Here is a 576,716-nt window from a genome sequence, read left to right as displayed (position 1 = left end):
GTACATTTGGTTTGCTTTTGTGTGTGTGTGTGTTTTCTTTTTACATAATGCTGTTTTAGGCTACAGTCCTCCTGGCTTTTTTCCTGAACTTCATATTCATACTTCATATGATGGGGATCCCATTATATGCATCTGTCAACAGGGAGAAAGTGAAAGTTGCTCAGTTGAGTTCGACTCTTTGCAACCCCATGGACTCCATGGAATTCTCCAGGCCAGCATGCTGGAGTGGGTAGCCTTTCCCCTCTCCCTAAAGGAGATACATGAACCCTAAACATGATTCATGAACTCTTTTATCTGCTTATTCTAAATTTTTCCAGTGATTATTGTCTTAGTAACTGTTACTAATTGGATCAAGTTTAAATTCTCTGTTGAAATCTGACTGTTAAAAGCCTATGACAAGTACTTTTGTAAATGTAAGACTCTTTGGGGTATGTAAATAATCAACACTAATTAATTATTGGGATTAATTAATTAATTAATGCTTAAAATAATTGGGCACATCTGCACCCCAGTTTACCTTTTATTTAAGCATTTTACTTTTTTTTTTTTTTTTGCCATTTCTAATTGTACCATTGGGCTTGATGTCACTGATGCTTTCCTATTTTCAACAAGGTGGTATTTGAAAAACATGGAATCTTTTGGAAAAAAATACTTTTATCAACAAAGTAGATGCTGGTCCTCCACTTATGTTCTCATAACTGCTATGTGAGAATCCTTCTGAGCAGTTCTTTCTACTTCCACACCTCTGGTATAAGGTCACAACATTCTTAGATGATGCCATGTTGCAAACCTGCCTCTTCCAATGAGCTGTTGCAGTGAATGCCTTGTAAAGGCCTGATTTGGACAGGTGGCAGTCCCACATCCTAACCCATCCTTATTACACCATATGGGGAAGATAGAAGCACTCATTCTGCTGCCTGGGGCTACATATTAAGAGAGCTTTTGACAATGTCTGGTAGGAGTGGGATGCAAACTGGCATATGGGCAACTGAGAAAAGGAGCATACATTTACATACACAAGTATAGTGTTGTCTGTATCCAAGGAGTCTTGCTTTTTGAAGCCAAGTCCTCTGTCTCTCTTTACCTTTCTATGTGTATTTTCTCTTCATTTCTTCTCATTTTTCCTCTTCCTTTCTCTCCTCCGTCCCATCTCTCCCTTCATCCTTCCTTGCCTTTTACCAAAGAAGTAGTACTACCAGTTGCCAATTTTTTAAAACTGTGGAACTTGGGTTTATAATTTGATATTTTTAATAAAAAAGGAAAACTCTGCTAAAATGTGAGGAAACTTTTGGTCAGCATTCAACACTGGTGACCATACTTAGGAAATAATGGAAATCTCCATTTTCTCCTAATTCTGCGGGATGTAATAGTCTGCTGTCAAGTCATAACTGAACAGAAGAAATACTCCCTTTGGTACATTCACTAAAATAAGAGACATAGAATTCCCTGGGGGTCCAGTGGTTAGGATTCCAGGCTTCCATTGCTGGGACCCTGGGTTTGATCACTGGTCAGGTAATTAAGATCCCACAAGCGTGCCCAAAGGGATAATAATGATGGAATGAGAGACAAAAATTGACATTTATATCCAGTAGACAAGCTTGCCCAGGTGGCTTAGTGGTAACGAATCCACCTGCCAAGCAGGAGACACGTGTTCGATCCCTGAGTTGGGAAGATCTAAGGAAATGGCAACCCACTCCAGTATTCTTTCCTGGAGAATCCTATGGACGGAGGAGCCTGGTGGGCTAAAGTTCATGTGTATGTACATGCTAAGTCGCTTCAGTCATGTCCTACTCTTTGTGACCCTATGGACTGTAGCTGCTGCATTGCCCATGAATTCTTTTGTACTGAGCCACCAGGGGAAGCCCAGGCTACAATCTGTGGGAATCACAAAAGAGTTGGACACAACTTAGTGACTAAATAACAATGAATATCCAGTAGAATTCTTAGCAGTCTGATATTGGACATTATGGTCTAAAAATAGGATTTCTCATAAAAGTATTTAGTACTGTATATTTCACATAAAATATGAAAAGATACACAGCCCTTGATACATTCTTATACAGAATAATAATGTAGTAACTATGTAGTAATCTTCATAGAGCATTCAAGTCATTCATTCAACAAAGATTTGAACACTTGCTCTGAGACAGGGATTTTGTTGAATACTAAGAATACAGACATGGTCCCTTCTTCATGGACCTTGCACCCTCATAGGAAGAAAGAGATACATCATCAAGTACAGAAGTATAGCATGGACCACAGTAGAAGCCTGTGCAAGGTGAAGAATAAACAGAGGAAACCAGTAATTTGGCTAAAGGACAGCAGAATGAAGCATTTCAAGAGAGACTTAGACGGGAAAGTGTCTACTTGAACTAAACCATCAGAATCATGGCTGGACCACAGGACGTAAGGGAGTCAGGTAACTCAAATGAGCCAGAGAGGTCATATTAAGACACCTCACAGATGGCTTTCATTTCATGCTAAGGCTTTTGAAGTTTCTCTTGAGGATCCATTAAAAAATTACAATCTTTAAGAGATACATTATTTGTTTCATATTTTAACACACCCCTCTGCCTGAGATTTTAAGAAGATGAATGGGCAGAAGGAAAATTAGGTGCCTAAGACCAGTTAGGAAATTATTGCATTAGCCACGACGGGAGATGAGAGGGTTGGAAGTAGGACAACAGCAGTGTTGATGAACAGAAGGATGAGATGTGCTGGAAAGATAGTAAGGATATAAATTATGCTGGTTCTCACTCTTAATTGGAGGTAGGAACTGCAGGAAAGACCTCTGGTACAACTTCCAGATTGCTGGTATATTGATCAGGTGGACGATCTCTGTTTTTATTCCTAGGATCAGAATAAGAGAAGAGAAGCAGGCTTGTTTAACAGGATAATGAATCCAGTGCTTATCAAGTATATCAAAAAAAGAGAGCTCTTACTAGAAATAATCTGAGTCAACTGCTACTTAATCTTAGAATCATTATAACATGTAATAATAACAAAATAACCGTGTGTGATTCTCCTTTTGTGCTTCATTTTAACAAACTAAGCATGACTTAATAGCCAACATATCTAATCTCTAAATGTACAATAAAGTAGCATTTGAATTAATGAGGTAGAGTGCTCATTTGTAGATGTAAAGTTTGTTTCATAAAAGAGAGCTCTTGCCAGAAATACATTTGAGTCAACTGCTACTTAATCTTAGAATCATTGTAACATTTAATAGTAACTGAGTGTGATTTTCCTTATGTGCATCCTCATCTTAACAAACTAAGTATGACTGAACAGCCGATTTACCTAATCTCTAAATGTGTGGTAAAGTAGCGTTTAAACTGAGGAGGTAAACTGCTCATTTGCAGGTGAAATGATTTGTTAACATTAGGCTGTATTTTGGCTTTGGTATAGTTCAAAATGATGATATTTAATAGTACCTATCAAGATGCAACTGCTGAAGAAGCAATTGGCTACCCACTCCAATATTCTTGAGCCTTCCTTGTGGCCCAGCTGGTAAAGAATCCACCTGCAATGTGGGAGACCTGGGTTAGATCCCTGTCTTGGGAAGATCCCCTGGAGAAGGGAAAGGCTACCCACTCCAGTATTCTGGCCTGGAGAATTCCATAGACTGTATAGTCCATGGGGTGGCAAAGAGTCGGACACGACTGAGCGACATTCACTTTCACTTTCATCAAGATGCAAAGCCTAAGGTTCTTTATACTTTTTATTCATAGGCCATATAAATGAAGGCTTAGGCACATCATCTAGCTATACAGCCATGTAAAATTGTCCATGAAATGGTCCTTTCAGTGTGTATTATAAGCACATTGAATATTTTCACAGTGTTAGTTCACTTTTATTTATTGAAATATAGTTGATATAAAATATTATATATTATACGTGTACAGGGCTTCCCAGGTGGTGCTAGCGATAAAGAATTCACCTGCCAGTGCAGGAGATGCAAGACAACGGGTTTGGTCCCTGGGTCAGGAAGATCCCCTGGAGTAGAAAGTGGCAACCCACTCCAGTATCCATGGGCAGAGGAGCCTGGCAGGCTGTGGTCCATGGGGTTACAAAGAATCAGACATGACTGAGTGACTGAATACGCATACATATACATAGGTGTACCGTGTAGTGATTGACAATTTTTAAATGTTACACTCCATTCATCTTTACTGTGCAATGTGGGCTATATTTCCTGTGTTTTGCAAGGTATCATTGGAGCATACTCTTTTATTTTTTATTGGAGGGTAATTGTTTTACAATGTTGTGTTGTTTTCTACCATACAACAGCAAGAACCAGCCATAAGTGTACACATATCCTTTCCCTCCTCAGCCTCCCTTCCAACCCCCCATCCTACCCCTCTAGGTCATCACAGAGCATCAGGCTGAGCTCCCCTTGCTAAACAACAACTTGCTACTAGCTATCTGTTTTATACATTGAAATTACATATTTCAGTGCTGCCCTCTCTCAGTTCATCCCACCCTCCTCTTCCCGCACGATGTCCACAAGTCTGTTCTCTACATCAGTGTCTCTATTCCCTTGGAGCTTATTTTATACCTGGTAGGTTATACCTCTTCCCTGGAGAAGGACATGACAACCCACTCCAGTGTTCTTGCCTGGAGAATCCCACAGACAGAGAAGCCTGGTGGGCTGCAGTCCATGGGGTCGCACAGAGTCGGACACAACTGAAGCAACTTAGCATCATACACCTCTTAGTCCGCTTCCCCCTTCCTACTGGTAACTGCTATTTTGTCCTCTATATCTGTGAGTCTGTGTCTTTTTTATCTACTAGATGATTACATTTTTAAGATTCCACATGTAACTGATATTATACTGTTTGCCTTTCTCTGTCTGACTTATTTCACTTAGCATAGTGCCTTCCAAGTCCATCAGTGTTGCTGCAGATGGCAAAATTTCTTTTTTAATGGCTGAGTAGTGTTCCTTTATGTATATATGGACATTTGTTGATAGACACTTCTTTCTCCATTCATTTGTTGATAGACACCTAGGTTGCCTCCATATCTTAACAATTGTAAGTAATGCTGCTGTGAACACTGGGGTGCATATATCCTTTCAAATTAGTGCTCTTGTTTTTTTCAGACATATACACAGGAGTAGAATTGCCGAAAGACCACAAAGAACCAAAACAATCTTGAGAAAGAACAGAGCTGGATAAATCATGCTGCCCAATTTAGTTCACTTTTCAATTCATTGAATATAATGGTTTTGCTAACCTTTCCACCTTTTCATGTTGTAACGGTTTTTAAAAATTCTAATTCCGAATACATGTAAGTCATCTAAGATATGGTGTAGTGTGCTTGTCATTTGCAGGGTTTTTTTTTTTTTCTTTTTTTTTTTTTTTAACCCAGAAGAGTTTACCACATTTCTAGATCTTAAAAGATGCTAATATGATGATAGTAAGTTGAACAGATATGTAAATGAATAGAATGATAATAATTTATGGTAACTAAAATTGAGAAAAAATAGTATTATAATCTGGGCTTCCCGGGTGGTTCAGTGGTAAAGAATCCACCTGCCAATGCAGGAGATGCAGGTTTGATCCCTGGGTGGGAAAGAATCTCTGAAGAAGGAGATGGCAACCCACTCCAGTATTCTGGTCTGGTAAAATCCCATGGACAGAGGAGCCTGGCAGGCTACCATCCATGGGGTCACAAAAGAGCTGGACACACTTGGTGACTAACAACAAGTATTATAATCTGAAAGTTAAGAAGGGGCTCTGATACCAAATCCTTGTTGTACTGTCTAATGACTGAATGACTTGGCCAAGTGTCCTAAATGATGTGTGCCTCAATCTCCTATACTGAAGAGATTGAAAAAAAATAATAACACTTCCCTCACAGAGCATTTGTGATGATTAAATGAGAGAATACCTAGAAAGGAATTTAGTATAGTACTGACAGTTCAGAAATGCTAGTGATAACGAAGAGAAGGTGGAGGAGGAACATAAGGAGATTGCTGAAGTACAGATCCAATAGATTCAAGTTAGTGTATGTACTTTTAAATTTTCTTACTGCAGTGATTTATTCAGTAAGTATCCATACTTACGTGTGCCTAGTCACTCGGTCATGTCCGACTCTTTGTGACCCCGTGGACTGTAGCCCACCAGGCTTCTCTGTCCATGTGGATTCTCCAGGCAAGAATACTGGAGTGGGTTGCCATGCCCTCCTCCAGTGGATCTTCCCAATCTAGGGATCGAACCCAGGTCTCCCACATTGCAGGCCGATTCTTTACCGTCTGAGCCACCAGGGAAGCCATTTGGTAAAAGGAACTGAATTACATGATCTATAGTACCTTCTACCTTTCTAGGAATAAATAAAGCTCCTTTCAGTGTGTTAATAAAAACATCATTAAGATAACATGAGTCTCCTCCATAAGACATTTATTGTTAAATATAATTATCATTCTCACTTTAGTGGGAAATCTTTTAGCATATAGGTAAGCCAGTAAAGATTATTACACCAGAAAAGAAAAATGCTAAACTATGTCAATTAGAGATTCAAGAAAAACCACGGTGTTGTATTTTCTTCTGTACTTGGGAATAACTTCCTATTCCGTGTTCATGTGTCTGTAGTTTTCAGCCTCTGACCAATTTTAGAATCACTAAATTAAAGTGATTATGAGCATTTTCCTATTAGTGCTACCATAGTAAACATCACATACTTTGCCCAAGTTTTAAAACACTGTTTAGGTTTTTGAAGTATTTTTGCCCTGAGAAAGATTATGAGGTAATTGGTGTATTTAGCTGAATATTTTATGAAGATAATACTGTTGAGTTGGTTAAAAAGTTTATTCTGGTTTTTCCATAAGATGTTACAGAAAAAAAACAAACTTTTTGGCCAAGCCAATAGTAATATGTTCTAGTAATTCGATTAGTAACTATAAGCATATACAACTGTTCAAATTCATATAAATAAAAGTGTTGAGATAGTTGACATTTAATACTGTGTAAGTTTAAGATGTGCAATGCAGTAATTTGATATACTTTTGTATTGATATGACTAATGCATTAAGGTTAGTTGTCACACCCTTCACCTCACATGGTTACAAATTTTTTGGCAGAGGGCTTAGTAAGAACATTTGAGATCTATTCTCTCGGCAACTTTCAAGTATATAGTACAGTATTGTAAACCACATTCATCCATCCTGCTGGGAAAGAAAAGGAATGGGATTACTGATGAGCCTTTTCCCCATCTCCTCCTAACTCTGCCACCACCATCACCGACAACTTTTCATCTGGTCTCTTGTAGAAAAGGACTGAGTATTAACCTTCTTCTCTGCTTCCACCCTTTGGCATCTACTCCATCTCTACACATCAGCCAGAGAGACCATATCACATCATTCCTCTCTTAATAAAAATAAGAATGCATCCCATTCCCCAGTAAAATTCATCCTTTTCACAATGTCCTACCATCTAGACATTACCTGGGAATATTCTTCCCCCTCCCTCACTCTGCTTCTGCCATATTGGCTTTTTTGTTTTACTAGGAGCACACCAACTCATTCCTTCCTAGAAACTTTCACTCTAAATCTTCCATGCAAGGCTCCCCTATCATTTAGGCTCAGTTAAAATACCATCACCTAAGGAATACCTTTGCTAACCACCGAGCATTTTTTTAAATGAATACATTTTCACTTTGACAGTTATTTAAAGAAATCACAACTGAGTTTAGGATGTCCCCATGAGAAATATGTACTATCATCTAAAAAATGACAAATTCTTTGTTGACAATTGCTTAGCATTACTTAGTATTTTCCTACAGAATTTCTCTTCTTTCATGGTGCAGTTTGGGCACACACTGTGTTATTTCCAGCTACCACAACAGAATACCTCACACTGGGTGGCTTATAAGTCAAGGTCACAGAAATTTCTTCCTGACAGTTCTGGAGGCTGGGAAGTCTAACATCAAAGCACCAGCAGATTCAGTGTCTAGGGAGGGCTAGATTTCCTGGTTCACCGCCAACCATCTTCTCACTGTAACTTTACATGGTGAAAGGGATTGTCCTAGGGTCTCTAAGAAGAGTCCTGATCCTATTGTTGAGGGCTCTGCCCTCAACCTAGTCACTTCCCAAAGGCCCCGTCTCCTAATACCATCATATTAATGTGCATACTGTCCTCAGTCACTCAGTTCTGTCCAACTCTTTGCAACCCCACAGACTGTAGCCCACTACACTCCTCTGTCCATGGGCTTTTCCACGCAAGACTACTGGAGTGGGTTGCCATCTCCTTCTCCAGGGGATTTTCCAGACCCAGGGATTGAACCCGTGTCTTCTGTGTCTCCTGCTTTGTGGGCGGACTTTTTACATGCTGAGCCATTGGGGAATGGGAGTTAGGATTTCAACATACGAATTTGGGAGAGATATGGACCTTCCATCCACAGCACTGACTATTCTAATAGAGTTATGACCTGTGCGTAGAAAGCAGCCATCTCTTAGAGGAGGTAAAGTGCATCTTGTCCAGCTCTCCTGTCCTAGTAGTACCAATTCTTAGACTCCTGCAATGGCATTAGATAGGATGTTTGTTCTATTACTACATCACAATTCACCAAAGACTAATGGACAACTAAAAAATGCATGTGATATGCTGACTCTTTTTACATACACACATAGAGAAGTGAGTGATTAAGAAAAATTTCACAAATAACTAAAAAGTTCATAAAGTAGAATAGACATTCCCAAGGCCACAGTCACCCTCTTGGTGAGTTAAACTAGTATCTCTCTTAGAAGCAAGCAGACTTATCTTTTAGAATTGAAGAGGTTTAGTTCTGTGGTACACAGCATACCACAGGGATTATGTATGCATGCTAAATCTTTTCAGTTGTGTCTGACTCCTGCCTCATAGACTGTAGCCCGCCAGACGCTTCTGTCCGCGGGACTCTCCAGGCAAGAAAGAATGTGTGTTAGTTGCACAGTTGTGTCTGACTCTTTGCGACCCCATGGACTATAGCCCACCAGGCTCCTCAGTCCATGGAATTCCCCAGGCAATAATACTGGAGTGGGTTGCCATTTCCTTCTCCAGGGGATCTTCCTGACTGAGGGATCAAACCTAGGGCTCCTGCATTTCAGGCAGATTCTTTACCATCTGAGCTACAGGGAAGTCTGAAGAATTGGGACTTTCCCAGTATTCCCAAGCAAGAATACTGAAGTGGATTGCCATGCCCTCCTGGATCTTCCTGACTCAGGGATCTAATCCACATCTCTTATGTCTCTTGGTTGGCAGGCGGGTTCTTTACCGCTAGAGCCATATGGGAAACCCACGAAGATTATCTCTGGTTAATTGCCGTATTTCCATCTGTCAAGATCTTTAGGGCACTCCACAGTTTGCTTGAATCTCCAACAAGTGGCCAAATGCCTCGTGAGCTAAACCTTTTAGAAAATAAAACCATACCACCTGCCAGGAAGATTTTATAGAGATACATTTATGGTTTTGACAGCCATATGGAGAAGGTGACTATACTTCTGGGTTCATTTTCATTGCATGACATCCAGTATGAGGAACAAAGCCCGTTATTCTCTGTATTTTATTGGTTCTATGTCATACTCTTTCCAGAAAAGTTTTTCATCCATATTTTCCAGATGCCTGCTATAAGCCCTCTGACAAACTCTGTTTCTGCTTGACTATTTCAGCACTTTTGTGTAATGGAAAATTTCATAAACACTTGCAAGAGATCTTTGTGCCCTTGGTTGTCCGCTACGTGGATCTCATGGAGTCCTCCATCGCTCAGTCAATTCACAGAGGTTTTGAGCAAGAGACATGGCAGCCTGTCAAGTAGGTATCTTGCGTTAGTGTCCACAGAGCCCCTGTCTCTTCTCTTCTGCCCTGATGACTTTACACATGGCCATCTGTAGTTATTGCTTATGGTGGTCCCTTCCCACGTTGTTTGTTTCTTTACAGGAATATCGCCAACAGTCTTCCCAATGTAGCTCTTCCAAAAGTTCCAAGTCTGCCTCTTAATCTTCCACAGATTCCTAGCTTTTCTACTCCTTCGTGGATGGCTCCTTTATATGAGTCCACGTGTGTATCCCTCACTTCTTTCCTGGTGGTGTGTTAGCTGGTGCATGGCCTGGGCTGTGTTCTGTGCAAATGTGTTTACATTGCATGGCATTTATCATCATTGGTTGAGGAATACTATGTTTTGGTTTTATTTGTTTTTGAAGCTATTAAGCTAAGCTTAGCATATGGATGATACATAATATAGATTTTTTTTTTAATACTCCCAGCGTTGATGTTCATATGTGATCTGTGGGGCAGGGTCATTTTGTGACCTAGGCTGTGACTCTAGTCTAAGTGGTATAACCGGAGTTTTCCATATTCAGGCAAGCAGTGTGGTTAGCGCTGTGTATGTCCAGGATCCTTTGTTGGCTCCAGTGGTGTGATTTATCTTATCTGTGTAGAAAAACCTTTGTAAGAACAGCTTTAAGAACACAGTCTTTTCCTGCTTTTATCTTAGTCTCACCATTAAAGAACCAATAATGCAGGTTGCAGAGGAGGGTTTGTCCTTTGTTCCTCAGTGCCAGCAAGTCTTCCTTTGTCCTTTCATGTACCCTTTGTTGCATCTTGTTATTTTTAAATAATCTTTATATCATTACAAACCATATTTATTAACTCCAGATTGTCACAAGCCTCCCTATTGCAGATTTGGTAAATGAGAGTCATTAAAGTGAAAAGGACATGGGCTTTGAAATCTATCAGCTTTACATTTAGATCCTTATTCCTCATTAGCTTAGCTTATTCATCCTTAAGTCTTCCTTAACCTCAGTTTCCTCAACTCTAAAATGGTTATTACATCTAATTTAAAGATGTTTTGGGGAGGATTTAAAAAAAAAAAACTGTGAAAAGAGCCTGGCACAGCCTAGGGTCTCCATAAATGATAACTACTATATAACTACAATCTACATTATGAGTGTTATTACTATAGTTATTATTACATTATCACCAATCATCATCATTACCCATAACTGAATGGTTTCCAAAAGTTTGAGCCTCACGGAAATGAAATGAACTCAGTAATAGCCCATGCTTTGCACAAGATCTCACATGAAGTCAGCTAGAAAAAATAATAATTCGAAGAAGAAAATTAGCTACCGTTACTTGAGATAGAGAGCCAAATTCTTTTTCTCGGTTAAGCCTTGTGACAACCCTGTGAGGTAAAGATCACTTTCCCCTTTTTCCAGTTAAGGAAACTAAGTCACCAAGAAGTTAAAAGGCAGAACTGGCCCGTGTCTCCCAGTCAGCACATGACAGGCTTTGAACCCACATTTGTATAAATCATCTTAATAGATGCTCCTCCAAATCTCTCCCTGTCTATAAAATTCTGGCTTTTTTAGCTCTAGGAGTGAATGCCAGTAAGGTAAGTTTACTGCTGGCATTTTCAGGAAATTATCTCAGACTCCATTTTTCACATTTGGATTCTTTAACCTGTGATTAATACTTTTAGGGATAGGTCACTAATCAGAAGTAATATTAAAATGAAAAAGCTACGAATAAGTTGCAGGTTATACATGCCAGCTTGAGAGAAAACTATTTACATTTTTCATCTATTTAATTGTAACAAACACTTGTTACCTTAATTACATTCCCAATTAAGCATATGTATCATTTAGAATCATTCTGTAACAGAATCAAAGAACAAAAAAACATATATCCATATTCTCTATAAAGATTTATTTGTCACATTTTTATTAGAATTTATTAGAATTCTACCTTTACTATTTGGGATTTTGTCTTAATGGTGGGTTTTGTTGCTGTTGTTTTGTTGAAAAATTATAAGAAATAAATTTGCTTCTTTGTCAATGACATTCAATTACTCTTAAAACATAGTTCTTCTAATCTACCAAAGTGGACACTGTAAGTGTATCAGAGGATTTTGCTTCATGATTTTTTTCACTTATTTTTATTATATAAGTAGCAAAATGAAGGATTAAATATAGTGTTTTCTCAAACTTTTTTTACAGTCAGTATGGTTCTCTGGTTCTTTTGTTTAGTGATACTTTTGGGGCACTGAGTATTAAGTGCCAGTGACTATTGGAGACAGTCAGTGAAGAAAGTGCTGTGGGTGATGTTCACTGCTTTGCTGTGATTGCTCCCTTGAGAATTTAACTCTGAGGACATCTTGGCTTAATGAGGAGATCATGAGGAATTACTGGCAGAACGGGAGGAGGAGACCAGGGTAGATTGGTGATGGAGCTGAGATGCTGAGGCAGTGGGGGAGCAGGGGCATAGAATTAAGCCTTTAATTAGCCAGAGCAGGAGGTGATTGTTTTTAAGCTGACTAATTAAGATATGTTTAGCTAAACAATGTGGTTATTTAAAAGAATTTTTCTTTATAAAAATTTTCCACCATGCCCTTGTGATAAATTAGTTTATCTTAAATTTTTTTCTTTTACAAACCTGAAATATAAATTTCAGGTTAGTATATGTTAAATGTTGGAAAGCTAAGCAGAAGTGAATCATAGAGCAGTTGTTTCTTTTTCTTTTGTTCTCTTTTATAATTAAGTTGCAGTATACATAGGACTGTTATTTTCAAATCATCTCTTTTCCTCTTAGGCTGTACACTAGGTTTAATGGAAAGTAAATAATACTATCATTGGCCCAAATATTATATACTCTGACACTAATTACCTCCTTGCATGGTGTGAAAACATGGTCCCTAGAGTAACCTTACCATAGTAGTGAAGGCATAGCAGACCTTGGCTTCTTGGTTAGATAAATGGAAGGACCTGAAATATATGATGTTGCTCTGACTTGAGAGCACCTTGTATATCTTTTCTCTGTTAGACCATACCTTGTACTAAGTAAGGTTTAATTATGAGTGAGAAAAGGCCCAAAACATTTCAAAATAGAGGCAAGATTTGCTTCCCTACCCAATCTATTATTTCATTCCTGATACCTGTTTCACCTTACCTGTAACTGAGAAATTTAAAGCCCTGAAGGCAACATACGTGAAGACAAACAGAAACCATCATGATTACAGAAGCATATATGCATGAGTTGAGTAAAGCTTATAGTTGCCATCATATGGATTTTCTTGCATAAAACATACTTCTTTGAATTTCTAGGAGAAAATATGTATTTTATGTTTATCCTAGAGGTTGGTAAAGAACATTTGTCTGTTCCTATGTATATAAGTTTATTTTTTTCTTTAGTAAAGACCATTACCCATTATTTTACCCCTTTTTATGAAACTTTACTGCAGTATTTCTATTTTGTTCTCCTTGCCTTGCCTCATTCATTAAGAAGAAGTAAAAAGGGAAAATTAGGAGGTTGAGCAAAGAAAATATTGATCATTAGAGGTCTTATGTAGCATTTTTTTCACTGACAACAATTGATACAGAAAAAAAAAAATGTATGGGTGATCCATGTAGCTAATAGTGGAAGTTCACAATGTTCATTCTTCCTTTTTCTTCTAGCAATGGCTCAGCAACATCAGAAGACCTTTTTTGGAAACTTGATGCACTGCAAATGTTTGTCTTTGATCTTCACTGGCCGGAACAAGAATTTGCCCATCACTTAGAGCAAAGACTTAAACTAATGGCCAGTGACATGATAGAGGCCTGTGTCAAAAGGTAGACATATATTTTCAAGTTGCTGCTTACTCTGCCAAGCACCCAAAATACCACATTTCACCAAATACGTTTTACATAACTATCGCAAGAAAGGTTTCAATTTGTATAGCTTTTCCAAAATTTAAAGGACATTACATACTAATTTAAAGGACATTATGTACTTGGAGCTAAACTCTAAGGATGAATGTACTTGATACAATTGGCCCACTACTTTTTTTCAGGTCTCCTAACTATTGCTGTTGGGGCTTCCCAGGTTTCCCTGGTGGTAAAGAACCCACCTGCTAATGCAGGAGACACTAGAGAAGTGGGTTCAATCCCTGGGTTGGGAAGATACCCTGGAGGAGGGCATGCAACCCACTCCAGTATTTTTGCCTGGAAAATCCCATGAACAGAGGAACCTGGTGGGCTATAGTCCATGGAGTCACAAGGAGTTGGACACAACTTAGCGACTAAACAATAAGCCATTGCTCTCAGCCATAGCACCCATACTCATGTTAATCCTTTCTGTTGTGTTTATTGTTATCTCTGGGAATGCTATGCTTTAAGTCCCCAAGGCCGTGCTTCCTGAGACACATGGAGAGATCTGTTCAGTACTTTATACATTATGTACTGTGTTCACGTGCTGAGAAATGGCATGGCAAACTTCAATGATGATCATTGCCATCAGTTGTTCTGTTTTCTGGTATTCTCTGTCCACATCAGATGAGTTCCAAGTGTCCATTTACATTCTTCAGAACTTAACCAGAAATAAGTTATGAGGCTTTGAATTCTTCCACATGCACTTTCATTTTATTTAATACTTTTTACAAAATCAGCACTTCATCCTAATTAGCATTATTTTCCCCATTGCCTTTGTTCATGAGATATACAAGAGCAATGCAGGCAGCCTATTGGAATAACAAATTCTGGTTGGAGCAACTGGATAATATTGAATTCTTCAAAACAAGAAAAATTATCTCTTTAAAATAATGTTTAATGGCTTTTTAAAACAAAGCCATGAATTAGATTATTTAATGTTTAAAAAACATCAGGTTTGTCATGTGTGATTCTAATGTATCAAATCTATGGATATCCTTTGGACAGTTTAGCAAAACCATTTCCAATTCATCTATTATGCAGTTTCTTTAAAAAAAAAAAAAAAACCCTAAATGCAACTTCAGGTGTTTGAAAGAGAAACTAAGTGACGTAGAAGAATTATACATTCTGTGTTGCACATTAATTATGTGTTTTAGTTTCCCAAATTTGTCCTTTTTTTTTTTTTTTTAATTTGGTAAACCCGAACACAGAGGATTTGTTCTGCTTTAATATTACTACTTGGATACTCACTCAGACATCTAGTGTGTACTCTGAATGGAAAAACTTCATTGCTTCACTTAACTGTCTGAGTGAGTACAAGTAGTATCACAGTCTGATCTTTCATACAAGACACCTAAAAAGAAGAGCATCCCACCTCCCAGCTCCCAGGCAATGCCACACTCCGTATTTGCATGTTTTAAATTAGCATCTTGTAGTGTTGATTTCACTTTTACAAATCAGGGGGACATGTCAGATTTCTTACTCCGAATTCATGTTTTAATGAATAGAACAAGAACTGCATTTGAACTCAAGCTGCAAAAGGCAAGCAAAACCACTGACCTGCGCATCCCAGCTTCTATGTGCACGATGTTTAATGTGCTAGTTGATGCCAAAAAGCAAAGCACCAAGCTCTGTGCCCTGGATGGAGGACAGGAGGTAAGTGGATTGAATGTCGCATGTGGGAATGTAGGGTGCCCTGGCAGAGAAGTACATGCTGTTTCCAGAAGTTTCTTACTTGACTAGATGAAAAAGACCTAGTTCCCCATACATGTGTTTGATCTTGTCTGTATTATAATAATGGAATGCCCCTTTCTCCTTTGCTCTTATCAGATTCTTCTTTTTAATACAAAGACTGCCCCAAATTTTACAAGTGGCCATTGAATTTCAGATATACCTTTTAATGGCTTAGGTGTTGTGTATTTACATAAACCTTGCTTTTCACAAGCAAATGAGAAAGCTAGAAAGCTACTTGCTTTGTTTATACAAATATAGAGTATCCAGAGTTTGCATCCAAAAAACAGGCCACAGAAAATAGCCCATGAAATATTTTATTTACACAGAAGTTTCCTTTTTTTTTTTTTTTTTTTAAAGATCAAGTAGAAATATACTGGAAAATTGGTCTTTGCTTTTTTCAATGAATGCCCCGTTGTTTCCATTTGATTTCTATTTTGTTTGGTTCTGTATTCAGAAATAGAGTTTATTTTACCCCATGATTTTATTTTTGTTGAGAGTGGTGATTGGGTGAAATGGATCTCTTTTTCTTAGATTATCTCTTTAAGTTAATATTTTGTTGCATCTTTGCCCATTGTAATTACTTTTTCATCATTTCTTTATTTTTCCCTTATGTTCTCCTTCATCGTGTTTTATTTTCCCTCATGGCATGATCCAGTTTGATAGTCAGTGGGTAAGTTTCATTTAAAAACACACACACACACATTTTCATTTGAATTGTTATTCTTGTAAGTGTACCTTTTTTGTGTTCATCTTTTCAAATTAAAATAATATAATTCCATTTTCAGGTTTTTGGTTGGTGTGTATGTGTATGATACTACATTGCAATATCCAAAGATGCATTAAAGCACATGTAAATACTTTCACCTTAAATAATGTCAAAGGGAATGTTTCTTCACCGTTGAACTGCAGAATCAACAGACGACTTTACAATTTTTTAAGATAAAATTATTTAAAACCAAGTGAATTCACCCTTCTTTAAATTCTAAATAAATTCAGAAGCAGAGTGATTGTTAACATTTTTAAGATGCATATATATGTAGTGTATACTTTCACTAATAGTATTAAAAGAATTTAGAGTTAGGGGCTATAGATGACATATAGCATATATACAGGGTAACCTGTAAATTTGAGGACCAGGAGGCCACTCTTAATGTCACTCCATACAGAAGAACCCAGTTGTGAATTTCAGTGAGGGATATGCCCACTGTGATAACAGCCTTTCTCCTCCTACTCATGGTCTGGGATAGCACCATCATCAGATTCAGGGAAGGGCAGGCCTGTGTCAGGCACCTTTCCCCTTCCGCACACAGGTTTTCTTGAGGTACCACCCAGACCCTTGGAGGAACATCACTGAAACCCTTTATACCTTACAGGATTGACTAGATTAAATAAATATTTTTTAATAAGTCAAATGCTTCTGTGCTCTACGGATATGTTAAATCTTACGAGTGTTAGAGTTGACACGTGGGAGTCAAACTCAGAACCAACTCTTCACTGGGCTAACAACTCTAATCCAAGCAGAAGGGCTTAGGTGGTAACCACTAAGAGGATAAGAGGTTTCCCAGGTAACAAGTGGTAAAGAATCTGCCCGCCAGTGCAGAAGATGCAAGAGGCACGTGTTCAGTCCCTGGGTCGTGAAGATCCCCTGAAGGAAATGGCAACCTGCTCCAGTATTCTTTCCTGGGAAATTCCATGGACAGAGGAGCCTGGGCACAGTCCATGAGTTGGACACAACTGAGCACACACACACAATACTACACAAAGAGGATAAGAAGGTCCACTATTTTGAATGCCGTGCTTATTTAACCAAGAGACAGACATTAGCAATTTGGCCATGATTTGTGCACGTATCCATGTATTTCATTCTTTGAGCAATTCAGGGGGAGAAAGTGTATTTCTAATACCACAGCATACAACCTTACAGACTCAGTAAGGAGCTGATACATGTTATCGAGTGTTCAGTTTTGTCATTCTCTGATCTCTTGAAACGTGATTTATTATCTCTAATTATTCGAATGAGTAGGCAGCTGGCTTGGCTATCAATGGCTCATAACCACCTTCTTGGTTTTCTATAGCCAGATGTAAACCTTTTATTGTCTGCTTGAGAACATTGTCTGTCTCTTTATACACATGTCCATTTTTCATCAGGTTTATGGAATCATCTTGCCTCTTCCATTAATACTGCATTTATCCATTTGTTCTTGTTTTCACATATACTGCAGTACCTGACACACAATAGATACATAGTAAATATTTGTTGAATGAGCAGACTGATTTTTTGTCACTGCTTTAAAAATCTTACCCCCATTAAAAAAAATCCTGCCTCCCCTGTAAGAAAAAACTCACCCCAGTACTCTAAAAGAAAAGCAGGCACACACACAAATGACAAAACATTGTTACATTGTCAAATGATTCTTTACATTAATAGGTGGATGATTTTGAAGAGTAATCTGCTGCTGCTGTTCATTATGTCTGCACCTGTACCTTCTCACCAGAGACAATTAGTTCCCCACAACTTCCACACAATTAATATACTTCAAAATGTGCAGGTGTAAAACCCATTAGCAACCCTGAAAAGTGGTAAACAAGAGTTTCCATGCACAAGAAGTATTTTATACTTTGCTTTTAATCTCCAGGAAATATATACATGTAATTGCACAGGCTTTTCCTCTCTGTACATGTTTAAGACAAGTTTGGGGATGATTGCAAAGTGATGAATACATTACATGCGTAGGTAAGCACATGGATAGGACCCCATTGTATAGCAAGCAACAAATTAAAATTGTTGAAAAAACATTATTACACAGTTTGGAAACTCATAAAGATATATAGTATACTATATAGATAAACCTAGGAGATTTTATTTTCTCTAGATTTAAGGGAATTACCTCTGCACAATCTCTAGTAAATTTATTATATCATCATTGCTGGGACAAAAGCTTGCCAACTCCTTACCCACAGTGAAGCCCCTTCTGGACTCCTGAATTATGATTCTGTTTTCTTACGTGGCATACGATGATGCAGACACTCTCAGCCGCAGCCCGGAAAAGCATTTAATGGAGTAATTAGTGAGCGAATGATCTGCTCTTATGACAGCTGTGTGTAATGAGTCAGCAATCTCAGGCCAGGCCCCCAGGGACAGATGTGGAGATCCGAAAACCACCAGTGCTAAGAAATCCTCGTTATCCATCCCTGCAAAAGAGCAGATGACTGCATGGGCCTTCAGCTGTCATGTGCTCTCAGACCTACTGTATCTCATGGTCCATCCATTGAAAGTGAAAACACATTAATGGAGCAACTCAGGGACCCCTACTTACGTGGGATTTGTTTTCAATTGCAGTAAAATACTTCCATTTCCAGAACTAACAATCCAATACCTTTAAAATCATCCCAGCAGAAGGACCAAAATTTTTAAATGCTGGATTACACAGGCATTTGGCTAGTCTTCATTTCTTACATGTTTGCATGAAAACAGTCAGGTGAGATGAGGATATTTACCCATGTGTGAGGGAGCCAGGAAATGGCAACCCACTCCAGTATTTGTGCCTGGAGAATCCCATGGACAGAGCAGCCTGGTGGGCTACAGTCCACGGGGTCGCAAAGAGTCGGACACGACTGAGCAACTTCACTTTCACTTTGTTTTAAGGGAGCCAGGACTTCAGACCCGTGCCTGATCTGAATTCCCTGGGCTCCATGAAGTAAAAATTCCTCAGTCAGTCATTCAGTCCAGTCGCTCAGTCGTGTCTGACTCTCTGCAACCCCATGGACTGCAGAACACTAGGCTTCCCAGTCTATCACCAACTCCCAGAGCTTACTCAAACTTATGTCCAACTAGTTGGTGATGCCATCCAGCCATCTCATCCTCTGCCGTCCCCTTCTCTGCCCACCTTCAATCTTCCCCAGCATCAGAGTCTTTTCCAATGAGTCAGTTCTTCACATCAGATGGCCAAAATATTGGAGCTTCAACATCAAGTCCTTCCAATGAATATTCAGAACTGATTTAACTTAGGATTGACTGGTTTGATCTTGCAGTCCAAGGGACTCTCAAGAGTCCTCTCTAACACCACAGTTCAAAAGCATCAATTCTTCGACACTCAGCTTTCTTTACAGTCCAACTCTCACATCCATACATGACTACTAGAAAAACCATAGCTTTGACTAGATGGACCTTTGTCGGCAAAGTAATGTCTATGCTTCTTAATATGCTGTCTACATTGGTCATAGCTTTTCTTCCAAGGAGCAAGCTTCTTTTAATTTCATGGCTGCAGTCACCATCAAAGTTCATCTTAATCCAAGTGCAGAGTCACCTAATAGAGAAGCAGGGCACTGACAGTTTACTTTTGAGGTCAGTTGTGGAAAGAATTCATCTAAGAATGATCTGGAAAGTACCAGTTTGTAGAAATCATTGATCCAATTTGAAATATTCTGATAGAAATTTTATAGGCTTTTACTGTTGCAGACAAAAACTTGGCAGGTTTTGAACAAAAATTTGGTCTGCTAATCTAAATGAAAACCTATCAACTTTAGCTTAGGAAATGTCCATGTTTCCAGATAAATTCTGTTCATACCTGTTTTGCTCTCTTTGTGTGTTTATTTTTGTCTTTGGAAATTATCTGGATCCCCTAATGAATAACTTTTTTCGAGCTAACTTTCTGTTACCTGTATGTGGCGTTTCTGGGTTATTCTCTTTGCAGAGTATGTATGTAAAATGTGAATTCTGCAGCCACCTGCACATTTCCACTCACAGTGCTCCTAGACCACATCTGCTACCTGTGCAGCTGGAACAGACTCTGGAAGTTCCCAGCTGCTTTCAGGTTTAGTATTGGTGGAAATCAGAGCTGATCAGATAAATTGACAGTAGCAAACTACTGCCCAGTCACTCGGTCATGGCCAACTCTTTGCAGCCCCATTGACTGTAGACCTGCCAGGCTCTTCTGTCCATGGACTTTTCCAGTCAGGAATATTGGAGTGAGTTCCCATTTCCTACTCCAGGGGATCTTCCCAACCCAGGGAATGAACCCACGTCTCTTGTGTCTCCTGCATCAGCAGGCAGGTTCTTTACCATTAGCACCACCAAAATCTCATATTAAAAAAAAACAACCTAGCAACCATTATACTATTTAGGTTTGCCTCCTGGGTAACACATTTAAAATGTATACTTTTCTTCTTTCCCCTCTTTTTAAATTATATACTTTTTAAATCAGAGTATAATTGCCTTACAATATTATATCAGTTTTTGCTCTACAACAATGCAAATCAGCTATAAGTATACATATGTACCCTTCCTCTTGAGCCCCCCTCCCACCCCGTTTCTTCATTTTTAACTTGATCTCTTTCCCTCCCTCTGCTTTTGGCTAAATTAAACATGAAAGAAAACAGCAGTCTAAAGGTGTGTATTATAGGAGAATTGGATGGCTCCTAGAGCCTGCTTTTCCCTGCCTTTCAATAAAAAAGGATATAAAAAGACCTCCTTAGCGGCTCATCTCTTGATTTTAAGAAATTGCCAAAAATCAGTGCAACCCAAAAGTCAACTGTGTAGAAGCTCTGCTGTTCTATATGCAATAGCTTTCTGATGCCATTTCATTATTTTTTTAGTTAAAAATGAAATTTATGGCAAAGAGAGATAAACATTGAGGGTAAGGCATACACAAGATGAAACTTTGCAGCTTCAGGTGACTCTGAATGCTCTGTAGCACTTTCCGTGTAGAGTAAGGAGAGAAGCTTGAAGCCCGTCTCCTGTATCCCTTTCCTCTTCTACCCCAAAGAGAAGCCTCAGTCTGCTATTTTTATTTCCTCCTGCTACACAGCCGCAAATCTGGAGAGAGAAGGATGTGAAGAGTGCTTGGAGGGGGAGCCTGCAGAGCTCATTTGCATAAGCCCCGCCCCTGCCTGGTCAGCGGGAGTTTCAGCTAGGAGGAGGGGGTTGGGGGGACAGGGAAGTGATGTTTTTGTTCCTGTGCTTCTGGGGTCTTCTTGGTCATCTCAACTACCAGCCAGGTTTTAGGCCAGGTTTTTCAACCTCTTCCCCTTCTACCTTGCTTTTCTTTGTTTTGTGGTTTTGTTTTTCCTTTTCCCTCTCTTCAAGCTGTTCTGAAAACAAAACAAAAAAAACCTAGAGCAGTAGGAATCCACCCTCTAGATCTCCCTTCTGTTTGTCCTTTGGGGAGTACAAATTTGGGGATCAGTAAGGCTTTAGGTGAGACAGACACTTAGTATGTTATTTCCCAGAGTGATAAATACATGCCTAGAAAGTTCCCTCTTCATATATATGTGCTTAATTTAAGACCACTTGTCAACACACACACACAGGCATACACACACACACAAGCAGGAAAAGAAAATAATTCCCATGCTCCAAAATTCTGCCTCCTTTCTTCATTATTTATGCAGGTAGATGATGGCTTGTCACTTTGAAAGCCTGCAGGGGGACCTCATTCCTGCGTGTTCCAGAACAGACCTAAGTTGATGTTTTGTTCTGTGTGGAAACTTTGAGACATGTTTTCAGAAAGAAAAATAGCTTTCAAAAACTCACATCTTTGGAAACCATTCAACCAGCAGCTGTTAAGTTGGTCTAATGTTTATACTGACCTGAGTACTTTTACTCCATGCATTATGTTAGCTGTTCCAAGAAGCCTTGAACCATCAAGATAGGGTTAGTCTTTACAAGTCACATTTTCTGTGAAGTGGCTATTGCGGACAATCAGCCGTCAGATAAATGCTTCTAAAGGAAGAATTACTGTTTCAATGAATGTGCCTTCACACACTGCCAGAGCCGAAGCTCCTGCTAATTTAAGAAGAGAACTCTCTAGTAGTCTCTAAAGAAAGCAAAAAATAAAGAGTCTTTCAGGTTTATTTTAAATACATCTTTTTTTTTTGCATTTACTTAAAGGCGTCATTTTCATGAGGAAGCAGTAAAAAAGCTATGGGGAGTGAGTGCCGTTTCATTGTACCTTTTATGGCCTATTAATTTGTTACCATCTATCACCTTTGTTGATGAAATTTTAATTTTGCCCTTGCTTGAGCATATTGTAAGAATTGTATAAACTGCAGCTCCCCATGCTGACAAAAAGGTCCTTTCAGCGAGAACAATTGGGAGCTCATTTTATTTCTAGAGCACATTTAAAATAACTTATGAATGAGAGTTGTCAGACATGAAATGCTGTATTAATTAAATCTTTTTCCAGTCTTTTTGCTTCTCCGGCTAAACCAACCCTTTAGAAAAATACTCGGCCACCTTAATTATAGAGGAGAAGACAAAAAGTATCCTTCACATTCCTCTGTCTGAATAAGAATAAGAACTCAATTCATCTGTATAATAACCCCATTAGCTGCTTAACTCAACAGAGCACATGGGAAAATTTTCGAAACCCACAATGTAAAAAGTGTTGATGGGTGGATCATTTTCAAGGTTTTGTTCTTTTAAGGTGCAAAATGGTCATTTTGTGTAAATCTGATATGTCATAACTAGTAGCTTTAAGGCATTTATGTGTAATGACATAAATAAGTTTTGTGTCCACTTCAACTAATGCATCTTTGTCTTTTAATATCTAGCAGCAGTACCATTCCAAAATAGATGATTTGATTGACAACACTGTAAAAGAAGTCATTTCACTCCTAGTTTCAAAGGTAAGGTATTCTTTATATAATTTTCAACTGCAAATTTTTAGAAATGTATGTCTTAGCTTTTGAAATACCTGATTGAGAAATAGTAACTTTAAGGTAGATGTGAAAAAGTTCATATTTTAAGAAAAGTTAGGATCAAATTATGAACACTCTTTGTCAGTAACTTTTGGGTTTTTGTTTGATTAATTTTGGCTTTTTTTTTTTTTTCAGTTGTCCTTCTAAAAATAACTCTCTTGTCCAGTAACACCTGACCCTTTCACACTCACGTTCTCTTACTGTTTGTCTCTAGGGATGAGTTGAGTGGCCATCAGTTCTTGGAATTAGCTTGTTGGTTGTGGTGGCAGCACTGGGACTCTAGAACTGGTCTCACAGGTGGACAGAGAAGGTTGACAGGGTGATGTCTGAGGTTCTCCACTCTCAGAGGCCTCCCACAATTTCCTGTGTGAGGTTTCAGATATCTTTGACAAAAGCTATGACCTTGAGTTGTATAAGTAGAGATGAAGCATCAATGAGTGTTCCATTTAAAATTCCACTAAGGGCTTCCCTGGTGGCTCAGATGGTAAAGAACCTGCCTGCAACACAGGAGACCTGGGTTCAAACCCTGGATCAGGAAGATCCCGTGGAGAAATGAATGGCAACCCATTCCAGTATTCTTGCCTGGAGAATCCTCATGGGCAGAGGAGCCTGGTGGGCTACAGTCCATGGGGTCGCAAAGAGTTGGACACGACTGAGTGACTAGCACTTGGATTAAGGTGGAACAGACTGCCATAGGTGACGTTTGAGATCAGGGTCTGATAGGAAAAGAGATGGACAACCTGAGAGCCTGGGAAGCTGAAAGAGCGAGGAAAGAGGATGCGTGGGTCCCTGAGGGGCACTTGGATAAGAACAGATACTTGACTGAAGAACCCCAGATCAGACTTCATAAAGCAATTAGAAGTATATACGAATGCAAAAGAACAAAAATATACAAATATACCTGCAATTCAGTAAACAGACATAGGCCATGTTGTTTATTTTTTTCAAGGTCTTTATTGAATGTGCTACAATATTGCTTCTGTTCTATGTTTTGGTTTTTTAGCCACAAGGCACGTGGGTTCTTAGTTCCCCAAGGAGGGATCAAATTCACACTTCCTGCATTGGAAGGCAAACTCTTCCCCACTGGACCACCAGGGAAGTCCCCATGTACATGTTGCTTAGAAAAGAAAAGATAGAGATGCCCAATAAGCATGAAAAATGTTAAGCCTCATTAATTTAAACCATACCAAAAACTAAAATTTACAGAATATTTTCTTCTAGAAATTAGCACAGATGTTCTTAAGCTTCACTTGATTTTAGAAAAGGTCAAATGGGACACTCACATTTTCTGTATATGGAGGTATAAATGGCTACAACCTTTCTAGAACATAGTTTAGAACTCTGTTGAGTACATTGATACCCATTCACCCAAAATCCTTTTTGTATTTTTTTCTTTCTACCTAGAAAGCAAAAATTTATATGCATTAATAGTTGTCACATTATTTCAAATTAAAAATTGACATCAACTTTAATCTCTAACATGAGATCAGTGGTAAATTATAGGACATCTATATTAAGAAAGCTTGCTTTCAAAGACTATAATATTAAAGTTTCATAATATAGTGTTAAGTGGGAAAAAAGCTCAATATTTAGAAGTGGAAACTGTGATCTGAATTGTTATCACGTACAGAAAAGACAGGTAAATATGAGAATGTCAACAGAGCTTTTATCTGGGTGGTGGGATTATAGTTAATTTACGGGTAGGGAGGATTTCTTAGAATTTATTCTGTGTGTTTTCCAAATTCTCTGGTAGCAGGTACTCAGGTGGGAAAAAGTCACACAAAAAGTGATTTTAGAATAACACCACCTCCCATTTGTTCTTGCTCTGCTGGCTTCCACCCCAGAACTGAACACCCACACTTACAACACACACTCACCAACAAGGGCAAAGGAGAAGTGTTAACAGGAAAAGCTTCTGGCAGGTGGGGGAGGAGGTGAACCGCAGGAGAATGAAGCTTCTAGAAGAAGAACCAGGAGGTTCCTGCCCTCCCAGGAGTCCAGCCAGCCCGTCGCTTTTAGCAGCAGTGTACCACCAGCACGCCAGAGGGACATAGTTAACAGAGCACCTTCATTGTCTATGAGCTATCCAGGGAAATTTTATTCAGATGGAGCCTCACTAGCAGCACAGTTCCTCTGTGGAAGTTGTCTTTCGTGAGAATGATACATAAAGGGAGCTACTGAAGTGCAAGGGCTTCCCTGGTGGCTCAGAAGATAAAGAATCTGCCAGATCCCCTGGGGAAGGAAATGTCCACCCACTCCAGTATTCTTAAATGGAGAATCCCATAGACAAAGGAGCCTGGCGGGCTATAGTGCAGGGGGTTGCAAAGAGTCAGACACGACTGAGTGACTAACACTTTCACTTTACTTTACTTTCACTTTCACTTTACTTTTACTTTACTTTTACACTTTTACGTTCACTTTCACTTTACTTTTCATGCAGTTCATAGGGCTTACCAGGTGGTACAGTGGTAAAGAATCTGCCTGCCAGTGCAGGAGACATGGGTTCGATCCCTGTGTCAGGAAGATCCCCTGGAGGAGGAAATGGCAACCCACTCCAGTATTCTTGCCTGGAGATTACCATGGACAGAGGAGCTTGGCAGGCTGCAGCCCATGAGGTCACAAAGAGTCAGGCATGACCAAGCATGCACTCACACACATGCAGTTGATAAAGGTTTAAATAGGCAACAAGGCAAAAAGACTTAGTTTTGGTTGGGGGGAGGCGGGGAGGAGGGAGTGTAGAAAAGGTAGGCAGGGCTGCACATCATCTCTGCATTTGTTTCTGGCAAAGTAAGAAACCTAAGTTTTTCTATATCAAGTGTATTTGGATAATGACAAAACTAGTATATTTGAGTCAGGAAATGGTGTTCCAGAAATCAGCAGCATCCACTAGAACTGTCTGTGATGATACAGATGTTTATCCCGACCATCCAGTGTGGTAACATGTGGCTGTAGAGCACTTGAGACGTGGCTAGTGCAACTAAGGAATTGAAATTTTCATTTTAATTCATTTTAAATAGCCTATTGAAACTAGCTATTAATATTATATTTAGTAATCAAGTCTAGATTGTAGTTATTCTCTATGGATCCTTTCTGCTACAGTCAAATAGCACTTCTAAATAATCTTTAGTTTAAAAGTATAAAGTAAATTCATTTGGTAGTTTGGGTCACCATCTTAATTAAAAATGCTATTTGCACAAAGATGACAATAAATAGTAAATTTTATATCATTAAGCAAAGATAAATCATGACAATTCTGTTATACAATCCTTAAATGCTAGGATGCCAAAAAATTGCCTGAGAGCTTTTTTAAAATGCAGATGCCCAAGCCCTGCTTTCCAGAAGTTTTGGAAGCAGGACAGGAATGTGCATGTTTAGCCACTCATCATGGTGATTTTGATGTAGGGGTTCCTGAGTCAGACTTTGAGAACCACTGCTCTGATGACCCTGCACCTAGATGGCTATATAAACTACCTTAAGACTAAAGCATATTTAAAAATAAGACAGCCCCTGAGATAGTGTGTTCCCATTTGTTTTCACCAAAGAAGAAATGGTTTTTTTAAGAGAGAGATTTATGAAGTACCTACTGAGAAAGAGTGACTATACATGTGTTACTTAATTCAAACTGCATACATAGCACCTAGGAAATAGGTGGGCTTACCCTATTTCACAGATAGGAATCTATTCTGCAAACCAGCAGAGTGAACTAACCAGAGTCACACACCTAATAAGTGCAAGTGTCGAGATTCAAAGCTTTGAGTTTCAGATTCCCAATCCAATGCGCTTGCTGATTTCAGATCTCCAGGAAATCAGTAAAAAGCAAAAGACTGAAAATTAAAATATGTAACTTCTACATTGATGATCATTATGAACGGCAAATTCTAAGAGATTTGTCCTAGACTTTTTATACCATGTTAATTATTTCAATATTATATTAATTCAATATAAAGTAGATTAATAAAATAGTGAATTCCTTGAATCTCAAGTGTTTCTTTCCATATTTTTAAGTTGTCGTGCATATTGAGAAATATGTTTATTACATATGGATGAATAAAAAATAACACATCCTTCTTTTTATCTCTTCAATTCTACTTCTGCATCCTCTTCTTATCCACATGTCTTCACAAATATTTTAAGATGATCCAGGGCTGTTAATCACATGTAACACTCAGCAGCATATGTCCCACCTACACACCCGTTTTTCACACCTGGAAAAGATCTCAGCTTTCTATCCTGTGTTCTCTCTACCTAGCTGCTAAATGGTGGTATTCTTGACTTTCCATCTATGCTCTTCTCTTGAACTCATTCCATACATTTCTGTGACTTTCACACTTCCAGTTTAACTATATGTTGATGGTTCCCTTAGCATATAGGGAAACTCCTCTCCCTGAGAGGTAGTATGTAATCTTGCTGCAAAGCCCAGCTACAGGCCTGAGGAGTTTAATGTGTTCATCCTAAGAGCAATGAGAAGTCATTGAAGAGTTGGGTTGGCAGAGAGCAGCAGTAGGGAATTAATCATATTTATCTGCATTATAAGATGATTCATTTGATTGTACACAGCAAGCAGATAGAGAGGGAGTAGGAAGGAGGCTGTAATATTGGTCTCTGTTGGACTAATCCAAAGACATTTAAGATATACAATGGGTAGGATGCTAAAGACTGAATGTCTGTGTTCTCCCACAATTCATATATTAAAACCTAATCCTTAGTGTGGTGATATTTGGAGGTGGTACACTTAGGAGGTAATAAAGTCATGAGGTTAAAGCCCTCATAAATGGGATTAATGTCCTTATATAAAACACTCCACACAGCTCCCTATTCCCTTCTGCCAGGTGAAAATAAGCCAAAAGATATCATCTGTGAACAATGAAGTGGGTCCTCATCAAGCATTGAATCTGCTAGCACCTTGATTGTGGCCTTCTCAGCCTCCAGTTCAGTTGCTCAGTCATGTCTGACTCTTTGCAGTCCCATGGACTGCAGCACGCCAGGCTTTCCTGTCCTTCACCATCTCCTGGAGCTTGCTTAAACTCATGTCCATCAAGTCAGTAATGCTATCCAACCATCTCATCCTCTGTCATCCCCTTTTTCTGCCTTCAGTCTTTTCCAGTATCAGGGTCTTTTCCAGTGAGTCAGTTCTTTGCATCAGGCGGCCAAAGGAATGGAGTTTAAGAATCAGCATCAGTCCTTCCCATGAATATTCAGGACTGATTTAGGATTGACTGGTTGGATCTCCTTGAAGTCCAAGGGACTCTCAAGAGTCTTCTCCAAGACCACATTTCAAAAGCATCAATTCTTCGGTGCTCAGCTTTCTTTATAGTCCAACTATGACATCCATACATGACTACTAGAAAAACCATAGCTTTGCCTGAGAGACTTTCCTGGAGCTAGAGTTCTGCCTCACTCCCAAACATACTGTTGTAACTTGTAACTCCTAGCAAAGCTAGGCACTTCCCTGACTGCCAAGCTTGGGGTCTAAGTAAAAGTACCTAGTAACTTTATTACTAGGTAACACCTTGAACACAAGTCCACTGAAAGTCTGTGATCCAACAGATTATGTTAGTAGTTCTAATTCCCCATGCAATTACAGAATGGTCAAAGAGCCCAGGAAAAGGTGACCAAGAAAAGAAAGTTCAGTCCACACGCTTTGCCCACCTCTGGTTGCTCCCCTAGCAGGGACCTCGGGTACCTCTTGGCATTGGCAGGTCAGTATAAACCCCTGACAAGGCTCCCCTTTTTGGGGCTGCCTTCAGTCATTACGAGGCACCACAAAACCGCAGAGCAGGACCTAACAGAAGCAGAGATATTAAGAGGTAGCAAGAATACACAGAAGAACTATACAAAAAAGATCTTCACGACCCAGATAATCACGATGGTGTGGTCACTCACCTAGAGCCAGACATCCTGAATTGTAAAGTCAAGTGGGCCTTAGGAAGTATCACTACCAACAAGGCTAGCGGAGGTGATGGAATTCCAGTTAAGCTATTTTAAATCCTAAAAGATGATGCTGTGAAAATGCTGCACTCAATATGCCAGCAAATTTGGAAAACTCGGCAGTGGCCACAGGACTGGAAAACGTCAGTTTTCATTCCAATCCCAAAGAAAGGCAATGCCAAAGAATGCTCAAACTACCACACAATTGCACTCATCTCGCATGCTAGCAAAGTGATGCTCAAAATTCTCCAGGCCAGGCTTCAACAGTACATGAACCGTGAACTTCCAGATGTTCAACTGGATTTAGAAAAGACAGAGGAGCCAGATATCAAATTGCCAATATCCCTTGGATCATTGATAAAGCAAGAGAGTTCCAGAAAAACATCTATTTCTGCTTTATTGACTATGCCAAAGCCTTTGTGTGGATCCAAACAAACTGTGGAAAATTCTTAAAAGAGATGGGAATACACCACCTAACCTGCCTCCTGAGAAATCTGTATGCAGGTCAAGAAGCAACAGTTAGAACTGGACATGGAACAGACTGGTTCCAAATCAGGAGAGGAGTACGTCAAGGCTATATATTGCCACCCTGTTTTTTTTTAACTTATATGTAGAGTACATTATGAGAAACGCAGGACTGGATGAAGCACAAGCTGGAATCAAGATTTCTGGAAGAAATATCAATAACCTCAGATATACAGATGACACCACACTTATGGCAAAGTGAAAAAGAATTAGAGCCTCTTGATGAACATAAAAGAGGAGGAGAGGGGAGAGGAGAGTGATAAAGTTGCCTTAAAGCTCAACATTCAGAAAACTAAGATCATGGCATCTGGTCCCATCACTTTATGGCAATAAGATGGGGAAACAATGGAAACAGTGACAGACTTTATTTTATTGGACTCCAAAATCACTGCAGACGGTGACTGCAGCCATGAAATTAAGAGACACTTGCTCCTTGGAGAAAAGCTATAATCAATCTAGACAGCATATTAAAAAGCAGAGACATTACTTTGCCAACAAAGGTCCATCTAGTCAAAGCTATGGTTTTTCCAGGAGTCATGTATAGATGTGAGAGTTGGACTATAAAGAAAGCTGAGCACCAAAGAATTGATGCTTTTGAACTGTGGTGTTGGAGAAGACTCTTGAGAGTCCCTTGGACTGCAAGGAAATCCAACCATTCCATCCTAAAGGAAATCAGCCCTGAATATTCATTGGAAGGACTGATGTTGAAGCTGAAACTCCAGTATTTTAGCCACCTGATACAAAGAACTGACTCATTTGAAAAGACCCTGATGTTGGGAAAGATTGAAGGTGGGAGGAAAAGGGAACGAGAGAGGATGAGATGGCTGGATGGCATCACTGTCTCAATGGACATGAGTTTGAGCAAGCTCTGGGAGTTGGTGATGGACAGGGAAGCCTGGCATGCTGCAGTCCATGGGGTAGCAATGAGTCAGACACATCTGAGCGACCAATCTGAACTGAACTGAGCTTGACTATATGGATCTTTGTTGTCAAAGTAATGTCTCTGCTTTTTAATATGCTGTCTAGGTTGGTCATAGCTTTTCTTCCTAGGAGCAAGCATCTTTTAATTTCATGGCTGCAGTCACTATCTGCAGTGATTTTAGAGCCCAAGAAAATAAAGTCTATCACTGTTTCCATTGTTTCCCCATTCATTTGCCATAAAGTGATGGGACCGGACGCCATGATCTTAGTTTTCTAAATGTTGAGTTTTAGGCCAGTTTTTTCACCCTCCTCTTTCACCTTCTCCAAGAGGCTCTTTAGTTCTTCTTCACTTTCCACCATAAGTGTTGTGTCATCTGCATATCTGAGGTTATTGATATTTTTCCCAGCAATCTTGATTCCAGCTCATGCTTCTTTCAGCCCAGCATTTTGCATGAGGTACTCTACATGTAAGTTAAATAAGCAGGGTGACAGTATACAGCCTTGACATACTTCTTTCCCAATTTTGAACCAGTCCATCCTTCCATGTCCGATTCTAACTGTTGCTTCTTGACCTGCATACAGGCTTCACTGGAGGCAGGTAAGGTGGTCTGGTATTCCCATCTCTTTCAGAATTTCCACAGTTTGTTGTGATCTACACAGTCAAAGGCTTTAGCATAGTCAATGAAGCAGAAATAGATGTTTTTCTGGAATTCTCTTGCTTTTTCTGTGATCCAGTGGATGTTGGCAATTTGATCTCTGGTTCCCCTGCCTTTTCTAAATCCAGCTGGAGCATCTGGACGTTCTCTGTTCATGTACTGTTGAAACCTCACTTGCAGAGTTTTGAGCATTACTCTGCTAGTGTATGAGATGAGTGCATTTGTGTGGTAGTTTGAACATTATTTGGCATTGCCTTTCTTGGGGATTGAAATGAAGACTGACGTTTTCCAGTCCTGTGGCCACTGCTGAGTTTTCTAAATTTGCTGGTACATTGAGTGCAGCGCTTTCACAGCATCATCTTTTAGAATTTGAAATAACTCAACTGGAATTCCATCAGTTCCACTAGCTTTGTTGGTAGTGATGCTTCTTCCTAAGGCCCACTTGACTTCACACTCCAGGATGTCTGGCTCTAGGTGAGTGATCACACCATTGTGGTTATCTGGGTCATGAAGATCTTTTTTGTATAATTCTGTGTATTCTTGCCACCTCTTACTATCTTCTGCTTCTGTTAGGTCCATACCATTTCTGTCTTATTGTGCCCATCTGTGCATGAAATGTTCCCTTGGTATCTCTAATTTTCTTGAAGCGATCTCTAGTCTTTCCCATTCTATTGTTTTCCTCTATTTCTTTGCATTGATTGCTGAGGAAGGCTTTCATATCTCTCCTTGCTAGTCTTTGGAACTCTGCATTCAAATGGGAATATCTTTCCTTTTGTCCTTTGCCTTTAGCTTATCTTCTTTTCTCAGCTATTTGTAAGTTCTCCTCAGACAACCATTTTGCTTTTTTGCATTTCTTTTTCTTGGGGATGGTCTTGATCACTGCCTCCTGTACAATGTCACGAACCCCCGTCCATAGTTCTTCAGGCACTCTGTCAGATCTAATCTCTTGAATCTGTTTCTCACTTCCACTGTATGACTGTAAGGGATTTAATTTAGGTCATACCTAATGGTCTAGTTGTTTCCCCTACTTTCTTCAGTTTAAGTCTGGATTTGGTAATAAGGAGTTATGATCTGAGCCACAGTCAGCTCCCAGTCTTTTTTTGCTGACGTCTAGAGCTTCTCCATCTTTGTCTGCAAAGAATGTAACTAATCTGATTTCGGTGTTGACCATCTGGTGACGTCCATGTGTAGAGTCTTCTCTTGTGTTGTTGGAAGAGGGTGTTGCTATGACCAGTGTGTTCTTTTGACAAAGTTCTATTAGCCTTTGCCCTGCTTCATTTTGTATTCCAAGGCCAAACTCTTGACTGCCTACTTTTGCATTCCAGTCCCCGATGATGAAAAGGACAATTTTTTTTCAGTGTTGGTTCTAAAAGGCCTTGTAGCCTCCAGACTATGAGAAGTTGTTACTGTCTGTAAGCCATCCAGTCTATGGCATCCGTTGCAGCAGTCTGAGCAGACTAAGACAAGGGGTTAATAGTGGGGAGAGGAAGGAGAACATTGAGGATTCGTCTAGGTCTATAGCCTGAAGCAGGAGATGGATGTTGATGTGTTTCAGTGATGCAAGGTGCCCTGGGAGAGGAATAGATTTAGACGAAAAGACAATGATATCAGTATCAGGCATTTGGGAGTTGAGCTACCTCTGAAATACTGGAAGGAGGACATACCAAGAGAACATTCATATATTTAGGTGTTTGGGGCTAGAGTTTAGAGGAAGGATATGGGATTGAAATACTAATGTAACCATAAGATGTCAGCCATTGGAAATGATTCTATCAGTAGCTGCTGTTCTCAGGCATATGTGTTATAACTGGAATCCCTGTGGAAGATGTGGAGAGATGAAAACCACCTTAAAGAAAGCAAAAGCAAAAGCTTCCAGGGGACTTCCCTGTCAGTCCAGTGTTTAAGACTCTGTGCTTCTGATACAGGAGACTTGGGTTCAGTTCCTGGTGGAGGAACTAAGATCCCAAATGCTATGTGATGTGGCCGAAGAAAAAGTTTCTAGCCAGAAAAGCACTTAGATAATTTTTACCAAGAAAAAAAAAAATGAAGGCAGGATGATTAAATCTTGCCAAGGAAAGGATAAAAGAAATGCCATATTTATTGCTACCTTATATCAAGGCTATAGTTTTTCCAGTGGTCATGTATGGATATGAGAGTTGGACTATAAAGAAAGCTGAGCGCCAAAGAATTGATGCTTTTGAGCTGTGGTGTTGGAGAAGACTCTTGAGAGTCCCTTGGACTGCAAGGAGATCCAACCAGTCCATCCTAAAGGAGATCAGTCCTGGGTGTTCATTGGAAGGACTGATGCTAAAGCTAAAATTCCAATACTTTGGCCACCTGATGTGAAGAGCTGACTCATTGGAAAAGACCCTGATGCTGGGAAAGATTGAGGGCAGGAGAAGAAGGGAACGACAGAGGATGAGATGGTTGGATGGCATCACCTACTCAATGGACATGGGTTTGGGTGGATTCCGGGAGTTGGTGATGGACAGGTAAGCTTGGTGTGCTGCAGTTTATGGGGTTGGGAAGAGTCAGACACGACTGAGCGACTGAACTGAACTAATTGTTGTTGTTCAGTCACTAAGTCATGTGTCCAACTCTTTAGCACCCTGTGGACTACAGCATGCCAGTCTTTCCTGTCCTTCACTGTCTCCTGGAGTTTGCCCAAACTCATGTCCATTGAGTCAACAATGCCACCTAATGACTCCTGGAAAAACCATAGTGTTGACTAGACGGACCTTTGTTGGCAAAGTGATGTCTCTGCCTTTTAATACACTATCTAGGTTTGTCATAGCCTTTATTAGAATTAATTAACTCGGACAAACTGGGAATTCAGGAGAGCTAGACTTCATTCCTACTTCATGCTAGCAACTGGGTCTCCTTGCATAACTCAGTTTCCTCATCAAAAAAGCAGGAGCATTGGATGAGAAAAATATCTACAGCCTTTTCTCAGTCTAAAGCAAAGATCCTTATATATGTTTGTGTGTGGAGGCCTCGGGGGCCTGCATCTTTTCTGCCCAGGCTCTCAAGTTCCATAGCACACACAATGTGCTAGAGTTAGAAAACAACCCTGAGATCACCTAGCAGGGACTTTTCAAGCATTTTTATGATGTCTGTGACATATATATACTTTTATATATACTTTTATGATGTTTGTGAGATACATCAGTATTTAATGTCTTCACATATGTCTTAAGTGTTGGTTGTTCAGTTACTAAGTCATGTCCAACTCTTTGTGACCCCATGGACTGCAACCTGCCAGGCTCCTGTGTCCATGGGATTTTCTGGGCAAGAATGCTGGAGGCCATTTCCTTCTCCAGGGGATCTTCTCGACCCAGGGATCGAACCCTGGTCTCTTGCATTGGCAGGCGGATTCTTTACCACTAGTGCCACCTGGGAAGCCCATAAATACATATACATACACACGAAGACCTATCCTTCTTGATAACCTGGAATATTTTTCCCTGTATTTCCCTTAAAAGGGCCAGAGGACAGATCTGACCTGTCTGGATGATGTAATTAAAGTATCTTCTCCCCCAACCCTAACTCAACAAGATTAAGTCAACTATTTTTTTTTTTTAGATTTGTTTGTTTATGTGTTTTTGACTGTGGCATGTCTTCTTAGCTTTATATACACACATAGGAAAATGCCTCTTAAACCCTGTTAAAACCCAGCAGGAAATTTAAACCCATATGCCGTGTGGCACAATGCAAGTTTCATTCTACTGGTCACTTCATTGCGCCTTCATCTTTAATTTCCCTGAGGGTGTACGTGATGAGGCAAAGTTGGTAATCACCCAGACAGACTTTAGGTGCTCAGTATTATTCCAACAAACCCAGTAAATGACATCCACAGTAAAGAGCAGGGAAACAAAGAGATTACAGGGTTTCATTCCCACCCGACATTCTCAAGAGAACAGAGCTCAAGGCAATCTGTGAGTATTTATATACTCCCTGAGCTGTACAGAGAAAGTTCACAGGAAGCAGTTAAAGACACAGCAACTAAATCCAGCATTTCACTGGATTTTTTTTGGATTCTTGCAGCTTTACACAGTTAAAAGCCAGGTGGAAACTACATTGCTGTTAGTCAATGTTGATATTAATAGATGTGGGGTTTTAAGGTAGCTCTTCCACCACGTGTGCCTTGACAAAGAAAACCTTCCTGTTGGAACCATATGGCTTACCTGGGTGATCCCAGGGGGCCAGGCACTGCTCACTGCCGTGTAAGCACTTAGAGTCCCTGCTTGTGCGGCCTCCCCCGGGACCATTTGGAGTAGGAAGGATCCCAGGGAGACACTCTGCCCTGTTGTTAACATGGAGGCCAAGAATTCTGTGACATGCGTGCAGCAGGACCACCCATCTACACGTTGGCCTCAGTGGGGTATAACCTGGTGCTGTTCATACTCTGCAAAGGACAACCTAGGCAGGCTGCCGTCTGCCACAGTGGGGAAACTTCTGCCTGATCTGTGGGGGTCATCTGCTGATGGACTTGCCCCAGTGTTGTTTTAGCCACTGCATTTCAGCTGTCCTGCTCAGGTTCCATGCTACCATGTGAATGAAGCTTACCCACTCTCCTCCAGTGGAAGTCAGTTCAGTTATACTATTTGTCCCTCATCACTTCCTGCCTTGCCTCATGACCAACTGTATACATCTCTTTCTCTCCTGCTAGTTTGTATGTTCCTGGAGGGAAGGTTCTAAGAGTCATACTTTTTGTATTTCCCATATTGTGAAGTGAAGTCGCTCAGTTGTGTCCAACTCTTTGCGACCCCATGGACTGTAGCCCACCAGGCTCCTCCACCTGTGGGATTTTCCAGGCAAGAGTACTGGAGTGGGTTGCCATTTCCTTCTTCAGGAGCTCTTCCCAACCCAGGGATCGAACCTGGGTCTCCCGCATTGCAAACAGACGCTTTACCATCTGAGCCACCAGGGAAACTCCAATAATAATAATAACCAAATAGTATTTATTGAACACTTATTATATACCAGGCACATAACTGTCATATCATTTAATTATTACAACTTTGTAGTTTGATGATAAAAAACAGAGCTTTGGAGCCAGACCACCTGTATCCAAAGCCTCCCTCCTCTACCGTCAGCCCCAACACCTTGAGACAGATAGGATTCCGACCTGGGTCTTCTGACTTATATTGTCAACTCTATCCTGCCTCCATAGATATCATTTCATTGAATAAGACCCATTCTCTCATAACCAAATTTATTATTTCTCCTTACCACTGAACAACCCCACGGTTACCCCCACTAACTTGTAACTTAATATGTGTAGGTTTTTAGACATATAATCCCTAGTGATTTAGCTAATCATACCAATGGTATTCATTCTTTACATCTCTTAGTGTGTTGCCGTTTTCACAGGCCCTTCATCTGAATCATCTCTGTTGATCTTCACCCCATCCTTGTGGTGGGCAGAGCAGTGTCATCCTCCTCGTTTTATGGATGAGTACACTGAGGCTGGAGAAGCTGAATGTCCAGCCTCTTAACTCACAGCCAAAGAGTAGGCAGAGCTACAACTTGACCTCAGACCTTCTAAACCCATCCAAGGTCGGCCTCTAGCTTGGCTGGCCCCTCAGCATCACTCCCCCGTGGAGACAAATGCTTGCAGGCACCAGGGACCAGGTGCTGTGCTAGAGCCTTCAGCGGTGCAGGTTGTCTGGTAACCATAGCAATGGTCGCTCTCCTCGTGGCGAATGAGATCACCCAGCTCACACTAGCGCTCAGGATTTGAGTTACTAGAGATGAGGCATTTTCCACAGAGGGCCATTAAGTTTGGAATTCCCTTCCCCTGATCTGACACAGCCCTGGAGTATTGGCCTTCTGGGTCTTTGCCAACCACATCAAGTTGAGTTAGCCAGCTGTGATAGGTAAGAAATCTGAACGAGCAGGAGGAAAGTGCTCAGTGGACGTTTAGTTGTGAGCAATTTGTAATTTTGTGTTTTTTGCTGTTTGTGTGCCCTAGGATAACTAACCGACCATATATAATTCTTGTTCTTTAAAAACAAAATTTTAGTCAGCGGTTTGCATGAATCTGTTTCTGTGTTCTTACATCATGTCGCAAATGATGTGATGGAGAAACCTATAGGGAAGTTTTTGTTTCTTTTGCATAAACTATTTTGCAGTAATTGACCAGCCATAGAGAAAAGAGTATCTCCTGTGCACTCTCAGTGAGCTCCCTGGTCACCAGAGACCAATAAGCTGTGTCCCTGGAACTATTATCACTTTGTTGAAGAAGCTGCTATGTGAACAAAAACCAGCCTTCATTAATTTCCCTTTTCGTATTTAAAAAACCTTGTCAGTATTTTCCCTTTGGGAAAGTATAATTTTTCAATAGTGCATATTATTTTAGTTCTAAAAAGGAAAGATGTAGGATAGTAGATACTTATTAACATCTCTTCTTTATCTTCATGCCAGATCTTAATGTTCCCACTCAATGAAATAAAATGCTCCACATTTTAAATTACATTATGTATATATATCTTAATTTTCATTTCATAGAAACTAAAAGTTTAGAAAGGTAGAACTCTTAAGACAGTTTAAATTCCATACTACTCCCCCAACACAAACACACTGTTTGACTGATGGGGGAACTGGTGCACTGGTTGTCTGGACCCCACATAGTAGTCAGTAACAGAATCAGCTCAGTCTGGTGCTCTTTCCATTGTACCCTGACATGTGTGTCTCTGTTTGAGCTCCTGATTGCTTTGTAAGCTTCTGAAAGCTGGGGTGATCCTTACGTGTCCCAGTTGGAGCTGCTTGGTGAATACTCGCTAGCTAAAGTATCAGACTTCATTTTAGTGTTACAAGAGCCTCAGATGTTGCACCTCCTTTTCATTATCTGTTCTCTTTTTCATTCAGCCTCTTCTGTGATTAGAAAAAGTTGGGGAATGGTCAAGTGATATATGATAGAATGGGATTTGAACACTTGACCATTGTTGCTTCTAGACATCTGTATTTTTTTCTTGAGGTGTTATTGACCTGCAACACTGTATTAGTTGCAGGTATACAATATAATGATTTGATACCTGTATGAATTTCAAAATGGTCACCAAAATAAGTCTGCTTAACCTCATCCATCCCCATTCATAGTTATAATATTTTTCCTTGTGATGAGAACTTATCTATACTGGAGTTGAAAGTTATTTTAAGGAATAGTCTCAGGGATTTAAAGTTATTTACTAAGTGGTTTAAATTATCTCACACATAGTAACCAGACTCCTATTATACATTGTTCTTTTGTCTTTAAAAATGTACATATTATTTCCTGAAAAGTGAAAGGACCTTAGAGTTCATCTTCAAAATAAGAGAATAAACATCATAAGCCAACCTCTTAGGTGTGAGTTTGTACATTTTGGGTTTTTGTGCCAAAAAGAAGAAGTTGGTCCAGGAATTGTTTGCCCTGTTATGCGTTTGTGTGCACAGTCCTACCCTAAATACTCAACCATAAACTGTGTTCTAGTTTGTTTCAGTGCTGGAAGGGGTGTTGTCTAAGCTCTCAAGATATGATGAAGGCACTTTCTTTTCATCCATCCTGTCATTCACTGTGAGTATTTTGAATGAGTTCTCCTCTCTCTTTTGACTGCTGTCATAGTACTTATCAGTTAAGAAAACAATTCTCATAATTATCTCTTTTCCACTTAAGGTGAAAGCAGCTGCAAAATATGTTGATGTTCCAGTAAGTATTTTTTATTTGCTTTTAAAAACTATATATAATTCTTCTAAAAATGTATCTATGGTTCACCATGGGTTTATTTCAAATCTTTAAACCAGTGTGATTCCCTCAGGGAGCAGTTTATTTTTCTTAAGTGAGGGCCAGCCCTCATAGCAAAACCTGACAAGGTTATTTCACTGTACTTTTCCTGTTGCAACTTGGGGACTCTTATGGAGGTCAGTTCATCATGAGAATTTACCAGCTCAGGGGGTAGCTCCAGGATCAGGGAGAAAATGCCTCACATTATTTATAGAAAAAAATTCACTCTCCTTCCCTTTCCATGAAGGCTCTAACAGGTGTCTTATAGGAGTTTAAGTAACAAACAAGAGGAATCAGTTAAATCAGAGGACTAGTTTTCTAAATACAGAAGTGTTATAAACAAATCAGTGTTGACTTACTTATCATTTGGTTTTTCACAGAATTCTTGGGAAATAATGCATAACCTGTAAATTTGTTCAAAAATTAAGAGAGGAAACTATGAAACTTACTTAGCTACAAGGAAAAAAAAATTTACGTGATAAATATAATCAATAAGTTAGTACAGCATTTGTAAGTTGACAATCATTAACAAAGTTTTTGCCTTAAATTCCATTATCACGTATATATGATCAAGGCCTCTGATAGTCTGTTGAATCATGTGTCTTGGCATGTATATCAAAGAGTTAGAGCACAATGGAAAAAAAAACCATAAAATTTAAAACTAAGTGGAATATAAGTCATCTCATCTTTAATTCAGGCTGTGCTTGAATAGCATTACCATCTCTAGGTCATTATTATAAATGTTAGCACTTTTAGTGCTGGCAAGCTTTGTATATCTGTTGTAGGTGGCCCTTATTTTTAAATTGCATGACTTCATTTTATACTGTGGATTCGACAGTCCCCAGATTTACTGATGCTATAGTTATTAAAAATGAACATTTGAAATGAAAAGGCTATGGACTTTCCTATCTTTGCCTAGGGTTTCTTGGGAGTAGGTTTTGTTTGTTTTTAGTTTTACAAATAATTCCCAAAGAAGTTTTGGCATACTCTTTGTCTTGTATTAGAATCAGAAAATCAGTACTGGGCAATAAGCAGAATTAATCACATGTGTGTGATCCTGCAAAGGAGCCTCTCAAAAGAGAGAAAGGAAGCAGTAAGGGGGAATAGTTTATATTTGCTGTCTGAAGAAGAAAAGGACAAGTCATCATGGGAACATATGGACTTTATTGTTCTTAATGAGTACTTTATAATATAGATTTTGTTTCTAATTTTGAATTATTAAATACAAATGGAATGGAACACCGCAATTATTTCTGTTCTTAGGGCTTTTGCAATTCTTAATTTGACTCTGTACTAGATCTGTTAGAGCCCATAGAGCTTCATCGTTGAAAGATACGGAAAGTGGTTCATTCATGCTCCTTCTGATGCAGAAGCCCCCTCTCCTGATAGCCCTCAAAAAGATTCAGTCAAGCTCTTTTAATTTTTTTAGTGATTGTAGGCTCACCATAAGGCAGCTTCCTCTTATGTGTAACGAGTTGAAATTCTGTACCTCTGTGATTTCTATCTTGGTTCTAATTCCTTTTCTGCATGATAGCCCTTCAGATATTTGGTGATAATTATCATGCATCCTCTTCCCAAGAGATATGATGGCTATTCAAAAGGATTTGTTGTCTAAGGAATTCTTATTTTCTACATTAAACATCCTCAACTTTTTCACTAAATTTGTTGAATAAATCTTATTTAATAATCACTAAGTGCTAGACTCTGGGCTACAATGAAAATATATATATGTCCTGCCTGCAAGCTGTTCAGTGTCTAGGAATAAAAGAGATAGAGAAATAGTTCAGTTCAGTCGCTCAGTCGTGTCTGACTCTTTGCGACTCCATGATCTGCAGCACACCAGGCTTCTCTGTCCATTACCAGCTCCCAGAGCTTACTCAAACTCATGTCCATCGAGTCGGTGATTCCATCCAACCATCTCATCCTCTGTCATCCCTTTCTCCTGCCCTCAATCTTGCCCAGCATCAGGGTCTTTTCCAGTGACTCAGTTCTCAGTTCCAACTGACTCAGTTTCATGATAGACATATCATGAAAACAGCCATAGCAATTGTGCTCAGACTCTTTACCATACCAGTCACTCTCTAATGAATTCCAACTTACTAATGTCACTATTATATCAAGTTGCCACACACAGCAAAGCATACTAAACCATAGATGTGGTGTGACCATGGTAGATTGCTAGAGTTTCTCCCTTAGATCTGGAAGTAAAATTTAATTTCAAAAATTATGAGATGCTGTTGGCTGTTACTATTTTTTTAATGCTAAAACTCCAGCAAGATACCTCTCCGAAGCAATCTTTTACAGAGAACTTTATGAGAAAAAAGAACAGTGGCTTACCTTTCACAAAAATTAACTTACAACTGATTTAAAAACCTACTTGTGAAATGCAAGCTATAAAACTTCTGGAAGAAAACATAAGAGAAAATACTACCTTAAGTTTAGATACAAACCCCAAAACATCCATGAAAGAGAAACATTGTAAGTTGGAATTAATAGGTGGCTCAGATGGTAAAGAATCTGCCTGCAATGCGAGAGACCTGGGGTGGGAAGATCCCCTGGAGGAGGGCATGCCGGCACACTCCCGTATTCTTGCCTGGAGAACCCCCATCGACAGAGGAGCCTGGCGGGCTTCAGTCCATGGGGGTCACAAAAAATCAGATGCAACTAAGCACACACAGCACTCTGCACTTTAAAGGAAGTAAAAAGACAAGCTACAGACATATTTGCTCAAGGACTTTATCCAAAATGTGCAGACAACTCTTAACACTCAAGGATAAGAAAACAAACAGCACAATTAAAAAAATGGGCAAAAGATCAGAACAGATACTACAGTGAAGACATATAGGTATCAAATAGGCACATAAAAAGGTGCTCAATATCATTTGTCATTTGAGAAATAAAAATTAAAACAATGAGATACTATTACACACCTATTGGTATGGCTAAAATTTAACACTGTTAATAGCAAAATGTTGACAACGATCCAGTGCAAGAGGAATTCTCATTCATTGCTGGTGGAAATGCAAAATTGTACAGCCACTTTGGGAGACTATTTGGCAGTTTCTTACAAACCTAAATATAGGCTTTAGCAACCCACTGATTACACTCCTAGGTATTTATTCAACTGATCTGAAAATATATGTCCACAATGAAACCTGCAAAAATGTTCATAGCAGCTTTATTCATAATCACCAAAAATTGAAAGCAACCAAAATGTCTTTCAGTCCAGCCTATGGATAAACAAGAAGTGGTATATCCATACAATTAAGTGGTATTCCTAATGCAAAAGAGAAGAAGGAATTCATGTTCCTGGAACATAATTGATTATCTGGTATACCTTATAATTATAGCACAACTAAAGATGTATAAGTGTCAATAACAGAAAATGATTCAAATCTAGTCACTTAAATATAGCATGTTATGAACATAGTCTTATGTATCTTTGTACTTTCATGATACTTCTTTATAAAAGAAAACATATCATACATAAGAGAAAAGTCATTAAAATGTTCCTGAACAAAAAGAAACTTTGTTATCTCATGCATCTTAGCAAAGAAGCTGGTAGGGCCTCCCATGATGTCTTCCTAGTCAAGGTGATAAAGAGTGACCTTCAGACGGTTTGATAGATTTTTTTTCTTGATTAAATAGCCCTCATCTGGAGACAAGGGGTTTCCCTCATAGCTCAGTCAGTAAAGAATCTTCCTTCAATGCAGGATACCCGGGTTTTGATTCCTGGGTGGGGAAGATCCTCTGGAGAAGGAAATGGCAACCCACTCCAGTATTCTCGCTTGGAGAACTCCATAGACAGAGGAGCCTGGCAGGCTACAGTCCATGGGATTGCAAGAGTCGGACACGACTTAATGACTAAACCACCCAACCACCAATCTGGAGACAAGTTCCTGTCATAGTTACACAGTTCAAGGCTCCATTATTGAACCTTGGTGTGTTCATGGTGGCAAAAACCTCAGACATTAAAGAAAAGCAAGACCTGGAGAGAATGAGTCTGTTCATCCTAACAGTAACTTAGCTGAAAGGAACTCAGTCCTGAGAGACGGGGAGGGAAAACAGGGCCAGCATGAAAACATTCACCTTAGCTTCACAGATGGGAACACCAGGCCCAAACCAAACATTCAGTAGAGTTAAAGTAGTATATTAATGTCATGTTCGTTTCTTGCTGTATAGCAAAGTGAATCAGCTATATGTAGACCTATCTCCCCTCTTTTTTATATTTCCTTCCCCTTTAGGTCACCACAGGAGAAGGAAATGGCAACCCACTCCAGTACTCTTGCCTGGAAAATCCCATGGACGGAGGAGCCTAGTAGGCTACAGTCCACGGGGTCGCAGAGTCGGACACGACTGAGCGACTTCCCTTTAGGTCACCACAGAGCATTGGGTAGAGTTCCCTGTGCTGTACAGTAGGTTATCATTAGTTGGGTTTTCCTGATGGCTCAGTTGGTAAAGAATCTGCCTGCAATGCACGCGACCCCTTTTCAATTCCTGGGTCAGGAAGATCCCCTGGAGAAGGGATAGGCCAGCCACTCCAGTATTCTTGAGCACCCTTCGTGGCTCAGCTGGTAAAGAATCCACCTGCAGTGGGGAGACCTGGGTTCAATCCCTGGATTGGAAAGATCCCCTGGAGAAGGAGTTAGCTCTTTTATACATAATAGTATAAATATGTCATTCCCACTCTCCCAATTCATCCCACCCCACCTATCCACCCACCTTGGTGTCCATAACATTTATTCTCTACATCTGTGTCCCTATTATGCCAATAAAAATTTTTTTAATTAAAAAAAATTTAGGTAGTATATTAAAACTAACCCCCCCCTCAAAGACATATTGCCTCCCTATAAGGTTGGGAAGATGTAGCTGATAGCAATATGTGTTAGAAAATAGGATGAGAATGTGTATGAGACCATAATGTAAGGTAGCTACTGAAAACAAAACCACGAGGTAGTGTGGACCTGTGGAGGGAACACAGCAGAGAAGGTATAAACCAAACTCAGGAGCCAGACTGCCTCACTTTCAACCTTTGCTCCACCACTTTGCTCAGTATCTGTATAATCTTGAGCATCAGTTTCTTTTTTTTTTACAGCTTTATTGAGGCATAACTGATATATTAAAAACTGCACATATTTAGTGTTTATAATTAGATGAGTTTGGAAATAGGCATATACCTGTGTGTGGGCTTCCCAGATGGTGCAGTGGTAAAGAATCCACCTGCCAATGCAGGAGACACGAGAGACCCAGTTCGATCCCTGTGTCGGGAAGATCCTCTGGAGGAAGAAATGGCAACCCACTCCAGTATTGCCTGAAAAATTCCATAGACTGAGGAGCCTGGCGGATTATAGTCCATGGGGTTGCAAAAGAATCAAACATGACCGAGTGTCTAAACATGTAGCACACATATACCTGTGTGAACATCAATTATTTTATCAAAGGGAAATAGAATTATACCACTTCTAGGCTTGTTGCAAATATGTTAAGCACTTTTCAAGATTCCTAGAATGAAATTAGTGATCGATAAGTGTTAGCTGTCATTATACAACATTATTATTGATTATAGTAAATCTAGTATCCAGATTCTAAAAAAATAATCATTCTGTTCTATACTATCTTGTTCACATCTATTAATGTGGCAAATCTATCAATAGTCTTTTAAAACCAACATATACTTTTTAGTTTACCTCCTATTGTAGAGAGCAGCCAGCATAGTTAAGGGAATCTGGAAATAATGGCTTATAAAGAAAAAAAAGAGGGGGGAATCAGGATATTACTCTTGAGGGAGGAAAAACCTAAGAGACAAGAGAGTGCTCTTTAATATATGGAGTTCCCATTTTACAGAAGAGGAAGCCTTAATATTTATCCAGTCAAGAGGACAGAACAAGGATCAGTAACTAAAACCCAGTGGGAGGCAGAACTGAAGTCAGTGTATTAAGAACAAAAAAAGAAACTAAAATTCTTTACAAGGGTGATATAGTATAGTAGCAGTTACTCCACTCTTTTACCAGATGTGGTACTGCAGATGGCTGAATTATGTGGGGAAAATAACCAGATGACACTTAACATTTAAAGGGACATTTAAAAGCCCTTTCTGGGGCTTCTTTAATGGTCCAGAGGCTGAGAATCTGCCTGGCAATGCAAAAGACACAGGTTCGATTCCAGGTTAGGAAACTGAGATCCCACGTGCCTCACAGCAAGTGAGCCCACGCATCACAACTAGAGGGTCCGCACACTGCAATGAAGACCCCACCTGCCACAGCAGAGATCGGATGGAACCAAATAGATTTTTTGTAAAAGCCCTTTCCAACTCCAATTCTGCAATTTTGTTTTACAGGCCGTTAAGTTATAGGGCATTTTGGTGTGGGTGTGTATGTGAACAATGCCTATTGCAGGTTATTACACACATCACATGTGACCTCTGCACTAGTCAGTGAGGTGACACAGCTAAAGAGACCTGGAGGACAAGATGAGGTTGACGGCGACCAAGGACAAGGACACTCCCCCTGGATCGGCTGCTTAGCGCTGCCGCCTGACCCTGGTGGTCCTCCCTGAGAAGGTGGAGATGGCTTATCTTTTTCCTGTCTTCATTAACAGTTCTCTCAAACGTTCTCTCTCTGTTATAACACTTGCCGAAGATTTCTAACCTTCCCGTTCTCCACAGTGTGACTTGAATTCAGCTCTGTACTGTGGGGGCTTCCCAGGTGGTGCTAGTGGTAAAGAACCTACCTGTCAATGCAGGAAACAGAAGAGACATGGGTTCGATCCTTGGGTTGGGACGATTCCCTGGCGAAGGAAATGCAACCCACTCCAGTGTTCTTGCCTGGGAAGTCGCATGGACAAAGGAGCCTAGTGGGCTACAGTCCATGGGGTTGCAAAGAGTGGCCCATGAGTGAGCGACTGAGCACGCAGCATACTCTACTGGACAGGCTTGGTGTGGAGTCCGGGATCTCAGTTCAAGTCCCACCTCTGCCCCTTACTGGCAGTCTGACCCCTGGGCTTCCCACCTGGGCAGTGACGACAGTGGTGTCATTCCCTGGGCTGTCTCCTTCACTGGTTTCTTTTGAGGATTTGATGCACATATTAATGTGGATAATATTAAATAATAATAAAAGTACATATTTGTTTATAAAAATAATAAAAATATACATTATAAAAATAATAAAAGCATATAGTATGTGCTTTATAAATGTCACACACTGTTCATGTAAATAGGATTGTCTTCGCTTCTACCTGGAATGATGCTCCCCGCACCATACATTGCCCTGCACCCTCTGCTTCAGAGCATGACCATTTTCCAAAAGAAAAACCATTTTGTTTTCCACAGGGTGAAAAACATTAGATTGCTTTTCATTTATTCTCCTTTTATTTTAGACTCTCAAGCACCTTGCATGTGCCAGTGATGACTTTTCAAAGTATAGCCAGTCAGTTCAGTGACAAGAGGTGTTTTTCCTCCTTCCTTTGTTCAGACATTGTTTGTTACCCAGATGAGGCCGCTGGAACAGCCGGTGCTTTACGTCAGAGGGAGAGCCAGGCAGAACATGGGGAATGGTGCGCGTGCCCACTGGGACGTGTTCACCTGCAGAGGCAGATCACACCCGGACCAAGCTGAGAGTCTCGCCGTTATAGGAGCAGGCGAGGTTGCCTTCTGTGCTTCCTAGAAGAGTGCTTTGCTTCTTTCATCTTTATTTCTTTCGTTTTCTTGTCTGTCTCATTCCTCTTACAGAAGGGTAATCCATGAACTGCCTCCAGACCCTGACATTCTAGCATCCTCATGTGTCCTTTAGGCCAAAATCTGAAAGGTTCCAAATTAGCGCCAAATAACACAACCCCAGGCAATCTGAATTTTAAAGGCGAAATGAAATAATACCCACAGCATTTAAAGTTTAGTCTTCAAGTCCTCAGTGTAGTTTCTATAGTTGACATCATAGCAACTATAGATAGACAGGGGAAGGTTACAGCAGTATTATAAATGGGAGATTTAATTTCTTCCTAGTCACCCTAATTACTCATAATAATGAAATATTATAATATTGAGTATATATAATAATGAAAATAATATTATAAAGCTAGTGTGTGACATACATGTTATCACTTTCCTCTCTGTATCAGCAGCTAATCGTCAAAACTCTTGAGACGTTAGTGATCTTATAGATCAGAAATAGCAAGAGAGATACTATATGCTCATGAGCTCAAGTGGGTAAGTCATAGTAAGATGAAAATTAAGCCCATAAGTCTCAGTTGAAAATCAACCTGCCTCTTTTCCTTGAGTACTTTAGGCTATTATTTTAAATTACTATTCAATATTCCTTTTAATATTTAAAATCACCTCCTCTTTGGAAGGTTTTCTGCCACGATACAACAAAAATGTTTAAACGTGCTAGCACTTAAATCAATGAACACATAAAATATGTCACTATTTAGAAGGAATAGTGTGAAGCTTTCGGGTGAATTTTAAGAATTTGAACAATATGACTGCATACACTATAGGAGCGTTAATTATAGCGGATTCTGATGTAAGATATTCTTGCAGCATTGTGGTAGGAATCTGCTTTTTTACTGACTGTGCTTACAGGGAGCAAACAGAAGACTCTTATCCAGAGCAAGAATTCTGGAGTAATGGAACCCTATCCCTTAGAATGTGGGACTGAATGAAATTACATACTTAAAACACACATGTTACATGCTCCAAGTCCGAGAGATGTTTTCAAATGGATGTGCATGCCATTATCTAATTCAGAATTTTCTACTTCCTAATTTGGATTCAAAATGCATTATAGTGTGAATTAATAGAATTTTGAATAGCTCTACATTTAACAAAGGAAGAGGTATCTGTGGCTGCTGCTGGAAATAATTTGATTTAAAAACCTAGATAAACTGTTATTAGAAAATCTTGAAAATTTTATATCCTTACGGCTTTTCCATTATTTACATTTCTTCTCCCCCTTTTTATGAATTAGTCTTCATCCTGGGCTTATATTTAAGTTGGAATAAGTCTAATTTGAAGGCCTTCATTCAGTTTCTTTCTTTTTGATTTTCTATGTGTGAATACAATATAATTACTTTAGTTTTTGGAAAATTTGGTTTAAAAAAGTGTATATATGTTTTACATACAATCATCACACCTATACTCAAAACTTTTTTTTTAACTTTAAGTATTTGAGTGTATGTAACTTCTTAAACTACTCCAAATACTTTTGAGAAACTTAATTTTAAGAACATTTTCACTCAAATATAAAACATAGAAATTGCTGCATAAATTCCGAACTAATAAGGAACATATTAAACAATAAAAGAAAAAATATGTTGTTATTAAAGGTACCTCAGATAAGTTGTGTGTTTGTACAGTTAGGTCCTATGTTCTCTGATGATCAATCATAGAGTTTTCCTGAATCTGAAATGCCAGAGTGGAAATGTAAATTTTTCCTACCACAACTTCAAATTGAAGAGACATGCTGAAGCGACTTAGCAGCAGCAGCTATTGTTTTAAATCTCAGAAGATCCATTTTTCTTGCAAATAAAAATAATGACCAGGTGCAGATATTTCACTTCTGAAGCACACAGATTATCATAAATCAAGATATCAGAGTTCCACTCTTGATTGTTTCTTCAAGGCAGGCTAGGTTATGAGATGTGCACTTTCAAATGAAGTCAATTAGACTGTAGCTTCTATTAATCTTTGAGACGGAAATAGTATATTTAAAAATTTGTCTCCTTGTTAAATAGACACCATGACAGTGTTTGCATAGTGTATTGTTAACCTTCCGTGGAAGGTTAAGCGGCTTCTTCTGTATCGAAATGTGTAGCTGTGAAAAATGTCCTCAGCACTGCACCCACCTACCCATGAATGAGGAAAGTAAAGACTTGCACCTGTGGAATTAGGTGCAGCAGCAGGAAGTAAGCATTTGTAGTATATAATTAACGAGGAATTTTTTTCTTTCTCTTTTTGAACGGCGTGTTCATCTCACTAAGTCAACTAGTGATTAACGCTGGAAGAAAATTTGCTGGAGTCTGCACCCTTACTTAAACGCATTCACTCGCTGGTGTATTCTGTTTCTGATGCGGCCCAAGTCAGAGGAACTCACCTTTCGATACTCTATTCCCTTCCATGTGTATTGATTTCTTTATGCCCCTGGGGGAATTTTTTAGATGTTTTACCTTTTACTGTCATTTCATTAGCCACATTCTGTTCTTTTCTGAATCAATTTAGAAGTAATCCAGGAAGTCTTATTTTGATTTAGAGATTACTACCCTAAAGAGCAAGATGGAGAAGTTAGTGCTTAGTGAACTGAGGATCTCAAAGGTTTGAATAGAGAATGGAAAACAACATTGACTCTCTTTTAGGAGTATTTAAGGCTTTCCTGGTGCCTCAGACAGTAAAGAATCTGCTGCAATGCAGGAGACCCAGTATTTTATACATAATGTGCTTGTTATAGGGCTTCCCAGATGGTGCTAGTGGTAAAGAACCCTCCTACAAATGCAAGACATGAGACACAGGTTAGATCCCTGAGTCAGGAAGACTGCCTGGAGGAGGGCATGGCAACCCACCCAGTATTCTTGCCTGAAGAATCCCATGGACAGAAGAGCCTGGTGGGCTATAATCCATAGGGTCACAAACAGTTGGAACCAACTGAAGCAACTTAACACGCATGTGCTTACTATGTGTTCTTTAATAGTTATTTTCTCCTTTGTTAAGAAAACTGTAATTACAAATTACTTTGCCAACAAAGGTCCATCTAGTCAAAGCTATGATTTTTCTAGTAGTCATGTATGGATGTGAGAGTTTAACTATAAAGAAAGCTGAGTGCCAAAGGATGCTTTTGAACTGTGGTGTTGGAGAAGACTTTTGAGAGTCCCTTGGTCTGCAAGGAGATCCAACCAGTCCATCCTAAAGGAGATCAGTCCTGGGTGTTACTGGAAGGACTGATGCTGAAGCTGGAACTCCAATACATTGGCCACCTGATGCAAAGAACTGACTCATTGGAAAAGACCCTGCTGCTGGGAAAGATTGAAGGCAGGAGGAGAAGGGGACGACAGAGGATGAGATGGTTGGATGGCATCACTGACTCGATGGACAAGAGTTTGAACAAGCTCTGGGAATTGGTGATGGACAAGGAAGCCTGGTGTGCTGCAGTCGATGGGGTCGCAAAGAGTCAGACACGACTGAGCGACTGAACTGATAATTACAGATGTAGAAAGCATTTCTAAGTGTACTTCTCTAGAATGTAATATTCTTCATAAAAACTCATCCAAATCTGCAGTTGTTGAAGTTGAACCAGCTGTTCCTTTGATAAGATTGAGGACACCCACTTGCACCAAAATGCGTAGCAATTTTCTGTCTGGCTGATGCAGTCACATGCATGCCTTTCATTTACACACCAGAAAATGAAAACTGAACCAAGTGTGTTCAGTTTTTGTTTTCTGACTAAACTTTTTTCCTAATAAGATAATATGTATTAATGGAATGAGACACAGTGACTTCCAAAGTATGTAAATTTTACTGCCATAAAGCAAGAGTCTTAGCACAAAGGAGCACTGAACCAGTGATAATGTCTTCTATCCAAACACATTTGTACTGTAAGTAGAAACTGTTTAAAAGGAAAATTATATCTTTTTCAGCAATTTATCAGAGATAATTACCCTTCATACACCAAAGGAACGATAAAGTGTTTTAAAGAACTATAATTCTAATTGGTAAATGTCACCAGCTGTTGCAGTTATTCTTACTTGTGTATATTCTTTTAATGATTATAGTCTCATGCCACAAGCTACATGAAAATATATTCACTAGGTGTGAAATTCGTGTATGTCACAGTTTCAAGAATAGGTAAACAGCTCAAAGATAGAGGAAGAAATAATGCTAATGAGGAATGTAAAAATTGTAGGTTTTGTTTACTAGGCAAGCGGAGCTTAATTTGCCAAAGGGGAGAAAGTGTAATTTCAAAAAGAAAAAGACGACACTTAATTTGTTGAAATAAACTTAAATGAGCCTTACTTCACACCCCCAACCAGGGATTCTAATTTTCTTAGTTGTAGAATTGTCTCAGCTTACACATTTCAGTATTAAGCCCTTGGGTCTGCCAAAGGGAACAACGCAGAGTTTCCTTTTAGGCTTAAATTGTAAAGTGTTTGTTAGTTTAAGGTGGCGAAAGATAACGTTTTTCCTGGACAATGTTTCATGATGTCTAATGTTATCTTAAAAGTGATCAAGGAAACAGAAAATTACCTTCCGAGTCTGTGGCAGGTGTATAAAGGCATCATTCTCCATTTCACCTGGCTATAACTCAGTTTCCAGTGAGTCTGATGGGTCCAGTGTTTAATTAGTATAAATTTATAAGCATACTCCTCTTTTGAAAGGCAGAAATAAAAATGGGGTGGGGTGAAGAGAAATGGTGGAGGAGGCAAGCCTCTCATGTGTTTATTCTTTGACTCTCAGTCCAGCTGGGCAAAACCCTGCTGCCTTGGTATTATACATATCATAGCCTTTTCTTTCCAAGCACTTGACTGAAACTCACAGGTGGAGCTGACTTGTTATCATACATAGAAAATAATTCTGTCATTTTCATTCTGCAGCAGTATGTTTTCTGAATGCACTCATTTTTAGTGTTTTGACAAAGTTTGAGAAACACGGAGAGAAATCCTTATCTTACGGGCTTCATCTGTTAATAGTAGCTAATAATCTTATACAAATTACCCTACCTTTTCACTGGAAATCTCAGTATACCACCACTTGCCCCAAAGAAGAAAATCGCTTAGGTTTCTCTTGAGTATCCTTGTAATTATTTAAACTTTCAAACATTGCTGATGAGAGTTATGTAGAAAAACAGCAAAATGAGTTTGGTAAGTTTGATATATATATTCTGCATTGTGTAGGAATGCTCTTGAAGGAAAGATCAATTAAGATGTTTATATAAATAATTGTTTCCTGTTATAACTAGTCGTGAATTTTGTTATATCAAGGTTATGTTTGAAAGTATCCTTCAGTGTATGTGATATAAATTTCCCTTTAGTCTAAGAACAGTAAGTACTTCCTGGGATTTTCATTGCCCAGAAATAACTTCGTTAGCAAAAAGTCAAATTAATTTTTATTAATGAGGTATGCCAGTGTCTGCACTGTGCACTGGTTAAGAGATGGGCAGTTTTATCATTGTATATAAACTATTATTCCTCCCCACAAAAAGAGAAGTGATAAGAACTGTGTGTCTTTCATTTAAGGAGAAGGCATGGCCACTGTCCTAACACCACTCAGAGGTGTATCTTGTCTTTCCTGCAGTGTGTTAGTCGCTCAGTCATGCGCAGCTCTTTGCAACCCCATGAACTGCAGCCCACCAGGTTCCTCTATCCATGGGATTTTCCAGGCAAGGATACTGGAGTGGTTTGCCATTTCCTTCTCTAGGGGATCTTCCTGAATAGTTAAATGATTCACATCCTCTTTCCCCAGATTTCCTTATGTTATTTACTTTTGTGAAGAGTCCATTAATGGCTTATATAAGTGCATCCTACAGATATGAAATGATGCACGACTGACTGACTCATTTGGGCATCAGTTTTACCATTTCATCATATTATTACCCTATTCTAATTAAGTGAATAACTCAGTACAGACTATGAATCAACTCCAGGTATAGAGTATACAAATCATCTAGTCAAGCTATATGAAACTCAATAAAGAACTAAAGATAAGTTTAGAAGGAATACTCTTAAGGAACCATTCAGAGTTTTATCCCCTCCTTGTGCAGATTTTGTAGATTCCATAGCAAGGAGGATTTTTATTAACTGCCCTGTCTCATCTAACATTAGAAGATGTAAAATGTTGGATAACTTTGGAAAGTTAGCTAGCCCACACCTTTGGCTCTTCATAGGAGACTAGTTCATCCATAGTCTTATCGCATTTCTAAAATAATATAAGTCCTTGAGGTAGTATTGATAAATATAGATGAGCAGAAGCAATGGATAACCCACAGTATTTTGATTTGCATTTCACTTTGTAATGCATTAAATGTTTTTTGTTCAATATCTTCCTAATAAGAAAACTTATTTTGTATTCCTTGAACACCCATAGTAGTTGAGGAAGGCAACCCGAGGAAAGCTAACATTTTTGAAATATATATATATATGGATAAACCAGCCAAAAATGATGAAAAAGAAATTGTAGTTGCAATTAAGAAATGATTATTGCATATGGGAATTTTTTGAAAAATTTATTCATTTATACTCAGCATATTGGCTTTGTAAGGTAGGCACTTTTTTAAAAAGGTATCTACTATCTTACAACCACATATTTCTAGTCTTTTAAATGAACAATAACTATGACCTGAACTTATAGACCTCAGTGATAAACTTTTATTTAATACTTTAATTATGGAATTTGAAGGTGTCCATTGTTGATCTTTTTTTTTGTTACTGATGCAGTGGGCATGAACTTGGGCAAATTTCAGGAGATGGTGAGGGACAGAGAGGCCTTGCGTGCTGCAGTCCATAGGGTCACAGAGAGTCAGACACGACTAGGCAACTGAACAACGACAATTGTTGATCTTAAGCATATTTTTCTAGTGTAACTTTTGAAATAATATAATGAATGATTTCCTAGGGTGGTGATTAAATAAATTTTCACAATCAAAACCTAAGATTGTTCTATTCCCCGTGCTTTTTCCTCACAACAGAAACCAGGGATGGATCTGGCAGATACCTATATTATGTTTGTTCGGCAAAATCAAGACATTCTTCGAGAAAAGGTCAATGAGGAAATGTACATAGAAAAGTTGTTCGATGTAAGTAGCTACTCTTCCAGAGCCAGCTGGCATTGTGGATGTACTGTGAAGGGAAAAGTTGCATTTTGAGAGTGTGTCTGCAAATCACTCTTTCTTTTCTTTTTTTCCCTTCCACACAGCTAATAGTTTATTGTTTTTTCTTTGACTGCTGACAGAAGTCTTAATGGGTTTTTTTTTTCTATACTTGAAAACTGTCACTATTAGAATGAGAGTCTCAAAATCATTCGAAGGTTCATTTTAGCAAGCAAGATGATATCCAGTTTACCGTTGTGTACAGCTTACATCAGTTGCCTTTGCCGCAATCCATAAACAGAATCATACTGTAATGTTTTTGGCCCCTACTGTAAAAGTTTTTCTGAAGTCAATATGATATTCTTCATGGAAACAAATAAGTCACAGTAAAGCCAGATATCTGCTACTGTCCTGTTACTGTGCCTTTTCATCTTGTTTCCCGGTACTAAGGTTTGCTAACAGATAGAATGCTGCTCCTGTCTCGTGGAGGTCTTCACAAAGGCGTGGTAGCTCCTAGGAAGGGGAGGTTGTAGTTTTAGATGCCTTGATCCACGAGTTTCATCCAGTGAGTATCTGTAAAAGAGACTAAGAGAGCAGTCCATTTCAATAACAATGTTGTCACTTATTTGTAATTAGGCAGCAGTCAGTTCAAAGGAAATGATACTTTGCTGATGACATAACTTTGCATAACCCATTCCATTGCTGATTCTGAAGTGTAATATTTGCTCTGAACTGTATTTATTTATGTACATCTTCTCTGCATTTTAGAAATGCTTTTCTGGCAGTTTCATTTAATTATGCAAGTTACTGCAAATGTTTTCACAACAACAATTCACGGGCTTCATGGTGACACTTCAGCTGTGGCAGTTACAGAAGGTCTTGCTACGTCATCCTCCCCACCATGGTCTGTCATGTCAGTGTGTGTTGTTTATCAGGTTGGGTGGTCAAAATGAGCCTTCTCTTTCGTATTTTATGTTTCTAGCCTCTACCCAGGCTGTTTTACAATAAAAGTATCATCTGTTTTAATAAGCTAAGTGTTAATATGTGTGAAGAGAATGATTTCCGAAAAGCTTTGATGCCCTGCAGGGGTAGAAAAATTATCATCCATCCAGCTGGCTCTTTTACAAAATACTGAAACCGTATTAGCAACTTCTGCTTCCATTTGGTATTGCTCTGTATTTACGAGCATATGTTTCACTTCCAAGTTCTCTTTTACTTTTTTTTTTTTTTTTTCGCTTATGTGGTAATTTTCAAAAATGTTGAACTAGAAAAGAAGAGTTGATGTTATTCCCATTATGTTTCTTCTTGGTATAGTGGAAGCACATTTTCTCTGTTGAAAAAATGGTAGAGTCATTCTCCAAATAGGCCACTACGCATGTGTGTGTGTGTGTATCTCTGTGTGTTACATATTTCTTAACATCTTCAATTTTTTGTCTTGGTGACCTTTTTACTACAGAACTCATCCTAAGTTTGTAACAGAGGTAGAATTTCTTTCTTCATAAAAATATTTCCCACTTCAACTCCCCTCCATTCACCAAACTTCTTTTGAGACTTTTGTATGGCAGCAATTAACCAAGGGAGCTGACTAAAGTAGATGCCAGGAGGCCAACATTAAAATGATGTGCTTGTTCTATTATCATGGCTATAGGTGTATATTGCACTTTCCTTCCAATGCCTAAGCATCAGATATTGCTATGGATTTGCTTCTAAAAAGATCCCATAACAAAAAACCATTCTGTTTTGGTTGTGAAGGTTTTGTCATTTTGAATATCCCCAGTAGGACATTGGACTTGTTATTTGTAAAATAGTTACAATGTCCTTAAACATTCTAATATTTTTTAAGTTGCACACTTGTATTACTATAATTAAAAACAAAAAGTAGACTCTAATTCTATTGACATGTCATCAAGAATAACATAGATGAGGGGGTACTAAGAGCCCCTAATTAGCCAAGACTGAATTTGCCTCAATTACAGTTAGTAAATGAGAGGTTATCAAGTATGTGTTGAAAGGTAAAGTAGAATGTGTATCTCAAGCAACAAATCATTACTGAGAGACATTATATAATTATTGGAAATCCACTTGGCTGGAGCTTAAAATAATATTGTTAGGTGTCAAGAAGCAGTTGAAAATAATGACCCTATAAATACTGTTAGCAACCTGAGTCTATTACAGATAAAAAATTGAAGGGAACAATTTTATTCAGGCATCAGTGACAAACTTTTGCTATTCCAATTAAAGTGTTTCCTGAGTAAGTAAGGGAATGGAGGCTCCCACCTTCAGATGCAAAGGAAAATGTGTACACACACACACACACACGCACACACACACACACATGCACACAGCAGTGTCACTATGTAGTGGTTTTAACCAACCCAGATGAGAGTACAGGGATTATAGTATGAGAGCTTAATTCCTTACAAAGGATATGCTTTTTATCCAAAAGAAATTTGCTTCATTTTAGAATACATACTAATATTTCTATATAAATCAATTATTCTACAAAGCACTGATCCTGCCTCCAATACCAACACTTTAAAAAAAGAAATCAGAAAAAAAAAAAGAAATCAGGTGTTTTACTAAAGAATCTTTTTCTGCATGATGCCCCATGCATGGAAAAGACTGCTGAAAATTCTGTGAAACTTGTCCTAAGAGTAATAATAAATTACTCATGATGTTCCTGGCTTTAAAATCTTTTTGATTAATGAAGCATCTTAATAGTTCCTAATTCAAAGGGAGATATGTGCTCAGTCGTGTCTGACTCTTTGCAACCCAATGGACTGTAGCCCGCCAGGCTCCTCTGTCCATGGGATTTCCCAGGCAAGAATACTGGAGTGGGCGGCCATTCCCTTCTCTGGGGGAATCTTCCTGACTAGGGGCTCGAACCTCTTGTGTCTCCTGCATTGGCTGGCAGGTTCTTTACCACTAGCACCACCTGGGAAGCCTGATAATAGTTACTAACATTTCTGACTAAATACCTTAGGGTTCTGTTTAAATAATTGTACTGGTGACTAAGGTCCAAAAAGATGGGCACTGCCCTAGATTTGTGTCCACTGTTTTGGGGCTTCACCCATGAAGGAGAATGGTACCTCCTATCATTGCCCATGAGCAGCCCACACAGCCACACACCATGACCCTGCTTTCTGAGCATCCTGCATTGCTGTGATTATTGTTTTAGCCTCTATGGAAGTTTTTTGCTTTCTTCAATGTGTGAAAGAGGGAGATGACTAAAATATATATTATCTGAAAGGCCATAAATAGGATAATCTTAGACTTTTAGGTCAAATCTTGGAGTATTAAAACTAAGGTATCATTTGAAGATCATGATTAATATCAGAACAGATATCAAGACATTTTGCTTTGCTCCATAAGTTAAACTTATAAAATACTTTCTATTTTAAACAGAAATAACTTCAGAAAAGTGTTCAGTAAATATGGCAAACACTCTATTTAATAGAAGGTACTGGATTTGACTAAGGTATTGGGTGGGCCAAAAAGTTGTTCAGTTAGTGAATACATTGTTTCAGTAAAGTTCATCGTGAAAATGAAAAATATGACTTTTATTGGTACTTAAAACTGAATGAACTTCTTGGCCAAACCAATACATCCCTAATTTTTTCAAAGTGTCAAAATTATAATTGTGGCCTTACCTGTCATCACTGCTATTCCCAGACCTCCATGTACCAGGAAATGTGCTAGGTTCTTGACCTGTATCATTTCTAACCTGGGTAGATGCTTGCGTGCCTGCCAAGTCACTTCAGTCATGTTCGACTCTTTGTGACCCTGTGTACTGTAGCCCACCAGGCTCCTCTGTCCATGGAATTCTTCCGACAAGAATACTGGAGTGGGTTGCCATTTCCTTCTCCATGGGATCTTCCCAACCCAGGAATTGAACCTGTGTCTCTTTTGTCTCCTGCATTGCAAGTGAGTTCTTTACCACTAGCGCCACCTGGGAAGCCACATGGGTAGATGCTGTCACTCCCATTTTAGCCTTATTTTCAGGTTAAGAAATGTCCCATCCAGAGATGACAAAAGACTTGTTACATACTAAATCAGACTTTGAAATTGTGTCACTCTAGTTTCAAAGTCCATATTACACCTACCATACTTCCAACTCAATGGACATGAGTTTGAGCAAGCGCTGGGAGATGGTGAAGGACAGGGAAGCCTGATGTGCTACAGTCCATGGGGCTCAAAGAGTCAGACATGACTCAGTGACTGAACAGCAGCTTCAGATTTACAGAATTTGAAATGATAAAACAGTGTTTGGAGGAAGAGGACTGGACCAGGACTCCAGAAACCTGAGTTCTAGCCACAGTTCTGCCATTGACTGGATAAGTGCACTTCAAGAAGTTCTTTCACCTGTCTGAAACTCAGTATAGACAGCACATGTAAACTGAAGAAGCTGGTCTAGAACTCCAGATGGTTTCTGAAATCCCTTCCAGGTTTTAAATAAATTAGTTTTAATTAGCAGTGGCGACAAAAGTTACTGGGTTGCTTGCATGCCGAGTCTTGCACCCCGGAGTAGCAGACAGTTCTAAAGTGCTTTTGTGATGGTCAGGTGAAAGCAAGAAGCAGTAGCAGTTACAGTAGATAAGGAGAAAAGAGATTCTACATAAGGAATGTCATTTGATATTCTATACAGCTCCCACCATGGTTCTGAACCCTACAGGTAGAAAAATAGTTGGAACTCGTATATTCTGTATTCATGTTAAGTCTTTCAGAATGACCAGAATATCTTAAACGGAGGCTGTCTTTGCTTGTCAAATGGTGCACATACTGAAATCTATATGTGAATATAATATTCCCAGAATTGCACAATATATTCTTATAGCTTATATTGTACAACATAGGAAATAAAGCCAATATTTTATAGCAACTGTTGTTGTTCAGTTGTTACGTTATGTCTGACTCTTTGTGACCCCATAGACAACAGCAGGCCAGGCTTCCCTCAGTGTAATATAACCTTTAAAAATTGTAAGTTACTACATTGTACACCTGTAACATACAATATTGTGTGTGTGTTAAGTCGCTTCAGTCATGTCTGACTCTTTGCGACGCTGTGGTGTGTAGCCTGCCAGGCTACTCTGTCAATGGGATTCTCTAGGTAAGGATGCTAGAGTGGATTGCCATGTTCTCCTCCAAGGGATCTTCCCAACCGAAGCACTGAACCCACATCTCTTATGTCTCTTCCATTAGCAGGAGAGTTCTTTGACACTAGCGCCATCTGGTAAGCCTTAATATAATATTATATAGCAACTATTTTGTTGTTGTTCAGTCGCTAAGTCATGTCTGACTCTTTGCCACCCCTTGTACTACAACATGCCAGGCTTCCCTGTCCTTTGCTATCTCCTGGAGTTTGCTCAAATTCATGTCCAGTGAGTCAAGATGCTATCTAACCATCTCATCCTCTGCCACCCCTTTCTCCTTTTTGCCTTCAATCTTTCCCAGAATCAGGATCTTTTCCAATGACATCCATACATGACTACTGGAAAAACCATAGCTTTGACTATACTTTTAAAAAAGAAAAGAATTAAACTTAGTGATTATCGTATTTTGAATTTAGCCAATGGGAAAAAAAATCTCACATGTTAAATTTACCTTCAAAACAAAACAAACAAACTGGTCACTCAGTCGTGTCCAACTCTTTGCGACCCTGTGGACTGTAACCCACCAGGCTCCTCTATCCATGGGATTCTCCAGGCAAGAATACTTGAGTGGGTTGCCATTTCCTTCTCTAGGGGATCTTTCCAACCCAGGGATTTACCTTAAGACACATTAAAAAAGTGTGTCTTATCTGGGTCAGAGAAATTTAAAGGAAGTTCTCTAGCAGAAGAGAATATGGATTTACCAGCAAAGTTCTGCTTCATAGGTAGTCTCTCTTATTCCAACTTATAAAGCATTGTCAGTAGCTGTTTAAAAAAATGCTAGCAAATCAAAACCATTTACAACTTGTCTGATCCCAATGTAAAACCATGGCAATGCTTTTCTAATTCTCAAGTTCCATTTTTGGAGAAGGGAATGGCAATCCACTCCAGTACTGTTGCCTTTAAAATCCCATGGACGGAGAAGCCTGGCAGGCTATAGTCCATAGGGTTGCAGAGAGTCAGATGCAACTGAGCATGCAGCACAAGTCCCATTTTTAATGCCTGTTATGAGGTTTTTTCTCACACCGTCAGGTTTCAGGAAACACAGAGTGAGCCCCAGGTACCCATGGGTCAGCAGAGAGGCTGGACACTTTCCCAGAGAGCTTTGAGTCTCTGGGTTGAAAAGTGGTGATGTTTCAGAAATCAAAACTGATGCTCACAGTAATTGTCACAAGAGCACCTTCTGTGGTCACTTACTAATGTCCAAGAATATCCCAAATGCTGAGGCTGGTAGGGATCAACAGAAGTGCATCCTGTTGTCTGGGAGAGATGCTAAACCTACCTAACTCTGTAAACGTTTGTGCCTTTACAGGGCATTGCCCATCTTGAGGCCCTCTGAGACAATTTTGTTTTAGCTCTCATGTTGCTGAAGACACATCAGGGTGCAGTCTTTAATTGGTAAATCATGCAGATTAAACATTCTCTTGTGTTATAAACTGATTAAATATTTAATTGTTGAGGAGTTTCATCTCAACGAGATTTTTTTTTAAATTGTGTTGTGATATCTTCTAAAATTAAAAGTAATCCTTTAAATGATAGTTAATCAGTGATATTCATCCACATAGTGCTTTGTAAAGGATTAATTTTCAGGACTTTCCTTGAAAAGGATTCTTTTTGGTTAAGAAACTCTAAATTAAGCATTTTAAGTAAAACGGACCTCAATAATATCAGAGTTTAGTGGCCATCTTAAGATTTGGTAAGGGGGGGGAAGGAATGAAACTCTTGCAAGTGAATATGCTTTTCAAAATAAAAGTAATTTTGCATTTCTACCTCTTGTTTATCTCTGGACTCCAAAATAAGAAAGGGAGGAAATGCTCAGAGTTTTCGAGTTCAGTGTTTCACACCCATGCCCAAACTTTTTGATTCAAGAATTTATTCATCCTCAGTAAGATTGTTGCTACTATTCTATTTAAAAATTAAATTTATTTTGTTGGTTTTTCAGGAATCCTTGAAATCCACAGAACATGAGTAAGATTGGCTGCTATTAATAGACAGTAGAATATATTTAGAACTGACTGTCTACTTTTTCAGTCATATTCCTTGAATGAATTTCTTTGTATGTGTAATCAGCCTCATTACAAACAAAGGCTGGAACCCAGTGAGACCCATTCAGAGGGCTTCTTTGCCTTCTTGCATTTCTTATAATTCCATAATATTATAGATACATTTGCTTATATATGACTGTCGATTTTAAAATAACAATTTTCCTCTTTTCAATGTTATTTAATTTTCAAGTGACAAACAAGTTGTTATATCCAAGGGTCCCCAACCTCAGGGATCTAATGCCTGCTGATCTGAGGTGGAGCTGATGTGATAATAATGGAAATACAGGCTACAATAAATGTAATCTTGAATCATTCCAAAACCACACCCCCCGCCCCATCCATAGAAAAACTGTCTTCCACGAAACCAGTTCCTGGTGCCAAAAAGGCTGGGAACCACTAAATCAGTATAAATTCTGATTACAGAGTATTTTCTCTTCAATGTTGTCTCTGTGTAAAAAGAAGTCAAATATAAAACATTAACTTGGACCCCTCCATGATTTTCCTATCAACAATCAAAATCAAATGTTACTATCACTCTCATGTCCTAACCATTATTTTGCTTTTCCATCACTAGAAAAGATGAATGATATAAGCTCAGTGATGTACTTGAGACAAGATCATTTATTTCTAGCCACTGTTACGTCGTGCACCCTGGGGTCACCTTGTGCACTAAGCGTAGATCAGAAGCTTGACTGTTTCTTATCCATGTTCATAGTACTGGCATGTCACTTCTCCTACATTTTAGCAGTTTATTATTTAGCAGCTTGAATATACTGTTTTCCAGGGGGTGTTTTTTAATGTAATTATATGTATTTATTCCCACTTTATTTTACCCACAGTATTTGTACTCACACAGAAGTTGTTTGGCCTCTTTTAAGACAGTTGTAGTCAAGACTTGTTCTGTATATGGTCACGTCTGCTTTAGTAAATGGCATTCAAACTTGCTCCCTAGCTGCTTTTCCCCCTCTCAAAGTTTCTCTTCAAAACCTCTGCTCTCAAATTGCAGCTGTCTCATTCATTTTAGTTAATCATCTTTATTTTAATGTTGAGTTATCATTTGTAAGTGTACGAATTTATGAAAGAATCTACTTTAGATGTACAGTGTGCGCCAGAATAACTTTGGCAAGTCCAGACGTGACTCCTCACGGCCAAAGGCCCTCATTTGAATCTAAGCTGTTGGTGAATGAAGACCTAAGAAACCTGAGCTAAGCATGCCTAATTGCCTAAAAGAAACTCCACAAGAAAAAAATGTATTGTAGCCGGTTGATCTTATTTCTTTGATAATTCAAAAGAATCTTCAAGAAATATCTAGACTTCTCCCTTAGATTCTTGAAATGTGATCATGGGACACAATTGTCATTTGGCACATGCCCAGAAATACACATCTTTGCATGAGGCACCTGGACATATGTGGCAGGTCTGGTAGAATCATGCTAATTAACAACACAGGCTTAAACAGGCACCTCATCTGGCAGTGCAGTTAGTTGCCTGATGGTGCTCAGCGGGATCGGGTAGTGCTTTTTATTTTTCTATCCTAATGGTCTGCTGCCCACCTAATTTTGCCTTATTGTCAGTCACTACTTACCGCAGCTTGGGGCCCTCCCAGGAGGCTAAATTATTATCAAAGGATTAGGGAGATGTAGCCTTGCAGCTCTGACATTTCTGATTACTTGTCTATGCCAGAACACTAATTAGCTGTGACTAATTAAGAAAAATGTTCCTGCCATAGAAAACCATTTAAAAGAACTAAGAAGTAGAAAAGCAATTCAAAAGCTGAGCAGTGCTCAGATTTGCTGATGCTCTTTAGATTTCCTCCAGAGCCTTAACTCACCTTTAATTGTGCTCAGAATTAAAAAAAAAAAAAAACTTGTGAACTGATCTGAGGTTTTTGCTTGAATAGGAGAAAAAAAATTGGGGTTGATCACTTAAAATCACTTCACCATGGTAAAATTCTCTGATGAATGAAAGATGTCAAAACTTGCATTTTCCTCAAGAAATTTTTCTAAACATCAAATGCATAAATGTGTATTTGCTTTCATTCACCCAAGCCAGTGACAGTAACTTAATAGTCATGGAAGAAATCAGAATATTCTCCCTCCTGATTTTATCAAAGATAGTTGAAATAATTACAAGCAACATGTTGAGCAGTTCAAAAGTTATTTAGTATTGATTGCTTGCTGCTTTCACATGGATGATGGTCTGGAAACTCTGGTTTCTCCACATAGAACCTGGCTTTTCCTTAGTGGCTTTGCATGCTTGCACTGCAGCTGGCTACCAGTGACTTATTAATGAAACTACGCAGGGCTCCCCTGAGACCAGCATCTCCATCAGTTGGCCAGTATGATGTTTTCATAGAAATGGTGGCTACCATTCTCCTTCTCCTCAAACCCAACTTCATAAGCAAATGACACAGGGCTTTAAAGTCATTTTCTGTGGTGGCTTTTTGATCTCCTCCTCCATCAAACATGCCCTCTGCAAGCCTCGCCTGTAGCCTCATCTACATGGTTGGTGCTATTCACAAGTGAGCACAGGAGTGGCAGCCAGAATGCCACCGTTGACTGAGTCCAACGAAAAACAAAGTCTGTGTCAGGAAGCAGCTGTTGCAGTAAACCAACATTGTTGTGGCAAAACAGGGTGTTTGTTAAACGCATTGAAAAGAAACTCTATAAATAATTTTCACAGGTACTTACCTAAACTCAAGAAGAGCCTTCAATTACTTGATCTCAGCCCAGCCCTAAGTAAGACACCATCTAAATTCACTCTCTTAAAATGGGCAAAATGTTTTATTTGAAATAAAGCAAGTTCTAATCCTTACCTCACCTAAATTCTTCATGCTGTTTTTTAAGCCCATTTCCCCTTTTCCTCTCAGTGGAGAACAAAAAGCAGGTAGCCAGCATCTCTAGGGAATAATCCTTCCTATATATGAAGACTGTTAGTAAGACACCTGTCATCCTTGTCTACTCCAGGATAAATAATCCCTTTTGCTCAACTTCTCACCATAGGCCCCTTTTCTAGCCCTTTAATCTTTTGGGGGGCTGTCCTTTGAAGCTTCTCAAAATGCTCTGTGTCATGCTTAGGCTTTAGAGTCAAGAATTCATTGTTGTTCAGTCACTAAGTTGTGTCTAACTCTTTGCGACCCCATGGACTGCAGCACACCAGGCTTCCCTTGTCCTTCACTGTCTCCCAGAAGCTTACTCAAACTCATGTCTATCAAGTCAGTGATGCCATCCAACCATCATGTCTTCTGCCACCCCCTCCTCCTCCTACCTTTAACCTTTCCCAGCATCAGGGTCTTTTCAAATGAGTCAGTTTTTCTTATCAGGTGGCCAAAGTATTGGAGCTCCAGCTTCAGCATCAGTCCTTCCAGTGAGTATTCAGGACTGATTTCCTTTAGTAGTGACTGGTTTGATCTCCTTGCAGTCCAGGTACTCTCAAGAGTCTGCTTCAACACACAGTTCAAAAGCATCAGTTCTTTGGTGCTCAGCCTTCTTTATAGTCCAACTCTCACATCCATACATGACTACTGGAAAAACCATAGCTTTGACTAGACAGGCCTTTATCAGCAAAGTGATGTCTCTGCTTTTTAATACGCTGTCTATGTTTGTCATAGCTTTTCTGCCAAGGAGCAAGTGTCTTTTAATTTCATGGCTACAGTCACCATCTGCAGTGATTTTGGAGCCCAACAAAATAAAGTCTGTTACTTTCCATTGTTTTCATTGTTTCCCCTTCTGTTTGCCAGGACTAGGATGTAGTATTTGAATGTGACTGTACACATTCCTCGGAGAAGGCCATGGCAACCCACTCCAGTACTCTTGCCTGGAAAATCCCATGGACGGAGGAGCCTGGGAGGCTGCAGTCCATGGGGTCACTAGGAGTCGGACATGCCTGAGCGACTTCACTTTCACTTTTCACTTTCGTGCATTGGAGAAGGAAATGACAACCCACTCCAGTGTTCTTGCCTGGAGAATCCCAGGGACGGGGGAGCCTGGTGGGCTGCCGTCTATGGGGTCACACAGAGTTGGACATGACTGAAGCGGTTTAGCAGCAGCAGCAGCAGTACACATTCCTATTTATACATTCTCATGGAAAGCTTTCCCATACTTTTGCTCTACTGATCCTCATAAATTTGATTCCATATACTCCCTACATTTCTTGTTGACTTTCCCCTTAGTTCTGGCTTTCCTGGTGGCTCAGATGGTAAAGTGTCTATCTGCAACGTGGGAGACCCAGGTTGCAGATCCTTGGGTTGGGAAGATCCCCTGGAGAAGGAAATGGCAACCCACTCCAGTACTCTTGCCTGGAAAATCCCATGAACAGAGAAGCCTGGTAGGTTATGGTCCATGGGGTCGCAAAGAGTCGGATACAACTGAGTGACTTCATTTTCCTTTCCTTTCCCCTTAGTTACTGCCTATATTATACACATAAAATGTATGTTTATTAATGTTAAATGTTCATTCATTTGATGTTTTGGGTGCATAAGATCTAGAATGTAAATCCAATTGATCTTTCAATTAGGATGTGCAAGAAATGGTGGTAAATATTGAAACTGAAAGGTTAAGCATAGAGACTTCCCTGGTGGTCCAGTGGTTAAGACTCCACACTTGCAATGCAGATGGCACAGGTTCAATCCTTGGTTAGGGAACTAATAGTAAGATGCCACATGCTCCACAGCCAAAATATAATAAAGGCTAGGCATTGGTTTTGTCTCACATCGTTGAGTATCTCTCACAATGACTCGGTAGGATTTTAATTAAAATAGGAAATCAAAACTTCTTTTATTATTTAGTCAAACAACCAGTATTTACTTTCTTGAAGCCACACACTGCTGGAGGCTGAGAATATAATGTTAGGTAAGATAGACCAAGTTCCTGCTTTAATAAGGGAACTTACATTCTTATGGTAAAATGGGTCTTTTGAAAAAGTTAGCTTCTACATTAAAATGTTTCACATTTTCATCTACTGAATAGACTTTTTTTTTTTCAAAGAGTATACCGTGGAGAATTAAAATTTAGAAAGCTTTCAAATAGGAGGTAGTGATTATCTTTGACTTGTTTTTATTTCTCTCTGTTGCAAGTGGATGATTGGAAACCTGCCAGGATGTAGAGTTGATTCAACAGTTGTACCTAGCTCTAGTGCTTGCATATCAAATGCCATATCGGTGCAACAAGGGCAGGCTCTCCCTCTCTACCCTTCAGAGGTTCTCTGCTGAAAAACCAGGCTTATGCCACCTCCCAGGAGGGCTCTCATGTTCACTCAGACTCAAGTCTGAGTCACAGTGCCACAGCATGGTGTCTGTCTGCCTTTTTGATACGCCTCTCACAAGACCAGCAAGCCCTGAAGGCACCCAGGACACGTCGTTTTGTGGTGAAAACGCACAACGCAGCACCGGCAGCGCCACACTTGGTAGCCTCACAGCCTTTGATGCCCTCCAGGAGCAGCTACCCACACCCCTGAGCACATGCCAGATTGTTCACTGCGTACATGACAGACTCTGAAAAGCCAGTCTGGAGCTGAGCACAGCAGCCTCTGAGCACATGTAGCGTTATATCTTTGTGTGTAAGAATGTATATGTTGTGTTGTTGTTCAGTTGCTAAGTTGTGTCTGACCCTTTGCGATCCCATGCACTGCAGCACGCCAGACTTCCCTGTCCTTCACTATCTCCTGGAGTTTTCTCAAACTCACGTCCGTTGAGTCGGTGATGCCATCCAACCATCTCATCCTCTTTCGTCTCCTTCTCCTCCTGCCTTCAGTCTTTCCCAGCAGCAGGGTCTTTTTCCAGTGAGTTGGCTCTTCATATCAGGTGGCCAAATTATTGGAGCTTCAGCATCAGTCCTTCCAGTGAATCTTCAGGGTTGATTTCCTATATGCGGACACTCTTATATGTACCTAGGCATGGGGGTTCATTAGTTTACAGTACTTTCTCCTTTACTTAGTTCATCACCTACAATGAAATTAGACTGTCACATTTTCAGTTCTGTTTTAGTCGTATGTTAAATTTCATTAGCCAATTGCAGTTGTTTACTTTTTGGTGATGCCTGCAACTTTAGCATTCATTAAATTATTTTGCTATTAATGAAATGCTTCATTCAAGTCAACAGTTCCTCTGGCTCTGATATTATCCTTTGTCTATTGAAAAACTGCCCTGCCACTATTATATGTGTAACAGTTTATATCTCCAAATATTTTAAAAGCATTCAGTCCCTCAAAAAATGTGTAACACATGTTATGTGCTGGACATTCTGCTAAGGGCTGGAGATATTAATAAAAAGACTTGGTTTCTACCTTATGGATACTCACATCCTGTTGAGGCAGATATGCAGCTCGTTGTGCAATATTTCTACAGACACATGTACAGAGATTTAGGGGCAGAAAATATGGGAGCTTCTAATTCTACCTGGTAAGAGATAGTGTTGGCCTCATAGCAGAAATGATGGTTGAATGGAGTCTTCAATGTCATGAATCTGGCCAGTGAAATGTACATGGGGATAAAAGTCCCAAAAGAGGGATTGACTTACCCAAAACTTATAGAGAAACCCAGAATCTACCAGACCAGCAGATCACTCATTTCCTCTGAGGGTGCACCATGAGTCAGAGACAGAGGGATAACTGTTTACTTCAGTCCCTACAACACTCTGGAAAAGGAACTTTGGAATAATTGTTACCTATTTTTTATAAGGAAACTGAGGCAGAAACACTGACTAACCATTCATTCTCAGACGGAGGTTTTATCTCAGACTTGTACCATTCAATAGAAATTGCAGAAGTCTAATTTATTTTTATCCAGATCTTACATTATTAATTTAAATGCAATATTGACCAAACTTTTATGTATAGTACTCAAAATGTGTCACTGAACCAAATGAACAGGTCTTATGCCCAAATAAATCATTCACAATCTGTGTCTGCATCCCAGACTAGTACACATACCATTATAACTGGGTTGACCACTGCATTCAGCCAAACCATTGATTAGTCAAAAGATTAGCCCAACCAGTATGCATTCCATCATTTGTCATTAAATAGGGGAGAGGGAAACAACTGATGATCTGAAATTTTCACTTGGTAATCCCTGGTCGTTTTAGCACCAGGAAGAGAACTGCAGAATAAATTTACAAAGGCACTTGCCTGCTTGATGATAATGAATAGTGAAGAATAGTATTGATTTTAATGCTCTTTAGGTAGTGTGAGGATAGATAGGCTAGTTTAGTAATATTACTTTCAGGATATTTTGGGAGAAAGGAAATTTGGAGTTAATAAAATAGAGGTGAGTGGAAAAAAGCTTGTATAACCCCCAGTTTCTGGAACTTACCCTATTATATAACTTACCCTGTGTTATGATTGAAGAGGATTGAATGCATCTGGAAGCATCTTAGTTATTACATTCATGCATTTTAAAAAAGAATGGAAAAAGTACTGAACTTCAAGAGTAGGAAAAATGTTTCATCATTCAACAAGCATTTATTAGGTGCCTACTATATGCCAAACCTCCCACGTTAGCACTTCTTACACTTTCTCCTTCTTAACAGACAACATAGTGCTCATGAACTCTGTTTTGCCATCTTCCTCATAGAACTAAAAAATGAAAATCGCCCTAAATATGAGTTTCTTGAACACAGAAGGGAAAAAAGCATGGATCAAGTTCTTCTATATTCTATATTTAAAAAATAAAAAAATCAGAAAACTGTACATGTAGATCGAATCCCTTCATGAATGAACTAGGATCTTTCCACATTGCTTTGTTTTGTTGCAGTGAAAAAAGATTTTCTCAGCATTCCTAGGTTTTAGAGTATATGGCACTTTAAAAGCATTAGAGCATATGGCACTTATGAAGAAAACAGGTGGGAAATGCATAGCACAAGGACCAGTTGGTTAGTTATCCTAACAGTGTGGTCCTTCAAAAAACTTATTATATTATATAGCTACATTGTCAAGTGTACAAATACCTTTGGAAATGTAGATTACATTAACTTGTAAGAAAATGTGATGGACTTCTTTGGAACAATAAGCTTCTCCTATATTATTCCATAATCCTGCATTATAACCGTGAGGGAGCACCAGGAATGGTAGAGCTATTTTCTTAGTTGTCTGCTACAAATACCAAACTGTTCTGAAAAAATCAGAGACTTCATTGATGAAACAGACTGTTTCATAGAAGGAAATGGAATAACCTAGTAGTCATGAGCACAGACTTTGGAGCATAGATATAAGATGAATCTTAACCCTGTCACTTATATAAACTTAAATAAGTAAATTCTTTAATCTAAACTCAGCTTTCTACCTCTGTGAGCTCAGTTTCCATGCAAAATGAAAATAAGAACCATCTCATCACAGTTGGTATAAGAATCAAATGAAAATTGAACTGATGAACTTGAACTTCCCATGGAGGTAGAACGGAGGTTTTAAAAAAAAAACCAGATACTTTTATAGTCAGATTATTATTATATAATATATACTATATTACAGGTAGCATTATTAATATAAAATCATAGTAATAAGAATGCTTCACAGTTCTTAATAAATTCCACTTATTCTTCTTTATACTTTACTGTTTCATTTTTGTAGTATATCTATTCTTCATTAAAAAGCCAAAATGAATAAATTTAAAACAAAATAACATCTAATAGAAACTTCTATAATTCTAGCCTTGCATATTTGGATGAACAAAGCTATATTTAAGCAGCATTAAAAAAACAAAAACAAAAGACAATTTGGCTTTTCCCTTCAGTTCATTTTTAATAGAATCACAAGCTGTCTTGTTTCTAATCATGCCCTTTCCTTTGATCTCAAAGGAATCTCAAAGTATTTCTGGAAAGTATAAGAATCTTATTGTAAAGCTAGATTCATCTCAGCTGCCCTTCATATCGCAGATGAGAAAACTGAGGCATAGAGAAAGCAAGAGGCTCAGTCAAGTGAATGGTAACCTCACAGGGCTTCCGGGTACTCAGCCCCCGGAGCTTCTGTGTTGATGATGTCCTCTGGTGTGTTCACGACCAGCCCTCAGCTACTAAGTCCAGAGCAAATCTTTATCACACTCTTCCTGCATGCCTCTGGGTTGAGCTGGTTGATAGATGTAGATTAGGTTGAACACTTCCTGTATTCTAAACGTAATAGACTGGTTTCACTTTTCCTTAAATATAGCCCTTAATCCTATTCCAAACCAACAAAAAATCCACACTTTAGAACTTTCAAAATGCTTTTGTCTTGAGGATCTGTTTTGTGGAACCAAATATAATTATTTCTGGGGGATGCCTTGAATAGAGGGGGTGGATGGAATTATTACATCAAATGTACATTTTAGTGTTAAGAAATGAGAAGTGAGTGACCACGAATTTAATTATGTCAAACAGATGTACTGTGGACCAAAGGAGCACTCCATGTATAAAGCATTTATATTTACTTTTTAATGTACTGGTGAAACTGTAAGATATTCACTTTTCTAAATATTTTGTAGCCCTCTAAAGCCACAACATGATCTTAAAGGATGCTTTATATTTATCAGATTTTTCAAAACCTTTACCTTTTCAAAACTATTATTTGTTTTTTTATTCAATTCATCTTAACATTTAAGAGGTACATACTTCCTCAGATGAGATTTTCTAGATGGTATTTCATTTCAACACAGTGACTTGACTCTAATAAAAACAGACAGCTTCTCTTGAAGTAAATGAAGAAATACATACATACTGTGGAAATTTAGCCATTCCATATCTGGGGGCACTAAAAAGTATTGGTTGTGTTTTTGTGTTTGTTTGTTTTTTTTCTGTTGTTCACCTATTGAGATGAGACTAGCTGGGGAAGAATGAAAATATATCAACTAGTTGTACCAATTCATAATCAATAAAAAAGCTAAACACTTAAGCAGAAAATAGATCACAGATTTGTTCCCCAGCAAAGCAGTTATTTTTACCCAGCCATCATCATCAGAAGCCGCATTATGACAAATGATTTGCTCGAAGCCGCCGTAATACATGGACCCTATGGGGTCCTGTGATTCAGATTTAGGAATATCAACCCCAGACGGTCTGAAGACATTGTGCATTAGTATGTATTGAGACCTCATTCCAGGTGGCAAACGGCTGGACTTTCTTAAAAAGAAAAATATATAAAACTTCCAAAATAAAGGTAGAGTGCTTGTTTCCAGGCAAGAAGTGTTATATTGCATTGAATCCTCTTGCCCCCAAATGTTATAAATTAGGCAGAAAAGGGAGCCACGCATATTTAATATATTTGTTTTGTATTTCCACTAGTCAAGGGAATAATGAAATTCCTTAACTACTTCTCTTTAACTTGCATGAAGAAAGCACGGTGTGTTGCTAAATCTCTTTTCAACCAGCACTGCCGAGAAACAACTTTAATCCTTGTTAGAAAATTGCCGAGTCTGGGGCTGACAAAGAGCTCATGCCTGTTCCATTGTCAGTGCTCCCCGGCCCCAGGAGCAGCGCCCTTTAGAGCTGCGCGGATCCCGCCCGGCTCAGCTGCACTATTTAGGAGACGAGGTTTGTCAATTTCTATTGACAATGGAGAGAGTTTTTCAGGGTCTGTAGCAGTGCTGACACAGTTGGGGATCAATGCCAGCCATTCAGAATGCACCCTCTTTCATTGCTTTGGTTTGTTAATTCAAGACTAAAGGTCCACTGAGGGGGTTCAGGGTGTTTAAGAAAGCTGATGAACTGTTTAAGAAAGCTGATGAACTGCAAGCGTTTATAGCCCTGGTGTGGCAATTTCCATAGTCAGTGGCAACTCCTGGCACTGAGGGAGCTGTGTCCTTGTTGACCCTCTTGTTATTAAAAATGCACAAGTGCTGCGCTTCTCAATATTTCAACACTCTTTCATTGTCAATACCACCTTCTGAGCCCTTCAGCTTGTTGCTTGCTCTAAAGATCTTCTTAGATTGGGTTTGAAAACTTCACCTTAAACACTAGATTAGACTGATGTTCTGTTTTCCGTGCTCCTGTTGATTTGTTGAACCTTCCCAGGGCTGGAAAGCAAGTAGCAGCTTGATGGGGAGACGGGCCGCTAATATGATTTACCAGTCTACAGTCATGCACAATAAGTGTGAATAAATACAGGGGTCTCACAGAGTCAACCCTAGCCTTTCCTTTTCTTTTATTTTTGCTTTAAAAGAGATATCTCAAGAAGATGAAGTGAGTAATGCATGCCCTTACAGGAGTTGAATGAACCACAAAAAGAAAAAAAAAAAAAAACCACATATTTTTTGTTAAAGTGGTAGGCTGCTGGCATGGATTGATGGAGGGAAAAAAAAGAGTGCAGAATATACACTAACTGCTTTATTCCTAAGTAGACCAAGGAGAGAATAAAGCAGGGATGCCATACCCATGACTTGAGTGCAAGCTCCAGCGCCCCTTCGTTGTCATCCCCTGAAGGGAAAAGTGAATAGTCAACCAAGTTGCTTTATAAAATTAACTTTTCCAAACTGAAAGCACATTTTCTAACAATCACACTTCACTGCACATTCACCCCTTTCAAATTTTTTTTTCTTTGTTTTGGGGGATTGGTTTGCTTCGGTAGAGCTGGTGGGTGGGTGAGGGGAATGAAGCTAACTTACCTTTGAAATCTTTTCTCAAAATAAAAAAAATGGGACCTACCATCCTCCACCCAAAAGAAGAACATTTCTATTCCGGCTCCAGAAATACGGAAATGCTACTGACATCTGTTTTGTTTGGTGGTTTTATTTTTTTGGTGTGTGTGTGTGTTTCACCATATACAAGAAAGAAGCAGTCCTAGTGAGGTTTTTTTTTTTGGTTTGTTAGCTTATTCTTCATAACACCATAAACTCTGAGCTAAGCTGCTTATTTCTCTTCATTTGCTTGCTTTCGCTGAAATTCTTCAAAATGCTTTGACTTGGGAATTAAAATTATGCATGATTAGTGGGTGAAATAATTTCTCTTATAGAATGTTCCTTGTAGAATAATTTTTTTGCCTTTAAAGCAAGATGATGCAGTGGCTTAAGCATTTTATTAACATTAATTCTTTTTCTCTGTTTTTATAGTTAACTTTAGATATTTGATTCCCAAATTATTCTTCTTTAAAATTACAGTTTTGGCATTGTGTTACAGAAGTTATATTAATAATAAGTTTCTGTGTTATATTAGATGTCCTTTCAATTATCGCTTAATCATAAGTATCATTTACATGTAATAGAAAAATGAAGTTATATTAATTTTAAATTATCTGTGGATTTTTTAAGAACATAAGATGCATAAGGAGTAATTTTAAGAAGGCATTTTCATTTATCTCAAATTCATACAACTTACCACATATATAGTGACTTTACAGTCTGACAGCCAGATTATTGCGTATGTTATAAACTTAGTACAATATATCATATTTTGTCTCCCAACTAAATTACCCCTTGAAGAAGCACTATAATTTAAGAGTCATAACCATTACAGCTACATTTTACCTTTCAAGTTACTTGGAGAGTGGAGTAGAGGTAAGGGTGTTATGTTAGTTCAGTATAGTCATTCAGTATCACCAATACCTCTGAGTGTTTGCTTGCATTAAAATAGGACTCAAGACGTTGAGGCTATCATTTAAAATAAGTAGAGGATTTAAATATCAGATACTAATCTATTAAGATTTAATATGTCAGCTGAAGTACTGAATTTATTATTTTTTAAGAATTTAGGATTATCTTGTTTTATAAAACTTATATCTGATACCTGTACACATTCTGAAAGTTAGGAAAGTAATCATTAGGAAAAAGTAAAATTGGGCACATGAATAACATTTTTAAAAAAAAAACCGTAGCCCATCTCACATTTTAAAAACTGGAATGTTCATTCATCTGTTTGATATCACAGTATTCATTTTCAAATAGCTTATTTTATGCATGTGTGTCCAGTATATCTACCAATTAATAGAAATAAGTCTGATGAAATCTTAAACCAATTCATTTTACATTATGCTTAAACTACCATTCCTTATAAATTTTGTTAGAACATGTTATAAAATACAAGTCCAGGTGAATTTCAGACTTACATCACTTGAGATTTCTTTTAGAAATTTGACACAATTTACTGCTTTATTGTGGAAGAAATATTTTTTCTGATTGAATACCTAACAACATATGCATATGCATATGTGATCTGTGGTGTCACTGTTTTTGTATATACAAGCAAAGCACAAAATCCCTTCTCTCTCAAAAACTCTTTTGTCACTTCCTAAATGCTACATGGACGTTGATATTTCTCGCAGTTATCTGAATGAACAGCATTATTTTCTTACAGTATTACCTAAACCTGGTTCTGGCATATGAGTACCAGTTCCCTTAAAATGTCATCACTAATGGCAGATTGCCTTTTCTTGAAAATGGGAACAAAATTTCTTCTTTTACAATGCTCACAGACATTATATAGGAGCAAAAAAGTACATTAGAGGAGAATTTCAGTTTTCCCCTCAAGAGCGTTTTCATAAACAGAAAACATGAACCCTCCAAAAACACTTGCAAAATGAAACAGATTGTTTTCCTTTATAATTTGGTCAACTGACATCTGTTTTTGTAATTCTTATAAGACACAAGAATTCCATCCTGATAATGTTCCTCTCTAAGATCTGAAATCTTTATTTTAGGTGGTTTTAAGCCATCTTGGCAAATACTTAACAACCAGTAATAGATAAAGGTGTTTTGGGGGATTAGAGGTTAGTAAACTGTGGATGTTTTTTGCCATCCCTCCTTTAAAATGCTGTTTCTGGGTATTGCCTACATGCATTATGGCATCTACTGATTTTTACATAACATACAGATTAATGGGAAATTTCCTTTTGAAAATAATTTACCCATTTTTTTCCTGCTGCTTAGCAGTCCATTCAGTCCCACATCGTGTATTTAGTACCCATTGTTACCTATAAATTACAAAGCAGGCCGCTAGGCTGCAAATGCAAAAACACTGTTTCCCATGAACATGTTGCAGCTGAAAGACTGTAATGTTAATTCATATAAAGCACAGCCCGGGTCAATTTAGCAGATTTTCTAGCAAAACGTACAAATCTATTAACAGAAATTATAGCATTATTGACTTCAAGTGCTGATCTGTGGCCATTTCAGAGTGTTTCGTTACCCCCTCATTACCGAATCTGTTAAATGAGTACTGCAGAGGTTGTTTTCTTGTTTTGTTCTGCCTTCTGCCCCCATCCTTCTTTGCAGCAATGGTACAGCAGCTCCATGAAAGTCATCTGTGTGTGGCTGGCTGATAGATTAGACCTTCAGCTTCATATTTACCAACTGAAGACACTCATCAAGATTGTGAAGGTAAACAAAATGTGTTGAGACGCGAATTGCCCACCAAGCTATAAAGAATAATGGCAAGATATTGACATATAAGAAAATCATATTTAATAGAACCGAGTGGATGTAAGTACTTTAAAAACATCACTGTTGGCAATGATGCACTGCTGTTTATTCCATTTTCAGTGAGACTGTGAAATAAACACAAAGATTTATCGTGTTTCCACTAATAAAAAGTATTTTGTTACCAAGGAATCACATTTTAAGATAATATGCATAAAGCCCCTACCATATTTACCTAAATGTAGTATGTCCATAATAATTCTGTGTTAATTATCTTAGTTACAGCAATGTTTTTTCCTCATATATTTCCTTCATATTTATTAATATATCATTAGAAGGGTTTTGAATTGTATTTGCCCCTAGGACAAGGAGAATCTCCATTATTTTTGTTATATCCCGATATGAAAGTAAAACGCTGTCACTGCCTGAATTCGTTTGGAAGCACACCCCAATATGTGAGAGTTGATCAGTGTGAGTGTTGGGGACCATCCATAACCACTAACAGATGTAATCTCAGTTCACCAAGACTGTCTTGACTTATGCTTTTCAAGAGTATACTTAGTGAGGAGGGACTTTAAGATAATATCTTTTTCACACCTTTAAAATTCACATGATTTTTCACACCTTATAAATTCTAGTAGAAATGCAGAATGTACCACAGGTATAACTTTTTCTTAAAATTGAGACAAATTCTACATTTTGGCTAACAACAGAACTCTAAGCTATTGCAAATCAGCGGTTCTGGGCTACAGTCCTTGGGGTCGCAAAGAGTCAGGCACAGCTGAGCGGCTAACACTTTCACTTCACTTTCATGTATTTATATATGTGTGTGTGCCTATATATTTGTATGTATCTTTATGCACATATATACATATGTATATATATATTCGTGTGTGTATGTACACACACACACACACACACATATATGCAGTGGTTCTGACAATGTCATTCCTGATATAACATTGCCAGCATCACCTGAGAAGTCAGACATGCAAATTCTTGGGCTCCACCCCAGACCAACTGAATCAGGGTGTCTGAGAGCGGCGCCTGGCCATCTGTACATGAACAAGCCCTCCAGAGGATTCTGATAGATAATAAAGTTTGAGAAGAACCATTGTGTCACATCGTTAAAAGTTTTATTCATATTAAAATATTTTCCACCATTCTCTTGGTTCCTAAAGCCTCATTAGATTGCAGATTCTTTTGTACCATAGACACAGAGGTTATCATAGATTAAAGTACCCACCGAGAGGAAAGTTGTAAAGTCAGAAATTGGCAAATCTGCTAGAACAGGACCAGACCTATGATGTCACAGTGATAGCAATCATGATTAGTCATAAACAGCAAGTAAAATTATAGCCATCCAGTAACTTTTATACACTAAACACATTCCGTTTCAATCAACAAATTACCTTTGATCTAGAACACTTTTTACCAGGTGTTATTTATTTTACAAAAAAACGGAAATCACACCACGATATGTTCATATTTGCTTTAGCTCTTCTATGATTTCTTCCTTGTTTCTATAAACGTGACTTGGAGAGCTTTCAAATGAAGTTTGTTTTTCATAAAAGAGAATCAGAATAATCTGTGTTTATGTTCTAAATATATGTACATGTTAAGACTGCAGTCAATAATGTGACTAATATTAGGATTAGCTTAAGATCAGCTAATATCCCTTAGGATCAGCCATATTTTCAAGCTAATATCTACTGTGTTCAGGATGTCAGAAATTACATACTCAGATGACTGGTATTAGTTGATAGGTTGGTAAACTCTTATTTTTAGAATAAGAATCTGCATGTTTTATTAACCCATCATTTTTTCTTTCAAAGTCATTCCTTTTCTAATGTTCATTAGTCATTCACATAGTTAGCAGGAAAAATGATTAATAATTTTGTTAATTAGAGGGTGACATTTCCATTTAATTCTAAGTCAATCTATTTATCTTGTTTTTTAATCTTATTTTAATATAGTGTTCATTATGGCTACCAGCAATCAAGACTGATAAATATGAAATTAAATTTCATGTATATATGTTTGACTTTCCAGGTTTTATTTTTCACAAGCAGGCCCCCAAACTCAGTCAATACTTTCTTGGGCTGATGCATTTAATCAAGTCCTATTGCTTTATTTAATAATTAAAAGTGATTATTTTTACAGTGAAAATTAGGATGAATTAATTTAGTGTTCTAATTATTTTTTTCTACTTTGAATATAAGCAGACAGTAGCCAATTTCATACATAGATTCATCACTCTTTGGAGCCTATATAGTTATAATGTTCATTTTCCAGTGAATTTAAGCAGCTATTAGACAGCGCATGTATAGAGTTGTGCAGATTCTGAGTAGGCTGTCCTTCCATCCACATCACATAGACTAGACCTGCCTGCTACAGCAGAGCAATGCATTCTACTCAGGAGCCCAGCTACTAGATTCTAGAAACCTGGTCCTTGCAAGCATTGTTATTCTTCTGTGCCCACGGAGACCTAGATGCCATCAAAATGTCTGTGATAACCAACTCTGCCCCACAGAGACACCTAGACAGTCATTGGTTCATTCGTGTTGTTCACTGGGAAGAAAACAAATTGCAATAAGATTTTCACAGAAGATGTAGGACTAAGAAATTAACAAAGTTGTAATATCAGAATGATTTATTTGGGGAAGGGTAAAACAGAATCCTCAAATAAAATGGCTGATGGATTGCTATTCTCCCTAGAGGCCATTTGACATTTTGAAGCAGTTAACATAAATGAGCTGCCTCTTTTACCAGGAGAAAAGACAAGTGAGCAGCACCCCGCGGCAGGCACTTGTCTTAAGTAAGAGCCAACCAGACCTTCTTGGCAGCCACAGAGGATCTCTAAGTGTCAATAACATTTTATGAATTCTAAAAAGAGAGAGAGAGATTGCAAGGGTTCCTACCCTGCAGTTCCCCTAACGGCTTATCACTTCCTAATAAAATAAGGAAGCAGAGTCCAATTTTATACAAACTACAAAGCCTTTAAAATGGCAAATCCACACTACAGCTCTGTCCTAGCCAACTTATTGATAGAGTAAATGTAAAGAAAGCCATTCCAATAAAATAAAGTAGGACTCACAAATTCAGTATATAATTGTCAGGGGAACAATAATACTTTATTTCAGATGCTTTATCTGTATGTAGATGAATATTTTTGTGTGCTTGATATATTTTTAACCTGTTAGACTGTTAGAGGCTTGAACACAAATCTCCTATGTAGCAATACCATGCAAACTAGTTTCCAGATTTTCTAGACAAAACTGACCTAACAGAGTTACTTTTTGGGTTCTGGAGCAAATTACATAAGTTTTGGTGTGAAATATCATCTTAGTAATAATAAGGTTTAATGGTTTAGAGGGCTTCCCTAGTGGCTCAGAATGGTTTAGAAAGAGGCAATAAGGATGGTAGGTTTTATGTGTCTTAATATAAAATATTAAAATCAAATTAGAATAGTTTTGGTCCTCTAAGAAAAAAAAAAACACTAAACTCTTCTTGCTGTTGAGACGCTGACCTCAGATACAGTCCGTGTTCCTCACAGTTCAGTTTATTTTTTGGACATGTGGTGGACTTCTCAAATATGCATTTTATTTATGACAAGAGAATATCACTTCTGAAATGTGAATGATACCATAGGGCATAAATCAAATCCTAGATGACAAGAAGATAAAATGTGAAAATACCAATGGCCCCGCTACCTTGTAATGGTTCTGCTCCTTCCCAGAAGTCTGCTCATAACCCAGGTGTGTATATCCAGGGGCTTAAGATGCCATCATCAGAACTTCTGCCCTTAAGTGAATAAGCACCTTCAGCTCAACTGTCTGAATATTATGGTATTTTCCTTCTAATTGTGTTGAGTGAAATCAGGCATCCCATAATGTCTCAGCTATTGGAGTTGTTACATTGGGCCAGAAAGTACAACATTCCTTCTTCTTCTTTGACTTTTTTCTTCTACTAAGTGCAACCTCCAAAAAAGTGACTTTTAGCAATCATTTAGACCAAAAAACTGGCATGTGGATGTGTACTGATGCTCTGGGACAATCCATTGAAACCTGGCTGTTTAGTATTCTAAATCTAATATAGGACAGAAAAAAAAACCCTTTAAAGATATTTAGCATTTTAATGGCCTTGGAAGTGTTTCTATAGAATAAGCTATCTTTATTTATGCTTTGTTCCCCCATTCAACTAACTACAACTTTAAAAATCAGTAATAAAATGCCAGCCTTGTTTAGTCATAAAAAAGTCACATGTAAAGAAAGTCTCACTTAAGGGGAAAAGTAAAATGAGGAAAATTCTATAGTTTACATATCTTAAGAGCCACAGAAATCAGAGTAGTGTAGTTATTTCTGTTGTTAAGAAGCACTGTGTAAACAATAAAATGGTATTTGTTCTATTTTTGACACATAATACACCAAATAATTTACTGTTTCACGAAAGTGTAAATATGTCTTTCATTAGCCCACCAACAGAAGCTCAATGCTGGAATTTAGCACTTCACATACCAAGTCAATTTCAGAAGGGCAAAATTCATACAGACATTTAGGTGCTCACAGATTTTTACCCAGTATACATATAAATAAACTTTATAATTCACAAGTGCTAAAAATGCAGACTTATTTTAGTGATAATAGGATTAATCCTCTTCCTTCCACACCCCCCCCAAAACCTAACACAGTTTATAAAATGTATTTTTCAATCCTCAGTTGAAAAACTAAGAGTTCTTTCAGATTAAAAATGTACATAAGTATTTATCATTTTACTTTTGTTACAGGTTATTCAAATAGTAAATGTTGTGCAGTTAGTAATATTTTGGTTAAAACTCATTTGTCATCTGACAGTTACAACATTTTTATCTACTCAGAGTAATTCTAGTTCGAATAGCATTATCAGAAGTCTCTCATTTCATTTTCTCCCCAGAACTATACCTACAGGATGACTGGCATGGGCAACTAAAATCTGAATCCATTAGTGAATTGTACCAGGTCATTCTTGAATGCCAACTGAGTATATATACATTTAAGCATACACATATACATCCATAGGGGCTTCCCAGGTGGCACTAGTGGTAAAGAACCCATCTGCCAATGCAAGAGACATAAGAGACGCAGGTTCAATCTCTGAGTCGGGAAAATCCCTGGAGGAGGACATGGCAGCCCACTCCAGTATTCTTGCCTGGAGAATCCCATGGATAGAGGAGCCTGGCAGGCTACGGTCCATTGGGTCACAAAGAGTCAGACACAACTCAAGCAACTTAGCACACATGCACACATATACATCCATACATATAATCTGTAATGAATCTAAGCAGTTTCTCTCTCCTTCATCCAGAAAACCTATAGGGACTTCCGACTGCAGGGTGTGCTGGAAGGCACCCTGAACAGTAAGACCTATGACACCCTACACAGACGTTTAACAGTAGAGGAGGCTACAGCTTCTGTTTCAGAAAGCGGAGGACTTCAAGGCATCACGATGAAAGACAGTGATGAAGAAGAAGGCTGATGACACGTAGCTCTGCAGAAGGAAGGAGGACCTTGACTTTATTTTGTACCTGTTCTTATAATTACATTGATTGTTTGGACCAAATATAAATGCTTGTATTTCACGCTACATTTAAAGTTAATGTGGAATTAGAGTTAAAGGAGAAAATGCAAGTATTTTTTTAAAAAACAGCCTTTTTTGTGTAGCTTGATCTAAAATGATGACCTTTGGCTGGCTCTGTGATTGGAACATGAATCTTTTTTTGAAGAAGATTTGACCTTTGTTTTCTGTAATAACATCAAAGTCATGTCCTGTGTTGTGAAGTGAGATATGTATTTCTCATGATACAACATTGTGAGAATAAGCCACTTCGAATCACTGTGCCAGTCCTACCTTATGTACCCTTGTTAAAATGGTGTGTATTTGACAGTTCATCATTTATGTGCAAGGTTTGTCTCCTAGTTAATTTATCATTGTTGTGATATGTAACCTTGGTTCTCAGCACTCCAAATTGGTCTGCAGATGTATTCCTGGGCTTAAAGGATCACCAAACCCAAATATAGACTAGATTATCCAATGGACTTGTGTCTTATTCCATTCAGAATATGTCTTTCAAGTATAAAAAAAAAATCCCAAAGTGTGGGTAATAAGTGTGCTGCCTTCAACATGCCATGTTCTGCTTCTCAGTGTAACAGCTTGCAGGCAATAGAAGTCTGCTTGGTCCTAACCACCTCTGTATTTATTAGAATTGTATAAATTAAATGCAGTAAAAAATGTTAGCAGTATTACAAACATCTCAACAGTTTGGCTCTGTGTTTTTATTTTGTTTATTTATAATCAAATGAGTATGAGATATTAACACTGCTTTCCAGCTAGTAGGCACACACTTGTTCAAAGAACTAGTTACTATGACAGCACATTTCCATAGCAAAGGTAATGTTGACTACATACTCATGTACTACTAGTTAACATTATCAATTAGTGTTAATAATGAGTAATACTAGAAATGCAAGTAATGTTAACTAGCAGTTGACATTAAATAATGATAAATAATTAACATTTCTTCTTCCTCCAAAATATTTTCTGGCTATAATTTTGAATTATTATTTATCTTTGAGTTTTATTTTTTTTTCCAAAAATATGTCAGCATTCATTCATAAGTAATTTATAAATTTTTAAAATTGTTATTTGGGCTGCATGGTATCCACGTGGGATCTTAGTTCCCCAACCAGGGATCGAACCTACGTCTCTTGCAGTGGAAAGCACAGAGTTTTAACCACTGTACCACCAGGGAAGTCCCCATAAATAATTTTTAAATGAAGTTAAGTTAATGCAGAATAAGTGAAAGTACCCCTGAACTTGTGTAAACATAATTTCTGAAGCACTGGAAGTGAAACAACTTCTTGGCTCTCCACATTTATTCTGGTGCCTGACCTAGACTAGCCCACAATTAAAATACTGTAAAATACTGTGTTCATTTAGTGCTGGGTCCTAGGGGTAGGAGACCCTGTACTACAAGATAGACAGGACAGGACATTTCTTCTCCTTTCCTGGATTAGAGACCCACTGTGTTGACAGCAGTCTGTCTTGGAATGCTGTCCTTTCCTTTCTGGTCCACCGTCACGCCAATACTGTCCTTTTTTCAAGTCCTCGATCGTCCAGTCATGCTACCTTCAAATTCCCAGTGGTACCCGCCCCGAGGTGGCTCTGCACAGCTCAAATTGCTTTCTACTTGGAAATGACTCACACTTCTTATCCTTTATGTCAAATGCCTGTTTCTTTGACACAGCTTGTTTGTTGTTTAGTTGCTAAGTCTGGTAAAGAATCTACCTGCCAAGCAAGAGTCGCAAGAGACGGGAATTCGATCCCTGGGTCGGGAACATCCTCTGACGGGTTACAGTCCTAAGGGTTGCAAGGAGTCGAACACGATTGAGCACACACAGTTGCTAAACCTTGTCCAACTCTTCGTGACCCCATGGACTATAGCCCACCAGTCTCCTCTGTCCATGGGATTTCCAAGGCAAGAATACTGCAGTGGGTTGCCATTTCCTTCTCCAGGGGATTTTCTCCACCCAGGGATCAAACCCACATCTCTGGCATTGGCAAACAGGTTCTTTACCACTGAGCCACTAGGCAAATCCTTGACACAGCATATCTAAGAGTAATTGGCCCATTTTGTTCTAAAATGAATAATGGATGACCCCACTCTCTTAGCCATATATATTATATATATATATATATATATATATATATATTCATATATATATCTAGCTGATAGAATTCAGAAATAAAGGGGAAAGCATGTGTTGTAGGGGAAATTACTTGGGACCAGGAGGGTCTCGCTGCTGACCTGACCTATGTCACCCACCCACTAGCCTTCTTTGCTGGTCAGCCTCTTGTAGCTTCTCCGCAATTTGGGTATTCTTCCCTTGTACACCCAGGAGATTTCTGAAAGTTTCCTCCCCGGCTCCAGTCTCCACTGGCTCACACAGAGGACCACAGTCAAGAGCAGGTAGTGGAGATGCTCACGGTTGTATTAGGACTGTGTGGACTCACCTTTGAGCCACAGAACGGTGTGTGCAAAGAAATTTATAAAGTTACCCTGAAAAAGAATGAAAAGTTATTTTTGGGTTTTTGCCCAGAAATGCTCTTCAATATAACTGCAAATTGCCTGAAATAACTTAATATATTATTGTTCATTGGTGTGTGTAACTGTGAGGGTGAATGCCCAAGCATCTGTCTATTAAAAGGAAGCCAAGTGTTGTGTTTTTTTGTAATTAAGAATTTAATTGAAAATCTAACAAATGTAGCACAATTTTTGAAATGAAAATAATTTTTAACTTAAAAGGAATCTCTTTACCCTCCTAAATGTCTTGAGAAAGGTCGGGGGCGGGGGTGGGGGAACCTTTGGACAGTTTGGTAACTGTTACAGGAGAGAATAACTAATCCAGCCGGAATGGGTTTGTTAAATAACACATCTAGAGGGAAAGTTTCTCCAAGCACTTGTTGGAGAAAAATAATAATAATAATGCCTTTTTCCCGGAAAGGGAAAGAGCCACACAGAGCTTAATGGAAACCTCACAGCTCCAGCTGTGGGTCGTTCTTGTATTCACGGGTTTTTCCACTTGAATTCCCTTTAGTTCTTGTTCATTGTCCCTCGCTCTGGAGAAAGGATTTCCTGCTACTTTTGCAATAACCGCGCGGGTTGTGCAAAGCGACTCTGGGCCCCCGCCGCGCCCCCAGGGGCTCAGCCGATCTGGCCCCACGGCGACTGAGGGTGAGGGGGTCCCTGAGCTCCAGGAAGGCGCCCTTAGTGGGGAAGGGGCCGCTCAGCCATCGCCACTCCTGGACCCTGAAACCCCTTCCCTCTGCCGCGAGAGGGGCGCGCCCGCTGCCACCCCGCGAAGGCCCGCGGAGACCCCAGACCCGGCACCCCGCGCACCCCGGGCCTCCCAGGGACCCTCCCGCCACGCCTTTAGTAAAAAGGCCGATGGAAGAAATTAGAGCAAGAGCTCGATCGCTTTTATTTCTTCCTCCCGACACAGAAGATGGAAATTTCCCGGTCCTGATCCCTAAAGGGAGGTGGCAAATCGATGTTCCCGAGAGCTGTTCAGGCGCCGCTAGCAGGGCGGCGACTCGCCCGGAGATCGCGTAGTCAGTCGGCCCCCGAACCTCTGCGCTCGCCCTTCCCCGCCTCCCCCGCCCGGCCGACAACCCTCCACCCATCCCAGCGCCGCGGGCTCAGCCCGGAGCTCCGAGGTCTAGTGTGTGGGGCTTCGGAAGGGTGGGGCTGAGTCCCCACGTCGCCCCCTCCCCAGTGCTGTGCAGGGAGACGTGGTGGGCGGGAGTCTCCTTTTCCCTTCAAGTACGACTCTCTGGACCCGCAAGAATCTTCCGGAAAGGCCGACGGTTCACTTGGCCCCGGTATTTCGCTGCAGATGGAGTCAAGCCTAGGGGCCTGGCAGACGCAAAGAGGAGCGGGGTAGCCCCCAGCAGCAGGGACAGCTCCGAAGTGCCCCACCCCAAACGGGGAGCCCACCCCACCCGCACCCGGGTTTGGGCTGGAATAAGCTGCCTTCCTCTCTGTAAGGTTGAAGTAAGACACTTTAAGGGAGCAGAGGCGCTGTGAGCGCAAAGCTCTGAGAACTGGGTTATCCAGAAGTCACAGGGACGGTCAACCACAGCCTCTATCCGGGTGCTATACGCGACCCTTTGAAGGGAGGAGATCCTGGAGTGTGAGTTATGTATCTAGAGAAATGAAGCTAGGTAACAATGCGATGTGTTCCCCCAGATGAAAAAGACCCCGATATAAAGAACTACCCAGAAGCGAATGCACTGACAGCTTTACCGGGAACCGTAAAGCCACGACCTTAGAGCTAGAAAAACTTAGGTTTGAGTCCCAGCACCTACACGTTGTCCCCTCGTCCGAGCTCTTGTCCTTAGGCAAGTTACTTAAACTCTCTGTAAGGAAGGTGATTGTGAGAGTTAGAGGCGTGTAAGAAGTTGTGGCCATTGTTAGTTTTTTTTTAATGTATTTCTTTTTTGACCATACCACTGGGGCATGTGGAATCTTATTTCCCTGACCGGGGATTGAACCAGTGGCCGACTGCAGTGGAAGTGCAGAGTCTCAACGGATGGACCGTCAGGGAAGTCCCCTGTTAACTATTCCTGAATGTAGGAGTGGATTCAGAAGAAACTGTGGGAGGTCAGCCTCTGCCAATATACACAACCACTCTCCCACAGCCCAGTTCCTCCGGGTTGGCTCAGGGTCCTTCTTGATCACAGTCATCTCGGCGGACCTTTAGCCCCTTCCCTGGCATGTCCGTGGACTGGCTAGAACTGTCCAGTTCCAGGGTTATTTATACGGCCAGCCTGGTGGGAGGGGAGGAGACAGGGAGAGTCAAGTCAATTATCTCCAAAGAGCGCCAGCATTGCTCGGCCTCGCGGTTGGGAGGGGAGGCCGCTGGAGACGTGTTTTGGGGTCCACATGGGTATATTGTTGGCCAAGGCCTCCAAAACTGGACGGTTCCGATCTAGGGGTGTCAAACCACAAGCGAGGAATCCCAGGCCTTGGCCTGTGCCCAGTAGGTTGAGTTCAAGAAACTTACAAGGGCAAATTGCTATTCATTAATGTTTTGCAAAGTTTAAGGAGGCTAGAAGGCCGTCCTGAGTCAGCCCAGAGATGGTCTCACAGAAAGCGCTTGGAAAATACGAAGCGGCACCAAGAGACAGGCAGAGGAGGTCAAAGGCCATCCCGACCTCGGCCTTCGTGACCTCAGCCTTGGCAGCCAAGTATAAACGGCAGCGTTGAGGATGACCGCCAGCACGGAGTCTTGCCCCGAGCGTTGAACTGACAGCTCTTGTAGGCTGTTGGATAAACGCCAATAGCGTGGAGACCCTGCGTGGGGCGAGGGCGAGTCCAGGGTCACAAACCAGGATGCCCGTGGTGGGGAAGACGCCAGCCCCTGGTGGTGCCGGGGCCAGGCACGCGGTGGCCTTGCGGAGGTAAAAACCGATCACTCACCAAAGAGAAAGATTCCGAGCCCTGCTTCGTGCCAGGACTAGAGCTGCTTTTTTTTTAAAAGAAAAAATACTGAAGGGATGTTCCTCTGGCCGTCAGTCCTTTAAGATATCCTGCTTGCACCTTTCTGAGTTACAGACCTAGGGAACATGATTTCATGGCCCCACCCCCAGCTTCCCACTCCGGAATGCCACGGTGACTTTTATATCCCCTACTTTGCAATTTTCTATTAGTGTTAGCTTTATTTGTGTGCTTATTTGCAATGCAATGAAAAAATAAATCAACCAATATCATATTCTAGATTTGTCTGAAATATCCTTTCCTGTTGTCCATCCCTTGGATCAGCGGTTCTCTGGTCGAGAGGAAGTGAAGAGTTGATTTCAAACTCAAGCACCATCAGGCAGAGTAGACACTCTTTCCTGGGCCCTGGCACAGGCTTGTTTATGGAGCCTCCACACAGGTATGCACCTTTGCAAAAACTGAAAGTGGTGTGTCAAGTTCTTTTTCTACTTTGTCAATTCCAATTTGCTTTTTTCTTTTTTCCCCCTCTCTTTTGTTAAAATAATTATTTATTTGTCTATTCAGCTTCATTGGGTCTTAGTTGCATCATGCATGATCTTCTGTTGCCACCCACGGACTCTCCAGTTAGAGCACCCGGGCTCAGTAGTTGAGGCATGTGGGTTTAGTTGCTCCCTGGCCTGTGGGATCTTATCTCTCCTACCAGGGAATGGAACCCCTGCTTTGTTGCAAGGCAGATTCCTAGCCATTGGACCACTAGGGAAGTCCCTGGTTTGCCTTTTAACACCACCCCTTTCTGACATCCAACTGGTAACACCGCTCTTGGGTCTGACTGCCAGAAAGGAAACTTTAAATGCTGAAGTTTGTTGTTCTGGGTATTTCCTTAAAATGCCAAGGAAGCAAAACTAATTGTAACTTCGGAAGGAGATTTTGGTAGGGAGGTAGAAAAAAAATTCATTAAAAGGGGTTATATTAGTAAAAGGTCAGAACTCAACAGGACTCAATTTCAAAAAGTCGAAAAGTGAAACCCAGAAATGCCAGGGTAGCAGCAGATTGTCTCAGGGGAGGGCTTTTGTTAAGCACCCCTCCCCACTCCCCAAATACACACCCAAAGCTGGGTAATAATTTTTTAAAAAATACATCAAAGTTGCTATATTGAAGAAGCTTATTTATAGTCATTTATTCAAACTGGGCAGTTTTGTTACACTGGGTGATTGCTAGGTGTGTTCTTTCATATTATTAGGACAGTCTATCAGAAATTTGATTAATTTTAGAAATGCATAACAGCTTCTAAAGAGATGAAATCTGCTTTAATCAAATCGGGGTTTTTGAAAAGCTTTTGTGAAAGGTTAATTCGCACATCTACAGAAGAAATTGTCCTCTGGGGAACTCAAGGCTGGATGTGGGAGAGCAGGCCCCCAAGGATAAGGAAAGTCCTCAAGATTGTGAAAAAAATAATTTAGCAAATGAGATTCTTCAAGTGTATTTTAGCATGTCCATGTCTATAACCAGAAAGCAAATCATTGAGCAGGACAGTTGTTTTAAAATACAGTTGTCTGAAGAACATTTGGGAAAAGTTTATAGCTTAACTTTTTAACAAGGTGATGGATAGCTTTTCATATGCAAAGTAGTTTTATTTTGAAATCTCTTTTCAATCTCAAAGCCTCCCAACAATAAAGTGGGCTTTGATTTAGTCCCATTTTACAGGAAAACAATTCAAGGCAAAGAGGAACTGCCACCATCCATTCTGGTTAACAAGGAGTCCACTAGCTGTGTGGCCCTCCACAAGCTGGCACTCCCTGGCTAGCAGGCCAAAGCAGGACGCCAAACTAGCATCATTTATTTCAGCCCTGAAAATGTCTGGGACACATTGGTAGGAGTACTTACAAAGAAGAAGTTTCTTAGAGGGGAGGAAAGTTTCTCAATTTCAATGGCTAATTGAAGAAACTAGCTATAAAAGGATAGAAAAAAACAAAGAGGAGAAAAGAGGATTATTATTTACCCTTTATGGGGCAGCAATGGGGTGGGGGCGCTTAGTGGAGGCATAATTCACTGCATACTTGAAAAAGTAGATGTTTTCTCCTCTTAAGTCCCTGCCTATACAGGTTTAACTAAAAGCTCCAGAAATTAAAATAACTGTAAACTGCTAATGGGTTGGACTGAATGTTAGAGAATGTGGCCAACTTTGCACACAGGTTTTGCAGAGAAAGGGGAGGCTGAAATAACAGTCAGATGAAGGAAGGCAGAGATGGGAGAAAAAAGGCCTTTCCTCTTTCTAATTTCCAATGACAACCACCTCGGCAAGTGAACAAGAGGGGAGCGTGCCACTGCTCACCCGCAGACGGACTAGACTTGCCGGCCGGAAGCACTCAGCGGAGGTATAGACCAGCCCAAAGAGCACCTACACCAGTGCGCTCTCGCGCTAAAATAAGGGGACACACTGGGATCCCACAAACCTTGTCCTTAGGTTTTCCCTTGCCCCGTGTTGCACAGGGAATCATTAAGAAAATGCCTCCAGCAGGGCTCCAGAATTTGAATTTGGGTGAACTCCGGAACGGTGAGGGACAGGGAGGCCTGGCATGCTGCAGTCCGGGGGGGCGCCAAGAGTCACACACAACTGAGCGACTGAGCAGCAGCAGCAATCCCCAGCGGTAAAGAATCCACCTTCCAATGAAAGAGATGCTGGAGGCAGGGGTTCGATCCCTGGGTCAGGAAGATCGCCTGGCAAAAGGAATGGCTACCCACTCCAGTATTCTTGCCTGGAGAATCCCATGGACAGAGGAGCCTGGCGGCCTGCAGTCTATGCGCTCCCAAAGAGTTGGATACCACCGAGCCACTGAACACATACATCTGAGTTCAAATGCAGAAAGAAAATAACCCAATCCAAAAGATAAGACAGCAATTACATATATTTTGTAGCTACTGTGTTTTGCGTTTGGGTCTTACATTTATGTTGGTCAGTTGGAGCCAGGTTGACAGTGGGGTCGGTCTTCACTTATCTAGGGTAATAATAAATTGGAATTTCCTATTAATATTAATATTAAAAGGTAGTGAATTTGCTTTATGGATAAAAGGTCCACGTTAGCCAAATAAGAGGGGAACAGGTCCTTTGGAAAGTGAGGGACCCCAATTACTCTCATGTCCACTGCCTTTTGAACACAGCATTGCTCTCAATTTTTAGAACTCTTTTGCCATCAATGAGAAATCTAAATCAGCATCACTAAAGCCAATCTCTATTTCTCTCCCTGTTTTTTTCTCCCTCTCTGCCTTTCCTTTCAACACTGTTGTGAAACTTCAGTTACTCTCCCGCGTGAGCAAAAAGCTCAGGGAAGGAGCGACTGTGCCAACACCGGGAACATATCCAGGCCCATGGTGCGAAAAACGGAGTATGTGCTGTCCAATTATTATTTTTGTCCTTTAGGTTTACATCGACGCCCTTGTATTATGTAAACTTCTGAGAAGCTGTGAATCACAGGGTTAGACAGAAGAGGGTCCCCCCTCCACCCCCGCCTCCACTTGCGGCAGGAACCCGACCCCATTCAGCCTTTGAATGGTTCACAGCCTTGTTTCTTCCTCCCGCTTTTTACCCGGACCCAGCTTGCCTCCCCGCCCTCGACCTCACGGGTCTGCAGAGAATCAGAGCCGCCCAGCCGTCCCAGGAGCCGCGGCGGGCCGCGTTCCGGACGTCAGCCGGCCGTCGAGGTCACCGCGGTTCGCGGAATGCGGTTTCTCTGCGGCCAAGGTCCGCATGGACGCGGGCGGCGTAGCTTCGCGGGGTTTCCTGCAGCCTCTTCCTCTGTGAGCCCGAGGGGAAACTCCGAGGGCAGCAGCCCCACTGTTCGTGAAATTCAAAGGCTCAACTGAAAGAAGAGACGATGGGAAGAGAAAAGGAAAAAAGGACTTCCAAATTACTTCAAACTAAGAAGGCAATGATTTAACCTAACATGGTAAAAGTTGTCAAGATTCCTTAATGACGGATCAAGCCTCATCTTGGGATCTTCCTGGCGTGGGTGTTACAGCTCAACTCTTGGAAAAGGGTCAACAGCTGTGGGATCTGGTCTGAGAGAGGCCTTAGGGAGGGAGGTGATGGGGATCGCAGAAGAGCGTCCGCCCCCACTGAGATGAGAAAAGGGGGCCGGCCAGTGGCTGAGCGATTCCTCAGCTTCAGGACTGGGGAAGCCCCCCGCAGGTGGCGGCGGGGGCATTGGGCTCTGTAGACAGCCGTCCCATCTCCCCATTTGAAGAGGGGAGAAAAAAAGAGGGGCTTGACAGGGTGAGTTCAGGACCCGGAATAAAAGGGCAAATTGGAGGGTGGGGGCAAAAGGGTAAGGTAAAAGGAAATTATCTTAAAACAGGAGAATCTAGTTGGAAAATTCCCTCGCATTCCCCAGGACCGTCAGAAGACACGAACGAATTCTAAGCTCAAGCAAAAGGGCCCGAAAGGATTCTTCGTGGGGGCGGGGAGGGGGGCTACAAAAATACAGTACAGGACAATGGACTGAAAGGTTTTGGAGGGAGAACTCAGAGGTATCCCCTCCCCACCGTCTCCATATAAAATTGGCTTAAGAAAGTGTTCGCCGGGAAAGTCAAAATGACGGGCAAAACTAATAAAAAGATGCTCTAGTTCCTTCTTGGGCGTGTCACCGCGTCAGGCCTGTTTTCTTTCACCTGACAACTAGATTCAATGACCCTTCAGTTACTCTCTGAGTCGTCAAAGCAAGTCTATTAGCAAATGTTCTGTTCAAAAACTTTACAAACACGATTTCTCTGCCATCTGTTAACGCGGTCTTTAAACCCTATCCAGCACCCCCTCCCCCTCCCGAAACCTTTTGGAGGTTTTGGAGACCCCCCCCGCCCCTTCTCGCAGCCTTGGGGGCCGGAGGGAGGGCAGCCGCTGCAGGATCCGCTGGGGTGCGCGGGGAGAGGGAGGAGCGTGATCGCGCCCGGGAGGGGCCGCGGGGCCCCCGGGGCTGGTGGTGGTCCCTAGGGCCCGAGGTTAGAGGGATCAGGTCGGCGAGCGCGCGGCGCTGGCTGACCCGGCACCCCGGAGGACGAACCGGTGCCGCGGAGTCGGCTGGACCGGCATCGGCACCGCGCGGCGGGCGGGGAGGGAGGGTCGAGTGGTCGGAGCTGCGCCCCAGCTCCCGGCCCCCTCCTGGAGGCCGGAGTCACCGTCCCCAGGCCTCTCCAAGGCCACCGCGCGGAGCCCGGTCGCCCTCGGTCTCGCTAACGTCATTTGAACTGTTTGGGACTCCTGAGCAAGAGCCAATGAGTGGAGACTCCGGCCGGGGAGAGTGGGTCAGCTTTTGTGTTTCACTTCGGGCTTCTATCACCTGGCTCAGCTCCGGCCTGTATATCGGGAGTGAGGCCGGCACCCGAGCTCCCACGCCCGCATCGGGAGGCAGTCCCCTTCGGAGGCCGGGGCTGGGGGAGCCAAGGCACCCCCAAGGTACCGCCGAGGCGGTGATGGAGGCCCAGGCACCCGAGCGCTGAAGGTCGGCGCCGGGCGCTCTGACGGCCGAGGTCCGGGGAGGTAACTGAGTTTATAAACGACTCTCAGAAAGTTCTTTCTCGACCAAAGATTGTGGTTTACCTCGATTGTTTCTCCGTTTTGCTAAGCTCGTTCATTGCTGTTATTTGAATGGTCATGTCGACTTTTATTTCGTGAGAGATAAGGAAGAAACTTGTTAAATAAAAACCGCTCTAAACCTCGTGCGTAATATCAAGGAAAGATTCGCGTTGTGTGTTAAATACAGTTTTTATTTTGACCAAAAAAGCACCTTCAAAAAAATATCCCGACTGCGGCAAAACGTTCAGCGGCCAATTGCATAACCGTGCTATCAATGCAGGACAAGAGCCTACTTGAGGTATCCTTCTTCTCATTGTTCACTTGCCGGGTTTCAGTAACATCGTTGTAAATTACCAGCAAAACTTTGCTGGTTTTTGGTTGCTTAACTTCTAGGCAGCTCCTCCAATACGTTGGAGAAATTGGGTTGCTTGTTTATAAACTTCATTTTCCATCAAGTCCAACCCTGAATCGCAGCCTGGTAGTCTGTAGGGAAAGCAGTTCACAGGCCTGTGGGAACGGGTGAGAAAAAGCCCAGCGTTAGTGGAAGGGCAGAAGCAGACCCAGGGCAGGTGTCCTGCCAGCTCATTACCAGCTCTCACCTTTGGGGCTCTTCATTTACTCTGACAAACTGACCTAGTATGCAAATGCTGTTTTGAGGGGAATAATTTCATTTGGTTTAAGGGAAACCCTAATATGAAAAAAAGAGTAACAACAAAGACCTAGGGATAAACAAGCCATATCCCCACCCCTCCTCCCTCAAAAGAAAGGAGGGGTCTTCCAGTTAACTAACCTCCTCAACTCCTAACCTGTGATACTTACTGCCTTTCAAGTGCTTTATGAAATTAGCAAGAATTCCTTATTTGTTACCAAACTACCAAAAGCAAAAGTAGAAGCCTTAAATCTGAACTCTTGGCCCGTGTATTTGTTAATGTCCTGGAAAGTTAGTTCTCACAGTATATTCCTGAACTAATCAGAGGAACACAACAGACTCTTTCCTTGAACTCTGCAGACCCTTCCTATTTGTGTCCTATTCCATCACCCGCCTCCATCACACACAAGAAATAACAAAAGACCAGTCCGAGATAAAGACTGAGCAAAACTGTAGGAGAATTTATGAATGTTTTTCCTCCTCTAGAAGGACGTACATTACCCCTGGTACTATTTATTAAATAGGAAAAAAGTGGGGATGAATCTAAATACCTGGGAAAGTGTAAGGGGTCATCATCATAATCTCTTCTTTTTTAGCTTTCAATAACTAATAAGAAGCAAAAAGAAAGCTGAATAGTTGCTTTTGATTAAGAGGTGGGGGTGGTAGATGTTGGAAAGCTCTGAAAACCTTAAAAACCTTAAAAATGTGACTGGGGATGAAATAGTGCACTTGGGAGGAGGATGAATACATTATAGTGTTTCCCAGTCTACTTTTTATTTTTTAAATATTCAGCAGTATTTTGTGACATCAAAGAAGAGGTTAAAGATTGTGGATTATTTGGTAACTGATGGCTCTATTATATTGTCTTCTATTGCAGATTGCACTAATCATGACCCGTAATGGCATTTCCTTGTGACAGGTACGTAAATGAAAAGCCTGTGAACATTATGCAAGTTCTTGAAAAATATCAAGAACACAGGTTAGGAAGCATTGAGATGAAAATCAGATTCCCTAGAAAAAAGAAGAGAACTTTAAATTACTTTTGCAAAACAGAACTTTCTTTTCTCAGAAAGTCTTAAGTTAGAGTTTGTTATCTGGTTTCTTCCTACCAAAGGTTTTTCTGCTTCCCTTACCCATCTCACGCAAGATAAACCACCCATTTGAAATTCACCTTCCATGAGGATTTAAAGTAGCCTTTCTGTGGCTGGGAAGGGGAGGGATACTTAATCGTCAGTTCTAGTGAGCAAAGGGGGATTATAGGATTCTCCAAGAAAATCCAAAGAAACCAAGTTTCAATTTTGCCATTAACAAAACAAACAGGTCTCCTTTGCATTCTTTTAACAGGCAATTTTAAAGTGTTCAGCTGTTACAGAAGCCTCTAAATTTGTCAAATAAGCTCTGCTTTCATCGGTGGTGTTTTTGTTATTGTTATTTTCCAAATGTGCTTGGAAAAAACCCAATGTACTGGATAGATTTGTTAATAAAATGGAAGATTTGCTGAATGTTGTGCATTTTGTTTCAGAGTCCTAACTTAATAGAGATTTTTTTAAAATTAACATATAGGTTAGTTTTTTTAATGGAAAATATTCAGAGAGTGTTAGACTCACAAGACCTGGATTTATAAAGCACCTCCTCAGTCTTTAGGGTAAGGAAGATCCAGTCTAGTAAAGGACGGATATAATTGCTACTTTGCGATATTTGTGTTACTCAAATGACACTATACTTTCACATAACACTTGTCAAAAAGGCAAATTAGCAAGAGACCAGTGAAAAGCAAACCATTGAAATGTTAACCCTACCAAACACATATACTTTAGCCAATAATTTTCCTTTATAGTTCAGTGTCCGATGAAGGAGAAATTTACCGGGGTCAAATCAAGGCTCTTTGCCGTTAAGGAGGAGGGAGTGGGGGAGGGGGAGAAGAGGGAGAGACACGCGACGAACGTAAAACAAACTGGTGGCATTCAGGCAAGGAGACAGGTAACGTTCCGGCAGCGGGTGAGTTGTACATGTCAGCTAAGCGCTCTAAAGCTTTCCAGGGTCGGGCAGTTTCGTGCTTCTTTGCTTTTTCCTTTAAACCTGGCACTGCTTCGGAGGAGTGCAGCAGTTGGGGGGTGGGGCGGATTTTTCGATGTTGAGAACCGGCAGGTAGGAAAGGAAACCTGATCCGCCCCCAAAAGGCAGCAATTAAAGTCTTAACCGCGATCCATCTGTCGTGGGACCCCCACCCCCGCTTTCCCTTAGCAAAGCCGTCCGGCGCTCTTTGTCTGAGGAGGGAAGAAGACACAGGTTCGGCGGCCCCAACAGCAAACGGAAAGACAGTTTCCAGCCTGGGCACACCCTGGGTGACTGGGCTTGGGCCGAGGACCGCTCCGAAGTGCCCCCGGAGGCGTGGTGCGTCTTCCGGGACCCCGGTCCGCGCTCTGCGCTCGCCCCATTCTGCACTTCTCTACCGCGGCATCTGTCCTCTCAGCCCGGCGCCACCTCGAGACCTGAAACCGGGCACTTGCAGGCCTAGTGGCTGAGGCCGGTCGCATCTGGACCTTCCCCCCACCTGGCCCTTCGGCTACCTTCAACTTCCAATAGGACTCACGCCTCCTCCCCCATCTCCTTAGCAATTGGGCTTCCCCCACCCCCCTCACCCCCATCCAGCCAGCTGCTCTGCCTCGCGGTAGGGCATCTCTCCGGCTCTCCCAGCCCACACTCTCTCGGTTTCCACTCTCCTTGGCCCGCCAGGCAGAGACGGGATAGATCCCCCAAAAAGGACAGAGGGAGTGGCCCCTAGCTTCTGCGGGGCAATGGGGTAGGAGAAAGGAACTGTTTTGGAGTATTCTGAGGTCAATTTCCTCCGCTTGGGGTCCAACTTTGCATTCGGTGTGTAATTTATCAGCGGCTCAACAATTCCAGGGTTTCTAGTCTGCTCGCATCCAGCTTCCCACCGCCGACCCTTTCCATCGCTCCTGCTGGAAGAGGACGCCCACGCCCGCTTGGCCCGATGTCTGGCACCCGCCACCACCCGTTCTACACGCACCCATTCGGGGTAACTCACCAGGTAGATGGCATCCTGCGCTGCTGCGGGTGGCCACTCACAAGGGCTTGCAGGCCGCGAGACCCGGGGGCTGGCATCTCTGCGCTGTTCCTCTGCCTCCCGGCGCGAGCTCCCGCCTTCCACGTCCCTCCGGTGCAGCGGCTAGTGCTTGCCGGGCACTAGCACATCTGGCCGCAAGGCTAAGCTCTGCACGATCGCAGGCTGGCCAAGGGGAGCGACCAGGACCGTGCGCACCGCTGCGCCCGGAGCGCTCCTGGCCGCGCCGGCCTGAGCGGTGAGAACCCGCGCTGCCGAAGTCGCTGGCCCGGGAGTCTTCCGGGAACACTCCTTAAGCTCCGCAACAACTCCTGGGGAGTTTTGGCCCAGGCGCCACACCCAGAGGGCGCTTGGAAGAGAGGCGTTGCAGGACAGAGTCTCCAAGCGCTCTCTCCGAGACGGAAGCGCGGATAAGGCCACTCCCGGAGCGCAGGCAGGTCGCTGTGCTCATCGCCCCCATTTGCCCCCCTGCACACTCACCCTGGCTGTCACCCGCGCTTCTTTGGGGAGGTGTGCGGACACCAGCAGTCAGAAGATTGGAGGGGGGAATCAATAAGATTGCTTCCCTTCTCTGCCCAACAGTTATTTTAAATGCTCCGAGAGAGCTCTAGCTCAGCGCAGGTACTTAAAAGACTCGTTCCGGGAGAGCGCGCGCGTATATCTGTGGGTGAGGGGGGCGGGAGTGGGCTCGGTCCTAGTCGAGGTTTCTTTTGATGCGACTCCCGCTTATTCCCTGCCACCCCTCCTTAACTTTGTGGATGGAGCGTGTCTTTCCCAAGCTTTTGTCATGGCATCGCACTTACAAAACCACAAACACAAAACAAGCCTCCGAAGGCCTTTAATTCTCAGGGGCATTTAGGGAGGCCAGTTACCTGCTGGCGTCTTCCAAATGGTCCAGAGTCGGTTCGGGCCGCGGAGACTTCGGGATTCCGGGAGCCTTCGGTCCCGGGCCCCAGAGGAAGAGAGAGACTGCGGAGGAGGAGGCGCGGCTTCCACCCGGGTCCAGCACCGGCCCGGAGGAACCACGCGGGGAAGGCTAGGATTTCGCTGCCGGAGGCTTCCTGGCCGTGGCTTTCTAGAGCCTGGCGTTTGATAAATATAGCCTGGCGTTTGCCCCTGAATTAGAGTCTGTTTCCTTATTTAGCCCTTGCACAATGATTTTAGATGATGTCATTTAGAGCTAAACGAGAAAATTGATCTCAGATTTGCTTGGCCTCTAAAGCCTGGTTAAGCAGATTGAGAATTAAAAAGAGAGAGGAAAAAGCAAAGGTGGGGGGGGCGGGTGGAGGAGCCCGAAGTGTGCGCCCAAGAGTGTGTGCGCGGAGGGGAGGGCCCGCCGCGCGGAGGAGAGCGCCCCCGCCTCTTCTGGGCGGGGGAACCTCACTCACCAATGAAAAGTAGTCACTGACTGCCGAGGGGGGAAAAAAAAGTTTTCCTGTTGACTGTTGGAAGCGAACTGAGCAATTATCTAGTTTACCTTCTCCTCTTGGAAGTTAACGATTGGCGAGATCTTGGCTGCGTTATTGACACAACACTTTCTATTGATAGAAATAAGTAGTGATTGTCCCCGAGTCATTGGTGCGCCAAGAACTCTGCAATGGGCTGGCAGGAGTCCATTGGGCTGGGCAGGCAGGTTCGGCTGGTGATGCTGGGGAGGAGGAGGAAGAGGCTGCTGGTGGTGATGGTGCCCGTCCCCCTCTCCGCAGGTCTGTGACAAGCAGGGAACAAGGCAACGACGGCGCAACCCGGCCCCGGCTGACGACGGACGCTGGCGACTCCGACATGGACAGTAGCTGCCACAACGCGACTGCCAAAATGTTAGCGACTGCTCCGGCCCGGGGCAACGTGATGAACACCTCCAAACCCTTGGCTTTCTCCATCGAAAGAATCATGGCACGCACCCCCGAGCCCAAAGCCCTGCCCGTCCCCCACTTCCTGCAGGGAGCCATGCCCAAAGGGGACCCCAAGCACTCGCTGCATCTTAACTCGTCGATCCCCTGCATGATTCCCTTCGTGCCTGTGGCGTACGACACGAACCCCAAGGCGGGGATGACGGGCTCGGAGCCCCGGAAGGCGAGTCTGGAGACTCCGGGGGCCCCGGCCACAACACCCGCGGCGCCCGCGTTCAGCTGTAGCGATCTGCTCAACTGCGCGCTGAGCCTCAAGAGTGACCTGGCCCGCGACGCGCTGCCGCTGCAGCAGTACAAGCTGGTAAGGCCGCGGGTGGTCAACCATTCCTCTTTCCACGCCATGGGCGCCCTGTGCTACCTGAACCGAGGTGACGGCCCGTGCCACCCGGCGGCCGGCGTCAACATCCACCCGGTGGCCTCCTACTTTCTCAGTTCCCCTTTGCACCCGCAGCCAAAAACGTACTTAGCCGAAAGGAATAAACTGGTGGTCCCGTCGGTGGAGAAGTACCCCTCGGGAGTAGCTTTCAAAGACTTGTCTCAGGCTCAGCTGCAGCACTATATGAAAGAAAGCGCCCAGCTTCTGTCGGAAAAAATAGCATTCAAAACCTCTGACTTCAGCCGAGGCTCTCCTAACACCAAACCCAAAGTTTTCACTTGCGAAGTGTGTGGAAAGGCAAGTACTTGGGGGGGTGGGGTGGCGGGGCGCAGGGGGTGGTAATTCTTCCTTCCTTCCTTCTAAATTTATTTTGTAATTATTTGTATACACTTGTTAGAATGTTATTACCTCCTTCCCTTTCCTCTACCCGGGGGTGTTCTCCAAGGGCTGTTTGGGCTAACCTGTTTGTACTTGTGTTTAATTTTAAGGTCTTTAACGCGCACTATAACTTAACCCGTCACATGCCGGTGCACACAGGAGCCAGACCCTTCGTTTGCAAAGTGTGTGGAAAGGGCTTCAGGCAAGCCAGCACCCTGTGCAGACACAAGATCATTCACACCCAGGTGTGTTCGACTGTGTCAATTTCACCTGGTTTGTTTCCGAACTGTTTTGTTTTTGTTTTAATGGCCGATAGACTTACTCCTTACAGTTAAGGTTTGTTTGAAATGTGCCGGCTGGACGAGGGGGAAACGCCTGTACTGTTTGCCTTTGTTTTACTTAAAAGCATGAGGGAGAGAGCATGACAGTGTTTTGAGTTTTTCAGACTCCACTCACTAACAAAGTACCTTCACTTCCCTGCTTGTTTCTTCTTTCCGCTTAGGAAAAACCCCATAAATGTAACCAGTGTGGCAAAGCGTTTAATAGAAGTTCTACTTTAAACACGCATACCCGAATACACGCAGGCTACAAACCGTTTGTGTGTGAATTCTGTGGCAAAGGATTTCATCAAAAAGGTATGGAACCCAGGAGGCGTTGTCTTTCGCGGGAGTCTTACCGAAAGCCCTCAGTTCTGGGGGCTGTTTTGGAAGATGTGTTTTAAGTGCATCTAGTTACCGGCGCGTGCGTTGCCTTTCCAACCTCCAACCCGTAAGTGGGATTAGACAAAGGCACGGCTCGTACACAGAGGGGGTATTTCTTTTTAACTTCTTGTTCTCGTTTTATAGAATTGGATTAATAACTACTGTATTGAAATGTGGCGGGAACGACTTCATGGTCGATATTTTAAAATAACTTCGGGGAGCCGAGTGCAGGTGGGCAGCTAAGTCCTGCCCGGGGCTGTCGGATCTGTGGCCCCTCTTCTCCCGCCTCCTGGTCCCTCCATCGTCTGCTCCTCCCTTTTCAAGCTCTTTTCAGGTCCACGTCCCTGTCGTTTGTCTGTTGCAGGGAATTACAAAAACCACAAGCTGACCCACAGCGGGGAGAAGCAGTTCAAGTGCAATATTTGCAACAAGGCTTTCCACCAGGTTTACAACCTCACGTTCCACATGCACACCCACAACGACAAGAAGCCCTTCACCTGCCCCACGTGCGGCAAGGGCTTCTGCCGGAACTTTGACCTCAAGAAGCACGTCCGGAAGCTACACGACAGCGGCCTGGGGCTGCCGCGCGCGTCAGCTGGGGAGTCAGGTGCGGACCCGTCGCCCCCTCTCCAGCCGCCGCCGCCGCCGGCGACGCTGCAGCCTCTGCCGCCGCCGCTGCCGCCCCCGGGGCCCCTGCAGCCTGGGCTCCATCCGGGCCACCAGTGATCAAGGCCAAAGTCTCTTCCCCACCCCAGCCGGGGTCCCCACTCCCGAGACAGCTGGCGGAATAGAGCTGGACCTCTCTACCCAAACTCGTCTGTAGAACCCAGGGCATGTTGGGCCCCACGCGTTAGCGCCAACCAGAAGCCTCTGAATCCCCTGGTCTTTTCGCCTCTTGCATGCACCTGCTACATGGTTTCCTGTATTATATGCTATATAGGCACTAACAATTATGAGAAAACTTGGGGGTTGGTTTGTGTTCTGATTTTTTTTTTAATTTGAAAAGACTTTCATCTCGGGTGGAGAGATTGTGTTTCTTTTGTTTTTTAAAACAAATTTTCTGCTGTATTTATTGAGATCTGTATTATCCTACACGGTGATGCTGCAACCGTTTTTATTTTATTGTACATATTCCCATTGTGTTGATTCTGCAATCTCGAAATGCCTGCCGATTGTTTATTACCATTTCCTCTTTCCCTGAGGTCAAAAAAACTCTGTGTGTATGTTATATATACACGCATAGATGTGTCTGTTAAGACACATGCCACATTCATGAGCGCACATGCACATATGCACACATACACGTTAGATAAGGGTGGTTCATTATGGATGAATTTGAAGTTGAAATTTTGGTTTTGATTCTTGCACGTGAAAACTGATTCATTGACTGTTGGAAATAAATCCTTGGAACATGCTTATTTAATCAACAACCTTCAGGGCTCTGTTCCTGTTTTTCAGCTAGAGATCACTGATTCTGACCCCCTCAGCCTTCTTTTTTAAAATAGTCAACCATGGATTAGTACCGCCCAATGTTCTGAAAAATTCACCAAGAGCAAATAATAGTCTCTCCAAATAAGAGCAAATTGTTACAACTCTGGTAAACTAAGGAAATTTGATTCAGCTCAAAGACAGAAGATGTGGAGCTTTCTAACAGGAGCACATCTTTGTCCTGGACCATCGGATGTGTTTGTGGTGCAAAGTTAAGTGAGAACAACATATCTAGAAGGTGCATGTAACATGCATCTTCACACAGGATTACAAGGATGCCTTGTAGATGGGGGATCTATTGTTCATATCCTGAAGGCACATACTGACTTGTACACAGCTGGCAAAGGGAGCCTGCATGTTTTTATGTGTCTATGTATGTTTGTAGACGAATATACCTCCATTCAAGGAGGAAACATGGATGAAAACCAAACTGTGGCGGGTGCCAGGTCCTTGAAATGCTTCAAGTGTTAATCAGCAGCTCCGCTGTGAGCTTGGGCTCTGGTGTTTTCTAACTGCAAGTCTCTCCTGTTTTCTTGCCAAAACAGTGAAACAACTGCTAAAGACTTTAATTAAGAGGGGTAATTAGTTCAGATTTATCAAAGCCGGGTTGTTATACTATTAGCTGCTCAGTAGAAGCTGCCAGACAAGCTCCCAGCCCAGCCCAGTCATCCCGCAGCAGCGGGGCCACATCCAGGGAGAGAGGCTGGGGGTGGGGGTGGGCAGTGGGCAGCAGGGGTCCTTGTAGGCCCGGGGGCCTCAGGGTGCCTCTCGGCCCCTCCCTCGTCCTGGCGCTCCGGCCAGGCCAGGCCAGGCTACGATTCAGAATCCACCGCGGATCCTCACCAAGAGCTTAGGATCCCCTCCCGCACCGGGGCAGGGTGGTCTTCCTGGCCCTCCTAGTACCTCGACGGCCCCAAGAGGGGTGCGGGAAAGGAGTTTAAATTTTTGATCTGGCCTCTCTTTTGTAAGCCTTGGGGTGCGCTGAAGGAAATGCGGCGAGAGACGACAGGCGGAAGGAAGGGAAGATCGGCAGGGGGCATCTCCCTGCAAGGCGGCAAGTTCCTTGACAACCAGAGCCCCGCATTTTCAGGTAGTGGAAGGACTGACGGCTTCCAGGATCCCTTGGAGGTCCAAGAGTCAGAGAGGTGGTAGACACCCTGGGTGAGGCGACCACCGACGAGTAGGTGAACAGGTCTCACAGGACACCCTAGACAAGTTCTACTGGACCCCTCTCCGGTTGGGGAGCCCAAGACCCCGGGCTCGGAGTGGACAGCAGAGCTTCCGAGAGTCAGGAATTCCTGGTTGCGCGTGCAGAGGTGGGTCGAGACTTCTTAGCCCTTGATCTGGGACGCACGCCCCTCCTCACCCCATTGGCCCCCAGGGCACTGGGACTCTGAAGTCCCAATCCGGCAATCTGGAAACCGAACCCCAAACTTTCTCCTTTCTTGACCTCCCCACACCTCACCTTATCCTTTGCTGAGACTAGATCCCTGTTAGATTTAACTTCAGAAAGAGATGGAGAGTTTTGAAATTCCATAGGTGGGTAAATTCTGAATCTGCGAGGCTGGCAGAACGGCCATTCCCGTTGAACATCGCAGCCAAGTGGAAAATCTTGTCCGAGCTGCTGGCCACATTCCCTCAGAGCTGCCTGAACCCCAGGGAGCTTGGGGGAAATGTCTCCTAGCTTATGGGCATCCACTGTTTCCGAGGTGGCTTAGTCGAATCTTGAAAGTGTTTGTTCTCTTCAGGTACACAGAATGAAGTCAGAGGTCATTATAAAGGGCAGAAAATGGCCTTTGCCTCTTGAATTTATTCTCAATAAGTATTTGAACTTATTCTCAAAACCAAGATGTAATTCTCCCAGACTTTCAAGGTTACACAATTTTACTGATGGAAAAGAAAATGAGCATATTTGAGGAAAATTGCTAAGCCATAAAACACTTATAGTTAGGAAGTACTTATAAGTGGTCCTCCCATCTTTTAGCCCCTGGCCAGTGTACCTTGACTTGTGTTGAAAAATAAGTTAATCTAGGGAAGGATAGAACTGGCCTGCTGAGGGGGGCCGAGGTATAGAGGATCTGTTATTGTAATCTGGAATGACCTTTTGCAGGTCTGATTTGGGATGGGGCAGCCATTCCAGAGAAGACAGGCAATGGAACTGTTGTCTGTCTGATCACAGGTTTCAGTAGCCTGAAGTAGTGATGATTAAGTAGGAGAAGCCAGAAGGAAATTCTCAAAACTAAGCACTCAGGAGAACTACTTGTCAGGAGGTGAATTATCGATGAACTTTGATTTATGACAAAGCTGTTAGAACTCACTGAACATCAAGGAGAATCTCTTTAAAGACAGGATGAGCTTAGAGATTAGTTGGAGTGGTGGCGACTGGAGGAGGGGGTGTTGAAAATTGATGAAAAGGGCTACTTAGCTAATAGTCAATAGAAGACCTTACAGTTCTCCCACTTCCAACAGATATTAAAAGGTGCCCCTTCACTATCTAACCTGAATGTTTGTGTTTGTGTGTGCTTATATAAATGTCTGTTTTCATTCATGAGATAGGCACCCCAATGGTATGCATCGCAAATTGACTCATATCCCGATCTACTTTCTTTAGCCAGCAAATTCTCTTCTTTATGAAGGAAGAATGGCCAGTGTTCAGATTATCTGCAGAGGAAAACGGTTTATCTTCAACTCTCAGCTGGAGTTTTAATAACTTTGGGTACGGGGGAAGGCGGCCCATCAGACTACAGGAACCAGTTTTAGAAAGTTACTGATCTGGGGCCTTATGTTTTGTTCAGTTTGGGAAAACAGAATGTCGAATGGAATTAATAACATAAGTAGTTGATGCCTATCAATTTTATTTTAACCCAGATCCCAAATTCTGATTTCTGATAATCTCTTCTCAAAGGATATAAAATGTTCCAACTTTAAAAAATTTAGTTTGAGAACAAGTTGTTATTGTGCAAGATTAGGACTGAAGTGTCAATTTTTCAATAGTAAATGAAAGCATTTTTAGGGGCTCATCAGAGCAGTTATTTGTTCATGAAGTTTGCAGCTTAGTGAGTTTCTTGTAGAACTTTGCTCCTGTCTAAATGTGAAAGGAATGAATCCACAAGGTGCAATGGAATCTAATTTCCAGAAATGTGAACACTATTTAATAATTGCCCCTTAGCAGTAGATAAGTTAGAAATCATAATTTTGTTAGATATGGTGACAAAGCATTGACTAAATTATAACTGTAATGGAACATTTTGTCTCTGCAAAATATTTATTCCCAAATATATAGTATAAAATACAAATGATCTCAAATTCAAAATTAGGGTTTTTTTCTTATAGAAACATTTTTTGTCACTTTATAAACCATTTTAATAGGGAAAACCTTTATGACGCATAAAGTTTTTGATTTTAAGGGATCATGACTTGCTCTGTTACAAACAGCATGAAAATTAAACACAAACCTAAATCTCAGTGGGTAAGAGTATGCAGTTGTTGTCTGGTCCCAGAAAACTTTGCCTTTTTTTATATTTTTTCCAAAAACACATGTTACTTTCACACAAGAAATTGTTTCCATTAAATTAATTAAAGACCAAAAAAATAATATTTGCAATTATAAGATACCTTATTATAGATTTCATTGTTTCTAGAAGTCTATTCATATGTCCATTCCAGCTCTAGGCAGACTAAAAACAAAGATACATTCATCAACACACTGGTTATTTATATTCTCTTGGTGTTGAAGCAATTGCCAGTTCAAGCCAGGATAGGTTACTTACTCCAGGCAATAAAGAAGAGAAAGCTTGGTTTTTAAATGACCTCAATAGGAAAATCTACCTCTGCTATTATATTTTTTCTGCTTGTATTGTGACATGTTGCCCATAATGAACTTTGAAGAAAAGTCAAAATCCATCATGCATTTGACCATTCAAATATCACAAATAACCATACACATTTTCTGTTCAAGTTCAAGGTGATTTTGGTGTCAAATGAACTCATATTGCTATTGGTCTTATGAAGATCAAGTTACTAAATAAAAATGAAATAAAATTCTGTCAATAGAAGTCTCCAGGGCTAATATTTTGCTGTCAAACAAACAAATGTTGCTCATGGGTACAAAGCTATGGGAGTAGGGAGAGACAGCATCATGTACCAGTTCCTCACTCAAGCTACAAATCTATTCCCCAGTGAAGAACAGATTTCCAGTCTGATTGAATGCTCTTCTTCTTGATAGCAATAATATACACTTTTTTGTGTGAGAAATATAAAAGTTAAGAGCAATGCGGAACCCTTGAAGCATAGTAGCAAATATTGCGATGTCTCTTGATAGCCCACATAGAAATGTAACTGGAGGAGAAATTGGCAAACCGCTCCAGCATTCCTGCCTGGGAAATCCCAGGGACAGAGGAGCCTGGTGGGCTACAGTCCATGGGGTTGCAAAGACTTGGACGTGACTGAGCACACACGCATGCATAGAAATGTAATTTGTCAGTTAAATGTGAACAAAACCTGGAATTGGTGAAACATTCCACACATGTAAATTTTTTACACAAATTTCTGAATAAGATTTGCATTTTTAAAAATTTCGGCTAGAACTAAAGTTTGGAAGAAACCCCTATAGAACAAACAGTTTAGTTTCTTCAACAAACAGTAGTAAGAGAGAGTGGGGAAGGAGAGCTGGAAAAAGAGAAGCAAGTGGTACAGGGAGATATAGAAAGGCTGAGGGCAAGGAGGAAAAGGATGAGGACAAGGAGGAAAAAACCTATCACTTACAAGAGATTTTTAAAAATTTTATTTTTAATGTGGGCCATTTTTTTAAAGTCTTTATCAAATTTGTTACAATATTACTTCTGTTTTATGTTTTAGGCTTTTGGCCCAAAGGCGTGAAGGATCTTAGCTCCCCCACCAGGGATTGAACCTGTAGGTTGCCAGGGGAAGTCTTAACCACTGGACCACCAGGTAAATCCCAAAAGTGATTTTAAAGATGGTTGCTATATTTTTAACATAGCTACTTAACAGTTGTTAAAATAGTTGCTATTAATAATCAATTGCTACATGTAAATCTTATTTCAACCCCAAATTAATGAAATAAACTGTAAAAATGAAAATCATTTGTAACATCTGAGACAACTGCAAATTTGAACACTGTTTAACAAAATTAACAAATCATGTTTACTTTTTGAGATATGAAAAAAGAATAAAAGAATAGTGGTTTTATTTTTTTAAAAAAACAGTTCTATAAGAACTGTATTCAATGATTTAAGGGTGAAGTGATATCTGGAATTTGCTTCAAAATGATGCAGGAGAAGGGAAGGGGTATAAGTACAGATGAATAACATTGCCCATGAATTTTTTTTGAAGCTGGGTAATGGTAAACAATGCTATATTATACAACCTGAATACTTTGATTAAATCTAAATTTTCACTTAAAAATATTTTACAGTAAGTTGTATTGTTGCAGGAAGGGGGACCCCTTCCAGGGCCCGAAACTGGGCTCTTGTCTAACACTCGGAAATGAATTGTCCAAGGAGACACATGCTGACAAAGCAAGAGATTTTATTGGGAAAGGGCACCCGGGTGGAGAGCAGTAGGTAAGGGAACCCAGGAGAACTGCTCTACCGCGTGGCTCGCAGTCTTGGGTTTTATGGTGATGGGATTAGTTTCCGGGTGGTCTTTGGCCAATCATTCTAATTCAGAGTCTTTCCTGGTGGCGCACGCATCGCTCAGCCAAGATGGATGCTAGCAAGAGGGATTCTGGGAAGTGGACGGACAGGTAGTGTCTCCTCTCGATCTTTCCCGATCTTTCCCGAACTCTTCCGGCTGGTGGTGGCCTATTAGTTCCGTATTCCTTATCAGGATCTCCTGCCATAAAACAACTCATGCAAATGGTTACTATGGTGCCTGGCCAGGGTGGGCGGTTTCAATCAGTGTGCTTCCCCTAACAGTATCATAAAACATTCTCTCCCTAAACACTCCTATTCCTATCACCTGAAAACATTAATTGTGTATACTGAATAATGCATTAATTGTTTACGCTGTTCTTTTTAGTCTGATTCTAGAATTAATACCATTACAATATAAAACTTTAAACATTTTATAGAATTAAATAATTCTACAATAAATCAATTAAATAACTGTCAGTTTATGGAAGAGAGTGTAAAAGAAGAGAACCACTGAATCTCCTACTCTCTTGAGAAGTAAAATGTGAGAGTAAATGACAATTGAAAGATTATATTGGTTAAGATATTTGAGATAGAAGAAATATATAAAAGCAAAGGTTAAATGAAAAGCAGTACAGAAAAGGGAAACCTCAGCATTGTGTAGACACTCAGTTCCAAGAAAACCAAAACTAAAACTCCGTGTTCATTCATTATTTCATTGATTCATTCAAAATGCTCATTTACTTCTGTATCGCATGAAATTTTCAGGCTAAGAAATTTTACAGCAAGAAAATGGGGCTAGTAAGTACCCAGTGAGTACAAAGAAATTTGCAATGACTAAAATGCCTAAGAAACCCAATGCATAAAATTGGTGTTATCCATCATATATATCTTACAAATATCTGAGAAAAGAAGAGATGCTAAAGGCAAAGGAGAAAAGGAAAGATATACCCATTTGAATGCAGAGTTCCAAAGAATAGCAAGAAGAGATAAGAAAGCCTTCTTCAGCGATCTATGCAAAGAAATAGAGGAAAATAATAGAATGGGAAAGACTAGAGATCTCTTCAAGAAGATGAGAGATACCAAGGGAACATTTCATGCAAAGATGGGCACAATAAAGGACAGAAATGGTATGGACCTAACAGAGGTCGAAGATATTAAGAAGAGGTGGCAACAATACAGTGAAAAACTATACAAAAAAGATCTTCATGACCCAGACAACCACAATGGTATGATCACACCTAGAGCCAGACATCCTGGAATGCGAAGTCAAGTGGGCCTTAGGGCGCATCACTACAAACAAAGCTAATGGAGGTGATGGAATTCCAGTGGAGCTATTGCAAATCCTAAAAGATGATGCTGTGAAAGTGCTGCAATCAATATGTCAGCATATTTGAAAAACTCACCAGTGGCCACAGGACTGGAAAAAGTCAGTTTTCATTCCAGTCCCCAAGAAAGGCAATGCCAAAGAATGCTCAAACTACCACACAGTTGCACTCATCTCACACACTAGTCAAGCAATGCTCAAAATTCTCCAAGCCAGGCTTCAACGGTACGTGAACTGTGAACTTCCAGATGTTTAAGCTGGATTTAGAAAGGCAGAGGAACCAGAGATCAAATTGCCAAGATCTGCTGGATCATCAAAAAAGCAACAGAATACCAGAAAAACACCTACTTCTGCTTTATTAATTATGTCAAATCCTTTGTGTAGATCACAGCAAACTGGAATATTCTTGCTGCTGCTGCTGCTAAGTCACTTCTGTCATGTCTGACTCTGTGCTACGCCATAGACGGCAGCCCAACAGGCTCCTCTGTCCATGGGATTGTCCAGGCAAGAATACTGGAGTGGGTTGCCATTTCCTTGTGCAAGGCATACATGCATGCTAAGTCACTTCAATCGTCTCCAACTCTGTGCGACGCCATGGACAGCAGCCCACCAGGCTCCTCTGTCCACGGGATTCTCTAGGCAAGAATACTGCAGTGGATTGCCATTTCCTTCTCCAGGGAATATTCTTAAAGAGATGAAAATACCAGATCACCTGACTCACCTCCTGAGAAATCTATATTCAGGTCAAGAAGCAACAGTTAGAACTGGACATGGAGCAACAGACTGGTTCCAAATCAGGAAAGGAGTACATCAAGGCTATATATTGTCACTCTGCTTATTTAACTTATATGCAGAGTACATCATGTGTAATGATGGGTTAGATGAAGCACAAGCTGGAATCAAGATTGCTGGGAGAAATATCCATAACCTCAGATAGGCAGATGACACCACCCTTATGGCAGAAAGTGAAGAAGAACTAAAGAGACTCTTGATGAAAGTTAAAGAGGAGAGTAAACATTTGGCTTAAAGCTCAACATTCAAAAAACTAAGATAATGGCATCTGGTTCCATCACTTCATGGCAAATAGATGGGGAAACAGTGGAAACAGTGACAGACTTTATTTTGGGGGGGGCTCCAAAATCACTGCAGATGGTGACTGCAGCCATGAAATTAAAAAACGCTTGCTCCTTGGAAGAAAAGCTATGACCAACCTAGACAGCATATTAAAAATCAGAGACATTACTTTGTCCGTCTAGTCAAAGCTATGGTTTTTTCCAGTAGTCACGTGTGAATGTGAGAGTTGGACTATAAAGAAAGCTGAGCACTGAAGAATTGATGCTTTTGAACTGTGGTGTTGGAGAAGACTCTTGAGAGTCCCTTGGACTGCAAGGAGATCCAACCAGTCCATTCTAAAGGAAATCAGTCCTAAATATTCCTTGGAGGGATTGATGCTGTAGCTGAAACTGCAGTCCTTTGGCCACCTGATGTGAAGATCTGACTCATTTGAAAAGACCCTGATGCTGGGAAAGATTGAAGGCAGGAGGAGAAGGGGACAACAGAGGATGAAATGGCTGGATGGCATCACCAACTCAATGGATATGAGTTTGAGTAAATTCTGGGAGTTGGTGATGGACAGTGAGGCCTGGTGTGCTGCAGTCCATGGGGTCGCAAAGTCAGACATGACCAAGTGACTGAACTGAACTGAAGGATTTTCCACAGTTTTTTTGTGATTTACACAGGCAGCTGAGTAGTCACGGAAAAAAATACATATGGCTCATACCTCTTACCTTAACCAAGGGAAATTGCAAAAGGACAAATATTTAGATGAAAAATATGTAACCATAAAAGAGAAGAAATTATGGAATATTTTTTAATACTCACATAGTGAGGATAACTTTCTAAGTGTGGGAACAAATTCAGAATACATTAAAGAGATGTTGATAAACTAACCTCATAAATATGAAAAAAAAATGCACATCTAAAAAATATTAAGCAAAGTCAAAAGAAAATCACAAACCGGGAGAATGTTTGCAACTTAAAAACCAAACATAGAGCAAATATCCTTGCTGTATGAAGGAGAGTTCCTGACACATTTGTTATGAAAAGGCTGTACCTAACAAGTGTTTATAGAAAGAGTTCTTTAAAAAGAACATACAAATGTTTGGTAAACATCAGAAGGTGTTCAACCTCACTGTATTAAGATAATTGTAGATGAAAACTTCAATGAAGCAATTTTCACCTGTCTCATTAGCAAAGATTTAGCTCACTTTGTTGGTGAGGTTTGTGGAAACAGGCGCTCAGGCATGACTGGTGGTAGTTTAAATGGATACAATATGGGTGGAGGGCAGTTTGACAATATCATTCCAATTATGGGTTGCACATCCCCTTTGACACCACAATTCTACTTCTATGACTTTATCTCATATTTGGAAAATTCTTATTATATACTTCATTTCAGCATAATTTATCAGAGGAAAGACTGAAAACAACTTGTATATCTATGCCTAGAACTAGGTTAAATTTACTGTACTTTATTCATATAATAGAAACCATGAAACCATCAAAACATGAGAAAGGACTTCAGAATGTGGTTGGAATTTTACAAAGTTAAGTTTAAAAAAACACGGTTTTACAAATATCATATATTGATACATATATATGGAATCTAGAAAAATAGCACTGATGAACCTGTTTGCAGGGATGGAGTGGAGATGACGCAGACGTAGAGAACAGACTTGCGGAGACAGTGGGGGAAGAAGAGGGTAGCACAAATTGAGACAGTAGCACTGACATATATACTCTATCATGTGAAAAATGGCTAGCTAGTGGGAAACCGCTGTATAACACAGGGGGTCCAACCTGGTGCTCTGTTATGACCTTGAGGGGTGGGATAGGAGGTGGGAGGAAGGCTCATGAGGGAGAGGTATATGTATACCTATATATCAACTCAGCTCAGTTGCTCAGTCGTGTCCAACTCTTTGTGACCCCGTGGACCGCAGCACACCAGGTCTTCCTGTCCATCACCAACTCCCAGAGTTTACTCAAACTCATATCCATTGAGTCGGTGATGCCATCCAACCATCTCATCTTCTGTCATCCCCTTCTCCTGCTGCCTTCAGTCTTTCCCAGCATCAGGGTCTTTTCTAATGAGCCAGTTCTTCACATCAGGTGGCCAAAGGATTGGAGTTTCAGCTTCAACATCAGTCCTTCCAATGAACATTCAGGACTGATCTCCTTTAGGATGGACTGGTTGGATCTCTTTGCATTCCAAGGGACTCTGAAGAGTCTTCTCCAACACCACAGTTCAAATACATCAATTTTTCGATGCTCAGCTTTCTTTATAGTCCATCTCACATCCATACATGACCACTGGAAAAACTATAACCTTGACTAGACGGACCTTTGTTGGCAAAGTAATATCTCTGCTTTTTAACATGCTGTCTAGATTGGTCATAACTTTCCTTCCAAGGAGTAAGCATCTTTTAATTTCATGGCTACAGTCACCATCTGCAGTGATTTTGGAACTCAAAAAAATAAAGTCAGCCACTGTTTCCCCAACTATTTGCCATGAAGTGATGGGACTGGATGCCATGGTCTTAGTTTTCTGAATGTTAAGCTTTAAGTCAACTTTTTCACTCTCCTGTTTTACTTTCATCAAGAGGCTCTTTAGTTCTTCACTTTCTGCCATAAGGGTGGTATCATCTGCATATCTGAGATTATTGATATTTCTCCCAGCACTTTTGATTCCAGCTTGTGCTTAATCCAGCCCAGCGTTTCTCATGATGTACTCTGCATATAAGTTAAAAAAGCAGGGTGACAATATACAGCCTTGATGTACTCCTTTTCCTATTTTTAACTTCCATGTCCCATTCTAACTGTTGCTTCCTGACCTGCATTAGGATTTCTCAGGAGGCAGATCAGGTGGTCTGGTATTCTCATCTCTTGAAGAATTTTCCACTCTCTAGTATTCCCATCTCTTGAAGAATTTCACTCTCCAGAGGAGAGTGAAAAAATTGGCTTAAAGCTCAACATTGGGAAAACTAAGATAATGGCATCTGGTTCCGTCACTTCATGGCAAATAGATGGGGAAAAGGTGGAAACAGTGACAGACTTTATTTTTGGGGGGGCTCCAAAATGTTTCCGCTTTTTAACATGCTGTCTAGGTTGGTCATAACTTTTCTTCCAAGGAGCAAACGTTTTTTAATTTCATGGCTGCAGTCACCATCTGCAGTGATTTTGGAGCCCCCCAAAATGAAGTCTCTCACTGCTTCCATTGTTTCCCCATCTATTTGCCATGAAGTGACAGGACCGGATGCCATAATCTTAGTTTCTGAATGTTGAGCTTTAAGCCAACTTTTTCACTCTCTTCTTTCACTTTCTTCAAGAGGCTTTTTAATTCTTCTTCACTTTATGCCATAAGGGTGATGTCTTCTGCATATCTGAGGTTATAGATATGTTTCCCAGCAATCTTGATTCCAGCTTGTGCTTCATCCAGCCCAGCATTTCTCGTGATATACTCTGCATATAAGTTAAATAAGCAGGGTAACAATATACAGCCTTGATGTACTCCTGTCCTGATTTGCAACCAGTCTGCTGTTCCATGTCCAGTTCTAACTGTAGCTTCCTGACCTGCATACAGGTTTCTCAAGAGGCAGGTCAGATGGTCTGGTATTCCCATCTCTTTCAGAATTTTCCAGTTTGTGGTGATCCACACAGTCAAAGTCTTTGACATAGTCAATATAGCAGAAGTAGATGTTTTTCTGGAACTCTCTTGCTTTTTCAATGATCCAACTGATGTAAGTCAAGTATGCCAATAAAAATTGATAAAGAAAAGAGAGAAAATGAGAGTGGCCCTGTGTACTAATCAAGATTTCTGAGAAGAACCCACAAACCTGTATCTGTAGATCTGAAAAGAAAAGGAATTTATTGAGTAGGAATCATTTGGCTTGAAGAAACGCATGTATGGATTTGGCTTCTGAGACAAGACTAAAGTGCAGATATGAGTAGAAGTTTTATAACAGATTTCTGTTAGGTTATGCCTCATAGAGGAAAAACTTAATTCACAGTAGTGGGGTTTTCTGTGCCAACAGTGAGGGGTTGCTGTCTGCCTGTTGAAAGAAGTCGGTCTGCTGTGACATTTCGAAGGTGGAAATATTTCTGGCTAGTGCTGCGAGACTTACTTGTCTGTCATATGAAAATCTGGTGATTGGGAAAATCTCCATTTTATGGATGTGGGAAGAAAGTTCAAGATGAATTATATTTTTACATTGGTTTGTAAATAGATTCTGAACCAGCATCGAGTCTAGATAATGCATCCATAAGAGTCAAGGCATTTCTGTTTGACCATGACACTGCTGTAGAATCATAACCTGTTAACCAGTGTATTACTTTCTACCTATGAAATTATTTTGAAAGGAAAATTCTTTTCTAGTTATCCAGCCTTGTAATTAAATAATTTTGAATTGCCAAAAAAAAAAAAAGGAATCATTTGGCTTACAGATCCTATTGCTCACAGTTTGGGTTGCAGAGTTTTGAACTAAACTCAGGCAGAAACACAGGGAGGCAAGGCATAGCCAGGGTTCTGCCTAGGATGCTGTCACTGGCACGATTGTGCTAGGCACTTGACTCCATCACAGCCATGGGTCCTTGTGCTAATATCTCAGAACAATGACTCCCAGCCAGAAATACCATGTTGGCCTCTCAGAGAATGGTGTTTGGGTGTTTACTCCACTCATCTGCCTCAGCTTCCCCAGATTAGAGATTCAAGGCTTATCAGAAAGCCTTCAAAAATGAATTACAAAAGATCTTTCTTTCTTTCCCCACAGCAACAGTCTATGCAGACTGGTAGAGTAGGTTGAAGAGTAGCATTTGAAGGAGAACCCTGGTGATGAAACACATTTTTCTCCTATTTGGCCACCTGAGTTACCCTCACCATTTTCATTTGATTTAGCTGGAAACACATTCCAAGAAAGGTTTCCTTAGGGGTACTGGGAACTAATTTTTTGTTTTGTTTTGTTCCAGGAGCAATTAAAAATAGGTTATTAAAATACACACACATGATAAGAAAATAAAGTTAAAAGCAAACAGATGAGAAAATGAAGTCAGGAAACATGAAATCAAGCCTGGATTAGGTTTAGTACCTGGAACTTATAGCCAGATCTTCTTGGTTTCCTGGCACAGAGACACTCATTTTGTTTTATGCATTCAAAAAGCAAACATGAAAAGAGAGAACTCATCAGAGTCGTGATCGACTGTATCTATAGGAAGATATGTCGGGAAGAAATATACTACGCTGGTAGTGAGACACGGTAGGATTTGCCCCAGGTAGGCCTTCCTAGAGAGAAGACACTGAAAGGATGCAGTGAATTTCATCCTCAAAAGTGTCTGAGTAAGCACTCAACTCTTAAAAATGGTTTTGCGTAGTTTTGCTCAGCCTGGGCCATTGGGAAAATGTCACAGTACAGCTGAGGGGCCTAGCAGTTTGACTTCTTAAACAGTTGTATTGAAGTATAATTTATATATTATATAAATACTCATCTAAAGCATACACTCTAATTTTTAAAAGTGAATCCATAGGGTTATGTAATCGTTACTAAAACTGCTGAGAACAATTTTGTCCCCACAAAAATAAACCCCACCCCTACAGGTGGTGACTCGCTTTTCCCCTCACCTCCCAATCCCTGGCATTCTCTGCCCTGCTACACCTGGGGAAGCTCTTCTACCCTACGGATGGGGGCTGCGTGGGGGAAGGTGCATACTCTGGGGCCCGGAATCTCTAGTTTCTGCAGCCTGGGCCTGGGAGAAGGGGATGAGAAGCACAGGCAACTTGCATCTTCCAGGGGGAAGCCAGTACTTTAGACTGGGAGCTGGGGCTGGGGGTGGAAGAGAGGGTAACACCTACCGTCTTCACTGTATCTGCCTGCAATAGAGCACCCAGGGACCCAGGATTGAGCTTCTGCATCGTGGAGCTAAGGGTCGGGTGATAAGGAACTGGGCCATGGTTCAACAGCCCCTGACTCTCACTGTTATTACAGGATTTGGTTCATTTTCTTAAATGAATGTTTCTGTGCTTGTCATGTACCCTGAAGAATAATTTCCAGAGATTTTAAGTGATTATTTTGTATCTACATCTATATATGTGTATGTAATACATATATAATTTAATGTGTTTGTTATTACTTAGTCATGTCATACCCATTGTAACCCTATAGGCTATGGCCCATCAGGCTCCTTCTGTCCATGGAATTCTTCAGACAAAAATACTGAAGTGGGTTGCCATTTCCTTCTCCAAGGGATCTTCCCGACTCAGGGATTAAACCCTCATCTCCTGCATTGGCAGGTGGATTCTTTACCAAGTCACATGGGAAGCCCAATTGAGTATATACAACATAATAATTTAATAATATGTTACATAAGCATATATAAAATAAATAGTTTTTACCAGCTAGATTGTTGTTTTGCTGGAGAACAGGACTTCTGAACTCTTGATTCCCACATTCTGAAAGTTCTAAACAACTTCTTTTGTCTTTCTTAAGATATTTCTCCAGTATGTCAAAGGTGAAATAATTACGCCTAAATCGTCTGCCACATCCTCTCTCATTTGCTCCATAACCCCCACACTGGTGTTCTCTTAGCCTCTTCAACACGAAGACAAACATGATAACTTTCCAGTATGGGAGGGTCCTCAAAAAATCAAAAACAGAACTACCGTATGATCCAGCAATCCCACTTCTGGGTATATGTCTAAAGGAAATGGAAATTACTATCACAAAAATTTTGCACTCCTATGTCCATTGCAGCATTATTCACAACAGCCAAGATATAGAAACAACCTAAGTGTCCATCAATAGATGAATGAATAAAGAAGATACTATATATATATGGATATATGTATATATATATATATATGAATATTACTCAGCCCTAAAAGAAGGAAACTCCATCATTTGCAGTGGCATAAATAAAGCCAGGGGACAATATGCTAAATGAAATAATCCAGTCAAGGAAAGATGAATACTGTATGGTATCATTTATCTGTGTAATCTAAAAAAAAAAAAAAAATTGAACTCACAGTAACAGAGAGGAGAATGGTGATTACCAAGGCTACAAAGTGGGTGGAAAATGGAAATGCTGGTCAAAGGGTACAAACTTTCAGTTATAAGATACAATAAGTTCTGGAGACATAGCATACAATGTGATGATTATAGTTAGTGTATTACATCCTTGAAACTTACTAAGTGCTCACGTGTTCTCACCACACACAAAAAGAATTACTATATCAGGTGATGAACATGTGAGTTAGCTTGATTGCAGAGATCATTTCACAATGTATATGTTTATCAAAACATGATGTTGTACATCCTAAATGTGTATGATTTTATTTGTTAATCATACCTCTATAAAGTGGAAGGAAAAAAGTCTCAGACTCATAATCAAAGATGGACATCACCAGTGCTTTCCAGAAATATCTAGTTTCTCAGAAGTGGATGAAAATAGGAAGTTCCCAATTGCAACCTTTCAAAAGCAGCCAAGTAGTTTCTCACTATCCTTCTATTTGTGACACTAAAGTACAGACATATTGATAACTTCCTTGGTGGGGGATCCAGGATAGGGAGAGCTCAGTGGCTGACACCCCACAAGCTTGCATCCAGCCTGTTTAAAATCTTAGCCTTAAGACCATTCAATCCTGCTGTTCTCTCACCCCTCATCCCCTGCCATAGTCAAAATACAAGTCTACCTGGTCAATTTGCTCTTACACAAAGTCATCCTCATACTTCAAGCCATTCATCAATTCCAGCAATCTTCTTCGTCCAGATCCTCAGCATTTTCACAGCTAGCATGACTTCAGCCACGTGCTTGTCAGCATTTTCAGCATCCTAGTCTCCTTCTATCTCATTGTACGCCCACTTCAAACCTCAGCCTTGAGTCAATTCATATTCCTGTTTTCTGTCTTACTACACAGTTTGCCAAAGTGCTGCTGAAGAAAACCACAAAACTGAGTGGATTAATGCCACGGTACACACCTGGTTTCAATCTCAGCTGGGGAGTTCCACCTCCCTGAAGGCAAAGTAGCTACATAAATTATTTGGAAATTTTCTGCATGAGAGATTTATTTTTCCCCATTTGTTTATTTAATCACACACACACACACATATATACACACACATACATATATATGTATATATGTATCAGTATCGGCTGATGGATGTTTATTTTATACTTTGGGTTATAATAAAACATCACTTTATTTTTTGCTCAGATTGTCTCAGCTTTGGCCATTGGAAGTTCTTTCAGTTGGCTCCTGGGTCCTTTTTGACACATAATCCCATTACTGTCAGTGTGTGTGTGTGTGTGTGTGTGTGCCTGTCTGTCTGTGTGTATTTGAGTACTTTCTTACAGTGGTACTGCAAGATGTTCCAGGCATTAGCTAGGACCTCTAGAACATTGAAGAAGAATGGTAAAACAGAATATCCTTACCTTGTTCCAAGTTTTAGGGGTAAAGCATCCAGTTGCTCATCAGTAGATTTGATGTTAGCTGTAGATTTATTCAGAGAAGGCAATAGCACCCCACTCCAGTACTCTTGCCTGGAAAATCCCATGGACGGAGGAGCCTGGTAGGCTGCAGTCCATGGGGTCACTAGGAGTCGGACACGACTGAGCGACTTCACTTTCACTTTTCACTTTCATGCATTGGAGAAGGAAATGGCAACCCACTCCAGTATTCTTGCCTCGAGAATCCCAGGGACGGGGGAGCTTGGTAAGCTGCCGTCTATGGGGTCGCACAGAGTCGGACACAACTGAAGTGACTTAGCAGCAGCAGCAGCAGCAGTAGATTTATTAAAGATAGTACTTATCAGGTTGAGTAAGTTCTTCTCTGTTCCTAGTTTGCTGAGAATTATTACTAACGGGTGTTGGATACTGCCAAATGCTCCTTCTGCATTAACTGGAATGATCACATAATTTTTCTCTTTTAGACTTTGACATGGTGGATTGCAGGGGCTTCTCAGGTGGCTCAGTGGTAAAAAATCCACCTGCCAATACAGGAGATGCAAGAGACATGGGTTTGATCCCTGGGTCGGGAAGATCCTTTGGAGGAGGAAATGGCAACCCACTCCAGTATTCTTGCCTCAGAAATTCCATGGACAGAGGAGCCTTGAGGACTACAGTCCATGGGGTCGCAAAGAGTCAGACCTGACTGAACACACACGCATGCATGGTGGATTACATTAATTGATTTTTTAAATGTTGGATCAGCCTTAGATACTTGGACCAAGTCCCACTTGGCTGTGGTGTGTAATTCTTTCTATACATTATTGGGTTTATGCAAATATGAATAAAAATATCTCTTCCATTAAGGAATCTTGTAGTCAATTAGGGAGAAATAAGCGGGGACACCCTTAAACACAATGCAAGCTGGAGCATAGCAAGTATTCTAAAAGAAGGGGAAATTCTCCAGGTTTTTAATGGAGGGAAAGGTCACATCTGGTTTGGAGGAGTTCGGAGACCCTGCTGTGCAAAATGTGGCTAATGTAGAATCAGAAATTGAGACCTGGGAGAAACTTTTGGATCATCTAATTCAAACCCTTTCCTTCTCTTACAAATGAAGTGCGTTGTCTCTCTCTCCCTGAATAAAGAGATGGAATCTGATCTGACTTACCCCATCTCTATGTCAGTAAGTTTTCCTCTGCCTCACACAGCCACCCGCTTAAATAGGTAACATAAATCTTGACTTTTAAGTAGCCTATTTAGAAAATAAGCATGGCTGTTCCTTTGAATTTCCTCATTCCTTTAATAAAAAGATGACTGGAGGCACTAGGTGGGTATGGAATTGCCTAATTCTGCAATTGAGTAACTCAGTCGTGTTCTCGGGCCTCAGACCCATGAAACCAAACAAAGAAAACATAATCCCCTTCTGCTACAATCTGTAGCTCCCCTGCTCCTCCCCGAGGGAGGGAGGTGATGCCCCAGCTGACGCAGACATTACTGTGTGTTCTTTGCACCGACTTGCCTTTAACATGTAAGTTAGTTTGTTTTTTTTTTCTAAACTTGGGCCAACTTTTTCCCCACAAAAATTTTACAGAGAAACTTAAGTTGAAGTTCACCTGTGTTTAATGTTTGCAATTTAAAGAGGTAAAGTTCACTTTGCCCTAAGGACATTTTAAATAAGGAATTTCTTTATTCTGAGAAGTATATATGTTTAAAGGCTGTGCAAAATGAAAACAGCCTGTATCTTACGTGCTTTACAGTATTGCCAAAAATGGGGTTCTTCCTATCAGAGCCGTGTGCAGTAGTAGATGGATATTTCTCATCTTGGTATTTTTGATAAATATCATCTTGATGATATTTCTCATCTCATCCCATCTCACACAGATAATTAATTTTCCTGAAATAGCAATGATAATACTGAAGATGATGACAATGCTCATGTCTAATATTTATACTTAACCTTACAATGTGTCCAGTACTTTGTGGAGATGATTTTATTGAATCCTCTCAACCTATTTTTGCCTTAGATAAGTAATTTGCCCAAGGTGGCAGAGTTAGGAAGAGGCTAAGCCAATATTTTAGTTGCGGTATATCTGACACAAAGCCTTCAGGTTTTGCTACAGTGCACTAGTAGCCCATTGCCACTTAATTTTATCCCTTATCAGCCCAGGTCCTTGGATAGCACCCATTTCCCCTCCACCACACGCTCACTTACTCATCTCCATGGCCTCTGGGGCTTCCGACTAGATTATCGTGACATTTAAATTCCTCCACAAAGTGCCTCCTCTATAACTGCTTCCACACGTGAACCCTTCTATCCCACCAAAGAAGTTACTTCCTGCTCCCCCCCATGAAGTTTCACCTTTGTTCAAACAGCTCTTTTCAGCCTCCATGCTCCCCCCACTTCCCCCACCCTCGCCTCCTCACCGCCTGTCTACATTCTAGCTGGGTCAGTGCAAAAGAAAAATTTCCAAGGATGGAGAGAAGCTAGGCAGTGGGTGGCTGAGCCCAAGGTGAAATAAAATAATGTTTTCTTTTATTGATTTACCAATGTTTGTCTTTTTAATTTCTGGAGAGCCTCAACTGCATGCAAAAATGTTAATAGGAGTTGAAGGTCTCTATTCATACAGTTCCAATCTATTCTGCAAATAAAAAGCAGTGAAAATGATTCGGATATGAATAATCCCCCCCAAACCTTTACTTATTGAAATGGAGCAGAGCTAATTACCAGGTTGGAGAATCTGCATCCACACAATTTGCTAGTCTCACAAACATAATTTTCTTTAGAATGAATAGAAAATATTTGCTCTTTTAAAAGCTGCTGTGAGTGATGGGACTGTGTTCTTTCTGTCTGCAGAAATGTGGCTGCACCATTCACTGCTATTGCTCCTCAGAGCAAGCGATTTCTCTCCCTACCCCTGGCCTGTCTAGCGCCGTGGGGCTCAGCATATGTTTAACTCCTATCTGTATTCATCTCAGCGTGGTGATCTGTGTGTCCTGTTGGTCATCGTGTCCACTGGGGAATGTCAATGTGATCATGGTAGTTTGGGTGTTTGTCATCGCTACCTGCAAGATGACTTCATATTCATATGCAAGTTGGGAGGCTAAAGATAACCTGTCACAACTCAGGGGTTTATTTAACCACTTAACTTTTTTTTTATTTCGCTGAGAGTGGGAGGAAATTTTCATTGGAGCTGCTCTGAAAAGGGGGTGGAACAAACGTTTTTTTTTGTCTGTGAGCCCTAGGAACCATCTGGAATACACATGAGATTCGTTTTCTGTCATTGTCTCTCCCAACCATGAGGCTGTTGTTCCAGGTGTGTGAAGTGTCTGTAGGGCTTGTGTTTAATACTTGATTTTCATTATGCCCAACAGCTTGGTCCTTTATTCTCTGAGGGATGTGTTTTCAATACCACAGGGGATTTCTTTATACCCAATCAAATGAATCTTTACAAACAGCTCAACTGGTATAAGGGCTCAGGTGGGCTTAAGGGACCTACAAGAACAAGGTTGATGTGTAGGCCCAGGGGGTATTCAAAATGTGGCTTTATATTAAAGGCATTTTGAATTTCTCTTTCTGGTTTTCTAGGAAAACAAGCATTCCTCCTTCTGAAACTAAACAAGCCATACTAAACAAGTTCCTTGAAACTTGTATTGGAAAAAGAAGAAGCAGAGCACATATGAGGTACACAGTAAAGTCAATGAGGATGTTGTGGGAGACAGGAAATAAAGAAAAAAATTTAATGTCTTTAAAGGAAAAGATAAAAAATAGATGATGTCTGTAGATGAATTTCTAGAAATGGATGAGATTTTTGTGTTGTTCGGAATTAACACATTATCTATTTTAAGATTTTTTTTTAATTGGACCATTTTTAAAGTCTGTATGGAATTTGTCACAATACTGTTTCTGTGTTATGCTTTGCTTTTTTGGCTTCAAGGCATGTGAGATCTTAGCACCCCCAGGGATGGAATATGCACCCCCTCCACTGGAAGGCAAAGTCTTAACCACTGGACTGTCAGGGAAGTTCTCACGTTATCTTTAAGATAGAAAAAAAAAAATCAGTAAACAAAATAAATGAACATAGCTACATATGACAATAGCCACATATGACAATTCACCCATAGGTGAATTTTTGGAATATAATTTTAAGTGAAAAGTACTGAGAGATTACATCTTGCATGACACCTTTAAATAATCCCTTTCATTGTGATGTATAATACACTAAAAATGAATACAGAGATTCTTTTATAAGTTTTAAGACAACCAAACAAAACTATATGCTATTAATAAATACAGTTGAGTTTAATATAATTATATCAAAAAGAAAGACAACAATGAACTCAAGTTTCAAGGTGAGAGGCAAGGACACAGGATGGGTGAGGATCTCATGTGGCTGTGAGTTGTCATCATTTAAATTTTCTCTTAGATGGTGATTTCACAATTGTTTATTATATTACTGAAACCAATAAACTGACAAATGAACAATAAACAAAGAACAGCTTTTTACATATCACTGATAGAAGGCTTATAGGATTATGGTTAGTGCAGTTATCTGCACTTGATGTCCAAAAAATAATTCTGACAAAGGAAAAGAGGAAAGAAATATACATTTGCCCTTTGAGTAATATACTCCAAGCATGGCTGCTCACATACTGCACTATGTGTCTTTCCCCCCAGTATTGCACATTAACTATTCACCTTGCCTTCAGATAGATAGATAGATCACTAGAGAACTCTCAATTCCATCAGCAAGCCTTTGGCAAACTACCCTCCTCTTGCAGCAGAGAAGTAGTGAGAAAAAAAAAATTGTTCTCACGTGTTCCAGGCAAAAGCGCCCTCTACTTTCAGGTCGTGGAGTGACAGTCCTGCTAGGACCCTCACCAAGCCTATATTCTAGTATAGCTCTAGTTGAGGTGTATGTCTCCACCATCAGAAATAAGAGAACTAAAAAAAACAGGTCGAAAGTCTTCCCTGGTGGTTCAGTGGTAAAGAGTCCACGTCCAGTGCAGGGGATACAGGGGTGGCTCCTGATCTGGGAAGATTCCACATGTCATGGGGCAACTAAGCCTGTGCGCCCCAACTCCTGAGATAGCGCTCTAGAGCCCATGAGCTGCACCTACTGATGCTGAGTGTCCTAGAGCCAATACGCCACTAAAGAAGCCACCACAACGAGAAGCCTGCTAACCACAGCTGGAGAGTGGCCCCCGCTGGCCTCAACTAGAGAAAGCCTGCATAGCAACAAAGACCTAGCACTGTCAGAAATAAATACTTTTAAAAAAAGTTTCAAGATCAATAACTTGAGTTTCCAAACAGAACAAACAATCCTCCTTGCCTCCCACAAACTTTCTAAATGTAGAACTTTTAATCCTGACTTATTTCACTGAGTTTTTAAATCCACTGTTTGCAAGCTGGGTTTCCTGGGAAACAGGCTGACTTGGAGATCATTGAGATGTGTTCTTGGGCATAACCTCTATCAAGATGTGAGGGAAGCAGGACTGGGCAGAGGGAGAAGTTGGACTGTTAACGCAGTCTAAGAGAAGCCTCACCCAGCCCCACTGTGTGCTGTGAATCTGGGATCAGTCTTCAGAGATGTCCTGAATGGAGGTGGGGGGTTTGAGCCTTCCAACACCCCTTCCCCGAGAGCAGCCCACATCCAAGATGGCTTTTCGGGAAGATTTTCCTGTCACCACTTTCTTTCGGGCACCTCTTCTCCCTCCAAGTGAGGAGAGAGTGACACTGCAGTCAATTTTTGTCCTGCGTGTATATTGAGCCAACTCATCTGTGCCTGCAGCTTGACCTTTTGCCACCTCTGTCCTCAGGGCCTAAGCTAGCACTCGGCTACACATGTGAGCTGAGCAGGAAGCATCATTTCACTCGTAATGGATGTCACAGGAGTCTGGGCTGTTGGCTGGTACCGCTGACCGTGCCTCTGGCCTTGCTCAGACCCCATCTCTGATGCATCACTTCCATCTAGTTACCGCTCATTCTCTCCTGCGGATGCCATGGCCTTACTCCAGAACTGTACATGTCTCACATTTCAATTCTTCCACAGCAGCTTGCCATAAATCCACACAACATCTTTTCCATCACGGATTCCTCTAGGACCATAGGGTCTGCTGGGTTATACAGCCCAGTGACAGGGTGCTTGTCCCACAGCCTAATCCTGCCCCAGGGCCCCTTACCTCTCTGGATCTCATTAAAAGCTGTCAACCTTCCAGATCACTCAGTAAATGGTTTGGGGCAGTATTTGCAAGTGTGAAATGTGCTGTCTCCAGAATCTAACGTGATAATCCTGGCATACCTCAGACCACTAAAATCTTAAACAACTTTTACTGATGTGGTTGACTTCTGAGTCATCTTAAGGTTTATTTATTTATTGAAATGTATTGAATTTTGGCTATGCTGGATCTTTGTTGCTGTGTGAGCAATTCTCTAGCTGAAGCGAGAGGGAGTTACTCTCTGGCTGTGGTGCACGGGCTGCTCACTGTGGTGGCTTCTCTTGCTGGGGAGCACGCAGGCTCCAGGGTGAGCCGGCTTCGTGAGTTGTGGCTCCCGGGCTGTGGAGCTCGGGCTCAATTGTTATGTCACTTGGACTTAGTTGTCCCGAGGCATGTGGGGTCTCCCCAGATCAGGGATTGAACCTGTGTTACTACAGACTGGTTCCAAATAGGAAAAGGAGTATGTCAAGGCTGTATATTGTCACCCTGCTTATTTAACTTACATGCAGAGTACATCATGGGAAACGCTGGGCTGGAGGAAGCACAAGATGGAATCAAGATTGCTGGGAGAAATATCCATAACCTCAGATATGCAGATGACACCACCCTTATGGCAGAAAGTGAAGAAGAACTAAAGGGCCTCTTGATGAAGGTGAAAGAGGAGAGTGAAAAAGTTGGCTTAAAGCTCAACATTCAGAAAACTAAGATCATGGCATCCAGTCCCATCACTTCATGGCAAGTAGATGGGGAAACAGTGGCTGACTTTATTTTTTGGGGTTCCAAAATCACTGCAGATGGTGATTGCAGCCATGAAATTAAAAGACGCTTACTCCTTGGGAAGAAAGTTATGACCAACTTAGACAGCATATTAAAAAGCAGAGACATTACTTTGCCAACAAAGGTCCATCTAGTCAAGGCTGTGGTTTTTCCAGTAGTCATGTATGGATGTGAGAGTTGGACTATAAAGAAAGCTGAGCACAGATGAATTGATGCTTTTGAACTGTGGTGTTGGAGAAGACTCTTGAAAGTCCCTTGGACTGCAAGGAGATCCAACCAGTCCATCCTAAAGGAAATCAGTCCTGAATATTCATTGGAAGGACTGATGTTGAAGCTGAAACTCCAATATTTTGACCACCTGATGGGAAGAGCTGCTCATTTGAGAAGACCCTGATGTTGGGAAAGATTGAAGGCAGGAGGAGAAGGGGATGACAGAGGATGAGATGGTTGGATGGCATCATCAACTCAATGGACATGAGTTTGGGTAAACTCCGGGAGTTGGTGATGGACAGGGAGGCCTGGCATGCTGCGGTTCATGGGGTTGCAAAGAGTCGGACATGACTGAGTGACTGAATTGAACTGAACTTCCTGCATTGGCAGGCAGATTCTTTACCACTGAGCCACCAGGGAAGTCCCATAATGTCTATTTTAAATCTTTTGTAATACAGGTGCTTTACCCAAACTTTCAACATACTAGCTACTTTTGCTCCTCTGTTTCAATTATCATGATAACGTTGGTGGAGTGGCCAATGGCATGTCCCGACCTAGAACTCTTTTAGAAAACTTTGCAAACAATTCCCCAAAGAGGTTTTACTAATTTTTCACTCCCACTTGGTGCTATGTGGGAGGATCAATTGGTGCACATTCTCATTAGAATTTGATAAGGGCATACTTGTTGACTTTAGACATTCTAACAGGTGGGATATGGTACCTCACTGTGGTTTTAATTTGTACTTTCCTAATGATTAGTGTTTTTTTTTTTCTGGCCATGCCACACAGCCTGTGGGGATCTCAGTTTCCCACCAGAGATTGCAACTGGGTGCTCAGTGAAAGCCCTGAGTTCTGACCACTGGACCACCAGGGAATTCCCCTAATAATTAATGATTTTGAACACCTTTTCTGGTAATACAGGCTATACCTATATTTTCTATTATCAAGTGTCTGTTCAAGTCTTTTGCCCATTTTAAAAAAGGGGAGGATTTTTTTTTTCTTTTTATTGTTGGTTTATAGTAGTTGCTAAAAATATATCAAGGCCATGATTTCTTTTTTTAAAGCATATCCCCACAATACCATGGCCTGACTATTCATTTTTAAAGGTGATTTATTTTTTCTTTTATGATGAATGTTTTTTGTGATTTGAGAAAACTTTTCCTACTACAAATTCATGAAGATATACACCTATATTTTCTGCTAAAAGCTTTATGGATTTAGCTTTTACATTTAGGTCTATGATCTATCTCAAGTTAATTTTTGTGTGTGCTTGCACAGGGGTAGAGGTCCATTTTTTTACATATGTTTATCTCCTTCCAGAATAATTTGTTAAAAAGACTTCCTTTTCCCATTGAATTGACCACACATGTGTTTATCTGTTTCTGGACTCTATTCTGTTTCATTGATATATTCATTGATGCTTAGGTCAATTAAAAGTTTAATAAATGTCTTATTTTTATAGCTATAAAGCCAGTGAGTCAGGCAGAATAAGTTCTTTGTTTTGTCCTTCTTTTAAAATATGACTTTGGATATTCTAAGTCCTTTGCATTTTCGTATACATTTTAGAATCAGTATGTATATTTCTGTAAAATTCCTTCCTGGAATTTTGACTGGGATTGCATTGCATTTGGAGAGAGAGGAAATGTTATGATATTGAATCCTTCAATCCATAAATGGGTTATGTCTTTTCATTTATAAATATGTCTTCTTTAATTTCTTTCTGCAATGCTTTCTATCAATAGTTTCCAATGTTGGTATATTTTGTATTGTTTGTTGAATTTATTCCTAGTTATATGGTGTTTTTGATGGACTTTCAAATTATGTTTTTTAAAAGTACTTTTAAAATGTTTTGGATTACAATCTATTTTTGCATCCTGACCTTTTATTCAACCAAATTAATAAATTCCTCAGTACAAGTAATTTTTAGTAGCATTATTTATTAGCATTTTGTTTTGTTAGTGGTTTTATTAGTACTTTGGGAAGATACAATTGGGTTTTCTATGTGTATTTGCACATTATTTGAGAGTAGTGGTCTCCTCTGATAGCTCAGTTGGTAAAGAATCCGACTGCAATGTGAGTGACTTGGATTCAATCCCTGGGTTGGGAAGATCTCCTGGAGAAGGGAAAGGCTACCCACTCCAGTATTCTGGCCTAGAGAATTCCTTGGCCAGTCTATGGGGTCGCAAATTGTCGGACACGACTTTCACTCACTGAGAGTAGTGATGATTATGCTTCCTCCTTTCTAATATTTATGCCCTTCATCTTTCTTTTTTTTTTTTTCCGCTTTGTAACATTGGCTAGAACTTGCATAACAATATTGAATGGAAGAAGTGAGACCAGACATCCTGCAACATTCCCAGTATTAGTGACAAAGAGGTTAGTGTTTCACATTATGTATAGCATTAGCATTAGCGATAGTACTTTATGAATGTCCTTTATCAAAAGGAAATGCCCTTATCTTTTTTTTCAATTTTAATTATTATTGGAGTCTTCATTTCTTTACAAGTTTGTGTTAGTTTTTGCTGTACGGCAAAGTGAGTCAGTTATACATGTACATATATCCCCTTTTTTGGATTTCCTTCCTGTTTAGGTCACTGCAGAGCCCTGAGCAGAGTTCCCTGTGCTACATTGCAGGTTCTCGTTAGTTATCTCTTTTGTACATAGTAGTGTATATATGTCAGTCCCGGGGTCTCCCGATTCACCCCACTCCTCCTTCCCCTCCTTGGTGTCCATACATTTGTTCTCTACTTCTGTGTCTCTAGGAAATGTCCTTCTCTTTCTAGCATGGTTAAGAGTTTCTATCATTAGTATATTTTTTTCCATGTATTAAGACATCAAATACTGTCTCACCATCTATTAATATGACAATATGTTTTATCACCTCACAATGTGCCTTCAAATAGTATTGTATTACCTCGTGAAAAAGTGTAATAAGTGCTTTTATTTCTTCTCCTGACACGTGTTCTCTTATTCTTTTATATTTTATTTTTATATAGTCTATAACCCCTGCATTATCAGTTATTGTTTTTCATAATCAAGTCTTTTCAGTAAATTATATATATACATATATATATTATTTTCTCGTTCCCATCCTCATATTCCATGCTCCATTTGACAGTATTTTCCTTTAGCCTGAGAAACTTCTCTCCATGTTTCTTGTAAAGGTCTACTGGAGACAAAATTCCTCAGGTGGTCACTAATGAGAATGACTTTATTTCATCTTCATTTTTGAAGGATGATTATGCTGGAAATGGAATTTTAGGCTAGGAATTTTTTTCTTCCAGCATTTTAAAGTTTGTTTGTTTTTTTTCATTCTCTTTTGGTCTTTTTCACCAGCTTTTTTATTGTTTCTGATGAGAAGTAAATCATAATCCACACCAGTTGTTTGCTTTTTTTTCTTTTGGTTGATTTTTCAGATCCTCTCTTTGTCTCTATTTTTTCAGCAGTTTAACTTATACATGTGTGTGTGTGTGTTTTGTACTCGACTTGTGGCCACTAAACTGCTTGGATCCATGATTTGATGTATTTTATGACTTGAGAGAAAAATTATTGTTATTTCTTTGAATATTTCTTCTGATCCTTTTCTTACTCTTTTATTTTTGGTGCTCCATTTATATGTATATTTGACTCCATTTATGTTAATTGTCCCAGACGTTTGAGATGTTCTGTTTTATTTTTTACCTTTTTTCTCTTTGCATTTCAATACAAATAATTTTTATTGATTTATCTTCAAGTTTGGGGCTTCCCTAGTGGCTCAATGGTAAAGAATCTGCCTGCAGTGTAGGGTCGGGAAGATCCCCTGGAGAGGAAAATGGCAACCTACCCCATTATTCTTGCCTGGAAAACCCCATGGACAGAGGAGCTTGGCAGGCTACAGTCCACGGAGTCACAAGGGTTGGACTTGATTTAGCCACTAAACCACCACCACCATTTTCAAGTTTACTTATTTTTCCTCTGTAGCACCCAGTGTGCTATGCAGACTATTTCTTGAATTCTTTTAAAAAATTAAGTTAATTTACTTTTACTGAAGCTTCAGTTCAGTTCAGTTCAGTTCAGTCACTCAGTCGTGTCCGGCTCTTTGGGACCCCATGAATCGCAGCACGCCAGACCTCCCTGTCCATCACCAACTCCCGGAGTTTACTCAAACTCATGCCCATTGAGTCGGTGATGCCATCCAGCTTATTGAAGCTTAGTTGACCAATATTGCTTGAATTTTTAATTTTGATTCATATTTTTCATTTTTAGTGATTTTATTTAATTTTTATTTACAGTTCCATCTCTCTTCTAAAATTTTCCATCTATATATGTATACATAATGTCTTCTACACCACGTCTTTTGGACATTTATCATAGTTACTTTAAAGTCACTATGTTATAATTATGGGATATTTTATGACCTAAGATATCTGTTAGTCTGTTTCTATTCACTGTTTTCCTCTCTTGGCCATAAATGACATTTTTTTTGTTTCTTCTTGTGTCTTACATAGTTTGATGTGTGGTCAGATATTACATACGTGTAAGAGAATAGTAGACATTGAGGTAAATGATATGTCTTTTCTGGCAGACTACTGGTATAGAACACTAAGGTAATCTCATCTGTAACTGAACTGAATCTCAACTTTGCTGCAGCTTTACATTCAGTTCACCTCTGGTTTAAATATTTTGGGGGGCAACATCAGGACTTTTCTTCAGCAGTGCTTCGTTTCTGAAAGAAAAGTGAAAATGTTAATTACTCAGTCGTGTCCGACTCTTTGTGGTTCTGCGGGCTGTAGCCCACCAGGCTTCTGTGTCCATGGGGATTCTCCAGGTAAGAATACTGGAGTCGGTAACCATTCCCTTCTCCAGGGGATCCTCCCAACCCAGGGATCAAATGTGGGTCTCCTGCATTGCAGGCAGATTCTCTACACCTGAGTTACCAAGGTAGCACCTTTACCAAATTCTGGAGATCTTTGTGCTCTAAAGCCTAGTTGCCAGCTTTTTGGGTTGTTGAAGAGCACTTCAGGGGATATTTCTCTTGACTCCCCTGCATGTAACCAGTCTTTTTGTGTATCATCCCTCTGTACTGGGTGAAAACCTGTAGGAAAATTGGGGTAGGCATGGACTCACTCTTGGCTTGGGATCCTCAGGGTTCCAATCCACACATGCTGCCACCAGAAGCTTGTTGAAGGTTCAACTGGTCACTCTTTACCACTGCCAAGAGTGCCTTCCACCTCTTCCTTCTGCTCTGCAAGAGATGGAAGAAACTCATTACCATGTCAGCTCTCTGATGACACATGATTTAGTGACGACAAATGATAAAGCCATGATTGAGTGTCATGATAAATAAGACCTGATTTAGTGTCGTGGCTTTTCCTCATTGTTTTTTTTGCAGAAGGTTAGCTTTTTCAGCTGGTTGACAATAGGGTTGTAACAGTGGTCTCTTGTTACTTTCTGTATTCTAACTGCAAGTGGAATTCTCTTGCTTTTTGTCCACTATGTCAGTAAGAAAAAGGGAAGATTCAGAAGCTTCTACCTGGAGTTCGTCTCTGCAACACTTTTATCCTGCATGTCAAAGAATTACTATGTTAGTTCTGTGTGTGCAGTGCTGAGTTGCGTCAGTTGTGTCTGACTCCTTGTGACCCCATGGACTGTAGCCTACCAGGCTCCTCTATCCATGGACTTTGTCCAGGCAAGAATACTGGAGTGGGTAGCCATTCCCTCCTCCAGGAGGTCTTCCTGGCCCAGGGGTCAAACCCATGTCTCTCGAGTGTCCTGCATTGGCAGGTGGGTTCTTTACCACTCGGCGATTAATTTCTAGCGATTAAGGTCTAATGGCGCTTAAGGTCTCCAAAGATCAGCTTCAACCCAGACCATTTGTCCAAGAGTCCTAGAAAAAAACAAAACAAACAAAACAACAAACAAACTTTGCATTCTCTCTCCTCAGTAAACAATTACCCAAATAACTGGCTGTAGGACCCTTTGGGGAAGGATTGGAGGAATTATTATCACGTATACTTGCCAGAATTTTGCAAGGCTCTTTCTTAGAGCACTTCTCTCTGCCTGTCTCTGGACTACATTATTTTCTCACTCTTTCAAATGGAAAATTGCAGGGCACCAAGAGACGCAACATTCTAAGGAGTTTTTCAATCCATTTCTTTCTTGTCAAATAGGATACTAAGCAATGCTGAGATGTTTAACTTCTGCTTCCAGTCTTTTGCCTGAAGGTGGGATCCTGCAATTATTGAAGGATTCTGGGCCATGAAATGACATTATCTCCTCAGAATTGGAGATGAACTACAAGCAGAGGTTCTTGAAACTTTCAGTTGAGTCTCTGATTTGTTGAAGTATTGTCTCCCAAAGGAGTGATTATGATCTGTTTTTGTTAACTTTCTCTGGCATGCCAAATTCCAACAAATGTTTTATGTAACCCAGAATCTAGTCATCACTCATTATTTTTGATACTTTCTATTAAACTAAATGCTAAAGGGAAGATTTCTCCCTATTGTCCAGAAGAAACACCAAGACTAGGTTTGCATAATTTCTAAACATCAGGGACTTGTGATAGAAAATTTGCAAATATTAAAAGAAAATTTGCAAATATTATATGTTCTCTTCCTTTGATGCAATATACAGCCAATCTTCTGGGAAGTGAAAGTGTTAGTCAGTTGTGTCCAACTCTTTGCAACCCCATAGACTGGGCTGCTCTGTCCATGGAATTCTCCAGACAAAGATACTGGAGAGGGTAGCCATTTCCTTCTTCAGGGATTTCCTTCTTCAGGAATCTGCAGGCAGATTCTTTATAATCTGAGCCATCAGGGAAGCCCATCTTCTGGGAAAAGAGCCCACAAACAGCAATGGATCCTAGTTCCAGTCCCAATCTGCTAATTCCATCTCCTCCTCTTGAGTGAAATATAGTTATTTATTGCTTACTGACAAATATTCATTGAATGCCTACAATCACTCATGCATTGTCCCAAATATTGGAAATACATTGGTTAAAGGAGATGAAAGCCCCTGACTTCATGGAGATTCCATAATGAGGGGAGGTAGTAAAAAATAAATTAATATGTGAAATGCAGTTAAATGTTACAGAGAAAAATAAAGGAAGGACGAAGAGAAATGCTTCTGGATCGGAGTTGGTAGTGGTTTTAATTTTTTTAATTAATTAATTTATTTGATTGCACTGGGTCCTAGTCCCCACATGCTGGGTCTTCATTGTGGTGCCGGACTCTCTAGTGGTATGTGCAATCTTAGTTCCCCACTCAGGATGTGCGATCTCAGTTCCCCACCCAGGGACTGAGCCCATGTCCGCTGCATTGCAAGGCAGACTCTTAACCATGGGGCCACCAGGGATGGCCCCGGTGTTAATTTTGATTAAGCTAGTTAGGAGGGGCCTCTTTTTAAAAGATTACATTACAGGGGCTTGTGGGAGGATACCAAAAAATCTGAAAGCCCCGCCAACAGCCATTTTTTCCAAGCATCTCCCACAACACCTGAGTTAGCAGCGAATTAGGACCAAAATCCAGGTATTAGAAGTCTCTGTTCCCTGCTTTATTCCATTATGTGACACTGTTACAAGGACTCATAAGGGATTCACTGAAGCACTGTTTCAAGCAACGTGAAGGAGCTGTGAGTTGTTGGCAAACAGGAGTGGCAAACAAATTAGCCTAACAAGTCCTTATTGATTACCTACTGTTCAGAGAAGATCACCGCTTCCCTAGGGATCTCAGAGAAATGCACACTGGATTTTCTGCCTCCAAGAAGCTGACAACACGGGGTGGGGGTGGGGCCAAGTTGCAAACAAATAAAGCAGATGTTCTGAGGATACAATCTGAACAGTGCAGACGCCGAAGGACAGCTAAGGCTGCTCTTAGGGCAGTGTCTTTTGCCAAAATTCAAATGACTTTCTTCACAGGCTTGCTGTGAATAAAGAAAATTCTGCTACTTCACCGTCCTTTCAGCCTCGCTCATGCACATGGATTATCATACTGTCAACAGCATAATCTAATAAGAAGGATGGCATTCTATTGTCTTTTGTTAGCTGGCTGAAACCCAAGGACTGTGGTTATTGAATACAGAAGGGCAGACAGATGGAAGCTTCAAGCTGTCCTGTAATTGCAGAGTAGCCTTATCTTTGAGAATCCTTTCCAGAACAGCACTATTACCTGCGGTTAAGTTGGATGGTACCTTCTAAAGTAATATGGAATAGACCTACTAATGAAGTTTAATTGTTACCAATTAGATTAGCAGGAAAACTTATATCAGACACCATGACTTATCTAATTGGACTACAGAAGTGAAGCTGTCATATTCAGGATAAAAAATAGTTGTTTTAAATGCCAGTTTTTACACTGCATGAAAAAATAGTGGCTGGAAACTGGCCTTATATTGCCTCTTTATACTGTGTACAATCATGTGGAAAGTAAACAAGCAACTGGAAAGGGTGTTAAAAAGGAGTTTTGATAAAAAGTAGAAAAATTCAGAAAGTCTACGATGTATCTACTTTGTAGGAAACCTAGCTGTTTACTTGATCAAGCAAGTCCATTAAGGCACGACTCAGCCAAACCAGTTGTTTGTCCTTGCATTGTCATAAAAGCTTATAATTAAAATCTTCTGGCATTTATTTGTCTTGATACCTTGAAAAGGACTCAGTCTCAGTTTAAAAAAAATATTGCTTGACTTTATTTTTACCCTCATTTTAAATATATACATAAATATGTTCATACATACATGCATATCTATTTACAATAGTTTAAGTTTTATTGCACATTTAAACATTTCCCATTTCATCCTGTTTAACAAGAATTATCAAAGAGCATGAGTTGCATTTTAGGTTATATGAAGCATTTGCTGGAAGGTGATAAGAACCTAATTTGGGAGGTTTTATGCTTCATTCCATCGCTGACTTTGTGTTAATTTTCCCAAACATTATTGACAAATAACAAATCACTGACCACAGGCATTAGTTTATGCAAAAATCCCCCAGTCAATAAAATGTTAACATAAAATAAACTCTGCTACTAAATATATATATATATATATAAAATAGATATATTATTATGTCTATTATTTTCCCATATTACCCATTTCTTAATTGGGAGATTTGTGGTCTACTAGGTTTTCTTGTTATTAAAGTGTTATTAAGGGTCTGCCTTTAAGAGTTTGAATTAATTAACTCCTCAATATTTGAAAGTCTTTTAAACACTTAGAAGTGTCAATTAAAGTTAGGAACAGTATTGTTGGATTTTTACTGGAAACTTCATTAAAATTGTTTCAAGATGATCCTCAACAGATCCCAGAAAAAGCAGCTTCTAGTTGAATTCGTATCAGAATCCCCTGTGAAAAGGGACTGTCTATGCTTCATGGAATCAGGTACCATCCAAAGACCTGGCTTCCTTTAATCCTCTGCAGGCCTAGAACTTACAGGCAAGCAGACAGTTCAATCCCATCACTCCTAATGTTGTCTTAACAAACCTGGTGAACTGGAATAGAAAGCTCTTTCGGGGACTTCCCTGGTGGTCCAGTGGCTAAGACTCCCTACTCCCAGTGCGGGAGGCCTGGCTCTGATCCCTGGGTGGAAGATCCTGTGTGATACCACTGAGACCTGGCTCAGTCAAATAACTAAATATAAATAAATATTTTTTTTAAAAAGTTCTTTCAGCGTCTCCCCTTGAGTCTCTCTCTCTACTGAGAAAGTTGAGGGAGATGGCCTGGTCACCAAGCCAGGAGCAGGTTAGAAGTAGAACTAAGCTGTGTTGTAATTAACAAGTTGTAACCAACAAGTTCATCCGTGGCAGGTCACAGTTAGAGAATACGGTATGAATTGGAAAAAAACAAAAAACCTGTTGAATATGGTTGAATATGGTGGTGTGCAATCTGTGATTGACTGGAAGAAGACAACAGAATTATTGCCAAAGGTGGTTGGCGATTTCCTAGCAAGCCTCTCTGGCCTCTATCTCTCCCTCATCCAGACACCTAGAATAGGTGGGATTGGGGGCATAGGACAGGATGGCACTACAGTGATGAAGGAGACTTTAAAGGCTGTGGAGAAGAAGTGGTGAGTTTAAAGCAATCCAAAGCACCCAGCACCCAGCTGAGGCTTGAAAGAAGCAGAGCTGTGGTTTGGTTATCCGAGGACATGCAGGTGGACCCAGAGAAGGACTGAGAGACTGAGTCAGGGCAGGATGGATATAAAGGAACACCCACACGAGCGATATTCTGGAGTAGGGGTAGATTTTGTTTCGGAACGCAGTAACTGTGTGCTGTTATTTGTGTTTTCTCTGAAAGAAACTTAAAAAAAAAAAGTGTGTTCTTGGCTGTGCTGGGTCTTCATTGCTGTGTGTGGGCTTTCTCTAGCTGCTGTGAGCAGGGTCTGCTCTCTAGTTGTGGAGCATGGGTTTCTCACTGTGGTGGTTTCTCTTGTTGAGAAGCAAGGGTTTGAGGGTGCATGGGCTTCCGGAGTTGTGGCTCACAGCACGTGGAATCTTCCCAGACCAGGGTTTGAATCTGTGTCCCCTGCATTGGCAGGTGGATTCTTAACTACTGGACTACCAGGGAAGTCCAAAGAAATTTGTTTTCTTCCTAATAAACTTGTGATCATGATGATAGCAGGAAAATCGGACAAAGTTTTCCTATTGCATATCTTAGATTTTACTGGGATGGCAGGGTAAATGTGGGAGAAGGGCATGGCAACCCACTCCAGTATTCTTGCCTGGAGAATCCCATGGAAAAGGAGCCTGGTGGGCTGCAGTCCATAGGGTCACACAGAGTCAGACACGACTTAAGTGACTTAGCATGCACACAGGGTAGAGGTGGGGATAGAAAAGAGCGTATAAAGGCTGGCAGAGTAATTATCCCATAAAACTGATCACTCTGGGGACATGTGGATCACATTTGTGTTGTTGTTATAGGTTCTGGTCCCATAAGCCATGGGAAAAGTGCCATCACCAGGAGCATGAGTAAAAGCTGACTTTGGCAGATAGACCTGCATGATATTCTTTTGTTTGCTTATTTCTGTTGATTCTTACTTATTTTAAAAAATTTTATTATTGGATGATAATTGTTTTATAGTGTTGTGTGAGTTTCTGATGTACAATGAAATGAATCAGCTATATGTATGCATATATCCCCTCCCTCTTGAGACTCCCTGCCACCTTCCTATTCCACCTCTATAGGTCATCAAAAAGTACCGAGCTGAATTCCCTGTGCTATACAGCTTTTATTTTTCATCACTAATTCTACTGACAGAATCTGCTATTTTGCCAGCGTCATGGTATGGTTTAGTTCAAGAAATAGGCCTTTGGACTTTTTTTTTTTAATTGAAGTACAGTTGCTTTACAGTGTCGTGTTAGTTTCTGCGGCACAGCAAAATGAATCAGCCACATGGACACTCATATCCCCTCTTCCTTGGATTTCCTTCCCGTTTGGTTCATCATAGAGCACTGAGTACAGTTTCCTGTGCGCTACAGTCAGTTCTCATTCGTTATTGGAAACTGTTTTTAATCTTTTTACTTATAAGATGCACCAGAGTAAATTGTCCGGATGGAAGAATAACAGGCATCAGTCTTAATTATATTGTGGGTCACCTTTCCATACGTAAAGCAGCACTTTCGGTTAAGGTCACAAGTGGATATGTCATTATGGGAGAGACTGGAGTGACCTGTATGCAGGTCAAGAAGCAACAGTTAGAACTGGACATGGAACAACAGACTGGTTCCAAATTGGGAAAGGAGTACATCAAGACTATATATTGTCACCCTGTTTATTTAACTTCTATGCAGAGTACATCATGAGAAATGCTAGACTGGATGAAGCACAGACTGGGATCAAGATTGCTGGGAGAAATATCCATAACCTCAGATATGCAGATGACACCACCCTTATGGTAGAAAGTGAAGAAGAACTAAAGAGCCCCTTGATGAAAGTGAAAGAGGAGAGTGAAAAAGTTGGCTTAAAGCTCAACATTCAGAAAACTAAGATCATGGCATCTGGTCCCATCACTTTATGGCAAATAGATGGAGAAACATTGGAAACAGTGGCAGATTTTAATTTTTTGGGCTCCAAAATCACTGCAGATGGTGATGAAGCCATGAAATAAAAAGACGCTTACTCCTTGGAAGGCAAGTTACGACCAACTTAGACAGCATATTAAAAAGCAGAGACATTGCTTTGTCAACAAAGGTCCATCTAGTCAAAGCTATGGGTTTTCCAGTAGTCATGTATGGATATGAGAGTTGGACTGTGAAGAAAGCTGAGCACCGAAGAATTGATGCTTTTGAACTGTGGTGTTGGAGAAGACTCTTGAGAGTCCCTTGGACTGCAAGGAGATCTAACCGGTCCATCCTAAAGGAGATCAGCCCTGAATATTCATTGGAAGGACTGATGTTGAAGCTGAAACTCCAATCCTTTGGCCATCTGATGTGAAGAACTGACTCATTTGAAATGACCCTGATGCTGGGAAAGATTGAAAGCAGGAAGAGAAGGGTATGACACAGGATGAGATGGTTGGATGGCATCACTGACTCAATGGTCGTGAGTCTGAGTAAGCTCCAGGAGTTGGAGATAGACAGGGAGGCCTAGTGTGCTGCAGTCCATGGGGTCACAGAGAGTCAGACATGACTGAGGGACTGATCTGAACTGAGGAGTGAAAAAGCAGGCCTAGGATAGAGAAGAGTGTGTGTGAGGTAATAATTGTCAAAGTAAAAAAAAAAAGAGTGTAGAGATGTGCTCTTACTGAAGTTCCAGGCAAGCTGGGGCGGGGGGGCGCTGCTTTTAGGTAGGGAGAAGGGCTGGTTTCTTGTTGGGTTTGTGCAGGCACCGGCATGCTGCTCCTGGCTCCAGTTATTAATATCTGGCAGGTGCTATTCTAAGTGTTTTACATATAGTGATCTTTAATCACCACCTCGCTGGACATGAGTTTGAGCAAGCTCCAAGAGCTGGTGAGGGACAGTGATGTCAGGCATGCTGTCCATGGGGTCACAAAGAGTCAGACATGACTAAGTGACTGAACTGAACAGAACCTTTAATATTTGCAATAATACGATCATCTCTGTTTTCTATATGACAAAACAGGCACAGAGAGGTTATATAACTCATCCATCATCATAGAGCTAAGGGTGGTAAATTGTAGAGTCAGGATTAGATGCCAAAATGTCTGCTTTCAAAGTCCAAGCTCTTAGCCACTATATTACCCTGCTACAAGGCAGCAAGAAGCAGATGTGGGGTGAGCAGGAGAAGGCAGTGGATATATGCTAGGAGGTGGGCAATAAGGGATGTGTCAGATTATCTATCTCATGTATAGATTATTCTAGAAACATGGCTTACATTGGCTCATACTTTTCAGATCCTTCTGCTCAAGTCATACCCGTGCCAGCGGTGCTAACATTATGTTAAAGAATAGGTTTGTGTGTGTGTGTGTGTGTGTGCAGTGTTTCAGAGAGCATCTTCACATCCAATTTCCTGAGCTGTCCCTTCAACAGCTCACAATGAAAGAAGTAAACTATCACTTGAAAAGGATGTATTATATAAAATGTATTTCTAAGAAACTTGAATTTATTTCAAAATTTTTGTTGGTGCTCAATTTACTAATGAAAAAAACACACATTATTTCATGCAACAAGCGTTCTCAAGAATTGAAATTTGTCCATTAAGTGCTAAGGATTTCATATGCTACCAGGTTTTAAACGTTTATGAAAGAACACCTAAAAGCACCAATGACACAATTATTCTGCTGTGTGTTCAGAATTAGAATAAAGCTTTTGACAAAATCGTCAACATGCTGACATTGTTATTAAAGGTCCTTAACCTTTTTATGGAGCAGTTGAACAATACTTGTTTGTTTGTCCCAGAATCATGTGGGAATGATTGTTGGGTTTCAAGGTTTTCAGGTGCTTTTTTCTTTTCTTTTTTTTTTTTTTTAAGCCAAAAGTGATGCTGGCAGAGACAAAGAGTGCCGTGACAAAAGCTGCTGGTAACAGCGGAGATGAGTTCTCATGCTATCCTTAATAGTGATAAGAGTCTCTAGCCATGGGTAGCTTTTTTCATACACTTATTATTTTTAAGCAAAGTACTTGCATAAAATCGCTTTTTTTCCCCTTTGGAATTCACTTCCCTTTCAGAGGTTGTAAAATAACCTGTTACATAAACTTACAATGGATATTTCAACAGTGTTTCACGTTGCCTCGAGTGAGGCATATGGGTTTAATCAAGGGCATTGAGAGGCTTCATGTGCTGTCGCATCTCCGGATGGGACTGGAACTCAAAGCCACTACATTTTTGAAAATGTGACATTCTGATTCACCTCCCCACTTCACTCTCTGGTTCCTTAAAGAAATATTTTTAAATGTATAAAGAAGACAAAAGCGTTACTGACCCTCCCAAGTCAGTACCCAACAAGGGTTCTTTTGCCTGGTGTTGCCATTAGAAGGAGACCCAGGTTGGTTCAGAAGCAAAGAAAAGCTTAATTCTTTGGTTAAAGATTGGAGAGAGGGGTTTCCCTGGTGGCTCAATGGTAAGGAATCTGCCTGCCAATGAAGGAGACACAGGTTTGATCCCTGATCTGGGAGGATCCCACCTGTCGCGGAACGACGGGGCCTCTGTGACACAGCTCCTGAGCCGGCACACCCTGGAGCCCGTGCTCCACAAGAGAAGCCACTGCGATGAAAAGGCTGTGCACCTCCCCTGCTGCAAAGCCCATGCAGCAAAGAAGACCCAGTGCAGCCAAAAATCAATAAATAAACAAAATTATTAAAAAAAAAAAAAAAAGAGGAGAGAAGAAGATGGTGGAGGAGTAGGTGGATGTGGAATACATCTCTCTCCAAGGATACATCAGGAATACACCTTTCAGACACAGAAGGGCATGCTAAACACCAGCTGAGAGAGGACAGGAGTACCTGACCAGCAGCAAAGAATATATAGAGCCATGCAAAACTTAGTAGGATGAAGGAACTAAGGGGGAAACCAGGAGTGTTAGTAGGACTGGACCTGCCCTCAGCGGGTGGGGGAACTGAAGCAGGGGTCTGATCCCCACCTCGGGGCAATTGTCTGAGTCAGAGGAGAAACATTTAAGGCTGAGAGTGAGACAGTTGATCTGGGGCAGCCTAAATGGGATGAGAATCAGGCAGTCCTTGCCGCAGCCATACATACTCTGGAGAGGGACGCAGGTCCCCTGGAAGGTGCAGTGGCTGGGTGCTGGAGTTTAGGGATTGTGGAGCAATCCCAGGGCGAGGGCTGCTGTCGAATGTGGAGAGACGGATAGAGGGCATGGGAGGGAGGAGACTGTGGTGGGAAATTCCTGTGGAGGAGAGCGAGGCAGCCATGGAAGCAAGGCAATACTGCTGAGTCACGTGTAGAGGGTGGAGCCATCACCATAGCCTCTCTCTCCCTACATGCCAGCATCAGCAGCTGAACAATAGAGAGGCTGGCCCATCAAAACCCTGACACCCTGAACTACAGAGTAGAATCCCACCCAACTCCCCTGAGAACCTGGTGCTGCCAGAACCCCTACACCCAAGCAGCTGCACCACCTCCACACTGGCCCTCAATGGGGCAGACCCAAGTCCTCCAGGGCAGCCTGAGGAGCAAACCCCAGTGGACAACCCACATGCAGAGCTGGAAATAAAACCACAATTGAAACCCAGGGGTAAAAAAAAAAAAAAGAAACCCAGGGGCAGTGTGGCTAAGGAAGAAGACCCAAAACCTTCCCACCAGCTGGACAAGCCGCAGATTAAATCCACACGATCAACTAGGCAGACTCTGTGTCTATGGAATATATAAAAGGACATTGAGAGCTCCCACAAAGGAAAACGCACTAGTTCTGACAGCTGAGGACATTGGAAGTGAGAACACACAGGAGTAGGACCAGATTAGAAGCTGAGCTGCCCCCACAGCAGGTCCAGAGACCAGCACAGTGTTGGAGGACATCCTAGGGAGGTGAGGTGGACTGTGACTCCCAGCAAGGGAAGGGACTCTGACAGCAGGGACTCAAGAAAAACATTTATTATTCTTATGCTTTGACTTGTTCTGTAGATTCTTTTGTATTTTTTATACTTTTTTCTTTTTACCTTTTTCCTTTTTTTTTTTCTTTGCTACCCCCCTCCCCCACCCCCGCCGTAGTTGTTGATTTTATTGGCACTATGAAATCTAATTAAGGTTTTGAGCTTTTTTTTCCTCAGTCATTTTTTGTTATTGTTATAAACCTCTGCCTCTACATTGTGCTTTTGTAGTTCTGTGGCGTTTTCCTTTTTTTTCCCCCTTTCTTCTTCCTATTTTTCTTCTTTTCTCTTCTCTTTTTTTAATTTTAATTTTAGATTTTTTAAACCTATTATTATTTTTTCTACAATTTAATTCCTTTGTTTGCTTTTCCTACTGTTTTTTTCCCTTTGCAGTTAATTTTTAATGTATATAAATCTTCTTTACCTCTACCTTTGCATATCTATTCTTTCTTTCTTTTTTTTTTTTTCCTTTCCTCTCAATATATTTGTTAGTTTTGTTTTCATTGCTTTATTCCCCACTTGGCACCTTGCTTTAGTTTTGTTTTTCAATTTGTACTTTAGTTAGTTTTGTTCTTAACTGGTAGATGTAATTTTTGATTTCCTTTGTTCCCTGGGTCAATCTACTATACTTTATTTTTGTTGGGCTGTTTTGATTTTGCTTATGGGTGTATATGTATATATTCCGTTATTTTAATTATTATTTGCCTGATTTTGTAACTGCCATTTGTCTGGGGTTCCTCTTTGGTTTCTCATTTTGGGGTATTTGTTTTAATCTCACTTAATGCCATAACGAACCACTGGTGGAATCTTCGTTCCTGACCAGAGATCAAGCCCTGAGTCTTTGGAGTGGGAGCACTGACTCCGAGACCCCAGATCACTGGAGAACTAACCTTGCTGCTGCTGCTGCTGCTAAGTCGCTTCAGTCGTGTCCGACTCTGTGCGACCCCAGAGACGGCGGGAGTATCAAATAGTGAGAACTCACATAAAGGAAACCACTTGAATACAAGACCTGGCATCACCCAACCACCAGAAGCACCCTGTGCAGGACACCTCATCTAAAACAAACAGCAAATGAGGCAAAAATACAAACCCGATTATCAGCAGACAGGATAACCACCTCACTCAGTCTTGCCCATCAGAGGAAAAACAAACAAAAAAACTCAGCACAAATCTCACTCTATACGAAACTTACACATACCACTGGACCAACCTTAGGAGGGCAGAAACCAAAAGAAAGAAAGAAATCAACCTGGAAGCCTGGGAAAATGAGACCTCAATCACAAGTTAAAAAAATAATAATAATGAAAAGGCAGAGAAATACTACCCAAATGAAGGAACAAAGTAGAAATACAGAAGTTCAAATAAATGAAGAGGAAATAGGTAAACTATCTGAAAAAGAAATCAGAATAATGATAGCAAAGATGATCAAAGTTGAAAACAGAATGGAAAAAATGCAAGACTCAATTAACAAAGACGTAGAAGAATTAAAGAATAAACACACAGGGACAAGCAACACAATTACTGAAATTAAAAATACTCCAGAAGGAATCAACAGCAGAATATCTGAAGCAGAAGAATGAATCAGTGAGCTGGAAGATAAAATGGTGGAAATAACTTCTGTAGAGCAGAATAAAGTGAAAAAAATGAAAAGAACTGAGGATAATCTCAGAGACCTCTGGGACAATATCAAATGCACCAATATTCAAATTATAGGAGTCCCAGATGAAGAAGTTTATGAGAAGAAGACAGGTATGAGAAAATTTTTGAAGAGATTATAGTTGAAAATTTCCCCAACATGAAAAAGGAAATAGTCAATCAAGTCCAAGAGGTGCAGAGTCCCATACAGGATAAGTCCAAGGAGAAACACAGCAAAACACATACTAATCAAACTAACAGAGACTAAACACAAAGAAAGGATATTAAAAGCAGCAAGGGAAAAGCAACAAGTAACATACAAGGGAAACCCCATAGGTTTATCAGCTGATCTTTCAGCAGAAACTCTGTAGGCCAGAAGGGAATGGCAAGATACATTTAAAGTACTGAAAGGGGAAAATCTACAACCAAGATTACTGTACCCACAAGGATCTATTTCAAAAATTGATGGAAAAATAAAAAGCTTTTCAGACAAGCAAAAGCTAAGAGAATTCAGTACCACCAAACCAGCTTTACAACAAATGTTAAAGGACTTATACAGTCAAGAAATACAAGAGAAGAAAAAGATGTACAAAATCAACCACAAACAGTTAAGAAAATGGCAATAGGAACATATATATCAATAATGATTTTCAATGGAAAAGGATTAAATGCTCCAACCAAAGAAACAGACTGGCTGAATGGATACAAAACAAGACCCATGTATATGCTGTCTACAAGAAACCCACTTCAGATCTAAAGAGACATATAGACTGAAGATGAGAGGATGGAAAAATATATTCCATGCAAATGGGAAGCGAAAGAAAGTTGGAGTAGCAATCCTCATATCAGACAAAATAGACCTTAAAATAAAGAATATTACAAGAGATAAGGAAAGCCACTATAAAATGATCAAGGGATCAATCCAAGAGGAAGACACAATAATTGTAAATATCTATGCATCCAACATAGGAGCCCCTCAATTCATAACAGAGACACTAACAGACATAAAAGGAGAAATTGACAGTAACACAATAAGAGTAGAAGACTTTAGCACCCCACTCACACCAATGGACAGATCATCAAAACAGAAAATTAATAAGGAAACACAAGTCTTAAATGATACATTAGATGAGATGGATCTCACTGATATCTTTAGGACATTCCATCCAAATGCAGAATACACCTTCTCAAATACACATGGAACATTCTCCAGGATAGACCACATCTTGGGTCACAAATCAAACCTCTGTAAATTTAAAGAAATTGAAATTGCATCAAGCATCTTCTTGACCACAAGGCTATGAAGCTAGATGTTAATTACAGGAAAAATAAAGTGTAAAAAACACAAACACATGGAGACTAAACAATGCTTTTCTAGATAACCAACAGGTTACTGAAAAAATAAAAAGGGAAATAAAAGAATTTCTAGAAACAACAATGAAAACATGACAACTGAAAACCTATGGGATTCAGCAAAGCAGTTCTGAGAGGGAAGTTTATAGCAATACAATCCTACATCAAGAAACAAGCAAAACATGAATAGACAACCTAACTTCACACCTAAAACAACTGGAAAAAGAACAACAACAACAAAAACCCAAAAATTAGTAGAAGGAAAGAAATCATAAAGATCAGAGAAGAAATAAATGAAAAAGAAATGAAAAAAAAAAAGTAAAGATTAATATAACTAAAAGCTGGTTCTTTAAGAAGATAAACAAAATTGACAAACCTTTAGCCAGACTCATCAAGAAAAAAAGAAAGAAGAATCAAATCAACAAAATTAGAAATGAAAAAGGAGAGGTTACAACAGCCAATGCAGAAAACAAAGGATTACAAGAAATTATTATGAACAGTTATATGGCAATAAAATGCATATCCTGGGAGAAATGGACAGATTCTTAGAAAAGTTCAATCTTCCAAGACTGAACCAGGAAGAAATAGAAATTATGAACAACCCAACTGAACCTATTGAGTTCAGTTGAGTGCAACACAATGCACTGAAATTGAAGCTGTGATAAATAATCTCCCAAAACACAAAAGCCCACAGACAGATAGCTTCACTGGAGAATTCTATCAAACATTTAGAGAAGAGCTAATGCCTATCCTTCTAAAACTCTTTCAAAAAATTACAGAGGAAGGAGCATTTCCAAATTCATTCTACAAGGCCACCATCACCCTAATACCAAAGGCAGACTAAGACAACACAAAAAAAGAAAACTGCAGGCCAATATCACTGATGACCTTAGATGCTAAAATCCTCAACAAAATTTTGGCAAACAGAATTCAACAACACCTCAAAAAGCTCATATACCATGATCAAGTTTCATTTTTTCCAGGGATGCAAGGATTCCTCAATATATGCAAATCAATCAATGTGATATACCATATTAACAAATTGAAAGAAAAGCCATATGACAGTTTCAATAGATGCAGAAAAAGTCTTTGACAAAATTCAGCACCATTTATGATTAAAACTCTTCAAAAAATGGACATAGAAGGAATGTATCTCAACTTAGTAAAGGCCATATGTGATAAGCCTACAGCAAACATTATTCTCAATGGTGAAAAACTGAAAGCATTCCCCATAAGATCAGGAACAAGACAAGGGTGTCCACTTTCACCACTATTATTCAACATAGTTCTAGACGTCATAGCTATAGCAATCAAAGAAGAAAAAGAAATAAAAGGAATCCAGATCAGAAAAGAAGAAGCAAAACTCTCACTGTGTGCAGATGACATGACACTGTACATAGAAAACCCTAAAGATAGAATCAGAAAATTACTAGACCTAATCAGTGAATTTAGCAAAGTTTCAGGATATAAAGTCAATACACAGAAATCACTTGGATTTCTATACACTAACAAGGAAAAATAAAAAAGAGAAATTAAGGAATCAATCCCATTCACCACTGCAACAAAATGAATAAAATATATAGGAATAAGCTTGCCTAAGGAGACAAAAGAACTGTACACAGAAAATTATAAGACACTGAAAATTCTTAAAGAGATGGGAATACCAGACAACCTGACCTGCCTCCTGAGAAATCTGGATGCAGGTCAAGAAGCAACAGTTAGAACTGGTCAAGGAAGAACAGACTGGTTCCAAATAGGGAAAGGAGTATGTCAAGGCTGTACATGGTCACCCTACTTATTAAACTTACATGCAGAATGCATCATGAGAAATGCTGGACTGGATGAAGCACAAGGTGGAATCAAAATTGCTGGGAGAAATATCAGTGACCTCAGACGTGCAGATGACACCACCCTTATGGCAGAAAGTGAAGAAGAACTAAAGAGCCTCTTGAGATGAAAATGAAAGAGGAGAGTGAAAAAGCTAGCTTAAAGCTCAACATTCAGAAAACTAAGATCATGGCATCTGGTCCCATCACTTCATGGCAAATATAAGGGGAAACAATGGAAACAGTGAGATACTTTATTTTGGGGGGCTCCAAAATCACTGTAGATGGTGACTGCAGCCATGAAATAAAAAGATGCTTGCTCCTTGGAAGAAAAGCTATGACCAACCTAAACAGCATATTTAAAAACAGAGATATTACTTTGCCAACAAAGGTCCATCTAGTCAAAGCTATGGTTTTTCCAGTAGTCATGTATGGATGTGAGAGTTGGACTATAAAGAAAGCTGAGTGCCAAAGAATTGATGCTTTTGAACTGTGGTGTTGGAGGAGACTCTTGAGATTCCCTTGGACAGCAAGGAAATCCAACCAGTCCATCCTAAAGGAAATCAGTCCTGGGTGTTCATTGGAAGGACTGATGTTGCAGCTGAAACTCCAATACTTTGGCCACGTGATGCAAAGAGCTGACTCATTGGAAAAGACCCTGATGCTGGGAAAGATTGAAGGCAGGAAGAGAATGGGACAACAGAGGATGAGATGGTTGGATGGCATCACTGACTCAATGGATATGAGTTTGAGTAAGCTCTAGGCATTGGAGATGAACAGGGAGGCCTAGCGTGCTGCAGTCCATGGGGTCACAAAGAATCAGACATGACTGAGTGACTGAACTGAACTGATGAAAGAAATCAAAGATGACATAAGCAGATGGAGAGCTATTCCATATTCTTGGGTAGGAAGAATCAGTATTGTGAAAATGACTGTACTTCCACACGTAATTGACAGATTCATTGCGATCCCTATCAAATTACCAATGGCACTTTTCACAGTACTAGAACAAAAAATTTCATAATTCATATGGAAATACACAAGACCCTGAATAGCCAAAGCAGTCTTGAGAAAGAAGTATGGAACTGGAGGAATAAACCGTCCTGACTTCAGATTATACTACAAAGCTGCAGTCATCAAGGCAGTATGGTACTGGCACAAAAACAGAAATATAGACCAATGGAACAAGATAGAAAGCCCATAAATAAACCCATGCACATATGGGTACTTTATTTTTAGCAAAGGAGGCAAAAATATACAATGGGGCAAAGACAGCCTGATCAATAAATGGTGCTGGGAAAACTGGACAGCTATATGTAAAAGAATGAAATTAGAACACTTTCTAACACCATACACAAAGATAAGCTCAAAATGGATTAATGACCTAAATGTAAGACCAGAAACTATAAAACTCTTAGAGGAAAACAGGCAGAACACTGAAATGAAAGCAAGATCCTCTATCACCCACCTGCTAGAGTAATGGAAATAAAAACAAAAGTAAACAAGTGGGACCTGATTAAACTTAAAAGCTTTTGCACAGCAAAGGAAACTATAAGGAAGGTGAAAAGACAACCCTCAGAATGGGAGAAAATAATAGCAAATGAAACAACTGACAAAGGATTAATTTCCAATATATGCAAGCAGTTCATACAACTTAATACCGAAAAACAAACAACCCAATCAAAAAGTGGGAAAAAGACCTAAACAGACATTTCTCCAAAGAAGACATAGAGATGGCTAACAAACACATGAAAAGATGCTCAACATCGCTCATTATTAGAAAAATGCAAATCAAAACTACAATGAGATATCACCTCATACCGGTCAGAATGGCCATCATCAAAAAGTCTACAAACAATAAATGCTGGAGAGACTGTGGAGAAAAGGGAATGCTCTTGCACTGTTGGTGGGAATGTAAATTGATACAGTCACTATGGAAGACAGTATGGGGATTCCTTAAAAAACCAGGACTAAAACCACCATCAGTTCAGTTCAGTTCAGTTCAGTTCAGTTCAGTCGCTCAGTTGTTTCTGACTCTTTGCGACCCCATGGACTGCAGCATGCCAGGCCTCCCTGTCCATCACCAACTCCTGGAGTTTACTCAAACTCCTGTCCATTGAACCTGTGATGCCATCCAACCATCTCATCCTCTGTCATCCCCTTCTCCTCCTGCCTTCAATCTTTCCCAGCATCAGGGTCTTTTCAAATGAGTCAGTTCTTCACATCAGGTGGCCAAAGGTTGGAGTTTCAGCTTCAACATCAGTCCTTCCAATGAACATCCAGGACTGATTTCCTTTCGGATGGACTGGTTGGATCTCCTTGTGGTCCAAGGGACTCTCAAGAGTCTTCAACACCACAGTTCAAAAGCATCAATTCTTCGATGCTCAGCTTTCTTTATAGTCCAACTCTCACATCCATACATGACTACTGGAAAAACCATAGCCTTGACTAGATGGAACTTGTTGACAAAGTAATATCTCTGCTTTTTAATATGCTGTCTAAGTTGGTCATAACTTTCCTCCAAAGGAGTAAGCGTCTTTTTATTTCATGGCTGCAGTCATCATCTGCAGTGATTTTGGAGCCCCCCAAAATAAAGTCTGCCACTGTTTCCAATGTTTCTCCATCTATTCGCCTGAAGTGATGGGACCGGATGCCATGATCTTAGTTTTCTGAATGTTGAGCTTTAAGCCAACTTTTTCACTCTCCTCTTTCACTTTCATCAAGAGGCGCTTTAGTTCTTCTTCACTTTCTGCCATAAGGGTGGGGTCATCTGCATATCTGAGGTTATTGATATTTCTCCCAGCAATTTTGATTCCAGCTTGTGCTTCATCCAGCCCAGCATTTCTCATGATGCACTCAGCATGTAAGTTAAATAAGCAGAGTGACAATATACAGCCTTGACGTACTCCTTTTCCTATTTGAAACCAGTCTATTGCTCCTTGTCCAGTTCTAACTGTTGCTTCCTGGCCTGCGTCCAGATTTCTCAGGAGGCAGGTCAGGTGGTCTGGTATGCCCATCTCTTTCAGAATTTTCCACAGTTTATTGTGATCCACACAAAGGCTTTGGCATAGTCAGTAAAGCAGAAATAGATGTTTTTCTGAAACTCTCTTGCTTTTTCGATGATCCAGCAGATGTTGGCAATTTGATCTCTGATTCTTCTGCCTTTTCTAAAACCAGCTTGAACATCTGGAAATTCATGGTTCACATATTGCTGAAGCCTGGCTTGGAGAATTTTGAGCATCACTTTACTAGCATGTGAGATGAGTGCAGTTGTGCGGTAGTTTGAGCATTCTTTGGGAATGCCTTTCTTTGGGATTGGAATGAAAACTGACCTTTTCCAGTCCTGTGGTCACTGCTGAGTTTTCCAAATTTGCTGACATATTGAGTGCAGCACTTGAGTGATGGTCTTTAGCCCTGCCTCAAATAAATAAACAACAACAAAAATAAAGAGATGAAACAAAGAAAAAAATCTCTTCCATAACAAGGCACTTGCCTTAAAGGGAACTATTATTTTCGTAATTTCTAGTTTATTTTTCCTGGAAAATGTCTTAAGCATACAAAAATACATGTTTTAAAAGTTCGTTTTTTGCACTCTAGTTAAGACATTGTGGGGCTGCTAGGCAATGAAGCTTTAGAGCCAGAAACTGGAATTGGAATCCTGTCTCCTCTGATGACCAGTTCTGTGTCTTTGAGTTATTTAATCTCTTCATGCTTCAGTTCCTTCATCTGTGTGTGCAAAGTTGCTTCAGTCCTGTTTGACTCTTTGTTAGGTCATGAACTGTAGCCCTCCAGGCTTCCCTGTCCATGGGATTCTCCAGGCAAGAGTACTGGATTGGGTGGCCTTTTCCTACTCCAGGGGAATCTTCTGGACCCAGAGATTGGACCTGTGTCTCTTAAGTCTCCTGCACTGGCAGACGGGGTGTTTACCACTATTACCACCTGGGAAGCCCTCCTTGCAGGCAGATTCTTTACCATCTGAGCCACCAGGGAACTCCTTTTGCATAAAAATGGGGCCAATAAGCCTCAGAGGTTGTTTTTAGAATTAAATGTATTATCTATGTTACATACTTTTCTGATACAACATTCAGTAAATGTGAACTGTAATTTTATTTATGTAAAACAGATATTTATTTTTCAGCTTTATTGAGGCTGAATTAACAAAATTGTAATACATTTAAAGTATACAACATGATAACTTGATATACGTATACATTGTGAAAGGTTTCTCCCCACTGAGTTAATTAACATATCTATCACGTCACATAATTACCTTTTGGGATTTTTTTGAATGAAAACATTTAATTCTACTTTCTTAGCAACTTTCAATTACACAATACAGTATAATCAACAATGTCACTATGTTATCCATTAGACCCACATCCATCTTACTGCTGAAAGTTGGCACCCATTTTACCAACTGATCCCTATTTCCCCAACCCCCACCCCTGGCAGGGCTTCCCTTGTGGCTCAGCTGGTAAGGAATCAGCCTGCAATGTAGATCTGGGTTCAAGCCCTGGGTTGGGAAGATCCCCTGGAGAAGGGAAAGGCTACCCACTCCACTGAGTGCCTTTCATTTTTACCTTCGGCAACTGCTTTTGTATTCTTTATTTCTATGAATTTGACCCTTCCTTCCTTTTCTCCCTCCCTCCTTCCTTTCTTTCACATTTCACAAATAAGTGATAACAGTGTTTGCCTTTCTCTCTCTGGCTTATTTCACTTAGTATAAAGCCCTCTTGGTTCAGACATGTCCAATTGTGCATCCAGTTCCTGTGTGTGGGCTTTCCTCCCCACATCAAGCAGTTCTCAGGCATCAGTTGGGTGTCCTAGTATTCAACTCACTTCTAATGATATCTACCTGGAGGTAGCATCAGAATCCATAGCTTTAGGGCTCACTCCTAGAAGACTGCTCCCACCCCCCTCCCCACCCCACAACCTCCAACCCATTTGATGTCAATCAAAAGTCCAAGTTTGTCACCTGTGTTTCTGATTGACTGACTATAGATTAGAAGCTCCTCTGACCCACTGCTTGCTGCTGCTGCTGCTCCTAAGTTGCTTTAGTCGTGTCTGACTCTGTGCAACCCCAGAGACGGCAGCCCACAAGGCTCCCCCGTCCCTGGGATTCTCCAGGCAAGAACACTGGAGTGGGTTGCCATTTCCTCCTCCAGTGCATGAAAGTGAAAAGTGAAAGTGAAGTCGCTCAGTCGTGTCTGACTCTTAGCAACCCCATGGACTGCAGCCTACCAGGCTCCTCCGTCCATGGCATTTTCCAGGCAAGAGTACTGATGGACCCACTGCTTAGGTTTCATTAATTTGCTAGAGTGGCTAACACAACTCATAGAAACATTTTACTTACTAGATTATCTGTTTATTACAAAAAGGATAAAACACAGGATCAGTTGTATGAAGGAGATACTTAGGACAAGGAAGGGGGAAAGGATTTGTAGCTTCCATGCCCTCTCTGAGTATATCACTCTTCCCAAATACCACAAATTCGCCAACTGGAAGGCTCTCCAAACCCTGTTCTTTGGGGTGTTTATGGAGACCTCATTACAGAGACTTCAGTGGTTAATCAACGTCTGTTCTCTCCCCTCCCAGACGTCAAGGGAGTGGGGCTGAAAGTTCTCAGACTCCAGTCACGTGGTGGTGCGCCCTGATAGCAAGCTTTCCAAAAGTGATCTCATTAACATAACCAAAGACACTTAAATTGCTCTCACCACTGGAGAAGCCAGCAGCAGAGGATGAGATGTTTATATAGCATCATCGATTCAGTGGACATGAATTTGAGCAAACTCTGGGAGATTGTAGAGGACAGAGGAGCCTGGGGTACTGTAGTCCATGGGGTTGAAAAGAGTTGGACACGACTTAGCGACTGAAGAGCAACACCACTGGAAGTTCCAAGGGTTTTAGGAGCTCTATGCTCACAATGGGGATAAAGGCCAAATATTTATTTCTTTTAAAAGATGCTTATTTTATTTATTTATTTGGCTGCACCAGGTCTTAGTTGCATCATAAAGGATCTTTTTTAGTTGGGTCATGCAAACCCTTTGTTGAGGCCTGTAAGATCTAGTTCCCTGACCAGGTATCAAACCTAGGCCCCCTGCATTGGGAGCACTGGGCCACCAGGGAAGTCCCAAGACCAAATATATATTTCTTTTTTTTTTTAAATATACATTTCTTATAAATCATGTTATATCATGTTGTCACAAATAAAAGTTTTTCTTTTTTATGACTTGATATACTCCACTGTAAATACACACCACATTTTCTTGATCCATTCATTCATTAATAGACACTTAGATTGTTTCCATTCCTTGGCTATTGTGAGTAATGCTACCAATGAGCATGGCCACACAGAGATCTCTTTGGGAAAGTGGTTGTGCTCCCTGTGAATACGTGCTCAGAAGTAGGATTGCTGGATCATATGGTGGGTTGAAGGTGCCCTGGAGAAAGGAAAGGCTAACCACTCCAGTATTCTGGCCTGGAGAATTCCATGGACTGTATAGTCCATGGGGTCGCAAAGAGTCGGACACGACTGAGGGACTTTCACTTCACACTTACGGTGGTTCTGTTTTTAATTTCTTGGGAAACCTCTATAGCAGTTTGTCTTCCCATCAGTGTACAAGGGTTTCCTTTTCTCCACAGTGCTCGGGAGCATTTGCTATCTCCTGTGTTTTGTATAGTAGTCATCCTAAGAGACCAGAAGTGATAATCATTATGCTTTTAATTTTTATTTCCCTACATGATTAGTGATGATTAGTGATGTTGAAACCTTTTCATGTATCTGTTGTCCATTTGTAAGTCCTCTTTGGAAAGAAATGTCTAGTCAGGTCTTCTGCCCATTTTTTAAATTGCAATATTTTTTTTTTCAGCTTCAGGAGTTCCTTTGTCTATTTTGGATATTAACCATTATCACATATGTGGCTTGCAAATATTTTCTCCCATCCAAAATTTACCTTTTCACTTTCTTGATGTTTTCCTTTGCTGAGCAGATGCTTTTTAGTAGATAACAGTCTCACTTGTTTATTTTTGCTTTGGTTGCTTTGCTTTTGGTGTCAAATCCAAAAAATTATCACGAAGACCAATGTCAAGAAGTTTACCCCTTATGTTTTCTTCCAAGATATTTGTAGTTTCAAGTCTTAAATTGAAGTCTTTAATCCATTTTGAGTTAATTTTTGTGTATGGTGTAAGATAGGGGTCCAATTTCATTCTTTTGCTTGTGGCTGTCCAGGTTTCCCAACATCATTTATAAAGGAAGAAACTACCCTTTCCTCATTGTATATCCTTTGTTCCTTTGTTGAAAATTAACTGACGATATGTGCATGGGTTTATCTCTGGGTTCTCTATTCTGTTTCATTGATCTATATAACTATCTTCATACCAATACCATCTTGTTTTAATTACTGTGAAGGAAGGGACAGTGTGAGTTGCTCAGTCATGTCTGACTCTTTTTGACTCCGTGGACCATAGTCCACCAGGCTCCTCTGCCCATGGAATTCTCCAGGCAAGAATACTGGAGTGGGTTGCACTCCCTTCTCCAGGGAATCTTCCTGACCCAGGATCTCGCATTGCAGGCAGATTCTTTACCATCTGAGCCACCAGGGAAGCCCATAGCTTCATAATATAGTTTGAAATCAAGAGATGTGATGCCACCAGTTTTGTTCTTCTTTCTCAAAATTACTTTCTGGTTCTACTTACATTCAGGATTTTTTTTTTAATATTTCTGTGAAAAATGCCATTACGTTTTTGATAGGGAATGAATTAATTCTGTACTCACTCTGGGTAGAATTTGGATCACAAGCAAGGAATATCTTTCCACCTATTTGCGTCTTCTTCAATTTCTCTTGTCAATACCTTATAGTTTTCTGTATACAAATTTTTCATCTCCTTGGTTTATTCCAACTATTTTATTCTTTATGATGTTATTGTAAATTGTATTGATTTCTTAATTTCTCTTTCTGATATTTCACTGAAAAAAAAATTATACTTCAACTCTTGCCTTTGAATCACACTGTTTTAGATGTGTCTCTTACATATAACATATAATTTTAAAAATTTACCAAATATAAATTTTTTCTTTCAGCAGATGAATTTACAGTTTATATTTATTATAACAAATATATTGAGTTTTATTTATTTTTGTCATGCTAAGTGTTAATACTTAATAATTTTTCTTTTGCTACATGAGTTTCTTGATGTGTGCAAGTTTTTTTTTATAATTTGGGCAATTTTTGGTTTATTTTGATACTTCTTACCCTTATAACTTTATATTTTACGTCTAATATTCCAAATTTTTAATTTGGCAAATTTAAGGTATACTATTCCTTTGGGGAGAAGGCAATAGCAACCCACTCCAGTACTCTTGCCTGGCAAATCCCATGGATGGAGGAGCCTTGTAGGCTGCAGTCACTAAGAGTCGGACACGACTGAATGACTTCACTTTCTTTTCACTTTCATGCATTGGAGAAGGAAATGGCAACCTACTCCAGTGTTCTTGCCTGGAGAATCCCAGGGACGGGGGAGCCTGGTGGGCTGCCGTCTATGGGGTCTCAGAGTTGGACACGACCGAAGCGACTTAGCAGCAGCGGCAGCAGCAGCATTCCTTTTGGAAAGAAATAGGAAAATTTGCATTTTACACTTTCCCTTAGCTCTTTCCTTATCTTTCATCTTCCAAATGTTGTTAGTTATACTCTTATTTTCAGTCATTTTTGATAGTTTCGTATATGTGCCCTGAACAATGCCAATTCTTTACGTTTCTTGAGTCTTGCCTATGGTTTGTATTAGTTTCAGGTGTATAGCAAAGTGATTCACTTATATATGAATATTTTTTCAGATTCTTTTCTCTTATAGATTATTACAGGGTATTGAGCTATACAGTAGGTCCTTGGCATTATGGTAATTTCTAAGCTCTCTTTTTTTGGTCCTTCAATTTGTTTTCAATCATGTTTAACATGCTGTTAATCACTAGTAGTAGTAAATGTAAGTTACTATTAATATTCCAGTTCTTGCATTAGGTGGTGAAATTCCAAATGTTCATTATGTTTTTGAGATAAAATAAAGTAAAAAGGGAAAGCTTGTTATGATTAAATCACTTCTGTGCTTCAAATTTCTAATAGAAATTTTCAAATAATCTCAGAAGCTTTAATAGCTTTTTCTAATTGAAAAATTCTAGTTTTTCATTTAAACCCTATTCTATACTATAACTGGTGACTTCCCTGGTGGCTCAGATGGTAAAGCGTCTGCCTACAATGCGGGAGACCTGGGTTCTATCCCTGAGTCAGGAAGATCCCCTGGAGAAGGAAATAGCAACCCACTCCAGTCCTCTTGCCTGAAAAGTCCCATGGACGGAGGAGGCTGGTAGGCTACACTCCATGGGGTTGCAAAGAGTCTGACATGACTAAGCAACTTTACTTTCATTATACTATCACAATGTTAGGAATCTTCATAATAGCATTGTTTCATAATATAATAGTTCCAAGAATCCATCAACATTAGAATAGAAAAGTAAATTGTGGTATATGCATATCACAGAGCAATGAAAATGAAGTACTGTGATACACACAACAACATGAATTAATCTCAATAATGTTGAAGGGCGATAAGCCAGACACAAGAGTACATACTGTGTATTCCATTTGTATAAGGCTGAAGAATGGACAAAACCAATCTAGAGTGTCAGAAGTCAGAATACTGATTAACCTTGAAAGTGGAGTAGAGACTGGGAGAAATAACACAGGAATAGGCTTTTGAAATACTGGTAATGTTCTATTTCTTGATTTGGTTACTTGGTGTGTTTATATTTTTTAATTTATTGAGCAATATACTTATTACTTGTGGACTTTACTTATGTATTCATTCATCTTCAGTGAGAAATTTATTTGTAAAAACAATCTGCATATTCTCTATTCCAGAATTTGATACTAATTTATACAATTTTTTTCAATTTTTTAAATGGTTCAAATTGCCCTTTACGGGCTATGTTCCATATAACATCAACTGTTTGCTAGGAAGTGTACTAAATATTTTGCATTTGCTATCTTATTAAATCTTTACAATAATCCTGTAAGCTAGAAAGGTCCTTTATGCATAAGAACTAAATTTAGAGAAACAAAGTTTTTTGCCCAAGATCATACAACTAGCAGTATAGCTACACTCTCCTACCCTGACAATATTTAAAGCTACAAGTTAATTTTAGAGCAGAAACAGTTTTCAAATTGGAGTCTTAGGTATGGAGGACATAGCTAAGTCACTTAACCTAGGTGTTTTTACTTAGTAGTTGTAATAGAAATTACCTTTGACAAGCAGAGCAGTGCCAGTGTTGTTTTTCCTGTTTTTGAGTTCCTAAGTGAACAGAGGGAACAGTCATAAACAATCACTGCTAATACGAAGTACTTTCTTTGGACATGGTCACCTGAATTGGTTTCTAAATAAAACGCTTGGAAAATTAACATTTATCTCTATTTGTTGTGGAACAAAGAATTCCAACCAATCACTGGATTTCTGAGGCTGTGATAAATACTTGCCTTTGTCCTTTGATGCTTTAGACAGGGAGGCAGACTGCCTTAACACTCCAAAGGGATTCTACTATGAAACATATTGTCAGACATTACATTAAATAGCTTGAAAATACTGTAACCATTGATGCCCAGTTGTTGTTAAAGTATCTTAGAATCAATGAAAGAAATTAATAAATAAAAAACCCAGTCCTAAGAGAGATCTTCTTATGGTTTTCTAGTTAAGAAAAAATAAATTAACACTCTCAGCAGGGGGAAAGCAGTAGATTGTATGGGATTCTCTTGAAAATGAAGACTTCACTCCCAGAGTTAATTTAATTTGGATGCACTTCTGAGGAAGTCATTTATCACCTTACTATGCATATACCTTGAATAATATTTATAGTGCTATACAAGCATTTAGTAAAATATACTTCTATCTCTGCAAGGCCAATTCAGAATTGGCTAATAGAAGCAACAATTGAAGGAAAATTTTGATAAGAGAATAACCCCTTCACATGTCTTATGATCATCAGTGTTATGATCAAAGACTGAGAACAAGGAAGCTCTGGTTGAATTTATCCACTCCTTGTGCTATTTATGATGCCCTGGGTATCAATTCTTTGATTCACAAGATGCAAATTATCAGTGTGTTGACTCCATTTTCAGTAGTCATGAGTTTGGGAAGCTTAGGTAACAAAAAGACTAGAGTTGTTTTGCGTTACAGAATCTGAACTATATTATTGATGTCAGCGTGAGCTAAGGTACAAGTATGGACAGCCCAGTTCAAGAATGGATGTGCTGGGCAAATAATAATATCAGAAAGCAAGACCTACTCCACCATGTTACCATTGGCTGTTACACCCCTAACCCAGACTTGCTGTTGGGAGGCCGTTTCTATCACACCGTCTTCATGCCGCTGTGAGCTCTCAGCTCTGTGTTGTTTTCCTTGCTGAGAGGACAAAAGAGTCCAGTCTTTACTAGACATCTTAGTGTTTTGGTTTCCTCATTCCTGTAGTTGAAGGCCTTCTCTCCTTGCCATGATATCCTGAATAATGATAGATCTGATTACTAAAATGAATTCAGTCTTTCATTAAGAAAAGGGGAAGACTAAATATTTGAAGATCAGAGGGTTGCAGATGTTTACCAGATAAAGAAGTATCAGGAAAAAAAGGCTGTGACTCTGCTGCCGGCAGCACAGCGTAACAGTCGAGAGGGACTTGGACTGCATGGGTTCAAGCCTGCACACCTCTACTCATCAGCAGTGAGACTGGGAAACCACTTAACCTCTTGAATCCTCAGTGTTATTTTCTATAAAGTAAGAATAACACCTAATTCTTGAGGGGTGAGATAAGGGATAGAAGCAATCTTATAACTACAATGCTTATTAATTATAATTATAGTGATCATACAAGTATATATGTATAATTTGTTGTATATTATAATATAAAATGTAGGTATGATAGAATATTATAAATATGTTTAATAATTGATATATTTTATATGATGTGTTTGTTATATTATATAAATATATGTAAGTATAATTATAGTAATTATTTTCATCTTAATTATAATGGCTAGCACATTTAAGATGGCCACGTTTAAAGTTGAACACTTTTAGGTCTGTTTTAGTGGCTCCCTCTCCATCTGGGAAGCACATGATTGGAGAACATGATTTGAACACAGCCAATCAGAATGACTGGTCCCAACTCCAGCCACCATGATTAGCCTAGGATGGGCAAGGGACTGAATTGAGTCAATTACTTGAGATCTTTTTTTAATCCCCTTTTATCAGTTGCTTACTGTAGGGCTTTTACTATAGTTTTTAGCATTATTAAGTTTACTGAATGTATGCCATAATGATAAGTAATTAATCCATGTATTTATAGAAAATTCTGGTGAATAATAATGAAACAACTTCAACATTTTATATATTAAGAGGGGAAAGAATGAGGAAGTGGGTCATGATCCCATGTATTTCCTTTTATTTTATTCCTTAGGCTGGTTGGCGTAAGAGCCCTGTCACATACAAGCAGAAGAGTCCTGACTAATATTAGGAAATAATAAGAGTCATCCATGTCCAGAGACATTGTTCAGTGGGCTCTGGGGGGCAGCGCCCAGGGCAGCTTAACCAGAAGGACCAGATTTGGGTCCTTAATAAGACCATAACACCAGGTCAGCTGGGGTAAATCAGATTTTAGGGGAACTCTAACAACTTTTACAAATCAGAGGTGGCAAATCTCAAACACCTGGATGACAGAATAATGGATAATAGGGCTAAGACACTGCCCCCCTGCTCTTGCTGCAGGCCACCGGTCTCAAGGCAAATTGGCCTCTTTGATCAGAGAATTCATCCCTTTGGTTAGTCTCCTGGTGTTCCAGACAGAAGCTTTAAAATTATGCCTCAATTACCTAGAATATACTGTTTGACTGTTACTTAATTTTTAATCTCATCAATATTTTACATTTCTTATCTGAAGTTTTAAACAAAAGTATAAATTCTAACTTTAGTTTTTTAAAATTTAGTCATAAAATGGTTTGGACTGATAAGCTGACTGACTTACATGAAGAGTTTTAAACCTCCTGAATTTTCTTTCCTCTGTCATTTTACCCAGTGGTGATCATCTTCATCCAATCAGCTTTCAGTATTTGATTATGTAAATAATGCCTCCAGGAAATCTGATGTTCTGATGATAGTGACACTGGTCAGTGACATTTAATTGTGTCTTTATCCTTTACCTACTTTTCTGTCATACCTCCCCGACCCCTCACCACCTTCGGTCATCCCAGTAGCTGGTCCATTTATGTGTTATCTCTAGGGCAGAAAATTGCCTGTATTAGAAAATGCTGTAAGTAGCCATGGGCTCTGGGCTCCCAGCTGCCATCTGAGTAAATAGTGCTTTTTTTTTTTTTTTAATAAAAAGATCATGCAATTCAAAGGTCACATTTAGACTTACTTTAGTCTTTTATATGATCAGCCATCAAAGATGGAGCTAGCAGTGAGATGTGGACAAGAAAGACTCGCAATTCTGATTTTCATCTTTGCTCCTTGGCAACACTTCCTGAGAACAGTGTGAAGGAAATTCCAAGACTAAATAGCCAATGGCATAATATACTTTCCAGCATGCTGAGAAATACAGAATGAAGAAAATTAAAACTCCGAAGGTTTCCCATGAAAGATTTCATAAATTATCTTCTAGCACAAAAATGAGGTTGAAAATAGCTCCCCATAACATTTTTTTTATACTTGTACCAGGTTTAAAACTATGACAAAAATAAAGAATTATGTGGGCATGGCTATATAATATACTTAACTATGAATGAACATAATTTTAACTGTAACTAAATATATTGAATACTTACTGTTCGACAGGCACAGGGTAGTGTGCTTACAGGATTTGGCTCATTTAATTTTCATGGTATCCCTAGAGCAGTAGCTATTATAAGGTCCATTTTACAGATGAGAAACTGAGGGCTGTGGGTTAAGAAATTTGCTGGCAGAGCAGGAGCTGGGGCTTCAGGGCAGTTTTGTCCGTTTCAGATCCTGGACAGTGCTGACACTGCTGTTCCATGGAAAACCTAAGGAGAAGAGGGTGACAGAGGATGAGACAGTTGGATGGCATCACTGACGCAAAGCACATGAACTTGGGCAAACTCCGGGAGATGGTGAGGGACAGGGAGGCCTGGCATGCTGCAGTCCATAGAATCATGAAGAGTCAGACTCCACTAGGCAACTGAATAACAACACTTAAGCAAAAAAAAAAAAAAAAAGCCCTACCCAAACTTGCTCAGTATGCAAGCATATATTTATTTTTATTCTTAATGCATTATTTTGAAATAATGACAGTGTGTTAGGGTCCTCCAGAGAAACAGAACCAATTGGAGGGGTGTGTGTGTATGTGTATGTGTATGTGTGTGTGTGTGCGCGCTCAGTCGTGTCTGACTCTTTGTGACCCCACGGACTGTAGCCCTCCAGGCTCCTCTGTCCATGGAATTTTTCAAGCAAAAATACTGGAGTGGGTTGCCATTTCCTCCTCCAAAGGATCTTCCCAACCCAGGGATTGAACCCGTGTCTCCTGCGGCTCCTGCTCTGGCAGGCTAATTCTTTAGCACTGAGCCATCCGGGAAGCCCTATATGTATGTGCATATATATATATCTTCAGGATATATATATGCATATGTGTGTGTATGTATATATATATATATATGTATATGTATATATCAAACAATGTGGGGTTTGGGGCTCCAACGCCCCCAGGCTGTAAAAACATCCATGTATAACTTTGTACATGGCCTTCCCTGGTGGTTCAGATGGTTAAGAATCCATCTGCAATGTGGGAGACCTGAGTTCGATCTCTGGTTTGGGAAGATCCCCTGGAGGAGGGCAAGGCAACCCACCAGCATTCTGGCTTCCCCGATGGCTCAGTGGGTAAAAAATCTGCCTGCAATGCAGGAGACACAGGAGACATGGGTTTGATCCCTGGGAAGGCCCCCTGGAGGAGGAAATGGCAACCTACTCCGGTATTCTGGCCTGGGAAAATCTCATGGACAGAGGAGCCTGACTGGCTACAGTCCGTGGGACCACAGAGTCGGACACGACTGAGCAACCAACACATAACTTTATAGTCAGCCCTCCATATCTATGGTTCTGCTTCTGAGCATTCAGTTAAATCCAGATTATACAGTGCTATAGTTATATTTATTTTTTAAAAAAAAATCTGCTTATGAGTGAACCTATGCAGTTCAAACCTGTGATGTTCAAGGGTCAACTATATATGTATAAATTTATATATGTATCTCTGTCTCTGATTTATTATAAAAACATGTTGCAATAAACACTGGGGTGCATGTATTTTTTTAAATTATGGTTTTCTCCAGGTATATGCCCAGGAGTAGGATTGCTGGGTCATATGGTAGTTCTATTTGTAGTTTTTTAAGGAACATCCATACTGTCTCCTTAGTGGCTGTATCAATTTACATTCCCACCAAAGGTGCAACAGGATTCCCTTTTCTCCACACCCTCTCAGCATTTATTGTTTGTAGATTTTTTCATTATGGCCATTCTCACTGGTATGAGTTGATACCTCATTGTGGTTTTGATTTGCATTTCTCAAATAATTAGTGTTGTTGAGCATCTTTTCAACTGCCTCCTAGCCATCCTTTTCATTGTTTTAATTGCATGGATTTGTTTGTTTGTTTTGGGAACAGAAGGATGTCACCATCTTTTGATAAAGGCACCTTTTAATCCGTTGTATTCAGGCAGCTAGAAACTTGGTAAATAAAAATCTATTTATGAGCTCTCCTGTATAGCATTGTTTTGAGTTCTATCTGGGGAATACAAATAATCATAGGATGTAGTCATTGCTCAATAAGCTTATGGTCTGATTAAGACACAGACACAGAAGGTATAGGAAACTTTTTTTCCCCATCCAACATCTTTTCTTACTCTTTGAGGACTTGAGCACCTGACTCTCAATTCATGTGCTGGCTTGGGGTTTACCTAGAAGTAGGAATATATGTCCCAGGCTTGGTCTTTTGGAGAGTTTCACTTTCCAACTACTATGATGGCTTCAAACCTGGGCTTGGAACTCAAGTTAGTTAAATGAATTTTGAGACTTTTGAAAAGTAATTTTATTTATTAATTAATTTATTTCAATTTTTATTTTTGGCTGTGCATGGTCTTCATTGCTGCACAGGCTTTTCTCTAGTTATGACGAGACGGGGCTACTCTCTAGTTGCAGTTTGTGACTTTTCATTGCAATGTCTTCTCTTGTTGCAGGCTCTTGGTGGCCATAGGCTTCAGTAGTTGATGTTCCTGGGGTCAATAGTTGTGGCTCATGGGCTGATCTTCCTGGACCAGGGATCAAACCTGTGTCTCCTGCATTAGCAAGAGGATTTTTTTACCACTGAGCCACCAACGAAGGCTGAATTCTGAGACTTTTGCTAGAACTATTGCAAAAGAAAACCTTTGAATGAATTTTATACTAGCAAAATTTAAACCTGAAGCTGCCAATGGGTCATCTCATAGAAAGCAAACAAAAAAATGCCTGAGAAGAAAGCTAGGGTAGAAGGTAGCAAAACAGAGATGGAGGAAGAGACCAAGGTTGATGCCATCATTGGAGCCTCTGAGTTTAGCTATGTCTATGTGTTTATCACTTGAACTTCCTAGTTACCTTTTTGGCTTATGCTAGTTTGAGCTTTATTTCTATTCATTTCAACTAAGATTTATGACCATATAGGAATATAATACAGACATGGAAAACATGCAAGGAAGCTTACCAAGTAAAATAAACTATCAGTCAATTTCTTGGGAAATCTGAAAGTCCATTCCTCTTTCTAGGCCTAACTGTTCCAGGTTTGATTCACGCAAACTAGGGAAGAGTTTGGGGAGGAAATGGTAGGTTATTGGGATAAGTTTTAAAAGTATCCTTAGAAATTTAGGTTCCATTGTTGATAAGAGCCCAAGATTCAATGTGAAGAGATTTTCTTTCTTATGACAAACTTGTATTGTGTATCCTACAGTTTCAGCAAGGACTCTTCTTGGGGAGAACTCCTGAAAAGGACTTAACAAAAATAGGAAGAGAGAATTTGTTTATTGGAAAGATTGAGGCCTAGTTGGATAATGTTTAGGCATGTCAGGCCCTGGAGTAGGAAATGGCAACCCACTCCAGTGTTCTTGCCTGGAAAATTCCATGGACAGAAGAGTCTGTAGGGTTATTGTCCATGGGGTTGCAAAGAATGGGACACGACTGAGCATGCAGGCACAGGCATGACAGGAAGTGTTCTGGAGTAGGACGGATCTACAGTGGGGGCTTCCTTCTGGTGCCCCCTGATGCTCCCTCCCTTTCACTGGGAGTTTCTTTTGGGCAAATCTAGAAATCTCTACCTGCCCAACATCTCCTTCCAGAGAGCTCAGCAACTCTTGCTTCAAGAAATAACATCTTTGAATTAAGGCAATTACATTAAGACATATTATTGTGTTTATTTTGTACTTTTTGGTCATGTTATTTTGTATACTATGGTCATGACATTTTATTTTATTTTGCTGCACCACACAGCATGCAGAATCTTAGCTCCCTGACAAGGAATCAAAACTGTGTCCCCTGCAGTGGAAGTGTGGAGTCTTAACCACTGGACCACCAGGGAAGTCCCTATAATAGTGTTTAAAATAGACACTAGAATCCATAAACCAAGGGCATTTTTGCCCTTGAGATCAGTTAATAAAGTTTTCCAGCCAAGATCTAAGGCACAGAACTGGCAAGTTCTAATGCGAGTAAAGTAGAAAGGGTAAGGGAATGTGGAATCCAGAGGAGGATCAGTTATGGTGGCCTGTGGCTTGCTGCGACTACATAGGAGGCCTGTGAGAACAAGAGCGTGAAGAACCTGTGTGATCAACGTTTGAGTTGTGGCCCTATCGCTTCTGTTGGCAGTTCCTAGGAGCTCAGTGTCCTTTTCCTTAAGAGAGGGTAATGAAAATACCTACCTCCAATGATGTAAAGAACATTTGATAAAAATGGGCCATAGACTATGGAGCCTGAGTGTATGCATAGATGCTCACTGTATGTTGTTTTCATGTCATCTTCATCACCATTGCTGTTGACTGGGTTTATTTATTTATTTTTTTGACTGGGTTTATTACAACAGGAAAGACAGATGCTTTAAGGAAGGTAGCAGGACTTAATTCTCAGGTTTGCTTCAGGCAGGTGTGTTCTGTTAGAGCTGCACTGTCCACTGGAGAACCTGATGGGGATCAGGTGAGGAATGTAAAAGCTATGCATGCTCTGGACCTCAGTAATTCTAGAGAAGAGTAAGAAGAGAGAATTGTACCAAAGGGAAACAGACCTCTGCTATCGAAACGTGTCCCATGCAATTCAAGGAAATCACCTGCCTCATTCTTTTTCCTTATCACTATAAGCATATACTGGATTATAAATATCAATTATATCTGAGTGCTTTATCAGGTCCAAATAAACGAATGCTTTTATTGATAGCAGTTTTCCTCTTTCCTTGAATCAGAAAGGCTGAAATTATCAGAGCATCTCACTGTGAACACTGTATGTGCTTAATTGGATTCTGTTGGTCTCTATAGCCCTAAATACCCAGACAAAATATAAAACATCCAGTCCATGTTGTAGTATTACCAAAACCCAAGTGTCCAGAGAGCTGTAAGCATGGACGTGTAGTCCTATAGAGTCAGAACATTTTGATGCCACACAGTGTTTGATGAGTGGGTATTTCCCCCTCTCTTGTTGCTCAGAAAACAACACAGATCCAACCAGGGTCAAGATCCTGAGTCCCAGAAAATCCACTTAGCTTCCATATTCAGAATTCTTTGTAGTTGTATCAGGGTGCAGTATAGGAAAATGAACACAGCTTTGGAGTTGAGCTGACTTAGGTTTGACTTTCATTTTTTATGTACTTACTTTATGGTGTTGGAGAAGACTCTTGAGAGTCCCTTGACTGCAAGGAGATCCAACCAGTCCATCCTAAAGGAGATCAGTCCTGGGTGTTCATTGGAAGGACTGATGCTGAAGCTGAAACTCCAATACTTAGGCCACCTCATGCGAAGAGTTGACTCATTGGAAAAGACCCTGATTCTGGGAGGGATTGGGGGCAGGAGGAGAAGGGGATGACAGAGGATGAGATGGCTGGATGGCATCAACGACTCGATGGGCATGAGTTTGAGTAAACTCCGGGAGTTTGTGATAGACAGGGAGGCCTGGCGTGCTGCGATTCATGGGGTCGCAAAGAGTCAGACACAACTGAGCAACTGAACTGAACTGAACTAAAACATGTGGAATCTTATCAGAGCTCTTAGAGACTCATTTCTTGCATTTGCAAGGTGGAGATGATCATCTGTGCTGTGGCCAGGGGAAGTGAGGGTCATGTCAAGGCACTGTGATTTCCATGCGGACCCCAAAAGAACTGGGGTTCTAGGAGAAGCTCCTAGGAGCTTTTCCACCTAGGAAAAGGTAAAGTAGGGAAGTAGCAACTATGAGAAACAAGGTTCTGACACCAGTTTATGTCTCTTATACCCTGAAAGTGTGAAAAGTGTTAGTTTCTCAGTCATGTCTGACTTGGTGACCCCATGGACTGTAGCCCTCCAGGCTCCTCTGTCCATGGAATTCTCCAAGCAAGAACACTGGAGTGGGTAGCCATTCCCTACTCCAGGGGACCTTCCCTACCCAGGGGTCAAACCCAGGTCTCTTGCGTTGCAGTCTTTACCATTTGAACCACCAGGGAAGCCCCTCTTATACCCTATGACCCAGTAATTCCATTTCTAGGTCCTCTCTGGGTTGCACACTTCTCACTGTATCCTCACATGGCAGAATGAGTTAGGGAGCTTTGTGGGTTTTGTTTGTTTTATTTTATGTATTTATTTTTAAAATATTTATTTATTCATTTGACTGCATTGGGTCTCAGTTGCACAGTATGCAGGATCTAGTTTCCTGACCAAGCATAGAGACCAGGCTCCTGCACCATGAATCTTAGCCACGGGACCACCAGGAAAGTCCTTGTCTGTTTGATTTATAAAAGCACCGATCCCATTCATAAGGGCTCTGCCCTCATGACTTAAGCACTTCTCTAAGACCCCACCTTCTAATATCATCACACTGGACATTTCAACATACAAATTTTAGGGAGATACAAACATTCAGACCACAACAGACTTGTATGTGTTTTGAAGGTAGAGAAAATAGAGTTTGCTACTGAATTGAATGCAGATTCAATGAGAAAAAGAGAGGAGTCAAGGATAATTCCAAGTATTTCTGGTTTGAGCAACTGGAAGGAAGGAATTGTTCCATAAGACTTTTTTTCTTGTCTTTCAAGCACCATCCTTTTCTAGTTTTCCTCTTTCTTCTGTGCATATTATTTTCTTGGTGGTATGTGGGCATCTGCTTATGATGCCCAACCAGTCAGTGGATAAAGTACCTTTTCCCCCCTGACTTTCTTGAGATATAATTGACATATAATACCGTGGAATTTTAAGGCGTGATTTGATATTAATACATATTACAAAGGGGCTTCCCAGGTGGTTCAGTGCGAAAGAATCTGCCTGCCAATGCAGGAGACACAAGAGATGTGGGTTTGATCTCTGGGTCAGGAAGATCCCCTGGAGGAGGAAATGGCAACCCACTCCAGTATCTTGCCTGGGAAATCTCATGAACAGAGGAGCCTGGCAGCTACAGTCCATGGGGTTGCAAAGAGTAGGATACCACTGAGCATGCATGCACACACACGCGCATATATAGAAAAATGATTAAAGTACAATTGTGAATTAGATGTGTAAATTACCATCAGAGGGAGGAGGAAATTGGAAACATGAGCCAAGAGAAACTTGAAGGTTCACTGCCTTTAAGAGAAGGTCACTTTGATGGGGACATCAAAGGATGACTTCATAGATCACAGCAAAGTTGAGAAAATCCACCAAAGGAACGAAACACTGGAGTGAGCTCCCAGAGAAGACTGTTGGGGAAAATAGGTGGTTATCATAAGCTTTGGATATTTCCCAACCTGAAATCTTGTTACTGAAGCATATTTGCATTACTTTCTGTGTCTTTGTATTACGAGTTTCTTCAAGTTTATTGTGACCTAGATTATTTGAACAGTTTTCTTTGGATTAATGTAATACCAAGTTTAAACCCTCACTGGTGCTGTTATATACAATTTGCTTTGAGTCACCACTTTAAAATTATAATGTTCATTTGTACACATATTTTGTTTCCTCTGTTACAAACATGTGGTGCAGAAATGTTAGTTTGTAGTGTTGACTTGAGGATTAGGGTATGATTTTACTTGATTGAAGCATTTAGTTTTTGATGAATATTTAAGTTCTGCAACTTAAATATTTACTGCTTGTGCATCAATTTCAATGGAAAAAAATCAACTTTAAAAGACAAAATTTGGTGCCATCCAGTGGCAAAATTGTGAATTGCCACATAAGAGCAATTGTGTGAGAATTTCACGATAAAACTAAATTGGTTCCGTAGTATATCCTGTAACCCACAGAGACACCAGCAACTATGAAAGAAAAACATGGCATAAGTTTGGAAGTACATTTAACTGCAATATGGCATAATATGATAGAGAAAAAATATAGAATTAAGAGAAGGTAAACATGTTCTGGAGTTGCTTCATTTATAAAATGGGAATATGTTCCTACACTATGGCTAAGAGCTGGAAAGCTTACATTTTTTTAAGATCTAACTTGCATATTACACTTTGGCATCAACTGTATTAGACAAATATGATTTTTATATTGTGCTATGTTAAATAAAATCTTTATATTTGTGAACTTGAAAATCTGTTTTAAATGTTTAGTTCAAGTTACAAGAGCCCTGTAACTGGCTGAAATTTTCGGTCATCCACAGGGAAAATATGAAACCCCTCTCCCCACGTGCCAAATGTAAGAGTGAAAGTCCCACTGTGTAGGAGACCCTCTGCCTGCTGACACATGCATTCTGCTGAAGTACCGGGACCGGTTGAGTTATAGCCATATGTATTAAAAATCCTTTTTTTCAATGAGACATTCATTATAGCACAATGACCTAGTTAGGACTTGTATTATAGGTTCATCTGTTGAAAAACATTCAGTAATAACGGTTTAAACAAAATAGAGATACAGATCTCTCATGTTAAAGTCTGAGTAGGCAATTTAGATCTGGCCTTCTACAATTATCCAGGATCCTGACTCCATCTATCTCTGGCCTTAAACATGCAGCTTCCATCTCATAATCTCTGATGGTTGCCCTTCTCCTCTTCCCATCCCTAGCTTTCTCTACACTTGACATTTGAAATCAGATGAAGCAAATGAGATAAATGGGTCTTACTCTGCTTCCGACTCTCTTATCTACTGAAAGTTCTGTTCCTGATGAAACATCTGGTGCAAAAATAATACCAATATACTCTTCTATAAATGGAACATACACAATAAAATGAACTACCATTTTACACATTTGGTTTTACATATATCCTAATGGTTTTCATTGTTGGCTATCTTTCAATAACTTGATTACATTTAAATGCCCAAAACTTTGCTTTTGTCATTTGAAGGTCTCAGTCAGAGACCATTTTATTCTTGGAAAGAAATAAAAACTTTCTCTACTGTGGCCAACACCTAGTATATTCTGGGCCGACTGGAAGTTCTATGTCCTCCCAAAGGGATTCTTTTCACCACTCATGTTTGGAGGCAGCAGAAATAGATTTTATTTTCTTGGGCTCCACAATCACTGTGGACAGTGATTGCAGCCATGAAATTAAAAGACGCTTGCTCATTGGAAGGCAGGCTGTGACAAACCCAGACAGTGTATTAAAAAAGCAGAGACATCACTTTGCTGACAAAGCTCCATTTAGGCAAAGCTATGGTTTTTCCATCAGTCACGTACGGATGTGCAAGTTGGACCACAAAGAGGGCAGAGCACCGAAGAATTGATGCTTTCAAACTGTGGTGCTGGAGAACACTCTTGAAAATCCCTTGGACAGCAAAGTGATCAAACCAGTCAATCCTAAAGGAAATCAACCCTGAATATTCATTGGAATATTCTGTTGCTGAAGCTGAAGCTCCAACACTTTGACCACCTGATGCGAAGAGCTGACTCATTGGAAAAGACCCTGATGCTGGGAAAGATTGAGCGCAGGAGGAGAAGGGGACAACGGACGACAGAGGCTGAGATGGTTGGTTGGCATCACAGACTCAATGGATATGGGTTTGAGCAAACTATGGAAGATAGTGCAGGACAGAGGAGGCTTGTGTGCTGCAGTCCATGGAGTCACAAAGAGTCAAGCATGACTCAGTGACTGAACAACATTTCCTCTTCATGCATTCTTGTACACCAAGTAACTTGGACTGTTGCAAAGTCAGTTGAATCAGTTACCTCAGAAACTTGATATGATCTATTTAGCCTTGAAGTTGCTGCTGCTGCTAAGTCACTTCAGTCGTGTCTGACTCTGTGCCACCCCATAGATGGCAGCCCACCAGGCTCCCCCGTCCCTGGGATTCTCCAGGCAAGAACACTGGAGTGGGTTGCCATTTCCTTCTCCAATGCGTGAAAGTGAAAAGGGAAAGTGAAGTTGCTCAGTCGTGTCCGACTCTTAGTGACCCCATGGACTGCAGCCTACCAGGCTCCTCCGTCCATGGCATTTTCCAGGCAAGAGTACTGGAGTGGGTTGCCATCTCCTTCTCCAATGAAGTTGTTGACCACTGCCAGTTTGCCATTTTACTTATAGAGTCCTGCTTCCTAATTTTACGAATGAGCATATTCAGGAATATTTAGAACATTTTCAATTTGGGGGTCTCAACCATAGGCCTGCTCACCTAAGTCCCCCTACCTCTAGCTCCAACCCTGGGTGATAACCTCACAGAGGGAAGAGTGACTGATAAAAGAGGTGAGGGCAGGGCTCTTCAAACTGAAGTGGGGCTGCTGAGGACTCACTGCTGGTGACCTAGGAGTCCTCTTAGTGACTTTAGAAAATTAAGAATTCAGTAATAACTTTAGAAAATACCTGCTAGAGCCTATACTTTGTGCCTCAGGTTTCCACTTTTGGGACACAAAGTGATTTTTTTATGTTATGGTAATTAAAATGAATCCCAACAGGGAGAGCAATTGAATATTTACATAAAATTGGGCAAGTTCTTTAAGAAGGGTCACAGAGGAGTCCCTTAATACTGTGTGTAGGACGTGGATCTCCCTGGGGTGCTAGAAAATGAATGCTGCACTTTAGGGGAATCCCTACCCCTACTTCTCATGTCCCATGTTTTCTTAGAAGGAAGGACATTTCCTTCCCATTCCCAAGGAGGAAAAGGTTCATGAGGGACCTTTGCTCTCTTCTTCCTCTGAGAAGAGGATTGACTTACCTGACTTTTGGGTTTCAAAGAAGAATATGCTTCATCCCAATGGACATGAACTTGAGCAAACTCCAGGAGATAGTGGACAGGGAAGCCTGGCATGCTGCAGTCCACGGGGTTGCAAAGAGTCGGACATGACTGAGCAACTGAACAAAACAGCAACAAATTCGTAATCCATTTTGGAATTGAATCTGCTTGTCTCTGCCCTGTCACAGTCTCTCCTTTTTAGATCTGCTTGTGCAAAAAGGCAATGGCACCCCACTCCAGTACTCTTGCCTGGAAAATCCCATGGATGGAGGAGCCTGGTGGGCTGCAGTCCATGGGGTCGCGAAGAGTTGGACACGACTGAGCAACTTCACTTTCCCTTTTCACTTTCATGCATTGGAGAAGGAAATGGCAACCCACTCCAGTGTTCTTGCCTGGAGAATCCCAGGGACGGGGGAGCTTGGTGGGCTGCCGTCGATGGGGTCACACGGAGTCGGACACGACTGAAGTGACTTAGCAGCAGCAGCAGTGCAAAAGGGAGCTGTGTCTTGGTCTTCTGGCCACAGGGCGGCGCTCTAAGATCAACACTGTCCTTCACTCAGATCTGCTAAGCTCCAGTGCTTCCCACTGTATAATCATAAGGGATTTGATTTAGGGCATACCTGAATGGTCTAATGGTTTTCCCTACTGTCTTCCATTTAAGTCTGAATTTGGCCATAAGGAGTTCATGATCTGAGCCACAGTCAGCTCCCGGTCTTGTTTTTGCTGACTGTATAGAGCTTTTCCATCTTTGGCTGCAAAGAATATAATCAATCTGATTTCAGTACTGACCTCTGGTGAAGTCCATGTGTAGAGTCTTTTCTTGTGTTGTTGAAAGAGTGTGTTTGCTATGACCAGTGTGGTCTCTTGGCAAAAGTCTGTAAGTCTGTTAGCCTTTGACCTGCTTAATTTTGTACTCCAAGGTCAAATTTGCCTGTTACTCCAGGTATCTCTTGACTTCCTACTTTTGCATTCCAGTCCCCTATAATGAAAAGGACATCCTTTTTGGGTGTTAGTTCTAGAAGGTCTTGTAGGTCTTCATAGAACCGTTTGGTTTTAGCTTCTTCAGCATTACTGGTCGGGGCATAGACTTGGATTACTGTGATATTGAATGGTTTGCCTTGGACGTGAACAGAGATCATCCTGTCAGTTTTGAGATTGCATCCAAGTACTGCATTTTGGACTCTATTGTTGATTATGATGGCCACTCCATTTGTTCTAAGGAATCCTTGCCCACGGTAGTAGATATAATGGTCATCTGAGTTAAATTCACCCATTCCAGTTCATTTTAGTTCACTGATTCCTAAAATGTCTATGTTCACTCTTGCCATCTCCTGTTTGATCACTGCCAATTTGCCTTGATTCATGGACCTAACATTCCAGGTTCTTATGCAGTGTTGCTCTTTACTGCATTGGACTTTACTTTCATCACCTGTCATATCCACAACTGGCTGTTGTTTTTGCTTTGACTCTTGCTCTTCATTCTTTCTGGAGTTTTTTCTCCACTGATCTCCAGTAACGTACTGGGCACCTACCAACCTGGGGAGTTCATTTTTCAGTGTCATATCTTTTTGCCTTTTCATACTGTTCATGGGATTCTCAAGGCAAGAATACTGAAGTGCTTTGCCATTGCCTTCTCCAGCAGACCACATTTTGTCAGAACTCTCCACTATGACGCGTCTGTCTTGGGTGGCCCCACACGGCATGGCTCATAGTTTCACTGAGTTAGACAAGACTGTGGTCCATGTGATCAGCTTGTTTAGTTTTCTGTGATGGTGGTTTTCATTCTGTCTGCCCTCTGATATAGATAAGGATAAAAGGCTTATGGAAGCTTCCTGATGGGAGAGACTGACTGAGGGGGAAACTGGGTCTTCTGATGGGCGGGGCCATGCTCAGTAAATAGTTAATCCAATTTTCTGTTGATGTGTGGGGTTGTGTTCCCTCCCTGTTGTTGACCTGAGAACAACCTATGGTGGAGGTGATGAAGATAATGGTGACCTCCTTCAAAAGGTCCTTTGCACGCATTGCTGCACTCAGTGCCCCCAACCCTGCAGCAGGCCACCGCTGACCCACGCCTCTGCTGGAGACTCCTGGACTCTCAAGGGCAAGTCTGGGTCAGTCTCTTGTGGGGTCACTGCTCCTTTCTCCTGGGTCCTGGTGTGCACAAGGTTTTGTTTGTGCCCTCCAGTAGTCTATTTCCCCAGTCCTATGTAACTTCTGGCAGCTCTATGGTGGGGTTAACGGCAACCTCCTCTAAGAGGGCTCATGACATACCCAGGTCTGCTGCAAGTGAAGAAAGTAGGGAAAGCCACAAGATCATTCAGGTATGACCTAAATCAAATCCCTTCCTTTACAGTGGAAGTGACAAATAGATTCAAGGGATTAGATCTGATAGACAGAGTGCCTGAAGAACTATGGACGGAGGTTCGTGACATTGTACAGTAGGCAGGAATCAAGACCATCCCCAAGAAAAAGAAATGCAAAAAGGCGAAATGGTTGTCTGAGGAGGCCTTACAAATAGATGAGAAAAGAAGAGAAGCAAAAGGCAAAGGAGAAAAGGAAAGATATACCCATTTGAATGCAGAGTTCCAAAAAATAGCAAGGAGAGATATGAAAGCCTTCCTCAGTGATCAATGCAAAGAAATAGAGGAAAACAATAGAATGGGAAAGACTAGAGATCTCTTCAAGAAAATTAAAGATACCAAGGGAACATTTCATGCAAAAATGGGCTCAATAAAGGACAGAAATGATATGGACCTAACAGAAGCAGAAGATACTAATTAAGAAGAGATGGCAACAATACACGGAAGAACTATACAAAAAAGATCTTCATGACCCAGACAATCACAATGGTTTGTTCACTCACCTAGAGCCAGACATCCTGGAATATGAAGTAAAGTGGGCCTTAGGAAGCATCACTTCGAACAAAGCTAGTGGAGGTGATGGAATACCAGTTGAGCTATTTCAAATCCTAAAAGCTGATGCTGTGAAAGTGCTGCACTCAGTATGCCAGCAAATTTGGAAAACTCAGCAGTGGCCACAGGCTTAAGAAGATCAGTTTTCATCCCAATCCCAAAGAAGGCAATGCCAAAGAATGTTCAAACTACTGCACAACTGCACTCATCTCACACGCTAGTAAAGTAATGCTCAAAATTCTCCAAGCCAAGCTTCAACAGTACATGAACTGTGAACTTCCAGATGTTCAAGCTGGATTTAGAAAAACAGAGGAACCAGAGATCAAATTGCCAACATCCGCTGGATCATTGAAAAAGCAAGAGAGTTCCAGAAAAACATGTATTTTTGCTTTATTGACTATGCCAAAGCCTTTGACTGTGTAGATCACAACAAACTGGAAAATTCTTAAAGAGATGGGAAACCAGACCAGCTGACCTACCTCCTGAGAAATCCGTATGCAGGTAAAGAAGCAACAGCTGGAACTGGACATGGAAAGACAGACTGGCTCCAAATCAGGAAAGGAGTGCATCAAGGCTATATATTGTCACCCTGCTTATTTAAACAATATGCAGAGTATATCATAAGAAATGCCAGGCTGGATGAAGCACAAGCTGAAATCAAGATTGCCAGGAGAAATATCAATAACCTCAGATATGCAGATGACACCACCCTTATGGCAGAAAGTGAAGAAGAAGTAAAGAGCCTCTTGATGAAAGTGAAAGAGGAGGGTGAAAACCTGGCTTAAAACTCAACATTTCAGAAAACTAAGATCATGGCATCCCGTCCCATCACTTCATGGCAAATAGACGGGGAAACAATGGAAACAGTGAGAGACTTTATTTTTGGGGACTCCCAAATCACTGCAGATGGTGACTACAGCCATGAAACTAAAATACTCTTGCTCCTTGGAAGAAAATCTATGACCCACCTAGATAGCATATTAAAAAGCAGAGACATTACTTTTCTAACAAAGGTCTGTCTAGTCAAAGCTATGGTTTTTCCAGGAGTCATATATGGATGTGAGAGTTGGCCTATAAAGAAAGCTGAGCGCTGAAGAATTGATGCTTTTGAACTGTGGTGTTGGAGAAGACTTTTGAGAGTCCCTTGGACTGCAAGGAGATCCAACCAGTCCATCCTAAAGGAGATCAGTCCTGAATGTTCATTGGCAGGACTGAGACTAAAGCTGAAGTTCTAATCCTTTGGCCACCTGATGTGAAGAACTGACTCATTTGAAAAGACCCTGATGCTGGGAAAGATTGAAGGCAGGAGGAGAAGGGGACAACAGATGATGAAATGGTTGGATGGCATCACTGACTCAATGGACATGAGTTTGAGTTTACCGCTGGAGTTGGCAACGGACAGGGAAGGCTGGCGTGCTGCAGTCCATGGGATCGCAGAGAGTTGGACATGGCTGAGTGACTGAACTGACTGAACTGAGTGCTTCCCAGTGATTCTACCACATTTTTCTAGTCCTGTCACACTCCTACTCTCATTGATGAACACTTCATTCTTCTCTTCTATTATCAAATTTCCAATGTTTCCCTCCCCAAATTACATGATCAGTTGATGACCCTGCTTTATTCCTTGCTGAGAAAATAGAGGTAATTAGCAAAGGACTTACACAGGATCCCACTATCTAATCTACTAAAGCATCAATACCCAAACTCATGTGACTTTCTTCCACCTCTGGAAGGAGATGAACAGCTTATGTTCCCATTTGAGTCCATCTCTCCTCTTGTGTCCTGAATTCCATTTCTTCTCACTTTCCCAAGGATATAACTATAGCAAGTCTCCCCCTCTCTTTTCATAATTATTATTCACATCAGTATATGACATATGGCAATATTTCTCATCTAAAATAAGTTTCTCTGGATCACACATCTTCCACTGGCTTCTGCCATGTCTCTGCTCCTGTTGATAACAACATTTCTCAGAAAGGTAGTGAAACTGATCAGGATGCTGTGGGTTCCTGAGTTCCAAAATCTTCCTGCATCCCCCATTTTTTGTCAGCAGGAAAAGGTTTTAGCCTCCTAGACCTTCCCTGAGTTACAAAGGGCAGATTCAAACAGTTACTAATCAGGGAAGGGCCCTCCCTAAACAGAAATAAAGGAGGAACAGTCAAGAGGAACAGTCAAGAGGAACAGTGCAGAGACAAAGCAGGGTCCTGGTTCCTCCTCAAGAGATATACCTTAACAATATATCATTGAGTTCCTTTGCAGAAACTAAGGCCCCCACCTGGGTGGAGAATGGTAACTTCAGGCAGAGCACAAGATTTCTGGAGTGCCACCCTGTTACCTCACCACCAACCAATCAGAAAAAAATTATACATCTTGCAGCCCTCACCTCAAATTTGCCTATGAAAACAGTTCTCCCCAAAACATTTAAGAATTCGTGTTTCTTGAGCATGAGCTGCCCATTCTCTTTGCATGGCCCTTCAATAAACTTTTCTCTGCTCCAAACTCTGATGTTTGGTTTGTTTGGCTTCACTGTGTATCAGGCATATGAACCTGTGCTTAATAGCCTTTTCAGTTCTTACTTCCCCTCCTCCCATTCTCCCATGAATCTGCTCAAGGAGAAGACTCTTGAGAGTCCCTTGGACAGCAAGGAGATCAAACCAGTCAATCTTAAAGGAAATCAATCCTGAATATTCCTTGGAAGGACTGATGCTGAAGCTGAAGCTCCAATACTTTGGCCACCTGATACAAAGAGCTGACTCACTAGAAAAGACCGTGATGCTAGGAAAGATTGAAGGCAGGAGGAGAAGGGGACGACAGAGGATGAAATGGTTGGATGGCATCACAGACTCGGTAGACTTGAGTTTGAGCAATCTCCAAGAGTTGGTGATGGACAGGGAAGCCTGATGTGCTGCAGTCCATGGGGTCACAAAGAGTCAGACATGATGAGTGACTGAACAACAAGCATAACAGATTTTCATTCCCATCACTGTACTCAGAGTTGTTCCACTCACAGTCAGAAATGACACCCCCATTCCTAAATCTTTGTTCTGTGCCTAGTCTCTCGGTTGTGTCTGACTCTTTATGACCCCATGGACTGCAGCCCGCCAGGCTCCTCTGTCCATGGGATTTCCCAGGCAAGAATGCTGGAGTGGGTTGCTATTTCCTTCTCCAGGGAATCATTCCAACCCAGGGATCAAACCCAGGTCTCCCACACTGCAGGCAAATTCTGTCTGAGCCTACTGGGAAGCCCAAAAATACTGGAGTGGGTAGTCTATCCCTTCTCCAGAGGATTTTCCTGTTCCAGGAATTGAACAGCAGTCTCCTGCCTTCTTTACCAGCTGAGCTACCAGGGAAGAAGCATTCCTAAATCCAGTGGTATATTTAAGTCCTCATTTATCTTGATTTGCCATCACTTTCTCTACCTCATTGGTTGCTCCTTATTAATTTCCTTTGGTGCATCTTCTTCATTTTTCCAACTCTTTTTCCTCTGTCATTTCGCTATTCCCAGATCACCTTTCTTCTTCTAAATCCACTCCCTAGGTGTTTTTATCCATTTGCATGGGTTAAGTAATCTATGGTACTTAAAAACTGGATGACTTCCCAAAGATTTTTGTCTTCAGTGAAGCCCTCTTATCTCAGAGCTTCTCACCACTTCAGACCTGTAAATCCAGATGGTCACCTGACACTTCCATCTAGCTATCTAGAAGGCATTTCAAAAATAACATCACTAGAGACATAGTCTTGATTTTCTCCCTTAGGTCTGTTCAGTCTCAGCCTTCTCCTCCATGGTAACTGGCAGCTCCATTCTAAATTTCTGAGGCTAAAACTTAGGAATCATTCTTGTTCCCTCTTTTCCTCTTGTAGTCTAAGCTCAGTATGTTCAGAAAATTCTGTTGATTCCATTGTTGAAATGTATCAGGATTCAGTTAGAGAAGCAGAACTGGACAAGGTCTGTATCCATATCTAATTTGTTGCAAGAAAGTGGCCTTGCAGAACAATTGTGGAGCTGGTTAAGCAGTGTATACAAAATCATTGTCATCACATTTGATATGGAATCTGGAAGCCCACAGCTCAGGCAGTCAGGATGAGAAGATCTATATCTATATTTATATATAAATTTACTTATAATAAATAACTATATACATATTTAATGATATATTTATATACATCCATATACAGATAGATATATACATGTATCATTCTGGTCTCATATCTTTCACAAGACTCTATTGGGACCCACCCTAATCAAAAACTTACAAAAAAAAGAATTCTGGGATACATTGTTCAACCTAACTAAGTCAACAAACCACCACAGTCCAATCCCTGTTTACTTGGCAGGCAAACACATTTCTTAAACCAAAGTTAATCTCAAATTGCAACAATAAGAAAGTCATACTTCCACCTCACTTGCTGCAACTCTATCACACATAACTAAAAACCATCTAACCCTTTTCTGAGGCGAGGTTGCAAGTCTCTTTTTTTGTCTTTGAATCTTTATCCTTCTCCTATCTGATTTACACTCCCTCTTTGATAACCTGTTAACTTAAACACTTAGTTTTTTATTATTCATACAACTTATGTTAGATAATAAAGGGTGAAAGAGGTAAGAAAACAAAAATATTCACATAAACATAAGTAAAAACACTCATAACTATTGCAGTCCTCTTTTCTGCAAAAGGTCACATGATTGTAGCTAATATTTATAATGACTTCCATGTACCACCCCTTCCATATTTCCTTTGCCCTGAGAATTTATCTCAACTTGTCATGACTCTTTGCCTGGTGAGGTGACTCCAAATTGCATTTCTGAGGGGTTTGAATCATTACAAGTTGTGCTTGAATAGATTGTTGCTGTTTTCCGTGGACTTCACTCAAAGGGTGTGTGCATGCTCAGTGGCTCAGTCATGTCTGACTCTTTGCGACCCCACCAGGCTCCTCTGCCCATGGGATTCTCCAGGCAAGAATACTGGAGTGGGTTGCCATTTCTAATCCAGGGGATCTTCCCAACCCAGGGATTAAAACTTGCGTCTTCCTCATTGACAGGCAGATTCTTTACCACTGAGCCACCTGGGAAGCCCCTTATTCAAAGGATATGACAGAATGAAGAGGTGTCCTAGAGGATTTTTTCTCTCATTATGTACTAACAATTTCAATTTCCCCCTCTTCTCTCAGGATGAACCAGCCTTTAGCACTACCTGCTGGAGTACTTGCTGGTCATTTCTTATTCTGCCCGTTGATTCAGTGTCATGAGGCGCTCAAAGTGTCCAGGTCTGTCTCACCTCTCAGTACAATGGATCCTTTGTTGTGCTCTAGAGAATATCTTAAAAAAAAAAAGATTGGGGTAGAATTGGTTTAGAATATTCTGTACGTTTCATGTGTTCAACACTATATTTCTGCTTCTGTATACACTACAGTAGTCTCACCACCAAAAATTTAGTTTTGTGAAATGCAATTCACATTTTATGGCAAGACAAGAAAAATTTAAACAAAACACTTTTTTCCTGCTCTTTGGCCTCCTCTCTCCCCTCTACCGTGCACTGTGTATCTGCATTATACATCAACCAAACCTCCCCATCGGCAGAAATACCTCCTCAATCATAAAAAGCAACATTCTCCCAGCATCAACAAGGTAACTCCTTAGAAGATAACATTCCTTCTTGATCTTGTAAGGAGTCACAGTGACCCACCACTTCATATTTACAGATCTGGGATTATGTAAATTGTCAAAAACACATCTTTTAAAGTATGGCTCTCTGTCTTAAAAAAACTTATATAACTGTGCCTTGACTTCTAACAGGTGGGACAGTTCTCAGAACTTTCTGGGAGGCTGTTTCCAGGTTATAACCCTCAGTTTGGCTTGAATAACATTTCTCATTTCTTTCTTAGATTGACTGATTAATTTTTCCATTGACAGTTTCCATCCATCACCACAGACGGTCTAAATTTAACATAGTGACAAAGTGTAAGGAAATGCATTGAGGTTGAACATTTAAGCCACATCCTCCTTCTATCTTTTATTGATAATAAAGATCATGGTTTGGTGTCTGTTAGATTGCTGCATCTCTTGGGGTAGGGAAGAGTGGAGTGATATTTTTTGGCTCTCTTAAGCCACAGTCACAAGGCCTAGAGCATTGAAATAAATGTAAGCATTTCATTTTTAAGATTATATCCAATCCAGCCAGTGTAGACATTTAGGGAGCTGTCCTTTCAGGACTTATGCTGAGCTCAATGAACCTCTGAGCTTATAGTGTTGTAGTCACGCATTCCGGGAAACAAACTCACTCAGAAGGACAATGCAGATAGCGGAGTGCAGTTTATTACACCGGCGGGCCCAAGGCAGAGTCTCCTCTTAGCCAAGGACACTGATCAAGTTTTCTGAAAACCTTATATACCCTAAGTGTATGTGCCCAAACCCACCTCCCCAAATTCCCTGAAACTAGCCTGAACAAAGGAAAAGAAAGATACAATCAAAGTTAACCCATGATTCATATGCCTTAAGCCTAGGAAGTTAACAGTGGACAATTATCAATAGGCCTGTGGTCATACCCCAATAAGCATAATAGGAAGTATGATTCTATTCAGTTACACAAATAATTAGGGTATTCTTTTAGGCAACAGAGAGTCTAGGTACGAGCCCTGGGGCTCCATCCAAGGGCCTGGTTTTCCAGTTGGTATGTCATTTCCACAGATATTGGGCATAGAGCTCCAAGTCCACAGTCTGGCCCGAGATGGAGTCCTGCTTTCAAGATGGAGCCTGTTCTGTCTGTTTCCTCCTTCAATAGGAATTGATTTGCACATGCCCATGTTTTATATTGAAAGGGTAACAGGTAGGAAGGCCTGGGGTCTCCAAACGGAAGAAATAGGCTGCAAGGGTCAGACTTTTTTTTATGTCTCTCTTAAGCAGCAAGAGGAAACAAACTATAAGTATCAATTTTTTCCCCCTTGTCTATACAAAGTTAAAGGAGGTTTCTTTTAAAATTCTGTGTTGCCATGACGACACCTGGTTCCACCTGAACTTAACTTTTCTCAAACCTTGAGCTAACCAATGCGTTTTTCTTATGGAAATATTTTTCTTAAGCTATGTTAATGAACTATGTAATTACCTTAGACTCTTCAAGTGGGTTCACCTAAGACTCAGAACTGACTTGACAAACCGGTATGTTTTACTCTACAAACCAGTATGTTTTGTTCATGCAAATGTTCTTTTAAGTTATGTTAGTGTATTTGCTTAGAAACCTGCCTTTCTTCAAGATTTATGTCAATTGTTTTGTGGCCTGAGATGACTCACCTTGTGTCAATGTTATCTCAAAATACATCTTGTGGGTGAGGGATCTGGTGCCACTCTCTGAGTTTTGAGACATTTCCTTTCTCTAATTAGAAACCTGCTAGTACACAACTGCGCGACTTCACTTTCACATTTTCTTTCATGCATTGGAGAAGGAAACAGCAGCCCACTCCAGTGTTCTTGCCTGCAGAATCCCAGGGAAGGGAGTGGGCTGCCATCTATGGGGTCACGCAGAGTCGGACACGACTGAAGTGGCTTAGCAGCAGCAGCAGCAGCAGTAGGTATATAACTTCCTGCTAAAGACTAGCAGGGGGGCACTCTTTCTGCCTCCTTCTGATGTCAATGTCAGAAGCTTTCTCTATCTCTTATACACTTTAATAAAACTTTATCACACAGAAGCTCTGTGCAACCAAGCCTTGTCACTGGCTCTGAATTGAATTCTTCTCCTCCACAGGCCAAGAATACTAGCATTGTTCAAGGCTCAGCAACAACCTTTTAATATGAGGCATTCCGTTGGACTCTTAGAAAGATATCGCTGCTGAACCCTGGGAATCTCAGACCCTCAAAATTGCCAGAACTTAAGTTGCGATTGTTGTTCAGTTGTTAAGTTGTGTCTGACTCTTTCTGACTCCATGGACTGTAGCATGCCCGGCTTCCCTGTCCTTCACCATCTCCTGGAGTTAGCTCAAATTCATGTCCATTGAGTCATTGATGCCGTCCAACCATCTCATCCTCTGTCGTCCCCTTCTCCAGCCTTCAATCTTTCCCAACATTAGAGTCTTTTCCAATGAGTCAGCTCTTTGCATCAGGTAGCCAAAATATTGGAGCTTTAGCTTCAGCATCAGTCCTTCCAATGAATATTCAGGGTTGATTTCCTTTAGGATTGACCGGTTTGATCTCCTTGCAGTCCAGGGGACTCTTAAGAGTCTCCTTCAACACCAAATTTCAAAAGCATCAATTCTTTGACACTCAGCTTCTTTATGATCCAACTCTCACATTGGTACATGACTACTGGAAAAACCGTAGTTTTGACTGTATAGACTTTTGTCAGCAAAGTGATATCTCTGCTTTTTAATACACTGTCTAGATTTGTTATAGCTTTTCTTCCAAAGAAGAACAAACATCTTGATTTCATCACTGCTCTCACCGTCAGAAGTGATTTTGGAGTCCAAGAAAATAAAATCTGTCACTGTTTCCATGTCCCCCCATCTATTTGTCATGAAATGATGGCACCAGATGCCATGATCTTCGTTTTCTGAATGTTGAATGTTAAGCCAACTTTTTCACTTCCCTCTTTCACCTTCCTCAAGAGGCTCTTTGGTTCCTCTTTGCTGTCTGCCCTACTCAATTTTCTCATGGTTGATAGGTATTGTCTTCCCTAATTTTAATACTTTATTGTAAAGTGTTTTCTGGTTTCACACAGTGCAAGGGAGGTTGTCCCCGAAATATTTTGTGCATAGAGAAAAGGGGATTGGTTTAAAAAAAAAAAAGTGCAACAACATAGTCACTTGAATTAAGCCTGTAAGACATTTGTTATGTCAGAAATGTTTTGTACTTTTTCCCCCAGATATGCACATTCTTTCTGCTTTCAGAATAGTTTTACAGTTGTAACCAGAGAAACAGAAAGGACGGAAGTTTTAAAGTAAAACTGAATTTATAAAGCATTTGTATCACATATAATAAATCTCCTTCAAAGTCACTTACCACCTGCATTTTTCAAAAGTAACTGCATAGTTAAATGCTAAAACAAGCTATACAACTGAAAAAAAAATTACCTAATCCAATCTAAATTCCTTTCCAAGAGTTTTGAAAATAGAATAAAAAACACTGTTCACCTCGTAACCATTACTGCATGTTTATTGCTGAGACTTCTGGTTTGGTTGCCATTGAGGGATTTTTCTTTGAAAATGTGAAAATCAAGGTAACGATTTATTTTCAGACTTTTGTTACTATGGAGGTATTCATTATCTTGGAACACTTAATGCAAAGGAAACAAATAGAATTATGGGAGACATAAATGGATGTGAACTTGTGACCGCCTCCTCTGAAGCTAGAGCAAGTCTTTTTCCTTACCTTTCTCAATAGATGGTTTGAAACAGATCTGTGAGAATATGGGGAGGCAACTGAGGCAGTCCATTAGGCAAAGTCTGGGGGAGTTAACTAGGACCCTACTACCAGTTAATGCTAATATAGGGTTTCACCTTAGGGAGTGGGCAGGCATAGAAACAAGACAGGTGAAAAGTTTGGGTGTTTGGCATGGCATGGTTGATATGACTAGAGTTCAGTCACTGTGTCTTTAGGACTTCAAGTGAATGTCTAAGCCCCAGTTTTGGTCATTTTCTAGGTCCTTTAAATGGATCAAGGCAGCAATTGAGACGCATCATAAATGGAAGCCTGGTGGCTCTCTTTAGGGACTATCTCCTAAGTAATTCAGACAGCATCTCGTTCTTGCCTTCTACCTAACCAGGGTTTATCTCATCAATGACTCCCGGTCCTTGGCCCTCAATACCAAACTCACCATATCTTAGGTCTTATCTTTACTCCATACTTAGACTTCCTAGGAAGTTTGAAGTGAGTCCTTCTGGCCTTCCTTTTTTTCCACCCCATAGGTATTCCTCTCCATAGTGGTGGTAGTGATGCTGGTGCGGGGTCGGATAGGCGGGTATGGAAGGCTGATTTAGTGGAGCCTGAGTCACTGTGCTAAATTAATGCCCTTTGGTGGCACAGTCTCAGCTTTCTGACACTCTGTTGAAAGAAAGTGAAAGTGTTAAGTCAATCGTGTCCGACTCTTTGTGACCCCATGGACTGTAGCCCACCACTGTAGCTCCTCTGTCCATGGAATTCTTCAGGCAAGAATACTGGAGTAGGTAGCCACTCACTTCTCCAGAGGATCTTTTTGACTCAGGGATGGAACCCGGGTCTCCTAAATTGCAGGCCAATTCTTTACTGTCTGAGCTACTAGTTAAGCTTGATATGCTGTTGGATTTTTCAACAAAAATTAGATACATTGGACAGTGTCTTCACAACAAGCAGAAGACTGGGTAGACGAAGTAAGGCCACTTCTTCTCATCCATGCTGCTGGTTGGGTTAGTGATCAGATGTATGCTCTGCACAACGACCCACCTTCTACCTGCCTTTTCTTCACGTAAGGTCCTCCTGTGTAGAAGCTCTCAAATCAACTTAAAACTAAACTTGAATTTCTTGTCCATCTTTTACCATTGAGATACAGAATACTTGCCCTCATGTTAATAAAACTGGCAATAAATTCTTGCTTAGCTATCTGATTTTTCATAATATCATCTCTCACCAGGCAGCCCCAGAAGGGAGGAGGGGCAAGTTACAGGAACTAAAATGCTGCAGAAAGCCCTCTAGTTTAGTTTTCATCACTTTGTCATCCTTATCCAGTTCAGTTTAATTGTTCTTGTGCCTCCTTCTCAGGCCTGTATCTTCTTGAACTTCCTTCTGACAACAGCTCCTCTCTTCCTTTCAACTGATATTCTGTTGTCAACAAGCTCAGAAATACTCCAGACAATCCCTTTACCTCCCTTCTCAACAAAATCTTGACTTTTGTCTGATGAAAGCACAGTTATGTTTCACAATACCCCAAGTGGAGACCATTTTAACCCATTGTTATTGTTATTTAGTCACTTTGGTCCTGTCCAACTCTTTAGCAACTCCATGCACTGCAGCCCCTCAGGCTCCCCCATCCGTGGGATTCTCCAGGCAATAACACTGGAGTGGGTTGCCGTTTTAACCTGTACATCATGGTATATGGGAAAAAAGAGTATTACATTGTTTTTATTATTCCCTCTGAACACCTCTGGCAGCAGTTTGCAAACCCTCAGTCTTTAAGCAACAAGTCCAATTGTTAATGATTTTCAGACTGGGGAACAAGGATTCACGGATGTAGCAGGTGGGTAAAAAGTCTGTATTGTGGAATATCCTGTTTTTATGTGGATTTTGCACTAAAAAATTCAAGTAACATTTTCTTACTTGCAACAGACAGCTCCCAGGAAAATGTAAACTTTTGCTTTATGATATTTCTTTTGTATAATGTTAGACATGGAATAATTTTAGATCAAGAATTTCTTTGAGTTGAGTAAAATGAAGGAAATCCTGTTACATGTTTTTAAGGAAAACATGCACACAGATACATGTGTGGGTGTGTTCCTCCTCTTCCACACTGTTTTCTAAATCTTGGCTTACTTATATAACCTGTTCATACTTGTGTGTGGTGTGGTGGGAGTTGTGTGTTGATTTTTCAGTCAGCCTGGCTGCAGGCTCCTCAAAGGTACAGTATCTTGAGTTTTCTGTCATTGTGCTGTTTCTCTTCAAGGCCAGTTTGTTGGAGTGCTTTGGTAGGATTCTCATAAATGGTGATCTATAAAATATGGCATTTTTTCTAATAAAAAATTCAATTCAAAAAAAAAAAGTCTATATTGTGGAATAATATTCTAAGTTAGGAAAAAAGAGGGATAAAGATATATATAGGTGAACTACATTCTGCTTTACAGTGAAATTGGTCCAGGAGCACAGGATGTCTTTCTATTTATTTGTGACTTAAAAATTTCTTTTTAGCAGTGTTTTGTAGTTTTCAGTATACAAGTCTTTTGCCTCATTTGTTAAGTATATTCTAAGTATTTTATCCTTTTTTAATGATAAGATTTCACTTTTATTTTTATTATTATTTTTAAAATATAAAATTATCAACATTTTTTTGATTCCACCTTACTGCTTTAAAATATTTTTATTTATTGAGATATAATTGACATAACATTTTATTAGTTTCAGGTGTATGACATAATAATTTGATATTTGTATGTATTGAGATATGATCACCTCAATAGGTCCAATGTTTAACATCTGTCACCATTGCTGTTCAGTTACTCAGTCATTTACTCATTTACTCATTCAGTTACTCAGACTCTTTGCGACCCCACGGACTGTAGCACGCCAGGCTTCCCTGTCCTTCATCATCTGCCGGAATTTGCTCAAACTCATGTCCATTGAGTCAGTGAGGCCATCCAACCATCTCATCCTCTGTCACCCTCTTCTCCTCCTGCACTCAATCTTTCCCAGCATCAGGGTCTTTTCCAATGAGTTGGTTCTTTGCATCAGGTGCCCAAAGTATTGGAGCTACAGCATCTGTCCTTCCAATGAATATTATTGAGGGTTGATTTCCTTTAGGATTGACTCATTTGATCTTGCTGTTGAAGAGATTCTCAAGAGTCTGTCACCCTACATAGTTACAAATTTTTTTTTTCTTGTGATGAGAACTTTTTAGACCTACTCTCTTAGCAACTTTTAAATATGTAATACAGTGCTATACTACATCTCCAACACTTACTTTTTAACTGGATGTTTCTATCTTTTGACTCTCTTCACCCATCACCTACACTCTGCAATTCCAATCAAAATCACAACAGTATTTTTTTGAGATATAAACACTTCAATGTGAAGGCCAAAGAACTAGGATAGCCAAAACAATTTTGAAAAGGAAGAGTAAAATTAAAGGAATCACAATATTTGATTTTAAGTCTTATAATAAAGCTACAACAATCAAGATTGTGTGATGCTGACAAAGAGATAGACACATAAATCAATAGAACAGAATAGATAGTCCAGAAATAGGGCTACTTAAACATGACTGATTTACTTTTGACAAAGATGCAAAGGCAATTTAATGTTGAAAAGGGAAGTCTTTCAACAAATCATGCTGGAGCAAGTAGACAACCAAAATGATCCCTGACAAAAATTCACACCAATGCAAAAATTAATTTTAAATGAATCATAAAATGTAAAACTTATATCCATATAAGTGTTTAGCAGTAAACCTAGGAAAAGTCTTCATGACTGGGGTTAAACAAAGATTTCTGTTCAAGGTATCAAAAGCACAGTCCACAAAAGAAAAATATTAACACATTAGACTTCTTAAAAATTAAAACTTTTTTTCCTGTGGTAGACATTTTCCAGGAAAAAAGAAGAAGTTATAGATTGAAAGAAAATATTTGCACTCCAGATATTCTACAGAGGACTTATAACCAGAATACATAAAGTATCTCAAAAGTGAAGAGAAAGAAAACAAATAACCCAATTAAAAATGTGGAAATACTTAGAAAGACACTTCACTAAAGAGGTTATGTAGAAGGCAAGTAAATTGCATATAAAAAGACATGCGCCACTAGGAAAACACAAATTAATACCATAATTTTAATACCACTGCAGTATCTCTGTCAGATAATCTAAAATTAAGATGAGTAAATATACCAAGTCCTAATGCTGATGCAGAATAACTGGAACTCTTCTGGACTCCTGGTGATAGTAAAACACAGTAGAGTCACTCTGGAAAACAGATTAGCAGTTTCTTTTTTCTCTTATTAAATTAAAAATTTTTTGTTTATTTTTCTTTGTGCTTGATCTTTGTTGCTGCGTGTGGGCTTTCTCTAGTTGGTGGTTACTCTGTATTTGCAGTTGAGAGATTCTCTTTGCCATGGCTTCTCTTGTTTCAGAGCACAGGCTCTCGGGCACGCAGGCTTCAGTAGTTGCAGCCCTGGAGCTCCGTAGTTGCAGCGCACTCACTTAATTGCCCCACAGTATGTGGAATCTTCCTGGACCAGGAATCAAACACATATCCCCTGCATTAGCTGGCAGTGTCTTAATCACAAGACCACCAGAGAAGTCTTGGTAGTTTCTTAAAAAGTTAAATTTCCCTAAAACCTAGCAATCCCACTCCTAGGTAGTAAAATAAAAACATAAAAACATGTATAGATATTTGCAGCTCTATTCAAAATTGCCAGGAGTCAAAACACTGACATGTTCTTTAGTGAGTGAATGGATAAAGTGCAGTACATACATACCATGGAATATTATGCAACAATAAGAAGGAATGAACTATTGATACACTCTACAACTTAGATGTTTTCTGAATATATAATGTTGAGTAGAAGAAGGTAATCTCAAAATTACATACAAAACGATTCCATTTGTATGACTTTTGTTTTGTTTTGTTTTTGATTCTTGCAACATTGCACAGCATATGGGATCTTAGTTCCCCAACCAGGGATGGAACTCACACCCCCTGCTTTGGAAGGGCAGAGTCATAACTATTGGACCACTGGGGAAGTCATTCTTGCAAAGATAAAACTATAGTAACAGAGAGCAAATCAGTGATTGCCTGGGGTTAGACATAGGAGCACAATGTTACTACAAAGGATGTTATGAACATGGAGGGAGTTTTGAGGATGATATAACTGTTCTCTATCTTAATTGAGGTGGTGGTTACCTGAATCTATACAAGATGTATCCTCTCATTTTTGCTGTCTATACTTCAGTTCAGTTCAGTTCAGTAGCTCAGTCATGTTTGACTCTTTGTGACCCCATGAACTGCAACATGCCAGGCCTCCCTGTCCATCACCAACTCCTGGAGCTTACCCAAATTCATGTCCATTGAGTTGGTGATGCCATCCAGTCATCTCATCCTCTGTCATCCCCTTCTCCTCATGCTCTCAATCTTTCCCAGCATCAGAGTCTTTTCAAATGAGTCAGCTCTTCACATCAGGTGGCCAAAGGATTGGAGTTTCAGCTTCAGCATCAGTCCTTCCAATGAATACCCAGGATGGATCTCCTTTAGGATGGACTGGTTGGATCTCCTTGCAGTCCAAGGGACTCTCAAGAGTCTTCTCCAACACCACAGTTCAAAAGCATCCATTCTTTGGCACTCAGCTTTCTTTACAGTCCAACTCTCACATCCATAAATAACTACTGGAAAAACCATAGCTCTGACTAGACAGAGCTTTATTGGAAAAGTAATATCTCTGCTTTTTAATATGCTATCTACGTTGGTCATAACTTTCCTTCCAAGGTGTAAGCGTCTTTTAATTTCATGGCTTCAATCACCACCTGCAGTGATTTTGGAGCCCAGAAAAACAAAATCAGCCACTGTTTCCACTGTTTTCCCATCTATTTGCCGTGAAGTGATGGGACTGGATGCCATGATCTTAGTTTAATGAATGTTGAGCTTTAAGCCAACTTTTTCACTCTCCTCTTTCACTTTCATCAAGAGGCTCTTTAGTTCTTCACTTTCTGCCATAAGGGTGGTGTCATCTGCAATTCTGAGGTTACTGATGTTTCTCCTGGCAATCTTGATTCCAGTTTGTGCTTCTTCCAGCCCAGCGTTTCTCATGATGTACTCTGCATATAAGTTAAATAAGCAGGGTGACAAGATACAGCCTTGATGTACTCCTTTTCCCATTTGGAACCAGTCTGTTTTCCATGTCCAGTTCGAACTGTTGTTTCCTGACCTGCATACAGGTTTCTCAAGAGGCAGGTCAGGTGGTCTGGTATTCCCATTTTTTTCAGACTTTTCCATAGTTTATTGTGATCCAAACAGTCAAAGGCTTTGGCATAGTCAATAAAGCAGAAATAGATGTTTTTCTGGAACTCTCTTGCTTTTTTGATGATCCAGCAGATGTTGGCAATTTGATCTCTGGTTCCTCTGCCTTTTTTAAAACTAGTTTGAACATCTGGAAGTTGATGGTTCACGTATTGCTGAAGCCTGGCTTGGAGAATTTTGAGCATTACTTTACTAGTGTGTGAGATGAGTGCAATTGTGCAGTAGTTTGAACATTCTTTGGGATTGCCTTTCTTTGGGATTGGAATGAAAACTGACCTTTTCCAGTCCTGTGGCTACTGCTGAGTTTTCCAAATTTGCTGGCATATTGAGTGCAACACTTTTACAGCACCATCTTTTAGGATTTGAAATACCTCAGCTGGAATTCCATCACATCCACTAGCTTTGTTCATAGTGATACTTCCTAAGGCCCACTTGACTTCACATTTCAGGATGTCTGGCTCTAGGTGAGTGATTATCTGGGTCGTGAAGATCTTTTTTGAACAGTTCTTCTGTGTATTCTTGCCACCTCTTCTTAATATCTTCTGTTTCTATCAGGTCCATACCATTTCTGTCCTTTATTGAGCCCATCTTTGCATGAAATTTTCCTTTCTCTTATTTTCTTGAAGAGATCTCTAGTCTTTCCCACTCTATTGTTTTCCTTGATTTCTTTGCATTGATTGCTGAGGAAGGCTTTCCTATCTCTCCTTGCCATTCGTTGGAACTCTGCATTCAAATGGCAATATCTTTCCTTTCCTACTTTGCTTTTCACTTCTCTTCTTTTCACAGTTATTTGTAAGGCCTCCTCAGACAGCCGTTTTGCTTTTTTGCATTTCTTTTCCATGGGGATGGTCTTGATCCCTGTCTCCTCTACAATGTCACAAACCTCCGTTCATAGTTCAACAGGCACTCTGTCTATCAGATCTAGTCCCTTAAATCTATTTTTCACTTCCACTGTATAATCATAAGGGATTTGATTTAGGTCATACCTGAATGGTTTAGTGGTTATCCCCACTGTCTATACTTACTAATTCCAAATCCTGTCTAGAGCCTTAACTTAGTCTTTAACAACTCTAGTCTTTAATTTCTAAGTCCTTACTATACATTGTCACTTAGATATCTTGCTGGAATATTGCATTCAATTTATCTAACCCAACAGTTCAACTCCATCTCCTTTTGTGTTAGTTACTATCTTTCTATTCTACTGTTTCTAGTTCTGCCATTTCTGGCTCCTCTGTTTTCCAGGCATTTTCAATATTCTATTGATTCTACCTCTGTACTGTCTTTCTCATCAATATAAGTCTTCCTTTTCATGTCTATGTACTTTTCTTCCGCTTCTGATATGCGCCAGGCACATCCATGCTGGTGCTCATGAGAACTGAAAGAATACCTTTCCAGCTGTCTGTGTTTTGATTTGGAAACTTCTTCAGACTCACTCTTATTTGTGTTACTTCAAGCCTCCTCTTGTATTGGTTTCAGATCACACGCTGCCCCTTTTTTCTTCTCTACTAGTCCATGTGCTCCCCCCAGGGTTCTCTACCATCTACACAGTCATAGCCCCATGCCAATAGTTTTATGACTAGGTGATTTCTGATAGGTATCAACATATCCTGAGAGAGTTCAGGAGAGTATATATTGTCACCAGACTACTTCACCACAAACTTTAACAAAAAAAAATTCTGTCAGTTAACTCTGAACATTTGCCAAGGAGGAGAAGGCAAGGAGATGTAACTATTGCCTGGTATTGAAACTGAGTTCCTCTGCCAACTTTATAATTAAACTCGCTGTCCAAAATATTATTTCCTTTCTTGTCTAATACCTGTTTCCCTCAAGACTGAGGATTATAAAAGAAAAGAAGGGACTGAAACTAAGTCAGACCCTGTGAGACCCTCCCAGGTACAAAAGCCTTCCATGTCCACCGTTTTTAGTTCATAGGAAAAAAGCTTCAGCCTCCCAGATCTTCTTTGAGTTCTAAAGGGCAGATTCAAAAAGTTAGTAATTAGGGAAGGGAGGAAATGCAAAAACGAAGGAGAAACGGTCAAGAAATGATAGCGTGGAAACAAACAACTCTCACCCCAAATTTTGCCTATAAAAACACTCCTCTGAAAACCAGTGTAGAGTTTGGGTTTTGTTTTGAGCACAAGCTGCTCACTGTCCTTGCTTGGCCCTGAGGTAAACCTTTCTCTGCTCCAAACTCGGACATTTAGATTTGTTTGGCCTCACGGTGTTGGGCTCACCAACTTGCATTGTGTAACAACTGATGTTGCATTAGAAATATACTAACTGGTAGAGATTACGTTGTTTCCCCCTCAAAATTCATGTTGAAGCCCTTAATCCATAATACTTCAGATGTGACTAACTTTAAAGATATGTCTTCAAAATGGTAGTTAAGTTCAAACGAGCCTGTGAAGTGGACCCTAATGTGGTTTAACCAGTGTCCTTATAAAAAGACAAGATTAGACATACAGAAAGATAGCAGCGATGTGCGTGTGCAGAGAAAAGGCTCTGTGAGGACGTGGGGAGAAGCTGGTCACGTGGAAGCCAAGGAAAGAGGCCTCAGGAGCAACCAAATGGGCAGACATTTTGATCTTGGATTTTCAGCCTCTAAAATTGTGAGAAAATTAATTTCCGGTTAAAATACTCAGTTTGTGGTATTTTATTGTGGAAGCCCTAGCAAACTAGTACACCATCCACAAAGGCAGTAGAATGCTTTCATTGTGCAAGCTGTAAGCTGGTATAAGAGCTTCCTTGGTAGCTCAGCTGGTAAAGAATCCACCTGGAATGCAGGAAACCCTGATTCGATCCCTGGGTTGGGAAGATCCCCTGAAGGAGGAAATGGCAACCCACTCCAGTATTCTTGCCTGGAGAATCCTCATGGACAGAGGTGCCTAGTGGGCTACAGTCCATGGGATCTCAGAGTTGGACACACCTGAGTGACTAAGCAGAACACAGCACACACACACTAGTATAAATACTAATAATCAGGCCTCACATGAAACAGCAAACCCTGGACAAATTGGATAATCATAATAAAGTAGAGAAAAAAGGAAATTCCATTTCTCCACTTTCATCTCTTTTTTCCCCTATTTTTTGAGCTAATAATACATGTAATAGTTAGGCCATGCTAATGTCATTTTAAATATACATATGGTGAAGTGAACCTATCTATCTTTGTAGCAGCAGCAGTAGCAGGAACACAGGCCACCTCTTTCCTGCTTCCTCTCCTTGACTCAGAATGGACAGTTATGGGGAACTGGAGAACTGATGCTTTGGAACTGCGGTGCTGGAAAAGACTCTTGAGAGTCCCTTGGACAGCAAGGAGATCAAACCAGTCAATCCTAAAGGAAGTCAACCCTGAATATTCTTTGGAAGGACTGATGCTGAAGCTGAAGCTCCAATACTTTGGCCACCTGATGTGAAGAGCTGACTCATTGGAAAAGACCCTGATGCTGGAAAAGATTGAGGACAGGAGGAGAAGGGGACGACAGAGGATGGGATGGTTGGATGGCACCACAGAATCAAGGGACATAAGTTTGAGCAAACTCCGGGAGAATGTGAAGGACAGGGAAGCCTGGCATGCTGCAGTCCATGGGGTCACAAAGAGTCAGACACAACTGCGTGACTGAACAAAAAGCAATAGGCAACTGTAGAGATGCAAGAGATGAAGCATTTGCCCATTATTCTTCAAATTTTTCTCTGGCTCCATGAGATGGATATGAATAGCTGGGAAGAAAACCATCCTTTCTGAGTGATGGGACTCCTCTGCAGATCGCTCAAAATGATTTTTAAAGTTTTCAGGTTAAATGTGTGAGAAGCTGGCTGCCAAGAGCTACAACATACCTTGGGATGGCTTGTCCCATCCTTTATTTCTGAACTATCTCAATCAAACCTCTGAATTTGAATCTAGTGATGTTTCTCCTTTTTCTTCTCCTCTTCCCCTCTTTCCCCTTTCTTCTATTTTGATAAGTGCTGCAGGTACTCCTTCTGGTGGGGATGTCAGATTTGGTGGGGGTGAAGGGGTAGGGAGAAGTCCATGAACAGTGAGCATCTTTATTCTATTTTACACACATCTCATTTTGATTATATTCATTTAGGCAAAATTAAAGTACTGGTTTGCTTTTACCCAACTTCTCCAACCACTTTGCTGGTCCCCAATCTCCTTCTTCTCAAGGATTTCAGGTCTTCACCATTTCATATTTGATATGTCCTAAGTATGACCCAAACTGTTACTTGATCTGAGCTTTGCCCATCCACCCCCACCAACCCCTTGGCCTCTTAGAACTCTAATTTTACTTTCATTTGTGCACTACTGGCTATCTTCAAATCTCTTTCTTTCTCTCTCTCTCTCTTTTTTTTTTTACCAGCTTCATTCACTTCATTTATCTCATAGAAAAGTATGAGGTGGCTACAGTTGGAACCTGGGTCCTCTGTATGGAAACTCTGGTGCAGGTCTCTGCAAGATGGTCAGTGAATTTCTGACACCGAGAGTTGGTGAACGCTGTCTCTTTCCAGAGAGCAGGAGTGAGATAACTGTATATTGGAAATGGCATCAAAAGTGGCCTTGGCCAATTTGCCCAGGGTGCTGGAGCAGCCCCTGACAGAGGTGTAGCACTCCATCAATTCCGGCCATCAGTAGGAGCTTCTTGGGCATAGGGGCTGAGACCAGGCTGGTGCGGCTGGAGGCAGGCACGGAGGGGGTGCTCCAGCACACAGCCCCAGTGACCAGTCATCTTGCAAGGGACAATACGAGGCTTGCAGATCTTGTTCTCCCAGTAACCTCATCGCACACTGACATTGGAGAACTTGGCCAGAGTGCTGGCCCCACAGATATTAGTGGTTACCTCCTTAGAGCACTTGACACCAAAACTGAAGTGTCCCTTGTAATTCCCGATGGCAACAAATGCCTTGAATTTGGTCTGCTGGCTAGCACAAGGCTGCTTTTGCACAGGCATATTCTTCAAAACCTTCTCCTTGAGGAATGTCCTGGGGAAAAAGTCAGTGATCTCAGACCCCTTGATGGGCAGAGAGAAGAGATAGTTCTCCTTCAGGGACTTGATCTTCATGTCGTGACCAGGTGGCCCAGCTTGGTGACAGTGGCAGGAGTTGGGGGTGGGTGTGGGAGTGGGTGGGTGTGGGGGGCGGGGGGCGGCGGGGCCGGTCCATGTCTTTGGCCTTGCCTCTGCCAGCTTTGCAGCATTGGCCTCATCTGTGACCCAGGCATGGACACAGGTGCCCAAGCCTCCCAGAAGCCACCACAGGAGGGCCCACACTGTGTAAAACACAGGAATGTATTCCAGGACCCTGGGGCTTCCTGGTACTGCCGTGGCATCAGGGGTGTCATCTGCCATTTGCTGTTTTTACACAGAAGCCAAACACCTCTGTTTTTTTCCCTACATTTTTCTCCAAAGATCGTTATTGACAGCATTGAATTTCTCTGTTGGTCCATCTATAAATAATTCCTTGAGGCTATTGCAAACACAGCTTCTTTGCCACCCCTACCCTGGATCTATCAGTTTCTTTCCATTCAGACGGCATGATGTCTACAGCCTTGGAAATAAATAGATTATCTTATACAGTCTGACTATATTTTCTATTGATTTTGAAGGTGAGAGAGGCTGCCACCCAGAGAAGATAAAAGCTTTCATGCTTCAGGACCTCATAGCAGGCAAGTTCTGGGATAGAAAATTGTATAGAAAGGCAGTCATCTTACTAAAATTAATCACTAATCTGGGTTCAAATTCACAAATTACTCTTACTGAGAATAACAGCATCATGGTTAAGAGCTTGAGCTTTGGAGTCCGCCAGGAAATGGACCTAAGCTTAATTCCTCAGCAGGGATCTGTGTGTCTTCATTTAACTTCTCTGAGTCTCAGCTTTCTCAAATTGATTGTGACTATTAATATCTACCTCATGGGATAGTGTATGGCTTGCATGGGCTATCATAGCTTTAACACTTTTCACAATATTTGGCATGTAGGTGTTCAGAGATGGTACTTTTCTGATTATCACTTTATTACCATATAATTACCACATTGTTTGTCTTTTACCCCTGTATACATTTGTATTTTAAATGTATTTCTTGTGTCAATAAAAATTTAATTGGTTGATCTAAGAAAGAAGAGGAAAATTTTATTCAAGCCAAATTGAGGATTATAACCCAGGAACAGTGGGAAGCCCCAGTGGTACAAGAGGTAAAGAATCTGCCTGCAATGCAGGAGAAGTGGATTTGATCCCTGGGTCCAGAAGATCCTGGGAGAAGGAAATGGCAACCCAGTCCAGTGTTCTTGCCTGGAAAACCCCATGGACAGAGGAGGCTGGTGGGCTATAGTTCATAGTGTCGCAAGGAGTTGGACAGGACAGAACACACACCCAGGAACAGCATCTCAGGACACTCTGAGAACTGTCCAGTCTATTAGAGGTCAATGCACAGTGATATAAGTGTTTTGAGAAAGAGAGTTGTACTTTAAATGGTATATTTTTGACAGCTGACACAATCCTAGATCTGTAAGTACACTGTGGTGGGTCATTGTGACCCCTTATAAGATGAAGAAGGAATGTTATCTTTTAAGGGATTATCTTATTGGTGCTAGGAGAATGTTGCCGTTTATGGTTGAGCAGGTATTTCTGCCTATGGGGAGGTTTTGCTGATGCATAATGGAGATACACAGTGCACAGTAGATGGGGGGAGAGGAGGCCAATGGACCAAGAAAAAATTTTTATGTTCAAATTTTTCTTGTCATAAAATATGGATTGTATTTCTCTTTTAAGACTTTCTAAAGTATATATTATATTCTTAGATTCTGACCTGTACCTTCACCACTCTATTGTTCATACTTGTTTTTATTTTTTTTTTTTCATGGAAACCTTTCAGGTTATGATTTTCATGTACTTTAGGATCATTTGCTACATATTTTTCACTGATATCCTATAGAAAATAATTAGGAACTCATTGATTTCATGTAAGAATCAGTTATCTGTGTTTATGTAAATAGTTTTCCTATATTCCTGCTTTAGATACATCAGCACAGGAATCAGTCTTCTCCACGGAATGAAAGTAACATAAGCCAACCATCAAAATATTGTTAGGAATACTATGACAAGAATTAAAGTAAAAGAACTCAAATCCCTAAAATTTTATACTGGGGTATTTCTACAAATCTACATGTTTTCCGTTATATCTGAGTCTGGAGATCTTAAGGTTACACCAAGTCCACATTAGATTATACAGATAAAATCATTTAAATGGAAATGATGATTCTTCAGCCAGGATGCTGAGACTTTTTTTTAAAATTCCTGATTTCATTATTTATTTACTTTTGGTTGTGCTGGATCTTTTTTGCTGTGATGGTTTTCCTCTAGTTGCCGTAAGTGGGGGCTACTTTCTTGATGCAGTGTGAGGGCTTTTTATTGCTGTGGTTTCCCTTGTTGTAGAACACAGGCTTTACGGTGTGTGGGCTTCAGTAGTTGCAACATGTGGGCTCAGAGGTTACGGCTCTCGGGCTCTAGAGCACAGGCTCAGCAGTCATGCATGGGCTCAGTTGCTCTGTAGAATGTGGGATCTTCCTGGACCAGGGATTGAACTTGTGTATCTTGCATTGGCAGGCAGACCCTTTACCACTGAGCCACCAGGGGAACCTGACGCTGAGTGTTAATAAGATTTTATTTTGGTGATTCTTTAGCTCCTCCAATTACATATCTTTCTCCTTTCCCAATATTACTTTTCCCAATCTACTTCCCCACTTCTCCATTTCATTTCAAGGCTAAATGCAATCAGTACTGTTAAACTGAATTTCCATCCATCAGTAGCAGAGCTCTATAAATTCTCCAACTGAAACTCGTTAGCAACTGTAAATATTCCTTAGTGTTTACATTACACTGTATTTTAACCTTATTTACATGGATAACTCACACTTATCATTCCCAACTTTATAAGCCATCATAACAGGTCACAAAAGTTCAACAAAGAGAATGTCAGTTCCAAGGACTGTTACTATCATAAGGATAAGAGTTGAATATTCATTAGTTCCAGGAAATTTTAAAAAATGTCCAGATATGCTCTGGTAATTTTGTTTGCTCCAAATCACATTAGCAAACATGTAGAATATTATTGAAAAATATTTCCAGTTATAATTATATAAAATATAATTTTAATAAATTATTTCTAAAATTGATAGATGCTAACAAAATCACATCAGCATGTTATTCAATGTCATTAAACCTCAAAAGGAAAATATAATCAAAGTAAAATAATTATAAGGCATGTTGGGATTTGCTGAGTAATCTTTCCATTTAGAAGTGGATTTAGATAGTGGGGTCCCAAGCCTCTAGAGTAGAGAGTCTTACATACACACGTTCATTTAGTCTTTCATGTTAATTGATTTACAGGGACAAATATTGATGTTTGTTTTGTAAAGAAGCTTTAAAACTCTTCTCAACCTTAAATTTTATAATTCAAGAGTTATAACTTAAAAAAACAAGTTTTTTCTTTTTTTTAGTGTTGATGTGACCAGATGCTGATTATTATCTGAGTGCTCTATCACATCCATTCTCCAGGTTTCTAACTTGATCTGGGCCCAGGAGGCTGACCTCTATGGATTTCATCCCCAGGGTTTGCCCTAAGATCTCCTGTTGAGTCGGGTTGATGAACTACTCTGGCCAAAGTTTGGAATACAGGAAAAATATGCCAAGGGACTCTGAGTTAGAGTCCCTGGCTGAGTCCCTGACTTATGTTGGTCTCAAGAGTGATCCTCAAAATGGAATTCTCAGGCTGTGATATTCACATACTTGAATGCAGAGACACCATCCTTGTTGGGAGGACACGGGACATAATAACATCACATTACTCAAATTATCATTAAAGGTGGCATGGGGTGGAGTACGGGGCTTCCGCAGTGGCTAAGCAGTAAAGAATCAGTCTGCAATGCAGGAGACTCAGAAGATTCTGATTCGCTCCCTGGGTTGGGAAGATACCCTGGAAGAGGGCATGGCAACCCGCTCCAGTATTCTTGCCTGGAGAATCCCATGGACAGGAGAGCCTGGCGGGCTGCAGTTAATGGGGTCACAAAGAGTAGAACCTGACTGAAGTCACAGCACACATATATGCCATGGAGTACAGGAAGCCAACAAAGTAGTGAGGAGCCAAATAGTCTTCCACTCAGCTGATATGGCAACCATAAGGTGGATTGTGGAATGGACCGGACACTTCTGGGTACTCTGGAGAGTGTACATTAAAAGATAAAGTCTACAATTCCCAGTTCAAAACACTAGTCAATGGAACATTCCAATAGCTCAATAAACCTGAAACACCAAGGACTCAGATTTTGCAGGCAAAAATGTCTGGTTAACTCCACCAGATAAAGAATTCTGTTCAGCCAAGTTGCTGGTAGAAAGTAGAGGAATGAGGGGTAAAGCACAGAAGCTGTTGTTATTGGTTTAGGTCTTGAAGCCACTTACAAAAAGCTTTCCCAGCAGTTTTAAATGAATTGTTTTCCTCTTTTTCCTTCTTACATTTTATGAAGCGTGTCAGTGGTGGCTAACATCACAGTCTAGATTCCAAGGGTGGGAAGTATGACAGAACTGATATCACTCAACCATGACACTACAGCTGATGAGATTTTGTGTTTCTCCTGTGCAGGGTTCACAAGTTCTTCACTTAGGCAAAGGTCAAGGGTAAAAGCTGAGTAGCACAATGAATGGACGGTATGCTTTATTCTGTGTTTGCATACCCCCACCTCACACATTGATCCATACCATGCTCTTTACCCTCTGTGTGTCAGACACTGACCTCTATGGATTCCATCACCAGGCTTCCCTTGTCCTTTGGCCTCTGTCTGGGTTTGGCCAAAGGGAAACAATAACAGGGTATTGGGAGGTGAAAGGAGAAGCATATTGGGTTACTTATTCCCTTTGCACCTTTACTTGTGCTTGGCCAGAGTTGTGGCAGTGGTGTGTTCTATAGCTATAGCTTTGGTCCTTCAGTTCCTCTTCTGTGGTCCCAAACATTTTCTAGGTTTTGGAAACACTATTCCCATTCTTGTCCCTTTGGATGTGAAGTAGTGATGATCCACCACTCTTGCTGACGATCCGTGAGTGTTTCACTAAGCCTTGCCCATACTTCTTTCATGGAACTCTTTCAGTTACAGTCTTTGTGTTTGCCATTCCTTTACTGCCAGTACAACAATATACCATGGAAGGAAGAAAAAATTTGAGAGGGACTAGATAAGGATAGCCGTTGGCAGTGGGAGGCACCTACAAGTGGTGGAGAGCAGAGAACGCAGAGAACATGGGCAAAGACAACAGCTGGTATTCTAGATCGGCATTATAGATCATAGCAATAAGTAGTGGTGTTAACTGATAGGCTTGTGGGGGAAAGGAGCCGAGGATCCAAGTGAAGTTAGTCTCTGGAAGAACCTGCTAGCCAAGAGGACAAAGTAAACATCAGGATTTTCAGGCGTTAGGGCTTCAGGCATCAGAATTCTCATCCCTGTTTGGGACTTGGCAAGTGCACAGAAAAGCTTCGGTTTTGATGACAGCTTTTGAACAGATTATCAAACACTGTTCATTTACTTCATACACTAGCTTGTTTGTTCATCCATTCATCAAATATGTATTGAATTCCTTTTATACTGCAGGTCCTGAGTTGGACACCAAGGATATAAATGTGTGTAAGATATATTATCTGACTTCATGGGATTCACAACTTACCAGGAGCTGAAGACACGTATGAATGTAACTAGTACTTGGTTATTTAACATCTTTTTCTGGGTATATCCTGTAGGTACCTCATACTAGATATGCATGCAAACTTACTCCTTATTTTCTAAAAAGCACAACTCTCTTCTACTATCCATTTCGTGAACAGCAGCACGGCTATGACCTTGTTTCAGAGTTGACCCCTCGGCCCATTGGAGTCAGTCATTCTTTTTTTCTAAAATCTGTTTTGTATGCATTCTTATTAGAGGATTTTTCTTACTTATGCATCTGATGAGCAGCCAAGGTTGAGAAACTACTGTATTAGATATAAATCCTTCCTAAACTGAGGTCATAATTGGTCTTTAGAGAATGGAGTAAGCTGTATCTTGTGGGGGGAGTGTATGTGTGTTTGTGTGTATCCAGGAAGGAGAAGAGCTCAGTATTTCTTGCTAACTTGTATATATGGAGCCAGTGGTACTTGTTGGAGATATCAGAGACATAGTGTGTGACTAGTTGTTCAACCATGGATTCTCAGGATGATATTATTTGTAAGAATCTCCACATTCAAGCTGTCATCATTGTTATCAGCACTCTGGGATCTTAGGGACTGACTCATGCAGATTGAACTCAAAAGCCAAAAATGTCGATTTATTATTATTTTTTTTATAAGATACACATGTCACTGCCTGACAGTGTATTCTGTCCTGTGCAGGAAAGTCTGATTACAGGTAGACACAACCCTCTCTACAGAACTAGATGTAGCTAAAGAGAATAGGTTTCAGCTTCAGCCCCTCCCTTACCAGAGTCCTGTGAGTGCTGGGCTTGACTGGGAACTGTGGATTATTCCCAGTAGAGAAGGGAAGCCAGAGTTGAAACCAGGGAGTATTTCTATGTAAACATTTTTGGTAAATTGCCTGAGGAAATCTCAGAAGAATGGAACCTGAATTTTCAAGCCCCTAATAATTCATCATGAACTCTTTTCTTAGTATAAATAAAAATTCATTATTGTACTTAATTTTAAATTTATAGTTTTGTGTTTTTTATTGAAGAAGTTCTAACAGATGGTGTCTCAGGCGCCCCCCAAATCTGGATCTGCCTCTGTGTCTCTAACATGGAGATCTGGACACTGCTGGCCTAACCAGATGTCTTTCATTGGCAAGATTCTGTTCACCTTCTTTTTCGAGTCCACGCATCTCACAGTTCTGGGGTTATCGTTTCATTGCTTCAGGCAGAAAACAAGCAATTAAGTTACAGTTTTGTTTACATGATTGTATCCCATAGAGATCTTGAGAGGAAAACGGGATCTCCTGAAAGGGTCCCGGAAAATCCCTTCAGTGATTCATTTAAAAACAATTCCTACGCCTTGCCTGGTGGTCTTGTGGTTAAGAATCTACCTGTCAATGTAGGGGACATGGGTTTGATCCCGGTCCAGGAATATTCCACATTCCCAGGAGCCACTAGGCCCAGGTGCCACAACTGCTGAGCCAGAGAGCCTAGGGCGTGTGCTCCAGGAGAGCAGCCACCACAGTGAGAAGCCCATGTCCTGCGATGAAGGCCTCCATTTTGGTGCTATTCATGTTTCATTTGAGGGTGATACTTGTCTTTTTACTCATGTTGTCAGGCCAGTGTGCCCAGTATACCATATGTAATAATAGCAACACTACCATTTTCAAGATTGTACTCACCAGTGAAAACTTTGGTATGCTTTTTGTCAATCTACCTCATGAAGAAGCATGAGTTACAGGAGACTTGTCAGAGATGAGTGATTAAAAATGTTTGTTTCCACCATTCTCTTTTCATATAGGCATTTTTGTAAGCGAAATACTCTTGCTAAATGAGTCTATAGAAACTGTAGGTATAAGGGCATTTCTTCAAAATCCATAGGCGTAGGTCTTTTAAAAGTAGAATCAATCATCCTCAGTGTACCTGTATTTCAGGTTGATTTTAGAGCTCACAATGAAGCTGTAGCTCAATTTCATTTTCTTTAGACATTTAGAGCAAACAACCTTTCAAAGATCAATCTAAAGAAGCGATCTTGATTTAAATTCCTGCCGATACAGTTACTGTATGTTTCTACCTTCTTTATTCATTGCATGATTTTACTTTTTTGTGTGTGTCCTCAGTGATACATGAGCAATCACCATAATATTGGGGGACAATCTGGCTGTTTGATGAATTAAGTCTGTACTAGGTTCTCAAGGGCCTCTGTAACAAAGTGGCAATGACTAGGGTTGTTGTTGTTCAGTCACTAAGTTGTGTCCGACTCCTTGTGACCCATGAACTGCAGCGTGCCAGGCTTCCCTGTCCTTCACTATCTCCCTGAGTTTGCTCAACCTCATGTCCACTGAGTCGGTGATGCCATCCAACCATCTAATCCTCTGTCGCCCCCTTCGCCTCTTGCCCTCAATCTTTCATAGCATCAGGGTCTTTTTCAATGAGTCAGTTCTTCACATCAGGTGGCCAAAGCATTGGAGTTTCAGCTTCAACAACAGTCCTTCCAATGAATATTCAGAGTTGATTTCCTTTAGGATTGACTGGTTTGATCTTCTTGCTGTCCCAGGGACTCTCAAGAGTCTTCTCCAACACCACAGTTCCAAAGCATCAATTTTTCGGTGTGCAGCCTTCTTTATGGTCCAACTCTCACATCTGTACACAACTACTGGAAAAATCATAGCTTTGCCTATATGGATCTTTGTTGGCAAAGTGATGTCTCTGCTTTTTAATATTTTGTCTAGATTTCTTATAGCTTTCCTTCCAAGCAGCAAGTGTCTTTTAATTTCATGGCTGCAGTCACTTTCCACAGTGATTTTGGAGCCCAAGAAAATAAGATCTGCCACTGTTTCCACTTTTTCTCCAACAATTTGCCATGAAGTGACAGGACAAGGGGACTTAGAGCAACATAAATTTATTGCTTCGCAGCTCTAGAGACTGGAAGTCTGCTATCAAGGTGTTGACCAGGCTGTAGTCCCTTTGTAGGCACTATGGGAGAATTCTTCCTTGCTTCTTCAAGTTCCTGGTAGTTTCTGGGGTTCCTCGGCTTGCAGTACTAGAACTTCACCTCTGTTTGTCATGGCTTCTTCCCTTAGTGTGTCTATTTTTTTTTTTTTTTGGCTGTGCCAGGTCTTAGTTGTGGCATGTGAGATCTTTTTTAAGTTGTGGCGTGTGGGATGTGGGATCTAGTTTCCTGACCAGGGATCACACCTGGGCCCCCTTGCATTGGGAGCCAGAGACTTAACCACTAGACCACTAGGAAAGTCTCCTGAGTCCTTTTCTTTTAAAGACATATTGCGATGGGTTTAAGCCATCTGAATCAGGTATGATTTCGTTTTGATTCTTTCCTTCTTTTTATCTGTAAAGATTCTATTTCCAGATAAGGTCACATTTCAAGGTTCTGGGTGGACATAAATTTTGGGGCAGGAGGGTGCCATTCAATCCATTATAAATCCACTGAATTCCATTAGGTGCTAGGAATGGAGTTCCCTCCCTGACAAGAGAGACGGTATTTCTCTGTTGCGGGTTCATCAGCTGGCACAGCCAGGTATCTACCAGCCATGGAGCTTTCATGGCAGCCAAGAAGCTGAATATGTAAGCAGGCCAGGTAGCCTGTGCCCTAGAAAGAGGCAGGAAAGAAGCAGAAGTGGTTTCTAGCAGTGAAAGTTTTCTTGAACTGAATTCCTTCTTAAAATTCAACAGAGGTGCTCTAGGATGTGGGTATCGTCCCCCAATCTTTGCTTTGTCGTTCTGAAACCCCTTTCTTTTCTGTTCTCTGTGGCAACTCATTCTCTGGTCTCCCTCGCACTGGACTTGTACCCAGTGAGTAAACTTTGCCTTAAGCCTCCTGCTCCTGGCCTCTCACTTCTACCCACTTCATTCTTTATCCTTGTTTTCTCCACTCTTCCTCATTTTGTTCCCACTTCATCCTTGGTCTAAATCTATTTCTTTCACAAAACTGCACAGATCCCTCAGACTCAGGTGGGTTTAGAGTGGGCAATGGACACCAGAAGTTTCCAAAGACAGAGCACATGTCTTGGACTCCTAAGAGTTTATTCATTACTGTGGTGTTTGCCTTGACACAACTTTGACACTGTGGGCATTTAGCCTCTTAGGGTAGGGATTGTGTTTATTTAAACTATGTTTACAAAGTATCTAAGAAATATTTGGAGTTAGCCCGCATTTATGGGCCCAGGAAATAATCTCTGTATGGAGCAAATTCTTGTCTTTCACACTTTTGCCTTTGTTTTATTTTAGGTCATTCAATAATGATAAATGAGAATGATGGACAAGACTGTGCCTGTCATGGGCAATGTCCACACTACACCATTCAATGAGCACCTTCCTTTGATGTTTTTTCTTCCTTTCAAATTCTATTATGTTTGTTTCTGGGGAGCTATACAGATGGCAATGATCATGAGAGTCAGGTCAATGTCAGGGATACATTCTCCACCTGACTTCCTGCTTCCTGATGTGACCTTGTCTATGCTGAGTTTATTTTTCCTAGCTGCTGCTTCTTACACTGCAGAAAACAATATGTATATTCTTTTCTTCTTCCTGTCTCTAGAGTGAGATGACTACAGTAAAGGATTGGTTTCATCCTTTCTCTAACCCAAACCAGGACTAGAATGAGAAACCCTTGACCCTCCTACCTCCTCATCTTGGCCTTCTGTTTGTCTCCAGCTCAATTACACTGATGATGACTCCAGAAAAACTGCACTTGTATTTTATTTTTGCTTTAAATACTTCCTCCTTTCTCCAATCTTTTCTCAGTCCTTTAAGACATCTTCTCTTTTGAGATTTTCATTCAAACAAGGCTGAGAGGAGGAACACCGGTTTTCCTTCCTTGATTTGAATATGTTTTAGTCACATTTGAATATATTTGATTCATTATTTGCCAGGGAGATATATTCCAAAATATATTCCAAAATTTGCATTTCCCTGATTTGCTTGTATTACCATAGCATATTATTGTTACCCAATTTATAAAATGCAGAGATGTGGAACTGGAAATTTAGAGTTCCTGGTAGACTTATAATAACAATTACTAAGCAGGTGATGATGAGCAGCAAACCTGTCCAATGACTTAAGCCTTGAGGCATAACTCTTGAGGGATGTTGTAAACTCTTGGGGATTTTATGAAACCAACAAATGTTGATCCTGGGCCTTGGAATTTTCTTAAATTTTTTTTTCAGGAAGGCTCCTTAAATAATGGTAATGGTACTGGCAGAGGAGGTGAAATAAAAAGTAGTTTTCTCTACTTCATTCATCTAAGGTGGGGGTAGATATAATCCCCCAGGACATCACTATCTCCACCCAGAACCTGTTTTCAGTAGTGATTTTTCTGTGGATGGTTCACATTATCTTACCTAATCAGATTTTTAAATTCCTTGGTGGTAAAGGAGGTACATTTCCTTCCAAGGAAATTTGGGAGTTAGGCAACAATAGTAATTGTCACTTAGAAATTTTTCTTTTCTAAACTATTTCTTATTTTAAACAACATAAGATTTGGTACTTCCTGTCAGTAAGAAATTTATTTATAACAAGTTGAATATCTTATTAGGGTGAGTGATAAAGGTGATACTGTGAAATTTACTGTTCATGTGAGAAATATAGAGTCTTGAGAGAGCAATAGATCAAATGTCCACCTCTTTTCTTTTTATTTATTTATTTATTTTATTAGTTGGAGGCTAATTACTTCACAACATTTCAGTGGGTTTTGTCATACATGGATACGAATCAGCCATAGAGTTACAAGTATTCCCCACCTCTTTTCTTTTTATAGCAAAGTTCACATAAGATTGAGAATGGGTTCTGAATAGAAAGAAAGGAGTGCATGAAACAGAGTAAAATAGTAAACCCCAATAACAGTTCATGCATATTGAGAATGTCCATCACTTAATCTTCTTGAGAACATTGTGATGTTTCCCAATGTCCTGATGGGGAAATGACTTGCTAGAGAGTTGGTGAAGGAAGGATGAAGTCTAAGGCTGGCTCCCTAATGCTCACATACCTAACTACTACCCTCATGCCTCTCAGGAAGAACAGAACCAAAGTAAGGAACAAGAAGGGAAGAAAATCGAAGAATGTGGAGAAAGAGAGGCAACTTGAGTGGCCTAGACCCAACTTTCCAATTTCAAGAATATTGACCTAACACCCCACATGGGTGGAAGGGTTCTCCCCTATTGAAGGAGTCTGAAGGATTGACTGCAGAAGTCCTGTGGAAACTCTTTAGGTGTATCCAAGCCTTATTTTTCTTGCATCTATTGTCTCTCAATTGTGAAGAAATTTCTGATACCTGTCACACTTATTACAACAGTCACTATGATGAAAAACCTTTGAATTCTCCCATTTTAAGGATGAGTATTTCTCATGTGCATATTTTGCAAAATCTTTGAGCACTGTAAACATCTGAGTGATGGTTTGGAATTTGAAGGAAGGATTTTTCTTTTGGCCAGGTTAATATTTCATTACCAGCTCAGAAGTGCACAGGATTTCAAAATAAAGCAAAGAGAGCGCTAACGGAGCATCACAGGCTCCAGAGTCACCACAATCCAGGAGCCTTTCCTGGCTGTGCCCATTCAGGGATGCAGTTTTGATAGTTTTCCTGCAAGTGTTCCACCGTTTGCAGGGTAATTCACGGTGACGAATCATTCATTTCAACAAGCATGTCTTGAATACCTTTTGTGTTGAATATGCTCCTTTGAACCTTCTAGAACTCCTTTCTCCTCTGTACCTGCTCTGTCCCTGAAGGGTTGACCTTTATGGACTGTACCAGCCCTCTGGTTTTCCTTGTGTCCAATTTGTAGAAAGCACTAGCAGGAGGTGGGAGGGCAGGAGAAGGAAGTAGGGTTATTCATTCTATGGGCTGGGGTTCTGCAAACTATGACCCAGGGTCCAAATCTAGCCTTCAGTTAATTTTTACAAACAGCATTTTATTGGCACATAGCCATGCTCATCCATTTAAGTATTGTCTGTGGCTGCTTTTAGCCTCCAAATGTCAGAGTTGGTGAATTGTGACAGAGATTTAATGGCCTGCAAAGCCTAAAATATTAATTTTCTGGTCCTTTACAGAAAAAAAAAAAGTTTATTGACCCCTGCCTTAGATAACTCCATCTCTGGGCAGGGTTATTGATTCCTTAGGCATCTCCCTTCCTGTCAAAAGTCACCACTGTCTGGTGGCTTTCCCTATAGCTTCTGCAACAACCCAGCTAGAGCTCTTTCTGTGTTCTGGTAACTGTCTCTTCCTCTGGACCTATTAAGGCCTACAGGTTTCTCACCATTTCTAGTTCCGGGGAGCAAGTGGGCATTACCATCTTTTATTTGTTGCCCTTCTTTATCCCTGCATACACTCCCTTCATGTCTCCTAATTTACCCAATTGAAATGACAGAGAACTGCAGATAAATAAACAACAAGAGACTTTGGGAAAATAAATAATAATTGCCTGTTTCTTAGCTAGATGCTTGGCAGAGCACTTTGGACATCATCTCATTTTATATCCCCGCAATTACCCCTGAAGTAGTCCCTATTATTTTCCTATTAATAGATAAGGAAACCTAGGTTTTTTTGAAAACTAAGTAGCTTGTCCATGATTTATACTTTGAGGAGGAAAAGTTTGGATTCTGATCCAGGCTCTTAATCCTTAGGAGATAACAAAGGACAGATTGTGGTTCACTATTCTTTTCAGGCTGGTGTTGCTGTTGAAATAAAGCTGAGATGGCTGGTTTTGGCCATACCTTGAAGGAACTCAAACATTGTATGAAGGACGGTGGGCAAAAGAGTCTGGGCATGACACACTACACAGGCGTGTGTATCTCCTGGAAAAAAGGTTTGAGCTCATGACTATCACATCTGTTTAGTGATATGCACTTTCCGAAGTATTTCACAGCCTCATAACAAGCCTGTGAAGCCAGATGACAGTTCTTAGAACAGTTATAGAATTCAGCAAGCTGAGACTGAAAGATTAAGTATAGCATATCCACACCCAATGAATATTAAGGATCCACGCATATATGACAAAGTCCAGTGTTCTTTAGAAGCCCTGACTATGGCTTCCCTGGGGGTTCAATGGTAAAGAGTCTGCCTGCCAACGTAGGAGACGTGGGTTTGATCCCTAGTCTGGGAATGCCAGGCGAGTGTATACTCCTTGGTTTTGTCTCGTCACAACAAAGATTTGGAGTGACGGACATTAAAGCCGCCTCGGCGTGTCACAGCTCTTGGGTCTTGGACAGACCGTGTTTTAGCTCTCAGGTCTCAAACGGACCGTGTTATAGCTCTTAGACAGATCAGTGTTGCAGCTCCATGTTACAGCTCTATTTTATTTAGATAATAACAGGTAAACCCATCCTCGAGGGGTGAGGGCACGCCGTTCCTTGTCTTTCAGCCACCGCCATTCTGGACTCCTTTTCCCTATTCTAACTACCTAACAGGAAGATTCCACATGCCACAGAGCAATTAAGCCATGTGCTACAGCTATTGAACCTGTGCTCCAGAGTCCGGGAACCATAGCTACTGAGCCCTAGTGCCTTTACTGAAGTCTGAGAGCCCTAGGGCCCATGCTTGCAACAAGAGAAACAACTCTCATGTCAACAATATTGAACCTAGAACATTTTTATAAATTCCACTCATATCTCCAATTACAAAGAAAATTAGAGCCCTCTCTAGAAGTTGAGTTTTCCCTCTGTATCTTTAGCTTTACATAGCCAAGATCATATTCCTAATCATTCCTCTAAAGCTTTCCCTTCTTGCTATGTTTCTCTGCACTGTTCTCAGTATCACCGGGTTCCTAATCACCACTTAGCCAAGCTTGAAACACCAAATTTGCTTCAGTTCTTCCTCTAACCTGTCATCCTTACCCGTGGTGTTGACTCTGTCCTTTTAAAGTTTTTACTATCACTTTTACTCAAATCCCTTCTATACACTACCTAGACCATATTCCCTTAAGCATGCAACTCTGATCATCTCATTGATTTGAGCAAAAAACCTCTGGGCCTACACACTATTTATAAGAATAAAGTTCAATAGTGAAATTATTAAAGTCATTGATGAAAATTAATATTCACTGGATGTGGACACACGACACTTAATTTCTCAGTCTCCGTTTGCTGGACTCTAAAACTGCTCTAAGAACGGTCATCAGGCTTCACAGTTTTGTTGTGAGGCTGTGAAAATGTTTTCAGAAGTGCATACTGCTAAACGAGTTTGAAACTTTATTTTTTTTTTCCCCAGGACATACATCCATCTGTTGAACATGTAACATTCAGACTATTCCCTTCACCGTCTCCGCCTGTCTCCTGCTGCGGGCAGTTACAAACTTGGTCAATAACCGTCCTGGAAGGACGTGAGGTCCCCGGCTACGGACGTAGGTCAGAGATCTAAACAGGCAGAAAGATTTTCGGGGTGGAGCCGGGGCAGGGCATGACCTAGTACCTGGCAGCGCCGCCGATTGGCGGAGAAGAAGGTTGTTCCCTCAGGGCGGGCGCTGATTGGCTGCGGAGGAGGAGTCATGACGTCCTAAGTTGAGCAAACACCTCCTCCTCATCGCCTGCATCCCAATTTCGGCTGGGAATTTGGAGCCTCCCCTCCCCGGGTCCCGGAGCTCAAAGGCGGCGGGGACCGGACGAGGTGAGGGGGTGGTGGGGTGGGGTGGGTGCCAGGAGGAGCTGAGCTGATGGGCAGTGGGCTCAGCCTGTGAGATGAGCCTGAGACCGCTGGCGGGGCTCTGCCTATCCGCCCGGAGGTGCGGGCGAGTGTTCTGCCTACTCCTCCCTGCGGCGCTGGGGACCCGGGAGCTCCGCGGACGCCGGCCGTTGCCGGGACAAGAATGGGGAAGAGCGTGAAGAGCGTTCTCTTCTCCAGGCCTCCCTCCAAGCGTTTCCCTGCGGACGAGGGGTGGGAAGTCGGGGGCAGTGGGCGCAGCCCCGGAATTTCTGTATAGGCGGGAGAAGGGATGGCAATATGGATTTCTTTTTTGGCCAGGGCTGAGGTGGGGGGCGGTTGCTGGGGAGTAAAGAATTGGTATTGAAGTTGTAGAACAAAGCCTCTGTTAATTCTTGGACTGCGTGCTTATTTAGACAGGCGGCTGCGGGAGGGTGGAAGGCAGATGGCGGCGGGCACCGCCCCTCCGGCCCAGCACGCTCGCACCCCCAAGCTTTCTTTCGGCGCAGTTACTGGTTGACCTTTTAAGCCCCTAGCCTGCTTAAACAAATTCGGATCACAGACTTATTCACACTGCCCATGTGGACCTGACCTTTCTCTGAGATGGAGGCCGTCCCCCTCCATCCTCTGACGGGAAGAGTGCGGAAGTTGAATGTTTGGATATCAGCGTCTCCTGAATTTCTGAGACCTCGCAGGCGCTCTGCGGGCCAGTGGGACAGTTCACCCGCGGAGCGGGCGCGGTTAGAAGCAGTGAAATACCCTGTTTAACTCAATGGGGCTAAATGCCCTGGCTACTTCTGGAAGAAATATGCTTTCCAGGTACTGATTTTAGGAGAGTGGAAGTGGGTTGTTGCGTGGAGAGAGGGAAAGAATGTGTTTAGTAACTGGAACGAAGACAAGCATTTTTTGATGTTGCTATTCGGCTGTGAAAATGTAACTGATTAGGGCGACCTAGTTGTGCACGGGAGTGAACTGTCCTCCACTTTGACATATGGCTTTCATATACTCTATATTCGGAGAAGGAAATGGCAACCCACTCCAGTGTTCTTGCCAGGAAAATCCCAGGGACAGAGGAGCCTGGTGGGCTGCCCTCTCTGGGGTCGCACAGAGTTGGACACGACTGAGCAGCAGTAGCATAACTCTATATTAAACAAACAAACAAAAACCAGCCATGACACTTGGTGTGGACGGCTTCTATATGTGTATGTGTGTTGGCAACTGCTCCCTCTCTCGCTCCCCCTTTTCTGCTATAAAGAGGAGTGAACCTATGGGCCACAGGACATTCTAACTGTGTAACCTGGTGGCCCTTCTGCAAAATGAGCTAGGAGGACAAAGGTTTAAGTCAGTGTCCCCAAATGACTTTCCCACTCTCCAGAAAATCCTATTTGTTATCAGCCTCGCTTGTTATTGGTGACAGCATCATCAGAACTCTGATTTATTTGTCATTGAAAATTTATCCCATAACTAACCAGTCCTCTAAGCATTAGCAGGATTTTGGAAATGATCTTTGGTGGGTAACCAATCCCATTTGACGCAAACTTTTCATTTTTTCCAAATATTCTTTTATTAATTTTCTCACAGAGATAACACTACAAACAGTGACAAGTTTCTGTGGTGAGGCCACAGAAATTTCTATGGAATTTGTGGAATCACAGAAATGCTGTATATCTGGAATGGAAAGTAACCAACAATGTTATTACCATATTCATAGAATTAAGATACAGTCAATTATAAGATGCATCCTCCTTTCAAGGATGCTAAAATGTGAAGAAAAAAAAAGTAAATTTGATGAAATATAGTATTAAAGTGTTAACTTATTATCTTGAACCCTCATGCCTGAAGGGTAAAGGTAACGAGAAGGCTTACTGGGCTTTTTTTTTTTTTTCTAAAAAAGTAAGAAGAGGGAGGGATGAACATGGAGTCATTGTGAAGGCCTCCCCACAGTGTGACCCAGAGGAAGGGAAAGTGATGTTCAACTGTCAGGGGTGATGGATGGCTGTGTTTACCTCTGAGGAGAGGGCAGCCTTGCAGCCATTTGCTTAAACATTTACTGAGTGTTTAATGACATGTAAGGCAGTGCTCAGCACTTTATGCCTCAGTGCAAATAAACTTCTCAATAACCCTGTGAGGTAGGTATATATCCCATTTTGCAGGTGAAGTACAGACAGATTAAGTTACTCACCAAGGTCTTTGAGTAAGTGGGAAGCAGAGGAACCCAGGCCATTTATGGAGGAGAGTAGTCAGAATTTTTTGTGAGGTATCCCCCTCCTATTTTTGGCTCATGGTCACTGCAGTTAATGCAGGTAACTTAGGTGAATATCCTGTCTTTCTCTATAGTGCTTTTGGTATTTTGTTTCCCTGTTTGTGTACTTTGGCTGGATCTTCATGAGTCAGAGTGCCTATTTATGTTCTAAAATTTGAATGCCTTTGTAATCCACAGTGTCCAGTCACTACTATGCTTAATGTTGTTGTTCAGCTGCTAAGTCGTGTCCGATTCTTTGCGACCCCATGAACCGTCCTTCACTGTCTCTGGGAGTTTGCTCAAATTCATGTCCACTGAATCAGTGATGCCATCTAACCACCTCATCCTCTATATACTATATTTAATAGAATCAGCATATTAAAGCTGAAAAGGATGTTATCTTTATATTCCAGCCTGAATTATGAAATTGAAGTCAAGGAAGGAGTCCCATGTCTAGTTCTATGTCTCAGCAACCAGATCTGGATTTTAATACCATTTTTATTTGTATTTCATAATATTCATTGGTCTATGAGATCTTGGCAAGAGATTAGCTCTTTTGTGAGCCTTGTTGGGCCAGTGGCAAATATGAATCCCTGTTCTTATTCATGAGTCTATTTTGTTTGCTTCACTGGTCTTTATGACATTCATTTAAATCTGCTCATTTATTTATTCATTCTGTCGCCAAACATTTAAATTCTCCTGTAGGGAAGTCACTGGAAATATAGAGATGAGGAAAACAAGTCATTTCTTCAAAGAATTTATAGAGTTTAACAAAGACACAAACAAATAAACATTGTGGATCCAATTCAGAACTAACTTTGCATTCCATCTCAGTGAAGCTACATTTGTGGGCTAGAGACCAGGAGACTGGCAGGTCGTATTATCTTTGGATGACTTTGAATAGTTGATGGACTTGAGAACACATGATAATTTTAGATCAGTTAATTAACACTAACAGATACGCCTCCCCCTCCAAGTCTACTTGTTTTTACTTCTAGTTAACTGTTTTGTAACCGGACTTCCCTGGTGGCTTAGATGGTAAGAGCATCTGCCTACAATGTGGGAGACCCGGGTTCGATCCCTGGGTCGGGAAGATCCCCCTGGAGAAGGAAATGGCAACCTACTCCAGTACTCTTGCCTGGAAAATCCCATGGATGGATGGAGGAGCCTGGTAGGCTATAGTCCATGGGGTTCCAAAGAGTTGGACACAACTGAGAGACTTCACTTTCACTTTCATTTTGTAACCAGTTTAACATTAAAAGAATATATCTATGCAACAGGAAATAGAAGTATGGAGGACAGTGTTGTTCAAGCCTCATGTTCATGCCTCGTTCTAGCAAGCCTTGGGGTTGGGAGGTACTTGGAGGAGTTCTAGGCTATCACTAGGTGTTCTGTTCATTTGGAACTCTTATGAACCTCTTCAGGGTCATTATGGTCTGGATGCCAAATATGTAGCGTGGGCGAAGACCCATGGTCATGCAGTTGCTTGCCTTTATTGTATCAGGGCTTCCTGGGAAACTATGGCTTTTATTTATTTATTTTTAGTTTTAAAAATATATTTATATATTTGGCTGTGCCAGGTCTTAGTTGCAGCACACAGGATCTTCCATCTTCTTTGCGGCTTGTGGGATCTTTAGTTGTGGCATGTGGGGTCTAGTTCCCTGACCAGGGATTAGACCTGGGCCCCCTGCCTTGGGAGCTTGGAGTCTTAGCCAATGAACCACCAGGGAAGTCCCATTGTGGCTTTTTAAATACACTTGCATGTTTTGAATAAACTGGAAGTGAGGGTATAAATCATTTGCATTTCTCACCCTTTATTTATTTTAGTCAACTGAAGGCTACTCCATCCTTAGTCACTCTAAATTTAACCAAAATGTATGCCTGATTGTATGCAAACAACTTGACATTGAGGAATCTCCCCCTGTGATTTGGTGGTTTTAGAGAGTCACTGGATTGTATTCTAGTGGAATTATTTCAAAGATCTAAAATATATGGACAAAGAGCACATTTCTGATTTGGGGGCTAGAGATAGATGATATGGCCTTAAATTTTCTTTAATAAAGAATGTGTAATCCTTTTTACATGTCCCAGTGAAAGCAACAGAAATTAGAAGGGGCCAAGCCTAACTCTGTTTTGTACTTTATTGTTGAGTTGCTCAGTCTTGTCCGACTCTTTGCAACCCCATGGACTGCAGCATGCCTGGCTTCCCTGTCCTTCACTATCTCCCGGAGTTTGCTCAAACTCATGTCCATAGAGTCAGTGATGCCATCCAACCATCTCATCCTCTGTTGTCCCCTTCTCCTCCTGCCTTCAATCTTTCCCAACATCAGGGTCTTTTCTAATGAGTCATAATACCCTCAGTTCAGTTCAGTTGCTCAATTATGTCCGACTCTGTGCATACTCTATCTTGGAGCAATTCAGAAATTCTCACTGTTACGTATTTCTTGATGACCTGAGAATGAAATGAATGGTGGTCCCAGAAAGTTCTATACTTGAGACCAAGACTCAAGGCTCAAGCAGTTACTGATATAATCAGATTCTCTATAATCATCCCCTTACTAAGCATCCAGAAACTTAAAATTTACCTTGGCCAGGACTCAGGATGGAGTTTTGGTGGCATGTAGGAAAGGGTTGATGGAGGCACCGCATGCTGTGGGAGAACTGGTCATACAGTCGATACCATATGGATCTGATTTCTTTCTGAATTGAGCTGGCAGTAGTAACATGCATTGGATATAAGAGGCATGGATTTGCAGGCTTTGGCGAAGAAGAATCCCTAGCATTAACTGTTAACCTAGGGATTCGTCTCTGGCTTAAAAACAACCATGCTAGTCGGATTTCACTTTAGTTGCTTCATCTGTAAAATGATGAGAATAATAGTACCTGCTTAATTAGATTGCCACAAGGAGGAAATGAAATACTGTATATAAAGTGCTCAGTGTAGTGCTTGACATATAAAGTTAAATCAGTGATAACTATTGTCCTATTTCTTTAAAAACAAAGTGTTGGGAATTGGGATTCAAGAATTCCCTACAAAAAGTGAAAGTAGTTTCCTAAATAAAACAGAGAAGGTCAGCCTCTGCTACTTTCGTTTCCTCTTCCCCAGGAAAGTCTGCCTCTGCAAACACGTGTGTGTATTACGTGAGTGTATGTGTCTGTGTCTCCTCCCACACCACTCCCCCGACTCCAAACAAAGGGAAGAGGAGAAGTCAGAAGAGTGTTTCTGAGAAAGGGGAAGCTGTGGTTATAAATCAAACTTGGGCTGAGGAGAGAGACTTGAATTACTTGGCTAGGTTTCTGAATCTTTGTGCCAAGAACTGCTACTAAGTATAGAAGATTAGGGTCACTTGGTCACCCATGGTATGGGAGATAGAACCCCTGCTGGGAAGATGCGACCGTTTGTGGGCTTGTCAGTATGTTGAGAAGAATCATTTGTCTTTGAAACTGATTTCATTCGTAAACATGTGGGTGCAAGTTCTATGAGATGTTGCAGATTTTCCTTTGGCTGGAGGGAGAATAAATGTTATGGGCTTGGACTTAACATAGTCTGTTTAAAAACAAAGCTATATATATAAACCAAAGCCTTAGATAGAGTAGGTAACAGTCTTACTGAAATGTCGATGTACTTACTGAAATGCATTTGTAAGAACTAGTCTTACTGAAATGTATTTGGCCTGAGTAAAAGTTAGCCTGAACTCCTCATGATCAGACTGTTTACTTGCTGTGTGCTGTGTTTTCTCTCCCTGCCCTTCTTCTAAAGCCTTCTTAGCTGGACTTCTTGCTGTTTGCTTTATTCTTTTACTCTGTGTTGTGAGTTATCCAATAAATTTTCTATCTAGGGTGATAAGTAGTTCGCCTATAGGAAATGTACTTGTATGTTCCATTGTTTCAACAAAGCTTCCCTCTCTTTAAGGTGGGTCTGATTTAGAGATTGCAGTCTGATGTAACAGAAATGTGTTCCATAAGAATTTTTCTATATGCTAGGGAATTTCTGGAAGATGTAAGATCATTTAGTATCTATATTTTGATGCCAACCTTAAACATAGAAAAGCAAGGTTTAGCATCCAAATGATCTGAAATAACCTCTGACTACTAAGTTTATGTTCCCATTTGAAAACTGTTTAGTATTTATGCTTAAAAATTTTTTGTACAGTTTACTCTGTGCTGACACATAGTAAGCCTCTTGTAAATATTTCTTAATTGAACAAATGAATAGAGTTATATAATCTGGGACAGCAGTTAGAGAACTGATTAAGACAGGTCTGGGTTTAATGTAATAGCAGGGAGGGGTGGTAGGGTAGAGGACAGGTTGGAAAGACGAAAAGCAACAACAGGGTCAGCAAAGTGAGGCTGAGGGGTGTCAGGTGGGGCAGGGGTTTAGGGGTATGCTTTCCAGCTTCTAACAGCTGTGGTGAAAAACATGTTTGTTTTGTTTTCTTAAGTTTCCAGTCTGCCAGAACCAATGCTTTTATAAAATTCAGTACCAATGAATTACTAGAAAAAATGACCCTGTCATATAAAGATTTCTAAGTGCCTACTTTCTATTTCTGTGCATATATCATCCTGGACCAGTAAAAAGCAGTTCAGTGACCGACAACAGGCTGTAAAACACACTGAGTCGAACTAGTTTAGGAAATGATCAGAGATTAAACTGGAAGGAGGTTGGAGCTAGATTGTCAAGGATCTTGTACATTATGAAAGGATTCTAAAATTTTCATCATTAAAATTGGTATAAATGATCTTCCTATATTTTATTATAGATTTACTTGCTTAAATCCTTTGTGCTGAATGTATGGTTTGATAAAACATATATTTTAAAAAGATGATTTTGACATAGAGAATATTGATTAGCATCCTGTCAGTGCTTGGAACTTTTTGTTTTTTTAATTTTGGATTTACCTTTGTTTGTGAAAGTTCAGTTTTGGTTTGGTAAAGGAGCACTGTAATGTCATCCAGGTTTCCCCTCTCCCTTCTGCACCTTGAATCTGTCACCACCCGGGCTGGTTGGATTTTACAGCAGATTTCTCAGGAGACCAGAGCTGACCTGTGAGTGCCCCTGCCTTTCATCGTCCAGCTCTCACAGTGTCTCTACAGTCACCAGGTTTCATGATGCTGCGGGTGTCCAGAACCAAACTGGGCAGGCTGAGCCCCGGCCTCTCCAGAGGGCTTCACCACAAGGCGGTGATGGCCTTGAGGCGGGAGGATGTGAATGCCTGGGAAAGGCGGGCTCCTCTGGCTCCCCGGCACGTCAAAGGGATCACCAATCTGGGATACAAGGTCTTAATACAGCCTTCCAATCGGCGAGCCATTCATGATAAGGTAATATTTCTAATTTGTAAAGATATGTGAAAGTGAAATGCCTCTATGTATGAAAATTACAGAGCATCTGAGTGAACGTAACATGTTAGCTGGGCTGTGCTGTGCTTATTCGCTCAGTTGTGTCCAACTCTGCGACCTGTCAGGCTCCTCCGTCCATTCTCCAGACAAGAATACTGGAGTGGGTTGCCGTGCCCTCCTCCAGGGGATCTTCCCAACGCAGGGGTCAAACCCAGGTCTCCCATATTGCAGGCGGATTCTTTACCGTCTGAGCCACTAGGGAAGCTCAAAACGTTTGCTAGTGTCACTTAAGGACCACACAACAGTATTTCTTTACTTCGGTTGTAGTGAGATTATATAGTTAGGAGACTTCTAGTCTCCTACTTTCTTGAGCCCAGAATTTAGCCAATAAGTATTGTTTTCACCTCATTCCATGCTTTCTCCAGTTTAGGGATGACATCCTCCCCATCATTCTTTCATGTGCGACCCTGGTTCTAGGATGTTTCCAGGAAATGCTTTACTTTGTAGAGTTTGTTCATGAGTCCTAACCTTGCCAGTCACCTCACATTCATCATTCTCTTCGTTCTTCACCATAGTCTTATGACACAGATTTAACTTTTATTTTGACTTTAGAGACACGCACGTGGTTTTTCTTTTGTGAGCCATTTGAAAATATGCTGCAGACAATGACACTTTCTCTCTAAATGCTTCAGTACGTATTTCCTAGGAATAAGTCGTCTTCCTACATAGCCATAACTGTCGTTTCATTTTCACACCTAAGAAATTGATAATTCCACAGGATCACCACACATACCCATTTCAAATTCCCCTTTGTCCCAAATGTTTTTTATGATTTTTATTTTAAGCAAGGTTTAAATAAGGTTCATTGAATTTATTATTATGTATCTTTAGTTCTTTTAATCTAGAACAGTACTAGGTTTACTGTTAACTAGGCTTATTTTGGTGATCCTTTTGCAATGTATACACCTGAAACTAATTTTGGTATACACCTGAAACTAATATAATGTTTACACCCGAAAGTAATTTTGGTATATACCTGAAACGAATATAATATTCAGTTCAGTTCAGTCCAGTCATAGCCGACTCTTTGCGACCCCGTGGACTGCAGCACGCAAGGCTTCCCTGTCCATCACCAACTCAAATTCATGTCCATTGAGTCGGTGATGCCATCCAACCATCTCATCCTCTGTCCTCAGTAAGAAAATACTGAATGGAATTTAATATTTCTTAGAAGAATGTTTTTTTGCCTTTAGAATGCATCTCACAAAGAATATTCAGAGTGCTGTGTTCAAAACATATCTGAACTAGTTTTTCTATGTGGTTACATGTCAATGTGCTATCCAGTTGGATTTATTTGTTTTTGTTTCTATTAAATTTTAACATTTGCTTTTAAATTCTTTTTGATTTATTTTTAAAATAAGTTAAATATTTATAAGCTTTAAAGATTTTGTTGCTGTTTTTCAGTCGTTAAATCGTGTCTGACTCTTTGTGAGCCCATGGACTGTAGCCCTCTAGCTCCTCTGTCTATGGGATTTCCAGGCAAGAATACTAGATTGGGTGTCCATTTCCTCCTCCAGGGGATCTTCCCCACCCAGGGACTGAACTCACATCTCCTGCACTGCAGGTGAATTCTTTAGTGCTGAGCCACATAGTGAAAATGAAAGTCGCTCAGTCGTGTCCGACTCTTTGCGACCCCATGGGCTATACAGTCCATGGAATCCTCTAGGCCAGAGTACTGGAGTGGGTAGCCTTTCCCTTCTCCAGGGGATCTTCCCAACTCAGGGATCGAATCTAGGTCTTCCACATTTCAGGGGGGTTCTTTACCAGCTGAGCCACAAGGGAAGCCCCTTTGAAGATTAAAACCTTATAAAAAGATCCAACACAGAGAAGTCTTGCTCTTATCTTAATCCCCCACGTCCCATTCCTATCTACCTTGTAGGTTACTGTTTTCATTAGTTTCTGATCTATCATTCCTGTTTCTTCTTACAAAAATGTGTGTATGTGTTTTCTTACTTTCCTTTCAATCTTATACAGAACCTCGTATACTGTATATACTCTTTCACACCTTGCTTTGTTCTTTGGCATATCCCCTGATGCTGGGAAAGATTGAAGGCAAAAGGAGAAGGGAACGACAGAGGATGAGGTGGTTTGATGGCATCACTGACTCAATGGATGGAGTTTGAGCAAACTCTGGGAGATGGTGATAGACAGCGAAACCTGGTGTGCTGTAGTCCATGGGCTCACAGAGAATTAGACATGACTGAGTGACTGAACTGAACTGAACTGAAGGCATATCCTGGAAATCTGTCCATGTCAGTTCATAGAAATCAGCTTCATTCTGTTTAATGTCTATGTAGTAATTACTCTGTTATTATTGCTGTCTGATTTATCATGATGTATTTAACCAGTCTACTATAAATGGGCAGATTGTTTTCAGAAAAACCAGACATGACCATGTTTATTACTTTTACTGTCTCTCCTCTAGATTTATGCTTTCTTTCAAGTAGATTCCTAACTAGATTTATCTTCATTTTATTTAACTGCCACCTCTGATGCTTTAAAAATTCTGCCTGGATCATGCTACCCCTTTACTTAAAAATCTGAAATAATTCTTTGTTGCCTCTATGTACTAGTTATGAAATCTCAGTTTAATGTGTAAGACTCGGGTTTCCCATTGATAAAATGGGGATAATAATAGCATCTACCTCATGGGAGTTTTAGGAATTAAATAATTCACCCAAAGAGCTTAGCAAAGCATATAGTAATTTATTAATAAATACCAATGATTATAATTTTTATTCAATAAAACTCATATTCACCATGATAATATTGACTCTACTTTTCTAAACTGATTCACTTATTATGCCCTAAACATCTCCTTACTTTCCCATCTCCATATTTGTATGTGTTTCTTCAATGCCTCTTACTGGTATTACCACCTTGTATTTCCTCTCTCTGTTCCTCCAAATCCTACTCAGCCTTTTAGATTAATTTAAATTTCTATATTTCCATGATCATCTCTCCTGGGAGTTATCTTAATATCTGTTAAATTAATATATCATTTAGGTTATTAATAACCATACTAATTATCATTAAGTAATGATTATTCATATTAAGTAAGAATAATCATACTATTCTTTTGAATTCAACCTAATACATTGTGCCTCTGATTCTTTCTACAGTATTTTGTGAGCCCCTTTACAGGAGGAACCTTGTCTGTCTTTCTTTGGGTTTTGTCTCATCTCTATTACAATCAACTGTACAGAGTAGGACAATAGTAAATACGAATTGAACCCCACTCCCCAAAAAAAGAAAGAAAAGAAAATGTTGCAGATTTATGTCTTTCTTTTAAAAATATACTCAAGTAATAAATTACCGGGCTTCCCTGGTGGCTCAGTGGTAAAGAATCCACCTGCCAATGCAGGAGACACGGGTTCAATCCCTGGATCAAGAGGATCCCCTGGAGAAGAAAATGGCAACCCGCTCCAGTATGCTTGCCTAGGAAATTCTGCAGACAGAAGAGCCTGCCAGGCTCCTGTCTGTGGGATTGCAAAGAGTCAGACAGAACTTAGCAACTAAACAACAATAACAACAATAAACTACTATTTAGCATTTCATGTTTCACAGCATTGTTGAAAAAACTATATTTTACAAGTATATTTAAATCACGTGTTCTAGTGTGCTAGTGGCTATTAACTGTTCTCAAGTAAAATTATGTGCTGAATTTTCTGAATTTTGTTTTTGCTGCCAAAGTCAAACATGTTAAATTCATCTTTAGTCAGCAAGTAAGAATTTTAGAAGTAGTTTTTCCATTATTTGTTCCTTATGTTTTATTCTTGCAAAAGTTTGTGCCTTTAACTGCTAAATTTATTTAGTAAAGAAAATATGAATACAACAAATCAGGGGACTAACTTTCAATCAAATTTGCATTCCCAGGAATATGTCAAAGCTGGTGGCATTCTCCAGGAGGATATTTCTGAAGCTTGTCTAATTTTGGGAGTTAAAAGACCACCAGAGGAAAAATTAATGCCCAAGAAGACTTATGCATTCTTCTCCCACACAATAAAGGCTCAGGAGGCCAATATGGGTTTGCTGGATGAGATCCTAAAACAGGTATTTAATGGCCAATATTCATAAACGTTAATCCCAAAACTTTTTTTTTTTTTTTTGCTTTTAACTGTCAAGCAGAGTTTTAGTTTTCGCATCTAGGAAATGCATCATGTTATTCACCTTAACAGGAAAGATGATCTGTAAGATAGTGCTTGTATAATTCAGTGGCTGTTAGGGCTCCTCTGCAGGGCAGGTTCATAACAAGAAGAATCAAACATATTTCATTCCTTTTGTATTCTAAAATGGAAAAAATGATAGAAACACTTGTCCCAAATGATGATTAATTTATAAGGTTAGTTGGTCAAATATTAGCGAGTAGAATTTTACAGCTGAAAAGAACCTTAGGGATCATACAACCCACCACCTTAATTTTTCAGATGGAGCCCAGAGAGGTGAAGCAAATTGACTGCGGTTGCTCTGTAGTACCAGAACTGGACTGGAGACTATTTTTACATTTATTTTTACATATTCATAAGGGAAAAAACTTTTTTTGAGATTATTAATGCTGTGAAAAAACTAGCATCTATTTAAATTACAGAGTATTCACTCAGCAAGTATTTACCAAGTGCCTACACCGTGTCTGACACTGATTACTGCAATGAACAGAGCTTATATTTGAGTGGAAGGAGACAGATGATAAATAAATGACACCTCATACATTGCTTGGTGATATACGTAATGGAGGTAAATATGATACAGTAGAAAAAAAGGAGTGCTGGGCACTGGGGGAGGTGACAATGCTAGTTTAAATAGGATGGCTGGAGAGAGCCTCATCGCTAAGTTGGAGATGAAGGATCAAGCCATATCCATCTGGCCAAAGTCTGCTAAGCTAGGAGAATAGTAATACAAAGCCCTGACAGTCTTTTTGAATGGAGGATTAGAGAAAATCGTGTTCTAAGATGCTTTTTCTGCCTGCTGTGTGAATAATAGTTGGAAGTGAGAGGAGGAGAACAAAATTAATAAGACTGTTAGTCTAGACTAGTCCAGATGCTAGGCTGCCAATGATGGTGGCTTGCATGAAGGTGGCAGAACAGAGGTTGTGACACATGGACCAGTCCTATGTATATTTTAGAGGTCTGAGGCCACAGGAGTCACTGATGAAGTGAGTGTGGACTATGAGAGAAAGAGAGGAGTCAGAGCTAACTCTAAGAGTTTGGTTTCAGTAACTTAAAGGAGTTGCCTTAGATTGAGATGATGCCACTGCCAGAGGAATGGGCTTGTATGGAAGGATCGAGAGTTGGGTTTAGGACCTGTTGAGTTTAATTTGTCCATTAGACATTGAAGGGGAGAAGCTGAGTGGGCCATTGAATGTGAATCTGTAGTTCAGGAAGCCAGCTCCTCCTGATACACAGTTGTTAGAGACTAGAAGGTATATAAAGGCATCTGGTCCCATCACCAAATGGGAAATAGATGGGGAGACAGTGGAAACAGTGTCAGACTTTATTTTATTGGGTTCCAAAATCACTGCGGATGGTGACTGCAGCCATGAAATTAAAAGACGCTTACTCCTTGGAAGGAAAGTTATGACCAACCTAGATAGCATATTGAAAAGCAGAGACATTACTTTGCCAACAAAGGTCCGTCTGGTCAAGGCTATGGTTTTTCCAGTGGTCATGTATGGATGTGAGAATTGGACTGTGAAGAAAGCTGAGCGCCGAAAAAATTGATGCTTTTGAACTGTGGTGTTGGAGAAGACTCGTGAGAGTGCCTTGGACTACAAGGAGATCCAACCAGTCCATCTTAAAGGAGATCAGTCCTGGACGGACTGATGCTGAAGCTGAAACTCCAATACTTTGGCCACCTCATGTGAAGAGTTGACTCATTGGAAAAGACACTGGTGCTGGGAGGGATTGGGGGCAGGAGGAGAAGTGGATGACAGAGGATGAAATGGCTGGATGGCATCACTGACTTGATGGGCATGAGTTTGAGTAAGCTCCAGGAGCTTGTGATGGACAGGGAGGCCTGACGTGCTGTGATTCATGGGGTCGCAAAGAGTCGGACACGACTAAGCGACTGAACTGACTAAGATTAGAAGAGGGTAAGGAGTAAGTGTGGATGTAGAAGTCCAAGGTCTAAGTCCTGGAGTAAAGATATTAGACTGTTGGAAACTAGACTAGCAGTTGATAGTAGGCAGAGGACAGGAGAATTTCATGAACAGTAAAAGCAGTAGAGGAAAATGTATTTTATATAGGCATCCAGAATACGTTCTTAACTATTTTCAAATTCACTAAACAGAGACTACAGTTAATTTGCAGTGTTTCAAAAGAACAAATTAAAAACTAATTAATGAAAATAATAAGAAGAATGTTTCACCTTAAGCAGATAAACTCCTCAAAAAGTATTTCAGAAACTTTTTGTTGTTGTTGTATGAACTTTTGTTCATTTCCAGAAAATTAATAAAAACAGACCCAGCAGGGCTGCTTTTGGGCAACATTTTTGTAACAAATTACTTGGATGAATATTAAATATTCTTGAATACATAGACATGGTAAAAATTATATTATCTTTGAGAAATAAATAGATTGTTTAAGACATTCTATAATTACAATGTGTTAGTAGCTTTTAAGCATGAATTAATAGGAGATTTCCAAGAGAAAGGGAAGATTCTCAAGGGAAGGGGAAGGATATGATTTTAGTGAAAATGAGGAAGTGAAAAACAAGCAGCTTGTGTTATTTTTAAAATAAAGTTTACTTGTGAAAGCCTGGAGAGAGAAAACAGAGAGAAAGAGATACTAAGAGAGTCAGAAAGAGAGAGAAGAAGAGGAAGAGAGAGAATGAGATAGATTTGTGTGTATGGACTTGAGAGGGGGGTTTGTTGTCATTTTTAAGGTAGAAGGGAGACTTGGGCATATTTAGAATGGCTGAGGGGAAGGAACACAGTAAAGACAGATAATGCAAGAATGAGAATAAGTTCAAGAGTGGTCTTGGAAGACACAGAAAAAAGTTGGGATCTAGCTCACAGGGATTAGTCTCAGGAAGGACTTGTTTTTGACACTAGAGGGAAGGATGTGAGGATGAATGGGGCGTTATATGGAAATATTGGTTGAAGGTGCTGGGCTAAAAGTTGAAAGATATCATGCCTTTGTTATTTTATTGTCTGCCATCAAGGGACATTAGCATCCTGCTAGCAGCATTCTTTCATTTCTGATCACAAACCTATCCTTGGTTTATGACCCAGCATTTTCTAAATATTTCATGGTGCACCTCATGGTAACTTCTGTTAGCAAGTCAAGATATATTTTATAAGAGGGAAAAATGTGAAATATTCACTTGCTCATATTGTGTTCTACCCATTGAAATTAAACTGGATGATTTAGAAATTTTTTATCATTTCTTCAGGAAATCCGACTTATTGATTATGAGAAAATGGTGGATCATAGAGGAATACGGGTAGTGGCATTTGGACAGTGGGCAGGTGTGGCAGGTAGGTATCCAGGGCTGTTATATCACTCACTGTCTAAATTTGCCTGGGAAGTAACTGTGTTTTCTCTTTTCTGTGGCAAGAGGATGGGAGTGTTCATTTCCACCAATAAAAATAAACATGGGAGGTGTAAGTAAGGATGGTGAATGTCAGGGGAATAAAAGGAGACACTACATTTATTACAAAGATAAAGAAAAGGAACAGAGAGAAGGACAACAGCGATGGATAGGTTTGGAATTTTTCTGTTTGGGAGCTGGAAAGAGAGGTCAGTTTGGTAATGAGAAATTTGAAGAATGGAAGAAAGGGTGAAATGGGAGAGGTAAGATATGGAGATAGGAACCAATGGAGGAGAAGTTTAGCAAGGATAAGAGGTGGAATTTGGGGGAAATTAACACTTGATTTTTGTCCCTGCTATTACTTTGAACCATCTTTAGTTGAGAAACACTACATGTTATAACTTTGTATCAGATTAGACTACTTGAAGGTCTGTGATTGCCAGAATAAGTGGAAAATTTGTAAGGTACAGAACACAAAACACTATCAACCACCATGACATCAGTGACAGTTCTTGAGTACCCAGCATTCCACCTAGCAACTTGTAGTGTTGTAGCCACGCATTCTGGGAAACAAACTCACTCAGAAGGACAATGCAGATAGTGGAGTAGTTTATTACACCGGCGGGCCCAAGGCAGGGTCTCCTTTTAGCCAAGGACCCTGACCAAGTTTTCTGAAAACCTTATATCCCCTAAGTGTACGTGCCCAAACCCACCTCCCCAAATTCCCTGAAACTAGTCTGAACAAAGGAAAAGAAAGATACAATCAAAGTTAACCCGTGATTCATATGCCTTAAGCCTAGGAAGTTAACAGTGGACAATTATCAATAGGCCTGTGGTCATACCCAACAAGCATAATAGGATGTATGATTCTATTTGGTTACACAGATAATTAGGGTATTCTTTTAGGCAACAGAGAGTCTAGGTACGAGCCCTGGGGCTCTTCCTTCCAGGGGGCCTGGTTTTCCAGTTGGTATGTCGTTTCCATAGATACTGGGCATAGAGCTCAAAGTCCACAGTCCGGCCCAAGATGGAGTCCTGCTTTCAAGATGGAGCCTCCTTCATTCCCCCATCTTGATGCACTTAACTCATAGTATGAGCATCATTCATAGGGATATATTGCACCCTAACTCTCCGACCTCCAATTTGGGAGAACGACATCAACCTTTGGGTTACAAAGTTCATAATACATTGTAAAATAAAGGGTCCACAAAGCAGACCTATCAAGGCAACTATAACAATGGTAAATATAGTTTTCCACCAATCACCCTTCACCCAAGATAGGACTGAAGTCCAAAATGGAAGATTATCATCAGACGTAACTTTTACCTGACCTTTCATGTCATCTAGGGTGGCTGATGTATAGCCAGATAAGTCAGGAATATATACACAACATTCATCTTTCAACTTTAATTATAGCACAAGTCTCTCTTTTTACTGAAACTATGGTTAGTCTCAGGATGAAAGCAGCAAGTCCTTGTAGCAGCAGTTGATTGTAGAGCTTCATCTCTTTTTCTTCTTTAAGATAATCTTGGTTTCATGGGGATCAGTGGGGTCCCTCTGTGCAGTCCTCTCGGCGTCCTCCAGGTCTGCGTGGTATGCTCTCTCCACCCTCATGTGGTGGATTCAGGGAGTGACACCTGCAACTTTCTCTGCAGTCGGGCTGGTTAGAACAACAGTATATGGACCCTTCCATTGTGGGGCCAAGGAGTCGTGTTTCCAGTGCTTGACCACACCTGATCCCCGGGTTCACATTCGTGAATCTGTTCCCCAAGGGGGAATGGCACCCTTTCTTGTACTAACCTAGTCACCTGATTTATTACCTTACCCAGTTCCATCTGCTGTGAAATCTCATCTCCCCTTACCTGAGGCAAAGTTGTTGATACCTGTTGTATTATGGGAGGGGGCCTCCCATACACAATTTTGTATGGAGAAGAGCCATGGGACTGTGGGGTCATCCTGAGTCTGAGCAGAGTCGTCAGAAACAGGCCCACCCAGGAGCAGTCAGTCTCTAAGATCCACTTGGAGAGCGTCTCTTGTAGTGTCCAGTTGGTTCCTTCCACCATCCCAGAACTCTGGGGCCTATATGCTGTATGTAATTTCCACTTGATGTTTAAAGTTTTGCTTACTTGTTATACTAAATCAGCTGCGAAAGCCAGGCCATTGTCCGATCCAATGCTGGTGGGAAATCCAGATCTGGGAACTATCTCCCTAAGCAGGCATGAGGCTACTTTTGATGTTCTTTCAGTCCGGATAGGAAAAACTTCTACCCATCCTGAGAACATACATACTATGACCAGCAGGTAATGGTAGTGTTGGTGAGGTTTCATTTCAGTGAAGTCCAATTCCAGGTGTTCAAAGGGCAGCGTGCCTTTCAGCTGAATCCCTGGAGGTTTCTGTCTGTGCCAAGAGGCAGCTTTGACCTGTGAGCAGGCAGTGCAGTTCTGAGATTTTGTCCTGCATAGGGAAGAGAGGCAGGGAACCAAGAAATATTTTCAAATTAGCTCTTCCTGTTTATCATGGCCTAGATGGGTCACTTGGTGTGTTTGGCTTACCAGAGTGGATGCCAGCTCCTCTGGTACCAATAATTTGCCACTTGGCAATTCCCACCATCCCTTTTCAGTCTTGATGACCCCTTCCACTTTGGCTAGTTGGTTTTGGGCTTCAGTGTATTTTGGAGAGTCCAGCATTAGCTCAGGGAGCTCTGCCAATATGAGAGCTTTAATAGGGGCTTCACTTGTCACCCCCAAGGCCTCGGCTGCTTGTTTAGCAGTCTTATCTGCCAGTCTGTTCCCTGAACCCGGGGGGTATCCTCTTTTTGATGTCCTCAGCAGTGTATGACTGCAACCCTTTCTGGTTCCCAGGCAGCATCTAATAGGGTCTTAAGTTCTTCCTTATTTTTAATATCTTTTTCACTAGCTGTCAAAGGCCTCTCTTCTTATACAGAGCCCTGTAGTGTGGCAAAAGCATACATACCGAGAGTCTGTGTAAATGTTTGTCTTCTTACCTTTTGACGGCTGGAGGGCCTGGATTAGAGCATATAGTTTGGCCCGTTGAGCGGACCAGTGTGATGGCAGAGAGCTAGCCTCAACGATGGTTTCTTCCACGACTACTGCATATCCCGACAGTCATTGTCCTTGCTTCACCCAGCTGGTGCCATTGGTGTACAGGACCAAATCTGGGTCCAGGGTTGGCTGGTCTCTCAAGTCAGGTCTGCTGGCATATTTCCTTGCAATCACGTGAGGGCCCACCTTGTCCCTCAAGAAAGAGAGTGGCCAGATTCAGGGCCTGACAAGGCTCAGTAGTAAATGGGGGTTCTCACATAACAGTCCCTGGTATTGAGTAATCCGGGATGTTGACAGCCATTTATGGGGTCCCCTCGCAGGAGAGTGTTGACCTCATGCGGGACTTTTACGAACAAATCTTGGCCCAAAGTCAGCTTGGTTGCCTCCCGGACCAGTAAGGCAACTGCAGCAACTGCCCGTAAGCATCCCAGCCACCCAGTGGCAACACTGTCCAGCTGATTAGAGATAAGCCACGGGTCTGTCCCATGTCCCCGTAATCTGGGACAACACTCCCGTAGCCACCTTTGTCCTTTTCAGTCACATAAAGAGTAAACGGTTTAGCAAGGTCTGGCAGGCCCAAGGTGGGTGCTGACATAATTGTACCGGGTTTGAGTTCTATTACCAGTGGGACTTGTTTTGCAAGCCTAGGGGGGTTGTCTTCCGCCCAGACCTCAGGGAATTGTTGAATTAACTCTCTCTCTTGACTGTTTAGCCCGTCCGGTTTCCTTGCCGGGAGATTGTGCAACCTCCATTCATCTTGAAGGGTTACTGAGAGGAAGAGTAAGTAGGTGTTTGAGCCCACTCGAGCAGTGGGTCTTTCATGGGGGAAAGGTCACTTGTGCTCCCAATTTAGACAGCAAGTTTCTTCCTAACAAAGGTACTGGGCATTTAGGGATGTATAAAAATTCACGAGTCACTTGGTGTCCCCCCAGCTGACATTTTCAGGGTAGGCTAGAGACACAAAGGCTGCATTTATCACCATCTGAGACCCAGCAGCCTCTGGCTGGGTCTATTGGTGTATAAAGTCTACAGGCCTCGCACAGTCTTTCGCAGAACTCAGAGGGTGATTCGCTTTCCCTTTGAATCACTTCGGAGGGTTTTGCGATACTCATAGCTTTTCGGGCCCCCTCTTGAGACCTAGTAAAAAAGTCACCCGATATCTCTCCAGGTGGCCCTCCCTTCCTCTGTGTCACGGTCCCAATCAGGCCCCTCATCGGGGGCGGCTGGTTCTGCCCTCGCTGCGGGTTTGCAGTGCCCCCAGGCGCCATTTCTCTGAACCATTTTCTGGCCTCAGTTAGGATCCTGTGTCTTCCCTCAATGCTGGAAAGGGAGACTATAGTTAGATTATGTCACCCCATGTAGGGCGGTGGGTTCTAACAATAGTCTCCATTGGCCTAATCATGGCCTTTAGCTCCCCCGAGTACGGTGGAGCATGTCTCTACCAGTTTAATGTATCTGTAGGGGAAAATGGCTGGTAATAACAGGCTACAGGGGCTGATGGTGGTGCCCCATGCGTCCTGACCTGGAGGCTGCTGTAGCTCTCTGAGGGGCATCTCTAGTGGGGTTCTTTCCCCCTCTTCCTTGGCAGAGCGCAGCCTCTGTCTAATTGCTGTGTTTTCTTCCCCTTCCCATCAGTACTCACCAGAGAAGTGGATACAATCTAGGAGGTCCAGCTGAGGTGGAATTCTGGGGGCGTTGACCAGAGGTCTCCATTGCTGGGAATTGGAGCCTGCCGAAATGGTGGCTCTACGAACTCCGGGAGAGCGGGTGGAAGAGCAGCGGCTGCTGCAGGAACTTCACCTGGCCCTGGATGGGGCATTAAGGCGGCCCCCGGTCCTGGTGGAGCCCTGGGAGGCAGGCGCATCATTATCCAATATGGGGGAGGGGTCAGGTCATCTCCATCCAAATCCTGTAGAATTTCCTTTTTTATCATCAGTCAATTTTTGTGCCATTAATATTTTTCCCTTTCCCTTCTGAATACAGAACCTTGTCCAAGTAGGAGGGTCTTGAGCTAACCTTAGCCATAAGTCAATATATAGATATTGATCCAGGTGTCCTGGCTCTCCTGTGACCCCTGTAGAGATTGCTTCTGCTATTTTTAAGTTCATGGTGTTCTCTGGTGGCCATCCTACTCCCATAGGGGGTCATTCAACCTCACAGAGTATGTGGAGGTGGTTAGGCTTCATCTTCACCCCATTGCTACTGCTGCTACTGCTAAGTCACTTCAGCCATGTCCAACTCTGTGTGACCCCATAGACGGCAGCCCACCAGGCTCCCCTGTCCCTGGGATTCTCCAAGCAAGAACACTGGAGTGGGTTGCCATTTCCTTCTCCAATGCACAAAAGTGAAAAGTGAAAGTGAAGTCGTTCAGTCATGTCTGACTCTTTGCGACCCCGTGGACTGCAGCCTACCAGGCTCCTCCGTCCATGGGATTTTCCAGGCAAGAGTACTGGAGTGGGGTGCCATTGTCTTCTCCAAAAGCATGCACAAGGTACCCCATTATTAAACTGGCTTGCAAAACAAGTAAATGTAGTTCATGCTACAACACTGTATGCTTACATATATCTACATGGTAAATGGCATGTTATTTATTTTTTTTATTATTTATTTTTAATTACTATGGGGAAAAAAGAGAACGCAGGATTCATACATGTTACAACATGAATAAACATTAAAACCATCTTTAGTGAAAACAATCCGTATAGAAAAGGCCACCCAGATCCCATATTCACCATGTCTGCTTTAAATCCATCAAGTATGTCCAAATAACTGAACATCTCAGTAACACTCTACAAAAAAAAGGGGGGGGGGGCGGAGTGGGGATGAGGAAAAGGTTGGGAAGAAAAGATATATTCATATACCTGAACAATTGCTGAAAGGGAAGTGGGGCTGTGGATTGTATTATAATGTAGAAACCATATGATTTCCTGATTTTGGAGGTTATGTGCTGGTTCTGCAGGAGAATGCACCCATTTTGGTAAAAACACATAGAGTATTTTAGATGATGTGGCAAATGCCAGCACTTTTTCCCATTGCTAGGAGTTTTCTGTGCATTTTAAATTACCAGAAAGTAAATTGTGTTTCAAAACAACCATGTCAATACCATAAAAGAAAATCAGATTAGACAGGCATGAAACTTTCTCACAGAGGCCAGGACTTACCCAGACGAAGTTCAAGGGAAGCTGTGATGCTCACCACCCTTGAAGGAGTCCACATGGGATGAAGAAGTACTGTGGGAAGTCTATTAGTAACCACCATGTCTTGAGTCCTCTGGATGACCCAAACTCGTGTCCACCCAAATCCCTGCTTTAAAATTTTAATCATGCATTCCAATACAGTTGCCTTAGATTCACTTCCCCCCATCTTGCTTACCTTCTCGGACCTTCTTCTACTTTTCCTTTTCATTCTGTCTACCAAGTTCTCAGTACCCTGTGTACTTCTGATATCTCCACTCAATGACACTTAAATTGCCATTCTGCCTCCTTCCTAATTGGGGTGAGAAGAGCCTTACCTGCCAGATCCCAAAGGGAGAAGGGGGATCGGCCTGTCTTCACCTGCCGGTCAGCACAGCTGAACCAGAACACCACGTGATCCAAGACCGTTTCTCCCTTAACTTTTAAAGTCCATTTTGCTTTGGTGGGCTTGATCAGGTGCGGATGAAAATACAGATGGGTTAAATATGCCACGTCCCAGGCCGTCTCCAGAAAAGCCAGTTCATGCTCATTTATGTATCCCCCTCCTTCTAGCCTGACAATTCCGAGGGGGTCAAGAATTTCATAGCAGATGGGACACTTCCTTGAGGAGGGCAGAATACAAGCACACAAAAGCCAAGTTTTTTCTCCTAAAAATCACCTGGCGATGGCTTGGTAATAATTTTCCCCAAGACGGCGTGGACCCCACCTCCTAAATGACCTTCACAAATTTCCTTCCTAAGCCCTAACACGCTCACCAACCTGTGTACCTAGCAATTGTTGCCACCTGCCTATTCCAGGCCCCTGTGGGTCTGTCCTCTTCTATTCCCTCCTGGGGGGTGATCAGGCCCCCTCTTCCTCCCTGCCGCGTGGTTTCCTCCTCACCTGAGCGCTCAGTTCCCCTGCTGCCGTCCACTACCTGCTAACGTGAAAGGTCCGGGCATTGAGAAGCAGAATCCTTCCAGGGGGCGAGGTGCCTTCCCCCCTCTAGAAGATTCGAGCCGCAAGACCTCAGAGTAGTCCCAAAAGGGACTTGTCTCCTCGAAGTAAGGAGTTTCCCAGCCAATGCACCAAATGTTGTAGCCACACGTTCTGGGAAACAAACTCATTCAGAAGGACAATGCAGATAGCGGAGTGCAGTTTATTACACCGGCGGGCCCAAGGCAGAGTCTCCTCTTAGCCAAGGACCCTGACCAAGTTTTCTGAAAACATTATATCCCCTAAGTGTACGTGCCCAAACCCACCTCCCCAAATTCCCTGAAACTAGTCTGAACAAAGGAAAAGAAAGATACAAAGTTAACCCGTGATTCATATGCCTAAAGCCTAGGAAGTTAACAGTGGACAATTATCAATAGGCCTGTGGTCATACCCCAATAAGCATAATAGGATGTAAGATTCTATTCGGTTACACAGATAATTAGGGTATTCTTTTAGGCAACAGAGAGTCTAGGTACGAGCCCTGGGGCTCTTCCTTCCAGGGGCCTGGTTTTCCAGTTGGTATGTCGTTTCCACAGATACTGGGCATAGAGCTCCAAGTCCACAGTCCGGCCCGAGATGGAGTCCTGCTTTCAAGATGGAGCCTCTTCTGTCTGTTTCCTCCTTCAGCAGAAAAGAATAAATATTCCTTTCAGGTTATTTGGAACATCCACCTAGATGGGCCATGTGCTGGGTCACAAAACAATCCTCAATAAATTCAAAAGTTTAAAAACCATAGAGTATGTGCTCTGATTATAATAAAATTGACTTTGGTATTATAATGCAAAGATATCTAGAAAATTTCCAATATTTGGAAGATAAACCATGTTTTTTTAAAATAATCCATGAGTGCAAAAGACCTCACAGGAAAAATTAGGAAATATTTTTAATTGAATGAAGAATTAAAACAGCACACCAAAATTTGTTGAATGCAGGTAAAGTGGTTTTAGAAGGAAATTTATAGCATTTAATGCTTTTATTAGAAAAAAAGAAAGCAAAAACTAAAAGCTGGTTATTTTTATCAATTTTATAATCTTCCAGTTAGATAAATTTTTAAGAAAAGAGACAGAGAAGCCACATTTTAAAAAAAGCAATATTAGGAATACAACAGGAATTATCACTATCTACATCACAGATATTAAAAGGATAAGGGAATATTATGGATAGGCCAATAAATACGACAATGTTGACAAAATAGGCAAATCCTTGCAAGACACAACTCAAGAAGAAATAAAATTCTTGAATATCAATGTACAAAATAAGTTATAGGAATTTGTCAAGAGAAGCAAATCATTATTTGTAAAGAGTTATTTATAGTACCTTCATTTGTAATAGCCCAGGCAATCAGCAGAGGAATGGATAAATAAATTGCAGTATAGCCATAGAATGGAACACTCCTCAGCAATAAAAAGAAGCAAACGCCTTATATACACAAAGTATGCATGAATCTCAAAAGCATTATTCTGAGTAGGAGCAGACAAACAAAAGAAGAATAAATATTTAAAATTTCATTTGTGTGCAACTATAGAAGAAATTACGCTACACAGACAGAAATAGAGTCAGTTGTTTGGAACCAAAGCTGGCGGAGGATTGACTGGGGTGATAGCAGCAGCCTATATCTTAATTATGTTGGTGGTCATATGGATGTGTACATTTGTTAGCAGTTAACAAAGTATAGACTTTAAATCGGTGTGATCTATAATATATAAATTATTCCTTCAAAGTAAACATCAGAAAAAAGATCAAAGAAAATTTGTCAGGGATATGGAGAGGGAAAGTTCTCTTCCGAGAAAGAAGAAAGGGAGAACAGATGTTGTGGCCCTCACTACGGGCATGCTAAGTTTTTGCTATTTGAAGGACATCCAAAATGAGAAATCCATGAGGTGGTTGACTGGGTCTTGGAATAAAATAAAATATCTGTGTTAGAGATACAGACTTGCAGTCATCAGCATACAGAGAATACCTGAAATTTAGGAATGAATGAGTTTAGCTAAGGGGAAAAAAAATGTAGAGATTGAAGAGAAGAGAGCCTGGAACAGAATCCTGGGGGTGACAGTTTTAAGCAAAGGGCAGGGGTCACTAATATACAAAGAATAGACATGCAAAGAGGACCATGCAGAAATTTAGAGTGACGGTATGTTCAAGCCAGGCATGCTGAGGGAAGAGAGTTCCAACAAAAAGAAGCTCTACAATCTGCCTGCAGTGCAAGAGACCCCAGTATGATTCCTCGGTCTGGAAGTTCCCCTGGAGAGGGGACAGGCTACACACTCCAGTATTCTTAGGCTTCCCTGGTGGCTCAGATGGTAAATAATCTGCCTGCAATGCGGGAAACCTGGGTTCGATCCCTGGGTTGGGAAGATCCCCTGGAGAAGGGAAAGGCTACCCACTCCAGTATTCTAGCCTGGAGAATCCCCATGGACAGAGGAGCCTGACTGTACAGTCTATGGGGTCACAAAGAGTCAGATACAACTGAGTGACTAAGTACACATTGCCAAATGCTTCTGACAAGTAAGTCAAGGTCTGCAAAGTGTCCATCAAGTTTAGCTATGTAGGTCACTGAAATAGCTGAGGGTGGGAGGAGGGGCCATAAGGTCAAGGGTGACTTTGTTTTCACAAGTTCATTTGTTTTTGGTACCCGAGAAATGGAGGTGTGTTTAAATGTTAAGAATTAACCAATAGAGAGGGTTAGAAAGAGGACTTAATTCCAGAGTAAATTCCTGAGTGAGACAGGAAGGATGGGATCTGGAGCAAAGGTGGAGAGATTAGTCTTAGAGAAGAAGAGGCACACTCTTTCCATTTTAGCAGGATTGGAAGTGGAGGGGACAGGAGCGGGCTGCATAGGGTTAATACTTTTGATGGCAGAAATTTGAGGGAATGGATAGATAACTTCCAGGACCCCTTCCAAACCTGAGATGCTGTGGTCCATGCTTCCTCAGAGCATGGAGCAGGTTGGAGAACTGGCGGAAAGAGTTTCCACTCCTCCTAACTAACGGTCTTTCTGTCGGTCTGATTCTGCAACAGGGATGATCAACATTCTTCATGGGATGGGTTTAAGGCTCCTTGCTTTGGGACATCACACACCTTTTATGGTGAGATGTTTATTGTGTCTAATTTTTTAAAAAAACATATCACATTTTAAACATAGAAACGTGTCTTGGGTGGTCAACTAATGTGAACCGTATGCTTGCTTGCAGCACATTGGCATGGCTCATAACTACAGAAACAGTGGTCAGGCAGTGCAAGCTGTCCGTGATGCTGGCTATGAAATATCTCTGGGTTTGATGCCGAAGTCAATAGGGCCCTTAACATTTGTGTTCACAGGGACTGGTAATGTATCTAAGGTAAATTCCAACTGTCTTCTTTTCATAAAGCAGTCTGGAACTTGGGCATTAACCTGAAGGATGTGGGCATTTTGTTGACCTTTCAGAGTCTTTCTTTTCCATGACTGGGCATTCTATTCTTGGTACTTTTCTTACCTATGAACTTTTCCTGTAGTAAAGAACAGTACTGGTCTAAACTTACTCTCTTTGCTTTTAGTTGATTCCAAGCTGTCAGAGGCTTTGAATGCTTTTTCTTTTCTTTTTAGACAGATAACTCCTTGCAGTGAAAAGTTCTGTTCTTAGGGTGCTCTATTTTACCTCCATCACTGAGATGTCCCCAAATTTAGAAGTAACCTCAAGATGAGATGCTAAGAAGCTTAATTCAAGACTAGAACAAGTCTTATAGCTATAATTATGTAATAATTAGTAAGTCTTATAAACTATAACTATAGTTATAAGTCTTATAACTAATAAGGCTAGAACTGTTATTTTCTTCCTTCTGGGTTAGTTTTGAGAATGCATTTGTGATCCCCTAGAGAAACTTATAATTGTAAAATAGATCTTTCTTCCATGAGACTATTTTACAAAGAGGACATCGCTATAGTATACTGTGAGATAGTCATGTGATTTTTTTTTTTTTTTGTAGGAAATATAGTTTCCCCACTTCAAATAATTTCTGCAATGGAGCAAAAGTTAAATAGGAATATTTTTATTGTACTCTCAATTCTAAACATTTTTGTGTCTGTGCTGAATAACTTTAAGTAAAAAATTAAAGTCCTTTCCAATGTGCATGCGTGCATGCTCAGTCGCTTCAGTTGTGTCCAGCTCTTTGGGAGCCGATGGGCCATAGCCCGTCAGGCTTCTCTGTCCATGGGATTCTCCAGGCAGGAATACTGGAGTGCGTTGCTTCCAGTTGCCTCCTTCTGGTGATCTTCCTGACCCAGGGAGCGAGCCCACATCTCCTGCATCTCCTGTATTGCAGGTGTTTTCTTTGATCCAGTGAGCCACCTGGGAAGCCCCCTCTCCAATGAGTATTTAAATGGTTTGCAGGCTTTATGCAAGAAGCTCATCCATACTTTCATGTTGTGGTCCCAGTTGCTGGGTAGGGCAGATAGAGCTATGTAATTGTGGGGAAAATGAGTTGGAACCTTTTGAGGAAATGAGGGAAACATATTGGCTCTTTTCCGATTGATTTTTAAATGTTCACTCATGCATTATTTACAGGGAGCCCAAGAAATCTTCAATGAATTACCTTGTGAGTATGTGGAGCCACATGAATTAAAAGAAGTTTCCCAAAGTGGAGGTAAGGAGTGGGTAGGGAAGAGTGACTGTATGTAACCTTTACTGTTTTTAACAGTTTGTGCATTATATTTGATCATCATAAACCTATATCACTTGTGACCCACTTTACTAATTTCTTTCTCCTCTGCAAGACCTGAGAAAAGTGTACGGGACAGTGTTAAGTCGCCACCATCATCTTGTCAGGAAAACAAATGGTGTATATGACCCTGTAGAGTATGACAAATACCCCGAGCGCTACATTAGCCGTTTTAACACTGATGTGAGTATCAGACCTAGCTTTTGAGTTACTTGCTCATGATACACTATAGTTAGGCTGTTTTTAAGGCGAGAAATTGTGAATGTGTACCTTGGTTTTCAGTTCCCTGTGTTGATTTGTTGTGAGTCCTTTGGGCATTATGAGTTGTTCTTAGGAATTGGCTTTTATTGATGTTTGGAGTGGCCTTTGCCTGGTAGCTTTGTGGCTTCTGTGGGTGTACCCTTTGCTTCACTGACTCTGTTTCTACTTGAGGTCTCCACTTGCCTCATAGCTCTAAACCATTTCCTGTGGGTTACTGTTTTCTGTATTTATTGTGAGTTAGTACTTGGACAAAGCACAGTGTGGAGGAGTTTTGATTTCAACATTGGTCCATTATTTCTATGACCACAAGTTTTGGTCCTAATCTTGGCCAGCCATCTTGAAATACGTGCCTTTGATTACAGGGGACCAGCGTGAAATAGTATGGTCTCAACTGTACAAAAGTTACTTCCAGTTGACATCCTTCTGATGGGGACACAATGGTCTCATCTTGTAAAAAGGATAATAATATATGTGTGTTCTGTAGTCATTGGTCATGCAATCGTCCTCCTCAAAATCAATCAACAAAATGCATGCACCTATTGTGGAAAGGCAGGTTTTAAATAATTTTAAATGTTTGAACAAATATAGCATTTTTAGATTTTGGTATGAAACTCAGTATTATAACATGTGTAGAGCATGTTATAGAAGAAGGACCTTTACCTGTACCTTGAGAACGCTTGAGATGCTTGAGAAACAGGAATTATAAAAACTAGCTTCAAATTGAAAAATTTTGAACCTAGTACATTTCCGTCCCTTCTCTTTTCCCCAATCACAGAAGTATTGGTGATTGGATGCATCCTAAAACTTATAATGACCTAGTTATCATGTATGCATGCATGTAGCACATTTGTCCATGGAGCTTACAGATGTTATCTGATTTAATCTTCACAGCATTCCTTTGAGGAATGGGGTACGTATTATCCCAATCTGGCAGGTAAGGAAAACAGAACCCAGGGAAGTTGAGGTAGCATGCTTTAGATCATACTCTACTAGAGGCTGAGCTGGAAATAGAACCCTTGGTCGCTTAAATTTCTATTTCTCTTTTATCGGCTATGCAGTATATTGTACAACACCACTATTGATTATATTTATGTTCATATGTTTTTCTATAATGAGGTAGTTCTCCACCAAAATCTGGGTGGGCATTTATTGCTTTTGCTTCAAAATGTAGCCACTGACTTAGCAAATAACAGAGTCAGTTAGAGATAATGTTAAATTGTTTCTCGTGAATTTCACTGATAGTTCTCTTTCAACACACTGCACTGAATAGGGCTATTTCCTATCTTGTTGAACTTGGAATTTCCTTTCCAGATTGCACCGTATACAACTTGTTTAATTAACGGGATCTACTGGGAACAAAACACCCCTCGTCTCCTCACCCGCCAAGATGCTCAGAGCCTCCTGGCTCCAGGCAAGTCCCCAGTTGCTGGTGTTGAAGGCTGCCCTGCATTGCCACACAAGTAAGGACTTCAGCCTGACAGCAGGGTTCAGCCGCAGGCCCGCTGGGAGAGTGTCCCACACGGGGATCCAAATAGCACAGCACTTGGCTGTTAGTAACTGGTTGTCTGCCTTGCCTTACTTAATGTCCTGGCAGTATTTGACAGTTAACCTTCTCTCTCTCTCTCTTTTTTTAAATTGAAGTATAGTGATTTACAGTGTTGTTAGTTTCAAGTGTATAGCAAAGTGATTCAGTTACACATATGTATAAAGCAACATCCCCAATATTAGAAAAAGTGTTCTGGACTTAACTGTGTTAAGTGATCACTGGACTCTGTCATAGCATGTTAGAGAGAACTGATATAACAAGGTTTCTTTTTCTTTCTTTCTGCTCTAGGCAGTTTATTTTTTTATTAAAGTATAGTTGATTTACAATGCCATCTTAGTTTCAGTTGTAAGCACAGTAATTCAGTTATACACACACACACACACACATATATATTCTATTTCAGAATCTTTTTCATTATAGGTTATAATAAGATACTAAATACAGTTCCCTGTGCTATACAGTAGGTCCTTTTTTAAAAAGCTATTCTATATATAGCAGTGTGTATCTGTTAATCACAAACTCCTAATTTAGCCCTACCTCACCTGCTGTGCCCATTGGTAACCCTAAACTTGTTTTCTATGTCTGTGAGTCTATTTCCTTCACTCCTTCTTGAAATTCTCTTCTCTTAACTTCTATGAATCCACATGTAGCTCAGAATTAAACTCCTCAGAGAGGTCTGTACTTGCTTCCCCATTCCCATCTCTCTTCAGTTTGTTACTGTTTTTTTCCCTGAAATTCTTTTGTTTACGATTTTAAATTTTCTTGTATTTATGATTTTTCTTGCCTTACTAGAACTTAATCTCCTTAACGATAAGGGCCCTATTTGTCTTGACCACAGATATCCAGTATGTTGTTTGACATATAAAGTTCATTCAAATAATTACTAATGTTGAATAAATTAAGTAATCAATACATATTTGTGGAACACCTGGTCTTCCTGGCACTGTGCTAAGCTGAGAAATAAAGAAAAAAATATGATTGTTACCTTCATGCATGTAGCTGGCATCAGGTAAATGCCACAGGAGTGCTGGGAGCAATCAACATCAGAGGAGTTTAGAAGAAAGTGGGAGGAGGTGTGGGCTTGGCAGTCTTTAGAGAGGAGTAAGAACAAGGATTTCAAACACAGGCTTGGTGTTTAATAAATATGGAAACACCAAAGCACAATTTAAGACAGTGAGTGGGATAGTCTAGCCCTAGGATAGGGTTTATATGGGCAGTTGGAAACTGGAGATTGGGCAGGAAAATTGTAGTCAACCTCTAAAGGATTTCTAATCCTGGGCTGTAATTTTTGTTCATAATTTCAGAGATTTCCATGTATTAATATGTAAAGTTATACACTACTAAGCAAGGTGGAGGTAGTGCAATTGAAAAATTTAAGTTGTTAAAAGTTAACTAAGTAGTTTAGCTTTAGGCTGTTGTCAGTGATTTCTCTAGGAAAGCTTTTTAAAAAAATCTTTTTATTGAGTATAGTTGATCTGCCTGCAATGCAGGAGACAGGAGACATGGGTTCTATCCCTGGGTCGAGAAAATCCCCTGGAGGAGGAAATGGCAGCCCACTCCAGTGTTCTTGCCTGGAAAAAAAAAATTGCATGGACAGAGAAGCCTGGCGAGCTACAGTCCATGGGGTTGCAAAGAGTCAGATATGACTGAGTGACTAAGCATGGCTGATTTACAATGTGGTGTTAGCGTCAGGGGTACAACAAGTGAACCAGTTATATGATACATATGTGTGCATAAGTGCTAAGTCACCTCAGTCCTGTCCGACTCTTTGTGACTCTATGGACTATAGCCCGCCAGGCTCCTCTGTCCATGGGGTTCTCCAGGCAAGAATACTGGAGTGGGCTGCCATGCCCTCCTCTAGGGGATCTTCCTGATCCAGGGATTGGACCCACGTCTCCTGTGGTTCCTGCATTGCAGGCAGGTTCTCTGTTGCTGAGCCACGAGGGAAGCCCACGTGTATCTATATCCACTCATTTTTAGGTTCTTTTCCCTGTAGGCCGTTACAGAGTAATAAGTAGAGTTCCCACGGTACAATAGGTCCTTACTAGTTATCTATTTTATATAGCAGTGTTCATAGGGAAGGGATTTTTCCTTTTTGTTTCATCTCTTCTCGTTTCCTGTCTTCCTCTTCCTCTTTTTGTTTTTGCTTGTGGTGACTAAAACTCCCATCAGGAAGATTCTCTGTATCCCAGAAGATCTGTTTCCTGAACAGTGAGCCATAGGAAAAAGAGCTAAGAGCCTAGGAGATATTTGCCATCTACTTTAAAAAATTTCCAAGCACTTTTCATTTTTATTCATTTTTAATTCTGTTGGAAACTCCAGAGATCCATGCTCTCATCTAAGTATTGATGTTATTTACAGACTTGTGGCAATATGTGACATTTCAGCTGACACAGGAGGATCCATTGAGTTTATGACTGAGTATACGACCATAGAGCGTCCCTTTTGCATGTATGATGCAGATCAGCATATTATTCATGACAGGTGAGTTTGCTAAAGCTGTTAGATGGGGAGAGATAAATAGTACTATACCATTTGCTTCCTTTGATATGCTACTCTAAAATACCCACACTGAGTGACTGAGCACCACAACAATGCAAATTTCCAAAGATATGCTCAAATATATTTAAAAATTTGGTAGAAAAACCACATACAAATTTGAGCGCTTAAATGCACACACACGTATATATGTACTGCATTTCAAAATGGGTAGCTGAAGAAGGGAAAGGTTTTATTTGAAAAGTCTTGTTTATTTTCTTATATACTATGGCACAAAATTACAAATGTATAATAGAGCAGACATCTGGAAAAGTTAGAACTTACACATAAATTTTGTCCATCTGAATGATATGTGTTGCTTCTCCTAGTGTGGAAGGCTCTGGGATTCTGATGTGTTCCATTGACAATTTGCCAGCACAGCTTCCAATTGAATCTACGGAATACTTTGGGGACATGCTTTACCCTTATGTTGAAGAAATGGTAAGTGGACTGGTAGCATCAGCAACATCTCTGTGGCTTTAGGTAAAACTTTGGAGTCATCTTATGAACGTTCTGGTCTTCTGTATCTGAGAAATCTGTTGTAAAATGAAAGGCCAGCCCTTCCCCAAAGCACTTACTGACACTCTTATTTCACCTGTTCTGCTTACTTGTTTCATGGGAAATGTTACTATGTAACTGTCTTCATGCTTCATTACAATTGCATTTGCCTATCATTATGCATACTTTATTAAGAATGTTCCTGACATTGGAGGTGAGGTTTACGTTATTTCCACTTTTCTTCTGCTTCCTAGATCAGTTCATATTGGGATGTTCTTACTGGACTGTAACTGGATGCGTATGTGTGTATGTGTGTGTGTGCTCAGTCGCTCAGTTGTGTCCGACTCTTTTCGACCCCATGGGTTGTAGCCCACCAGGGTCTTCTGTCCATGGGGTTTTCCCGGCAAGAATACTGGGGTGGGTTGCCATTTTCTGCTCCAGGGGATCTTCCAGACCCAGGGATTGAAGCCACGTCTCCTGCATCTCCTGCATTGGCAGGAGGATTCTTTACCACTGCACCACGGATTTGAAAAATCAGAAATGGAAAATTTTGTTGGAGTTTAATCATTAATGCTTAGTTAAATGACAGCTTGTGTTCTAGTCATATATTATTCACTGTGATCAGTGATTGTTTAAATACTGGGTTTATCTAATTTTTTAAAAAGAATTTACCTTTATTATTTATTTATTGCATTCTGCTGGGTCTTAGCTGTGGCATGTAGGATCTTTAGCTGCAGGCATGTGGGATCTAGTTCTCCGAGCAGGGATCGAATCTGTGGCCCCTGCGTTGGGAGCACAGAATCTTAGTCATTGGACTACCAGGAAGTCCCAGTATTGTGTTACCTAAATTCCACTTTCTCTGTCAGAAAAAAGCTTTCTTGTTTCATTATTTATCCTAAACATTCACACCCATCATGCTTTATTTCTGTTGCTAATGGTTGTCTGCCTCTGGCAAAGTTCCAAAGGTCTGAAGAGTGGCCCTTGTCCTTTTCATCCATAGTTTCACCCAGGAGCTCTCATACTAAGATGGGGCAGTAGGTAATGTGGCCTGAATAAGTTCAGCTTCTAGTCTGTCTTCTTCTCTTTCACTTACTATTCTATTTTGATCCTTTATTTTTCCTCCTGGAATGTGTCAGCAGGGAGATATAACAGGCTTTAGAAAATGCAGGTAGCAGGCATTGTTATGGTTGGAAGCAGTATTATACAGCACTTACTATGTTCTAGACAGTGTTCAGATTACATTTATTTGTTTATTTGGCTGCATCAGGTCTTGGTGGCATCATGGGGATCTTTTGTTGTGGTGCAATGGCCTTCTAGTTGCGGCACTCAGCTCTTGAGCACCCAGGCTCAGCAGTGGCAGCACGTGAGCTGTCTAGCTGCAGCTCAAGGGCCTAGTGGCTGTGTGGCATGTGAGGTCTTAGTTCCCCAACTAAAGATGGAACCCACATCCTCTGTATTGCAAGGTGGACTCTTAACCACTGGGCCACCAGGGAAGTCCCCAAATTACTTTATATATTTTAATTTTTAAATACTCATGATCACCCTCTCAGGTTTGATTAGAAAACTGAGGCACACAAAGAAATGAAGGCTGAGAAGGGTTGCTGATGCATCTGGTGCTGGACCTGAGGTGTGTCTGGAATTGGCGCTGAGGAGTTAAAGTAGCCTGAGAAAGGACTACCAGTGTCAAATTTTACTGGAGATGTCAGCTTGATTTATGGCCTTGAGCCAGGCACTCACTTGCTTCCTGCACCTTGGATATTTTACCTATAAAATGATAATATGTAATCTTTAATATGTAATAAATATGTAATCTTTTAAAAATATATAATCTTAAAAAAATTTTTTAATGTATTTGCCGTTATTACTTTGATTTTTTGGCTCTTTGTTGCTGCATGCCAGCTTTCTCTAGTTGTAGTGAGCGGGGGCTACTCTCTAGTTGCAGTGCTCAAGTTTCTCACTGTAGTGGCTTCTCGTTGCAGAGCACAGGCTCTAGGGCACGTGGGCTTCTCTAGTTGTGGCTCTTGGGCTTAGTTGCTCTGTAGCATGTGGAATCTTCCCTGACCAGGGGTTAAACCCTTGTCTTCCTCATTGGCAGGTGGATTCTTAAGCACTGGACCACTAGGGAAGTCCTGATAATACATAATCTTAATGGTCCCTCCAGTTCTAACATTCTGTAACTGTAAATGTCTAAGTGGCTAGAAGGCACATATATTTAAAAAGTAATAATAAATTTACCCAGATGTTTACTATTTGCAGTGATGCTCATTCATTTCCCTCTGGGATCATTTCCCTGAAGAATCAATAACTTTCGTGAGCCCTTTACCTGAATTTTTTATTTCAGATTTTCTCTTTTTCAGTTCTAAAATGTCTGTTTGGTTCTTTTTTTTTTTTTCCTCCCGAGAATTTCTTTTGATTTATTATGAGTGTAGTTTCCCTTATCGCATGGAGCAGAGTTGTAAAAGCCACTCTACAGTCTACTTGTTATTTCCAAAATTCTGGGTAAACTTCAGCTTGAAATATAGTGATTGTCTTTCCCCCTGAGAATGAGTCCGGTCGTAGTTTTCTGATTTTCTTAAGCTGAATAATTTTGAAGTATATCCACTTCATCGTGGATACAGTGAAGACTCATGCTGTGGAAATTCCAGATTGTTACATTTCTCTTTAAAGTGTTGATTTTGTTTGGTTTATTTGGCTTTTTTTTTTTTTTAAGCAGGCAATTAATGAGGCTAGACTTAAACTGAAAACTCTGTCTCACCTGAGGCAGGTACCTCAAGTAAAAGTTCAGCTTTTTCATCTTTTCTGGGCTGCTTGGAGTCTGACCTGCACATGCTCAGTCCTTCCAGACTCGGGCCAGAGCTTACATGGAAGCTGGTCTTCACTTTTACCTGAGTCTGTCATTTTTGGCAATTCCCGCTCACACTCTGGAGCAGGCTGTGGTGCCCAGAGTTTCGTTCCTGTTCCCTTAGATCAGAAAGTCAGTAAGCTTGCTGCCTGTTTCTACTTCTTCACAGCACAAGGCCCCTTCTCAGGGCAATACCAAAAGGACAGCACAATTTCAGCACTGATTAGTTCTGAGTTTTGACACTCTCCCCAAACCACCTGCTCTTCTTCATTCTCTGAAACTGCCATGTAGTTAGTTTTGTTTGTATTTTGCCCAGCGTTTATAGCTGTGATGTCTAGAAGGGATAGTTAGCACTTTGTCCCTACCTGAAAAAGAACCCCTCAGTCACAATGCATTGATTAGATCAACTTGACTCCAGCAGTCTTGGAGTAGCTAGAAGAGCTGTTGCTGAGCCTTTGGCTTTCTTTCCTTTTTTTTTTTTAAATATAATTTTATTTATTTATTTATTTTTGGCCATGCTGGGTCTTTGTTGCTGTAGGGCTTTTCTCTAGCTGCAGTGAGCAGGGGCTCCTCTTCACTTCAGTGTGAAGGCTCTTATTGCGGTGGCTTCTCTCATGAAGCGTGCATTTGAGGGCGCGTGGGTTCAATAGTTGCTCTTCCCTGGCTCTAGAGCACCGGCTCAATAACCGTGGTGCATCAGCTCAGTTGCTCCACGGCATGTGAGATCTTCCCAGACCAGTGATCGAACCTATGCCTTTTGTATTGGCAGGCGATTTCTCTACCACTGAGCCCCCAGGCAAGCCCTGAGCCTTTGACTTTAATTCATCTTTTTGAATCCTTCAAGTATGCATTTCAGTGAAATGCTTACCTTATAAGGCCAAATTATGGAAAATGTTGCATACTAACTTGCCTTTGTGAAAGGATTTGTTATTTCTTGAAATGTCATTTTGTTTGGCTGCTCTGACACCATTTACCATCTAAGAAGTTGCTACCAGCCATTTTCAATTCACAAATGATCATGCTTCAAAATTTCAATTACAAGCTTAATTTTATTGGACCTTAGAACACAGTTTTTCATTGTCCTTAGTCAAAATTGCCTTTCATTGAGCACAATTGATCTCATACAGATGTTAGGAGAAAAACAAGCCAATTCAATGAAATTCTTAGTAAAGTGTGTTTGAGAGTTAGCCCATGTAACTGATGAGGGCTACGTAAAATTTGAATGAAACTTTCTTTTTCTCTTTTGGCTGCACGCACGGCATGTTCGATCCTAGTTTCCTGAACTCAGACCCTTTTCACTGGGAGCATGGAGTCGTAGCCACTGGACCACCGGGCAAGTCCTTAAATAAAAAAAAATTTTATTAAAGAACAAATACAATTTTTTTTACATTATATGATAGTATACAATATTAAAGTGTCACAGATGAGTGATACTTAAGTATACAGCATGATAGATTATCACAAACACATGCAGGTGAACACAACAAGGTGAAAACTAGAATAAGGTTAACATCCCAGAAATCCCCTGTGCCTCTCCTGGCACCAGCCCCACTCTCCTTCCTAAAGGGACCTACTGTCTTGACTTATAACTGTGGATTAGCTGTGCCTTTTATGGGAAAATTTTATTTTATGAACATATTAATCAGAGTTTAAAAACACTTCTGATACATCCAATGAACTTCTTGGGTCTGTTTAATGTTCTTTGTTTTACTTTTTCTTGGCTTTCAGTCAGTTCTTATTACTTAATATGCCTGTTTATTTTTAATTGAATGCTCATTATAGTTTATATAAATCTTAGAGATGATTTGAGACTCTGGATGTTGTGTGTGTGTGTGTGTGTGTGTGTGTGTGTGTATGTGTGTGTGTTTCAGAGAAGATTTCCTTTGTTTCTGGCAAGGTGGCTAGGAGAAAATCATCTCCGTTCAGTTAAGAATAGAAGTGATTCCAAAGCTGAGCCTTGGTCCTTTGGAGAACTATATTTTTCAGTTGACCTTTTATTTAGAATATAGTCTTTCAGGATCCCAAATGGAAATCTGGCCTTTATTAGGATCCCCTTCAGCTGAACTTAAACTCCAGTGTTTTTTTTTTTTTTTCACCCTGTGGTCAGCCACAAGCTCTTCTCAGATTCTCTCTGCTCAGCATCCCAGCCACTGCTTCCACATTGGCAGCTACATTTGAGAAAAGTGCTTAGATTTGTTGACACAGGCAACTTCTCTAAATGTTAACAGCTTCTTCCTTTTATATGTCACCGCTGCTTAAGTTGCTTCAGTCATGTCCGACTCTTTGCAACCCCATGGACTGTAGCCTGCCAGGCTACTCTGTCCATGGGATTCTCCAGGCAAGAATGCTGGAGTGGGTAGCCATTTCTTTCTCTGGGAGATCGGTCTTCCAAACAGGGTGGTGGGATTGTCTTGGAGGCATCAGTCTCAGCACTGGACGTATGTAAAAACTGATGACTGTCTCTATGTAGTCTTGGTAATATGTGTACCTGCTTGCCACTAAAAAATTAAGTATATTATTTTTGTTCTTTTGATAACAGTATGTAGCTATATTTAAAGTACCTTAGATATATCTGGGGTTTAGTTTCAGACCACTGCAATAAAATGAATATCACAATAAAATGAGTAACACAAATTTTTTGGTATCCCAGTGCATATATAAGTTATGTTTAAACTGTAGTCTATTAAGTGTGCAATAACCTTAAGTCTAAAGATGATGTACATACCTTAATTAAGAAATACGGTGTTATATATCAACTATGTGTGTGTATTAAGTTGCCTCAGTTGTATCCAATTCTTTGTGACCCCATGGACTGTAGCCCACCAGGCTTCTCTGTCCATGGAATTCTCCAGGTAAGAGTACTGAAATGGGTTGCCATGCCCTCCTCCAGGAGATCTTTCTGACCCAGGGATCGAACATGCATCTCTTGCATTTCAGGCAGATTCTTTACCACTGAGCCACCAGGGAAGCCCGTATCAACTATAGTTCAATTTTAAAAAAGAAGAAGAATATTGCTAAAATATGTTAACCATCATCTGAACCTTCAGTGAGTCATAATCTTTTTTGCAATAGTAATGTCAAAGATTACGGATCACAGATCAGCATAACAAAAGTAAAAATAATGAAAAATTTTGAAATATTGTGAGAATTACCAAAATGTGAGACAGAGACACAGAGTGAACAAATCTGGTGGAAAAAAGGCACCAGTAGACTTTCTCAATACAGAGTTGCCATAAATCTTCAATGAAAAAAAAATCATTATCTGTAAAGCACAGTAAATTGAACCACAATAAAACAAGGTATACCTGTATATGCACTTTCCTGTTTCCCCGTGATTTTCCTTTTTGACATGACAGACCCTATAGCATTGCAGGACATAGGATATCCTTTTGAACCAATATGGAAGTTTTGTTTCAGTTGAATTCAATAGATATTTATTGTCTATTGGAACAAGGCAGACACCTCGATGAAGAGAATTAAAACACAGCTGCTGACCTATAGATGCATGAGGTCCAGGAAGGGGATAAGACACGTGTGCAATTCTACCATAAGATGGAATGTGATAGTCACAGGAAGATGCTAATGATGTCGTGGAGGGAGAGGATCTGTCCAGTTGAGGAAGTCAGGAAAGGTGACAGTCCATCTGGCTCTTGATAGATGTCTAGGATCTGTTCATCTGCTTGGAAGTGGGAGGAATACTGTGCGATGTAGATGGGGGAGCAAAGGCGGGAGCAAATTAAACATAAGGTTTCTGTGCGCTGTCAGATCAGATGGAATTAAGGTAAATGTATTGGTTCCATGTTAAAAGGGGTCTTAACACTGGGATAAATAGCTTGAAATTAATTTAGAAAAGGGTGATGAGCCTCAAAGATGTTATATGTGAAAGTGACAAGACCTACCATATGCTTCAGGAGGCTGTGCTTGCAGTTTTGTATTGGATAATTCTAGCAAGGGAGACAGTTAAATGCGGTAATTTAGCAGCCTTTTTAAAGATTAATTTATTTGGCTGTCTCGGGTCTTAGTTATGACACAAGGGATCTCGATCTTTGTTGCGGCATGCAGGATCTTTAGTTGTGGCAGGCAAACTGTTAGTTGTGGCTTGTGGGATCTAGTTCCCTGAGCAGGGATCGAACCCAGGCCCCCTGTATTGGGAGAGGGGAGTCTTAGTCATTGGACAACCAGGGAAGTCTCTGAGCAACCTTTTGTCATTGTTTTATATTTGCCTCTCTTTAGGTGGACTCATGACAATTATTAGTTTTCTTGGGGAGAAAAATGCTATGAATTTTCAATAATGACTGCATGTATCCACTAATATATTTATTGAATATTTGCCATCTTACAATGTAGTAGCCTTACAGCAAGATGCCAAGTGCAGTTCCTACTTTCCAGGTCTATTTGAGGGAAGGTTTTGATAAGTTTCCCTTGTGGCTCAGCTGGTAAAAAATCCACCTGTAATTCGGGAGACCTGGATTTGATCCCTGGGTTGGGAAGATCCCCTGGAGAAGGGAAAGGCTACCCACTCCAGTATTCTGGGCTGGAGAATTCCATGGACTGTATTGTCCGTGGGGTCGCAAAGAGGTGGACACGACTGAGCGACTTTCACTTTGATAAAGGCTTCACAGAAAAGGCAGTTCTTCAGCTTCATCTCGGAGAACAAAGAGAAGGAGTTGGAAGCGGAGGAGTAACATGTGAGGTGGCTCCCTGGTGTGGCCAAGAGGCAGGTGAGGACGTGATGTGGGTACCCAGCTCCAGGCTGTTCACAGGATTGAAGTGTTGGGTGTGAGGCCAACGCAGGGGTTGAGGCAGGAGAGGCAGAGCCAGACTATAGAGGGAGCTTGAGACTAACTCGAAGGCAGTGGAAATCTACTGAATTATTTTAAACAGGCACAGGAGCCTGTTTAAACACAAATAATCAGAGTTGTGTTTCAGATTGGAGATCAATGGAGGGAAGAGATGTGGGAGGTAGTTCCCATGGTCCCAGTAAGGCCTACACAAGGCTATAGAATTAAAGAGCAGAGAGAGAGAATGAAAAGATACATAGGAGTTGAGTGATTTAACCGTATACTGATTGAGATATGAACTCATTTTATTATCCATTAATGGCTCTTACCTTGTTGACAGGGTTGGTAGGTGGAGGAAGTACTCCAAAGGCAGCTGGGAGAAGGAGGCAGTGGGAAGACCCCAGGTGTCAATTTCATCAATTCCCCTAAGAATGCCTGGCTTGTAAATATGTATACCTTTTTTTTTTTTTTTAATGCTGTTATCCCAGGAATAGCGAGCCTAGGTATCTGATGTTTTAGATACAGGAAAATAGTTTTGTATTTATTTTAATACAGTAAATAAATACTGTTCTGCCATCATCTGGAAGGCACATTTAACACTTCCTTAGTTGGGTGAGTGCTGTAGGGTCTTGATTGTCTCATTGGCTTTAAGGCCCCACCCATCAGAAGCAACCACACTTATCTTGATCTTTACCCTTTGGCGTCTATTCAAAGGTTGGATGCCCTGGGGGAAATGAGGACTGGAATGCTGGGGTGTCAGTATGAGGTGTGGCTTTTGTTGGTGGCCATGGACTCATTCTTGTGAGATAATGGGAAGGGTATGAAGGATTTTTTGAGTCTACTGCGTCAAGTCATTTTCCTTGGTACTTCTGAAATGCTGATGTATCTATATATGGTACCAATGCTGACCTGAGGGCGACTCCCTATGGTAGCATACCCTATTTTCCACTGCTAATAGAACCTTTGGGATGGGATGGAGGTCCTCAGAGTGATGACTATGGTGATATAGCTTATGGTGATATTTGCCAGCATGCTCAACATGACACAGCCTTCCTCGGTATCTCAGGGGTTAAAGAATCTACCTGCAGTGCAGGAGACGCAGGAGATGTGGGTTTGATCCCTGGGTCAGGAAGATTCCCTGGAGAATGAAATGGCGACCCACTTCAGTATTCTTGCCTGAAAATTCCCATGGACAGAGGAGCCTGGCGGGTTACAATTCAAAGGGTAGCAAAGAGTTGGACATGACTGAGTGATTAAACAGCATACACTCAACATGACAAATCTAACTGGTGGGGAAGTCTAAGCTTTTTGTGTTTCCAGTAAGCAAATGTGATTAAGGTTTTGGAATTGGAAATTGTACTGAATTAACATGTTTTGGGGGGCAGAATTCATTGCTTGCAGAAGACTCCTTTTGCCAATTAATTATACAATTCAGTGATTTTCAAAAAACTTTTCTAACATTGTTTCCTTTGACTAATATTTTAATATAGATAAAATAGCAAGACGCCTTCTTTGCAACATCATTTATCTTTTTCCAATCTCATTTCCTTTTCAGATATTATCAGATGCGACACAGCCTCTTGAAAGTCAGAATTTTTCTCCTGTGGTGCGAGATGTAAGTTATGGAAAGTATTTCTTTTCATGAATGTATTTTTTTCCACCACTTTTCTTGATCCCCTTTCCTCTTTCCCTCCCTGTCTTTCTCCATCTCTGTCACTCTCTTTTCTCTGTTATTCATGAGCCCATGATTGTGGGACTAAATGTGTTGACTAAAGAATTGTCTTATATCATATATATTCAGGCAGTGATTGCATCTAACGGCATGTTGTCTAACAAGTATAAATATATCCAGAAACTCCGAGAGAACAGGTAAGCATCATTCACAACCTCTTGTTGAATACGTTTATTCTTGGACCTCATGAGTATTTTTTAAATGCTTCCATATGAGTTCTTGATGCTAGGATTATGCAATATTTTTTTTTTTTTTTTTGATGTCTGTAAGTACTAGGAATTTCAAATGAAGTGACTGGCTGAAACCAATGTGAATTATTTTCCTTTGAACAGTACTGTAGCATCATTTTGGCTTTCTAATATCCATGTAGACTTGTGTGTAAGTAAGCAAAACTTCAAAAGCTCTGTCCTTGTTCTTTCTCTAGCATTTTGCACATTGTAATGTCTCAGCTATTCTCTCAAAGGAAAATGAGCAAGCTAACCCTTTCCTTAGCACTTTCAGATTGATTTCTAGTTGAGGATTTGGATTCTCTTTTGCTTAGGATAATATTCAGCAAAGTGGGCTCTTGGTTAGCAATTAAGAAAAGTACTGAAAAAAGAAAATGGTGAGAGGTCAGTTTTTCCTGGGATTCTTATTAGGAGGAAAGTGTCAAAAAGTAATGAGACAAATCCACTGGCTAGAACAGTTCTCTTAGGAAGGTACTTAGCTAAGGCCTTGGTTTCCATAGTTGGCTTTACTACTCAAAATTTGGAAACATAGACATCGACATTGGAATGTTCTGGTCTCCAACTGGTTGTACTTGATCTGTGTTTATACCTGCTCTATTGGTCTATTCACATTTAACAAAATGACCTGTGCACTGAATTCTTAGGTGAAGCCAGAGTGGAAAAATAAGAAACAAACTGCTTGATCGCTCTGTTATTCCACCTATAAGAAGTAAATAAGAGATCAAGTACTATTGTTATGCCTTTTCCATGTGTGTTTGTTAGCTTATACTTACTTTTGTGTGTTAGTGAAATATTCTGGCATGATACCAGGGATATATAATTTTTTTTATGTATAAAAAAGCAACTAGTTTATAGAACTCCATAGGTGAGTGTCTTATAGGGGAAACTTCATATATTTGTTTTTCATCGTTTTGTTTATCTTTGGATTTTCATTCTGATGATCTTTTCTTACATGACTAATCTCAATGACACGTCTAACATGACTAGTCACTCTTTATACACCATATTCCATATAGCAGCAGGTCTGACTGCTAGGACTTCCTGCCTTCCTTCCTAGGTAGAATCTTGTGCCAAGAGATTGAAAATGAAGATTGCATTTTGGAAGGAAATTAAAGTTTCCTTGAATCCTTGCCTTATTGTTTTGTTCTCTTTAGTCCTTGTTCTGTGCTTAGTCGCTCAGTTGTGTCCAACTCTTTGCAACCCCGTGGACTGTACCTTGCCAGGCTTCTCCGTTCATGGGGATTCTCCAGCCAAGAATACTGGAATGGATTTCCATGCCCACCTCCAGGGGATCTTCCCGACCTAGGTCTCCCACATTGCAGGCAATTCTTTTACCGTCTGAGCTACCAGGGAAGCCTCTTTATTTAGCACAGTAATTATTAACCAGGAGTGTGGGGTTGCTGATGGGATAGATAGTATTAATATCTAGAAGTAAGTTTTTAAAAATGTGTTTTGAACATATTCTTTTTAGAGATCAAAATAATGTGTTTCATATACCCAAACTACAGAAGGTGTTATTAGAAAAGATCTATAATAGCCAATAATAGTGCTTTCTTCTGGGAGGTGAAATGGGATAGAGGTGGAAGTTAAATGAAAGCCCCCATCATCAGTGATAGGAGTGTAGGGGGTAAAGAGGGGTGGGAGCATTTTATATTTACATTTATTTTTATGCACTTATACTTAATGAAATTAAGTGAAATTAAATTAAGGTTAAAGCTTGAGAGACATCCTAGCCTAAAAGATTCCAGCAACAGAGCCTTCTGCTTAAGTCTCTGGCACCAAACCATTTCCATGGTTTTTTATTGATATCTGGGAATTTGATTCAGAAGACTTTTAATGAGTATCTTTAAGACAGAACGCAATGAGCAATAGTGGGCTTATAAAGATGGAGAAGACTAAATCACTATCTTGGAGGTCAGAGTTTGTAGGAAAGACAAATCATTAACTGTCAGGCAAGTACAAATTCCAACCACAGAGAAATTCAAGAATTAGGGTTCTGCCTAGTGACTCATCTTAGGTTTCTACATTTAACCCATAGCATTTGTGATTTCAAGATTATGGTTTTAGAAAGAGACTCACAGACTTAGAAAATGAACTTACAGTTTCCCAAAGGGAAAGGATAGTTAGGGAATTTGGGAAGGTCATGTACACATTGATATATTCAAAATGGATAAGCAACAAGGACCTATTGTTAAGTACATGGAACTCTGCTCAATGTTATGTGCCAGCCTGGATGGGAGAAGGATTTGGGGGAGAATGGATACATGTATACCTATAGCTGAGTTTCTTCATTGTTCACCTGAAACTATCACAACATTGTTAATTGTCTATACCCCAATACAAAAGAAAAAGTTTAGAGTTTGGGGAAAAAAAAAAGAGAGAGAAACAAAATCATGGTTTTCACTGGTTTCAAGTGACCCGAAAGATAAATCACAAGACTGTGACTAATATGGATAAAAACCTCTTGCTCAGATTGTAGTATTCTCAGATTGTTGTGAGGAGTAAATAGGTTTCTGATAAAAGGCCCCTAGCATGATTTTGAATCAATGTCCTCCCCTGGAAGGATAAAGTATGAGACCAAGTGACTCAGCTGTGAACAGCCAGGCATTGGTCCAGAACCTGTACCTCACTAGTGGTACTGGGAATTCATACACATCAAAGATGTCTGGATCTATTGTTCATTATATGGGATATAAAATAATTGATGTAAAATGTTGGTATTGGAACTCCTGGTGAGATTCTTATTGTAAGAAATGTTGGGGGAAATGATTGCTTCACACTCTAAGTTTTAGTTTGGTTTGGGGACAGCGATGTTTTATTTAAAAGTTTTTTTGTTAATATTTTCTCCCCGCCTTTTATTTATAGGGAACGTGCTCAGTCACTTTCAATGGGCACCAAGAAAAAGGTCTTGGTTCTTGGATCTGGTTACGTATCTGAGCCTGTATTGGAATACCTGTCGAGAGATGACAGTATTGAAATAACAGTAGGTAAATAAGCCCCGATTTTTAAAGAAGAAGTAAAACTGATTTCAAAACATCATTACTCTGTGAATTTTAAATTACCGTCTTGTTTCTAAACTTCAAAAAATTATTTTTGGAGATGTTAAAGTGTGTTTTACTCTCTGATTAATGATGGGAAATCTAAAGCTTGGACTTTTTAATTCCTGAAACAGGTTCTGACATGAAGAATCAAACTGAACAATTAGGCAAGAAATATAATATTAATCCTGTTAGCCTGCACGTTGGTAAACAAGAAGAGAAGTTGAGCTCCTTGGTGGCAACACAGGATCTTGTCATCAGGTTAGTATGTAGCAAGAAATGATTGACGTATGTTTTGTTGTTATTTCTTAGTTTCTCTCTTCTTCTGTCTTCTCCTTTCCCCTTCTCCCTCTATCCTTTCCTCCTCTCTCCTCTCCTTTTCTCTTCGCTCAGTAAACTTTTAAATTGAAGTGTGCATCTGGGAAAGTGCATAAATCAGAGCTAGGTAGTTGAGTGAATTTTCACAAAGTGAACACAGCATGTAACCATCACTCACATCAGAAACAGAACATAATAGCAGCCAAGAAGCTCTCCTTGTGCCTCTATTTATTACTAGTCCCATCCTTCAAGGGTAAGCACTCTCCTGGCTTCTAACACAGAGATTCATTTCTGCTAGTTTTCATTCTGTACAGTCAAAATCTTTCAGTGCGTTCCCATTTGTGGCTGCCTTCTTTCATTCAGTATTGACAGTCCTTTGTGGTGTTGTCTTGTAGTTTATTCTCTTTGCTGCGTAATGTTCCATTATGTGAATATACTATTATCATCCATTTGACTAGTGATGGATATTTAGGTTGTTCCCAGCATTTGGCTATTATGAATTGTGCTGCTATGAACAAATTAGTCCTTGTCTTTTGGTTACCATATATATGCATTTCTGTTGGATATTTACCTAGAAGTGGAATTGCTGGGTCATGAGGCACTCATGACTCGTATTTTGGTGGCTATTTTAACCTTTGGACTTATAAAGCTTAAATGAGAGTGAGTAGATTCTTTAGCCCTATGACCATTTTTAGCCTTAATGGAGAAACAGACCTTGAAATATATCATTTATTACTATCTAATACAAATGCATGGGAAATAGATGGGGAAACAGCAGAAACAGCATCAGACTTTATTTTTTGGGGCTCCAAAATCACTGCAGATGGTGGTTGCAGCCATGAAATTAAAAGACGCTTACTCCTTGGAAGGAAAGCTATGACCAACCTGGATAGCATATTAAAAAGCAGAGACATTACTTTGCCAACAAAGGTCTGTCTAGTCAAGGCTATGGTTTTTCCAGTGGTCATGTGTGGATGTGAGAGTTGTTCTGTGAAGAAAGCTGAGCGCCGAAAAATTGATGCTTTTGAACTATGATGTTGGAGAAGACTCTTGAGAGTCCCTTTGACTGCAAGGAGATCCAACCGGTTCATCCTAGAGGAGATCAGTCCTGGGTGTTCGTTGGAAGGATTGATGCTGAAGCTGAAACTCTAGTACTTTGGCCACCTCATGTAGAGAGTTGACTCATTGGAAAAGACCCTGATGCTGGGAGGGATTGGGGGCAGGAGGAGAAGGGGATGACAGAGGATGAGATGGCTGGATGGCATCACCGACTTGATGGACATGAGTTTGAGTAGACCCCGGGAGTTGGTGATGGACAGGGAGGCCTGGCGTGCTGTGGTTCATGGGGTCGCAAAGAGTCAGACACGACTGAGCAACTGAACTGAACTGATTACAAATGCAGATCTAACTTCTAGATATAGGGCTACGTGATACTAGATACTTCATTTTGAAATTACCAAAGTGATGAGAATAAACTGTTTATTCCTAGAATATATTTTTTTCCTAGAAGACAGAAGGAACTTAAGTTGCTCTTTCATAATTATATCACCTTCATAGTTCCAACCCAAATGATATCTTTGGGAGAAGTTCTATGATGTCCTCCTTAAAAAAGATAGTGGTGCTTGGAAAACAGACACAATTGAAGGTAATTCTAAGTGGAACTTTCACATTATCTCTTCATATAGGATCACTTTGAACACTCAAAAACATGATTCAATTTATAAAAATTTAATATGCATTAGTTATTTTTCAATAAAAATGTATTAATAATCAATAGACCTTGTCTGTCAGGATATGATTATGAAAGCAAGCCCTTATTCAAAATGGAATATTGTAGCCTACTGATAAAACAAAGAGAATTTGTTTTGCCACACATAGGTACCTAAATATAAAATTGTTGTTTGATTAAAAAAAGAAAACAACATAATAAAACACATTTTGAACAAAATTGGAAGCAAAATATGACAAAATTATGGACACAGACAATAAACTAATAATAGGTATAAATTTTAAAATTCATTGAACTTGTGACCTTTAATAAGATTTAACATTAGCAAAATCTGTTATATATTTAATTTTTCTTAGTTGATTGAGTTTCTATGCTCAATAGTGGAAATGCTGTTAAATATTGTTATCCTGTAGTGTTTCTTAAATAACTTTTTATTTAAACATTGTTATCCTGTAGTGTTTCTTAAATAACTTTTTATTTTTTAATTTGGAGAAAGAATGTTTTGATATAAACACAATGTTAGGGGCTATCAAAGTAAAATGGAGAATGTTTCACAAGATTTTGTAATAGTATGTCAAATTCTTATGGTCTTATTTTGCAATTTTAGTTTTTAATGAGCTGATGCAAAGTCGTAATTGAGTTTATTACTTTGAGAATTAGATTTATATTTTGTCTATGTTTGCACAAGTGACATTTCCAACTATTTGGATTGAGTTATGTGCTGGTGAATAGATGCTCTCTTACATACACAATGAATTATGAGTTCTAATCCCTTTGTCTAATATAGGCACCACCAGTCAAAGTCCTATCATTCTAGTTCTCAGCATATTTTTAGATTAATGCTGATAATGCCAAAATTTAAAAAATATTATTAGATCTTGATAAAATTTTGATCAGCAAGTTTTCATCGTGAAGAATGTGATCAAAAAAATCTTCACTTAACCTTTAAGATGATGCCATGGAATATTTTCTGTTAATACTTTTCCAACAAAGAGTTTTGCAAATATTTGGTACACTGGCTTTTGAAGGGCTACTATATTCAGTAACAATTATTTTTGATTAAAAAAACTGAAATACAGAGATAAAGAGTTTCATATTGTCATTGGCAAGATACGTACATAACTCTGTTCTGCGTGGTAATAAATCTAAGTAACAGTTCTCTGTTCTGTTAACCTGAGGAGAGATGAGTGCCTGAGAGGTGATTTTATTGTTTGGTTTTATGTGAAATAGAGAAAATCTGAAGTAAACAGGGTGAACGTAACAAGTACAGTGATACACTATAATAATGTTTATCGGTTGGTATTTATATTTTCATTATACTGCATAGATAGCTTTACCAAATAGGTAATAAGCTAGTAGAACTTATTGTTATGTGACTGATAGGATGCTTATTAGTCCTGGGATAGAATATGAATATACTAATATATATCAATATTTGTGGAAATTCATTTTTTTGTGATTGTGTAGTCCCAGCACCAACGTAAAACATCCAAGCGAGATGCTTAGAAAACTTAAAGTTGAGTTTTGAGTACATTTTCAGTTTTTGTTCACCATACAGACTTTTAGGCCTTCTTAGGTAAGAACCCACCTGCCAATGCAGGAGACATAAGAGATGTGGGTTTGATCCCTGGGTGGGGAAGATCCCCTGAAGGAGGGCATGGAAACCCACTCCAGCATTCTTTTTTTAAAAAATTTATGTATGTTTCAAATTGAAGGATAATTGCTTTACAGAATTTTGTTGATTTCTGCCAAACATCATTCTCCAGCATTCTTGCCTGGAGAATCCCACGGAGAGAGGAGCCTGGTGGGCTACAGTCCATAGCGTTGCAAGGAGTCGGACCCGACTGAAGCAATGTAGCACGCATGCATAAACTTCTAGCTGTTTCAATAGCTTTCACAACAATCGATACCATTAAAACTCATTTCCTCCTCTGGCCTTGCCTAGGCTCTCCTTTTTAATGTAACATATGGATCAACTTGACTTATAATGACAGCCGTTTGGAAGGCTTGGAGGTAAAAAGAATAGCAACCTTTTCTTTTACTAGGGAACTCAAGACAGAAAATCATAGAAATATAAGGATAAGTAAAATAAATTCCATTAAATATTATAAAGGGATAGCTGAGTACATACAGAGGAAGATCTGGATTTGGGAAAATCTGGGAACGGTTCCTGGAGGATGTACCTTTTCAGACTGTTCTTTAAGGAAGGTGTGACCTGGATGGGGGTGGGCAGGTGAGGGACAATTTTAAGAGGAAGATATAGTGAAAGTAAAGGTTCAGAAATGGAAAAGTAAAGGCTGTGAATGGAGAATTATAATAGCTTCTATAGTTTATAAAGGAGATACAGGGAGGAAAAATGGAAAGGTGAACTGAAGATCATATTGTGGAGAGTTTTAAATATGATAACAGGATGAATTTATTCTATAATCTTCAAGGAGTAATTGATCATCTCTGAGAGAATTATCAGTATGATGTCTTCACTTTAGTGCCGTTCAAGGTGCATTGGAAGGAGAGTTGAAAAAGTTTCTGATGAGTTTCTCCCTGTTTTTAAGCTTGTTGCCTTATGTATTGCATCCTCTTGTGGCCAAGGCGTGCATCGCAAGCAAAGTTAACATGATCACTGCAAGCTACATCACCCCAGCGCTAAAAGAATTAGAAAAGAGGTGAGTTTCAGTCAGTTTTCAGCAAAGCAGCTCCATGGAAGTTTTAAAATTTTCTATCCAAAGTTTCCTTCTTTCTACTTCTACCTCTTTTAGTGTGGAAGATGCTGGCATCACAGTCATTGGCGAATTGGGATTGGACCCTGGTCTTGATCATATGTTGGCAATGGAAACAATAGATAAGGCCAAAGAAGTGGGAGCCACGGTGAGCCCAACTGACACCCAAAGGTTCATTTAGGAAATTATTAAGAGGTCTAGATTTTTGTGTATGGAAATAATCTTTCTACAATTTTGATTAAAGAAACTGCTATATTTTTTAAAGGTTATAGTCCATTTATAGTTATTATAAAATGTTGACTATATTCCCTGTGTTGTACAATATTTCCTTATAGCTTATTTTATTTTAATTATTTTTTTCAGGCACTTTCAAGATCATAGTTTATTTATTACTTCAGATAAAAAGATAGTACACATATTAGGAATCCCTTAAAACTCAACTTTAGAGTTATACACCATCCAGTACTTTTGCACTGAATGTTAACCAAAAAAATCTCTAAGCCCCTGAAGGCCCCACTAGTAACATGAACTATGGTAATAAAAAATATGACATTATTTTGTTCAATATATAGTATTTACATTATGAAACCAATGGTGATCCAATAAACAGTGATATGTATTATTTATACATAATAGTTTGTATCTCTTAATACCCTTCCCCTCTATTGCACCTCCCTGCTTCCCTTTCCCCACTGGTAACCACTAGTTTGTTTTCTTTATCTGTGACTCTGCTTCTTTTTTGTTATATTTGCTAGTTCTTTTAGATTCCACAGATAAGTGATATCATGCAGTCTTTCTCTGTCTGCTTATTTCACTTAGCATAATACCCTACAAGTCCATCCATGTTCTTGCAAATGGCAAGACTTAATTATTTTTATGGCTGAGTAGTATTCCATTGTATACTTATACCCCATCTTCTTTATCCATTCATCTGTTGATGGACACTTAGGTGCTTCCATATCTTGGCAACTATAAATAATGCTGTGATGAACATTGGGATGCATGCATCTTTTTAAATTAATTCTTTTTTCAGATATATACCCAGGAATGATATATATGGTATATAATATGGTAATTCTATTTTTAGCTTTTTGAGAAACATCCATGCTGTTTTCCATAGCAGCTGTACCAATATACTTTCCCACCAATAGTGTATACAGTTCCCTTTTCTTCATATCCTCTCCAACGTTTGCTGTTTGTGTTCTTATTGATGATAGTTACTCTGACATGTGTGAGGTGATATTTCTCATTGTGATTTAATTTGCATTTCCCTGATGATTAGCAATGTTGACCATATTTCCATGTGCCTGTTGGCCATCTGCATTTCCTCTTTGGAAAAATGCCTGTTCAGGCCTTCTGCCCTTTTTCAAATCAGGTTGTTTGTTTTTTTGATGTTGGGTTCAATGAGCTGTTTATGTATTTTAAGTATTAACATGTTATTAGTCATATCATTTACAAATATTTTCTCCCATTCAGTAGGTTGTCATTTGCTTTGTCAATGGTTTTCTCTGCGGTGCAAAAGCTTTAAATTTTAATTAGGTCTCATTTGTTTATTTTGCTTTTATTTCCTTTGCACTGGGAGAGGGATCCAAAAATATATATATACTGCTCTAATTTGTGTCAAAGAGTATTCTGCCTGTTTCCTTTAGGAGTTTCATGGTTTCTGGTTTCACACTTCAGTCTTTAGTCTATTTCGAGAAAAAGCTGCTACATTCTGACTCATACAATGACCAGAAATTTCAAGTATAATTTTGAAACTGCAGATATATTGTGTGGTTAAAAAGAGTCCAAGTCTTAGCATAAATTTTTAGAGAAATAGTTGCTACTATAATATTTTGGTTTGATAAAAGACTTAGACTGCTACTTCATCCAAAATAGACTACAGACCTAAAGTGTAAGACCAGAAACCATGAAACTTCTAAAGGAAAACATCAGCAGAATACTCTTTGACATAAATTGCAGCAAAAAATATTTTGTTTTTTGATCTTTAGACTGCTTTGAAAATGCTGTAGTATGGTTTGACTTTTAAAAGTGAGAAAAATTATTTATAATATTATCATCTGTTGGTATATAAAGTATCTTTTAGACATAAGAAAGAGCTATTGGACATAAAGTGTGATGAATCAGATTATATAACCTAAAATAGATTATATATGTATGTAATCAAATATAGATTCTAATTAAACTGTATCATACAATTAACAATATTTTATATTAACATATTAATCAGTATGAATAATTATGCACATATGGAAAAGACCCTGATGCTGGGAGGGATTGGGGGCAGGAGGAGAAGGGGATGACAGAGGATGAGATGCCTGGATGGCATTACCGACTCGATGGCCATGGGTTTGGGTAGACTCTGGGAGTTGGTGATGGACAGGGAGGCCTGGTGCGCTGTGATTCATGGGGTCGCAAAGAGTTGGACACGACTGAGCGACTGAACTGAACTGAACCGAACCAAATTATAATCAAATATATAATTTGAATTAAAAGGAGGCAATAATCAAGCAGAATTGAACTAACAGTTGGAGTTTTAATGGAACAAAATGTTAGTCACAGTATCTAGAGGATTAAAAAAAAAATATATATATATATATATATATATATATATATATATATAAATATAATGGACTTAAGTGGTGTTTGGCTTCAAGGATGTATTTTTGAAAGCCTTTGTAACTTTAAGAAAGGAGAAACTCTTAACAAGTTTACTTTATTTGTGTCATTGTACTTAATTATTTGGATAGATTATTCTATCTTATTATTGATTCTTTATTTTACAGATTGAATCATATGTTTCCTACTGCGGTGGCCTTCCAGCTCCTGAATATTCAGACAATCCTTTGAGATACAAATTTAGCTGGAGTCCAGTGGGCGTTCTGATGAACATAATGCAGCCCGCTACCTACCTGCTCAATGGAAAGGTGAAGGAGGGTCATCAAAGCTTTAGAGATACAAACCCAGAATACCTGCCTAAGAAAATCCAAAATCTTTCCCCCTGATTCCAAGGTCCTTTGTTGCCGGCTGTGCTGCCTGTCTGCCATCCCCTCCTCCTGCGGTGTTTCCCAGTGTGTATTTTCTGTTCTATTCAGTGCTCTCCTCACCATCCCCAGCAAAGCTCATTCCTTCCTCTTTGCCTTCTTGCAAGTTGTTTCTGCAGTTTAAACACTCGGCTTCTCTGCATGTGTATCTACTGGTCATCTTGTAATTTATTTCAGCATAACAGATGTTTACTGAGTCCCTGTTATGTGCTAGACTTGGGCCAAGGCACTAAAGGTTATCATGCTGAATGAAGTTCCTGATCTCAGAGAACTCATGACTGAAATGGGGTGGCTCTTGGGATGGAGAATTTGGTGGGTGAGGGAAAGAAAATAACATTTCTTTCCCAGCTGCTGCGTGGCAGAACGTCTAAGAGCTCTCTGAGTTTAGTATTGTTTTCATCATTTTACTATAAGGAAACTGTGGCTCAAAGAGAACATTCACAGCCATTCAGCTGGGATTCAAATCCAGGTCTAAGCCTTTTTACCCCCTCTTTTACCAGATAGCTTCATGGCAGGAAAGGCAGACATTGGAAAAATTGGTATAATTCAATGAGAGAAATTCCAAAGTATGCTAACATGTCACAGTGATGCAGATGAAAGAGTAATTGACTTGATTTTGATGAGGAGATTGGGGAGAGGAAAATTAGCAGGAAGAGATGTACTCAGCTTTGAGGGTTAAGAAGGTGCCAGCCTGGCAGAGACACTGCCACTCATGACTGTGCTGAGTGTCAATTTCATCGGATTCTTACAACAACGCTGTATGGTTTCCTTTTCATACTGTTCATGGGGTTCTCAAGGCAAGAATACTGAAGTGGCTTAAATACTGAATACTGAAGTTGGCTTAAAGCTCAACATTCAGAAAACTAAGATCATGGCATCTGGTCCCATCACTTCATGGCAAATAGATGGGGAAACAGTGGAAACAGTGGCTGACTTTATTTTTTAGGGCTCCAAAATCACTGCAGATGGTGATTGCAGCCATTAAATTAATAGATGCTTACTCCTTGGAAGGAAAGTTATGACCAACCTAGACAGCATATTAAAAAGCAGAGACATTACTTTGTCAACAAAGGTCCGCCTAGTCAAGGCTATGGTTTTTCCAGTAGTCATTTATGGATGTGAGAGTTGGGCTATAAAGAAAGCTGAGTGCCGACGAATTGATGCTTTTGAATTGTGGTGTTGGAGAAGACTCTTGAGAGTGCCTTGGACTGCAAGAAGATCCAACCAGTCCATTCTAAAGGAAATCAGTCCTGAGTGTTCATTGGAAGGATTGATGTTGAAGTTGAAACTCCAATATTTCGACCACCTGATGCGAAGAGCTGACTCATTTGAAAAGACGCTGATGCGGGGAAAGATTGAAGGCAGGAGGAGGAGGGGACGACAGAAGATGAGATGGTTAGATGGCATCACCGACTCAATGGACATGAGTTTGGTAAACTCCGGGAGTTGGTGATGGACAGGGAGGCCTGGCGTGCTGCAGTTCATGGGGTCACAAAGGGTCGGACACGACTGAGCAACTGAACTGATAAGGTTTCCAAGAGAGAAATAGGCATAAGAAGCTGAGCTAACTCAGCCTCAGTTAGAGATGGCAATTGGCACTAGTGAAAGTTGCTCAGTTGTGCCCAACTCTTTGTGACCCTGTGGACTGTAGCCTGGCATGGATTGAAGCTCCCCAGGCTCCTCTGTCCATGGAGTTCTCCAGGCCAGAATACTGGAGTGGGTAGCCATTCCCTTCTCCAGGGGATCTTCCCAACCCAGGGATCGAACCCAGGTCTCCTGCATTGCAAGTGGATTCTTTACCATCTGAGCCACCAGGGATTGCCAGTGTCCAGATCACATTGATCTGCTTTGATAGTTTATGCTCGTGACTGTAAGGAAAGACTCACACTGAGGAACAAATGTAACTGAACCAAGGGTTCCTCTTTATGTTTTGTGCCCCAAGCACCTCACTCTTCTCATGCTCGTCCTACCTCTACAGGGACTGATAAATTATGTGGTCAGACATGGGTCTCAAAAAGATTATTCTGGCAGCAGTATTAAAAGTTCTCAGTGTATCTGTGGTCTAAATGTATTTCCTATAAAAAGAGGAGTAAATTGAAAGAATTTCTTAGGGTGAATGTTATTATCAGCCGCTAGGTTCTGTACCTATGATGAGTGTGGCTCCCAGCCTTGCCTACACACTGGAATTGCCAAGGCACTTTAAAAATACAGATGTCTGGGCTACATTCCCCAGAGATCCTGATTTGCCTGGACTTGGGGATCTTTAAAAACCTCCCAAATGATTCTAATGTGCAGCTGAAATTGAGGTGAGCTGATTTAATGACCAGAGGACCAGAGCTGAACTTAAAACACGACAGAGCAAGCAGGACACTTTACCTTGTTTCTGGAAAGACACATTCACATGTTTCAGGATATGAAACAGGACCCCCCTGGGTTCTGGTCCAAGTGCTGACATCTCTGAGTGTCACCAAAGACTATGCAGTTGTAAAGGTCAACTGGGCATCAGTGTCCTGATGGTGGGCACTAAGGTTCCATCTAGTTCTCCAGGTCTACAAATCATGAAGGTTTGGGCCCCAGTCTGAGGTTCTACCAGGCACACATCCTTTTCTACACCACTGCCGATCTCCTGTTGGGTGTCAACAGCCCCTTCCACCTTCTGTTGTGTGGATCAGAGACTGACCCATGCTTGGTATAAACTTACATATGAATGCAGGAAGAATTCTTGCTACAGTTGTGCAAAATGCTTGTTATCAGGAGGCCATATAAAGATTATATGGCCAGATAAAGATTATAGCAAGGAGAAGGTCAGTGGACAGCAATGTGTGCAACAGAAAGAGCAGGGAGCCTGATGCCAGGGGGCCTGGCATGGTGCTCTAGCTCTGCCATTGCTGGTTGGGCAGTATTCGAGCCATCATTTCACCTCTCTGAGCTTGGGGTTCGCTGCCTGAAGATAAGCATAAGCACACCAGCCTTGCAGGGTTCTTGCAGTCGGATTCTGTGAGGTCATATAGATTATACTCTGCTTAACAACAGACTATCAGGCATGTCTTAAGTCCCCAGCAAGTATTAGCTGCATAAAGAAATAAGTGGTGTTGAGAACTCAGGGAAAGCAAGAGGTTGTTTTCAGGCAGTAGAAGTTGTATTTGTTGAATTTGAAGTTTTTCACTTTCATCCTGAACTCCTTTTGTAAGAGGAGTGCTTTTTGCATCTCCCTGACACTGTGGAGGACACCAAGAGAAAACACTATGCCTTTCTTTTCTTTGCTAAAATGATACTTTTCTCAAGGTCTCCTCTTGTGACTGCAGCTTGTCCTGACCACTCCAGCCCCTGTTCACTATTCTCTTGTCTGAACTCCCACACTTTGATTGTCTGTGTGTAAGAACTTTCTGGATGCTGTATTATTCACTCACCGATTCAAGTGCATCAGTCTATCTCCTAACCTGGATTGTTAGACTTCTTAAAGCCTCTCTTGTCCCTTCATCCTCTCTGTCACCATCACCTTCTGCCTTGGAGCAGGCCTTACGTAATTCACCGAATCATCACGGCAGAGTGAAGTGACTTCTCTGGCTTCTGCTTGAAATCAAAACCTTAAACTTTTCCAGCAACTCAGGCAGAAGCCTAGGATTTAGGATGTTTCTCACTGGAAATTACTGCAAGGATGTAGGACCACGAGCTCTATTACTGGTACTATTGCTCACTTCTAACTTCTAATCCTGTTTCCAACACATCTGATTTCCTTGCACATGTTTGGAGACAGTGATTGTGTCTCCTCTGAGGTGTCTTCCCTCCATGGGTGGTGGGTCGTTGATGGCATCTGGGGGTGATGTGGCAGAGCTTTGCCACCATCTCCTTCAGCCTCCTCTCCCAAGTCACTCACAAACAAAACACATACTATATGAGTAAGGATTGTGTTTTTCTTCAAACACAGCTTCAAGATGGGTTTTCTGCCTTTGTTTCTATTGCTTGCCACTCCCTTGACTTCAGCACCCAACCTCCCCTTTGTAGTTGCTGCTCTCCACTGCCTGCAGCCATTCTTAATGCAATTTTCAGGTGCATCACTGGTGGCATGATCGGGAATGCTGTGCCTCATTCATCAATATCCTTCTCAAAACACTGATCCACAAATGAGCACCATTAAGGGGACAGTATGGTATAGTAGGGGTATAGAATCCCTATAGAATCCCTCAGTGGTAAAGAATCCATCTGCCAATGCAGGAGATGTGGATTTAATCTCTGGGTCAGGAAGATGCCCTGGAGAAGGAAATGGAAACCTTGCCACTCCAGTTTCTTGTCTGGAGAATTCCATGGACAGAGGAGCCTGGTGGGCTATAGTGCATGAGGTCACAAAAGAGATGGACACAATTTAGTGACTAAATAATAGCAACAAATGGTATAGTAGAAAGAACACGGATGTTGGATTCAAATACTTCGGTTTAGTTCAGTCGCTCAGTCATATCCGACCCTTTGGGACCCCATGGACTGCAGCACGCCAGGCTTCGCTGTCCATCACCAACTCCTGGAGTTTACCATTGAGTCGGTGATGCCATCCAACCATCTCATCCTTTGTTATCCCCTTCTCCTCCTGCCTTCAGTCTTCCCCAGCATCAGAGTCTTTTCCAATGAGTCAGTTCTTCACATCAGGTAGCCAAAGGATTGGAGTTTCAGCTTCAGCATCGGTCCTTCCAATGAATATTCAGGACTGGTTTCCTTTAGAATGGACTGGCTGGATCTCCTTGCAGTCCAAGGGACTCTTAAGAGTCTTCTCCAACACCACAATTCAAAAGCATCAATTTTTCAGCACTCAGCTTTCTTTATAGTCCAACTGTCACACCCATACATGACTACTGGAAAAACCATAGCCAACGACTACTTTGTTGGCAAAGTAATGTCTCTGCTTTTTAATAATGCTATCTAAGTTGGTCATAGATTTTCTTCCAAGCAACAAGTGTCTTTTAATTTCATGGCTGCAGTCATCATCTGCAGTGATTTTGGAGCCCCCCAAAATAAAGTCTGTCACTTTTTCCATTATTTCCCCATCTACTTGCCATGAAGTGATGGGACCAGATGCCATGATCTTAGTTTTTTGAATGTTGAGTTTTAAGTCAGCTTTTTCACTCTCTTTCACTTTCATCAAGAGACTGTTTGGTTCTTCTTCGCTTTCTGCCATAAGGGTGGTGTCCTCTACATAGCTGAGGTTATTGATATTTCTACTGGCAATCTTGATTCCAGTTTGTGCTTCATCCAGCCTGGCATTTCACATGATGTACTCTGCATGTGAGTTAAATAAGCAGGGTGACAATATAAGCCTTGAAGTACTCCTTTCCTGATTTGGAACCAGTCTGTTGTTCCACATCCAGTTCTAACTGTTGCTTTCTGACCTTCATATACAGATTTCTCAGGAGGCAAGTCAGGTGGTCTCATATTCTCATCTCTTTAAAAATTTTCCACAGTTTGTTTTGACCCACACAGTCAAAGGCTCTGGCATAGTCAATAAAGCAGAAGTAGATTTTTTCTGGAATTCTCTCGCTTTTCCAATGATCCAAAGGATGCTAGCAATTTGATCTCTGATTCCTCTGCCTTTTCTAAATCCAGCTTGAACATCTGGAAGTTCACAGTTCAAGTACTGTTGAAGCCTAGCTTGGAGAATTTTGAGCATTACTTTGCTAGCGTGTGAGATGATTGCAATTGTGTGGTAATTTGAACATTCTTTGGCATTGCCTTTCTTTGGGATTGGAATGAAAACTGACCTTTTCCAGTCCTGTGGCCACTGCTGAGTTTTCCAAATTTGCTGGCATGTTGAGTGCAGCACTTTCACAACATCATCTTTTAGAATTTGAAATCTCTCAACTGGAATTTCATCACCTCCACTAGCTTTGTTCTTAGTGATGTTTCCTAAGGCCCACTTGACTTCGCATTCCAGGATGTCTGGCTCTAGGCGAATGATCACATCTTCGTGGTTGTCTGGGTCATGAAGATCTTTGTTGTATCGTTCTGTGTATTCTTGCCACCTCTTAATATCTTATGCTTCTGTTAGGTTCATACCATTTCTGTCCTTTATTGTACCCATCTTTGCATGGAAAGAAACTCAAATAGACCTGTGTTTAAATCTGCCTCTGAGTGACTGTCTCAGCCTCAGTTTTCACCTCTGAAAAATGGGTTATTGTGTGGATTGAAGGTTATGTATATAAGGCACCTGGCACACAGTGGGCCCTGCCTAAATGCTTGTCTGTGTACTGCTTGTGTTAAATGTATTGTTGGGTTAGCAGTCAAGCTTATTGTCAGTGGTCCTTGGTGGCTGGGAGACATGTCAGTGTGGGTGACACATGGGGAATGCTGGCACTTAGAGCAGCCCACACCAGCAGTGAGTAATGAGCCAGTGTCTCTGCTGGAAGTGGATCTTGGATGTAATTGTTGTCGAGTCAGAAAAAAATGCATATTCTCTGCCAAATAGAAAAGTATGTCTTTCTTTCTTGTCCAAGTCATACAGGACAGGGCTTCTGAATGAATCCCATGGTAGGTCACTAGAAATACAACTCTGAATTGATACCAAACTACCCAGTAATGTTGGGGTCCAGTTGTCCATTTCAGTCACTAAATGGATCATTACCATCCAGCTTATATTTCCCTATTTTCCATATAAGGATCTCATGACGGACTTAGGAACCAGCTGATTTATTTCTGGCTAGTACAGTGCTGGAATATAGTGCTCTTTATTGACTTTTTCTTAAAAATCCCTAAACTTTGGAAAACAGTGTGGAGATTTCTTAAAAAACTGGAAATAGAACTGCCATATGACCCAGCAATCCCACTTCTGGGCATACACACTGAGGAAACCAGATCTGAAAGAGACACGTGCACCCCAATGTTCATCGCAGCACTGTTTATAATAGCCAGGACATGGAAGCAACCTAGATGCCCATCAGCAGATGAATGGATAAGGAAGCTGTGGTACATATACACCATGGAATATTACTCAGCCATTAAAAAGAATTCATTTGAACCAGTCCTAATGAGATGGATGAAGCTGGAGCCCATTATACAGAGTGAAGTAAGCCAGAAAGATAAAGAACATTACAGCATACTAACACATATATATGGAATTTAGAAAGGTGATAACGATAACCCTATATGCAAAACAGAAAAAGAGACACAGAAATACAGAACAGACTTTTGAACTCTGTGGGAGAATGTGAGGGTGGGATATTTCAAAAGAACAGCATGTATACTATCTATGGTGAAACAGATCACCAGCCCAGGTGGGATGCATGAGACAAGTGCTCCGGCCTGGTGCACTGGGAAGACCCAGAGGAATCGGGTGGAGAGGGAGGTGGGAGTGGGGATCGGGATTGGGAATACATGTAAATCCATGGCTGATTCAAAGAATAAAAAAAACAAAAACAAAAACAAAAACAAAACAAAAAAAAAAATCCCTAAACTTCAAATATGTAAACCAAATTTTAAAATTGCCATAGGTTGTAGAAGAGAGATAGGTGGGAAGACTCTAAAAGTTAACATTTGCCTATTTATTAGACTTTTAAAAAATTTAAGAGTCCTGATGGAAGAATTTTGCTTTAAAGAAAAGTGCATTTGGGAACTGTTTACTGTGAAGTTCAGAAGAGTTTCACAAGAAAATTAAACTAAAAGCACTCCTCACTTCCTTTAGGTTCTCTGTCTTGGAATTTTTGATGGTGCTTGATGCTCTTTAAAGTGAGGCTATTTTTTTTTTTTTTTTTTTACAGCCATGCCTCATGGCATGTAACCTTAGTTCCCCAACCAGGGATCAAACCCTTGCCCCCTGAATTGGCAGGGCAGAGTCTTAACTACAGGACCACCAGGGAAGTCCCCAAAAGTGAGCCTTTGACTGCAGAGACCCCACCAGGCCTGACTCTGAGGTCAGCACTGCCCATTTCCTCCTGGGACTTCAGTTCTATATACATATGTTTCTGTTTCCCCTTTCATACCAAGATACACGTCAAACCTCCCTACAAATAAACCTCATGAAGCATTAAGTTTAGCCAAAGGCTCCTTTGAGCAAATTCCGCAGACTCCATCTGAAGGCCCATTACCAGCTCCCTTGAATAGTGTTGTTTTGTGAAGCTCTCAGATGTGGTCAGAAATTGTTTCCAAGGGGTGGGAGCGGGACCGAGTCTAGTTCCACCAGGATGCTCAGCCCTGATTGTATTACTCCAGAATGTTTTCCATGACCTCAGGGATGATCTCCTGCCTCACAAGTTGAAAGAAGAGTTTAGCCCCTTATTCAAGATGAAAGGGAAAAAAAAATACTTCACTGCATCTTGATTGTGTGTAATGCAGGGAGAGATGTAGGAAAGAGGGTTCCTGAGACACCAGAAGAGATTGGGATTAGTGTTGTAGTTTCTCACCAGCAGGAAGATCAGGAGGTAGCATTTTTATTTATTTATTTTTTGGAGTCTCACTGTGTGTTCATTGCATTGTCCTTATGAGAGGGCGTCTCCCCCACTCCCTTTCCCAGCATCCACAGGCTGGTTGACTGGTCTTGGCTGTGAGCGTCTTATTGCTGCTCTAGTGCTGTTCCCGGATCTTGATGGACATTAAGTAAAGGTTTGTTCAGTGAAGAAAGGAGTGCATGGAGGCAGGAGCTGAGTCTTATTCATCACTGTCCTATTCCCAGGTGCCATCCTGGCACACACATAGCAAGTGCTCTGTAAATGCCAGGTGTGGATGGATGTGAATGGTACCTGATGCAGCATTCAAGAAGGGGGATGGGAGTGAAACGAAAGAACAGAGAATATGGTATTTCTATGTGAACACAGAAGTCACCTTGAGTATCTGTTCTTACCGCGTGCTGCCTATTTAAAAACAGAACTCTAGGGGACATAATTCAGTGTCATCTTATCCAGGGGCGAGGAGAAATCAGAAACAAGATCTTAGTAAAAAACGAAATGCTTTAAGTCAGATTTTAAAGCTGGGGGGAACAATGGCCTTGTGAATTCAGTTATTAGTGGAACAGGTTGAACAGGGGATGTTGACCAGGGTGAGTGTTAGTTCCTCAGCCGTGTCTGACTCTTTGCGACCCCATGGACTGTGTAACCCTCCAGGCTCCTCTGTCCATGGGATTCTCCAGGCAAGAATACTGGAGTGGGTTGCATGCCCTCCTCCAGGGGATCTTCCCAACCCAGGGATTGAACCCAGGTCTCCTTGTTGCAGGTGGATTCCTTACCACCTGAGCCACCAGGGAAGCCATAAAAATATTTTTTTCAAATCATCTATTGCTTTTTTTTTTTGTAAAAGCTGATTTTTTTTTTACACAAAAGATATAGATAAGTCCAAAGAGAGAATACACTGTTTTAACTCCACAGGTGCCTTTTCAATGTTCCCCAGGTTGTGAATGCTGCAGGAGGTGTCTCCTTTCTGGATTCAGTCACTCCCATGGATTATTTCCCTGGCTTAAATTTGGAAGGTTATCCTAACAGAGACAGTACAAAGTACGCTGAGATTTATGGCATTCCATCTGCTCACACTTTATTACGAGGGACACTGAGGTACAAGGTAAGTGGCTCTATTTGAGATGAACAGGTTGCCTGTTTTGATGTAAGTAATGCAAGCGTGTAATTTTTCTTCATAATCAAAATAATTAAGATGATAAACCGGGTTGGAGTCTGTTTTCTCTTTTGATTGATTGTTTCAGGAGATAACACGGCTGGAGCAAAAATGGAGTCTTTGACTCATGAGAAGTGTGGGGGCAGGTGAAGGGCCAGCTTCAGGTGCACTCAGGTTTGGGGGTCCAGTGACCTCACAGGGACTTGGTTTCTCTTCACCTCTCAGCCCTTCCTTCAAGCTTTGGTTGTGTCCCCTGTCTCACAGAATGGCAGGATGGTAGCAGGATCTTAGGTTCAAATCCAGTGAGAATGAAAAACTACATCTTCACAGTCAAAAGTAGAGTTTTTATCTCGTGGGCCCCTGAGATCCGTGTGAAAAAAGGAGCCAGTCAGCTTTGGCCCCTGTTTTTCATCCCCAGAGCTGATCATGTAGTCAGTGTCACCTTCCCCAAAGCAAATCTTAAATTTTTTTTTTTTTTTTTACCACAAAATAGAGTGTAGATACTAGGACCATAAATATGAATGTCCAGTACACATTTTTGAATCACAGAGGAATAGTTACAAGTGTGACCAGATTACGACAATCAGTATAATGGTTTCCTAGGGCTGTTATAACAAATTACTATGAAAGTTTTAACAACAGAAATGTACCCTCTCAGCAGAGTGTGTGCAGGGTTTGTGTCTTCTGGAGGTTTTGAGGGAGAGACCTTCTCTTGCCACTGTCACCTCACCTCCAGTGATTGCAGGCAGTTCTTGGTCTCTTTAACTTGTAGACGTATTGGTCCCATCTCTGCCTCCATCTTCATATCATCTTCTCTTGCTTATGTCACTGTGTCCTGTCCTCTTTTTGCCAGGACACCAGTCACTGTATTTAGGACCCACCCTAAATACTGAGATCCTTAACTAATTACATTTGCAAAGATTCACATGAAGTCTTTGAGGTCCTGAGTGGCCATGAATTATGAAGGGTGTGTATTCAACCCTCTACAACCAGCATATACCTAAAATACATAGATCTCTAAAAATTAGGGATCTGATTTCAGATCTCACTGCCCTGTGAGAGTTCCTGGTTCCTGTGCTCTCATGAATGTGATTTCCTCACTGTCTGGGAACTAAATGAATTGTCAGTGATAACATCTTAAGTAGACAGAAGAACCATGGATGTTTCATAAGCCTTTAGGCACAGGACAAATTCTAGTGGGAATTGAAGTCATGCCCTCCCCAGATCTGGCAGATTCTTGATTCTGTTTTCTTCTTGTTCTAAGACAGTAAGTAGGGACTATTTTTTTCAGGGGATTCAGGAGTTAGGACTTTCTGATAACTTTAAGTATAATCTCTGGCCAAATGTATAGACCCCAAAATAGAGGATTTTAGAAGATTTAAGAATTTACTAAAGCTCTCAAGAATGTGTAGGGGTGAGAACCATCCCACCAAACCTGAGAGAATGAAAGATGTCACAGGGTTCATATCCATGAGGGCCACCACCCTGAGCAATGTCAGTAACCCTTCAGGTAGCCAGAATGTTCTTTCCAGTGTTCGAGATGAGACCCTGTCACCCAAGTGTGATCGGGAGACTTTGACTTTTTCCCTGCACCTGCTTATCACATGAGTCCTTCTAGACCCAGCTTAACATCACCTTCTCATGGGATCTTAACTCCTCTCCTTGACTCCCCTCCCCCACATCTATGTGAGTTCTCCTCCTGTGCTCCCAGAGCTGTGACGGCCCACTGTAGTGGTCGTGGTTTTGCTCTCCATGGACCAGGCCTCATTCATTGGTCTTATCTGACCCTTCTCCTGGACTGCAGTGTCTTCATGGGTGGGCCCTGCATATTTCATCTCTGTGGCCTCAGCCCTAAGCACAGCAATTTGCTACGGACTTACCGATAAATGAATATACATAATAAATTCATCTCAAGAGGTCACCATAAAAATATATTTCTGAGATTGAGAAATAGCTCAGAAATGTCTCAGTATCTGAGATTTTGGCAGAAAAGTGCTCCAGTATTTATCAGGTCCTAGAACCAAGCTGGAGTTACTGCTTTTTTGTTTCTCCTCTTTGAACTATATTTACATTGGGTTAGAGCAAATGAATGTGAATTCTTTAATTAGTAACCTTTGAACAGTTTGAGTAGTACAGCTTTTCAGAAATGTGAAAATCCACACATTAAATGGTGAAATATCCAGTGGCGACAGAAACTATATCTTAATAATTTTATTGCTTTCTGAAATAACATCCTGCCTTTCTCTTCTTCCTCCTCTTCTTCTCTTCCTCCTCATCCTTCTATTCTCTCTCTCTCTGTTTCTCTCTAACTGCGGTGGCTTTAAAGCCCCTTATTTTGACTTTCTCATTCCCCCCTCCTCCCACCATGATTTGCTCACAAGAGAACATACATTATGATCTTCCTTCGCTTTATTATCATTCAGAATCCATGCATCCTGCCATTTGTTTTTGTTTTTTTAGCATACTGGATGATGGATGATGGGCTGAGGGCATGGGGATGAAGGACACACACACTTTCTGTGCTTACAGTTGAGCAGCTGAATAGACAATGAATTACAGTTTGTGTTAAGTGCCACTGTAGAGGTATGCACAAAATACTGCAGGAATCCAGAGCAGAAGGGAGTGCCCACTTACCTAGCAGTAAGTTCAGATGCGCTGAACTGGGTCTTAGGAGCAAACATTTCATAGGTGAGAAAGAGGTGTTACCACATTCCAGGCACAGGCCCAGTGTGCACCAAGGCCCATGTCTCTGGAAGAGCCCAGCGGCTTATTTAGGGAATGTGAGTGGTGGAGAAGATCATTAGTGGGTCAGGCTGGAGGGGTGTATTGGCATGGGTTTCATGCCTAGAACTTTGGCCTGTCCTACAAGAATGAAAGACCCATGAGGAATTTTTATCAGTGGTGACATTTTAGAAATTTCAAACTCCTACCTTTTCCCCTGCTCCTTATTTGCATTAGAATAATGACTCAATGAGTGGAATGTATTTTCTGCTTTGGGGGATGTTCTTACCTGCTCCTTCTTCCATTAAAAAGAGAGAACAACTGTTCTGTTAAATATAATTCTGCTGACTTGAATGTGTAACACAAGAGGAAATTTGCAAAAAAGCACCACTCACATTTTACCTAGAAAAAGTAAAGACCTTGTTTCACAAGTTCTCTTAAGTAAACCAGTGGAATGGTTTTTACACTACTGGTTTTGGTTTGAACCAAAGGGTGGCTGCATCAATGCTAGCATACAAATGGCTATCTTTTGCCTGTTTTTGAAATGAATTATGAAGATAGATTCTTCTTTTCAAAAGAATTAAAAAACAATTTTAAAGACATTTTCATGTGTTGCTTACCAATTCTTGTTACAGGGGTATGCCAAAGCTTTGAGTGGATTTGTGAAATTGGGTCTCATAAACAGAGATGCGTTTCCTGCCCTTCGACCTGATGCCAATCCGCTCACCTGGGTGAGTGACTCTGGAATTACACCTTGGCTGCTGCTCTTCAGAAATGCCCTCTGAAATGGTCAGGTTTGAACCTGGGTTTTGACCAGCAAAGAACCCATCCTATGGTTTATGTGCAGAAGTTAAGTCCTAGTCCCAAAGCCCCCTTTCCCTTCACTGTTTTGGGAGATGGAGGGGACGTGGAGGCTGACCCATGGGGCCTATTTCCTGTAGCAACTTGTACCACTTGATTGCCCCCTCAGCCCTGAGCAGAGATGGGCTTGCCCTCTGCGTTGGGCTCTGGGCTCTGTCGCTTGTCTAAGTGCTGGCCTCACTGACAAGAGTTAAACTAGGGCCTCCTGAACCTGGGAAGGCAGGAGAACTCCTGGTGGTATTACAGAACTGATTCCCAATGCCCGAATTAGGCCTTTCATTTGACCATTTGTAACCATGAGGAATTTGAGTTTTTAAGTCCTGAGTTTATGTACATATCTGTATTGCATTTAAATCCTAGAGTCTCAGGGTTAGAAGGGACTTTGGAGACTTGGAACTGCATGGAAAATAAAACTTCCACTAACTGCCAAGAATTAGTTTGTTACCAACTGGTCATCCAATTTAAATTAACATGCCCATATTTCAATAGAGATGCCAGAAATCTGTTCCAAGGAGATAAGAATCTGTACTGCTAATCCCATAAGTTTTCCAGTGAAGCTGTGGTATTCCTGTTAGCTGGTTGCTTTTAAATTCTCATTTTTTGTATATATGAGAGTTTTTTCAATCCAAGTTTCAGCTTTTATAAATTAACTTGTTGAACAGAAGTGAATAAACATCCATGGAATGAATCTGATATTGAGGCAATTTGACTGGGAAGGTTGGTACAAGCATTCTTGGGGCTGGTCCCCTTATCTTGGCAGCTACAGTCTAGAACAGGGGCTGGCAAACTGTTTTTTTGATAAAAGACCAGACTGTAACTTTTTTAGGCTTTTATGGGTCACATGGTCTCTGTCAGACTACTCAGTTCAGACTGCTCATAAAAAAATGAGCGTGACTATGTTTCAATAAAAGTTTTTATTTACAAAACCGGGTGGTGAGCTCAATTTGGTCTGTGAACTAGTTTTTTTTTTTTTTTCCTCTTTGTGGGAAGATTTTGATTTTTAATTGGAGGATAATTGCCTTATAGTGTTGTGTTAGTTTCTGCTGCACAGCAAAGTAAATCAGCTACGCATATACATATATCCTCTCCCTGTTGTCCCTCCCTACCAACCCCCATCCCCCCACCCAGGTCATCACAGAGCACCTTCCTGCTCGGTATATTTTACACACAGTAGTGTATATATAGTGTGTGTGTGTGTGTATGTATATATATATATATATCTCCAATCTCCCCATCTGTCCCATCTTCTCCTTCCTTTGCCGAGCAAGCTTGTTGATTTTTAATCCAGAGCAGAGCCTGGAGAAAGTCTTGTTTAGAAAGTGGAAAAAGCTATGACCACCGTTTAACTGTTCTTCCTTTGAGATTTTATTATCTGCACAATCTCCCTCATTTCCTGAACTAGCAACCACAGCAAAGATCCTTCCACTCTATCCTGGCCAAAACAAGAATACCAAATCCTAGACTTCTGGAGGGCAAGGGATAATGGGTGAAAGGTGATGAAGAGGATCTGCAAAGGCAGGCAAACTGATCGTAAATATGATATTACTCTTTTGGTGTTGATTTGGTGTTATGACTCATTTTTATCGCTGAAATATCATTCTAAAATACCATGCATTTATTGATGTGGTTTGCAGACATGTGTATGCACATGTGTGCACCACAATTTACTGTTTTTAATTATCTCTAATTTAAAATTTGAGGTCCAGTGTCTTCCTAGGATAATCTCTAAACTTATTTTTTTATTTTATTTGGAACTTAGAAGTTGTATCTTTGTTTTTCTAACCAGAAAGAACTCCTCTGTGATCTAGTTGGGATTTCATCCTCTTCCAAATGTGATGTGCTTAAGGAAGCTGTCTTTAAGAAACTAGGAGGAGACACAACCCAGCTGGAGGCTCTCGAATGGTAGGCACGCACCAGTCAACCTAGAGTAAAATACTGGATCAATGATCACTTAGTTCTTTCTAGTCAAAGAAAGGTCAAGATAGGAACAGACATTTCACATTGTCTTTGATGAATTTGCTGCTCTAAAGTTGGCCCGTTGTAGAGAGATTACCACATACTATGTTCATATGGGGATTAAAAAGTAGGTAGAGAGAGGAATTCAATGGCAATTATAACTTGGGAAATACTTATTTTTGAGAAACATCACTACTCAGTTTTCGAGAAAGGTGGGGCATTTTTTTCTCTCCTGTAGGAGATTCTCCCACTCTTCTTTAACTACTTTAAAATACTTATTCACCTGGTCGTGACACATTCTGCTGGTCCCTTCACATGGGACAAGCAACCTATAAGTTAATCTCAGGAGAAGCTTGGCAAGAGTGTGCACTGACCGTGTGTCTGGTCTGGCTCCAGGCAGCACTCGTGGGAGGGTCTGGGGATGATTCTAAAGGTGGAAACATTGCTGTTATTATTTTACAGTAACTTGGGAGTCCTATAACTTGAGCTGTCCTCTTACGATTCTGCCCTTTCAAGATGAAATCCAATGAGTGTTCCCTTCTGCTTCCCAAGTGAGCATATATGTAGGACTTGGAATTAACGCAGCCATCTCTTATTCTTCGCAGGTTGGGCCTACTCGGGGATGAACAAGTCCCTCAGGCCGAGTCTCTCGTGGATGCCCTCTCCAAGCATCTGGCTGTGAAGCTTTCCTATGGTAGGCCATGGGCTATGAGCCGAACATTCCAGAAGAAGGATCTTAAGAGCCAGTGAATTAGATTGGAGGGCAGGAGTTACACAGTGGGAATGGGCAAACATGATGTGAGGGAAAGAGCACTAGGGCTGTTTCTCCAGAGGGAAGAATAAGAAAACTACCAAGTAAGAGTGAACTTGAAAATACGGCCAAGGGAACCATTATTCGTTTTGCTTTTAATTTCTGACACATTAAGGGAGTGCTGAGGCAGCATTCTGGGGAAGAGAGAGGATGGCCTCTCCAGCAGTACGCTCATGTCTGTAACGGGGTTACAGTGAGACCAGTCTGGACAGAGGAATCTGGTCAGAGTTATCGTTTCCTTGAATTTTTAATTTGTCCTTTGGGCTACAAAGCAGTATATCTAATTATTTAAGGATACACATAATAGGAAGGAAAACTTGAAAGCAGAAGGGGAGGAGCAGGGGGATGAAATACAGTATTGGAGTTGTAATGATAATGACATTGTCAAATGTATATTTATTAATTTTAAGGTCCTGGAGAGAAAGATATGATTGTGATGAGAGACAGCTTTGGAATCAGACATCCTTCTGGACATTTAGAAAATAAAACTATTGATCTTGTGGTTTATGGTGATGTCAATGGTTTCTCAGCCATGGCTAAAACCGTGGGGTTACCCACTGCCATGGCAGCCAAGATGTTACTTGATGGTAAGTTCTTTCGTTGAAGGACCAAGTCTGTCTCCATATTATCTCCAAGTCATTCAACACCTGGATGACATCAAGACTAATCAAATAATTAGTCTTCAGTATGACACTGGTTTCACTAAAAGTGAGCCAGTTCAGAAGACCCAAGTTCTGGCTGACTGGGAGATCACCCTGTGATGAGTAAAAAACATGGGCTTTGGAGTTAGACCTGATTTCTGTTCCAAGTAAGCCCCAAGATGGCTGAGTGATGGAATGCCAGTTACTTAGAATCTCTGCATCAGAGTTCCTTCGTCTGTAAAGTGGGGAAATTGTCATCACTAATTCATAGGGTTGTATAACACTGAAGTGAAATAATACATAAACCTCCTACCACATAGAAGGGGTCCCCAGGGAATATTAATTGCCTTCTTTTCTTTCCTTTCCTTTTTTTTTTTTCTTTTTTGTATTTTGGGAGTGGTAACACTGAAATAGCAGAGGGTAGTCACTTCCAGATCTTCAAAAATATAAGCCATGTTTTATTAATCCTCATATCTCAACATACTATCAATGCTCACTATGTTTTGAGCTAAAAGAATTCAAATTTCAACTTTCTTTAAGGACATATATGCTTTCAGTAAGCATTATCTCAGAATATAACACCTCATTTTGTCCTTATAAAGGTGTGAAGGGAATAAAAAACATCAAAACATTCTGTGAAATAAACAGAAGATATATCTATATAGCATATTATTGTTGTTTAGTTGCTAAGCTGTGTCCAACTCTTTGTGACCCTATGGACTGCAGCCCACCCCCCTCACCTGTCTGTAGAATTTTCCAGGCAAGAATACTGGAATGGGTTGCTATTATCCTTCTCCAGGGGATCTTCCTGGGCCAGGGATCAAACCTGTGTCTCCTGCACTGGCAGGTGGATTCTCTACCACTGAGCCACCAGGGAATATTAGTCTATATCCAATTAAACTACCTACTAGTTATTGAGGAACTGTAGTGAAGAAGTGATATGGGATGAGGTCATCATGACCTTTAAGGAAAGTGCCCAAATTTATTCTTTCAGCCATCCTAACAGATGCCAGTGCCGAAGTTACCAGATTGGTTTCAGATTTTTTTTTTTTTGGCCACACCGTGCAGCATGTAGGATCTAAGTTTCCAGGCTGGGAATCGAACCTATGCCCCCTGCAGTGGAAGTGTGGAGTCTTAACCACTGAACTGCCAGGGAATTCCCTCAGATTGGTTTAATTTCATTGTGTCAGTGTTAAAAAATGACATCAGCAAATCAGACCAGTTAGGTTGACAAGTTTTCTTTCTTCTTATACTTATTTCTCTGATCTGGTAGTTAATGCAGTTAGATGTATAAATTCAGTCTCAGTCCCTAAATTCAGCTGTGCTTTCCATGAAACCCTTTTCCTTACAGTGTAATCACTATGTAATAATTTAATAGGAGATATTTAAGCTGCTATTAAAAAAAAAAATCCTTAAGCTGCCAACAATTCATTAACTTGGAGTTTACTGCTATATGGTGATTCTTGCTGTAGAAATTAACCTTTCTTACCACCTTTAAAATGGTAACTTCAAACTTATTTTCTTCTAGGTGAAATTCAAGCTAAAGGCCTGATGGGACCCTTTTCAAAGGAGATCTATGGACCAATATTGGAGCGAATTAAAGCAGAAGGCATTATGTATACTACACAGAGCACAATCAAACTATAATTGAGTATTATATTTTGTTTTTGTCGTCCCAGCCAACACAGCTCTGAACTTCTGTGCAGCAAACATGCTTGTTAATGTGATATTTTAAAACATAAAGCATGATATGTTTTGATATGTCAATACAATTGTGTTTTTGAAATATAAATCTCTATTTTAATATGAAAACATTTGTTACAAGAGATGCCAGTAATTATCAGAGAACTTTAAAAATTCTATCATGTATTTTTTTCATGTGTATGTAAAAGTGATAATGCTTGTACTACTTGTTAACTTATTATGCAACTTTCTTTCTTACAAGAATATATTTTCCTATAATTAGCAGATGAAGTTTTATCTTTTTAGTAAGAAGAAAATTTCTTCACACAGCTTTATTTTTGTTTTGCTTTTGTTTTTCAGACTGATTCAGCTGGATGTTTGTAGATTACCTGTCTACAAGCTTTTGCAATAATGCTATTTTGTGCCTTCTTGTAAAATTATGATTTAAGAAAGTGACATTTCTGATAGTTTCCTCTTTAATGTTTAGAAAAGGAATAGGTAAGATTAAATCGAAATCTACAGGATCAGCTCATTAGGCACAGGAAAAGAATCCAACATCCTTTTGTGATAAAAAACACTCAACAAACTAGGAATAGAAGGGAATTCTTTAACCTGATAAAGAGTATCCATGAAAACCCCAGAGCCAGTATCATACTTAATGATGAAAGACTGATGGAGTCTTCCCTGAAATCAGGGACAAAACGAGGTGTACACTCATGCCATTTCTATTCAGCTTGTACTGGAGGGTCTAGATGGGGCAATTAGGCAAGAAAATGAAATAAAAGGCATCTATATGAGAAAGGAAGATGTAAAACTATCTCTGTTTGCAGATGGCATAATCTTATACATAGAAAATGCAAAAGAATAATCTAAGAAAACATTAGATCTAATACACAAGTTCATCAGTTGCAGGATACAAGATTAACATTCAAAAATTGTACTGGTATGCAGTATCAATTAATAAAGCAAAAATGATACTAAGAAAACAATTCTAAAAAATGTGTAGATAGAATGAGAGTTCAGAAATAATGCTTATTGACTTTTGAAAAAGGTGCTAAGACAATTCAGTTGAGAAAAATAGTCTTTTCATCAAATGGTGCTGAAACAACTGGATACCCACATGCAAGAGAATAAAGTTGGACTCCCTACCTCACAACACATTTAAAAATTATCTCAAAATGGACCAAATACCTAAATATAAGAGCAAACATTGTAACACTTTTGATGAAATCACAGGTGTAAATCTTCCTGACCTTGGATTAGGCCATGGTTTCTGAAATAAATGACACCAAAGCATGAGCAACAAAAGGAAGAAAATAGATAAATTGGATACCATCATGATTAAAACATTCTGTGCTTTTAAGAATACCATCAAGAAGGCAAAAGACAACCCACATAATGAGAAACTGTTTGCAAATTATATATCAGGTAAGAGAAGAACGTGAATAGATAGAGAACTATTGTATTCAATAAAAAGTAAAAGAGCCTAATTTTAAAAAAAGGATAAAGGATCAGAATTGACAGTTCTCAAAAGAAGATATACAAAAGGCCGCTAAGCACATGAAAAGATGCTTAGCACATGTTAGCTATCAGGGAAATAGAAGTCAAGTCTACAATGAGATAGCACTTCAACGTCACCTGGATAGCTATTATGAAAAAATAGTAAGTGTTGGTGAAAATGTGGAGAAGTTGGAACCCTCATAAACTGCTGGTGGAAATACAAAATGGTACGGCTGCTTGGAGAAACAGTTTGGCAGTTCCTCAAATGGTTAAACACAGAGTTATCATGTTGTCCCTGGTGAAGGGTGAGGCTTCCCTGGTGGCTCAGACACTAAAGCATCTGCCTGCAATGTGGGAGACCTGGGTTCGATCCCTAGGTCGGGAAGATCCTCTGGAGAAGGGAATGGCAACCCACTCCAGTACCTTTGCCTGGAAAATCCCATGGATGGAGGAGCCTGGTATGCTACAGTCCATGGGGTCGCAAAGAATTGAACACGACTGAGCGACTTCACTTTCATCATATTATCCAGTAATTCCACTCTTACGTATAGAAAAAATGAAAATGCATCCACACAACTTGTAAACAGATGTTTATAGTAGCATTATTCGTAACAGCCAGAAATCAAAACAAGTCAAATACCCATCAAATAATAAACAAAATGTGGCATATCCAGACAATGGAATATTATTCAGCAATTAAAAAGAAACTGGGTACTGATACATGCCATGACGTGGATAAACTTCAAGTGAAAGAAGCCAGGCAGGAAAAGCCACATATTGTGTGATTTCATTTGTATGGAATGTCCAGAACTGTCAAATCTCTATATGGTGAAAGTAGATTAGTGATTGCCTAGGGCCGGGGGATGTTGGGGAGAAGTGGGAGTGACTGCTAATGAATTTGGGGTTTTGGGGAGGGAGATGATGAAAATGTTATAGAATTGATTTTGTGGTAATGGAGGTACTACTCTGTGACTATACTAAAAACCATCGAATTGTGCACTTTGTGTGAATTGTATGGGGTGAGAATTATTTATCAAGTTGTACAAATAAAACTTTATTTTTCTCCTTGAAGGAAAAATGCTTATGTTGAGGGATTATAAATTAAACCTTCTGAGGGACTGTGCTCATATTCTGGCATATGAAACTAATTCTGCTGTCAAAATAAGCAGGTATGATACTAGGGACATATGGCAGTTGAGAAAATATCTATGCTATTTGAAAAGGATCAAAGTTGATTAAGGCCTGGGCCCACCTGTCAAAAATAATTATGTAGAGATCAATAATCTATAAGTAAGTAAAGGCATATCTGTTGTGGCAGTTTTTTTAAAATCACAACATTGATTTTAACATAATCAGTTAGGAGATAATGCTTGTGTTGAATATTCATTGGAAGGACTGATGCTGAAGCTGAAGCTTCAATACTTTGGCCACCTGATGTGAAGAGCTGACTCACTGGAAAAGACCATGATGCTGGGAAAGATGGAAGACAGAAGAGAAGGAGATAACAGAGAACAAGATGAGTGGATGGCATCACCAACTCAATGAGTTTGAGCAAGCTCCAGCAGATGGTTGAAGGACAGGGAAGCCTGGCATGCTGCAGTCCATGGGGTCACAGAGAGTCGGACACGACTGGGCAACTGAGCATCAACAATGGTTGTGTTGCATTGACTCCACTTGCAGTCTGGAAGAGCACTCAGATGACATGGGAACTAGGGAACTAGCACCTTGGGTGGGAGGGGGAACCCACTAAGATAATATAGCAACTGGTTTGGGCTTTAAGTGATAAAGGGGTAGGACTGAAGAGGCGGATCTAGTGCTAGAAAAGGAAATGTCAGTGAGCTTGAGTAAAGTAGATAGAAACACTGCATTGGCTCTCAATAACAAGTCATATACTAAAGCATACAGATGGAATCTAGAAAAATGGTACTGATGAGCCTATCTGCAAGACAGAAAGAGAGACGCCAACGTAGAGAACAGTTGTGGGAACACAGCGGGGGAAGGAGAGGATGGGACAAATTGGCGAGAGTAGTATTGACATATATCTATGTGTGTGTAAAATAGCTAGCTAGTGGGAAGTTGCTGTGTAGCACAGGGAGCTCAGCTCAGGGCTCTGTGATGACTTAGAGGTGGGATGGGGGGAGGCTCAAGAGGGAGGGACTATACACATATATGTACACACACATATACACATATAGTCATAACTATAGTATATAGTTATGACTGATCCGTGTTGTTCAGCAGAAACCAACACAACACTGTAAAGCAATTATCCTCCAATTAAAGCCGTCCAGCAAGGATTTCAGCAGTAAAGGTGGTGGTGGTAGGATCTGGGTATGGATGGATAGATTACAACTACGAGCATTCAGCCCTTGAGCTACATTTGTGAATCCCTGGTCTAAATCTTTTGATAGGCTTAATGCTCACATCTTCCAGATTTTTCTACCTTTTTTGGCCTCCTCCAGACAATACTGGTATTTATATTTCCAGTTTTTTTTTTGTCCTAGATTCATGAGACACTAGAAGTTCCTCTGAGAAGCAGTGTGATTGTTTCTGCCACATACTAGCTCTTTCCTTTTCCACAAACTGAGGACAACAATAAGCCACAGCATGGTTATAAAGGTTCTGAGAGAATGTTAAAGCTTGATGTCTAGTAAATGTTCAAAAACACTAGTTTTTCTTTTTTTGTGTGCAATACTCTTTTCAATAACAATTTGTTTGAAATTTACATTAAATATAATGATATTTTAGCTCTGAGATATTTTTCAATCTTTTGGATACATTTGGAAGACTCCTCAAGGTTCCATTCCTCTCAGGGAAGTCATAGATGTATCTGCTCCATAAGGAGAGTTGTAAAGTGGTTATAGTGAAGAACAGACCAAAATGATCATTAGGCCAGCTCTGACTTTACAGAAGAGAAAATATGTCTCACAAAGTTAAATGACTTGCCTAAAGTGACAAGACATACTACTGAAATTTGATCAGCATTCAAAAACCCAAGATACTTTATAAAATTTGGGAAGAACTCTGATTTATAAAACCTCCCTTACCATGGGTTGTTAGGGTCACCACTAGCCCAAATGAGGCCTTTTTGAGAATTAGAGAAAAGTACTCCTAGGTACTTCTGTCAAAAAATTGTCATCAAATATGTAAATTAGAACAATACACTTTACTTATCATCTAATGGAAAAAGTCATAATATTAATCATAACATCATAATAAGTATTAATCTTATTAAATACATATCCTAATAAACATTCAATGTCTGTGCTTTGATTAGCTCCCCAGTAGATGCAATGAACAATTTGCATAGCCATGCAGGTAGCTACTCTTATCTTTTGTATAGATTAGTCTTCTTTACCATGGTTTACATTTGGCGATTATATTGGAAATATATTGACCAGACTTGAATTCTATTGGAAAGGATCCAGTGAGAAAAACTGCCTGTTCTGAAGAAATATTTGTTAGTCACTGGCAGCTAGTCTAACAACTTCCTATTTCCAATTTTTTTTTTAGTCCTAACACTCATTCTTAATTTTACTTAATTAGCAAGAAATACAAAACACAGAGTTAAGTCCTAACTTGAAGCTTCCTAGTGGCTCAAACAGTAAAGAATCTGCCTGCTCTGCAGGAGATCCAGGTTCGATCCCTGGGTCGGGAATATCCCCTGGAGAAGTGAATGGCTACCCACTGCAGTATTCTTGCCTGGAGAATTTCATGGACAGAGGAGCCGGGTGGCATACAGTCCATGCGGTCACAAAGAGTCAGACACAGCTGAGTGACTGAATAACAAGAACCAAGTAATGTAATGGGGTAATTGTGCTGTGTTAGTACACATTGCTCTGCTGTCCTCAGATGTTCAATTCTGAGTTTCCTGTGTGCCTTACTGCACAGTTTGGGAATCAACTCTATACACTGTCCCATCCCATCAACCTTTTTTTACATCCATCATTTCAGAGGGAACATATCCATAATTTTCTTCTACATATGCCTCAGTATTCCACAAGCAAACACAAACTGATGGTGATATTTATATTTATTTTTGCAATGCCTTGGATAAAAACCATTTAAACAATGTCAGGTAAGGTGTTATTCTCATAAAAACATCTTCCTTCAAAACAAATGTATTTTTATTTTCCATAAAAGTTAAAATTACATGCTAAAACAGTTAATCACAACACAAAACAATATCAAGAAGACTCACAGAGTAAGACCAGATAATGAGCTGCATCATTAAACTAAACAATTACACAGAACTAGAAAACTGACTCAGTAGTAAAATATAAAAATCTACAATTATAAATATAAATTTGGTCCATGGAGACACTAGAGCAGTATTTACAGTAAGTATTAGATTATTTCTACATTAGGTGAATACTGCAGTTGTAAAATGTTGAATATCGTAGGGAACAGGGTGTTTTATTTACAGTATACTATATTAAAAGTTATATTTCTAGCAAACTTGATGATTGCTACAAATACAGCTAAAAATTTGACACTAAAAACAAACATGTTTTCTGTTTGGGAATTCTAGTTGGGAATTCCTAGTATCTGTAAATTGAAATTTTCTGTTAAAATCAATATGAAAAAAAGATACCACAATTCCATTCTTAGAAATACTGTAAATTTCAATCATTTTAGTTTAAACACAATAAGTGAATTACAAGAAGTTTTGCAAAAAAGGCACACATTGTTAATGATGTAAATTTGGCAGCAGAATCCTATGTCATGGTAGTAACTGTCAGGTGATGTGAAGTAAACAGATAACAGAACGGAACTGATTTTCCAGTCTAATTTTAGAAAGAGGGAAGCAGTACATGTGGGCTCTTCTCACCCCTTTCCACGTCAAACTAAAGACTCTAAGCTCTCGGCTATATTTCCATCAGCCAATGCCGCGCCGTTACTGTCCAGAGAGGTGGACGGGTTCTCTTCCTGCCTTGTGCTCACAAGGCTGAGGACTGCTTTGTAGAGAAACTGATACTGCTCCTGGGGAACAGAGGTGGTAAGAAACAGGAAACTCAGTGAAGACATACATTTGTAAAAAGAAGGAGTGTTTGCAGTCATCCTTTGCCACTGTCCAAGGAAGGTCACTGTGTGAAGGGCTCTGTTACAATTGGCAGAGGTACACCATCCATATTAATGTCTCTTTCTGATTAAATTTAAAGTAGCTCTACAATTAGCCAACCCTTACGGACCTACACATTGGCCCATATACATCTGCCAATGGTAAGCACTCCCTTCCTGCTCAGACGTCATGGAATCAATCAGAAGGTGATGTGGTGAGGTTCTAGTACTGATTTATCAACTTGTGTGTAAGCCCCTTGGCACTCGACTCTTGGATCCCGCTGAGTTATTCCTTCTCCATTCTCCAGCTGTTACGAAACCTCAGGACGCACTGTCAGCACAGGAATTCAAGGGGAATGCAGGCCTTTCACAGGACCCACTGTTTACCACTGTTTACCCAGTATTCTTCACACTCTACCAGCCCGGCCAGTCCTATGTCCTGCTTTGTGCAAAGGAAAGCATGTGTCCTGCTCTGGTTTCAGAGACACACGGAGGAATAAACAGTTGCTCTCTTTCAGACGCCAACTTGGGGATGGTGAGGTGGGGGCAAGGCAGTTGCAAAGACTGTGAGCTAATGGCTGGCACCACAGTATAAAATCATTAGGACCACATGTCTTAGTAAATGCATTTGTGAAACTTGGGTGTAAGTTTAGTCTCCAGAAAGCAATTTCAAATGACAAGCTCGGTACATACAACTCACCTTGCCTGAATGACACTTTTAACAAGGGCTCCTCTGAAGTGTGTGTGCACAGGGGTTTCCGGGCTCTCTGACCAGCTGGTGTGGGCTGGAGCTTTGAAGGCAGACCCTTATGCGGCTCTTCCATATACAGACCAGAAAGCTAGAAGGGAGCCTATGATTTCTGCATTCACCTAAGCTTCTCCCACCAGGGCATGCACAGAGTTCCCTACTGTCTTTCTAGCCCTTTTTTCTATAATAAAAGCTTCCAAATTATTCTCAGAGTTGAGACTTATCTTTCCAGATGTGCGATGCTCTTTCTTGATTGCATGAGTGTCCTTCTCTCTCTTTTTTTAAAAGTACCTTCAGAATTAGCTACTTCTTAAGTTTAGAAAATGAATTTGGCTTGAGAAAAAAGCAAACAATTGAATTCTATCTTCTGACTGCTCTTTGAGGCTATGCAGAACTTGAATGCTGGAATAAAATGTTTATTTTGCTGTATTAATCAGATTAGTTGGTGCTTCTACTAAAGATATTTTTTCAGAATTACACTAAGTCTCACAAAAAGGCACACAATGGAATTGAAAATTTTTGATCCATCAATTTTCTGGAAGATAAACTTTAAATGTTTATTGTTTATAGTTCCAGGTCTATGGATTGCAAACAGGATATAATTCAACTTGAAAACTTCAGGTTAATGTTATCAACGTGTTCTTTTTGATACACAACAAAATGATTTTGGTAGCCCCTAGCCACCTCACGCAAAGAGTTGACTCATTGGAAAAGATCCTAATGCTGGGAAGGATTGGGGGCAGGAGGAGAAGGGGACGACAGAGGATGAAATGGCTGGATGGCATCACCAACTCGATGGACATGGGTTTGGGTAGACTCCGGGAGTTGGTGATGGACAGGGAGGCCTGGTGTGCTGCGGTTCATGGGGTCACAAAGAGTCGGACATGACTGAGCGACTGAACTGAACTGAGAAAGTAACAGGCACTCTAACAGGAAAAGCTTGATTTGCTGTCTTGTTACTTACAATGTCGGCAAAGACTCCCGGCCTCATCAAACTGATCATCTTGGCTACCTGGTACACATCCACGGAATTTTCTTTTTCGAGTTGGTGCATCAGGGTCGTCAGAGCACAGAAGGTTCCAGCTGTCACTCCTCCGTGCCTGGAAGCAAATGGAAGGGGCAAGGACTCCATTCAGATGCACCAAACATTCACATCTGGAACTCACAGAGCATGTGGCCTTGACAACTTGGCAGTAAGAACACTGAAATTTTTAATATATTGTCTCATTTTATTGTCCATGGAACCATGGTTTAATTTGAAACATTTCGGAGTGTTCACAATATTGGTAATGAGACACTTTGTAGAAGTTAAGTATTTGGTTATACATTTTGTTTTGTTATACTATGGAATGGGTTGGCAATAAATCAAAATAATCTGACTGAGGCTAAATAATAATATATATTATAAAATAAGTATCTAAGTATCATGTATAATATGCACATGCATTTTGGTTGACAACAGAAACCTGGAAAGATCAATTGGATACAGATTTCTATTTCTGGTAAATAAAAATGACATCATGATATCAATTTTACTCCAATCCCAGGAAGTCAGTGGCTGAGAAATGTCTCACTGGTTAGAACCTGTAAAAATCCAGGTTCTAAAACACTGACTCATCACACAAAGTGTTCTCAGTGCAGAATGCAAGAGCAGATGCCTGTGACCCTGCACCCATCTTCTGCCTTCAACAGGAGCTCTAAGTGGAAAATAAACCCCAAACTATTGTGTGTTAAGCATGTCCATGAGAAGCAATAATCCACCCTGGCTGAATAATTCACCATGGGTCCAAAATATTAGGTTAGTACAAAGATAACAGAAATACACACACACCCAGAGCATGTCAGTTGTGAACAGATTTAAGGTGTGGCACTTACTCATCATGAACAATCATGGGCCCATCCCTGGTGGCGGCTTCTTCTTTGATAATACTTATAAGTTCAAAAGTTTTACTAATGGGGCTGTCTGGATTTGGCCATTTGGGGCACTGAAAGTGCCGCACTTCAAGTACATAGTCATCCTACAAGAAGAGGTAAAATCAGTGTTTTAAAAAGTGTCATGTTGGGTGGTGAGTAGATGAATTGAGGAAAATCAGTAACTACAGGAATGCAACAAAACCAAATCACATGCTGAGTGCAGGAGTCATTACAGCCCATTCATTGCATCACAGTGCGACGAACTAGGGTTGTTTTTTTTTTAAACTAAACTCCTGACTATCTACAAGACACCAATTTGAATTCTTTGTCAATAATTATTTCCATGAAAATCAGGAATTGCAGGAAGGCAATGAAACCAAGTCACACACTGAGTGTAGCAGTTGTTGTAGCCTGTCCATCATCATGGAAAGGAGAAATCACCATGACACCATATTTGCCGTGTACAGACGTGGCCTCTTTTTTATTCTAAACTAATCCTTGTTGGTGGACTTTATACTGCCAATCAAATCATGAACAGAGATGTGGCTCTGTCCATAAAATTAAACTTACAAAGAGAAATCTTGTTTTAAAATTTGCTTTAAAAATTGCATAGACATTCCTTTAAAAATTGTGAATCATTATATTGTATACCTGTAACCTATAATACTGTAAGTCATCTGTATTTGAAGTAAAAAAGAAAAAGATAGCATATACTTCTTCAAATAGCAGCATTACTCAGGTTCAACTAAGGGAAGAATATGATTGCATGACACAGTGTGGGAAGCGCTGGCAAGGAGGATGGAGACATGGGTCCCACTCTAGCCCCAGTTCGGATTCTTGCTTAAGTGACCAAACCAGGTTGCATGACTTTAACTCTCTTAAACTTCTGATCCTCAGTTTCCTAAAGTGGCTTATACATATACAGGAATTTGATTTATGACTGAACTGGTATTGTTGATCTATAAATGATGCTGGAACAATGGCTATTCACATGAAACAATAAAACTGGACTCTTGACTAACAAAATATAATATGAAACATCAATTTCAGGCAGAACTAGAAAACATTTAGAAAACAATGTATTTGCATCATCAATTTTATAAGTTTTGGTCAACCAAATAGTCTAGCAAATACTGAATTTTCTTATATATCCTATATGTTTTACCAGTTTCAGAATTAAAGTGAAACATTTAAACCACCTAAAATATGATTTAATTTTTTTCTGACTGAGCAAGTCCTCTGAATTTCACATGCCTTACTCATCATTATTAGCATCTTTTAGTGTTTTACAGGAGCCATACGATAATTTATGAACTATGCTGTAATTACAGAAATAATTATTGACAAAGAATTCAAACTGTAGATAATCAAGAGTTTAGTAAAACAACCTTAATTCATTGTATTGCATGTTTTCAAAGCAGTTCTTCACTGAACAACCTCCTGTACATCAGAACAGGGCAGTAAACTTGTTTTTACTGGTAGGTAGTCTTATATGGATGTGAGAGTTGGACTGTGAAGAAAGCTGAGCGCTGAAAAATTGATGCTTTTGAACTGTGGTGTTGGAGAAGACTCTTGAGAGTCCCTTGGACTGCAAGGAGATCCAACCAGTCCATCCTAAAGGAGATCAGTCCTGGGTGTTCATTGCAAGGACTGATGCTGAAGCTGAAACTCCAGTACTTTGGCCACCTCATGCGAAGAGTTGACTCATTGGAAAAGACCCTGATGCTGGGAGGGATTGGGGGCAGGAGGAGAAGGGGATGACAGAGAATGAGATGGCTGGATGGCATCACTGACTCGATGGATGTGAGTTTGAGTAAACTCCGGGGGTTGGTGATGGACAGGGAGGCCTGGCGTGCTGCGATTCATGGGGTCGCAGAGAGCTGGACATGACTGAGCGACTGAACTGAACTGAATATTTTTCCCATTTTACTTAGGAGAAGACAAGGTAAATACTGGCCTTAAAACATAAGAATTCGGATTAATAAAATTATTTGTTTTTACTCTGTTTATTTTCAACTTAACTTCTATCAGCAACTGCTTTGGAGTAAAGAAGAAATTTTTGACTTCCTGTGTGTGTAGAAGTCAGGGATGGTGGAGTTTAGTGATGGCTAATTGTTTAACGATTCTATAAGATTTTAAAAAATGAAAATAACATGTAAGGTAAAATTTATTATTTGGGTAATTTGCCTCAATTTATAAGAAATCAGATTCCTTCTTTTAATTTCTAGGAGAGATCTTTAAACTGGCATATATTTAAAAAGATGAAAAGTTTATCATTTAAACTATGTCCATACCTGTGTAGCTTCTAGGATAAAATCTTGCATTATAAGTTTCTCCTCATTAGACAGACATTTGTGTTCCTCGGCCATAAGAGTGACCTTAAAACTCTCACAATTTATAGGCTCATCTTTATTTGGCCAGTAAACAAATTCATCTTCTGCCTGGAGGATTAAAAAACAAATAAGATTCTAGATTTCAATAAAATGTCTAAGTCAGACTGTGAAACAAAGTTAACAGGTTGCCATAGAAAATTCAACTCAAATTTTTCTTTAAATCTCAAAATTTACTCTTAAAATATCCTAACAAGTTTTATTAAAAAAAATGCAAGTAGAAGTATATGGACTGACTTCATTCATGATTGCAATTCTAATTCCCTAAACAGTGTAATAAATACTTAAGTTAATTTCAATCTACTTTTATTTAAAACTGTCATTCAACAATTTCAGCCTGAGTTACTGCATTCAAACCAGATCCAATAATAGACAAGGTGCAACTTCAATATTAGTTCATTAGTTGAAAAAAATACTTTGTGTACTGGACTTTTGGGTAGTTGTGCCTTGATACCTACCCTAAAAAGAAAGTGCCAAAAGTGACCTGAGGGACTTACCATGTTTTGACCATCTGGAAGCATAACAACCAGCTGGGCATTATGGTCCCATATCATCCTCCAGAAATCCTTGATGGTGTGGAGAAGGGGATGCTGGGTGATGATGAATTCATTGCTCTGATAATAACCCTACATAATCAAAGAGAGGATAGAAAGAGCCATGGCATATGACTAAACATTCAAGAAACAGTTACAGGTTAATGGTCATGTTAGTCTTTTTATTTTTAGATTGTGTCTGTAAATAATAATGTGATTATTATAGCCAATGTTATGGACCCATCCTACATGCCAGGTACAGTGCTAAGCATTTTCCTCCTTTATTTCTCACAGCAATACTATGAGAAAGGGAATGTGAGCTTCACTTCATACATAATTAAACTGAAGCAGAAGAAGTTATCACCTTAAGTTATCACACAGTTATCACTTCTAGGAGGAGACTTAACGAAATGGCTTGTGGACTATGTCTCCCACACTAGATAGAAGAGAAACCCAAAATTTTGCATTTCTTAAAGTTCATAAGTCCAAATGGCAGTGCCAAATTTCACACCTACTGGCAGTAGGATACTTTACATCTTGACTGCCTCTACCAGAGAGGAACTAGGGGTGGCACCTTGCAAATGTTGCTGCAGAAACCTGAAAGCTGGTGCCATTGAATTAATCATGATTTCCATGTTGCTGTTTACCAAAACCATGGCTCCTTCTGCAATGGAATCTCTTAGATCCCATTCCTAGCCCCCATAGACTCACTTGAAGTATGGAATGTTTTTTATTTTTTTTTTAAGCTTTATCTTCATTTATTCATCAAGTAGAATTCTACTCAATTTACTTTCTTTTGGTTACAATCTTATTTGATAAGCAGAAAACTTTTAAGTTCATATATTCAGATTTGAATGAGTAGGTTGTACATAATTAAATGTTTTTCTCGTTAATTGTAGAGGCTTTGGATAGGAAAAGATCTTTTTTAAAAAATAATTTTATTTATTTCTGGCTGTGTTGGGTCTTTGCTGTTTTGAGGGCTTTGTCTACCTGCAGTGAGTGGGGGCTCCTCTCTAGTTATGGTGCACGGGCTTCTCATTTCAGTGGCCTCTCTTGTGGAACATGAGCTCTAGGGCTCGCGGGCTTCAGCAGTTGTGGCACGTGGGCTCAGTTGTTTGGGACTCCCAGGCTCAACAGCACACGCTCAATAGTTGTGGTACATGGGCTCAGCTGCCCCTAGCACATGGAATCTTCCTAGATTAGGGATTGAACCTGTGTCTCCTGCATTGGCAGCTGGATTCTTTACCACTGAGCCACCAGGGAAGCCCAGGAAAAGACCTTGAAAGGACTTCCAATCTATCCTGCAACTTCAGTCAACATCCCACATCATTCCAAGTAGATAAAAATTCATCCCAATTTGTAAATCTTCAGACATACTGTGGCAAGCTTTGTAGGTAGCCAGCATTTAATTATTTTCTTGATGAGGACAGCCTTTTATCTAACCAACACACAATGCAATATTTACATTTGTCTCAACCCATTCTTGATTTTTGAGTAAAAACATCTGCTTCCTGTAGTATTAAGAAGCCCCTCTTTAAGTATGGCATGCTTTTGGATGTCTCCTGCACCTCTTGCATTGGCAGTCAGATTCTTTACCACTGCGCCACCTGGGAAGCCCTAAAAATGAAAGTGTTAGTCGCTCAGTCATGTCCGACTCTTTGCGACCCCAGGGACTGTAGCCCGCCAGACTCCTCTGTCCATGGAATTCTCCAGGCAAGAATACTGGAGTGGGTAGCCATTCCATTCTCCAAGGGATCTTCCTGCTCCAGGGATTGAACCCATGTCTCCTGCATTGCAAGCAAATTCTTTACCATCTGAGCCACCAGGGAAGCCCTTTTAGATGCCAGCAACATATATCTTCTTGTTTCCTGTATAAATATGCCTTAGTATTTTCTTTTCCAGTTAAATAAAACAGTGATTTGGGCATGGAAGTTAGGACCCTTTCATCTGAAGGCAAGCTCTGTGATGGACTGGCCTGAAATGGAAATGAAGGTCAAAAAACAGCTACTAAAGCACTCACTCCTGTCAGAGTAGAGCTAAATGCAGACAGAAAGTATTGAATCTTTAGAAATCTAAGTCGCCAAATGAGCCCAGTTTGCAGGGTGAGACCTGTGCTGCAGACCTGGAGTGATGTCAGTGAGATTGGACTTGCTAATGCTGGTGTATACTGGTTCTGCAGGAAATCTGCTTTGGTCAATGAAATGGAGCCACTTAGGTGGGTAAGTGGATGCTTTGTATTTACTCATCATGTTGAAGCTGAAACTCCAATACTTTGGCCACCTGATGCGAAGAACTGACTCATTTGAAAAGACCCTGATGCTGGGAAAGATTGAAGGTAGGTGGGGAAGGGGACAACAGAGGATGAGATGTTTGGATGGCATCACCAACTCGACGGACATAAGTTTGAGTGGACTCTGGGAGTTGGTGATGGACAGGGAGGCCTGCTGTGCTACAGTCCACGGGGTCGCAAACAGTGGGGCATAATTGAGCAACTGAACTGAACTGAACTGAATATCAGTTCTGAATGGTGAGTTTGGTTCCTGCATCTACTCAGTTGCGTTGACCAAGGGTTCTCCAGTCCCAGCACACATGAAAACACCAAGGAATGCTGTGATTCTGTTGCTGCTGTGGGCTGTGAACCTGCACGCATCAGATTTGACTCATGTCCACCCGCGGTATTTGCCAGTCCCTGATTCAGGCAGACCAGTCTGTTTTGGTTCTGGCAACACAAGCTTGCAGTCAGTTTCCCCAGTAGCTCTTTGACTTACCATGATGTAGGAGGCATTGATGTAGTCTGCGCCTTCTCCACTCAGGGATGAAATGCCAACCCTGGATCTTTCCACTGGGAACACAGAACATTCATCAGAAACAAGTAAGCTCTTAGCACTATACTTCCTTCCCACCTCCTCAAATGGCAAAATATAGCTGCATTTTGCAAGTTCAGTGTCTTTGACTTTTTAGCTAATTTTTCTATGTATTTTGCACTCAAAGTTTTGAGTCCTTGTTAAGCTACATTATCTGACATAATTAAATGAGTATATTGCTTTTGTTCCAAGATGGAAAAATATTGTTAAATTACCTTCTATTAATATTATTTTAAAAGTTGGTTTTCCTTTTTCTTCCAAAATTCAACATAGCTTACCAGGGATGATGGAAGACGTTCTGTTCTTTTCTCTGTTGCATTGCTTTAGGGCTGTAGAATAGTCACTCTGCTGTATATTTGATTGACTCAAGAGCTGAGAAAGAATGTCAAGGAAAAATATAAATCATTTCGTTTAAGCCACTCAAATATTCAAACACACACACACACACACACACACACACTCACACTCATACTCATATTCACACACGTGACTCAACAAAGATAAGACACTGAATATGAATATATTTGACTTATTTTCCAAGAATTCCTTAAATTAAAGTTGTTTAGGGGACTCCCTGATACATTTATGTTCTATATTCTATTCCAGGAGGGATGGAAGAAGCAGGGAATGCTTGATACCTAGTTTGACTTTGAGCATTGGGACCCTTCCTCTATGGTGTGTGCTCTCCATGTTCTCCATTTAAATCTCACACTGCAGCTGGAGATAAACTGCATCATGTGTGTGCGTTTTCAGGCGGCATCAGGAGCCAGGTGGACATATATATACATGTCGTGTCCAGCTCTTTGTGACCCCATGGACTGTATGTAGCTTGCCAGGCTCCTTCTGTCCATGGGATTTTCCAGGTAAGAATACTGGAGTGGTTGCCAGTTCCTTCTCCAAGGGATCTTCCCAACCCAGGGATAAAAACCACACTTCCTGCATTGGCAGACAGATTTTTTACCACGGAGTCACCAAGGAAGCCCTTGTATATGCATATAGTTCTTTATTCATTATTTTGGGCTTCCCTAGTGGCTTAGACTAAAGAGTCCGCCTGCAGTGTGAGAAAGAATGGCAACCCACTCCAGGATTCTTACCTGGAGAATCCCCATGGAGAATCCCCATGGAGGAGGAGCCTGGTGGGTTACAGTCCCTGGGGTTGCAAAGAGTCAGACATGACTTAGCGACTAAGCACAGCACATTCATTATTTTAATACTTCATCACATAAATAATCTACTTGCTATTTATCTATTCTGCAATTAGTAAATGTTTGCATTATTTTCAATGTTTCGCTATTTCAAACTCTGCAGCAATGAACAGCCCTTGTATATTTCTTAATATGCACATATGTGAGGGTTTCTATAAAGAATGTGCAGTCATTGGTGTTCAATTTTTGACAGGCTAACAGATGAAAAGTAGTATACTGTGGTTTTGATTAGCATTTTCTTAATTATAGTGCAATTGTGAATTTTAGTTATTTCTTCTTTGATGATTGCCTTTCCATATTTATATTTCATTTTCATTAATTTGCAGGGGGTTTGATGCCTTAAATGTAAATCTATAGTCTACTAAGAAAGTTGCAAATGTCTTTGTTCTCTTTAATCAAATAGACACTTATAACTGAATTACTGTTTTTCCTTAAGATTTTTGTAAATTACATTTTTATTTAAGAAGTTCTTCTCTACCTTCATGTCCTCAAAATACATTTTCCAATATTTTCTTATAGTAGTTATAAAGCTATTTCCATTTTAAGAATTTAATCCATCTTGAATAATTTCAGTGTTTGAGGTACAGTAGATATGTAATTGTACTTGTTCCCACATGGAAACTGTCCTAGTATCATTTACTGATCAGTCCATCTTTCTTCACCAATTTTTAATGTCATATCTATCACATAACAATTTCCACATGCACGTGGTTCCTCTGGCTGATTTGTCTGTTTTTCAACATTACCATTCCATAAAAGGTCTTTCACATACAGTTCAAGAAATTTCTATTCCTTATTGTTCAGTATTGCTTTGAATATTTTTGGTTCTTTAATTTTCAATGTAGATTTCAAAATCAGTATCAAACACAAAAGCCTGGCATGAGGTACATTTGTGATAAATATTTATTGGATACATAGACATGCAATTTCATTTTAAGAATATTTTTCACTGGATAAATCTGAATAAATACCTTTTTTTATAGGACAGTGTACACACACACACACAAACACAAGCACACACCCCTAAATCTCCCTAGTTAGCATGCTAACAGGAAACAGTCAAATGTCTCTCTTTTTAAATGGATTCTGTTTCATAATTGATATTTTCATTCTGATCATGAATTACCCAGTATAAGTGATATAAATTATTTTAGGTAATTGTGTAAGCGGTAAATCATATGTAAGTGAAAATTATGTTGGAAATGGCTAATACATATGTATTTTTTAACTTAGAGAAAAGCCATCTTAGCAATATCCTGTTAATGCTTTATATTTCTTTCTTATCTGTTTCTGGAAGCTGTACTGTGCACTTTTCTTCCTTGAATTCTTTCTTAACTACTCAGATAACTTTGGCTGAATAAACACGTATGTCTCCCTCTCTTCAGGTTTTAAGTTCAGGTTCTAAACCTAATCTGTCCCTTACTCCTCCCAAAGCCCAAAAGATGCTGAATGAGAAGGCAAAAAGTCAGGGAATTCGTAATGACTACATCTTCTGTGTTGTAAGCTGGAGAAAAGAAAGAGAAAGAACTACAATCTCAAGGTTTGTTAACTCTCCTGGGCTTTTCCAGGGCTTCCTGAATTCTTCTGAGATACTCCTTCAGAAATTGGCCCTGCTTCTCTAGCAACCCAGGGAAGAGGTTGGTATAGGAATAAAAACTAAGATCATGGCACTGGTCCCATTACTTCATGGCAAATAGATAGAGAAACAATGGAAACAGTAACAGACTTCATTTTCTTGGGCTCCAATTTCACTGCAGATGGTAACTGAAGGCATGAAATTAAAAGATGCTTACTCCTTGGAAGAAAAGCTATGACAAATATAGACAGTATATTAAAAGGCAGAGACACCACTTTGCCGACAATGATTTGATTAGTCAAAGCTATGGTTTTTCCAGAAGTCATGTACGAATGTGAGAATTGGACCATAAAGAAGACTGAGCGCCAAAGAAGTGATGCTTTCAAACTGTGGTGGTAGAAGAGACTTTTGAGAGTCCCTTGGGCAGCAAGGAGATCAAAACAGTCAACCCTAAAGGAAGTCAACCCTGAATATTCATTGGAAGGACTGATGCTGAAGCTGAAACTCCAACATTTTGGCCACCTGATGTGAAGACCTGACTCATTTGAAAAGACCCTGATGCTGGGAAAGATTAAAGGTGAGAGGAGAAGGGGACGACAGAGAATGAGATAGTTGGATGGCATCACTGATTCAATGGACATGAGTTTGAGCAAACTCTGGGAGACAGTAAAGGACAGGGAAGCCTGGCATGATACAGTCCATGGGGTCGCAAAGAGTTGCACACAACTGAGCTACTGAACAACAATAGGAATAATAGGGAACAAAACAACATAGTCTTCCTTCCTCTGGAAAGCCACAACTCTTCAAATCTCCCTATCTCCACCAGCAGGTCTGATAACAACTGCTTTCTGAATTCTTTGCTCACTGGTTTCTGGAAGTCAGACAGCTAAGTTAAGTTGTGGGAGGCAGAATGTCGAACAAAGCACGCTCCCCTTGTGTAGCTGACTGCCTCGTGACAGGGTGGGAGGCAGAAACTGGGGTTGAAGAAGCTATTCTTGTGGGGTGGCCTATTCTAGTCCAAGGCTTCAAGTGAGACAGATCCTTCCAGGGAGCAGCACAGACAGCCGGAGCCACAGCACTCGTGGTTAAGTGGTCTGGTTTTCTCAAAGTGAGAAGAGCACTTACACCGTCTGTGCTAGAAGTTCTGCCTGTTCATCCTGTTCTGCTCTGTGCCCTGTTTCCTGGACCACGCCTGCATTTCTAGGGTTTCTGGGAACTTTCCCTCTTGTGACTCAAAGGTTCTCCTTGAAATTGACCAAGTGGCTTTGTGGCCGGTTGTAAAGAACACAGTGTAGCCACTGGGCCAACAGAGCACCCAGCCTGTCCTCGTGGCCTTGTCCACTCAAATGAGGAGATGCGGGAACACGCCAACCCATGGTGACACCCAAGAGAGGGACTTTGAAGAGAACTCACCTTGAATTGCTTCTCTAGCTTTGTTTTGCCCGTTGGTCCAGGAATGAGGAGCCCGTTAACATAGGCATGGATGTGGCTGTCCGGGACCTCAGTTTCTTTACTGAGTATGGCCTCGACCAGTGCATCATGAATGAAGACATACTGTTCCTGGCAAAACAATGACAAACAGGAACATCACTACAGGCTCTCCCTATACGTGGTAAGTTCTTGGAAGTGTTAGTTGTTCAGCTGTGTTTGACTCTTGGCAACCCCATGGACTGTAGACCACCAGCCTTCACTGTCCATGGGATTCTCCAAGCAAGAATGCTGGAGTGGGTAGCCATTCCCTTCTCCAAGAGATCTTCCTGACCCAGGGATCGAGCCCAATCTCCTGCACTGCAGGCAGATTCTTTACCATCTGAGCAAGCAAGTGTCTCGGTACAGAAGTAGTATTTTCCAGGAACTTCCCTGGTGTTCCAGAACCACTGGGGTCTGCACTCCCAATGCAGGGGGCCTGGGTTCAATCCTTCATCAGGGAACTAGATCCCACATGTGGCAACTAAGAGTGTGAGTGCCGTAACTGAAGATCCCCCGTGCCACAATTAAAACCCAGTGCACACAAAACAAATTAAATTTTTTTTCTTTTGAAAGTAGTATCTTTCACTGATAGACAAAGAGTTTTACAAAATGGAAGGGAGAACTCACAGAGGTTGCTTACCAGTCCTGGCAGGAAGTCAGATGGAGGAAAAGGAGTAAAACAGAAAGAACTGTTTCCACTCTCATCTCTTTATTTCATGTGCACTGACATTTAGAGAAGGAGACCACTGGAAGATTCTTGGAGGCAAAGCAATGTCCTCTCTGGCCATCCTTCATACCTGAGACCCTCTTCCACATTTTGCACTGACTTCTCTACTTCTGATGGGTCTTTCCCTTCTGTCCATTCCAGTTCTCCTTTTAGCTGGTCAAATGTAATTCAGCACAATTATCTATACGTTTTTAATAGTTATCTTCTATTTCATGGATGGGCCTCTTCCCTGGTCTTATCTAACTAGAATGTCATCTCCTTGATGGATTGAAGTTTGATTTCAAAGCCATTCAGTCATAGGTTTCTTATTGTTTTCAAGCTGCCATCCATAGCATTCAATTTAAATCTGTTTTTATTTAGAAATAGTGAAAATAAAATACAGGTATGGAGACTTTGTCCTATGTCACATAGGGGCAAATGAAATGGGCTTAAAAAAGAATTTAATTTGAGCATGCGTGTGTGCTAAGTTGCTTCTGTCATATCCAACTCTTTGCAACCCTACAGACTATAGCCCGCCTGGCTCCTCTGTCCATGGGATTCTCCAAGCAAAAATACCAGAGTGAGTTGCTATTTCCTCCTCCAGGGGATCTTCCCGACCCAGGGATCAAACCCGACTCTTTTATGTCTCCTGCATTAAAGCCCCAATTAGAGCATAATTCGTACTATTTAAATAGGAGAATGAATCTATTTGCTCACTACACACAGGAAAAGCTTGAGGAGTCTGGTGGAGGAGATGACTGTTGACTGATCCACTTACTCTTTTTCTGAATCTTTTCTGTGAGCAGTGTCATTTTAAAGATATTTCCCATTGGTTATGCGATAGACAGAATTTAGCTGGTCTATCAATGACACATATGCAATAACCTGATGTTAAAGGTTGAATTGTGTCCCTCCCCAAACAGATATGCTGAAACCCTAACCTCCTAGTACCTCAGAATGTGACCTTATTTGTACACAGAGATGATGCAGATGTCGTTAGTTAAATGAAGTAGGGCTGACATTCTTATAAGAAAGGGGAAATCTGGGCACAGACACCGGGGGAAGACAGCCGTGTGAAGATACAGGCAGAGACTGGAGTTAGACTGCTAAATCCAGGGAAATATGAGACTATCAGAAACTTGAAGAGACAAGGAAGGATCCTTCTCTAGAGGATGTGGAGGGAGCATGGCTCTGCTGCCCACACCTTGATTTTGGACTTCTATCCTCCAGAACTAGGAGATGATACATTTCTGTTGTTTTAAGCCACCCAGTTCATAGCACTTTATCAAGGGGTGCCCCATGGGACTAACGAATCTGGTAATACAAACTCTGGTCTATCCAGCATTTAGGGACATTTCCAATCCTTAGATAAATTAAATTATCCTTCTTCTCATACCTCAGTTTGCACCAAGTAATTTCTTTGTGAACGAATGTGTTTTAAAAAGCCAAATACGTTGACGGTTCCTTCATGTTGAATTTGCTGCAGCATACTGTCTAGCACGATGTACGTGCCCGTTCTTCCAACTCCAGCACTGAGGAGCACACAAAGAGAGAGCTAGCTCAATGTCAAGGATAAAGTACATTTGACGATAGGGCACAACTGGCTGTCTCGTAAATTACTTTCCTTTTCCAAGCCACTTAGTAGGTAATTTAGCAGTCCAAAAGTAAGCAGCTTAAGAGTTAAGCAGAATGCTTCAAATAACAAAGTTCCCTCTTTTCTTTTTTGCCGACAGGTCAAACTCTAAAGCAATTTGATCATTTCTGTTGGAGACTTTTTGTGTTCAATAATCACAGTTATTATTCAGTCTATATGATACAATGAAAATATTATGTATCAGAGCCTAGCAAATAGACATTTAATTTGAGAAAAATGAAAACATCAGCTTCTCCAAACTCTGAAAAGACAAGGTCTCCAGGTCGGCACTGCCAGGTAAACAGGTTTGTAAAGGTTTCCGCATTAATGGGAAGAAAGAGTTTGTGAAGGCTTTCAGCTGAAAATATCATTTCCCTGAGACGGTGAGGAATAAAGCATAACTTCAGTCATTTCTAAAGGGCCATTATCTATCGACTTCTTCAAAGCCTCTAGCAGAGGGACAGAATTCAGAGACACGGATTCCTTTCAAACGCTCTGAAGAGCAGGAAGTACTACAGTGAAGAATTAGCAGCTGCTCTCAAAATGCTCTGGGCCTCCTCCATTCACCAGGAAACAATCTCTGACCTTCAGAGCTATTTTTCTTGCATCTTCCTGTTTCCCTCAACTTCCAGGCTCAGATAAAAAACCTTAAGATAGGTCTCTCAAACTTTGTCTGAGCCTAACTCCTGAGACAGGTAATTAGAATGTGTGAGATACACTGCATATCAAAGGAAAACACTTGTTTCTGTAAAAATACAGATGCTGTTTTGACAAAAGTACTCCATGTAGAAGTGAATTAGATTTTTGTGGTTAGCACTCATTAAACATTAACTGCTATTTTTGCTTTAATTGAAAGATATTAAATTAGATCCTCTAACACATTTTTCTCTTTCTTTGAAATTGCATTATTTCTATTAATCCCTCCTGTCTTGGAAGTACCTGGGCTTTCCATAGGATGTATTAGAAAAAATTCAGGAATATAAGAAAGAGTTTTGACCCCAAACTGTTTAAAAACAAATTAAAGGTATTTTGCTGAATTCCTCACATTTTGTGGGCTTTGATTTTTCTAATATAAACCTGACTTATGAAGTCTACAATAGACTATTAACTCCTAGGAACATGGGCTGCATCTCAAGGATTTTTACCTCACATTACATTGTAATAAATGTTTGTTTAATTACAAGACATTGTTCTGCCTGCTTCACACCTTTCATAAGTTGAAATCCAATTAAACAATCAAATAGAATAATATACATCATAGAAATAACTGGTGCTTTGAAATATTCAGGAATCCAATTCTGAATCTGGCATACTCACTTCCTAGGGACTTCATGCCCCTCCCTTTGTGAAATCATTTCCATTTTGGCAAAACCTTTGTTCCACTGATTCCCTTTTTATTAGCATAAGCAATTCTATGGGTTTACAACCTGGCGCTGAAACTCACCTGCAGTGGACAACAACAGGCCCTACTGCGTGGCGCTTGGCATGCGAGGCCTTTCTCACAAAGGTTAGCACTGGCAGGGAGTACTCGGGCACCCCCATGTCAGGCCACTGAGTGTAGTGGTACTGGGTAACCACGCGCCCACTGGGTCTTCCTTTTTGGGAACCCTAAAAGAGACCAGACAGCTAATTAGCTAATTACAGGAACACACACAAATGCGGTCCTTAAACATCAACTTAGGATTCAGAGCTTGATGCTGGTGGTTCATAACAAAGCCAAAAAAGTACATTGTCATTTGTGATGGTTAATTTCATATATCAACTTGGTTAGGCTATGGTGGTCAGTAGCTTGGTCAAACCAGTCACACCAAATGTTACTGTCAAGGTATTCTTTAAGATATGATTGACATCTAAATCAGTAAGACTTCCAGTAAAGTGGATGAAGCTCCATAATATCAGTTGAAGAACTCAAGAGCAAAGACTGAGGTTTCCTGAAAAAGAAGGTATTCTCAAGACTACAAAGTAGAAATCTTGCCTGAATTTCTAGCTTGGAATCAACTCTTAAAAAAAAAAAAAATACCTCTCTCTCTAAATATATATATATATATATATATATATAACTTGCTCTTTTTCTTCTCCTCCTCCTTTTCAATTTCCACTATTTTAGTTGGATGTGCAGTTATCATATGGCACAAGGACTTTTGTTCGTGTATCACTGCAACTATTGGCACTACAAAGAATATGGTGCCAAAGCCACATCTGGGATTAAGAGGTTTGGAAGAAATCTTTGGGGTTGAGCTGTAGTTGTGATAAGAACAGTTCTTTTCTTTTTTGACTCTGCTGGGTCTTCTTGGTGGTGCACAGGCTTCTCTTTGCGGTGGCTTCTCTTGCGGAGCATGCACCCTTGGCTCATGGGCTCAGCAGCTGCAGTTGCATGAGCTTAGTTGCCTCACGACATGTAGGATCTCAGTTCCTTTGCCAGGGTCCTTACCACATCCATTGTATCAGAAGATGGATTCTTAACCACTGGACCACCGGGGAAGTCCCAGTTAAGAACTCTCAGAGCCTTTACTTACATGTATTTTTACTCTGTTTCGGTTATACCATTTGTTCCCTTTAAAAAGTACTGAGATGTATGATTCAATTGATGGTATCCCTCATGTGTAGACTCACCTTTTTGATCTTTGTGTTTCTTAGAGTAAAATTCCTCACAGTATAATAAGCAAGCACTTGAATACTCTTTTGAGTGACCAGAAAGTTCCCATACTCTTCACTGCCATCCACAGGCCAGTACTGGTCACACTTTCTCTGTGGAAGAGAAAGTAAAAATGCTATTTTCATATTTCAAATGCTTAGTGTAAGTCACCCCTGAAGTCAGTAAAGATCTGATACCATGACACTCTTATTCTTCTAAACAATTTCTTTCCTTTCTCAGTGACTGCAAGTTAGTTGTAGAGAAGAGAAGGGAGAGAGCTATGAGGCTGAAAGACCCGAGATGATGGATCCAAACTCCTCCTTCTTTAGGATGAGAAAAGTGAGGCCAGATGTCCCGAGTCACTGTGAAGCCAGGACTAGAATCCAGCTCCTGTGAATTAAAATCTACTTCACTCTGCATAGCTTTTCAATGAACCTCATTTGTTTTTTCTCATGGAATGAAGAATGCATTTAAATAACCCATAGCTTAATATATAGTGAAGATTTTGACCTCTTTTTCCCTTTATTTATTTATTTTAAATGTATTTATTCTTCATTGGAGGATAACGGTTTTAAAATATTTTGTTGCTTTCTGCCATTCATCAATGTGAATCAGCCATAAGCATACACATGTCCCCCCTCTTTTGAACCTCCCTCCCACCTCCCACCCCAGCCCACCCTCCTAGGTAATCACAGAGCACCCAGTTGAGCTTCCTGCATCATTACAGCAAATTCCCACTGGCTGTCAATTTTACATATGGTAATGTTTATGTTTCAATGCTACCATTTCTCTTTAGCTCTTTTATCTACTAGAAAGAAATCCTGATAAGCTTTCCTAACTTTTGCTGCTTCCTAATGCTGAATCTATCACAAGCAACTTAAAGCACTCCCAATCACTATCTCGGGGAAGACATAAGAGATAACCTACATACCCTTCCTTTCTCCACAAGGTTCGTTATCATGACAATAACTTCCACATTATGCTCCCATATCATTCTCCAGAAGTCTTCGGCGGTGGATTTCAGTGGGCCTTGGGCAGCAATGTAAGCTTTTGGTCTGTTGTAGCCCTGAAGAGACAAATGACAAATGTTTCTCACTAACACATTTGTATGCCATTTTTAACTGTTCAGTTTCTAAGATCAGCACAGTTTTGCTATCAAAGAAAACCATTAAAAAACACTTCAAAGCCAGAAAAATGTACTAGCACAGCAAAGACAATTCTTCTTTAACTATGATTGATATATATATATATATATATACACACACACACATATAATCTTTGCATTGACACAACCATTGTTCTCTGCACTTCCAGTCTTGGTGCATTTAATTCAAGTCTGTTTACTGTGCTTACTATCTGGTCCTTAATTGTGCCCCTTTGAAATGTGTTTGAGGCATTAGGCCTCAGTTGTCTGTAATCAGGAAACCTTTGGTGTTTTCTCCTTATGGTAGACCTGAGCAATGCTAATCATTCACAGCTATCTTCACTTATTATCTGCTGTTGGCCAAGTTTACAAACATTAACCCTAATCCATAATTTACATGCAAAATGGAAGAATCATTCTTGATTTGGGGATAAGCAAACTGAAGCTCAGAAGAGTTAAGCGGCTTTCCAAGCTTTCAGTTAGCCAATGGCAGAGCTGCAATTCAGAGCCAGTTCCAACTCCAAAGCCCATATTCAGTCTGATGCACACACTCACAGACATGGAAGCCTGAAGTGACTGCCTACAACAAACCCACTGGGTACTTTTATTTGGTGCTCACTTCTTCGAATGAGAGAGCTTCCCTGGTGGCTCAGATGGTAAACGGGTCTGCTTGCAATGCGGGAGACCCAGGTTTGATCCCTGGGTAGGGAAGATTCCCTGGAAGAGGAAATGGCAACCCACTCTAGTACTCTTGCCTGGAAAATTCCATGGATGGAAGTGCCTCATAGGCTACAGCATGGGGTCACAAAAAGTCAGAACTGACTGAGCATCTTCACTTTCACTTTCTTTCTTTGAATTAACTGTTCTTTCTTTGAATTAACTGTTTCTTTCTTTGAATTAACCTGAAGGCAGCTAGACTGTAAGGTCAGTGTCAGGAAAATAACCAAGTTCCATTGGCATTCAACTGACCACAGGGAAACAGCAGGAAGTGAGCCAGTGGTCTACAGCCCCTGGAGATCACCAGTAAGTTTCACAAAGCTAGGTATCCTGATACATGCCCAAGGTTATAAAGGCTGGTTACTGGTTTAGTAATCATGTGTTTGCTTTTTAGCTAATTCTTCTGTGGGAACTTTGCAGTCAAAATTTATTGATCATTTGCTATCCATATAATTTTGCACTAGGAACCATGGGATGGAAATGCCAAACAAACATTGATCCTACACCTTTTATTTAAGGAGTTACAAACTTATCAGAATACATACATCCCACCTTGAATGTACATTCTCAGACCAAATTCCCTCTCTCACCTAGGAAATAAACCAGAGCTTGAGTGCCATTCAATCTGAAAACCTTTAGCCACGGGATCTCTTACTGCTGATTTGTATTTTTTATTATCTTTCACATAATATTTGTTAAGCACAATTATATGTACACTGTTATATGTACAATACTCTGGTATAATATATTCACAATCTAAAATAATTTTCATAAAATTTTATTTTAAATATGCTTACATCAACATAATTGGCATTGATATAATCAGTCAGTTTGCCATCCTTCTCAGCAAGTTGTGCGAGTTTAACTCTACTATGATCATCTGTAATAAAAAAAGAAAATATTTCACTATATCATGAACTGCTTTTCAGCATAAAGGTCATTTACATTTACATGATCATTTATCAAATACAATTAAAACCAGTGCAAACATCATTTACTTTAGTTGGCTTTTGGAAGATACAGAAGATACAGAGATGACAAAAATATAGGTAAATATAGATGACAACAAAAACCATTTCTTTCAGGAAGGTTTCCAATGTAGAAGGTGGGAATGGACATATACACAAAGAAGAATGTTTGGGTGTCAAAGGAGAAGTGCAGAGTCCTAGGGGAACACTGGTTTGGGATGAAAATAAACCTTTTCATAGAGGTTGACTCCTAAAGTTGGCATTTTAGATGGGCTTCTAAAGGTAGATACTGGGGCTGTGAACACTGAAGAGCCAGTGAAGGGGAGAGAACAAGCTAAGGAAGGATGCTAGCACGCATTCTCTGAAAAGGAGGCTGACAGAGGAAAAGAACGTAGAGAAGGAAGCAGGATGGCTCCAGGGAGTTTCCGTGAGTAGTTACAGCAGGCAGCTCTTTCAAGGGAAGACCTCAAAGAGGAACTACTGCAAAGGGAGGCAGGAGAACGACTGGCCAGGAATGAAGGGCATGGATCCTGCACTGTCAGTGAAGAGGGCATGAAGACATGGTAACTTATACATAGGTCAGTTCAGTTCAGTTCAGTCGCTCAGTCGTGTCTGACTCTTTGTGACCCCATGAACTGCAGCACGCCAGGCCTCCCTGTCCATCACCAATCCCGGAGATTACTCAAACTCAAGTCCATTGAGTCGGTGATGCCATCCAACCATCTCATCCTCCGTCAGCCCCTTCTCCTCCCACCTTCAATCTTTCCCAGCATCAGGGTCTTTTCCAACGAGTCAGCTCTTTGCATCAGGTGACCAACGTATTGAAGAATCAGCTTCAACATCAGTCCTTCCAATGAACACCCAGGACTGATTTCCTTTAGGATGGACTGGCTGGATTTACTTGCAGTCCAAGGGACTCTCAAGAGTCTTCTCAAACACCACAGTTCAAAAGCATCAATTCTTCAGCGCTCAGCTTTCTTTATAGGCCAACTCTCACATCCATACATGGCTACTGGAAAAACCATGGCCTTGACTAGACGGACCTTTGTTGGCAAAGTAATGTCTCTGCTTTGTAATATGCTGTCTAGGTTGGTCATAACTTTCCTCCCAAGGAGTAAGCATCTTTTAATTTCATGGCTACAATCACCATCTGTAGTGATTTTGGAGCCCCCCAAAAATAAAGTCAGCCATTGTTTCCACTGTTTCCCCATCTATTTGCCATGAAGAGATGGGACCAGATGCCATGATCTTATTTCTGAATGTTGAGCTTTAAGCCAACTTTTTCACTCTCCCCTTTCACCTTCATCAAGAGGCTCTTGCCATAAGGGTGGTGTCATCTGCATATCTAAGGTTATTGATATTTCTTCTGGCAATCTTGATTCCAGCTTGTGCTTCATCCAGCCCAGCGTTTCTCATAGTTATACATAGTGCATGGTCAGAATTAAATGTGTTGAAATGAGGAGTTCTGGAATAACTTCAGTTCTACAGAGAAACTATATTTGGAGGAACTGCTTAATAAGAAAGGAAAGCATCACTAGAAGGACACTTGATGGTTTCTCTGGGAAGACTAGTTTTTTCAAGGATGAAGAAATGAATACAGACCAAACGAGATATTCTGGAATAGTAATACTTTGGTGATATTGGCAGCTCACAAAGATGCAGGAAATGTACACAGAAATAGATGTATGGCCATGGAAAGATGGCTTCAATGCCAGGCTGACCTATTTTCATATTTTGGTGTTGAAGGGTCTTATTGGGTAAACTTTCTGGGTTTTTTCTTCATCTGTAAAGTAGAAATGGTATTACCTATCTTGCCAGGTTCTTTCAGGGATGAAATGAAACAACAGATTTATTCGTTTAATTCACTTAAAATATTTTTAAAATTAATTTTTATTGGAGTATGATTTACTGGAGTTGATTTACAGTGTTTTGCTAGTTTCTGCTATATAGCAAAGTGAGTCAGTTGAAATAACAGATTTATAGTGCCAGGCATATAGTAGGTGTTCAACAAATGTTAATCTCCATCCCCTTCTTAATTACTGGTAGGGATTTTCTATTTGGGCTTTCCTGGGGCTCAGTGGTAAAGAATGTGCCTGCAGTGAAGAAGCCAGGGGTTCTATCCCTGGGTTGAGAAGATCCCCTGGAGGAGGGCATGGCAACCCACTCCAGTATTCTTGCCTGGAGAATTCCATAGACAGAGGAGCCTAGTGGACAACAGTCCATAGGATCACAAAGCGTCGGACACAACCGAAGCGACTTAGCATGCACCCGTGCACTTTCTGTTTAGCTTGTAGAGGGACTGGTCTAACAACCACTTCACACTAAGAAGCAATTGAATACAACTGAGCTTTTACATGTAGTAAGACAGTTGGTTCCACTGAGGAGGCCAAACATGAAGCAGAATCTTCTATCAAAATTGAAAAATTGGTGTAAACCTTGTAGGGAAAAAAACCAGCATCTATGCAAACTACTTAGCAGTGTGATCGTAAAAGTTTCCATTCCAGAAACTAGAATGGAACCAGAATTTAAACAACCATGCTGTAATACCATGTTCCCACAAATCTGGGAAGACTTACTGAATATATAAGAAAGGAAGTAAGTTGAAGTTTTGGGGAAGAATGAAGATGGATTTCAAGAGATGAGGGGGATATAAAGGAAAATAAAAGGGAACAGATGTAAACAAGACATGCTGTAAAAAGATGGAAGAAACATGATAATTTCATAGGAAAATAAATAGGTACACTTGCCCTAAAGAAAAGAGCCAGACAGCTATTCATGGAAGAGAAAAAGACAATAAAAGGAGAGAAGAAATAAAAAGAAAGAATTCAACTAACCTTTTACCAGCCCCCAGAGAGAATGGCAAGAGGGGAACAGAAATGGTAGGGAAAAAAAAAAAGAGTCTAAAGAAAATCCCTTTTGGTTAGTAAATTCACATAGTAGGGGGATCTCAAGTGAAAATAGAACTACGGAATACAAATAATGACAGAAACTATGAGAACAAATTTACAGGTTATGAGGTCTGAAGAAAGGACTGGATTAAAACATGAGCTTATTTTGTTCAAAAGAAACAGATGTCATTAATTGCAAAATGTATTTAAGCTGGAGTAGTTAAACAATATGTATTGTCTAACACAAGTCTCATCTCCTGATACAAAGGTCCTGAAACAGCTTCACCGAGGGTTGCTGTCAGAGAACTTCAGGACACTGAATTAAAAGCACTGCAATGATAAGGTCAGAGTTGAGTGAAGGATATACTTACAGGCAACAATATTTATGTATCGGTTCTTGTGCTTATTGTCGGGGTGATTGGAGCTGTCTGCTGTGATACCTAAATCAACAGTACAGCTCTGTACCTCCTGTAAAGAAATTGCATGGGTAACATTTTAACATACATCCTTTCAAACAAAGTGCCTTAAAATACATTAAGGAAGACAACAAACAAAACAATCTATCAAAAAATTCTTTACATGTTACATCAACTATTTCTTGGCTATAAGAAAATGCAGCGAAATAATGCCTTACCTGGTAAAACTCTTTCAGTGTCTAATGAGGGAATGAATGCCAAAAAAGTAAAGAAATCAAATTCCACAGCACACGACAAATGAGAAAAAAAAGTGTTCATATTAGGTTTACAATGGAAAACCATGATCATGCAATAAATACATTTGTCAAATACTAACACAACAGAATGTCTCAAACAGTTGCATGCAAATCAAAATTTCTAACAGTTTGGAACCTTAAAATCATGTAAAAGAAAAAAATAACACTTTTAAAAGGGGACAGTGGTATAATAATATGATGAATTTTTAAAATGTTGATGAGAAAAACCACATATTTGATGACACATTTTGACATATGAGTCAGATTTGCTAATATTCAAATATAATTGTATTTGATCATGATAGAATTAATTGAAACTGAATTAGTGATACTTTTTTGTTGTTGATTTTGAGTAATTTTAAGACTAAACAGTGTCCTTAATTAGGTGGTTTGTAACAGATTTAGAGTTGTCAACACATTAGACATCTCCTAAAGTTTTTTATCATATATATTATGTCTTTTGAAATAAAATTTAAATAGTATAACTTTGTACATACTTAATTAGCAGACTTCTTATTAATTAAAATATAACCTCAATGAATCGAGAAAAATTATTCCTGCCATTTCACTTTTAAAAAGAATTAAAATCCTTCTCAGGGATGCTTCTATCTAAATATATTACCTTGGAATTTTCAATTATTTAGTACATATTAAGATAATAACATGAAAGCCCTATAATTTTTGAGAAAATATACAATCTAAATATAAGTCTGATTCATTGGCAAAATGACTCAGCCCTTTACTAAGCAAGCATTCCAAGGCCTCTTTTGCAGCAAGTCATTCCGATTCTAGATTTAAAAACAATTTAATATATGACCCACTTAAAAGTTACAGAATTATTAATTATTAAGCTAATTATTAAGTTAATAAGATGCTTTCTTCAATCAGTGAGTTAAGAGCAATGGAGTTAAGAATACACTTTTTGAGTAAAAGTGTGAGGTTATTAATTTAATCATTATGAACTACTTAATACTATTTAAAATGATTTATGATTTTATAGCTATGAAACCTGTATCTGCTTTTGTATATATGCTATCAGAAACTTTTACAATAAATTCTCTATTTTTCCTTACGGTTTTTAACATCTGGAAAGTTAGACCCATCCTTAACATATTCTCCTTTTTGCAACTAGAATTTTGTTTGATCAATGCCTGATAGTTTCTGTAAGTTCATACTGTACCACCTAGTAACCTCTATTATGAGAGGAAAAAATAATTTGATGTTTTAAAAATATAATTCTTCATATTATTCCATTTTATTTAGTAGTCACCTAATAGTACTTTCTTATTCAATATAGCTAGGACTTAGATTTCTTTTAAGATTAAATTAGCTGGCTTCTACTGTTTTTAATTTAGTGAAAACATATATTTCATTTATCTTTCCTTTGGTTTTTTTAAAGCTTTCTAATCTCTGGCATTTTCCTTCCATAACTATGTTCTTGGAGATCTGATTCATGGGAAGAAGTTGCGGGGTGTACTAGGAACTGTGGTATAGCCTCTGATCAGGGTCAGAGCTCTAAGGGCTTCAAAGAGGGAAGTACTTGGAGAGGCTGCAGTTGGGCTGGGGATCCCCTGGTTTCTAGAATGTAAAGGACAGAAGTGTTAGACTTCAATCCCAGCCCTGCTATTTGCTTGAATGCAAATTTGTGACTCCTTGCGACCCCATGGACTGCAGCCTGCTAGTCTCCTTTGTCCATGGGATTTCCCAGGCAAGAATACTGGAATGGATTGCCATTTCTTTCTCCAGGGTATCTTCCTAACCCACGGATAGAACCTGTATTTTCTTCATCTCCTTTTTTTTGGTCTTTTCATATTATTCATGGGGTTCTCAAGGCAAAAAGATAGGACACTGAAAGATGAACTTCCCAGGTCAGTAGTCGCCCAATATGCTACTGGAGATCAGTGGAGAAATAACTCCAGAAAGACTGAAGGGATGGAGCCAAAGCAAAACAACACCCAGTTGTGGATATGACTGATGATGGAAGCAAGGTCTGATGCTGTAAAGAGCAACACTGCATAGGAACCTGGAATGTTAGGTCCATGAATCAGGACATATTGGAAGTGGTCAAACAGGAGACGGCAAGAGTGAATGTCAACATTCTAGGAATCAGTGAAGTAAAATGGACTAGAATGGGTGAATTTAACTCAGATGACCATTGTATCTACTACTTGAGCAAGAATCCCTTAGAAGAAATGGAGTAGCCATCATAGTCAACGAAAGAGTCCGAAATGCAGTACTTGGATGCAATCTCAAAAACAACAGAATGATCTCTGTTTGTTTCCAAGGCAAACCATTCAATATTATGGTAATCCAAGTCTATGCCCCAACCAGTAATGCTGAAGAAGCTCAATGGTTCTACGAAGACCTATAAAACCTTTTAGAACTAACACCCAAAAAAGATGTCCTTTTCATAACAGGGGACTGGAATGCAAAAAGTAGGAAGTCAAGAAACACCTGGAGTAACAGGCAAATTTGCCCTTGGAGTACAGAATGAAGCGGGGCAAAGGCTAATAGAGTTTTGCCAAGAGAACACACTGGTCATAGCAAACACCCTCTTCCAAAAACACAAGAGAAGACTCTACACATGGACATCACCAGATGGCCAACACCGAAATCAAATTTTTTATATTCTTTGCAGTCAAAAATAGAGAAGCTGCATACAGTCAGCAAAAACAAGACTGGGAGCTGACTGTGGCTCAGATCATGAACTCCTCATTGCCAAATTCAGACTTAAATTGAAGAAATTAGGAAAAACCATGAGACCATTCAGGTATGACCTAAATCAAATCCCTTATGACTATACAGTGGAAGTGAGAAATAGATTTGAGGGACTAGATCTGATAGAGTGCCTGATGAACTATGGACAGAGGTTCCTGACATTGTACAGGAAGGAGACAGTGATCAAGACCATTCCCAAGAAAAAGAAGCGCAAAAAGGCAAAATGGCTGTCTGAGCAGGACTTATAAATAGCTGTGCAAAGAAGAGAAGTGAAAAGCAAAGGAGAAAAGGAAAGCTATAAGCATCTGAATGTAGAGTTTCAAAGAATAGCAAGGAGAGATAAGAAAGCTTTCCTCAATGATCAGTGCAAAGAAATGGAGGAAAACAATAGAATGGGAAAGACTAGAGATCTCTTCAAGAAAATTAGAGATATCAAGGGAACATTTCATGCAAAGATGGGGTCAATAAAGGACAGAAATGGTATGGACCTAACAGAAGCAGAAGATATTAAGAAGAGGTGGCAAAAATACACAGAAGAATTGTACAAAAAAGATCTTCATAACCCAGATAATCACTATGGTGTGATCACTCACCTAGAGCCTCTGGAGCATCCTGAAATGCGAAGTCAAGTGGGCTTAGGAAGTATCACTATGAACAAAGCTAGTGGAGGTGATGGAATTCCAGTTGAGCTATTTCAAATCCTAAAAGATGATTCTGTGAAAGTGCTGCACTCAGCTCAATTCCAGAAAAATAAATGACCCAATCAAAAAATGGGCCAAAGAACTAAACAGACATTTCTCCAAAGAAGACATACAGATGGCTAACAAACACATGAAAAGATGCTCAACATCACTCATTATTAGAGAAATGCAAATCAAAACCACAATGAGGTACCATTACACGCCAGTCAGGATGGCTGCTATCCAAAAGTCTACAAGCAATAAATGCTGGAGAGGGTGTGGAGAAAAGGGAACCCTCTTACACTGTTGGTGGGAATGCAAACTAGTACAGCCGCTATGGAAAACAGTGTGGAGATTTCTTAAAAAACTGGAAATAGAACTGCCATATGACCCAGCAATCCCACTTCTGGGCATACACACTGAGGAAACCAGATCTGAAAGAGACACGTGCACCCCAATGTTCATCGCAGCACTGTTTATAATAGCCAGGACATGGAAGCAACCTAGATGCCCATCAGCAGATGAATGGATAAGAAGCTGTGGTACATATACACCATGGAATATTACTCAGCCATTAAAAAGAATTCATTTGAATCAGTTCTAATGAGATGGATGAAACTGGAGCCCATTATACAGAGTGAAGTAAGCCAGAAAGATAAAGAACATTACAGCATACTAACACATATATATGGAATTTAGAAAGATGGTAACGATAACCCTATATGCAAAACAGAAAAAGAGACACAGAAATACAGAACAGACTTTTGAACTCTGTGGGAGAATGTGAGGGTGGGATGTTTCAAAAGAACAGCATGTATACTATCTATGGTGAAACAGATCACCAGCCCAGGTGGGATGCATGAGACAAGTGCTCGGGCCTGGTGCACTGGGAAGACCCAGAGGAATCGGGTGGAGAGGGAGGTGGGAGGGGGGATCGGGATTGGGAATACATGTAAATCCATGGCTGATTCATATCAATGTATGACAAAACCACTGGAAAAAAAAAAATTTTAAAAAAAAAAAAGCTCATAAAAAAAAAAAAAAGAAAGTGCTGCACTCAATATGCCAGCAAATTTGGAAAACTCAGCAGTGGCCACAGGACTGGAAAAGGTCAGTTTTCATTCCAATCCCTAAGAAAGGTAATGCCAAAGAATGTTCAAACTACTGCACAACTGCACTCATCTCACATGTTAGTATGGAGAAGGCAATGGCACCCCACTCCAGTCCTCTTGCCTGGAGAATCCCATGGATGGAGCAGCCTGGTGGGCTGCAGTCTATGGGGTCGCAAAGAGTCGGACACGACTGAGCGAATTCACTTTCACTTTTCACTTTCATACACTGGAGAAGGAAATGGCAACCCACTCCAGTGTTCTTGCCTGGAGAATCCCAGGGATGGGGGAGCCTGGTGGGCTGCCATCTATGGGGTCGCACAGAGTTGGACACAACTGATGCAACAGCATCAGCAGCAGAACACGCTAGTAAAGAAATGCTCAAAATTCTCCAAGCCAGGCTTCAGCAATACATGAACTGTAAACTTCCAGATGTTCAAGCTGGTTTTAGAAAAGGCAGAGGAACCAGAGATCAAATTGCCAACATCTGCTGGATCATTGAAAAGCAAGAGTGTTTCAGAAAAACATCTATTTCTGCTTTATTGACTATGCCAATGCCTTTGACCGTGTGGATCACAATAAACTGTGGAAAATTATGAAAGAGATGGGAATACCAGACCACCTGACCTGCCTCTTGAGAAACCTGTAAGCAGGTCAGGAAGCAACAGTTAGAACTGGACATGGAACAACAGACTGGTTCCAAATAGGAAAAGGAGTGTGTCAAGGCTGTATATTGTCACCCTGCTTATTTAACTTCTATGCAGAGTGCATCATGAGAAACGCTGGGCTGGAGGAAGCACAAGCTGGAATCAAGACTGCTGGGAGAAATATCAATAACCTCAGATATGCAGGTGACACCACCCTTATGGCAGAAAGTGAAGAACTAAAGAGCCTCTTGATGAAAGCGAAAGAGGAGAGTGAAAAAGTTCGCTTAAAGCTCAACATTCAGAAGACTGAGATCATGGCATCTGGTCCCATCACTTCATGGCAAATAGATGGGAAAACAGTGGAAACAGTGGCTGACTTTATTTTTCTGGACTCCAAAATCACTGCAGATGGTGACTGAAGCCATGAAATTAAAAGATGCTTACTCCTTGGGAGGAAAGTTATGACCAACCTAGACAGCATATTAAAAAGCAGAGACATTACTTTGTCAACAAAGGTCCGCCTAGTCAAGGCTATGGTTTTTCTAGTAGTCATGTATGGATGTGAGAGTTGGACTATAAAGAAAGCTGAGCACAGAAGAATTGATGCTTTTGAACTGTGGTGTTGGAGAAGACTCTTGAGAGTCCCTTGGACTGCGAGGAGATCCAACCAATCCATCCTAAAGGAGATCAGTCCTGAATATTCACTGGAAGGACTGATGCTGAAGCTGAAACTCCAATTCTTTGGCCACCTGATACGAAGAGGTAGCTCATTGAAAAGACCCTGATGCTGGGAAAGATTGAGGGCAGGAGAAGAAGGGGACGACAGAGGATGAGATGGTTGGATGGCATCACCGACTCAATGGACATGAGTTTGAGTAAACTGCGAGAGTTGGTGATGGACAGGGAGGCCTGGTGTGCTACAGTCCATGGGGTCACAAAAAGTTGGACAGGACTGAGCAACTGAACTGAACTTCCTGCATCTCCTGCTTGGCAGGCAGATTCTTTACCACTGAGCCACCTGGGAAGACCCAGGCTGCTATGTATTAAGATAAGATACTTGAGATAGGGAGATTATACTGTATTATCCAGGTGAGCTCCAAATGCCTTCAATCCTAAATCCTCTTAAGTGTGAGGCAGATGGAGATTACACATTCATAGGTGCTAAGTTCATTCAGTTGTGTGGAACTCTTTCCAACCCTATGGATTGCAGCCCTGCAGGCTCCTCTTTCCACGGGATTCTCCTGGTAAGGATACTGGCGTGGGTTGCCGTTTCCTTCTCCAGAGGATCTTCCCAACGTCTCTTAGACTGGTTCTTTACTACTAGCACCACCTGCGAAGCCCATGCTGTTTATTAGTTGTTAATTAACTTTTGTTGAAGTTGCTTTCATTAATATGAATAGAAATAAAAACAAATAACTTCCAGATATGGGTGAAGGTTGACCGTAGATGCATCTAGTACAATGACTGACATATAGGGAGTGCTCAGGGAAGGTAACTTTATGCTTGTGGTTATTACTGTTAACTGCTGGCTGAGGGCACCCTATTTTGAAAAATCTTCTTAACTGATAATTCAGTGGGCCATGATAAATTTGCAATAAATTTCCCTGTGCCTACCATTGAAGAGTGTTTTATAGAATACTACTAGAAAGATTTTCAGTGATTGTGAAGTTCCAATTTTTTTTTAGAAATGCGTATTTTCTTGAGAAGATGTGACTTTACCTTGTATAATATTTATTATGCCTTGTATAATAAGCGTTTTTGCATTTACACTGTTGTAATCCTTACAAGTAGGAGTTTGTATGTGCTTTGGCAGAAAATTATGAAATTTACTAGTTTATTATAATCTATATAGTTTAGAAAACTAAAAGAAATCAGTGTTACCAATTCAGATTAAAAAAAGACTACTATAGTTCTGATTTTATGGGAATTAACTATAGTTTTGTTTTTTCCACTAGTACAACTGAATTTTAAAATGGAAAACCAATTTGCTAAATTACATGATAGCTATCACACATATCTTAAACACATAACTGATTATGGAAATAATAATTTCACTAGAATGGAAATGGTTTCAATTCAAGAAATAGCCTATTGGTGAATTTCAAAAAATTACTATTTTCCATACTGTTTAAAAGAGACATATTAAAATCATACCTCAAATTCTTCAGTAAACCCACTACTTGCATGTAAGTCTGCAACATGCTTTGGAAAGTGCTTTATTGGAATTGATCCAACATCATCTAAGTGAATAAAAAAAAATAAGTTGGAAAGGATAACTCAACAGAAATAAATGTGCCTCTCATTTGTGGGGATTTATAAAGAGCTTTCTTCTAAAACAACTTCAAAATTCAATTATTCCTATAATCTCGACTGAATCTACGTTCAGAGAAACAATAAACAACAATTACCAATTTTCTCTACATTTACTATTAATCATAACCTGCATTTTAGAATTCTGATTTGGTTAGGAATCTTTTCCTTTCATACGCTAAAGAGGAAATAATAAATTTTCAATGTTAAGTTATAAATAACACCCAATGGACTGCATCGCTTTATGGATAATTTTCTTCAACATGAGTGGGAGTTGCTTGTCAATTCTGGGGGAAAAAAATGCAGAAATAATATATTTTCAATTTTACTATGGATTTAACATAATATATAGTGCAATTTCAGTTTTATACAATTTTACAGCAGAGTCTCTCCATTAAATTGTCAGATGTTTACATTTGAAAACATTTTTTCTTTTTCTCTATAAATAATAGAAAACATTTATATGCAGACTATTCATTAAGTATACTGTCAAAAACCTTTGGGACTTTTAATCTGTAAAATTTCAAGAATTCTAACTTGAAAAAATGCTATATAAACAAAGCCACTGGATCTGTTAATTAATTGTGAAGGGGCCAATTTTTTTACCTGGTTCTGTTTTTTCTCATTTTTCCCCCCTGGAAAGGCTTTCTTAGATTATAAACATATTACTAGTTCACAGTGTGCAACTTCACAAGTGGTATCTCTGACAAGGAAACATCAAACACATTTCACTAGAAACAGTTATTTACATCAACAGATGTTCAGCATCTAGGCCATTTAATATTTTTAAGCTTCAGTTACCAAGAATTTGTTGATTTAAAAAAAAAATTAGAATCCATCTGTTCTCTTTCAGATAAGTGTACCTGAATACTAAAATTGAATTAGCGAATTAAGCTTAAGAAACACTAGACAAAGGTGTAATTCCATCTTCACACCTACAGAAGCATCTTGCCTGGAAGTAGCTTTTATAATTAGATAAGAAAACAGAAATAACTTGTCACATCTAAATCATTAGTCCTAAGCTCCATGAAACTCACAGATATTCCTCAGCAGAGCTAACCTCTTTCCATGAGCAAACTGATTACTTCTCATTTGCTATCATGTCTTCCAGTAATTTCTTTTATGAATTGGTCTGCAAGTAGGTGAGACTAGCTTATCTTTTTATTTTCTGATTTCACATGAATGTATGCATATGTTGGGGGTGCTCAAGAGTGCATCTTTGAGAGCTGAGCAGATGAAAGGAGATGCCCTTGATCACCATTCTTCTGAGAAATAGGACAGGGGGTGTTCTGGATTTCCTGGACATCCCAATTTTGGATTATTTTATTTATTGTTAATAATAAACTGTGTTGGACTTTAGATAATGTTAGAGTTAATTCGCTTACCCATGCTGACAGGGTATGTAGGAGAGCTATGTTTGACAGTGAAGGGAACTAAACCCAACAGATAACTGAGAGCAATCGGTCTCAAAAATTCTAAGTATGTTAATAAGAAATGGTGCTGTACTAAAAGAAATGACAGAATTTTAATATAAACTGGAAAAGCAAATAAAACAGTGGTGGTTAAAGACACAAAGTTGATAAAAGAGGTGAAAGAGCAAAACAGGTCTAACTCCTATGTCTGTTGAAAATTACAATGAAAATGCTTCTGTTTTATTTTTCTGTTTTTCAAATTGCATGAGACTTCAGAAGGTAACATCCTGTAGAATGTGCACCTCAAGCAGTAACATATGGCGCTTCAGACAATTTAAAAAGAGACTTCTGTACAAAGACCCGGAGAGGAATGCTTCCTTCTGCTTTCCCTGGTCTCCTCGTCCTTGTCTCATCCTCTGTCCTCCTGTTCTTTCTTAATTTGCACATTTCTAGACAACTTGCTGTTGTTACCACTTTTCATTCTGAAATGTTATAAAATGTTAATTCAACAAGTGTCTGTGACCTCACTGACAATGTGAGTTCCAGAGTCAGTGAGAGTCTTAAAGTGACTCCTGTTAATTCTTGAATATTGTTAACTAGGTAAGTTCTGATAAAGCAGTTGATGGTTTCCCAGGTATTCAACAGTCTGACATTTGTACTTAAACTATTTCAGGCAACCACACTTTCTTTGTGCTCGTGTTTCTCTTCTACCCTCACCATTATAGAGTTTCTTTATTTTCCCCTAACGTGTTAAGAACGCTTTTCTCACATTCACTCAGATAATCAGAAAGAAATTAAAGTTTATTCTTATTTTTGTGGTTTTTGTCCTGTCCATCCTTACTGCATTGATTTAGTCTCACTTTTGGTGTTTAGATATCCACTAAAGTAACTGAAATGACTGAAAGTCAGCATTATTCCTTATTAATATATTATTGCTATAAATATTTATGTTCTTTAACATACAACATCTGAACAACTATAAATTATTTTGTCACATCACCTGTATGGTTAAGAATGTTCAAAATGAACAAGAACAAGTTAAAAACCTGAATGCCTAGATACATAATATTTTAGGCAACACAGACATTTACTAATCTACATTATAGCATTTGCAAAGTACCTCAATAAGGACAAACCTTCCAACATCATGCTTTTCATTTAACATCTACCAGCTACTCAGGGTCACACTTTAAGCTATTACCTGAAATTGGAAAGATAGGTGTTGGAGGTGTGGATATTACTCGAGGGGACGTACTGTCCTCTAAATAAAAATGTGCGGTCTGGAAACATTTCCTGGAAAGAAAAGAAAGAAATTTATACTACTAGCTGGAATGGACAAGAAGACAACTTCTGAGACGCTTAAAAATTATGACAGAAATCTTCAGAATTAAAAAACGTAAGTGGAAATCTATCATCTACTTTTACAAAACACAGGTATCAAAGAATTTTACAGCCTCCAAATTTATCTCAGTTTTACCTGTACCAGATGCAGAAGAGCGAGCAGGTATCAGACATGCTATAAGCAAAGGTAACACTTGAACTTGCAGCTGGTGCCAAGGAGCAGGATACCTCAATACCCTAGTTACTCTTCCACTATTGTTGTATACCAGGATGTCCTGCCACTTTGGACAGGATCAGAGTGGAAAAGATAGCCTATCCAAAGCTATTTTTCACTCAATATTTAAAGGACTATGCCGTTCTGAGGCTATTCAGCTGCTAGCAAAAGGCAGCAAGTAATGACCAGGTAGAAGCTTATTTCCACTATGGTAACATTTCGATGAAAAAAGACAGCTTTATATCACAAGTATGACAATGCTGTGATGACAAAACGAAGTGAAGAAATAATGAGCATGTAACCAAAAACAGGGGTGATTTTCTCTCCAACAGATGCTAGCCTTGATGAGGGTTTTGAGAATGAATATATTTGGAATCAACCACAACTATGACCTGCAAGGTCACCTGAATCTATTTTCATTTAGATAATAAGAGTAACATCTGGTGAGCGCTCATGCAAACTATTGAGAAGAGCAAAGAACCAACTGCTGCTGTAAACTAATGCAAACTATCGTTAATTAAAAATTGTAGATAATTAAAACTGCTAATGACACTCTTTGATGTGGGTCATTTAATTTATTTGAAGCATTACTCATGAGTGGTTAAGTTTAAATGGAAAGATCTGTTTGAGTGAAAATGCCAATCTCGTTTTTCATTTGAAAAATCCAAGCAACAAGGTGTTTATCCTAATGAACTTTAACATTTGTTCTTATATGACACACTTCAATTGGGATATTTTCTTTCAAAATCAGTTTCCTGCATAAAATTCTTCAGTGGTTCCCCACTGGAATAAGAATGACATTCCATTATTTCCGCAAGGATGGTTAGACCCTCTGTGACCTGGTTCCCCCTCCATACCCCCACCAGCAGTCTCATCTCTTATTTCTTCTTCTGCAACCACCATGCTCTAACACACTGGTCATCCCTTTCTCCTTCCAAGAAGCCCTGTAATGTTATCCCAGGGTTGTGATTCTTGGTGTTCCCTCTGGCCACTTGCCTCTTTCCCATCATTTACACATTGGCTCAAATGCCACTTCCTCTGACAGTCCTTCTCTGACCACCTAAGCTATTAATAAAACTACCAGCCCCTCTGGCTAAGTCACTATTCTGCCCCTTTTTTGTTTGCTTTATGGCACTTAGCACTCTCTGAAATACTTTATTTATATATTTGTTTATTCATCTTTCACAATTTTAGTTGTCTTCCCTCACCACAATGTAAGTCTCCAAAAAGCAAAGATGCATATGTGTGCTCAGTCGTGTCTGACTCTTTGCAGCCCCATGGCCTGTGGCCCACCAGGCTCCTCTGTTCATGGAATTTTCCAGGCAAGAATACTGGAGTGGTCTGCCATTTCCTTCTCCAGGGGATCTTACTGACCCAAGGATTGAAGCCACATCTCCTGTGTCTCCTGCACTGGCAGGCAGATTCTTTACCACTGAGCAACCTGTGAAGCCCAACAAAAGGCAAGACACTTGGTCTTAATGTAGTGTTAGTCCTCATAATAATGTCTGGCATGTTATAGGTGTCCTGGAATATTTGTTCAATGAATTCACTGACATAGGTATCAATAGTACAAAATTATATAGTTTATTTATAACTCTAATGTCACAAGTTTAAAAACAAATCCAAAGGTAATCATGTGCACAGCAAAAAAATAGCTATCTGCTGTGATAGTATAATCATTATCAAACCTGTGAGAGTATAGATAATTGACAGAACACATGAATGTCTTTAACAGAGAAGAGGTGATGTAGGAGGAAGACAAGTGCATGTACCATCAACTACGATGTGGGGCAAAGGGACCCCAAGCAAGGTTCATATGCTGGAAAGTGGAGAAAGCCTGGCAGAGTAATGAGAAATGGGAAAGAGGAGGGCCACAGCAGAAGTGACACCAGTCTGGAGCAGAAACTTCAGGAAAGTGTGGGTCATCTGTGCAACCACAGATGTAGTATCTTCTGCCCCACTGATAGGGAGACACTGGATTTGATATTTGCTTTTAAGATCACAGAATTAAAAATCTCTTTGATTCCTTTAAAATATGGTTGCAAAAGCCAGCTGAAAGGGCTTTTCTTTATTTTTCAATGAGTCTTAAAGTTGTAAAATATTTAATACCTTAAGGGACCTAGTGCAATATCACAGCTAATACCAGAGTCCTTCCCTCAGCATCTCTGACATATAAAAAGGATTCAGTTTGAATCCTTCAGTGACAAGGAGCTGACTTCTTTGTGAATCATCTTTAGCTACTACACATTTCCTATACTAACCCAAAAATCAATCCCTTGGGTACCAATCTCCAAATGGTATCCAAAGAGGAGACCCTCCCGTTCCAATGTTACGCCTCTTACTGTTGATATTTTTCTTACATTGAGACTCAAACATATTTCCCTTTTACTTTGACATACTGGCTTTAGTTCTGTACCTTACAGATTTTTAGAGTGTAGTATCCAAATCTTTAAATACCTAAACCCTACCTATCTGTGGTCCCAACCTTTTTCAGCTTTTCTCCTTGAAGTTTATGTCCAAAACACAAACGTGTTGTAGATCACTGAACATGTCTTGCCTGCTCTAACTCAGTTATTTCTTCTCCCTGCTTTAAACATGGTTCTTCTTCTGACCAAAATGCCTCGGTCACTAATGTGTCATGCAAATATTTCCTTTTAAAAGACAGCTCAGTGGCATCTGCTCTGTGGAACAGCCTCTCACTTCTTAAGCAGATTCTTGCACTCCAGTTTCTATTTCTATTATAATGAACACAAACTCCCATTCACACTCTTGTTTAAAAAGATTGCTTTGAAAAATATGCTTAATTAATCCAAGAATGACCTTCAATTTATTTTAAATATTTTAATTAATTGGTGGTAAAAGTAATCATTTTGTAGTATATTTGTTTTGGGCCTTTATCCTCATTATATACATATTTTAAAGATGGGGCCATGTCTTTTGATTTATGTAGACCCAATTTTAAATACAATGCCAGGAGTACAATAGGTATTAAATGTTGAATGATTAGATGGATTTCCAGTAGAATTCCACCAACCATAGTGTATACAGCTGCATCCTAGACTCTCTTGCCTACCAGAGCCTCAAATGAGATTAACTTAAAATTTCAAAACATTTGGGAGGAAGAGGTAGAATATTCAGCTAGAGAAAGATGGATTGATGGGTGGATGGAAGGATGGATAGATGCCTAGACAGAGGATGTATCTGAGAGAATGGGAAGAAGGCAACATCTCTTACAATAGGAAAAGGCAAATTAAGACATATCGGTACCAAGGTTTAAGATGTTGCTAATATGCCTTGTAGTAAATACCAGCTCTTTTCAGCTATGTAATCAAACATTTGTTGGTTTTAGAAAATAAGTGGTCCAGTAATGTTACTTGCATTAACAAGTAACAAAAGAATCTTATATATCATACCAATAGGCTTAAAAGTAGGAAACAATGAAAATTAAAATAGCACAGGATTCATTCTGGATGAAGAGCATCTGGATGTGGCTTAGGAACCCTTTCTGGCGCAGTCTTACCTAGGAAGTGACATTCTACATAAAAGGTAGCATGGCACTGGGAGTCCTCCAGGCTGGATGGTAGCTACCAAAGACACACACATTTAAATTTAATATCAAGAGAAAAATCATGTTGCTTCTCTTCCCACTCTCCCCAGTCAGAACAAGGGTGCCTATGGAAAACTCTGTTCTATATTGCTTTTGATGGATTGCTCTTTATTTGAACACATTTTTGGTATTTTTTAGATTCTATTAAAAAATCTCTCCAAAATTTCCTCTTTGTCATCTTTAAAAAGAACTTTTTGAAGCTATTCTTTTGGAAATAATTGTGTGTCTTGGAAACTTATGATTTGGCTCATGTAAATTATACTTTAAAACATCTGGAAAATAATTTCAAGGCGTATTATTTAATGTATGACAAGATTCGGTATCTGTGGTCCATCTGGTCTGTATCAGCAGTGAGTGTCTTCACGTCTATGTGCTAAGTGTTGATAACTGCGTCTCCTACTAATTATCACTCAGCCATGAAGGAAAAAGTGATGACTGTTTTAAACTTGGAGACAGAGGTCCTATCAATCAACGTTAATCTGATTATTTAATTTACACCTTTTCATCACAGTACTTGGAATTAAAAGCTAGAAATGTATAATTATTATTCCAGTTTTTGGATCCTTATACAAATATGAAACAATATTCATTATGCTGTATTCATCACAGAAACCCTGAAGAAAGTCTGACTCCCATCTAAGAGATGATCTCGCCCCCAAATAGTAAAAAGAGGACACTAATTCCTAGATGGGTGAGTGACTTGCCCAAAGCCATATCATAAATGTTGGGCAGAACTGGAAAAGAGACCCAGATTTTATCACCTCTGATTTGTTCTGTCTTCCTGCTATGGCATGCTTTCTTTTAAGGTTTATACCAAACATAGGAGACCACTTTGAGTTAGGTAAATTAGGCAAAAGAGAGGATTTATCATACCATTTGTGATTATTTTTTCTCCTAAAGAATTAGGTTAGAAAAGTGTTTTAAGATATAAACTGGAAAAACTTATAAGGACAACGTTACTATTAATATTGGGATTCTTGGTATGTCATTAGATTTTTAACCCTTTCTACAGGCTATAGTTTGCACAAAGGTCTAAAATGTTTCCATATTGGTGAATGAAACCATGTCGCTCAGAAATGTAGCTACCCTAGAATGGGAATAATTCAGACAAACCGTGAAGAATGCACTATCATCATTGTTTTGTAGTTTAGCACAGTGCTCCTAGTGTATTTGTCTCACTGATTAAAAAAGTTACATTTAGGAGTGAATTAGCTTCAAATGGCTGTGAGTTGGACAGTTAAGTTAAATTTGTACATGGATAAATAAGAGTAACAAATTTTATCAGGACATTTGATTGTTAGATATAAAATATATACATAAAACTCTAAGAGTGCTCATATTTTAAACTAACACTATGTACTCAAATTATACAAGTGTTATTTGTAAGAAAAACAGAAACATTTCATGGACTAAGGTCAAATTAGTGTTTTCCAACTTACAATTTCATCTTTTTTTAATCCACATAAGTACAGATGGAATGACCTACTAATAACAGAAGATATAAACCACTCCAGACTTGACTTAACCAAGAAATCTCAAATCATATTAAATAAGGCACCGATTTTCAATTTTGTAGAAAATAAACTTGGAATATTAAGCAACAATTAAAAACTCATTCTAATTACTTCAACCTTTTAACTATAAACTATCTAACACTTTAACTGAAATTTATTCTAATACTATTTACTATGAAGTAGAATATGATCCCATTTCCTACCCTATATTTGTCTAACTTCAATTCCCATTAACTTAAAAAACTGACTTGGCAGGGAAAATTAGCTTACATATAAAACAGTAATCTGAACAAACATGACATCAGTGTTGGTAAGAAGTCTGGCCAACAAGTCCCATGGGGAGTAGGAAGAAAAGCAATATGAACTCTTGCTGAGCAAACATTTATGCCTTAGGTACTGTGCTGGTGGTACTCCACTAAACATGAAGTCTTCTGTCAAGAGGCACTGGTGATTACAGGAATCATTAAAGAAAGCAGTTTTGTTTGCATGATGTTATGGACACAACAGACTCCTAACCCATTCATGATAACAAAAGCATGATCTGTTCTCTATAGTCTGCAGTCTACTCTGATCTGTAAAAGAAGTCAGATATGAAATATGGCTGCTCATGGAAACAGTCTACCTTAATCAACCAATATACAACCACACGCAGCTAGATGATCCAACCCCACAGTCTCAGACACACACAGCTCATCCCTCCTTTCCAGTCTTCCTACCCGCGGGGACCCTGCCTGGAACACTCTTCTTTAGTTCCTCTTTGTGAATCCTATCCAGCTCAAGCTCGACATTTCTCATTTTTGCTGCCCATTCTGGCCCATCAAGCTCCCTTTTTCTCTGAGTACTCTTAGCATTAAGAGATTTCAGCTGCCGTGCACACACTTCTGTGTAATATTTTACACATTTTTGCACAGAAAACTCTTTCTCTTCAATAAGCATAAACATCTTGACAGTGGTGATTCTCCATTCATTCCTTTTTTTATATGCTCCCACAGTATTTCACACACTACCGAGCACATGGGAAACAGTCAATAAACATACTAAATATTTTTTAATAAACTAAGAAAAGATACTTTGGAATAACACAAAGAGTGGTGACGATCAACTTATAGACAGATGTTGCTAAACTAAGGAAATGGAGTATACATCTTCTGAACAAAACTCTCTTTTAAAACAAAAGGATAAAGTACTAAGTTATGCCCTTTCTTGGTTTAGATAGGTTTCCCTATATCATCATAAAGTCCTTGCTTTCCAACAGACACAGTTATAGCAGTTATACTGATTTATATTACGTCCCTAGTAAACATAAATTTGCACTGTATTCTGTTTGCTGTAAGATCAGAAGCTTATGATAGGTGCAATGTTCCTTACCTTTTAAAAGTTTCAATAGGTTATTGATAAGAATGAAGTTATATCTCACCCTCAAGGCAAACAATAATGAATTTAAAATCCCATTCCTCTTAATATAGTCATTTACTTTATCTTCAAATTGTATTCTATTTTAATGCTTGATTTTTACTTTTGTGTAGGAGTTATCATTTTTTGTATTAGCATGCAGTTGATATGTATCTTGTACAAAATCCACAGCTATAAAAATATTTTTCACTGTATCAAAAACCATGTTTTCCAAAATAATAACTTTTAAAGTTATAAAAGCTCGAGCATTTAACTGAGAACCTTAGATGCTATGGTAACATTGGAAAGTTCATTAGATTAATATGAAAGTAAAACTGTCAAAATACTGTATTAAGTATTCACTGAAGTCAAAGTTCCTCCATTTTACCTTTAATTGTTTGACAGAAGTATGAAGAACAGTCAGATCTTTTATTACTATGTCCTTGGATTCACAAATTCTTCTTACTCAGAGTTATCTGGATAAATTAGCGGTAGCTCTCAAGTAAAGTGAATTTTGAGTATGTTTTGAAGAACATTCAGGTAAAACAAAGGTAAAATCTGAGCTCTATGAAATACACATCTAAAACATTCAGCTTACCTCCAGTAGATGAGAATACCCACAAGAACCACTAGACAGATAAAAGTCAGGGCCGACACGATCACAAGGGGTATAACCGCCTTCTTCTCGGATTCCAGCCCCTCAGCTAGACCAATACGAGACTCATGGCTACTATTACTGGCCTCTGTAGTCAGAGAAAATTGAGAAAGTTGATATTTAAGCTTGAGGAAAAAGTACAACATTTTTCAACCGAATAACTGCAATCTTCTTGCTGTTGCTTACCTTTAAAATTTCTCTGACCCAAAGCTTAAAAAGTAAGGCATTGCAAAACAAACGAGTCATAGGTGTGAAATATACAGTGTGGGGAATTTAGTCAATAATTATGCAATATCTTTATGGTAACTAGACTTATTGTGGTGATCAATTTGAAATGTTCAGAAGTATCGAATCACTGTTGGGCAACAAGAACTAAAATGGTGTTATAGGTCAATTATACTTCAAAACCAAACAAACTCACAGAAAAAGAGATAAAAAGTAAGTCAGGCTATCAGAGCTGAGGAACTATAATATCCAACAAAGATTGGTAACCAGGAAGCATAATATTGCCTTGAAAAGCTTGTGAAAGGGAAACTAAAGTATTAAAATAAAAACTAATCAGTTTTTAATAAAAATGATCCAGAAAAGCAATGCTACTTATTGAATTACCATATATAATCTTGATTTCCCAAAATGAATTGTAGTGGAAATATTTTTCATCCCACAGTTAGGTAAATAATTAGGAGCAATTAATAATTTCATAAAGAGAGACTCTTAGGATAACTCTTCTTACATTAAGATAACCCTTCAATCCAGCAAACTGTTTAAAATTTAGACATGTTATTTTGAATTCCCTTCTTGCCAACTGTTTTTCTCTATCAAAAATAAAAATATCTTTGCATGTGAATTGAAGGAATGCACAGATCTAAGACATTCTTTTTAAATACCCAAGTGTAAATTATGAAAAAGTCTAAATTCTGTCCTTGGGTTATTTCAGAAGATAGCAAATAACTATTTTTTTGTGACAAATCAGGTACATTTTTGTTCTAGAACTTTCAAAATCACTGCAACCAAAGCTATCTAAGTTGTTAAAAAAGTTTCAGAACTTCAGAGTGTCAGTGACCAGTCACAATTTTTCCCTTCTACTTTGAGGTGTGTGCAATGGGAAACCAAGATTATTGTGCCACAGAACCCTAACAGGATGCTACAACAAGTTGACACTGCTACAAAGGAACAGTCCTTATCCTGTCCACCTGTCGGATCTCTGGAGTAACTAAGTTTAAATTCCTCATCGGAGTCTACCTTGCTTCCAACATATATGGTACATTTGGTATAAAAGTACACTAAGTACCTTACTCTTAGTGATAGACAATGGGAATTAATTTAATTGAAAATACTATCAATTTAATGGAAAATATCTGAGGATAAATTTGACAGTCACAGATTCATAAATAGAGCACTGAAATATGTCTAACTGGAGAGAATGTGAGAGTTAAAACGATAGATTCCTTCTGTAAAGAGAGGTGATGCAGAAAGGGTCAAGAATTTAATCCACATATAGGAAATGCATCAAAGGATTATAAGTGGCAACAAAATATTCCAAGATGTGTATTTTTATAATTACAGAAGCATTTGTGAGAAAAAAAATAGAATTCAAAGTTGTGACTGGAAATAATGAAACTGTATAAAAAGTGGGAATATTGTAAGTCAACCGATCCTTAAGCTGTAGTCAATATCCTTATGAAAGAAGGCTAAACTTCGCCTTCTATTACATTAATCATACACTCTGGTCATTACCTACTGTGGGGAGACTCATTCAGAAGCCTAAATAAACCGAGTCTGAATGCACTGGTATTGCTTTATGAAATTTAGGAAAGCATTTTGTTTTGTACACAATTGTCTTCCCATTTTTTTTCTATTGTTACAATAGAAAGTTTGTGGTTAATAAAGGAAATAATCCACTTAGCAAAGTCTCTGGTACCTAGAAATTACAAATGAAGGTTAGTATTATTATCTATTTCAGTCATTCTTGAAGTAAGTCCCCCAAAATAGAGGCATCGGCATCACCTGAAACTTGTTAGAAATGTATATTTGGGGCCCTTCTCCAACCATCCCAAATCTACTGAAAAAGAAACTCTATGGGTAAAACCCAGCAATTGATGTTTTAACAAGCCCTCTGGGAGATTTTGATCCACATTAAAGTTTAAGAACCAATGATGCACATTAACTTACATACAAAGTGAGTTTATATAATTTCACTAGTCTTCAACGACCACAAATATTCACTGCAGTAGGCACATAGTTGTATGTGTATATATATATATGTATGTATGTATTTAGATGTGTACACATCTAACTTATGTATATGTACATACATATATATGATATATGCCTGACCAAATATGTGATACATATGTCAGATATATAACACAAAATATGTAACAAAGTACAATATATATATATCATGTGTACTATATACATGCATTATACACACACATGCACACACAGTCTTACATGTAGACTTTACTCATAAGTTCTCTGGAATGTCTGATTTTAAAACAAACCTTTTAATTAGGGAATTAGAATGATAAAGCCAAGATAATTTCATATATTAAAACTTAAATATTTTATATGAGATATCACATGAAAGTAAAAACAATCAACTGGCTGCTTTGTATACTATAATGAAGAGCAACTAGTTATACTGCTTTTTATATTCATTAGTTGACACTAAAATATGTTTGGATATGGCTCTGTAGTATATATGAGTTACCTAAGTGATAAGGCAAGAACGTGCTAATGATCAGGAAATAAAGAAATAAGAATAATAATAGTTTACAAATTAAGCATTATATATATTTATATATATATGCTATTGTTCTCAATCATGAAAATGTAGTCTCTAAGAGACAGACACCAATGACACATGTTTCCAGTCTGAGTTTTTTTTATTAACTTTCTGTGTGACCTAGATCAAGCAATCTAGTATCTTTAGGACTCAGTCTATGCATTCATAAGTTGCAGGTACTAATATCTGTCTTATCTATATTATTTTGAGGAGCATGTCTTATAAATTATTCTACATTCTAGAAATAGGTAATAAAATGGTAAGTTTCAGAATTAGTCTATATGCATTTGATATAGAGGCATTTTCAATTATTGGATAAGACAAACTACATATGATTTTTTAGATATGTTTTAAAAGCAGGCAAGAATTTTCACCTATATGATCTTATTTATGTCATCAAATATACTACTTGATGCTGTTAGATGATATATTCATATTGTTTTCTCCCCATCAATAGGAAAACATCCTCAAATTAAATAAATCTAATTAGTGCATTGACGAGAAAATGCAGTAATTTTAGTCAGTAATTCCAGGTTTGACATTTTACAGTATATAGTCTTTCCAGAACAGAATAATCTAGCAATAACATATAGATGATGTCACTATATAATAAGATAGAAAAATGGGTGCATTCCTGATGTTTTCTTTTTAAATCAATCTAATAAAAATGAAAAAACCAAAAAAAACTATCATTGAAGCCAGATAACAATTCATATATAAGGCAGTACTAATGAATATGGTGACCCATGAATTCATTACTTATTTTCACATAACAGAGTTTAAGTGTTGAAAACTGGAATGCAATGATAAGCAGGTATCAAATCAGAATGTAGAAAAACTTCTCTATCAAAACGTACACGCTTTTAATTGCTGCTGCACTGAAGGAAAAGTACATAACTCATTCAAGGAAAGGAAATAACAAAGAGGAAAAATCTTATTATCCTAATAAGATTGGTATCTATGTTCTGGATTTTAAATACCTACTTTTACACAATAAGAGTGCAAGATGTTACCTTATCTTTTGACTCACTGTTGAGATTTAACTATTTTTCATTGTTCATTTTTTAAAAATGCCTTAAAATGTAAAAAAAGCAAATTATAAAACTTAAGATCAAGGCAATGAAATTACCTAGTATTTCATATTCTTAATGGCATTGAATTTCCCCTCTCTGCACCGCCCCCCACACTGGCATCTAAAGCAAACATCTGTATTATATACGCTGCAAGCAATCTCCTGGAAGAAACATCTGGCTATAAATTAGTTTGCATAAAATACATTAACAAATGAAATGCATTTCTACAGAAAATGTTCTTGTGTTGTACACCTTGTCATACAATACCTATACATACTATGCATATTAATGGCCATTATTTTAACTTCTTAGAAAGGTATGTAACAAGTATAAAGTAGAAGGTATTTTGTTAGTTCACACTGCCCTCTTTAGGCAACGTTAAGGTAATCAAAGAGACATTCTTAAAAAATTAAAATCTTAAAAAAAAAAATCTTACCATTAAACTTTCAAAACTTAGCAACAGAACATTTTTCTAAAGCCCCCAATCTGATGTGGATGTCCAAAACATCTAACTCCTTTCCAGTGGGTGGGTCAGAGGGAGACGCATATGTCATATTATATCAGAGTTTGTAATTCGATAGATTTAGTTGGCAATGTAATTTAGAATATGCATAAATATTAAAACTAAAATCATCCAAAATACACTCCAATCTATTATTTAAAAAGCAGTGTACTAAAAATGTATTATGTACACATAATTGCTCTCACGTGTAACAGGCATCTTGCAGAATATGAAAAAATTGACAATATAAATCATCTTATCTGTTTTGGAGAGAGTTAATTTAAGGATGAAAACACATTCAGTATTTCTTTGAAATAATAAAAAAATCAAATTTTAAAACCTGTAAATTGATTTATAAATATCCTGACTTTTAAAAATGAAGGCCATTTTACCAAATATCTCTTTCCAAGATTTTTCTTTTTCTTTTTTTTTTTTTTTTGAGGCAGAAAGCCATTACATCTATCCCTTGGATCCATAACTAACCTGCCTCTGAAATGTTGAACACTTCTGAATGCCCGCTAGTAATAGTCGGTGTTGAGGACTGTGGGGATCCAGGAGTTATTTCTGAGTCACCTGTTTCCAGTACCCCATCACCATCTTTTTCATTAATATCAGGAAAACTGAAATCTGTGGAAGTCTCGTTATCATTAAGGCTATCTGAGGCACCTTGCCCTGATCCACTCTCTTCATCACTTGTAAGAACTGCCCAAGCTTTAGATTCTGGGCTGAAAGGAAGCAGGGCATTGTTAGTCTGAACATCATTTTCCTGTTTTCCATCATTGTGCTTCTGGGCTGGCACATTTGTTGGTGGTGATTTATCAGGACTTCTGTCCATATCAGTCTGATTGTCTGATATAACACCTGTGATTTTATTTCCTTCTTCAGAATTCTCAGATAGTGCATATGAGATTGGGTTATTCTGATCCACAGAACTGTTCTGCTGGGTGTCTGAGTCATTCATTACCTTTTCCTGTGATTCTCTATAGGAGAAGCATGACATACACCTATTGATAGATAAGCCATCTTTATCTCTGTCATCATAATAATCATCACCGTAATCATCAATATCACCATCGTCACCACCACCCACCAAACTGGCATCAGATCGGGCACTTTGAATTGGCTCAGAAGTTGTTCTAGAAGGAAACAGCAACTCGGTTGTGGTTACAGAACCATCCTTGTTTGGAGAAATGGCTGAAATGGAAACATACACATTTCCTAAAGGGACAGAAGGATCAGCAGTTACAACTGGATCAGAAACAACTGTAGGAATACCAGCCAATACCTCATCGGTGACTGGGCCCTTGGTGGAGGTGAAGACTTCATCAGAATAAACAAGCTTACTTATAAGCGTATCTGGTGGTACAACTGATAAAACAGGAGTTGCAAATGCATGCCTTCCTTCTGGAGGAAAGACCTGGTTAAGCTCCAAATTGGCAGTTTGGAACAACTCATCATTATTGGACAATGAAGGTACTGTTTGGTGGGAACTTTCGCTTTTATGCAAAACTGGTTCAGAATATTTCTCACTTGCATAAGAAATGGTTAAAGCTTGAAGTGAAGCAGCGTGCGTATTAGGAGTAGGTGATACATCAGAGATTGGTACAGATGTAGAGTGCAGCGTATTTTCCCTTGAAGCGGCATTGGATGCCACGAGATGTGATACTGTAGAACTAATGTGCTCAACCTTGGGGGTTTCAACCACTATTGGGTCACTAGGCATAGCTGGCAGATCAGTTTTAAGCAACAAGTCAATACCAGAAGCCTGAAAGGAAGGTTGCAGCAATACTTCAGTACTAAAAGAAGCTGAGGGCTCATAAACTAAGAGCTGAGTTGAAGGAGATAACATTTCACTAGAAGTAGGGTCAGAGGATGCTGGCTCTGAGTGTGCAGATTTAAGCGAAGTGTCACCAAATGCTTGAAATACAGCGTGTGAAGACTGAACCGGAAAGTTACTTTCTGGAATTTGACTAATCTCATGATCATAAACCTTAGTGGCAGTTAAAACAAGAAGCTCTGGGAGGATGCCCTCTGGGCTAGAAGTGGAAGCAGAGGATTCTTGTAAAGAGGCATTCAATGTATTTACATGATCATACAGGTCAGGCATGACTGTGCTTTCAGAGGGGTAAACCAGGTCACTGAAAGAAGAAATGTGCCGTTCTGTCTCCTCTCCGTGTATTGTGTCACTTTTAGAAAGTAGCTTGTTATTGTCACCAGACATAGAGGTTGGATATGTAAACTCAGCTACAGAAACGGGTGAAGACATATTAAGGGCTGTCAGACCATCTGTGTCAGGCACAAAAAATTCACTATCAGAGGAGGCTCCAGACCACTCCCCATCACCTGAGACGCCCTGAGTGGGCTGCAGCAACGATGCGCTTGGGGTTACTAAGGGAGACTCGGGCATCGGTAGGTGGTGACTAGGGCTGCTAGATAAAGAACCCTGAACAGAATCACGCCCAGGTACCGCAGAACTGTCAAAAACCCTGAAGAGGTGTTGGGAGCCCTCCTCATTAGTTAAGGCATAAGGTTCAGGCCCTGAAGAACGTGCATGCATCAGGACATCACTGCTGGATGCTTCAGCTGGAGAAAACATAAGCGTTTGATAAAGGACAGCAGGCTTGCTAGCACCAAATTCCAAGGTCTCCGAAGCAGCACGCGTAGTGATCTGATGCGACATGGCATCAGAATACGGAGCAAGGCTGGGCTCTAATAGCAAATCACCCCCAGCCACCGGCAGAGAAACATGCAGGGACCCCTGATCGCTCTCAAGAGCTGCAGTAACTTGCGGAAGGATCTGAGAGATCGTATACACACGGTGAAGCAATTCACTACTGGAGGAAGCGGAGGAAAATGGGAGCAAAGGCGCACCATCAGAGGAAGACAGGATGGATTCGAAGGACACACCGACACTGGGAAATACAGGTGTAGCATGCAAGGCCCAATCACTACTTGAAGCAGCAGGGGTAGTGTTGAGGGTCTGGTTGTCAAGCAACAAGGGGGTGACTAGAGGAAAGACTTCACTACTGTAGGAAGGTTGGAGAGGTGCCTCACCATTGTACACTGGTTGAGTTGTCTGCGCGTGTACCACGTTGACGGTGGGGACCGAATGGTGTTGTCCGGAGGACGGAGTAAAAGCGTGAGGTGTCACCTCAGTGGGGAAGTATGCAAAGGTAGAATACTGTGGCATTCGCACATCTGAGACCGAGGGGCCCTGTGACGGCAGTGGGCCTGGAGGAGAGGATTCTGTTGTCTTCTCAGATTCGTCACTATCCACGTCGGTGTAATTAGTCTGGAGAAAGCTCTCTCTACCTGACCCGACATCGGGCATCGTCGTCACGTCTGTCGTACTAGGAAACCACATATTTCCATCAACGGAAGGATCCTTGAGAGATTCTTCTGAACCTGAGGAGGCGGAATCTTCTGAAGCATTTCTCGCAGATTCTGGGATAAAGACATCGTATGTGACGGCCTCTGGGTTTTCTGAAGGAAATAATACATCGCCAGGGGATGTGTTCTCGGAGACGAATGGCACAGCGGAAGTTGCGGGACTGGAACCGGAAGAATCATCGGCTCCTGGATCGAGCTTGAAACTGGTCAATAAACTCTCTTCCTCACTGATATCAGTAGATACCTCTTGCGATTCCGTCGTGGACACTGTATCTGAATATTCCACCGTCCCGGACAAGTTCATCTGTGGAAATCGGAGAATGGTTTTAGAGGCGTCACTTGAAGAGGCTGAAGTGCCTGCCAGAGTGAGAGGGGGAGGCTGGGTCACAGTCCGTGAAGTCGAAAGAACGTCTTTTTCTGGGTCTAATTCAGTGACTGGCTGGGAGGTGGAATCTAAAGATGTGTTGGGAATATCACTCTTTCCAGAGAACCCGCTTCCTCTTGCTGGGGAGCGGTTAGTCTTGGCCTCGTTGTATTTGGTCCCCACTCGGTTGTAATTTGTTGTGGTAGAAATCTGGGGTTCCTTTCTCCTGATCTGGTTTGTGGCACCGTCTCTACCAGGATTCACAACAGTGTCTCCTTCCATGTCCTTTCCCTCTTCTTCTTCCTTTGAAAAGCAAGTAAGATTTAATGGGATATAAGCAAATTAGAGAAAAATGAATTTTTTTTTAGTTCTACCATTTTATTGCTACCAACCCATCTCCCTCCACTCTTCTCATGCATGCGTGCTCAGTCATGTAACCCCATGGACTGCAGCCCTCCAGGCTCCTCTGTCCATGGACTTTTCCAAGCAAGAATACTGGAGTGGGTTGCCATTTCCTTTCCATGAAATCTTAATAATAAACTGCATTACACTGTGATTCTTCACTTATGGGATTTTGGAAACTTCTCATAAAGCACCACCCCCCTAGAAGACACAGCTCTATCTCGTAACCAGTATTATCTACCCTTGAGGGAGAGTAATTCAACTCAATGAAAATACCTTATTTATGGCTGCTTTTTAAAATTTTACTTTATGGAAGTAATTAATAGATATCACAGCTTTGAAAAGAAGACACGGTGTAGTGGTAATTACTGAGAGTGTTATTTAACATGGTATTTATTTTCTTGTGTTTATATTTCTCTGTTCAGTTCCTCTGGCAACACGTTAAATAATAATTAGCTTCTTGTAATGCAATGGTGCCCCACTCCAGTACTCTTGCCTGAAAAATCCCATGGACAGAGGAGCCTGGTAGGCTGCAGGTCATGGGGTCGCTATGAGTCGGACATGACTGAGCAACTTCACTTTCACTTTTCACTTTCATGCACTGGAGAAAGAAATGGCCACCCACTCCAGTGTTCTTGCCTGAAGAATCCCAGGGACAGGGGAGCCTGGTGGGCTGCCGTCTATGGGGTCGCACAGAATCAGACACGACTGAAGCGACTTAGCAGCAGCAGTAATGTAAAATGGCAATGAAACAACTTATTTCAAAGATCAAAGTAGTTGTATATTCAGACTATTTGTATGTATTTGAATACATCACAATTTTAAAGCTATCCTAACAGGAAAGTTTAAGACTGGAAGAGGTTTTCGCTTTTGTTCGCTTTTGTTTTAAATACTTTTCCCTAGGAGTTCATCTTAAACCTAGACAGACATTTTTAACAACTGGTCAAAATATGGTCCTAGTTCTAGTCATTTAATTTTGTGTTTCCTTTAGAAATACCATTCAGATGACCTGGTCTCTCATGGGCACTTAGTTACTATGATGGCCCAGGAGTGATCTGGCTAGATGTTAACCAAAACCCATGGTTTCTTTTTATTTAAACTGTACATATTATAATACGTCTAATCATATGTTTAAAACATTGAATTGCCAAACATATTAAGATATGATATTTTTTGTTCACATGGGACATGAATTTGTCAGTTTTGTAGCACTGGATCTTTTAAGGTCATGCTCCTTGAAAAAAAGAAAAAAATGACCAAGTACAAATTGGTCAGTGAGAACCTGACCAATATCAGTAGGAAGAATCTGAATCTTAAGCCATGTGTGCTCATGAGCTTTTGTCTCAGACACACGGAAAGCTATACGTATGAAACACAAGATTTCAAGCTTAATGACTGCATTGTTATCTACAGCTTAATTATTCTGTTGATTTAAAGTTGTTTTTTTTTTTAAATCTTAAGGCATATGCGACAACCCTGAGAAGTGAGTCAGCATTAATGCTCTGGATTGTATCAATGCTAAAATGGATATTCTCTTAGATTCCCCAGATCCATTTCTTCCCTAGTGGTATTTCTTGATAAAATTTTGCATTCTGATTGATGCCATGTTCACAAGGACAACTAGGAGATTTTACCAAATAATTTCCTGAATAAATATTCCCCTCCTCTTCAAGCCCCAAAACTTCATGCAAAATGAAATAAGAACAGTTTGCCTCGACTCACTCTTGGTGGAAAACACTCTTCTTTCCTTGGAAGTTCTTACAAACATTTGCTTTATAATCTGATCCAGAGTTTTGGTGAGGATCAGTGTTAACCTTAGCAATATGTAGTGTCTGAATTCTTTCTCACTTTTGTAAATCTGGATACTTGCCAGTTTTCTGGTATCACACCACACTCTTTCCCTCTTACCAAGACTTTTAAACTTCGCTCTGCTCTATTCAAACCTCCATTTTCTTCTCTCCTCCTTCTCAGCAGATGGTTTTCCTGATAACAGAGGCAGTAGAAGCCACCAGACAAAAGCTCAACTCTTCCTAGCATTAAAACATCAAAACCCACCAGGACCAACCAAATCCACCTTTGCTCTTCTCATCCTGTTGTAACTGAGAGTGGTTGTTCTACTTCCTTTCTAGTTTCTGCATTTGTGTTCTAATCCATTCTCTATCATCCTCTCAGGAATTGAACACAACTATTCCCCTCCATTTTGTATTTTCAATTTTGCTTTCTTAAATGGATCATTCTTACCAGCTCAAACCCAGATCTCTCCTATTTAAAAGGAGCATAATGGAAAATCTCTAATTCAACGCCTAGTATTCATTTTACCTCTCCCCTTTTCTTCACAGTAAAGTTCCCAAAACACACGTCATCTATCTTCTCTATATCCTCTGACAATTTCTTTTCTTTAGAACCTTTATTTTTTGGTAAGTTTTTTTTTTTTTTTTAATCTTCGTTGTGCAGCATGTGGGATCTTAGTTCCCTGGCCAGGAATTGAATCCGTGTCCCCTGTATTGGAAGTACGGAGTCTCAACCACTGGATCACCAGAGACTAGAAGTCCTTGATCTGACAATTTCTTTCAAATTCCATATAACATTGCTTCTCTTCCTCTTTGCTTATTATCCCACACAAACCTCCTTTATCATCCTCCTACTATAAGCTATGTAGACTTCTATAACATTGTTCTTAAAACATAATGCCAGTCACCCTTTATTCTGTTACATTTTTGGGGAATAAAAACTATACACACACAAAACACAAATTTCCCTTTCATCATTGTGAGATTCTTAGAATCTGATGAAGGTGATGGACCTTTCATTAATCCACCCAACTAAGTCTTGTACATCTCTATGGGGGTCACACTGTCTCATGTCAATGATTCAAGAAGAACATAAGATTCATGTTCTATGATTACTTTGTACATATATGAAAATACAAATATTTTAATGGACACTGTTTCCCATAAAGTCTTATTAAGTTATTGTGAAACTTTCCTCCTCTATGGTTTTGATATGGATCACACCTGTTATCCTTTATGATATCTATTAAAATTTTTTATTGAAAAGCCTTGATTGTGCTGGAGATAATTTGTCTTTCAAAGTCAGACATTCCTATTGGAAGAAAACTTGAGGAACATTCCCCAAACTATTCATTTCCACGTTGTTGTTGTTGTTTAGTTGCTCAGTCATGTCTGACTCTTTTGCGACACCATGGATTGTAACCTGCCAGGCTCCTCTGTCCATGGGATTGCCCAGGCAAGAATACTGGAGTGGGTTGCCATTTCCTTCTCCAGGGGATCTTCCCGATCCAGGGACTGAACCTGCATCTCTTGCATTGGAAGGCATATTCTTTACCACTGAGCCACCAGGGAAACCCTTATTCAGGTTTAAAACCATTACTGATACATTCCAGGTGTTAGCCAACTTCTATCATTCATTCCTGCATGAATTGATGAACGTGAATAGTTTTATGAACTGTGTTTGTGTCCCCTCTAAATTCACATGCTGAAACCCTACCCTCTCAAACTGACAGTCTTAGGAATTGGGGCCTTGGGGAGTCATTAGTATTAAATGAGGTCATAGGTGGAAGCCTCATGAATGGGATTAGTGCCTTTATATTGAGTCATGAAAGGTTGCTTCTTCTGCTCTTCTCCACCATGTGAGGACACAAGTCTGCAGTCTACAACTGGAAGGGTGTTTGACACACATCATACACACACACAGATATGCTTAGCTGAATTCTGTTGTGAACTGTGGACTGCTCATTTTGCTAAAATAGTCTTTTGTAAGAGAGAACTGCCATAAGATAAAAAATCACTGAGGTAATGGTTCATGTGAAAACACAACCTAACCACTATTTACTGCTAGATAAGAATATTACATTTTCACAAGTTATCAGCTCATACACATATATGTACTAATGGACACATTCATACTACCATTAACAATAGAAAACCTGGATTTAACATATTATCTCAGTTTTGATGAATAGCATATTTGGGCTTAGGATGAAATACAGACACAAACAGTCATTTTCTATTTCAAAAATTAAGACAATGTTAAAATTTATAAATATCCTTAAAGGCCCATTTACTTAAAGGGCCTTGTGTTGGCAACAGACTTTATAATATGCGCAGTTCAAACAAAAATAATCAAATTAAATGGGCAAAAGAATATATACACTTTATATTTTGGCTCACATTTATTATCAATCTATCAATCACTGGTTAAGTTAGTCAAAAATAAGCTGTAGCAACATTATGAATTGCTTAAATATTACTTTAGTTTGTTAGAAACATTTAGAAAATGAAAAAGTTCCAACTTGCAGCTACAGTTCATAGCTATCATTATTTTTAAAGTTCATCATTTTTCTAATTATCAACAAACCTTTCCTATCTCTTTTTAAAAACTATACCAATTAAAGTGTCTTCCAACTTCTTCATAAAAATCATGTTATTAATTATACATTAATCTACAAAGCTCAGCAACTAATCCTACAACCAATGAATCATGCATGCAACACGAACTTTTTATTAATGCAACATCTGAAACCTAACCAATAATTCAAAATAGACTTTTTAATATTTAAGCACTTGAATAAAAAATAGCTATGATACCTTGATTATTTCTTCAGTTCCAATTAATTCGGGAAAGAGGTCAAGTTCTACAAAATTAAAAACAAAATTATTAACATTTTTATTCAACTATTTCAGCTTTATTGGTCTACTTTTGGATGGGAAAAGAGAAAAGGAAAAAAAATAATACTGGAAAATACAGAATTGCTCAAAGAAAATTTCAAATTTAAGTTTTCAAGACTACTGAACATTACATAACACAGCACTTTGTAAACATATAGGAAACTGCACTCAGAACCTTGATTTCTATCCTCCACTCCAACTCCTTTCCCTATTTCCACCCCAACTGTGATTGAAACTAAGAAGGAAAAGAAGACAGTGAGACTGATATTACTGGGTGCAAAGAAACCCAAGTAATTTTTCATCAGTGCAGACTTACTGCTGATAAAAGCATAGCTGGGAAAATGCCAGGGGATAAGTGACAGATATTCTTATTCAACTACTTATTCCTTAAGGTCTTCTTCTGACTGAAGGTCAAATAGTTATTTTTTAAAAATTAATTAATTTCTGGCGGTGCAGGGTCTTCAGTTGCTGTGTGAGGGGCTTTCCGTAGTTGTGGTGAGCAGAGGCTATACTATAGTTGCGCTGCATGGACTTCTCTTGTTGCAGAGCAGGGGCTCTAGAGCGTGGACTTGGTAGTTATTACATGTGGACTTTGCTCAGCAGCATGTGGAATCTTCCCGGACCAGAGATCAAACCCACATTCCCTGGATTGGCAGGAGAATTCTTAACGACTGCCCCACCAGGCAAGTCCCAAATAGTTCTTTTTACTCTTCGGATTTGGGCTCATATGTATTTGTACATAAGGTACTGTCCCAGGTAAAACGAGAATGTTTTCTAGCAGGTCCAGCCTGGATTGGCAGCAGGAAGGACACATCAGAGTGATTCCCATGACTTCTTCCCAGAGATACTCAACTAATACTGCTTATGAAAAGCATGTAAGGACCAGGATCATTTAAGTCCGACTTTCCTAACTGTACAGAATCAGCATATTTCATGTTGCTGTGCTGTGCTTAGTCTCTCAGTTGTGTCTGACTCTTTGTGACCCCATGGACTGTAGCCTGTCCCTGGGGATTCTCCAGGCAAGAATACTGGACTGGGTTGCCATGCCCTCTTCCAGGGGATCTTCCCAACCCAGGTCTCCCACATTGCAGGCGGATTCTTTACCATCTGAGCCACCAGGAAAGCCCATGAATACTGGAGTGGGTAGCCTATCCCTTCTCCAGGGGATCTTCCAGATCCAGGAATCGAACCAGGGTCTCCTGCATTGCAGGCAGATTCTTTACCAGCTGAACTACCAGGGAAGCCGAGTCTAACGATAGCTCAATCCTAAGACAAGACCCATCAGTAAATGTTAGAAAAGATTAGGAGCTACTAATAGTTCTCTCTCTCCAACAAGGAATCTAGGCCCTCTGCCAAGTTACTGATGGGCTTGAGGAGCACTTGTCCTCACTCTTCATCCAAGCTGCATCAGGGAGACAGAAGATAGGGTAACTATTAGGGCTTGAGCATTATTACAAACATACCCTCCTTATTATTATTTTAGAGAATCTATTCCATCTTCAAAGTTTATGCTTTTCACTATCCTAAAGCTGCTTATGTCCTATTTTTTTTACACCTCTGTAGATCCTCAAATGAAATGCATTTTCTACAGAATTTTCAAAGGCATAAATGAACTAACATTAAGTATTTATCAAATCCAGGCCTGCTTTATCATATAGACTGTCTTGGGTTTATTTTCACAATAAAACTTCTAGTTACCAAGAAATGTAAAACTATAAAATACAGTAATATGCTTGAATTTTATTTAGAAGAGAATTCAAGTAAAATATAGAAGCCCAACCCCCATGAGGCTTTAGATAAAATTAATACTATTGACTTGTTAATTTTAAAGTTACTTACCCTGAGCAATTTTTGGTGCTATAAAAATGAAAATAGTCACTGTAAACAAACATATCTTAAATTTTAACTCTCAATTATTATTATTTTCTTGTTAAAACTAACGATAAAAGAATCTGACAACTTTCATTTGGATCTTTAGTGTTCTCCTTTTTCTGTTTTTGTCACTGTGAAACCCTTTACTCACCCTGTTTTTCATGCCATTTAGTCTTTACTTTTTAAAATTAAAATGATTTCAATAGTGTGATACAACTGTGTCTCTATAACCTCCAAGGAAACCAATATAATATGAATTTAAAAATGGGATTCAACTGAACTGTGAGGGAGAAATAAAAAGAACCTTTAATATGATTTTCTAAAAACTACAATTAGAGAAGTTCATGCATGTAAAAATCTCCAATTTCAGCATATGGGACAATACATAATTTTATTAAAAATATTTTTATATGGAGTTACAGCTTTTCATGTACTTTTAAAATACTTTAATGTTAATTAGGGCAAATCATAGTCAATTATTTTGAGATATACATATATATTATACAGTAGATTTTATTCTGTTAAGAAGCTACAGAAAAACATTTCAATGAGAGTCCATTCTCTCCAACTTGCTTACAGAGGTGTTTTTAAAAAATGGTCTAACTTCATCTAACTTAACATACTTTTAATGATCAAAGGTGATTCTCTTATTAATTGTCAGGGTTGGGGTGGAGTGTATATAATTATCACTTTGAGGACAAATTTTTTCTTTCAGGACTCTGTGTGTACTGCATTTCATTAATTGTTATCCTTTAATCAGAGCATAACTTAACTATATAGATTATAATTCCCATTAAGCTAAAATACATAATTCTACTTAATCATACTGTCTACGAGTACTGGGATCACTGAGTTCTACTATAAATGGCTTTGCTGTTTACTGCAATAAAAAGTAAGAAGGTTCCCTTAGGTCCCCTCAGGCTTTAGGAGCAGAATCTACAGGTCCAAGAAACCCTTTGATCTTTTTTTATTTCATGGCACACTCATGGGTGAATTAGGTGTGGGTGCCTTCATGTTGGTATGTAGAAACTCACTTTGAAGGATCTTCATTGTGATTTCCTACTAGACTCAGATCATTTGAATTGACTGAAATACTGGGGTTATCCAGGACTACTTTAACAGCCCTGCCAAAATAACACAGAAATCTTCTGCTGAGACTCCTCAGAACAATTCTGAAATAAAATAATTTTAAAAGATTGCTTCTAACTCCCTGGAGAATCTGAGCCATACTCTTGGGTCTGAGAGTTCATAGCACTCAAGGTCTAACTCTGCTGACTGACGAAGGTCTCAGGATGGGTCCCCACTGGCCTGTTGTTGTTATTGTTGAGTCGCTAAGTCGTATTTGACTCTTTGTGACCTCATGGACTGTAGCCCACCAGGTTCCTCTATCCATGGAATTCTCCAGGCAAGAATACTGGAGAGGGTTTCCATTTCTTTCTCCAAGGGATCTTCCTGACGCAGAGACTGAATCCTTGTCTCCTGCCATTGCAGGTGGATTCTTTACCACTGAGTCACCTGGGAAGTCCTTCTTTGGCCTGCTGCTTCCTTGCAAATAATAACTAACATTTTAGTGGTCACCAGCCTGACTCAGGCACTACTGGGGTTTACAGAATCTTCTCACTTCATCAAAACAAACTCCAAGAAGCCTGTGAAAACTGTCCAGTAGTGAAGACTGTCCATATATTTTTTTGATTGAACACTTAAAATTCACATTTATGGGATAACAGAATAAAACCTATGGGTCATTCTGGTTTTGTTAGATTTTTTTAAAGAGCATGTTACTCACACATGTTACTCAACATTCCACAAAACAAAAAAGCAACACTGATGTAGGTAGGCAAGCAAGGCTTATTTAATTGTTCAAAGGTTTTAAGCCAAGTTTCACAGTGCGAAAAGGCAAAAAGCAATGTAAACTGCAATCTTTTTAAAGGGTGATTTTTAAAATATCATTATATAACAGCACCTGTAGTATAGTATGGTACAGATTGAACAAGGACAATGTATAGTGATTTAACAAAGACAGTTGTTATACAAATGAAAAGGACACAAAACAAGAAAATGCACTGATCTAATTCACCATGTATTTAAATTGAATACACATGATTATCAAGACCCTAAGACATGTACTTAAATAATGTCTTTAACTATATAATAATTAGATCTATATTATAGAAATAAGCATAATTATAGCTACTACCAAATAAAAAAAAGTTTTTAAAAAGAATATCCACTTTAGTTTAACCTTGAAAAGGTTTAAATTCTTTTCTGAACATGAGTTTATGCATTTATTTTAAAATAGCAATTTATAATAATATCTAATGGACACTATGGTGATGCTGTTGTACACAACAAATGTAATTAAAATGCACAAGCAGTAAATTAATCAAATTAGCCAACTTTAAATGCACAATTTGGAAGATTGAGTTTTACTTCACAGATATTGATTAGAATATTTAAAATCTGTGACTGAAAGGATAAGGGCAATTATACGTGACCTCTGTCATTCCTTTTAAACAGAAGCAACAAATAGTACAGTCTTTAGAAAACAGCTTATCCAAAATAATAATAGAATAAGTCAATAAGGTACATTACAACACTAGGTAATGAAACAACATGACTAATAGGATGAAATGGTACTAGTAAAACCCATGAAATAAACAGCAAACTCAAAAGACACTTGCATCTATATTAGCCACATAAATTGTAAAGTTTACAAATCTTGTAGGAACCATCACACTGAACCACAAGACAGTACTGTTATCAAGATTTTTACTGCTATGTATTTACTATAGAAACAATATTTAAGATAACATAATTTCAATAATGAACTAAAAATACATGGACTGAAATGCCATTGTAGTCTTCCTGATCAGAAAGAATGAGTTCTGGAGAGAACCAATATTTTCCTTATAAAAATAGGAAGAGCTGAAACTCTACATAAATTGGTGTTCAATGAAGAACTTTCTGGAATAACTAAGGGATAAACTAAGTTTTAACCCTTGATTTTTAAGATTAATATCATACCAGAATACCAAATCAAATGCCACCTTTTACTAAAACATATTAATGTACAAAATGCTCTAAGGCACTGAGACATCCATGGAGATTAAGTGATGTGTCCAAGCTAGCATCTCATTAGTTCAATGGTGTCCCGATCCTTTGAATAAATAGAAATTAAGTTATAATACTTTCTATTTTGTACAAATGTGAAAGTGCTACAAATGATACAAAAACTTTGTCCTTTGTGCCAATATAGACTCAGTCTAAAAGGATCACTCAGAAAGATGGTAAAGACAACCCTATATGCAAAACAGAAAAAGAGACACAGAAGTACAGAACAGACTTTTGAACTCTGTGGGAGAAGGTGAGGGTGGGATGTTTCGAAAGAACAGCATGTATATTATCTATGGTGAAACAGATCACCAGCCCAGGTGGGATGCATGAGACAAGTGCTCGGGCCTGGTGCACTGGGAAGACCCAGAGGAATCGGGTGGAGAGGGAGGTGGGAGGGGGGATCGGGATGGGGAATACGTGTAAATCTATGGCTGATTCATATCAATGTATGACAAAACCCACTGAAAAAATAAATAAATAAAGGAAAAAAAAAAGATCACTCAGAAATTACATCTATAGATAATAGGTATTTGATCTATTTTTCCATATGCAATAAGCTTCTTTCTTAAAAATAAGAAAGAAAAACTTTAAAAAGTCTAAACTTTTAGCATAGTGGCTAGAGTAAGAAGTGTTAGTTGCTCAGTTATGTAAGACTCTTTGCAACCCCATGGACTGTAGCCTGCCAGGCTCTGCTGTCCATGGAGTTCTCCAGGCAAGAATACTGGAGTGGGCTGCCATTCCCTTCTTAAGGGAGAGTTAGAAAATGCACAACATAAATAGCTAAAATTATTTTTTTGACTGGGAAACTGTACTATGTTCAGAAATTAGAGTGGTATAATTAAACCAAGACAGTAAAATTAAATGAATGGTTTTAATATAATTCATCACCTAAAATACACAACAGGACTACAGGAGATTTTTATATATCATATTTAATCAATTCACATGCGATATTGGCCAACATAGTCAACGGTGCATTGCTAAAGATGTCATTTTTGGAATGGATCAATATGTGGAACTTCAGTGAGGGATGACATTCAATGGAAAAGCATCATATGATACAGCTGAAACCATGGTCAGTTAATCTGATATTCACCTTTCAATAACACTTAGAGCTCACATTCCATTTAAAAATAATCTGATTTTGCAAAATAACGTTAACAAAAACAGTAGGAAAGATGGCTACATGAGGCAGGTCATAATATTATTTTTAAATAATGATATTGCCATTATGAGAGTGCTGTCCTGTGTTTAGTCACTCAGCCATGTCTGACTCTTCACAACCCCATGGACTGTAGTCCACCAGGCTGTTCTGTCCATGGGGACTCCCCGGGCGAGAAAGCTAGGGTGGGTTACCATGCCCTCCTCCAGCGGATCTTCCTAACCCAGGGATTGAACCCAGGTCTTCTGCATTGCAGGTGGATTCTTTACCATCTGAGCTACCAGGGAAGCCCATCATGAGAGTAGTAGTATTCATTAGCTGTAAATGTTCTAAGTTGGGAAATACTTTGGCAAGTTTTACGGCCTGTAGCTTGGAAGGATCCAGAATCTAACATCTAATGTTCTGACAAATTCTTTAACTTAAAAACTCAACTAGTTAAGAACAACTATGATGTTATGAACACGCTTATAATAGATTAAAATCCTGCTATGGCACACAGACCACAAAGGAAAATCAAGAGACATCAGTTTTCCTTCTATATGTAAAAGTGAAACATGCTCCAATTAATATCAGTTGTAACAACTGCTATTAAAAACCTGTGAAAATTTCAGAGAGTAGCCTCATAATAGGGATGACCAAAGAATATTTACATTTATGTATGTGTGTGTTTGTATACATTTATGAAAATGCATATGCATGATATGTATGTGTGTATATATGTATATACATATATATGTACTATATAATTCCACTTATTACCTTAAAATTGCTTCTACTAACAAAAGAAAGACTTTAGTTTTGTACATTTGTAAACTGTCCAATTATGATAGGCAGCACTTCCTTCAATTATTGCATATGCTTTGAGATCAAAGATTTTCCTGTAATACTTAGAGAAGATGCATGCAAATAAAATACAATCAGAAACAACTTTTTTGCTTGCTTTTATGGAATAAAACCAGCAAACCTAAGAAGAAAGATCCCCCTCACCACCAGTTTATAAAAGATAGATGAAAATATCTAAGATAAACTTCTGAGATGTTTTGTATAGGTATTTCAAAGTACCTCCCATGATCCTTGAATCATGTACATACTTACTACAAAATACTTTGGGGGCTGAAAGAAGGAGGAAATAAACATAAATGAAACAAACTCTTCATTATTGAAAATCAAAGTCTTTATATTTTCTTAGCTATTTTCATTTGACAACCAGTACAGATATTACAATAGGTTTGGCAGTTCTTATTTTACAAATAGAAAACTTCAATATTAAGAATAAATTTACTAAAAAAATAATAATAAATTTACTTATTGTGTTATACCATATCTGCTGAATGAAAATGAAAAATGAGCTCTGTGCTTTACAAAATTACCTGATAATCCAGACTAAAAAAGAAATCACTTTGCCTTTTGGACAAAGAATATAAAGTCAGAGAGAAAGCACCAATGCATTCAGAAATTAAACTAGCCTCCTTTATTTAATAAGGCATATCAGGGGGCACTTACCAGGGTCATCGGAAGGCATGTCCACAATCAGCTGGTCACTGTATTTTCCATATAAGCCATTAGTGCATATGGCTACTATTTGAAGAACATAACTCATATTGGGTAGTAAATTATTAAGAATAGCACCCTAAAAGAAAGATGGCAATAACTATACAAATCTGTCATTCTCAGAGGCATGCTAATATACTAGACATCTCTTCTTAGAAAACATTTTCTCATTTGTCAATAAAAAAAATTGTATTTTATTAACCTGAGAAAAAATTTTACACAATGTTGTTAGGCTGAGCTTGTGATATTTGTGAATTAGGAAGACACTGGTAAACTATGCTTTTATTTATTTATTTATTTTTGCTCGTAAAAATCAGATTTAGTTTCAGAAAATTTCATTTTTTAATTCAAACATGAAATTCATAAATGAGTAGCCAAAGCATAGATTACTATTTTAGACAAACATGTAGCATTTATAAGAAGCAAAATGTGAAAAACTAATTTTTTTTCTTTTCCTTAACAATATGTAAACCAGACAGTAATAGAATTATTACCTTCTTCACATCATGAAATGAAAAATAGTATATTCTCATAAATTCCACTTACAAATTTCTCAATTCACAGTGTCTCTGTTCTAGACATCTGAATTAAAAAGTTGTTACAAATCTCCTCATTTGGTTTACATGATATTCCACACCAGTTTTCGTCTAGATGCAGGTTCCTAAGGCTTGAGGTCTCCTGCTGTCTGTATTCAGAGTTCAGTGTCTTGGACCTGCACTGGGGGCTTCCCTAAGCCACACCAGACGGGACTTTCTCAATTATACCACAACTACCAAGGAAAAGTTAATACTGAGATGCTCAGAATCTGTACTTCATTTTCTTTAATTCTTGTCATGGGTAGAGAGGAAGAAGACATGCATCATTTCCTAAGGATTACCTGCCTCGTGTCCCAAAAGTTCTGTCTCAATTGACTTCACATTTGTTACTTGGAAATCTGAATCAAAGAAAAGGACTTTCAAGACCTCTACACTATTTTCTACTCTATTTCCCTTGTGCTGATACAGTATGATGAGGAAACAATAGGCAACTGTATCAGAGCACTGATATTCTAGACCCAATTCTTTCCCTAACTGGAAGTTGTTCACTCGCTAAGTCGTGTCCGACTCTGCGACCCCATGGACTGCAGCACACCAGGCTTCCCTATCCTTCACTATCTCCTAGGGCTTGCTCAAACTCAGGTCCATTGAGTCAGTGATACTATCCAACCATCTCATCCTCTGTCATCCCCTTCTCCTCCTGCCCTCAATCTTTCCCAGCATCAGGGTCTTTTCCAATGATTTGGCTCTTCACATCAGGTGGCCAAAGTATTGGAGTTTCAGCTTCAGCATCAGTCCTTCCAATGAATGTTCAGGATTGGTTTCCTTGAGGATTGACTGGTTTGATCTCCTTGCTGTCCAAGAGGCTCTCAGGAGCTTTTTCCAGCACCACAATTCGGAAGCTTTAATTCTTTGGCACTCAGCCTTCTTTATGGTCCAACTCTCACATCCAACTGTGAGAGTACAAAGTATTTGACTGTTCTTTGAGTCCTTTTCTTTGTAAACAAAGTCTATACTAGATGATATCCAGTTTTAAGTCTTCTGTAAGTTATTATCGGCAAAATTGTAGTCTCCATGTAATTAAAAATATTAGTAAGAATCTAGGGCTTGCCTGGTGGCTTGGATGGTAAAGAATCTGCCTGCAATGCAGTAGATGTACATTTGATCTTTGGGTTGAGAAGATCCCCTGGAGAAGGGAATGGCTACCCACTCCAGTATTCTTGCCTGGAGAATTCCATGGACAGTCTGGCAGGCTATCGTCCAAGGATTCGCAAAAAGTCAGACATGACTGAGCAACTACATTTTCACTTCACTAGTACTAATCACTGTAAATTCTGAATAATTAAATATAGTTTCCATGTCCCTATCTCCCCACTACAGAGCTTCATACAAAGCCTAAAGTCATCAAAGGCAACAATATACAATCATTTGTTAGTTCTTATCCTAGATATTAAACTACAATGACTACAATGCTATCAATACATGAAACAATTGATCTTATAGTTACCAAATCTTGATAGCCATCTGTCAAAAACTCATGCTTGGTTTGGTCTTCTCCCTCCAACTGCTGGTACAGAACGGCAAACTTCTCGATCATGGTATCATAAACTACTCGAGGTCTCTCCCATGTAACAAGAAGGCTAGTATAATTCTCTGGGTCAGCTTGAACATTTTCTGGTTCTGAACTACAAACTTCAGAGGAAAAAAAAAGTACAGTTATTGACACAACTGTCACCCTCTAGAATCTTAACAAGTGAAACACATTCTATGAACATTTTTGTTGTATTTTAATAGAGGGTGAAAAGTTACACTTTCCCACTGTGGCTCTTTTGTTCATGCCATTTCCTGTATCTGAAATACTTCTCCATTCCCCACTGTGAAGGAAAAAGATTGCCTGCCTTGCTAGTAAACAAAGGATGTTACAACCATCAAGCCATCACATTAGATCCTCCCTAATGGTGTACCTTGAGGAAACTCAGGATGAGAAAAGACAAGAAACCGGTCCCAGGTAGCCTGAGGTCTATACCCAAGGAGCGATTTCATTGAGACCAGACTCTTGAACCTTCCCATACACAGGAAAGTGCTAACTTCCTTGAGAGTTCTGATTTTCTCTAATTAACAATGAATTTTCTTTTTTTCTCTAATGGTGTTCCTACTATGTGGTCTTTGATGCAAAAACTCCTACTTATCCTGGCTCCCCCCTTGCTTCTTTAGAGCAGCCCCTCAGTGTGATCTGAGAGTCCTGTCTCCCAGGGTTGAAGTCCTCAGAATATCCACCAAATAATCCATAACTCTCAACTTTGAGGCTTGTGCATTTTTTTCAATCAACACCTCCTACCTCTGTTCAAGTCTGACCTTCAAAGAATGTCTTTACCAAGTGCAGTATCCTCTATTATGCACACTCTGACCTCTGCTGGCTAGATATCTGTCATTTTCAATTGTCTGTCTTGTCTTACCACAATTATTGCATTAATTGTATGTTCTCTTATATTTTTCTCTTCTGAATAAGTCTTTGCTCCTCTGTGTGTGCGTGCTAAGTCACGTCCAACTCCTTGTGACCCTGTGACTGCAGCCTGCCAGGCTCCTCTGTCCACGGGATTCTCTAGGCAAGAATACTGGAGTGGGTCGCCACGTCCTTCTCCAGGGGATCTTCCCGACCCAGGGACTGAACGCACATCTCTTACAACTCCTGCATTGGCAGGTGGGTTTTTTACCACTAGCGCCACTTGGAAAGCCAATCTTTATTCTGCGAGTAGATTATAAGCATAAGAACCAGAGGTTTTTTTTTTAAATTTCTATGTTGCATAGAAAACTGTCTTGAATGTGTGGGGAATACAAATTTATTTTCAGAAATAAACAAAGGATATCTTCAAGTTTATGCTTTTATTACTCTTATTTGGCACCTGGCAAATATGCTTAGCTCATATGAGGAGAATTTCAAAACTAAATTTAGATGGTCTTGTTTGTAAACCTTTGAAATAATTAAAAATTCCCTATCACAGAAAACCGTAGGAGAACAACTGAAACTATTATTTCAATATTTTTAGAACTGCTGACAAAAAAGTCCCACTTTGGTCTCATAAATAGATTAAGCAATTAATTTCAGAGAATTATAAGATATGTCTGTCTCAGCTGAAAAAATATTTTGAAACTCGTTTGGGAACTTCTTAAAATGAACTGAAGCCCGTGCTGGGACTTGTGCCAAAAATGCAGTCCCATCAGAAACAGCACTCTGATACTTTCTGAAATACATTCATAATGTGATCATCTGAACTAATTGTGAAGAAAAAAATTAAAAAATTCATGATATCATGCTAATGAAGCACAGTACTAAATATAATATCTTCCAGGCTGGAGAGATTTGGGGAAGAGAGGAAGAGAAAGGTCTCCAAGGTCAAATAGTAATCATTCTGCTCACAGAATCCAGGCTTTGCTTTAAAGGTATACCTGAAGTTACCAAGTCACCACACGAGACCACGCAGTCGATTGAAGTCAACCAATCATCACCACTACCAAAACTATTTCTAGGACTCAATGGAAACAAGCAAACAGCACCACGAGAATGTGACCAAAAAGCCTTTTTGTCTTTACTGGGCTGTAGTTTTCCCCATGAACACAGGAGGGCACCCAAAACTAACAACTGACCTTATAAATGGAAACATTTTATATACAGTCTTCAATAATAGACATTTTAGAATATGTATGCCATGCTTGACGTGGTATACGAATGATTCAGAGCAATATAAAGACATATACACATGTATGCTTTAAATCAATATAGGAACAATTTTATATGAGTTAGAGACAGAACTTTTCACTGTTAAAATTATATATTATTTGTTTATCAAGGATATAGGGTGCAGTGTTCCTTTGGAAATAAGAGAACAATTCTTTCATTATCAAAAAACATGAATTCAGAATAAGAAAATGTATTCCTATTTAGGTCTAGACTGCATCAACCTAACTCTACCTAGTGACACTTCTACAAGTGTCCACCAGATGGCAGAAGACCATCACATCATCTCAAAAGTGAGGCGGTCACTTATCATTAGAGACACAAAATTGCCTTACTCTTGCTTCTGATGAACTTCATGTCTGATTTTAAAACGCTGAAAGTGATTTTGGACAACATCATTTGTAGATTTTGTTCAAAAGTCAACCCCACTTTGCATAGAGTGAGAATGATTTAAAGTGAACTATCCTTTCCTCAAAGATGAAACTATCTTAAAATGCATGAAAGTTTTATGCATGCACACAAAACATAAAAATCTGAGAAAAATATAAAACTACTGACTTCAAAATACACAAAGGGCTGCTTCCTAAATAGTGCAAGGAATTTGGATCAGGTGTCTGTGTTTATCTCGCCTTAGTATTAGAAATCAGCAGGTACTTCAAATTCTAAGAATCAGCATTAATATAAAATAGGACTGTAAAAAGAAATTCACAATTCTTTGCCACCAGGTTTTAATTCATTTACTTTCTTCTTTATATATCTGTAAAATCTTATTAGTAATTTAATAGTTCAAATGTATATTGTAATTAGAAGCTTATTTTTAAACACTCCTTCTGTTTATTGATAATCATAGCTTAGTAACACATTATAAGCTACAGCTGAAGCTTACCTTCTAGATGCTGAAATACAGAATATATAGAAAAAAATACTTTAGAATGTATTCAAGAGAAAGACTAATACTTCTATATATAGTCTATGACCTTGCCAACGGGTTACTCTTCTAAGTTAGGACAGGATCTCCTAAATAACAATCCTGCTAATTTACCACTTGGTGTTCAGACATAAAACTGGGTAATGTTTCAGACATAAAACTGACTACAGAGTAAGTTATTAATTTTCACTAATTTTTCCAAGCTTCCCTTGTTCTTCATATTAAAATTAGTTTATCTTATTAGAAGGACATACAGTTTACAAAGCATATTATCTGGATTGAAAAATCAAGAAGGGCTTTCCAGATCAACATATACTGACATCAATTACAAGCTACATAATAAGACAGTAACAAAAATATAATTTCCTTGATTATAGGGAGCTCAATACTATGTTGTGGAGAAGGAAATGGCAACCCACTCCAATATTCTTGCCTGGAGAATCCCATGGACAAAGGAGTCTGGTGGGCTACAGTCCATGGGGTCACAAGAGTCAGACACAACTTAGCAAATAAACCTACCTACCAGAACTATGTTGAGGTCCCATTTCCTTCCTTAGGAATGAATCACACGCCCTGATTCCTTTCTATGAGCTACATGTGACCTGGATCATAGTCACTGATTCTTTAAGGAACAGTGACCAAGCAGAATCTGCTTCCTGCAAGCTCGAGGCTATGAGCCAGGCTGTGACAAAGCTGGGGTCCTTGTCAAGTCGCACAGAATACAGGCAATACTTTAGTACAAGTGCAACCCAGATGGCACTAGCAGTAAAGAATCTGCCTGCCAATACAGGAGACACAAGAGATGTGGGTTCAATCCCAGGGTCCAGACCATCTCCTGGAGGAGGGCATGACAACCCACTCCAGTATTCTTGCCTGGAAAACTCAATGGACAGAGGAGTTTGGCGGGCTACAGTCCATGGGGCCTCAAAGAGTTGGACACAAGTGCAAAGGATCCTCACATATAAAGAATGAGAGGTTCTTAATTAAAAACTTGTTTTTAACATTCACTTCTCATCTGCTTGGCTCGAGGCACTCTTGGACATACAAATAAAGGAGGTACCCTCTTTGCCTTCAGGAAACTCATTTCTAGGATAGCCTCTCACCCTTAAATTTAGTAAGCCATTAAATGTAATGGGTGCTTTTAGTTTCCTAATCCTAGATTCCATTTACAGAGGAATGCAAAATAAACTGTAAAAAAAATTTTGTCATTTAGCCAAATTAGGTTGTGCTTTTCAAAAGTATAGGTTTTTACCCACTAGAAATTGTAAAAACTTCACAAACATAGCTTACAAAGTCCTCCACCGTCTCATTACTTAAATGAATGGATATGAAGAGCGAACACCTCCTACACAGGAATGTCCATGCCTTGCAAGTCCCATAAGATTAATAGGCAAGGCACTGAGTGTCACGAGGAAACAAGACAAAAAGGTAGGAAAAGAAAAGGAAATAAGTGAAGAAAAGCACAAAGGAGGAGAATGTGACAACTCTCACTGTTACAAGTCTCGTGATTAGCTCATCACTAAAGCTGGTGCAATGGTCCAGGGGAGACAGAAGTTCCCTTCTGCCTCTGCTGCTCTATGCGCCCACCTTGGGAAAGGGACACATGCCCTGGGGGAGAAGGTGAAGTCTTAGCTCCACGGATCGTGAATAAAAATGAAGACGGAGGTGAAAAGATCGGGTGATGATTCTTGGGGAGTGGCAGAGAAAATGTCACTAGGTTTTTACCCAGTATTTCCCATTGTCTTGAGGTTTGGTACAGGTGAACACAGCCCATGCAAAGTACTCCCATGAATGCACACTAGTAAATCCACCACCTTCTTGCTTGCGGTTTATGAGCCTCATTTTAAAAATTATCGAGACAGGTAATTTAATGAGTACTGTGCGAAGAACCGGAACAGTGACAGACTCAGAAGACAATCAATATTAAGGTTGATCTCCCTTCAGGGAGTAGGAGATGTTAACCAAACTAATGTAAAGACTGCCACAAAGGCTAAAAATAATAACTAAAAATGATCTGTTATTGCTTTGTACTTTTCAATGATTACATGCCATTCCCTTTAGATAAGTAACCAAAAAAAAAAAAAAAATCTTTCAAATTGTACCTCAGTCAGTCTTCTCTAGGAATACACAGTAACTTTGTCAACCATTCAATTCACAACATATAATCTTCCAAGAAGTAAATAATCTTCCTGTACTTTTCTCCATATAGTTAGAGCACAAAATTAATGCACATGTGACCTTAATGAATGCTATTTACAACTACTGACCTTCTCGAGAAGGTGGGTCTCCTGATGCATAATTCATTGTGACATTTTCTCAGGAAATTACAGAAAATTTCTCATAGCTCAAATACAGCATTAAGCTATGAAGACACACTTTTCATGCTACCCTTCCTTGAAAATCATTTCATATTTTATAGTTCTTTTAAAGTTTGCATTAAGTATGTTACAATGCTAGCAAATGAGATTTAAAGTGCATTTATAATTCTACTTAACAAATAAAAGCCTTAAACATGAAAAACTTGGATAGCACCCTATACTTGTGATAGCTTACCCTCCGTCTCTATATACAAATATACAGCTTCACACACATATAAGAGTACATACACAAACACACACACACTGTATTAATAGAAGCTATGGATCTGGAGTATACAAGAGTATACACACACACACACATACACACACACACTGTATTAATAGAAGCTATGGATCTGGAGTATACAAGCGTATACACACACACACATACACACACACACTGTATTAATAGAAGCTATGGATCTGGAGTATACAAGAGTATACACACACACACACTGTATTAATAGAAGCTACGGATCTGGAGTATATTATGTTCCAGGGAGTGGACTGCCTTGCAAACTTTAACTTATTTAAACCTCACAACAACCCTAAGGTGGCCATTTTAAAAAATTAAAAATATTTATGTATTTTGGCCATGTCTTGTGGCCTGCGGGACTTTAGCTCCTTGACCAGCTACTGCACTCCTGCCCCCTGCAGTGGAAGCATGAAGTCTTAATCACAGGATGGCCAGGGAAGTCCCCATGTGGGCATTTTAAACTCATTTTATCAGTGAAGAGAATGAGGCTTAAAAAAACTAAATAACTTGACAATATTTATGTAACTCTTAAGTATTTGCACTGGGCTTTGAAACCAAAAGTTGACTGGGCTTTAACGCCCCAGCTCCTTCCCACTGTACTTCCGGAGGCCCCGGCTTCTAGGGGGAGAGTCTTGCCAGTGGGAGGGGAGGGCGGCGGGGAGGTACTGTCCCCTGGGAGGCAGGGGACAAAGCGGACATCACCTCCTCTACACGCATGTTATGTTTGTGTGGTTACTGACATATATTTCTCATTAACCAAAAGACAATTTTTACAAATTCCTTCAAGATCAAAAGATTCTACTAAATTCTGTGATTCATAGAAGAGCCAGCGCCCATTCCATGATGACAAAAATGCATGCCTTTTAATGAATAGCAATGCTATGTAAAAATGCAAAAATAGAGGACTGAGTTCTGGTAAAATACTCATTCACAAAAACTCACAAATGTTTATTGAGTTTTCCTATGAACGCAAAATAACAAATAAGGCTTGATCTCTCCCCCCAAGAAGTTTACATGGATATGCAGACCTCACATGGCTTTTACAATTACTTGCAATGTATTTTGCAAAATATATTTTTCTACCATGCATTTACCAAGAGTAGGATTCTAACAATTTTCATGACATGTTTACCTTCTCTCTTGGTCAAAATGAGGATATTAGATATTTAAAATAGCAAAATAAATAAGAATAATCTGAAAGACCCAAGCTGGGTGACAAATTTAATAAGTTGCTATGACGATACTATACACAAAATTAAGAATGGTATTAATGATACATATATATATATACATATCATTTAGTAATGCAAAATCAAAAAACAGAGAAGTATGATACAGCCTCATTTTTGTGAGACATAATAATATATTTTTAACTTAAGAGAAAGGCTAGAAAGATATTCCCCAAAATTTTCATAGCAGTTATCTCTGGGTAATAACATTATAGGGGATTTTTATTTTATCCTGTGTGCTTATCTATTTTTTCCTTTTTTACAATGTTCATGTAATAAAAACATACTCTCGGATTAAATTTAATAAAGATTAAATCCTGAATATAAATGCAACCCTTAATTCTTATTTTTAAATTCAGTTTAAGAAAGTAAAAGGGCAATACTGTATCATTAAGAGAAAAAACTCATAGGAACATGCACACGGAAAATACATGAATACATGAATTTGTTGAATACAAATACTCATGATAGAAAATGCAAGAATTCAACTATCGTTCTAGTTTTTGAAAAAAGCCAATAGTAAGTTTTTTACGTTTTATGTTATTAAAGTCATCAGTTTTTATTATAAAACTATGCAAGGATAAATTATGCTCCCTTATAAATAAAAAGCATAGTGGAGAGAGCTTTGGAAGTCTTCAGAATCAGGAAGACCAGGGCACAAATACTGACTCCAACCTTTTACAGTTCTGTGAACTTGGGTGAACCAGTTAATATCAGCTTCCCAAACTATAAAATGAGGAAAACAAGCCCAATGCCTGGTTGAACACACTGGTTCATGTGATATATGTTAGCCATTACTGCTTTTGTTATGATTCCTTTTAGCCATAATCACTTAACTGTGAAAACGGGGACTTCCCTGGTGGTCCAGTGGTTAAGACTCTGAGCTTTCCAGGGAAGCAGATGTGGGTTTGATCCCTGGTCAGGGAAATAAGACCCTACATACCATGTGGCATGGCCAAAATTTTTTTTAAACATTCAAATAAAAGGAAAAACGAATATTCTACATTATATCCATTCATATGGGTTTACACATTAAATGATGCAAGAAGCACCCATCAAGCTATATCCTGCCATACTTTTCTTATACACAAATCAATTCCTTCATTTTGTGAATATCTTATGAATGAGAGCTTCACTTTTGCCCAGCAATGGAGGCAAAGTGATAAAAGACTTAGTTACTTCCTTCAGAGCTCAGAGGGTGGTGGTGGGGACAGACATGTAAACAGACAACATCATACCACGGCACCTGCTAGGAAGTCTGGATGATGGAGTGGAGGAGCTCCTGGCGAACTGTGCACTCCAGAAGGGCATCATGTTCTGGTACCCTATGGGCCCAGCACTTCCATAAACGCACAGTCCTTTCTTGGGCCAGAGCCAGGCTTGGTAGGGCTGGGTGGAGGGTCAGACACGGCTCCTTGGTGGAGGCAACTGGTTACGTACATGAGTCTTGAGGACGAGGAGGAGGCGACAAAGGAAGACTGCAGGGAAGAACACGCCATGGGAAGGAAAAAGCGTGTCTAGGTGCAACCTGGGAGAGCGTGGTCTGGCCTCTTCAGGGACCTCAGTGAGTTCAGGACAAAGGAAGGAAGTTGGCCGGGGAACAGTGAGCACTGAGGCCAGTAAGTACTAGACAGGACCTACCACGCAGTGAAAATTTGGATTTTATTCTAAACCCAGTGGGAGCCGCTTCTGTGTGCTGTGCTTGGTCAATCACTCAGTCGTGTCCGACTCTTTGTGACCCCATGGACTGTAGCTCTCCAGGCTACTCTGTCCATGGAATTTTTTAAGCAAGAATACTGGAGTGGGTTGCATTTCCTCCTTCAGGGAATCTTTCCAACCCAGGGATCAAACCCATGTCTTTTGATTCTCTTGCACTGGGGCAGGCAGATTCTGTACCACTGAGCCACCTGGAAAGCCCGGGAGCCACTGAAGAGTTTCAATACAATATAACTAATATCTAGTACAACTAATATAGTATCACTAATACATGGCCAAAACATTGTATATATTTTGCTATCTGGTCATTTGTATTTTAGAAAAGGAGATGGTTAGATCTATTTTTTTTTAATCAATTGTGTATTATTTACCAGACAGGAAGTTTTAGTATTTAGTATTGTTGGTAGAAATATAATTAAATTTCCTCACTTTGGAGCAATTTAATTGGAAACAATGTCACAGTAAACACAGCAATTCATCACTGTTGTACTTTGTTTTGTTGTTGTTAAAGGATAAACAATTCTCATAAATATTACTTGGAAACAACAGAAACATGCTGTTTTAATGCCTGATCTTCAAAAGCAGGCAATTATTGAATTAATATTATACACAGCCAAAAATTCATTACGGGGCTGGGATCAAAGAAGACCATGTTCTTGGAAAGGTTTTCAGTCCCCAAAGCAGAGGCCACTTCAACTCTTTCTTTCATGAACCAGCGCACCCTCACAGTGAACTGAAAAGAACAAGCCAGTAGGTGCAACGACTGTGTCCTCTGGACACTTTCAAAGGCTTCTGACTCCTGTGTCAGCTTCAAAAGACCCAGAGGGCACTCCACAGGCTTTCCCTCTGCCTCCTCTCCATCGCCTGGGCTTGACAAGGACAAACTTCTTTTCTTTCAAAGAAGGAAACTGGGGAAAGGACTCACTTTTTATTCATTAATAACTCAGTGCCTTGGGTTTCTGTCCTTACTAGGCACTAGCCTCTCTGGGAGCTGCCAACACACATATGAGTACTTCTTTAAAACTCCAGCACACGTCAAGACTCAGGTCAAATGTGCTTCTCCCACGGAGATTCCCAAGTCATCCCAACAAGAAGCAATCTTCCCAAGCTCTGAACACTTCACCCTTAATCTTTCCCCTCTTATAACTGTTAACACAGGCAAATGCCATAAAGTGAATTTGGAGGTGTGTAGGTGGCTTTGCCACTACTACTGTATGTTTTAGGAAAAAACTTTCCTTCCTGAATCTCAATGCTTCTTACTTGCAAAATGGTGTTATTCATGGAAGGAGGAACAGATTTTCTTTATAGTGTGTGCACATGATTCACAATTTTATTATTTATTTGGCTGTGTTGGGTCTTACTATGGTATGCTGGCTCTTTGTCCCATCACGTGGGGCCTTTTCTTGTGGCATGGACTCTCTAGTTGTGCCTGGGTGTAGCTGCTCCCTGGCATGGTGCAAGGAAGAATCTTAACCACTGGACCACCAGGGAAGTCCCAAGGACAGATACTTTTAATTGTCATTTTATAAATATGGCAACTGAGATTCACAGAAGTTAAATAGCTTACCTAAAGCTACAACGCTATAATCAAAATATTTCCAAAAATCAAAGTCTCGTATATTGTCCAAGATACCACAATTACCTCCTACAACACTGAGTTTAATAGGGCTTACAGAAAAATTATATTTCAATACACACCTGCTTCATGAATCTCTTCCTTTCCAGTATATGAGGAAAACACCTGCCTGGAGAACTTGTACTGTTGTTCTCGAAAATTATTTTGTAAGTAGTCCATCAACATGACATAACCAGACTGTTGCATTGTAAGAACTTCACAGAAAACAGCCAACTGGAAAGAAGATAATTTAACTTATAATTTAACATACTTGCTTCAAAGGCATATCAGCAAATGCTTTAAAACAGCTATTCTGTAGAAAACAATTCTTTTTAAATTGCTTCAATTACTCCATTTGTTTGAACTCCCAAGATTACCTGGCTTTCAGAAATGCTAACTGTATCTTTAAAAATAATCCAGTCAACGGTGTCTGTGCAGGGAGGCGATGTCAGGGAGCCATTGTAAGTGTAATACTTGTCCGTTGAGTTTGGCAGAAGGTTTAGCAATGTGAATGGATCCAGCGCAGCCTGTTTCCCTACAAAGCAATCATATACATCTCAGCTGAAATCCTAACACTGGAACTCAGCTGTTCAAAGCCTCTATGAAACTGAGACATATATCTTGGTATCTATTTAATCAGAACTGACATTTTAAGAACATTTTAGATACATATCTAAAATGGAGATAAACCTGACATATTCTAAATTTTTCCTGCACATATCACAACATAGTGTTAGCTGCTCTATCTTTACATGGGCAAGATGCTGGAAAGATCATTTTTACATATGGAAGATTCAGAAATCATATGGCCATCTGAATAGATACCAGGAAATCATTCAATAAGATTGAATACCAACTTGTGAAAAACAAAACCATATTCTGATGAAAATTATCTAGAATGAACATCATATTTTAGGGTGACTTACTGAAAGGTTTTCCCCTAGTGATAAAGAATGAGACAAGGACATCTTCTAGCACCATTTCTTAACACTGAACTGGAGGACCAGGACTTTTTTTTTTTTACTTACAATAAAGTAAGAAAAAGAAAGAAAAAAGGCAAAGATGGTCTAATAGAACAATGGAAGAGAATAAAGAGTCCAGACCCACACATATGTGATTATTTGACTTATAACAGGAAAAATTATTATGCAGTTGAAATGCATGGCCTTCTCAATAAACCATGCTGTATCAATCAGACATAATTATGCAAACCATGAATCTTTATTCCCTCCTTCACACCATAATCACAAATCAATTCTAAGTAGAGTCTGGATCTAAATGTGGACAGAACAATAAAGCTTTTGGAATAAAACATAGAAAATTATCTTCATAATCATAGGATAGGTTGAGATTTATGAAATAGCTTGCAAAAAGTGTTATTCACAGAGGGAAAAATGATCTACCTGATACTCAAAGTCTATTTGTCAACAGTCACCATTTAGAGAGTAAAAGGGCAAGACAAAGAATAGGAAATATATGTCAAATTTTATATATGTAATAAAATATTGATTTTTTATTTATAAGTTGAATTGAGAATAGAGAATTCCTACAAAAAATTGGCAGAGCTTTCCTAAGTCTGAGAACCTTGAAACAACCCAATTATGGCTGTCTCCTTGAAAAGTCCCATTTTTGATCTTGCATCCGTCCAATGGCTCTTACCAAAGGCACTGCCTTGGCCATTTAGCTCTCTGGGTACCAGTTCTCACTCATGTGGGCAGCAATATGCTTCCCAGGAGCGTCCCAGGTGGCTCAGTGGGTAAAGAATCCGCCTGCAATGCAAGAGACGCAGGAGACGTGGGTTTGATCCCTGGGTGGGGAAGATCCCCTGGAAGAGGGCATGGCAACCCACTCCAGTATTCTTGTCTAGAGAATCCCATGGACAGAGGAGCCTGGCTGGCCATAGTCCATAGGGTTGCAAAGAGTCGGACACGGCTGAAGTGACTGAGCACACACACAGGCATGTACCAGTATCTAACTTATTTTCCCATCCTCTTAACTCTTACCCAGACAAGTGGCATGTCCTCTTTTCTGCCTTGTACATTTCAGTCATTAAGAAATAGTCCCCGAAGCTAATTTCATCTCGTCTAAGGGAGTTGCCACAGTGCAGAGTAGTACCATATGAATTATCTGGGGAGCGTTAAAAAAAAATACCAGTGTCCCAGACCCCATCTGCAGCAGTGGGACTTAAGTATCTACATTTTTTAGGCTAGGTGTGTCTACATGTTTTAAAAAGAATCCCCAGGTGATTCGAACATGCAGCCAAGGTTGAAAGCCTCAAGTTGAGTGACGACTTTGCAAGATTTCAGTCTTCATGAATCCCACATTCCTCATTTTAAAATGAAATAATTGGATCAGATGACCTTAACAGTATGTTACAGTTGTATACGATATGAAGACTGGACACATCCTCATGGGAAAAAAATATTCCCACTGGGCCTTCCAGGTGACTCAGTGGTAAAGAATCTGCCTGCCAATGCAGGAGGTGCAAGAGACCTGGGTTTGATCCCTGGGTTGGGAAGATCCTCTGGAGTAGGAAAATGACAACCTGGTCTAGTATTCTTGCCTGGAAAATTCCAGGGACAGAGAAGTCTGGTGGGCTACAGTCCATGAGGTTACAAAGAGCTGGACACGACTAAGCACAATAGCACACACAAAAGTTAAATTATTGAATATTAATCTTCCTGTAATACAGAAGCTTTTTCAGGAAGAGGGATAGTGTTAATAAAATTGTAGATAACTTCTTCCACTCTGAAGTTAAGACTAAATCTTAGAAGTAAAAACCTGTTGATTAAATTGATAGTGCTGTGTATGTACAACCTAAATCTAGTTTTAATCCACTAGAAAATTCAGGTTACATTAGGTTTAAAGGATTAATTAGTAACTTCTAAAAGTATGTCTTCCTCTCCTCCAATGTCAAGACAAGATTATTTAGAATTCAGACTCAGATTAAAGCTCTCAGAAACTAAGGAAACTATTTCAAACATGTGAATATTTAAACATTTTCAAATTTATGTTTTTGATATCTAGAAAATCTGTGATTAAATAACCTCCTTTTTAATCATCAATGGACTACAATTCTTCCTTTGATAAAGGAAAAACTTCTTTTATAAATGTTCTGTGGAAATGTGGAGGTGGAGAATACTAATTAAGTAAGGGGCCAGAAATTGACTCCCTGCTAATTTAGGTGGGAAATGAAACTGACACCAGGAGACCTAGAGGCCAGAAAAGGAAAATCAGATTTCAATAGGGATGGTGAAGTAGATAATTTTTGTGAAATTGGGAAAGAAATAAAAGGGGAAAAAAGTTAGGAAGAAGCGAAAGAACCAGAATAAAAGGTGATTCCTCCTTCCCTCATCTCTCTACAGAATCCATTCTTCCTGCCTCTGAACCTCACACCACTCATCTAGTCTCTGTTATGAATATGTTGAGTATTTTCTACCTTATGTTTTCTTATTATGTACCTGCATGTCCTAAGTTTCTTTCCAATATTGCAAGACTTTGCAATCGCAGTAGTATTTTTTAATTGTACAATCACCTTACAAGAAAACTGGACTAAGGTGGTTTCTTGTGACTTGCAAAAACATGCACTTCATCTGAATAACCTCACTATTGCTAAACAAGAATCACACAGGAGCCAGTGTTGCTCTACTTGTGATCATTCACTCTGTCATCCTCTTCTTTCTTAATCAGCGATAAACAAACCAATCAGATCTTCCTTCTGTGGGAGGCTGATGGCAGGAGGGGGAAAGATGAGGAGAGTGAGAGGGAGATAAAGACAAAGACCATTTCTAGGTCCAAGGCAAGGAAAGAGACATTAAATACTTAAAACCAATTCATCGCCTAGGATAATAAGACTTAGGATGGGGTTGCATCAACACTAGTGGTGAGGATTTGTCAACATACAAATTCCTGGGCTGGCTTTGTGATTAGGAATGCTTTCCTAATCATTTGATTAATCAGATGACTTCTGTACACAAGTCAGATGAGATGAGAATTCCCGTTTGAGAATCACTGACTATGTTACCTAGGTGTGTCTCGTCCTTGCAACTTGAAAGATTTCAATTAACAATCTTTGTGTGCGTGTGCATGGGCTCTGTTTGGGGAAGATTAATGCATTATCTTTATATTGTTATCTTTGTATTGCTATATACACTATTTCTCACCACTCCATGTGAGAGCAATGCCTAACATAGAGTAGGGAAAAGATGGGCTTGTCTCTTAGAGAAAAATACAAGAACTGAGCCACCAGCTCACACTGTGATAAGACAGATTTTATAATCAGAAGGATGTTTGGAAAATGTTGGTTTTTGTGGAACTCACATTATATGAAGAATATGTGGCAGGATTTGGGAGTTTAGCTGCAGTTTCTGAGTCACTGTCTAAAGACCAGCATCGCCTTCAAATTCCCAGCAGCGGTGGCTGGCAGCCAATATTGGGAAGCCTTCTGCTTACTGGGCACTGGGGGACTTTCTAGACTCTGAAATAGGACTAAATTTAATCCAAGAACTCTCAAAATGGAAACAATTAACTCTAGGAGGACTTAATTTACTTAGTTTGGACGAATCACATTTCACAACTATTTCAGTCAAATTGACAGGTGTTTTATATGTGTTTGGAAATACAGAACTAATATAAATCTCTATAGTATACTGGAACAATCTTTTTGGACAGACAGGTTCTAAATCCTGGCTTTACCACTTACCAGTTGTATGGGCTTAGGTGTCCTTGCTAAGTATATGGAAATATGAAGAAGATGAGTTGATAGGCATGGAGGATTTTATTTTTTGGTAAAAAAAAAAAAAGGATGGAAGAAATTGGGGCACTGGTAGAGACAGAAGATAGAGAGGGGAACAGAGGGCAGACAAGTATGTGTTCCCAGCCAGCCCAGGGGACCATTTGTTCTGCTTCTGAATTAACAGCCAGGACAGAGGCAGGATGCTTTTAGGAAACCCATATTCCCACGGAGGGTATTATGTGATAGGTTCTGATGAAGTATCCCCCTTAATGGCTTACAGACAGTAGATATTAAAAGGGAAAGTTTAGTCCAAGAACATGAGCAAACTGATTTCCTAAGCTCATACTATACCCTCCGATAGTCCCCCAGGAACACTGAAGAGGCCTCAATTAAGTGGTCCAAGTGTCACAGTTACACAAATCAGGACTAACAACTAGTGTTAGCATCACTTCTGTGTTCTCCACAGCCTGATGCAAGGCTTGGGAATACTCATGTTCACATTTTACATCATTTTAAGTGTAGGATTTCAAACTAGTTGCCTTCTTGCAGTCTGCATAAGCTCCACTTTCTGACTAAATGACAGAAAAATTAAGTGTGGCTTATGGTGTGGTGGTGGTTTAGTCGCTCAGTCGTGTCCGACTCTTCCGACCCCATAGACTATAGCCCTCCAGGCTCCTCTGTCCATGGGATCCTCCAGGCAAGAATACTGGAGTGGGTTGCCATTTCCTTCTCCAGGGGACCTTCCCAACCCAGGAACAGAACCCGAGTCTCCTGCATTGCAGGCAGATTCTTTACCGACTGAGCTATAAGGGAAGCCGGCTTACGGTATTCAGTGTTAAATTTTACAATCTGGGTAGATGCAAGGAGATAACTAACAGCTTGATGCTGCGTTTGGCTATACCTTTAAAAAAATAATGAAAACTGCACTGTAGGAGTTCATATATTCCAGACTTCTGAAAAGATTGGTTAATTCAGGTTCTCACATAAAATTGACAAAGATGAACGAATCCTAGGCTTTCAAGAAAAAGATCAGTTGTGAGTTGTGTTTCTGATTTCAAAGTTTGCCGCTTTCCCGAGAGGAATAATCCTCTTTTTATTGATAACTCAGGACAACATTAATATCCTGTTTGTGGGTGCTTAATAAAAATAAAATAACGTGTTTTCTGTTTCCTGCCAACGTTGTCAAAAGCATGTGCTGTGACAAATTACAAGATCTATGAGATAGGAAGCAGAACAATATAAAAGCACAGTGTGTCTTGTTCTGTATAAGCATTCGCCTTCCAAAAAATCTTAAATTGGTAAAGCAAAGGACTTACCAAGGAAACCACCATGGAAAACATCTGAACTTGAGTAACAATTCCCTTTTCACTTTAGAATATAATTTTTATAAAATAGTTTCACGTTACACATTAGAGTCTTTTATAGATGAACCATGCAGAGATAGAGGAAAAAAATACATTTAAATGCATAATGTGATTAAATTACTTTCAATTATAAAATCAGAAAACTTCAACTTCCTACTTACATTAACATTTTATGATTTTCTGTGACAAAAATTTCTGATAAATTGTTCTTCAGTGAGAAATGTATAAATGGTCAAGGGTCAGACGTGAGAGATTTCTCCTCTCTACAAAGATCTTCCCTTATTTTTTGGTACAAGCAATTTTAATAACATTGCAAATTCATATGAATCCAAAGTAAATCTGGAAGAAAGAGATTTCTGCAGATAGCTTACCAAAACGACTAACCCTCTCCACTCCATCTATAATTGCTTTGTAGTCCAAATTTTCTTCTATTCCAACCTGTGAAAGAATGACATTCTAAAAATGGTATAAAATACTTGACTAGGTATTCATGTATAGATTAGTGAATTCCAGTTTAAGTATTCCAAAGTAATGTCCTCTAAAGGCACACTTTTTTTTCCACAGCAAAGTAAGAATGAATAAAACACCTGATAACTTCAATTTTTGATTAAGAAAAGAACATTTAAAAATGTTACTATTCACAGGTGCTGCTGTATCACGCTGATGCTTTGCAAATAGGCAAGTCTCCTAGTGTACAAGTGTAGAGGTTGGAAGTGACATTCCTAAGGAATACAAGAGCCCCTCTTTTTTTTTTTTTCAATTAAAAAAACAAAACAAAACCCTTTTTATTTTGTATTGGTGTATAGCCCATTAACAATGTTGTGACAGCTTCAGGTGAACTGTGAAGGGACTCAGCCATACACATACATGTATCCATTCTCCCCCAAGCTTCCCTCCCACCCAGGCTGCCACATAACATAGAGCAGAGTTCCATGTGCATCACGGCAGGTCCTTGTTGGTTATCCATTTTAAACACAGCAGAATGTACATGTTCATTTCGAAATCCCTAACTATCCCCTCCCCCCAACCCCTCCACTGGCAACCATAAGTTCGTTCTCTAAGTCTGAGTAAGAGTCCCCTTTTAAACATACCAGGTAAGGGGTTGTTCTCTTTGAAATGATGACCAGTTATCATTCCACTTGTGAGCCCTTCTATTTGTTAAAAAAATGTGCTTTGATATTCCCCATGATTGAAAAATTAGTGCTAAATCCCTATGTGAAAATATATACACACATATATATATACACATATATATATATATATATACATATGATTACCTCAAATAAAATGGATAAAGCTCTTAACTTCCCTTTTCCTTTAATTGCTTCTTCAAAACTTGAAAATCGGTCTGCATCAAAGCAGTAGATCTGCATCTATAAACATAACATTGATGGCTTTATTACATACAAAGACTTCACAAAAACTTCAGCAAAAAGACAATAAAACAATTAAATAATTTGTCAGTTCAATAAATTCAATTTGAGACATTTTATAAATGATATAATTCTATATTTTATAAATTTTCAAAATATTTTATTAATTACATGTATACAAAGCTACATTTACTATCAATTACCCTTCAACAAAGAACAAAATACAAAGTTAGACAGATCTAGACCTGAAATTACCACTTTGAGATTGAGCAATTTTCAAATGTAATAAATTTATTTTACTCTAATTTTTTTGGCTGTACTTTGAGCGGTTTGCAGGATCTTAGTTCTCCAACCAGGGACTGAACCTTCATGCTTGGCAGTGAAAGTACAAAGTCCTACTCCCTGGACTATCAGGGAATTTCTAAATATAATAAATAATCAGATGCTATTTTAACTATTTTGATGGAATTCTTTCAAATATGGTTTCAATCTTCCTTGAATGGATGTGACTTACTTGATGGTCTGAGTTACCAGTTTTGGATATTACTGTCTTGAGCTCTACTAAGAGTGAAACCCTCAAGGAATCTCTGCTTCTACCTAAAAAATACCTAAATTCCTTATCTGAAGTCTCTCCTCCTGCTGTGAGGTTATGTGTCTGTGTTAGTCTCTCAGTCATGTCTGACCCTGTGATCCCATGGGCTCCCACAGGTTCACCAGGCTCCTCTGTGAAATTCCCCAGGCAAGAATACTGGAGTGGGTAGCCATGTCCTTCTCTAGAGATCTTCCTGACCCAAGGATCGAACCCAGGTCTCCCACACTGCAGGCAGAGTCTTTACTATCTGAGCCACCTTGTCAATTTCTACTTGCAGTCCATACATCTATGATAGCCCTCACTCTCCGATAGGTTGATGTTCCTCGTGTCCTGGACTTGGAAATTAGATAACTCAGCTAGTTTAGAGATGTAACTAGGGGAAGAACAGAACCCTCAGAGATGATCAACGTAAAGTGAGGGCTGTGATCAGAGAAACAGTGGGCGAGCAGCAGAAGAAAGCAGTGACTCCCGTCTTGGGTGGTCACCGAAACCTTTCAGCCACCCTGAAGCATGGATGACTTTAAAGCTGGCAAATGAGAAGGCAGAAGAGAAAAATGTGTGTTCAGGTCAGAGGGCCCAGCTAGGAAAAGCCTACAGGCAAGGAAGTATGAGAAGTGTGGGAAACTGAAAGTGTGTTAGGGTTTCAGCTGAGCACATGTGAGAAGAGAAGAGAGATATGAGACTGGAGAAGCGGGCAGGGGTCACAGCAAGGAGGCGTGTGAGGTAGTCCCAGCAGTCTGGGCTGGAGGGCAATAGAAAGCCCTTGATGGGGGGGCAGGGCTAAGGGGTAGGGGGGGCCAGTGCAAGGGATTAAGACTGGAAAGAAGCTAGCTTCAGGGACTTACACATCCAAGTAAGAGACTAAGATGATTGGAACCTTTTTCTGACCTCACACATCATTTAGGGGCAGAACTGAGGAGGTGATTATGGGATGTGAAAGGCCAGAAAAAAACAGCAAATCAAGGATACCCTCTAGTTTCTCCGCTTGCACAATTATTTTTTAATGTTTCAGTAAATTATTTTATTTGAGAATGACCTAGCTATTCAATAAACTTCCATCACTTAATTTAGCGCAACTCAAGAAACCAAAATCTGGAGAGACAATTTATTATTTTTTATTTTTTCTTGGAGTATAGTTGCTCCTGCTTGCACAATTATATGGTGATTGTTTTAAAAAAATAAACAACAGGGAGTTCCCTGATGGTTCAGTGATTAGGATTCAGGGCTTTCACTGCTGTGGGCTTCAGTTTGATCCCCAGCTGAAGAACCAAGATTCTGCAAAGCACATGGGTTTGGCAAAAAAATAAAAAATAAAAAAATAAATAAGTAAATAAATAAAATAAAACCCATTAATGTTTAAAAATTAAATAAAAAGAAACAACAAACAAATGACATCTCTGAGAGATGATTTGAGGGGCTTCTAAATAAGAAAAATACATGAGGTTGAGTACACAGATTGTGTGCAATTTATTTTACTAAATCATGGTTTGTGTTATTTTTAGGGTTTTCTTGATTTTCACCTTTATTCTAAGGAGTACTGTGAGAGAGCTAAACTCTTAGAATTGAGAATGTTACCTGTTTAATGAGTTGATTTTCATATTTCTGACAGACAAAATTTGATAAATATACTTTTCTTTAAGGATATTTAAGAAATTATAAGCCACATATTTGAATTTATTATCAATAACTGCTTTGAATTATAAAAGTAAAAATACAACTTTAACACAGGCGCTCTAGAAAATATGGGAATTTTAAAGAAGAAAAGGTAATAATGCCATCACCCAGAGAAAATTACAATTAATGTTTTCTTGGTTTCCTTCAATTATTTTTACAATAGCAATAATTCAACCTTTTATTTAATCCTCCTAATAACTTTATAGAGAAGTGTTACTACTATTAGACATCAATTTCACAGATGAGAAACAGAAGCTTAGGGAAATTAAATAATTCATACAATGTCATGTCATATAACTACTAACTAAATGTGAAGTCAATATTCAAGCCTTGTCAGTTTGACTCAGACTCTACTCTCTCTCTACCATTAATTAGTTTCATGCTTTACAAAATTTAGAATAATAACACTGTGTATACTATTTTACCTTCTGCTTTTTAAAAGCATTCACAGCTTATGATGAACCTTTTCTGTTAAATAAATCATTCTAAAACAGGATTTTTACAAGCTCTATAATAATTCATTGTAATGTAATCATTTCCTTTTGTTTCAACTTTTATTATTGTAAATAAGTCTTTGCCTCCAAATTTTTGAGTATGTCCTTAATTATTCTTTAGACTAAATTGCTATAAATTGAAATGTAAGTATTGAGAATAAAACATCTAAAGTTATTGATAAGAACAAGTGAAATGCTTGTTCTTTCAAGCATTTGTTCATTCAAGCACTCCCAGAAAGTCTTACCAATTTATACCTTCTCCAGACCTGTGTGAAAGTTCACATATTTCATTGTATATTACTATGCATTATATTTATTTGCAGATTTTAAATTTGAAACTTTTTCTCACTTTAATTTGAAGTTTCTTGATTTTCTAGGATGTTGATGAAGTTTCCCCCTTTTTTCCCTAATGGGCTATGGGAAGAATTTCATTCATTCATTCATTCACTCATCAATATTTACTAATCATCTATAATATAATGTGACACTCAGCATTACCTGAAAGTGGAAAATCAACTGTAGATCTTATACAGCTCAGACCAGAGAGAAATGCAGATATTAACCAAGTAAACAAAATATAACTGTATAAATTACAGTTACATTACAAAATAATCAAATTATGTGTTAAATGAAATCCCAGTGACTTAGAAAATGAAATAGTAACTAGTGGGACTACTGACTTACCTCTAGTGGAAATTTTTGCCCTTCTAAACTATGTTCTGATCCATCAGATGACATATTGCATTTTCCCCAGTGAAAAGCTATCTTGCTTGCTTTGAACACTGTTTCTGAAACCCCTCCACTGAGACGGTAGTCATTAGTGAGATTAATTTCCACTTGAAAAAAAAAAACAACAACAAATTGACATCTAAGTTTCTGAAAATCAAAATTACAAATTTAAATTTTCTTCTATTAAGGTATATTAAGAACATAATTTATTTGATAAATTAAAAAAACAAGCTACAATTTTGAAAGCTGAACTTGTAACTGCATAATATACTTAATGTATCCTATTGCCACAAGTGTAAAGTAAATCCAAGACCTTAACTGCCATACAACACTTAAAGCCAGAGACAGGTCGGTCACCTACTCATCTGTTTGCTATCCTACGTCTTGTTGTTTGGTGTCCAAAACCCTGCTCCCCAAACACCTCACACGGTGGCGAGGGGACACTTAAAGGGAGAAGGAACAGGAGATTGGAAAGGAAAGGTCTTTTCTCCAACCTTCTCATGTTCCTGTTTCTGTTCCTTATCAAGCTGCTGCTGCTTTTGTCCCATCTCCTTATGTTTCCAAGCATCACCCCAGGCTTCATCAAGCTTCAGAATTTCTGTCCTAGACTGTGGCAAGGAAGGCAGGAGACCTTTTCCTTTTGAAGGGGTTTTAGCCATCTCGTGTTTGAACCCTCGCTGGCAAGTCTCAGAATCTTAAACTCTATTTGAGATCCGTAGCAGATACCATCTACTATCTGTATTTTAGGAGTCATCTGGGGATTAATGATTCTCTTGAGAGTTTAATGCATGACTTCAATGTCTCTCAGTCAGATTTAAATAGTCTTTGTTTCATTAGGCAGAAATCACTTTTGGCATTTGGAACTGAATCCAACATGCTGAGCAGTGTAAAGACTTCTGAGTAAAACATAATTAATTTCTAGGCTGCGTGTTTTTTTTTTTTTTCAGCAGACACCAGCTAGTTCGAGATATACATTTTCATGAATAATAACAATAGCAACAAACAACAACAATAATGGTCAACATTCATTTATCACTTACGACATGACAGGCATTACGTTACTTTACATGTATTAAATATTTGATCTCACACAATGGAAGATGATACCACTACAATCCCTATTCTACAAGATAAGGAAATTGGTCACAGCAAGGTTAAGGAATTTGCTCAAGGTTCCACACTGTGCTTTAAATGGCCAGAATTGAACCTAGGAAGTGTGGCTCTAAAGATCAAGTGCTTGACCACAATCCACTAAGAAAAATGAAGCAGAGATTACATGCTTTACTTCTTTGTAACATCCAGTAAAACTGGTAATTAAAATGTCTAACATTTAGGACAATATACTATTATATATTTAATTAATAATACATTATCAGTTCAGTCGCTCAGTCGTGTCCGACTCTTTGCGACCCCATGAACCGCAGCACGCCAGGCCCTCTTATAACATATAAAATTATTCATTCAACAAATTCTTATTGAGTGCTTATTATTTGTCAAGCACTGATCCAGAAAAATTCATACCTTCACAGGATTTAAATTACCATATTCACACAATTATATTAGCAAAATATGGAAAACAGAGAAAAATATCACATACAATAAAATCACCGCAACACGGCTACTACTATAGTGAATATTTTTGCTAATCTTTTCCCCATGAGTATATTTGCTTTTACATAACTTGTTGATAAACATACAATTTCATTTAAAATATAACATCAGAAAAAAAATGTTCGCTTTTGTAAACTTTTGTTTATTTGTTGCTTACTGGAATTTTTATGACATTATATTTTGTATACTAAGAAAAAAAACTTTATTAGAGAGTGCTTCCTAAGTATAGCATATAATTTAAAACTTTCTATCTAGAAGGACCAATACTTTCTTAAAATTCAATTATAGTAGATTGCTTTTTTCACATCCAAATATTGAACATAACATACAACTGAGTAGAAAAGATCAAATAAAATGCCCAAGAAAAAGAAATTCTGATTGACTAAGTGACTAACCAGTGATAGAGTTTTTAAGCTAATTAGCTATATATTATGTTATCTTTATCAGCTCTTCCTATGGAGGCATCTTTATTGCTATATTACTGGAGAACATTATGACTTTGGCTATTTAATTTTTTGTACACATTTCAAAAGGTCTAAACTTCCAATTTTCTATTTGATTTCTTGTACCTATAGTTTCTATCCAGTTCATACTACATCATTCAAAGAAAAATATAATGGAAATAATCTAAACACACTCTAAGTCTGATAAACATATTAAAATCAGAAATAAAATGCAAGTATTTTACCTGTTTTCCCAGTGTTATGAATGAATGTGTTTTCCAAAGATGTTTTATCCCAATCCTGAAATTTAAGTTTCTTAAGATTCACATTTACTTGTGTAAGATCTTCATCAATATTGATAGGAGACTGTTTGGGGCTATTACATGTTGGATATTTCTTTCCCCAATTTTTTTGATTCAATGCTCCTAGGGGAAAAAATGGCAGTAAGTGTGGTTTTTAAATAATTATGCAAAAGCTAAATTTTATGTTTATAAAGTAGTTAATGTTACATAAAAATAGACACAACATTGGGAAAAACTGAGACATCTTTAAACCAATTCTTAAAAACAATTACAATTGGTCCTCTGTATTCACGGGTTTCACAACTGCAAATTCAACAAACTTCAGAGCAAAAATATTTGGGAAAAAACTCCAGAATGTTCCAAGGAAACTTTAATTTGCCAAGTGCTGACAACTATTTACATAGCATTTACATTGTATATGCAACTGTTTACACAGTTTACAACTGTTTACACATGTGTTTAGTTCAGTTCAGTCCCTCAGTCCTGTCCTACTTGTTGTGACCCCATGGACTGAGCACGCCAGGCCTCCCTGTCCATCACCAACTCCCGGAGTTTACTCAAACTCATGTCCATTGAGTCGGTGATTCTACCCAGCCATCTCATCCTCTGTTGTCCCCTTCTACTCCTGCCTTCAATCTTTCCCAGCATCAGGGTCTTTTCAAACAAGTCAGTTTTTCACATCAGCTGGCCAAAGTATTGGAGTTTCAGCTTCAACATCAGTCCTTCCAATGAACACTCAGGACTGATCTTTAGGATGGACTGGTTGGATCTCCTTGCAGTCCCCGGGAATCTCAAGGGTCTTCTCCAACACCACAGTTCAAAAGCATCAATTCTTCTGTGCTCAGCTTTCTTTATATTTCAACTCTCACATCCATATATGACTACTGGAAAAACCATAGCCTTGACTAGATGGACCTTTGCTGACAAAGTAATGTTTCTGCTTTGTAATATGCTTTCTGGGTTGGTCATAACTTTCCTTCCAAGGAGTAAGCATCTATTAATTTCATGGCTGCAGTCACCATTTGCAGTGATTTTGGGGTTCCCCATAAATAAAGTCTGCCACTGTTTCCACTGTTTCCCCATCTATTTGCCATGAAGTGATGGGACCAGATGCCATGATCTTAGTTTTCTGAATATTGAGCTTTAAGCCAACTTTTTCACTCTCCTCTTTCACTTTCATCAAGAGGCTCTTTAGTTCCTCTTCACTTTCTGCCATAAGGGTGGTGTCATCTGCATATCTGAGGTTATTGATATTTCTCCCAGCAATCTTCATCCCAGCTTGTGCTTCTCCCAGCCCAGCATTTCTTATGATGTACTCTGCACATAAGTTAAAAAAGCAGGGTGACAAGATATAGCCTTGACGTACACCTTTCCCTATTTGGAACCAGTCTTTTGTTCCATGTCTAGTTCTAACTGTTGTTTCATGACCTGCATACAGATTTCTCAAGAGGCTGGTCAGGTGGTCTGGTATTCCCATCTCTTTCACAATTTTCCACAGTTTGTTGTGATCCACACAATCAAAGGCTTTGGCATAGTCAATAAAGCAGAAATAGATGTTGTTTTGGAACTCTCTTGCTTTTTCAGTGATCCAGCAGATGTTGGCAATTTGATCTCTGGTTCCTCTGCCTTTTCTAAAACCAGCTTGAACATTTGGAAGTTCACGGTTCACATATTGTTGAAGCCTGGCTTGGAGAATTTTGAGCATTACTTTACTAGTGTGTGAGATGAGTGCAATTGTGTGGTCGTCTGAACATCCTTTGGCGTTGCCTTTCTTTGGGATTGGCATGAAAACTGATCTTTTCCAGTCCTGTGGCCACTGCTGAGTTTTCCAAATTTGCTAACATATTGAATGCAGCACTTTCACAGCATCATCTTTTAGGACTTGAAATAGCTCAACTGAAATTCCATCACCTCCACTAGCTTTGCTTTTAGTGATGCTTCCTAAGGCCCATTTGACTTCACATTCCAGGAAGTCTGGCTCTAGGTGAGTGATCACACCATTGTGATTATCTGGGACATGAAGATGTTTTTTGTACAGTTCTTCTGTGTATTCTTGCCACCTCTTCTTGATATCTTCTGCTTCTGTTAGTTCCCTACCATTCTATCCTTTCTTGAGCCCATCTTTGCATGAAATGTTCCCTTGGCATCTCTAATTTTCTTGAAGAGATCTCTAGTCTTTCCCATTCTGTTGTTTTCCTCTATTTCTTTGCACTGATCATTGAGGAAGGCTTTCTTATCTCTTCTTGCTATTCTTGGGAACTCTGCATTCAAATGGGTATATCTTTCCTTTCCTCCTTTTTTTTTTTTTTTGCTTCTCTTCTTTTCACAGCTATTTGTAAGGCCTCCTCAGAGAGCCATTTTGTTTTTTTGCCTTTCTTTTTCTTGAGGATGGTCTTGATCCCTGTCTCCTGTACAATGTGTGCCCCATTGTATTAGCTATTATAAATAATCTAGAGATGATCTGAAGACTATGGAAGCATGTATATAGGTGAGATGAAAATAGTATGCCATTTTATATAAGGGACTTGCACATCCACAAATTTTGGTATCTGAAGGAATCCTGGAACAATCCCTCTCTGATATTGAGAAACAACCGGATTCCTAGATTTAGATTCTGGGTTTTAATATGGTACACCATAAGAACAAGAGAAGGGGTCAACAAGACCCTTGTCTAGCCATCACACTCTTACAAATCCACAGAAAATCAATCTATCTTATTGGATGTTAGTCCTCGCCCAGGGTTCCAGATTAAAACATGTCCAGTTGATAGGAGTTAGATTCTGATCTGACTTCCTTAGCACTCTCCACGGGTGAAGGTGGGAGGCTGTAGACTGCGTGTCATCCCAGCCATTGACTGATTTGGCTTAATTTCCATCTGTGTGTGTGTTGTGTATTAATCACTCAGTCGTGTCCGACTCTGCAATCCCATGAACTGTAGCCCACCAGGCTCCTCTGTCCATGAAATTCTCCAGGCAAGAATCCTGGAGTAGATAGTCATTCCGTTCTCCAGGGGATCTTCCTGACCCAGGGGTCAAACCCCAGTCTCCTGCATTGCAGGCAGATTCTTTACCATCTGAGCCATCAGGGAAGCCCAAATTTCCACCTGCTCAGGGTCTCATTTATAAAAATGTAATCATCTGGGCTATCTTTGAAATATCTCTTTCTTTTCCCTTCTCTCTCTTCTTTTTTTCTGGTCATAAAACTTAACAGATTTTATTGTTTACCAAGAAGACAAATAAAACAGGGCTTTCCAGAATTTTGTTTACCGTAAAGTGAATTTTCATCTGTTCCACAGAATGAACAGTCCTCTCAACCAAAATTGCCCTGTAATGCCTTTATTTCAACACTACCTGAAGCCATAAACCATCTCTCATAACCTTACCTCACTGGATATCAACTGAGCTAAGTACCCACGCAGTGCTAAGAATGGGTATGTCTTATTTAATGTTCATTTATTAAAATACATGAAATGTTGCGGATCCAAGTCTCAACCTCTTCTCTGGCTAAACTCTAGCATTCCACAGCCAGTCCATGAAAGAGCAGGTAGCAGCACCATTTTCAGCTTCTTCCTTTCAAATGGTTTTCTTTTTGAACATGAGTATGGGCAAGGCCAAGATTTAAACGATTGATGTTCAGAGAATTTATAAGAAAACATACCATCCATACAACTCTAGTCTTTACCATCTTTCTGGGATAAGGGAATCAGTGAGGATGACTTTCATGCAAGCTGTCATGGTGTGCTAAAGCTCATTTTGCATAATTTAACCCAAGAAAGAAATAATAATTAATCACACCATGGAATTGCCTGCATAGCCTGGAAAAATTAGGCAATTCATCTCCTAGTGAGGCATTCACCAGAATCAATAATAGGTGCTGAAAACTTATTTTGTTTTAAAATCTTAGCTCTAAGCTTAGAGAGTGCTTGAATACAATATGCTTTAAATATGCATAGTGATGCACATCTTGGCTTCTAGGAACAGCTTTAAAGAATTGAGTAATAATACTATGTTAATTTCACTGTAAAGAACATTGGCATGGAGACAAGAAAGCATTGCTTGTTTTACTCATGTCATTGTAAGAGAAACAAGAGAGAGAAACTGCAGTAGGAATCAATAAAGCCCTTCCTATTGCTTTAATTTTTAAAAACAGTACAATAAATTCTGAGCACACTTAGGAAGAGTCTTATAGTTGTGATGCATAGAAACACAAAATTTTAAGTCTCTAGTAACACTGAATATGATTTATAACCTGTTTTGTCCATAATATTCTGTGCTCATCTTTATGTGGATTCTAACTTAGCACATCCAAAACTGAACACTTGATTTCTGCCCTGTAAGTGCCTGCTACGTTCACTGTCATTCCTAAACACAGAAGTCACCCTAGTGCCTCTGTTTCCTCCTCAGTAAGCCCTTTGGGTTCTACCTTCAAAATATTTCCTTATAGGTCATTTCTCATCTCCACTGTTAGCGCCCAAGTCCAAGCTACCCTCATTCCTGGCCTGTAAGTCTTGCTGCTCCACAAGCCGCATCACCATCAACTAGGAGATCGTTAGGAGAGTCAGGTCTCCACTGCAGCCTCACCAAGTCAGAATCTACATTTTTACACAATCTGCAGGAGATTCTTACACACATTAAATTTTGACAAACACTGACTTAGACCTATCCAGTAGTCATGTATGGATGTGAGAGATGGACCATAAAGAAGGCTAAATACTGAAGAATTGATGTTTTCAAACTGTGGTGGTGAAGAATACTCTTAAGAGTCCCTTGGACAACAAGGAGATCAAATCAGTCAGTCTTAAAGATCAGTCCTGAATATTCACTGGAAGGATTAAAGCTGAAGCTGAAGCTCCAATACTTTGGCCACCTGATGAGAAGAGCTGACTCACTGGAAAAAGACCCTGATGCTGGGAAAGATTGAGGGCAGGAGAAGGGGGGCAACAGAGGATGAGATGGTTGGATGGCATCATAGACTCAACGGGCATGAGTTTGAGCAAGCTCTGGGAGACAGTGAAGGACAAGGAAGCCTGGTATGTTGCAGTCCATGGGGTCTCAAAGAGTCAGACATGACTTAGCAACTAAACAACAACAAAGTGACCCAGGTCTACCATGAGATAATACATACAGGTTAAGCTACTAAATTTGTTGTAATTCACTGTGTGGCATAAAAAAACTAATGCAATCTGTAGCAAGTCATCTTTTAAAACACATATTAGATTATGCATAACTCCTTGACTTAGGTCCTTCCAATGCCTTTTCAAATTAGAATATAATATACAGACTCTTTCCCAGGGCTGACAGACCCTGTATGTCACCAGTCACATCCACTCGGATCTCATTTTCTGCCACTCTGTGGTGATGACTCTCTATTCCAGCCATACTGACTCCTTTTCTGTTCCTTAAGCATGAGAAGCCTCAGGGCTTGCCACTTGCTGCCACTCACTCTTTCTGGAATCTTCTGCCCCATTTGTCCGCAAGGCTTCTTTTGATCAGGTCTCTGCCCAAATGTATCTCTTTAGAGAGAGGCTTTCTCTGAACAATCTGTATAAAATACACTTCCTTTGCTCAGCAATTCTCAATCACTTCTCCTTATTTTACTTTTCTTCTCCTAAGTTAGTAATTGGGGCTTCCTAGGTTGCACTACGGAGAAGGCCATGGCACCCCATTCCAGTATTCTTGCCTGGAAAGTCCATGGATGGAGGAGCCTGGTAGGCTGTGGTCCACGGGGTCATGAAGAGTCGGACAGGACTGAGCGACTTCACTTTCACTTTTCACTTTCATGCACTGGAGAAGAAAATGGCAACCCACTCCATTGTTCTTGCCTGGAGAATCCCAGGGATGAGGAAGCCTGGTGGGCTGCCATCTATGGGGTTGCACAGAGTCGGACACAACTGAAGTGACTTAGCATCAGCAGGTTGCGAGTGGTAAAGAATCTGCCTGCCAATGCAGAAGACCTAAGAGATGTGGGTTCAATCCCTGGGTGGGGAAGATTGCCAGGAGAAAGGCATGGCAACCCACTCCAGTATTCTTGCCTGGAGAATCCCATGGACAGAGGAGTTTGATGGGCTATAATAGTTCATGGGGTCACAAAGAGTCAGACATCACTGAAGCAACAGCACAGCACAAGATACTAATTATGTTCATTTATTTGTTTCCACAATCTAGCATCTAGAGAAAAGCCTGGCACGTGGTAGGTATTCAATAAATGTTTGTTGAATGACCGAATCAGACAAAAAAATGTTAAATGTCTTTTGTTTTATTAGTATGAGCTCACAGGGGTCTAACACAGGATGACAATAAGAGAAAAAGAAAGAAAGAAAACTGACCAACTAAAGATCATTTCTAAATTCAACTGCAGGCCACATCTACCTGTCTGTTATATGACAATTTTGTTGAGCAGTCCCCACTAAACTTCTGCTAAAGGATCTCAAGAAAGATCTGATGTCCAAACTGTGCGCTGTCTGACAGTAAATGATCCTGAGTCACTGGATTACGTTTGAAGTGTACCAAATGACTATACTGAGTATGGACTCAATTTAAATCACCTACTAGCTCATCATGCCAACTATAGCATAGGTTCCGGAAGCCTCCTTAATTTCTGTGATTAAAAGACAAAAGAGCTAGAATAGGGAAAAGAAATTTTTCAGTGAAAATGCTGTAAAACAGAAAAAGTCCAAAAATATAAGCCCTTGATATTCTTTTTGCAATGGACTCTGAAAAAAGGATGTTTCAGATACTCATAAGTAGAAATCCAGGGAAAGAAAACTGTGTTAAAATTGTGCACAAGGATGAAATATAAATCAAAGAAGCATTAAATACACTTTAGCTGTTTTGATAATGAAGCAATATTTAACCCTATGCTTAAATATTATTTTTAAAAGTCCCAAATTAATGTTTTTAATTTTGCAGTTGGAGACCGCAGTCCATGTAGTAATTAAAGCCAGGATGATGTATCCAAGAAAGCAGGTGTACAGAATTCATTAGAACTATACCGTATCACTTGAGTGTTATTAACAAATGTTGTGAAGGAAGAAATTAGGATATGCATTGTCATTGCAGCAGAAGATTAGCAAGGTGATTTACCATCAGGAGGACTGCAGACTACTAAATGACAGCTCTGGAGAATTAAAATAAATTATTCATTCACATAGTCGTCCATTCTTTCATGCATTTATTGACTCACCTGAATGAGTACCACCCCTATGAATTTCCTGCGCTCACCTCTATTGGAGCACTTCGCAGATTATATGTTTGTCAACCTATCTATTACATCTATATCTTATTGCCAAACTCTGGGTCTGGCACATGGTAGACACAGATTAAGTGCTTGGGCAATAAAGTTTAAACACCAAGCGAATATATCCAGTATTTACATCCTGTGCACTCTTGACTCCAAGCAGAATGGAAAGCAGTTGTAGGCTCTGTAGGAAATATGCATGAGTTCAAGTTTGTCTGATCCTTGTTTATTTTTGCATTTCAGAAGGTTGGGAGTGTGTTCAATAAAAAATAAGACAAGTGCATAAAGGAGTAGACAGGATGAAAGAAGGTAAACATGGTTATCAAAGCACGCCATGCAGGTTTTGAGGGATGGACAGAATCCAGAAGGCAGAGGGCAACTGAGAGCATGTCTGGTTGGGTGATGAGCCTGAGCAAACTCACTGTGGGAGAAAAGTGCAGGCAATGCTCAGAGAGAAGTGAGCAGGAGTGAATGCCTCTCCTCCTACCGAGGGAGACAGAAAGGCAGGCTGTGGTCAGATGTAGTTAGAGAGGCCAGTGGGAGGCACTGAGGCTTCGGAACGCTAAGGAGCTCACTGCTGCCTCATCAGGGAGGCTGAACTGGCCGGAACGCAGGATGAGCAGGGAGAGGGAGGCTGCATAATACGTGGACACTTCCACTGGCATCTTCTATGTGTCTTCATCTGATTTGATAAAGTTAGTTGCTCAGTCATGTCCAACTCTTTGCAACCCCATGGACGTGTAGCCCGCCAGGCTCCCCTGTCCATGGAATTTTCCAGGCAAGAATACCAGAATGGATTGCCATTTCCTTCTCCAGGGGATCTTCCTGGTCCAGGAATTGAACCCAGGTCTCCAGCATTGCAGGCAGACTCTACTGTCCAAGCCACCAGCGAAGCCCAATCCCAGTGCAATGGACTGAATGTGTAAGCACCTCCAGAATTCATATGTTAGAATCCTAATCCCCACGTGATAGCATTTGGAGGTGGGGCCTTTAGGAGGCGATTAGGTCATAAGGGCTCTGGCTGACATCCAGGATTAGTGCCCTTATTAAAGAGACCCCAGAGAGATCCCTCACCCCTTCTAAATGTGAGGTTACAGTGAAAAAACAGTGATCTAAGAAGCAGCCCTCACTAGACACAAAGTCTGCTGGCGCCTTGATCTTAGACTTTCAGTTCTTCAGAAGTGTGACAAATCAACTTCTGCTGTTTATAAGCCACCAGTCTGTGGTATTTTGCTGCAGAAGCCTGGATGGCTGAGATAGCCTGTATCTATTTGGAATAGAGTATGCTTCTGTTTCTTGCTCATACTGTAATTTCACAGCACCTTTCTTAGAACCTGGCACTTAAGGCCTAAATAAATATTTCCTGAATGAACAAATAGTTCAATAAAACATCTACAGCTACCTGTACTTCAATATCTTTGAACTACATACCTTGTAAATAGGAACACATTCTAAAAATCATTCTGTGTAGGGAAGTATTTATTACTCCATCAGTCTCCAACATAAAAATATCAACTGGGGAAAACGAGAGTTTAAAATAAAGAAGGGTGAGTAAAATACCAATGCAGATTTTTAATATTTGAAAAGTGAGAAAATGATAAAGATGAGAACCAAAGGAAAAAAATCATTGTTCCCCTCTTTTTCACATGATTCTTGCGTCTAACCTTTCAGTATCAGAAAAATGAATACAATAATTAAAATATAGTATATAAGGCATTCAGCAAATATCCACTGAAATTCATATAAACATGATTTAAAATCCCAACGTTTATTTCTTTTCAAGGTTACCATAAATTACTGATATTTAACAAGATTTGAATAACAGAAGACTTGGAACTGATTCTTTAAAAATCAAGATATTGTTAAGAAAAGCATACACTGCTTTTAATCTTAATGGATTTCTTGTCTAGTCCAGGTTTTGATGTAAGAAAACAGTTGTGTCTGTACATATTTACATGTAAAATATTATTAAGAGGCAAATATAAATGTAATATTAAAATGTAGACTACAGTACTGATTGTGGCATTAATCCAAGTAACTGCTTTGAATAAACTCCTCTCAAGATTCCATATGCCATAAATCAAAGCTTTATAAAGTACACTGAACTTGCTTCATAGGTACTAACAAATACACCAAAAGCTAAATGTATAACTCACTGAAATAGCACAAAGCTATCAGCAGTGAGATGTCATAGATTCAAATTTCAGTTTACGTACATACAGAAATGAAGTAAATCAGTGTTACTTTCAATAAAACTATTGCATATAACTGTACTCCAGAAAAATGGATAAATATATTTAGGTATTTAAACACTTTTCAGATGACATAATCAGCTGCTTTAGAAAGTGGGCTTCCTCAAAGATAAGAAAATAAACTCCCAAAGTACTGAGTAACAGTCATAGAGTAATTTCATGTCACACCAGTAAATGTCTTAACATAATTTGAATGCAAAGGAAGAAAGATGTCCGAGGTAACTTTCCACGTTGAGAACAAGAACAAGGATGTATTTTTATAAGCACAAATCGGCATGCCAGCTTATGGTTTTGGTTAAAGAGAGGTTTCCGGAGCTAGAGAGATCAAAGCAGTTGGCAAATATAAATTATGGTTGCTATTAAAAATGTGCTGAAAGCAGATAAAATGCAAACAATTTCAGCATGACACGTTGTTTAGTCAAGATGGTATTTTCCATTATTATCTGCCCTAATGGGATGCTGACATTAGGGCAGCAGAGAAGCTTTGCAAGCCTGGCAGATACATCCAACTGACAGAGGGTTACAAATGTCAGGGAAGGTAGTTATCAATTTATACAGGAAAAGGCTAGCACAAGATTTCCTTAAGAACTATGGTATCAAAGAAGATTATCAACTAAAGTCCAGTATAAATAAACAGAGGTAGTGATTAGAAATTTACTTCCAAGTTACTGTCTAAAATTTTATGACTTTTTCTTTTTTAGAAGAGAAAAGCAAAGAAGAAAAGGAAAGATATACCCATTTGAATGCAGACTTCCAAAGTATATAAAGGAGAGATAAGAAAGCCTTCCTCAATGATCAGTGCAAAGAAATAGAGAAAAACAATAGAATGGGAACGACTAGAGATCTCTTCGAGAAAATCATAGATACCAAGGGAACATTTCATGCAAAGATGGGCTCAATAAGGACAGATGGTAGGGAACTAACAGAAGCAGAAGATATCAAGAAGAGGTGGCAAGAATACACAGAAGAACTGTACAAAAAACATCTTCATGACCCAGATAATCATGATGGTGTGATCACTCACCTAGAGCCAAACATCCTAGAATGTGAAGTCAAGGGGGCTTAGGAAGCATCACTAAGAACAAAGCCAGCAGAGGTGATGGAATTCCAGTTGAGCTATTTCAAGTCCAAGATGATGCTGTGAAAGTGCTGCACTCAATATGTCAGCAAACTTGGAAAACTCAGCAGTGGCCACAGGACTGGAAAAGCTCAGTTTTCATTCCAATCCCAAAGAAAGGCAACGCCAAAGGATGTTCAGACGACCACACAATTGCACTCATCTCACACACTAGTAAAGTAATGCTCAAAATTCTCCAAGCCAGGCTTCAACAATACGTGAACCGTGAACTTCCAAATGTTCAAGCTGGTTTTAGAAAAGGCAGAGGAACCAGAGATCAAATTGCCAACATCTGCTGGATCACTGAAAAAGCAAGAGAGTTCCAGAAAAACATCTATTTCTGCTTTATTGACTATGCCAAAGCCTTTGACTGTGTGGATCACAACAAACTGTGGAAGATTCTGAAAGAGATGGGAATACCAGACCACCTGACTTGCCTCCTGAGAAACCTGTATGCAGGTCAGGAAGCAACAGTTAGAACTGGACATGGAACAACAACAGACTGGTTCCAAACAGGAAAAGGGGTACATCAAGGCTGTATCTTGTCACCCTGCTTATTTAACTTATGTGCAGAGTACATCATGAGAAATGCTGGGCTGGATGAAGCACAAGCTGGAATGAAGATTGCCAGCAGAAATATCAATAACCTCAGATAAGCAGATGACACCACCCTTACGGCAGAAAGCGAAGAACTGAAGAGCCTCTTGATGAAAGTGAAAGAGGAGAGTGAAAAAGTTGGCCTAAAGCTCAACATTCCAAAAACTAAGATCATGGCAACTGGTCCCATCACTTCATGGCAAATAGATGGGGAAACAATGGAAACAGTGGCTGACTTTATTTTTGGGGGCTCCAAAATCACTGCAGATGGTGATTGCAGCCGTGAAATTAATAGACGCTTACTCCTTGAAAGGAAAGTTATGATCAACCCAGAAAGCATATTACAAAGCAGAGACATTACTTTGTCAACAAAGGTCCATCTAGTCAAGGCTATGGTTTTTCCAGTAGTTATGTACGGATGTGAGAATTGGACTATAAAGAAAGCTGAGCACCGAAGAATTGATGCTTTTGAACTGCGGTGTTAGAGAAGACTTTTGAGATTCCCGTGGACTGCAAGGAGATCCAAATTCTAAAGGAGATCAGTCCAGAGTGTTCATTGGAAGGACTGATGCTGAAGCTGAAACTCCAATACCTTGGCCACCTGATGCGAAGAACTGACTCATTGGAAAAGACCCTAATGCTGTGAAAGATAGAAGACAGAAGGAGAAGGGGACGGACAACAGAGGATAAGATGGTTGGATGGAATCACCGACACAATGGACATGAGTTTGGGTAAACTGGGAGTTGGTGATGGACAGGGAGGTCTGTTGTGCTGCAGTCCATGGGGTCGCAAAGAGTTGGACACAACTGAGAGACTGAACTGAACTGAATAGCCAAATAACAGTGTTGTGATAATTTCAGGTGAGCAGTGAAGAGATTCAGTCATATATAAACATGTATCCATTCTCCCCCAAACCCCCCTCCCATCCAGGCTGTCACATAACATTGAGCCGAGTTCCCTGTAGTAGGACCTTGTTGGTTATCCATTTTAAATATAGCAGTGTGTACATGTCAACTTTACCAACTTGGAAAAATCTGAGATAAACAAACAAAAGCATCAGATAATAATAACAATAAAAATTACTGCTCTAAAATGTAATAATGGCTCAGTGGTAAAGAATCTACCTGCAATGCAGGAGACAAAGGAATCGCAAGTTCAATCCCTTGGTCAGGAAGATCCCCTGGAGGAGGCAATGGCAGCCCACTCCGGTATTCTTGCCTGGAAAATCCCATGGACAGAGGAGTTTGGCGGGCTATAGTCCATAGGGTTGCAATGAGTAGGACATGACAGCACATACACATGCACAATGTAATAAACAACTTAAGTTTTTCCAGACCACAGAAAAAAAATAAAAACACAAGATGAAGAAGATCTAAGGACAATGACACAGTAGAATATTATTACTCTGAAGGTAAGTAATCACAACCTGATAATATGTGGTGGGTATAAATGAAATCAATGTGCAGAACAAATAGAATGGTATTCACAATGAGTCACAATTAACCGGTGCTTTAATCTGAAAATGAAATGAAGCCTATAGAGAAGGAAAGAAGAATTAAGGCAGGCAATCATGTGGGGGTACAAACCAACACAGTAGAATTGAAGACTAAAAGTAGGATGCCATTGCAAGGATTTAGGCATGTTTGAATGACTTTCATTTGAAACAGAGAAAGAACTGAAAGTGCAAGGGTTAGTTGCTCAGTCGTGTCTGACTCTGCGACCCCACAGACTGTAGCCTGCCAGGCTCCTTTGTCCATGGAATTCTCCAGGCTCTGAAGAATACTGGAGTGGGTAGCCATTCCCTTCTCCAGGGGATCTTTCTGACCCAGGGAGCAAACACAGATCTCCTGCACTGCAGACAGATTCTTTACCATCTAAGCCACTGGAGAAATGAAAAAGGGAGATAGGCAAAGAATGACTCCCAAGATCCTGGCTGGAGCACACCTGGGTGTATCATGGTACCTATTCCACTGATAGAGAGGATGGATGAAAAGAAAGACTCTGCACCTGGATTTGGATCTGCAGACTGAGACTTCCATGAAGTTGGTCAGGCAATCAAAAATATGAGTCTGGGAGCCATTAAGAAGTCTGGACTACAGATAGGTACTGGGGAACACAGCATGAGGGGACAATTTAAAACCATGAATATGGATGAAATACTTCAAGTTAACAAGCAAGAAGGTTAATGATAAGACAGTGAAGAGTATTAACATTTAGGGACTCCAAGGGAAGGAGGAAGTGCCCAAAGAAATTAAGAATAAATGGCCTGAAAGAGAATTGCAAATTTAGAAGAAAACCTTATCCTGAAAGTCATAGAAGGATGGTTCCAGCAATGAGAGATTATCCCAAAGTAAACATCACACACATTAGAAAGCCCACAGGGTCATGACTGAAGAACAACTACGGGAGTGGATTATTTCTTAACTCCAAATCCTGTATTCTTAGAATAAAATTATTTAAATGAAATGGTGGATCTGAAATTTAGACTACAGTAGGCAGAAGATTAAATTAGAGATGACAGAGTAGCATCAAGAAAGAGCTTTTTAAAGCTTGTTATGAAGTAAGAAGATAGGGCAGCATACAAAGACTGATGCAAGCATGAGGAATGCTTTTTTTTTAAAGACAGAAATTTAAGCATGCATATACAAAGAGGCCAAAGAGTTATTACAAGAAGGAGCTTGAATGATGTGAGGTCCATGATTGAGGTCTCCCTAAGGGAGGAGGGTAAACCATGGATGGAGGATTATAGCCTATGAGAGGAAAAGAAACATTAAAAAAAATCAAGGAAATATGGATTTGCAAACATTTAGAGATGGAGGAATAAGAAATCTGATGGTTCAAACCACAGAGCTTCAGGTGTGGAGTAGAATCTCATCCCATGGAAGGAAAAGAGGTTGGTAGTTGAGCCGACTACGGTTCAATCCCAGGGCCATCATTTATAAGCACCATTCATTGAGCCTCAGTTACCTTCTCTGTTATAGGAACAATCATCTCTATCTCTCACACTGTGTAAATTAAATGAGATAATACATGTAAATATACTGGCAGATAGTATGAATTTCCTTAACCCTTCTCTCTATTCTCTCAGGAAAACTGGAAGCAGGATACATTGGCTGTGGGAGAGATGCAAGTAAGAGAATGGGCTTGAGGCAACTGGTGGAAAATGAAATTGTGGATATTCAAGACTGATGGAAAACACTGAGGGCTCCACTGGTGTGGGCAACCACGAACTTGTCGAGGCAGCACTGTAAAGTGTGTCTGGGTGGGCTTTTGTTTTTGTAAATTTAGTATTCCTGGTGGACAAGTAGAGCAGGTAGAGAGTTGCAGTCCCACTATGGAGATCAGTAGGATCTGTGTGATGGGATAACAGAAGGTCAGGGAACTAGAGACTCTGGATATAGAGTATTGAAGCTCCCTCCCAACCCCCAGTCTCAAATCTGGTGGAGGGAGAGAAACATAAATTTTTTAAAAAGTCATTAAACAGTTACAACCACAGAGTCATCTGTCATCCTTCATTTTGTTATAAAATGATAAAACTGCCAACGGTGAAGCCCAGTATTGCAGTGTTTTCACTGTTATAGCCTGGTATCAAATACTTAATCAAAATCAGAAAAGTCACTGCTGAAATTCAGCAACCCCCAGAAACCATGAGGGGTTTTTGTTGCTCTATCATCACCTGCCAAAAAGCCATCACCTCTAAAAGAAAGAAAAGGTTCAGGCTTTAGGTAACTCTGTGATTAACATTATGACCTTTATATTTGCCTGATTCTCTCCAAATGAGTCCACTGTGTTTAATACTCAGGATTGAGACTGCAGGCAGTGACGACTGATTAACTGCAGGACTTCAGTGGAGCATCTGCTCTTTTTTTTTTTTCATTTATTTTTATTAGTTGGAGGCCAACCATTTCACAACATTGCCGTGGGTTTTGTCATACATTGACATGAATCAGCCACGGAGTGGAGCATCTGCTCTTAACTATCTGACCTCAACGAAACGCAGGCAAACTATCTAGGGAATGATGAGAGAGATACGGCGCAAGATTTCATTGTTGCTGCAGCCCGACTATTACAAGGGAGATGGCAAATACAGACTCCAAAACATCCTTGGAAATTACTCCTTGGTTTGAGAAAACACTCTTGTGGATTAGCTGTGCAAGCTGCTCTAGAGTCACTGTAAACTCGTCTGTGGTCATTAAGTCTTCCCCTTCTCTGACAAATGAAGAACCAAACTCTTTCAGCGAGGAAACAGCAGCACAAGAGAACAGTGGCGGCAGTGGACAGGGACACCACCACCGTGTGTGCACTCAAAGCTCATCGCCCTCACACTTATCATCGGTATGGTGCAGGACTGAGGCTCTGTTTTCTACTTTTGCTAGGAGGATCAGAGATTCAGGGTTGAAGTCTGAGACACAGATATAACCTGAGATCTTTCCATTTGTAATTGCTATTCAATTGCTAAGTAGTGTGCGGCTCTTTGCAACCCCATGGACTGCAGCATACCTGGCTCCCCTGTCCTTCACTACCTCCTGGAGTTTGCTCAAATTCATATCATTGAGTCAGTGATGCCATCCAACCATCTCATCCTCTTTCATTCTCTTTTGTCTTCAGTCTTTCCCAGCATCAGGGCCTTTTCCAGTGAGTCGGATCTTCACATCAGGTGGCCAAAGGATTGGAGCTTCAGCTTCAGCATCAGTCCTTCCAATGAATATTCAGGGTTGATTTCCTTTAGGATTGACTGATTTGATCTCTTTGCAGTCCAAAAGACTCTCAAGAGTCTTCTCCAGCACCACAATTCAAAAACATCAATTATTTGGCACTCAGCCTTCTTTATGGTCCAACTCTCACATCCATACATGACTACTGGAAAAATCATAGCTTTAACTACATGGATCTTTGTTCCCAAAGTGATCTCTTTACTTTTTAATACACTGTCTAGGGCTTCCCAGGTGGTGCTAGTAGTAAAGAACCCGCCTGCCAATACAGGAGACATAAGAGACATGGATTCGATCCCTGGGTTGGGAACCCTGGAGAAAGGCAAGGCAACCCACTCCAGTACTCTTGCCTGGAGAGAAACAAGGACAGAGGAGCCTGGCAGGCTGCAGTCTATAACGTCGCACAGAGTTGGGCAGGACTGAAGCGACTTAGCATGCAAGCACTAGGTTTGTTACAGCTTTCCTTCCAAGGAGCAAGCGAACACTTTGTAATAAAACTTCTGATAATTTTCCTACAGTGTTGTTTCAAATGTTTTGATTACAGACCATGCAGCCTATTAGACCAAAGTTTCTGGTTCAATTCCTATACAGACCATCTCTTTGCTGTGTATGTTTATTACAAAAGCTGTGGGTGAACATTACAAATACATTGCTCCAGTTAAGAATTCTGTTTTATATCATCTTCAGAATCCCAGGGACGGGGGAGCCTGGTGGGCTGCCTTCTACGGGGTCACACAGAGTCGGACACGACTGAAGCGTCTTAGCAGCAGCAGCAGTAGCAGATCCCATCAAAACTTAATTTCATTAAATACAGCTTTTACTTGTTCATTTATTCACTCATCAAATATTTATGGAGTGCCCAGTGTGAGACAGAATAAACGGCTGGTACAAAAGATTCAAAGACAAATAAAACAGCATCTTTCATCAAAGAACTCATGTTCCAGTGAGAACCCAAGACATCAAAAAAAAAAAAAAAAGACAAAAACCCAAGACTGTCAAATATAATACAGTCTACTAAGGATAATAGCAGAGATATGCATAGAATAATTCCAGGGACATAAAAGAGTTGTAGCTAACCCAAATGGGATGAGAGACAAAGAAGGCTTCCTGAATGACACGTTGCCTGAGATAAGTCTTAAATGATGGGTCCGCTCAGTCATGTCTGACTCTCTGCAACCCCACTGACTGTAGCCCACCTGGCTCCTCTGACCATGGAATTCTCTAGGTAAGAGTACTGAAGTAGGTGGCCATTCCCTTCTCCAGGAGATCTTCCCAATCCAGGGATCAAACCCAGATCTCCCAGATTGCAGGCAGATTCTTTACAATTTGAACCACCAGGGAAGCCCAAATGATGGGCAAGTATTATCAAATTAAAGGTGGGGAAGGAATCCAGGGCTGAAGGTACCCAAGAAGTTAGAATGGCATGAATTCAGGAGAGAGAAAGAATGGTTATCTGAGAAGACAACCCAGAAGTTTTATGATACATAAAAGGCAAGGCAGAGAGGACAGAGGACTGAGTATGGTGGGGAGACACTGAAGATCTAAGTGCCTCGATAAAGGGTTTGAACTTTTCCGGGAGGCTACTGAAGCGATTTCAGTTGTAGATGGCAAAGTTATCTGTAAGTTTCATGGAGGTAACTACGGTTACAGAGTTGAAGAGACAAAATTGATGGCAGGTCAATTACAAGTCTGAGCAACACTTTGGGTGAAGAATAGTTAGGATCTAAACAGGGGGAGAGAGAAAGGGGGAGAGGAAAAAACTCCAGGCTGGGGAGTTTATTAGCAGTGGGGTCGTGAATGGTCACTTTAATGACTCTGGCTTGGGTGGTTGAGGATCGCAACGCTGCCAGTCAAGAGGAGACAGTTTACATTCCCCCAAGGGACCTCTTGCCAGGTCATTCTCTCCCATGTCATTCGCCACGGCCACCGTGCAACTAGGCATTCGTTTCAGGGGAGGGAGAGAGACAGTCTTCTATGGTCTACACTATAGACCCAATAGAGCTTCCCAGGTGGTGCTAGTGGTAAAGAACCCGCCTACCAATGCAGGAGACATAAGAGACGTGGGTTCAATCCCTGCATCAGGAAGATCCCCAGGAGGAGGGCATGGCAACCCACTCCAGTATTCTTGCCTGGAGAATCCCATGGACAGAGGAGCCTGACAGGTTACAGTCCAAAAGGTTGCAAAGAGTTGGACATGACTGAAGTGACTTAGCATGCACACACAAATGCACACAGACTCAATAACCCCAGGGAATAGCATGAAGGAGGCCTAACTGAATGCTTCTGCAAGTCAAAGCTCTGCCGGGGCTGTGGCTAACGTGGCACCATTGATTCCAGGTCTTTGCAGAGCATGGTGGCTGGTTTCAGGGAACCAATATTACATAAAAATTTTAGCCTGATGATTCCATATATGAGAAAATGGAAAATGCCAATAAAAACAGTGGTCTCACCAAAAGCAACATAAAGAATAATTTAATGATACCAGACTCCTCAAACATTAGACTGCTGAGTAATAATAAACTATGTGACATTAGTAGTCATTTTGATTGCTCTTAAAACAAAATAAAACCAGAAATGTTTCTGAAAAGAACAGAAAGGGTTAGAGTTAAAAAAATTCCCCCAAAGAGTTGAAGGCCTGTTTGCCTTTTGCATAAATCTACCTTCCTCAGTCTTGCTATTATATCACGGCCTTTCCAAACAAGGTAAAGGCTATATAGACAAGACATATGGATTTTACTTGGAGAAAATAATGATAACTAAAATTGTTTTCTTCATTAACAATTTGAAATAAACTGTCCAATGAAAGCTAACAGAACTTATAAAATATAAAAGAAGTAGATGATGAAACATTATTACCCCAATTAAAAACCTAAAATGAGAAAAAAAAGTGGTTAAGTGATAATAAAACTAAATTTCTATTTAAAGGTAGCAAATTTAATTCTTGGCTTAAAAAAAAATCTTAAAGTTGACTCATGAATTACAATAAATTGTTTTAATGTTGTAATAAACAGCTTGTGAGAAACACATAGTCTACTCCTGTGTTTCTTCTGCCTGTTTTCTGAATCTCCACTTATTTTTTTAATTAGTCTCAAGTGAGGAAACTTCTGAAAACAGAGAAGTCTGAACACTGATTCTTTCTTTTTTTTTTTCTAATTTATTTTTTAGTGATGCTTAAATAAGAGTTTTTGAAGATAACTAATTCCAGTACACGGCAATTTATAATTCAGCTAAAACGAAGTGGTAATCAATTTATACTGCAAAGAGATTTATTGCAGCAGTCCATTAAACTTGCAAGTGCCCCTGCTCTTTAAGCATACACATAGAAGGCTACAGGCTTTAAACTAAAATAGCTACAGGCTTTAAACTAAAATGATATGAGTCTCTGCCAGTGGATTATCAATCTCCAATATGGAAAAAATATTAAAACTGTCAAACAAGTCAATTATATTTGATTTTTAATCAATTGATTCTTCAAGGTTTTATCTTGCATGTAAAATAAGGATGTATTTGCATGGAATCAAATATATCTTGTGTCCAGATCAGTGAAAGATTGTGTAAGAGTGTTTTCAGTTACTATAGATTTAAGTAGATTCTCTTTTCGAATGAGCAGGTTCCCTCCCCGCTTCAAGATGAAACAAAGATGGTGTGACAGGAAGCTGGAGCAAAAGAAGTGACGCAGGCAGAGAGAAGCCCCTTGAGAAGTCAGAAAACTCCTGGAGAGGGCTCAGGACTCACACAGGCGGCAGCGCCCGAGTGGATGCAGCGGCGGGGCTGGCCTTTAAGCCAATAGAAGCCAGACCTTTGAAAAGTTGGGGGGGCCCTAGCTGACATCTGTTTTAGATATTTCCAACTAATTAAAACCAAGGAATGCCAAAATCAAGAAAGAGGTAAAAATCAACAATGCAAGTACAGAAGAGCAAATGTCTTTGTTTGCTCTGGTTTGATTAATGTGGTATCCATGACTTTGCATACACCATTAACAAACAATAAACACCACATTTCTAAAAATTCTAAAAAGTATTCAAGGCAGTCACATTAGAACAACTCTTCAAATAAGTCCTTCTTTTCCACTCCCTCAAGACAAGACTTTAAAAAGTTATGCTCATAATACCAAATGGTATTGCAAATGTTTTCCTCAGTGGTCGTCTGCTGAGGTTATAATCATCTCAATACCAAGAAGTCACTTTGATTCTTTAAGAAATCTATTTAAAATGTTGAGAGCTTCAAAGAAGCTGACCCTAGACAGTATCTCTATAAAGACTGACAAATTGGCTTAGCACAAAATATTTATTTTCAACTAATTCACCGTGACTCCATTTGGTAGATCTCTAGAACACCAAATGGAGAAAATCTTCCAGATCAAAGATCTAATTCCATCACAACGCATCATGACTTTCATTAAATCACTAAATCATTAATCTTCTAAATCAAAAATATATTTAATGAATTAGTCTTCTGATTTCATGTTTGAAAAGCACAAGTCTATGACTTTGATGGGTAATTGGAAAGTGAATGCTGGCCACAAATGTTGTTTCTATATCCAACTTTGCCTTTTTCTGATCTATTCTCTGGACTTGTAGGGGGTCTACTATTGATTGTCTCAGTTACTTTTTTTTTGGCAATACTTCTAGAGCTGAAAATACAAACATAAGTTTTTCTTCAGTCAGTCTAAGGTCTAGAAGGAGAAGACATATGGATAAACAAATCAGTGGAATGAGAATTAAAGGTAATTTAATAGAGACATATTTACATGGTCAACTCCTTAGGGTGATATGATTTTTTTTTTTAATGTTTCATTTTATACTGGAGTGTAGCCAGGTAGCAAAGTTGTGAAAATTACAGGTGGACAGCAAAGGGACTCAGTCATACATATACACGTGTTCATTCTCCCCTGGGGTGATATGATTGGTTCTGAAATGTAGAAAGCTGAGCACATGTTCACTAAGACAGGATTACTCCTGCTTTCTGGCCCAAGCCAGATCACCAGTTCCCTTTGAAACTAGAACACAAAATGGTGATTTGGTTTTTAATTACAACCCTCCTGTTTGGGATCTTTGCTCCTTCACCGATACCTGGCATCTGGGTTCTACACCATGTTCTGTCAAGTTTTCTATCCTGATTTCTGATTATGGCTTGTCCACCATACAATATAAGGAATGGGAAAACCTACCCTGGTTCAATTATCCCACCATTGCTTGAATCCTCTCCAGGGATCCCCAACCTCTGAGATCTAATGCCTGATGATCTGAGGTGGAACTGATGTGATAAAGATAGAAATAAAGTACACAATAAATAAATAAAGTATAATGCAATGCACTTGAATCATCCCGAAACCATGTCCTCCACCATCCCCAGAAAAATTGTCTTCAAAGAAACCAGTCCCTGGTGCCATAAAGTTTGGGGACGACTGCCACATCACCCTTAATAGATTTTTCTGCCTAGGGTTAAATATCTCTGATGTTAGGGGCTCTCTATCTCCCACAGCATAGCTTATTCCACTGTTTTATTTTTTTAATATTAGAAAGTCATTTCTTCTATCAAAATAAGTTCCTCTCCAAATGCAATTTCTCTCCAAATTACATCTACTTGGGGCCATATAAAATGCCTATTTTTCCACAAGATGACCGTCTAAATATACAGATACTGACCCTGCAGTCTCCTGAGTCTTAACTTTTAAATGATAGGATCACACTTGTTTCACATCTATCAAGATCTTAGCCAACTAGAGGGCTTTCTTCCAGTCTCTACTTTGTCTGCATTCTTTGTAAAGTCTGGCATCTACAAGAGGGCACAACGTTCTTTAAGCAATGAAATATGGAAATATAGATGAGTTTTCTAACCTATAAGAGATAACTAAAACTTTATCATAATTTAATAGTGATACTAATTAACACTGTATGGTGCTTTCTTTGGGAAATAACATGGCATAATGTTGGAAGCGTGGGTTATGAAGCCAGACGTCCTTGGTGAAAATCATGTCCCCGTCAATCTCAGATGACTAATTTTATAGGCAGGATTCTTTTCCTCTCTATTCCTCAGTATTACTCGTTGGAAATATGTATCATATTAGCATGAGCCTCCTAGAACTAAGTACTATGAGCTAGTACAGGGAAAACCATTAGCGTAGTATTTAACACAATATAATGGGTTATGTACTCTCCATTTTATGATCACACTTCACTCTCTCTCAATTTTTTTTTTTTTTTGGTCCCAGTTCCTTTGCACTCACCATGCTCCTGCTTGAAAAGCTGACCTCTCTCCTCCTCACTGGCAGTCTCCTCCTCTTCCTTCATGTCTCAGCTGAAACGCCCCCCTCTTAGAAAGGCCCTCCCACTTCTGCTAGGCGATTGCCTACCATATCACTGCTTATTCTTTTGAAAATACTTCTCATACTCTGTCGTATCTGGTTTAGTTATTTGTTTTTCTTTTCCTAATGGCAAGGAAGCCTAATCAGAGCAAGTACCTTATCTGTTAATTGTTGAATCTATAGAGACTAGTACTAAATAAATTGGTAAGTATCACCTACAATTATTCTTTTTATTGTATTTATTAGCATTTATCATTTCTCTTAGTTCTCATGAATGCTCTTTGAAGCAGGCAGATAGATCAATGAATTCACATTTTGGGATAACTAAAATGTAGAGCAATATATATTTCACAAATATAAGGGGAAACAGGGTCTCTAAAATTAATAAATCCACTAAAACTCTCCAAACATTTCTAAGCAGCTGCAGAGAATTCAGTTCAGTGGAGCATGAAACTCCATTTCATGTGCCCCAGTTTGTCATATTAAGAAATTTCAGTATGTGCATTAAAAGAAAACACTTATTTAGAATCCAGAATGGTAGTGCTACCACAACAGATACATTTATACTTTTTTCTGGATTTGGCCTCATAAACAAAATTCTAATAGAGGCTAAGTAGCAGAATCTTAAAGAATTACAAAACAGATTTTTACTGCAACATCTTACTTTCATTTATTTTAGTTAGAATTTCTGGCAGACTTGAATAAAGGGTAGTTCAAATAAAATGATGTATTTATGAGGCCCCATGCATTATTTTCTAACCCAAATTTTAAAAGTTTCTATAAATTTGATGTAGAATTACCAATTCAATTATCTTTGTTTTCAGTTAAAACTAGAGGTAATGCAGTAGTTGAAACTAGTGTAATATCACTTCTGCTCTGATAGGCATATATTTGTGGACTCTGTGATAGTATGTTTCCTTTTTTTTCTATTAAACAAGTAAAATTTGCATATATTCTCATTGTAAAGAGCAACCCACATGACTAGAGAGGAAAACAGTAAAAGAATCCATATTAACCTTCTTCACCTTCTATTTCTTTTTTAAAAAAATGTAAGACTTGTTAACTAGTTGGTGTATAAAGTTATCCCCCAGTATCCATGGGGGACTGATTCTAGGACCCTCTAGGATACTGCAGTTGATGGATACTTAACTCCCTTACATAAAATGATGTAATATTTGCATATAATCTACATACATCCTCCCATACATTTAAAATCATATCTTGATGGCTCATGATGTTGAATACAATGTAAATGTCACATAAATATTTGTAAATACAAAGTACATGCTATGTAAATAGTTACCAGCACCTGGGCAAATCCAAGCTTTGCTTTTTGGAACTTTCTGGATTTTTTTCCTGAATATTTTCAATATACGGCTGGTTGAATCCAACATTCCTATATGACATTCTCTTTGAACCAACAGGTCTCTGATTCCCTGGGTCAAACCATCAACTTAAGTGGATGCCCTCCTCATTGCACTTAACACTGTCCTGGTTAGTCCACCTTTGGTTGAACATTCCACTGTCTCAAACTTTTATTTTGCTTGCCCTCTCCCAATGGATTTTTAAAAAACAGAAAACAAAAAACTTTTAATTTTATATTGGAGTATAGCTGATTAACAATGTTGTGATAGCTTCATGCAGACAGCAAAGGGACTCAGCCATACATATACATGTAACCATTTTCCCCCAAACTCCCTTTGCCTCCAGGCTGCTACATAACATTGAGCAGAATTCCCAGTGATATACAGTAGGTCCCTGCTGGATATCCATTTTAGATACAGCAGTAAGTGCACAATGCTATATCCTAATGGCTTTAAGACTGAAATAGTCAGGAAAAAATGCAACAAAAAGGAAATGAAGGGAAGAGGAAAAACAGAGGAAGATCTCCAGTTCTTTGTTTATGTATTTACATTTGTATATATAAGCACATATCTGTAATCTTTTATCTTCTTATTTTTCTACATAAATGAGAATCACGTTACATATGTCGATATGACCTTCTTGTTGCCTCTAAACAATAATGTGTTGGAGATCATTCAGTATAAGCCACATTTTAAAAAGTGACTGGATAATATCCCATAGCATGGATATATAATAACTTATTTTACACACACACACACAGACACATGCAGTTTATTTACTGCCCTACTCTTGGACAATAAGGTTGATTACAATTTTCTTTCTTACAACCAAAGCCTCAAATAATGTATATGTACCCCCATGTTTTTAACTTCAGTATAGGAATCTCATCACATTAAACAGAGTAACAAATTTTTGAGAAACTATAATGCAGTCATAACTTCCTTGATTTATGACTTCTAGAAAGCTGTTAAAGCAAGCAATAACAAGCAAAATATTCTATTCTAATGAAAATGAAACTATTCTTTTATCTGCTATGATTTGAAAGGCATAAAAAGGCCTGCTGATAAAAATTATCTCCCTTACAAACTGACACTGTGCCTGTAGTTTTTACGAAATTATTCTTTCAAGGATTCATCCTATGAAGACAGTGTGACATCTCCCCTGAGAGGGCTCCCGTGAACTCATTAGTTCCTATTACTGTCTCCAAGTGCAGCTCATTAGATCGGGAAAACAATATTTGAGAACGAGTACTTAGAGATGAAGTTGTCAAGGGCAGATAGCTACGTATGAGGCTTTAGATGAAGGGTTGATAAATGGAAGAGGAGCTTACTGGGAAATTCCTAAAAATGGGGTGTTCCTGAAAGGCAGGTCCTGTTGAGGAAAAAAAGATGGTGCTCAGGGTAATGATTAGAGTTGTGTGAGGGGTGTCTGAAGTGGTTTCTTGGGAGACATGGTGCCCAAAGAGCAGTTTCAGGGATTCACTTTGAGTCAAAGCACACCTGCTTCACAGTCTCCGAGGGAATGGAGAAATAAGACAAATCTGAAAATTTAGATGATCACAAAAGTTGCACTTTGCTTTCATTGGTTGGCCAAAACTCGCTTATTTTGTTAAATGATAATTCTTCTATTTTAAGTTTTGTTATATAAAAATAAGAAATTATGAAATCAAAGAGAACAAATATAGTTGATTAACCATGGGTAAAATATAATAAAGCTGTATTCCTCAGTAATGTTACTTGAATGAAAACTTCACATCATCAGTTTTCTTAGTGCAGTCATAAGTCATTTTTAGAAACACTAGGGTGTTACTACAAGAATATCTCATATCATATATATTATACTGGAGGAGGAAATGGCAACCCACTCCAGTATTCTTGACTGGAGAATCCCATGGACAGGGGAGCCTGGCAGGCTGCAGTCCATGGGGTCACCAAGAGTCAGACACGACTTAGCAACTACACATATATAATCTATAAGCAGTTGTGTTAAGCAATATTTACACGTGTTGTGATATTATTCTGTTGAGATGTGAAAGTAATACAGGGTTTTTAATTAGATTAAACTATACCCCTGCCAAGGCAATTTTGTTAAGTAACTCTGAATATGTTTAAAAACAGAGACATCTTCACTTTTGAAATATAATTTTACTTAAATTTTATCTTTTCTTTTTACAAGAAAAATTGTGTACAAAAATATCAGTTATTATGCACTCTTATGAAATCCAACACCCTTCAAGGATAAATTAACAAAGCCAACTAGAGTATCACATTTGTAGGGCAAAAATAAGCTACTCTGAATTCCATGACGGTAGGGTGTGGGGATCAGTAAGTCACAAAGTTAGCAAGACATAGGCAGGTAAGAGGGCAGGAAGAAACCAACCTGTGTGTCAGATTATAAGGATTGAGGCAGAATACAAAGAGACTAGGATTAGCCAGATGGAACATCTAAAAAACTGAATGAAGCTGAAACAGGCTAGACTAGACTCTTCACAAAGTGAGGAAATCATGTTTTCTTGGCAGGCTGGCAACACTCGAGGGAGTGGAACTCAAACCAGCCCCTTTCCGTAACTGCTTCCCCACCCCATCAATCCTACTGTCTCAGGAAGGGCCGAGCCAGTCTGTGTATCCGGAGAGCTGCTAAGTGAGGTGTCCTCACAGTGCGCCAATGCTGAGGGTTGAGACTGCAGGCTGAAGTTCTGGGAACCCTTTAAGAATAGCATCATCTGTCCCACGAGGCTCCCTTAGCCTTTCAGTGCCCCCCTTAACTCTCAAAGTTGATTTGGCTTGTAAAGATAAACCTGATTCTTCCACTTCTCAGAGGTCATAGGGGTTCTCATTATTAATATTTATTTATTTATTTATTTATTTTTGGCTGTGTTGGGTCTTCGTTGTTGCATGCAGGATCTTTTGTTGCTGCAGGGGCGTTTAACTGCCCTGCTGCATGTGGGATCTTAGTTCCCTGACCAGGGATCAAACCCACGTCCTCTGCGTTGGAAGGCAGACTCTTAACCACTGACCACCAGGGAAGTTACAAGGTTCTATACGGGAAACACTGAGTTATCTACTAGGATTTGGGGACTCTTATCTTGAAGAACATGAATCCTATGGACCACTACTCAGGGCTGTTTCCCATTTTACTCTGCTGGGTTAAGGTGGTCTTTCAGCGTGCAACCATACCAAAAGAATATCTTTAAATCTCGAGGACGACACCATTTCTAAAGGAGGCTCTGTGCAACTTTTCTGCTTCTTGTTATGTTCAGTCTCTTTCCAAGAAATGATTAAGAGCCATGGCAACTGATTTTAGGGTTAGCGTAGGATAGAAACAACTCCAACATTCCACAGGCTCCCAGGAGGTAGGCTTTGAATTCCCTGACAGACTCGCGTTCTCCCTCATCATGTAAGCCCCAAGGCCATCGCTACATACAGGAATATGGAGATCCTCAGATTGCTGAACAGTGGCTCTATATTGCTGCATAGTTCCTCAGGTATTTATAGGTAATCACTAGGTCCTTTCCCCATTTCTCTGACTAGGATGAAAATTCTCATTTCAAATTCAAGACCTCTAACAAGTATTTCCCACTCATAATCAGACTGGAGTCTGAGTGTTCCTCTGGCTTCTCTGTCACTAATCACCTAGATTCCTGACCAACAGCTAATAGTACATGCATGGTTGGCAGGGTGCAGAACATTAAATGAGTAAAGGAGACTTCATGATCGGGACATGATCCCTACTGAATTCTGTTCTGCAAGTACTTGGAATTTGACCAAAATGATAAGCTGCTTCTTCCAAACTTGAGAAAATGACCCTGTCACTAAGTCTAGCATTCCTCTCAGGGTTTTATAGAAGCAGCTGTCTTTAACCCAGGAGGGATATCCCATGGCTAACAAGGGAGAGGGAATGTCTTCTCCCTGCACTGGACTTGGATAAAGATGTTATACTTGACTCACTGCCACCAGGGTGTAAATGAAGGGAGCTTCAGAATGCAAAGCAGCAGTAGATAGCCTGGTTATAGATCTTAGTGAAAACTAGATTGTGTTCAGTAGTTTTTTAGGAATTGCCAACACTGACTAAGTCTAAGCAAGGCTTAATTGAAACTTTCTATCACCTGGGGTAATATTGTGACTCCTCCCAAGCCAAAGGGCAAAATTGAGTCAAAAGGAAATTTCAAAAAAATTTCCCCCCAAACTTTCCATTCAAAAAGTTTATCAAAACTAACATTTATTTAAATTAAGACAATGGCTTGGCCTTACAAATTTTGTAGTTGTTTATTTACTTGAATGCACTTCCCCGCTGGCTCAGGGGTAAAGAATCTGCCTGCAATACCGGATACTCAGGTTTGATCCCTGGGTCAGGAAGATCCCCTGGAGGAGGAAATGGCAACCCACTCCAGTATTCTTACCTGGAACATCCCATGGAAGAGGAGCCTGACAGGCTACAGTCCATGGGGTAGCAAATAATTGGATATGACTGAACACACACACACATTTACTTGAATAAAGTTAATCTGTATAATTCTGGAGAGTGTCCAGGGGATAACAGACTAAAATGACTGTACACAATACTCATGAATGAGGTGGCATCTTTATGCAGCATTAAGTTTAAGTCACTAGGAGTCACTTCCTTTACCTAGAGATGCTTGTTTTCTGCAGCCAAATAAGCAGTGCTCGATTAAAATGTGGTGAATGAATGAATAAATGAATGAAATGGATTATCTAACAAGCTATGGCTCTATCATCCACTGTAAGAGTTTCAAACAAGTTTTCTGCTGGGATAATGAGATTTGATAGATGCTTTTTTCCCCTCAATTTCCATGGACAAGTATTAAAGCTTTCAAAAATATTGCCCCCTCGCAAAAATGAGAGACTAAATTCCAAACAAAATGCAGCCCAATAATGGAAAATATAATTTGTATGAATAGCAGTAAAATCATTTATTCTGTGTGGTTGACATTGAAAGTGGAAGTCGCTCAGTCATGTCTGACTCTTTGTGATCCCATGAACTGTAGCCTGCCAGGCTCCTCTGTGCATGGAATTCTCCAGGCCAGAATGCTGGAGTGGGTAGCTGTTCCCTTCTCCAGGGGATCTTCTCAACCCAGGAATCAAACCCAGCTCTCCTGCACTGCAAGCGGATTCTTTACTGTCTGAGCCACCAGGAAAGCCCAAGAATATCAGAAGGGATATGTAGCCTATCCCTTCTCCAACTGATCTTCCAGACCCAAGAATTGAATCAGGGTATCCTACATTGCAGGTGGATTGTTTACCAGCTGAGCTACCATTAGTGACTTGAAAAGTGACAAACATATGAGTTACTTATTTTGAAACAGCTACTGAAGAAAGAAATGGATAACATTTACTTAAAAAAAAAATCCAGAAAAATTTCAATCTTACTTGTCAAGTTGTGGAGGCAGCATTAAATTACATTATCAACAGCCAAACTATTTAGGAGGAAATCGCTATTAGAAGTATAGTTTAGGAGAACTTGGCTTCCCTGGTGGCTCAGACAGTGAAGAATTTGCCTGCAACGCGGGAGACTTGGGTTCGATCCCTGGGTTGGGAAGATCCCCTAGAGAAGGGAACGGCTACACATTCCAGCATTCTTATCTAGAGAATACCATCGACAGACAAGGCTGGCAGGCTACGATCCATGTGAACGCAAAAAGTCGGACATGACTGAGCAACTTTCACTTTTCTTTAGGAGAACTAGTGCTTCGCACGTGGTTCAGTGATAGCATCAGCCTGAAAATGCAGGAGACACAGGAGATGTGGGTTTGATCCCTGGTTTGGGAAGATGCCCTGGAGTAAGAAATGGCAACCCACTCTAGTATTAGAAGAACTACAAGACTGGAATTTGGAAACTCAAAAGAAAAGAAAAAAGAATTCAGAATACCACTCAGATAGCATTAGAACCCAGGCTCTTTTGGAACTGGGTCAATAGAAAATGATTTGTTTTTTCATTTATTTTTATTAGTTGGAGGCTAATCACTTTACAATATTGTAGTGGTTTTTGCCATACATTGACATGAATCAGCCATGGATTTACATGTGTTCCCCATCCTGATCCCCCCTCCCACCTCCCTCCCCATCCCATCCCTCTGGGTCTTCCCAGTGCACCAGCCCTGAGCACTTGTCTCATGCATCCAACCTGGGCTGGCCAGGCAAGTAAAGATGCCCTGTCTAAATAAGCAAATCAATGGAAGTTGTGTTAACTGTTCAAAAGCTTACCTTCTCTCTTCACTGATGCAGACAGCAGGTTTTGAAAATAACATTTAGAATGTTATCATATGTTAAATAGAAGCAATAATAAGACACTTCCAAGTCAGTATACCACACCCAGAGAGCTAAAGCACTTCCACGTGGATAAATGTATTCAAACATGTGCTTTCTCTTTTTTACTCTACTATTCATTTATTCCCCAAATTAAGGCCACGCAAGGAGAGAATGATCTAGACACTGGAAATGGTAAGATGAGGTTCCCCAGAACAACAGTAGCAAAATCACCTGAGAATTGTTAGGTATTAAATTTATAGCCTCCACCTCAGATTTACTGAATCAGAAATTCTGGAATTCAGACCCAGCAATCCTATTTTAAATTTTGCAATATTTAGGTAATTCTGATGCAGACCAAAGTTTAAGAACCACTGATTTAGATTATAAACTATCTGTTTAATGTTCCTATTAAGCTTTATCATTATAATTGCTGCTTTGGCAATTTTATTTTCAAAAAAGGAGAAAAATGCAAAAGTTTAGTGAAAGTGTTAGTCGCTCAGTTGTGTCCGACTCTTTGTGACCTCAGGGACTATAGTCCACCAGGCTCTTCTATCCACGGAATTCTCCAGGCAAGAATACTGCGGTGGGTTGTAAAAAAGCTTAAGAACAACCCAATTAGGAAAATGGAATCCCATACTAATCTACATTTTATTATTTTTAATGTTATTTAAATAGGGAGAACTTTCACATAGTCACAAAAAGTTATTTTTAGTTGATGGATCTTCACATACTGTGAGCATCTATACAATAAACAACTATTTGTGATAATTTAGCAAGAATATTAACACTATTAAACAGATAATTTTAGCATAACCTATAACATACAATCCTTCTAAGACACGCGAATTTCAACAAGTCTTGTAATCTATTCTAACACAGACCAAATATGGCGAGAAACGTGTGTGTGTGTGTGTGTGTGTGTGTGTGTATAATTGGCAAAGTTTAATACTTATCTGACCAACAGCTGCTTGCTGTTTAATTGCTTAGCATTAGGAAACTGGAAGGTGACAAGACTATTTAATGTCAAATATTAATTAGGGTCAGATAAATACGGTTCCTTAGATCTCTGCGGTATCTAATCTATATAAACATCTTGCAGTGATAATTCATAAATGTTTAAACAAAGGTCAGACACATTAGAGGAATCTGCATCATGTGCCCAAACTTAATTTTTCACTCAATTTACTTTTTTAAAAATGTTGATGGGATAAAAACATGTCAATAGGACTCGGACTTTAAATCAAATCTTCTTTCTTGTGTTGAAGCATAAAAAAAGCAACCTCAATCAGCATAAATGAAAACAGTAGAACAGTTATTATAATTTACCAAAACGCGCACACATGAGGGGTAAAGGATAATAATTAAAAGTCACAGAATTTTCTCCCCAAATCTACTCCAAAGCCCCATACTAATGTCACACACTGGCTTTCCTCACTACATCCACAGAAATTAAAGATGTAATTATTCTTCTAAAGGAAACAATAGACACTGCACTCTAAAGAACTGTTCTCCTCGCAACAGAGAATGAACTCTTTCATGTCTATAGAAGCTCACTTAGAAAATGGGGAAGTGGAATGGGGGATCCTTTGATCTACAGGTCAGCAACACTGTCGATCAATCCGCAGCAGCATTTGAGCTCCAGGAGCGGGTGACTGCTCTGAAGCACATTCTGAGGGCAGAGTGAGGCTACAGGTTACCTGCATAAATTGTTCTGACGTTTTAAAAAACTATACTTTCTGGTAAATGATGTAGAAAATGTGACTGAGTTGGCAGTGATTCAGACAATCAACTATGAGAAATTGATTCTCACTGAGCTAGGATAATGATCCTGACTGTGAAACGAATGCAAAGTGAATATACTGCACCACAGCAGAGAAGAAAATCCAGTTGTGTGAGATTTTAAGTGCCCTCCCTGGAGTCCTGGCTAGCTCGAATTCGGGTAAGATGCAAGTGGACCATGATATGCCTATCCTTCTAAGAGCATCGTATCCATTTCTACACTAAATTTATTACCTGCTTTTTAAGGATATTAATGATTAACACAGTATTTCCGACTTTACTGATCAGTAAAGAAGTTCTGCTTCAGTCAAGTAGGAAGAGACCCAGATACAAGGCCCTCAGACACATAAACCATTAGATCATTATATGAAATGAGGACATACGATGAAGCAGAAGACTTTCTGTGATGCAAAACAACTCATTCATCACACATAGAATTTTTTAAAATTAATTTAAATAAATTTATACTATACTATATTAATTAGACATTTTAAGCCCCCTTTCCCCAACCCAGCTATAAAATAAATATATGTTTAGTGTAGACAGGCCGGAAGATATGGACAAGCAGAGATGAAAATAAAAGGCCCCCACAATTTCACTTTTCGAAGAGACTGCTTTCAATATATTATTTTAAAAGATATATGCATAAAGCAAAAAAGAAAAAAAAGGACCAAATCAAACACACTGGCTTTGGAATCGGCATTTTAAAAAATATTTACATGATAATTAAGAAATCTAACAGCTCTGTGTTGTTATCCACATCGCTGAAACACAAGACTCAGATGTGGCCATAAGGAGTCTCGAGTCAAGCCCCAGGTTCAAGTTTGCAGTCTTCTGCTCAGTATTTAAATCTGGGCAGGTGACTTCACCTTGTAAAATGAAAACACTATCATATCCCAGCTTTATTCACTCATGCCAGAAATAAACTGCAGGGACATACCAGGTGCCACTACCCCACGTCCAAGGTCAGGAGTGGCGGCTGAGCTTCACTGGACCTGCCGGGTGGAGATACCCCCACGTCCAAAGTCAGAAAAACCCCGGTAGGCACTGGAGTGGCTGTGAGGAGATACCCCACGTCCAAGGACAAAGGAGAAGCCCTAGCAAGATGGTGGGAGGGGCGAATTCACGTTTAGAATCAAACCCCGTTCCCGCCAGAGAAGCTCAGAGGGCTCAAAAAAGCCTTGTGCTCCCCAGGACCCAGGGACCCCACAGAGGCCGAGACAGAACTGTGTTTGAGCGTCTCCTGTGGAGACACACGTCGGCAGTGGTCTGCCGCAGGGACGGGGCTCTGGGTGTGGGTGTGACGTAAGTCCTCTTGGAGAAGGTCGCCAATAACCCCACTATAGAGCTGCCAGAACTTGCACAGGACTGGGAAACAGACTCTTGGAGGACACAACAGAACCTTGTGCACCAGGACCCAGGAGAAAGAAACAGTGACCCCACAGGAGACTTGCCTGTGGGTGTCCGGGAGTCTCCGGCAAAGGGATGGGTCGGTGGTGGCCTGCTGCAGGGTTGGGAGCACCGAGTGTAGCAGTCCATGCCTGGGATCTTTTGAGGGAGGTCACCATTATCTGCATTACCTCCACCATAGTTTGGCCCCAGGTAAATAGCAGGGAGGGAACCCAGCTCCACCCATCAACAGAAAATTGGATTAAAGATTTACTGAGCATGGCCCCATCAGAACAAGACCCAGTTTCCCCCTCAGTCAGTCTATCCCATCAGAAAGCTTCCTTCTCCATCAGAGGGCAGACAGACTGAAAACCACCATCACAGAAAACTAACCAATCTAAAAATATGGACCACAGCCTTGTCTACCTCAATGAAACGATGAGCCATGCCGTGTAGGGCCACCCAGGACATACGGGTCATGGTGGAGAGTTCTGACAAAATGTGGTCCACTGGAGTAGGGAATGGCAAACCACTTAAGTATTCCTGCCTTCAGAACCCCATGAACAGTATGAAAAGGCAAAAAGATAGGACACTGAAAGAGGAACTCCCCAGGTCGGTAGGTGCCCAATATGCTACTGGAGATCAGTAGAGAAATAACTCCAGAAAGAAGGAAGAGATGGAGCCAAAGCAAAAACAATACCAGTTGTGGATGTGACTGGTGATGGAAGTAAGGTCCAATGCTGGAAAGAGCAATACTGCATAGGAACCTGGAATGTTAGGTCCATGAATCAAGGCAAATTGTAAGTGATCAAACAGGAGATGTCAAGAGTGAACGTCAACATTCTAGGAATCAGCGAACTAAAATGGACTGGAATGGGTGAATTTAACTCAGATGACCATTATATCTACTACTGTGGGCAGGAATCGCTTAGAAGAAATGGAGTAGCCATCATAGTCAACAAAAGAGTCCTAAACTCAGTACTTGGATGCAATCTCAAAAAATGACAGAATGATCTCTGTTCGTCTCCAAGGCAAACCATTCAATATCACGGTAATCCAAGTCAATGCCCTGACCAGAAATGCTGAAGAAGTTGAAGTTGAACAGTTCCATGAAGACCTATAAGACCTTCCAGAATTAACACCCAAAAAAGATGTCCTTTTCATTATAGGGGACTGGAATGCAAAAGTAGAGGGTCAAGAAACACCTGGAGTAACAGGCAAATTTGATCTTGGAGTACAGAATGAAGCAGGACAAAGGCTAATAGAGTTCTGCCAAGAGAATGCACTGGTCATAGCAAACACCCTCTTCCAACAACACAAGATAAGACTCTACATATGGACATCACCAGATGTTTAACACTGAAATCAGACTGATTATATTCTTTGCAGCCAAAAATGGAGAAGCTCTATACACTCAGAAAAACAAGTCTGGGAGCTGACTGTGGCTCAGATCATGAGCTCCCTATTGCCAATTCAGACTTAAATTGAAGAAAGTAGGGGAAACCACTAGACCATCCAAGTATGACCTAAATCAAATCCCTAACAATTATACAGTGAAAGTGAGAAATAGATTTAAGGGACTAGATCTGATAGAGTGCCTGGTGAACTATGGACGGAGGTTCATGACATTGTACAGGAGACAAGGAGCAAGACCATTCCCAAGAAGAAGAAATGCAAAAAGGCAAAATGGCTGTCTGAGGAGGCCTTACAAATAGCTGTGAAAAGAAGAGAAGCGAAAAGGAGAAAAGAAAAGATATACCCATTTGAATGCAGAGTTCCAAAGAAGAGCAAGGAGAGATAAGAAAGCCTTCCTCAGTCATCAATGTAAAGAAAGAGGAAAACAATAGAATGGGAAAGACTACAGATCTCTTCAAGAATATTATAGATACCAAGGGGATATTTCATGCAAAGATGGGCACAATAATGGACAGAAATGGTATGGACCTAACAGAAGCAGAAGATATTAAGAAGAGGTGGCAAGAATACACAGAAAAACTGTACAAAAAGGATCTTCACAACCCAGATAATCATGGTGGTGTGATCCCTCGCCTAGAGCAAGATATCCTGGAATGTGAAGTCAAGTGAAGTCAAGTGGCCTTAGGAAGCATCACTATGAACAAAGTTAGTGGAAGTGATGGAATTCCAGTTGAGCTATTTCAAGTCCTAAAAGATGATGCTGTGAAAGTGCTTCATTCAATATGCCAGCAAATTTGGAAAACTCAGCAGTGGCCACAGGACTGGAAAAGGTCAGTTTTCATTCCAATCCCAAAGAAAGGCAATCCCAAAGAATGCTCAAACGACTGCACATTTGCACTCATCTCACACACTAGTAAAGTAATGCTCAAAATTCTCCAAGCCAGGCTTCAACAGTATGTGAACCATGAACTTCCAGATGTTCAAGCTGGTTTTAGAAAAGGCAGAGGAACCAGAGATCAAACTGCCAACATCTGCTGGATCATCAAAAAAGCAAGAGAATTCCAGAAAAACATCTATTTCTGCTTTACTGACTATGCCAAAGCCTTTGACTGTGTGGATCACAATAAACTGTGGAAAATTCTGAAAGAGATGGGAATACCAGACCACCTAACTTGCTTCCTGAGAAATCTGTATGCAGGTCAAGAAGCAACAGTTAGAACTGAACATGGAACAACAGACTGGTTCCAAATAGGAAAAGGAATATGTCAAGGCTGTATATTGTCACCCTGCTTATTTAACTTATATGTAGATTGCATCATGAGAAATGCTGGGCTGTATGAAGCAACAGGTGGAATCAAGATTGCCAGGAGAAATATCAGTTATCTCAGGTATGCAGATGACACTACCCTTATGGCAGAAAGTCAAGAAGAACTAAAGAGCCTCATGATGAAAGTGAAAGATGGGAGTGAAAAAGTTGGCTTAAAACTCAACATTCAGAAAACTTAAGATCATGGCATCTGCTCCCATCACTTCATGGCAAATAGATGGGGAAACAATGGAAACAATGAGAGACTTTATTTTGGAGGGCTACAAAATCATTGCAGATGGTGACTGCAGCCATGAAATTAAAAGATGCTTGTTCCTTGGAAGAAAAGCTATGACCAATCTAGACAGCATATTTAAAAGCAAAGACATTACTTTGCCAACAAAGGTCTGTCTAGTCAAAGCTATGGTTTTTCCAGTAGTCATGTATGGATATGAGAGTTGGACTATATTGAAAGCTGAGCACCAAAAAATTGATGCTTTTGAACTGTGGTGTTGGAGAAGACTCCTGAGAGTCCCTTGGACTGCAAGGAGATCCAACCAGTCCATCCTAAAGGAAATCAGTCCCGAATACTCATTGGAAGGACTGATGGTGAAGCTGAAGTTTTGCCACCTGATGGGAAGAACTGACTCATTGGAAAAGACCCTCATGGTGGGAAAGACTGAAAGCAGGAGAAGGAGGGGATGACAGAGGATGAGATGGTTGAAAGGCAAGATAGACTTAACGGACATGAGTTTGAGCAAACTCTGAGTGTTGGTGATGGACAGGCAAGCTTCAGGGAAGCTGGCATGCTGAAGTCCATAGGGTCACAAAGAATCGGACCCAATCGAGACACTGAACTGAACTGAAGAATGTTCTCATCACATTCCTATTTTTCTATCCAGGGAAGAAGCTTACTAGATCGCTGGAAGAATAACAATCTCTCTCTTGCCCATAGGTTAACACGGCCGCTCTCTTTGCATGCAATAATCTTTCACCTGTGATTGTTTAGTTAGCTCCTACTTATGCTTTATTCCACTGTAAAGTCCCTTCCACTCAGGAGCTTCCTCTGAACCACTTAAGGTATGCAGGAGCCACAGATCTGGGTCAGCACAGTCTACCATTGGGACATTTGTCATACTTGGTAATCACTGTCATTGGCATGATTGTGACTGTTTCCATTGTTCAGTGCATCCCTGGAACACGACACAGTGTCTGGCTCGTGTTATGCACCCAGTATGTATGATTTCATTAAATGAATGATCTCCAAACTTTAAATTTCCCTTTGTCAAGGAATATATATGATAACATCCAGGTAGAAAGCAAGTCGAGGAATCAATAAGAAGTCAACTCCTTCACGTTTTAATATAGACTAACTGAACCTAAGAATCTCCTTCAGGATATATGGGGCACTATAGGTGTGGATGCAAGTTTGGGGCTTTTAGAAAAGAAAAACTATATGTTTTTTATGAAAAAAGTGCTGCAAGGAGCTCTTATTTCCTAGAAATGCTCATGAAATATGAAAGAAAATACCTATGTAAAAAAGCTAGACTAGCCATTAGTTGTTTCGAAATAATCCAGCTTGGCATGTGCCAAGTTTTAAATGTGCTTTGATGCTGACTCTGGGTGGTTCTGCTATTGTTTTAATTTCCAAATGGCAAAGGACTCTAAAATACAGCTTTTTTTGTTTTCCAATTAAGATTTATAGCCATTTTCTATAAATTTCAGCTATTATACATATACATTGTGCATAAATTTGTTTTATATATTTAATATATTTACATAAATATATCTGTAGGTAAGTATTTATACATACATTTATATTATGCTATAAATATATATATTCACAAACATAAATACATTTATGTATTTACACATAACTAAATTTACAGCTACAAATAGTGAAGTGAAAGTCACTCAGTTGTGTCCAACTCTTTTCGACATAGTCCATGGAATTCTCCAGGCCAGAATACTGGAGTGGGTAGCCTATCCCTTCTCCAGGGGATCTTCCCAACCCCGAAATTGAACCCAGGTCTCCTGCAATGCAGGCAGATTCTTTACCAGCTGAGCCACAAGGGAAACCCACATCTACCACACCTATATATATATATATATGATTTTTCTTAAATGAACATATGTTATTTTTACAATGAGAAATAAATGAGGTGATTTTCATTTTGGGGGGAAAACACATGCCAGATCATGACTCTTGATGCTCACCAAGGCAATGGTTCAGAGCTCTCCACTTCATTGATTTGGTCACTGGGAGAAATGCAGGAGCAGAGAAATGATCAGAAAGGTATCTCTTATCACACTCAGTTTCTCAGTTCAGGTATTGTCTCCTCTTTCTCAAAATTTATTATCAAAATTCATTCTGTTAAATTAGAGAAGTAGGTAGTATCTCCTAAGGGAAAAAGTTTAGCCCAGGTGGACAAGAATCTGATTTTAAGTCCAAGGTTGCTGCTCCGTCCTAGACAAGAGCCTCTCAACTGCCTCCTGGGCTGTGGGCAGCAGCTGGACTGGACTAGATGCCTGCACTTCAGCTGGCTTCATGTGAGTCTGTCTGGGAACACCTAGGGTGGTCTTCTCATTTCGGGCTCTTTGAGAAGGAGCCCATCATGGAGCTTGCTTGGGTTCTCTGTTTCCAGGACAGTGCTTGCAGGTATTTGAGAGGGAGGGGATATCTAGGTAGGGAGAAGCCCCGCAAACAGCTGAGAGCATCACAGGGAAGCCGGACCAGCTGATGCCAGCCTCTACTCTGCCCTCAGCCTCTGCTCCCAGGCTTCTTCCTCAGTCACGATAATTATCTCCCAGGGCGCCCGACTGCTTCTCTCAGTTCTAGCTTCCAACAAGTCCACCTCCCTAGGTTATCAGCTACTACTCTGAATCTACCTGTAAAAACCGTTCAAGTTCGCTTCCCTCTCCGTGGAACCTGGGCACATACTGTTTGAGGAAGGAATCTAGACAGCTTTCAAGTGTCCCAGAATATTCTATGATAGTTAAGAAGCTCCCTGCACAGTTTGGAAGCTGGTTTGCCAGAGGCCACAAAGAACCTCTAAGATCCTCTGCACTCCAGCCAAGAAAAGTTCTACCTCTGGCTCAGTCAAGGCATCTCTTAGCTGAACAAAACATACCACATAGTTAAAAAAGAGACCTGGTATTAACAGGCAGCAGGATAGAGAGATAGCCACATTGATATATATATATATATATACATTCACTGGAGAAAGGGGGGGAAAAATCAGTCCTAAACATATCTGAATATATTCAAAATAGCTTTTATAATTCTCTGCTTCAATTAATAAAAAATCTTTCTGAATGTAAAAACTGAGTCATGACTTCCTTGGTACAGTTGGATAAGAATCTGCCTGCCAACAGAGGCAACAGGAGTTCGATCCCTGGTCAGGGAAGATTCCACATGCAACGGACCAACTAAAGCCCCTGCACCACAACTATTGAGACCTCACCCTAGAGCCTGCAAGCCACAACTACCGATTCTGTGTGTTACCTCTGCTGAAGCTTGCGCCTCTATAGCCTGTGCCCCACAACAAAAGAAGCCACCACACGAGAAGCCTGAGCGATGCAACTAGAGAGTAGTCCCCTCTGGCCACAACTAGAGAAAGCCCATGCACAGCAATGAAGACCCAGTGCAACCAAAAATAAATAAATAAAAGAATCTTGAGGTTTAACAAAATGAGTCACTTACATATTTTTCTCTCTGCTCTTTGAAAACCTTTGATTTAAAGAATCAGAGTTACCATACAGAAAACAGGAAACTGGGCCTTGCACTCAGCCTTTACGGCTTCATAAAATAGCAAGGTGACAAAGGTCAACTTAAAATAATTGCAATTATATTTTGTCTAAAAGTTGAAAACATTTAAATGAAATTTGTGTGATAACAGAAACTGTGGACTGATCTTAAATTGTTTTAATTAACATGCAATATTCTTTTTTTTTTTTGCTGGAAGACGTATTTTATAAAAAAGGAAATTTCAGAGTACAGAACACAAAGAATCACATAAAGGGTCAAGAAAAGGAAAGGGGAATGGTCAACCCAGATACTAAACCCACACATTTGAGTGCAAACAGAAGGAGAAATAGCCAGATGTTCTCATCTTGAGCTACTAAGGGACTTGCCCAATCTATTCAAGACTCTACCAAATATAGTCAGCAGGGGTAGTTATGAGGCTGGCCTAGAGAATCTATGCAATTTTCATCTTACTCACAGGTGATTACTGCTGGCATATTGTTTTATTCTTAGATATATTTAGCAATGATTATTTAATTGTAATGCTATTCTGCAGCCACACCTTTATTTTTTCAATCCTAAAGTGATAATTTGCAGGTAAATAAATTCTGAGTTTTAGATTATTTAATGAACCTTATTCAGCCTCTCATGAGGCATTCTCTACTCATCCCATTTAGCATAGGAAACATACATCTCAGCTGAACTTTTTAAAGATGTACAGATGATAGGAAATACCTATCTATAATATGCAATTAAGCAAGTCAACTCCCTCTAATCATTTTATGAGATTATCAGATACACCCAAATTTGTTTAATTTGTTTAATCTCTTTGGGCTCAAGTTAAGACACTGCCAACTAATAATCACTTGGATCTGTAGTGTAATTGTTCAAAGAGATTTCACAAAGTGAAACACTGATTTGATTCATGCACAATTAGGTAGAGTACTATTAAAAATTATTTACTGAAAGAAAATTGAAATACAGAGCAAACAGCCTAGTCAGTCTGAATGTTAGGGATGACCAGGAAGTCCTCACGCCCTGATTAGATATCTGTGACAGCCTTACACCACAGCTCAGGACAGTCCCTACGTCCTGACTGGTAAAAATGCAAAGCTGGGGTCCTTATCCAACTACCTTGCCCTTCTTAGCTAAAACTAACAGAAGCGTGTTGAAAACCTTTTGCAAGTATATACATGTTTAAAAAATGAGCATGATACAATAGCATACAGTAAGAGGTGAAGGTCTCCTGCATCCAGTGACCCTCCACAGTCCCATTCTTCAGGGGTAAGCCATTGCCAATAGGGTGGTGTGTAACCTTCCAGGTTTCTCTTCTATGTACATATAAATATATAATATTTTACAAAAATGAGGCAACTCTATACACAGAGTTCTAGAACATGCCTTTTCATTCTTAAGTTGGAACTGAGAAATGAACAGCCTAAGATAAGGAGTGATGATTCAGAGGAAAGCATCATATGTTAAAAGAATTTTCAGATTCCAGATGTAAAGAGATGACTGAATGAGTCAAAAATCAGTTCAGTTCAATACAGATTTAAATTTTCTTTCTGAGTTACCTATTTCTCCTAGGTTAAGAGAAGTAAAATTACTAAACCCAACTATGTTCAAAAATAAATGCCAAACACCAAACCACACAATACACAACCTTATATTATGGTTCCTTTGTTTTCCATAAGTAGTATCTTCTAGTCTATATATTTGTTGGAAATACTATTTAGACAGGATATTCTATTTGAGGAAGCAGAATCAATTTGGCATTCAGAGCTTCCCTCCTTCTGAGGTGTTTAGTCAAGTGGCTAGTAGTGACTCCTGTGTGGTCTAATGCAATCTTGTGCAGCCAATGCAGCCCTTTAACTAAAACTTTAAAGTTCTCTGGGTTTAAGAACACTTGAACCACTACAATATTGTGAAGTAATTAGCCTCCAACTAATAAAAATAAATGAAAAAAAAAAAAGAAAATATATCAATATACAATTTCCAGTTTCAAGTTGTCTTAAAATATGGTGAAAAGAAACATCTGAATATACGTATTTTTAAATCCAGGAAATCTAGGAAAATCCAGGAAATCATTTCAATAGCGATCACTTCTAAGAAGTAAGCAGTATAAGTCCATTCATTTCTGATCTTCTCATTGCTTAAGGTGATAAGGTCTAACAACTCAAACAGAGGGAAGGTTTTAATCTTGTGATCATGGTGGGCTACATGTTCATGATATATATTAAAAAAAGAAAGACCAAAAGACCTAGTTTTTCTTTCTTCACTGAATTGTCTTTATATAGACATTTTAAATAGAAAATTTATCGTTAATAGAAAGAAGGAAATTCGTTTTCTGAAATCCTTACATGAAATGAAGTTACTAAGGAAAGAACTCGATTTTAGTGCTGACGTTCTCAGATTTACTATCTGCTCTTTCATTGCAGAGTGATAAACTTTGCTCACCTTCTTGTAATAACTTAAAAAATGGGACTGTTCACTGTATTTACCAACCCTGCCATTTCTCAGCATAATTATAGGATATATCCTGAATAGAAAAGTTGTTTTTAGTCTATGCTAAAAAAAACCCACAATTGAAACACATCTTCTCCTCCTCTTCCACTGTTTCTCTATCCATCTGATAGCTAGCATGGATTTTTATTGTTTCTCCACATATTGCAGTTGTATAATATTTCTGAAACAACCTTAGCGTAAGTGATTCTATTTAAATCATGTTTGATGTGCCATGTGACATTTCAAAATAGCTTATGGTAAAGCAATGAGCTCTCTTACAGGCAGATGTTATGATGTTCTTAGTAACTTTTATGAATAGAATTCTATATATACATTCAAGGGCAAGTCTTTTCTTCCAAGATTGAAGAAGTCTAACAGCTCAAAAGATAAGCTATTATGAACAAAACTAGAAGTAAGTGTGGTCAAGACCAATTTACTTCAGCTGTTCATCAATTAAATTTAAGACTCTTAAAACTAATTTATCCTGAAATTTTATAGTTATCACACATAGTTTTTCATTTTCCAGGTGGGATAATAAGCATAGAAATTGACAATACTACCAACATTTATTGTATTAAAAATAAAAAGATAATATACTTAATATTGAAAAATCCATATTTAAAATTCTTGACTTGGGAGTGATTGCTTGGGAGAGAAGTGTTCATTTGGATAAAGGCTTTTTCTCACTTGTTTTCTTTTTGACATTCTATGAATTCAGACAAAATTATCAATCTGAACTCAGCTTGAGCTAAGCAGCTGTAAAATGTCCTCATCTGAAACTGTAAGCAGGACCTGGAATGAAATCCAGAGAAACTAAGACACAAATTTATTCAAAAAGAATATAAGACACCCTTTTACTGAAAACAAAAGTGAAACTAAGTTAAATAAATGGATTGTCCTTTTTTTTTTTAATACCAGTTACTCAGGTCTACCGTTCTTATTCAATTAACCATTACCCCAGGCAGTATTTATTTACCATATGTCCTCCCAAAACCCTAACCTAAACCCTGTTACTTGGGGTAATTTAAGAAATTAAGTAATTGACTACTTTGATCTCCTTGTTGACCAAGGGACTCTCAAGAGTCTTTCTCAGCACCACAATCTGAAAGCATCAGTTCCAGTTAATCCAAAAGGAAATCAACCCTGAATATTCATTGGAAGGTCTGATGTTGAAGTTGAAGCTCCAATACTTTGGCCAATGATGTGATGAGCCAACTCATTGCAAAAGACCCTGATGCTGGGAAAGACCGAGGGCAAGAGGAGAAGGGGTTGACAGAGGATGAGATGGTTGGATGGTATCATTGACTCAATGCACACAAGTTTAAGCAAATTCATGGAGATAGTGAAGGACGGGGAAGCCTGATGTGCTTCAGTCCATGGGTTGCAATGAGTCAGACACTTTAATTTCTTGTTGCTAGTTTCTGAACAATAAGAAATTAAATAATTAGAAAAAAGCAAATTAAAAATAGGATTTTACTTTTTGTCAATCAAGTTGACCAGATTTTTAAAACGAGTGTGATCCTGCGGCTCAATTCCAGAAAAATAAATGACCCAATCAAAAAATAGGCCAAAGAACTAAACAGACATTTCTCCAAAGAAGACATACAGATGGCTATCAAACACATGAAAAGATGCTCAACATCACTCATTATCAGAGAAATGCAAATCAAAACCACAACGAGGTACCATTACCCGCCAGTCAGGATGGCTGCTATCCAAAAGTCTACAAGCAATAAATGCTGGAGAGGGTGTGGAGAAAAGGGAACCCTCTTACACTGTTGGTGGGAATGCAAACTAGTACAGCCACTATGGAGAACAGTGTGGAGACTCCTTAAAAAACTGGAAATAGAACTGCCATATGACCCAGCAATCCCACTTCTGGGCATGCACACCGAGGAAACTAGATCTGAAAGAGACACGTGCACCCCAATGTTCATCACAGCACTGTTTACAATTGCCAGGACATGGAAGCAGCCTAGATGCCCATCAGCAGATGAATGGTTAAGAAAGCTGTGGTACATATACACTATGGAATATTACTCAGCCATTAAAAAGAATTCATTTGAATCAGTTCTAATGAGATGGATGAAACTGGAGCCCATTATACAGAGTGAAGTAAGCCAGAAAGATAAAGACCAATACAGTATACTAACGCATGTATATGGAATTTAAAAAGATGGTAATGATCCCTATATGCAAAACAGAAAAAGAGACACAGATGTACAAAACAGACTTTGGGACTCTGTGGGAGAAGGCGAGGGTGGGATGTTCAGAGAGAACAGCATTGAAAGAAGTATACTATCAAGGGTGAAACAGACCACCAGCCCAGGTTGGATGCATGAGACAAGTGCTCGGGGCTGGTACACTGGGAAGACTCAGAGGGATGGGATGGGGAGGGAAGCGGGAGGGGGGATCGGGATGGGGAACACATATAAATCCATGGCTGATTCATGTCAGTGTGTGGCAAAAACCACTACAATATTGTAAAGTGATTAGCCTCCAACTAATAAAAATAAATGAAAAAAATAAATAAAACGAGTATGAGTAAAAATGTGAGGAAATGGATAAAAATGTGAGGAAAAACAATTTTCTAAAATTTGACCATTATATCAATATTAAAAACACTTGGCAATTTGATCCAACAACTCTCTTTTTGTTAAAGTCTATTTTTTCTGAAAAAACAATTGCTCAAGGAAATAGAATTAGAGGATGTTCATTACCTTGGATATATAATAGCAAAACATAAACAAAATTTTACAAAATAATAAATTTAAATAATTAAAAATGGCACAAAGTTATGGAGAATCTTTGTTTTTATGTATTTCTCAAGATTAAAAAATTAATAATAAAAAGAATGTCCTTATATATAGGTCATAATTGTAAATTTGTAAATTAAAGGCAAGTCTTTCTATAAAATGTCATGTAGAACTACCACACACCCATCTAATCAGAAGCTAGACATGACTTAATTTGTTCAATTTTTCCTGCTTTAATGTATATCTTGATTATTCTACGTTCTAATTTATTTCACCAAAAAGATGATATAAATGGCTAATAAAAATTAAAATCCTGCCTTCAAGAGTAATAAAACAGAACAAATTAAAATTAAAATGTCATTTTTTAAGCATATCAGATTAGTGAAGATTTTAAAAATGACAATTTTTAAATCCTGGTTTATTCAGTGGGGTGGTCACTTACTTATACGTAAGCACATACATGCTCTCTAGAAGCCAACTAGGTCATGTGTATCTAGAATTCTGAAAGCATTTATTTTTTGCTATTCAGTAATGGTATATCAAGGATTCTTTTATAAAAATGATAAAAATATAAAGTCATTTCTATTCATCTATTTATCACTGTTTATAACAGCCTGAATATCCAAATATTAAAAATGAAACATTTCTTCCATAGACTGTTAGGCAGACACTAAGTACCAGGATCAACAGGGATTATCACTGAAATAAGGAAATACTCAAAAATAATTACTAGAATAAATTGGATGCAAAACTCTATGTAAGAAGCATATAAACATAATATAATAAAAACTGTCCTGAAAAGAATATACCAAATTTCCTAGTGGATATACCTGGAGGGAGTAAACAGTGGTTTTATATTCTTTGTATTTGAATGAATTTTTTAAAAAATTTCTAGTTTTAAAGTAAGAATTAAAAAAAGAAAATGCAAGCCTCACTACAAAATTCATGGTGCTGCTATCTTTCATCTATAAAACAGATTGGCTCAGTTCAGTTCAGTTCAGTCGCTCAGTCGTGTCCGACTCTTTGCGACCCCATGAATCGCAGCACACCAGGTCTCCCTGTCCATCACCAACTCCCAGAGTTTACTCAAACTCACATCCATCGAGTCAGTGATGCCATCCAGCCATCTCATCCTCTGTCGTCCCCTTCTCCTCCCGCCCCCAATCCCTCCCAGCATCAGGGTCTTTTCCATGAGTCAACTCTTCGCATGAGGTGGCCGAAGTATTGAAGTTTCAGCTTCAGCATCGGTCCTTCCAATGAACACCCAGGACCGATCTCCTTTAGGATGGACTGGTTGGATCTTCTTGCAGTCCAAGGGACTCAAGAGTCTTCTCCAACACCACAGTTCAAAAGCATCAATTTTTAAGTGCTCAGCTTTCTTCACAGTCCAACTCTCAAATCCATACATGACCACTGGAAAAACCATAGCCTTGACTAGACGGATGGGAAATAGATGGGGAAACAGTGGAAACAGTGTCAGACTTTATTTTTTTGGGCTCCAAAATCACTGCAGATGGTGACTGCAGCCAGGAAATTAAAAGACACTCCTTGAGAGGAAAGTTATGACCAACCTAGATAGCATATTAAAAAGCCGAGATATTACTTTGCCAACAATGGCTAGATTCATGTTAAAGCCCTTTTAATTCGATTCCAATTATTAACCCAATCTTATCTCTAATGAGTACCCAACTCTACCACTGAACTCTATCTCAGATGGTCATCAAGCATGTTATGTTCCCTGCAGAGTCCACCCAAGCTCATCCAATTAGGCCTAGAGCTTCTCTTCTTTCCTAAGGTTTTTGATCATCATTTCTGATGGAACTATTTTAAGCCAACATCAGCTATTCATGATGCTCTAAGTTAAGTCCGGTAATCACACAAAATCACATTTAACCCTGATTCCAATTAACTCAGCACACTAATTCAGAAGGAAACTCCTTTTGAAGGCAAGACTACCATCATTATTTGTTAATATTAATCATAACAACAACTGTGATCATAACAAGCATAGCTGATAAAGTTTATTGAGAATTCTCTATTTACAAGGAGGCACTGTGTCAACTCCATTTAATGTTCAGAAAAATCTTCCATTTCACAGATGAGAAAACTGAGACTCAATTAGGGTACATACTTTTCCCAAGGAGACGTAGCTAGTGTAGATCTGATATTCAAATCTAGCTCTGTCTGAGATCAATATACCCTATTCTGCCAATTTGCTAATGGAAATTCACTAGAAATCATTTTGCATATGATATATTTTTAGTGATTAACTGCATTCCCATGTAGCTAAGTTAAAATGATGTGTGGAGCTACAAAATTTTCTTTTACACATAAGAGCAGATACAAAAACAATAATAATTTTCATTGAATTTCATTATATTCTAATATATTTACCTGTATAGGACCAGCCAATCTCTTCAACAAGTTTTCTCTGTTGTCTGTAGTATCCATAAACCCAATCTACAACCAAGAAAAAAAAACCAATTGATCAATGTGTAGAAAAATATATGTGTACAAATTTTAAAAAACACAAGAAGCCCAAAGCACCATTCATACAGTAACGGTCCTCGATTATTCTTTTCTATTTCATCTTCACAATTTCAACTGCCACCATTATAGACTCCATCATCCCTGTTCTGGTAATTAGCGTAACTTTTAGCAGGGCACATTTTAAAACTGCTGAAGTTCAGGCAAAGACAAAGAAGGTATTCTGTGAAAAGCATGAGCAACCTAGAGGATTTCATCTCATAGAGTGACTAGGGTCAGAAAGGACAGCTTATTCTATCTTTAGATTTTTCTTACCATTCCCTCGATTCAGTACCTGAAATCCTACTGACTAGTGATACTTTTCAAGTTACAACCCAAGTTGTATCTGTAAATGCTTCTAGGAGATCCAGAGGTCACCATGTTTTCAGAATTTACTTCTCTTACAAGGCACAACAAAATTAATAGTCTTGAAGAATGAAAATTTCAGTGTCAGTGTGTGCGTGTGTGTGTGTGTGTGTGTTGCCTGGGAGAAAGCTTGTGTTAGACAGTGTAAGTGAATTTGTCTCTTAGAGGAACAGTGATGCCTAAGGGAGGTAATGCGGGGGAAGCTAGGGGCACTGTAAAATAGTGGACTCTTCATGACCTAGAGAGAGAAGCTCTAGTTCTTGAACATGGGGCAAGGGCTACAGAAAGGAAAATGGATGGAAGCCAAAGGCTCACTCTGTACCGCTCAGAATTTTGCCTGGGGTCATGCCTGTACCCAAGAAACAGGGACATTATGATTCATTCTCCTCCTTCCTGTGTCATTGTGCTCTTGTACCTTTATTCCAGCCTGTCTTAACACTAGTACGCCATTTCAGCTACATTGTGAGAAAATACATCTTTGTGAGCGAGGTTTGGAAGCTGATCAGTGTTGACAAAACTGTTTCTGTAGAAAAGGCTACAGGAATTTCCTAGTTGCTTGGTGGTTAGAATTCTGCGCTTTCACTGCCGTGGTGAGTTCAGTCGCTGGTTGGGGAACTGAGATCCTGTAAGTCACATGGCATGACCAGAAAAAGAAAAGGCTACAAACAGCTAGTTTACAAATGAACACGTGGAACATTACATATTCATAAATTGGGGTTCTGTACATATGGTTTTCATTTGAATACAAGGATTTATTTATACCATACTATAGATATACATACATATTATAAATATTTCTCATCATTTAAGATTTATTTCTTATATATGAGAAATATATAATATTTCTCATCATTTCTCATCAAATAAGAGACACTTCTTTCCTCTTATTTTCTTTACGCAGATTTTTTTTCTTTTTTGACAATTTCTTTTTTTCCCAATTTAAGGGAGGCAAATATCTCAAGGACGTTTCAGAAATTACTTTTCTTCTATTCCATGTTATACGATCTGATTAGCAGAACGTGGTAATACATACTAAAATTTTACAAAAACTTAAAAGCAGACCATCTTACAGAAATATACATTCTGAATCCATAGATTATTGAAAACCAAAACCAATCTTGGAGAAAGCAAAAAAAATTGTTTTAAAAATTTCTCTACCCATAAATATAGGTAAATATTTTATTGGCCATGTAGCACATTTCAACAAACATTTGTTTTGATAACGGTTTTACTGAAATATGATTTGCACACCTTACAATTCACCCAGGAAAGTGTACAACTTAATGGCACTCACTATATTCACAGAATTATGCAATCATCACTACCGAAAATTTTAAAACATCTTTATTATCCCCCAAAAGAAACCTCATACCTTTAGCTGCCACCCCCAACCCCACCTCGACCTCCATTAATTTGTAGATTTGGATATTCCAGATATTTCTAAATACATGATCATGCAATACATGGCTTTTTATGGCTGGCTTCTTTAACTTAGCATAATTAATGTTTTCAAGGTTTACCCATGTTGTAGGATATATGAGTACTTCATTCCTTTTTTTTAAACTTTTTATTTTGTATTGGACTATAATCGATTAACAATGCTGTGATAGTTTCGGGTGAATATCCCCTGGGGATGGCAACCCACTCCAGTATTCTTGTCTGGAGAATTCCACGAACAGAAGAGCCTCATGGATGACTGTCCACGGAGTCACAAAGAGTTGGACATGACTGAGGGACTAACACGTTCACTTTTCATACATGTATCTGGGGTTCTCCGGTGGCTCAGCTGATAAAGAAATCCAACTGCCAGTGCAGAAGACACAAGAGACTTGGGTTCGATCCCTGGGTCAGAAAGATCCTCTGGAGTAGGAAATGGCAACCCACTCCAGTATTTCTTGCCTGGAAAATTCCATGGACAGAGGAGCCTGGCGGGCCCCAGTCCTTGGGGTGCAAAAAGTCAGACATGACTGAGCACGCATGCATGCACATACACGTATCCATTCTCCCCCAAACTTCCCTCCCATCCAGGCTGTCATGTAACATTAAGCACAGCTGCATGTGCTATACAGTAGGCCACTGTTGGTTATCCACTTTAAATACTGCAGTGTAATACTTCATTCCTTTTTATTGTCTAATAGTATTCCATTGTCCGGTGACCAAAATGGCCTTAAAACTCCTCTCAGCTTGACAAAACTTTGGACAGGCTACTTCCTAGCTCTATGTTTCTGACCTCCTATTTCTTCCAGCATTTCATTTAGAAAACTTATACATTCTTTCTTTGCTACTTTGAGAAGTAAATCTTTTTAAATAGCCATATGCCATTCTACAACTAGGACTGTACTTATCAAGACTAAGGAAAACATCTCTCTGAAAAGCAACTATCAAAGGAAATAAGCACCCTTATCTCCCACGTTCTGTAGGAGGGTATGAGCCTAACTTCCATTGAGGTATCTTGCTCCAAGTTGTAAAAACTACCTCTGTCATAATGATATAGGCTTATCTTTCTTTTGGGTGGATCAACTACAGATGGCCGATGACTTTCTCTGATGTCCTGAATTATATTTACACTGGGATCAACTTATCTCTCCAAACACCTTATTTTCTCGGCCTCATCAGGGTTGAGTTCAGATTCAGTTCTGCCTCCTCGCCCTACTGCAATTGCCTTGAATAAAGTTTTCTTTGCCTGTTTCATTTTCTTTGCTGCAATTTTTGTTTCGATGTTGGCTATGCCACTTTCTATTTATCCATTCATCAATTGTTTGATACTTGGGTTGTATCCTCTTTGGGGCTATCATGAAAAATACTGCTTTGAATATTCATGCATATGTTTTCTACTTAAAAATTAAACATTAGGCTCATAACACATTTCTTAGCATTGTCCATAAAAGGGTAGTCATTTAAGGTTAAATTCTGGGGATAAGTGTTTTTTCATGATCAAGGAATATATACAACTAGATGTGAGGACCTCAAAAGTCATTTGATTCAGAATTTAACAGGCTACAAAAATTCCTATTTTACAGATAAGACAATTTTTTCGATGGAAATTTAAGTGGTTTGTACAGTCAAAAAGTGGCAAAACTGGAAACAATAATCCATGGCTCCTGCCTCCTACTCACTAAGTCTTCCCCAATATCAAAGATTCCTAACAATCTGGAGTTACTGGTTATTCTCTTAAGTTCTCTGCCTGAGTACGAACCTCTTCAAGAGAAACAAAATAAAACAAACAAAAAAAAAATTTGCTGGGGTTGAATTTCCCAGCAGGAATTATTTGGGCAAATAAATTAAAGAGAACTGACCATATATCTGATCTGACCTGGCCATCACTTGGAATTTCCCTCTGAAACTCTGCCCTGTCCATAGGGAAAAGATTTATTCTCATCATTTATGTTTTGAATAAAAACATTTTTTAAATGTAAAGGCATTTTTGACATATAAATGCATTTTGGTGATTTCAGAAGACCAAATGCCATGTAGAACCTATAATTAACAAGTATTCCATTGAAAAAAATAAAACAGTAAGCTCTTGTTTTAATGATTCAGGCTAAAGGACGACAGCAAAATATCAGCAGATTTTAGCTTTCCTTGTAGGGCTTTATTGCTACACAATCAGCATTTGTCCTTGGTTTTTAATTACTTACATTAAGAAAGCTTTTTTCAATACAAGATTCCCAGGTGTTGGTAGCTCTCTTCAGCCCCTTTATGTATTGTTCCCTTAATTGTTACTTCAAACAATCCGTTACACATTCATATGCTAATTACATGGTCCTTGGGCGTGAGAGAGTACCCCACTTTTAAAATTCTACTTAGAGGTCTGATAGATGAGATGTGATAGCTCCAATGAACAAGAAAAAAAGAATCTAGGTTCACTTTTTTTTGTTGCATTGTATACTTTGAAAACCAGTAAATCCTATATAAAGTAGAGTCTATCAAAGTGCTTACATATTTTAAAATCAATTAAAATAATGAAATACCGAATTTTTTTGGTTTGTTTCTGTGGGTTTGAGCTTCTTTAGCTTGCATATTTTGTTTCTTTCTGTTCAAAAGTATTTGCTCCGTCTGCTTTGGTGTGTTTTGTAGGGATAAAACTAAGAAATAAATTTCAAAAATGGTTGGTACACACGATGCAGAGTAAGAACATAAACATTAGTAAACCTTTTTAAAAGGTAACTCTAAAGTTGGTCCTGAAAAATCATTCTTCATGAAGGGGCTACCAAAATTGAGAGAAATTTGGTTTATACTATTTTAGGTAATTTTAAATGTCACTGCTTCAATCTATTCAATCTTATACTGTGAGCATTTACTTCTTTTGCAAACATTTATATGCCACATATTCCTTTTCTTTAGATCCACATAATGGAAATCAAAGTTTTGATAACAACTACATGGAAGATGTATATAAATTCAGCATTTTTTGCTCATTTTTTTAAACAAAGAAAAACTCCAGGTGCTCATTTTGTACTAAAATATCACTACAAATATTTTGAACTTATAAATGTCTCTGATTTTGCACTGAATGGCTAAAGAAAGTCTCTGCTTTATGCTGATCAACAATTCATCACCTGCATTCTACCATATAATCTAACAGCCATGCTCTGACAAAACATACACACACACACACAATGCTATTAAGAGGCCAAATGTATGACAGAGAAGAAATAGAGTGGGCCACAGAAAGACTTCCCAGGTGGCGCTAGTGGTAAAGAACCCCCCTGCCAATACAGGGGACATTAGAGACTCGGGTTCGATCCCTGGGTTGGGAAGATCCCCTCGAGAAGGGAAAGGCTACCCACTCCAGTATTCTGGCCTGGAAAATTCCATGGACTGTATAGTCCTTGGGGTCTCAAAGAGTCAGACACAACTGAGCGACTTTCACATACCCCATTTTTACCTACCTGGAATATATACTTGTATCTAATATATGTGCAAAGATATTTGTGAAACATAATTTAGTTAATTATGATAATTCAGGTAACTTGTTTAGTGCATACTTATAGTTCAAACATGGAACTTACTGTTAATCACTACAGATGTAACTGTAAAAAATACACATATATTATTTTCCCCCAAACCACCTGTCTTCCAATTCCAACTGTTTTCCAGGGTTAGAAAAAAGAATACCATTAGTTTTCTACCCTCTGCAGAGGTTTAAAAACATAGGTACTTTTTGCACTTTCAAAACTTAAACTGCAGCTTATCTCCAAATAGAAGGGCACATGAATTCACATTATTAAAGATAGGAATTCTGGAAAAATATGAGTTATTAGAGTACAGGTGACTTCTTTATTTAATGATAAGGTTAAAGAGGTGAAAAAGTAGATCCTTGAGGCACTGGTAAATTGTAAAAAGAGATGGAAAGATTGAACATATTGGACAATGTAAAAAACAGAGGGAGCTGCTTCCTTCATATGTCAGATGGTAGTCAGATGTCCAATTAAATACACATTTCTCATAGGACTAGGGAAGGGTTTGGAGGTGAGCAATTATATCTTGGTGCTCCTTAGACACTGAGGACTGTGTATACCTTCCAGAGGTTTGTATGTTGGCAATATGTCTACCAAACCTATTCAATGAAAACTCAAAATATTCATAGGCTTGTCTTGGAAAGTCATCAGGATATTTTCTTATACTTAGATATGTTTTACCTAATGTGATTTAAATACATTCATAAAGTTGAGGCATTTTCCGTTGAAAACATGTTAATAATTTCATCTTGATCATATAGTAATACCTATTTCAGATAAATTTTTAAAATAAAGTTAAGCAAAAGTAATTTAAAAGATCACCTGTAATCCCATCTCCAACAGAAACTAGTATTTACAATCTTTTACATTTTATATATATATATTTTTTAAATGTTATGCTATGCAATATAATGATTTTATACTTTACATTAACTGAATTACACTATTTCATTATTTTGTGACTTGTTTTTTCTACATAATAATCATTCATGTCTCAAGCTAATAAATATGGCTTTATAGCACCATAATAGTTCACTTGAAGCATTCACTAATTTTTTGATATTAAAATGAAAGCCTGATATAGATTTGGAAAATTTATTCCTTAGGATTAAATGATATGAGTGATGAAATTTTCCATTAGGCTAATTTGAATTTAAAGCTTTTGAGTATAGATTTTGATGAGGAAAGACTTGGGGAGAGGGACTGAAATATTTCAGATAGAGGAAGGGTGTTGAGCAGGAAATTAAGTGCCACTTTTTTTCCTATCAATCTTCTACAACACCAAGAAAACACTAAACTGGAACAAGCTCATTATAATTGTGAAAAGAAAGTGAAGTCACTCAGTCGTGTCCGACTCTTTGCGACCCCGTGGACTGTAGACTACCAGGGTCCTTTGTCTATGGGATTTTCCAGGCAAGAGTACTGGAGTGGGTTGCCCTTTCCTTCTCCAGGGGATCTTCCCGACCCAGGGATCGAACCTGGATCTCACGCGTTGTAGGCAGACGCTTAACCGTCAGAACCACCAGGGAAGTCCATTTTATTGTACAGTACTATAATAATTATAGTTACTTTGTTTTACCTCCATAACTAACAGTGAATTTATTCTAGTATAAGAGAAAAACTCAGTTGTTGATGAAACAGTGATAACAGAAGCTGAGATAGAAATAACAAGTGTAAAGATAACTATTTTGCTTAGTTGCTCAGTCATGTCCAACTCTTTGTGACCCTCATGGACTGTATGTAGCCCGCCAGGCTACTCTGTCCATGGGGATTCTCTGGGTAATAATTCTGGAGTGGGTTGCCATTTCCTACTCCAAAAAATAATATTAACATTAAAAGTAGGAAAATAACACAATCTGTATGTGAAATGAATTCATCACATTGCAAAATGTTATTATATTTGTTTTATGTATTATTATATTATTATGCCATTGTATACTATTATAAGGACTTCCCTGGTAGCTCAGCTGGTAAAGATTCTGGTTTGATTCTGGGTCAGGAAGCTCCTCTGGAGAAGGGATAGGCTACTCAGTCCAGTATTCATGGGCTCCTCTGGTGGCTCAGTCGGCAAACAATCTGCCTGAAATGTGGGAGACCTGGGTTCGATCCCTGGGTTGGGAAGATCCCCTGGAGGGCGTGGCAACCCACTCCAGTATTCTTGCCTGGAGAATCCCCATGGATAAGAGAAGCCTGGTGGGGTACAGTCCATGGGGTTGCAAAGAGTTGGACATGCAACTTAGTTGGGACGCAACTTAGTTGGACATGCAACTTAGTCACAACTTAGTTGCGACTAAGTACAGCACAGCAAACTTTCATAATATTATCTGTATAACAGCAGTGTGTTATTATTCAACAATCTAAATAACGGTTCTGTCGTGAAGTCTTAATGCCCATGTGCTCTTACTGAGATTGTGTGTAGGGCAAGGATGTCTGCTGTGTTGTCAAGGATTAGGATTGGTGGGAAATTCTGGACAACTGACATCCTAAAATAGATAAATAGAGAATAAAATGGGGTTCCACTCACATCTACCATGAAAAGTGCAAAACACCAAAAACTGCATAAAGAGATGAACTATTATTAATATAAAAATATGAATAAATAAAGAGGTCTACTACATCCTTAAATGGGAACACTGAACTTGGGGAAAGTATCAGTTCTCTCCATATTAATGAACAGTTCAGGTCTCAGTGGGGTGTTTTTAATAGGCAAAATGAATCTAATGTTCATTGTTGTTGTTTAGTAGCTAAGTCATGATCAACTCTTTTGCAACCCCCATGGACTGTAGCCCACCAGGCTCCTCTGTCCATGGAATTCTCCAGGCGAGAATACTGTAATGGGTTGCCATTCTCTTCTCCAAAGGATCTTCCCAACCCAGGGATCAAACCTGGGTCTTCTACATTGCAGGCAGATTCTTTACTTTCTGAGCCACCTGGGAGGTCCAAAACATTCCATGTTTATCAGGAAGTATAGATTTCGTGTGTGCATCCTAAGTCACTTCAGTCATGTCCGACTCTTCACGATCCTATGGACTGTAGCCCGCCAGGCTCCTCTGTCCATGGGATTCTCCAGGCAAGAATGGGAGTTCTTGCCATGCCATGCCCTCCTCCAGGGGATCTTCCTGATCCAGGTATCAAACTTGTGTCTCTTACTGTCTCCTAAATTGGCAGGATAGTTCTTTACCACTAGTGCCACCTGGGAAACCCCACTAAAACACATTCAACAAATACAATGCTATATTTCAAACATATAGAATTCTACAAATCACTAAAGGCAAATACATGAGCAGAGAAATTTTTCAAATGCAAACATAATTTCTAAAGCTATAAAGAACTATTAGACTATCAAAAAAACATAATTTAACACTGAGACATCATTTTCCAGTTATCAAATAGTCAAAGGTTTATTATTTTAATTTTTAAAATATTCAATGATGCTCAAAATAACTTGAAATGTTCTTTTACATGCAGGTGGAAGTATGAACTAGTATAAACTCTATGGAAAGTAAGCTGGCAAAAGTTAACGAGATTCTTAAAATACTTCATAGCCTTTGGGACAGTAATTCTATTCCAAGGAATATATTTTAAATGATGAGCAGAGATGAGAACAAAGTGCCATGTACCAAGATGTTCAAAGTGCTGAAAGTAACAGTGAACAATAGGAAAGTCTGTTAATGTTCAAAAAGTGGAAGAAATCTAAATAAATTATGCAATGTTCATAGTATGAAATTATGTGATTCCATTACATTTACATTTCCCAAATACTTACTGAAGAAATGCACATGATATAAAACATTATTAGTTATGGTGCCATTTTGAAACTATCACATATATTCAAAAATGTAAATCTCCTCATGTGGTGACACTGGGAGTGATTTTTACTTTTTTATAAGTTCCTATGCTTTGCATGCATTTAATGAGTTTGTACAAGTTGAAATAATATTTCTAATTCTACAGCCAAATTGCTTTAAGACAAATATATAACTATATTTTGAAGACGGGGTAAGGAAAAGCTTGAAACCCATTTTTTCATTGCTTATCTTGGATTTTACAATAAAATCTTCTCCTTATTCACAAAAGCCTGAATGCATTAGCTGGTGTTAATGCTAGTGTTAACCACATATTGAAGTGTAGCCAAGTCTACACATGGTAGGCAATCTGAGCACTTCAGCTACCAAGAAAACTAAAAACAAGAGCCATAGCAAAATAGGAAGTACAGTAACTCACGAACCATCTTATCGGCCAAAATTATCAGATTGACTGGATCATTTACTTTTGGGCAGACCTTGAAGCAGCCTTATTTTAATTTGTGTCTTACTTCTAATAACACCTTTTGCTTAGATAAAATTAAGTCCAAACATAAGACTCTATCCATTAAGTGGGAAAATCTGGCAACTTGGAGTTGGCAACCTACTCTGAAATAGGTGTGGTTCATCTGTTAAAACTGCTGCCAGTGTGTTGACTGATTGACTATGTAGTTACATCTGGGCAAGACAGAAAGACTTTCTTGACTTCTTTCCAGAGTACTGACTGAAAATTCATTTTCATTTCTCATTTTGACTTCATTGGTTTTAGAAAAAAGGAAAACGTTTTTTATACAAAGCATATTAACTGTATAAAATGTATTTTAAATTAGTGAAACTCCTCAAATCCTACAGGCTCTATGGGTTGGTACAGTACAGGAATGTTCCATCTGGCTAGAAGATAAGTTTTATTTGATTTCCTCTGCTTGATATTTTCATGACCACCACCCCCAGCCCTATTCCCCCTATAAGGCCTCTACTCTTTGTAGAACATCCCACTTGTACTCTCTTATCTTTCTCCTGTAGATGTACACATTCTCCATGGAACTTGTTGGTTCCATGATATTCATTGAACCACCAACATCAATTGTCAATCACAACACATTTATCTTCAAATCTTGCATTGGTGACGGCTCCACACCAATGACAGCATTGGGTCTTACTGGCCCACTGTTGCAAAAGCTTTTCCTAACTTCTGCCTGAAACTTGAAAGCTCTCTGCAGTAGCAGATGCTCAAAGATGCTCATTAGGTTGCCTAGATAACCCAGGTTTACTGCACTCAGAGGAACAATATCTAAAAAGCATTCCTGTTCAGAAGATAATTAACAACCTTGGAGAATAGCACTCATTAGTTACTTTTTACACACAATCACAAATGGTTAGCCAGGGGATGGATATATTTATTTTGGAATAGTTAACTCAGTTGGAACAAATATGTTTTCTCTCCAGGTTTACCGTTCTGTTTGTAAGCACGTTAAGAGACTGAACAAGTTAATGCAGTGTTTTCAACCTGGATTGCAACCAGGACTCAGCTGGCATTTTGCCTTAGAGTTACTGGGCCACTGGGCCACCTCAAGATAATTAGCACCTTCCTGTGGTGTCTAATATGACAACAGTGATCGTTAAATTAAAAAAACCACCTTATAACATATAAAGGGTAGCATCTTTGCAATGTGAAAACAAAAGGTGTTTTTTATAAAAAGATTTAGGCCTTGGGATTCATATATGTATATCATGAAGACATAGATATTGAGGTAGAACTTACGTTTTCTTCAATACATTTTTAAATATCCAGCTGCCTTCACACCTTCCTGAAGTTTATGCTTTTGGCCACTGATTTCGTTAATGGCTAATATTTTTGGTGGAAAATGTTTAACCGATAACCTACCATATATCTAGCCAAAACATTGATTTAACCTTGGAAATAAAATATCATAATACCCATTTGGTGCTCAAGTAAATGCTATTGTATTGATGTCTTAAGTTTTACAATAGGAGAACAAAGGAGTGACTGAACAGATCCATGATTAAAAGAAATGCTACAATCATTCCAAGTCTACTTTTATATATAAAAAGAATGAACATTTGATTAAAAATAATGTTCTTCTTTTCTCCCATATTTATTCTTTAAATGGTCATACTGATTGAACAGAAATTATAAGATGACAAGGCAAAGGCTAAATGTTTAGAGATCTTAGGCCTTTATATTTAGCACCAATATTTCACTAAAAGGTTTTATATTCATGTTATATAGTTTACAGCCTCTTGCCTCCTACAACAGCTCAGCTTCTCCAGTCAAGGATGCTGCTCACAAAAATGAAGAGCTGGTTTTCATTTGTGATATACTTTGAAAGACTGTGTATCATAATAGGAAGAGATCAGAACTAGAGATGGAGACAGAAGAGCTAGGAATTTAAATCCTGGCTATTAAACTTCCCAGCTGTGGGCCTTTAGAAGAAACATTTGCCCCCTCAGTGCCTCAGTTCCTCTACCTGAAAAATAACTCCCTCCTATACTGGTAATAGGGGGTGGGGGGTCCAAGGAATTAATTCATTTGAATGTATTTATAAACATAAGTGATTATGTTTTCATCTGGGAAGTAAACTGAAGCTGATCGACACATTATTTTATAGAATGAACAGTTGTTATTTAATGAACTGTGGAGGGCAAGAATTTTCTCTCCATTCTTTTATGTTCCATGTGAGAGACATTAGTCAATTAATATTAATATTGCTGAAAATGACTGTTGGATTGCTTATTAGCTCTTTGGGCAAGTCAATGTTTCTAAGTCTCAACTCCCATATCTACAAAGTGGGTATAATAATCAGTATCAACATTTTGTTGTTCAGTTGCTAAGTCGTGTCTGACTCTTTGTGACCCCATGAACTGCAGCACACCAGACTTCCCTGTCCTTCACTATCTCCTGAAGTTTACTTAAACCCATGTGCATTGAGTCCGTGATGCCATCCAACCTCTGTCGGCCAATTCTCCTCCTGCCCTCAGTGTTTCCCAGAATCAGAGTCTTTTTCCAATGAGTTGTTGCTTCACATCAGGTGGCCAAAGTATTAGAGCTTCAGCTTCAGCATCAGTCCTACCAATCAAATTACACACACACACACACATTTTTGCAAAACAACAAACTTAATTTGACAACAAATGGGGAGTGGCAAGTCATTTTACATGAAGATATTTTCAGAAATATGTCCACTGAATTTCAAAACAGGGAAAAGAATACATTTTTTACCTATGTTTCATAGTCAGGTTTTCTCAATAACATACTTAATATAACTGAAAAAGATCCAAAGGAGAACTAAGCTGTCAATAATAAACAAAATTTAATTTAACAGACATTGATTCACTTTAAAAGCAGAATAGTGTAATCTCCCTCATGGTCGAGTGGTTAAGGTTCCATGCTTCCCCTGCGGGGGGCACAGATTTGATTTCTGCCCAGGGAACTAGGATCCCGTGTGCTGCATGGTACAGCCAAAGAAAAAAAAGCTGAATGGTTACAGAAATAGCTTCAAAGCCAACGAGGACATATAATTCTTTTATATCACATTAGCAATACCCAAAGTTTATATTTTGGCATCTTCAACATACATGTAACTATCATGAATCCAGATGAAGGTAAGTTGCAAAAATTATCCCACAGTAATGGATCTAATATAGGCAACTGTGTCTAATATAAAGAAGAAAATTTGGGGCAAGAAATTCAAATATCATCAAAAAGTAACAGTAGATAGTTGAGGAAGTTGACCACACCACCATTAAAAATCAGAAAGACAAGCTTAAAAGTAGAAATGAATTACTTAATGATGGGAAAACTGGCTATCATTCTTCAACAGCATTTTAAAAAATTACAACAGACAAAAATACTGACATATCATTTAAAAAGTTAAATTATGTGAAAAATCTTTTCGAAAAGGTATAAAAATCTATTTATACTTTTAAAGACTTTCATTAAAATACCGGGGAGATTTTAAAATAATTTGTGCTTCAAAGGATATATTTTAATTACTTAAAAAATCCAATTCTGTGGCATGCCCCATTGCATCACAGTGGTGCCAAATGGAATGTGCATGCAGAATTCATTTAATAGTCAGTGGCTTCACATTAAACCCCATGCACTAGGGATGCACAGCTTAAAACAGGGCGTCTTCAAAGAGGTCACAAACTAGCAACATAATGCCTCACGTGCTTGAACATGTCACTCAAGGTCACTGGCATGCTAAGAAAACAGTAACTACTAAAGCATATATTATTTTACTTTATTATTATTTTACTTTTATTTTTTAATTGGAGTATAACTGCTTTTCAATGTCGTGGTAGTTTCTTATGTATAACAAACGTGTACAGCTATATTTATGCTTGTCAATGTCGTGGTAGTTTCTTGTGTATAACAAATGTGTACAGCTATATTTATGCATGTCCCCTCCCTTTTGAACCTCCCTCCCACCCCAGCCCCCCAGCCCCATCCCACCCCTCTAGGTCATCAGGAGCACCAACCTGAGCGCCCTATGCTAGACAGCAGCTTCTTACTAGCTATTTATTTCACACAAAGTAGCGTACATCACCACCAGCAGCAGTGTATATATGTCAATCCCAATCCCCAGTTAGTCCCACCCTCCCCTCCCCTCCATGTTGTATATTAACACATATATATGGACTCTAGAAAAATGGTAGACATGGACCTATTTTCAGGGTGGGAATAGAGATGCGGATGTGGAATATACGTTATTTTAAACTACCATTTTTAACCCCAGAAAAAATATCTTAGAGAAATTGACAACCCTTTTAACTGACATCTATGTACTTCCAACTAACTGAAATGTTTTGCTTCATATCATATTTAAATGCATGTTTCTTATAAGGGCAGAATTCCCAGAAGCCTCTCTGGAGTGAGAGCAAGGAGCATTGCTTGGTTTTTCTCAAGAAGATCTGAGCTAGAAGCCTGAGGCTAAGCACTCACTTTCTGCCTGAAAACTCTAGGTAGTACAATGTCTGGAGGATGAGCTGTCCCTGCCGTGCGGGGAGCGCCTGCTGATCTGAGGTAGTGTTCCAGGCCAGGGGAGTGGGTGGTTATGCCATGCCTAGACTCGGCTTCCCATCTCACACGGAGCCCCGCCAGTCAGCAGAAGCGGGTATGCCGTGTAATGAGATGCCATAGCAGGCATTGCTGTCTCTCCCCAGAGGGGAAAAGCCCACCCCCATTTCCCTGGGACATCCAACAAAAATTAATGTAGCTTAATCAGCCCCTTGTACCACGTTGCCCTAATTCCCTGTCCACCAAATTATCTATGCGAAACCTAGCAGAAAACCCTGGGATGGTCTCATCTATAAAACCAGCCTTCATAAGCAAATAAATGAATGAAAGATATCAATCTCACGCTACATTCCATTCCATGCACAGAAGTATAGCAAGTGTCCACTAAAAACTTGTCAGGAAGAGAAAAACATTGAGAATTTCATTCCACAGTCTTCAACAATCTTTTGTGTTCTGGTTTTCATCATATTTTTCATTTTGCTCTTTAAAATACCACTGACCACTGAGGACATTTCAGAAAAAAAAAAAGATTAATAAATAGTTTACGATTTTAATGAACTTGATTCTTTGAATTCAAGGCACATCTTGAGGGTTTTTCACAAAAACAATTGATCCTTTTCATGGCTTAATGCTGCTGTAACTTCCTGCACACAGCGAGCAGATTACCATGGACACACAGACTGGATGCTTTTCACACTCTCTGGTCTCCAGAAGTTTGCATTTGGATACAAGAAGAAAGAGCGGTGGGGTCTTTTCTATGCATGAAGCTTACTTAAGACCTGAAACAATAAGTACTTTTGTAAGTGATGATACAAATCACCATCAGAAATTTATAGCATGTTAAAAAAAATTGTTTTCTACACAAATAAAAAAAAGCATGCTTTAAAATTCCAATAAAATCAAGTAACCACAAACCAACAATTTAAGACAGTGGTAAACACATATGCTTTCACAGAAGTGTAACAAGCCACAGGTGACAAAAGCAAGGCCAGGTTTTTGCTTCTCTCTAAATAGGTGTCATTTATAGAGGGAAAGTGGATAAGTATGCAATCTAAAAGGTAATATAGTCAGTGGAGCTGGGTAATTCCAGGCAACAGTTTTGGTTTTCCCCAGAAACTAATTTGGTTTACTTTTGCCTGAACTTTATGAATGATTTTCTAAATTGTTTATTTAATCTGTTTGAATATTACACTGGGAATTCTTGTGCTTCAATATTAAATAATTTGAAATACTCTCAGTCTTATTCTATTGTACTGACAGTACTCAATAAAAAAAAAAAAGAAGAAATGAGAGAAAACTTTCCCCCATACCAGCTGCCTAAAATAAGAGAATTGACCCAACTTTTTGGTAAGCAACCCCAAGATAAACTTTCATTTCACACACTATCAGTGGGTTGGTTTATAATATTTATAAGATTCAGTTCAGTTCAGTTGCTCAGTCGTGTCCGACTCTTTGCGACCCCATGAATCGCAGCATGCCCGGCCTCCCATTAGCACAGGTCAAATGTAGCATCATTTTATCAAATACATATTTGCTAAATACATTAATTCAATGACTGTAAACACACAAAATGTAAAAACATCTGGAGAAGAGGGTGGGGCAAATTGAGAGAGTAGAACTGAAACCTACATATCACCGTATGCAAAATAGATAGCCAGTGGGGAGCTGCTGTGTAACACAGGGAGCTCAACCAGGTGCTTTGAGACAGCCCAGAGGGATGGGACGGAGAAGGCGATGGCACCCCACTCCAGTCCTCTTGCCTGGAAGATCCCACGGACGGAGGAGCCTGGTGGCTGCAGTTCATGGGGTCGCGAAGAGTCGGACACGACTGAGCGACTTCACTTTCACTTTTCACTTTTATGCATTGGAGAAGGACATGGCAACCCACTCCAGTGTTCCTGCCTGGAGAATCCCAGGGATGGGGGAGCCTGGTGGGCTGCCATCTATGGGGTTGCGCAGAGTCGGACACGACTGAAGTGACTTAGCAGTAGCAGCAGAGGGATGGGATGGGGTGGGTGGTGGGAAGGAGATTCAAAAGGGAGGGGATGTAGTATACTTGTGGCTGACTGACACTGTTGTATGGCAGAAACCAACACAACACTGTAAACAAGTATCCCCCAGCTAAAAAGAAAAGAAAAATACAAAAGAAAAACATCTGGAGACGTGCCAAATTGAGGTAACAACTTAAGAGCTGACCAGATGACTATTCGACACACCTGTCGCCCACTAGAGACACCACACCAGCGATGGGCGGGAAGCCCCGCCCACCACCCGCCAGCAACCCCCTCCCAGGGCCTCGGCTCAGCTTTCCCCTGCCTGGGTATCGCCACCCATTCCTTTCTCTGCCTCCCTACCCACGCCCAATCCTTCCCATCCTTCATGGTATCCTAACACCACTTCTTCAGAGAAGTCTTTTCTATTGTGACTCTTGCACAGTCTTTCTCGCAATTACAATGAGTATTAAGTAGTGTAACGATTTTTTGATACTTGTTTACCGTGCAAGACTCTGAACTCCTTGAGAATTGCAAACGTGTCTATCTTGTTCTGCTGTATACTCAGCACCTAACCTAGGCACACAGTAGGTATTCAATACATACTCACTAAATGAATCAACTACACATTTAGGATTTAAAGTCTCAGAAGACTGTTCCTGCCACATTTAATTTATTTATCCTTCTCTGGCCATCAACATTTTCCAAACCAGTGATTGTGCTAAATCTCTTCATTTATATTAGGAGCTGACTCAGTATTCTGTCATGGCCAGGAAAACAGAAGCCACTGTGCCGGAAGATTCGCAAGTCCCTTCCTCTCTACCTGTTAATCGCCTTTTATCTTCACTCATAGACGTCTTTCCCCTTGGGTCTCATATGAAAGTGTCTCCATAGTTTCCCCTCCCCTGACCTCCTCCAGGATTTCTTGGGCTTCAATCCCTCTCTCTTCCCTGAATTGTGTTCTTAGCCTCTTGTAACTCACTCAAGCCCAATACCCAAAAAATGCCCCTTCCCATGACCCCTCTACTAAATACACTAAGCATCTGTGCATCCATACCTTCTTCTATGTATGGTGGCTGTCACTCTCCTTCAATGAATAGAGGCTCATTTGTCTCTCTTCTGTCCAGGTTCATTTTAAGAGCAGAAAGTGCTGAATCCTTATATACTCTCTAGTACCAGGCACAGAATAAGTGCTCATACATACTTAACGCAAAAATGAATAAAAAGGATCAATGAATATAGGATGATGCAAAACAGTGCTAAACATATCACCAACTTTATAAAAATCTCTTATTTTGGTTTCCCACCCTGGACTGCTCTCAACTAACAGTGGATAAGAAAACAATATTGATAATGAAATGCACACTTTGCTTTGTCATTATTTTCATATCAGATGGTTACAGCTAACAATAAATATATGAAATTTATTTCAAACTCTCTCTTGAATTGATTTTTTAATCTAATTCTTCTATCTATTACTAATACTTTAAAATCTAATACTACTGGAATCTTTAATTATACATTAGCCCTTTACAGGTAAAAGAATCTTACTTTTCATACTGCCAGAACATATTTCATCATAATTTTCTATTTCGAATACAAATACATGGAAGGTGATGGTTCCTTTTCCATAACAGCTCATTTTATGAAATAGATCTTAATGTTCTTGAATAGAACTTTAAGAACTTTCCCTTATTAAATTTAACATTGAGATAAATCTAAGACAGACCATCTACTTATCAAGGTGTTTAAAATGTTGAATAGCTTACTGAAATGTTGAATAGTTCATTAAAATGAAAAATATTTCATCTCTGTATGTGTACAAAATTGAAGCCTCCTAATACATGATGCTTTTATATTATATAGCATATGATAAGACAGGTATTATCCTCTGAAATGTGCACTGCTGAATGAGGCTACAGTCAACTGCTTGGGAAAATACAGACATTATCTTGGTGATAATGTGGGTTTGGTTATGGACCATCACAATAAAGAAAATAATACTGAAATAAATTGAGACTCAAATTTTTTAGTTTCCCAGTGCATTTAAAAGCTATGTTTACACTACCTTGTAGTCTAATAAGAGTACAATGGCATGATGTCTAAAAAAACAATGTATAAACCTTAATTAAATAATTTCTTATTAAAAATTGCTAGCCATCATCTGACAACACAGGTTTGCTACAGACCTACAATTTATAAAAGCACAGTATCTGCAGAGCACAACAAAATGAATCACAATAAAATGGGGTATGCCTGTGATTGTGTTGCCATTGCAAACTACTTGAGAATGGAACTGCTTTCTCCATAACTTCTCTTAGTTTTGAAACTTTCTCTCAACAACCCCAGCAGGGGAAAGGCCTTTAAAAGTCTGCAGTCTTCATGTGTGTGCATCAGAGTTTTATTAAAGTATAAAAAGGGACAGAGAAAGCTTCTGACAATCACACTTTCCTACCATGCCCTGCCACCCATTTAGGTTTCAAAAAAAGTGAGAGGCTATGGAAGAACCAGAAAAAGAAGTTAAAAAAGAGTCATAAATAGTGAGAGAACCACTGTACAGATCACTCAGGTGTACATCAGATTTTAGACATGAATTGTGACTTTAAATGTATTCAGTATAGAAACATTTGTCCTTTACGGAAGAAAACTGCAATATATACTTACTAGCTATTACTATACCTGGGCCAAGAAAAAATAAAATTGATTTTATTAAACTGACTGACTACACTGTAATCAGATTAATCCATAATTGATGTTTTCAAATAAACAGTGAAAATGAGAACACAAAATCTTTTCCCAATTATCCCACAGCTTAAATCTATGTAGGTTATAATTGTGTATATAATTATTAAGAAAAGTACCTACTTTCTTTTCTAAGCCAAGCTTTTTAGATGTTAGGGAAACTGGGTTCTGTATGTTATCATTAAGAATTGAATGTATTTTTTTAATAGAAGAAAGACTATTAATAAGTGCAATATTGAATCTTTGGTTAATCTTAGATATGAATCTTTATACTCCGAAGCACAAAAACATCTTTGTAACCTACACACAGGCTGAAAAGATTATAAAATGTTTTGGAAAATTTTCTATAAAAGCTTTTCTGTGGTAGTTAGCTAAGTTATCGTACCATCCTTTTTTTCATTCCATATCGAGAACATCTATGGGTTTTTATGAAACAATTATCTTTAAATTTCATTTTTGCAAGACTATGAATGCTGTTAAGCTCTCATAATATGTATTGGAATCCCAGTTTTCTCTATTTTCAGGTATTTTCTGCTCACAGAAATTGATGCAGTGTTGGTTTTAGAATCATATATTCCTATTTTATCAACTCGAATTCAAAACCTATCTCAAATCACTTCTCTCTATTTAACTTACCTCTACCCAGACTCAAACCACCACCATCTTGTCTATAAAATAATGCAACTGTCTCCTAGCTGGTGTTCCATGTTTCATCCATCCCTTCACTGTTTGCCCTTTCTTCCTTTAAGCCTCCTCCCTTCATTCAGTTAATTGATTTATTCAACCAAAAAAAAAAAAAAAAATCAAAAGCACCCAGATATACCATGAGAAAGCAACCAGCAGTCTGTCTTTGAAGGTTCTTATTTTACTAAGAGAAAACTAAAAGTAAACAAGGGAGATAACAAATAAGTCAATCACATGCAGGTAAGGAGGTGATAAACGCTCTGGAGAAATGCATTAGGACAGAATAAGGCAGATGAGTGAGCAGGTGCAATTTTACATGGGGTGGCCAAGGACAACCTGGCTGAGAGGGTGCCATTTCTGCAAAGACTTAAAGATGAGAGAGTATCCCACAGATACGTGAGGGGAGAGCAGCAGGGGCACCATGCAGTCCTCAGGACAGAACCACGCCTTTAAGGAACAGCAAGGAGGCCAGCAGGGCTGAGGCAGAGAGACAGTGGGGAAGACTGATAAGAAATGAGGTGGAAAAGACAAAGATGGCTGCTTCCATTCTCCAACAGCCATCCGAATATTTTTGCCTTTTAAAAAGCTTTATTTTTATCAAATAACGCATATATACAGTTTAATACTTCAAGTACTACTACAAGACTGAGGATAGGAATAGCCATACCAGTCACATCTGACTCCACTTTTCTATCCTGGTTTCCCAGAGGGCACAATCTTCAACTCTTTAGCTATCTCTTGTGTAATTTAGTCTCATAATTTTAGGTAGCATAGTTCTACTATGCTTTTCTGACTTAGGAATTTTAGACATTATATATATATTGCCTTGTTATGTTAATTAATGTGTTATCCTCCAACTTAAATAGCCTCCTTCTCTCCTCTCCAAACTTACAACATGAAGATCAAGTTTTAGAAATATTCAAAATTATAATGATGTCGGTATTGACTGCCAAGTAAAGCAGTACACTGTGATTGCTGTTGTTTAGTCGCTAAGTCGTGTCCAACTCTTTGTGACTCCCACGGACTGTAGCCTGCCAAGCTCCTGTCCATGGGATTTCCCAGGCAAGAATGCTGGGGTGGGTTGCCATTTCCTTCTCCAGGTGATCTTCCTGACCCAGGAATCGAACTCACGTCTCTTGCATTTACCACTGAGCCACCAAGGAAGACCTACACTATGATTGGTGGTGGTTCAGTCGTTAAGTCGTGTCCGACTCTTGCAACCCCATGGACTGTAGCTTGCCAGGCTCCTCTATCCATGGGATTCTCCAGGCAAGAATACTGGAGTGGGTTGCCATTTCCTTCTCTAGGGGATCTTCCCAACCCAGGAATCGAACCTGGGTCTCCTGCACTGCAGGCATAATCTTTACCGACTGAGCTATGAGGGAAGCCTCAAAGTGAAAGTCACTCAGTCGTGTGTGACTCTTTGTGACCCCATGCACTATATGGTCCATGGAATTCTCCAGGGCAGAATACTGGTGTGGTTCCCTTCTCCAGGGGATCTTCCCAACCCAGGGATCAAACCCAGATCTCCCGCATTGCAGGCAGATTGTTTACCAGCTGAGCCACAAGAGAAGCCCACTATGATTATGTCCCTTCTAATCAATATTTTCTTCTTCCTGCAGTTACTTAATGCTTTTAGTTTTTAATTTGATTCATCTTCTCAGTACAAGTGCTCTGTTGTCCTTCAGTCTCTAAGTCATGTCTGACTCTCTGTGATCCCATGGACTGCAGCACACCAGGCTCCTCTGTCCTGCACTAGCTGACAGAGTTTGCTCAAACTCACATTCTTTGAGTTGATGATGCCATAATCATCAACATCAATTCAACCATCTTATCCTCTGTCATCCTCCTCTCCTCCTGTCCTCAATCTTTCCCAGCATCGGGGTCTTTTGCAGTGAGTCGGCTCTTCCCATCAGGTGATCAAAGTACTGGAGCTTCAGCTTCAGCATCAGTCCTTCCAATGAATATTCAGGGTTGGTTTCCTTTAAGATTGACTGGTTTGATCTCCTTGTTGTCATAGGGACTCTCAAGAGTCTTCTCCAGCACCACAGTTCAAAAGCATCAGTTCTTCGGTGCTCAGCCTTCTTTATGACAGTTAATAATGGCTTTATTTTTTAATTTGACTCATCTTAGTACCAAGTGCTAACTTCCCCCAAATCTGTAAGACCTCTCTGGATCTCTAAAACACATACAGATTTCAAAACTGTTTGCTATGGTAAATGAGTTAGGTCAAACAGCGATTCTATTTTTACCCCCCAAATCCTTCTGTTTTAATCAGCGGCAGCATAGCCTGCTGTCTACCTCGTATCCTCAGGTTCTCCTTCATTCTGATTGCTGTTTCATCGGTTGCAACTCTCGTTTCCTGAATTCCATGAAACTCCCTAATGGGTTTATTCCCTTGCTTTTGGTGGAGCAGTAAAACCCATTCTCTAGCCTCTTCTAAGCAAAAGTATATGAGATGAAAGTCTTCAGACATCTAAGTCTGAGACTATCTCGTTCTCTTTATAATGTGAGGTTGAAATAACTTTGTCCCCTAATTCCTCAAGGTATGTAATGCCCTTCTAACTTCCAGTACTGATGCTGAGGAACTTGTCTTTTTTAGTCTTTTGTAGATTGAGTCTGTTTTTCCATTTTCTCTTTAAACTTCAGAATCTTTTCAATATCCAGTATTTTGAACTTTCATAATCATATGCCTTTGGTTTGAACCTTTTATCATTGACTATAATTGGGTCTATTTTGGCTCTTTCAACTTAGAGATCTATGTTCTTCAGTAATATTTTCCTGCTATTTTCTTTATAAATATCTCTTCCTCCCCCTCTTTTTTTTCAATTTCTGAAACCATTAGTTAGATATTTATCAGTTGGGTTGATAATCTATTTTTAAGTATCTTCTCTCTCTTATTGTTCACATCTTCAGTTGTTTGTTTTAAAGAAAATTTTCTACTTAAAATTTGATTATCTATCTCAACCAGTTTCATTATGAAAATTTTTTTGAAAGACTCTGTCTTATGTTCTTATTATGCCATTTTAGAGGGATCTTGTTTTCATGTTATGAGTGCAAAATCTTCTATTATTTCTTCAAATATATTAATTCTGTATTTTATAATATTTAATTCGATTTCCTGCTTTCTCTCAGTTTCTTCTGAGTTTCTTTTTATGTTCATTTATTTGTCTGTTTTGGCCACTTTCATGCTGGAGGCTTTGCTGTAATATCTGGTCATCCTCAACTAACCCTTCTTATTTATGAGAAACACACAAAAATATAGAGCAGAGGTATCTGAGTAGAGTTTATCAAACAATGTGTTTCACCGCAGGTTGATATTTTCATTGAAGAGTTCCAAATACTCAGATCTGTTTTACACATGCTTCTGGCATTCTGGGACGAGGACACAGAAATGCACTTGAAGGCTTCACATATGTCACGCTTCCCTGGTGGCTCAGATGGGAAAGAATCCACCTGCAGTGCGGGAGACCTGGGTTCAATCCCTGGGTTGGGAAGATCCCTTGGAGAAGCTCATGACAACTCACTCCACTATTCTTGCCTGGAGAATCCCCATGGATAGAGAAGCCTGGTGGGCTATGTACGTCCCATGGGGTCGCAGAGATTCGGACACGACTGAGTGACTAAGCACAGCACAGCATGTCACTCGGACTTTCAGTTAATTCCCATATTTTTACTTCCTATGCTTCATTCTTCTTATCTCTGCTATGTCTGGGTCTAGAAGGCAAGATGTAAAGAGTAAGATGAAAGTTTAATTTGAAAACAGAAGAGCAAGCAAACATTCAAAAATAACCTTAGCACACATACATGATACATATAAAGAACAACCAGATATGTCACAACAATACTAAAGCCTAAACAGGTCTGCAGTTATTCAGCACATCCTAAATAAATTTCTACAAAATCCTCAGCATTCTGTGAAAAATTTAAGACTACAGATTTTTTCCATGTACAAAAATAATTCACTCTATATTTGCAGTTTGCCAATTCTTACCCGAGATATCCGACATTTATTTCAAAAAGATGAGTAGGACTATCACTATGGTGTTATACACAATGTTATTCTAGTCTGAACATTGCTGGGAACATTTTTAGGATCTAAATGGTTATTTACTGACCTATTTTAAACTCTCAGTTCATTCAAGTTTCTAATGTTTAAGAGGTGCATACCTAAAGTGTGGTTGTTTATAACTAAAGGGTAGTAGAAATACAGAACAAATCATTACAGAAAAACAAGATCCATTCCAGAACACAGCAACTGTAAGACTGAAGAGTATAACATCTGAAGCCCCACAGGAAGGCTGGGTAAAATAAAAATTTGACGCAGAAACTAAAATATAACACAGACAAAAAGGAACATAAATGTTGGATGCATCAGCATTCTTAAAAGGAAGAGAAAAAATAGAACACAAGCTAAGAAATACAGATGCTGTGTAGTTCACATTCTTTTCTAACACAACTGAACCACATATTTGATAAAATCAGCTATTTCAGATGCATACATTCAGCTGCAAAAGAAGTCAGTTGACCTAGATAGACATGCAGTTTAATACCTGGTGGCCAAACATATATGGTTGTGATTATGTGGTCCACAACTAACTACCATCTCCAACACACTTCGCTGAAACACTGAAGAGAAATTACTCATAATTATTCAACAGGCAAACGATTAACCATTTCTAATTCAAAACATGGTGCCTGTCTTCTTCCTCTATGCTTACTTGACAACTGTTGACACATTTGATTAGAGTTTGACATGACCAAGACCAAAGTCATTGGTTTAATTCTCACATCAGCCATTAATGTCTCCTTGTTTTGCACTTGAATATTGAATAGCTAAATTTGGTTATCATTTCATGATTGGGCAGACACATGAGTAGATAAATGCATTTAGTAGGTTATATGAAGAGCATATAACCTTCAAATAATGACTCAGTTTTATTTCATTACATATTTGAAAAGTGTATGACATTTAATCTTGTGAAGTTTATAGGTGGAAAAGTTAATATACATGAGATAAATTAGACTGTGACATTATGCTAATTTATGTATTTTTTAAAACATCTTGACCTCGGGCCTTTCTACTGCTTTTAATGTAAAAGCACTCAAAATCATGAGAGAACTGAGGCTATTTTCTTATCACTTAAAATATTCTCCTAAATTTACCAGTAAAAAAAATAAAACGTGAAAAATTAGACACACACTGAGATCACTCTTTAATGTATGATCCTGGTTCAATACCAGCAAAATGTAAAAACATTCAGCATCTACATGCCTCCTAATAAAATAATGGGATACCTCAGGCTTCCATTCATAAAGTATCTGTTCTTAGTTGTTCAGGCAGACACAGTAATGGAAAATAAATGCCTTGGAGTTCTTTTCCACATTTAATTCATTTTGAACACATGAGAGTTGTTTGTTCCGCTCTGTTCAGTCATTCAGTCATGTCCAACTCTTTGGGACCCCGTGGGCTGCAGCACGCCAGGCTTCCCTATCCATTACCAACTCCCAGAGCTTACTCAAACTCAAGTCCATCGAGTCGGTGATGCCATCCAACCATCTCATCCTCTGTCATCCCCTTTGCCTTCTGTCTTCAATCTATACCAGCATCAGGGCCTTTTCCAATGAGTCAGTTCTTTGCATCAGATGGCCAAAGTATTAGAGTTTCAGCTTCAGCATCAGTCCTTTCAATGAAGACTGAGGACTGATTTCCTTTACAGTTGACAGGCTGGATCTCCTTGCAGTTCAAGGAACTCTCAAGAGTCTTCTCTAACCACACAGTTCAAAAGCATCAATTCTTCAGTGCTCAGCTTTCTTTATGGTCCAACTCTCACATCCATACATGACTACTGGAAAAACCATAGCTTTGACCAAGACAGACCTTTGTGGGCAAAGTAATGTCTCTGCTTTTTAATATGCTGTCTAGGTTGGTCATAACTTTCCTTCCAAGGAGTAAGCATCTTTTAATTTCATGGCTGCAGTCACCATCTGCAGTGATTTTGGAGCCGAAAAAAATAAAGTCTGACGCTGTTTCCATTGTTTCCCCATCTATTTGCCATGAAGTGATGGGACCAGACGCCATGATCTTAGTTTTCTGAATGTTGAGTTTTAAGCCAACTTTTTCACTCTCCTCTTTCACTTTCATCAAAAGGCTCTTTAGTTCTTCTTCACTTTCTGCCGTAAGGGTGGTGTCACCTGCATATCTGAGGTTATTGATATTTCTCCTGGCAATCTTCATTCCAGCTTGTGTTTCTTCCAGCCCAGCATTTCTCATGATGCAATCTACATATAAGTTAAATAAGCAGGGTGACAGTATATAGCCTTGATGTATTCCTTTTCCTATTTGGAGCCAGTCTGTTGTTCCATGTCAGGTTCTAACTGTTGCTTCCTGATCTGCATACAGATTTCTCAAGAGGCAGGTCAGGTGGTCTGGTATTCCCATCTCTTTAAGAATTTTCCACAGTTTGTTGTGATCCACACAGTCAAAGGCTTTGGTGTAGTGAATAAAGCAGATGTTTTTCTGGAACTCTCTTGCTTTTTCGATGATCCAACGGATGTTGGTAATTTAATCTCTTGCTCCTCTGCCTTTTCTAAATCCAGCTTGAACAACTGGAACTTCACAGTTCACCTAATATTGAAGCCTGGCTTGGAGAATTTTGATTATTACTTTGCTAGTGTGTGAGATAAATGCAACTGTGCAGTAGTTTGAGCATTTTTTGGCACTGCCTTTCTTAGGGGCTGAAATGAAAACGGACCTTTTCCAGTCCTGTGGCCACTGCTGAGTCTTCCAAATTTGCTGGCATATTGAATGAAGCACTTTCACAGCATCATCTTTTAGGATTTGAAATAGCTCAACTGGAATTCCATCACTTCCACTAGCTTTGTTCATGGTGATGCTTCCTAAGGCCAACTTGATTTCGCATTCCAGGATGTCTGGCTCTAGGTGAGTGATCACAACATCAGGGTTGTCTGGGTCATGAAGATCTTGTTTGTACAGTTCTTCTGTGTATTCTTGCCACCTCTTCTTAATATCTTCTGCTTCTGTTAGGTCCATACCATTTCTGTCCTTTATTGTGCCCATCTTTGCATGAAATGTTCCCTTGGTATCTCTAATTCTCTTGAAGAGATCTCTAGTCTTTTCCATTCTATTATTTTCCTCTATTTCTTTGCATTGATCACTGAGGAAGGCTTTCTTATCTCTCCTTATCTCTCTTATCTCGGAACTTTGCATTCAAATGGGTATATCTTCCCTTTCCTCCTTTGCCTTTTGCTTCTCTTCTTTTCTTAGCTATTCGTAAGGCCTCCTCTGACAACCATTTTGCCTTTTTGCATTTCTTTTTCTTGGGGATGGTCTTGATCACTGCCTCCTGTACAATGTCATGAACCTCCGTCCATAGTTCTTCAGGCACTCTATCAGATCTAATCCCTTGAATCTATTCGTCACTTCCACTGTATAATCGTAAGGGATTTGATTTAGGTCATACCTGAATAGTCTAGTGGTTTTCCCTACTTTCTTCAATTTGTTTGCTATGATGTGCAGTTTTTAGTAAAACTAACAAGATTTTTTTAAAAACATGTCATTCTGCTTAAAAATCACTTTTAGTTTTGCTACTGTATACCTAATAATGGCAAAATAATATTCCAATTTTTATTTATGTGATAGTTATAACTAAAATTATATAAAATCTCATTCTTGCTTTTATCTTTTATTGCATAGTCCCATTATTATCGGTGAAACTGAACCCCTGTGAATAGTGTTTATAAAGGTAAGGAGATACTTACATAAAATATTCACAAAGAGACTTATTTAAGCTTTAAATTCTAAGACCTGCACTGAAGATTTAAAACTGGGAAATCATTAACAAAAATTGAGTCACAGATGTAAAAACAAACTTATGGTTACCAAGAGGGAAGTGTGGGGAGGGATAAATTCAGAAATTGGGGTTGACATATACACACTAATATATACATTTATAATAGGTAATTAATAAGAACCTATCACATAGCACAAAAAACTCTACTCATTACTCTGTAATAATCTATATGGGAAAAGAATCTAAAAAAGGGAGGATATATGCATATGTATAACTGATTCACTTTTCTATATAGCAGAACTAACCAAGCATTGTGAATTAACTACACTCCAATAAAAGCTAACTTAAATAAATAAAATAAAATTGGGAACTTATTTTGGGCTCAGGCTTCCCTGGTGGCTCAGATGGTAAAGAAACTGACTGCAGTGCGGGAAACCCAGGTTCAATCCCTAGCTTGAAAAGACCGCCTGGAGGAGGAAATGGCAACACGCTCCAGTATTCTTCGCTGGAGAATTCCATGGACAGAGGAACCTGGTGAGCTACAGTCCATAGGGTTGAAAAGAGTCAGACATGAGTGAGTGACTAACACTTCATGACATTACATCAAATTGTCACCTTACAAATGTGAAAACAAAATAATTAGGAGAACTACTCACAAAATACTATAGATTTTCTTGTGGTAGGGCCACATATAAATGGTAATAAATTTTCAAAGCAGGTCTTAATAGGAATACTGACTACAGCCCAAATTTAACTTCTAAAAATATGGATCATATACTTCATATTTTAACAATGAGTAAAATCAGCAAATTCACTACTTTTATTAATATCGGAAAATGAAGAACAAGCAAACTGCTCTCTCAATGATGTCCACCCAGTGAATGTCTCTGATATGCTTTAAAAAGTGTAGTTAAGACCCTCTGCTATTTCCCATGCCTCACCCAGGACCTCCTCTTGAAATGGAGGGAAAAAGTCAACCACCTAAAACACCTTTAAACCTTTGAAAACTCAACTAGGTAAAGCATCCAATAAACAATAACAATGCTCATCTCAAGTATAATTCTTTATAAGCCAAAAAGCTTAATTTGAACTATGGAAGCCCATCTTGTGACACTCTATCTAAAATACTAAATTGAATTTCAGACTGCTGGGTAGAGACTGGGTTGAACAAAATGGAAAGCATTTTAATAAAAAATAAATTTCCTTTTATTTAACCTCCAGTGCATTAGTAAGAAGGCAATCCACATTAATTTTATAAATTCACTGCTATTAAATATAAAAATAAATAACCATGTTTCATATCAGGGAGTGATTAATACTCATCCATATGCTTCCTGAAATCCAAAATTTGTGTTTTGAATCCAAAGGTTCACAAGACAGAAAATATTGCAGACAGACATAACCTTTCAAGTTCTGAAACAGTATTTAGTCAATCACAGACCCTGTGGTTTTAGAATAACTGCTTCCTTTAAATACAGGATAAACCCTTTTATAACTACTATGACCAGGTTAACATCTAAGACCAGAAATTCGTCAACAGAAGTTTCCTAGAATAAAGTACCACTGAAACATTACAGTGAGAGTAAGAGTATTATCACACAGACTGAGAACCAAAATTTTTAATTTGAAAAGTAGTCTTAGTAAATCAAGGTCCTCGTGCCCTTTGTGCAGTGGAGGCAATTGAAGAGTGGAGGCAATAAGAAGAAAATCACTTGTACTATCATCAGAACCTCTTGTAAATCTGGCTAAAAATCTAGGAGAGAGAGATATCAGGGTGATGAAAAAAGAATAAAAGGGAGAGGTAGAAAGCGAAGAAGAACTAAAGAGCCTCTTGATGAAAGTGAAAGAGGAGAGTGAAAAAGCTGGCTTAAAACTCAACATTCAAAAAACTAAGATCATGGCACCTGGTCCCATCACTTCATGACAAACAGATGGGGAAACAATGGAAACAGTGGCAGACTTTCTTTTCTTGGGCTCCAAAATCACTGCAAATGGTGACTGCAGCCATGAAATTAAAAGATGCTTGCTCCTTGGAAGGAAAGTTATGACCAACTTAGCATATTAAAAAGCACAGACATTACTTTGCTGACAAAAGTTCATCTAGTCAAAGCTACGGTTTTTCCAGTAGTCATGTATGGATGTGAGAGTTTGACCATAAAGAAAGCTGAGTACCAAAGAATTGATGCTTTTGAACTGTGGTGTTGAAGAAGACTCTCTAGAGTTCCTTGGACTGCAGGGAGAGCCAACCAGTCAATTCTAAAAGAAATCAGCCCTGAATATTCATTGGAAGGACTGATGCTGAAGCTGAAACTCCAATACTTTTGCCACCTGATGGGAAGAACCGACTGATTAGAAAAGACCCTGATTCTGGAAAAGAATGAAGGCAGGAGGAGATGGGGACGACAGAGGATGAGATGGTTGGATGGTAGCACCAACTCAATGGACTTGAGTTTGAGTAAGCTCCTGGAGTTGGTATGAACAGGGAAGCCTGGCGTCACAGGTGGACATGGGGTAGCAAAGAGTCAGGCATGACTGCGTGACTGAACTGGCGTCACAGGTGGACATGGGGTCGCAAAGAGTCAGGCATGACTGCGTGACTGAACTGATTAACAATTTGCTGTTTTATTTCTCAGTAGTACTCTATAGATACACCACAGTTAACGTATGTCTCACAAATTTCAATAAGCTGTGTTTCAACATGTTTTTTTAATTTCACTTCAGGCTTCTTTGACCTGTATTATTGATTCCATTGTGGTTGGAGAAACATTTGATATGACTTCAATATCATATCATGGGGTCGCAATATCAGTCCATGGGGTCACAGAGAGTCGGACACGACTGAGGGACTGAACTGAACTGATCAGAATAATACTGCAAACTGACATGGGGCAAGATCACAGAGAAAAGGTAATATATTTTCAAAGCAGGTCTTAATGTGAATTCATATCACAAATCCTTGTGTGTGTGTGTGTGTGTGTGTGTGTGTGTGTGTGTGCGAGCGCGCGCGCATGACTATAAAGACTAGAGCAAAGAAATTGCTGCACACACTGCATATACTTAAAAATCTTAGCAAAATCTTAGATTTCAATCTTATGGCTGTCAATTTCCACTTCTTGCAGAAAGCCCAGATCTTCCTGAATGATTTTCATGCCCTAATTCCACTTTTGCATGGCACTGTTGTAGGCTGAAGTCAGGAAGTGGGGGGAAGCACCCTCATCAGAAGCACTGTGTAGGGCAGCTGTCCTTGATAAGTCACCCTACGTCTCGCCTGTCCAGGATTCTTCCCACAAAGGTTAGGAAGAACTGAAAGGGGTGCCGGGGTGATGGTTGACTATGGTAGAATTTGTTCTCTTCCTAAGTCCTGGGGACAGTGCCGCCTCCAATTGTCGGGGGTTTCCATAGAACATGGAACTCTTAGGTTCCTTGGTTTTCATCCCAGAACAACTATCAGCAATTCCAAGGCAACAGGAAAAGTTCTCCTCAGCATCACACTGCAGAATTACATTATCTATAGTTTGTTTCATTAAATCAACTTGAAAAGCATATCCTGAAGTTCAGGTCAGTAAAAGAACATTAAGAGTTTTAAAGGTTGAGATAGACCTACATAAATATTTGTTGCTGCTGTTTACTTGCTAAGTTGTATCTGACTCCTTGCGATGCCATGGACTGTAGCCCGCCAAGCTCCTCTGTCTATGGGTTTTCCCAAGCAAGAATACTGAAGTGGGTTGCCGTATTTTTCTCCAGAAGATCTTCCCAACACAGGGATCAAATCTGCATCCTTTGATTTGGCAGACAGATGCTTTACCACTGAGCCATCAGGGAAGCACATAAATATAGTTCATTTAATTTAAAAAGATCTTTAAATACACGATAATAATTAGGTTCAAGTAAAAACCTAGCTATGATAGATTATGTTTCAATATATAGTTACTTTTCTAGGTGTATGCTAAATCACTTCAGTCATGTCTGACTCTTTTGGACCCTATGGACTGTAACCCACCAAGTTTCTCTGTCCATGGGACTCACCAGGCAAGAATACTGGGATGAGTTGCCATTTCTTCCTCCAGGGGATCATCCTGACCCAGAGATCGAAGTTAGCACATGAAGAAAAATACAATACAGAGTAAATGTTCTCTAAATAGCAGTTGAAAAAAATGAATTAATATTTGAATAAATGAAATAAACAGAAGAAATTAAATTCAAGACTTTGCCAAAAAGTTAATCCTGATGGCTCAGATGGTAAAGAATCTGCCTGTATGCAGGAGACCTGGATTTGATCCCTGAGTGGGGAAGATCCCTTGGAGGAGGGCATAGCAACCAGCTCCAGTATTCTTGCCTGGAGAATCCCAGGGACAGAGGAGTCTGGCAGGCTATAGACCAGAGGATTGCAAATAGTTGGACATAACTGAGGCGGCTGAGTAAGCATGCACACAATCCAAATATATATAGGACTGTGTCTAAATTACAAAAAACAGTAGGTGTTTGGATCTTAAGAGTTTGCAAGAAAAAAAATCAAGTGAAATTCACCTCCTCTGAATATAAATTATGTTTTTCTACATTATTCTGATAAATGAGTATGTCTTGGAGCTTTCACTGATAGATCTCCAAAGAATTTCCCATTGTGTGGGGCAGCTGTTTAGCAAGAGTGTATATTGATCTTCCACTTCCTTTGTCAATAGAGGACAAGGGGATTAAAGGCACCAAGCTGTTTTTCCAGTATCCCACTCAAGAGGATGGCTGCCAGCTGACAGCACCCCAGGAGGAAGGGAGTGTGGGGTGGATCACTGGTGGTGAGGTCTGAGATGGGAAGAGAATGACAGTCTGGAGCCAGGTCTCCTGTGGCAGGGATCTGTGCCTTGAGGATTCCTCTGTGCTTGTGTGCTAGGTCATTTCAGTCATGTTGGACTCTTTGGGACCCCATGGGCTGTAATCTGCCAGGCTCCACTGTCCATGGTATTCTCCAGGCAAGAATACTGGAGTGGGTTGCCATGCCCTCCTTTGGAGGATCTTCCCAACCCAGGGATCGAACCCCTGTCTCTTATGTCTGCTGCGTTGGCAGGTGAGTTCTTTACCACTGGTGCCACCTGGGAAGGGATCCCTCTGGGGCTCAAGCAAAGAGAACAAACACATGCTCCTCAAGAGATTCAGTTTTAGGACACCGCCCCCCGCCAGAGGGTACTAACTAGAGAAAGAGCAATGACCAGAAAGTAATCCCTTCTTTTCTTTCCTCTAGGACTTGTCAAATGAGGAGAATGTTTAAGGAGAAGGAGGGGAAGGAGCCAAGTGGCAGACTGAATTTCTATCCTTCAAGCCCCTCACGTTTGAGCCAAAGGATGGGTAAAAGATGAACCGAGTTTGAGGCTGATTTTTTTGCACCAAACTGGACTTTTAAAAACCAAGAGTGAGCAGAAATTTGTCGAACCTGCCAAGGTTGCCATTACATGGTGGAAAAGGAGAATCTGACCTTACCAGGTTGAACTCAATGACGGGGTCAAAAAATAAAAAGTGCTTCTATTTATATTTCACTGAGTTGATGCTTCTCAATAGTTAGTTTTACTCAAAAATGAACAACAGAACCCGTGTTTTCCTTTCACTTGCCTCAAAATCTAATAATCTTGAACAATAAGAAGCAGAGAAATCAAAAAAATAAAAAAATTAAAAAAAAAAGAAGCAGAGAAATCAAGTACTTTAACATTAGTCTATAATAAAATTAAACTCTACCATTTTTCATTGTTAAGAAATGAACATGACAACAGTTTTTTAAGTAAATAAATTACATTGCAATTGATAAGTCAGAACTAGAGAATTTGCAGCAAATTCATATCTATCACTTTCATGCATTGGAGAAGGAAATGGCAACCCACTCCAGTGTTTTTGCCTGAAGAATCCCAGGGACGGGGGAGCCTGGTGGGCTGCCATCTACGGGGTCGCACAGAGTCAGACACGACTGAAGTGACTTAGCAGCAGCAGCATATCTAGCAGGAAAGTAGGCATTTTTATCAAATCACATAATTTTTGCAATCACCATACAATATTATATGTGATACTTAGCCACAAAGAGCAGTTGCTCAACATTAAGTGATGCTATAGTCATTAGCAGTGGATTAGCACCAGGTCAGTACAACAGTAGTATCCTATGAAAGCAAGGGACTGGGCAGGCCTGTTCTCCTCTGGATTTCCACCACTCAGCCAATGTGTGTGTGTTACTCAGTCGTGTCCCACTCTTTGTGACCCATGAACTGTAGCCCACCAGGCTTCTCTGTCTATGGGATTCTCTAGGCAAGAATCCTGGAGTGGATTGCCATTCCCTTTTCCAGAGGATCTTCCTGACCCAGGGATCAAACCCTGGTCTCCTGCATCACAGGCAGATTCTTTACCATTTGAGCTCTAGGGAAGTCCTCAGCCAGTGCCTGATACATAATAACTGCCGTGTACTGAATGGGCTTCCCAGGTGGTGCTAGTGGTAAAGAACCCACCTGCTAACGCAGGAAACATAAACAGATGCAGGTTTGATCCCTGGGATGGGAACATGGCAACCCACTCCAGTATTCTTGCCTGGAGAAACCCATGGACAGCAAGCCTGGCGGGCTACAGTCCACAGGGTCACAAAGAGTTGGACACGACTAAAGAGACTTAGGACACACACACGAATGAAAGTTAGAGCTTTCAAAATAGGGAACCTGTGGTAGGCAGCTGCCACCTCTGGTTCTTTTTCCTACACTAATAAGCAAATCTCCTCGTTTTCTACATCTTCCTAAACAACAACAGAATCCTGAGGAAATACAGAAAGCAATATTCTAAGATTTTTGCTTCACTATGGGCATGAAAGAAAGATATAACAAATACACCTTCAGAAATGAATAAGATAAAGAAATTAATCTTTTCATGACACTGGATTGCAATAGGTGAAAGAAAACTCTGGATAACAAATTACTGGAACTAAAGAATCTTTTGTGTTCTGCTATGCATTTATGAAATAACTCATAAAATCACTTCAGTAAATAAAAGCGAAGTAATCAAAATTTTCTAAATATATTCTCCTGAAAAAAAGTCAAAGGCTAATAAAAATAAATTCTGCTTGACTTGTGAAATATTCCACCAAATTTCATCAAATTTTAGAATATACTAACCAATAAAAACATTTTAATAATTACATAATTCCATAATATTCACTGAATCATTTTTTAAGTGATCTGTTTTATATTATATCTTGAAACAAATAAAAAAATTTTAAAGTCTCATTGTTCTGTTTCCCCAAATAACCATTTTAACAAAATACATATTTTTTGTGATAATATTTACCTAAATATAGATTTTATAACATTGCTCGGGAACCTTACATTTCCTTAGTCCTATTATTAGTTTTGTTTTCTCACTTTGAGTAGGCTGTGAATATGAGAATGAAATTACTGGCACACATGACTTTGGCTGAATTATGGAGGGGACTTCTGAAAATATTGCTCTTTGTTACTACTTCCATTCTAAAGAAAGAGCCACTATTACTCAGAATCTAAGAACATTCACAATGATAAATACCAAAAACAGATTGAGGTACACACACAAGGACAAATACTACCAAGAGCCTCTCTTTTCTTTGGGCTGAAACACTTTAAGTTCTCCTGCTTACCAACTACATGACATTGAGCACTTTTTTTTTTTACCTTTCCACACTCCATTTCATTTGTAAAGTGGATGTAACAAACCTCTTCAGGTTGTTGTTACAGCTCAACTGAGTGGGAAAAAAAAAGGAAACATCATTGCTTGATACACAGACTGTGTACAAGAAACAGTGGTCTTCATGCTTCATAGCCGACTTCACAGGTGGGAATTTCATCATCTTTATTTTATATCTAAGCACTGATCATGGTGTCTATCAAAATATACATAAAACAACTTGGTCACAGACTAGAATGGGATGAGAAATGTACACACAATTACCATACAGTGGGTGCAAGCAATGACACAGACATCAGAACAATGCCGCCTCACAGAAGATAGAGTGCCTCCGGAGTAGTAGGAAAGGTATCAGAGATAAGGCAATGCTTGTATTCTCTCCTGGAGGGTGGGGCCTCCACTGGGTTGACTGGCTTCCTGAGTTGCCAGGGCTTTGACCTTGACTCAAAGATGATGTCTGTGTCCTTGGCATCTGGTTTCAGCTGATCCTCTTTCTATTTAGCCTCTCTCCGGTCATGTTTCCTCTTTTCAGGTCCCAAACTTGACCTCTCCACCCTGAAACCTAAATATGATTCTTGACACCTGTATCTCAGGTTTCAACATCTGCTTTTGTGTCCTGTTCTGCCTCAGTCAGAGGCTGACTCACCTCTGCTCCGATTTTGATCATGAGAGTATCTGCTGCCTAGGTCAGAATATTCTTCAGGAAATGGATTTGGGTCTCTCCCAAGAGCAAGCCAGGCAAGCCCCAGCACTTACTCAGTGAGAACACAGTTATCACGGCTACTACACAACTAGCTCCCGAGCCACAGATGATAATTCCAGAATTTGCCTGGAATTTAAAAACTCTCTTGTCCGAGCCTCCAAGTTTGGTCTTTAACAATTCATAAAGGTACCCTCAACCCGTAGACTCTATGTAACACTGCCTCCAGGGATCTGTGAAGCTCCAGCTGAAAGCTCCTCTATCAATATGATTTTTCTAGATTCTACATATGGATGGTTTGGGATTGACACATATACGCATATACATATACACATATACAATATACACATATTGATACCATGATGTATAGGAGCCTGGTGGGTTACTGTCCATAGGGTCACAAAAAGCCGGACACGGCTGAAGCGACTTCACACACATAAAACTGTTAAACATTGAGAATGTACTATGTAACACAGGGAACTCTACTTAATGCATTGTGGTGACGTGAATGGTGAGGAAGTCCGAAAGGGAGGGGACGTACACGTGTACTGAAAATCTCATCTTGCTGTGGAGCAGAAACTAACACAACATTGTAAAGCACCCCTACTCCAATAAGAATTAATTATAAAAAACAGAGATATTATACCTAAAAAAAGAAAAAGAAAGCGCCTTCAAGTGCCAGCCTGGCCTGCACAGGATGTAGAACCTTTAGTCAGACCTGATTCTGGAAAAGGCTTGAGGTCTGGTCTCCTGCGGCCTCAGTCCACAGCCACCCACCCGCCCCCTGCCACCCCTCCACGGAGCTTCAGCTCTGACTCCCAAGAGCTCCAGGAGGGAGCTGGGGGGAGAGACAGTCTGAAAGAAATAGAAAAAGTTCCTAAATGTTCATTCTGTTCAAATGAAACCTGAGCTTTCAGTAACTTTAAAAGATTAAAAAACTTCAAAAGATTTAAACTAAAAAACTTTAAAAAAAAAGATTTTAAAAAGCTTCCAATGACACAAAAAACATGATATGAACTTATACAGATGGTAGAATTTATCTTTCATATATTCACTGTTACACATAAAAATATTAAGAATAAAATGAAGGAAGGAAGATGCAGAAAATGAACTTGAGAGATCTGGAAATCATGTATGAATATATCTCCAAGGATTAGAAGTAAGAGATATTATTAGTCATGGCTGAAAATAAATTAATTGATTTGAATTGGGTCATGAATGTCAATGCCGCGTAGTACTGGCAAAGAAGAGAAAGAAAATAGAGTCAGGACCCCATAACCTTTGTTTCAATCCAAGGAGAGCTGTCAGTACTTTTGGAGCTAAGAAAATTTTAATGTCCTGGGACTTTAATGTTAAGATAAACTTAGAGTGAGGCGGGGGGAAACAATGGTAGATTTTTAATTTAGGGAAGTTTTACATACATCAATAATTTGAGACTTTATGATGATGAACAGGAGCATTAGAATTTTCTGGGTTCTCTAGTAGTGTCACCTTATATTAATTCCTCATGCTCTCCCATCATTAGCTATTCTGTTTTATGCCTTCTTCTACTTCTCACAAATATACTCTGCATTCATTTTTCCCTTCAAGCTAATCAATCTGAATTACTACAATGTAAGTAATTCACTCTGCACTTCGGTAGACTATAAGTGTACGAAAAACCTCGCTATGCTGCAAGATGTACTTATTGTTGGAGTAGCATCCATCCTGGTCTGATGTCTAAATCAGCAATGTATTCAGCAGCATTTCTCAGGCAGAATTCTCAGTTTACTCAAACACGTTCACGATTATTTCTTCATCTACTCAAAGGAAGTGTAGGAATACAAATGAATTTGCCACTATCTTGGCAGGAAAAAAATAACACTGCTTTTTCTAAATCAGTAGGGGTTGACAACAAACTTCAGTGTCTCATCCTCTACAAAACAGTATTCAAATATAACAGAGATGATACCAAAGAGTCAGACACAACTGAAGTGATTTAGCATGAACACCTATAACATTTATACTATAGCTACCATAACAGCAGATGAAAGACTTCCAAGAAATTCCTTTAATACAGAGACACCTCCTGAACTGCATGCTATGACAGTATTTTTGGATTGGGGAAACAATTTCCCACTTCTTTACTAGTCCTTCTTTCCTATTTCCTACTTCTTTTGGATGTTTTTATACTTACACTCTACATAGAACATGAGAAAGGCCATCCAATCCTTGCATAATTAGAAGAGATCTTCTCTGAAGAGAATTCAGTGAGTGTGGTAAGATTTATGAAGTCTGCACATATTCTCGGATGTCTTCAAATGCTTATATGTTTAATTGCTTCAACACCAGAATGGGTCATACTTCTCTCTATACATTTTCAGGTTATTGCTTTCTGCTATGACAGACTGAACTATACCACCAGTGGATGTGACATCCCTTCTTCACTGGGAAAAAATTCTTCTTCTCCTTCCACCTCCACTTATTCCTCCTCTTTGTCATCCTCTTTACTTAAACTAGGATAACCAATAGACTACTATGATATTGTAATTTTTTAGAGAAAATAACCATTGCTCAAAAACCTGAGTTAAATGACTGAATGAGAATGAATTCAGGAAGTGGATAACAGCATCATCATTCACCATCATACTCCTTGCTATTTCTGGCTACCACAGTCCTTGAGGGTCTCTTGATCACTTGAACTTTTTGCCCATGAAGAGTAAATGTATCCACTGCAAGCTGCTTTGGGAAAGAGGCAGAGAAAGTTGCTCTGCTCAGAAAGATCATTTGCCCAGTTTCCTTCTTAGTGGGGAAAGTGAAGATGACTTTCCTGCTGGTGAAAGGGAGGGATCTTGGTGAAATATGAGCATTAAGACAGGTGGCATGGGGGCAGACAGCCAGCCTTGTGCCCCAGGTCTGGGGAGAGAGGCAGGCACAAAGGCGGGTAGAACAGTGACAAATGTCCATGCTTCAGAAAGCACCATTGGTGGTAGTAAGCCTGAAACCAACAGTATCATGTAAAAATCTCAAGATTCAGGTTGCCAAATCATGTTAATTTTTTCCCCAAAGAGATTAGTTCTCTGAAACGTGTGTGCTAAGATGAAATTACGTTAAACCTTAACTCCAACCACGATTATGAATAAAGCTATTTTCAGTGAAAGGCACAGGGGTTAAAAGGAGAGGTTTTGAAAGCAACAGACCTGGGTTTCGATCTTCGCTCTGCCACTTTCCATGTGTGACTTGAAGGAAAATAAAAGATAAACCAGAAGGAGCACAACAGTAATGTCTATCATAGTACTGTAACGGTTACATGAGAACACAGTGTTTGGTACCACAGATGTCTCAACAAACAGTTAAAATCCGGGAGTCACCCAGGTAGAGAATATGCTTCCCAGGTGGCTCATTGGGTAAAGAATCTGCCTGCAATGCAGGAGACACTGGCGATGTGGGTTCGATCCCTGAGTGAGGAAGATCCCCTTGAGGAGGGCATGGCAACTCACTCCAGTATTCTTGCCTGGAGAATCCCAAGGACAAAGGATCTGGCCAGCTACACTCCACAGCGAAGAGTCAGACACAATGGAAGCAACTGAGAATACAGGCACGCACATGCAAAGGTAAAGAATCTGCCTGCCAATGCAGGAGATGCAAGAGACTTGGGTTTGATCCCTGGGTTGGGAAGATTCCCTGGAGTAGGAAATGGAGACTCACTCCAGTACTCTTGCCTGGAAAATCCCATGGACAGAGGAGCCTGGTGGGCCACAGTCCATGGGGTCGCAAAGAGCTGGACATGACTGCACACACTAGGCAAATGATGCAGCAAGAAAAAAAGAAGCATCCAAAGAAATGAGTCTTGAAGACTCCAATATTCAAAGGTTTGGGACATGAAAAGAAACCATCAAAAGTGTTTGAGGTTGCCAGTGAAGTAGGTAATAAATGAGATATCAAGGTGTGGGATTCTTGAAGTCAAATGACCAAAGCGTCGCCAGAAAAACAAAGTGATACCTGTCAACAGCTGCTTGAAGATCAACAAAATGAGGACCAGGGACCTTGACAATGGGGGTAGCCATGTTGAGGACACTGATGTAATTGATGAGGACAGTTTTCTGAGTCCTGGATAGGGAATCCTGTTTAGAGTGATTTGGCAGTAAATGGGAGGGGAACAAAGACAGAAGGAAATACTTTGTAAAAGTTTAACTGGAAGGAAGAAATGGGGCAGAAGTCAAGAGAGTTTTTTTAATGTTAGAGCTAATAGCATGTTAAGAAACACCCATTATTTTAAACACATTTACTGATTAATTTGTATTATCATATGTTAAGCTAACAATGTGAAAGAAAAAAAAAACAATGATTTAATTATGAATGTATATAATGCGCCCCCCCACCCAAATTCTGCTGCTAAAAATGTGACCTTTAGCTGTAAGCATTTCTACAGACTTATTTATGGATGGAAGTTCTTCCAAAACACTCAGAGAACTCTCATCTACATTTTCTAATATCATGTTGCCCCTTCTGCTTTTGCACAGAAGATAATTTCTCATCAAAAGCTTCCAAAGTCACAGTAAGCTTTTCCAAAAACATAGACCACTCATAACCTTAAGACTAACTAGCATTGCCTCCAATGAGCCATAACATTAATGGCTGAATTTTGTGCGAGGATTCTCATACAGAACTTTTAACTCTGGCCTCATTTTAAATAACTAAAATAATTAAAATCTCTTTTAACAACAGGATGGAAATATTAAAATTCACGTTAAATCCACACAATTCCTCTCTGTGCTCAGAATTTTAAAACTTCAATAAATTAATTCACTCCTTATGTAATTGTGTTTTAAAACCTTTCCCAAAGGAATCTCACAGGAGCCTTAGTCATAGCTATTTGTCAGTTCTTCATCAGATCAAATATTGCTGTTTCCAGCTATTATATAATAATAGCTTTTTAAACTTTTAATAACCTAGTTAATATTCTATCAAGCATCACTATTTATTTAAATAAGCACTCTTTTTTAATGTCTTTTAATTAAACATCTGAATACTGTAATTATTTTCCTCAGACATTCTGTTTTCTCTTAGTTTTGTATTTCTGGATTTTTAATGATTATATTTTGTCCTGGACATAGTAAAACATAAACTTTAAAATAACTTCTTAAATCACCTGTTATTCAATATTAGTGCAATTCACCCTAAGTTAAAACTAATGACTATTTTTCAGTACAAGTGATTATGTATTTTAGTGGATCCTCTGTCCTACTCTAACGAGCATAAGTTTTCCTGAATTAGATTTTATCCTTGTTGTTTGCAGAATTGGAAAGTTAAAGAATTTCTATTTGCAAATAATTTTACGTGTCTGTTAGTCTCATAAGTGCTTAAATAATTTTTACTGAACAGAACACTAATTTCTATAGTATTTCACTAAACATTTACCCCATCTCAATAGATTTTTGTTTTTAGTAATCTATTTGTTTCCATAATCTGTGTTTTGCATGTCTTCTTCTCCAACTATGTTGTAAACAAGGTCATCAGCCCAAAGAAAAGATACTCTGATTCTTGTCACAAAACGTAGTTTTACAACATCCCTCACAGCCCTTCAGGCGTGGCAAGGCACAATTCTGCTATTTTCACATTTTTAGAGACTTTCAGGTATGAAGAACACTGCCTTTTTCTTTTCCAAGAAAAACAGCTTTCAGTCTACAAATCAAAAACTTAGGCTGCTCAAAAAATATTTTAAAGCTTTGGGTCGAAGATAAAAGGCTGATAATACAGCTATTGACAGCAACAGGTAACCAGGGGCTGTAAAATGTAGTGTTTTCTCCAAGCTTGAATCAAACAGGATCTCACGTATCTTAGATCTTGTTCTTGGTTTAAAAAAAAAAAAAAAAGGATAAAAAGAACTGAGAGGAATGCCTTTGGTTGGCACTGGTTGGGGTGTTGGAGGGACGAGGAGGTGTTAACAAGAGGGATCCGGTATCTTTTTGTTTCATGAAAACCCTGGCTTGACAGGAAATACAGGGAAAACTTAGCCACAGAAATGGTGCATCCGTTGTACAGGCCAAAAAGTAGATTCTCCCACCGCTCCTTAGAATAAAGAAACTTATAGTTCTCTTTCTCTCCTGTTTCTGGCCAGTCATCTTTCTTCCCTTCTTCTGCATTCACTATTGTACTCTATTCCAATCACTTAATTTTCTTTTTTAAAAGTCTGAATGCCAAGAGGAAAAAGCCCTTAGGAAGTCGTCCACGATGGTTTGCCAATTCAGTCCAAAATCTATATAGACTCTTGGACCTATTATACGTGAGAATGTGATTTGATTGACCTACTTTGGGTTTGTTTTTGTTTTTGTTTTTAAATAAGAGGGATTGAGTGAATTTGAGGGTGAACTGAATTCTAATTCCTAATGCTAGGAATGTAATCCCAAGTTTCTTACCCTGCCGAGGAGTGCGCTGAATGAGTTGAGGGGGTGGCGATAGCTTCATTTGACTAGAGAGATTCTGTTATATTTTCTGTTTTTAGAGTGACTGCTTTGGAAAGAATTTCACTCACTGACTTATGCCACAAGTATTAACTGAGCACCTACTGTAATGGCCAGGGGTCTCTAGAGTCTTGACATCAGGCTCCTTCAAGAGAGAGAGCTTCAGAAACAACTGAAATACAATGGGAGAGATGTGTTCCCCTTCTCTGCCCCAAAACACGGATATGTTAGAGAAGGCTTCACAGTGGTGGTGAAAAACAGCCAGGGATGCAGATGGGCACAAGCCATAGAAAAAGGAAAACCCTGAGCCAAAATGAAGGCGCAGGGGTGAGAAAGTTCAGGACAATCTGGACAGGTAACCTGAGTTCAGGTCTTGAAGCAGCTTGTCTTCCTAAGGGCATCATATGACATCAAGAGTGACACGAACCTACGGGTCTTTCCCCAAAATGAGTAGGAACAATAAAAACAACACAACATCTGTTCTATTACTTTCTCAATGGTTTCCAGGGATGGAAACCCTCATTCCTATATAGTGTTTCATTACTGAGGTCAGATGCAGGAGAATTTCTTCCTGAGAATTACAGAAACACAGTAGTAAGAGGAAAATCTTTCTCCTGTGATGCAAGTTCCTAAACTTGCAAAAGGCCTTTTTAACACTGGCCTTCGACAAGCAATGATTTATATCATGCAAGTAATGACTATAGTGTGTTTATTGAACTGTATGCATTTTGGTGAGGATTTACTAAATTAATAAGAGATGTGTTTGTTGCTATTTTCATGGCCCATGTATGTGCATTTATGTGTGTGTAAGCATGCATGTCTGAGAGAGAGAGATTTAATATGCTGGAACTTTCCAGATATGTTTTGATCAACCAATATATGTGTCTGGAATTTATAGGTGGTGCTGCAAAAACATAGGCAATATGCAAAAACTTTTCATTCTTTGTTACTGAGTATGGTAAAGAATCTTGGGTTCAATCAGCGGCAACTTAAACGGCAGACTACAAATCCTAAGTGGGATGATGAGAACATATTTTCTCAATGGCACTGCATAGTCTGGCATACTAGAATGTAGCAGAATGCAATAAACAAGCATAATTACTTTCACACAAAAAGTCTATATCAATCTTTTCTTGATGACCTACTTTCAGTGAGTTTTCTCCAGCAATGCAATCACCCAAACAAATCTCCAGCAGACTGTGTACGACAGTCTCAAAGCCTCATGTTTAAAAAGTCAGCACTCCCCATGTATTGAAAAGGGAAAACTCACTCTGTGGAAGTACACATTCTCTGCCAGTATTCAGAAAAGACCCAACCTGCCTCCCAGGAAAAGGGTTTATATGCCATTATCATTAGCAGAGAGATTATTTGGCTAAACATTTTCTTATCTTCACTTGTTTGAAAGCCATAGCGTTGACTATAATAACAATCTCTCATCATGTTTGTAAAAACTAACAGTTGTTTTATTTTTTAAAATAGATGCTATAAAATTCTAACTTTAAAATGTGGAGGAGAGGGGGAAGGAAAGGGGGAGAAGAGAAGAAAATAGCCACCTTGAAAATTTCCCACGAAGTATAGAACCGGAATACTTTTATATGGATGTTCAGTCATTTTGGAGGGGGGTGGAAGGGGGTGGAGGGGGCTGGAGTAAAATTCTGAATAAACTATTGAGGAACAAAGAAGCATCTTGTGTGTTCTTGATCTCTTCTGCCAAGAATACTAAATGACTAAAATGTAATGAAAAGTTAAGAAGAAAATAAGTTGGAATCACAGGCAAGAGAGAAGCATTATGGGATATTCTCTTGCAGGATGGATGATGCCCAGGTTGTACTGTCTCATAAAGGATTTCAGGACAACATGCACTAGCCATACAGGCTAATGAAAAATGATTTCATTCTTTGTGCTTCTTTCCAGGAATCCATTTAGCAGGCAGCATCGCCATCTATGTCCAAAATTCTTGTCCCATTCTAATAGACTTTTAACTAAGAATCATATGCATATCAATTCATTCTTTGAATTGTAGCACCAAGTGTTTACCTTTGTCACAGAATAGCAGCTGTCACCACCAAAAAGTTAACCTCAAATCGGGACAGACTTAACTATGTAAATTATGTGACATTTTCTTAGCAGTAAGTAATGTTGAAGAGAACACACAAGAAGTGTTTTAACCAGCACATTTTGCCTATATATTTTGCTAGTTATTCCGAATGTGGTAGGGTAGAATATTGAAGGGGACACAAAAAAAGCTTAAAATTACTGAATGAAACAGTAAATGCTTCATGTTCAAAAGAGGAACTGCTGCTCATATGCTCACAGAGACTTTTTTTTTAAATGAATTCACATCTTTATTTTGTATTTTTAAATCACTTACACAGACTTAAAATCTGATTCATACAACCTAACATGTATTTCATTATTCTCTATTCTAATATATTCCCACTAGGTTACATTTCATATCTGTAATCAGATTAGTTCCTCAAAGAGAAAAACTACTGAAGTCAAGCACAGCGATAAGCACACAGCAATTGTTCAGTGAGGCTGGTGAAATCAGTCCCACTGATCACAACCGGCCTCAACCCCTTTGGAGAACAGGACTGTATTCAGGTCACAGGAAAAGACAGACCTTCTTCCTCTCCTTTCTTTACACAGGAGGAAGGAAAAGTCAGGCTTAAAATATCCTGGATAATTCATTATGCTTTATGATTCTTCCCAAAGATGTAATCTTTGAATGCTTAATAAGTCAGTATCAGTTTTGAGAAGCAAGAAAACATGCATATGTGTGTGTGTGGGGGTGGGTGGGTGTGTGTGGTATATATCCGTATTTATTTATCATGAATATATGCATATCTACACAATATATGGCTTCCCAGGTGGTGCAGTGGCAAAGAAGCCACCTGCCAATGCCAGAGACACAAAAGACCTGGGTTTGACCCCTGGGTCGGGAAGATTCCCTGGAGTAGGAAGTGGCGACTCACTCCAGTATTCTTGCCTGGAAAATTCCATGGACAGAGGAGCCTGGCAGGCTAGTCCATGCAGTCACAAAGAGTCAGGAATGACTGAGCAACTGAGCATGCACACACACAATACATAATATATGCATATATACTTATAAATATATTTATATATACTAAAGTATTATATAAATATACATACTAAATGTCATTTCCCCACTCTGAAAGCCAAGGAAACTTGACCATACCCAAATATTACTCATGATTTCATTTAGCCATACTTCTTAAATACAAAAGCCTTGCATTCAACTCATACAACATAATGTAGCTGTATTTTTTCATTACACAAGGAAAATATGCTTACTTTTCTATCCTTGATAGCTGCCATTTTATCCTTTTCTGAAACGTAATGATTCATTAATTTACCACTTCATGCATTCTTAATATATCTTAAGAGATATATAATAGATAAAATCCTATTGCATCTTTCATGATTTGAAAGAAAAAAATTGCTAAAATCAACTTTAAAACAAATTCTAGGAAGACTATTTTCTGGATCATTTTTCCACTGCACTGTTTTTATGTAAAACAACAAGCTGCCAGCAATATACAAAGGTATTAGCTTATGTGATAAGAATATGATAGCCTTCAAGTAATCTGAAATCATGGATATTAAAAAGCCTTCTTACTGGTAGACAGCTGAGTGAAATGTCACAATGTACCTGTGCTCATTTTGAAAAGGACAAACAGAAGGATTTTAAAGGTGAATGAAGTAGAGAGTTTTGATAAGACACTAAAGTTAACCTGACACTATGAATATACTCAAATTCCTCCTATCCTTAAAAAACAAAAGCTTCTTTAAGAGTTGCGACTAAAATCAATAAATATAGATCATTTTTAGCAGCACTATTTCTTCTTATTACTTCTCAAGGCACTGAGTTAATCAGTTCTGAGGAAATGTTTACCATCAACTCCTCCGTCTTGAGGAAACAAATTTGTTGTTATACTAGTCAATAAATAAGCAGTCTTCACACTATCTTCCTCTATGTCTCTTTCTTCTAATTATCAAACTCTGTAGAACTATATGTATTGCTGCCTCCATTTTTCCTTCCCTGATATTTCTCTGACTTTAAATGGTCCTACCTACATCTTCACCTTTCCAGGAAGGACATTCCACTGAGGCCTACCAAGGACTTGCTCTCCAGAGTAAGTAAGAATGACCTCAAGTCCGAGCCACCATACCAATGACACATATCATAGGAGGCAATGCATTTGAAATACTTTTAAACATTAAATTACCATATAAAGATGAGGGTATTATTATACCTCCAAATGATCTATCAAATTTCCACTATTACACAGGGTAACAGTCTTTTACCTGAGCTTCCTGATTCCCAGTCTCACTCTGCATCAATCTACCCTACACTGATATACTGAAGTCATCTTTCTAAAGAAAAGAGATCTCGAGTCATTCCACTGCTCAAAACGCCTTAATAGCTCCCCCTCATATACGGGATAAATTCCAAAATCCTACCTACCATTTGAAACTATTCCACTAATACACACCCTTCCCCATTTTTTCCTCCCTCTAAAATACCACATTATCATTTTCATTCCATGCTTCTGTGCATGCATCCTTTTTACCACTAATACCCTCCCAAACAGTGACCCTTGAAGACCTATCCTTCCACACTTCAGGATCTCCATCCAACCCCATCACCTCTTAGAAATGTTCCCAGAGGTGAGTTTAGGCTACACTCCCACACAACTCACACTTTCATATTCTACAAACTCTGCCAAGTATGAGAACTACTTATGTATGGACCTTAACAGACACTAGAGGAATATTCTCTCTAGGAGAATATTTATCACAAACACCATGCTCAATGAAGATTCAATGAATGATATGTGCTTGTATTCTCACCATTTAGTCATTTAATGATTAAGAATATTAAAACAGTTATTTGGACCATCTAAAAATGTTCTTTGTTAACTTTAAAATGGGGTTATTAGTGCTTTTCAAATATGGTAAAAACAAACAGCCTAGACCTGGCAAATAATGAAGATGTAATATAAAAAACACACCCACAAAATAAATTGCTGAAACAAAAAGACACAGCTAGATCTTGTATCTACTAGATAAGAGAAAACAATAACTCTGACTCTAATAAATTATGCATGGAGAAAGAAAATAAACAACTCAATTAAACAGTAAGAATACGTATTATTGACAAAACAAACAATATTATGTGTCCATGTCCTGATAAATGCACCTGAGTCTCCCATCTCCAAGTGGTTCAGTAACCCTCCCATCTGCTGTAGACTTGAATCTTTGGACCAACTCCAAGACTGTCTGGCCTCCTGAAGTTCCTCTGGACTTCAAAGACTATGAGGTCAACCACTATAGTCCATACTCCTCCTCCTAGGGTTACTCTGAAACTGAAACCGCCTTAAGAAAAAGGGGGAGGGATGGGAAGTTTTCCAGGGCCTTTGTCCTGTGGCACTAGCTTTGTTTTAGGATGGCATGAAACTTGCTAACATATCTACCTCAAGAAAAATGAACTAAAATTTAGTAGTATGACAAGGTTGATGCAGATCTGTCATTTTAAACACCAGCCGGATTCTGTAATCTACCTGGGGAGTTGAAAATACTCATGTCTGGGGCCAGACTCACACATGTACTTGACCCAGGGTAGGGCCCAGACATCAGTATGTTTTCAAAGTTCCCCTGGTATACAGTCAGCTCAGGCTGCTATAAAAATACCATAGACTGGATGGTTTAAACATTTATTTCTCACGGTTTTGGAGACTGAGCAATCCAAGAGCCAGGGGCTAGAGGATTTGGTTCCTGGAGAAAGTGCTTTTCATGGCTTACAGACAGCTGCCTTCTCTCCGTGTTCTCACAAGGTAGAAAGAAGGAGCTCTGGTCTCTCTCTTCTTATGAGGGCATTAATCTCATCAAGGGGATTCCACTTTCATGATGTCATCTAAAACAAATGATCTCTCCAAGGTCCCCCCTCCAAATACCATCACACTGAGGGGTTAGGCTTTCAACATAAGAAGAATGTTGGGGGAAAATAAACATTCGATCCATTAACACCAGATAATTTCAAAGTGCAGCCATGACTGAGAACCACTGACCTAGACCAATGGTTATCAACCTTCGATCACACCAAAACAAACGTGATGAGGAGATCACGTGTGCAGGGCACTCCAGTGGGCAGACCAAGAGTCTGCACAATTCTGTGTGCTAGGTGGGCTGCCACACTTCGGAATCCTGTTCAAGAAGATGTAGTGTCAGAATGCAAGGGCAAAAACGCCACTACAGAAATGACCAGGTCCTGAAAACCATGAGATCATCCAGAAAGTTCCTTCTATCTGGCCAGCATTTTGTTATTCCAAACACATAACATAACTGGGACTCTGGTAGTGACCAGGATCTCTGCAAAAAGAGGGCATTCTAAGCAGCAACATTTTCTTTTATTCCTACTCAAGGTACTAAGTTAATCAGCTTAAACAAAAGGTCTAGTATGAAGACCCATCTTTAAATAAATACGTTAGAGCTCTCAGCGTCAAAAACCAAGCAGTTTGGTCAGTGACGGTGAAAGAACAGAAAAACTGTGAACTTAAGTGGGGAAGGCAGAGAAAAAGAAGGCTAGAACGATTCTCCAAGAATGGAAAAGTACCAGTGGACACCGTTTATGAATACTTTAACAGAAAATCCTTCTTTCTTATTAATTAATAAATCATTTTTTTCAAATATGTATAAAGACTATATTTCCAAGGAAACTTGTAAAAAGTTTACTTTTGTCAACATGTACATAAATTAATACTTGCTTATTGAATGAAACCAGTAAGTTCACATTAACCAGGACTCTGATTAATCACATTTACTCTAATATCTGTGTGGAAGTATCAGAAACAAACAAAAAAAAAAGACACTCTTCCCATGTCAACATATTAGAATTTTTATGCAGAAAGAAATGTTAATACATAATTTAAAAATTATGTTAACTACCAAATTCCCCAAATTATATTAACACATCAAAAATATTTTTAAATAAGGGTACCAAATAGTATCAGTTTTCTTCCTATCAAACTCTTCATCACAGTGCTGAGCAATTTTGAATTTCTTTTCACCTTAAATTCTTGCTCAAAGGAAATAGGGTATAAAAGAAATAGAAGCCAATAAAAAAAAAATGTGAGTGAGAAGAAAATACAGCAAAGATCCTAATCAAAGAGCAAATCTCTTTTTCTGTTTTTGACTCTTGTGAAAATTTCTAACTCATCCCATGCTCTGTTCCATTTGAATTCAACCAAATTCAAATATTCGTGGAATATCTGCTCTGTGCAGGGCTGAATTAGGTGCAGTACATCACCTCTGGGATTAAGAGCAAAACAGACAGATTGCTAAAGCACGAATATCTACACAAGGTAACTGCACTTCCTGTCACTGATCTGCATTCCAGAACTGCCTTGGGCCACTACCTCTTAGGGCCAGCTTGACCAGAGAGGACTTCATCCAACATGATGGTTTCTGATTGACTAAGAATACTGTCTTCATGGGATCAAGATACTGCATTTTTCATTACTGACTACTGACCATCCCTCACCCCCACTGCCCTGTCTCCCTAACAGGTAAGCATGCGCGCATGCACACACACATACACACACACTGGCTTGATGCCCTGCCCCCAGGACATATCCAAGCTTCATTGCTGCCAACTCACCTAGAGTTAAATGCTCACTCAAAATTGCTTCTGCCACTACACCTGCAGCATCTATCACGGGGGCTATATTTCTCATTCACAGATAGTGTCAGGATCTAGGTGATCCTTAGGTGCATTTCTGGGAGAATCAAAGAAAGTGAAGGTCTGGTGCCAGGAGTGGCGTTAAAGACGGATGGCTAAAGATCAAGGCTGACCTAACTTCAAATTGAGATCAGAATCAAAAAGAACGATATGCCAGAGGAAACTGGCTAATCTCAACAGCAAAAAGCTACTACTAAGAAGCCTCACAGTACTGTCTCTCTATGACCTTATGCATTAAAGATTTATTAAGCACCTATTACAGGTGCTAAGTCCAAGAAAGCTAAGTCAAAGGGTGAATGAAATACAGTCTTTGCTCTCAAGAAGCTTGTCTAGCTTGTTTAGGGGAGACAGGCAGAGACATGCAAAGCAACACAGTGAATGCCAGAACAAATTTAGAAAAGGAGTTGTGAGAACTCTCACTCCTGGGCCATCAGCTCATCTCTTTCTCGCCCAGTAACCCCAGTCCATAAAGGCCACAAAGTGGCCCTTTAACTTTCTTCATCTATGGCTGCTCTATTTCCGGCCACCAGAATGTCTCTGATTTTTGTATGGCTGACACAACACAGGCCAAAAATAACCAACACGTCTACATTTCAAATAATTTTAATGACTCTAGGAGTCTTTTTAGCTGAGTTGACTTTTCATCAGTACTATCAATCAATACTTTATCAACTTTTGATTCTAAAGAAGCACTGATTAATAGACTTTCTGAAGCGGTAGAAATATTCTCTGTGTGCATTGCCCCATGCAACAGCCACTAGTTACATATGCTGCTTAAGCACTTGAAATGGGGCTGGCATGAATGAGGGACTGAATCAATCCTTTCCAATAAATTTCAAATTAAACAGCCACATATGCCTAGTGGCCATGGCACTGCACAGCCCATGAAGTGCTTTAGGACTGTGCCATATGATCAAATAATTTTTCCCTTAATGCCTGTATGGACATTATACATGCCTCCAAAGAATTACAAAGTCAGATAAAAACTGATTTCCTTTTGTAACCCGCGGCTGCTGCCAGGAATTACTCCCAACAAAACATTAAAAGTTAAAGCACAATCGGAAGTAGCTATGTCTCGTTAAAATTGGTTCTGACTTTTACCATTCTCACTTCATGAGGTGGGAAACATTTTAAAATATTTTAAAGTTAAGATATTTAACACATTAAGAGATTTGGGGAAGACTCACTCTAAACTAGTTCTAAAAGAAGAAAATATCTTCAAAGAGACTTAAAGGAGGTGTTCAAAGTGGGGGCTGATTCAGATCAGCTGGACTGAAGGTAATGAGTGTTAGGACTCTGGACGCTGATGTGCTGCGTATTTATCAGTGCCCACCAGATGCCGGGCACTTAGGAAACTTGCAATGGAGGAGTAGTTAAAATAGTGTGGGCCAGTTCCCTGGTGGTCCAGTGATTAAGAATCCGCTGTCCAATGCAAGGGACGCGGGTTCAATCCCTGGTTAGGGAACTAAGATACCACATGCTGCAGGGCAACTAGGCGACTGCAACTAGGGAGAAGCCCACTTGCTGCAACTAAGACCCAATGCAAGCAAAAATAAATAATATTAAAATAAATAAAACAGTATGGATGGGAATTTCCATATTTGGATCATGTTGGTTGTTACCTGACTACATGCATTTGTCAAAACTTTCCAGTGGTACATTAGAAATGATAAATTATGCCTTCTTTAAAAAGAGAGAGAGAGAAAGTAATATGGGAGCACATGGAAAAAGTCATGAATGGAGATCTGCAAGAAAGCAAATGGGAACATGAAATGGAGCATCACCTCTTATATGAAGTGAATTAGTAAATTCCAAACAGCAAACTGATCTCCCAGGAATGAAAGGAGGCTCACACTTGAGAGTCAGAACACAGACTGAGACAGGCTGTGTGACATCTGGTGAGTCATCTGACTTATCTGTGCTTCAGTTTCCTCAGTTGAAAGATGTGTAAAATGAAACACCTATCTGAAAAAGTTTGGGGAAGAATGAAATGAGCAAATATACATAACTTGTTCAGTACTGGGTCTGCACCTGGCAAGCTCTGAGTACATGGTAAACAGAACTAAAACACAAGCTCATCTTCTCAATCAAACTCTTCTTCTGAGGTCCTCTGGTCCTGAATGAGGGAGGTTCATTTCCATACAACAGTCTAAACAGTTGGCAAGTCAGTGGTCAAGTAACGCTACCAGGTGAGACAAAACTCAGATCTCCTCAGAGTCAGCAGAATGAGGAAATGCAGTTCATGCTTCCAGAAAAACCTGAATTTTTGCCGGAAGCAAAATTCCCACAACATAAAATTATCAGCAAGTTCCTAAATGTCTAGTGCAGACATGTGAACACGTGAATTCATCAATGAAATGATTTATCCTGGCAAACTTCCCTGAGTGGAAGCAGCTATAGTCTACATAAAAAGGAGAGAGAGATGAAATAAAGAAAATTGCTACTTTGCAAATCAAAAGTAATTAATTTTTTGAATGGAGACTAGTTATTATTGGGAGAGGAAAGGCATGAATATTTTCTGTCCCTGGTTACAATTTGTCTTCCGAAGATAAATAGACCAAGCTGAGAGCCACAACATACTGGATTGTACTGATTCCACACTCAAGATAAATTAAGCAATTAATTCTTGCAGAGGAACTGGGTAAAATTTGTAGTTAATGTGGCCCTTAAAGCAGTAATACATGACTTAAAAGTTCAGAATTTGATTCAAATTTAACAGTACTATTTAAACATTTTAGTTCAGTGTACCTTGCATGGCTATAACTCATCTAATTCAAAGAGTCTGAATTCTCATTAATTGAAAGAAACTATTCCTCCTTAAAAAGCTCTTCACATACCTACTTCTCCTCCATGACTCATAGTTAAGCCTCCTTACAGGAAGCCACTGTAGATTTTCCCATTACCTGTTCGGTGGGTCACAATTAAATAATAGAGTTGTACAATCATTACATTAGTTCTCCACCTCATAGAAAACCTCTGAATTATTTTAGAGAAGGTCCAAATTCACTTAGGGAATTAACTGGCAGTCATCTTTATTTTCTGCCTCTTGGATAAAGAATCATCTTCAGTTGAATAACAATACATATTGTGTTCCTCATGTGATTTTTTAAAAATAATATTGTCAGGTATCAGAAATCAAGTCCACAGTAAAAAACTGTTAATAGTCTGGAAACTTTATGGACATTTAAATGTCAGACTAGCTCGGTAGTTGTCAAAGTGTGGACCTGGACCGGTAGTATCTGTATATCACGGGGATTTGTTAGACACTGAGATACTCGGCCCCACCCCAGACCTACTGAATCAGAAACTCTTCGGGGTGGGCCCCCACAATATGTGTCTAACAAGCTCTCCTGGTGACTCCGATGTCCCTAAAGTTTAAGAACTGTGATCTAACTAATTTTGGCAAAAACATTTGAGGCCTCAGGCCAATCTTGATATGATTATCCAAATAGATGAACTCACAGATAGTTTTAACTCCCCCTCCACTTACTCCCCCTCCTCACCGAAAACCTATGAAAAGTCAAATTGTTGCTTAGTCGTGTCCAACTCTTTGCGATCCCATGGACTGACTGTAGCCTGCCAGGCTCCTCTGTCCATAGGATTCTCCAGGCAAGAATACTGGAGTCGGTAGCCATTCTCTTCTCCAGGGGATCTTTTCGACCCAGGGATCGAACCTGGGTCTCCTACATTGCAGGCAGATTCTTTACCATCTAAACTAAAATGATCTCTAGCAGTAATTTCGAAAGAAAGAATTCATTTTACTCCAAATAATCTGATGAAGATTTTTCTGTTTGGAGAGTTATTTAAAATAAGCAATTGGTCCCTATGTCCAATTCAAAATATCAGGACATTTTGGAGACAAAAAGTGATAAGGTCATTATGACATTCTAAATTGCTAACCATGAACACCTTATGAATTCTACATCTTGTTCTGGATAATGGTAAGGATTGCAGCCGTCAACCTGCACAGCAAGTCTCAGTGGCTGGACCTTTCCTGGGCATATATCACATGTGCCGGTCTTCTCATTGGCTCCAAAGACCGGAAGATGAGTAGTAAACACATCCACAAATATGCTAATGGATGCTGGGAGGAAAATAATTGAAGTGGAGACCAAACTTATCATTTGTAGATAATGTGCTTCCGTTTTTCAAAATGTGCCATGCTGAGATCAAATATTCATTCCATCTGAGGTAGCCATGGCCCAAGGCCATGTAAGCAACAATGTAAAAGGCCAACTTTGTTCAACTGGGAAGGGATATGAAAGTATTTACCTGCCACTCTCAAAAAACTCATTCTGAGTTCTAATGCAAGCTTACATTCAATATCATCACATAAACTTGTGATGTTCTTAAATAATTCATTTAATTCTTTCCAGTTAAATTTTATATCATCAAAGCATTAAAGAAAATGTACAATAAGCTGAAATCTATAAACACCAAGCAACAGACTGCTAATAATGCTTTACTGAGAAAAGCCTTTGCAAAACATGGTATATTGAAATGGAATAGGATCCAGCCACAAAAGGGAATGAAGTACTGATACATGCTACAATATGAAGGAATCTTGAAAACACTATGCTATGTGAATGAAGCCAGACACCAGAGGCCACATATCATATGGTCCTATTTATATAAATGCTCAGAATAGACACATCCATAGAAAAAGAAAGTAGATTAGTGATTGCCAGGGCTAGGGTCAGAGAGAATGAGGAATGACCGTTCATGGAAGTTTCTTTAGGGGCTGATGACAATGTTCTATAAGTAGATGAGGAAGGCTGCACAACTTTGTGAATATACTAATACCCACTGAACTCAACAATTTAAAAAGATGAATTATGCCATGCAAATTATATCTCAATTTTAAAACTTCACAATATACTCAGGGCATGCAGTTTAGGTGCATACAAATAAATATTCTCTGGTTTATTTTTACGTTACAGTGAGATTTTAAGTAGCAAGAGGATCTGGCTTTACTGTTAACACAGATCTATAACAGAAACATAAATTCAACAGGTGTGTATTCGATGACCGCAGCACTTTCAAAAAATGTCTTACCCTCACCAGAATCAATTGTATGGTTTTAGAGAAAACCAGGACCAGATTCCCTGCAAGTCTTGAAATGTCAATCATGTGCATCACATCATCCCTGAGCACTTTACTAAAGCTTTTAGAATTTAAATCATGTCCATGTATCTGGCATGCTATTGGCAACTATCACCATACTTACAAAGCAATTCCCATTAGTTAGAACATGGAAATTATTTCTTTTTGTAAGGATTACCGTGCCAAGAGCAGCACCATCTATTGGATGAAAAATGTAGGTTAATATCTATTTTATTATGAGCAATCTAGAAAACAAATTAGGATCCTCTTAACTGAAAAAAAAGTACGGGTACTCACAAACAGAGATACATTGCCTACCTTTCAGGTTAATGCCTCCAAATCTATTATATTCCATCATAATAGAACATCTTCACGAAGGCAAAAAGACATATCATTAGTAGAATACAAAGATCTAGTTTTACAATTCTTCCAGAAAATGCTAGGAACACTTGGATCTGCATCCCAGGTAGATTTTCTACCTGGCTTTTTCAGAAAGCAGTTTCAATATTAAAGGTGTAACCTGGAAGGTGGTGGGTGAAAGATGAATCCCAATAATTATATCAACCTGCACCCTTCCTCTGACTTTGGCAGCAGTGGCAGAATGCTGATGGAAATTTTGATTAAAACTTTTTTTTTTTTTTTTTAAAGTAATGCCCAGACTTGAATGTGACTAAAAGTACAGAAAAACAGCGAAAAGTCAGGTTGGTGCCTGCTCCTGTTACTACCTTTCGGGTGTGTGTGTGTGCGTGCTTGTGTTTAATTCGCAACAGACACGTGTATTTCTCAGTCAAGCCCCAAATATCCATAGCGTGAACTTAACAGCAAGAATGCCATACAGTACGTAGCCCCATAGCACGGCTTTTTTAAAATGTGTACCGAAGAGGCTCTTTCTACACTTTGCAAAGAGGAGAGAGACGAGCTGCGAGGACAGGGAGCGCGATGGGCAAGCCCCCTCTCTCGGCGGCGGGAGCACCATCCCTGGCCGCACGTGGACCGCGGCGGAGGTGCAAGGTGGGAAGGGGCGCATCCTCCCGCGCCGCTGACACCCGCCGAGCCGCCGCGACTACCGCGGTGGGCGCCCCGGTCCGCCGTCCCTCTGTCCTCCCTGCTAGATGGCGGCGCGGCAGCAAGTATCGAAGGCTCTGAAATCCCCCGACCCGTGTCCCAGACGATCCCGGAGGGGAAATGTGAACGTTCTCACTCACCCAGGCGGCAAACACAGAGGAGCTGAATACAGGCGAGGAAGCGCTTTAGGATTAGCATTTCCAGACGATCTGGGGGTTCCCGCCGCGCGGCTCCTCGGCGGGTCTGAATGGAGAGGGAGGGGGCGCCAAGGAAATGTTTTCTCCTCCAGAGGATGGACTGGCGCGAGGTTGTGCGTGTGAGCGCGCGCGCGTGTGTCTGTGCGTATGTAAGAGAGAGAAGGAGAGAAATAACCGAGGGGAGGACGCGCGGTGCTCGCGGACCGGGGAGTCGCTAGCCGAGGCGCATGTCGGGCGTGCAGGACTCGGTCTCGCGGGCCGGCGGCGGCCGCGGTCTGAGCGCTCGGAGCGCGGCGGCGCCTGTGAGCCGGGTGCGCGCGCCGGCCGGGCTGTTGCCGCGGCGGGGGCGGGGGCGCGGGCGCGGGCGCGGGAGCGTGCGGCCGAGCGGGGTCGCGCGCGGGGAGCGGAGGGGCGCGGGTGCGGCTCTGGGGCCGGGTCCCAGAGCAGCGATTCGCAGAGCGACACCCCTCCCTCCGCCCAGCGCCAGAAGCTTCGCTTCCCCGGAGTTTGTGGAACCCGCTGGGGTTTAGAATCTTCGCCGGAGAAAATGCCTCTTCATTAAGACTCCTTCATCCCTTTGGAGGAGAAGAGGAGGCCCAACCCCCATTGTCCGGCGCAGCCAGAGACTGACCTTTGGGGTTCACCCCTGGAAATGTTTTTCATTTGATTGTTGTCCTTTCTGCCTATGCTAAGTGGGTACACTCAGAAAGAGATGGGGGAGGCGGGCTGGGTAACTTGGGTTCCCATTTCTTTTCATTTTTCAAATCTCCAAAGTAGTTCCAGACCACAGTTCCTTCGGGGCGGTTGACTGCGAATAATCTCCAGCCGTGACTGTGAACAGTTAGACCCTGCCCCTGCCCCGGCTACAGTCGAACTCTCCTGCTGTGCACGGATGCCTGGAGTAACTTTAAGCTCAGCCATGGTCCGCCCGGGCGCACGGAACTCCTCAAGCGTCTCCTTGCAGGGTCGCAAGGGAAGATTTTTTTTTTTTTAATTGCTCTATTGCAGGATATACCAAAAAAAGAAAAAAAAAATGTAACACATGCCTTGAGCTGGAATGTCACATTGTATGTGCCTTCTATGTTTCTACTTATGTAAGACTCCGTTTGTAGGCTTTCAGGAGTCCGGTCTAAGGCACAGAAAGGCAAGTTCTGGAATTATCCTTGTATTCTTAGTAATCATTTGATGTAGGTTATCTGTACAGTGTGGACTCCTGTGTCTTGTTCTTGTCTCAAAAATAGTATTTCAGCTTTAAATTTTTCAAGAAAGCTTGCCACACACAAAATTGGGTCCTGAAAGTATTGTGGCTGTCACTGCTGGTTCTTATGAATATTCACAGCCTCTGAACACTAAGTTAAATACGCAGAGTTAATATAATGAAATTTACTGTTGCTTCTGAAATTGATTACAGTCATGTAATAAATTTCAAATCTATGTGTTTATTATATGTGTTTATTCAGGAACACATATAAATAGTAAGAAAGTGACCCTTGATCTTGTTCTTTCCCTGAATGAAAATAGGAATGCTGCAATTTTTATAAGAATTGTAATGGAGATGGAAGATTGCTCAGGTGAGTTTCCACTTAAGAAAACTTTGGCTTGTGTAGCAAGAAGCGTGTATGTAAACTAGAAATGCACTGAAATTTCAGAAAAAGTGTTTCATATGGACTGGAGTAAGCAGAGAAGGTTTCCTAAAGATGTGTAGTTAATCCAGAATGACTGGCTGGAAAAAAATTGATGTCAAAGAGGGTGGAGACAAGAATGATAGAAGCAGATGTTATGTGCTATAAAAACAACATGAATTAAATTTGAGCAGATTGAGTGGGGTGCGATCACAGGCAATGTTGATTGCCTCATGGAGGAGCTTGTATCTGAAATAATAAGCAAGAGGTAACTACAAAAGAAACTTCTGAGAACATCTGTTTAGAAGCAAGGTTTGCTCAGGGGCCTGTATGGTGTTCTATGTGGTCTCAGTTATCAGATCTAGACTAGACTGCCAGAATAACCCAACAGTAGCAAAATTTACTCTTAACTCTCCTCTTAGGTGGCCCCAAAGTCGCATCACTAGTCACTTTTTTGAGTTAGATCACTAGGCACTGTTGAAATCAAAATTATCATGATAAAAAGGATAGGTGGATCTTGTGGTCCTTGCTTGTTTCATTCTCACAGTTAAAAGTATTGTCATTTACCCAAGAAGTACAAAAACCACCTTGAGAGAGTAGTCAAGTTGAAGTTTGTATGGGTAACAGGATGGAAACCAATTCTGTGTTACTGAGAGCAATGCAGAACTGATTTAGAGGACAAGCCACTGTGGATCTGATAGTCCTGGGGAGGGCAATGGAGTGAGATGCTTCAGAGGTTCAGTCCTTGGAAAATAGGTCTTTGCAGTCATTGCAACAGCCCAGGTGTGGAAGAGAAGCCATCAGAAGGGCGGGAACATCAAACACATTGTAACTCACATTTCACAATTTTATGGCGGTCACAGCCATTTCTGAGATGTGTTATCTGAACAGTGTACATTAGCCATTGTGGGTTAAAGTTATAAAGCCTTAAAATCAGGAGCCTCTGTTCACAGGCTAAATCTATCATCTATCTATCTATCTATCTACCAATCTACTTATTTATTCACATATAAATATATATTCTCTCTATATATAAATATACTTATATATTTTATATTTATTTTCTTTAATATATAATCAAGGTATATTTTGTATATGTAAGTGTGCTGGTAAAGTTTAGTTGCAGTATACTGTTTCATGTCAATCACATTTAGGTCCTGGAAGTTTATATTTATTTACATACAGAGTTCAATACATTCCTGGAAGAATACTTTTTCTCAAAAAAGAAAAAAAGATAAAACAGGATACAATTAATAAGATAGTTGGGTAGCTTAATGAACCTCTTGCTTCTTGGGGGATGTCAGCTGGGATTTTATGATGAACTCTAGCCAGAGGCTGCCAGTAGCAACTCATGAGAGTCATAGATTTCTCACTCTTCACCATAAACTCTGTTTAATTCCTCAGTGTTCAGATGGAGATTTGGATCTTCCAGTGGGTCTTCATTTTAGTTCTCAGCTGGAGCTGTGCTGTGTGCTTAGTCTCTCAGTCATGTCCAACTATTTACCACCCCATGGACTGTAGCCTGGCCAGGCTCCTTAGTCCATGGGAATTCTCCAGGCAAGAATACCGGAGTGGGCTGCCATGCCCTCCTCCACAGGATCTTCCCAATCCAGGGATTGAACCCAGGACTCCCACATTGCAGGCAGATTCTTTACCATCTTAGCCACCAGGGAAGCCCCAAGGCTGTGGTTTCCTCAAATATAACCAAAATTTCAGGCAGGCATCCAGAGTTTTCTTGTGCAGAAGAACTCTGTGTCCGTTTCCATTCATTGCATAGCCGCAGCTATACCCAGAAAGACAGTAACAGCGGGGTTGTTGCTCGTATGAATTACCAAAGGGTAACTCTGGTGGGACTGGAACTCTGGCTTCATTCTTTTTAAGGTCACTGCAGACAATCAATAAGCAACTTATATCAAGAAATAGAGGAGAGTTTTATTTGAGCTACAATAAGGAATAGAGCCCAGAAGACACAAGTTCAAGAAGCACTTGAATTGTGTTCCACCAGACTACAAAATGGGGGAGGCACTTATTGCGAAGACCTGAAATAGTATGAAAGTTATTGGTCCAGAATTGGGATTGAGGCTGGCAAGAAGTCAAGGTGCTTGTTAAGCAAGGATTGACTGGGGACTGAGATGGTTGCATAGTTACAGGGGAGACCCAAAACCACAGGCTTGCATCTGGCAACTTCTAGCTACTAGCAGATATTGTTTTGAATATGGCTGGTGGTGTCCCTGAGTTTGACAGAGTCCAGAATATTCAGGTTCTCAGTGATGCAGGAACGTGTCTGAAACCATATCTATGATAGCCACATGGCTCTGTTTTGAATACCTGAACCACAATTACTCCATTTTGATTTTTAAATGCATTCCTTAATGCAATTAAAATTCTTAATTTAAGATTCTTTAATGGCTAAAGCAGATGTGCAATCCATCAGAGAGACTTTTTTACATAGCATAAAGTTCAAGCCAAATCATATGTGAGCCAGAATGACTTCCCCATACTTGAATATGTGAAAATATCTCCCATTAGCTGATACCAATAATAATTACTTTGTTGAGCTATGCCAACAAAATAAGCTAGAGAATAAATATCTACATCTACATCTATATCTAACCACCATCTGTCTATCTCTATTTCTATTGGTTCTTTAAAATCCATCCTTGACAGTCACTCATTCATTCAACACATTTCTATTGTGCATCCACTATGTATCATGCATTGCTTTAGGTGCTAACCATTCAACTATGGATTACTCCAGCTCTACTGTAAAGGAACTCAGACAGAAGAGGAAGACATAGTTACTACAAACTATCATTGCAGAAGATTTCCAGATAAAATACAGAATGCCAAATTAAATTTGAATTTCAGGTTAACAGTGAATAATTTTTTAGTACATTATAAGGCACTAAATTTAATGGATACATTTAAAGAGTAATTTCAAATACAGTAAATAAATTTTTCAGTACAAAGTAATTTTTAATGTACCCCCATGTAATATTTGGACATATTTCTATTTTTAAAAGTTTATTGTTTATTTGAAACTCAAATTTAACCAGATGGCCTATATTTTTATTTGCTAAATCTTGCCATCTCTCATTTATATATCTGGGAATTGTCTGATGTCAGGGTTAGTCATTTGTGGTTGTGAAATGTCCATGGTTTCCCAAAAGCATCCTTACTCGGCAAATTATTTCCAAAGTGTTCCTAACAAATAAAGATAGAGGCAGATGGTAGAAGGGGGGTGTTTTATCTGCAGAATCTGTTTGACACGTAAATTCAGTGGAAGTGCTAAGAAACTGAAGAATACTGTAGAGTCAGTGAATAAAATATGAAATTAAAGGGGAAGTAAAGTATCTATACTTTTTATACTATGACAGTAAAACATTGTTCCCACACAGTTCATATGCCTGTGTGCTCACTCAGTCGAATCCAACTCTTTTGTGATTCCCATGGACTGTAGCCCATCAAGCTCCTCTGTCCATGGAATTTTTCAGGCAAGAATACTGGAGTGGGTTGCCATTTCCTATTCCAGGGGATCTTCCTGACCCAGGTATCAACCCTGAGTCTCTTGTATCTCCTGCATTGGCAGGTGAATTCTTTACCACTGTGCCACATGGGAAGTACCATAGCTCACATACACTGTTACTTATTTTTATCCATTGTCACAGACACATATATTTTTTTTTTTCAGACACATATATTTGAGCAGAAGTCATCAGGTTGGATCGATTAAATGTTTATCCTCTGAAAAAATATTTTTTTTGTAAGTAAGACACTTCTTAGTTGTTAGTAGATTAAGAATTGTTAGTTGTACTAAGACAAATGTATTCCGTAGAATGGGAGAGAAATTCCTCTTCTACCTTTGCTGGTAATAAGCTAACGACTGATATTTCAACATCTACACATGCCACCCCATTATCTGTACCCACCACCATCAAGATTATAAAACATAGTAAAATAATTATATTTTTCTTTTCCCCTAACAACCGTGATCTGAACGGTTCAAGTAAGTTCCCAAGGAATATATTCTCAAAATTCTATGGCATTAAAGAGAAAATCTAGGTTTATTGCTACTTTCATTTCCTTGCTATTTAAATGTGAAAATGCACTTTTCCTTGTTCTGTCAGAGGCAAGCATGGGATATAAAGCCTTCTTACAAGCTTAATTTAAAATCAATATTTGCCTGTTCTCTAAGCCTTTGGAAAATGTCCACAATAGTATTAGACTAGAAAGCAAGTATGTAAAACAAATTCTGAAGACCAGAGAATCAGCATTGGACTGGATCATTGGAATGAGCTATTCTGTTTATTGTCTATCTTTCATCAAAAATAACATATAACCACTCTAGATGATTCATTATACTTTTGACAATGTTAAAAATCATATGTTCATTTTTTCTTTTTAGCCAAAATATTATCTCTCTATAACTGCCATCCATCTGATTATAGGACCAGAACAAATCTCTTCCTTTTACTTCTAGAAAGAACTGCTTTCCTCCAATCTCAGATAATGAGGTTTCCCTTTCCTGGCTAAATGTTCATTCTTCCAAGCTTGGTCTGAACCCTCTGACTTTTCTGGAGCCAATGGTTCATCATTTCTTTGAACCTGTCCTTCCCGATATATTCTTCTCACTAAACTATTAAAATATTTTTCCATTAAAAATCTCTTCTTGACCACACGGCTATTATAATTATAGCATTGGGTGTGTCTTCCTTTATAATTTTCTCGTTAAGAATAGACTATAGTCATTTTCTCTACTTCCTTACCTCCATTTGTCTCAAACCACTAACACTAAGTTTCTGCCTTCCTTATTCCATTTATAGAGTTCTTCATAGACTATCAAATCATATTCTAATGATCTTGCAAGTGCATAGCACCTGAAAGTAAAAACTCACCATTCTTCCTAAATGAGCACTTTCCAGAGTCCTCAAAACCTCAGAGGTTTCCTTGATCCCCTCTTCCTCAAGACCCCCATCTAATCAGTCACCAAGTCCTGCAAAGTACTCTTAAATTCCATCCTGTCTGTGTCATTATTTCTGTACGTAATCAATGGGCCTGACACATATTCTGTACTTAATTAATGTTTGAGTACATGAACTAATTTACTGAAGAAGAGTCACTATCACAACAGTACTACTGGCTCCTTCTCTTGCCTGCTTCTAACAAGGTTTCAGGAACTCTGTGATATTTCCCTATCAGTTCCTAGATACTAATTTAGATCCCCAGACTCAGGATGTAGCCCCTCTCCCTTGGCTTACCTGTTAGTTTTTCCATAACAGACTTAGATAGTTCATGACACATTTGCCTTGACTTAGAACTTACCTGGTGGTTTCTGTTTGTCAGCTGACGGCATAGCTGGCAGGCCTAGAACATCTCCAGTGTATTCCCAGCCCACTGTGATCTTCTGTCCTCTTCCTGTACAATTAACTACTCTGCTGATTGCATACAAGCAGAGAACAGGCTGGACCTGAAAACTTCAAATTTTCCCTATTGTTTCCAGCAGAAGTATTTGGCCTTCAGTTAATTTAAAAAATTTTTATTAATAATTTATATATATAAATATATATACACACACACACACATATACACACACACACATGTGTATATGAAATAAAATATTTCCTGCCGTATCAGTAAAGCAAGGATGTCACAGTCATAGCGATTCCAGCCCTCTAATGTAAGCTCCTGAGCCCTAAAGGCACTCAGGAAGGAGAATACCTGCGATCAGGCAGCCATCAGACTGCAGCTACTGCCTGTGGTGAGACCCAAGGGAGCTCAGAATGTGAACACACACGAGATACCGGCCCGGATAGGGTAGCTGAGATGTATATGAAAGGAATGATTTCAGCGAGCCCAGATTCTTGCATCTTCCCATATATAGAAAAGCACTAAATTGCTTAACTTGGGATATCTGGTTTTCTTTAATTAACAATAATCTTTTGATGTTCAAATTCATGTCCATTGAGTCAGTGACGCTATCTAACCATCTCATCCTCTGCTATCCCCTTCTCCTTTTGCCTTCAATCTTCCCCAGCATTAGGATCTTTTCCAATGAGTCGGCTCTTTGTATCAGGTGGCCAAAGTATTGAAGCTTCAGCAACAGTTAGCAAATATCCTCCATCAATTTTTGGCATGTTGCTTCATCCCCTGAAGGCTTCTGGAAGAGGCTGAAAAGGATGGATGGATAGGAGTGAAGGGGCTGACTATGACAGCAAGACAAATAGCTTTGTATTACAAAAGCAAATCACTTCTCTGAATCTTCTCTACTTTTTTCACCTTTGAAAAGAAAAATGCTGATTACATTTATATACTTTAAGATCCAGAAAGCATGAACTCATTTCTTTCATTTATAATAACACTAGTCATTCTATCACTGCTTAGAAAATGAAAAATGATTTTACCACTTTAAACTTGAGCTGTATTTCCTTCAGTTTACAGTTAAGAAAATGGTTTGGGGGAAAAAAAAAGACTATTGCTGGAAATAAGTAAAGAGCCTGAGGAAAGAACATGGTCCTTCAGCTCAAATGATGGACATCATGCCTCTCTCAGTGTTCTCTTCAGGGCTCATGTTATCAGTTCAGTTCAGACACTCAGTCGTGTCTGACTCTTTGTGACCCCATGAACCAAAGCACGCCAGCTTCCCTGTCCATCACCAACTCCTGGAGTCTACCCAAACTCATGTCCATTGAGTCGGTGATGCTATCCAACCATCTCATCCTCTGTCGTCCCCTTCTCCTCCTGCCCTCAATCTTTCCCAGCATCAGGGTCTTTTCAAATGAGTCAGCTCTTTGTATCAGGTGGCCAAAGTATTGGAGTTTCAGCTTCAACATCAGTCCTTCCAATGAACACTCAGAACACTCAGGACTGATCTCCTTTAGGATGGACTGGTTGGATCTCCTTGCAGTCCGAGGGACTCTCAAGAGTCTTGTCCAACACCACAGTTCAAAATTATCAATTCTTCGGCACTCAGCTTTCTTTATGGTCCAACTCTCTCACATCCATATATGACTGCTGGAAAAACCACAGCCTTGACGAGATGGACCTTTGTTGGCAAAGTAATGTCTGTGCTTTTGAATATGCTGTCTAGGGTGGTCATAACTTCCAAGGAGTAAGTGTCTTTTAATTTCATGGCTACAGTCACCATCTGCAGTGATTTTGGAGCCCAAGAAAATAAAGTCAGCCACTGTTTCCACTGTTTCCCCATTTATTTGCCATGAAGTGATGGGACCAGATGCCACGATCTCAGTTTTCTAAATGTTGAGCTTTAATCCAACATTTTCACTCTCCTCTTTCACTTTCATCAAGAGGCTCTTTAGTTCTTCACTTTCTGCCATAAAGGTGGTGTCATCTGCATATTTGAGGTTATTGATATTTCTCCCAGCAATCTTGATTCCAGCTTGTGCTTTCAGGAGCCCAGAGTTTCTCTGGGCTCTGGGCTTTTAAATGCAGATGTACTCTGCATATAAGTTAAATAAGCAGGGTGACAATATACAGCCTTGATGTACTCCTTTTCCTATTTGGAACCAGTCTGTTGGTCCATGTCCAGTTCTAACTGTTGCTTCATGACCTGCATACAAGTTTCTTAAGAGGCAGGTCAACTGGTCTGATATTCCCATTTCTTGAAGAATTTTCCACAGTTTATTGTGATCCACACAGTCAAAGGCTTTGGCATAGTCAATAAAGCAGAAATAAAAGATTTTCTGGAACTCTCTTGCTTTTTCGATGATCCAGCAGATATTGCCAATTTGACCTCTGGTTCCTCTGCCTTTTCTAAAACCAGCTTGAACATCTGGAAGCTCATGGTTCACATGTTGTTGAAGCCTGGCTTGGAGAATTTTGAGCATTACTTTACTAGCGTGTGAGATGAGTGCAATTGTGCAGTAGTTTGAGCATTCTCTGGCATTGTCTTTCTTTGGGATTGGAATGAAAACTGACCTTTTTCCAATCCTGTGGCCACTGCTGAGTTTTCCAAATTTGTTGGCATATTGAGTGCAGCACTTTCACAGCATCATCTTTCAGGATTTGAAATAGCTCAATTGGAATTCTATCACCTCCACTAGCTTTGTTTGTACTGATGCTTCCTAAGGCCCACTTGACTTCCCATTCTGGGATGTCTGGCTCTAGGTGAGTGATCACACCATCGTGTTTATCTGGGTTGTGAAGATCTTTTTTGTACAGTTCTTCTGTGTATTGCTACCTCTTCTTAATATCTTCTGCTTCTGTTAGGTCCCTACCATTTCTGTCCTTTATTGAGCCCATCTTTGCAAGAAATGTTCCCTTGGTATCTCTAATTTTCTTCAAGAGATCCTAGTCTTTCCCATTCTATTGTTTTCCTCTATTTCTTTGCATTGATTACCGAAGAAGGCTTTCTTATCTCTCCTTGCTATTCTTTGGAACTCTGCATTCAGATGCTTATAGCTTTCCTTTTCTCCTTTGCTTTTCACTTCTCTTCTTTTCACAGCTATTTGTAAGGCCTCCTCAGACAGCCATTTGCTTTTTTGCATTTCTTTTTCTTGGGGATGGTCTTGATCCCTGTCTCCTGTCCAATGTAATGAACCTCTGTCCATAGTTCATCAAGCACTCTGTCTATCAGATCTAGTCCCTTAAATCTATTTCTCACTTCCACTGTATAATCATAAAGGATTTGATTTAGGTCATGCCTGAATGGCCTAGTGGTTTTCCCCACTTTCTTCAATTTAAGTCTGAATTTGGCAATGAGGAGTTCATGATCTGAGCCACAGTCAACTCCCAGTCTTGTGTTTGCTGACTGTTTAGAGCTTCTCCATCTTTGGCTCATGTAATCTGTTACATACAAATTGTATGGGCTTTCCAGATTTTCACATACTTGCAACAGGTGATTGAAGAATATAGACTCATAGAGGTAAAAATATGAGTTTACATAGTTTTCATGAACTGTCCTTAAGAGTTACTATGCTATAAACTGCTTTTCCTATCTCTTATTGCATCTTGGTTAGAGTCTATTCATTTTTCAGGCACTTTTGTTTATTAAAACTATACTCAAGTCTACACCATGAATACTGTATGGATTCAAAGTTCTTCTTTGTCTTCAGGGTAGACAGATTTAAGCAAATCGTTGATGGTGCATTCTTCCTAAAGGATTTTTATCCCTGAATTTCTAAGGGTTCTGACTCCTCAAGGGTTTGGAATAGAGATACCAGAGAAAAGTGAAAATCTCTCCTCACTTACCAGTATAAAGATGCAATCCTCCTTTTATTTTTCTTGCCACTTCTCTGACTGTCACTGATTGACTGTCAGTGCCTTTCGGAGAGTATTCAAAGAGGAAGTCTTGACTGTTGGGCAAATGCATGGATGTCGTGGAGCTTCTCCACTACAAATTTGTGATGCACGTGATTTAGTCCTGGAATATGCCACGTTACATGGTAAAGGGGAATTAAGGTTACAGATAAAATTAAGTTTGCTAATCAGCCTCTTGGTTTCCCAGGTCAGGCAGTTGGTAAAGAATCCATCTGTCAATGCGGGAGACATAAGAGATTCAGGTTTGATCCCTGGGTGGGAAAGATTACTTGGAGTAGGAAATGGCAACCCCTTCCTGTATTCTTGCCTGTGAAATCCCATGGACAGAGAAAACTTGTAGGCTACAGTTCATGGGGTCACAAAGAGCTGGACACAACTGAGTGCACACACACACACACACACACACACACACACACACACACACGCAGTCAGCTTGCAGAATTGAGGGAGCTAAATTTCTGTTGGCCATAAGCCACCTAGTCCATGGTATCTCTGGTATAGCCGACTGAACAGATTAAACACTTTCTAATTTTTATTTTCTCTCCTACCTTTCTGTTTGTTTGTCGTTTGTTTTTTGCCAGAAGATTTTTCTCAACTCTTTTCCAACACATCTGTCAAGTTTATTGTTTCTCTTATCACAGTTTTAATTTTCAAAAGCTCTTTTGGTCTCTAAATGTACTTTAAGAGTAGTCTATTGTTTTTGTTCCATGAATGCTGCATTTTACCATCTATTTTACTCTCTTCAGACCAGGGACTAAACCCCCGGTCTCCACCAGGAGGGGACCGTATCTGAGTGTGTGAAGTAAGTGAGAGGATCGAGGACCCTAGCTTCTGTAAATTCAAATACGAGTTTGTTTTTCTATATGATAAAAAATAGAATTATTGCTCTATAAATGTTTACACATCAAGGTCTCCTAATTTTTTTCAGTTTTCTCACTTCTCTGGCAGTATGACACTGCTAGATTTTCCTTAACAGTTAGCTTATCCACAAGACAACTCCATAGCTTCCATGCCTAGTGTCTAGAGTTCATTTTCATCATCATGTTTGATCTAATGAACTTACTATAGGTATGATGTTGAGAGAAGAGTTTCCCTCATCCTATATAACCTGCATATACTCACTTTATGATACCACTTTGATATGATATGATATGATATTTTATGATATCACTTTCTACAAAAACTTCAGTAGGTTGGAGCTGTAATTTCTGGTAGCTAATTCAACTACAATGAAAGAAAACAGAGGAAAATCATGCTGTCATGAATTGATCATTGATGTTAGGGTGCTTACTTAGCAAAGTGAAGCTTCAATCTTTGTTTAAAGTGATGAGGACTACATTTTGTAGGCAGCCAAGCAGGAAAGTAATAAAACAGGAGCAAGTGCTGGCTTTGCCTAGAATTGAACCAGTTTGCCTAGAGCAAAAGGGAAGAATCAAGTCTAGCAGAGGGATGTCAGTTCATGAAGGGTTGGTTTTTTTCACATGCAGTAGCTGAGATGTTACAGTTAAAGCTCAATGTGAGTTTTGAAGCACAGGGAACATGCCTTGTCTCTGGTCTGTCATTACTTGCTGTGTGAGCTTCAGGCAGATTACTTATTAAAACCACAGTTGTCTCTTTGGTAAAACAAGGACAGGATTCTTATGAGGATTAAATGAGATACAGTTTGTGAGTGCCCTTTGTAAATTTTAAAATGCCAAGAGATCCAACTGGTCTGATTGTTTAACGCGTTCTATAGCTGAAGGAGGACTGCATTGCAGGGCACGGCCTGATGTAGCAGATGTTCCATTAAGAGCATCTTCCTTAATCCAAGGAAGAAAAATAAATGTCCTCTCAGTAATACACAATTATAAGACACCCTAGAGATTTGAGTGCTACAATAACATTTTGGGGGAAAAAGATAATGACATGGACTGTTCTAAAATCCATATAATCTAATTTTTTGAAGATTATCATTGTTGGAGAAAGAGCAGCAACTATACTTATAGGGGATATGTATATGTATACTGTGAAAGTGCTGCACTCAATATGCCAACAAATTTGGAAAACTCAGCAGTGGCCACAGGATTGGAAAAGGTCAGTTTTCATTCCAATCCCAAAGAAAGGCAATCCCAAAGAATGCTCAAACTACTGCACAATTGCACTCATCTCACACGCTAGTAAAGTAATGCTCAAAATTCTCCAAGCCAGGCTTCAGCAATACGTGAACTGTGAACTTCCAGATGTTCAAGCTGCTTTTAGAAAAGGCAGAGGAACCAGAGATCAAATTGCCAACATCTGCTGGATCATTGAAAAAGCAAGAGAGTTCCAGAAAAACATCTATTTCTGCTTTATTGACTATGCCAAAGCCTTTGACTGTGTGGATCACAATAAACTGTGGAAAATTCTGAAGGAGATGGGAATACCAGACCACCTGACCGACCTCTTAAGAAACCTGTATGCAGGTCATGAAGCAACAGTTAGAACTGGACATGGAAGAACAGACTGGTTCCAAATAGGAAAAGGAGTACGTCAAGGCTGTATATTGTCACCCTGCTTATTTAACTTATGTGCAGAGTACATCATGAGAAATGCTGGGCTGGATGGAGCACAAGCTGGAATCAAGATTGCTGGGAGAAATATCAATAACCTCAAATATGCAGATGACACCGCCCTTATGGCAGAAAGTGAAGAGGAACTAAAAAGCCTTTTGATGAAAGTGAAAGAGGAGAGTGAAAAAGTTTGCTTAAAGCTCAACATTCAGAAAGCTAAGATCATGGCATCTGCTCCCATCACTTCATGGGAAATAGATGGGGAAACAGTGGAAGCAGTGTCAGACTTTACTTTTTTGGGCTCCAAAATTACTGCACATGGTGATTGCAGCCATGAAATTAAAAGACACTTACTCCTTGGAAGGAAAGTTATGACCAACCTAGATAACATATTCAAAAGCAGAGACATTACTTTGCCAACAAAGGTCCGTCTAGTCGAGGTTATGATTTTTCCAGCAGTCAGGTATGGATGTGAGAGTTGGGCCATAAAGAGAGCTGAGCACCGAAGAATTGATGCTTTTGAACTGTGATGTTGGAGGACTCTTGAGAGTCCCTTGGACTGCAAGGAGATCCAACAAGTCCATTCTAAAGATCAGTCCTGGGTGTTCATTGGAAGGACTGAAGCTGAAACTCCAATACTTTGGCCACCTCATGCGAAGAGTTGACTCATTGGAAAAGACCCTGATGCTGGGAGGGATTGGGGGCAGGAGGAGAAGAGGACAACAGAGGATGAGATGGCTGGATGGCATCACTGACTCGATGGACATGAGTTTGAGTAAACTCCGGGAGTTTGTGATGGACAGGGAGGCCTGGCATGCTGGGATTCATGGCGTCGCAAAGAGTTGGACATGACTGAGCGACTGAACTGATATATATATATATGGCACAAGTGGTTTCTCCTTTTCCCAAAAATGAGACTAAATAAGTTAAAATTTACATGAGAAATCAGCAGCTTAGGTGATCATGATAATAATAATGGTGAAGTTAAACACTTTTTTAGGAATAGAAAAGAAATTTAAAATCCTCTCTTTTACATTTCAATGAAACAAGATTACTCAGAGATCTAGTTGAAGTACAATAGTTATTTACTTAAATGACTAAGTTACTAAATAATCTATCTAATTAGTAAGAAAACTGGAACTAATATACAAATGTATTGAGCCTTCACATAGTCCTCTTTCTACAACACCAGGCTGCCAATCCAGTATCATTCACACTTTTGTTTCTTTGATAGGATTTTAGAATGTAGTGGTCGTTGGCAAACATTCAGTTATTAAACATTCTCTTATTAAAAAAACAATAAATGTTTTTTCCTGAGCATGCCTATTTCTAGAAATTATGCTTCCTAAAAATGTTCACTGATTAAAAAAAAAAAAAATGTTCACTGATTGCATACCTTGTACCTCCTTGCCTTCTCCCCACCTATCCAATTGTTAAAATTATGTAGATAAAATAAACTATTGACTTCCTAAAAGTAGTAATAGAGCCTATGGATTATCTCCCTCAACATGTATTCCAATCCTCTTTTGTGATACAGAGGCTGGAAAGCTAAAAACACAACGTTTCTCAGATGCAGTTAAAGCAAGAATTTCACCCATCAGATGACATAGGGGAGACCTATTTGGAAGTAAGTGTGGTGAGACATAGGGGCCCCTTTATCCACTGGTTCAAATAGTGGTGGAGGAGGCCTAATTCTGGGACTGTCCAAATTTTGGAAATTCCTCAATCTACAGATTTTGTATTGAATCAGAGGTAGCAGCTTTCTGTACTTCACAGTTGAGTTGCCATAATTATCATATAGTGTTTGCATGCTATTCCACTTAATGACCATCATACTTTTATTGAATGTTTTTCTATTATGGATTTTTTTTATTGATGGCTTTCAATTTGTACTATTATAAATAATATTGTAGTCTGAATGCATAAGTTATACCCTTCAATTTTTTTTTCTCCTGAGGATAAACAGAATTGAGGTTGTGAGCTGAAAGGCTTACTCACTTTTATAGGATCTTATTATGAAGACATGCCTGAAAAGGGGCCTTTTCTGGACAGAGGGAAGAGAAATGGATATATGTACAAACTGCAAAATCGCAAAGTATTTGAGACTAGTCTCAATCACTGAGACTAGCGAGTGATTGTTTTGTCTTGACTTCCTCTGCAGACCACAGCTAAGAAGATTCCTCTTGATGGAATGATGCCAATCAGAGAAGGCACAGGAAGGATGGTGGAAGTTTGAGGAACCCACTCTTTGGATGGAGTAAAAGTGAAAAATAGAACTTCAGTCTGGCTTCTACACAGCCCCCAGGAAGGAAGCTAGAATCTGCAAAAATATTTACTGGATAACCTTTATAGAATTAGACATTGTTACTTTCCAACTATTTATAGACAGCACAATCTTTATAAAACTATAAAGGGTTAGAAACTTCTTGTTTTAAATTGTTATTTGCTTGGTAATTTTCGGTGAAATAATTAAAATGAATAAGGATATGTTTATGATCGGGAGCACCAGGAGAGGAAGGAAGCAAGGGACTATTATTCTTCGGAATCCCACTGGAGTAGCACTGTTTATTGTGGGCTGCTCTGTCCCTTCTCATGCATGAGCCTGGGTTCTAGAGCCTCAGTCAAAATGTGCCTGGAGATGGAAAGTGCTCTTATACAAATAGCCAAAGACCACAATGGTGTCTAAGTGGTATATTTGATAGGACTAAAATCAGCTAACAATATTTTCTTTCTTTGTTCACACTAGCGTTCTTAACAGTTATTTTATGTCTGTCTTCTTTTTGTTCTTGGCAGAACAAAACTGTCTATAATAATATTTAGCACATGAGTAAATGCAATCATAATGTATATCTCTAACCCAGTTAACATATAAAAAGGCCTAGCAAAGCAATGGATAAAAACCTACCAGACTGAGAAAAAAAATTATTCCATTGTCAACTCAATTAAAATATTTATTTACCACCTGCTTTGGACATTATACTAGATGCCATGGGGATGGTGATAGTAGGAAGTTACCAAGAAGCATGAGAAATATCTTTTCCTGCCCTTGAGGAACTATTAGGCTTTAATTTAACGAAAACTGATTGATCCTAGATAGCTCGACAATTGGACATTAGATGAGGTGAGACATATACATGCATATCTATGTTACATTTCGTTCTTTGTAAATACAGCATAAAAATAAAGTCTTCAGTACAAACATGCACACATACAAGCAATGAGTCTCCTCTTAGACTACCATTCTTATAATGCTCATGTTTAATGTATTTTTAGAAGTGATTGTTGGATATACCCAAGAACGTACTCTAATTTTATCATGGAAATAGATTTTTTGATTAAGAACTATATACCCTCAACTATCCTGTCTGATATGTTGATTTCTCAAGCTGGCATTCAGGACGGGTGAGTTGCAAAGTACAATGAAGCAATTCATTGTGGGTGAGCAAGAACAAGCTTAAATGTGTTGAAATGATTTTAGGGCAAATTTCACAAAGCTAATTGCACTTCAAAGCAATCTCTCTTTTGAGTCAAATCTAACCAAAGAATTGAATGTCATCCAATTATTATATAAAACAAATGTAAACAAATGTAGCACAGTATAGTAGTCTAACATAGGGCAATACTACATAAAACAAGTAAACACATCTTTTGGATAAATTAGACTATGTAATATAAAATATATATAAGTTAAGCTATGTTATATAAAGCATAAGTGATTATATTTACCATGTCTTTCATAAATATGGACTTCCCTGGTAGCTCAGATAGTAAAGTGTCTGCCTACAATGCGGGAGACCCGGGGTCAATCTCTGGGTCAGGAAGATCTCTTGGAGAAGGAAATGGCAACCCTCTCCAATATTCTTGCCTGGAAAATCCCATGGACAGAGGCGCCTGGTAGGCTACAGTCCATGGGGTTGCAAAGAGTGGGACATGACTGAGCAACTTCACTTTCTTTCTTTTTCTTTCTTTTTTCATAAATATGAGAAATTGGGCAAAATATATAATAATCTTACAGTATTCATTTAATCTCATATGTGAAAATAAGTCCATGTTTTTAAAATATATTATCCTAAAGCAAGATGTAAAATGTTATGCACTTTCATCATTATGTAGAGGAAATTGACATTCCTTAAAATTTGGATGTTATATATATCAAATAATTTTTAAAGATAAGGCAAGAAACCTCATTTGCTAAGATTATATTTTTATAAAATAACAGTTTGTTTAGCAAAACTTATATGGGAAACTATCAATTAACTGTGTCAATTTGCTATTTATTAAAATTAATTTTAGAATTGTCTAAAATAGCCTCTGAAAATAGGCCCATCTGGTAAATAACATTCAGTATTCCTTTTAATTCATTGAACTTCTTTTTTTCTGATAAATATAAAGAGCTTTTAAACTATCCTTAATATAATAGTTTTATCATGTAATGATTCATTTCTTAAGCAATGAGATGAATTAAAAACAATAGTTGACTTGAACAGAAATTGCATTGCATCCAAAATTAATTATCCCTAAAGTTTCCAATTTATTTCTGTATTTTTATTATTGAGGTTTTAATTATTTAGAATGAAATGAACAAAACTAAGTGTTAGTGGAATTATCCTGTGCTGAAAGTGCATTTTGTGGCTTGTGTCAATTATGATTTATTATATTGGCTTGTTTTCACTTTTGAGAAAAACTGAAGAACATGCCAAATATGGCAATAAATCAGTGTGGATTGGCCAATCATTGCAATTTCAAAAGTCTTTATACTTTCTGTATCAACCTACACAGTATCTCATGAAATGAGAAGTTACTATGCCATAATCTAGTGGTATTTTATGCCTTTAAACACAGAAGTTTTATGGTATTTTTATTACTAAAGTAGAAATACCAGACTCTTAAAATTACTATAATGTAAAGAGTGGGGACATTGTTTATGATTTTATGAACAGATCAAAGGAAATATAAATTATCTCCTGAGACCAGGAAGCAATTGTTTTGTCCTGGTTTCTTCATAGACCTACAGGCTGAAAATTCCCCTTCATGAAATGATAATAATTGAAATTAGGGACAGGAAGAATGGTGGAAGTTTGGGGAGCCCTCCTTCTGAATGGAGTCAAAGTAGAGAAAAATTTCTGAAATTATTTGTAAAAAAAAAAATGATAAGTTTTGAAACATACTTTAAAAATAACTTACCATCTGTATTAGTTATCTATTGCTGCATAACAAATCACCCCAAAGCTTAACAGCTTAAGGCAAATAACATTCTCTCACATCATTTTTAAGGATTAACAATCCAGGCTCAGGACTTCCCTCATGGTCTAGTGGCCAAGAATTCACCTGCCAGTGCAGGGGACATGAGTTCGATCCCTGCTCCAGGAAGATCCCACATACCCTAGGACAACTGGACCCACGTGCTGCAGTTACTGAACCCACACTCTAGAGCCTACTAGCCAAAACTACTGAAGCTTGCACACCACAGTTTGCCCCACCTGTGCAACTAGAGAAAGTCCGCTCACAGCTATGAAGACCCAGAGCAGTCAAAAATAAATAAATAAATGATTAAAAAAAAAAAAAAATCCAGGTACAGCTTTACTGGGTGGTTCTGGCTCAGAGTCTCTCAAGAGACTGCAGTTGAGCTGTTGGCTGGCATTTCAGTCTTTGATGCCCTGCATGGGGCCTGATGGTCTGTTTCCAAAATCATTGACACATGTACTCCTTCAGTTTTTCACCACGTGGCGCTCATGACATGGCTTCCTCCAGTGCAAATGATCCAGGATGGAGGCTGCAGGCTTTTATAAACTACCCTCAGAGCAGCACACCTTGACCTCCACTGTGGTCTGCTGGTCACACAGACCAACTCTGGTGTAATGTGGGACCTGACTATACACGGATGTGAGTACTAGGAGTCAAAGCTCATTGGGAGTCATGAGCTTTGGAAAGTGGTTATCGCACCATCCTTCATTCAGTTGTTTAGGCATTCACTCATTTGTAAACATCCACCAAGTGCCCCTTATGTGCCAGAAACTGTGTTAGATCCTAGAGATAAAATAACCAAAATAGACACAGTTTCTACTCATGGAGACAAAGTACCAGATATTTACAATGATTAAAGCTATATTGGGCTTTCTAGGTGGCACTAGTGATAAAGAACATGCCTGCCAATGCAGGAGACGTAAGAGATGTGGATTCAATCTCAGGGTCACGAAGATCTCCTGGAGGAGGGCGTGGAAATCCATTCCAGTATTTTTGCCTGGAGAATCCTCATGGACAAAGGAGCCTGGTGGGCTACAGTCCATAGGGTCGCTAAGAGTCAAACATGATTGAAAGGACAACAGTAGCAGCAGTTATATTAAAGAAGTCCATAGGCTATCTCATAGGCTCCCATAGTATTGTGTATTTCTTCAACGTATTTCTGATGCTTCTTTGACTCCACGGGTACAGGGAACATTCCCACACCAACTAATAATACACTTCTTCTCAGATAATCTTCATTTCCATTCCCCCTTACTACATACTCTATGCAGACCATGGAACTTTTCTTCATCTAAAGCCTTTCACCTCCAAAAGCACTTATTTAAATAATCCAGGACTTCCCTCCTGTTACAGTGGATAAGAATTTGCCTGCCAATGCAGAGCACATGGGTTCAATCCCTGCTCCAGGAAGATCCCACATGCCACAGAGCAATTAAGCCCATGTGCCACACCTATTGAGCCTGCAGGCTGCAACTGCTGAAACCTGTGTGCCTAGAGTCTGTGCTCTGCAACAAGAGAAGCTACTGCAGTGAGAAACCTGCACGCGCAGCAAACAGTGGCCCCCGCTCGTCACAATTAGAAAAAGCCCACATAGAGCAAATGAAGACCCAGTGCAGCCAAAAATAAATATACATAAATAATCTGTTAAGCACAATTGATAGTCCCAACTTCCTTATAAAACTAATTGTAGTAGAATTGTGCTTCAACACTGTTATGATTTCTAGTTCACTTATCCATACTTCATTCACATCTGTTAGATTTCTCTGTCTCCTCTCTGCTTTCTATCCTCTTAGTCTCTACAATCCATCATTTTTAGTTTCCTGTTCCAATATTCCAATTTCACTTCCCCTTATTTTGCAAAACTTCAAACTAGGAAGAATCCAATTATCTGTTTTTTTTTAATGCCTTTAAGTGACTGCAAGAAAATTTAAAACAGGGTAAATGGGTTTCACTATAAATTTATAATTGTCAAATGCATAGGTATCCCAAGTATGCCAGAAACCTGATCTCATTTTCCAAATCAGCTTGTTTTCCACTATACACCACGGTGATTTCATTTCTTTTCCACTCTCCTTAAGTACCTGACCCATCTCCACTTTAATACCTTCAACTCTCAACAGAAAACTTCCAAAGAGGAAATAGAAATCACCGTCTGGAATTTCCCCAATCTCCCTTCACTGTATTTCCAAACATAATTTTGCATCTATTCTGCCTTCCATCTCTTTTCGCTTACTGTAGGAAATGCACTGCTCTGTTTCCATCCCTTCTGTGTGCACATGGATCACACCTTCAGTCTAGCTGCTGCTGCTAAGTCGCTTCAGTCGTGTCCGACTCCGTGCGACCCCACAGACGGCAGCCCACCAGGCTCCCACGTCCATGGGACTTCCCAGGCAAGAATATTGGAGTGGGGTGCCATCGCCTTCTCCGCTTCAGTCTAGGGTCACCCACATCAAAGATTACACACATCATTTCTCTGATATCTTTTTGGTTTCTTTCACAATGTCGTGAGTCTTTGATTTCCTGCAAGGAGCAAGGTGTTCTCAACTTTCTAACAGTGGGAACCCCCTTAGGTGGCACCAACCTTGATTTCCAACTGGAACAATCGTCTACAGAAGGAAAAGTGATCGCATGTATGTCATAAATCTAAAGAGAACAGAGGAGAGTTCTGCATCTTGTACCACCTGGGTGATGCCAGCCTCCTATCCTCCAGGAATACTAGCCAGCGAGTTGTGCTGAAGTTTGCTGCTCATTGGAGCCACTCCCATCTCTGGCTGCTTTACACTTGGAACCTTCAGTGACCAGATCCAGGCAGACTTCCCAGAGCCGCCGCTGCCGGTGCCTCCGGATCCCAGAACTGATCAGTAGCCTCTCACAGATGCGTCTTAATATGAACCCACCCACCATTGCTCCGTGTGACACAGACTCTCCTCTGCTCCATGTGGGCATCGGCATCATCGCGGGACCACCACAGAAGCCCACTCCCAAGTCTGCAGTAGTGGATGCTGGCTGCGGTTCTGCGCATGTGCAGCACCATTTCCTAGCGCGAGATCAGCACGGTCTCTACTTCCGCTGCGATGCTGAAGAGGCAGGAAAGGAAGAGCAGCCATTGCTGGAAAGTCTGAGACCAGGGAGGAATTTTTGGTGAATGGAGTGCTCCAGCTCAAAAACGAAATGCTGCTCCTCCCGAGGTCACCCGAGAATGCACAGTTCCCTCCTGAAGATGGAGCCTCAGCCCAGCCGTGCAGCAAGGCGCTGGCCACTGAATGGGTAGGAATAACCACAGAGTGGTCTTAAGCTGTTCTCTCACAGACTCAAACACAAAATTGAAGTAAGGTTGACAGGAGATAAACAGTTTATAACCAACCAACCTACAAACGAAAAAGAAATTTAATTTTTGGTCGACTAATGTTTACAAGCAAAAAATTACATCATTAAAGTATTGTTAGAGGAAATGATAATATAATTATCATCATATTATAAGTGATAGCATAATTATTGAGAATTATCTTGACTTTAGAATCAAGATCCCAAAACCCAGAATCTACCCAATGAAGCTAGGTAATATTAATACTCTTAGCTAATTGTTATGATTAATAAGTATCAGGAGAAACAAGATAGGAGAAATACAACTCATATAAGATTTTAAGAGTTGTTTTAAAAATCTATACAGACCTTATTCAAATCAGTAAGAAAAAAACTAAGAACTTGATAGAGTATTGGGCAAAGAATATAAACAGGTTTAATCCAAGCTCTAAAGCCCAAGTGGCCCCCAGTAGGCTGAAGTTGTGAGCCAGAAGCCCAGGGAAGAGTCTTTTGAATAGAGTCACATTCTGCCTGAGATAGATCCTAGGGAGGCTTGAGGTGAGGTCCCTGGGCATTCCTTTAGGATGTTATTGTTGACCTGTGACCAAAAAGTTTAGCAGGAGTATTGGGGAGTAGAGGTAGGGTTCCATTGTGCTGTTGAGTGTAGCAGCAGGCGTACAGAAGCAAAGGCAGGAATGTGGGTGACTCAAGAATTTGAATAACATCAGGAAGGAAAGACAGAGCAGGAGACAAGAGGGAGGCATGGTTACTAGAAGCCTTTTTTTAAAAGTGAAAGTCACTCAGTCCTGTCTCACTCTTGAAATCCTCATGGACTATGGAGTCCATGGAATTCTCCAGGCCAGAATACTGGAGTGGATAGTTGTTCCCTTCTCCAGGAGATCTTCCCAGCCGAAGGATGGAACCCAGGTCTCCTGCATTGCAGGCGGATTCTTTACCAGCTGAGCCACAAGGGAAGCACCCCCCCCCCCTTTTTTTTTAAGGACAGGAATAATTAAATTAAGCATTTTTGCAGATTGAACAGAAGGAGTCCCTGGAGAAATTTCTAAAAAAATGGATAATTAATGAAGCAAGAATCTGGAGGAGAAGAATAGAAAAACCTTCTGAATTTTCAATAAAGATTAAGGTGCTTTAACTTTAAAGCTCCTATTTTAAATAAGTCTAGCAAATGCATGCTTTAACCTGAAGAGATATAACTAAATAAGTGCTCCTGCTCTGATCTCACAGTATCCCCTCCCCATGGATTCTCCTCTTTCCCCTATATCTCTGTGACTATATATATCTCTGTGACTATATCTCTGAGACAAGCCTGTCTCCCCAGCCACCCCTTCCCTTCCCTGCGTCGCCTATTCAGAGGAGGGCCTGATGTTTGAGAAATGGATGAGACTCTTCAGCGTGGCTCAAGTACTTCACATTTGCCAGCTCAGACCAAGTTTTATAAATAATACAAAATTTCAAGGGCTCTGGGAGGAGTCAACCAAAATGATGCTGTTGGGGAAAATAGAAGGTATGTAAGATTAAAAAAAAAAAAAATTCTAAAAGACATTCCCATCACTCTTCCTCCCTATAACCTAACAATTAAATAAGGAAGAAATATTAGTAAGTGAGAAAACAAGGAAATAAGTTGAACAGTATATTAACAATTACTATGATAGAGGCTTCAAATGCAGAAAGTAAGTGAATTCAAATGTTTGGTGCCTTAGGAAATATTTTCCAAATTATTAAACCCATTCCCCTCTATCTCAGTGAGAGTGTTCCTCCCCTTCTTCAGTGAAAGTCTTATAAAGATAATTGCTACAGCTCTCCAGATGTGATTTCATAACTCTCGAGTCAGTTTAAAGAAATCTTACGCCTCCCATTTATACTGCAGTTGTATAGCTTATTTTTCTAATGAAAAAATAGGCCCAGGAGATACATGAGAGGTGAATTCTTCATGACAGTTATTTGTGGTGGTATATTTATTTGAACTTTTTATTGATTTTATTATTATTTTTTCTTGTCTTGGAATGAAATGGATGGAGAATTGGAGTTGAGCTGAGCAGGCCTCTTATGCTATGCTACTTGTCAGTGGGTGCACATGTGTGCACACATGGGTGTGTGTATGCATCCAGGGGACAGGTTTGATTACCTTTTGCTGCCACATTTCTTACACTATCCCTTCACTTTCTGAATTTTTGGTGTAAGACAGTTGATCAATGTGAAAAGAGTTAGCAAAGGTACCATTATAAAAACTATTGTTGTTGTTCTTTAGTTACTAAGTCGTGTCTGACTGTTTGTGACCCCATGGACTGTAGCCTTCCAGGCTCCTCTGTCCATGGAATTCTCTAAGCAAGAATACTGGAGTGAGTTGCCATTTCCTTCTCCAGGGGATCTTCCCGACCCAGAGATCAAACCTGCGTCTCCTGCTTGACAGTTGGATTCTTTACCACTGAGCCAACTGAGAGGCCCCAGTAAGAACTATTAGGTCCACTTAAAAATGAATTATAGCCATAAGAGGCTGACAAGATCCTCAGTTGAAAAAGGCAACACAGTAAAGAAACATGAGAAATAATGAAAAAAAGTGGAAAGCCTGAAAATGCACTTATAAAAACCCTGCTCTACTGACATTTCCACAACTCAAGTTCTGTGAGATGCTCTGTCTCTGTCTCTCTCACACACAAACACACTTGTTAAACTACACACAACAGAAGGAAACTGTTATAGATTATAATACTATAGATTATAGGGAGGTTTCTGTGACTCCACTCAGTGAGAAACCCCTCTGCCTGGCAGAGTAGGATCCCATATACCCGCTTATGAGGCTTAAATGCTGCAGAGAGGATGGGTGGGGTTGATGGGGGTAAAGTGGGCAAGGACTAGAGATATAGCTGTAAACATAGGCCGGAGAAAAGCAGGAGTATTTTCTGGAAAGTTGGCTAGATCTGTGGTTGGTTCTATTATGGTATAGTCAGATGACTCTGCAGTAATGGTCACAGTGATCAGTGAAAATCTTCACACTCTCTCTTCTTGCCTTTGGTGGCTGACAGTAGACAAATAGCTGCCACAGCAGGTGGAATTCTCACATACTCTCTTAGAAAAGATGCTGGTTTCTCTGATAAAGAAATGGTTGCACAGCTATCATCAGGGAAATTCAAAACAAAACCGGGATACATCACCTCACATCTGTTAGAATAGCTACCTTCCAGAAGACAAGAGACAACAGCTGCTGGCGAGGATGTAGTCAAAAGAGAATCTTCCTTTTTTAATTTTATTTTTAAAATTATCTAATTTTTACTTTTCTCCACAGGGAAGCATTCTAGGATTTACTCCTTTAAACACTAATTCTTATAAAAGTTTTTTTCTGAAAAGGGAATATTTATACACTGTTGGTAGGAAGTGAATTAGTCCAGCCCCGATAGAACATAATAGGGAGGGTCCTCAAAATACTAAAAATAGATCTACCATATGATCCAGAATTTCCACTCTGGGTATATATTAATACCTTAGGGGAAAAAAAACTGGATTTCAATGAGATATATACAAGATTATGTTTATTGTAGCATATTCATAATGGTCAAGATATGTAAACTACACAAATGCTCATTGATGGATGAATAGATAAGAAGTGTGCTACATATCAGAGACGGCAATGGCACCCCACTCCAGTACTCTTGCCTGAAAAATCCCATGGATGGAGGAGTCTGGTAGGCTGCAGTCCATGGGGTCACTAAGAGTCAGACACGACTGAGCAACTTCACTTTCACTTTTCACTTTCATGCATTAGAGAAGGAAATGGCCACCCACTCCACTATTCTTGCCTGGAGAATCCCAGGGGCCGGGGAGCCTGGTGGGCTGCCGTCTATGGGGTCGCACAGAGTTGGACACGACTGAAGCGACTTAGCAGCAGCAGCAGCCCCAGTGCTACATATACACATTGGAATATTATTTAGCAGTGAAAAGAGAAGATGTTTTCCATTTGTGACAACAGGGATGGACTTTGAGTGCATTATGCTAAGTGAGATAAGTTAGATAAAGACAAGTACTGTATCATATCACTTATATGTGGAACCTAAAAGAAGTGAAAGCTGTGAAAAGCAGAGTAAAATGATGGTGACTAGAGAAAGGAGATCGAGGGACCAGAGTGATGGTGTGTAAGGGCACAAGCTTGTAACAATGAGCAAATAAACCATAAAGATCAATACAATGACATGGGTATTATACTGAATATATTATTGTATCACTGTATTATTGATATGTACAATAATATCCTACTACCTGGAAAAAAGAAATGGTTACAAGTCAATAATAGATTGGTCAATTAAACACCTTTTTCTAGCTGACTAGTTTACAAAACACAATTCCTTTGTATTATTTTGCAGTATATGATGTTGTAGCAACCCAGTGTTGTAGCCAACAGTGGAGCTTTTGTCATCCTCCTGTTATGTGATGTTTCTTGGAATGAGTATGGTTGAAATGATATAATTAGAAATAATTGATGGAGAATGCGTTAACATAATATATATATCCCCCCAAATATCTTCTCATACTTTAAATTTGCTGAAGCACCAAAATGTTGGAAGTGTCTGGGAACAATGTAGTACATCAGGATTCCTTCTATCACATCAAAGTGGTAATGAATTCCACCCAACAAATAGTCCAGGCCATTCAGCAATGAGTAAAGGAAATCGTGTCAGATAAGCCAGACATAATTTACTGCTTTCTGATTGTGAAATGAAAGTGAAAGTGAAGTTGCTCAGTCGTGTCTGACTCTTTGCAACCCCATGGACTGTAGCCCACCAGGCTCCTACATCCATGGAATTTTCCAGGCAAGAGTACTGGAGTGGGTTGCCATTATGTTCTCCAGAGGATTTTCCTGACCCAGGGATCGAACCCAGGTCTCTCGCATGGTAGGCAGACGCTTTTACCATCTGAGCCACCAGGGAAGTGATATAGAGTCATACAATCTCCTGGGAAAGATAACTTCAATTTTGAATACTTTAAAATTTCCAGAGATAAAGCTATTGGTAAGATAATATTAGATACTGAAGATAATGAAAAGAAAAATTTCTAGATGTCATTCCATATGAATAGAATCCTTCAATACCATTTAACAGGAAGTTTTCAGCATATTATCTTGAATGACTACTAAAGATATAATGGTTGAGATATGACTGCATGTAGGTATATAAATTGTCAGGTTGATATGTTTAAAACTGTTCACAGACCAGTTCTATTTTAAGACGACAGTTTCTGGCACTTGGATGGTCACATTGCATTGATTAGAATTCTCTGTGGTCTGATTTTATTACAGTAGTTATAAATGGTGATTAAAATGTACAAGTATTACATTTCACTATGAGGTTCTTACACAACTAATGAAATTGACTAAGTCATTCATTTAAATAGAGGAGAACTTGGATGTGGTGCTCTGAAAGATAAAACTTTATATATGGTTACTCACAGAGATGTTGTTTTCAATTAAGTATCACGTTTGAGTTCCTTGAATCAAATGGGTTATTATCTATAGAAGCGCTCTCTAATAGAACTCTGTGATTAAAATGTTTTATATCTGTGTTGTCCAATATGGTAGCTACCAGCCATATGTGTCTCCTGAGCTCTTGAATATGGCTAGCATATCCGAGAAACTGACTTTTTAATTTATCCATGTTTAAATCTGAATTTCAATGGCCACATGTGACTGATGGTTACATTTTTAGAACAGTGCAAGTCCATGGCATTGACATGGTACTGGACATAAAAGTGAATGCTGGGGTTCCAACCTCATCTGCTCTTGCAAGTATGACAATGTGATTAATTAATCATGAAACAATGCTGAAGAGGGTAAAATAGGAGATTATCATTTATTGATATAATTAATGGGAGTTGAATATTAAAATGGTCATATGAATTTTAAGTTAGTCACTTAGTCATCTCTAACTCTTTGTAGCCTGCCAGACTCCTCTGTTCATGACATTCACTAGGCAATAGTACCAGAGCAGGTAGCCATTCCCTTCTCCAAGGGATCTTCCTGACCAAGGGAATCAAACCCAAGTTTCCTTCACTGCAGGCAGATTCTTTACCATCTGAGCCACCAGGAAAGCCCCCAAAAGTTAGTTGCTCAGATGTGAAGAGCTGACTCATTTTAAAAGACCCTGATGCCGGGAAAAGATTGAGGACAGAAGGAGAAGCAGGCAACAGAGCATGAGATGGTTGGATAGTATCACGGACTCAATGGACATGAGTCTGAGCAAACTCCAGGAGATAGTAAAGGACAGGGAAGCCTCGCACGCTGCAGTCCATGGGGTCTCAAAGAGTTGGACACGACTTAGTGACTGAACAACAAGAATGACTTTTACTGATTTCAATAAGGGCATAGCTGTAATGCATCCAGTATTAAATTTCTAGGGACACCAATAAAATTTTAATGGAAGTCATTCACAAACCTCAGTAGTAAAGCAGATATAGCAGATAATGAACAAACAATTCTAAGCCCTTGAGCATCTAGAAAATAAAACAGACCTGTTGTAGAAACTGTTCCGATTCCATTATCAAAAATGATCATACTTCCTTGGACTGGAAAAAATGTAATTTTTAAAATCTCTAGTTAAAAAAAGGAGTATAATTCATCAGTTTAATGAAGTAATGTTTTCTTTATTTGGATGAATTAAGAGGCTTCATTCCTAACATCTTTAAAGATAATGAGGGACTGCAGTTATCTGAAGAAGTTTACAATAATGCAGTAATTGACATTGAAGACTCTGGAGTACTAATAAAACTGTATCCATCCATGATTGCTATATTCCTTCACACTATCCTGCCCAGTGAGTCTTTGAGAAAATATCCCACTATCCTAGAAGTAGAAACTGGCCAAGAAATCCAGATGAAAAAATTTGGATGTAATCTGGCTGGTGAAAGATTGAGGCATTATAATAAAGAGTTCAGTTTTCTGCTATAACTCCTGTCAAAACGCTAAATGATAGAAGTATAGGCATAGAAGAGGCATTTCCTTAGTTATTATTTAATTCTTCTTCCCCAGGATTTCTTAAATAATTATAGGATAGAATTCACCACACCAACAAAGACAGCAACATTTCAGGAGTATGTTGTAGTGTATAGGTTTATATGTAAAATCAATATATACTAATATTTTTATAAAAGTGAAATAGAGGGAAAAACTACAATAGAAACAAAGAGAAGGACCTAAGCAGTATGGAAATAGAACAGAAATGTTTGAAACCTAGCAATAAATTTCTACTGGAAAAATATATCTGAGGAAATTTCTGAGAAATTAACACAGACATAAAAGGATGGAAAAATATGAAAGATCAGTTTAGTTCAGTTCAGTTGCTCAGTCATTTCCGACTCTTTGCAACCCCATGGTCTGCAGCACGCCAGGCTTCCTGTCCATCACCAGCTCCCGGAGCTTACTAAAACTCATGTCCATGGAGTCAGTGATACCATCCAACCAGCTCATCCTCCATTGTCCCCTTCTCCTCCTGCCTTCAATCTTTCCCAGCATCAGGGTCTTTTCTAAAGAGTCAGTTCTTCACATCAGGTGGCAAAGTATTGGAACTTCAGCTTCAGCATCAGTCCTTCAGTGAATATTCAGAATTGATTTGTTTTAGGATTGACTGGTTTGATTTCCTGGCAGTCCAAGAGCCTCTCAGGAATCTTCTCTAACACCGCAGTTCAAAAACATTAATTCTTTGGCGCTCAGCTTTCTTTATGGTCCAACTCTCACATACATACATGACTACTGAAAAAACCATAGCTTTGACTAGATGGACCTTTGTGACAAACTAATGCTCCTGCTTTTTAATATGCTATCTAGGTTTGTCATAGCTTTTCTTAATAGGTTAAGATAAAGATAGATTATAGATTGTCTTGGAAATAATGCATCCTCATCTAGAGTATAACACAATTTTTTAGATGCAGATCAGAAGAAAAATGAAATGAATCAACATTTTAAAACAAGAAGGTAACTTACTGTTGCAATCATTTTACAATGAGTCAAACCTTTATGTTGTATACCTGAAACTCATACAGTCATGTATGTCAATTATATCTCGATAAAACTGGAAAAAAAACAGAAGAGGGCATACGCTACTGTGAACAAGGATCAGGAGAGAAAGCAAACAACAGCAGTAGACCCTCAGAGTTACAGACATAGTAATTATTAGAAATAGATTATAGTAATTTATGAATAAAAGTTTAAGGAAATTAAAATAAAAAGCCACCAAAATAAGCAGACCATAAGATCTAAATAGCAAGGTAAATCTGAAGAACAAACCAAAAATTCAAAACAAAAATCACTGAAACTGCAAAATAGATCTAAGAGATTATTGAGAATTCAGCAAACAGAAAGAAAAAATAAATGACAAGTTAGGACACAGGGAGGCTAGAATGAGAAAGAGTAGCACACACCTTACCAGAGTTCTGAAAGGGTAGAAACGCAAGAATGGGAAGAAGTGATATTTGATGAGGTAGTGGTTGAGAATTCCCCCAATTGAGGAAAGACATGAATTCTCAGATTCAGAAAGCATTCCAGATCCCGGAACAATGACTAAAAATAAATCCAATAAAAATTCCAATTCAAGACATATTTAACTAACTTTGAAACGCTAAAGATAAAGACATTAAAAAAAACTGGAGAGGAAAGGTAACTTACCTATAATGTAACGTGAATTAGATTTACTGCAGGTCTTTCAGAAGCAACAATAAAAACCAGAAGATAATAAATTAATATCTTAAGTCTTGGAGAAAGAACTATCAACTTAGAATTATATACTTGGCAAGTTATCTCTCACTATTGAAAAAGGTAACTTCAAACAAAAACAGATTTTATACAAGTACACATACTTGCTGCTGCTGCTGCTAAGTCACTTAAGAGGAAATGTTACAGAAAGAAGACAAAAAATAAATCTATCTCAAACTAATTCAGACATACAAATAGGAATAAAAAAATTAGAAATTTAAAAGCTTGTGGGTTAACCACAAGTTATGAACCATAAATATCTGCCTTGTGGGGTTAGTAAACTAGATAAAACTTATGTCTGGACAGAGTGTTACATTTAGGTAGGAATTGTGTATAGGTGTTGAAGACGTATATGTTAAGTGTATGTGAAGAAGAAGATTGTTGTTTAGTCACTGAGTCGTATCTGACTCTTTTGTGACCCCATGGACTGTTGTCTACCAGGCTCCTCTGTCCCTGGGATTTCCCAGACAAGAATACTGAAGTGGCTTGCCATTTCCTTCTGCAGGGGAACTTTTCAACCCCGGGGAACAAACCTGTGTCTCCTGCCTAGGCTATTCTTCACCACTGAGCCACCTGAGAAGCCTGAAGAAGAAGGTAGGCATTGATTGGTTTTTATGTTATAAATTAAGTGTGCATTTTTTTTTAGAATATCAATTTGCAATAAAAGTAGAGTATATAACATTCAAGTTAGTGGTGTATATAAATATATATATATATATATACAATTTAAAAATGCCACTAAAAAGCAAGAAAACAAAAGAAATGAGGGTTAACTATATCAGTACAAATACATGTAAATGGATTAACCTCTTTACTCCTACACACAGCTGAAAGATAGAGACTGTTGGGTTATAGGTTGCCTTCGGGAGATACCTATAAAGCATAAAGACACAGAATGTTGAATATACTTTTCAGGATTACCAAGTGAATTCAGATATTTTCCTTTTTCTTTTCTCCTACAAACCATTCAAAAGCAATAAAGGGAATAAAAGCTAAAAATACAAAGGCTGGGCTTTTCTGGTAAAAATGAGGCAGTAAAGAAAACCTTAAACCCTAAAGTGGTGAGAGAGCTGGGAAAACAGTAGCCAGAACAAGAGTAGGAAGCAGGACTTCACGTCCTCCAAGCTCAGAGAGTGGTGAAGAACACATCCTGTCCTAAATCCCTCACCTGTAGCAATTGAAAGGTGCTACATGAAATCTTTTATGACCTTTCTTTGATTTGTTTTTCTTCCAAGTTGTAGGAGTTAAGTTTAAACCGGGAACCACACAACAAAGAAGCCTCTTCTCTAGCAAGCAGGGTGGCCTCTCCAGCTGCAGTAGGACATTGGGTATTATAAAATATTGTCCATTTCCACTGGGGGTCATAAAGAAGGGTCTTGCTAATCTGAAGCACTTCCCCTCCCTTCCCTCAAAAATGTAAGATCTTTTGTTTAGAAATTATTAAAAATTTTAAGATGGCTTTTTCCCCCATGGAGCCGTGCTGGTTCTGCAGCTCTGTGACAAGCTGCGGAATCGGGGTTCTGTTCCACAGGATGGGGTTTATGAAAGTTGTCAAGAACAAGGCCTACTTCAAGAGATACCAAGTGAAATTCAGAAGAAGGTGAGAGGGCAAAACTGACTACTATGCTCGGAAACGATTGGTTATCCAAGATAAAAATAAGTACAACACACCTAAATACAGAATGATTGTTCGTGTAATGAACAGAGATATCATTTGTCAGATTGCCTATGCCCATATAGAAGGAGATATGATAGTTTGTGCAGCTTATGCTCATGAACTCCCAAAATATGGTGTGAAGGTTGGCCTGACAAATTATGCTGCAGCATATTGTACTGGCCTGCTGCTGGCCCGCAGGTTTTTAATAGGTTTGGTATGGACAAAATTTATGAAGGCCAAGTCCAAGTGACTGGAGATGAATACAATGTGGAGAGTATTGATGGTCAACCTGGTGCCTTCACCTGTTACTTGGATGCAGGACTCGCCAGAACTACTACCGGGAATAAAGTTTTGGGGGCACTAGAGGGAGCTGTCGATGGAGGCTTGTCTATCCCTCACAGTACCAAACGGTTCCCTGGTTATGATTCAGAAAGCATAGAATTCAGTGCCAAGGTGCACCGAAAGCACATCATGGGTCAGAATGTTGCAGATTTACATGCGTTACCTGATTGAAGAAGATGAGGATGCTTACAGGAAACAATTCTCTCAGTACATAAAGAACAACGTAACTCCAGACATGATGGAGGAGATGTATAAGAAAGCTCATGCTGCAATACGAGAGAATCCAGTGTATGAAAAGAAGCCTAAGAAAGAAGTTAAAAAGAAGAGATGGAACCGTCCCAAAATGTCACTTGCCCAGAAGAAAGATCGGGTAGCTCAGAAGAAGGCAAGCTTCCTTAGAGCTCAGGAACGAGCTGCCGAGAGTTAAACCAAACCACAGTTTTCTATCAAGATTTTTCAGATAAGACAATAATAAACTTATTGAACAAGCAAAAAAAAAAAATTTTTTTTAAGATGGTGACAGAAGAGCATTAAATCAAGCACAGAGCCCTCTGTGCAAAGAACCTTGTACAACTGCACAAGCTGTGTGTCCACAAAGTTTTTTTCAACGGAATTCTCTTTCCCAGAAAAAAAAAAAAAACCCACCTCCTTAAAATATGGAATAAGGAAGAACCAGAAGAGGGCTTAATTGGAGATACTACAAGAAAATGGAAGCAAGGGAAGAGGAAAACAAATACACAAAAGCAAAACCTTCACCAGAAAATGTTGCCATGAAATGCTAAGAAATAGTCAAATTTTAACCATGAAAAATAGAAAACATGAAAAAAAAAGGGGGGGCGGAGAGAGAGAACTTAATGAAGCATTTGCCTCCTTTCGGATGAGTACTGAAAGAAATGATGAGACATCAGATGATGAGAACTGAATTGGCCGAATGCCTGAAAACAGTAAAACATAATGTGAGCCAGTAGTTCTCAAGCCTGGCTGCATATTAGAACCACCTGTGGAACTCTTAAGTCATGCCAGTGCCCCAAATCTGGGCGCATAGATTTTTCTTTAATAGTTCTGGGTTGGAGCCTGCACACTGGTATGTTTCAACATCTCCATGTGTGTGCCTGCTAAGTTGCTTCAGTTGTGTCCAACTCTTTGCAACCCATGGACTGTAGCCCTCCAGGCTCCTTTGTCCATGGGATTCTCCAGGCAAGAATACTGGAGTGAGTTGCCTTTCCTTTCTCCAGGGCATCTTCCCAACCCAGGGATTGAATCCATGTCTCTTACGTCTGAATTGACATGCCTGAATTGACAGGCAGATTCTTTACCACTAGTGCCACCTGGGAAGACCACAGATGACTAATGGGCAGTCAGCATTGATAACCACTCACAACCAAAGGAAAAATTAGAAGGTAGGGAGACAATTTAACAAAAAAAATTAGGATAGGAGATGGTGCACCAATTTCCTTATTTTTACTGGCTGAAGATATATATAAGCCTGTAAAATCAATTAGAAGTATAACTACATTTTTCAGCACAAATGGAAAAACTAAGATAGATATTAGAGTTAACTTAAATTAGAGGAATAAATGAGCTGAGATAAAATAGATTTTTTTTAAGGAAATTTAGAAATATATTGGCCAAAAATGAAAAAGACAAATTTTAACATGTGAGTTATAATTATAAGGGGAGCCAGTAGTACAGAATATAATATTTCTCTATTTTCAGGAGATGCATACATCAAAAACAAATAAAACAGAGTGAATAATTTTTTAAGATATCTTTAGAAGATATGAAATAATTTAATAAGACTATGACCATCCACATCTGTCATAAGGTAAATGTGAATTGTTTTAATTCACCTATTAAAAATAATTGCTCTTTTGGTCACATAGAAAGTCCCCATTCTATTATATATGTATGTGTATGTGTGTAGGTATAGGTATATAGAGAGAGTTTGGTTGTTTACCTCCACCTCATAGAGTAAGAAGGCTAGGGCATTTTATTCCACTCTTACTGAAGTTGGGTCAGGTTTCTAAAAATAAGTAAAAATACTGAGATAATTCATAATTTTAAAAAGTAGGTAAACATTTAATGTATTAATAGCTAAACATTATTTTATGTTCTAGAAGATAAAAATTATATTTGTGTGAGGCTTTATGAATCAATAGACTTCTCTGTCAAAGAACTGAAGGAAAAAAATTAAAATGATTATAATGTTTAATTTTATATATTGTATTCTTTGAGTTGATTTTTATCTAAAAATGGTAAGCATAGTTTTAATTTTTTTTATATGTTGGGTTTACCCTGGTTTTTCTGGATTATGGTGTCTATTTTAGACATTTATTTGTGTATACATTTATTCAAATATTTGCAGGGAGTATTTTTATTCTTTTAGAAGAGGGATAGCAAAGGAAAATAAAAAACTGTTTATCTCCTCACAACACTTAAAAAATTGACTGCTTGGAGTTAGTGTAGGCCCACAGAGCTTCCCTGGTGGCTCAGATGGGAAGGCATCTACCTACAATGCAGGAGACTTGGGTTTGATCTCTGGGTTGGGAAGATCCCTGGAGAAGGAAATGGCAATCCATTCCAGTATTATTGCCTGGGAAATTCCATGGACAGAGGAGCCTGGCAGGGTACAGTCCATGGGATTGCAAAACGTCGGTCACAACTAAGCAACTAACACACACACAGGCTAAGGGCTCAGTCTCACAAATTGGCCCCCACTTCAGATGACAATGAAAAGTCCAGGCCTCCAGTACTTCTGAATCTTCTGGCTGTAAGTCAGGGGTTCCCACAACCCTCTCTTTGGGTTCGATAATTTGCTAGAAGAGTTCACAGAACTCTGGAAAGTGCTGCGCTTGTTACCCATTTATAAAAGGGTGCAACTCAGGAGCAAGACGTGGAAGGTATGCATAGCACAAGGTATGGGGAAGGAGCAGGGGCTTCTGCGTTCATGTGTCCACCAATCCAGAAGCTCTGTGCACCCATTCATATTGAGGATTTTTTATGAAATTTCCATTACAAAAGAATGATTTATTGAAGACACTGGCCATGGGTGATTAAGTCAGTCTCCAGCCTCTTTTCTTTCCCTAGAGGTTAGGAGTTGAGGGCGTCTTCCCTGTAGCTCAGTTGGTAAAGAATCTGCCTGCAATGCAGGAGACCCTGGGTCGGGAAGATCCCCTGGAGAAGGAAATGGCAACCCACTGCAGTATTCTTGCCTCGAGAATACCGTGGACAGAGGAGCCTGGCAGGTTACAGCCCATGCGGTCACAAGAGTTGGGCACGACTTAGTAACTAAATCACCAGCAAGGAGTTGGGGATGAAAGTTCTAACTCTCTAATCACGTGGTTGGTTCCTCTGGCAACCAGTCTCCTTTCTCCAGGAGTCACCACATTCATATAAATTGGGGTTAGATCAAGAGGGGTTTGTTATGAATAATAAAAGATGCCTCTCTCACCTTTATCACTAAGGAAATTCCAAGGGCTTTAGGGAGTTCTGGTCCAGAAACAGGGGGCAGAGATCAAATACATATTTCTTACCATGTCACAAATAGTTAAAAAAAAAATAAAAGAAGGTATGCCTTGTATATTAAAGGAACATATAAATTAATGACAAAGGATGGGATAATTAGAGAAACATGAAACTGTTGACAATTTAGAATCCAGAAGGAACTTATGCTTCCATTTAGATTAACATGCACATGCATTAGAGTTTAAGTCATATTTAATTTATTTACTTTTAAAGCACATTAAAAATAATCTTTATAAAATATGCTAAAAATTTTTAAGATTAAAAAGTTAATTAGTAAATTTGACTGCCTTTTTTCAGTATCTAAAATGCAATCTGTTAGTCTGTGGGTGGAACTTGTTGTTATTTTATTGTGTTATGCACTGACCAACTGTTAATTTATATTAAGCCAGGTATGGATAAAAAGAGCAAATTATTTTTAAAAATGATCAGAAATATGTCCTACTCCTTCCAATAAAATTCCATCCTAGTACTGTTAATTGCCCCTGGCTTCGTACAGGACGACAGATGGACTCCATGGCTGAAAGGAAAAATTCATGCATTCCAAAGGAAATTTTAGTAGAAATTCTCAAAGGAAAAAAAAAAAAAGGCATGAGAAAGAGGATTTGAAGACAGAATCATACGAAATTTATGTGATTATGGGCCAGACATAAATGTTTTTAAAATGTACAGGTAGAAATACAAGTTTCCCTTGCTGTCTAGAAGTAGAGCTTTCCTAGGCCAAAAAAGTATAAAGGGAAGAAGCAATTACCTTAGGACACTCCTTGCTAATGGAAGCACAAAATAAATGGAGGTGAAAGCACAAATGCTTACAGACACAGTTCAAGGCTTGGGGTACTTTGATGTTGAGGTGCTGCTGAGGTAGGTCCCGGGGAAGAAGCTTGGCGAGACTACTTTCACTGCATGGGGTGCACCGCCTTTACAACAGCTTGCTGCAAAACAAATAGCTGAATGATATTTTCATTTTCTCCTTTTTCCATAAACATGAAAATCCTCCTGAGATTTCTTTTTGTTAGCTAAAACAAATACTAATGTAGGTCTTTCATGAACATGAAGTGGAGTAAAGTGAACTTATGAAAAATGGAGAATACTTGTGAATACTTTCCATTTGATAATAGTAGGAAAGACAGTTTTTAAATTTATAACTTATCTATAGTTCCATGCTTTTTAACTACATCATATCCTTTTGTTCTTAGGTTTGATATTCTGTTAAAAAAAACATATTTGGTGAGCAACATATTTTTCTCAAGGTTCTTATTCTATGTTTGAGTAAAAGGGCTCCCCCCTAGTGCAATCTAACACTTTTGTATTAAAAGGATGACTAATTATGCCCTCCTTCTCTTGTTCACACTTTTCACTAGTCAGATGAAATGTTTTGCAAATTTAGAGCTTATGCACCATCTGGCTTTGGTACATAATTAACACAGTCCAAGACAGTATAGTTTAGTTACATGACCAAAAGGAACCAATTTGAATCCAGGGAGACCTTCCTTTGTCATAGGCTGTATGAATATGGACTAATTATTTATTATCTCTGGTCTGCAGTTTCCTTATCCGTAAATTGAGGACAACATACTTACCTACGGAGCTGTGATATAGATGAAGTGATTTAAGTATAGAAAGGTGTTGGCTTAGAAACACAGCACATGTCTTTTAGAACCGAACATTCACTAGTAGTTGACTATTAATTTTTACCTAAGTATAAAGAAAATGTAGCCATTCAACCTAGTCTAATATTTTTATGAACTGGTGGCAGTTCCTGCAGTGATGATTAGAGTAGCAAGTGTTGTAGGACACAAAGAAGGGGGTATCAATTTGATTTTGGAGACAGTAAAAGGCCTGAGGAAATATAAAGTTGTTACAACTAAAAAAAGAAAAATAATTTGAAAAATTTACTTAATATATCAAATATTTGATGGTGAAAAGTGAAAGTTGCTCAGTTGTGTCTGACTCTTTGAGACCCCATGACTATACAGTCCAGGGACTTCTCCAGGCCAGTATACTGGAGTGGGTAGCCTATCCCTTCTCCAGGGGATATTCCTGACCCAGGAATCAAACCAGGGTCTCCTGCATTGCAGGCAGATTCTTTACCAACTGAGCTATCAGGGTATGGATACCAAATCAATACAAAGTTTGTGTGATCCTCCATTTTGTCTATCTATCTATCTATCTATCATCTATCTATCTGTCTATCTATCTATCATCTATCTATCTATCTATCTATCATCTATCTATCTATCTATCTATCTATCTATCTATCTAAAATTTTCAGCCCTGCTCCAGCTTCGGGGTTTGAGTTACAGTTCTCCCAGTCTTCGAGGTTCCATGCAGTCTCTTGGAATTCACAAAATCCTGTCAGCCCTCATCCACCACCATCTCTACCTCTCTTCCATTCAAACTGTAGAATCCAGAAAGCTCTCTAATGAGATTAAGAAAGCATGAGTTCAGTGTTCAGATAATTGCATAGTTTTGTGTGTGATTATTTATTTATTTATTTTGGCCTTGCATCTTGTAGGGTTCCCTAACCAGGGGTCAGACCTGGACTTGCAGTGAAAACCTTAAGTCCTAACCACTGGATTGCCAGGGAACTCCCTGATAGGGTTAGTTTCCTGAGAATAAAAGCCACCCTGAAGAGGGAATTGACAGCTGTGGTCATTTTTCAGAAGTTTCTGCCTTTATTCAGATAAATGAAGGGCTTCCAGGCAGCTCAATGGTAAAGAATCTACCTATTAATGCAGGAGACACAGTAGATGTGGGTTTGATTCCTGGGTCAGGGAGATCCCCCGGAGAAGGAAAAGGCAATCCACTCCAGTAATCTTGCCTGGAAAATCCGAGGGACAGAGGAGCCTGGCAGGCTGCAGTCCATGGGACTGCAATGAGCCGGTCATGACTGAGCATGTGTTGGTCACGACTCCCCAGATAAAGGGAGTTCCAAGAAGTATTTTCCCCTGCATCTGTTGAATCTCAAGTATTTCTTCACCTTAGATTGTCTTTATAATAACCATGTGGTTAAAGGGAATGTTTCCATGCAGGGAATTCTATCTGTGTTTTCAAATGTGCTTGTGATTGCAGGCCCCCAATCCCAGATTTGGAGGTCTGGGAAAGGCAGTGATTATGTCCATCACCTCAGTTATTAAGGACCCTTCTTTCCTGCTGATCACAACAGCTGATCCTGCTGCTGTTGAGGGTCATCTTCTGGGTGACCAATGACTCTGCCTCATGTGATCCTCGTGTATTCTCCCACAACAAATGTCTTGTAGGCTGGGACAGGGGAAAGAAAGTGATTCGCTTGGAATTTGCAGCTATAGTATATTGACTATATAGCTATACAGACCAGCACTATTCAATAGATACACAATATGAGGCACATGTAGAATTTCAAATTTTCTAGTAGCCACATATCTTAAAAGTAAAAATAAGCAAGTAAAATTCATTTAAATAGTGTATTTTATCTAATACAGCATATATAAAATATCATTTCATCATGTAGCTGATACAAATAGCTTATTGAGATATTTTCATTCTTTTTTCATATGACAGCTTCAAAATCTGGTGTGTATTTTAAATTCATATGGCAAGTCAACTCAGAACGGCCCCAGTTCGGGTGCTGACTGGTCTCCTGTGGCTTGTGCCTTCCATATTGGACAGTAAAGAGGCATATGTTTAATCTGACTTAAGGAAAAACATGGTAACACAGGGAAAGATATTCTCATTCTAGAAGTTAATCAGTATATTTTATTTTATTTTTTATTGAAATATCGTTGATTTACAGTGTTTCAGGTGTACAGCAAGGCAATTTGGTTATTTGAAACAACTTTCCAAGACACACAAACTAGGCAAGGAGTGAGTAACCTAGCACACAATATTTCACATCTTCAAGATGCAAAATATGACCACCTAGAGCCAAGGGAACATTTCAGGCAAAAATGGGTTCAATAAAGGACAGAAATGGTATGGACCTAACAGAAGCAGAAGATATTAAGAAGAGGTGGCAAGAATACACAGAAGAACTGTACAAAAAAGATCTTCATGACCCAGATAATCACAATGGTGTGATCACTCACCTAGAGCCAGACATCCTGGGGTGTGAAGTCAAGTGGGCCTTAAAAAGCATCACTACAAACAAAGCTAGTGGAGGTGATGGAATTCCAGTTGAGCTATTTCAAATCCTGAAAGATGATGCTGTGAAAGTGCTGCACTCACTATGCCAGCAAATTTGGAAAACTCAGCAGTGGCCACAGGACTGGAAAAGGTCAGTTTTCATTCTAGTCCCAAAGAAAGGCAATGACAAAGAATGCTCAAATTACTGCACAGTTGCACTCATCTCACACGCTAGTAAGGTAATGCTCAAAATTCTCCAAGCCAGGCTTCAGCAATACATGAACCAAGAACTTCCAGATGTTCAAGCTGGTTTTAGAAAAGACAGAGGAACCAGAGATCAAATTGCCAACATCCACTGGATCATCGAAAAAGCAAGAGAGTTCCAGAAAAACATCTATTTCTGCTTTATTGACTATGCCAAAGCCTTTGACTGTGTGGATCACAACAAACTGTGGAAAATTGTGAAAGAGATGGGAATACCAGACACCTGACCTGCCTCTTGAGAAACCTGTATGCAGGTCAGGAAGCAACAGAACAGGACATGGACCAACAGACTGGTTCCAAATAGGAAAAGGAGTACGTCAAGGCTGTGTATTGTCACCCTGCTTATTTAACTTATATGCAGAGTATGTCATGAGAAACTCTGGGCTGGAAGGAGCACAAGCTGGAATAAAGATTGCTGGGAGAAATATCAATAACCTCAGATATGCAGATGGTGCCACCCTTATGGTAGAAAGTGAAGAGGAACTAAAAAGCCTTTTGATGAAAGTGAAAGAGGAGAGTGAAAAAGTTGGCTTAAAGCTCAACATTCAGAAAACTAAGATCATGTCATCTGCTCCCATCACTTCATGGGAAATAGATGGGGAGACAGTGGAAACAGTGTCAGACTTTATTTTTGGGGGCTCCAGAATCACTGCAGATGGTGACTGCAGCCATGAAATTGAAAGACGCTTACTCCTTGGAAGGAAGGTTATGACCAACCTAGATAGCATATTAAAAAGCAGAGACATTACTTTGCCAGCAAAGGTCCGTTTGGTCAAGGCTATGGTTTTTCCAGTGGTCATGTATGGATGGGAGAGTTGGACTGTGAAGAAAGCTGAGCACCAAAAAATTGATGCTTTTGAACTGTGGTGTTGGAGAAGACTCTTGAGATTCCCTTGGACTGCAAGGAGATCCAACCAGTCCACCCTGAAGGAGATCAGTCCTAGGTGTTCATTGGAAGGACTGATGCTGAAGCTGAAACTCCAATACTTTGGCCACCTCATGCGAAGAGTTGAATCGTTGGAAAAGACCCTGATGCTGAGAGGGATTGGGGCGGGGGGGAAGGGGACGACAGAGGATGAGATGGTTGGATGGCATCACCGACTCAATGGGCATGAGTTTGAGTAAACTCCAGGAGTTTGTGATGGACAGGGAGGCCTGGCATGCTGCGATTCATGGGGTCGCAAAGAGTCGGACACGACTGAACGACTGAACTGAACTGAACTGAACTGAACTGAGAGATCCATGGTATTAGGACCAAATGTCAAATATGAAATTGATCACAAAAGAAAATTCATATCCTAGACCTGAGAAGACTCAAGAAAGCCACATAGCTGCCTTTCAATATCTGAAGGAGTCTCAGTAGACAACCATCATGAATAAATGCTTTTTGTTCAAAGGAAACTAATATTTTAAATGCATATTGAGAACTCCTCTGTTGTTATTTGAATCTGATGGCAGAATCTCATTTCTGCTGAGAACTGACTTCCTATATTTCCATCCTGAGGAGAAGCCTCAATGTACCCAGTTCCCTCATTCTGTAATTACAAATCTTGTGTCTCAGTCTCCTTCTGGAAAGAGCCCGCCACCTAAATGTTGGGAAGTCATTAAGAATTCTTCTCCATTCAATCTTCTGAATTTCTGCCAAAATTGCTAACAGAGTGCCAAACAGCTCTTAGATGCTTGTAGACCTGGGCTGAACTGAGCAGGAGGATTTGCAGTGAATCTCTGTTTACCATTACTGATTCTGAGTGATCAGATTTCCTATTAGATTTAATTTCGATGACTTCTATTGGTTTTACTAGTGAAAACTGTGGAAAAATGGAAAACAACATATGAAAAATGTCTTCAGTGGAATCACATTACTAACATGGATCTTTCATTTCTTAGGAGCTCTCCGGTCACAGTTTGCAAATCATTGTCAGCTAGGTACTGAATTTTTCAATAAATATATTTCTCTCTTTTGTGAAATTAGCTTACTCTGCTTCTTCTTTTTTGTAATTGTCATAAATCTGGAAGCATATAACATATGGTAGTTTTATTTCTTCATCATTATGAAGATGTATGGCACCAGGGAGAAAAAATTAAATGTAATGTGCGAGTCAGCACAATATAGATAATTAATTGCTATTTAAGGTATACTAGGGGATGGTTTTTATTATAAGCAATCTCTGTGTTTTCCAGGCCTTTGAAGAATTGTATTTATGACCATTTACTATTCAGAATATAACCCTGAAATCCTCCCCTCTGCTTTATAAAAACAAATCATCCTGTCAAGCAGTGTTTTCCCTGTTTTCCTTGATAAGTCACAGGGTAAGTGACAGATCACCATATAGAGCTGTTTAGAGTAAATAAAGATACAGTTTACTATGTGATTACCTAATCTCCTTTTAATTCCTGTAAAGTCTCGGCATAAAAGTAGCTTGAGTAAATGACAGTGGGGCATAGTTTGAGATGACATATTGTAAAAATTTTTATTTTTGAGAACTACAGAAAGTAATGATTATAGAGATACCTTTTATATTAGGAGAATATCTTTTATGGAGCACTTATTTGCTTCTTTTGAATAGCCCCTGTCATCTTAGATGTTAAAATAAAGGAAATAAAGTATACCTTTCTCCCATATCGGACCCCAGAAATGGAGTATTAAGTGTCATATATATGTACATATATATGCAACACCCTCTGGAATATACTAGGGATTTTAAAAACAGAACAACTAATTTAAATTTGCACTTTTCGGGGATCTTTAAAAAAAAGAAAAGTCATTGGATAAAAAAGACAGATCCATTTAAAGCACTCAACCCAAAATGGAGACAAAACCATATGTGTACATGTGTATATACTAAAGGAAAAAATCTATGTATATATATATAACATATATATGTATATACCTCCACTCCTTTAGAGTAGCACAAACGAGGCATCATCAGCCAAACTGGACACTTTATGTCTTGTAAAGTCACTTTTCATGCAGATTATTCGGAAGGTTACTGTTTGCCTCTCTTGTGCGACTTCCTTGAAATCAGCATTCAGTAAGCCTGGCTTCCTGGCAACAACGGAACATTCAGCTCATGTGTGAGGGAAGAGAAGGGAGGCAGAGAGTGGGAAAAGTGGCAACTCGGGTACAAAGGAGCAAAGAACGGTGATTCACAAGGAGGTGGGAGAGCCAGGCCTGGTGCCCCCACTCCTGCCACAGTGTACACTCCACGCCTGGCACTCACTTGGCAGGTGAACCACGAGGGCACTGACTGGCAGTTTTATAAAGGTAACCTTTATGTGAAGAGGAACTGTTCTTCGACAATGTCTCCAATTTGCTTGCCACAAAAAATTTTTTTCACGAAGAAAACGGGGGAAATTCATGAAGAAGCATATTTCATTCTTCTATCCTCATTTACCTCTTGCTGCAGAGGCAACGTTCAGGGTTCATTGTGAAAAATTTCCTCTATGCCTTGTGTGTTCTTCATTGTCCTGAAGGATGTTTAAAAGACAGTTAATTAGAGAACACAACAACAATGGCTTTCATTAGTTCACTGCATTTTCGTTTCAATTCTGGGCCATACAATAGCTAGTCCTCCCTAGTAACCTTTTGTATGGTTAATTCTTTCAGTCCGTCGCATTCCCAATAGGACACTCTCTACCTAGAATGTTGCCTTCTGTCCTAGTGTCCCTTCTTTCACCCACATGCCACATTACAAAAGTGGCTGTGATGGTGGCCTTCTTGCTTCCATTTAGATGTCTATCGCCTGTAATTTGTTATTCTCAGAACTCATGTACTGACAGTCAGAGGTGCCAAAAAAGATAAGGTGCCTTATGTCTGAGAAAGAGAAAGCCCTTGCTTAAGAGAGTTGGAGGGAATTTTATACTCTCACAGTTAGAAGTGTGAACTCAGTGGAAGAAAACAAAAGTAAAATCTCACCTTGTTTTTTGATGAATATAGAAATACCAGGAACAGTCTCCATACTGAAAAGAAAAAACAGTGTATTTGAAGAGTTTACCTGCCTGTGCATGGAGAGTAGGCTGCCAGCTGAGACTGGTGGTAAGCCCATTCAGAAATTTCAAACCATAGCTCCTTCAGGAATAATGTGCTATTGTGCCTGCTAGCTCCAAGCCAGAAAGGGCTTTTCCCCTTACAGCTGGCCTCAGGCTCAGTGATGAATCACTTGCTTCTTTATGTTTTTGCTCTTCCTATTTTGTTGGAGATTACTGGCCATAATTGATGGCTCCATGCAATTCGTAAAAGCAGAAAACAGCTGCTCTAGAGTAAAACATCAGGAAGAAAAAGGCCATACTGTATGTCTACCTTAGGTTTGTCACTAAACTAGTCAGTTATGTTTGCCCAAGAATGGGAATTTAGTTTCCTATTTTGTCTCTCAGATATTATGGTCTTTACTCATAGTAACTGGATCATGCTGTAAATCAAGAAAAATAATGTCTTCTAGACTAGCACATGGAGAAGGAAATGGCAACCCACTCCAGTATTCTTGCCTGGAGAATCCCATGGACAGAGGAACCTGGTAGGCTACAGTCCATGGAGTCTCAAAGAGTCGGACACGACTGAGTGACTTCACACACACACACACACACACACACAGATTAGCATATACTTTTAGGTTAGACTGAATATGGCTCCAGTTTGAAAGGGTGTTTTGGATTATAAAAACAGTATCATATGTTCACTTTCTATATATTGGTACTGCATTGTATACTTTTAATTTTTAGTATTTATCGTCATCCTAATTTATCAACTACTAATTCACCACTTATTTACCAATAAGTTTAGCCTTTGTAAACTAAGCCCCAAAAGAGTACAGACAAATTCCTCTTGGTCATTGCTTATCTGCATAACCTAGCACATGTGAGATGCTCGATAAACATTTCAAATCATTGGATGAAAGACTAATACAAGGATGTATAATGTAAGGTCTCACTATATTATGTACTTTGTTGTGAAAAGTCAGCCAAATGTATGCATTTATATGAAAATATGAGCGAGAGGTAAAAGTAACAAGATAGGAAGTGATATAGAAGTTTGGGGGAGGATGCATTTACTATTTTAACTCAGGAGGGAAGATTAGAGCAGGTTACAAGGCAGAACAGGGAAGCAGGGCTTGAAAACAGAAGAGCAATAGAAAAATTGAGGGACTGAGAAGCATCAAATTATTTGGGTAGAACAGATTGAAGCAGAGGGCTGATTTATGAAGTTGTTGGAAATAATGCTGGAAAAGAGATGAGGGGCAGTTTACCAAAAGTTTTGTGTAATACGCTGTAGGATTTAGTTTCTGTTTAGTCAGAAAAGGAGTCAGCAAGGCTTTTCAGTAAGTAAATACCAGGATCAGAGGTAGGCATTGGGAAGACTAATCTGAGAGCACTGGGAATGATTTGTTACAATGTGAAGAAGGAAGAAAGGAGTTGCATTAAAATGCTACTGTTATTGTTCAGAAAGTGGATAATGGGAGTATGAAGTATGGTGAAGAAGAAGCATTTAAACTTAGGAGAGTGATGACTTAGAGGTTATCAACATCAGCTAATAAGCCAGTCATGGCACTGTTAACAGAAATAGGAAAAACCAAGCAACGGACAGGTTTGGATAAGATAAATTTAGTACTAATCATGTTAGATTAGAGGCACTGATAGACCATGTTTAGAAATTTGACAATGCAATTGGAATTTCAGAGTTTAAAGTCATGATAGAGCAGTGCAGGATAGTGGGAAATACCAACACGAGGAGCAATTGATGGGTTAAGTGGATTGGAGGTGAAGGTCATTGGGTCATCAGAGCTAAGAAGGTGAGGTTCATTAGCGCTGAGTAGTCTAAAGTTAAAGGATGAATGGGAAGAGATTTACTTCTAAGGAGGCAATGAAGAATATGTTCCTTATTGCCTCCTTAGAATGAACTGTGACAGACTTTAGTTTCTTGGGCTCCAAAATCACTGCAGACAGTGACTGAAGGCATGAAATTAAAAGATACTTGCTCCTTGGAAGAAAAGCTATGACCAACCTTGACAGCATATTAAAAAGCAGAGACATCGCTTTGCTGACAAAGGTCTGTATAGTCAAATCTATGGTTTTTCCAGTAGTCATGTACAGATGTGAGAGTTGGACCATAAAGAAGGCTGAGCACCAAATAATTGATGCTTTCAAACTGTGGTGCTGGAGAAGACTCCTGAGAGTCCCTTGGACAACAAGGAAATCAACCCTGAATATTCATTGGAAGGAATGATGCTGAAGCTGAAGCTCCAATACTTTGGCCACATGATGCAAAGAACTGACTCACTGGAAAAGATCCTGATGCTGGGAAAAGATTGAAGGCAGGAGGAGAAGGGGATGTCAGAGGATGAGATGGTTGGATGGCATCATCGACTCAATGGACTCGAGTTTGAGCAAACTCAGGGAGATAGTGAAAGACAGGGAAGCCTGGTGTACTGCAGTCCATGGGGTTGCAAAGAATCAGAATGACTGAATGACTGAACAACAACAGCAATACGATCTTTTAATGCTCTTCTTATATATTGACAATATGGTGCGATTCTCTCTCTCTCACTACCCCCACACACACTTATACATATTCATGTTACACTGTAGGTTCATACTAAATTTGAGGTACCAGGTACTGTTTCTTCCTGGTGGTTCAGACGTAAAGAATGCACCTGCCAATGCAGGAGACATAGGTTCTATCTTGGGTTGGGAAGATCCCTGGAGAAGGAAACGGCAACCCACTCCAGTATTCTTGCCTGGAGAATCCCGTGGACAGAGAAGCCTGGTGTGCTACAGTCCATGGGGTCCCAAAAATGTCAGATATGACTGAGCGAATAAACAACAGCCTTTTTTTTTTCACACATATAAACTGCCTCTAAATTAGATTTTCTCATTTGAATACAAAAGCAATCTATAAGGCTCAGCCTCTTAAGACTCTATTTTGAATCCTGTTTCTGCACTACATCCAATCCAGGTTTGTGCTATCTGTAAATTATATAAGCAAACCTTCACTATCTTCATCTGTCTATGGTAAAAATTCTGAACTGTGCAAACCCCAGGTCTTCTTGTAGTTTACTAAAGTCTCCTTATATACTGACATCAAATTAGTTGAACTTTAGAATCTTTGAATCTTAGAGTAGGAAATCAGCTCAGAATAAATCATTTCATGTGCTTAATTTTTTAACCAATTAAGAAACAGACCCAAAGAAATTTACTAATGTTTATAAGTGCACACAGTTAGAATGATAAAGATACACACTGTTGCTATTCTACATATTTAATTTCATTCTCATTTTCCTCCCTACCTGCCAATTGTTTTTATCCAAAATTATATCATTGGAAGATTCACTATACACATCATTGAAATCAAGAACTTTATGTCAGCTAATTACTAGAGAAATGCAAATCAAAACCATAATGAGATATCTCTTCACACCAACCAGAATGGCTATCATCAAAAATCCACAAGCAATAAATGCTGGAGGGACTGTGGAGATAAGGAAACCCTCGTTACACTGTTGGTTGGAATATAAATTGGTACAGCCACTATGGAGAACAATATGGAGCTTCCTTAAAAAACTAAAAATAGAGCAACCATATGACCCTGCAATCCCACTCCTGGGAAAATATCCAGAAAGAAACCAGAATCTGAAAAGATACATGCACCCCAATGTTCATTGCAGCACTGCTTATGATAGCTAACACATGGAAGCAACCTAAATGTCCATAAACAGAGGAATGGAAAAAGAAGATGTGTCCATTATATATACAATAGAATATTACTCAACCTTTAAAAAGGATGATATAATGCCATCTGCAACAACGTGAATGGACCAAGAGATTGTCATATTGAGTGAAGTAAGTTAGACAGAGAATGAGAAGTATCACATGACATCCCTTTTGTTGGAATTCAAAAAGAAATGATGCAAATAAACTTACAAAGAGACATTACTTTGCCAACAAAAGTCCATCTAGTCAAAGCTATGGTTTTTCCAGAGTCATGTATGGATGTGAGAGTTGGACTATAAAGAAGACTGAGCACCAAAGAATTAATGCTTTTGAACTGTGGTGTTGGAGAAGACTCTTGAGAGCCCCTTGGACTGCCAGGAGATCCAACCAGTCCATCCTAAGGGAAATTAGTACTGAATATTCATTGGAAGGGGTGATGCTGAAGCTGAAACTCCAGTACTTTGGCCTCCTGTTGCAAGGAACTGACTCATTGGAAAAGACCCTGATGCTGGGAAAAGATTGAAGGCAGGAGGAGAAGGGGACGACAGAGGATGAGGTGGTTAGATGGCATCACCTACTCAATGGACATGAGTTTGAGCAAGCTCTGGGAGTTGGTGATGGACAGGGAAGCCTGGTGTGCTGCAGTCCATGGGGTTGCAAAGAGTCAGACACGACTGAAATGAACTGACTGAAACTTAGAACACAAAAAGAGACTCAAAGACTTAGAGAACAAATTTATGGCTGCTGGAGGGAAGGGATAGTTGGGGAGTTTGGGGTGGACAGGTACACACTGATATACTTAAAATGGGTAACAAACAAGGATCTACTGTAGAGCAGATGAACTCTGCTCAATGTTGTGTGCAACCTGGATGGGAGGGGTGTTTGGGGAAGAATGCATATGTGTGTCTGTAAGGCTGAGTCCTTTTTCTGTTCACTTGAGACAATCACAGCATTGTTTGTTAATCTGCTGTACTCCAATACAAAATTAAAAGTTTAGAAAAATTAAAAAATGAGAAAAAGAAACTTAATGTCAATGACATTTTCCTCTCAACATATCAGCAGAAATGAAGTCAACATGGCATGCCTTGCTTTCTTTAGTGTTCCATTTGTTAATTCAGCCTGCATTTTCTCACTGTCCTAAGGAAAGTATATACACTCGCCTTCCAAGCTTGAAGATCATTCTCTGTTACGAACAACTAGAAACAAAGTTAATTCGATGGGATCTCGGTGTCTAGCACCTTTTCACTTGAGGAAGCAGAAAACTGTGTCACAGAGAAATAAAATGGCTTGCCCAAGAGTGATATTGAGTCAATTGCCTTTTCTTTCTTGTTTATTAACATTACATCTTAAGCCGTGAGACTGTTCCTCTTTCTTTATACTTGGAACAAGCCATGATCCTCATCCTGTTCAGTGAGGACTTCAGTCTTCCTGATACTATTCATACAAGTTCACACTAATCTTTGGCTTAGTCTTGGTCATATGCCCACATTCCGTGGCTTGTTCTAGTTCCTTTTAGGAGGTGTCTTTACTTGCTTCCCTCCTTACAATTTTAGGGCATTTTAAAGTGATTACTTAGTTAAAATTCTTTCCCTCCAGCCCATTCCAGCTTATTCCTGTTATCACAAAGCCAATCTCTTTATAACACCATGTTTTTGCCCTACATTTTTTAAATATATTTTCTAAAACTCAAGTAGAACTTTCCCTTCCCATACCTTACTGTTACTTGGTAATAATTGTTGTTACCAAGTCTTGTGTAGCACTGTAGCCTCTACCCAATATTGCCATTTCCACATTGTCAATTTGTTCTTCAGTGATGATTAAAATTAGGTAGAGGTTATGATAGATTGGGATTTGGGGACGGACATGTACACACTGCTGTATTTAATACAGATAACCAACCAGGACCTACTGTATAGACAGGGAATGCTGCTCAGTATTCTGTAATAACCTAAATGGGAAAAGAATTTGGAAAAGGATAGATCCATGTATATCTATAACTGAATCACTTTGCTGGACACCTGAAACTAACAGAACATTGTTGATCAATTACAGCTGTCTGGAGGATTCTCTTCTGATGTTTCCCAGCAATGCCTGTGATGGGGTGTGTGAATCTGTCTGTCTAAGTGTACAGTTCAGTATTGCAAACCTTCCCCTTGGATGCTGACATAACCCACATCCTCCACATTCAGCCTTATTGGTAATAAGGCTGGTATATCTTTATGTTTTTTCCTTTTCTGTTTGTGTTCTCTGTCTAGCTCTTCTCTGTGTTAGCTCAGGCAGGGGACAATGGACATTAACACTTGAGTTCCACCAAACCCAACGCCTAGGACCCATGTCTTCAAACACTGACTACAATTCCAGTGCCTCTGGTGAAAGCTTGTTAGCCTGTCACTTTGATGTTCCTTAAAGATAGCTCTGAGGGACTGTGTGGCTGTGAAATGAGGAAAGCTCTGTTGATGGAGAGAAGAGGAAAAGGAGCTAGCAAAGGAAATAGGAAAGAAAGGAATAGATGGAAAGTGAGAGATGGTATAGGAATTTACAGATACACAAAGCTCACAAGTTCTCTAAATAGCTTCAGATGTGCTACATATTGTACATGTGGTGGTTTTGATGGTAAAAAATCAGAGAGATGAAAAGGTAGCCAGAAAGGCTATTAGGACAATAGATACTCTAATTTTTTTTTTTAAGATAAAGGATATTTATAGAAGGAAAGAGTCCATGAAAAAAACTGAAAATGCTAGAAAGGAAGTATTTGTGTGTGAGTATGTTGTTGTGTCGGAGAAGGCAATGGCACCCCACTCCAGAACTCTTGCCTGGAAAATCCCATGGACGGAGGAGCCTGGTAGGCTGCAGTCCATGGGGTCGCTAAGAGTCAGACACGACTGAGCGACTTCACTTTCACTGTTCACTTTCATGCATTGGAGAAGGAAATGGCAACCCACTCCAGTGTTCTTGCCTGGAGAATCCCAGGGACGGTGGAGCCTGGTGGGCTGCCGTCTATGGGGTCGCACAGAGTCGGACACGACTGAAGCGACTTAGCAGTAGCAGCAGCAGCATGTTGTTGTGTGAGGGGGAGGGAGAGGGAGAGAGAGAGGAAGGGAAGAGTCTTACATCAATGTTTCTTAAGATAATTTTTAAATTCAGATTCTTCAATAAGTAAGGGATCTGCATCTTAACACCTGGTGATTGCTAAACACTCTAAAGATTAATAACTATTATTTAAGTGTATTGGAAGGGGATGTAATTTTGTGTTTACTGGCAAGAGATTAGCTTTAGATAAGAAGTAAAGCCCCTCTGAGTCTAGATGGAATGATGAGAAGATAGAAATATGTTTAGTATATGGTGAAGTAAAAAAAAAAAGGTATATAAAAAGGTGCAAGAAGACCTGTGTTACTTAATGTTGCATGGTTTTTTGCTTTTATTATTCTTTTAAAGAGAGGAACAATTTTCTCTGTGTATTAGTCCTTGTGCATATGTTCTCAGTCGTGTCAACTCTTTGTAACCCTATGGACTGTAGCCCCCCAGGCTCGTCTGTCCATAGAATTCTCTAGGCAAGAATGTTGGGTTGGGTTGCCATTTCCTCCTCCAGGGGATCTTCCCCACCCAGGGGTCAAACTAGCATCTCCTGTGAATCCTGCATTGGCAGGCAGGTTCTTTTACCCAGCGAGCCACCTGAGACGCCCCACTGGTCTCTGTGCTTGATACTTTGTGTGCGTTTGTCACTCAGTCGTGTTTGATTCTTTGCAACCCCACGGACAGTAGCCCGCCAGGCTCCTCTGTCAGTGGGATTCTCCATTGAAGAATACTGGGGTGGGATGCCATTTCCTTCTCTAGCTTGGAACTTTGCTTCTGTTCTATGCCTTAATACTCAACACTCTCTCTGTAGAGTTGACATTATTTTCTTCTTTGTCTTGAAAAGAAACTAAGATTCATAGAAATTGAGTAACATGTCAGGATGACACATTCAAGTACTAGTAGAACTGGGGTCTGGTTTCAAGTAAATCAGGCAAATCTGTCTCCAGATCTCCAATTTCTTTAGCATAAGGTAAGACATTTTCTGTGAAAGGCCAGGGAGTAAAGGTTTTATGTTTTGTGGACGGTTACTCAACACTGGTACTGACTGCAAAAGCAGCCACAGATAATAATGTAAATTGTGGGCGTATCAGGTTTAAGAAAAGCTTTATTTGTGGATACTGAAATTTATAGGAATTTACAGATCTAGAAATTACGCAAGTTCCCCAAATAGCTTCAGATATATTACATAACTGTGCAAGTGGCAATTTTGATAGTAAAAAATAAGAGAGATGAAAAGGTAGCCAGAAAGGCTATTAGGACAATAGATACTCTAATCTTTTTTTTTTTTTTTTTAAGATAAAGGATATTGATAGAAGGAAAGAGTCCAGGAAAGAGACTAAAAATGTCAGAAAGAAAGTATTCATGTAATTTCCATGTATAACAAAATATTTTTCTTCTCTTCATGTTTTTTTTCAACCATTTAAAAATGTAGAAACCATCTTAACTTTGTGGGCTGTACAAACCCAGATAGTGGGGCATGGGCTTATCAGCTCCTGGCATAAGGCTCTGGCTATCAGATTCATGCTCTCCACATCGTTTTTCCAAATGTAGAATCTGAGATTATCCAATCAGAGCAAAAACTAAGGCTTATAGTGAGAAGTAACTTTCTGAAATAATCATTGTTTTTTTCAGAGGAAAAACATGATTCTGTTAGTTCTGTATCATTTTACATCTTTTGATCCTGGATCAAAAAAAGGAAAAGCAGACTGTAGTGGGGATTATGTCGCCTATCATCTGTTTGCTTTTCCAGATTCTTTGTCCCCACTGCTCTGAGATGGAGGAGTCTGGTCTGAATGGATGCCTCCTTATTCTCTGGCTTTTGCTTAGGATTGGCCAACAGGGAGCCCTGGTAGGGAGTGAAAGGGAGGGAGGAAAGTCCAGCTAGGATTTTTATTCATCTACTCCCTCCCTAACAGGTCCATGCAGGTTGGATATTGGCTGTAAGGTCTCAGCTCCTTTTTAAGCATCCCTCTTTGTGGTACACCTCCTCCCCAGGTTCTAGAAACTGCCCTCCTCCTCTCTACTTCCAGTCTAGGAGGAGTGCTCATGTCCTGCACTACTACCCAGGGGGAGCTGCACTATCTCTAAGATTTTTTTCCACATCTTTCTTGTACCTTTGTATCCGGTCCTTTTATTGCTCTCTTCCTATGTAACACAATTTGATTGTGCCCTGTTGTGAGGAACACGTGAGATGAGGACCCTGTCTAATACAGAGAATGAGCTTGTGCTTGTAGCAATATCTGTTTAGAGGCTTCTGCAGAGGGTCTCATCCTCCGCAGGAAAAAAACAATTACCGTTCTTTCCTTTGTGTCCATCCTGTACCCTATAATATATTTTTCACAGCTTTATTGAAGTTTGACATACAATAAATTGCACAAATTAAAGTACACATTTTATGCCAACTTCAGTGTGAAATGTTCCCTATGCTTGCCTACTCAGAATCTTAACTTTTTTTTGAATGTTCTCACAATACTTTGCCTATTTCTCTGCTGCAGTACAAACATTAGGTTTCAAATTACAGTAATTTGAGTTTCTTTTACTAAACTGCTAACATCTTGTCTTCATTTTTTCAATACCCAATGGATACAATAATGCAGTGCAATGAAGTAAGTGACTAATAAATGTTTGATGAATGAATGCACAAACGTGCATATGGGTGAATGAAGGAATAAATTGAATATAAACTAGTGAAAACAAACAAAAAAAGTACACATTTTAATAAGCTTTGTTATATATGTGTACCCATGAAATCAACATCAGAATCAGGGTAATGAGTACATTCATCACATCTGAAAGTTTTCTTGTGTATTTTTTTTTTTTCTTTGAGCTTGAGCTCTTTCTTTACTGCTCTCCCTCTCCTGTTTGACCCCATCCCCAAGCAGTCACTGATCTACTTTTGGCTGTTAAAGATTCATTTGTTCTTTTAATAATTATTTATATCTGGAGAATCATTTCAGTATGAATTTGCTTGTTTTTGGTCCAGTCTCATCCTCTTGGCATGATTGCTTCTTATAACATATTTAGTTGTCATATTACAAAGTGTTTATTACCTGTACATGCCAGCATATCTATTTGCCTCTATTTAGACTTCAAGTTCTTCAAAGTATGCTGCGCTTGTCATTGTATCCTTAGAACATGTCACAGCACTTGACATAGAGAAGATACTCAGTAATTAGGGAAGGACGGAAAGAAGGGAGGTGCGGGATGGCACCTAGCATCCATCCCCTGAGAGCTCTTTGCTTCTATAGCAATGAAATTTCTTAAGTAGCTCTGTGGACAGTGTTTAATGATCTGTTCAGAATTGAAGCCTGTCAGTAGGACTGGCTCTCAGTCAGGAGATGAAGCAGATGACTTTCTTCCTCTTTAAATGGGAGCTATCATCCCGCACTTGCCTTGTCCTTCCTTTCTCCCATCTCCTCTGTAGAATCCAGAAATCTACCTGTTTGTTGTATGTAAAGGATGTACCAGCAATTTCTTGCCACCCAGGCCAGCAGGGGAGAGAGGAGTGGAGAGGGGATTCCTGGGGAGGAGTAATAAGGTTACTCCTGGGATTCCAGGGCTGAAGCAGAAATAGTCTTACATGTGTGTGGGGTAAGGGTGTGGATCACATACTCCCACATAGGTACTTGCCAAGAGAAATGAACAGAAAATATACTTTTGTAGTTTCTTCCGCTATCATTTTGGGCTAAATATGTGGAGTCTGAAGAACCTGGATTGTCTTTATTGAGAGCTAAATAGTCTAATTCCTTCCATTTAGATTTCTGAACTTTGAGACGGCAAGATTGATGCTGCAGGAAAGCACAGGCCTTGAACAATCAGCTTTGGCCTCGGGCTACAGTGAGTATGTGAATTGGTTTGGTTAATGGTCTGAAAATCCTGTGATAGAGCCCTCTCCCCTCATTCAGATCTGAGATGTCTATCTATCTTAGTCCATTCAAGTGCAGGCATAGCTTGGAAAACTCCTCCTCTATGTTCTCTTCTCCCATGGGTTTATCAACAGCTCTTAACATCATGCCTTTATTCTGGGACACAGAAGGACAATAAAAGTCCTACAGGATTAAAAAAGGTAAGTAATTCCAACTGCCTCTTCCATCTTTTTTAGATGCTTCGTGTTGTTCTGTCTTCAGCCCCTTAACAGAGTCGAGACTGATTATTTACATTTTAGTGTGATTGAGTTCTATAGACAAGCCCAGGCTTGCTGGGCTAGCAGCCAGCTTACTCCCAAGGCATCCTGGTGCCGTGGAGTGTGTGTAACTAAAATCCCAGGCTACAGATTTCAAAAGTGTTGCTTCCAATTCTTTACAGTTACATAGATATAACAATTTATACAAGAATGAAATAGATTTGTGGGTTACCCTGGAAACTTAACTGCCACATGTAACATGTTGTAGAAGTTTCCTTCTATTCCTTCTTTGCTAAGAGATTTCTTTAAAAATCAGTAACCATATCAGGCCAGTCAGAATGGCTGCTATCCAAAGGTCTACAAACAATAAATGCTGGAGAGGGTGCGGAGAAAAGGGACCCCTCTTACACTGTTGGTGGGAATGCAAACTAGTATGGCCACTATGGAGGAGAGTGTGGAGATTCCTTTAAAAACTGGAAATAGAACTCTCATATGACCCAGCAATCCCTCTGCCGGGCATACACACCAAGGAAACCAGAATTGAAAGAACATGTGTACGCTAATGTTCATCGCAGCACTGTTTATAATAGCTAGGACATGTAAGCAACCTAGATGTCCATTGGCAGATGAATGGATAAGAAAGCTGTGGTACATATACACCGTGCAATATTACTCAGCTATTCAGTTCTAATGAGGTGGATGAACCTGGAGCCTATTATACAGAGTGAAGTAAGTCAGAAACAAAAACAGCAATACAGTATATTAATGCATATATATGGAATTTAGAAAGATGGTAACGATGACCCTATATGTGAGACAGCAATAGATACAGATGTAAAGAACAGACTTTTGGACTCTGTGGGAAAAGGCAAGGGTGGGATGATTTGAGAGAACAGCATTGAAAGATGTATATTACCATATGTGAAATAGATCACCAGTCCAGGTTCAATGCATGAGACAGGGTGCTCAGGGCTGGTGCCCTGGGATGACCCTGAGGGATGGGATGGGGAGGGGTGTGGGAGGGGGTTCAGGATGGGGAACACATGTGCACCCATGGCTGATTCATGTCAATGTATGGCAAAAACCACTACAATATTGTAAAGTAATTAGTCTCCAATTAAAATAAATAAATTAAAAAAAAATTAGGAATGGATGGTGCCTTTTTCCAAATACTTTTCCTGAGTCTTACTGAGATTATCCTGTTATTTTCTCTTTTGTTTGCTGATATGGGCAATAACACTGATGGATTTTTGATGTTAAATCAACCTTGTATTTCTGGAATAAACTCTACTTGATTAACAAGTATTATCCTTATTTTTTGTGGTACCTTTTTAAAAATTATTATTATTTTGCTGAGGAGTTTTTGAGCTATGCTCATGAGGGGTACCTTCTCTGATTTCTGTTATGTTTATGTCTGGTTTTGGTATCAGTAATACTGGCCTCATTTAGAATAATTGGGAAGTATTCACTCATTATCAATTTTCTGGAAGAGTGTGTGTATAATGTTAACTCTTCCTTCAGTATTTGGGAAAATTCACCAGTGAAACCATCTGTGCCCAGAGTTTTCTTTGTGGGAAGGTTTGTAACAACAAACTTAATTTTTTTATGGAAATATGCTGTTGTGTCTTTGTCTATTTCTCATTGAAGTTTTGTTAGTTTTTCATTTCATGCAGTTTGAAGTTCTCTTATTATGTGTATAAATGTCTGGGATTATTATATCTGCTTCATGAATTGACCTATTTATCAATAGGAAATGACCTTTTTCTGTATCTGGTAGCATTCTTTGTTCTGAAATTTACTTTTCCTGATATAAATATATTGATTCCAGCTTTCTTTTGGTTAGTGTTAACACAGTAAATCTTTTAACATCCTCATACCTGTAATTTGTGTTTTTTTTTATTTGAAGTGCATTTTCTTATAGATAGCATATTATTATGTCTTGTTTATTTATCCTGTTGGAAAAATCTCTGCCTGTTAATTGGGTGTTTAGACCATTTACATATTTTGTGTTTGTTCATATGGTTTTGTTTAAATTTATCATTTTGCTACTTGATTTCTGTTTCTTCCACCAGTTCTTTATTCTTTTTTCCAACATTTTCTGCCTTCTTTGGGATTAACTGAACACTTTTTGTGATTTAATTTTAATTCTTCCGACTGAGTGGCTGTAAATCTTTGTTCTGTTCATTTTAGTGGCAGCTTTAAAGGTTATAGTATACAAGTTTAGCTCATTGCAGTCTACCTTCAAATGATACTATACCGCTTAATCAATAGTATAAGAACCTTATGGGATTCCCAGGTGGTACCGTGGTAAAGAATCCATCTGCCAATGCAGGAGACTCAAGAGATGGGGGTTCAATCCCTGGGTCAGGAAGATCCTCTGGAGTAGGAAATGGCAACCCACTCCAACATTCTTGCCTGGGAAATCTTCATAGAGAGGAAGCTGATGGGCTACATGGGGCCGCAGAGTCAGACATGGCTGAACAAGGGTACACCTATATGAATCTTTTAATGCACTTCCATTTCTTCTGTACCAGCCTTTGAACTAACACTGACCTACATTTTACTTTTACATTAGTTATAAAGTCCATGATACATGGTTTCTATTTTTGTTTAAACAATATCTTCTAAAGAGCTTTACATGATCACACAAAGCTTCCTCATTTTTTACCCATATGGTTATGTATTTTCTGGTGCTCTTCATTCTTTGTGTAGATCAGATTTCCTTCTGGCATCATTTTTTTCTGCCTGAAGTTCTTTCTTAACATGTCTTATTGTGCACGTGTGTTTGTGATAAATTCTCTCAACCTTTGTATAACTGAAAGTCTTTATTTAGCCTTTGTTCTTTAAAGATATGTTCTGCATTTTTTTCTTTCAGCCTAATAAAGATATTTCTCTACTATCTTTTTCACTTGCATTGTTTCTGGTGACAAATCTGCTATAGTCCTTATCTTTATTCCATTTACATAGTGTCATTTTTTTTCTGATTGCTTTTAAGTTTTTTTGTTTGTTTCTCACAGGTTTTAAGCCTTTTAATTATAATATGCATTGAGGTAGTTTTCTTCATGCATATCATACCTCAGACTTATGAATTCTTCAATTTATACAGTTATTTATAATTTATAATTTTCATTGAATTTTAAATATTTTTAGGTGTTATTTCTTGAAAAATTAATCAGTCCCACCTTCTAGCTCCTCTTCTGTGATTCCAATTACATGTATATTAGGCTGCTTAAAATTGCCCCACAGCTCACTGATGCTTTTTCACTTCTTTTCTGGATCCCTTTGCTCTAGATATTTCATTTCTGATAGTTTCTATTCCCATGTCCTCAGTATATTAATTCATTTTTTTGCAATTTATTGTATCTAGCTTTTTAATTTTAATCTTTATAAATTTTATGAGGGTCTTTAAATTTTTAAAATATCTTCCATGTCCACATGCCTTTTGAATACATGGAATACAGTTTAATTGTTTTAGTGTTCCTATTTGATAATTCTAACATAGATGTCAATTCTGGGTGGGTCCTACCCAATGGAATGATTTCCTCTTTATGAGTCATATTTTCTTGCTGCTTTGGGTCTGAGAATTTTTGATTGACATTGGGAATTTCACCGGGCATTGTGAATTTTACATTGTTGGATGTAGTTTATGTTAGTATTTGTATAACTACTATTGAGGTTTTTCTGTGATGTAGTTACATGTCTTGAGAAATTGATTATTTCAGGTGTGACTTTTAGGATTTTTTATGGACCAGAGCAGCACTCATTTTTAGACTAATCATTTTCCATCTTCAAGGTAAAAATCTTGTGTGTCCTCTACTTACTGTCCCTTTCTTTTTGAGGGTTATTCAGTTTGGGTGGTGGCAACAGGCATTATTCCCTGCCTTGTGTGAGCACTGGACATTGTTTTGTTGTTGTTTAGTCACTGAGTCATGTCCAACTCTTGAGACTCCATGGACGGTAGCCCACCAGGCTTCTCTGTCCATGGGATTTCCCAGGCAAGAATACTGGAGTGGGTCACCATTTCCTTCTCCAGGGGACCTTCCTGACCTAGGGAACGAGCCTGTGTTTCCTGTTTGGCTGGCAGATTCTTTAGAACTGAGCCACCAGGGAAGCCCCATAGGGCATTGTTACTGTTAGTCACTTTGGGCGGTTCTTTGGTGACTCAGGCAATTTCCTCAGTGAGTACATAGTTCAGCACACAGGTGAATACTAACAGGGGACAGCTTACACATCTTCAGGTATCATGATCCTCTCTCTGTTTGAAGTTTCTCCCTTTGCTACGCTTTCCTGAGAACTCCAGGTGCTTTGTTCTTTCCAGACGGTCAGTTTCATCTCAGCTCAGGGCGTCTCCAGTCTCCACCTGATTTCTTCCTTCTGCACTGTGGTCTGGAGACCCTCTCAGGAATGTCACAGGGCTCATCTCCTTGTTTCCCATCTCTCAGGAATCATTGTGTTTTGTTATCTGATGTCAGTGCCTTGCAAGTCATGGTTTCATATGCTTTCCGTTTTTTGTTGTTTTGGGTGGAAGCATGGAACTTGTTCCTGTTTCTCCATTTGGGTGTGGGCAGAAGTCTGTAACTTTTTTATAAAGGGAAAGTATAGGGATAAATTTGGAAGCATCAACTGTTTTTAAGTTAGGTATTGGCTGTATAATCAGTTCTTTCAGAATTAGAAAAAATGAGGAAACTAAGATAACTTTCACTGTATTGAGCAATAAGAATTGTTTATAATGAGACCTTTTGATAGTTAAAATAAGCTGAAATATCTTTTGAGATATCAAAAACATGTTAGACTATTTAGCAAAGTTTTACAGTTCCAAATTATCTTACATTCCAATAAATAACTCATATTATGCATATGGTAACTCTCACTTAAAGAGGATGCTTATATCATTTTTCAACTATTTAGGAGAAAGTCCAGTATGGATTGTCCTAAACGTTTTGATCATTTTATACTATTTTCTTAGAAGTTTATTTTCTCTTCACTCTCAGCCTCTTCTGGATGGTTTTTTATTAGCATTGATTGTTAAAGCAAAGATTATTGTATTGAGTTTTAGATTTGGCCATTTTCCAGTTGCTCATATAAAAAACTATATGAACAACTTGAAGATTCTTGGCCTGCTTGAAGCACCAGATTGTGTTTGGGAATATATTGATGACAAAAGGAAAGAGATTAAATCTAAAGAAGATACCATATGCCTGATATAATCTCATTTGAGGTCTGTTAAAATGGGATAGGTGCAAAGCAGAGTTATACAATCATAGACCATAGTATAGGGCCATATTCCTTGAAGTGCCAGTTCATGATAAAATAAAAAGCTTGCATGGGAATGCAAATAAATTCACTAGACCCTTTATTGGGAAAGTCATTTTTAAGCCTTTATTGAATTTGTTACAGATGTGCTTCTGTTTTATGTTTTGGTTTCTTGGCTGGGAGGCATGTGGAATATTGGCTCCCTGACCAGTGATTGAACCTGCACTCCTTGCAATGGAAGGTGAAGTCTTAACAACTGAACCATCAGTGAAGTCCTGAGAAAACCTCAATATGAAAAAAATGTCAATGGAACTAGGTAGTGTGCTTAGTAATGGCAACAGACTGAATGCTTATTTTCCCCCAAATTGATATGTTGAAATCCTAACCCCAAAGGTGATGGTATTAGGAAGTGGGGTCTTTGGGGTGATGAAATTACAAGGGAAGAGCCCTCATAAACAGAATTGGTGCCCTTATAAAAGAGCCCCAAGAAAACTCCTTTGTCCCTTTAGTTATGTGAGGTTGTAGCAAAAAGACAACTTTATAAGCGAACTCTCACCAGATTCCAAATCTCCAAAATCTTGTTCTTGGATTTCCAGCGTCTAAAATTGTGAGAAATAAATTTCTATGGTTCATAATCTACCCAGTCTATGATATTTTGCTATAGCAGCTGTCAGGGAGGAAGAAATTTTCTTCTACCCTTCTAGATGGCCTAAAAATTAAATTGGCATGAAACAGATTTATAGGGGGAAAGTCAAACAAATGTTTAATAACATATATATATGAGAGGGACCCAGAAAAACCGAGTAACTCACCAAAATGGCTAAAATCTTCTTAATATACTGTCTTCTGCTATAGACAAAAGATGTTGAAGATAATGGTTTGGGACCTCAAAGGGAGGGAGTCAATTGACATGGAGAAAGAAAAGCAAATCAAACATCAAGCAAAAGCAAACATCTGCTTATGTTTGATAAGCAGATATTGGCTAGGCTATGCAAAGACAACGAGATACAGAAAGAAGTTTTAACAAAGAGCCTTTGCTAGGCTTCTTCCAGTCTACACAGGAAGTTGACCAGGGTCAATTTTCATAATGTGGAAGCTGACTAATTAATGTTAAGAATCAAACTGTAGAATAAAGCTGATACCCATACTCAACATTTTAGTTTGCTTTTAGTTACAAAATTGTTAGAATTTCTTTTCCTAAAATGTTCACAATAGAGGTATTCATTTCTCTTGCCCATTTCACCTCTAAATACCACCACAGTTACTGAGATTGTGTGAAGTAAAGGAATAAACCCAATGGGTATTAACCCAACGTGGCGATCTGGAATTGTGATATAAAAGTTACTTATGGCCATGTCTTACAAAGTGCTTAAAACTCAGCCTAGGACCTTACATAAGGCTAAAATCACTAATTGCTCCCATCCTGGATCAGGGCCTCTGCATTCATCAGGCAGTTAAGAGGAAGATCAGAGTTTCTTCCTGAATCTTTTGGGCCTTGATTGTTTTCGGCGCAGAATAATTTGCAGGTCGAAGAGACATTTTGGGGTAGCAAATTTTTCCTCCCCTTAGTCCCCAAACAGACTAAAACAGTGATATCAATGGTTTACATTATGACACAAGTTGCTTATTGCATTATATACAGCTATATACAACTGTGAACAAAACAGTTCACAGACAAAAAACTGATCTACTGCATTTTGAAGAGCATTCGTGTGAAAAATTCTATGGGAAATTATCTCTGACTCTTGAGTTATGCACAAATCTGGATATTAAGACTTTAACAATGACCTTATCAGCAATATTGAAGAGGGAGGAGTTTCTTCTCCATCAATGCTATGAAGATAGACGCTTTAGAAAAAAGATCAGGTTACAGTAGTAGAGGTAATGTATAATTGGATGAACATGCCTGGTCTGAATCAGAGCATACTTAACTGTCAAGTACCTTCTAGCATAGGAGAAAGTGTGATGACATGAAGAGGTTAAAGTGCTGGACCTCACACACTGTATCTGTGTTAAAGTTTTAGAGATTCAGAATTTAATTAGGGGACTATGGAAAGGGAGACTGCACGGTATGACAGTTATGTGTGTGAGTATATTGCTGCACTGCCTAGGTTAGAAAGCTGGTGACCACATTTCCCAGCTGTGAACATTCACAAGATGAAGATAACCTCACTAAGCTTCAGTTTCATTATATATAAAACAGGAGCAATGGTAATCATGCCTACCCCACAGAGTTGTTGTTTTAGTTGCTAAGTCTTGTCTGACTCTTTTGTGACCCCATGGACTGCAACCTGTCAGGCTCCTCTGTTCATTGGATTTCCCAGGCATGAATACTGGAATGGGTTGCTGTTTCCTTCTCCAGGGAGTCTTCCTGACCCAGAAATTGAACCCGTGTCTCCTGCTTTGGCATGTGGATTCTTTACCACTGAGCCACCAGGGAAGACCCCTATAGAGTTGAAGTGAGGATTGAATAAAATATTCACGTAGAGCACTCAGCATATACCATGCTCAATATGTGTTAGCTCTTATAATTTTTGTATCAAACTAAAGTACTTTATATAGTATTTGACCAAACACTAAAATAAATCATAGATATTATGAAGTGTTATTAAATAAGTAGGAAGAAAATGTATGTTGTGGGGGAAAGGATCACACCAAGTTTCGAAAGTTATATCATGGGAGGATATACATTTATTAAAGGTGATAAAATTCTGTACCTAGCTTTGGTCAGCTGAAAACAGCAGAGTTGCAAACCAGTATGTTTTAGACTCAATGAATCCTGAAGATTTCCAGAAACAAATATTAGGTCTTCCTTTGAAATTTTCTACTTGACTGTGCAGGAGTCACCTGGGAAAAATCACTTACAGGTCATTCAACCAAATCCACACCTGGATGCTTTTCTAAAGGTGAAACTTTCAGGAAAACAGTCTATTTATTCACAGTAGTTTCTACTGTATTGGAAGACACTCTTACTTTAGATGCTAGTAAAATAGCACTCACTGAAAGAGACAGAGAGTATATAATGTCATTCAAGCCAGGAGGTTGTACCATGGAAAAAGTATCCTTAAACATAAATCCCATGACATCAGAGCCATCCTTGCTGCTCTGGGAGAATACTCATTCAAGGGCTTAGCATGAAATGAATAATTGCTGAACAGCAAAGAGGAAAATACCAATAACATGAGCTAACTTTTGCTTGGTTCTTTTGGGAAGATTCTAATTGGAATCAGCCTTAGGCAGATTCAACAGGTGCACTCAGGTCTTGACTGCCACACCTACACCCACAAAGAGAAGTATGGTGCCCTCTTCCCACCATTCGGGGGCTCCCAAGTCTGGCTCTGGTGAAGGAGTAGTGCTCAAAGAGATCAGCTCTTGGGGAAAGTACAAAGGGTCAGCAGCATCAGAATGATACAGAAATCTCACTTAGGATGCAAACCCTAGCCATGTGCTACTGAGAGGGGTCAGCCTGCTATATATGGGAGAGGGTATCATCACATAACACCATCTCTTCCTCACTACCTTTTCATTGTGACTTACCTTGTAACCATCATGACTTCAATTATGTATTTTATACTGCTTACTCTGATAACTTTTCACTGTGGTCTTGCTATGTTGTTAAAATGGCATCACTTTGGGACTTCCCTGGTGGTCCAGTGGTTGAAACTAGACTCTATGTTCCTAGTTCAGGGGGCCAAAGTTCAGTCCCTGGTCAGGGAACTAGACCACCCCACATGCCAGAACAAAGATCCTGTGTGCTGCAACGAATACCCAACACAACCAAATAAATTTTTCTCTTAAAGGCATTGCTTTGAGAGAGTGTACTCTCAGGAAGATTCACTCTCTCATTTTATTCTAGATTCTGCCTACATGTCACATTGTTTGGAAGCTCTCTGGCTACCCTCTTTAGTGACACCCTACCTTCCTGCTCACTCTAAATCCTTTTCCAACTTTCTGTTTCTTCCTAAAATGTCAGTACCCTATGTTATTTCTTGTCTATCCAAACAACTCAAGTCAGCTCTTAAAAAGTACCAATTCTACAACACAAAGATTTATGACTTCAAGATCCAGGGCTTTTAAATCTCCTGTTTTTTCTTTAAATGTCTCTGTGAACCATGTCTCTTCCTTATATATATCTCTATGACTTCCTCTGCTACCTTCTTGTAACAGATGTCTTACTATAAATAAGGTCAGAGAAGGCTTGGAAAGGAGACTGCGTGAGTCTCTATGTCAAGTGCCACAACTACTCCTAGTGTTTCAGGTTCCTACCACCATTTATAAAAAGCTGTTCTGTCCAGTTACATAATATTTAGAAGCACATGTCTTCTAAATCCACTTCTAGAGCTGTTGACAGAGAAAAGGGTGTATGAGTGTTGGGCTCGGAGCTGGCCGCCGCCTTCAACTAAAATTGCCCAAATGGTACTTTCTGATGAGTCACAGTCTACGGGCAGGGTGCTCCCATGTCATTACCAAGGTAACTGCAGCACTCTGCTCTCCGAACACATTTTCAGCAGGGCTGGTTCTACAAAGAAACAGACAAGGCAATCTTTTTTTTTTTTTTTTAAATTGAGGGCCCTCAAAAGGCTAGCCTGAATACAAATTTTATTCATATTAAATTGATCTGAAATTCCTAGTGTAGTCATCTTCTAGAGATACACATCTCCTAAATAAATGAAGATTTTTTTTTCCTCTAGAGTTACAAATGAACTACTTGACACGTCAGCAGGGGTTAGTCACCTGATCAATATTTCATCATATCTTTCTTCAATCAGGGGGGCTCAAGTACCTGACAGGCGAATGAAGTGTGGCAGTTGATTATGAGAATTAAGATACTGTATGTAAGACACCCAACACTTAGAAGGTGCTGAAAAAATAATAGCTCTCATTACAGAGGAAAAACAGGTTGAATAAATGATTCCTATAAACCTACTAATAACCTCTTTATGATATTGTTCCTCAAATTCTATGTAATTGTTAGGAGAATTAGAAACATTGCTGCCCCTTGGGCTCCTGCAGACCCAACATCTCTGACAAAGAAGCCCAGCTTGTTTTCTCTTGATCATTTCCACGTCTGAACTATTCACACTGAGATATAAATAATTAATATCAAATCAATCCTCAGTATGGAAAAGAGAACACCAAAATGCCAGGTTAACTTACAAGAGACAGGTGTGCATCGATAAGTACAATACTGATTTCTTCTCACTTCAGTCTCAGACAACCTTTATTCTCTTTTCAGCTTAGCCTCATGTTTTTCAGTCACTGAGGGCCCTGTGCACTGACTTGGTAAACTCTGAATTTCCTGAATGCTAACATTTTCTCAGATGCTGGCCACCTGAAGACTCCAGCTTACTTCTTATGTTCAGAAGACTCCTCGGTTTCCTCATTACTATGATCATTTCTCCCCAGGCTACCTATTTTCTTAAGTGAAGACACAGTAGAATAAGTAAATCAAATGCTTGAACAATCTCTCAGATGATTTCAGAGGCATCAATAGGGGATTTGATTTTTCTTTTGGCTTTTGCAGACTTGGGGTAACAACACTGATCCACAGGTTCTAGCCTTTCTGGAACTATGATGTTGATGCCCAGTGGGCTCCCCTTATGTAGACTTTGTGATCAAAAGGGTTAACAAACGTATGCTATTCATAAGACTCTAATTAGAGAAGGAAAAACAGTCTCATTTCCTATGAAAGGCAAGATCTAGTTTCCTCTGGAAAATCACCAAAGCAAACTTCCTTCATCAAATCTACTGATGCCACATGCTCTTTAGAGTTCTTACAGGGAGTTAGGAAGCTAGGTTCTTTTCATCTCAAGCTCTTGCCCCTGGCCAGTCACTTAACGTCTAACACTTGGTTTCCTCAGTAAAATGAACATTTTGTCTACATTAGTTACTTTACCAATTGTTAAGAAAATCAACTAAGATAATATATGAATTTTTATTCAGGAAACATCATGGAGCAAGGTATGTCAGATAATCTCTTGGACCCTGGGAGTATAACAATAAATATATAATAGAATACTCCCCTCCCTCAGCTGGGAGTCAAACAAATGAATAATGAATGCTCATCATAATAAGTATGATATGAAGATACAGCAGAAACCCATTTATCCATGAGTTCAAATTGATAGAAGACTCATAATAAAAAAAAAGTGAATTTAAATGGACTATCTGGAAAATCCCATCGACTGAAGAGCCTGGTGGGCTACAGTCCACAGAGTCACGAAGAGTTGGACACAATTGAAGGAACCGAGCATCGTATAAGTGATACACACAAAACTTTAATGTACCCATGTAAATATAAATCTATTGGTCAATCTTTTAATATTCCACATAATTCTTTTGAGTATGGGTTCACTGATTGAAGTTCTGACTTCCCTTTCTTCCATAAACCATACCTGTAAGACATTCTGTATAATACCCAGTAATTATAATTTGCTTAAAGCAGAATGAGAGCTTGAAGTCACTTGGAAAACAAACTAGTAAAGACATTTATAGAATCCTGTTATATTTTTAATGATTTTTCCCCCTCGTCTTTTATTATCGTCTAACCAATATCTCACTCAATAGAATTTTTCTTAGAGGTTTGCCCACACGTAACTAGGCTTTCATTTCATTTATATTGTGTTGGCTTACATATTAAATAAATAATGAAAGTATTAAATACAAACGGCCGCTGTCCCTTGGTGAGCATAGAACTCACAGGGCAGGGGAAAACGATGCACTGCCCTTGAGATACACTACCTGTCAGGAGCTTTGAGCAGGTCTGGACAACAGTCTGTGTGCTTTCACGGGGAGTGGAAAGGGTGTTCCTGAATTCAGGACCTGTGGTGTTTGTTCAGTAAAGATTGGTTAAAACCCCTTTAGCCTATGTATCAGTACAAAGTGCTAGGGGAGCAGCGTAGAGCTACTTCTGATTGGATTTGATCTGAGATGGACATCACAGAGAACATGTTATTTGCATCCAGATCTTAAATGAATCCAACAGGTTAAAGAAAAAACTCAGTTGAGGAGTTGACAAAAGGCAGGAGGACTTTCACAGTGAGGAAAGAGCTTGTGGAAACCAGAGAAGAAAGAACCATGGAAATATGTTCAGCCACACTTTCCTAGTGCCCACTTGGGAAATGTGGCCAAAGAATGGGGTACCAGAAATAAAGTGAACAGATAGGTATGATTTTAATCACCATGTTCAGTTTTTCAAAGAGTCAGCAATATTCACCCTGGAACATCTAAGCTCTCTGAACATTCAGCTCCTTTTTATGTCACCTTGCTAAAGTTTCTGAACAAGTTCATCCACTAAACATCCTTCTGTTGATGGGAAAGGAGGAAGGTCAAGAAGAACATCAATATGAACACCGTCCTGGCCTGTAGGACCCCCAGGGAGACTTCATCACTGGTGGACCGAGAGGATCAAAGACTCATTTGTACCCAGGGAGAGTGCAAGCTTCCACCAGTCCCCTCCCCCCGCTGAGTAATTGTGATTACAAAGAAGTTGTTTCGTAACCCCTTGTAACAGTAGGATGTTGACCTTTACCCACTAAACCTTCCTTTACGGATCACTCATTACCTAATGCAAATCTTACTCCTTTTCCAGTCTGGGCTCAAATGCCATCTATCTGTGGACAGTGTTTCCTGAACACTGTCCCCCTGCCTCTTAGTCTGATAACATTACTCATCCCTTTGCCTTCCCATGCATATTTCTTAAATCTCTGTTAGAGAGTTTATTTCATCCTGCCTTCAGCCAGGGTCTGTTGGATGTATTATCTGTCGCTGTTAGGAAGTTGTGAACTTCCTGGAACTGAATCTTTATTTTCAAGATTCTATTGTCCCCAACAGCACCTTCTACAATGTAGTCAGTACGTTCACAGTAAGTACTTTTTTGCTTAATTGAAGAAATGAAGATATGAGTGAGAGGTCTTGATAGCCTGGAAGAGACATACAGTTGCATTTATGGAATATGCCCCTAGCAATAAGTGATGGCAAGAGTTGGGAAGAATAAAGAATTTGGGAGAGGTCTAGTGCTCAGGTACAAGCAGATTAGTGGTCTGGAAAAATAGGATCTTTGAGAAAACTCCAGAGGAACTGGGATGGATTAGCATGGAAATAAGAAAATTTAGGGGAGCAATAAGAGGCTTTAATTATTACATTAAATAGCTAAGCAAAGGAAGATTCCCAGCTGTCTTCTGGCTCCACTGAGGATAAAAACCAAGAGGAACACAATATAGTTTGTCTAATTTTCTTTCACATATTTCTTAAGATCAGAGTCTTTTCTTTGTTCGCAATGTTACGGTGTAACTCTGTAGAAACAAAGTAAGCAATGATACTTTATTGGGTGTATGTGAACATACTGGGTTGGTCAGTGTGTGGGCCTCTGTCCATTTGTCTGAAATTCATTCAAACACTAGTATGTATTGATTCTACTTATCAAGGCTCTCCTAGAGTGTGTGCACAGGACCCCACCAATCTTTGATGGATGTGTGTTTTATGTGTGATCATGTCTAATGGCCATGAGGAGACTGGGCCCCAGGGTGGAGGTACTCTGTCCTGATGACACTTTATGTTGGTGCTGGTTTAAATGAGGAAAACAGAAATCTCATGGAGTGCTGTACAGTTATCCAGGATGTGATAAAAGAAACGTGAGCGCTTTCTCCTGTTTTCAGAATGAGAAGGCTGATGGCTTTCACTCAGGAGAGTGGGGAAGCAGGTGGGGTCATCACCCATACTCAGCTCTTTCAGCAGCCTGCACTGGTACCCATATAACTGGACATTCCTTGAAGAATCACTGAGACCATAAGGTGAAAGTTATTTTTCACGTGAGAATTAATTATATCTTAAGAAGTGATAACTGCTATTAAAAGAGAGGGAGGTGCAAGCTTATTTGTGCAGTTGCTTATTTGCGTGTGTGAACTGTGCGTTTACTTGTTATTGTCTAAAGGCAAAGCTTCACAGCTGAAAAGAGATGGCCTGACCCTAGGGCTAGCCAGTGCAGAAGGAAATCATTTGCATAAATAGTTTTCTCTCTCCTGGGGCAGACCTGCAGCTCATCACTAAGGGGCTGTAGTGGGGAGGATGAGGAGAGGGAGAGAGGACTGTTTCTTTCACTTCCGCAGTAGGTTGACCTCACTTTTCCCTTGAATGAGTGAGTCTGTGGTGTTGCCAGCATTCATGCTTTTCCACAGCCTGAGTTGTACAGAGAACCACAGCTATTTTCAGTGGGCTCAGACCCCAGCTGAGTAGCATTTTGCCCTTTTACTTTTTTTCCCAGAACTGAAAAATACAAAACGATCTGGCATTGGACCCTAAGAACAAATGCACTTTTCCAATTCTTTATTTCCTCCCCAAGCATACTAAGGGTGATAACAAGAACAACCTGCTCTGTCTTCCTTCACTTGAGACTCACTGAAGCACACCATTTGCCATCAGTGTGATTTACAGATCATTTAGATTTCTCGGATGGCAATTCAGATGAACATTCTGGTAATGATTCCCTTTTAATGAGAGTGAGCACTATCTTTTTCTGATGAGAATCTCAACAAGAACAGAAAAACAAATCAAAACAAACAAACAAATGCTCTAAACATCCTGGACTGATGAAATTAAACAAGAAAACAAGCTGTGAGCCCTTCTTGATTCAATTTGAGTTTTGAAAATAATGAACGTAGTCATTATTGTTTTGAGCTTCACACGAATGCATATTTTATTAACTCTGAATGTATCCGCGAATTTCTCTTATTTTTGCCTTTTGAAAACAGTAAAACTGAAACTGTCTTGCCTGGATTTAAAGAGATATTAGCTTTCTCCTCACATATTCTGTCTGGCCTTGGGAGAGTGGCCCATTGTACTCAAGGACAACAGTTTCTTTGCAGTGCTGAATCTTAGACACTAAAGACAGCCTCTCTTCAATGGGGTTACTACAGGGGAAAAAAAGAAAATTTCAGTGCATCATAGCAGGGACAATCTAATCCTCTTTGCTGGTACATCTGCTCTGGCAGTTTTGCTCTGCAAATCAAAAGGCAACCCATCAATTAAAGTTCCTTTCCCTTTCATTTTTATTCAGCTTGTGAAATGTGACCAGTATTCACCAAAAAAAAAAAAAGTTTCAGACCACTTTGCTCACAAATATCCACCCCAAGGGTGTGCACTTTGATTTGTTGTCTGGTTTCCGCTGACTGTTCTTCCTCGTTTTTTTTCTTTTTCTTTTTTTTTTAAAGAAGGAGCCCTTCTGCTTTGGCAGAGTGCAATATATTCAGAGAGCTTTACAAAACAAAGCTTTCAGCTCTGAGTCAGCAACAAACTCATCTTTGTTCGCATGGTTCTATTAAGGAAAGAAGGCCAATTTTCTGCAGGTTTCTATGGCTGACTTCACAAAGGCATCTCTCTGTGTGCAAGCGCTCTGGCAGGAACCGCCGACTCTGAGATCATCGTTTTCCGTAATGACCAGCTGCAAGGATGGGAGAAAGAAAATCATAAACTGGTTTATAGAGTGATTTTCCTAAGGAGCCTGAAATATAGATGCATTCACTGGGAGACACGAAGTAAAGGCAACTCACTGGTTGCATTCCCATGTACAGGCCAAGACCTCCTCCACATTTTCCTTTATCGCCACACACGCTTTGATGGGATATTCAGGTCATTTGTCTTGAGGAGGAAGTGAAGCTCATTTGCATTTCCCTGGGTTTCCCAGGGAATTCCCAGGAATTCTTGCCCTTCCTTCGATGGGGTTTTCTTGTGTTTGGCATCACATTAAATTATAAGCTCACAGTGTGTCTCCAGGTATTGAACTTTTGTTTACCCCTGGAGCTAGAGCTGGGCTTCCCAGGTGGCACTAGTGGTAAAGAACCTGCCTGCCAATGCAGGAGACACAGTAAACTCGGGTTTGATCCCTGTGTCGGAAAGATTCCCTGGAGAAGGAAATGGCAACCCAATTCAGGACTCTTGTCTGAGAACCCCATGAACAGAGGATCCCAGTGGGCTACAGTTCATGGGGTTGCAGAGTCAGATATGGCTGAAGTGACTTAGGATGCACGAAGAATTAGAGCACTGTTAAAATCTCTAGTTGGCCCACAAGGAATATGGTAAAATTCAGAATAAACATAATAGCCTCAGACTCCTGAATCAAGGTTTTTCAAAACCATCAACATAATCCTACTTGTCATGAGGTTTAACAGAGTTTGCAGATATGGAATTGTGTTAGTGCTGCTTCCTTAAAAGTGTTCTAGGATGACTTTATACATATTTGGATTTCAAAGAACATTTCCAGATTTAAAAAATTTGAGTGGGAAATGCTGGTCTTAACAAAATGAAACTTCTCTTTACTGAAGTGTTAGCATATTAAATATACTAACACACACTCATTTTCTAAGAAAAACCCCTTTCCCCTACCCTCATTCCCATGGAAATATCTGCTTATAATAGCACTCCAAAGATCTCAGGGCTTCCCAGATGGTCCATTGATAAAGAATCCACCTGCCAGTGCAGGAGACACAGGAGACTGGGCTTTGATCCCTGGGTGGGGAAGATCCTCTGGAGGAGGAAATGGCCTGGGAAATCCCATGGTCTGAGGAACCTGCTGGGCTATAGACCATGGGATCGCAAAGAGTTAGACATGGCTGAGCAACTGAGCATAGACTCACACATGCCAAAGATCCCACTTTGGGGGAAATAGGTGCTGACCAAATCCAGTGGGATGATTGACAACCAAAGGCTTCCAGAGCTTAGTCTATCCCAACGAAGTCTGCAAGAGGAGTTTGAGGCATTTGTTTAATATGAGTATATCAAATATTTATAGTCAGATGTTATCTGAAACTAGTTATTCAGAAATCAACTACAGTGTGAAATAAGAGAGCCCTGGACCTTTTTTCCTTCCAGATGCTATCTTTTCACAGGCAGAGTCTTAGGAGATGTCTATTGGTTTATAGATATACTGGTTGTATGACTTCCCTGGCTCTAGGTTGTAGAAAAAGAGCTTTAATGAAATGCAATAGAGAAGCTGGGGCTGTGTAAGTACCTGGAAACCTTGCCAGTCCCACGTTGTTCCTTCTCAACTCATGACTACCATTAAAGATTCTAGAAAACGTATTATCACCATATGAAAGTATGCTGTATTTTTTTGTCATTATTTGAGAATGGCTAGCAAAGACTTTTTAAATTCTTCTTTTTAATTATTTCAAATGAGAACTATTTATGGAGTGCTTACTATACAGGTACAGTGTACAGTACTTGTATACTTATTGTACCAGGTACAGTATAAATTAAACAAACACGATCCTTGCTTTTCTGGAGCATACTAGCTAGAAAAGAGAAATGCCATGTTTTATAATTCTAGTTATGTGATGATTTTTTTTTTTGTTCATTTTCCGGAAAGGATTTCTGTGCATTTAAAACTATGTGGGTAGGGCAAAAATCCTGATATTTTGAAAGAATGTGGTTAGTCACTCTCAGTCGTGTCCAACTCTGCGACCCCATGGACTATAACCCACAGGCTCCTCTATCCATGGACTTCTCCCAGCAAGAATATTAGAGTGGGTTACCATTCCCTTCTCCAGGGGTTCTTCCAAACCCAGGACTTGAACCCAGGTCTCCTGCATTGCAGACAGATTCTTTACCATCTAAACCACTAGGGAAGCCTCCTGGTGGATTCATCCTGAAACTTGCCTGACTTAGAGGGGTCATCCTCATGGGTATCAGACCTACACTGTGTTGTTGCAAACACCTTGCTTTCAGCATGATTCTATTTTGGGTTAGAAGTTCAAGATGGAGGGGCTGGGCCTTCTGAATTACCTGCCCAGCACTCCTGAATGACTGTCTCTGTTTTTCTGTGATGGAGGAGCTGGGCCTTCTGAATTACCTGCCCAGCACTCCTGAACGACTGTCTCTGTTTTTCTGTGATGGAGGAGCTGGGCCTTCTGAATTACCTGCCCAGCACTCCTGAACGACTTTCTGTTTTTCTGTGACTCATGAGTCACGGTTCAGAGGAGAATATAATCAGTGTGTCAGCTGTAAAAAAATGAAGCTGAATTCTGCCTTGGAATCCCTGAAACAAGTCTAAACTTACCCCAAGTCGGAAAATAAGTCCTCAAAGGACATATCTTAGAGCCTGATAAACTACCGTGCATAAAGGATCTTTCTGCACTCTTGAAACAAGTTGGGACCTGGTTACATGGTGTTTTTGTTTTGAAAGAGGGAAAGATAATGGCTGAATTCTGGAACAAGACCATGATAGGGAAGCTGCGATAAAATGGTTTTAAGAAGTCATAAGACTTGCAAAAGTCATGCGTGCGTGCTAAGTTGCTTTAATCATGTGTGACTTTGCCACCATATGGACTGTCGTCTCACAGCCTCCTCTGTCCATGGGACTCTCCAGGCGAGAATACTGGAGTGGGTTGCCATGCCCTTTTCCAGGGGATCTTCCTGACGCAGGGATTGAACCCGGCACTGGGGAAGCCCCGCAAAAGTCATAATCTACATGAATTAAATGTAGCTACCACATAGGGAGAAATATTACTGAATTGAGTAGTATAAACTTTGAGCCAAGGAAATTATATTAATCAATTCAGAATGCAACTAGAATATATATCGTCTTAGATTCTAGCTCCTGAGTGAATGTACTTTAATGTATGTTTCTTCATCTTCTTCTATTGTTTAAATAAACCAGTCATTTGTATAATGTCTACTGTAACTTTTAAGGTTTGTCTCTGCTGTCTTTTGGGCTTCCCACATGGGGCTAGTGGTAAAGAATACTCCTGACAGTGCAGAAGACACAAGAGATGTAGGTTTGATCCCTGGGTTGGGAAGATTCCCTGCAGGAGGAAATGGCAACTATTTCCAGTATTTTTGCCTGGGAAATCCATGGACAAAAGAGTCTGGCAGACTCCAGTTCATGGGGTCACAAAGAGTCAGACATGACTGAGTGACTGGACACATTTACTAAGCACTGAAGGTAAATGTTTAAAAAGAAAAGAATACTCTTATATGTTACTTAAAAAAACATTGTTTATATATATAATAAGAAAAATCATTATATACATATCAAAATGATGTATATTTTATATTATGTATTATATCAAGTAGAGACTATTTCTTCTCTTTAACTTTTACAACTTTATTCTACCCACTTACTATATATCAAGTGTTAACAATTACTTATGCCACACAAATGACTTTTCCTCCCTTACTTTCCAATCTCCTTACATTTCTGCACAAGCTATACTGTCAATTGTTTGAAGGATTTTAAATGGGTCAAAAATAAATGTGACTATAAAAATACGAAATCTTTTATCATTGTCAACAAATATTCTTCGAAATAAAATAAATAATACACCATTTAATTACTGAAAGAGGAAAGGCTGTTAAAATGTCGAAGATTGCAGCAACTCATTCTGCTTAACTAAATTTGACATCTTGAGTACATTGCAGATTCATTCATTCATTCCCTTCTATTTATGTGCGTGATATGTTTGTATGTGTGTGTGAGAGAGAGAATCTAGTACTTGTCAAGACGTGTACTACCAGCTGGATGTACATCAGTAAATGAAACAGACAGATAGAGGTGCCTGACTTTGTGGAATTTAATTCTAATGGAGGGAAAGCTGTGATAAAAGGCCAGGCTGTGCTGTTTCAGAAATGTGCTGTGAAGAGAACTGAAGGAGTGTAAGGGCAGAGAGGACCATGGACAAAATGTGTTTGATGTGCTGAAGAAAGATGGCCTCATCAGAGAGGCCACACTTGAGAATAGACTTTAGTTAAGTCTGGAGCCAAGATTTCCCCAGAGATTTCAGCTCTTTGGGAAAGAGCATTCCAGAAAGAAGGACCTGTAAGTGTAAAGGCTCTGAGGCAAAAGCACATCAATTATGGTTGAGTATACAAAATGCAGCCCACAGGAGTAGGGGTGAGGGGTGGTAGATGTATTAACTGAACTAGGAGGCAGCTCACACCTAACATACGTGGGACCAAGGACAAAAGCCAATGGAGACCTCTGTGCTTCAATGTCTAAATAGTTAAAAGTTACAAATCAAGCCAATATACTCTTAAATTAAATATGTTCTCCTTCCCTTCTTTAACCTTTATAACACCCAGGGGGCCAGATGTAAATGTAAAATTCTTGGACTCATGATTCTAGGTTGATGAATAGGAAGTTGTCCCTGATCCTGGTCTGCCCCCTTCGCTTTCCACCTTCAGTCCCATTCTGTAGTGTGAGTGACTATACATATACATGGGTGTCCCAGATCATTTTATCCAAGATCCACGTGGATTCGGCCCTTCCAACAGCTGCCTCTTGGTTACCTCTTGGGTCTAGAGTGTGCACAGCTGCAGTCAGGCCTGTCCTTAGAGAATCGGATCGTATGGAATAGATTCAGCCCTGGAAACAGGCTGCAGACATCTGGGCAGGGAGTATTGGAGAACCAGGGCATGTTCTATAAGTAGGCTGTCGACTCCAGTTGTGCACATTCCAGTGATCTGTAGACTGCTCATCTGGTGGCGCATGTGTAGTGCAGTTGGGGAGAGGTGAGGACTGGGCCCTGAAAAGCACTTGCTCCAGCCTGACTTCTAAGAGTAGTACCAGCAGGCTTTGTAGATCTTGGTAAAGATTTGGCTCTTAATGAACAAAAATGGGAAGACATGGAAGTGTTTTGATTTGCATTTTCAGTCTCACTCTGACCACTTGTATGGAGAGTACCCTGGAATAGAACAAGAATGAAAGGAAGGAGCCCAGTTAAGAGGCTGTTATATTAGATGTCCATTGACGGATGAATGGATAAAGAAGATGTGGTATATATATACAGTGGAATATTATTTAGCTACAAAAGGAACAAATTTGAGTCAACTGAAGGGAGGTGGATGAACCTAGAGCCTGTTATACAGAATGAAGTAACTCAGAAAGAAAAAAACAAATAATGTATATTAACCCATATATATGGAATCTAGAAAAATGGAACCAATGAACGTATTTGCAAGGCAAGAATAGGGATGTGGATGTAGATCATAGACTTGTGGACACAGTGGGGGAAGAAGAGGTTGAGATGAATTGAGAGAGCAGCATTGGCATGCAAACATCCTTGAATCTCTGGAAGATGGTCTTTAGCAGAGACCTCAAGATTAAGAGTCTCTGGATCTGCCCAGAAGCAGTCTTCTGAAGGATATTGTTTCATCTCAAGATCATCAGACTGAGCAGACGACTAGGTGATCTATATACATCTATCTCTATTATCTATAGATAGCTTCTATCCAAGATCCACAATGAAAGGTTGTGGATTGTAATGCTTTAATCTCATTATTTTGCTATTTTTCTAGATATTTTATTTCTTCTTTTGCTGAATTAAGACTATTTTTTTTAAAGATTTTTTAAAATGTGGACCACTTTTAAAATCATTTATTGAATTCATTACAATATTGTTTCTGTATTACATTTTTGATTTTTGGCCACAAAGCATGTAGGATCTAGCTCCCAAGGATCGAACTTGCACCCTCCCCACACATTAGAAGGCAGAGTCTTAACCACTGGGCCAACAGGGAAATCCCAAGACTGTCTTTGACTATGTTTTTTAAAGAACCCTATTCACAATTTTAATGTTTGCTTTCTTAGTTACTCCATTGTATGGCTCCCATGCATGACTACAGTTTACTCGTACACTAAAGCATATAACTAAAGCAGAAAACATGTCTTCCTTTGGGAGCCATCAAGCTTTTCTTGGTACCAATGCCTTATAATAAATCCATTGGTTGCCTGGGTAACTAACTGTATTTGACTGTTAGCTAACATTGTAGATTGAAAAAGCCCACAGCAGACCAGACAGTGAGAAATCTGAAACCCCATATCATATTGTACTTAGAAAAGGAGGTTCCTGTCTCCACTGAAACAACATTCAGTGATCTTTTGTTGGGTCTCACTTTTGAAATGGAGCTTACACAAAAAATAGAACTGAGAAGATTACAGTACAAGTGGTATATATTTGAAGGCCAACTAACTTTGAAAGATCTAAGAAAGAAATGGTGTTTTTCTTTTGACTTAAATCTGCTTGTGTGTCTTGATACTGTAAACTTCATTGACTGGTGCTGAACCATTCTTGACAAGTGATGACAAAATTTACAATACTATTTAACAATCCACAAGGGTGGATTGTCCAAAACATATTATTTACTGGCTTCCAATGACTGGTATTGGATTAGTGTACAAAGGATCACTGATTTCTACTTGCCAACTGGACAGGAACTTGTTATATTGGTAACCTGATTCCTATCTTCAGGATAGTCTTCGTCTCAGGGACCATTTTGGCCCATCTAATTTTTCTTTTAGAAAAAGTCCACCACGTGCTTTAGAATAGGCTTGGGGAGTAGGAAGAATCCTACATGCCACGGTTCACCAACTAACAAAAGAGCTGGAAAGTGCCACCTAGAGAAGTGTTACTTGAGAAACTCATGAAATTGGACAGGTGCTGGTTCAGAGCAGAACTTCTTTAGATATAATACTGACTGCTTAAGAGGAGTATGTGTTGTTTCAGGGGAAGAATTGTGCTTTCCTTCTTGCAGACTTCTTTAGTATCACCAAAAAGATTTGAGAGGGAAAAATCCATAAGATAATCTGTTTGGCTAATAAACCAAACTGGTATGAGACTCTTTGGCTTGAGGGTGTGATCTATTCTAATTTGGATGTCTTGATTCCTGGTTGACAAGTGAATTACAAACTCTAGTCATAACTCTTCTCTCAGTATGCCTGGTTGCAGTGTTTAGATATGTGATCCCCAGATTATTTGAACATTGCTGTGTGGCCACTGGGCCACTGAATGATTCAACAAATGACCATCCAACAAAAAGAAGAGGAAAACATGACATTGTGGAGGCTAAAACCACCATTTCTGGATACATGATACATGATCATGACAAGTCATCAGATGACAGTTAGAATTGACCACATCACCATGTTAATGGATGCTCTCTTATAGCCCACGCTGAAGAATGACTACACAACAAGACAGTGAGAACTGAAACCCTCCGCATGCATTCTGCTTATGGTCTCTATAATGATGACTTTTATTATTTGGCTAGCTTCATTAATAAGACTTTATTGCTCTTTATCAACATGAGTTTAATATTCCAGGAAACTCTTGTCTAGAAAAAGAAAAGATGAAAATAATTTTGTTTACTCCCAGGACTTGCTAAAAAAAAAAAATTATGGGATTTCCTTGGTAGTCCAGGGGTTAAGATTTCATGCTTCCAGTGCAGGGGATGCAAGTTCGATCTCTGGTCGGGGAACTAAGATCTGAAATGCCAGGTGGTGTGGCCAAAGATAAAAAAGTTTTTAAACATTTAAAAAATGTTTAAAAACCCATTTAAATAAACACCAAACTGTTCAACTGTTCAATACAGAGCTTACGACAACTCTTTACTTCCCTGAACTCTTTGTAACTCACACTTTAAAATCTTCATCTTGCTGTGTCTGTCAGTCCTAAATTATAATGATCCTTACCAGTCTTAAGCCCTGCACTGAATATATACCTTGAACCAGACTCCCAGTCTTCACAAATACCGTGATTTTGCCATTTCTTTCTGAGATGTTATTAAAATCCCTCGAGATTGTGTTCTTCTTTACTGTGGTAAGAATGCAGTCAACTTTATGGTGTCCATAGGAAATCTATATTTATATCTATACATTTTTATTCTTAACCATATTAGTGGGCTAAATGTTATCTCATTGTGATTTAAATTTGCACTTTTCTGATGACTATTGATATTGAGATCCTTTTCATGTACTTATTAAAACCTGAATAAATGCAATTATAAAAGTCCAAACAATTTATACCAAATAGTTTAATGGCGATTAAAATCAACAGTAACATAGAATTAAAAGCAAGAAAAATAGAAGCAGCAAGTGAATCCTGTAATTTACAAAAAGGTATAATGAAGTACACAATAATAGTATACAATTCTACTATAAAACTTTAGGAATTTCAACTATCTGAAGAGATGTGCCCAGTAGGACTTTATAACATTGTAAAGCATAGCATGCCAGTTAGAATTCATAACAGAATGCTACATTAAAGCCCTTAGAAAATTCTTCTAACAGTAACTTTGGTTTATAAATGGCAAATAATGAACCTTTATAGCTCACTTAATAGGTTTCTATTTAGTGAGAAGGACCTTCACAGTAGTCCTTGGATCATACTTTGAATATCACTGATCTAAGCATTGGTTTCCAAAAGGAAAACCACTGTGATATTTTCTCAAAGGACAGATTTATTAATATGATTTCCACATATATATATGTATATATATATAAAATAGAATTCCAAAATGCTCACTTTGGAAAAAAATATCCTAAGTTGTCTACTAACAGTATATGCTTAGAAGGTATTAGCTATTTGTATCCTATGTGTACTACTAAGAATGACATGGTTTTATATTTGTGCTGTGCTTAGTTGTTCAGTCATGTCCAACTCTTTGTGACCCCATGGACTGCAGCCTGCCAGGCTCCTCTGTCCATGGGGATTCTCCAGGCAAGAATATTGGAGTGGGTTGCTATGCCCTCCTCCAGGGGATCTTCCCAACCCTGAGATTGAACCCAGGTTTCCCACGTCGCAGGCAGATTTATATTTGGAGGTTTATTCAAAAAGTGATACAAAGAAAACAATAATGACAAATGTATTATCAGTTATTACATATAGATTCTCACTATCTAACAGATAGTAAGGGATTGATCCATTCGGAAACATACCAGAATGTACCTGCCAAAGTGAGCATTATTCTCTTGGGAGGCTAGTTTTCCTGGCACATTTAGCTGCTAAATAATTAGCAATATATTTGCATAAGAGATTTTTTTTTTTTATTCATTAAACAATTTCCTTAACAGTGCTGCAGGTTCTAAAGCTTGACTTCTAACGAAGACAGCTGGGTATTGTTTGTTTTAAATTCACTTTAAAATTATTAAAATTGACGCAAACCAAATTTTTCTTAAAAGAAAATCTATACGAATAAACTACGACAAAAACACCCAGTAGTTTCTTAATGAGCTTCAATAGAGTTGTCCAAAATGAACTGCCAAAGACACTTTCAGGAACTAGAAACAAACCCATAGAGGCCAAACTCCCTGTCTGAAGCTTTGCCCCAGTTAGTATCCTAAAGCCTCATACAAAATATCAAAGGAAAATTTATTTTCATTATCCTTAGGAGATAATCCCCAGTACTAGCCTAGAATTGCCATTTATAGCTCACTGGGAATTCAAGATCTCCCAATTAATGGTGTGTTTAAAAGTTCCATTTATGATCAAAAAACAAACTTTTGGCCTAAAACATTTTGTAAATTTGTAGATGAAAAGAAAGGTAATGTGGTTTTTGTGAGACTAGGGTATTTTATAAGCGGCCCTATGGTTTTCTAGCTAGAAGATGTAGAAAAATGTTTTGTTTCTCTTTGCTTTCTGAAATTTCTTTTTGAAATCTTCCTTGTTGGCTTCAGTAATTAGTTTGACTCGTCAACTGCACTGCAGGTGTCCCAGAGCCAGAGGATTGGTCCAAGAACTTAGCACTCTCCACTTGTTTAGTCCAGGGAGAATGTGGCCCTGAGTGTCATGCTGATGGTGAACATGGAGAAGCTCAAGAAGATAAAGACAGCAAACAAAAGGTTGAAACCCTTGGATGCTAGTCCGGATGAGGCAGACTGAATCTGGGGGAGCAAAAATGAGGGTTGCATAGTTTTCATGCTGATCTCCCCTGCAGGATGGGAAACAAGAGAAAATGGTAACTGCTTTGTAGAGGGCCATATCCAATAGTCCCTGGATACCATGTTGTGCATCCTAAATATTGTCTTAATTAATAAAGATGATCCCGTCATAGGAAACCCAGAAAAAGCCAGAATCTTAATTGGAGAAGGCCAAGACTAAGATAGAAGAAACCATGTAAAACACTATTAAGGTTTTGTTTATTCATTTGTTTGGTTTAACTGTGCAGAAGTAAACTGACCATCATCAGTTCAGTTCTGTTCAGTTCAGTTGCTCAGTCGCTCAGTCATGTCTAACTCTTTGTGACCCCATGGATTGCAGCACGCCAGGTCTCCCTGTCCATCCCCAACTCCCGGAGTTTACCGTACAGCTTGTCAATTAAAGCTTCAGGTTACCTTACCTGTGCTCATGCTCAGTCGTGTCCTGCTCTTTGCGAACCTATGGACCGTAGCCCGACAGGCTCCTCTGCCCATGGAATTTTCCAGGCAAGAATACTGGAGTGGAGGGCCATTTCCTACCACAGGGGATCTTCCTCACCCAGGGATCAAAACCGAGTCTCTTGTGCCTCCTGCATTGGCAGGCAGATTCTTTACCACTGTATGTATGTTGGTTGCTCAGTCGTATCCTACTCTTTGTGACCCCATGGACTGTAGCCTGCTAGGCTTCTCTGTCCATGGAATTCTCCAGGCAAGAATACTGGAGTGGGTTGGCATTCCCTTTTCCTGAGGATCTTCCCACCCCAGGGATTGAAACCAGGTCTCCTGCATTGAAGGCAGATTCTTTACTGTTTGAGCCACCTGGGAAACCCAACATTTCTGGGAGTTATTGTGAGGTTTAGACAGAGGGGAGAATCCAGGTTGGTATCAGGAAGCATTTCTCTGTTTGTATTTCTGGTAAATGGCTCAAAAAAAGTCTCTGAAGAAAAGGACCACGCATCTGTAGTAATTTCAATGGTTGATTTTCTTATTCTAAATAAATAATCACTTTTGTGATTATGCACAACCTCATTTTGTCTTTGCATTTCTCTATTTCTTCTAAAGGGTCTCCCAATATTGTATAAGCTTCAAGCCCAACAAAATGTGGCTTAGCCCTTGATTTTGTTTTATAGTTAGTTCACAATTTCAAACAGGCAGCTGGACACTTTCTTGACACTTTAGAAACATATATTCTGTGAACAGTTGATTTATGAAATATCTGTAGTGTTTGCTACTCATGTCTGAGTGATCTTCTTGGAAAGACCCATCTCAGAGACAAGGTCACTAAGTGAGGAAAGGGTCTCCAACAGGAGACTGCCTTCTAACAGTTTTGTTAGAAGACTGAAGAAGTTCTTTAGTCTTCTTCCAACACATAGCTATTAAGAGATGAAAAAAACCTTGTCATCATATATATTATGTATGAAAATTTAGACAGCACATAATAGGCAGCAGTTGGAGCCATTTGGATCATTGACACGTGTAGTATGTTATTATTAAATTTGGAGAGTAATTTTAATGCTTCTGAAAGCAAGAATTTCATGCCCTTGTGTACTTTGTCAACATTTTTCATGATCTAAAATGTATTTCCTCTAACAGAGGATACAAGATAACAAAAAATTCTCCTCATCATGGAGTTTATTTATGCAAACTTTCAGCACCTAGTAGGTATTCAATAAATATAAATAAATAAATAAATAAATAAAAAATAAATAAATAAATAAATAATAAATATTTATTGAATGAAGAAATTTTTCAACTGTCAGATAATGACTCCTAGATATAAAGGGTATATATTTAAATGACCCAATGATAATCAAACTTCAAAAATGACTAGTGGTTGCTCATGGATGGGAAAATAATTTTTAAGGAACTTTTCAAATTATTGATTGTATTTTTATGTTAAAAATACATATCTTTTCATTTCTAGCTGCTAGCATTAGTTGCTAACATGTGGTAGATGCTCAATAAATGTTTGTTGAATTCATGAATGAACTCGGCATATTAAGGGTTAGTTAATCCATCTGAAATTACACATAGTTTGTTTACATTTAGGCTGACAATTTATTTGAAAAATGATATGGGATTGTCAGCAATATATAGAAGTTATGTCTAATGACAGCTATGCATGAGACCCCCAAGGAAAATCCAAAAATAGGCTAGATGAGAAGTAGAGAAAATTTTTTAGTCTCAAACTGACAATCCTGCAGTAATTATATGGTTAAAGATAGTAAGGAAGGCCAGTAATAAGCATGGTCCAGTAAAAAGGACAAAGGTGGAAATTTGAGGTTGTGAAAAAAAAAAAAAAGCACTTAAGGGGGATGATTAAGATATATGCAGGAAGTGATGGTTTACTTGATAAAGCTAAAGCAATTGTGTGTTAAAGAGTAATGAGATGTTTGTTTAGAAAATTTGGGTACTGTGGGCACTGTTGATGAAGGGCCTTAGATGCCAGCCTCAGGGATTTAGATGAGATGCCAGGCAAGAGAAAGTGATTCTAAGAGACTGGCATGATGAAAATAGTGTTTGAGGAAGATAATCCTGGCAGCTGTGTGCAGGATAGAATGACAGGCTCTGAGGCTAAAGATTTAGCAGATAACTGGGGGCTTCACAGTAATCCTAGTAAGACGATGAAGTTCTGCTCTTGGGAGGCTTCTAGAGAAAGGAAGAGGAAAATAGAAATGCACAAATTGGGGCGGGGCCACCATTTGATTGACTAGGGGAGACAATGCCAGTTAAATGGTGGGGTCATTTGACTGGGTTTAAGACTTACTTACATGTCACAGACTTCACGAGACATGCTGTCTGACATAGCTGATGGAAAAGTATGAAACGCTGAGATGGGAATTGTAAACTTTGGGAATTACCAACATGCGTATGGTAGCTGAACCTGCACAAATGGGTAAATAGAATATACAGAAAGAAGAGAAAAAAAAATCAAAGTAAGCTTTATGAGTTAAGAATAGGAAAGGAAGGACTTCCCTGATGTCCAGTGATTAAGACTCCATGCTTCCCATGCAGGGGGCATGGGTTCAATCCCTGATCAGGGAACTAATATCCCAAATGCTGCATGACCCAAAAAAAAAGGGAGAGGAGGGGGAAAGGGGAGGGGAAGGGGAGGGCAAAGGAGATGGGAAAGAGGGGAAACCACAGCTGAAGAAATAGGAAGGTCATGTTTTATGAGGAGAAGGAAAATTCCAAAGAAACAGTGACCACTGGGACATCTGTAGTCAAGGATACTGAAAACAAAGTTGGAGATGTGAATACTTAGGGGGGATATTCATTCATCTGGGGGAAGAGGAGGGAGAAGAAATTGTTTCCTTCTTTTTAAACAACTTTTTCATAATTACCCGGAAAAATATGAGAACGGACATTGTATTACCAATGCTTTCAAAAAGATTAATACAAGTTTTAATATAAAGGATTACGTACTGATGTACAGACTTGATTCAATGTTGCTGCTGAAAGCTATGAAGTGAAAAAATTAGATGATTTTAATCCTCACAGCTGAAGATAAGCAGTTCAAACCAACTCCTAAATGGAAGAATTAGATATACTTTTAACTTTAGGGTGGATGAGTCATATTTTAAGAGTTCTTTGCTGGACTATTCTTAGTGACTAGATGCAGAGGCTGGTGGATATGTTTCTGTTCTCTCGCTTAGTCTTCAAAGCACTGGAAATAGAAAGGAGTGAAGAATTTAACCTTGTGGAAAACATTAACAAATGCTTATTTCTAAGCTTACTGAAAATCTGGGAGAGATGTGAAAACAAGTCAAAAGTTGAAAGGAAATTGAGATGTGTACTCCTGTCTCTATGACTGTGATATTTACAAAGGGAGTGAAACAAAAATGGACTTCTCTTGTAAAAAATAAAGGTCTATATGTATTTGATAGCAAACAGTAAATTATACTGAAGTACATTTTGTGATACATGGTAAAACATGATTTCCTATTAAAATGAGTCTATGTGGTCAGTTTTCTTGTGCTGTGTGCCTCAGTCATGTCTGACTCTGTAACTATTCTTATTGGTAATGTAAGGCTGACAAGGCTGAAAGTTATTTATAGTTAATTTTTTGCAGTACCGTTGTCAAATATGTATGTGATGGTGCTCAGTGCTTATATAGGTAACTGGTTTATTAGGCAGGTTTATCCTGGTGGCGTATAAAGTGAAGTGAAGTGAAAGGTGCTCAGTTGTGTCCAACTCTTTGTGACCCCATAGACTATACAGTCCATGGAATTCTCCAGGCCAGAATTCTGGAGTGGGTAGCTGTTCCCTTCTCCAGGGGATCTTCCCAACCCAGGGATTGAACCCAGGTCTCCCGCATTGCAGGCAGATTCTTTACCAACTGAGCCTCCAGGGAAGCCCAAGAATACTGGAGTGGGTAGCCTATCCCTTCTCCAGCAGTTCTTCCTGACCCAGGCATTGAATCGGGTTCTCCTGCATTGCAGGCAGATTCTTTACCAGCTGAGCTACCAGGGGTATAAGTATGAAATAAATTTATTTTTTTCCAATTGCTACTTTCAACTATGCTGTGTTAAGTCATTCTTTCCAGACCTCATAAAATTATCTTAGATTGTTTCCATAGCTTAAAATTTTTTAAAAATTGGGCTATAGTTGCTTTACACTGTTGTGTTAGTTTCTGGTGTACGATGAAGTGAATCATCTTTAAGTATACATACATCCCCTCCCTCTTGGACTTTCCCCCCACCCCCTTATCCCAGCCCTCTAGGTCACCATGGAGCCCCAAAGTGAACTCCCTGCCCTGTACAGTAGTTTCCCAGTAGCTATTTTACTCATGGCAGAGTATATATGTCAGCCTTTCATCCATTCCAATATTGAAAAATTGATTCCATTCTAGGATGACATAGGTTCAACTACATGCCAAATTAGCACGGTTTCCCCTCTGTGTCCTGTGCTTGTTTAAAGGTCTGAGGAGACTGCACTGTGAAGTTACTTATGGGTCCTGTTCTTTCATTTCTTCTCCCTTTCTAATTCTGTCCGCTCCTTTTCTGGGTTTACCTTTCTCCTCTTACAGCAGAGCCTAGGAAGAGAAATATGAAACAGGTCAAATGTTTGCACCTGCATTCCAAAGCTGGCTTTCTTATCTGGGATGCAAGTATGAATGATTAAAGAGTTCTACTCAGATTCTCACTCTAGGGTACCTCCCATATTCTCTTGTTGCGGTACTCCTGTTGTTTGTGATATTAGTAAGGCAACTCCAGCATGAATATTCTACAGTCTCTATCTGGGTAAATAGAGCCTCTTTACTACTGTCTGTCACCAGTTCAGCTGTTTTAACCAGGTAGACACAGAAGGCATATCCCCAGCAGTGTTGTCCACGGGAACTTAGGTGCAGTTTCTCCTCTGTGCAGGTAACCCCAAATTCAAAAGAATTCTCTTCACTTGACTTGTGGTTGCTCAAGGGATGGAATCACCATCTTTTCCCTTTTGCCTTTCAGGCAAGTGATGACGATAGCTCCCTGCCTACTCTAGCCAGCACCCTAGGTCCTTAATCATCACCTGTTGGTTGGCTTCTCTTTATTAAATGTCCACATCCTTGTGCATTGTTCTTTTACTAAACTCTCTTCAATAATCTATTAGAATATGTCTTGCATTTACTCTGATTAAAATGAATGATAAACACAATCTCTACAACTGCATACCATGTATGTTTTAAGGTGAAAATGTGACTTACACATATTGTCTTATGAGCTATTCATATCCAAATTTACTAGAGAGAGAGAGAGAACTTTGGGATATGCTAATTTGAATTAAATCTCAGTTCTGATATACACAGACTCATTTGTAAAGTAAGTATATACAATCCTGCTTCATGAAGTTGATGTGAATATTCATAGAGTTGAAGATTCAGTGAGATAAAGGTGATAAAGGATACCACCCACATAGGTCATATTCAACATTCGTTCAGCATCTACTTGATGCCAGGCACTATGTTCTTCCTATACTGTAAAATGTTTTATAAATACAAGTTAATGTAACTCAGTCTGATAGAGGAGAAAATCTTGAAGCCATGAAAGCGCCCTTTTTTGTGTGGAATGAGGAAGACCAGACTGGAGAAAATATCACTGGCTCTTTCTAGTGTCCTTCATTTGATTCTCTTACTGTAGCATCAGTGTCATCATAGACACCCCGTTTTTAACCCTCTACTAATGAAATTTAGGAAAGCAAAATGTTTTAAAATATTGAAATTGCCTGGGAATTACTTTATATAGGAGTGTAAGAAAAGTGAAGGGAAAAAGTATCAAGACAGTGCTACGATTACTCGGTGGAAATACAACAATAAAATTGAGTCCCCCTAATTTAAAACTTTTAAAGTAAATTTCAAATGCTTGTAATTAATATATGAGTAGATTTTATTTCCAAAAACTTTGCTTAAAGAAGGAATGCTGTGCTGAGCATTAGCAAGTTTGGAATTTGGATCTATTTCTGCCATTGATTGGCTATTGACCTTGGACAATAATTTAACTCTTAGAGGTATTATTTCTAGTTCTGTGGCTCAATTAAAATACTATTAACATAAATTTATAAGTAACATGGTTAGTATTCCCCAAATTAGTGATTCAGCACAGTTGAGAAAAATATGTTAGACTCCTACGATGTCAAAAGCCCTCTGCTGGGTACCCCTGTGGGAAGATAACTGAACAAAGATCTTGACCTGACCTCAGTGAGATAGAGGGAGTAAAATGGCAATGGCAGTAAGAACTATGTACATACTGTAGCCAAGATTAGTAAAGTATTTAATGGAAATGCCAGATGACACTGCAGAGTAGACAGTTTTTATAAATCAGTAATTCTAACTGAAAATTGTCTTCAAGAGAAATCTTGCATTAAAAAAAAAACATAATAGTTCTCAAAAGTATTTGCATCTTTTTTTGTGGGGATGAAAAGAAAATATTAAATTTCAAAATTACTGAAAAAAATTGATATTGAAGGAAAATGAATATTTGTTTTCCTTTTAGTAGATTTTGGCCTATTGCCTAACAAGACCACTAACTCATTAAAATAGTGCTTTAGAGTCAACACCAAAGTGAAGGCTTCTGTTTTCCCTATTCAACATTTCATCAAGGATCCCACCTCTGCACAAATACAGGGGAAAACACAGTTTCTGCACAGTCACCTGGTGAATTTGGTGATATGCTAAGATCTGTAATGATGGCGATGATAATAACCTTTTAAAACTTTAAAATTACGGTGCCATTGTGATAGGACTCTGAATATACGTTATAACCAGTGGTATCAGGGGTTCTATACCACAGTCATCTGTATTCTTATACATTCAAATATGTGATGAAATTTCAATGTTTAGAAGTTTCTAAATCCCAGAAGAGAAAATTATTCTATAACTACGGGAATTCTTTAAAGCTCCATTTATATGGGTCAAGTATATGATGTGACAGTATGACACATATATTTATAGATTAATCTCTTGGAGTGGCAACTCAGTTTTGTTATTATTGGTGTTTCTAAAGTCACAGATATATTTATTCTATATCTGGAATTAAGTTATAATTTTATCAGGGAAGCTATCTACTTGAAGGAAATATATGAAGTACCCTGTGTAAAGTGAATAACAATGTATAATTTAATTTTGACTAATGAATATTTTTATACATTACTTTTTGCTTAAAACAAGGGCACACTGGCATGGTCATTAAATTTCAGGGTCTTAAAAATCTCTGATAAGGAGTTTATCCTTTGATATATAGGCCTGGGCAAAAGTGATAGTGAGGGGATTTCCCTGGTGGTGCAGTGGTTAAGACTGCACTCTCACTGCAGGGGCACAGGTTCGATCCCTGGTCAGGGAACTAAGATCCCACACGATGCATGGAATTTGTTGTTGCTGTTCGGTCACTCAGTCATGTCCAACTCTTTGCGATGCCATGGACTGCAGCATGCCAGGCTTTCCTGTCCTTCACCATCTCCCAGAGCTTGCTCAAACTCATGTCCATTGAGTTGGTGATGCCATCCAGTCATCTCATCCTCTTTCGTCCTCTTCTCTGCCTTCAGTCTTTCCTAGCATCAGGGTCTTTTCTAATGGGTCCTGTCTTTGCATCAGGTGGCCAAAGTATTGGAGCTTCAGTTTCAGCATCAGTCCTACCAATGAATATTCAGGATTGATATTCTTTAGGATTGACAGGTTTGATCTCCTTGTAGTCCAAGGGACTCTCAAGAGTCTTCTCCAACACCACAGTTCAAAGCATCAATTCTTCAGCACTCAACCTTCTTTATGGTCCACCTCTTACATCCATACATGACTACTGGAAAAACCATAGCTTTGACTATATGGACCTTTGTTGGCAAAGTAAATCACAGCATGGCCAAAAATAAAATTTTAACAGTGGTAGTGGGGTGTGTGTTTGCATGTGTGTGTGTTTTGGAGGGGCAGTAATTAACAGCCTTCCCTTTTCCGTCTGGGAAAGAACATCTGTGTTTTGCCATCTCATCTTGTTTCCCTCTCCTGCCCTCTAAAAAGAGAAGAGCGCGGGTGCGTTCTCCTGAGTAAAGTTTCGTGCTGCTGCCAAGTCGCTTCAGTCGGGTCCGGCTCTGTGCGACCCCATAGACAGAAGCCCACCAGGCTCCCCCGTCCCCGGGATTCTCCAGGCAAGAGTACTGGAGTGGGTTGCCGTTTCCTTCTCCAATGCATGAAAGTTGTCACAGAGAATGGCTAATTGCATTTCCCCAGAGGGATGAGTAGGTGGAGGGAATTGTGATGTGCTGGGAGGATAGCAAGGGAGAGGCTTGGGGTGAAGAAGCTAGAAATGATCTAGGAAAGTAGATTGTAGAAAAGAGAGAGTTCTTTTGTACTAAGGCTATAAGAGTAATCTAGGCATTTCAATGTGTTAAAAAAGAGAGGATTCTAATTAGCATTGCACAAATTGCATGATGCATTGCATAAATGTTTTTAAAATATGCAACAAATGATTGTTTATGTTTGGGCTATGCTGTACTAAAGCAAAATGGGTCATGAAAACAATCATCTATGTAAGATATATTCTCTTATAATAAGTCGGGGAGATTACTTGATGTTTATGGCATACAGTGTTTTTTTGTCACTCAGTCATGTCTGACTCTTTGTGACCCTATGGACTGTAGCCCACTTAAGCTCCTCATCCTATGGAGTTCTCCAGGCAAGAATACTGGACTGGGTTACCATTTCCTAATCATAAAGAACCTTGCACCATTTAAACTTGTCACAAGTGTGGCTTAATTCCAGCCTCTTGGTAGATCACAAACCCCTTTAGAGCCCACAGACTCCTCTGAAATCCCCCCAGTGCTATCCTTTCCACGCTTTTAAAAAATAATTATTAATTTTCTCTAGAATATATTTTCCCTTCCTGTGAAAGATGTAAACCACTTAAATTATAAAAACTGCCACAGATATAGGACATTCATAGAATTCAGTGCTGCAAATATGTGGGGAAATTTGCACACTATCTGAAAAATAGAGGATTTGAATGATGGATAACCAAAGTTTTAAAATGGTACAAATCTTTTGTGTAACAAGCAGATTTTAGAAATTTATCCTAAGGAAATAATCAAACATGAACTTAAATATTCTACAATAATCAAGATGCTCTGTGATTATTACTAGTAAGAAGAACTTATGACAGGAAACAAGTAACAGATTAACAACTGTATTAGAAATATGTGTGTACATATATGTATATATACACAGTAGAATTCAGTCATTTAAAAGTATATTACAGGTAATTTTGCAATTTTTTGTATGTAAATAAGACATGAATAAGTGATAGATGGCATAGAGATAGAGTAAAGAGTTAAAGGCCTAGATTGCTATTTTCAGTAATTGTGTTCTAGATAATAATGGCCAACCTTCCCACTAGAGGCATCTATGAAGCCAACAAAACATGTCTTACAAGACTTTAAAAGTATGAAAATATTATCAAGATGGTAAATCAGCTTCAATATGGTTTCAATAAAGAAAGCACACCAAAGACTGTGAAATAAAAAGAAATGTACTGACATAAGGTAATTTCTGAGTTTGAGTTTCATACTGAAAGAAAAAGTCCTCCAAAATAGAGGCATAAAAAAGACAATTTCAAGAGAAGTTCTAAAAATCTACTTTGGGCGAGGAAAAATTATCCCAGATGGAAGTCAGAAGTCTAAGAAGGAAATAAAATAATAATAATGACAAATTGACTATATGTAAAAGTAATGATCTGATGATTATTAACATAGAACTAAAATAAGTTTTAAAATAGCAATGAGTGAAGAGAAGAATAAACAATAATTACTGTAAGGAATATGTTCAAGGAATTTGTAAAAGAATTAATTTTAAGGTGTTTATAAGTTCAGTTCAGTTGCTCAGTTGTGTCCAGTTCTTTGCAACCCCATGGACTGCAGCACATCAGGCTTCCCTGTCCATCACTATAAACTAAAAGAACAGGAACTACATATATAACTCCCAAAGAGAGAATAAATTTAAATATTAAAACTTTATTTTAAAAATGTAAGAAATGAGAAGTAGAAAAAACTGTGATAAATGGAAAACACAAATTTAGTAGACTTGAAGTCACATAATATACACCCCGTTAAATGAAAGAAGACTGAATGCTCCTATGAAAAGATTAGTGTTGTCTGACTATATATTTTAAAAAATACAAGTATTAAGTTAAATCTTATTAAATTGCCAACAATGATAATATTTGACCATGGGAATTATAATTTCGTATGATTCAAGCTAACAATGTTATTTGGAAGAGACAAATATAAAATAGGAGAGTAGAGAAACATTGAAATTAAAGAAATGGAAAAAATACCTGCACAAACACTAACCAAAATAAAGTTGATTTATCTACGTTAATATCAGAAAATAAGATGAAAAATAGAAAGCATTAGCAGAGATAAAAAGAGTCAATTAATAATGATCAAAGTTTCATTTCAGTAAGATATCATAATTTATAATTTTTAAGCATCTAAATACAGTAGTCTCAAAATACAGAAAACCAATAATGGACAACAATACAAAAAGAAATTGACAAATCCACAATCATAATAAGTTAGTTTAGTGTGAATTTCTCAGTGAATAAAAACAAGATAAAGGAAAATTCAGTAAAGAATTCTTGTGCTAAAATCTTTTGATTTGAGCAATAGAATTAGCAAACAAACTAAGGATGGATATAGAACATTGTATTTAACAATTTCTATATAAACAGTAGTGGTGAAAATGGAAAAAAAGGATTAATGAACTTGAAAGAGATCGATACAAAGAAAGTTAAAAAAAACAACAACCAAAAAAACAGCTGGCACATAACACCAGAAACAACCTCAAAGAATATACAAATAATAGAACATAGAATATACTGTAAATGTAGAATACACAAATAGTCATGTCATATATTAATAAAACTCCAGAAAAATATTTACCAAGAAGTTAACAGATTAACAACAGATAATAAATATTGTTTAACTTCCCTTTCTTTTTCAATGTTGTCAAATCTCGGTAAATATTTAAATGCTTTTTATAAATAACTTATTTTTCATCCATCAAAATAAGGAGAGAATATTCTAAAAATTAAAGTGAAGCACTGTTTTCCAATGTGAGGCAGAAGTAATCTGTACAAAATCATCTCAGTTTTCTATTTTAAAAAGATTATCAGGCTCTATGCCAGACCTGTAGTCAGAATATTTGGAGGATATGCCTGGAAACCTGCAGGTAGTCTTTTAGCATTCAAGTTAGAGAACCATTGAAATAGAAGGAAAGTGAAGTTGGTCTAATATAGGAAAGCTAGCAGTAATCTCAATGATCGACAGTTAGAATAAATGCCAGATAGATTTCCTTCTCTGTAATCAACTTGATATGGCAGGATGAGTCAACTGTGGATATAAACTCTCTTATTTTACCGTCATATTCACATTAGAGGTTGGTTTTGTGATTTGAGAAATAGAACCCCTTAATGGAATTAATTTTGACGTTCACAAATACTGGTGACTCACTTAGCTTTACCTTATATACTTCTGAAGTCAAATTTCAAAAGGTTATTTTGTTATTATTTCAAGCATAAAAGGATCAAGTCCTTAAATGCACTCGGTTTAGATATACCTGTATATTCCTGCATGTACCTAGCTAAAGACTAAATATGCTTTTGAGTGAGTTGGGGAGTGGATAGAAGTTTGAACAGAGGCACTAAATAAATTATGTCTTCAATTCTTAAAAAAAAAATCCTCAGCAATTTGATAAATGTCTATGAAGTTAGATTTCCTTTCATCCCCTACTAAGGAAACTTACTCACAGTCCAAATGGTTAATAACTTTTATTCTGCTATAATTTTATATAATTCAAGTGAATAGAGTCCGATTCAAATATAGGTGGTGAGACCACCCACAAAGCAAGTTAGCAATATAGTAAGAACACTAGTACTGAAATCAGGCCTGGGTTCAGTCTTAGTTCCTGCACTTATTTGTGTAATATTGGGTGTGTTATTTAACCTTTTTAAGCCTCAGTTACTCATCTGTAAAATAAAGCTTGAATTATTGAGCTCAAAGAAACGTTCATTTTTTTAGAAGAGTGCCTGGTAAATAGTAAACGCTCAATGAATTATTTCTATTATAATATCAATAAACGTTAGCATATCTGTATTACAGTTCTCCAGAGAACCAGTATGAACCTACAGAGATATAGATACATCTGTATTAGTCGGAGTTCTCTAGAAAACCAATATGAACCTATAAAGATATAGATAAGAAATATATAGATATGTGTGTGTATGGGGGGAGAGAGAGAGGTTTATTGCAGGAATTGGCTAATGCTATGATAGAGGATGCGAAGTCCCACAGTCTGCTATCTAAAACTGGAGAAACAGGAAAGCCAGTAGTGTAACCTAGTCTAAGTCCATGAGCACTAATGTCCAAGGGAAGGAGAAAATGGATGTTCAGCTCAAGAAGAGCGCGAATTCACTCTTCCTATACCTTTCTGTTCTATTCAGGCCCACAACAGATAGATAATACCCACCTGCACTGGTGAGAGTGATCTTTACTCAGCCTACCAATTTAAATTCTAATTTTTGGGGGGAAACATTCTCATGGATGCAGCCAGATGTACTGTTTACTAACCATCTGGACATCTTTTAATACAGACAAATAAGCATATAAAATTAACAATCACAAATTCATATTCCCATTTTCCTTCTAATGAAAGTGCATTTATATCTGTGTTAATTTTTCTTAAATATCTTTCTTAAAGTTTTATTTGTCAGAACTCATGAAAGTTCTGTATATGTTAGAAGAAATATTTTGATAAGCAGCTTGAGTGAGAGTATGACAACTTTAGGGGGTGTTTCTGAAAAATCTCTTGTCCCCCAGAATTCTATCCCAATATCAATCACTTCTACCATCTTCTGTTCATTTCTCTAGCCACATCAGCTCCATCTTTTCCCTTCTTTAAGCCTCCCCTCAGGTTCTCCTCTCTTGGCATGTGAAGTGAAGTGAAATTTTGGCTTCTATAACTTTTACTTTCATACTCATTACCAAATATGACATATGACAAAGGTTTGTTCTTGGATTCCATGCCCTTAAGAATATGTAGAAGCATTAGAAAGTTTAAATAATTCTGTCACATGTAGTATGTATAATATACATATTAATGTTTGTCTACATATATGTAAAATTATATGCACCCACCCACTAAACAGTATGCAGGTCAGGAATCAACAGTTACAACCAGGCATAAAACAATGGATTGCTTCAAAATTGGGAAAGGAGTACATCAAGGTTGTATATTAGCACCCTGCTTATTTAACTTATATGCAGAGTAAGAAAAGAAAACAAAGTTGCTAGGTTGTGTCCGACTCTTTGCAACCCCGTGGACTGTAGCCTACCAGGTTCCTCCATCCATGGGATTTTCCAGGCAAGAATACTGGAGTGGGTTGCCGTTTCATCATATGCGAAATGCTGGGCTGTATGATGCACAAGCTGGAATCAAGATTGCTGGGAGCAATAACCTCAGATATGCAGATGACACCACCCTTATGGCAGCAAGCAATGAAGAACTAAAGAGCCTCTTGATGAAGGTGAAAGAGGAGAGTGAAAAAGCTGGCTTGAAACTCAATATTCAGAAAACTAAGATCATGGCATCTGGTCCCATCACTTCATGGCAAATAGAAGGGGCAAAAATGGAAACAGTGACAGACTTTATTTTCTTGGGTTCCAAAATCCCTGCAGAAGGTGACTGCAGCCATGAAATTAAAAGACACTTCCTTCTTGGAAGAATATCTATGGCAAACCTAGACAGCATATTAAAAAGCAGAGGTATCACTTTGCTGACAAAAGTTTGTACAGTCAAAGCTATGGTTTTTTCAGTTCAATTCAGTTCAGTCACTCAGTCATGTCCAACTTTTTGCGACCCCATTGACTTTAGCACACCAGGCTTCTGTGTCCATTACTAACTCCCAGAGCTTGCTCAAATTCATGCCCGTAAAGTCGTGGGTTTTTCCAGTGGTCATGTACAGATGTGAGAGTTGGACCATAAAGAAGGCTGAGCGCCAAAGAATAGAAGCTTTGGAACTGTCTTGCTGGAGAAGATTCTTGAGAGTCCCTTGGACTTCGAGATCAAACCAGTCAGTCCTAAAGGAAATCAACGCTGAGTATTCACTGGAAAGACTGATGCTTAAGCAAGATCCAATACTTTGGCCACCTGATACAAAGAGCTGACTCACTGGAAAAGACTCCGATGCTGGAAAACATTGAAGGCAGAAGGAGGAGGGGACAGAGGATGAGAAGGTTGGATGGCATCATCGACTCAATGGACATAATTTGGAGCAAACTCTGGGAGAAAGTGAAGGAAAGGGAAGCCTGGAGTGCTGTCGTCCATGGAGTTGCAAAGAGTCGGATATGACTGACCGACCAAACAACAGCAGCCACTGTAAAAATACATACTTGGTCTTACAGGCAGAGGATAAGGTAGGTGAACTTAAGAGGACTCTGCAGGGTGAAACATTGTTCTGAACACTCTGATGGAGACTCCTGATACAGGGCCCTGGGACTACAGCAATCGATGGAAGAGTGAAATGTCATCAAAACAACAACAGTCTTTAAAATCTTACCCTTTTTGCTCAAGTTTTCTTTCTAACATACTTTATTGTCTGAAGTTTAGTAGTTTCCATTAAAGTTGATTCTGCTGATTAACTGTAAGAAAGTAAAACAAATCAATCAGGATTTTCTTTCCCACTGAAAATGACATGAGATGGCATCACTAAACAGGAACACTTCAAAGATCCATACAGTTGATGAATTAAAGAAGAAGCATAATTACTACCACAGTCAAAGTGTAGCTGTTCATTGTTCAGCCCACATATGCAAATCATGACATTTGTGACTACCAATTACTGCCAACTGTAGAGGAATGACAAGGATTTATTAATGTCAGCATCTCTCAATCAGGGAGATGTATTACAAGTAGTAACACCAACAACATCCCTCCCCTTTCCTCTTGTCCTCTTTGTAGGCTCTGGAAGGGCCCTCCTGGGAAGGACATGAGGCCCTAAGTAAAGGAAACAGAGAGAAGGAGCCTCAGTGTGTGTGGAGCTGTGGATGTGGAGGTGGGAAGTTGACAAAACATATCAGCTTCATTCTCCCTGGGACCAGCCCTAGCCAACAATGTGCAAATACCATCATTCCTTGGGAGGAATTAGACTATCTCAAGGCTACTGTCAAGACAATGTATCCTAGCTCAATTTCCAAGCCTCAGCCACCATAGCAGGGTTATAAAGAGCCGATGGGGCAACCCCCATGGGAAACTATATCCTTGATATCAATGTCTTTCCGCTGGTGTTCCTCTGATCACACCATTTCCTGTTTCATGATATGCACTAAACAGTACACTGAGTCTTTTTAAGTGTGCAACTAATCCTTAGTAAAAAACTGAGGCGTTAGGGTTGTTCATCAGACAGGTTTGTGACATTAACAGCTCCTTGTCAATTCATGCGTGTCTCAAACGTGCCCCGGGTGCATCTGATGGCCTCTGGAAACCGTTCTGAATACTTCTGCTCAGTCCTGCTCATTATGACCTGTCTATTCTCCATTTCAGTCCTTTACTACGGATTCCCTTGTTGTGGCCCTGCAGTCTCCTGGGACAAGGAGTTGGATTTCAGTCCCTCCTTACTCAGCAGTAGAGGTCAACAGAAGCTACTGAATCTACAGTCTTGCGCTTTACATTTCTTAACATTTCCCTGGCTGAGCCTTCACGTTGATAAACATCCTGCTGTCTCTCAAGTTCATGCTTGATTGTGTGACTTGAGTTAAAAATCCTTGAATTTTGACTCAGAAGATATATGTCTAGTCCTGTATCTTCTACTTACCCACAAAAGACCTAAGGAAGCAATATCTTAAGCCTCAGTTTCTACATCTCTTTAAAATAGAGTGATGGTAATTATTCTCTTTTTATTCATACAGTTGTTAGGAAGCTAAAGCTAAATGTGTGTGAAAGAATGTGATAAATTGTAAAGCACTGTACAGGGCTTCCCTGGTGGCTCAGTGGCAAAGAAGCTGCCTTGCCCATGCAGGGGACACAGGTTCAAACCTTGATTGGGGAAGATCCCAGGTGCTGCGGGGCAACTAAGCCCGCATGCCACGTCTACTGAGCCTGTGCTCCACAACAAGAGAAGCCACCTCAACGAGAAGCCCAAGCACCACATCTAGAGAGTGGCCCTCACTCGCCACAGTTGAAGAAGCCCTGTGTGCAGCAACAAGGACCCAGCACAGCTATAAATAAATAAGTCTTCTAAAAAATGAAAAAGAAAAAGAAAACATTGTACGAATACAAGGAGTATTGTGGTGGTGGTGGGCCGGTTCCTAGATGTCCTAGATTCCTTTTACCCAAAGAGGCTGTTCTGTGCACAAAAAAAACAATATTTATGGATCCATTATTCTATTATTAAGATGTGCAATAAAAAATTAAAGTGAAACCTATATAAAAACTTCTGATTGTTATATTTTAGTAGATTTTGGCTATTTCTACTTTAGAAAAAAATTCTCCATTCAAACAAGGAACTATATTGGGATTATGAGCAATGAAAAAAAGAGTGGAATTTGTTAGGAAAAAAAAGGTGGGGGAGCTGAGAATAAAAGAATATGGGCATAGTGATGCTGTGATTCTGTCCTGTTTTCTGTTTAACTGAGTCCTGTCCTTGGAAGATGAAAGGCTGCCTGAGGCTCACACTTGCTGGGAGTCATTATGTCAGGGATCACAGTCTCATGCAAGTGTATGCAGGTTTTTCTTTTCACTTCTCTCCCAGGGCTTCAATATTAAATTATGCTGAAACTACTGTACTTCAGGACTGAATTAAGCCATTATTTCTTCATTCCAGTTTCCTTGACTGAAAAAGCTGGGGCACAGTTCATGCTTCCATTATTGCCTGGTGGAAGAGTTAAGCTCCCTGGGCTGCCTTTGAAAAAATGCTGCGGCTAATGTTCTCATACAGATGTTTGCCTTGAGTCAAACATAGAACTTATGTAGAATTATATATGGGCTAGTGGTGAACATTCCCTTTATGAGATAAGGAATCATTTAACATTATTCTCATTTTGCTTTAATGGTTGGGATCATTTTATCCCAGCAAAAGCACTTGACTCTGAAAGAGCAGTGGTAGAAATGCAAATATTAAATGCCCCCAAAATATAATATTTTGACCTCTAGGAAATTCATCCAAAAGTAGAAAATTATATTCAGAATCAAACATTTCCTTAAGCAACTATATTATCACTATACTTTATAAAATTTTCAAACTTACTTTGTAATGAGCTGTGCAGTATTCTTTTTAAATACACATTTAATGCAGCATGTGATTTAGAAGTTTTTATTTTTAGAAAAGTAAGAATCCATTGAACAAATTAGTAATAGAAATCAATGGTAGGTTTCTTACCACAGTAACATCACTTTAATAAATTCAGTGGGAAAAATCAATAAAATATGATATGAGTTTTGTATATCTATATGTTATTCCTTCTTTCACTCAGACCTTTGCATTGCTGCTATCTTCAGGACATTAAGAAAATTATTAATTTCTCCACATCTTAGTTTCTTTTTCTGTTAAATGTGGT

General features: G+C 39.5%; 4 protein-coding genes and 2 pseudogenes across 32 annotated transcripts in view; 4 read left to right on the top strand and 2 right to left on the bottom strand.

The window, feature by feature from the left end:
- Positions 1–81,463, top strand: part of CADPS2 (calcium dependent secretion activator 2) — a 590,044-nt gene extending 508,581 nt beyond the window's left edge. For 7 of the 23 annotated variants that reach the window (XM_043463600.1, XM_043463596.1, XM_043463592.1 and 4 more), the window contains 9 exons: positions 9,647–9,788; positions 13,430–13,585; positions 15,169–15,316; positions 22,946–23,020; positions 38,594–38,677; positions 38,777–38,809; positions 53,548–53,655; positions 75,027–75,131; positions 80,514–81,463. In XM_043463600.1, the coding sequence (XP_043319535.1) occupies positions 9,647–9,788; positions 13,430–13,585; positions 15,169–15,316; positions 22,946–23,020; positions 38,594–38,677; positions 38,777–38,809; positions 53,548–53,655; positions 75,027–75,131; positions 80,514–80,684 (1,022 nt within the window). In that variant the 3' untranslated portion in view covers positions 80,685–81,463. Of the gene's footprint in view, positions 1–9,646; positions 9,789–9,914; positions 10,035–13,429; positions 13,586–15,168; positions 15,317–16,049; positions 16,065–22,945; positions 23,021–38,593; positions 38,678–38,776; positions 38,810–53,547; positions 53,656–75,026; positions 75,132–80,513 lie in introns of all 23 variants that reach the window. The other 16 variants (XM_043463577.1, XM_043463585.1, XM_043463581.1 and 13 more) reach the window with 6 other exon arrangements.
- A 13,723-nt stretch (positions 81,464–95,186) lies between these two features.
- FEZF1 (FEZ family zinc finger 1) lies at positions 95,187–100,292 on the top strand. Its single transcript, XM_043462402.1, has 5 exons — positions 95,187–95,472; positions 97,212–98,088; positions 98,280–98,414; positions 98,672–98,804; positions 99,235–100,292. Exons 2-5 carry the CDS (start codon positions 97,288–97,290, stop codon positions 99,594–99,596), a joined length of 1,431 nt encoding a protein of 476 aa, XP_043318337.1. The 5' UTR covers positions 95,187–95,472; positions 97,212–97,287; the 3' UTR covers positions 99,597–100,292.
- A 91,846-nt stretch (positions 100,293–192,138) lies between these two features.
- LOC122437817 lies at positions 192,139–193,100 on the bottom strand (annotated as a pseudogene).
- A 14,867-nt stretch (positions 193,101–207,967) lies between these two features.
- On the top strand, positions 207,968–281,293 carry AASS (aminoadipate-semialdehyde synthase). Of its 3 annotated transcripts, none has more exons than XM_043463573.1 (24): positions 207,968–208,067; positions 215,437–215,661; positions 219,616–219,792; positions 223,129–223,213; positions 233,516–233,583; positions 233,689–233,835; positions 235,039–235,117; positions 235,248–235,375; positions 236,765–236,913; positions 239,361–239,483; positions 239,867–239,978; positions 249,214–249,273; positions 249,460–249,527; positions 252,483–252,604; positions 252,790–252,916; positions 257,255–257,365; positions 257,459–257,567; positions 260,206–260,346; positions 269,824–269,991; positions 273,399–273,494; positions 275,411–275,526; positions 276,186–276,274; positions 276,802–276,978; positions 278,561–281,293. In XM_043463573.1, the coding sequence occupies exons 2-24, from the start codon at positions 215,449–215,451 to the stop codon at positions 278,677–278,679; spliced, it is 2,784 nt and encodes a 927-aa protein (XP_043319508.1). In that variant the 5' UTR covers positions 207,968–208,067; positions 215,437–215,448; the 3' UTR covers positions 278,680–281,293. The 3 variants fall into 3 exon arrangements, with proteins under 3 accessions (XP_043319508.1, XP_043319510.1, XP_043319507.1); XM_043463575.1 differs by having other exon boundaries at positions 207,974–208,067; positions 215,426–215,661; XM_043463572.1 differs by having other exon boundaries at positions 207,980–208,067; positions 215,360–215,661.
- A 2,937-nt stretch (positions 281,294–284,230) lies between these two features.
- PTPRZ1 (protein tyrosine phosphatase receptor type Z1) lies at positions 284,231–477,494 on the bottom strand. 4 transcript variants are annotated; one of them, XM_043463568.1, is made up of 30 exons: positions 477,139–477,494; positions 420,718–420,783; positions 373,518–373,697; positions 371,174–371,325; positions 367,634–367,729; positions 366,728–366,794; positions 360,635–360,792; positions 360,341–360,491; positions 349,928–350,112; positions 347,837–347,963; positions 340,105–340,151; positions 331,825–335,398; positions 326,922–327,066; positions 319,457–319,548; positions 316,688–316,773; positions 309,302–309,322; positions 309,039–309,135; positions 305,609–305,691; positions 303,882–304,016; positions 302,929–303,063; positions 301,760–301,923; positions 300,079–300,214; positions 297,920–298,066; positions 294,004–294,097; positions 293,630–293,703; positions 290,826–290,954; positions 290,233–290,379; positions 287,900–288,042; positions 286,989–287,124; positions 284,231–285,198 (listed from the first exon to the last, which is right to left on the bottom strand). In XM_043463568.1, exons 1-30 carry the CDS (start codon positions 477,194–477,196, stop codon positions 285,058–285,060), a joined length of 6,966 nt encoding a protein of 2,321 aa, XP_043319503.1. In that variant the 5' UTR covers positions 477,197–477,494; the 3' UTR covers positions 284,231–285,057. The 4 variants fall into 4 exon arrangements, with proteins under 4 accessions (XP_043319503.1, XP_043319505.1, XP_043319504.1 ...); XM_043463570.1 differs by having other exon boundaries at positions 334,396–335,398; positions 477,139–477,489; XM_043463569.1 differs by lacking the exon at positions 309,302–309,322.
- Positions 477,495–509,437: 31,943 nt separating this feature from the next.
- On the top strand, positions 509,438–510,421 carry LOC122437934 (annotated as a pseudogene). Its single transcript, XR_006268408.1, has one exon. The product of XR_006268408.1 is annotated as a 60S ribosomal protein L5-like (transcript).
- The last annotated feature ends 66,295 nt before the right edge of the window (positions 510,422–576,716 follow it).

This window comes from Cervus canadensis, chromosome 3, assembly GCF_019320065.1.
Source record: "Cervus canadensis isolate Bull #8, Minnesota chromosome 3, ASM1932006v1, whole genome shotgun sequence".
In the NCBI taxonomy this organism is placed as follows: Eukaryota; Metazoa; Chordata; class Mammalia; order Artiodactyla; family Cervidae; genus Cervus; species Cervus canadensis.
The sequence above is the reverse complement of the archived record's forward strand: the minus strand, read 5'-3'. Positions and strand labels throughout refer to the sequence as shown.

Coding starts and splice junctions, on each gene's coding strand:
- FEZF1 (XM_043462402.1), top strand. CDS start 97,288: ATGGACAGTAGCTGCCACAACGCGACTGCCAAAATGTTAGCGACTGCT. Junction 98,415..98,671: donor ACAAGATCATTCACACCCAG/GTGTGTTCGACT, acceptor CTTTCCGCTTAG/GAAAAACCCCATAAATGTAA. Junction 98,805..99,234: donor CAAAGGATTTCATCAAAAAG/GTATGGAACCCA, acceptor TGTCTGTTGCAG/GGAATTACAAAAACCACAAG.
- AASS (XM_043463573.1), top strand. CDS start 215,449: ATGATGCTGCGGGTGTCCAGAACCAAACTGGGCAGGCTGAGCCCCGGC. Junction 249,274..249,459: donor TTTCTCCTGTGGTGCGAGAT/GTAAGTTATGGA, acceptor ATATATATTCAG/GCAGTGATTGCATCTAACGG. Junction 252,917..257,254: donor ACACAGGATCTTGTCATCAG/GTTAGTATGTAG, acceptor CCTGTTTTTAAG/CTTGTTGCCTTATGTATTGC.
- PTPRZ1 (XM_043463568.1), bottom strand. CDS start 477,196: ATGCTAATCCTAAAGCGCTTCCTCGCCTGTATTCAGCTCCTCTGTGTT. Junction 420,784..477,138: donor CCTCTGTGTTTGCCGCCTGG/GTGAGTGAGAAC, acceptor TCTTGGTTGTAG/ATTGGGTTTATGGATACTAC. Junction 319,549..326,921: donor GGTATTCTCATCTACTGGAG/GTAAGCTGAATG, acceptor TTTTCTTTCCAG/GAAATGTTTCCAGACCGCAC.